The following is a 546,994-nucleotide window of genomic DNA, read 5'->3' as shown; positions in this document are numbered from 1 at the left end:
AATTTTGAGAATTTTTTTTTTAAACAAAAATAAAAAAACAGGTATTGCTCAAAGATGGCATTCTGACTGTATAACCAGAAAGTAAAAAAAAAAAAAAAAGGATTAGCTAGATGATGTTTTTATTTTCAAAATTTAAGATAGAAGGACTGTGTACTGAGAAATTGTAATTTGTATATCTTTTTACTTCCCTCTGAAATGTGATTGTGGCTTTTACAACTTTTAGTATGGACATTAATACTACTACTACTACTACTATTATGAATAATAATAATCATCATCATCACAGATCTGACTAGGAATAATTGATGTACACAGTATTCATATTTTATGATTTTATATCACTTACTTATTTCTTTTAGAAAGAAATAATGCATTTCAATGATAAAATGGAATTTGATGAAATGTTAATAGATTTTATTTTAATCACTCTTTTTCAATTGCTCACTGCTCTTTGGTTAAATATAAACTAAAGTCACTGTCTTGAAACACAGAGCCTGTGAATTCAAATGTCCATACAGTAATCAAAGGTGTCAGCAGACATAAAGGATAGTTTACCATTGAGTCTGACCTGCGATCAGGCACAAGGTTTTTCTACACTGGACTCAGAGTCACTGACCTCGCTGTGTTTGGGGTCGGACCCCTGCCTGGGATTTGACGACAGTCCTGTTTATCCCCTGCTGACTCGGGCTGGTCCTGCTTGTCTCTGAGGTTAGGAAGGTGCTGACCTCAGTGTCCCTTGTTGCCATTTTTGACCCCTCAAACTGACACAGCCATGCTGTCATCACATACCCACCCATTATTGAGGATGTGTTTTCACAATACCATCATGGGAGCAAATACTCTGTTTGCTGGTTTGGTAGTGCATAACTCTTCGTTACCCTGCCCATTATTATTATTATTATTATTATTATTATTATTATTATTATTATTATTATTATTATTATTATTATTATTACAATTGCTGTTTCAATCCCTATATGTCAAAGTGCCCTTGACCAAATTCATACTGGTCCCGATGATGGATGAACTGAGTTCCTTGCACTGCAGCTGCCTCCACTGCTGTATGAATGTGTAGCATGAGAATCACTGGCATCACTTGTTTCTATCAGCACAATTAATCTGTATGAGCAGTTTTCAGATGTCTGTGTCTGTGCAGACAACCATACACTCAACCCAACACTTCATGATGACAGGAAAGCAATGACAGTTGTCAAATAAGGAACAGCCAAGGGATAGCAAACAATTGTTAGATGACTTTGGACTTGAGTGCAACCAGATAACAGTTGATAAGCAGGACAATAAGGTGGACGAGCTGGCACTGATGTGAAGGGCTTGGCTGCCAGCTCACAGCAGCCGTAGAAATCAAGGATGGTACTTTGTATATTATTCATAGATTCAGAAAACAGCAAAATCAGGTTTTCTAAACTCCAAAAAGCAGGTTTTACTTTACATGGCTTGCACACAGTCAAGTGTAGTTTGACTAAATGTCCAGCAGGGAGTGATGGCTGGCTGCATGTTGTCTGAACAGAGGAAGAGAAAATGGAATTATCAGCCATAATGACCACAAACTTTTATAGTTAGACAACAACTATCAAGGTGTCAAGAAAGCTTTTGATGTCAAGTAGTTTCCAAGAGATGTTACTGTACAGACCTACAACAAGCATACGTCCACTCATGAACCTATGAGCCACTTGTTTTTTTTCTGGATTTGCTGTTAAGATCATTTAAGTGTGAACAACAAGACTTCGTGGTTCAGCTTCTTTTGTTTGTCCAAACAGAAACACTTTTGTTTTGTACGTCCAGTGACACACGCGGGATCAGTGTTGACAGAGGTGGTCAAAGTGACAGCTCCGAGGCCTTATTGCGTGAGAGTGAGTCGAGCTGTTCTCAGACTCTGTGTGGTCTGGGTGTGTGGTCTCCAGCTGACGGGCAGGGCAAAGGAGAGAGCCCCGTGTGTGTGTGTGTGTGTGTGTGTGTGTGTGTGTGTGTGTGTGTGTGTGTGTGTGTGTGTGTGTGTGTGTGTGTGTGTGTGTGTGTGTGTGTGTGTGTGTGTGTGTGTGTGTGTGTGTGTGTGTGTGTGTGTGTGTGTGTGTGTGTGGCTCATGTGTTTACTCGTTCCAGAGTCAGGTCCAGGCTCTGTGTAGCCACGGCTTGACTAGAAAGTCGTGCCTTTGGCCACTCAGCAGACCTGGTCTGAAAATATAAACACATGCTGCCACCACTCTGACACGACTCGTCTGAGGATCACTTCTGTCCGTGCGTACTTACAGTAACTAAATGACCTTTAGATAACGCGGCCTACCTGTATATTTTCTGAAACTATAGCTCATATGTTGCCATTATTCCACTGCTTTAATGATAAGACAGGACATTTCATGCACTTTCTTTTTCTCATCTTTATGGATCTTTTTGCAGCCTTTCAGCTATGCTGGCTGGATACAGACAAAATGTATTTTTCCTCCCTGCCATGGGAATCTGAATGATATGATATGTTTGTGGAATATCTGAAAGACAAACCAGACAATGTAGTTTTATCTCACTCATATTTTTTATATTGCATTGCCCTCATAATTGAACAATTCTTTTTGTTTCAATGAGGTTTATTACACATGGTGTTTTTATGACAGAGTGTAATCAATTATCATGTTATATTTGATTGTGTTGTACCTTATGATTTAATATATGCAAAAATGTAATTGAAATAAGCAAAGTTTGCAGAGATACAAACAGATTTTACGTACAGATTAAGTACAAATTCTTCGATCATAGCAGACCTCATACAACCTCTATCACTCTTCCGTACTGAGCACGCGCATGCACACACACACACACACACACACACACACACACACACACACACACACACACACACACACACACACACACACACACACACACACACACACACACACACACACACACTGGGCGACAATCCTACAACTCTACCCTCTTCTCCATCTCCCACAGAGATCTCGGGGGAAGACTCTGTAATGCAGCACTGCTGAGAACGCGCCATGAAAATATAAATACAACCTCGCTGCATTTCAACCATGTAAATAAACAAGGCCACCCAAATTTCCAATTAGAGCCTGTGTTGAAGGCAGGAAATGGGGTAGACAAGAAGAGACCACACCTCCCCTCTCAATTCTCTGCTCCTGAGCGGAGTCCACATCCAGGTCCAGGTCAGAGACATGGGACAGTGGCAGCGAACACAATGTCCACTTATGGCAGTTTTCTACGTTTCTCCTCCAGATCTGCTGCGCTCACTTCCAACTCACATCAGCTTCCACAAACCTCAGATATGGGCATGGAACGAATGCATAGGATTTGATATTTAGACCTATAAAATCACTGTAATCTCTGTAATACCGAAGATTCTGTTTGGCCCTCGTGTCTCGGCCTCTCAAACATTTCAGGTGCTTCATTTTGAGAAGCCAAGCTTCATATCAGCTTGCCTTATCAGGGTTATATGCAAGGTGATTGCTATCAGGCTGAAATGAGGCATTCTCACTGTATTTCTCATCTTCTTGGAACAGCTCGGCACCGTTATTATGCAGCTAAGCCCCGAGACCACCCAGGAGATGCAGTCCAGTTGTGAAAGGCAGGCCGCTGGGACCTTATTTTGATAGGAAATGTCTTTTCTGAGGGAAGATGGTGCTTTGATAGAGCCCCAGGGTTCATTTGATAATGGCTGTGTCTGATATGCACTGCAGGGCTCTCACTAGGCCGGGTTAATATGCCCTCTGGCCACTGCTTTAGCTATGGTCAGTCGGCAAACATCACTGGACCTATTAGTTAACATAAACACAGCTTAGTGTAATTACCCCAGAGAGTCAAAGAACTGCATCATGGAAGTCACTTTCACTCCCAATATGGTTGTAATGGAGAGCACATTTCTTAATAACTGTACTTCAACCGGAAAGTCCAAGCTCATTTAGATAAAGTCCTGCAGAAGGGTGCTGAGTAATTGTTTTTCCTTCACACGCAGAGTAGCTTCACAAAACCAGATATTGTGCCGTACTGAACTGTGCAAGCCTGGCTTTAACAAAGCTTGAGTCAGTCCAACAAGTGCTTCACTCATTACATCTAATATCTAGATTTAAGTGCTTTCTGGGAAGGAACACATTTCAGAATTAATAAGAAGAAATAGCAACAAAGCTGGTGAACGAGCAACATGCAGGCAAGAGCAGAAAGCTTTTTGTTTTTGTGGATGATGTTAATGTTATTATACCACCGTGGAGCATATTTCTAATGTTGTTGTTGCAAGAATGACTGAGTTCAGGATTAACAAGGTAATGCTCATGCTAAAGCTGTGTTTCTAATTCAGCAGTCAGGACAGTTTCTCCGGACGCTAATGCTAAAGCAAACGGTTATGGAGTGAGAATGAGACAGCGGCTTGCCAACTATGTCCAATTAAAACTTAATTTACTGTAACTGCTTTAATTTCATAATAATGATGTGTAGATACATGCTGCTGTCATAATTAGGAGTCTTAGGCGTTACTTAGTAGCGCGTGATTCCCAATGCTACCCAAAACAGTGTCTTCTGAGCAAATCCTCTTCCGTTCATCGTCCATTGTTCTGTGTTTATGTTTGATTGGTCTCTGACTGCAGCGTCTCTTTCCTCACAGGCTCCCAAACAGCCACGCAGGAAACAGACAGTATAAACACAGGGCTCAGCAGATCCTCTCCTGCCTTGACTCGGCGCTGCAGAACCCCAATGTAAACACACTCACAGACACTGGGTAGTCATTTCAAAAACTCCACTAAAACTATGAGCCATCACTCAAAAAGTAATTCGACCAACATCTCGTGAGAGTCACTGATTCATAAAATGTGTAGCGGAGACAAATGTTGTCCCCTATTTTCTACACGGTCAAATAGGATGCAGGACATGGCTTGGACCGATTTCTGCAGAGGTGGTCATACCATTCTTCACTCAAGTGAAAATATTGGTGGAAAAATGCCGAAAGCAGACGTTGTGACTTCAACGTCTTCACGCAATTTAAAAACTCAAATAACCCTCTGAAATGGGGAATACAAATGTGTCTCTTGATTAAGACAATGGATGGGGGTAAGTGTTACGGCTCTTGATCTGATTCGTCCTCTGTTGATTCATCCTGTCACAGTCCATGAGATCGATTCCTCTAACCTTAATAAGGCTGCTTCTAGATATTGTCTGCTTGTGTGGTTGGGATGTTTTAGTGTTGTTACATTTGTCAAGCTTGAAACTCAGAAAAGATCATATATATTATTGTCCCATCCTCCATCAGACTGACCCACACAGTGCTGATGATGTATAATATATGCATTTGCGTTAGTTTCTAATTACTTATTATTTTCAGGAAATAATACTGTGACACAACTACCTTCCAAAAGAGTTTCACGACTTTTCAATAACTTATTATTACAGTATTTCACATTGAGAGAAAATATAGTCACTCCTCCACTTTAATCAATGTTTCCCCACAACTACAGTTTTTTTTATCTTTTCCTTCCATCTAACCAAACGATCTCTGTCTCTTTATAAAAACTGAGACGTACATTTCATCGTGATTTTTAGTCAACACCTTCAAAACCTCACCAACGAGCTGGATGCAGAATATGGGTGGAAAAAAACAACAATTCATTTTTACACACAACAGTTACATTCTCGAAGGTGTAAAAAGGACACAGTGCAAACTTCACACTAATATTGACCTTCCATTAAATGAGACTTAAAGCTTTCTGTCCTGGTTTAACGTTAAGACCTCTGCGAGCCCTCTGGGGAATGTATTTCTAGCAGCAGCTCGGTGGTTTTAACAACCCAGGTTAGAACAACACGCCGCAGACGGGTACAGCAGGGAAACACCCCGGTGCCGGATTAAACAGCGCTGCTGAACATCAGTGGGAACAACATCACGGTGTATTTAGGCAGAAAATATTCATTTGCTGTGTGATAATAAAGATTAGCGATTAGTGGTCGGTCAATAGAAAATGAATGGAGCTCTTGTCTGCTGGGCTGAGATTGTAATGTTGCTTCATCCAATCTTGTCTGAGTTGTGACTGAGTCTCAGTGCGACTACATGCAGCAAGATGTCCAGACAAGGCCCCTCAAAGATGGCATTTATTAAAACATACAGTGTTCTTGTGAGAGAAGACTACACTTGGGTTCATCTCCGAATGCTTTCAGTATAAAATATGATACTCAGTATTAAAAGAAAAAAAGAATCCCTCGATACAGAAAACAGTTTGCACTTTCTTTTTCTGGCCTTTATGAGTAATCTTCATAATTTGATAACTCCTATGAAATATAAACAGGAATCAGAGTTAAACCTGTAAAACGTCTTTTGAAGTTCAAATCAGCTCAAACTATTTTTATAATTGGAAAATTTGTAGATAATTGTACCTTTTTAAGGCAACTAAACACAAAATATGCATGGTGTATGTGTATGTAATTTGAGCTTTGACTGTGTGTTCAATGGAGATGTTTTCAAATTGTTCCTGCATGATTTCAAACATACCACATAAAATTTCTAAAATTATAAAAAAAAAAATTTATAAAAGAGAATTAAAATTCAGGATGTGGTGCAGGATTGGGACATTCCCAGATGAATAGATATTGTTTCGCCATGTTCCTGAACAGGATGCACTTCCAATTAAACATTCTACTTCTTTATCTTTGTTGAGTCCTTGAAATTCTATGTTTCCTTTCTCTACCGGCTCTAATGGAAGGAGTGGTTGATTGTTGTAGGACTCATATTCACTAGATATAGAGATATAGAGACTGTATGTTTATTGTCCGACAGCAGGTATATTGTTGTTTTCAAAGTAGGCCTTTACTCAATGAATGATTACTATTAGAAAACCTAAAAGGCCTCATATCCAAACTGCTTTTAATTGTAAATATTGCTTTTAATCGATTCACAGAAGATCAAACAATTAAAACACAACAGTGAAGCCAGGCTGGTGACCCTATTGGAAGCATCAGTCTTTCTGTGAGAGTGAATCTGTGCAAGCAGGCATATTCAAGGCTGCATGATCCCTGTGCCATCAGAGGTCTGGTGGAACTCAGTGGTAGACGGGGCTTCAGAGTTTCAGATCTTTCAGCAGATTTACCAAATGGAGCACAAAGTTGAGTCATTTAGCAGAAAAGCCACCACGTCTGAGTCTGGTTTCTTCTCCGGGAGATTTTCCCCTGTACTGCCGCCGATGCTCGTGTGGGATTGTTGGGTTTCTCTCTGTAAAAGTGCCACGAGGTGGCTGTGTTTGGTGTTATATAAATAAAACTGAGTTGAACTGAGTTTATTGTATTTTTAAATGCAAAAAAAAAAAATCATTGAGAAGGTATGGGCCTCAAATGGAGGATGAGTTTTCAGACATTTGACTGTATTTTGCATAAATAATGTGCCAATTTAACTTTTGTTTATTAAATTTTAAACTTTGTTTTTTAATATGCTTAAAAAAAAAAAGACTTATGTTCTTGCAGCTTTTTGCTCCGGAACAAAGAGAACACTTGGAGTCGTTATTTTACTGGTCACACCAATGAAAAAATCTAATTGAGCTATATGTGACTCTACTAAAGTGAAATAAGTGTGACACCTATAGTTTAGAGCAGTTGTGTCAAACATATGGCCTGTGGGTTGTAACTGGCCGGCCAGATTCTCTAATTTGGCCTGCAGGGTGACCTTGCAAAGAATAAATTCCAAATCCAATTTTTATTTTATTTCATCAATATGAATAACGGTTGTTCCTAATTCCTTCATTGAGAATGACACATTTTCATAACAACACTGAGAGCCAAGACGAGACGTGAGTGATGCATCAGCGTTGGAATCAAAGATCACATCTCTCGTTAGATTTGTCATATGAAGCACAAAGACAAGTCAATTTATTTTTATTTCTGGATGCAACAATGACGAAATAGGAGATGCAAATGGGTTTTAATATTTCACTAGATTTTTCACATAGGCACATCAGTAAAAACACTTGAAATTGCACTTATTTTCCTTCATTTCCTTCAACATGTTCAGATTTTGTGTAATGATGTTGAATTAAATGTAGAGACTCTCATGACACTTAAAATAAAGTCAAACCTTTGGGAAATGTCGTTATTTCTTAGTTATCCTACCATGATTTTACTAAAGACCAAATTGAGCCGTATATAGTCCCACAATATTTTTTAAAGTTTGACACCTACAGGTTGGAGAGAAATCACTAACTTCTATCTGCCCCAAATACACACGCTGCCCTTCCCTTTGTGCCCAGCAGAGGGCATGTTTTTAACACTCTTGTGTGAACGTCGTTACATGACATTTTACACGTGTGTCTTCATCAATACTTTAATGAAAAGAGGTTATGATTTCCTCTGTGATGTGCTAAACTGATATTAAGAGAATTGCATGAATATTGACACTGCACAGGTGGAAGAAGTGGATAGTTTGAACATCTATATGGAGCAGAAAGTGAGAGTAGATTCCCAATAGATGCTCACGAAAAGCCAAATTGTGGGAAGTTTCTTCTTATATAAACATAAAAGAGAAAGAGCAGATGAACGTTGGGTAGCGCTGCCATTGTAAGTGTCTTTTCAGCCTGGACACAGAATCAGACCTTTGATCCTCCCAAGAGTTGCCAGCCTGCTTCTCTGTGGCACAAACAAAGCTTATCGGCTCCTGACTGCACTCCTTCCTTTACCACTTAACACTCGGACGAGCTCTGAAATGGTTTTCCTATCTTTCCCACAGAGCTGTCTAATATCTTCCTCACTGTCTTTTATTTAAATGTTTACTGGGAACGGATTTCACAAAGAGATGTTCAGGTTCCATCATTAATATGAGCATCCTGACCACATCTGACCAATAAATTGCATCACACAACTTACGTCTGCCTCAGCTACACAGAAACAATGAGTTGTTTTGTGTTTTAGAATATGAGATGGAGTGTAGATTGTACAAATGTTTGTTAAACTGTTTGAACATTTAAAAACAAATGCTGGATTTATGTTTAAGATTAGCATAATTCTACCAATACTGTTGATTAGAATAAGTATTTTAAAAAAAGGTTGTGAAGATTGCATATGGGCTCTGTCAGATTTATGAATATCTGCAGTTTCACAGACGTACAAACGTAATAAATCAGGGTGTGTGTGCATGTGTGTGTTTGAGAGAGAGAGCGAGAAAGAGAGAGATTGACAACTGTTAATCTCATCCCATCGTACTGTGTGTTATGTCATATTTCAAATCATATCCATTTCTTTTATATTAAAACATTTTAAATGAGATTCTGTTTGTTCGATGTATGATGAATTACAAATGTAACGAACCGCAGCACAAAAACTTGTACAGAGAAGCTTTTAAAGTTCAATCATATTGTCTCAAAGTATTTTGCTGATGTAATTGTTGTCAGAAATACATTATTTCAGTTATCTTATGGATGTCAAGAGTGGAGGCAGAGATCTATGAAAATGCACTAAGAGGTTATTGATTAAACTGCTTTGTAAAGCTAATAAACAACAAATGTTTATATGTAAGCGGCTCACAGATAAAACCCCATAAAATTTTGTGCAAACAGCATTTTAAATCCAAGAAAATACAATTTAAATCTATGCCGAGTCATTGCCTGATCATCTCTGTCTTCAACATAATATAAAGGCCATATGATGGACATGAAAACACTAACTTTGCATGAAAAAAAGTCATATTGTTTATCAAGAAAACCTATTACCTGGAGCTGGAACAATTCAGATTAAACATGTCTAATTTATAAACAATCCTCTTACGGTCTCTGTAAAGCACACCTTTGAAGGTCCACCCAGCTAAGTTTTTGTCAGTTAAGTAACAGCACTTGGATATTTGTCTCCCTTTTATATTAAAATGACTGTTTTTAGGTGCAGTTTATAATCTACTCCTTGCTGTTTTGTTTCTCCTTTCATTTTACCGCTTGCGTTTTCAAGCCGGCTTATGAAAACAAGCAATACAATACTCGACATAATGACTGCATGCCGCGTAATAGCCGTTCATTATGCGAGTCCTGACTCCACGTGAGGACATGTGGGTGTTAGCTTTGGGTTTGACCAGGTAGCGCGCCATTAATCATCCCAACAAATGCAGGGTTGGTCACTAATGCATCAGTGTTTTGACATTTTTATTGTCGCAGACATTCACAGCACGCCGAGAAGACAATGCAACAAGAACATTGCGTCTAGATTATGGCTTTATGAGTTTGTTTTCCTGCGATGCGTTATTTACAAAATGAATCTGAAAGCACAAACAAGCAGGTAAGTGAGGTTAAAACCCAAATTTCTGCTCTCAGATTGACTGACACACATGCATGATTTTGGGCATAACGTGTTGTCATTTGTCCAAGTGGCGAATTCTTCCTCTGTGAGTGAAGCTCCAACTCTAGAGGGCTTTGTAGTAAGAGGTGGAGCCCGCCGCTGTGCCTCTATAGCGTGACTGAGCAGAACACAGCTGTCAAGAGGTGTGGAAAGGCCTCTCTGCTGCTCTCAGCTGCAAAAACAGTTAACAAGAAGCTGCTCACGCTGCCGCCCACCCCCGTGACACCCTCACAGCAACCACAGACGCAGGAGAGAACTGTTCCTGTATCATATATACACATATTCATATATATGTATCCACTATTACCGATGAAAAAAAGTGAAGCTTGAATGAGTCTATCGCTCATCCAAAGCTTTTTTCAAGAGCTGGCTGTTCTGAGAAACTGTTCTGGCATTGTTTATCTCCAAACACTTCCACAGTAGCTAATGTAATACAACATTTAGCATCATAAAACTAGTGGTTTATTACTCCAGCTTACCTAAGCAAGGGTCAAACATTGTGATTATTACAAGAACACAGGTTCATTATATAAGATTGTTTGTGATACTTAGATGGAAAGTCATACGTACTGTATGTACTTGAAAGTAATAAACAACTACACACTTCTTGAGTTCGGCAAAAAAGAAAAATACAAGATAGAAGATCAATGTATTTTAACTGACGTCTTTGCGTAAATAAAAGGAAAAAGGCATCTCTTCTGAAATATACTCCAGGACTAAAGTAAAAAGTGAGAAATTAATGTTTAACTTAATTGATATAAGATCAGTCTGTACTAATAAAATGAGGGGTCATATGTTCATACATGTGCGCACACACGATAACTATTGTTATTGTCACACTCTGTCAGCACAGATACAGCAGCTTAATCATTAGCAAAGGCACTTCATCATCATTATTCAACTTGCATGACAGTTTTGAGTCAGAAACAACATTATTTTTTAAAATTAAAAAAACCCCAGACGTCGGATTTTTATCCATCAAACAAAGTCTTTGCATTGAACTCATTTCATTACTCTTAGTTTTGTCAACTTTTGCACACTCAGTAGAAGCTCTGATTCCATCTCTCAATGCTCATCTGTAGCGTTTTAAAGAAATAATGAGCCATTTCTATTATTGTTGTGAAACATTGAGATATTTGTCTCGCAAATGCAAGATACGAGCCATCAAATAACGAAGTCTCAGTGGTAAAACAGATAACCTAAAAGATCTACTGAAGCACAGAGTCAAAGTACAAATACTGGTAGTTTAGGCTTTCGTAAACAAGGTCACCGCTGGTGTTTCTGGCATGCAACGCTTTACGTAAGAGTCCAATTCGGATGTGTCACTTGTTAGATTTCCGTCATGGCGTCAGTAAAAGGAAGGTTGATTGTTTTACCACCATGGTATCAAAAAGTGCAACGACTCCTCATTTACTTGATAGTGACAAATGAAAGATTAACTAAGGCGCTGGCCCATTCATCAAGTGATTTGAACTGATAAACTAGGTTTCAAAGTGTGAGAACAGGAAAAAGAAGAGAGCAGCATGGTTTGGTGGTTATTAGCTCGCTCGCCTCCCGTTCAGTTTTGAATTCATGCCTTTCTGTGTTGAATTTGCAAGTTTCCCCTTTGCCTTTGTTTGTTTTTATGGGTACTATGGCTTCCTCCCACAATCCCAGGACTTGTTAGGTTAATGGGTGAGTCTAATTCCCCCCTAGTTTCAAGTGTGTGCATGTGTGGTTGTGTCTCTCTGTTTCAGTCCGGGAAAACCTGTCCAGTTTATATTGGGCCTTTTTTTTCCCTAAACGTTCTCCTCAAAAAAGTCCTTCTGTTGGAGACAGAACTGTAAGATTGTTTTTGAGTTCAGGATGAGAAATGTGTCACCGTTTACAGGAAGAGAAAAGAAAAATATCAAAATATTGATATAGTTCATGCTATTTCGAGCAGTTAAAGTTAAAGTCTACTTCAGAGAAACTTCCTCTAACAATGATTTTTTTTTAACTTGAGCTCAACTTCAGCTAACGTGTCACATCAGCACTACAGTATAACAGCCACGTGCACATTCATTTGGCATCTCAAATGGGTGAAATAAAGCACCACAAGACTTACAGAGTCAAGTCCAAAGTAAATATTAAACTACTTTTAGAATAACTTGTTGTCACATGCCAGGCATGGGTGTGTTTTTTTTTCTTTCTTCTTCTTCTTCTTTCTCTCTTGCTCTCTCTTGCCAGGTTTGGGTGTGTGCTCATGGTTGATCGCTGTCCGGTCCACCTGTGGGGGTCTAAAACACAATCAGGATTGGATACAAGCAGACTGGAGCCAAGCAGCTTTGGCTTGCTGGTTAAAAATAGAAGGTTGGGTGGGGGAGGTGGGGGTTAGGTAAATTTGCTGTCCTCTTTACATTTTGCACCACGTACATTGTTTCATGTTAAAAACACTACTTTATTGGTTGGTGCCCTATTTTCAGACAGCTGATTAAGTTCTTTAAAAGTGCCAGTCAGATAAAGCAATTCACAGTGCTTCACAAGATCATACACAGAACCAGTGCTGATCTGGACCAGGTGGGAACATTCCTGTATCAGAAAAGTTAGGTATGCAAAAGCTCGGGCGGAGCCAGACGCAGGTTTGTTTATGTCCTTAATCCTACATCGCGTGCCAGACAGCAGTCACCCATGTCAACACCAATCCCACAGCATAGAACTCCCTTCCATTCAGACATTAGTCATTACTGTTTACAATCGGCACAGTTTGTGTCATGACTTTGTGTCTTACTCATCAGTTAGCTTATTAAGTAAGCTTTAAAATCCCCTGAAGAATAACACCCAGGAATCTTAGGACTGTTTGTATAACTGTGCCTCGCTGACTCTCATCTTATTCTTTAGATTTTGGGCCTCGCCCCAACTGACAGCTCGACTTCAAGCAATGTTGCTTTTGTTGTGGAGGTACTCCCCTGTCACAACTGGTTCCAAGTCGGGTTTAACCTTCCAGCCTCTCATGCAAATCTCAAGTAGGAGAATTCATTCCCAAACAAGAGACATTATTAGACAATTTCACTTTCCACAGTTTGTACATAAAGATAGTAACCATGGTACAAATATAGCCTTGCATGCTCCGAGGGTGTGTTTCAATACGCTCACCTTTTGCCAAAGTCATAATGAGAAGGTAACTCGGAGCCTTTTTAGTCGAGCAGTGGTTGCTTGGCAGCATGTTTTTAACTGTTTAAAAACAGTGATAAAATGTCATTCAGCGCTCCTGCAGAGTGGTGATTAAAGTTTCCAAAGAGGCGTTATTACATAGACACTGATGCTGTACAATTACGTGCATCATATTTGTGGAGCGAAGGAAAAAACAACCTGCTGTATGATGTGAATGTGTTGCGTACTATTTCATGTTGAAGCATCCTCTTGAGCTACTGAGATGCTCCTTTTCAGTTCATAGTGCTAAGAGTTAACCCTTTATTTACATTTCCTTATATTTCTTTAAAGCTAATGATAGAACGTTTCCTTCTATTCACACTTAGAAAATTGAGCCTCATCTTGATAAAAGTGCCGCTTGTGTGAGAATTACGCGAAAATGTTATAAACCTTGATATTTATTGATTTGACACGCTGATAGATACATTTCTGTCAAAACTCTGAGAAAAATCATTTATTGGACTGCCAAACATCTCTAGTTGATAACTTTCATGGTATTTTTTCAGTTGTACCAATTGTGATGTAATAGTATATAAAATTAATCATTTAGTTCACCACATTTATGAATGTTACTGAAAAATATATGACTTGTTTATGAAAGTCATATTTAGAGACTTTTAACATTTGTTTATTGACATTTTTTGCAAATGCCTGCTCAAATTGTTTGGCAGTAGTATTGTATTTGATGTGGCAATGGGATTTTTCTTTCACTTTAAAGAGAAATACAGTTAATAATAGAGTTTGTCGGGACAATCACACACTAAAAATGTAAATATGTAGTGATTTCAGTGAGTGTGACTCTTCATACCGTTTATTTTTTGTTTGTTTGTTTTATTTGGATAGTATTGTTAGTATACTAAGTCACAAAACAGTCATACAAGTTTTTTGATAGGGCCCCAAATCAATCAAATGTATTATTTCGGGCATTAAAATTGTGCACCAGATTATTACAATTATTTAATTTGTATAGTTTTTATAGGTTGTTAACATTTTACTAATGATCATACGGTAATAAATCAATCAGATCACTGACAAAAGGGAATATCTCCAAAATATCAGTAAAAACTTCACATTTATACTAACTCATTAAGTAAAACTTGTAGACTTTGAGAAAAAAAAAGTATTTTCTTGCATTTCTTCTTGATCAGCACAGAGATGAATTCAAAGCTATCTTATGCTAATTGTTTTCAGTGAAATAAACCTTTCCAGATTTTAAGTAGCTTTCTTTACGTACAGTGATTTACCAAAAAGTAAAGACGCCATGAGTAGCAACTCACAGGCTTAACTTGTCAGTCAATGTCCTTTCTGGGTGTTGATTGATTGATCTCTTGAGGTGAAGGTGAATACATATACATTTACATTTCCATTTCCAGAGCTGTCCCTCTCAATGAGGGAGTTAAGCAGCTGCTCTCGGCCCCGCAACCGCCAGGAGGCCCCCAGATGGAGGCTTGGTGAATTCATAGGGTGGCTTGTGTGTGTGCAGACAAAAAAAAAAAAAAAAAGTATTTGGTTCTGCCTTCTGTGATCAAATGAACTCCTTGGTTTTCAACTTCAGTGTCTGCCATTTGAGTTCACCTCTCCCAAGCTAAATGTGACAGAATGGACCCACCACCAGAACACAGAAGAAAAGCCCTAAAGTCGCCAGGTGAAGACGATCACACAGTCAGGAACAGGTGAAAGACATCAGGGCAGGGAGCAGCAATCAGACACGAGGAGGAGAAGCCAGGGAGCCTGAAATGAGAGACAGACTTTGTTTCAAATTATTGTTGAGAAAAAAAAAGAAGATCCTAGTTTAATCTTTCCTTGCATTTCTTTGTCTTTCGTTAGTTACTTTTTGACCATTTATATATTATTTAACACCTTTGATTCAGAGCTATCTTTTGATAAAGCAGAGTTAATGGCACTTAATGCATTTTAACAGTGAGCAGGACTCAGACAAAAAAACAACCCAAAAACTAAATGTAAATGGAAAGTCAGTAAGTGGCATCTATGGATGATCAGAGGTAAAAAGAAATAGAAATTTATATGTGACATTTATAAATGCATAGACTGTCCGATTTAGTGCACCTTTAATCTCCTTGATCATTCTGCTCGGAGCCCCAGGATGCAAAGGGACGGCTCTGATTTACAGCTCTTACATAAAAATATAATTACACATGCACACATTTGAGCTCATATACACAAAACAACACGTGTGATTCACCTCAGGTGCGTACACATCATGTCTGGCACACGTTGAAACATTGACAATCATGTGCCCATGGCATGTGCACATGTTGGGTTTGGTGTTATTAGAGATGAACTTGTACATGACCGTTTTTATTAATTTGACTACATTAAACAGGGGAAAAAGACCCAATTGTAAATAAACTTAAATCATCGATTGAAAAATTGTGTCGTCTTGCCACTTTTTACGCATCTACTTAAAATCGGTCTTTAAAATGATTTCTCTTTCGTTTGATCAAGTATGAAATGTGTGGCTGCAACAAGCTGAAAAGCCTCACCTTAGTTTATTATGTGCTAAAGGATCAGATGTGTTATTATAAATACTTTTAAAGGATGCTGTCACTACTTTGCAATGTGTAAATTACATAGTAATAATTAAAGTGCCACAATAGAGTCAACAATGTCCTGATGGACTGCTCTTGTTCTTCCAATTCTTTGGCATCATACATTCGAAAACAACACCCTTCGCTATAATAGCTAAATGAGTTACTTACGATGGGAAGACAGCAACAAAAAGGTTTTTCTAAAGGTGACCTTATGTGTCATGGTGAGTCACCGTGTGTTTATAGTATTTGAATGGACATCACCACCTCCTACACCCAGGGAGTGCTCACTGGTTTTCCCACTGTAATCATCCAGTCACATGCACATTGAATTCAGCCACATGCAAAGTGTATTTTATAGTCTTCTGACAAAATGGGTAAGAAATGAACAACCATACCTTACACATACACGTGATGCCGTTTGAATCAACTCTTGGACTTGAGCCTTGAGGCTTTTTTTTTTTTGCCCTCCCTATAACTTCAGTTGAGGCAGTTTACATCTGTGCAGTGAGGAATTTCAGCTATTCCCAGTCTTGCTTTCTGGCTCTTTTGTAACTTGATAGACTGTGTCAATTGTTCAAGTGTTTCAGAGATCAACATTTTTGTAGTGCAGGACAGTTTATCCCCTTTATTTCTTGTCCAAATAAAAACCCTTTGTGCATTACTGTGTGCAGCTTTTTGTAAACAGATCAAACCAATGTAAAGGATCAGTTGATTGTAAAAAAAAGAATTAAATACTAAGAGGTGTGTCCAGCCTCCGAAGCAGACAAAATGTTAGTCTCCTGCGTCTCTTTCCCTTATTACAATGGTATTGTGCTGTGACCCTTTCCACAACTATTTTTGTGCCCTACTACCTCACTGTTTGTTGTTTTGTTGGTAGTGGCTGTTTGATGCTGAATGAGGATCCGATTACAAAGCCTTTGTTTTGATCTCTGTTCACAACACGACTGGTTGAGAATGACAAGAGGTCAGAGGACGGGAAATGCTTTCATCGTGCCTGAGTCTTTTACTCTGGCGCTGCATTGTGTTTATGGGCTTCACACTCTCAAATGGAGAGTTCCCATAAATCACAATGATGCAGCAAGCAATGCATTACTTTTAAAGGGATCTTTGTTTGCTGATTACATGTGCACTGATGGGGGAGTATGTGGCTAATTTAGTTCACATAAATAATGAGGAATTCGAAGCTTTGGAGATTTTACGGAATTTTCTGGTGAGCTGTAACCAATCCCAGTTGACTATGTGCACAGGCAGGTGCATCCTAAAAAAAACTATAGGCAATTTATAGTCACTAATTGACCTTCAATGCATTTTTTTGGACGGTCGGAGAAAACCCAGTTACTCAGCAAACAGAAGGGCCCCTAAGCCTATACTTGAATCGGGTCTTTTCCCACTGTGAGACAAGAGCATTAACCACTACACTACTTCACTGCACATACAAATGAGTAAATGTCCAATTCTAGTTTAACTGGAAAACAATTTGGGACCAAAACAGGGATAGTTTAAATTAGTAGCACTTGGCCTCTGATCATAGAAGTATTTTGAATGCAATGTGATATAAACCAACTTGAACACAACCTTCTTGTGCCTTTAAGAGCCAGTTGTACCAACACCCCAATGCATTTCAGTTGTGAAAGTGAAAAACAATTCATGCATCTGAACTGAATAAAAGTATAATTATCAACTGTCAGAGCCCAGCTGAGGCACCCTCAGAGGACAAGTAGTTATCTTAAAGGGGTCATATTGTGCAAAACTCACTGTATAATGATTTTCCAATAGTAATATGCGTCCCCATATCTGGGAATGACGCCCCGGAAGTGGAGACAAGTCTTTAATTTCTCTCCCTGGCTTGTTTAAATTTTTAAAATGTGTGTCCTTCAACCAGCCAAACAGAAATAAAAAACTATATAGTTTCATCGGGGGTTTAGCCAATCCTAATCAAGGTAGGCCCTCCCTTTGACCCTCCCGCAATTAGACAGCTCTGCTCTGGCACATGGCACCACGAGAGGAAGTACTTCCTCCTCTTCCCTAGATGGGCATGTGTGGGCGGAGCCAGTCCAGCTCACACAGACACAGCAGATTCTGAATGCAGCTCCTATGATCCAATATTGAAATGGAGGAAAATCAAGGAAAAGCTGGATTTGAATACAACATTTTTGGACCGACAAGACCCATGTGAAATTGTTGAAAAGCTGTATAATAAGACCCCTTTAAAATATTAATTAAGTTATCTAATGCATGTTTAGTAACTCATATTTTTGTCAACACAATGTTGAAGTAGAAAACTGTAATTAACAGCATTATTTCTTACCGAGAAGAGTAGAATGTAGTACATTTTAGAAAAAGGCCACTGCCACTTTAAGACAGAAGAGCCCAGTGATGCCCTGCTGCAGGCTGAAGAAACAAGCCGGCCTGTGCAAAACCTGGGATTTTTGTTACTAATCAGGTTTGTGTATCTTGTGGTTCGGTTCGAGGGTGAATCACATGAAACGTCAATGAAGAGATTATTTAAAGATGTAAAATGTGTAAATAATTACAGATTGGAATCATTTGCAGATGCAGGTATAGATTCGGCTGCAGGTGTTCAGTGAACAAGAGAAAGAACCTTTTGTCAAAACACTTACAGATGGAAATCTGAGCGCGGGCATTAGCTACCAGTCGAGAATGGCACTGTGCACTCCTAACACTAAAACTTTCTGCAACATCATAGTGTGTCACTAACCACACCTCATTTTAACACCAACACACCCACAGGTGCACAGGTGAACGCAAGTTTATTTGCAGTTTAGACTGGGTGTATTCAGGGTCAACTGCCCTGCCTGAAACTGGCAAACCAAAACTGCACGTTCTTCTTCTTTCTTTCTTTCTTTCTTTCTTTCTTTCTTTCTTTCTTTCTTTTCTGTCTGGATTTACCTTTTCAGTCACGCCACAGTCTGGGTCAAAGGTAAGCAGCAGTCTGCAGACCCCCAAACAGACAGATGGGTCTTCACTGAGACGGAAATAGAAATTTCAATTCACCTAAACTCTCCTTTGACCTCTCCATAACCCACCTTCCCTCTTTGGACCAGACAAATACTGGGTGTAACAAAGAAAACATCCTTTCATCTGTTGTTCCACTACCAGTTTCCCGACAAAGGTGTTACCCAGTCACTGGTGGAGCGCTTCAGAACTCAAGGTTCCCTGTTTAGCAGTGACTGCTGGTGAGTCATCACAACGGACTGTGATTTATGCTGAAGATTACATGCTGACAATAAGTTTGGTTAACAAAAGGTTCGCCTAACACTCGCCTTTCTCTACTTTAAATAGCACGAGTCTTTGTGTGTCTCCCAAATCACCTTTGAGTGCATGGACACAGACACGTTTTTCATTTTACTTAAAAAAGTAGGTGGTACTACCAAACTAGTAAAATACAGTTTTATTTAGAAGAATACTAAATTCCCCTCGTTGGAACCCAGCATGCGCTATTCCACTCCCTTACCATAGACGGTGCTGTGGAGGGGATTGGCGGTACTGTAGCTACCCCGTGGGATAGCCATAGGAACCCCATGATTTAAAAAAAGTGGTTTCTTATCATATAAAATCCTAAATTGTTTTCATGCTAATTAAGATACACACTTATAAAAACATCTAACTTTACTAAAAATCAATGTAGTCTGATACAGCCAGTGGGTGCACCGCACGCATTAACCTTTGACCTTACCTCTTGCTGTTTGTTTAAGTGACTGTGTAACTTTCTTTTTGCTCCTAAAAAGACAGGAACACAAAGTCTTGCAGATTGTGTAGCACAATAACATTTTATAACGCAGAGCTTTTTCTGTATGTGCGCAACTTTTACAGGCATAGTGTTGCAGTTGAAAATAAACTAGAAATCCCTAAATTCCAGAGTACATTCACTGTAAAGAGGAGCTACCCCATTGCACCAGCAAAAATTTTTTATCTCTGATGCCTCCACTGTCTCTTATTTCCCCCTAATTCATTTAACTTCAGTTGATATACCGCAAAAGAAATGATCCAAACCACATAATAAAGTGATGTAGATTTATATTAAGTAATGTTGAATTGAAATGATCTTGTAACCCCACCTCAGACTGAAACTGGCTGCTTTAGAAGGATTCATTAAACTTAAACTAAATTAATTAGCTTTTACAAATGTGGCATGTGTGCAGCACATTTCTTCACAGATGCAAGCTTACAGAAGAGAGGAAACAATGAGGTCACACTTAACGTTTAGAAGTTGGGGGGGGGGGGGGGGGTGTTACAGATTTTTGAGAGAGAGAAAGGGGAGAAGTCGGAGAAGTGAGAGTTTCCGTCAGAATATTCACTGATCCATTACGTCGTTCACCGGCTAATAAAAACAGCTGTCACTTTTGTTACTCGGTGGAAGAAGCTTCCCACACCTTCTTCACTGCCGCGATGACCTTTTAACAAGCCACAGGTGACTGTCAGGCGGTGGATGTCATTGTAGGTGCCTTTTAAAAAATGTCACCGTTCCAGATGCCTCCCATCATTTCTAAGCCTGGATTTGTCTAATAGCATCTGACAGACTGAAGTCACATCAGTTAAACATATTTCAGATTTTTTTGAATCCAGCCTTTCCCCACAAAATGAAGGTCATTTTCAGTAAATAATGAAAAACAGAACAGTTAGTAGATGCTGGTTCTTTCATTGAAAAAAAAACTCTACTTTGTGACAACGACTACTCAAATGAAAATGAGGATAAATCTGCAAAAGGAGTGTTTTTATCACAGAGAAATATTTCCTCCAGAGGAGTGGACTTTTTCTCTTATGAGGGAAGTCTTGGTGTGTGGTATGTCTACAATGAGGGGAATGTAAACTGCACTGAAATGTGATCCTCGCTCGCTTGTACTTTTCCCAGGTTTGGAGATCAGAGAGATTATTGCCACACACACAGTGTTTAAAGCCATCACGTAAAAAGCGAGTTTTGCCAAACTCATGGCTGCTAATTAATTTCTCCCTCCGTTACACCTAAGGCCATAGCAACGACTTGTGTGTGTTTTTTTTCCCCTTGTTTTGATTGTTTGTTTTCAGGTTGTTTTTTTTGTTTTTTTTTCTTCCTTGGACCGAAAGATTGACTTAACTTGAGCCATCAGGCTTTCAAGAATCTCCCAAGGACAAACTTACACAATCAGCTAAAGTCTGCCGAGGTGCGTGACAGACTCGGGTCCACCCCTTTTCATGAATCATTCCTCATCTAAGTGATCAGCACCATCAGATAAAGCCACTTAAATCAGTTGTCTATATAAACATTATTGATAATGACGGCTGAATATGAGTTGCTGAAAAAGCTGGTCTGTGCATGATTCATGTGGGCAAGGCTCAAATCAAAGACACAAAGATCTCAGTTGCACCCAGGACAGGATCTTGTGAGGTGAAATAATATTAGTAGAAGGAGTAATGCCACCTTGTGAGAGTTTATCTGGTTTGGGTAGATTTGGGCCATCAGGATGATCATTTTTCCGCTTTCCATGTTGGAATAAATTATGGAATTTTAACTGTAACGCCATTAACTTATTATAATATTCTTAAAAGTGCTGTTCAAGCATATTTGAGAGATCTTATAGTTAATTGTTGAAACCTAAACACACAGCAAGCCCCTTTAGGTTAGATATCATGGGGAATTAGACCAAAATTATTCATACATTGCATCCACTGTGAAAACTCATGGATATATTTACTTTATTTTTTAAACGAAGACGTTCAGCCTCTATAAGGGTCATAAAAACCAACAACAGAGAAAAGTCATATGCGTTCACATACTAGATTTACTGCAGTGGAGCAGATGATGATGTAGCTTCCAGCCAACACTGTCCGAGGTGTGCAGGTGTGGCATTAATGTGGCTTTCAGTAAAGTGTTTGTGATGTTCACAAAGAGACATGCAGGATGATTCTCTAGCTTCCTTTTGCTTACACACAAAAACAGAACCATCCGATTGTATTGTCCTCTAACTAAAGATCCCATTGTTTATTGGAGGAAATGCAAAGCTCACTTTATTGCTTTTTTATACGATAAGCAATCGTCCATGAGTCATAAAGTAATCTGAAGTCAGTCTAGATTGCCCCAGTCAATGTCTTAACAGCATGATGACCGGAAGATTGCAAAATGCTCAAAACTGTAAACAAGTTGACTTTATAATGGCACAATACTGGTTTATAACACATACAACACCCACACCTTATCTTGTTTTATATACACTGGTAAGAACTATAGTAGCCTTTGTTATACTGTCTAAAGTTGTTCTCAGATATCAAGATAAATCTGAATGACCATGAGGTAATGATGCCACTGTATATTTATTTTAGATATAGGTCAGTGTCAATGATATCATAAATCAATATGTTCATGTAATTCCATGACTTTTGGGAGCATTGTGGTAGTATTTATTACTACTATGACACTGCAGAGTAAGGGGAAGTTGAGTGGGCTCATCATTTGCCACGGGATAATTTGAAGCTTTTACTGTCGTCGCTGTCTTGTAGCTGTTGTCTATTGACTGGAGGACAAGTGCCTCTTTTAGCAGAGTTAACCAGGCCTTCAACAGAACATGGAATGTTCTCCACTGTAAAGAACATTGAGGTCAACCTGTATCTTAAATACCACGATAACCCTGAATAAAAACTTTATAAGAACTGTCTGTTGCTGTTCGCAGTTTATTTCTGCTGTTTTGTTGTTTTCCTCCTTCCTGAACTTTCAAGAAGGGCCAACATCCAGAGGAAAGAGCATCTTCTTATTTGGTAACTTCAGTGAATATTTTCCCAGTCACTAGTTGGTTTGAGTTTTCAGTAACTTGTAAAATAAATTCCCTTCTCCACTTGTAACTGTAATCGAGTTCACATTTCCCATAATTTGCACAACACTGAGTCTACGATGCTGCAGAGTCGGGCTGAAGCAGCTCTGCGGTGGGGCCGAGGAGACGGAGATGTGTGGACTGCGTCCGAGATGTTAAATCTTGTAAGGATGGCAGGTAGGAGCAGGCTAATTCACCTTGGAGATAGTCTGTGTATCCAAACTGTCATAAAAGATCCATTACTGCTGTCAGCGTGTGCGCAATAACACTCCTGGAGACAGTGCGAAGAGCCTGTGCACATACTGAGAGCCGTGCGCGTCCACACACATGCAGTTATATACACACACGCACTCATCAAAAGTGTTGTAAACATTCTCCTATTCACAGACGAGTAAACTCACAGCAGGACTGAAGCATTGCGCCGAACTCAGGTCCAGTTGAGAGAGCAGACCCAGAGCCGTTTTGGAAGCGTGTTGCTTGGAAATAAATATCATTAAACTTCGCTGTCAGTTCATATTTGGCTCTGCAGATCATGCTGCCGTCCAAAGAACTTGGCCGTCCTCCATGCAAGTGCTGGTCTTTCTTTCTTCTCTCCTAAATGCAGACACACACACACACACACACACACACACACACACACACACACACACACACACACACACACACACACACACACACACACACACACACACACACACACACATTTGCAATCTAACATGCTCCAACCACCACTCACAAAGAAACAGACCCAAGCAAATCCACACACATCCATGGCACTCTTAGACCACCTGGGAGATCTGTTTATGGAACCTGGCAGAGACCGCACCAGAACCAGATGTCACTTTTATTTCACTTTATCCACAAAAGTTACAAATAGACTCTTCATTTACATTTGAAAAATAGTTTTGTCATCAAGGGATACAGAGCTATGCTGTGATCACAGACGAGGATTTGCTGTTGTAAACAAGCGCGCACACACACACACACACACACACACACACACACACACACACACACACACACACACACACACACACACACACACACACACACACACACACACACACACACACACACACACACACACACACACACACACACACACACACACACACACAAACACACTCACACACACACACACACACACACATACACACACACACACACACACACACTAGAACGTGATCATCGGTTTCTGGCTTGAGGCAGGATAGTGAATAATTTTATTATCTACTTTTCTGTGTTGTTTCATAAAGACGGGGCAATTAAACTATTTAAGACAACCATGGTAGCAAGAGTAACAAATATTTAATATAGCAACCAAGCACTAAAAATAAACACAGAGATAAAGATTTTCAAACCCCTGACTACATATTCTCTTAAATCTTCTTGACAGGATAGCATTTGCCCTCCGATTGACTCCAATGTGAGTAGGCGTAAATAAGGTGTGTGCTGGTAGGCTTGTGTTGGTTTCGTGCAAAGCCAACATTTTACAGGCACTCACCTAAAGGGAGTTCCTCCTCCCATTTGCACGCAGGGCCCTTTGTTCTTTTTTTTTCTTTCCCTCCTGTCATCTTTTCTCTCACTTGAACATAACCCAAACAGGTCCTGTAGACGTAGTAACTGTGATATTATCAAAGCATACTTCATTGGACGGGGATCCCAACACAGATCTTTCCATTTTTTTTTTTTTTTTTCTTTCCGTTGTTTCCTGCCTGCACAAATGAGACTTAGAAGCCTGAAGGCAGCCAAAACAAGTTGAGCATATTTGAGGCAGGCTAAGTCCTGCTGACAGCTTTTAAATACTTTTTTTTTTTAATAACAGGTGGCTCTAAATAGATGTTTCATTTGGTTAATACACGCAACATTGTTTTGTGTACATTTACATATGGCAACAGTGGACGTCAACGAGTTCAGTCAAACTGTTCAGTAATGTGAATTTCAAGCATAAAAATCAACCTTGAGTGTCCTTGCAGGCTCGAGATGATGTGGCACTGGGTTAGCTGTCAGTTTGTAAACTTCAAAATACACAGATTTCAAATGCAGAAAGATCTAAATGCCGATAGTATCGTGACTCTCATCAAGATCCCACATAGAGCAGACTTGACTGATTTTCACGGGGCAGCAGACCATGGCCTCACGCAACCGCTGTCCTTAGAGATAAAGCGTGTAGATTTCTGGTCAGTCAACATACTGCAATACTTGTTTGTCACCGGGAAAATGTATCACACACTTATGTTTAAAAAAACATTACTGTCATCACTTACATCCAGGTGCACCACATTTGAAAATGATGAATAAATAAATAAATAAATAGGTTTGAAGTTTATTACACTCTATCTGCTTATTTCTTTTTCTCTCTCAACAATTCTCACATACTTGCCGTGGAAAAGAAACATATAGAATCTCAAAACATGAGAATATTTCACAAAATCTGATTTTTCCTGTTTATTTTGTTTAACTGAAGGCCAACGTTAAGTTAAATATGCTTGAAACTTTTAGATTGTTCATTATGATTGTAAAAAAAGCAAATAACTTTTTAATAATCTGAAAACCAGTAATTATTCACAATTATGACTTATTAAGTGTGTGTGTGTGTGTGTGTGTGTGTGTGTGTGTGTGTGTGTGTGTGTGTGTGTGTGTGTGGGGTGTTACTTAAGTAAATTGTGTATTAATTTTAATCGTCTCCCTTAATCTTAATAATTAGTCTTGATAATGAAAAGTTAGCTGTACAGATGTCATGACGCATTAACAGGGCAGTCTGTGGCTCAGTGTGATTAATGATCCTCTTCAGGTTCAGCTGAGCTCTCGTCACGTCAGTTGGAGGAAGATGCTCTATCGTCTGGATGTTAGTCCTTCTTAACAGAAACATACATGTGCACATAAGAAGCAAGATGAACGACCAACAAGGAGACAGCAACAGAGGGGAACCTAATTTTTTTATTTCAGGGGGCTAAAGCTAATCAGGGGTACCAAGCTATTGCTAAAGTTGACTTGTGAGCATGATAGCGAGAGACAGCAGCTTTGCAACCGTCTACTGACACGTGTCATAACAGTCATGAGTTACCAGTGGAACTACAGCGAAAAGTGGTGGTGTTTTTATTTCCATCACTGCCTCTTGAAATCACAGAAAGTACAATTGAAGTGTGTGTGTGTGTGTGTGTGTGTGTGTGTGTGTGTGTGTGTGTGTGTGTGTGTGTGTGTGTGTGTGTGTGTGTGTGTGTGTGTGTGTGTGTGTGTGTGTGTGTGTGTGTTGGTTGTGCTTTCGCTCCTGCTTCTGGGAGGATTTATTTTCAGGACAACTTCAGATTAAAAAAATAAAAAAATAAAAATATGTGTCATTTGCAAGAAATCCTTGCGAAATAACTGTAATTTGTGATGGAAATGTGGCCACACATTGCAAAACTGTTTAAACTAATCCAGGACAGGTTATGTATAATAATGAGGTCCCAGAATAAAGAAATAAAACTCTGCGGATACTTTTGTTTAGTTTGGTTTAATCATTATAAGGAATGTCATAACGTTTACATGTCTGTTTTACATTTGTTTCGCCGGGGTAGCTGGGGTGTCAGTTTGAATAGAACCTGCTTTGTTTAAAGTCAGCATGATTATAGAAGGAAATAAAGGCAAATCGTTTAGCTGTTTGAGGTCGGTTCAGCGTCGTGCTTGCCCTGCCTACCTGCCCTGCGCTGCAGCATTAACTTCTAACAGGAACGAGCAAACAAGGAAGCATAAACAACCCTAATAACACAAGGAACAAACTAATAGCCTGTAAAAGGAATTAGTTTTAAGTCCTGTAAACACATGTCATTTTTTGATGTCTCATTTCATCTTGTTCTACAACTCAGCTCGGTTACTTTAATTTTTGGATTTAATTTATGCTTCTAGCAGATTGGCTTTGGTCACTGTCGCTGCAGATGGCTTCTAAACCTTTGTTTTTCATGTGATTGAATGTGACAAAATTTACTAGTTGCTGTGGCAACATAAGTACATGCACACGAAGAAAATGAGAGAACATGCCTGTGCTTGTTTATGACTGAATTGTTTCTATTTTGGAAGCGCTGTGATGTGAAGCTTCGGGCACTAACACTGGCTGCAGGAAAATAAAACTCAAGATTGTTGGTCACAGACTACGAATATCTAAGTGGTAACTAAAGAACTGATAAGGTATTATATTTAGCGATCATTTTAAGGTCAAAGGGCTTCAGTGGAAGTGAAGCTGAGTTCTGTTTTGAGTTCCAAACTGAAATGAAATATCCTTGGATTTTTATGACATGAAGGTTGAATAAATGCCTTTAATTTGCAGTTGTTAAATAAAGGTTTCTGCAAGGACAAAGATTATTCCTTTACATGTGATCATATCATCCCTTATGATACATATTCCCCCGTCCTGTTGTAATATGTCCTTTAAGGAATGATTATTTCAATGGAAATACATGTTAAATATCACTGATACATAGACTATGTCTTCATTTTTGTCTTGCTTTTGTTACTATTATGACTATTAATATAATCCTTAATATAATCCTCTTTTATCTCCTTTTTTTTCAGCTCTGAAAATGATTCTGTCCTAAAATATAACATGCAGACACAGTCAGAGACACGAACGATATGAGTTAATTTTTTTCCACTTGCTCATATTTTCGCATGAAAACTATTTTTGATAGATGGATGGATGGATGGATGGATGGATGGATGGTGTAGCGTTACAATATGTCCATTCATTAATTTTTGTATCTGTCAATGTTTAACTTGGCCTAGTATTTCATACACACTAGCAGTCATGTACCTATGCATTCAATTGTTATATAAATAACCAAATACTTCTTTTTCTAGAATATACGGAAAGTCGAACACCTCAGAAATGAAATCAAGAGAACCATGTATATTTAAAGCTCATCCTTTCACATCTTTCACATGTATTAGCTCCTAAAATCACTTCATCCGTCGGTGCTGACCTACATGAAGGAACTGTAAAACTCTGCATATCTGTCAGGATTAAACTGACATGTGGTCATATTTCACATATTTCTTTTGAGATTTCTCTTCAGGACACTTTGTATAAACTGTCAGATCAGTGGGGATGATAAATGTTTGACAGCTGACAAATGTAGGACACTTTTCTTTAAGAGAATGCTGAAGAACCTAAAACTTGTTTGCTGTAAAATATTTTTCAAACCATCCACCGACTTTGGCATTGCACAAACTGCATCATAAAGTGTTTGTTTCTCGACTGTTTGCACAGGTGAATATTTCTGTCTCTTGTATGAGCAACCAGCACATGGGAGTTTTAAAAAAAAAGTGGTGTAAATTATGGGAGAAAAACATTCGTTTTATGTAACTCAGATGTCTGCGGCCAGGCTGAAGTGTTTACCTTGAATCTCTCTTCCTCCCACGGTGTGATGATGTTTTGAAGCCCTGCTGCTTGTCAGCAACAGCTTATGAGGCTCTCTCCTTTGACATGCCAGATCTCGAAACAGACCTCACTACCAGGAACCCCTGGGAGAATAAATAGAGACAAGATTGACCCCTTCGCTTACCGTCATCACTCACTCTGTTATGACTTTACACCACAATTTAGTGTGGAAATTGTTTCCCCATTCGCAAAGCTAAATGACATCCCTATCTCGGCCCACGCTCGCTGCAGCGTCCTCAGAGTTTGACTCAGAATTTCCCTCTGGTATTTTCTAAACAAGAAGTTAAGAGGTTTACTCATAGAGAAGGCTACACATTTCTGCTTTTATACCGCGTATCCTCACTTAATATCCACAAATCTGTGTTTCGGCATGCATGGAGTACTCGTTCACGAATATGCAGTCTAGATCAGAATCTGTCACAAACCCTATTTCTGAGGTTGTTACTTCATCCTGCATGTGACCCAGCATGGCCTTATACTGGAGATGATGGGTTCAAGATGTTGGTTCAAGTCGAGGCCGAGCCTTTCTGTGCGGAGTTTGCATGTTCTCCATGGGCTCGCTTTTTGGAACAGTTCTCTGCTGCTGACTTGATCATCCTCAGTTCGGCTTCAGCTTGGAGGATATGAGCCCATTACACTGCTACTAAAAAGCTCTGTCAACAGTTTTTATATGTCAGACTGTTGACTGTGTGCTATAAATATGTAAAGGAACAATTTTGTTCGTTGTTATTTGTATTACGCTGAAACATGAGGTCATCCAAATGAAAAAATAACAAGTTGGCACAACGTTACTTAAAATGGTTAGTATATCAAACTGATAACGACTTGGTTTAACTTACTTTTTTTTTACATTCGTCATATGGCAAACTACAAAATGTATGTTATTCCAACAAAAAACAATCAGACAGCAAATCTGTATGGAAATATGTTCAAACTTACGATTTTGAGTTAAGATTCAAACATCCTGTGCAGTAAGTTGCTGTTTTTTTCAATGTTTTAATTTTTACAGTGTAGTATATTTGATCCACAGTTGACGTTAATGGTGACCGAGCAAGAGTGAGTGTGAGTTGTGTTTAGTGAAGAATCAACTAAAGTAATGGCTCCCGTGTTTATCCTACCGACCCTTACTGAAAAGCTCGGCTTCTGCCTCAGAACAGAATAAAAAAATACTAAAACAATGTTGAAAAAGAGAGGGAAATTTAATATTGGAGAACGAGGAGACACTGAAATAACGAAAAAGGACATGGGTACATTGAAGCAAAACAAGAAAACACTTCATTATTTTCCATATATCCAGAATCACACCAATGATAATGGCTGATCATCTCAGCAGTAGAATACACCCATTTAATTATTTCTGATCCTCGCTATAGTGCAGGAGGATTCGCAGCTATAGTTTTATTTCCTTCTCGACTTGTAGACAGCTTCTGTCGTGTGTTTTTACTTTATAGTAATGCTTCTTCATCATATCTGCGCCTCGTGTTTGTCTGGCAGCTCATTATCATCACTTCTTAAGTCTCAAGACCAAAATAGAAACTTCCCAAACCAGCAACAGGTCGGCGCCCGCTTTCAAAAATTCTTTTGTGGTTGATTTTTCTGTTGAGAGTCACGAAAGAACCTAATTGTTGTTTACTATAATATTCAAAGTTGGTTAAAAATCAAATAATAAAAATCACAATAGTACAAGAAAGAAACCAGTGGCTAAACTTGCTAAAGGTTACACAAATGAGGACTTCCATACTTAAGAGACAGGATGTATGCGTTTAGAGGGTGGGGCGAGATATACATGAAGAAACATGCGGAGCTGAATGTACACAAAGAAACCATCTCTATAAGCTGTGCGATGATGACTAAGAACACGCACATGTTTGTGCAAACCCATAATGCTTTAGTTAAATACTAAGACATTGGCAGTGTGCTTTGAAAACATAGCTGTCAAAATACTATAATTAGTGACTGACGAAATATGTTGAGGTGGAACGTATTGTACAATGATTATAAACACATAGTTTCCATAAATAGTGTAAAGGAATGCCTAGAATCAACATGCAATTCTCGGTGTATTTTGAGCAAGTGAGTACTGCAACTGTGTGAGGCTTCCCAGATCTTCGCTCCTCTCAGGAGTTCAATTATCTGCAAAACATCTCCAATAATCTGAAGCTTTGCACGCAAAGCTTTTTGTTTGTATAGACAGACAGACACGAAACCTTCAGTGGGAGTTATGCAAACTCAAGCTTTGTCAATCTGACATCTCTGCAGGGTTATTTTTAGAGGTCTTGTGGAATTTGCTTCAACGGTTTACATTACTGAAATACTCCGAGAAGTTTAAATATTTTCTTCTATTCCACAAAATGCATCATCATTTGTCCTAAATGTGTTCAAACGGCAAAAAAAAAAAAAAAGATGATTGATCGTAGTTGCACAGATATGACTGAGCTCCATGATAAACTGGCTGTTTAAATGTTGACTCACACTGAAAGATTAAAAATGTCGCTAATAAGAAGTTAGAATTCCCCAGATTATGTATTATCTGAGCACGCCTTCCTTAAAGATCTCAGAAAGTTTCATTATGGGGCCAAAAAAAAAGAATCTGTTTTTGTGATATAGTTGAATGCTTGTTGCTTTTAAAAATGTCAATCAAGTTTTATGGGGTTTTCTCTCAACATTGTTCTTGCCATTTATTAATGTTTTAGATGTTATTTGTAAGCTGAGCTGGTTTAAGGAAACTGCAATCTGGGTTAGAGTATCAATGTCACATTATTTCTCGTCAGTCAGTTCACACTCATGCACTAACTCACACTCGTTCAGTTATTGACGTTTGCCCACATTGGCTCAGCTTCCACGCGTCTTCCATAACATTTTAGACATAGAAAGTCAGACAATCACACTGCCGCTGGTGCAACTTCGATTGAACAGTTGACCATAAATGCATGTTTTTAGGCTGTCGCAGTACCTGGAGTGAACACGCAAACTCCACACTGAAGGGCTGATAAACAGATTCGAAGCAGGAAGGTTCTCATTGTGGAGCTGGAGCACGGACCACTGAGCATTGTGGCCTTTGGCACATCTAGTTTAGTTTTATTATGGAAAATGTCTAACAAACCTGGTTGATCGATAACATGCTGCGTGTACACACACACACACACACACACACACACACACACACACACACACACACCCTCTTTCCAATAAAAAGTTAAAATATCTAAACTTTTGTCAGAATATTATTTAGTTTCAACTCTTACTTTTGGCTTGTTTCTATTAATTAACTACAGTTTGGTGCCGCTGAGTTGATGACGAAGTATAGTGAAGTGAAACATCTCCAAACCTGGATCACTGACAGTCTTCACAAACACAGTCACTAAATATTATTTTTCACTCATTTTTTGTTTGCGTTACAATGATGATAACAATGCCGCCATTCAATAGCAAACATGTGTAATTAGTTATCATCAACATTGAACATATTCACTTGAACGAGATCTGAGATATTGTCAGATGTGTCAAAAATGTCATATATGAGCTCAGTTTCCTTTATTGCATATCATTCATATTATATTCAATCTAGGTTAGCAGACCGCTGGAGGTGATCCCAGCTGACCAGCTAATATAGAGGATACATCCTGACCATGTCAACAGATTCATTCACTGGATCACTCACACAAACTTATATTAATGATAGAAAATGTAAGAAAAACTTCACACACATCTCTGACTTTCATCTCTATGATCCACTCTGATTTCAGAATACAAGACCGGCTCTTCAAATGATTGTTGGCATGACCAGAATGAGACTCATTTCCATAAACTTCAGCACAGCTGTTGGTCTCAACAATTCCTCCGCCTGTTTTAAAGCCACTGCTTTGTTCTTTACACCTGCAATCAACTCAGGATATTTATATTCCTTCATACTCCAACAAATGACTGGAAAATCATTTTTCTTCACAAACAGTCAGACAGAAGGAACTTATTGGAACACATGGTGTTGTGACTGTGTTTCTTTCATTTCTGTTCCAGGCTGAGAAGGACTGATTGACTTGAGCACAAAGCTTACATGAAAACTGTGGAATAAACTGACTGTGAGCGAGAGCAGAGCTCCATTGTGTTGTGGGCTTTATACACTGAACTGTAAATGAGTTCTCACGCAGCTGTGTGTGCACACTTGGTGCTCATGAAGCCAGGGGCATGGTTTATTATTTCAAAATGTGTATGGGACTTTTGAATTCTTAAGAACTGAAGCCAATGCCAGTGTGTCTGAGCTGTATTGACAGCCTTCATAGAGTTAGTCACAGAAAGCCGGGCGCTTCACGGAGCTCCTTATTCCAACATGTCGACCGGTGACACTTCAAGGATGGCATGAGAACTTGAGTGGTGGCATAGTGCACCAAAACCATCCAGCTCATATCTGAAAGTTACTATTAATGTGACAAGAAATAAGGTTTTCTGTATCGGGGCTTCTCTTTGGAATTATTATTTTTCCATTATTCTGCCTCCCAACTTTCCTCCTGCTGTGGAGGCTTTCTTTTATTTAAATAGCTCTCAGGTATGTGTGCTTTGAATGTGGAGCTGATAAAAACCAAAAAGATATTATCTGATCTGCCGTCAGATGGAAGGGACCACATTATTGTACTATAATGTGCTCATAAATATTGTACAGTGATCTGGTGAGGCTGACGCGGAGAGACCAGCTGCACAGGATGCTAAAAGAGTCAATAAGTCAGTGTGAGAAGTGAAATGGAATTGATCAGATGAAACTGCTAAGAAATAAAATGTCCTAGTAATATATTCAACATAAGCAACGTACATTCAATATATTTTCCTCAGTGTTTTGTAATGAAGATTGATAGCCTGCTCGATTGCAGTTAGTGGTGTAGAAGAAGTAGATTTACTTTAATAGATATTGATAGTAAAGGCCAAAAAAAGAAACTCTAGAGTTACTTTAAATTTTTTCTTTCAATACTCAGACACACAGACACTTGTGATACAGTCTGAAATGAATGCCGTCAGACATCTGTCCTGTTGTTGTCAGTAGGTCTTAGATTAGGATCATTGAGATGCTCCTCCAGTCCTTCGCCATTAAAAACAGTAGTTTGGTGCGACAGTTACAACAGCTTCAGCTATCGTTAAAGCGAACAGGCGACACAGTGAAGGGACAAAGAGACAACAGCTCTGCTGGCCACCGACCAATTTCATAAACGTCAAAGGTAATGAGTAAGCAGCTGGCTTAAACTTCGGTCATTAGAGCTGCTTTATAGATTTCATTATAGTAATCAGATCCTGCCCAATATTTTCAAAAGGACAGACATTAGAGTACTTTATGACGCCTCATTCCTCACCCTGCCCATATCTCAAGCAGTACACCTGCTTGAGATATGTTGCACCAGAAAATGAAAACCACTTTCTAAAAATGCTTATTTCAAGTCACAAACTCTCACACATATATAGACGGATAAATAAATCCTCTTGAGGGGTGGAATAATGAAAATACTATTCAGAAACTCCTTAGCTTAAAGCCACTCCTTCAGTCTTTTATGCTTTATTTTGACTGTGGATGATGCAACTCGAAGCTCTGTTACAGAGCATATAAGCTGTTATTACACAGGTCACAATGTACACGAGAACTCACACAGATGCAGAGTGGCCTCGCAAGCAGGTACATGCAGTGAACTGAATGAATACGTGGTATTTGAGCTCTTGTCATTGTGTGGTTAGCTTAGAGGAATCCATCCTTGACATGCCACCATTCAAAACAGTGACTTCACCAAAGATTCTGTGTCACACTCAGCACAAACAGATTATTATCTGAAAATCAAAACATTCACACCTCGCACAAACATGTGTAACCTACACGCAGAACACTTTGAAAACTCCAGTCCGTACAAACAGAAGTTGAACCACTTGGCGCTTTGGCACAGAGGCATGAGAGGGATGTCAGCCTTGCTTTCCAGGTGGTTCAGTGGGAGATTATTTTTTACATTTAACTGTTGAGTGACACTGATGCCGCGCAACCAGAAGCTGGGTTTGTCTACAGGGGGTAAGACTGCTGATTAAAGGTCATTGAGTTCAACAAAACCTCCAAAGGAACCATGAAAAGGGATGGGAGGGGATCCATTCACAAGGTGGGGCAATTAAAAATAAAACACTGTCATTAGCAATTAGAAGGCATTACAGAGAGTTCCGACTTGATCTGGACTGATCATCTGATGGGCTTGTTGTCATAGCTGTACTACTGTTTCCTTGGAATCACATCACAAGAGGCCATCGACTGAGATCTGTCAAAACCTCAGGGCAGTTCATTCAGGAGGAAAATAAACCACAATGAGTGATTTGTAAGACGAATGCGCATTATTGGGACAAAGAAAAACTGACATTCACACCTGAGCACAGAGCTTTAAAAGATCCAGGCACTAGTAAAAATGTAAACATCTCTAAACACAAAGAATGTAAATAAGCATTTCTTATTTATTTTGAGGATAATTGGGCTGTTAGAAAACTTTATACAGAAAAGGACGGTTTGAGATTACAGTGGTTCCTCAAATTGGCATGCAACTCCGTACCTGCTGGAACCGCACCTTAAAATACAAAGGAGTCCTACGCCCCCTGGTTGTCTCAGGTGAAACAGTTAAGGTGTACCATAGATCACATTTCACAGGTGAGACGGACAAAGCCGCTCTATTGTTTATCTTGGAGAACCTATATATAACTACTTCTAAAAAATAAAAAATAAAATAAAAAATGACATATTCACGATTGCAGCTTTATGGTTGTAATTGTGTTATATAGACCGACGTGCGAGAGATGATAAAGATGTTTTGAATGCTCCACATCTTTGGAAAGCTCCGCCTTCTTGGGTTGGTGCTGAGGTGAACAGGCTATAAAGTGCAGCTCACTCAGGCTAAAGGTGAGACGGGCTTCAGTGCTCTGGCAGGTATGATCGAAAGGACACACATCTTTGAATACAGATCAAGGCACCTTGCGTCTTGACGCACACAGAGCTCCGGACTTTTACGCACACAGTGTTTGGGACTGTTCACGATTCGACACAGCATCACTTGAAGCATGAAGCTGGAGGTGTTGTGTGGGAGCCACTATGACACCACGAAGCACTTGGAGGTGCCCAGTGATGCAGAGCGGAACGCGCGGTCTCCTCTCTGCGCCGAGGAGGAGCTGGGCTCAGATGGGGACTGTGTGGCGCACAGCCCTTCACCTGTTACTCTGTGCGGAAGCAGCAAGTCCAAGCCCTACACACGGAGACCGAAGCCCCCGTTTTCATACATTGCTCTCATCGCGATGGCCATCCGGGACTCCCCCTCTGGGCGACTGACACTGGCCGAAATAAACGACTATCTGATGAAGAAGTTCCCTTTCTTCAGAGGCAGCTACACCGGCTGGAGGAACTCCGTGCGACACAATTTGTCTCTAAATGACTGCTTTCTCAAAGTGCTGCGGGACCCTTCAAGACCGTGGGGAAAGGACAATTACTGGATGCTCAATCCTCACAGCGAGTACACATTTGCGGATGGGGTCTTCAGGCGGAGAAGAAAGCGCATTAACAAAAGGTTCGGCAAGGAGGGGGGGATGTCTGAGGGCGCGGAGGAGCCACAGAGGCTCCACCAGCCTGCCCCGACCACCAACACTGACTCCTGCCCCAAGTTTACCAGCTCGTTTGCTATTGAAAGCATCCTCAGCAAGCCGTTCAAGAGACACTCAGACAGAGAAGCGTTCCCCCCCGTCCCCGCCTTCACCTGGACGCGCCACAGTGCACTGATGATGAATCATTCAAACACACCTGCCTCATTTCCATACGTTAAGGCGCCCTACCACGTGGACGTGTCCGCGGCGCACATGCCAACTGCGTATGGGAGTCGGCTGCATTCACATTACCACTTATAAAACCAGACTGTTTTTATTGAGTGTTGAAAAGTTCCATTTTGAGCACTGACGGGATTTACAGAACAGACACCAAAAGACAGAAATCTTTAACTTTTTATGATTGGGACTGAAATGGATGCGGCATTATAGTGGTGACATGGTGTTTTCACGTTATTTTTGTAAACTTTTAAGTTGTTTCTTTTTGAATATGTTATTTAATTTTCAGCTATGTGTTACTGAAAAGACTATTCACTCCATTTGTTCAAATCCAAAGTGTTAAAATGTGCACTTTGTTTTTGTGGACCCTTTCTTTTAAACCTTTTTGCTCTTTGCAATAAAAAAAATTGAATTAACTCATGTCTGTGCGTTTTCCGTTGTTGCACTCGAATTACAGAGCAGTCACGACGGCTGTGAAGCCAAATAAAGACTGACACCTGTTTGAAAACATGAACACCTGTTAAGTGCCAGTGTGGTTATTTGCGTTTGGGCGTGTGTGTGCGTGACTCCACCTTGCAGAAACCTTTTGGAAGCGCTGCCAGGGATTGGTTGCCAGTGCATGAAGAGCCTCCTTCACAGGTTTGGGGGAGAAAAAAACCAAAAGAAAACAATCAAAGCCTTCCACCAGGACATGTGTAGGCCCGTATTGTACAGAATTGACAAAATAATTGGATAATAATGATATTTAGAATTCAAATTAATCATACGTTTTAGCTTCTTAATCTGCTGTATCATTTATGTTACCAAAATAAACTGACATAATATATTGACTTTCCAGTGTTCGTGAAGCTGCTGCAGGATGGAGGCGTTCAGTATTTATATTTTCTGTCTGACCCCAGTAGTTGTTGCTTCAGACAGTACACATGCGCAGGAAAAGTTGACACAAATAGTGCATCCTGGACAAACTGGGAAGAAATGTCTTCTATGCAAGCCCATTCTTCTGAGTGTAGAAAGTCAATTTCCTTTGAAGCAGCTGTGCATCCTGAACGCAGCAGGGTGATAAGTTTGATTCTGGTGATATTGACTGTAAACTTTCTTTTAACTTTGCTCGGGAGTTGTTTCACGTCAACTTGTACCTTGAAATAAAATCTTTTGCATCATTATTATAATTAATATTCTTGGTTTGAGGACTTTTGCTAGATTTTGAAATAAATGCATCGCTCCAGAGATGTAATCCAGGCTCCGAGGGGTAAACTGACACTGGCCGCGCTGTGTGTGGTATGTTGGCACGCTCTGATGGAAAAAGCATGCTTCCTCTCATGTCAGAGCCCCAGCAGATCCCAAACAAATCAGGACTTCAGAAGTCCGCCTGTACAACTTTACGACCCAGAGCGACTGACAGGTAACGTCATTGTTTGCACTGCGCGTGAGGTCAAAGTGGACAAGTCGTTCAAAACTGCCCCCCCCCCCCCCCCCCCCCCCCCCCCGTTTTATTTGTCGTCGTTTGTCCGCTGGGTATGTCCCAGCGAATGCATGTCACTCAAATGTGGACTGAGGTGTTTTGGAGAGTGAGTCGTGGGAGGAGATTTGTCTTATTCCACCGCGCCGCGTCCGGCTTCTAGTCTGGACCCTGGCCAGATGGGGAGGGAGTAGCCCTGTTCCTGGTGATTTCTTGGAGGGATCTTGGGGGAGAGAGGGGCAGAGAGAGATTTAACAACTGATAGGTGGTCGAGTTGTGTTTGGCGGTGGATATGCGCAGGCACAGTTGCGGGGCATTATTTCCCCTCTCTTGTGGGAGAATTGCCAGCGATGGACAGAGAGAGGAAGGAGGAACAGCGGCTGGTGTTTCTTGATTTTCACGGTAACGACCTTACACAGTGTCGCAGAGGGACAATCGGCTTGAAATATTTCATCGGCGGACCTTTCACAGCTCTCCGCGTGCGCACTTGTTCCGCAGATCTAACAGTGAATGAAGATAAAAAAGGGGCACAGCCATGACAACTGAAATTTCCCAGCAGCATTTGGACGCTTCAAATCCAATGAGCTCCAGTCCAGCTGCTCCAAGTGCATCTCTGAGCGCGCAGCCGGTGATGGAGAGCGCGCAGCAACCAACTAAAGGGAAACGGGGGAACTCCGGCTTGAGGCGCCCTGAAAAGCCCCCCTACTCATACATTGCACTGATCGTCATGGCAATACAAAGCTCTCCGACCAAAAGGCTTACTCTGAGCGAAATCTATCAATTCCTGCAGTCGAGATTCCCTTTCTTCAGGGGCTCATACCAAGGATGGAAGAATTCAGTCAGACACAATCTGTCTCTGAACGAGTGTTTTATTAAACTGCCCAAAGGTCTTGGCAGACCGGGGAAGGGGCACTACTGGACCATCGACCCGGGCAGTGAGTTCATGTTCGAGGAGGGCTCGTTCCGTCGCAGGCCTCGGGGGTTCCGTCGGAAATGCCAGGCCCTGAAACCAATGTACAGGATGATGAATGGCATTGGCTTCGGTGCGCCAATGCTGCCGCAGAACTTTGATTTCCAGTCGTCCTCGGGCTCATTAGCATGTCACAACGGCTACAACTTAGATCTAATGGGCAACACGGTTCCGGGTGGGTTTGAAGGACTCGCCGGAGGACACCACGTCCCACACATGTCGTCAAACTCCGGCTCACCCTACATGGCTCCGTGTCAGGTGGCCTCTAACGCAGACTATTGTGCGGACAGCCGCAGCAGCCCCCTGCAGTCCTCCGCGGCGATGGTAGGTGCTCTGGACTGTCAGTCTCCTTATGCAAATGCGGCCTCTCACTGGAGTGCACCTGGGGTATCTTCCTACATCAAGCAGCAGTCTCTGGCATCGAGCAGCCCGAACTCCCCCGCTGTGCACACGGGGATGCCCTCTTACTCTCTGGATCAGGGATATCTGCACCACAATGCACGAGATTCGTCGGACATTTCAGGTACAGTTTGCCCAAACGTATCACAGAATATAAATTGTGTGATGACAATTGATTAGGTTTAGGCTCTGGATGACCTCATCAGACAAAGAGGCCATCGCTCCTTTGTCATGCAATTGTGTACAACGTTGTAAACCATCAAACAAACAAACAAATAAATCAATAAATCAATACATAAGCATAAATAGGCCAAAAAATTAAATGCTAGTATAGGTTGAGTACAGTCTGAACGGATTGTTTATTCACATATCGCATCTAATCTTCCTGACAACGCAAACAGAAGACACAAAAAATAGCATTAAACAAGTAAAATGTTTTCACTTTTTTTCATCTTGTATTGTAAAAATGTTTGCATGTAACATGCAAATATTTTTTGTGTGCCTCAGAACACAATATCTTCGATTTAAATTCCATACACTATGGCTTAGTCGCCAAAAATATGTCTGAGAGGCCTCTGTGCCAAAGACAGAACAGGAAAAAGTGCGCAATACCCAATCAGAATGACACAACAGCTCATGAAAATGCAAGGGTAAATAAGGAAAATGTTCATAAACAAACTATCATGGCCAATTGTTTTTGTTAATTCAATTCAAATTATTTAAGGTTTTTCAAGATAATTACACTTCATTGTTTTACAGTGAGTATTGATATATTCTTACTTGTCGTTTGAATTTATTTAAAGATTTCCCCTCTGATACAAAACATAGTTATTGATCTTTTTTAAAGAAGCTGAAATACATAACGGAATTGCCGCAACAATATAGAATTCAATACCCCAAAGGCTGCTTTATTTGACCTTATTTACTCATTTTATAAACCTTGATAGTGAAAGTTACACCCGTTTTTCATCTATCACATATAAAATGCACTGTTTTGTCACACAAGTTGTTTTTTCATAAATCTATCTTATTAAAGATTATTTCATAAATGTTATTTATTACAATATAAATATTATAATTTAACAGTTACCAATTTAACTGTGATGATCCGTCAACATAGCTGCATCTTTCCCAACATTTGTAATGCGTGAACGGTTGCTCATCTAATACGATTTTAACTATAAATAAATACAAATTTAATATACTGATAAATGGCAAATAATTTCATAAAGCATATTAGAATGCAGCATCACGTTTTTCCAAGTATAAACAACATGGTTTGTGTTAACGTTTTCACTAAAAATGCAGCTCCAGCTTGGCTGTGATGACCTGACCTCTTGTGTCCTGTTTGTTGACAGTGGGATTGTCTCGATATTCCGGCCATTCAGCTCCTGTGTGCGACAGAAAGGAGTTCGTTTTAAACCTGAACGGAATCTCTTCTCTCCACCCGGGCAGCGGAGGATCTTACTATCACCAACTTCATCACCATCACCAAAGTGTCTATCAGGACGTAAAGCCATGCGTAATGTGACCAGAAGTTTAAAAAAAAAATGAAAAAAAAAAAAAACACCAGCGAAAACATATCTACCAGCATCTGGGTGGAGATATTCTGCGAAACTCTTTTTTTCAGTAAAGAAAATCGTTTCTTTGAACTTTCACTTTCATAAGAAAAAAAAAAAAAAAAAACACTTTTGTGGAACTTTACGTGCCTGACTCACATGGATAAACAATAACTACGTTTTATTGAAAGAAATGTCCCAAACAAAGTATATTCATGCACTTTGTTTTGTTTTTATTAAAACTGTGTTCGATAGTGTAACAAATGTTCAACATTAAAGATTCATTTCGATCAGACCACTTGGAGGTGTTTGCCAAATGAATGTTTCTTTATAGGCTGAGTAATTTCCCCAAAAAGCAGTGGTCGTCTTACTTTATTTCTTTTTGACTTTATTGTATTTTTTTCTGCATCTTCTTTCACAATTATATTCACAAAGTGACGAATTTGAATGACGATTCAAATTTAAACAAAGGATTTCCTGAAATGTCTTGCTGATGCTGCAAAAATAAAGTTAGGTTTGAATTGTCAATTTGTTCATTAATCCTAATTTAAAAACACAGACACAGCACATTTCATCATGAACATTTACAACGATAAACTTCAGGACTTTATATTTTATCTTCACTTGATGTTGTTATCAATCTTTTCTTTAGGAGCCAGCAAAGTTTACGTGTTTTGGATTTCAAATATAAGCAAAATTGTTATGCATTTTGTTTCAATTACTACTGTCATTTAAAAAAAAATCTTGAAATAAGTAATTTTTTTGTTTCTGAGAATCATTTAAAGTTGGGTTTGACAGTTTTCATTCTTAAAAAATTGCCTGAGGAGTTTCAATTGTAGCTTTTTTTTAAATTACATTTTTTTTTAAGATGATTGTTGTTATTATTGTTGTTATTGCGTAAAAAAACTCGAAAGCACGTTCAGACGTGGACTTACACTTTATTGGACTAAGAAGCGTTTATTCGTGCTGGTTTGAGTCGCACTGCCATCTAGTGGCGACTGAGAGACCAAGCTCGCAAAACCAATTAATTCTGTGCGACCTCAGTTTGTCGAGCTTTAAATATGATGCGAAACAAATATGGAAAAGCTGCTAATCTAAATGAAACATTTTCTATCTACTGTTTGGAATTCAATAACAGGTACAACATTTGTGAGAATCGTACTAGTGATATGGGATCCTAATTAGACTACAACCAGTGTTGGAAGTATCAGATACATGTTTAATAGACTTTGACCTTATAAATTCTACATGTTTTGCACATTTTGAAAATTTTTGTTGAACTCTAGGATTTCACCCTGATCATGCATTTTGTTTTCATTTAACTATATAAAGTCACTTGTGCAGTTCGGGGTCGACGGTAACTTGAGCCGACCCCCTCTTATATTGAACAAAGGCATGTGACACTGGATCAATCACAGAGCCGTCAGTTCATTTATGGTGTGGGAGGGAACGGAAGCCCACAAGGGGAATGTGCAAACTCTGTAGGGACAGACTGGCTGGACTCAAACTGAGGACATCGCCTGCTTAGAGGCTACAGTGCAAACCACTACACCGCACTCAGAAAATATCAACGTTTCCTGTACTATTAATGGTTTCTGGTCAAAATATTGAATAAAATTGATAATGAGGAATTAGATAATGATAGAGACTATTTTATTATTTTCAGATACCATATCTTTATTGATTTCATGACTGATAAACTAGAATTCTAAAGGTGAAAGTAAACACAAGTATTTATAGTTTAGTTGCAATAAATATAGATGGAAGTTTCACCATTTGAATTAAATTACAAGGAAAGTGAACATCACAGGTCTCCAGGAGTGACTCTGTCGGGTTCTTGTCTAGTCGGATGTTTTGAGGTTTCTCCTTGCTGAAAACACAAACACACACATGATTGCTAAGGGAGGTTTTTAATTAGTTTTTTGGGGGTGCTTGGTGAAGATATAATGCTTAGATTCAGGTGTGTTGAAGCAGGACCAGGAACGTCCCTCTAATCTTCATCAGAAGTCTTCAGAATAATTTCACCAATCAATAATGAAAGGGATAATTGTTTCATTGAGGAGCCCTTCATACGTGTAATATAGTTTGTGTTGTGAAAAAAGGTTCTTTGAGTTTTTAACTTCATACAACTTGAAGCGTCCTTCAGACAAACAGTAGTTAACGTGAGTCGTTCCATTCATTTACGCTGAATATTAGACATAAAGTCTTGATTTCATACTTTATATTTAGTCTGATTTATATGTGACATTCGATCATTATTGTATATTTGCTTAGAAAATTGTGCATCACTCAAAACTTTCAAATGAAACATGACATGTTTAGAAGCACATCAATAGTCCAGACTGCTCCTGAATGTCATCCCTCTGAGATTCTTACTGTATATCAATGAAAACAGATAGAAATTAGGGACTAATCAAGTCGCAATACAGAACTAACTTTAGAGGTCCATAATTAGCAACAAACCCCTATTTAATTTATTGTAGTTGAATTTCAGGACTTTAAAGTTTAACCAAGTCATGTGATTCAGGGTTTTACTGGAATGAATCAGTAATTTGGTGTCTTTCAAGTTTTCTCCCAAATAACAGATTAACTTCTGAAAGGATTTTTGGATTAGACAGTCTTACAATCCTCCAACTACACAACTTGTTTTTCTCTCTCTATTTTTTTCTAATAAAACTTCATGTCACATATTAACGTTGATTAATTATTGTCACTTCAAATTGTAAACCACTTTGAATCAAAGTTCTTCCTCTTGTAACTGTCATTTCCAATCTCACTAATTGGGTTAGCAACTGCTGTTTGGAACACCATATCAGTTTGTTGTTTTTGTTTTTTCACATGACTTTAAATTAAATCAAATCAGTACGTCAAACCTGCAACCTACTGATCATCAGTGTTATACGTTGCAATTATTACATAATTTCTCCAAAATGTGTTTTAACTACAAAGCCTGGCGGTTTTCAGACAAGTGTTATACTTTATTTATTCTGTATTAATCAGTCCTTAATATCAATCATTCTAACCCATTTTGTGTACGCAAAATAACATGTGTGTACATGTGTGGTGTCTGGTGTGCGTAAAGTGAGATTTGTGTCTCCCTACATGACCTGTGAAAGTCTCTGTCCTCACCATCACCTCATGACCTGTCATTCACACCTTTTTACTGCTGTGTTAACAAACTGGTAAAAAGGAAACGCTCCGTATTGTGGGGTGGATGGATCCATGCAAGGAGACAATGAACATGCACAATGAGGCTGTTGCCTTTGGTGTTCGGTGGTTTCTTCAGCCACGTCTTTTGTTGTGAATTTGTATATCCAGAGCTTCATAACAGTGGGCCCGAGTGACCATAACAGTATTTCTCGGTGATTCAAACAGACAACACCCAATATCACCATGACCTGTGAAACTAATGATGCATGCATTTTTCAGAATTGGATGAAATGGGGGTCGGGGGAGCCACGTGTGGCATCATCAGGTTTCCCTGTATGGCCTATGGGAACTGGATAGTACCTAAAGGAGCCTGGGAGTCCAGCCAGAGAGCAAAACAATTAAAGGGGTCATATTATTTAAAATAGTTTTCTAACAGCAATATGCTCCATAGCTCCCAGATATGGAAAAAAAAGCCTGTCATCTCTCTTACTCCCTTATTCCAGTTTTCAGTTGACTTGTGCTCCAACAAGTGAATCAGAAATAGACCCTGCGCTATGTCACAGAGGGCATTGACCAATCACACTCACAGTAGGCTCTCCCTTTCACCCTCCCACCAGTAGATAAGCTCTGCTGGGCAAAACACTGCAATTGCTTTATTGTTTGCCGTATCAACGAACTTGATTTCCCCCTTTGTCTAAGCCTCTGAAGACCCATTAGATCGATTTCATTGTTGATGGAAATTTACAAAACAAAACTTCCCAAAGGTTTGCATGTGTGCAACATAGGCTTATAGAAAACAGGCTTCGCTAAAAAACTGGATGAAACATGGATCTGTGCTAACTACAAATGTCGGAGCTGTAAATAATTAGATTTTGCTTTACTGTGCAGGTCTACTTAGCATGCTAGCCTGTTAGCATTAGCACTGCAGCTAATGTAGCTCAATGGCTGTTGCTCAGTTTGTGTCCTTGGATAATATGCAAGAGAAATAAATATCAGGAGACATTCGACATAAGATATGTGATGTGCTGCTTTAAAAAAAAAAAAAAGGCTGTCATTTATATGCAGAGCAAGAGAATGAATGAATTCAATATAATATGAAAAACTGAAACAGTGACCCTTACAATTACATAAAGAACTTACCGCTAACTGTAACAAGGCATACAACCTAACTAAGAAACATATTCAGACACACAATATTTTTTCACTACTAATTCTAAAATGTCCTGCTGCAGCCGCAGAGTCTGAACTTCATCAGGAGCCTCTCTTTCTGAGTCAGATTCTGGTTCAAACTGGTATTTCGTTTCCCTCCCAGGATGGGTGTGGTTGTGGCCCTGGACTGACAGACAGCATATTCTCAATAGAACTGATAGGATCCATTATTCAAATGGGTGAAAATCAAAGAAATGCTGTATTTGGGGCAATAAACTCTGAATACAACGTTTTTGTAGCTAAGAGACCTGTGTGAAATTGTTAAATAAAAATTGTATAATGTGGCCCTTTGAATAAAAATAACATGCAGTCAGATAGTCTCTATTAGGCTGAGCATGTGGCAAAACCCATTTGTACCAAAGAACGGAGTGAGAGGCACCCGAGCTGAAGATGAACATGGAGACATTTACAGATCCTTACAAACACGAACAAATCTCAGTAAGAACACACCAAATGCATTACACAAATTGCATTAATCACAAAAATATATTCACAGTCATACATAAATACAGATATGTTTACACACGTATCTAACACACACTTACATATAATATTAATTTGCACTCAAAAGCAGGTGCAAGTTATTTTGATATTATAAATGCACCCAATAGTACTCGTGCGCTATTCCCCCACTTGGTGTCTTGTATCCGCTCCGTCACTCTGCAGTACTGCAAATATCCCCAAGGTGGCAGCAGCCTTTAATAAATGCCCCATATCAATTTAATCCGCTCAAGGCTCTCGAAGTTCTCTAACGGGACAAGTTAATAAATCTCATCCTTTATAATAATAATTATCTTAAATAAAAAAATCACATGCGTGACATATGGAAAATTCCGGGTAACAAAATATGAGACATATTATATATGGCATATTTCTTGGTCCCGGATAAACAAACCCAATTATCGGAGGCTCTCAATTGAAAATAATGTCTTCTGCGTAGTTTAAATAGTGGACATTGCCTCTGGAGGTTAATGAGAGTTACAGTACAGCATAAGATGAAGATGCTGAATTTACCGGGACATGTGCGTATGAGGATAATGTTTTCTGCAGACGCATTGTGGACGGTATCCTCTCTGAACACTAGAGGGCGTCAAACGCGTAATTATGTGTGTCTGGCGAGAAGATTCTTTGCTCCTCTTTCCTCCTTCCTTTCTTTATGTGTCAGCGGTGTCGGCTTGTTTATATTTCTATCACTTAATCTGTTTTCTGGTGTTGTAATTTGGCAAAATAGGAAAGACTAAGTAAAATATTATTAACTTGTACCTTTGACAAGGATAAAATATTTATACACATTTATATGGTGATTTTGGCCTTTACTTGTAGAGAAACTACAGCAGTGGTGCCAAAACAAACAATATCTAAAATGTGCGTTGAATCAAATAAGAATAAATGTCAAATGGGCGGTCGCTTCATTTTTATTTTTTCATATTAAAGCTTTAATCCTTACATTTTTTCCCCCTGGGGTGGGTGGGGGTTAACAGCAACGATAAATTATACGCTATTTCTTTTTCTTTTTTTTTAATGTAATTTGTTGTCATGTTTAAATCGTGTTTTTCAGTGCCTTTCAGCCCTGGATATCTTAAATAATAGAGGGTTAAGGAGGACTGGGTGGGCAGGCCGTGGTATTAAGTAAAAGGCCCGTCGTGAATTGTGTAAATAGCCCAGGGCGATGGAAAAAGTTCATGCCCGGGTCCATGTAAGGAGAAACCGGCGGAGCACCAGGCCACTGCACGGACATTTAATTAAGACGACCTGCGGAGGATTACAGCGATATTGGGACTGTAACTTTGCCTCACAATGATCATTAACAATTTCATGCACAGTCGCCCCTGACAGCAGGGCAATATAGGGGCCTTCAGGGTCGGATTATTCAACTTTTTTTCTGTCTTTGGACAGCGGAGTTTTGTACTGATTCACTCTCCAGGCCTCCGCCTGAGCCTATTCCAAACGATTCCAGAAAGAAATGTACATTTTCAAACACCAAGATGCAACAATAAACAAAAACATATCTGTAAATAATCAGCCAAGTTAAGTATGTTGACTAACCCAGATTTGTTTGTTTATGCAGTTACTAGGACAATAAATTATGAGGGGAAAAAAAGGCCTCAAGCGTCACATTCAGACATTTTGATGAGAAAACACACATGTGAGGTGTCGTCGTCGTCCCATTTGGTTTCCTGCCTTTAGATGCGTTTTCTTGAATAAACTCTCACACCTCTGATGCTTCTCGGGCCCTGAAGTGTCTTTAATACCCGGTTGTAATGAGATCGCACCTCACCACCCACTGCCAAGCTACACGCACTTTGATCTCACACTCATCTGCTGCTCCAAAGGGGAAAAAAACAAACAAAAAACGCTTTAAAATGCGTTAACCTGTGGTTAAACTTCGCCATTTGGTTTACGACGTTTGAAACGCGATTCAACTAGATAACTTACTGTAAGGGGCGCTTGCCAATGCAAATATACAAAAACCAGTCAATAATTGCGTTAATGTGTGTTTTCTTTGATAAGATATAATAATTTCTCAAATGTATATATATATATATATATATATATATATATATATATATATATATATATATATATATATATATATATATATATATATATATATATATATTATCAGAGCTTTAAAGACGAATAGTTAACATGTGTTTTTTTTTTCTTTTTCTGAAGACAGTTGAATGTCTGCAGAAGAATGTGATTAAGAAAGTGGATTATGCATTTTATAGTTTGATTGTGTACTTGTGAGTTACTCTGGCACGTCTGGAGTCTTGGCTGAAGTGGGCTGGGAGTTACCAACACCTCCTCTAAGGTTTTTATTTTTTTATTTTTATGAAAAGCCCTGAGTGTGGCCAGCAGCTTTCTGCTCTCGCTGCACGGGGCTGACTTCCCATTGGACGACTCCTGCACTTTTCTGGGCGGCGCTTCCCCGGCAGCAAAAAAGGAGGAAAGAATTTAACTGCGCAAAAAGTCCTGTGTGCTGACGGATGTCCAAAGTTCAGAACTTTTTCAATGTGCGTTTCGAGTGGACACAAGGATGGGGACAGCTTGAACGCAGCAGTCTGCGCCGTGAATCAGAGTTTTTCTCTCTTTTTGCTTTTGAGAAGCTGAGATTTGAGCAGACAGGAGGGAGAAGTTTGAGTTTCCCCCCATTTTGGAGCTTTATTTTTTTTTTAACGGGATCACAGCAAAAAAAAAAACCCAAAAAAAACCCCCAACCATGCAGGCTCGCTACTCCGTCTCCAGTCCCAACTCTCTGGGTGTCGTGCCGTACATCAGCAGCGACCCGAGCTACTACCGGGCCGCAGCCGGTGGGGGATACACGGGAATGGCAGCACCAATGAACATGTACTCTCATGCGGCTCACGACCAGTATCCTGCCAGCATGGCCCGTGCGTATGGACCGTACACCCCCCAGCCGCAGCCCAAGGATATGGTCAAACCCCCCTATAGTTACATCGCGCTCATCACTATGGCTATCCAAAACTCGCCTGACAAGAAGGTGACCCTGAACGGGATTTACCAGTTCATAATGGAAAGGTTTCCATTTTACCGAGACAACAAGCAGGGCTGGCAGAACAGCATCAGGCACAATCTCTCGCTGAATGAGTGTTTTGTCAAGGTGCCCCGCGATGATAAAAAGCCCGGTAAAGGCAGCTACTGGACCTTGGACCCGGACTCTTACAACATGTTTGAAAACGGGAGCTTCCTGAGAAGGAGGCGACGGTTCAAGAAGAAGGACGCGCTGAAGGAGAAAGAAGAGCGGCTGCAGAAGGAGCCGCCGCCGAGGCAGCAGGGCCGGGAGCAGGAGCAGCCGGTGCAGGGCTCCCAGCCCGTCCGGGTCCAGGATATTAAGACTGAGAACGGGGCCGTCACACCACCGCAGGCCGACTCACCCTCCCTGAGCACCGTCCCTAAGATCGAGAGCCCGGACAGCAGCAGCATGTCCAGCGGGAGCCCCCACAGCATCCCCTCCAGCAGGTCCATTGGCATGGACAGCTCCGAGCACCACCAGCACCACAGCCAGGCCTCGACGCAGGGCTTCAGCGTGGACAACATCATGACCTCCCTCCGGGGGTCTCCACAAGGGGCCACAGAGCTCTCCTCCAGCCTCACCGCCTCCACCAGGACAGGTATAACACCGTCTTTGTCCTTAAACTATTCCCCGAGTCAGACGTCTGTCTATAGTTCCCCGTGTAACCAAAACTCCATCTCCACTACCTCCAATGCGACCTACCATTGTAACATGCAAGCCATGAGCCTTTACGCTGGGGACAGATCCAGCCACTTGGCACCGAGCACCACGGTGGACGAAACATTGCCAGATTACTCAGTCACAACCACCTCATCCTCCCTGGGCCACGGTAATCTAAACTCTGGGCAGGAGGGCCACCATCCTCACCAAGGGAGGCTCACCTCATGGTACCTCAACCAGGCCGGAGACCTGGGCCACCTGGGCGCAGCCTACCCGGCGCAGCAGCAGAACTTCCACTCAGTCAGAGAGATGTTTGAGTCCCAAAGAATTGGCTTGAATAACTCGCCGGTGAATGGGAATAACAGCTGTCAGATGTCATTCCCACCGAGCCAATCCATCTATCGCACTTCGGGAGCTTTCGTATATGACTGCAGCAAGTTCTGACCCAAAAACCCCCAAACCAGGCTCAGTGCTTTCCTCTCGGTGTTTGAACTCTCTCTCCCAGTAAAATCCAGCGGTTTTTACTCTTCTCAGCTGCCCTCAGCACATGGACAAATATGTGACAGACAACTATAAGAGAAAAGACTTGATCATGGTTTTTTCTAAAGAACAGTGTTACTGCAAATAACACGTAAGTCTCTCTTTGCTTTTGTGGCTTTATGTGATATGTTAAATATATGTCACTTTTCATGGACATGTAAAATGCATAGTAATTTATTTCTAAACTGTAGCCAGATATTATGGACCAAACACCAAAAAAAAAAAAAAGTGTTTCTAAATTGAATTGCCTTAATTGTCCAAAATATTTTTTTTTGTTCCATTATAAAAGTAAGGAAAAGGAACGTGTATATCTCCGTATACTATTTCAAAGATTTTTCATTTGTTGAAAAGTATTCTGAAGGATTTGTTTGTTTGTTTAATAAATTGTCATTTTATGTGAGTTAAAGTTACGCCTCGTTTCTTACAAACTTGTATTCAGCTTAGTTGTATGTTACTCTACAGTCTGGTCCATGTTAGATTGGTTTGAAAGGCTCGTTATAAAATGTGATCCTGCCTCTATATTTCAAACTTTATCAATCATGTGAGTTGATAAAAATAATTTTAAGAAAAATGACATTTTACTGTAGTTTTCTGCACATATTTAGATGTTAGTGACACTTGAAATAGTATTACTGTTAAGAGAATACATATCTCTGGAAATATTTTAAATTTATTTATATTTTAAAAATGAGTCAAAAATGCAAATTGTGCATTTTATTTCACTTAAGCTCTAGGTGTCATATAAAAGGTGATTTTAGCATCCTATCAGGTGCGTTCAGGCTCCAGATCAGATGGTTAGAAATCACGCTGACCCTGTGGGACAGAGCTGGGAAACACGCCTGCACTCAGCACTACTTTGTTTTGGACTGCGTTGTGTGTTTACTGGCGCATACCGGCGCTTACTTAATATCATACCGCACATGCCAAAGATAGTCTCGTTGTCACTTCAGTTTTGATGTTTGAATTCTCACCAGTCTGGCGTGACGCCGGCTTCAATGGGGACAAAGATGACCGTCACGTTTTAATAAGTGCAACTCAGCCCTGTTTTTGAAAGCTTTGTAGCACGAAGAGGAACATTTGGAATTCAATTAAAGCTCTATTATTATATTTTGCTCCCCCCCCCCCAGAGAACACCATTGAAACAATTTCCCCCTGTATGTTGGCCAAATTAATCCTTTAAAGACAAATCTGTAAATATGTCATTATTGATGTTTTTTTCTCTATCTGTCTCAAATGTTTTTTGTCAGGGCTGTCAAGGCAAAACTGTTTTGTGAGCCTATATATATTTCATTAAATTTAATTAGTCTTGTTCCCCATATAGAGCTTAATTATTTATAACGTGTGGACACATTTTAAGAAATGTATATTGATTAGTGCATAATTGATTTAAAATAGGCTGTTATTTTTTCTGAAATATACCCGCATGCGTAAAAGTGTGTATCGACAGTGTGATTAATAATACTGCTACTTATATAATAATAATAATAATAATAATAATAATAATAATAATAATAATAATAATAATAATAATAATAATAATAATGTGCGCATACACGGCCACACGCACAGCAAACACTCGCATATTTAGACACGTCAAATTGTGTTATCATACAGACATATAGATCTATATTGATTTTAAAAAGTGAGGTGATGACAAAATTTTATAATAATAATAATAATAATAATAATAATAATAATAATAATAATAATAATAATAATACACACATCAAAAAAAATTTATTTTTTTATTCCAGAATGTTATATCTGCTCTTTTTCACATCAAAACATTTTTTTCTTGTGTTTGGAAGGACTTGTAGGCATTTTTTTTTCTTTCCACAAAGGGATTCTTCTCAAAACGAAACCAAGCTGCCACCGTTTCCCACACACACTCACTCAAGATGAAATAGTCTGTCATATTGCAACATGATAAAACACCTTACTTTTTTTAAATTAAAAAAAACCCAAAAACCAACTAACTCCTATCGTCAGCTTCAGACCTTTAAATCAACAGACACAGCGACACTTTGCGTTTTACTTTGCAAAACCTTTAACCATGCTTCTCATTTTCAAAGCAGAAGAAGAACGCGTATGAACTGTTGGTATAAAATCTTGCTTGTGTGCGTCTTTTGCCTCTCCGACTGCGCCACCATCAGACTCTTAAAAGTCATTAGATACTCGCCCATGTGTAGGCCTAATAAACAAACGTCGTGTTAGCCCAAAGATTGATGGCGCTTTCTCAGAGTGGACCAGGTCAGGAAGGAATAAAATTCAATCAGAGAGCTGGAATCGTTTTTCATGAGACGGAAAAAGGCTGAGAGGGAGACGGGGGTCAATGAGGAGGATGTCGGCCGCCAAGAGCACCATCAACAATATAACAGGACATAGCACAATCACAAAGAAAGAGAGGGGCACGATGAGAGCGCAACTTTACGAGTTTGGTGTGAGACGGATGAACAAAATGTCTCTGAAACAACCCACACGTGCAGAAATAAAAGGGAGTCGAGCTTATACTGTAATTACCAAAAGAAAAACTCAATGGTTTCCTAAATGTGAGTCCCTGATCTGTTCAGATTATTCCCATAAAGCAATAAATTTAATTTCAAATTAATTTCCCCTTTCGGTGAAGAAATAGACGATGTCTGGGTCTTTTTCTTTTTTGTTTGTTTGTTGTTTGGTTATTTATTTATTTTTTTCTTAGCTTGCAGCTATATCCTTATCCACAGTGGAGATGGTAGTTATTTCTCACAACAAAACTCTAATCAGATGCTGCTCAGGGTAAGAACTCATTAAACGGGGGCACTCGTATTTGGTTTTCAGGGCTCCTTAAAACACACACGCAGGCATTTGGGGAGCAGAGTTTGAGAGCTGTGCGCACTGCGCAGGCTTCACTCTGCTTCTTCCTGAAACGTTCCGCTACATTCCTGAAAACGCACAACTTCCCTCACTGCTTTGGGTCAAATAGCAAAGACAAAAAGCCCCTCTGTTGGCCCTTTTTTCTTTAATATTCAACCAATCAGAACTGCGTCTTTGATTAGAATTAGCTACAGCACGAATATGTGTTTTAAATCCGTTTAATTTGTATTGTTTGTAACAGACTGAATGCAGTTTTATAGAGAAGCATTTTTTTTTTGTCTGAGTTCGTTATTATGGCAACATAAAAATCAAAACCATATATATTTGTCATTTTGTGTTCAAAGTATGACTTTTTTTTTTTTTTTTTTTTTTACTTCTCACGCGTGAAAGCCCGGAGAATGAGTGACAGATCTGTGCGCCTTGAGGTCAGGTCAAAGTTCAGGAAATGCAAGTCAAACAAATAAACAAGTGATATTCAAATTAATTTACAATAAAAGCAAAGGGTATACCATTACATTTCCCCATTATTCTCAGAAAGTACAATGTGGAGTGATTTAAAGCACGACCACGAAGTCGATGATGACCAATGTGTACCATCTGATAATTATCTCTGGTTATGACTCGTGTGCATCAAGTCAGTGGCAAAACCTTAATGTTACCGGCTGTCTTGATGGTTAGAGTTTCATAGGTGTGTTGAAATCATTTGTTTACATTTTAGTAATTTGAAAAAAACAAACGCGGAAAAAAAACACATTTTATCCAATATTTATCTAACGTCTAATGTTTTTTACTGGACAATATTTCTAGTCTTATAGGTCGATGAGTCTGCAACCTACAAATGTTAAATTAGTAGATGGATCGATGGGTAATGTACTGAACCTGGACATTGGTTGTCTTCTAAAAAAAATGCAGCGCAATCTGTAACAAGTTTCGTGCGTAATCTCGGGTTGTGTTGATGCGTAATCGCTCGACCCGCTGTTTGCCTTCTAGGTTTAAAGGCGGTGCTTACAAACAGTAAATGCACTAAAAGATCGCAGGGCCCCTGCAGACTGCGTGCACCTGTATGAGTGACCGCAGCTCAGTGAGGAAAACGCTGTGTTTCGGCTCTCAGTTGCTCCAAACGCCATCTGCTCCTAATTAGGAGCGAGTAGACGCGAGTTGCTCTGTGGCCAAAAGAGTGAAAGGTTGGAGGTCCAACACTTGTCTCTCTGAAGGGATAAAAAAAAAAAAAAAAAAAAACGGCCGCAAGCAGCTCTTCATCCTGCGTGTCTCATTTGTAAAAAGACGAATGGGGAAATAAGAAAATTAAAAAAACAAACCTGATTTAATTCATTTTGTCAAAACAGGCAGAGCAACGTGATGTAAATACTATTCTGGATTAAACTAGGAGCTCGAAAAACTGCTGCATCCTTACATGAAAAAAAAAATGAGAAGAAATGAACTGACGAAGACCTCCAAACCGCTGGGATGGGGGGATAATGGGGTACTGTGGATTCAGACTGAAGGGGAAACGGCCGACCTGTGAGTAACCCGACAGCCTTGGCGAGATACCTCAGAAAGGAACAGACCTGCCTTCAACTTTACACAAAAACCTGCTTTTCTGCAGCACGGGCCTGCGGTTTCTAATTATAGTACATTTTGCACAGGGAGTACTTGAATGTCCCAATTATGCGCCATGACATACAGTAATTTATTGTCACGCGTAGGTTGATTTTATGAATATATTTTTGATGGTCTGAGACCCCACGACGCTTTTCTTTTTTTAATCCGAGTGGCTGGAATTATTGCATTTATTCGTGATTTTAAGTTATACCATTATTTATACATTAATGCTTTTTTGGTCATATATTACACTTGAACGTTAGAATAAATACACCTATAACAGGCATGCGGGAATATTTGTTTTGCATTAACGCATTAAAAAAAAAAACTTGCTGCATCCCCCAGTAACCTGATTTTACATGTTGACTTGGATATGAAAAATGAAATGTGGAAAACCCTGATGAAATCATGCAACATGTAAATGTGCAAACAGCAATCAAAGCAGATCTGAAATCAGCCTTTTCTGCCAGGGCCGAGTCTCTGATAGCAGGCAGCGAAGTGAATAAACTTGAACTCTGTAATGTGTGTCACGAGATGTGAAAGAGAGCCACTTCAAAGCCGTCCAGCTTCTGCTATATGAGCCACAGTAGCAGTTGTCTGTGTCTTTCGCGGGTCTCATCTCATTTATGGAGCAGGGCGGCCACTGGGCTATGAAAACATCAACAGCAGACGTTAAACTTCAGTGGAGGCAAAACCCAAACCTGCCTAATCTCAATAAGAATAGAATAGAATAGAATAGAATAGAATAGAATAGAATAGAATAGAAAAATCTTGTCAGAGACAATGGAAATCATTAGCAGCTGGCAGAGTAAAATGAGCAGAAATGAGAACATAAGGGATTTGGAAGTTATTGAAAGTCAAGTACTCTGTGAAGCTTGCGTGTGTGTGGAGGAGGGTGTCTACTTGGTTTTTAAACACTGTAAAATAAAAACTGCAGTACATCTGGTATAAAACAACAATAATGCATGTTTTTAATTGACAGATGACAACTATAAAGTCAGCTCAAACAGGCGAAGTTTAATATTTTGTCCTTTTATTTAATGGGGAAAACACAACTTTCAAAATCATGTACAAGGCTCAAGCAAATCCACAGGTACTAAAGAAAACATAAACAAATTCTAAACAACCAATGGTTATGGGGTGTGGCAGTTTATATCTATCTATCTATCTATCTATCTATCTATCTATCTATCTATCTATCTATCTATCTATCTATCTATCTATCTATCTATCTATCTATCTATCTATCTATCTATCTATCTATCTATCTATCTATCTATCTATCTATCTATCTATCTATCTATCTATCTATCTATCTATCTATCTATCTATCTATCTATCTATCTATCTATCTATCTATCTGGAGAGACATATAAACCTTTGATAAGTAATTAAAAAAAAAGTCTCAGTGCAACAACATCTATGATGTCATCTTTTCCAGCCAAACTCGTTGCTCATAGGTGCAGTTAAAATGGTTTACTAAATAGTTTTTTTAAGTTCTGAAATTGTTGTTTATTTATTTATTGCTTCTTAAGTGTAGGTGGGTGACAGCGCAGACAGTGACCTCCCTCCACCCAGAAGAGCAGCAGTGTCACAGAACAAGAGAGACAGGCAGTGATGAATGGGGCTTCTGAGTAAATGCTGGCTTGGCTTATAATAGAAAAAAAAAAAAAGTAGCTTCACACAGGATGTGGATCACTGAGGAAACCAAACTTGAAATTGAATTTTAATAGGGGAGATGGTGGTGTGTTTGTGTGTGTGAGGAGGAGGCAAAGTCTCCAAAGATTCCACGGCCAATTAATTCTACTCTGAGCTTGTTTAATATACTTTTCTATGCTGTATTGACATCTTATGAAGTCATGTGTTCATTGCAGTTGTTTTGCATTATGTAACCTCCATAACGGTGTCTTACATTCCTCAGGTGGTTCATTTTGCATTGCAGATACACCTCCGTCAAAAAGAAAGACGTTTAAACAGCAGCTCTGTGCTCGATGTAGGACAGTGAGATTATGATAATCTAATTTTCTGTTACTGATTTATTAAAAACAAACACATCTGTGAATCCAGCCTGATATGAAAATATCTGATAACACATTAGTTCTGTCAATTATATGTGGATCATGATTATAAAGGGCTGACAATTCGGAGCTACTGTGGCTAATCAGCATGTCGGCAATAACACACACAATTCAGCAATATGCCACGTCATGCATTCCTCCTCTTTTTTGTCACACTTTTCTGCTGATATTCTGAAGCGCGTGTTGATGATTGTGGTTTTACTGAGTTGATACAATGTCGACATGCAAATAATTCTTATTCTTGTGATGATACTTGTTAACATCTTGGCCCTGATCAGCTGTTGGTGCAGTTCTTTGCGGGCCAATAACAGCATTGGTCACAGTTGCTTGTAACAATGTGTGCATGTGTGAAAAAGAAAAAGATAAGTCTGAGGTCGAGCTTTGTGTGAAACCGATGCACCCTGCTCCCTGTTTCGTCAATCTAAATTGCAGGAAGCAGAAACTTAAATGAAAAATAACCTAATAAATTCACACATGCATGCGTAACGTGCTGCGATAGAGATGCAGAAAGAGGGTGTGAGGTGAAACATGGGTAAGGAAAAACAATCTGGTTACTGGAATAACACTGACCTGAACCTCAACTGTACATTTCACAGTTTACGAGGACTTACGAGTTGTATAAAGCCGAACTGTGAAGACGAAACAACATAGAATTACAACATAGATCCAATGGGTAGCATTAATCTCAAGTAAATTTTTCTAATCACCTCTGCCAGGCAGAATTTAAAGTACCATAGAACACACTGATTAACTCCATTAAACATTCTATTTATTCTAAATCTCTGTACCTTTATATGCAAACCAGTGAAGAGTGGGCCATGGCTCTGCATTCACAATAACTCTCAAACATCAGCTTTCAGAGCTTGTGTCAATGGACCAACTGACCTTTGACCTCTTCGAGAGAAACCCCTTCCTTCTCAAGGTCTTTTTCAGCCGTCTATTGTTTACTCTCCAGCCAGTTAATTCATTTTCTTGAAGTCTGCTTTCAGACTGGACTGCCCTCAGAAACAAAACTCAAAGAAATCAACCATAGAACTGAGAACATGAAGGATAAGAGTCTAGAAAGCATGAAAAGGGAGGAGAGAGCAGTATGTTTGAATATTTTATCACTGAACATTAGGACCTAATCGTGTCTCTTATATAAACACTAGAAAATGTGTTACTAATTACAGCAACTCTTTAAATGGCAACAATTGAACTATTTGCATATTTCCATTTTTATGTCTTTGGTTTTTCAGTTCAAGAAACACGTTTTATATAAATGGTTTTTTAAACAGTTGAAACTGATGGTGTATGAATTTGATCCATTTTATGTTAAAAGCACCAAGTAGGATGGAAATGCTTTCCCAGATAACAAACCACATTATACATTTTTTAAGTAAAGCAATTTTAGGATTCTACAAATCCTAAGAAGCAAAACAACAGTTACCATCGATGACCACTTTCCCAATAATGGGTTAGTGTTTTTGTGCTATTACAGTTTTCTTTTAACATCTCATCCCCACTTTTTAATGTTGACTCTGGAGTCCTGCAGCAAATCGCACTAAATGAGCAAACTTTAAACACATTTTATTGATGAGTTCTTTAACTATCGGTGGTTCTGCTGAAAGGTCTGAGGTGTGCAGGTGTGAGGTCTTGTCTGTGCGGCGAGACGCTGCCAGATGGTGTTTGTGTGTGATGGCGAGCAGCAGCGATACAGCGGTGGTTCTTTTCACAGATCAGCACTCATATCTCTGTTCCATCTCCAGGCTCTCCGCTCATATAAACATCCCCAGTGCATGGGCCTCTGATGTTTCTGCCTTTGTGTTTACAGTGCGAAGTCAGGCAAATACATGAACTTTAAGACAAAGAGAACAAGGATGAACAATGGACTGAGTGGGTAAAGGCTTGGATTACTTAAGAAACATAATACTATTGTGCTTATGCCGTAATCCTTTTTTTTTTTTTTCTTCTTCTTCTTTAAAGTGTAATTACTACAACTGGGCAAAGTTGAAAAACAGTTTGCATTCACAATTAGTTTCTTTACATCTACTCTGTCATTATTTAACTTAACTGACCACACACAAGCGTGGGAATTTTCTCTCCAGGTCTCCCCGCTATCTCACCAGGTAGTCATTTTTGCTTAAATTCCTGGCTTTCTAATGTTTTTCCAATGAGAACACATCATTGTTAATGACTTCTAGGATCAACAGGTAATAAAAAGCAAGCAAAAGTTGAAATATTAAGTCGGTCTTCATTTATAGTCTGTATCTGTCATAACTGTTATACTTGTGATTTTGCTCTAAAACCATCTTGCTTGGACCATTTCTAATAAATCTATTTCTATTCATTTGTGTTTGGAAAAAGACATTTATTTTCATCATGATTTTAAGTTAAAAATGTTTTTAAAAATTTACCCTAATAATTTTCCTGCTACCGTGAGGAGGAGAAGCCCTCTGATGCCCTTCCAGGCCCTCCTTACAAAAATTACAATGGGTTTAAATGATTCTTTCTTCAAATTATATAATGAAATAAAATGACATTTTACTTGGAGTTAGTCTCTGAGGAGACTGTCAAAGGCTCCCCGCTGGAACTAAAGGAGAGCGTTAAAAAGAAGGAGTTGTTAACTGGCCCGAAGAATGTCTGTTACAACCACATTAAATAAATAAATAAATAAATAAATAAATAAATAAATAAATAAATAAATAAATAAATAAATAAATAAATAAATAGAAATTTAAAAATTTAAAAATTTAAAAATTTAAAAATTTAAAAATTTAAAAATTTAAAAATTTAAAAATTTAAAAAATTTAAAAATAAAGAAATAAAAACATTTTTTTTTTAGAATAAATAAATCATCTTTGAATGCCAGCCTGAGCCCCCATCACAGATATATGGCATTGAGATTTTAATCAAAACAGTTAGGGTTAGGGTAATATTCCTCTGTTGTCTCTCTCATCTCGCGTCTTGTCAGACCTTCATTTGCTCACTGCTCTTATCGGTCTCACATCATATTCCACAAGTGGTAGGAAACATGTTGAATGACACTGATTCAGCAAAAAGAAAGGGAGTTGACCCAGAAAAAGAAATAAAGAAGGAGTTACGTCTCAGTGCTCAGGGCCTGTAGCAGCCAAAATGAAGAGTTCGGTAAATGTTGAAAGAAATACCACAGCATGCACACACGTTTTCACTCACAATCTTGCCTGAAAGTGAAATTGTCTTTGCAGTGGAGTAAATGAGATGTAGCATTCACTTTTGAAAACAGAGTTTTTTTCTGAAAATAATCAGAGTAAAACATAATCGTGCACATTCCCAATCAGACTCCAAACCCCCATGCAATGCCATGACTCCAACATCAAAGTGTATTCAAAGCAATTGTCTCCCCCCCTGCTCCTTTTTAACTGCCTGTTTTTCAACTGGAGAAAGGATAAAAATCCCCTGCACATCAAAGAGAGAGACAGAGAAAGTAATTTAGCCTTATCTTAATTGAGCTGCAATTTTAATAATGATCTTACACATTGGGACCGAGGAGGAGAGAAGGAGCTGCAGGCTGCAGGACGAGAGGCCGGCTTCCCTTTGCTCCACTGCTCTACTTGGGTTGTATAATTTCAGTTCCAGACATGTCATTGGCCAGTGATTTATGATGACCTAATGTTTTGTTTACTTCATGCTCATAACAGGCGGGTGGATTGCATGGAGCATGCCGTACGCGGAGACATGAAAGCTCCGGGGCTGCTCGCAGAGCTGCAGTCTCCGGCAGTTCACAGAAATAAACAGCTCTGTACTTCAGCCACCTGGCACATCACCGCCTTCAAGTTGGGGGTTCAGAGCTTCTGGCCACTGCGAAGTTTACAAAAGTCCCGGGCTTGTGCGTTTCATTGGCTGTCGTGAGGCAGCCATCAGTCTGCGATGTGGAGGGTGCACACTTGATTTAACCCCTGGAAAAACACATTGACCCCTCTGCTCATGCACGTTCTCAATAATGGACTCAAGTGTGCCATATGAGAGGGCAAACATATGGGCTTTGACAACTGCTTGACAGTAAGGTCAAGAGTCCAGTAAGTCAGTCCACTTTAAGATGTCGTGGATTCCGCTTCTGTTGATGGTTTTCTGGTATTTAGCAAAGCAATTGAAAGGGATCCAAACAGTCTGGAAAAGCATGGGGAAGAGCTGTCACAGCAAAGAAAGGCAGACACAATAGAAGTCTTGTGCATGAGTGATTCGAGTGATATGATAATGTGTGTGTCACTGCAAACTTCATATGTTTGAGCCTTCTGTTTCCTCAACAAGCCACAGGCCTCCTCCTGCATATTTGATCTGGAAATCATGAAAGAGTATATTTCTCCCCAATGAAGAAAAATAAATATTTGCAGGACGCATGATGCAAATCTGTACACTGGCGGTCCAGAGAAAGTGGTGCCTTGTTACCATCTGCTGTGGAACTATGGAAAGTCCCTTTCTGTCCTGGGGGGGGGGGGGGGGGGGGGGTCATGTTTTCTTACAGTTTTGTCAAAGATGATAATTCACTATTCCTGGAAACAAATACCAAATATGTGATGACATTGAAATAATATACACACAGTTTAAGAAATTAGTCCAATGCAGGAGGCGGATGCCTTTTCTTTCTTTTTTTATTATTTGAGGAATGAATATAAATGTAAGATTTTAAATCGAAAGCATCAAGCACAAGAGGAATAATGTTTTCCTAAAACAGTTTGAGAACCTCAGCTCCAAGACATTAAGACGTCACCTCAAGCCAAGCGACACCAAATCATTGTAAACCTCAGCTGTTTAATTTCATGTTCCTGTCGTTAATAATGCCGCATAAAGACCGTGCCCACAACCCGCAGTGATGGAGATGTCACTTGTGTAAATATTTTCTCCTTCCCTGTCTGGCCATTCAAAATCCAATTTGAAAATCCCATCAGATAGGAATTTCCTCCTTCTGCACCAGCAACCAGAGCAGGCGACTGCTACATTCTTATCTTATCAGCAGCAACAATCTTGCATCTCATCGTGCCCAAACAGGGAGAGACGGAATAGTAAAGAAAGTGGTGTTTTTGCTGCAAAAGCTTTGCAGCAATTATTACCCCTAATGAAACTGATATGGAGCTTACTCGGTCATCGACACAGACTGAGTATTGACTTTCTGTTAAGCAAAGGAAGGTAAAGGAAATCAAAAATCTTTCTCGCTCTTAATACTTCCCAGGCTTCCCCCCTTCTGTTTTTTTTTTTCCTCCCTCTTGGCACAGTGACATGCATGATAAGGCCAGCGAAGAAACTGTGAGCCGTGTCTGGGTCTGAACAGGAAGCGCAGGCGAATCAGTGGTGTTGTCCATCAACGGCGGCTCTGCTGCTGCCGTCAGAGCCGAGAACAATGGCCACAGACTCCCCCCTGGCATCAGGAAAACTTAGTCAGCCTACAATCTTGCTCACACTGACAGAGGAGATAATGTTGAGGGGAAAATGAGGGAAATAATCCAAAAATTACATTTACTCGCATGCACGGTGACACGTCAGAGCTTGGAAGCATTTAAGAGGTTAAAAATGGGTTGAAAAGGTCAAACTGTGATAGGCTGTTTCCATGCGTGATGTTGTTCTCCTAAAAGTCCTTGGAAAAACACAGTATTGTCACACAATGTATATTTAAGGAAATAATGGCATTCAAAATATTATTACCATAAGAACCAAAAGCAAAAAAACATGTGCATTTCTAAAGCTATAAAACTATATGGATCAAGTCTCCTGCAGCTTTTCCAGTGACCACCTTCATTGGACCCCCCTCCACCCCTCAAAATTGTTCCCGAGAAATCTTTGTGTTTATTTTTTCCATGAACAATGAGTAGAATTGTTGCCCTTGGCTATAGGAATCACAATAGACATATTTCCCACATTCTGAGCCTGAAGTTAGCAGATTGTGCACATTTTCAAGGTGGTCGGACTGAAATAATGCAGAAATCTCCATTCTCAGTACTTCATGTGACTGTCTTCTACAAGGCATCCGTGAAATGTGCACGTTCCCGCCGTGGCTTTCTTTACGCAGCAGGAAACCTAACCCCAATTACCCAAATGCAAAGTAAAGGCTAGATATACTATGAAAACAAATAAAGCGCAGAGACTTGTTAATGTAATGCCATGGCATACTTTATTGCGGTGGAAGCATTTATTACTGCCAACATAAATACATTCCACTCTCACGTCGCACACACTGGGGGGGATAAAATACAATCAATAATACAGTAACTTCTCTAAATAATGTCCTCCGGAGCAGCTGTAATGATGACAGATCCAATTGCTTCTGTACAGAAGACCTCTTAAAAAGCTGGGATCATGGGGGTTAGCAAGACTGACAGCAAGACTTTTAAAAAATTTTTTATAATGATGGAAAGTATGGAGCTACAAAGTTAATACTACCACACTAAGACCCACACATGCATGAGCCATCTGTCCCGGACAGGACGCAGTGAGTGCATCCTTCACCTCACACTTACTGGAGGGGAAGCCGGTCCTTGAGGCTGCTGTATGACATCAGCCCAGCAAAAGTGACACCGTTTATCACTGACCACCGAGCATGGAGACATTCATAACATCCTGACAGGAAGATCTTGTGGAAAATAATCACTTGGGCTTTGATAACAACTTGGCTCCCTTGTTTGGTCACTAACTTGGAGCGCGTCCTGTCCTCTGGTGAGCTTATCCCTCACTTTGATACGTGTATTTAATATTTGATCATTTTTATCTATCGATGAAATATGTTGATTAGGACAAAAGAAATAGGTGCTTGATTTGTTTGGGATTGGACTTTATGTAAATTATAATTTTTCTCCTGACTTTTCATCTGCGCTGTCTACAATTTACACTCCGATAGGTGTCTCATTACGTCTTTTAACTTCAACAGATAACAAGTAAATACAAGGCAAAACAACACAGGTGCCAAGTCATTACATCTTCATGGACGTCCCATTTAGTTCTCCACATAATTAGCAGATATTTTGCACAACTATATTCAAAACTCTGTGAAATACAGGTTTGTTATTGTTATTATGTTCCAACAAGTTGCTGTGACAGGAGCAGTTATGGATATCGGCGGTGCAAAAGTAGAAAACTTTAGGAGTGATGAAATTAAATCCATAATGGTTGGAAGCCAAGACTCATGGTTTTTATTGAAAAAAATAGAAGATCTTTAATCAATTAAATGATACTGTTTCAGTTTACTATGAATAAAGTCAAGCCAGGTGAGTGTGTATTATTTTGTGGTTTAGTTATTGACCTAAAATACAAGTTGAGTTGTTGTCAGTGACATTGCTAGTGGTTAAGTTAGAGTAACAATAGTGACACACAATAGTTTTATTATTTGTGTGTGTGCATATCTTTCTAAAAAAGAAAAGAACTAAAATAGGGAATGGGTAAGTTAAAGAGTTGAATCTATACTTTATATTTTAATAAAATCTGTGATTCTACTTATGTAAAGAATGTGATTACTTCTGCTACTTCTTAATGATTTCTACATGCAGTCTTGAGTGGAGGTGGTGTCGGTGTGATGTATTGTGTCGAAAGCGTACAAAGCAAGAAGAGGAGATGAGAAAAATCTTTCCAGAGCGCTCTCACTGGGGTCCAGAGGTTAGTCGGCCCTTTCCCGTTGCAGCACAGTGCACCGCCTTGAGCAGCTCTTTGTAAAAAGACCTGCTCTCACTTTTCGGTCTCTCTTTTTGTTCTAAGGTGAGAGCGGAGCTTTTGTCATGTGTCAGAAGAGCATGGATAGCAGCCAAGCCTGTCCGTGGGTCTTCCTATTTTGACACCCTAAAGCACCTGCCCTCACTGAAGCATGGCAGGGAGCGTCGCAGGGAGAACAATGGAGAAAGGGCCTCTTTCCAGCCACTCCTCTCCGGCTGATCCAGCGCTGACTGCCTGTCACTCAAAATGCATTAGAGGTCAGTGCAGCTCAGTCCCCTGTAGCTCGGAGAGGACACGTCCTGATGGACCCTGCCTGCCAGTTCTACACTCACTTTTTCCTCTCCACCATCTCTTCTCTTACCATCGAAGGTCATAATAGGGGGATATCCCTAAAGGAAATGCCTGAGTGCAGAAGGAGGTGCCTGTGCTTTGTAACCCCCCCACCCCCACCCCCACCCCCACCCCCACCACCACCACCACCACTACTTTTAGCATAGTCTTGGGTGTTATTGCACTTATGTAATGCAGTGCTGATAACAGGATGTCAGATGAATATCACATCTCCCCTTAACAAGTATGTCAATTATTACTAATACTTTACCATTACTTAAATGCTTTTGTAGACAAATAGGTAAAAAATATCAGATTATGTGAAAATGAGATTGTGAATACCACATTATGAAGAAGGAGTGACCGCAACTACTTCTGATAGGAACAAGTTAGTGACTGGTTACCTTTAAGTAATCAATAACTTAGTCAGAGTATTTCAGTTTAAGTGTCATTACATTTGTCATAGGTTGAAGAGCTGCAGAGATGCTGTCTCTCTGTCCAGCTCGCACACCGTTAACATCATCAAGAACTGTTTGCTGTAGGAAGAATGCCTCATCAATCTTCTTTAAACTACATTTTATTTTCTGTTAATGTTGCTGCTTACTTATGAATTAGACCCAGTTCTATCCAAACTTGAAAATATAAAAATTTTAGAGCATCTTCTTCCCTCCAACTAACTTCTTTTTAACTCAATAAGTGAATCTTTCATCAGACTCCACGTAGCGCTAACAGCTCAGCTAATCTGTCACATATATGTACACATTCATGAAGTGGGACACAATTAAAGTAGCACTATAGTGATTTCACCAAGTAACTGGTGACATTTTATTTGGTGTAACCAATAGAATAATTCACACCTTTATTCTTACTTTTTATTAAATGGGTCTACTCATATATAGCTGGAGTTTTCTTTTCATGATATTGAATAAAAAAAACAACGGTTAAACTTGTTTTGATGGACCATATTTTCCATCTTACATTCTTGTGCAATCCTCTTCCACTGTTCCTTTGAACTCCAATAAAACCGTAAGATGAGTGCAACAAATCAAATAACCAAAATGAAGGTGTTGAAAGGATACGGTTCAATACCTCTACCGCGGCAATAGAGTTATTGTACAACTACAAAAGTGGTTCAACGGGAATCTAGATTTAAAACTTCTTAAATGTCACTGGGTTGTTGTTTTTTCTGGCCGGGGGCACTTGGCAGACAGATAACTATCTTTAGAGAGAGAGTACATATGAGAGAAACAAGCCTGAGATCTACAGTTTTATAGGATCACACTTGAACAAAAGTAGATATGAAAGGTGTCCTCATGAGGCTTGTTTGTTCCGAATCTGTTTTCCTAACACAGGTGCCGCCACATGGGTGTGTCCCGGCTCAAACAGAAAACCTACGCTGCAACTCAGACGGTAACTCACAATATGATGCATTAGTGATGATGGCCTAATTCGTGGTGGGGAATGACAGGTGGCAATAACCCCTAGCTGAAGCAATAATTAGTAGTCAAAGAACTTGTTTATTACTGTCCAAAGATGAAGATTTATGGACGGCCGTTGGACTGTCTTTACTTTTAATCAAACTGCCTATTAAGAAAAAATTCTAAATGAAAAAGAACAGCATGAAATAACCCTGAATATTAACCCTTTATAGGGCACGCATCAAATCGTTTGCCAAAGAACAAACCTCTGATGTTGAATGACATTTCAAGATTGTTTTTGCTTGTTTCTTTTCTTTTATAACATATTGGAGTCAGTATAAATAGACACATATTACACATACATAAAAAAAACCTGTTGGGAAAGTAGCCAACTACACTTTGAGCATGATATCTAAGGCATTCTGTAAAACGTTTTACAATCTTCTCAGAACATCGTACACATTTATGAGTACTGCTCCTAACTACTCTTACTGAGGCTTTGTGTTTACAATTAAAATTGGATATATTGCCATTGTCATAGTTGTATGTACAAAGTGCATATGATTGTGTCGTAATTGAACACTTATACCCTTATATCTCATTTTAAAACACCAATCTAACCCTATTCAATGATTTGTAGAAAGAAATCTTCTCAAATTAATTTTCACAATTTCCATAAATTCGACACAGGAAACATCTATGTTAACATTTATTATAACTACTAAATCATGTATTATCTCGCTATCATTAAATTACTATTATTGAAAATGTGACAAAATGCGGAAGGTGCTAAGGATAGTAATTTGCTCAACAAAGGGTTAAATGTTGCCAAACCTATCTAAATGAGCTGCACATGTTCTTTAAGGTCAGGTGGCTCTAAATCACTTATTGCAATGTAAATAGGTGGTTTCCTTAACTCAGTTACCTGGAGCAGTCTCACTGATGCATTGGACCACACTGAAGAGAGCAACAACAGGACGCACTGTGCACACATAGGCGGAGACTTGCACACGAATGAGCATGCACACTCAGGCACAAGTGTGTTCAGCCATATCAGCCGTGGCATTCCAACCCCTAGCTCGGGTGCAAGAAATGATTTAGGTGTCTTCCTCTTGATAAATGCATACCTTCACCAAAAATGAGGGGGTTCCGGGGAGGAAATATAAGGCACCTGAAGCAGCGAAACTGAGAAGACAGGGCGTTGTGGCAGTACTTCATACAGCACCTCGTTCTTCTCTGGTGTTGCGAAGACAGATAAATCTCTTTTTTTATGGCAATTCCATCATCATGCGCTGGAGATAGAGCACCCGCTGCCATGCTGATGACGACTCGCCCCTATCAGTGCACCGTGCAGGCCCCATGTATATAGGGAGTAATTGTATGACTGCCTGCCCTTCTTATCCATCAAGAACAGATACGAAAGGCTTTTATTTTGATCACCTTTTTGGCTTAAACGGTGCGTTACCCTGTGGGCTCATGATGACACATGTGAGACACACTTAACATATATGTGAGATTGCCTGAAATTCAACTACAAAAGGCCAACTGCAAACTTAAATAACTGGAGACATGCAAACATAAAGACATGAAGGACTCCGGGGGAAATATAGGGATTTTCTTACTTAATATGCCCTCCTATACTCAAGCTATAAGTTGGAGGAAGATGTCATAAATGTCCTGGTCATCTCTGGGTTCACAAATCCTATAAGAAGTGGAACAAATGACTAAACCCAGCAGCAAGCTGTTTCTATTTGTTTAACAGCAGAGATGCATCAATATCAGGAAAGTGAGGAATGGGAAGGAAAAAGTAACTCCTCCAATGATCTAGTAATAGCTCCAGGCAAGCTTCACCACGAGGGCTGTCCATCATCGAGCTACAGTTCGTGCCTCTGGGCTGATGGTGAACGTGCAGACAATGTCAGCCAGTTTACCTGCCGCTTTGACAGCTTTACTAGGACCGTTTGCTTGATTCATAATAAAGAGAAGAAAGAAAAGTCATTTAAAGTAGAACAAATTTCAATCGTGAGGGTTTCAAAACAAAGCGGCTGTTGTCATAGTAATATATACTTTATTATAAAATTGAAAAGTAGACAATGTTGTTGTCTCTGTTTTGTTTTTTTCCTCAATAAAGACCTACTGAATAAGGAAAAGACTGTCGAGACTTTAAAGTCAAAGGAGCAGTGTTTTTCTGAAACTCTTCAGAAGAGTCGTAAAGCATGTGAACGGAGGAGATGATAGCAGGTCGCCTGCCTCGTCCATGGCAGCTGTCAACCTTGGCTCGTGGTTCCCTTCTTTGGGTCAGAGGTCATCCAGCTGTGCCCCCCCCCCCCCCCCCCCACCCCACCCCCCACCCCCCATCACCAAACCCACCCCCCCGATTCTCTCCCTCTTTCCCCCTCGAAGCAGCAGATGTGGTCGGACCACCGTGGCGAGGGCCTGACCACATCTGGCTCTGATTACGGCCAGACAATCCAGCTTTATCAGCTCCATCCACTCCGCTGAGCTCTGCTACGCTCCTTCTCCCAGAGGTGATGTGTGTGACACATTCTCAACTCACCAATGCCTCTTTTACTGGGTGATTTATATGGATTTAAATCTGCATTATGTGCTCCTAAAGATTATTTTTTTTCTTTTCGGTGTCATTTAAATTTCATCCACACTCGTAATATGTGACTTTCAAAAAGAAAGATTTGACATGAATGCACACTAACTCCACATTTATTAATGTGTTCATACAGTGCACACTTGACTCAACTTTGAGTTCGACTTTCCTGTTAAGGGAAAGAGATAAATCCCTGCTTGTCAAACAAAACTGATGAGTAATGACTTAATGATATACTACTGTCTCAGAGGGCCACGGCTGAAACTCCATCATTTAATCACCATTAATTTGTATGTGTATTTGCCTGTACTTGAACGTGTTTGCCCAATCAATAAATCAGAGTGCAGTGAGATTGTAATGACCGACACATTGTTCTGCTCATTATGGGCACATGAAGTACATGCTTCATCCTGATGACCAGCCTTATGATTTAAGTTAGAAATATGTCACACTTGCTGAAAGAAATCCCAACATCCACAAACAGGAGAGTTTGAGAAAGGATTGTGTTGCATACAGGGATCACTGCCTGGAGTTTATTTTCCCAGGGTGCCTTTCCCATTATCTCCACCCACTTTGCCAATGAAATCCCCGCAGCCCCTCAGTTCCCATGGTTACATTGGGAAATCGCAAATCACTTCAAACAAACAGTTGACAGATGAGATGGATCTCCACAAATAGGATAATATGAACCTGAAATTGGGTCTTTCAGTGAAACATTCATGAATACTAAATGATTTGGAAGAGCTTAGTCCACCGTGAGAGCAACGAAAGTCACCTTATTGACCGTGAATACTTTGTTAATATTTGTTACTGAAAAAAAGAAGAGGTTCACTCTACTTTACTCCCATCATTTGAACATAATGAGTCAATGTCAGTTCTCTGAATGTGAATGTGAGTGTGTGTCGTTGTCTGTCTCTGTTTGCTCTGAAATGGACAGACTCCCTGTCCAGGATGAAACCTGGAGCTCCAGCACTCTGCTCAGTCGATGGATATAGAAGTTGGATGGATGGATGCATCCTATCCTATCATCAAGGCTGTTTTCAATTTAAAGAAGCCCTGTTTCCAAGTGACAGCTGTCAACTGTGAATTTGAATCTTTGGTTGTTTGTTTACACAACAATGTTGACGTGAATTTCTGAAAATGGCACGATTTGAATAAAGCCTTTCACTGTGCAACGTTTTCAAAACTCCCCCATCTCGGCCTCTGTGTAGACAGGGGCAAACTGTGGCGTACTGGCACATGTGCAATCAGTTGTTGGTATTGAAAGTGTACATTTACAAAGCACACCTAATAACATTTAGAACGTTATCATCTCCTTAAATGTTTACATAACTCTGATCTCTGCACACATGCACGTGTGCTTGTATTAACAACCACTAGCTGGTGGCCTGGCATGGAAACTACTGAACATTGGCATGTGTAACTCCTCAGAAACAAAAAAGGAAAAAAAAAACGATACCTTTTCCATCAGATCATTCTCATGGAATCAGCACCTTAGTGGCAACAAAGTGGGAAGCAGCTGACACTGTCGCCACACTGTGAGAAGGCCTTAGTCTGAAGTTTTTCTCCTTGTGCGAACAGTTTTTTTTTCTTTCTGTGTACTCCAGCTTCCTCACACGATCCAAAGTACATACTTAAATAAGTGTTGTCTCTAAATTGCCCACAGGTGTGAATATGTGCGTGTGGATGTCTGCTTCTATGTGTTGGCCCCTTGTTGGGTGTGCCCTGCCTTTAACCCTTACCCAGGAGGAGAGGTCCCAAGATGGCTAAAGCCGGGATAGAAGACGGATGAATGCACGATTTGTATATTGGTGGGTCGTGTCACATTACAAAAAAGGAGCTGGGTACAAATCCGGGTTGGGACATTTTTGTGTGGGGTTTGCATTTGAGGGCTTTTGTCTTCCCAAAATCCAAAGACGTGGTTCACAGCCTTCAGATCCAGTTATCACCAGCTAATATAACCTGCCTCACGTAGTAAATAAAAAAGATAGAACGGCCGGATGGATTAAAGAGGCTTAGAAACATACAAATGTATATATGAGAAATAAAAACAGAAAAAGGTGTCCTAACTTAAGCAGAGACTGTGAAGAATACATAATCAACCAGCAGCAGCACTTTACTCTTTCAATATTGTATTGAAGATTAATGTTGTAAGTATTAGCTTCAGGAGAAGAAGACATGTCTAACAAGAGGCTCATCCCAGAGTTTATATCAGAGCCTTCAAGTTTTACTCGACCAAAAAAGTTGAACATATATTTTTACCAAATGAATATGACTGTTGAGTCCAGAACAGCAAACATCTCAACTCTTATGAAGAACACAAACTATCTCCATTAATGTCCTCTTCAAAGTCAATTTTATACTGTGACGACATTTCAGCACGTTTTATTGACATTTGAGTTGAAATAGTACTGAAACTTTCCCTTTCATACACAAGTATATGTCTGTAGGGTTTTATACACTACAATGTCATACTTATTGAGTAAACAATGTGGCTTCTCACTAACATTTGATGCACTGTCACATTGCATTGCTCCGTTGCATGCCACAGCTCGTGTTGTCTGCTGTTCTCATCACATCAAGCCAACAGGAGAAGCTGTCGCTGTGGTTGTCACAAACCCTTCTGAGCTCTCCTATCCTTCCAGCCATCATCACCCACTTTAACCCCACTCAACCCTTAACAGCAGCCCGGACCTGGGCCACGTTCAGCGAGCTTCCACATGTCAGGGGTCCCTATGCAGTCCACTCTCAGGGACACAGGCATGTACACTAAAGCTGTCACCGCCTTCCCCTTGGTGCCAGTACTGGAGGTTATCTTCCACACAGAAGTCCCGGCTGGGCCTGTGGAATGACTTTTATTTCCTCTGTCTTAAAGTCAAGTCGTGAAACGCACAAAAGAGCTGGTGCACAATCCCATATTGTGACACAAAAATATTTATTGATTTACTCCGGAAGCCAAGAGATTGCCTGCAGCGTGGCAGCAGGGCTTGCCGAAACCAGTCCAAGCTACCGACGGGACGCCGGGCTTATGGATCCTATCAGCAATAGGAGGAAAAGGCTGAGGTTTGTTTTGGTCTTGAACTGTGAATGCAAACAAACACGACGGCAATTAGAGAAGTTCACTTGCAAGTGACGTCCCACTGATGGTGAAAACTGGAAATCAATGTGGAGGATGCTTCAGCTGTTTATCACTGGAAGGTATTAATCACTCAAATGTTTTTTTTGTTGTTTTTTTAATGTGGTGAGTTAACTTTGATTTAACGTAACCTACTGATATAAGGTGGATGTATAAAAACCAGCATTAGCTTTTAGTAATGACAACAGGATAAAAATGTAATTAATAAGGCCATTTAAAAGAAAAAGATGGTAATGGTAATTTTAAACTTAAGTTCAATTCTAGATCAAATAAATTACATTGTTCATAACAAAGTAAATGTTGCTATAAGTTCCCACATTTAGTTTTTATTCTATGACAAAAAAACTTGGATCCAGTTATTTCTTCCTAATATGACCCCAATGCATGTTTGACCTAATCAATACAGTCATAAGCAAATAAGAGGGAATTTTCCTCAAGAAAATATTTGGATATAACTTAAAATACAATATAACCAGCAGCTGTTTAATTTGGCTTATAATTCTGATAAAGAGGGGTATTTAGAGGAATATAGACATATTAAAACATGTATTTTGATATATTTTGGTCTTGCTGGGGATAATCAACTAATTTCTAATAGAATAATAATATATAATAATATCAATATTGAAAAACAAAGACAGGAGCTAGGCTCAAGCCAAAAATTACACAAATGTTTTGAGCTTCCATTTCTTTATAATATTGTAGTATTTATTGAGGTATACACTGCTAGTATAAATTATTATGTTTTAGCAAAAACTTTTCTCTTCCAAACAATTCAGTTATTTGGTAATCCAATGCTAAACTAACTGAGTGTGGCATGAATTAAATTCGCATTTTTAACTAAGACAATTCCTCATAAATTAGATATGGAAGTGAGAAACATGCTCACTCACTTCAGGCTCAAATACTGGAAATAAAACTCCATTTCTGAAAGAATTATTTAAACATTGATTCTTTTGAAGTTAAAAAAAAATCATTCATATCAGACCTGCTGACAACTGGCAGAGGGAGTTGGCAACTTTTTAGGTGTCATCTAAAGTCACCCAGTTGGTTAAAACACCAACATGTGTGAGAGTGTTTTCTTTTGGGGGAGGAGTGAAGGTCTCGGGGACTGCAGGGAGCTAATTAGATGCTATTCTCTAACTCAGGGCCAAATGGAGCAATTATCTGGCCGAGTGAGTAGATAATTCCCTCTCATTCATCTCCCACTGTCAGGCTCCTACTAACCTGGATCGAGGATTGGATGCTGAGGCCTGTCGACACCCAAGTTTCTTTTTTTTCTCCCGCATCCCTCCCCTGGATCCATGCATTGTGGATCACCCAGCTGATAATTCCTCCCATGGTTGTCACATACCACCGCCAACTCCCCCAACAGGATTTATGACTATAACGTCTTAGATTCAGCTAATGGGTGTGTTGGACAGTGGTGGGAGAGCCGATTCAAAGAGATGATTAATGGCAATGAGCTGCAACATAAGGACATGCTGATTGAATTCAAATTAAATGTGAGGTTGGCAAATGGATACAAGAGAATAAAAGAAAACACAGGCCTCACTTCAGTACATGTTGAGTGTGGTGACTTAAAACCGCTGGTACATTTGTTGTCTTTCAATTCTGTTTTGTTTTTGGGAGCACGTCGAATGACACTTTCTGCAAAGGGAGAGTCGAAGAACTCCGACTAACATCTGATATTTCTCTGCACATCCAAGGTTAGCAAGAAAGTTCACGCTGTTGACAGAGGCTGCTATTTATTTCAATGAGTATTTCACTTACGACCAATACAAAGAAGGTGTCCTTTCAACAGGTTTTCCAGTGCTGAATAGAAGTGTTGAGAAAACAGGGTTAAAAGACGTCACTCATGCAGAACAAAGTATGTGAGTCACAGGCAACATGTGAGAGTTATCCATGTGGGCCTTAAAACCTAAAAAAAAAAAAAATAAAATGAAGGGTCAGTGGTGAAATCAGCTTGCAACTTAACGGTGAACACTTAATTCTTCTATCTGTCATGACTGTCCAAGCTAATTGTTTCAAGTGGTGCAACTGCAACGTCAATGTCAATGTATGGACATTGAGGATGTCAAATGTTGCTAACAAGGAAAATGAAGATCTTTAAAACCTCAGACAGAGTGTCAAGTTTTGGGGAAAAAAATCCGTTTGGCAGGAGTCGAGGCTGGTACACAAACTGGGACACATTCTGATAAACGTGGCTCCTCAGTCAGACTCTGTGGACAGAGCAAGACTCACTCAAGTCACTAAAACTCAAAAGTGCAAAGTGGTTAAATGTGTGCAAACATGCATTTAAAAACACTTTGATGTGGACTTCTGAGCACAGCCAGAGACATACAACTAGTAAAGAGTTGACTGTTTGCTTTTGCATTAGCATCGTACAAAGCTGTTACTCCTGCTCTGATACTATTTTACTAAACTCCTTTTCACTGGACGCTCATTAATGCTGCGGTCGCAACTTTTTTGTTTCTGAGTTCATCTGGTGTGTCCCTGCGGCACTATGCTATTGCAGCTTTATGCACATTATTAAAAGGGGCCTGATTGAAGGAAACATTTTAAAGTGAGTTTTTTTGAGGTTACTTTCAGACTTTGGCCACATTTGATATCTGAGCAACACAAGACATCTTTTTGTTTGGATTATCCAAACACATCTGCAAAAGCAGGACAAGCCGGGGTCAAGCCTTGGTGTCTCCACTGGAATCAAATTATTAGAAGTCATGTCTCTTGCCTGCGCCACCTGAGAGGGGTCACTGAGGAGGAGGAGGAGAAGGAGATGGAGGAGGAGGGAGATTTAGGAATGTCTGGTACTGGTCTCGGCGCCACTAATGAAATATTCAATCACTGGAGAAGGAGAGAACTCAGAAGACAGCACCGGGCCTCCCCTGTCCTCCCACCTCCAGAAATACATGCCCCGTCACACCTCAGTAATCTGCACTCTCAGATCCGTTGCATGAGCGAACTTCTCACTTCACTTCTCACTCTTGTCTGTGTGACAGAGCTGCTTTTGAAAGCCTGGGCTCCTCTGTCCCCTTCGACAGTTTTCCCTCTCACTTCCTCTCCTTCCCTTGCAGCTGAGGTAAGCAGACAGGGTGAGAGGAAAGGGGCGGAGGCATCCACATGACCTTGGAATTAGTAGAACTCCTGGGACACGGCTTGCTGGGTGGGACTGCATTGGCAGCTGCTGGATTTTTCCCTCCCGGGTGTACAAGATTAATGCATGCACTGGGGGTTTTGGGGTTCTGAGGCAGTGGGGGGGCTTGGAAGCAGTTTGAGGAACAGGTTTGCACTCACTTGGGACATTCTGCAATAGGACAAGAGCTTGCATGCTCTGCAAGTCGAGTGAAAAAGCATCATGAGATAAACACTGATGCAACTTTGGCTGTTTGTATTGCTCGGACTTGTTTCTATGCCAGCAGTGGATAGTCGGTGCATTTCAGGCTGCCTGACCCTCACACCGCAAAGGTCTGGCAAACTGGAGGGCTACCTGGGGTCTTTGGAGCTCTTCCTGTCAGGCCACACACACACACACACACACACACACACACACACACACACACACACACACACACACACACACACACACACACACACACACACACACACACACACACACACACACACACACACACACACACACACACACACACACACACACACTAACACAGGAGACAGAGGCTTCCTTCTTCCTCCTTTTATGTGTCTTTTTTCATTGAAGTTGCACACTGCTCGCTCTCCAGCTGCAGAACGAACCATCAAGAGGTCTAAACATGTTGCATGTTTTATTCAACCACCCATCAACTGTACACTGTAAACTATATTAGACGTGAAACGCCTAAAAAAAAAGTTTACGTTCCACAACTACTACGATTTAGTACTCTGCCTGCCTCCTCATAAAGACAAATGAATTACTTCTTTGAACAACCCATGATAACGAACTACATCTTTATAAAACATTTTATGTTGTCATTTAGTATTGAGTTGAACAATTTCAAATGTGTTGTTGATATCAGAATAAAACATCAATGCTCTCTCAGCTAGTCAGACTAATCAACAAAACAAATTATGCTGTTAAACAAGTGCGCTCATTTTACTCAATCTTTGTATGGATTGTTGTGGTGGGAAGAGCCTCGCATGCTGCCATTGGGCTGGAAGCAGTGTCGTCTCTGGACGGAGTCAGCTGTCAATCACAAAGTGGACAACTCTATCATGCAAGGGCATTTTTGAATTCCTCCCACGATCACAGACAGTGCTCATTTCCAAGATATTAGACATCTTGCTTTTTCCATTTTTTTCATTTAGCACAAACTCTTGAAATGTCAAACATCATTGTCATCTTTATTTACAAAAGTTGTACAGTCTGATGGATAATCTTTTTGTTTCATGTTATAGTAGTTGCCCATCCTACTATCACCAGATCACTCCCAAGAAAGGCAGATCTCCTGTCAGATCTCCATTTTACTGAAATAATACAGTGAAACCAAAGACAGGTGGACACTAATTCCACAAATTTGACCTTCCAAATGGAAGCAACAGGCAGATTCTGAAGATATGTTTTAAAAGTGTCTTGTTATGTTCAATTTAACATGCAAATAAAATGTTGACAAATTCTGACCAAGAAAAAGCCTCTTTGCCCCCATATGATCCCTGGTGCCCCCCAATAGCGAGCAAAGACCCCAAGTTTGTAGCCACTGCAATGAAGAACGGCCAACCGTGTGATGTGCAATGGTGCAAGCCTCTGAGGTAATCCAAAAGACACCATTTTGATTGAGTACAGTTTTTATATTAGTTCTGTGATTGATTGTCAACACTCCTTTTGAGTTCATATTTGTTCAAAGACGAGGAACAGCTGACTCAATTTGGCTTTGACTGCTCAATAAAAATATGTTTGACAGAAACACCTACCGAGACGTCGGAATGTGTTGTGTTACCCGATGCCTTCAGTAACAAATCTACTGTGGCCATTTTCCCAGAGCTCAGCACCCCAGGAGGTTCAGCAGCAGCACTTTCAATGGAGCTTCCAGACCTCAGCTGCTCCAGCAATCAGTGTGTGTGTGTGTGTGTGTGTGTGTGTGTGTGTGTGTGTGTGTGTGTGTGTGTGTGTGTGTGTGTGTGTGTGTGTTTGTGTGTGTGTGTTGTTGCCGAGCACACACGTGTGTTTGTTTGTGCACTGTACATTTGCGTAGCTGTGTGAACGTGTTGCAGCGCGATGCATTTATCATACTCCGGTGACATAAATCGACTGGCCTCGGGTTCTCGGTGTCACCAGCGCAGACAAATAAATACTGAAAATAAGGGTGCGGACTGACTGACACGTCCTCCGATGTTTGACTTCTGTGTGTGTACGCGGGCCACATAAATCTATTTATCCAACCCTATTTTGATTAGGTGAACAAATGTAGGAAGATGAATGCTAAAATGGCCGGGTCCCTTGCGTAGGGTGTATATTTGTCCTGGCACAGCAAAGTGCTTTATAACACTAATTCTGAGGAGTTTTCATATATAAACAGTATCAGAGATTATGTGAAAACATTTTGGGATTATGTAAAGGAGCAATTAGTCAGTTGGCTGAGCGGCATGCATGGACAGTTAACACTGGCTGTGCTCAACAAACCATTTCATATGGTATTAATCGAGATATTTTATTTAAATGTATCTTTTCTCACAACTGTGTTTGTCTATCTTTCTGACAGGTGTTGAAATAAGAAAGCTACTACACACAGTGATGGAGTTAGCAGCAGTCTCCTGTGCGATTCCCTCTTTCTCTGCCTTTATCTGGATTCCCACTGACCATGTGACGTAGTGTGGAATCAAGGCATTAATCAAGACTTAGGCCCTGGCCTGTTACGGCCTCTCATGTTGGGAGTGCCTACAAAGGTGCCCGAGCAGACCAAATCCTGGCTTCATTTCTCCATATGAACTCATTTCCTTGCGCTGGTTCTCGAGTTCGTAGTAATGTAACCTGAGGAGAGCATAGACTGAGGGCCTCCAGGGGATGAAAGCATCCAAAAGCCTGAGAATTAACCCCTCGGGTCAACTGCATTATCCACCTCTATTTATAGTTAAACTTTAATTTTTACCGGGTGAAAAAAGGCAAAAAAACAGGATTACTGGGGTCACAGCAAGAGATTTGCAGTTAATTAAATCAATCGTAGAGACTGACTGAAATCTGTGGCTTTTTCTCATTCAATGTGCTGTCCACTCAGTGACATCTTAATTAAATTACAAAGAGATATTACCAACAAGTGTTGTAAAAGTGCTCAATATGCTTGTATTTTGTAATCATAGACCTGTTAAACCAAGACCATGAACAAAGGGTGTAGATCACAATAACTGTTCTCTGTTTGATTATAGTAAAACAAGCACTTAAAACATAGTGCTCTTATGCAACTGTGCTTTTATTTTTTTTAATTTGTTGTGTATTAAATGCATTCACCTTACAGTTTTCCACCACGTTGGAGTCCTTTGTGTTGTGAATAGGTGATTCTCTAAGTAAACCCTTCAATAAAGCCACAAATACAACAAGAAATTAATAATAGGTTGTCAATAGTATGGAAATCTCAACGATGGTGGTTTGTTACAGATTAGCACTTGACAGCACAAGCTATAAACAGCCCCAGTGGAAGAATTTAACTGAAATATCTGTTCGTCAGATCAGGAAGTATAAACACATCCTAAAATATTCGTTTTGAAAAATGGTTCATCTCAATCTTTTTGAACTCCCACTCAGCTCCCATTGGGAGGAAGTACAGCAGCCTGTTCTATATATACAAAAACTCTAAGAAAAGGCTGAGTTACCAGGATAGTAGTGACTGTGCATTTAAGGGTGTGTGTAAATAGATGGAAAGACATTCACTTTAGCAGCACTTAGAAATGCGTATTTTAAAATCTGTGAGAAAAAAACCCCACAGCGTTGTGAAATCAAACAGCCTTGCATCAAGCTGTCTCGGGAAAAAACTCACCAAATCTGAATGTGAACGATTTGTATCATTTTATCATGCTTGAATCTGCACATATGCATAAAAAGAAGAAACAAATAAAGGGGGTGGGGGGGGGGGGGTTCTAATAGAGATCACAGTGACCTCAACACGTGGTAGAATGGTGGCATCGTATACTGTTGTGTGAAAGGCATGGCATGGTGTAGTTTTGTGTATTTTTAACCTAAACTGTTACAATGGATTACCAAGTAGTGCACTTTTTTTACACGATGACTTAATCAAAGGTCATAGCAGGAAAAACATGGCTGTAACTTACGCCACACCCAGTGTGGATAATTTACTGGACAACTTGGCCCAGTTTACACGACAACGAATGCGAGTGTATCCGCAAAACTTTATTCACCTTTGGGGGTGCGCATTTACACGGCACCAGTGTGCGGATGCACTGTATCCGCAAAGTTTTTAATCCGGCTCACAAGGTGACAGATTCTTTCACCGCCGCTTATTCTTCCTGCAGAGACTGCCGGAGGCCATGGAGCCTGTTTCTGCACATGCGCAGCTCTCCCCCTCCCTCCTGCTCATCCAGTTGTAAACAAACATGGCGGCCTCCTAGTGGTATGTCTCGTGGTCCGTATTCTAGTTTTATCGTCCATATAAGTAGTTTAATAGTTGAGACTCACCCCTGATAGCATCCAATGCGTCATCAGTCCATACGGATGACGGGTACTCTCCATTTTCTTCACGTTTATAGTGTCTTGTTCTCTGCACACACATCTGTGTAGTTTCATTACAAAATCAAGCAACAGCGCCCTCCTGTGGCCCGGCCTACCAACTACATCGTTGTCTCTGTGTCCGCTGCTGCAGTGTAAACACACTCCTCTTTTATTAACGGATTAGGTGTTGTCACGTGAAATGTTGTTGAGTAAACGGGCCGAAGCCGACTCTTTTCTTTGTGTAGTTTGCATGTTTTCTTCAGATACTTCTTCCTGCAATCCAAAGCACGCTTACCTGAGTAATTTCAACTTCTCTCTTCGCTCCTTTTTGCACAATATTCTTTGCCCAATGCCCACTGAGATCTCCTCCATCTATCACAGCTTGCCTTTGGATGAAGCAGATACAAGATGAATTCATGTTTTTTAGTTGAACCACTTGTTATTTTGTGGCTGAAATTGACTTTGAGAATTTAGCAATTCAGAGCACATAACATTTTTCAATGCATTAAAAGAAAAACCTAAAATGTTTCAATAATATAATATAATATAATGACTAATACACTATTAACTGTTTTCTAATGTAAAAAACAATATGAAGTGAAAACAAATCACTCGTTGGAATCAAACAGATGAGTAGAAGTAGTGTGATTTAGGCTCCACAAGGGTTGAGAAGTTTAATGTTTGAAGAAAATGGTAATTGGAGAAAGAAGAAATACTCTAGGAGATGCTTCACTGTGCAATGAAATCGTTTAATCAGAAGGTATTTAGTCAAGAAATATATTAAAAATGCAAGTAAGTTACATACATACAAATGCCTTTGCCATTGATTTTGGTTCTTGATTAAATAATATGAGCAAGAATGTCTGAAAGAGACCATGTTTAAACCACTTTGAACCTGGAGCATCAACATCTACAAGATATTACTAATAACAAAAATAAATATGATAAATACACATGATTAACACAAGATTCTCCAGGCTCCTGTTTGGCTATTTTATGAGAAGGTTGTACTATATCCCCATTTCATTTAGCTCGTTTAGTTTCACCCGTTGACGCCTTAAATGACAAGATTGATGGTAACCTGTGTGAGCATCATAATGACCCAGTGGTAATTGTTCCAGCAGGATGGCTCTCTCTCTCTCCTACTTGCCTCACTTATACCCCGCCCTTGTCTTTAAGTGCAGCTCACAGCTGCCCCCCACAGTAACGCAACCCCCTGGTCACAGCACAAAGGGAGCCTCTGTGAGGTGTTCACCTACCCCCACCTTCACTCCCACCCCGGCCAGGCCCTCTCTCCCTCAGTGTGGCTGATGTGCTCCATTTGCTGGATGATGGACTGAGCGGGACAAGGCAAAAGTTCACACACCTTTCCTGTTCACATGGCAGGAGGGTGGGGGTGGAGGTGTGGGGGTGTGGGGTGGAGGTTCTTGACCCTGCTGAGCCTGTTCCCATGTGCCACTGCTGGCCCCTTCTCCTTGCACTACAATTTGTCCCCTCATTTAAGGCCAGCCACGCCTCTGTTGTCCTAATGCCATAACTGCTCTCGAATGTGCGAGAGCTGCCATTTCCTTGCCAGGGACGGAGAGAGGAGGGGGCGGCAAGCTGCATGAACACATAATGAACATAATATGTAATGTACCATTTCTGCTTGGACAAAAATAGCGTTTCTTTTCATTTCATAAATGTACCACAGTATCCTGTTTGAATCTGTGGACAGCAGTTTGCAAGCGTTACAGTTTTCAGGACTAATTTTGTCCAACAGCATCAACAGAGAAATGTGTGTTTTTACTTCAAATCAGTATGTACTCAGCATGTCTGGGTAAAGAAGCTGCAGCAAGCAAAACAAATGGCAGAGCCACCATGCTTCCTCTTTTCCCACAATTCAGCTGTCTTGGTGCAAATAATCTGCCAGTGACTGAGCACAATCCCCCCCCCCCCCCCCCCCCCCCCCCCCCCCCCCCCCATCGCCACTAACACACAAGACACCCACCCTCTGACCCCCACACACGAGCACCAGCCTCGCTCACCCCCCCTTGTGAACACACTCCACTTCAGCCCAGAGGAATTCATTTTCTAATTTTCCCTGACTGAGAAAACAATACACACGCCTTAACAATGTTGACATCTCTAATGCTTTAAAACGCGGTAGTAATGGAGCTTTGATTGGTAGTAAGTGGAGACATGCACATTACAAGCACATAGGGAGCTCCTTCACTGTAGTGCAATCTCTTTGACCCCCAGAAAACAAAAGAAAAGCAATCAGCTCACAAACTTAAATGATTTTAACCCCTCCCCAGCAGCAGTGGACAATTCATTATGAAAAGATTTTGGTTCAAAACTGAAGATTGTGATGATTATCTGTAAAGCTACTATATTATAATGTTTTTCTCTTTCAAGGTAAATTTCTTGGTGCTTGAAAGCAACAAATAAAAATGTGTAAAGGTTGGAAAGGTTCCTCGATTTCACCACCCTGTGAATTCTCTGTGTGGTTATTCACTAACCATGGGGTAACTTTATATGTGAGTTATTTCCACAACAAAATGAGTCAGAGTGATAAACTGGACAAAGGACAGCTGCTTGAATATCAGGATGGATATGAAGCAAGCAAGCCATGAGCTCATGGTTATATCAGATGAGATGGGAATGAAAAATGCTTCATAGTTGAGTTAATTGATGCATCAAGGTGAAATAACCAGAGGAGTGGACAAACCATGACAACTTGTTGATATGCAGCATAATATTGTGTATTAAATAATTTTCTCACATTGAGCTGGCTCTTTAAACTGTAATTCTTAAAATGTCTGTGTTGGTCATCTAACTGTGTTAATATGCTACATTTTCTTGCCATGGTCATTTTGATCATCCTCAAATAACCTCAGGGTTATTTGTGACTCTTTTACTTTGTAATCCATAAATCATTCACAGTTTGTTTCCTGCTCATGGCTCTACCGCAGAAAGAGAGCGCAAGCATAGAAAAACCAAAGTTATGAGAGCAGATCGCAACTAATTAGTGCAGCAGGAAGTCATTTTAATCGGATTCAACTGTTTGAAAATGTGAACTTTGATTTATTGCTATTTATTTATTGATTATATTACCAAAAAGGCTGTTTACATTTTGTAATGACTATCCAAATACATATGATGGGGTTAATCATGATCTAAATTTAAACATGAATCCTGAATATCTTCTTTAACATTTATTTGAACTGCAGTGTGTTTTGAAGAGCTACAGATGGCTCCCATGCCACAAAATAATCAACAATGCACAACACAAGTTATAGTTAATAAACAAATGATCTTCCAGAAAGATGTAAAGCGAGTCCAAAAACATCAAAATGACAACGCTCCTTTGCTTTGGGTTTTCACTATGCTTTGGTTCCATGTGAGAAACTTTCTATGAGGAGCCTGACAGCACTCATTAACCAGTTTGTCTCCCATGAACACCTCTCTTGGTTATAAAGGCTAATTGTTAGCCAAGTTAATGGCTGCAGTGACTTTGCTTCCTCAGTCAGCTGATTTATGACGGCCCAGATTTCTGCTGCAACTTCACACCAGTGCACCTGTCACACTACGCATAATAAAGGAGCTGTGCTTTAAGACTTTATAGACCAGTCCATGCAATACATAAATTCAACGGTTAAGCAAATCGGTCTTTAAATTTAGCTGTCCAACTGGGCACAAATACGTTTGATATTACTTTGTTGTTGATACGAGGAAATTCAAGGTGATAATATGCTTTAAAAGAGAAAAAAGAGCTATGTGAAGACCACTACTAGTCATATTAGTTGTAAATAACTCAGGCTAAATGCTCAGGTAGTCCAAGTACAGCATCACATTCTGTGTCCCAAATCCTGAAAGGGGTCGTTCTGAGTGAATCTGGTCTTGTATGTCACTTATTTTGTTGTTGTTTTGGCAACAGCTCGATGCTTGTAAGCAAAGTTCTGCTTCAAAGTCCATCTCACAGCAGAGTTGTTATGAATAAATGACACTAAACTGTTAAATATTTGCTCATGAACCAGAAAACAAGATATTGAGACAAATATGGAACCCTGATTACATTATTGTAACTGAGTACTGGTAAGTATTAATCAGTTGTGTGAGCTGAAGATGCTAAATTGTTAAGAATGTCTGTGACCACACCCACAACAACCCGAAGCAACAACAACATAAACACAACAAGTCATCAGAACAATGTATGAAACATAAAAAACTAAAATAATAAGGCCGGCAAAATTAAAACCTCTTCCCAAATGAGTCTTTTGTACCGTTGGGGCCCTTTTTGTGATCAGTGTTTGTGCAAAGTGTTCGTTGGATCCTACCACATGGTCCGTGAGGTGGGAGGATTTAAGACACTTGCACGCTTTCCCTACCAATGGTTCGATCAGGCTCGCCACCAAGTTCACACTGGGAATCACTGGATCTGAAACCTTGCAAGAGCTCATCAGGAAGTGATCCAATTCCTAGAGAGGCGTGGCTTCAGTCCTCATTGATTGGTTCATCATCCAAAAGGGAGCATTACAAAAAAATAAATAAACCCTACCTACAGATAGGCCAGACTAGATCCAATTGGTACATCATAATCACATAATGTATAATTAAATCATGTTCAGTTTATAATCTTTCTGAATTAATACCAATCAATAACACTGTTCTGCATCAATCAGTTCAAATCCATGTTCAAAAGGTTTTTATTGTACAGCATAAAATGCATGCATACAGCATGTTCAAGTACTCAGAGTCAGTAGTTATAATAAGTATCATAAAGTGCTCAATTTATCAGAGCTACATCATAAATTAACAGAAAAATCTTTTTTTCCAAACATAAAATAAATAAATCACCTTAAAAAATATCTTAAATAATAGAAAAGTTGCATTAAATGCAATAGACACAAGTAATTAAGAGGTTTCAAGGCTCAGCTTGCCTTATCATCTACCTCTGCACCGGTAACAGTGAAAGAATGCACTAAGTATTGCACCTTAAGAAAAAGTCTAAATCACACTTTAAGTGCGTTTTAATCTAAATACATTCAAGATTACAGGCTTTACTGTGCAGTGGCGGACCTGGTTGGCTTTCTGCCCTGGGTGAATCTAGAAAGTGAACGACCATGAAACAAGATGTAGGCGCAGAGCGAGGAGCTGCTTTAACCACACAGATACGAGACTGGTAACCATCTTCATCAACTCTTGGCAAGAAAGCAATGCAATTCCCAGAATTCAAAAACAAGATATTTGAGGTGTCGAGCAAACATTAAGTTTAGATAACATGTTTGGGGAAAAAAAGTCAAATGCTGTGCAGTAATTTTAATTTATTTGCATGGACATGTCACAGACCTCTCTCTTGCCTTGTGAAATGAAACTTCTGTGTGCCCCCGCACCCCCAGAAGAGATGACATCCCTCTCATATTCTCGATTCCCTGACCTCATCATGTCCCCGGCCATTTATGTGTTACTATAAAATCATCTGTTTCTGGCAAACCAGCCGTTGAGTGAGTTATGCCTGGCTCAGCAGTCGGGAGGCGGCGGGGAAGGTTGTCCAGTCCAGGAGACAGGCAATTCTAGTTCAGCGGCCCACATACACACACAAAAACGGCCCCTTCAATCATTCCCATGGTTCTTATTCTGGGCAGCAAGAGTGGTGTCTACAGTTTCCCAGGCCCCTCCTAAAAAATGACACATTCTCAGACCAGATGCTTCAGACAGCCCGTACAGAGCTGTGATTATTAGCAGGGCCCTCTTTTTTTGTCAGAGAGAGGGGCAACCTATTTATATCCACCGACGAAAGTTTGAATGTCCTTCCACCCACAAGCGTGGCCAGATATTGGAGGCTTTCAGCCCAGACAAGGGGTGTCTGGAAGGCATGCCTCTTATTCAGAGCTGCATGACAGCACCGTGCCATTACTGGCAATGCTACATTTACTTTCTGTCACTGCACATACCCTGAAGTTGATTGCAGAAAAAAAGGGGGCGGGGGGGTGATCGACGAGTGATAGAGAATATCGTAAGTTTGGTCTGGAGTTGGGTTTTTTTTTGGTTTTTTTGAGGACACCTTGTTGTTCCTTTGTTGGCTGGCAGTGATTGCCAGTGGCATTCCAAGAAGCTGTATTTCCCATACATTCCGACATGTTTGGAGGGGGTTCTGCTGTGGGGGCTGTCAAGAGTGAGATGCAGATGACAAGCTGGGATTGAGAGCAGAATGAGGGCAGTCAAAGCTCCACTGTATGAGATCTGATGAGGAGAGACAAACTCTTACAGACGGGGGAAAATAAAGTCTGCTGCACCGAACGGACAGGGATCATTGTTTTTAATCCTCGCTGACTCTAGATTGGGAAATGACTGGGAAACCAAAACAATGTTTTCTGGTGTGTGTGTGTGTGTGTGTGTGTGTGTGTGTGTGTGTGTGTGTGTGTGTGTGTGTGTCGTGTTGCGCTGAATAACAAATGGTGCTGCACACATTTTAATTGAGAAAACATTTACCGTAACATCTGCGCTCTGCCGGAGTATTTCTCATGTGGTGACAGTAATCAAACCCCATTAGAAGGTGAAGTTTAAGTTTCTTGGTGTGCTTTCTGTACGGTAGGGGGAGTGGTGGGGATTTACTGGAGAGGTCAGACAAAGTGCAATTGCAGTGCATCAATTGATTCGTTGTCAGACCTCAGCATGCGTCGTTTCTTGAGGCGCTGGCTGCAGTACAAGGAATACACAGTTCATACAACGTCTCCAGCTTACATTCATACTAAGTAGTTCATTTAGACATACTAGAAATGGTGCACAATTCTAGTTGGAAATAAGCTGAAACAAAAGGGAAGGTGGACACTGTGTGACCGTGTACTGGGTTTTGTATCAAACACAACATTTCAATTATTATTGTTGTGTTCAAAACAATATTGGTTGATGATGCAAAGTTAAAAGTTTAGTTCAAGTGGCCAAACGACAACAACAAAAGAGTGTTTCGTCACGACGGGGTCTGAATAGTGCAACCACTCAGGATGAAAGTAAAAGAATTTGAACTTTTAATTATGAAAGGTACTAACATTTTCAGACATTTCTGTTCTTACGGACCAAAGCTGAAGTCAGTAGTGGATGGTGGTGAACATGAGGCACTCGAGTAGCATTCAAAACGGACATGATTCGTTAGTGGAAGTTACAGAATGAGGTCAAAAGTATTTCTGAAGATGTATGTGAAATCTATTGTCTGTGTTGTGTCACTGCACCAACAAATATAAGCCAGACCGGAAACACAAAAAATAAATATAATGACCTTAATATAACATTTTAATGTGACTGTCGAAGAGGTCATATTATACAAAATTCACTTTCTAATGGTTTTCTAAGAGTAATATGCGTCTCCATACCTGGAATGACGCATCAGGAGTGAAGAAAGTCTGTCATATCTCTCCCTGGCAGGTTTACATTTTTAAAAAGTGTGTGCTTCAACAAGTGAATCAGAATTCAAACTCTATATAGCGTCATCGGGGGTTTAGCCAATCCCAATCAAGGTAGGCCGTCCCTTTTACCCTCCTAGAATTAGGCAGCTCTGCTCTGGCACATGGCACCACAATAGGAAGTACTTCCTCCTCTTCCCTAGATGGGCATTAGTGGGCGGAGCCAGTCCAGCTCACATCGACACAGCAGATTCTGAATGCAGCTCCGATGATCCAATATTCAAATGGAGGAAAATCCAGGAAAAGCTGGATTTGAGGCAATGAACTTTGAATACAAAGTTTTTGGACCAATGAGACCATGTGAAAGTGTTGAAAAGCTGGATAATATGACCCCTTTAAGTAACATGAAAGAACCTTACACATTTCCTGCTATTCCAGACTGTATCTTCATGGTGGTCAGAATATGTATTTTTGATCATTTTCCCACACTGGTGTTTTTACTATTTAAATTAAAACTTAGAAAGATGTATTGAGGCTTAATGTAAGATGAAAATGTAATCTGATAAAAGCATGTCATCTGTGTACGTACTCCTCTGCACCCAAGTTCTTTTAAGATGAACTGACATCGAATGGGAAGGTTATATGTGTAAAATATTTCTCTGAAAAGATAATATAGATGTCTGAGGAGGAGAGGTGGCAGTCAGCTTGTTATCAATGCTCAGCTCCCAAAGGCCAGCATCTTTGTTATGGGGGTGCACTGACTTCCATAACATGAGTTGCTTGCACATCTGTACAGTCTTTTCTGTGCAAAAGTGACGACAGTTTAGAAAAATTCAAACTACAAAATGGTCCAACAGAGGAAAGGGAAGAAAAACCTTTAAGATTGAGGGGATCAGCAATGTACAGGGTGAACATAAAAATATATAGAGACATCTTGTGAGTATTTATTAGATAATGCTGGACAGGAAAGAGACTGTGGCCGAGTTTCTACTCCTGATCACCCACTAGAAGCTCTGCACGCCCAAGGGAGCGTAGTGGGAAACAACAGGTACCATCCGAGTGCCAAAAACCAGAACCCAGGAGGACACAACACAACCTGCAGTTTATCGGTTGACCTGAGTCTGGTGGGGCAGGGTAAGTGTTTACACAACACACACTGAACACACACTTTGTGCTAAATGAGACACAGACGCAACACACACCAACACGAAACAACTCTGTGACCAATACCTACTTTTGTCTCAATTCCTAAATTGTCCATGTTCTTGTTCATCAAAATGATGCACAGCCACAACAGCACGAATCCAAAGAAAAGAAAAACTACAGGAATGTTGACTTGTTTATGTCCTATTTCAAACGGAGATCGTCTTCAGTTCCCAAACACTTCCAGTGTTCAGCCCTGTGGAGAACAGGCCTCTGATACAACCACATTCAAATTCAAGGTAGGAATGTTCCTATCAAACACAGTAAACGTTTTTCAAAGTCCACATCAGATATATTGCCTTCATACTATTCTCAGTTACCCAAGCGCTTTTCAGCGAACACCACTCCATTCCCAGACAGTTTCTACTGTGTGAACATCTAAAAATAAGGTAACAAATAATGTCATTATCAGCATCCTGGACTCATGGTCATTGATCAAAATCTCAACCCACAGCCCTGCTGCCAAGTGCTTCAGCTGTAAGCTCTATATCGTATTGGAAAAAATACAGGTACCGATTATGCAAATTGTTCTTTGCATGTGTATGTAAGCGATAAAGTTGACATGCTACGCCAGTGTAACAAAGGCTCTCTGCCAAATGACAAGGAAGAATTCCTGCAGCTCCTCAGACTCCTGCAGGCGCCAGCTACCCCTGCTCTGGAAATGACTTGTCCAAGGGGAGGAGAGGAGAGGAGCGAAAGACTATTTTAGGAGTTTGCTCAGAAATATTTCATAAATAATGACAGGAATGAGTGTACATAGGTCAGTGTAAGTTTATGACTCACTAACAATGCCTGAGGTTGTTGAAGATGTGGGAAATGAATGTGATGCGTACAGAAGTGTGTGCCTCTGTCTGCATGTGCATTACTGTCAGGAGAGTAAATGGAAAGAACATGCAAAAAGTCTCTCATTCTTCTTCTCTCTTAGGCTCGCTCTGTCTCCTCCTTCAATCAGTCTTTCCCTCATCTCTCCATCTCTCTAGGGGAGGAAGGTCTCAGAGTTTCTCAGGAATGTTGACTTCTCTGTGCCTCGGTCCCTTGGGGGACGTTGGTAGGGGTCCTGACCCTTCTCCTCCTGTATCCCTGGAGCCTATCAGCTAACTAAGTTAGCATGAGATAACTCTCTCCTCCTGGCCCCTCATATTGAAGCCTCCTACCCTTCCCTCCCCTTTTCTGTTTCCTTCACCCTGGGCTAATATGAGGCAGGAGCTTCATTCAAAGAAGGAGAACATCCATCACACCACAGTCTAATCTTGGCCTTTGGCTAAATTTGTCTTTCAACCCCTGTCACTCTCAGTCTGTGTCCGGACACAGATCTTTTTTCTTGATCTGTTTCTGGGTAACCGTGCCACCCAGTTCTTGTATACCACTACAACTGCAAAGTTCCTCTCTCGTGTATCAAAACAAACCTTTTCAAGTTTTTTTCAAACAGCTTCATAAAGACATGAAGTATAAATACATTGTCATCGGATTTAATAATAATAATAATAATAATAATAATAATAATAATAATAATAATAATAATAATAATAATAATAATAATAATAATAATAATAATGGGTTTTATATAGCACTTTTTTCTAGGAGACTCGAAGCGCTTTACATTGCATTATTCAGTCACTCCATACTCGATTAAGTTTCCCTCCTCAGAATTAACAAAATGTTTCATTTTAACTCTCATTTTAGAGCAGGAGTGATGGAATTGTTACTGATTTCTTTTCTTTTTAAAAGATTTTTTAAAAGATTATTTTTAAAAGATGCTGCATGAGGGTTTTTTGTAACTTTTGTCATCATTTATTTGTTTGTCTTTGCACAGAAACAAAATACAACGTTTAGAGTAGTCTGAAAATTTGTAATCAAAGGTTTATTATCCATTTTCTTTACTGGTCCAGCCCACATGAGTTCAAATTGAGATGTGCCACCCACTACTAAAGAGATTTTGAACAGTTCTGTTTTATTGGCATTGTCCATTTTTTGACAGAATATTACCAAGAATAGACACAATTTAAAGAAAGATGGTGTTGGTTTTCTTCAATCATCAGTGCATTTTATGACCGGCTCAAAAGATGTAACCACATACAGCTAACAGGATGACGACTGAATAACAGAGGGAACTCTTCTGTTGAAAGGGATTTCAGCAAACAAGGAGAAGTCGTAGCAACGTGGCTGGAGGTGAACATTACACTGACGACAGAGTAGATTCAGAACAGCAGTACAATCCCCACCGAAGTAGACTTCACATATTGTGAAAATTTTTTGTTTGAGCAGTCTTCAACGCATATTACATGATCACTCATATTCATTCATTGACTCACACATTCACGCGAACACTGTACAGTGTACTCAACAGGTACAGGCACACGACTGGGATTAACTTAGGGTTTCGTGTCTTGTTCGGAGTCATGTGACTTAGACATATAGACAAGACAAGATGAGCGGATCCAATTGCCAACTAGTACCGGAAGGCAAAATACACTCCTGACTGAAACACGGCCAAACCAACCATCGACAACATTACTTAAGTAGAAAATAAGGATGCAAAGACACATGTTTGAAAGGAAACTCCTTCTGATATTGTAAGTACAATCCATAGCGTATAGTTTCCACTTAAAGAAGTCCAATTGGGTAACAAATGTGTGTGACCTACAAAACAACTGTTATAGTTTATGTGACCACTCTTTTCAACAAATATATCTGTGTCACACTTGTTTTACTGTCATGAAAATCCCTCAATATTCATGCTTGATTAACTGTTATTTACAAGGCACATCCAAATATCTTTGTTTTGTTTTGTTTTATGTCTTTATGGATCAGATAAATTTTTGTAATAATCTGTTTTTCAGTCAGTTGCCAATAGGATGGAAGAGACATTGTTTCACCGCAATTGTTGGAATTGGAGACAAAAAATGATTGTGGGACACACTGATTTTCATATATAACTGTCCACTCCTTTTTTTCTCTCTTTAGCCTAAATTTGTATTTAATGTGTGAGGTTAAGTTTAATAGGAAAACATGACTTAAGGCGTTTTAAGCTACAAAAATACTTTAGTCCTAAACACAACAGTTTTTTTTATTTGTTTGGTGGGGACTCATAAGTACAAACTTATAACCCGGATACACCTTTCCATGTTTTATTATCAAGCCTGGTATAAATCACCAGAAAAACAAATTAATTAAGGACATTAATTCTTAAAGATGATGATAATTTTGTTAGTTTTGCAATTCAAATGAACTAACTAAAAGTAGTTTTCACCTTCAAATCAGAAACCTGAAATAGAAACGTCGCCCTGGACTCCAAAGCTGATTGAGTGACCCACGATGTGACCTTTCCATGTCATGCAGACAGTATTTATCAGGACCATGTTGAAGATGATTGCGATCTGCCTCCTTGTTTGTTGTGTATTTTCTCAAGCCTTACTTATTTCCCTGTAAGGTCAGTAACCCTGCAGTTTTCTCCCACACACTGGTTACAATTGCCTGCCTCCAACACTGGTCCACCTCTTGTTCTCCTCACCCCTCCGCATTGCCCGGGGTGCTGCTTGAACTTAGGGACACGCTCCATCCTCCGTCCCTCAGTGGGAGAACTTGGAACCAGGAGGAAATGGTTTTTTTTTTTCTCCTTTATTTCCCAAGGTTGGGACGAGCAAAGCTAAGGGGGGGGGGGGGGGGGGGGGGGGGGGGGGGGGGGGGACATGAGGATTGGCTTATAAGAGGAAACATGGAGATTACATGGGCTGAGACAGAAATGGGTGAACGCTGTTTAAAATGTGTCACTGCAGATGAGATGTTAAGGAATGTGTTAGTTCCATGACGACTCCTTTATAGATTAAGAGTTAGTCGATTAGAAGGTCAAAGTTGCAATGTGTGGACTTCAAATTAAAAGGGACATTTATAAACTTTTAACCTAAAGTCTGGATCCAGTTAGACGTTATTTTGTGCCAGTTTTTTTTTTTTTTCTGTCTGTGCGCCCTTGTTGTGCAATGCTAAAAATGAAGCCGCAAAAATACTGGCTATTATTTTTTATTTATGATTTCCATTCTGGAACTGAAAAACAAAAGGAAGTGGACAAGTCCACCTTGTCTAAAATGAACCGCACATTGCCCCCCCCCCCCCATCCCACCCCCCCCCCTCACTTGAGCCATTTATTGCTCGTCTCTTAAATGAACTAGCTGCCTGCAGACGGATATTACTCATAACTCCAGTCACTGCCAAGTCCTGGTCTGAGGGCCATTAAGGTGTTTAAAGTCAGCCATTCATATTTGTGCTGGATCGCCTTTCTCTATTTTGAATATTCCCCTGAAATGTTTAATGAAATATAGCCACAGTGATTTTCTGAGAGTGCAGTGCATCATGCCTTACCATCCTGCATTACCAGGCATCATTCGACACCTTACATATTATGCAGTCAAATTACACCTTTGCATTTTCCTGCTGGTACAGCCTGCCATATTTTACATTTGTACAAGTCGAACTAAAAATTTATGCGAGGTGGAACTGCAGCCAACCTGCAGCTTGAAATCCAAGCAGTTTTGCCATTCACTAACAATTCTGAAGGGCTGATACTTTTCTTTGCTTTTAGTCTTCGGTTTCAGCCTGTTAATGGGCAATCCTAAAAGAACCAATGGAACCAGTAATTGTTTTGGTCGCCTTAGTTATATTGGAAATGTGGGAAACAATAACTAAACTGTTCAGAGAGAAAAAAAAAAAGGAAAACTAATAACTGTACAAGCAAACCCTGTATGAACCTCTTGCTAAAGCTGAAGTTGAAAGTTTTAAGGTTCTAGTGTTTCGTCTTTCCATTGTTCAAATTCAGCTGTAACGTACAAACAATCTTAAAAAGTTGCACTATTGCAAAAATGCAACTTTTAAAAATAGAAAATGCACTTATTTATCCTGATGTTTAATCAGGATAGCATTTTGTATTGTTTGCGTTATGACTTCATGACTTGTTTTTTTCCGATGGTTTTGTGTAGAATCTTTAAAGCACTTTTACCCTCTCTAACCTCCATAAAAGCTGTTATTTGAGAAAAGTTTAATTAAAAAACTCAAAGCATTTATTTTATTTTTTTTATAAATTTGAACTGCTTTTTGAAATACATGCCTGCATCCAACAACACAGGAAAATAGATTAAAATCTGAATTGCATGCAACATGAGAACAGGCGGCTGCACGTTTTCACTCTGATTATATAACCAGGTGACTTCACTCAACCTTTTCTCCTTTCTGACCAAACGCATGCTAATCAGTGACATCAGCTGGTGTCAGTGATGAGTGGAACAAGAGGACACGTCACAGCATATTTTGCTGAACAGGCTTCACAGTATGAAGGCAATTCGGCTCTCAAAAACAGATAAACGTGCTTATGATTATTTGTTTTTCTGTACACACATATTTTAAACTAGTTTTGGCTGCTTAGAGTCTCAAGCTTGTGTGCAAAAAAGGAGTTGAGTAAAACTGTCTTTTCCGTGTACTTGAGCAGAAAGGCCCCATGGGTGTACTTTGCTCTAAAGAGTGAGGGGGAGTCATCCACACGGCTTGAGTTACACTAGACCCCTGTGACCTTAGAGTCACAGGGCTAAATGCAAAAGTGACAATGTGGATAATTGCTTGCTAAAGGTAATGGACTGCTGATGGAGATCAATGACTTTTCCAAAACAAAAAAAAAAAAAGTGTCGCAAACTAGTACTGCGACGGGTTTAAGGCTAAAGTGTCCAGAAGCACTGAACAATAGGCAGCCTGGGTGACTCTGTCTGCCCCAAATGTGCAGAGAGACAGCTTTCTAAACACAAGTGTCAATCACAGCACACACTTTCACGCTTGAGAGCTCGCAAACAGAAACAGGAATGTATACACATTCACAAATAGTACATACAGCTGGAACATGCAAGAACAATGCTGTGATCAATGAAAATGTTTCACTGAATAAGTTTTGATGTGTGTAAGAACAGCCGTTGGATAAAGATTAAACAACCATCTTTGTAAGTGTAATGGAGACTTTATTCACTGACACACAACCCCACAAGTGAGCATTGGAGTAAACACTGGAAACTATATGCATGGAAAAAAGCATAGCTAAAACTTTTTCGTCGTTGCTTTAGTTCCTTTCTTCACATTACACCAGCTTGTGCTTTGGGGATCACAGGTAAATTGTCCTTTAGTTATGTGTTGGGGATGCAAGTGGTGCATAAAACCTTTGTCCGCCTCATTTTCTAGCAAAGAGAACTTGAGACACCAGGTAGTTTTCCCACTTCAGTCCAAAGAATTCCTCCCTTTTGCACCCCTTTCAGTTATGCCTGCTCCTCCGAAACCCACAAGTCTTTTATTATCTCACACAAAGATGAGAAACAGGGCTGCTTTGCAGACATGACAGCTTTAATGCAGAGTTATAATGTAAAAGTCCAAAATCTTTGCTTCATTTTGTAAATCTTCCCTCCGTGTTCATGAACCTGTAGAACCCACCATCCACTCCTTGTCGGAGGCCAAACACTTTCACTAGCAATTTTGCTGCTTAGTTCCTTCGAGCACGTTCCTTCTGCATGTGAATGTGTGAAAATAAATACTTTCATGTAAATGTTGCGTATTAGTTATCAAAGCTGCAGATGTCTGTAACCAAATCTCTCAGCACAGCAAAATGAACTCCATAAACTAAATACTGTGTGTTAAAACCCCAAAAGCTCTATTAATCGCTCGCTCGCTCTCTTTTTTTTTTTTATATGAACCAAACAGCTCACGCATCTCTTACTTGGACTTAAATATTAGAAAGCCAAAGTCGTAAAAATGAAAGCAGTCGGCTGTTACTCAGATCCACTTTAGAAAGTTATTTGATAGATTTTTTATTTATTTATTTATCTCCAGTATTTGAACTAATACTAGAAGTTACACACAAAAAACTCTCTTACCTGGTGCAATGGAGCACTACATGCAGTGTAAGGAGCCACACTGAGCAGTAGGCTTATTTGTGCTTATCTGAGCTTCCATTGGTGGGAGGATGCTATAATCTTGTGTTCAGGATTGTATAAAGGCCACGTCTGAGGTACTGGGTCACATTTCTTTCATGTTTTCTTTAGTCTGTTCATCTTCTAGTACAATTAACTGCTCAATCCAGATTTATTTTGTAACTTGTAGCAGACCATTTCGAATGAATTTGTCCTTGATTGCTGATTCAGGACACGCTTACACGTACCCGGGTTTTTTACAAAAATTGATATTCCCCCCTCTATGTTGAAAGAAAAATATCTTTACTGACCTGGACCTGCATATACACCTGATTCAGCGCTATTATGAGCATGCCAAACCTGCAGAGGGCAGTGTAATGAGAAGCATGAAGCCATGATAGCCAATCAGAATCCGAGAAAAGAAAACATGTGAGGTCTAGAATTGTGAGGTAAATACCCGCCTACCCTCCTTTAGATGTAATCGGAGACATGGAGTTTATCCAGATCTCCACTGTGGCCCTTTTCAGGAGTCATTGTTTGTGGTGACTCGTAGCTGCGTTTATGTGTAAATGCACGGCCCAAACGTAGAGAAATATCTGTTTTTTCTAATACCTGGGTTCATGGAAACGTGGTCTCAGATTATTCAAACTATATAAGCAGCAGTCATGCTTGAATTTAAAGGGAAACGTATTATTGAAGGTGCAGCCAGAAAGAATGAAGCAGCAAAACAAGCAGCATGTAAAACTATGTTTTGAATTTACATCACAGCAGGGATCTTTTTTTCTTTTTTAATGTAATTCTTTTGCATAAAAACATGTTTTGCATAAAGAAAATGCCAAAAGTTTTGTTTTTGATTCACATATTTCGAAGAAAAAAAGAGGGGATTTTTCCATCTCTAGATTCCCACTTGTGTTTTTGTGCTTGCACACTGTGTTAATATTTTACTATCGACCAAAGTGCACCCTAGTTTAATTCAATAAATTTCATCTGTTGATGATGGATCTGAAAGAAGCCACAGTTGAGGAAAACTGATTTAGAGGATCCACACTCAGTCACTCCCAGGTTTTGGCTTTAATTACTAACCCAGGTTTAGTCTGTGAGGCACAAAATGTTCTTACATAGTTGTTGTGGTTCTCTTGAGGAAACCTCTGCTGCTCAAAACAAATCATAAGAAGGAAGCAGAGCTCCAACGTTCTTCATTTCCTCAGATATGGAAAAAACAAAACAAAAAACAAAACAAAAAACCCCCGCAAACAATAACACAGTAATGTAAATAATGGGATCCTCTTTTCCTTTTTGTTGACTTTCGACTAATAACAACTACACTATATTGTGAAACCTGAGAGCTATTAGAGCACTGGTAATGATTTTCACTGAGGAGCACAAACAGAAAACCTTTCGAGTTTATTCAGCGCAAAACTCTTCTTCCTGTATTTGTGTGGCTCAGGTCACCTGCAACAACATTTTTCTAGGCTTTTCATTTAGGTGATCAGCAGAGCCATAACAGATTGAATAGATGGAGGATGGATAGCTGTATTAGGTCAAGAAGTTCCACTTAGTGTTACGACCCGCATTCAATAGTTTACGTACAGGTGTAGTTTGGATATCTTCGAATTAGACCTGTGACAAAAACACTTTTTTATCAGCTCTCTGGCATATTTCTTATAAACCACACTCAACTTCTTCCATCTTTCTTTAGTACAGCTTTATCCGACTTCGAGTCATGGGGTGCTGGAGTTGATCGCAGCTGGATAGGTCAACTGTCCACCACAGGACGGACACAGAGAGAAGTGACAACCAGACATACTTATCTTCTTGTAACTTAGTCAGCAATTTGCCTCAAATGTGTGTTTTGGGACTGCGGAAGAGAACCAGAATACCTGGAGAAAACACAGGGTGACCATGCAAATGTATGTGTCCCGTCACACGTTTTACCTGACATAGGTTCTACCAGGCCAGCCACATCGTTGGGTCATGCCAAAATATACCATATGCCAAAGTAAAGCAACAGCCCTTATACATCCTCATCACAGAGAAAAAAAACAATGGATAACCAGCTTTAAACAAAGCGTGTAACACAGGAATAGAGCTTGATTAAGGCTGATGTATGACAGGAAAAGGTACAGTGGCAGGCAGAGGCAGACTTTAACCTGGGTGGGATACTGCTGATGGGGTTTAAGTGAGGGAGGCAGAGCAGTGAAGCCACGGTGATGTTTAAGAGCTTTGATGTAAACAAGATGAATATCGTGCATGTTTACACTTAAATTTGGTGCCCAATTGTGAGACGATTGGTTTACAAATTGAAAAATGAATGTCAGGTGCAGGGTCTGGATATAATACTCACCTCCCTTTGTGGAAACAGCACACTCAGATGGTTACAGTATATATATACAGAGGGAGAGATGCCCGGAGGCACAGAAACATCACATCCCATTCAACAAACCTCATCTTTTTCTAAGACTGAGCGGTCCCTCCAACACCCATAGTTGCCGCGTTGCATGACTGCTTTTTTATTCTTCACCAGCCAAATGTGTCTTCCTAAACTCTCTGTCAAAGTATTTTAGTCACTATTTCTTTTTTTAAGAAGAGCATTTATCGAGCTTTTCCCCAGAGGGGAGAGGAGAATGGCTCTCGAGTTGCACTGCTAAGACCCTCTATCTTGGGAGAATAAGAACATCTTGTTTTCATTATTGGTGGGTCGGGGGTGGGGGGGCAGAGGAAGAGTGGAGGTAGCGGCCTAATGTGTGTGTGTTTTATCTGATTCTGTGTACATGCTTGTGTGTGTGTGTGTGTGTGTGTGTGTGTGTGTGTGTGTGTGTGTGTGTGGGTGTGAGTGTGTGTGCGTGTGCGTCTGTGTGTGTGCATTAAACATGCAGTACACAACTGTGCACAGAAGTGCTCCCATCAGTCCTGTGAAGCGATGGTTCCTCCTCAGTGAGGACTGATGACCAAGAGCTGATGACATCCAGATGACAAACATCACCCCTCAAACACGGCTATCTGTCGCCAAGAAGCTGCGGTTTTGCAGACGAAATTACTCGGTATCCTATTTTGCGTCTGTGACAGCTTTATGTCGAAAAAATTTACCGAACAGCATTTTGCACAAAAGCTGTGGTATTGTGGGCAACAAGTCTGATTTGCCTCTGAAATGCCACAGACGTGGGGACATGATGCCGATTTAAATGATCTGCTGTGAGTTATGATCTACAGACAAATCTGTCATTTGGAGTTTGTGTCAGCAGGCCTGCCGTGTGCACCCACCCGTGCACATTCACACTCAAACATGGCTTTCAAGCAACACAAATGTTTTTGAATTGTGTACATTTTTCTATGTCTGTACACTGATCTTTCACTATTCACAGATTTCACCTTAAATTTATGTCTCGTTTCGAGAACCACCATGGTTGAGAGCTTGATATTATTTGAGGTCATGTACAGCTTCTTAAATGGGACGAGCCTCAGATGCAGTTTATTCAGGGTGTGATGTGCTAGAATGATGGAGAGACGTCCATCGTCACTTTGTCTGAGGTATCATCCTTTCTGCTAAAGTATTTTTTACCACAGGACACGATGTAATAAATATTTACATCACAGCCATTAAGGATACTTTACCATTGTTAATGCATAATGAAAGAGAGTGGATAGAATAGTCTACAGGGATTTTTACTTTGCTCAAAGTATATATAGTACATAAAACATTTACATTGCATTCAAATCATCTATCCAATGCCCCCAGCCCCCACCTTCCACTACGTAAAAACTGCCTGATCCTTCAATGTTGGCTCTAACTATCCCCGTGAAGCAGAATTCACCAAGCGTTGGATTGTTTACACACTAATGTGAAACGTGAGCAGGCTTCAGACTGTTGTGTTGTTGCAAAAGTAATACCATGATTGGAAACAAGTATGTTTCTCCATGTGTTTCTATTTTGTTGCAGACGGACTGGCACATAACTGTTGTTTTTTTGGTTGGTTTTTTTTGTATACCGCACAAGCAAAACAAATTTCATGTATAGGCACTCACACAAATACAATGTGCAGATTTGTATCATGCTTCTGAAACAGGTAGCGGGACACACACACAGAGGGTATGTACAGCCCATTGGGCTAGACCAGTAAAATGACAGTATATAGTTTGAAAAATATTGATGATTCCAAATTTTCCTCCACATTTTAAGATCACAAAGATACCTTGCACCTTCAGAAAAGTAACTCTTCACTACAAAACCTTTGATAAACAACCTGAATTTTTGAAGGAAGTGCAAATCCAGATTAAGCTTGTTGCTTCCTTGGCTGCTTAGTTTTCTGCAGCCTGCCGAGTCATGCTTTCAGTATGATTCTCATACCATTCTGCTGGCAATAAAGTACATAGCGAGCTCATTTTTCAGATCTGGGTTATAATGTTACAACATTTTCTCCATAATAGTGCAACCTTGTGAACAGTATCAAAGTAACGATTATTTTTGTACTTTCACAGGATGCAATGCGGTCACTCGGGCCTGACTGAATCCTATGGCGTGCTAGTTCTGGCCTGCGGGCAGCATATGTGACACTCCTGGTTTAGTGCGATCTAAAGATTGTTTAAAATGACGAGCAAAATGAAAAATGAATACCACATGTCTACTTAGCGGAAATTGCATTATCAGCACATAGTCAAGTGTTTACGTGATCTCCAGCGTGATAAAAATATAAATTTGTGTGTTTTCTGTGTAATGCTGGTAAAAAGAAGCAAATCATTGTATAAGAGGGGATACATTCTCTCTACTCTTGTGAAAAAAAAAATCCTGAATACCAGCAATCGTTTCCAAAAACATGAGCAACTAAGAAAGTGTAGAGTCGGTTATGAAAACTGGAATTGTTTTTCAGAATATGTTTGTGTTGTTTACAGGCAACTTTGAGCATTGTGCAAGTTATAAAAAACGTCATGCCCATTACTAGAGGGTCACATTTTGATCAAGCACTTCTACCACAAGTATATTTGACAATTATAGCTATTATTCGCAATAAAAGGATCTGATTTAATATTGTAATGACTTTAGACTTTAGACTTATATTACTTTAGACTAAATATACTAATAATTATTTACTTCGAATGTCATTAAAAAGACATTTGAAAACCTGTGATCATGATATAGACTTGCAAGCTGAAAAAAAGGGGATTACCCGTGTTCATTTAAAGACAGATCATTTACTGTCTGTCTCCTGACTTTTTAACACACTTCCAGTCAGTAACTATATATTTCCTCATTTAAGTGTGGAAAGCATTTAGTAAAGCGTCAAGCCAGTTCTTAAATGGTCGATCCTACTATGACACTGTGCGAATGTGCAAACACAGGAAAAACAATCACATCCTTACCTGAGGCACCCTGCAGTGACCAACAACAGGGAAGATAACAGTGTTTCCTCTTCTCCCTGAGGGCTTGGCTTTATCACATCAGATGTGTTTATAAATGTCGCTATCTGTTCATACAGCAGGAGATGAGACACAAAACCCTGCGGTTTTCCTGAAAATGTTTATTCTCCGTCCTTATCACACATGGTTTATCCCTTGTCATCAGTATTATCATAGTACTGACCAGAGTGAGCGTATGTCTGGCACTGTGTGTCTCTTTAATACATGAGATAAATGTAAAACTGTGAATATACAACAACAAAAAAAAGATCTTGTGATGAAGCAAAAAATGCTTCATATCCAGCTAAAAGTGATCTCTCACTCACTTCTGTCAGTGTCTGAGTAGTGTTAACAATATTTACACCCGTGACGTAAATCATTTGTGCTGAACTTATTTGCACTCTCTTTGTATGTGGATTTGGCTGATGCAAACTGACTTCTGTAGATAATATAATTTTAGAATGTTTTGTTCCAATATTCTATAAAAAAAACGGAACAAAAAACAAAACTATATAACAGGAAGTATATGCATATATTCTTTAGTATTAAGCTTCCATAGCACGGACATTTCACATGTCTATATAAACAAACTGGTCCTCTATCTGTTCCTTCTATTTTGCTGTTGTAATGAGCCGATTTTTCAAATTGGGATGATCCATCCATCCATCCATCCATCCATCCATCCATCCATCCATCCATCCATCCATCCATCCATCCATCCATCCAACCAAACTGCTGCATTAAGGCCCTTTAATAAAATGAAGCAGCCAAAACATTAACGCTGACACTATCAGCAAGTTTTCATTGGTGCACACGCGAACTCCAAAGCGATGACGGATGATTTAAGAGCTGACATGTACAGCAGTTTCTGAAAGGCAGCACGTCTGGTGTCTTCATCCTCTGGAAGCTCTTTGAACACAGCGGCCAACACGTGTAGTGGAAGTGTCGGAAACAGGTGCTTTGTGGCTCAGGCAGCTCTCCCTGTTTGATATCCTTTATAAGAAACAGACGGTAAGTACCGGGCGTGTCCATAAACACAGCCAGTCTGCAGAGACCTCGACATGTCAGTTCACTCCAAGCTATTAGCTGATGAAGGATAGCATATTTCAATAAACCAGAAAAAAAAAAGAGTCTTAAGATTTAACTCTAGAATTAAAAGATCAATTCTATGCAATGCAATGAATACAATACAGATAAAAGCAGTTCATTGCACAATGTCATTTCTTGCAGAAGTTTCATTATTAGCCAGTGGAGCACTTTTTAATTCCAAACAATCATATGAATGTATTAAAATGCACCATTTGTTAAATCCAATTGGGTACCACTACGGCCCACAGGGAAGCTTCATTAAAGGACCCAGTTACTCTGACTCTCTGGATGCCACGTCGCAACACAAAATGTCGCAGTCTTATTCGGTAAAGGTAACATGGAGAAAAATGTAGTGCCATACTGAAGTGAAAACATTTGAGAGAAATGTAAGGAAGCATTTATGATTCGACACAGATGTAGATTTTCTGAAGCCAAGTGAGGCTCTGCTGTTGGCTGAAAGTGTGTCCTACAGTGAGTGTAGCTCTTTGTTTACACGAGACAATTAAAGTATGGTGAATATTAGCAAAAAAATAAGCAAATTTTCTAGTTATCTGAGGCCCCGATTACATGACAACGTTTCACATGACAACACCTAATCTATTAAAAAAAAAGGAGTGTGTTTACACTGCAGCAGCAGACACAGTGACAGCGTTGTAGTTAGTATGCCGGGCCACGGGAGGGCACTGCTGCTTGATTTTGTAATGAAACTACACAGACATGTGCACAGAACAATACACTATAAAATTGAAGAAAATGGCAAGAACCCGACATCTGCATGGACTGATGACGCATCGGATGCTATCAGGGGTGAGTCTCAACTATTAAACTACTGATCTGGATGATAAAACTAGAATATGGACCGCGGGACGTACCACTACCTGGCCGCCATGTGTTTTTACAACTGAATGAGCAGGAGGGAGGGGGAGAGATGCACATGTGCAGTAACAGGCTCTGTAGCCTCCATCAGTCTCTGCAGGAGGAAATAGCAGCCGTGAAAGAATCTTTCCACCTTGTGAGCCGGATTAAAAACTTTGCGGATACAGTGCATCCGCAAACTGGTGTCGTGTAAACGGACCCCCCAAAAGTGAAGAAAGTTTTGCGGCTACACACGTATTTGTTGTCGTGTAAACGGTTCCTGAGAAGTACTTGAACAAAATTTTACAGTTTTGCTGTACATTTGTTCAAATATTTGGATTAAACATAAATGTATTGGTCATCATGGTTTCAAAACTTTTCTATTGTTTTCTCTTTTATCACACTTATAATGTATTTAACAGATTGAATATATGTTTGCTATAGAGGTTTGTTTAAGGTGCAAATTTTTCTGGACTTAATACCATTTTAATTGGTCACTAATTAAAACTTTTGAAAAATATTTACATTTTGTTACTTTTCACAATCTCAATTAAAAGAAATGAGACGTATTTTACTAATTGTCTGTTTTTAATAATTTTTTTTTTTCCATTTCAATTCTCATTGTGCCACATTATAATGTGTTATCTTCCCAAAAAAAGACCTTAAAAATTACATTTGAGATATATTGGAAGTGTGTGTCTAAAAAAGGGACAGGCGGGTTATTCGTGTACAATGCATTTGAACAATTCTTATCGAATTGTTTGTGTTTTAATGTTAAAACCATTGAAACTACAACAGTGTCAGTTTTATCACGAGTTACATTTTCAAAATCCTACACAAGCAGCACTTATCTCACTCGTCTAATCACAAGCTATGTGACTGTCACTGATTTATCAGAATTACTTGAGAAGAAATGGCAAGAAAGGTGGAAGTTATCACATGTTTTCACTCGCTTGATATGTGGTTAATAACGCATTCGCTCACCTGGCGCAATTGTGGCAAAAGCAAACACGCTTTTGTAATTTTACCCAACACTGTCATTATTTCATTCAAATTGAGCTGCACTGATGATGTGCAGTATAATCTGTCTGGCTGACAGTAATGTTACACAATCCTCTGCACACGTGAATGTTTAAACTGAGTGTTAAGCAACATAATTCAAAACACATCCTAAACGCTCTCATCTGTTCGCGGCACAGATCTCCTGTCAGACGACTCCTCTTCCACAGACATCAAGGCTGAACGTGTCACTGCCTCAGCTCCCGCGGGAGAAGCGGGAGGCCAGAACTACTGACATGTGGTACCTCCACCCAAATGATGCTGGCACAATAAAAATAAATGGCTCCTGATGATGTGTTAATCCGCTCTGACAAAGCGGTTTGCCTCTGAATTAAGATGTCATTTTTTATCACCAAAGTGACACCTGTTTAAAATAGGAGGCCTGGAATGACTTATGGGCCTGTTATTTTTGCCCGTGAGCAGTAAAAGTGAGGGAAGCTGGGCTGATGTGTGTGGCCTGGTCTTTTACTATCATAATGGCTCAGTTAAAAATGACCTCACAACAGAGTGCTGCATACGTTCATATAGAAATTAATCACTTTGAACAGGTTGTGTTTAATATCTACAGATACCTCAGTCCTCAGAGTTTCCAGACACCGTCTTCTGTTATAATGAAGGATCACATTAATTCCTCCTCAGATTGCATTTACCACGCTTCATTCATCAGCACTGGGCTCGATTGTCTCTAACAGGAATCAGAGGTGAGAATCGAACAGTCTCAAGTTATAGGAGCCCGGAAGTTGTGATTTTCTGAAGGAGATTCTGTACTTTTAACTATTCCCAAGTTATTCTAAAACATCGATAAACATTGAAAAATATCAGTTTGGTTTGTTCAGCGGTGGCCTGGAGGTTAGGAAAGCTAGATTGTGATCAGAAGGTCCCTGGTTTGATTCCCACTTTCAGTAGGTCCCCACTGTGGGTCCTTGAGCAAGATGCTTAACCCTCAACTGTTTTAAATGGAGGCAAGAAGCGCATCCGGCTTAAACTGTATGTCAAATCAAAAACATATACAGGAAATCACACAAAGAAGAAGTACTTGATTCCACATACATTCGTAGAAAGTAGCGAAATAGCTTTAACATTTATTAATGACAAAAAGTAACTTTTGATATGGGAAAGTAAGTATTCCTTGATAAATTCTACATTATTAATGTAAACATAGCTGTATTGTTGTATTGTTCTGAACCATCAGGAAAACGTCAGTCATTGACTCATTAAGTTTGACCTGCTATTTGTATGTAATAGCATGACACAACTTTAAAGAAACAATAAAATTAACACTCTACTGAATTACAGAGTGATGCTCCAGCAGCAAAACAGCTACTACCAACATGCAGACAGGTCTTATGAAGTTACCATTTATTTAAGGCTGCTAGTGCATAACAGGCTCTGTAGTTTTTATTTCTTGTCTTTCACGGAACTGTCAGGAATGAGTTCAGGATTAATGACGTGCCTCATCTGCAGCAAACAGGAGTTTGGTGAGATAGTGACAGAAAACAGCTTTATTAAATGTTAGTCATGGAAGAAGATCTCATGTTTTCTATTACTGTCATTGTCCCGTCCCACGATTAAGATTGATTAAAACTTAAATGTCCTATAGCGATCCTTTTGTGCATGGCCTTTGTATACTCAAAAAGACCCAAAGTTTAGAGTGACAACGCATAGCCCAATATAGACTGTGTGTACTTTTGATGTCCTCAACAACAGTGCAGTAGTGATGATCGAGCTTGCAGCCCTGCACATATGCGCTTTGCCACCAGTGTCTCTGAACGATCAGCTTCCTGTGTAGATGAATACTTTGGCTCTGCTGCTGTCAGACTAAACTGCGGGGATTTGGAGCATGCAGTCCAGATGTGAGCCAAAGGTGTCCGCCCTCTCGGGCTAATCAGATTGATTAGGGGCAGTAATCTGGCGGGCTGGCACTGGACCCTGCACTTCATGAGGCTGAACAGCGAGAACTCACAAGATGGCTGGATGTTACATAGTCCAGATCAGCTCAGGCCGGCCTGCTGCCTCGGTGCTCTGACATGAGAACCGTGAGGTAGAGTGGGCCTGCGATGATGGTATTGTGAGTCTGTTTTGAATCAAAACCGCAGTCTCAGAAAGACCCAGTCACATCGGGTATTCTCAGACCAGTCTGAAGCATATTTTTATTCATTTTCTTTTTTTAAATGTAATATTGTGCCTTTTCAACTTGACTTCCTTCCATCGGATGAACCTACCCAAAATCTTCAAATCAAAGCGGTCAGCATATAAGAGCCAAGCCGAGCCGAGCTCAAAAACAGACGCAGCAACAGGAGGTCTTATTCAGCTCCGGCATGAATTTCACAGTTTGAATCCAACCCATTGAAATGATTTGAGAGGGATGTGGGAACCGAGATACTGGTGCTGACAAGCTCGCCCAATGATCAGAAAAGGAAATGCTGCTCTCAATGACCTCACTGTTACCCTAACCAGCACCACATAAGTCTCCTCTTTCTGATACCGGTCTGGGTCTGAAACATCCAATTCAGTCCCATCCCAGGAACTAGCCTTCCTCTCATTTCCTGTCTGCGCAACAGCCGTCTCCTGTTTAAATTATGCCCCAGTGCCTCCCCAGCTCCCTCGCACATAGCTGCGCTCTTTCTCTCTCTCTCTCTCCCTCTTTTGCTCTCCGCTGCTCTCTCCATCACTGCTGGCTCCAGCTGCCTCTCAAGCCATGTTTTTATAGAAAGATCATAATAGGCTAACTGGCGATGGCGATGCCCTGCAAGCTGAAGCAAACAAATGGTAACATTTATATTATTTTGGGGGATTCAAAATCAGCACGTCTTGCAATTGTGCTGATTCATGAGCTGCAAATGAAATAAAATAAATGCTTTATATCATTACAGTGAATATTGGTGCAGTGGATTACTTATTACTTGTCTGAATATACAATACATTACTCATATTTGGATTCTTTTATAGCTGCCAGCGTGTGAGTCAATACAATACAAATCTGTCTTTGTTCTTTGCAGATTTTTGAAGCTGGTAAAGCTAAAGTGTGGCTAAAGTGAAATTAGCTCATGGGACAAAGTAACAGCACTGGTTGGTCCAGAAAAAAGTAGGTTTCAAATTACAGAACAATTCAAACAAATTACTTCACTTCTAGACTGTATCTGCTGAATTTTATCTGCTTTTAGTACAGGCCCTGATTACCCAAGAATTATTGAAATGGTTTAATTTTCATGTTTTCATGTCAGAAAAGTTGCAGATAGCAACATTTTCATAATGATTGCCATTCACAGAGGAATGCAGTAAAGATTGAAAACTCTGTAGTTTGCGTGCCGGCCCACAAGTTGTTGGTCTGTTTTCCTGTAATGCTCACAGAGTACATGAATACTTTCAAGCACCCTCGTCATGTAGGCTCATTGAGTGTCGGGCATATATAAGAAAAGGATCTGCTGATGCTTATGATCCAGAAACACTTTGGAATCAGATATTGTGGATTATGTTCATCATGTGTAAACGCATTTCAGGAAAGAAGAATTGAGAAGGAGAAAGAACACTGAGAAGAAAAACTATCCTAGGACAGTTTTTTAAGGCCATTGTAGAGTAAATGAACAGCTTAAACACAATAAACATTTACTGCTTTTATTTGAAAACTCCTAGTATATTATGACATGGAAGAACCTGAGAGAGCTTTCTTGTTTTACTGCATAGGTCTGAATTCAGGCTAGAGCCTTTCTGATTTAATAATTTTTTTTTTTGTAGAGTTGATTCCTTTTGCCTGTTCTCAATGTAAGCCCATGGGGTTGTTCACCTTTGACAGTAATTCTAGGAATACATAAAGACATAAAGTAGGAGAGTCAAACTTAGAAGTTTGTCCCTGGCTGCTGCAAGGTGCAGCAATGTGTTTGGTGTTTGTGTTTCATTAACAAAAGAGAAAACATTTGTGCTCAATAAAACTCAGTTTCATTCTTTACTTAAGATTTTTTATTCCGAAGTCTCATAAATATAACTTCTCCAATAATGTTTTGCATACTTTCAAATTTTAAGCTTCGGTAGAAGCCCTATTTTATTGGGTTTGTCCTTAACTTATTCATCGAGGCCCAAAAGTGCACTTGTCCTTGTAACACAATCATCTGCTTTAATGCAGTTGTAGTCTCGGGGTAATTCACACACTTGTAGCCTGTCTGCCTGACCTTGTCCAGCTGCCCACGCCATAGGCTTCATCATAGAGTGTCATTAATGAAAGCTTTTTGTGCAGCCATTGTCATCATCTTTCAGTGGACAGGCCCTCAGCAGGAGCAGCACCACATCAACAAGGAGAACCAGATGAAAAATAATCAACAACATGGCAATAAAAAGGCCAATTTTGGAAAGTGTGAAGAGACAGTGGTGAAAACCCAGTGCACTCGTGACTTCCACGTTTCAAACCACGAGGTCTCTGAGCACAGATGTTATCACACACCCTGTACCCGGCACCCTGTATGAGATGGACATTGTTATTTTAACGAGGCATGATGTGGCTTTTAATGAAAGTACGTGAGTTCCTTAAGTCCAGACTGTGTGGCTAATTCCCTGTACAGCAGTTAAAAGAGAATTTATTGTACTCGTTTACATTTCAGTGCATGTTTCGGTGAAATCAGGGAGAACCAGAGGTCGATTTTCCTCCTCTCGGAGTATACATAAATGTGGGGGAAAACGCAGCCGGTATTTTACATCTCCCTCATTGCTGAGATTGCTCTCAGTAGACACCGAGGGGAGGGTGTACTGCATCGCCGCTTTCCTCTACACCTCTGCAATAATCCCACTCACATATGAAACAAATTCTACTGCATAATCATTTAAGATTTAATACCACAATACGTTTTCTCTGAGCTGTCTGAAATTACAATAATCTGCAGAACAAATGCTGTAAACTTTATGTCTGGAAGCCAAGATATTTTGTATAACAAGCATATTCAGCGTGGATTTATGTGTGCGTATGTGTGTATTCATGCCAACAGAGATAGCTGCGCACTGTCCCAACATGGGTGGACGTGGACTTTTCGATGGATAATGATTATGTGTGGGATTACATTGGAGTCAGTCTCCAGAGAAACACTACATTACTCCAGCAACAGATAGGCAATTTTCCCAGCACAGAGTTTGTCAGAGACCCACCCTTGGTCCCGTTGGCTGAACCACCCACTGACTGTGACACACACACACACACACACACACACACACACACACACACACACACACACACACACACACACACACACACTGAAGCCTCTTCGATGGAGGCCTGCGGTAATAGTTCAAACTTTATATTCCAGAAATTGTGTAACATGATGTCAGCAAATTGCAAACAGCTTGCTCCTGTTTATAAACCCAGTGAGTATGTGTCATTGTATATTAGCACTGAAATATTTAATGCACTCCGGAGAATTGATAATACAAAGTGTGAGAAACAGTGCATCAATTTCAATCCAGTTTCAAAGCAACGGTCAAATATTACACAATTATATTTATCCAATATCTTATGTGTGTGTATTCCTGAACGGTTGTCGAAGCATAAATACATAGACATGTCATGTGAGCAGAGCTTATAATGACACTCTACCTCCCACACCTTGAGAAACGCTTGTATAAACATAGTGCTTATGTTGGATTTTGGTTTAATCAACTGTGTTTGTGTTTTGTTCAAGATCTTTATTTTGCAGGCAATAATTGTAAGTCACTGTAATGTCCTCGAAAGTGATTGGCACAGGACCGCGTGTAATCCACCCACTCCTACTGAATAATTCAGCATTCACTTAGTTAAAATACTCAGGTAAAATAGCTCCTAACGTGATTCTTTTATCCCCAAAAAAAGTCCCTTGTACAGACCGATGAGATCAACTAAAAAACAAGAAATGCACTCTGCACTGTGTTTTTATTCAACTTTTAGTGAATGAAACAGTTCTAATCACAAGTTTTGAACTGTTTTAAGTCTCCTTGTTGCAACATGACAGGTGGAAAAACATGCATTGAAAACCGTGAGAGCAATCTAACTGCAAAAGCTCCTTCATGCAGAGAACAGGAAGCACATGGAAGTCTGAAGTGAGCAGCTACTTGCGTATTCTGAGGGGATATCAGTTGTTAACGCCACACAGTTAAATTTAACTATTTTGTATAGCAGGAAATGCACCTTTATAGAAATGTGGGGGGAAAAAAAATTGTTTTTTTTTTTTTTATTATCTCTGTGTGGAAAATAGCATGAACATCTCAGCAGCATGATGGGGAGCGGTCGCACCCTGAAGCAGAAAAAGATTGTTTGTTCTTTTAGTCTTTTTGAGGAAGTACTGAATAACAAGCCGGGGAAAGAAAACATTGTAATATATGAGTACCTACTGAATTTAATAAACTTAGAGGGTTAATCTAAATTTGTGCAAGTCACCCATAATTCAAAATATTTGCCCATGACCGTAACCTTTTTATGATTGCATTGACTCAATTTATTTCATTTTAATTCAATGGCTATTCATATCTGGTCATGTGACGGCCGCGTGATGGTTGTACTGAGGAAGTCCCTGAGGGCCAATGGAATGACGAGTCTATAGGCACAAAGCTTTATTTATTTTCTGTGGTGAATTGATTTTTTCTTAAATGATCTAGGAGTTTTTGTTATGACATCAGCAGTACCAAGATGCGAATATCAGTATTAACTGACAGGATGAATGTTACTGAAGCCATACAAGGTTTTGATCCCTTCAAGCTCATGTATCAAAGTCCTTTGTCTGGTTCACTAATCATTCATCCCGACTGTTCCTGGGGCTGCTGTGGCTCGAATTGACATGTCTCCATGTATCAATGTGTCCTCGTGAAACACATGTGCTGCAGCCATCTCCGTTGTTATGTGTGAATTTAACTCACAATGTCCCAACTGTTTTCAGGCTTCAAAAGGGTTAAATGCTTTTACTATATATATATAGAGTCAGTGTTCACTATCTTTTGTTCAAAAGTAAATTTTTATTACATAATATTTTGAAATGTCCATTATTACTTATTTCTAGAACATATTTATATTGATTTAGATTCTGTACTCCAAAACAGAAAGACATGGTAATAAATGAAAGCTCGCAACATGAACACATTCTATTATCACAACTGAAATTACCCTGGGTATGATATTCTATGGTCGGATGACAGTCAGATGGGATTCGCTGTATCTATTGTTGTCTCTCCAAATAGGTGGAGAATCCAATTACCAAACCCAAATGTGTCATTATAGCGTTGTTCAGCAGCATGCAGTGTACAAAGGCTCACACTGTAGCAGGGCGGATCTTCTTACCGCAGAGAGCAGGCAGCCTGACATGGTGGCCAATAAAATCAAAAGTACAACAACCCCTATTGAGTTTCACGGTCACTTTTGACATCAATCACTGATGTTCAGGGTCAACAGTGCGATTTTATCCACGGGACTCCTCTGATCACTCCCTCATACTACTGAGCCTAGCAGGCCTCTACATCAATTCTTCACTGGGAGGGTACTTACTGGACATGGGGTTGTTATTGCCAGGGGGAAAAAAAGCAGTAATACCGCCGGAGGTCTCTTTAACAGTGTTCTCCAGTCTATGTGGAGCAAAAGGACAAAACCTGCTCGTGGGCTTTTTTTTTTTTTTTTTTTTTTTTGAGAGAGGAGAAAGAGAAAATTGTGTTGATTTTGGAGTCTCCTTTGTTTCTCCTCATCACAGGAGTGAAGGGTCCAGTGATTTTTATAGGCCATACGGCTGACATTTTGATTTGGACAGTGTGCATTTAACTTTGATGTCAACCCCTGCAATTTTTTCCCCCTTGCAAAAAAAAAAAGCTTTAACACGTCAGGGAGGTATGTGCAATATTTGCTATATTTCCCACATTTACTTCGCTCTTTGTCCTGAGAGAGCACTTTAATGTGGGAGATTAGGATGGAAATGATCAATCACCAAAGCTCCTAAATCCACCAATTCACTATTCAAACATGAAAGACGCATGTCATACTGTGTTCACACCCCATCTTCTCTTGATCTTTCAGTTATGTGGTCCATGACCAACCTTTTAAGACAAATCAAAGTTACAGTATTTTGACTGCCTTTAAGCTTTGTAGTCAAATCCAACTAAGCACACGTGAACATTCCCATGGTGAATCTTAGGGTGCAGGAATTAAAAGATATGCAAGAGGCATGAATTCTGCTTGTGGAAGTATGAATTCCAAGAAAATGTCTGTTGTATCTTGTATATTATCATAAAACGGGCTATACTCACTCATTTCAATGTGAAATTAATTCCGATTTAACATGTCATGCTCTGGTGCCAGAATTCTGAAGCCAGATTGTGCCATGTGTTTTTGTTTTTCTGTTCTTGCACATGTGAAAGACCATTTGGAAGCAATTTTTCTTTGTTAATATGAGAATTATTTTAATTGTGGTAATTATAGGTTAAACTGTTCGACCACTCGCAAGGTGCTCAGCAGTTTTTGACAACACGGAAACTTCTTTCAGTCTAGTTCAGTTTTTTCCCCCAAAACAGAAGTGACACATTTAAAAACGTCAGATTGTACCCATTTTTAACGCTTTGCGGTGTGTAGTCCCATTAATAGCAACAGAGACAGTCACTCATTTCATTTGAACTTTTATTTCTCCCCAATGGCCATTTAACGTTAACATAGGATTTTGCCTAGAATTTGTGACACTGCAGAATTCAGCAGAATGCAACAACAACATAACATTTCAGTTTGTTGTAACTGCATTCAGTTTAAGATGTATATGAAGTCACATTTCACAAAAAAAAAACCTGAATGTGACTTCCTGAAGTCAAGAGGAGCTGAGGTTGTTCATTGAGATTGGCTTTAATATGTGGAAAAAGTGCAAACACCTCACTAGAATAGGTCAAGGTCATCAAAAAGAGCCTGCACATCATGACATGAAACAAACATCCATTTTCCTTTTTGGCACAAGCACCCACAGTTATGACAAATATTTCCTCACATACAGAAAACATGTCATTTGCCTTTAGTTGTTTTTCTCATGAATTTTATTCAGGAGAATATAAGACTATATCATCCTAATACCTTTAAGCATTGTGGGACTTTAATATGGTTCTAATGATACATTTGAATTTTGCATTAGTAAGGATAATGCAAGAATTTTGAGCGGCCATATCGTTATTTCAGCAAGCACAACCATTCATGAAGTTAAAAAAAAAGCAACAACCCAAAATTATTTTTCCATTCTGTTTTTGGCTTCTGTTGTGGAGGAATTGTTTTAGTTTCTTTCTAACAAATCAGCATGACGAGCAGCCAGAAAGTAAGGAGAAGATCTCGGGGATTTCGGCTGTTTGCTGACAAACCTCTTTGTGGTTTCCTTTTTCTGTGACCCCTAAATCACAACAGAGATCTATACAAGTCCAGCTAAAAGTCTGATGAAATGCAACTGTGCACAGAGCTATAGCGTCTTCGCAAACTGGACTTAAAAACTTAGCATATAGTTAAAAAGGTACTTATGAGAAAAAGCTAGCCTGGCAAGAAAAGTGTGACAATAAATGTTTTTGCTTTGGAAAAGTCTTGTTTTCTGTTTGTCCTCACTACCAGAAAACTGGAGGAGGCAAATTCCTTATCTCCTTGAAATGGCCCAGGAGACTCATAAAGCTCTTTAAAAGAAGGATTTTCAAGTGAATAGTTTGCGTAAACTGTAAGGGTTTCTTTTTTCTTTTTTTTTTTGTGAGAAATTGAAAGTAGTAATTGTCCACATTCCAACAGTTTCGATACATAAACTATGGGACCGTCAGCCGTGAACAATCCAGCTGCTAGCAATTTGTGTAGCAGATAATAATCAGGCTACATGCAAAGCAGCGTTCCTCTGTCAGGCATTAAGCCTGTGGCCCATGCTGTAAGACATTTAAAGGAATGGTTGGTTTAGTTTAAATAACCTTGGACAAGAGGGAAAAACTAGACCTCCTCCGGCCACATTAACAATCTCACTCCAAGAGGAATCAAGATCATTTATCAAGATGAGCTAAAGTGTTGATACACTCGTACTGTAGTCCACACAACGAACACATGTGGCACTTCGGCAAGCTCTCATGTCACATTCTGCTTCCATAGCACCGGCCAGAAGTGAACATTAATCAAAGATTCAACTTTTAGGCCTCTTTCATGGGCTTTTTACTGAGTGGCTTGAGCGTAAACTCCAATTTAAACATATCAGTGTAGAGACTCACTCAAGAGTCGGAGGTGTTCGAAGGCAGCAGCCGACCTGTCACCGGGAGAAAACTGGAGTGTAAACAGAATAATAACCCAAACGCATCTAATGACAAGTTCTCCAAAGGAGCTATGGCAAAAATCCCAATGTCTTCACCACATGCAGACACCAGCAACAACTGCAGCGTCTTCCTCGGTGATTTATGTGCCCACTCGCAGTCTCTCAGGGTCCTCCTCAGCACATGGTCACCTCATGAACAGCTGGCTGAGATATTTGACTGGCTGTCAGGATGAACCCGTGCGCTGTATTGTATGTCCTTTCATTGGCGCTCTATTCTTGCATGAATGATCTGGTTTCGTTTGAGTCAGATGACTCTTTATAGCTGGGTTTCCAAGACATGATAGCATTGGTCAAGATACATGCCACAAATCATCCTAGAATATTGATGATAAACTGATAAACTGACTACATGGAGGTTAATGTAGAAAAAAAAAAAGCGATATGTATAGGGTTGATTATTTAATGTATTTTTTTTTTTTTTCTCAAATCACAAATCAAATGTGACAGAGTAACTTCACTCATAAATTGGCCTACATAAAATTTTAGTGATCTCCATCATTTATCTCGTCCTCGTAAATTGACGAGCGGCTGTCAAGTGGCCGTCAGCTGATACAGAGGAAGGTGTATCAGGTCAACGCATAGCTGCTACTGATCTGCATATTTCCCTACAGTCCACTGCTGCATGGACAGGTGCTGCATCAGTCAGAGAGATTAGGTGATCACTGTCCTCAGATTCCTCCCGGCTTGGAATGTCCCACATGCAGAGGGAGGACTCCTGAGGGGAGGTTAAGGTAAGGTGGGACGCTGGATGGGGGAAGGAGCGACAGTCGTTTAACAATGGCTGCTTTTCATGTCTCTCATTGTGTGAGTAGTTTGAAATTATGACTCAATTAGTCATGGAAAGTATCAATAGGAGTTAGGGGTGTTGTAATTACAGTACATTACAGGGAAATCACACAGGTTCGTGTTCGTATTTAATGATCTCAGGATCTATTTTTGAGGGTGTCTACAAGTATATTACTCACAAGGCTGCAGGAAAATTGATCTATTTGGATTTTATTGTTGTATAGCTTTACAAATAGTATGTTTTGTGTGTAATACCAGAGCACATTTTTATCATTTATTCAAAATTATATTTTTTCATCAACAATATATGCTTTTATACTTGTGGTAGCAAGGCTAAATTGCACTATACTTTAACAATTTCTAGTTTTTCTGAACAAATCTGAAGTTAAGCTAATATCGCCACTCCCCCAACAGATCAGATGCTCTGATGTTTGTCCAATTTATTGTACCAAGTAATACCAAAGTGATGTGGCTGAAGCCTCACCGACTGTTGAACCAACATGCATTAGTTCTATCTGACTATAGGAGCATCCTCCGGGATAAGGAATTATTTCTAACTCATATTTCAAACATAAATCACAATATGCTATGTAAAAATGTACAACTTATGGTGTTGTGCTGTGTTTCTGCCTTATGTAATCAAAATGATGATGTACTTATTCTAGATGATCATTCATAATCAATTCAAAATCATAAACCATTATTGAAAGTCCAAGTGTGTTCCAAAAGTGGTCAACTTGACCATGACAAATTCTTTGCAATTTAACATTTCGTATTAGAAATCGTTGAGCACAAGACAAATAATGTTTTCCTCAAACTTTGAGAACTGCTGGTCTAAAACATCAACACCTCACCTCAAGCCAAGAGTCACCAAATCATTGTAGACCTTAGCTTTCATGTTCCTGTTGCTATTAATACTTTACAAAGACCGAGCCAACAGCATTTACTACTGTGACTGAGTTCCCCAATCATATGACTGGGTTTGGAAAAATAGTAGAAATAAACAATTGTTGGGCTGGATTATGATTATGTTTGAAAGAAAATAATTAATGTAAGAAAATGCTTATGGGTACATATAAACACACTCTATCTTGCAAACCAATGAAACTAAATTATATTTATCAGAAATTTAATCTGGAGACATACTTTGACAAAAAAAACCTATTTTCATTCTTTTTTATTTTTACTTGCTATGCTTATATTTCCACTTCAACCAGACTAAAGAAAACTTTGTGCAAATAAAGACATTTGTAAATGAAGGCATATTATGTAGCAGCGATGACTGATTGCTGATGATTAGTGATCCCCCTCCCCCCTCCACCCAGGTCTGGCTGTCAGCGGGGCTGAAGACGGAGACCGTGATGATACAGTGAGAGTACTGAAGGGTTATGTGTATATGAGGTTGTAGGCCGAGTAAATGGGAGGTCACACATGCTTTGTGTTCCCCAGGGAGCCGTGCGGGACGAGACAAGAGTGGTGCCTGCGTTTGAGGTGCAGCTCCTGGGCGCCATACAGATGAGCTCATGAAACGCTATGCTGTCCGCCCAGCCGGGGGTGGGGCGTGGAGGGTGAGAGGAGAGGGCACCCTCGCCATCAATCACCCAGGGTGGAGCTGGGATCCACTGTTGCCGGATGAGTCCACCAGGCAGGAGGAACATGGGGCCAAGGCCACATTAAAGGCATTGAGTGTCACCCCTCAGCATGAGAGGGCGGGGAGGGAGTCAAAGAAGAGAGGCTGAGGGGATAACAACCAGGAGGTGTGGTGCCACGTAACTGGAGAGGTATAGCTGAGCGTGGAGACAAAGTGAGGAGCCCAGACTGGGAGCAGGGGAGGGACACATCTGAGGGCGAGCGGCCCGTGAAACTTGAAGACAGCCAACGATGGGAAGAGACAGACATTGTCAGAACTCAAAGCTCAGTCCGTGAACTCATCACCTTTGGTCACATGTTGCGTTGCTCGGAGAGGAATGTTTTCTATCCTTCCAGTGTGTCCATGCACGCTCAAAGCCAGGAGCCAGTCAGAAGCAATTTGAGGGCCTCATCGTGCCTCTTCTGGGCAACAGTGCGATCCACCCTTACGTGTTGGCAGCAGTTACAGCCTGTGGGTGAAAGGGTCTGCCGGCACACAGCGTCACGCTCTGGGTATCTGGTGTTGACAGACAGGCAGCAGATACACCAGGTACAAGTCGAGGTCCGTCAAGAGGCAGCTCTGCAAATTCATTCGAAAAGGCGATCACTCATATTACTGAGCCGGACTATTCCCTATAGCAGCACTCTCTAAAACTAGCTGCAGCAAAAAGACATTTAAAAAAAGTGACTTTTTAAGATTTAAATTGTGAAGTAATGAAGACAAACTTGGATGATTGTGCCACGCCGTAGAATTTAAAATTCCAATAAAAGAGTAGGAATTACTCTGATTTATTTATCTGCTTTAAATGTAGTATTTCCAATCTACATAGAACAAATAAACCACACTACATTATAAGCCCCTTATCTGAAACATCCCATGAGCATCTAAGAGAGAACTGGACAATATTGTAAATACATTTAAAAAAAATGTCTATTTCACCTTCACGTGGGGTTTGTTTTCTGACGATTGGGACATCCGTCTTTACAGTCAAATAGAATCAATAAAAAACAAATCCATATTTCTCAGTATGACCATGTCTATCATAGTATAAAGGCTCAAATACTAGTACACTTTTATTCGAAAACAAGTAAAAAAGAAATCCTCTTACAATTCCATGTCCGAACACAGATCGTAGGATAACCATTGCACGCTTTTTAAAGCTCCCACCTGTGATGCATCAATCTGTAACAAACTCCCAGACTAGTATGTTACATTTCTAATAAGCGTCACCAAACTGGGAGGGAGGAGGAGGGGGTAAGTGAAAAGAATGGCTACTGTATGGGCTTGTAATAGGAGCCAGCTGTGGATGGCCATGTGGGGCAGGAGCATAGCACAGATTTGCACCAAGAAGAAACTGGCTGGCACCTCATAAATCCAGCTTGTTGGGTATGGTTGATTTCCCAGGCAGGCGTGCAACAACAATATTGTTTTTTAATTGGTGAGAGAGAGAGGATCAAAAGATTTCTCTCTGTGTTGGAGTTATCCATAAACCTCACACTGTACGCCTCGCTCCAACGTTTTTGCATTTAATTCTAAATGAGAAATCACATTTTCTATAATTCAAAAATACCCGTGAACCACAAATATGACACCAGGACTATGAAAATGTAAAATGTGTGCACTTGATGTTTTATTGCAATAAGTTGCTTCAGGAAGCAGCAGGTCACAGTGACAACCCTATAATAATTCTGGAAAATAAGGTGGCATTTCACACTGCTAAACCTGCTCCGAAACGTATCCGAGTGTGTGTGTGTGTGTGTGTGTGTGTGTGTGTGTGTGTGTGTGTGTGTGTGTGTGTGTGTGTGTGTTCTGCTGAAATAATTATAGTAGAAGGCGTCTGAAATAAGGCATGCGGGAAGGACCACATTTTGTTCTTGTCTCTCAGCGCCACTGGCAAACATGTGAAAGTGTGTGTAGGTATCAAAAAGAGAAGTAAAAAAGAAACATTCCTGTCGGAGCAATCACTGCGCGCACTACATCATGTTTATTAAGAGTACTAAATCAGAGGCTGTGCCACGGAGGGGAGCTGCAATACTCCTGAGGTGCCTCCGAAATGACTGCGCCTGGGCGAGGACACAGTGCACATTTTATTGTATTTGAAATTTTTAGTTTTTTTGTTTTTTCAGAATTAGTGTGTGGAGATTCATCAGACATTGAGAAAAAGGAAAAAGGTTTAAAAAAAAACAACAACATCTCTGCTATTGTTTCTTTCCTACGTTTGTAGGTAATTGAAGATAGTGGCGAAGAAAAGGCACACAAGCCTTCACATTACTGCACATCCTTGAAACCCTCGCTGAGCTCTCACCCAGAAGCACACAGCTCCGGGGCCCCCTGCTGTCTGCATGGGCCTCAGGCTGGATCCAGGACTCGGTCAAATTCGGACTGTATGAAATTCACACACTTGCCCGTCCAGCTCCATGTCTTCTTTATTCCTCCAACTTCATCAGCCTCTGTTTGTAGTTACTACTCTGAGCACTCTCCAGCAGGTAAAAGTGCTGAGTTGCTTTTCCAAAACAAAATCCACTAGTGTCAGTGATTAGAAACATAGTGGCATGGCGTACGTCCACCTTGTTGTCTAGAGATTTTATAATGGTTTTCACCCCAACTTGAAGATTTTCTCTATGGTTTTGGGGGTATTTATGATTGTTCATAACCAAATCTTATTGTTATTTAGAAACATGTAATAAGCACGCCAGATGTGCTTTTAATAGATTATGTTCCTTTTTATCCATTTGGAGGTGTGAGAAGAATTAACATTGGACTTTACTTTAATGGAATAATGAAGCATCTTAAATGATTGATGTCCAGAAACATTAGACATATAACAATGTATCATCTGCATAGAAACATACAAACTCCAAATACAGATAACTACAGAAACACAAAGGGTTTAAGTTAGTGTTTGTATTGTGTTTTCTTTCTTTCTCTTATAATATTGGATCTGCACCCGTTGTGTTCCCTCTGGACAGTGAAATTACATAAGAGGACCACTTTGCATTTGAGGTTTGGTGATTCATTTGGTTGAATTGTTTTTGAATGGCTATAATACTGCCTAATGTCTCAAAGGATTATTTGAATCAGCAAAATGTGCTGACAGATTGCTAAGTTATACGTCGAGAAATCACACTAACATATGATGAATTGCACAAAAATGGATGTTTGTATTCAAATTCTATTGAGTTCATACACGCTATCAATATTACAGTGACTAGCCAAATCGCAAAGTTGTATGTACAACTCAAAGTTGTGTAGAATCAATGTGCAATGGAGACAAGCTGATATGGTCACACATAAACATGTTCACAGTTTATTTTCAAGTAGCGGTTGAATGGGAGTGTGAAAGGTACGAGGGAGGCCAGAGCTTGTAAGGCCTGGAGGCCGAGGGATGCTTTGCTCACCCGGGCAAAGGTTCATTCCGATCATCTGGGCCAATCTGTTCCAGACGTGGTAAATGACACATTATTGGATCCAGACCTGACAAGGGCTTTGTGTATATTACATTACCAGACACCAGGCTCACTTAAGCTTCATTACCTACATCCCTCCTCCCCACCAAGAAAGAGAAAAAGGAGAGTGAAAGGGGAAGTTAAAGGGCAACTTAGATCTTACCCCAAGCCATGCACAGAGGGTGATTTTTTTTTCTTCTCCAGGTCAAGCTGGTACTCGGGCAGTTAGCTCTCCATCACACAGCTCCCTTTCTCTTTGGGTTTTCCTCGTATTCATGCTTGCTGCACTGTGAACCCGTTAAATATAACAACACAAGAGTCCACCCTGGAACACCCAAGATGATCCTGCCCGCAGGGATTTTTGGGGAGATATTAGAAACACACCAACGGAGGTGGCCCCACCCTCTTCTCTTCCCGCACTCCTGGAACTGACGGCGTTGGCTGATTTGAGGAGTGCAAACTTGCGTGGATCTTGGAGATGTTTTCAGTAGGATTTGCAGGTGACTGAGTAAGTGCATTTCCCGTCGTTGGCTGCTACAGGAATTTGCTCCCTTTAATGAGACACATTTATGACTATTTGGCAGACAAAACCACTTGCAGCTGCCCTCGAATCAAAGTATGACTCTCTAAACCGAATTAAAGCCCACAAGACTGCGAAGCTGCTGCGCACTCAGAATAACATCTTAACTATAGCATGGTATAGTGGGAGGCTTCCTGTGGCTTGGATGCCAAAGAGGGGGACATGTGCCATAAGCAAATGGTGGATTTGACTAAACCTTCTCGTATTTGGATGTACACGAACACCCATACCACAAATTTCTGGCTGGGACCACTTGCTCAAGTTTCCATTCGGTGCTGCTTAAACTACAGACAGGTGTGTGTCTGCAGATGTGTGTGTGTGTGTGTGTGTGTGTGTGTGTGTGTGTGTGCGTGCGTGCGTGCGTGCGTGCGTGCGTGCGTGCGTGCGTGCGTGCGTGCGTGTGTGTGTGTGTGTCTCTCTCTAAGTGCTTGAATATGACACTTCTCAGGTATACATTCCACAGTGCAGTCCGCAGGCACGGATTCATTATTTGACATGTGGGCATCAGGCTACAATCTAAACATGCAATTCCAGACACAGGCAATTTGTAATAAAATGATTTTGTGGCGAAAGGTCACCGCCTTGGCCTTGGTACGCCTGCCATTGTCAAATAGATTACCCATGATGATTTACAACCGAGAGCGTAGCTCAGTGCAACACATGGACAACCACACCCCGCTGCTCTCCACCCTTCACAGATCGTAATCGCATCACCATTGGGTCTATTTTCCAAATAGCAGGAATTTTAAATCACCAATCACCCTCCACGGTTTCTCTACTGCATCACCTGCTGGAGTACAAGGACAAGGGCTGAAATGTGCACTCTAGGGTCAGTTAAGATATATGTGCCACAAGTATTACTGTTACAGTAAGAGGCCCACAGCTGTAGCTTCCTCGGTAGCCGGAGAGAGAGAGAGAGGTCGAGAAACCACATTATGTATGGTTTGCCATATGTAACATAAAATAATAACAGCTGCACCATATAGGATGATGGTTCTATTATTATTTTTTTTTGTGTGCTCATGTCGCTGTGGTTCACTCAAGGTATAACCGAGTGTGTAAAACGGATTGTGAGAATAAAAGATTTGAATAATTAATTACATGTTGGAATTTGTTGTCAACAGGACATACGTATAATTGAGTCATATACTTCAGCATGGGTTGCCTTTCAGCATGTAAAAAAAAAATGTTTGGAGTACTTTTATCGACACCGAGTTTGTCATTCGTCACTTTGGGCATGCTATCCCATTTTTCTGTTTTACTCCTCCTCTCATTCATCGCTCTGCTTTTGTGTTTGTTTAAATTCTTGTTCATTACAACCAACTGGCTGCAGGGGTCACGTTGATGCCACGAAGTGGGGATACATGATGGTAAGTTTGCATATTTTTGAACATTACTGAAGAAAGAAATTTGGCAAATGACATTTTTTTCTTAAAATGCCTAGAACTATGCCATTGTTTTGTATCATTGAATAGATGAATAGATTTATAAGCACATACTTGTGTGTTAAAAAAACAAAAACATTTATTAAGTATAAGTGTCATAATGTCAAGGTTGCATTTAAGTCCAAATTCATAAAGGAGGAGAGCTTCATTTATTATGAATTGTCTTATAATGTGATGGCAGATTAACCTTACAAGTCTGCTACTCTGCCCTTCACACGTCTGGGTGTGTGTGTGTGTGTGTGTGTGTGTGTGTGAGAGAGAGAGAGAGAGAGAGAGAGAGAGAGAGAGAGAGAGAGAGAGAGAGAGAGAGAGGTTAGATGGTCATGGAAGGCAGCCCGAGCTGCACTGTTCCAGCTCATTAGCTGTGATTAATCGGCATGTGAGCTTTCCCATGGTCCCCTTCGCCTGCTGGAGACAGAGCTCACCTTGGAGGGCACGGGGAGTCGCGGCTGCCTCACTGTTAACACTCAAACGCATGGACCAACGACTCTTACACGTTTTACCTTTCTCGTGCCTGGACATTTTTGTATATGCATCCTTTAGTTTATCAGATTTACAAATGTATACATTTTTTACAAGACAAATAAAACCACTTTAGCCTTTCATCAAGGTGTCTATTTATTTTCATACATTTTTTAAATCTATTTAACTGTCTATATAGATTGCTCGAAAGTCATATATTGGCATTATGTGTCGGCGTATGTGAATGTTACATTTCTGTTGTTACGTTGTTTATATCAACCTAATTTTCCCATCATTTTCATTCCTCGATTTAAAAAATATTCTAATCTTTTTTTTTTTTTTACTTTTTTGTCTTATTTATTAGCTTTTCTTCCTTAAAATACTTCTATTTTCAGAAGGTTATATCGTATCCAATCTGACCTTATCTTATCCTATCTTTTCTTATAAGGATTTTGTTTTGTTTTTTTAACCATCAATAAGACATTTAGGTGGAAATTATAAAAGAAGCCAGCATGAATTAAAATACAAAATGACTTACCACCATTTTATGTGCATTTTATTTTTGATGACCTTTTGTATTTTCATTATTATATGTGGCCCATGCAAAGCATAAATCTTACAAAACATATTCTTTTTAAATAATTAGTTTTATTATGGCAAAGGTTTCTATCTTTTATATATCTATGTCTCTATATTTTGCAACATAGCGCCGTCATTTCTCATTTTCAGATCTTAAAAGTTGTATCACAGAAGACTTGGAAATACCCTACCTGAGGAATTTAGTTTCTAAATATTGTTCGTCATGTAATAATCCCCGAACATGAACATGAAACCAAAGAAAGAAGGTTTTCACACAAATATACATCGATGTAGGTCTCCTCAATTAAGACATAATAAATTCTGCAAAGCCTTTGTTTTTTCCACTTATTGAGGAGCTATGCTTCCTAATCCAGTGATACAAGAACCATCTGTGTAAATGAATGCCCACAATTGATGAAACCTCTGAATCTGCAGTGAGCAGACAGAGATGAACTGGCACTGACTGCTCAAGAATGAATGAAAAAAAAAAAGAATGAAAGAAAGAAAGAAAAAAAACACACACAGGGTCTCTGACATCATATTTCTGCCATTTTATATTTTTCCCCCAAACAAATACTTTACTTCTGATGGGGGTTCGCCGCCCACTCATGCTAAATAATTTTCCCTCATGTTTGACTCTAAATAAGAAGCTCTCACATTAACTGTCTCACGCAGAGAAAACGATTTGACTTAATGATATTTTACGAGACGAAACAAGTGTTTTCTTTATTTCATGAATTTTCAACGGTTTAACAAATACCCGAATTACCTTCAGAGGTGGCTATATCATGTGAGCATCAGAGAAAACTATATCACAGGTCAGCAGCAGCAATCATTTACATATGAACTTTTGACCCGCACAGAATCAGGATCTGCAATTAAACTAAGAGCTGCTACCGACCACACATGCCCAGAACGAGCACACGCTGAACCTTGTTTCACTTTTTGTTTAAATCCGCTGTTCCAAGATAATTCAGACACAAATATGCTTAAAGCTGCCGAGGTTTCTTAATTTCCTGTGCGGGCCACACACCACCACCACACAGATCTCCTGGATACAGAATCCACTGTGAAACTAAGAGGCCGAATCCACTGTCATTATTTTCACTGTAAAAATAGATTTCTGCAAGGGGCTTTGTCTCCCACTTATGAAAAGTTAACAAAATAATTAACGGATTAACTTAATACTTGCCCCTCTGTGCCCGGCAGTTTTCTTATGAATAGTTTGTTCTTTCATTCCTTGAGCATGAGAAGCTGAAGTCACATTTTTTACACAGACAAATAAAGCATATGTGGTGTTAAATAATGTAGAAAAACATGAACGTCAGGATTCAAGCGATCTTTTCTTCTGCGTTTGTTCTCAAGTGTTTTTATCCCCCTAATTGTTCCATCAGCAGTCAACAGCACTAATGCCGCTTGATATTCATTTCATTCTCCTTTTTGGATTTGATCCAATTAGATAGCAGTCAATCAGCAGCAGCAGCACCCCCCCCCCCCCCCCCCCCCCCACACACACACACACAATAAATGTAAAGCGCGTGCTGAGAAGAGAAAAGCAGAGAAGCAGGAAAGAAGCCAAAAAACCAGCAAGTAAACGGAGGCCACCTGATCCACACCAGCAGAGTCGCAGCCGGCCAAACAGAGCACTCATTGTCTGTGGCAGACACCACTAAGCTCTGCTCTTTGTCGCCCCCACCCACCTCCACACACACTGTCCTCCGCCTCAGCTCGCTGCAAGGAAGAAATATTTAGCTCAAAATATAGTCGTTTGAGGTGAAACATATCTTTTTGACAGATTTGCTTCCTGGATATTGACTAAAGTTCAGATTTTCACCTTTATGAAACTACACTTCAAGCTTCACACACTTGAAGCACGTGAGAGGAAGTGTTACTGCTTATGCCATCCCCATCATTTTTCTTAATCAAGTCATCATCATCATCTGTTGTTTGTTTACTTACTACTTTATGTCTAGATTATATTGCATTGCTTGAAATGTCTCGCAAACACAAAACTACATTTTTGTTGGTGTTCTGCGAGTTAGGAATCACTGTTGTAGATCTTTTCTTTGAGCTGGAAAAAAAAATAAATCTTGCCTCAAAGTGAAATTAAAAATGAAGTTCACAACAATGACAAATACAGATATTTGCGTTATTTGTGTTATATTTGTAATCGTAGCGCTAAAGCAGAGTGAAAATAAAATATAGAAATATACAGCAGATGCTTGAAAGTGAACTCCTATACAGCAAATAATGACAGCATGACAAGGTAAAACACACACACACACACACACACACACACACACACACACACACACACACACACACACACACACACACACACACACACACACACACACACACACACACACACACACACACACACACACCAGTCGGCGGCAGCAGAAACTGCTGAATAATTCAGACGTGGAAATGTATGATTGATGTGGGACGAATCATTTCCACACCTTTAAAAGGTTCCTTTTAGGCTCAGCCCTGAACAGGCCAAGTGGTCTCTGCAGTTCAAAGCCTGGCGTGGATCTGGCCTTCCTCGCTGGGCTGTTTGGGACAAGAGCGTCTTTATTTTGTGACCGGGGACGGGGGGGAGGGGGGGGGGGGGGGGGGGGGTTGAAGCACCAGCGGCGGTGGCTGGGATTCCACACCTGTGTTTGCTCCTTACCCAATAATCAAGGGCTGCTCGCTATTTCGAGCCGAGAGTACAAAGTGCCTCACTCATGAGGAACTCGGGGTGAAGAATCTTGGCTCCCAGTTTGATGTGGGTGGAAAACCTGGAGGCCGGCGGATTAGCCCGGCAGGGGGCTCATATGCTGAAGAACACATGAGGGCCAATGACAAGAAGATCTGGAAACTAAAGATTACTGTATGTGCAACCCAAAACATGAATTGTATTGACTGTGAATAAATCGTATTAACAAATATTCAACGTTTCTTATTTTATTATTGTTTGGAAACAAGGGTGTTAAATTCCTCATCATTGTTGCAATATTTGTTGGAAAAAAAAAAGATAATCAAAATTGTTCTTGTTTCTTTTTTTTGGAGGGGGTGAGAGGGGTTACATCAATAAAAAATAGAAAATACAAAAAATATAAATTTGTATCATTTTATAAATCTTAAAGCATAAAGCATTACTGAATCAAATAATAAAATTGCATTCATAACTTTAAAAAAAATAGTGTTCAATTGGAAAACAATTTAATATTCTGCAAGTTAGTGTGAGAACTGTCTTTGCATAAATATTCATATTCAAAATAAGCAAAGTACCCTATAGATTGAAACTCAATAATTTGTATAGTCTTTATGGGGCAAGTAATCACATTTGTTGACATCCACATGCCTTCCAGTTCTTTACAAACCACCAATAGTAAATTAGAGGACCATGGGGCTAAAACCGCAGATAGGTGCTACACAAGTATTTGCAAAAATGATGACAACACATCACAATGGCAGATGGAAATGTTTAACATTAAAACAGTTTTAAACTAAGCAAAAAAACTAACAAAACAACAACAAAATTTACTGCTATGCATTAATTAGGAAAATAAACTGTCCAGTCAGTTAGGAAACTTACTAGGAAAGATGTGTTCTCTGTGATTTTGCAGGATTTTGGACACATATGCGTAAGGGTGTTCAAACAACAGTGCTAAGATGCTTTTAGGCCTGCACACATAGAGCATTAATCCTAATCAAACAATGTTTTAATCCACAGCTGATCCCCTCAAAGTCATTAATTCATTTCCATGTTTATTAAATGATGCCGCCATTCAGTTTGGACGCTCGATTATGACGTGTGGCTGTGAGTGGCATTTTGTTTTTGTTTTTAAAGTTAACATGTGAAATCTGTACACAAGGACGAATGCCAGAAGAGAAAGGCTGAACGAGTGGTAAAATATATATTTAAAAAGTACAAATGCCAAGATATATTTCTGTTTGAGTGTTTGTGAAATTGTATAGTTAATTATTTAAAAGTGTATGAAAATGTAAACTACTTTTCACTTCCAAGCTAAGCTAAAGCTAAATAAAAACACTTGCTGCAATAATACACCTAAAATGATGCATAAGGTTATATAACCGTATGGATCTCCAGTAGCTTCACTGACCCGTTGGTGACAAACTCCAAAACATTTATTTTTGTTTGTGGTTTTATGATTTTTGCAACTCCTGCAAACATGACTTGGGATTTCTTCCCTCGTTTCCAAGCAATAAATGGATTTTAAAAAGTTAGAATAAAAAGCATAATAGAGGTAAATTGTACATTTTTGGCACTGAGCTGTTTTGTATCTCCAACGTGGTCTCTACAGCCCTGACGAACTGAAGCAAAAAGTGTAGCAGTATAAGGAAAAACTGTTCCTTTTCATCAACAAAACAAACCTACTTCTCCCAGCAAGTGCTCTAGCAGGGCAATAAATGAGATTAATGTCCACAGACAATTCATAGACAGGCTTTAGATGCTGAGTAACTATAGACAGACAAAATGGAAATGAGCGAAAAGAAGAGCGGGAGCGAGCCAACGCGCTGTTACTGAGCAAAGTCAGTTTAGTGCAGGGTCAGTCCAAGTGCAAGGAGAACTCCAAGTCAAAACAAACACTCACTTTGGCTTCTGATGGGACAGAGCGCTCACTTTTTCCCACAATCCTCCAGAACAGCCTAATTCATAGTCACACAGACTAGGTGGTCACGAAACTCATCACATCAAAATGTTCCAGATGTAATTATTTTTCACGAAAATGCTCCCTTTCCCTGCCATATAGGCAATGTGTGTTATATATATTGTCCCTGAAATGACGATGATGGATTTCAGGGGTTTCATGTCGTGTTTCGTGACAGCCCCCACGCTGCCAGTTCACTCTCATATTAATAGTGAGGGTTGAAAATGTCAAAACACTCTTCAGTTATCAAGGCAAATTTCAATTGGTTAACTCTTTAAAAAAATTAAAAAAAAAAGAGTGAGAGAGAGAGAGTGCAGTTACCTACCAAGCTGGCTGGGTAATTTATTGACAAGAGACAGGAATTTTGACAAATCATTCAGCTCAGCAAGCTGAGGCTGTGGCAAAGGTCAGCAATTAGACTGCTATGTAAAGAAGGTCCACTCCTCTGCATGGACCGTGGTGGATTTATGTGCACTCTCCAGCTAGTGGGCAGGTTCAAAGCCCTGCGTAGGGGAGCTGTAGGTTGACACATGGGAAATTTTCAACAAATATGGTGGAACACACACATTTTGCAGTAAATCTGACGGGAGAAGAGTGGTCGTTGGGGGAAAGGAGGTGGTCAGTGAGGGGAGTGAGGCGGAGTGTTGAGGGAAGGCATAGCTAAATAATCAACCTGAGATGGGGGTCAACTCTTCTCAAGTCATCTGTGGTATTAAAGGGCCAGGGGTGGAGAAAAAAAACAGAAAGGACAACAGTGTATTTTACAAGCTGATTGCAGAATAAATTTGTAAATAGCTTCAAAGCTGCTTTTTTCTAAAAACTCCACTGCGGCTTGCACATGTTAGATTTTGACTTTCACTCAACCAAGCCTGAGCCTTCTGTCAATATTTAGCTTTCTTTTAATGGGGTGATTTTATGCTACTGTCTGACCACGATGGCCAATGAGTAGCTGCTGACTCAGTGTCGTACTGAGTGTACCTGGGAATAGTTCTGGGTAAACCATTACTGTCTGGGAGTTCATAAAGTATCATGTGATACAGATTCAAGACTTTGTTATGTTAGATTTGAAGGGAGAGAGAGAAAGAGAGAGAGAGAGAGAAGGGGGGGGGGGGGTCAATTATATGAATTAATTATTTTCAGGAGAATTTGCCGGGTTAAACCTCAGGAGACAGAATACACAGGAATCAGACTGGGAGCCTATAAAAGGTTTAAGTGAACGTTATTACATTATTCATTCAAGAACAGACAATGTCACACTCTTAACGGCAGAATTGTTTCGAGAAAGATCCACGTGCTTCCCGGCATTTCAGACATTGAAGGTTACAAAAGTGGCACAGAGGTTACAAAGGTGGTGACAAGGGTCGTTCCTTTTTTTTCTTTCTTCGACACAGGTCGTTCCTGATGACAAGATCTCCATTATAATTTATGTCAATTATTTCATTTTCTCCAAAATGGGATAGATTTCTCGATTAAGTGACAGTTTAACTGCCATCCGGTGCTGTTATTCCACAATATGATACAAGTGATTTGGCTCCGTGCTAAAAATAAAAAAAATAAAAATAGAAACTTACCCTGAATAAATATGCTGCAAAAAATGCATCGCTTTTTGCAAATAGGCACTTTATAGATTTCTTTTGGTTCGTGTGATCAGAAAGGGTGACTCTATGTTTAACGTTCAATGCAGTGAGTTAGTTAATTTTATTACTGCACAAAATAAACACAATATATAAAATTGACCTATTTACAGAGTTGCACATTCAACGTGGAGAGCCATCAAGCACTTTGGCTGGAACTGATATTTTTGATTTGAAGAACCAACTATTTGTAAATAGATAAAAATAAAACTCACTGATATCACTTACTCAGGGATATCCAACTTTGACAAATTCATCATGTATCATTCACTGGAAATCGACACACATCACATATTTTCATTTGACAACAGAAATAAAACACCTCGTGTTTTATAATGTGACAGAATTCAATGGTTTAAAAAACAGAAATGTCAGTGGAGCTCGATCACTTTTGTCATTAACACTTATATTAATAATAATAATAAAAAAAAGAATGTAGAGGACTGACCTAATTTGTAGTTGATGTGAATTTGTACATTACTTTCATGACCTATTAAACTACTTGTACTCTTGTGACCGGTCGTAAAAAGTCCCAATATTTCTGAGCATTATTAATGTGCAGCTTGATATCAAAATATAATTACTTCCAATACCACGTATTTTGATTGATTTTTAATTTGAATTGCTGATATTTACATTGTAATTAAAATAATTTTTAAAGAAGGGTGTGTTTCTTTGATCAAAGTTGAAAGTTGTTACAGTATTTTGGTCCTATTATCTGGTATGACTGCTTTGTCTTCCATGTGTCATTAATAACGCTAATCCAGTTGTATGAAAGTTCCACACCTGCTCCTATGGTCATGCCAGAGGCTGAGATGTGTTCAGATGAAGGCTGACCACTCACACAGTCCTATGTGGAGCCCAGATATAAAAACAAATTGTGCTTTCAACTGCTATAATTTGGAACAAAGAAATTCTTTATATTCTTCTTGCTTGTACCACATAATCCCAGATTTAACCCCCAGATGTTTGTTGTAATTTGTTTTCTGTTGTCATTGGTGATACGAGCTTCAGTTTGACTTGGTATCAGATTGGAGAGGAGATCAGTGTTATTGAACATCACTACTCAGCATCCTGGTGCGGTCACAGTCAATTACACTCAGCTAACAGGCAGCTTTCATCGGCCTGCGATACAGGGTTTGGAGGTATTTTCGGCAAAGAAAGACCTTTGCAAAATTGAAAACTTAAAATTGTGAAGCTTGCTTTCTATTTCAGCTATAGGTTTAATGACTCATCATATTGTAGACTGAAGATTTATTAGTTATGAACAGCGTTTGTTAACATGTAAGAACCAACAAAGTCTCTTCTTGTCAAATTGACACATGAAACTCATCAGAATGATATTTGGTACTCTATTAAAAAAAACAACGATGTTAACATCGCACAATAATCCTGTCATTTGTGTAACATGTGTTTCAGCTGACAAAAAGTAATCTGGTAGAGCCCAACTTTATTTAACGACTCGCATTACAATTCGGTGAAAAATATCTCTGAGACACTTTAAATTTAATGGATACTCGCAAAGTTAAAAGTAGCAGCGTTCACCAAAATGGTGCAAAAGGGAAACAGAAGTGCAACCTGTTGAACCCCTCAAAGCAGCATGTTTAGACACTAAGCTGTTATTTTGAACTGTTAAACCACTTAATGTATTTACATGATTGAACTGACAGTGTTTGATTTACAGTTGATGAAAAAGGGCTTCTGGTTGCGGAATCTGTGAAAAGCAAACATCTGCTTTCATCTTGGTCTCAGCAGGGAGCACCTTATGCTGGGAACAGAAGGTCCGGGGTAACAGGGAGTTGTGTGCCAGGCAAATTAAAAAGCCCCAGGAGGTCCACCTGTGATACTGAGCTATTTATAAGCTTTATTTGATATGGATGCTGATTGTAATATCAGGTGGTCAAACTGAATATGACTATCAGGAGTGCATCTGTGATGCTCATCACCACTAAAAGGTCAATGCTGCAGAGTTTTGGTGGTGAATGCTGAGGGAGCGTGATGCTGTAACGTGTGCAGTGGGATTAACGTGTTGGTAACACAGAGGGCAATTGGGGAACTAATAAACAAATACTGAAGTTTTATAGACACATTCGGGGTGCTGGAGAGCTGGAAGCCTGTTCTACTCACTGATAAGCTGTTATCTTCACATTTACTATTTCACTAAACTCCTGTTCAACTGCAGGCACCGCATCTGATCAATCCTGAACAAAGTCAGTCCACATGACGCAAGCGGTGTCAGGTTTGTTTTGCTGTTACTTCAGCATAATTTAGCACAATACTGACGGTTTCACTGATTTCACAGAACAACATCATTGCACATTACAAGCGTATCTGAAACAGACGGACTTACCTTTAATAGTGGTAACAGGTCTGTATTCAACTACCCATATTCTGCAACTTGCACAGCAGTGTGAATCAACAGTGTAAACATGCCTTGTTTGGAGTGTGAATCAACAGTGTAAACATGCCTTGTTTTTTATATATTTTCGGGAAATAAATGAGCTGGCACATACTGTAAATTCTTGGGGTACACAGATAATCTAATTTCAGACCAGATGGCATCCAGATGATTTGGAAATCATAGTTCGTGGGAACTTTAATGTAAAAAAGATGTATATCTTGGGAAATCTAATCAGTGACTTAAATTCTTTTTTAAATTTTTTTTTATTAAAAACGTGGACTCAGTCACACACAAATCACGGCCTGGTCACTGCTACAATCCATGACTTCAGAGTGAAGTCACATGAGTTTGACGCCGTCCGTTATCCCCCTGCAGGACATATGTTAAGGAGTCATAGCTGTGGGACACACACGTCTTTTCAGTCCGCGTAGGAATCATAAGAGTCGACGTCAGACATCATTTAGTTGTCAGGGGTGGAAACAAAATAGATGAGAAATGAAGTGCTGAGACCGGCCTGACTCCGCGGATGATTGCCATCCAAATAGCTGGGGCCAAAATTGGGCATTTTACACCCTGGCAGCTGTCCAAAACACGATTTGTCCCAGTTTAGAAGACGACATGGCTTGACTGGCAATGCTACGTGAAATACCAATTTCCTGGAAATTCATATTCCACTTCGTATAGAATCCTGAGAAGAAAAATGCTGCATGTATCAGAAAATTACATCAGATCAGCCGTGGTTAATCATACTCATATGACACTGGATTTCTGGAGTATTTGTTATTCTTCATTATTTGTATAATGTATAATCTGCATACAATTTAAGTGCAACTTTCTTCTCTTTGGTGTTTTATTTAACTTAATTTCGTCTCAGATTCTGTTTTATGCACTGTTGAATGTTTCCACTGCACATGACCGTGTTAGCAGAAGCATCTTTCTCCATTTATCCCTAATTCTGTTGTTTTTGTTGTGAATAGTTTCACAAAGAGCGTTAATAGCGCAGAGCGAGGCGAATTCTTTTGATCTTTAATGTTGCGAATAAATGTGGATGCCATGTCGCAACATTAGCATGGGACATGTTGATAGTGTAAATGTTGCATTAACATTCCCAAAAGTTTCTCAAACTGCCAAAGAGACAGACGTAAATGTGATAGGGACAAAAGGTTTCGTTGCAAACGTGCTTTTGGGCAAGTTATCCGCAATATTGTGATGCATCTCGTGTGTAAAGTTCCTCAAATCCAAGTTTCCAGAAAACAGATGGTTAGTTTAGCAACCAGACCAAAGAAAAAAAGAAAGTAATACAATACAATAATACTTATTTTTAGGTTTTTAGGTACAGCTTACTTTGATTGAGCAATTTCACTATGCGTCCTTGAAGTCCCGTAACATAACAATTTAACTATTGGCAAATTCCCTAATGTAGTCCAGTTTTAGTGTGATTTAACTATCTGTACACTCCCAGGACCACAGGCATTTCATTTGCTACTGTAAAGTATACTGTATGTGGCCATTACCTCAGTTATTTAGTTAGTTTAGGAGTTTAGTCCAGAGGTGCACCTCAGCAGCATCTGCCGGAGTCTGTCGGGCTTAAGACTCTGAGCGCGGATCGCTTATAATGGAATCCAATCCCTGTAGATGTCTGTTTGAGTGGACTGGAACTAATCGATGAGCAGAGAGTATCTGTGAAAGAGATGTTCAGAGGAGCAGATCTGACTGCGATGGAGCCAGAAGGGCTACCGTCTGATGCCCGAGTTCTGGCATTACAGCGCGGCATTACCGCATGACACGCCAGTCAAGCTGGCTTTGATGCAAAATATGGTGGGATGTGAAATAATGAAGCTGGCACTTTTTTTTGCTGTTGTCCCGACCACTAATTTGGTCATCTCTGTTGAATTACGGAGCTCTCATCTCTTCCCCGCATCTTTAATCCTCCGTCCATGTCCTTCTGCTTTTCGCTCTCTTGCATATTTTATATCAGTTTCTGTGTTAAGTCCTTCCCCTCTGAACTCAATCCCCAGTCTGGCCCTCTGCTTGAGCCCCTCAGCTGCTGGTCTGCTCTCACACTAACCCCCTTGTTTATATCGGGGACGCAATTAAGTCGAAGCCAAGTAGAGGAGTCCCAGGGAGAGAGGCAAGAGTGCAAGCTTGTGAGTCAAATTTCAGCTTCTACAATCGTTCACTCCTCCCCTTCCCTTTTTCTCTCCTTTTCTATTCTCCTCAATCTCTCTTGCTCTTTTGCTCAGGCTTAAAACATGTAAAGAAATTCCTTCTTATTCATTCATCCGTCCATCTTTTACACAGCTTTATCAAACTGGGGCCCGTGGGGTACTGGAGATAATCCCAGCTAATATAGTGTCAAGGCAGATTACACTTTGGACAGATCACCAGTCCGTCATAGGGTCAGAAAAGATAGAGATACACACAATTTTGAGCATTTAAAAGTCAAAAATTAAGATGTCTGTCCACAGTGGTGGTGGGAAAAAACCAAACAATGTACCTTGACAGGGAGAATATGCAATTTCAAGACAGAAGCGCCCAATCTCAATTCCAACTCACAATGTTCATGTTAGGAGTCAACCCTCCATCCCACCACACCACAATGCAGCCCTCCTTTTGTTCATATTAAAAAAAACACAAATAATTGTTTTGCTGATATCCAACAAAGCCTGGACTTGTTAGATTTATGTTGTGTAGCTAAAAATGGTTCACTGGGAGAGAACTATGTGACTTGAGATAGCCCGATATGCAGCTGAATATGGCTAAAGCAAGACATTACCTCATCTCTGTGTGATGTCATTTGAAAAGCGCAAGATTTAAGCAGGCAGAGTCACCATTTTGCAACTTCATTTTAGGCACTTTTCTTGTTTGTATTTAACTACAACCTACACTGTATAATATTACAATTTCTTTTCGTTTTTCTTTTTTTCCTCCTTTCTTTTTTTTTTTTTTTTTGTGAAGGAACTGGTTTGACTGCTGAGTTCACATTCTCCACATGTGTGGTCCATCGGCCCAGGGGACCTATCCCAGAATCCCAGACACACGTGTGCAGGCAGAAGCAGTAGTGCAATGCAGAGTAGATAAACAGTGCTTTTTGCTGGCCACTGGGCACACTCCACATTTAAACAATGCCAGGTTAACTACTTTGCCGGAGTATATAGCAAACACAAAAACAAGCAACTCAGGAACATAATTTCTCGGGGGGAAAAGAGTGTTTTATCCCCTCCGCCCTGCCTGTACGTCAGGATGTCTTCATGCTTGAGTCATATAATGGAATAATGGAAATTGCGGTATGGATAGGTGCTTGTTTGGGAATTAAAATTGGTTTTGAAACATCATCCCTTCATGGTTGAATTTAGTGTCAAGCACCCTGATTGCCCTACTTGAACATTCCTGCGCAGCAGTGCAAGTGTGCCTCACTTTCACGGGGGAGATGCAGAGGAAACCCCAGGGATGTGTGCAGTGTTGACGGACAGGGGGATAAACAGAGGGATTGTCCCTGACCTCCCCACACCAGTCTGGAGGAAGACGAATAGCCCCCCAATGGGCCCTGAGCAGATAAAATACACCCTACCGTCTTCAACACCAGGTGTGACAGCCATCAGGGGTGGCCTATCAGCAGGAGGTACAGAGAAGGGGAGGTAAGGGTGAGGGGGCACATTAGGAACATATCAGCAATTACTCTCTGGGTTTATTTTTCTTCCTGCTTTAACGCCTGGATACCAAGTTACATTCATCCTGGGTGTTGATTGTATCTTAACGTCTAAGTGAGAACACTTTGCTGAGTCATTTGTCGATTCCCTGATAAAGCGCCTTAATGTTGTCTTATAGCGACAATTTAAAGGACCTGTAGTTTGTTTACTTGCCAGAGTTACGTTTTTCTTCACTAAATTCAGTGGCCTTCAGGTTTTTAGTGCTTATCTGGGAAGTTTAGCTCCATCTTTGCCGTTAGTGTACCCAGAGCTGCAAATCAACCTCTTTATGTAATGGAATTCACAGGGTCGAGGACATGTTTACCTCTTTTTCCAGGCCCATTAGGCACCAAGCGGCTATATCATATCTGACACAAGAAAATGGCCTCAATCTGTTTAAGCCATGATCTCTGACTGCATGGGCCCCACATCTTCAGGCTGGCCTCTGTAAGCAGAGATATGAAGAGGGATGATAGCCATTTATATGTCCTGAACTTTAGACTATAAATGTGTTATGGGTGCAGACATCCCACAGCCGAGACAAATAAATCGAATCTACTTTTGTTTGAGACGTGGAGCAGGACACAGCTTTTGCAGGCATTCATGTGACCCACCCAGCCACCCAGAAATACAACAACAAAAAAATCCCTAAGAACATCAGCAGACATGAAATTTTAGTCATCGTAATGACATGATTTTTTTTTTTCTCATGAAATACCATATGCTAATTCAGTCTAAATAGTCTTTTGTGCATTGTAAAGTGTCAAACTGATCTGCAAAAATAAAAGAAAGAGGCTGTGTGCAAGAAGAGCTCGTGTGAAAAAGGGAAGCCCAGACCTCTAATTTCCTGTGTGAGCATTTGCCGTAGAACGGGAAGGCCAGACCGCTCTGCGGCTATCAGGAATCAGCCCGGCAGTCCCCCGAGCCACCCCTGCCCTCACGATACCCTCTCCCACCCTCCCCCTCCTTTCCTCTCAGCGCGGGCCCGAGGGCCACTGCGGGTTAACCTTGCTCAGCCGTGACCAGAAAACAGAGTGATATCTTACTCATCTAATCCCCCTCTCAGTCATCATGCAATAAAGTATGCCTTGCAACCCTTGACCTCACAAGCCAGAACGGCCAACCCTGTGGCAGCGTCAGCCCGTCCGCCCCCGCCAGGGGACTTATAAAGAAGGGTGGAGATGTCAGATTGGGTGAAAACCACAATTACACAGATTCAGATGCATTGTCATTGCCAAGGTAGAATAACTTTAAATAGTGTGTATAATATAATAATTAAAAGATTTCCATTTCATATTTTTTGCACTTTTTCAGCTCAGTGTTTTTATGTTCAATCCTTAAAAAAGTTTTTTGTATAAAAAATAAAATGCTGAACTCTGCTTTTTAGGTAATTTTATCTTTTGAAAATCAACCCTGTATGCTTACAATTTAGTTGAGATGATTCGACGAGGAAGCAGCGCATTTTGCTTAATTGAAGTGCTTCTAAAGTGCTCCAGCTACAGGTCACCGACTGAAAACAAAATGCCTCTTCTTCTTATTAAATGTTCTATTAACTCTTGAGGACAGAGATATGTTATCCTATAATCTCCTCCAGTGGGTTTTTTACAGTCTACATTGTCTGTCCATAGAAATGCTTCGGACAGATGCATTCTCAAATGCAGGAAAACACACTGCGAATCCATCTGCTGTTGTCCCTCCCCCATCCCCGCCTCTACTTAGAGAGGGACCCGCTGACAGCGAGGACATGATGAGTGCAATATCATGATTACAAGAAAGACTCTGACACATGTGGAGACCTCTGTTGCCCTGTGTCACTGCATGTGCAGCTGGCAGTGTGCTCTGGCCAACGCATGCAACCTCCCTTTGGTTCGCATATGTGAGCACATGTTGATATACAATGCATGCATATGCATGCGTGTGTGTGTGTGTGTGTGTGTGTGTGTGTGTGTGTGTGTGTGTGTGTGTGTGTGTGTGTGTGTGTGTGTGTGTGTGTGTGTGTGTGTGTGTGTGTGTGTGTGTGTGTGTGTGTGTGTGTGTGTGTGTGTGTGTGTGTGTGTGCAGAGAGAGCGAGAGAGAGCGCGAGAGAGAGAGCAATGCTTCTCTAAAGGGTTCAGGGCTCCCTAGCTCCAGCACATCTGGGCTTTATATCAGGCCTTTAATTAATCCTGAGTGAAGGCCAGGCAGTGACAGGCTGACTGGGCAGGCTCCAGTCCAGGACAGGACCTGATTTATTACAACTGAGCTCCAACCAGCATTGATTTATTTCAGACTGAGGAAAGGGGAGAGTTGAGGGGGGGTGTTTAAGGGGTTTTAGGGGGGGTAGACGTAGAAACAGCAGTTGGGCCGACAGTAAAGAGACGAAAAGTTTGAGTGTGATTGAGATAAGTTTGTCATAGACTGACGGGTCAGGGCCGTGAACACGGAGGCTGGTGGCTTTGTGATGTTTTAGAGGCAGACTTCGAATATCACAAGAGATTTAAAAAATTTTTTTGCTGTCGGTCAGCAGTCGAACACCCAGAGGAGAGAGGGTGGAGGGTGGGGACGGTGGGTGGGGGGTGGGGGTGGGGGTGATGAATGTGATGTGAGGAAGAGGGAGAGATTATGAAAGTTGAAAACGTCTCTCCATCAGGTGGGTTATGTTCCCTCCCAGGCATGTCCTGTCAGTCACACTGACTCCTCTCGCCTTATCTCTCCACATAAGGAGCCTGTAAATCCTTGTCTGCTCATTTGACTTAATCATGACAGTCATCTGAACTCAGTGACACACAAGAACACCCCCCCGCCCCCCCGCACACACACACACACACACACACACACACACACACACACACACACCTACACTCATCCCCTCTTACTTGCTTCCTCCAGGCCCTTTTCTCTGGACAGCAGCAGTATATGTAAAGAGGATGTCCTCTTTATTATCTGACACATCCATCAACGGACCACGAACGTTGTGGAATTTGATAGCTTTGTGCTTTTGTTTGTGTGAGTAAGGTCATATAAATACCTGAGTGTGGCTGCTTGTATTGTCGGCATGTAGGAGTATAGTTTGTTTAGATAGGAACTTCCTGATGGCCGACTTTCACACCATCAGGGAGTTTAACAGCGATTTTACTCACAAAGTATCCAAAGAAATTCATCACATATTCTGTCTTCATTTTATACACATATTTGATTTTTTGGCTTTTTTGATTGTTGACTTGCAAAACAAATCAGTGAGTTGTGAAATTTCATTCAACATTTTTCATATTATCAACCCACTTTGGAAATGTATCAAACAGCTTCAGCCAAGAATGTACTACAGGTGGCCATTACAAACAAAACAAACCAAAAATAATCCTGCAAAGCCTCCCATTTTGAAACATCTCGCTTTTAATAATTTATGTCCTCACTGTCATTCGTGCATTTTTGGCTGCCATCTGTGACAGGCCCGACTGCAGCAGTCCACTGTGATTAATGGGCCTTTTTAGCACTATCGTCTAGACGTCATTACCCAAAAATACCTTTGGGGAACAAGGACACATCACTGTTGTTAGAGGACTGCCACCCCCACCCGGCCCCCTCGCTTAGTTCATTTAATTTTTCTTTTTCAAAACATAACTAAATCTGTGGATATTCAAACTGTCCACAGTGCACAACTGTTGTTTGCATGTCTGATTTTTCACTTTACCTTGAAAACTTTTTTTCAGGTATGTTAGGTGGAATTTAATTTACTTGATTCAGCTTCACATAGCCCACTAATTTTGAAAAAAGTACAGTTTCATTGGAATTAAGAATGGAGATTGATCTGTTTCTCAAGCCAAATAGAGATTACGTGTGGCATCACAGCAGGGATTTTGTTAATTATTCAGAATATAATTATATTATCAATCCACAAGATGTTGTTTTCTGATATCAGTTCACCAAAGGTACAAAAACATACTACTGTCATGATATCAGTGACAAAGTTACAATTATTAAAGTGTCAGTGAGCTTGTTTTTTTCAGTTGAAGAGCTTTCCTGTACACTGAGACCACCACCTCAACACTATGCTTATCAAGTTGTCTCCCGTGAAGAGCAGCTTTGTTACTATTACATTGAGCTCCTGTTTACTAGGAAGAGCAATATATTGTTCATACTTGGAAACTCAGTCAATTGTGACTCCAACATAAAAGATAACGATGTTAGTAGTGTTAACATTAGCCTGTATACTGTACATATACAAGGGCAGAGAGGCAATAGCCGCTTATGGAGCATTTTCTTTATACCTCTTGATGTAACTTCAGATCAGTTCAATTAACCTAGTGCACACAGTGTCACATCAACACTACAATGATACAGTTCCACCCATGGTTAAGACCTTAAAGGCTCAACTAAGGGAGACAAAGTTGAAAGTAGCATGACTACCTTTCATGGAAACAACAAAACTGTAGTTACTTGTTATATAGCAGGGTAAAAGACTAAGATGGATCTCCAAATTATATCCACGTCCTACCCGGACCAGTTCCTATAACAGTTGTACAATAAAGTAGATTATACTGGATGAGGAGGCAATTCAATTCACAGCGAAAAGAAAAATGTACAACCCAGTGGCCACAACATGAACTGCTGCATTATAAATATGCTCATATAGCTGGCAGGGATCATGTTGTCCCGAATCTTCCCGCCAGCACTTCACGGTCGCCAGAGGGGAAACCGAGCAACAGGGTTTAAGCTCTTGCCAAGACCGGAATGAGCATGGGCTGTTAGTGAGGTCGAGACTGGGGCGTTTGAGTACCGCAGACTCATATCTCCCTCCCTATCCACTTCTCTCACATGGGCCAGAGACGGCCACTTTCACTGCACCCATGGGGAATGGGGAATTCAGCCTGCCACCCCCAAAGAACATATTTTTAAGCAAGACCTCTTTTCATAGTCATATAATCACTAATATTGCAAGGAATGTGCTTGTTATAAATAGAAAATGCTAAAAAAAAAAAAAAAAAAAATGGGAGCGAGTGTCTTATTTGTCAAGCTTCATCTTGTGCTCAGATTTTCATGTTTACATTGTGGTGAGTCGTGACATTAAAGACAGTGAATGCAGGCGGCGAACTAAGACTTAAGAGATCCTTAGGGGGAATTATAAGGATTCATTTTAAAGACGCCCAATAAAATGTATCTTGACACCTTAGCTGCGTTGGAGCAAATATTGTGAGACCGCTTGCACTTACAAACCCATATTCATTAGTCCATTAATCATTAAACTGACTCTTTTTTTTTTTTTTTTTAACCCAAACAGTGACAGTCCAATCATCGCTTAATAATTGTAACTGAGCCCTGCAGGCCTGGATTTAACTGCATCTTAAAGCTCTCATACTTGAAACTTCTCCATTGTATGAATAGTTTGTGTTGTGGTTTCTATTTTATTACCAAAACATATACCAGCAAAAACATTCAAAGGGATTACAAAATGTGTTTAATTTAGAATTGTTCAGTTTCTCAAAACATTTCCATGAAATTGCACAGAGACTGTCTGATTTTAGCAACCTGAGCTACATTCACTGAAAAGACCTCTGGTTAGAGTTCAAATGAATGCAGGATTAGAGTTAAATGCTTTTCTTGAGTATTTCTTGTGACTTTTTTCAAATTATTATTTCTTTCTTTATTTTACCCCCCTAACGACACATGAACAACTTTTAAAGGCACAATGACTCAAACCACACGAAGACAAATATTATCAGCATCAGCAACATATTTTGTCCAGGTGGTGACTGTGTTGATGATCAGTAGACACATGAGGTTGACTTGACGTGCATTTTTAAATCTTCTTTATTCTGAAAAGATGAAAAATAAAACGAGGAATGATTTCGTGTTGTCTCTGTTGGGTTAAATGTATTTAAAGCTGTTATTATTCATACCATGTACACTTCTCAATGTTCATCTACAGAAGAACAATATTAATATATTCAGGAATAAACATATTAGCTTTACAATGCATGAAGTATTTTAATCAGTCAACATGTATTTTTTTTATCCTGCAAAGAACATAAATCCTGTTTATTAATTTAAAATTATTTATTTTTGAAGGGAAATTTTTCACAAACCTAATGAATACACTGATTTGAGCTTTTATGAAAGAATACTGGGTTACACTTTTCTTTATATAATTTCAAATTGAAGAAATTATTGCGCAAAATCATTATATTCAAATGATGGACAAGATAATTCTCCTATTTGGCAAAACACAAACAGCTTGAATGTAAAACTTTGACTTTTGAGAAACTTGCTCATCAAGACGTTGTTCCATTCTGTTTGCTATAAGGAAATGAAATCACACAGAGCAGAATTTCTGGTTCGGACCTCCACAGTAGACCAAGTTTTTCATTTGGTCCCCTTGAGAAAATTAATTGCCCACCCTTGGGGTACAGGAAGAAGCCTGATGGCTTAAGGAAGGGGAGGAAAAAAAAAAAGTTTGCATCCTTTGTGAAAACCTTCAGCTCCCTTTTGGTTGGTTTGATTTGAGCCAAAAAGAACCAAAACAAATAGGTTCCGTTTTTTTATGGCAGTGTCTATGTACACACAATTCCGCGTAATAAGAAAAGCATGCATTATGTAAGACGTGACCTGGTGGGCTCAGTGATTTAGCATTAGTAGAATCTCATCGAGCCAAATCATCTACAGTCCTCTCAACAATACCGCCCCTCCCATCAAAATACTTATAATTACACCACAGTTGTAATTAGCACGCTCGCTGTGTCTGGAGATCGTTTGGTAACAGGCGAGCACAAATACTTGGTCTGCTCCCTTCAATATTAACAAGATCATATTTCTGTTTAGGTCATTTTTTTCATGCTTGAGAAATTGTGTAAATCACATTTAAAAAAGTATATACACCTCATTATACCACTGAAAGTCTAATCCAGCAAAGTGCACTGGAGAATATTCAGGCCTCATTTGTGGTGTAAACATGTTTCTCCTGATCCAGATTAACTCCGCGGATCAGATTACTTTTTTTTACCCCCCCCCCCCCCCTTTACGTCCCTCAGCAGGGCAGTTTGGAAAAACCTACCCCGCCATCCCACAGCAACTAGTGGCCCGACAATATTTTCTCTTAATTAGATGTGTTTTAAGTCATTACAATCTATCTCATTCTGCGCTCATGTTACAGCAGTTAAGCATTTTCTTGTGTGTGTTACAGTGAAGAGCGTTTGGCCCTTGCGCCCGACGTCAAGTGAAGCCCAAGGCCACAAGCAGCGAGACCTGTCCATCAGTGGCAATTATTAGGAGAGACCACCGGTGAACCAGGGCCATTTGGCGGGCCTAATAACAGCGTGAATGGGAGAGCTGAGGGACAGGAAGTGCAGCCAGACAGGCCGGTGCTGAGAAAAGCACTTTTCAGCGAGGGAGGCCTCTTTGGAAAAAAACAATGACAAGGCCTATTTCAGCCCAAAACACTGCCGTGGCTTACTTCCAGATGACAACAGATCACTCGATAGTTAAGCTCAAGAAGTAAAATAATGATGGAAAAGGTGAAAGAAGTGGTCGCCCTGTTAAAGCAGGAGCCTTATTTTACAAAAATGAACAGTAGTGAGACGAGTGGCGTGCACCAGCGTCTGCAGGATCTTATCTGTCCCCCACTTCTGTAATCCAGGCGCTCAGCTGGAACCAAAGCTGGTCTGACAGTCAAGATTTGGGACCCCACGTGTTTAACTGCCCATCAACATGGGAGGCTTTCACTTTACAGCCCCGGGTTTATTGCACGACAGCTTAATCGTGGCTCGGATTTCACGCTGCAATCTTTTTTTTTTTTTCCGTAACTGTTCTGTTTCTCTCCTGTCCTGGTTGGAGTGTAAAAGGGCAGAAAGGACATCCTGCAGAAACTTTCCACTTAATCACAGTTACTTTATCCCTGTTTAAAAAGTACTGGAGATTTTATTAGTTGAAAAGTAAATGAAAAGTAACGAGTTACCAAGGAGGGTACCTCTTGTGTTATTCAATCGTCTCCATCAACAGGGACTGTTTTAGTAACGTGCACATAACTTTGTTATTGTAGTGTTGCTCTGATGTAGTAGATGTCATGTGGCTGATTTACCCTTTCGGTATAGCTAAAGCTGCATTTAAGGCTTTATATTCATGTCAGTGTTACTTACAGTGGCACGTCTCGTGTTTCTGTGAGGAGGCCTGAGTTAGTTTAGCATTGATGTGGCTCTCCTTCTGTAAGTTTAATCGAATAGTAAGCAAACGGCTTCGGCTCATGTTAAAGCATCAGTAGCTCTGCTGCTCTCGAATTGGTTTAACTTCTAATAAATGTAGGGAGTAACAACAAGTAAAAACTTATTCATTTTCTGAGTCCTGTTTCTGCCATAATTATTAGCATTACAGCCTGTCACTTTGTTCTGATCCCAAAACAAAGAACCAATATTAAAGACAAATGAAACTAATGACTGGCTTTCTTTTAATGACAAAATATGTTTAAATAATTTTAGTGTTTATTAAACATGTAACAAATTATGAAGAAAAAAATTATTAAATATACATTTCTATTCATGAGTTTCAGTTTGTATCATATTTTCTACATTGGACTTTAGAGCAAATTTTTGCTTTTTATCTTGTTAAATTCCTCTCTGATTTCCCCTAAACCATTTTTGGACATCCAGTAAAAACGCCATACAGATCTGTGTTTGAAATTCACTTATCACAGTCCAGTGTCTTATTATCTTTGCGTTGTCATGGCTCCTGATCACAGTTTCTAACGTTGTTCAGACTTTGGACTTGCTGGAAAGTTTAATTTCGTAGATACAAGTTTTTCAAAAAACCAAAACAAACATCACAGTAAGGAAATATATCTAATGTGTTCCACTCAGCATTATAGGGTTAATATTCTGATCCACCAAATGAATCCACTCTGAGTCAACGTACCCTTTGGGGGTACATTTTCTCGGGGTGATGTTTAAACAATGGGCAGGGACAAACTCCAGGAAAAAGTCATTCTTGTGTTCAGAAATATAGGAAAAGACGAATATTGCACCTTGCACAAAATCACATATCACCAAGCTATACAGATCTTATATTTTTAGCCTCTTCCAGTCTATAAATATTCCCACTCTGCGGGATAACTTAACAGTGTATTTCCTGTGATATGTCTTAGAAAAACCCACTGAAAGCCAGCAAAGTCATTAGTTGCTCTGACATCAGACTTGTGTGAGGCCTGGAATAACTCCTTATCTGGTTAAATGGACCAATGACCAAGACAGATTTACGTTTCGGCATAAAAGCAGCCCTGAAAGAGGAGACATTACACCAGTGCTTTTCACTTTGAGCACTGTAATTGCACAGAAGGGAACGCGTAGCAAAATGATACCCTTCAATACTGAAGTAGTCACAGTTTAGGAATTCCCAAGCTGTCATTTCAAACAAAGGTGCTTTTACGTCTGTTACGGCAACACAGTGTGCATTTATTGGTTGTAAATATTAAATACGAGAGTGGAATTTCTATTTGAGAAGATAGAGTACAGAACTATAAAGTCTGCATTGTGAATAATAAAAATGTTTTCGTTTTTTTATCCTCGGTCACTAAGAGACTGTTCTGGTTTGAAGGTATTGCCTCAAACTGTTTGTTTTATCTGGGGAACTTGTTGGACTCATGTCAAGTCTGCTATGAGAGACTGAGGAAAGATGAAATGAAATGATGCTTGGCCAGACGAAAATCCAAATCCGCAGCCATAACGCTGACCGCTACGAGCATCCACCATAAAAACAGACACCGTTTTTTTATTTCCCATGAAACCTTTCGAGACAGAGACGCTAAAACTAACAAAAACACACAGGGACTTTTCCCGGGATTTTCAGCTGATGTATTTGCATAAACTATAGAGCTACAGTACAGTCGTTTAACATTTGGAGTAACTTGAGTTGTTACTGAGAGCGGGCAGGTGCTGTATCTCATGCTGCAGGGCTGTAATCTCTGAGCCATCTGAGCCAATAGGAGATGGCCTCATACTGTCGACCGCGGCTTCTTGACCTCCTCATCTCTCATGACATGGTTGCAAAACATTCCCAGTCTACTTTCAAAAGTTGCTAATGTTCCTCAATAGAGTAACAGGAGAATGATCCTGTTGTTGTTTCAAATACAATCCCATTAAAATACCCAAAATGCGCAGTGTGTTAGTCAAACTGTGATTTCACCAGCTTTACCGTTACACAAGACCCTGTCGGCTTCACTTAAATGTGAATTTATGAAAAATGAGTTGAACAAAAACACAGCCGAACCTGGATAAAGAAATCTGTCAGCCAATTAGAAGCTTTTTTTTTTTTTTTTTTTAAGAAAGCTTTACAAACCTTTAGCTACTACTGCTGAGAAAACTCATGTTTATGGATGTGTCAGTGCAACAAAACAAAAAAAAACTGAACTTTTATTTCAAATATGTATTCTGGATGATTAATAGGTGATTAACTTTGTGCTGGCTTGGTTTGAATGTAGTAATGACTCTATTAATAGAAATTGAGTATCTGAAGGTGTGAATTAAGTTTAAGCCATGACAGATTATTGAATACCGATGATCGATGCGCGCAGGTTTTGGACATCAGCTTGCAAAATAAATCCACAAATCTCACAACATGTTGGCTCAAATAGCAAATTAGTACATCTCCAATACTAAAACTGCACTTACGTTTGATATGTTGTTGAATTAGTTCAGTTCGCCTGCCTTGCCGCCACCTTCAACTCTTGAAATCTTTCTTTTCTTTCATTTCTGACTTATTGCTTGACTTGAGTTCTGTTGTTCTTTGAAAGTGTAAGGGGAAATGGTCTACAAGTGTCTTTTATTAAGTGAGTTTTAGAACTTTTCAGTTTTTCACATTCAGATTTCACGTGACTTGTAGAAAATAACTCAGGAATGGCGATGAATTATGACCACAATGACACACTTCAAAAGGCAGGAAAATACACCAAACCATTCTGTGGAGAAATATAACATCTATGTAAATTTCAAAACTACATAAAATAAGATATATATATAGATAAATATATAATTTTTAAGTAACAATGTGATACTTGAGGTAGCTCGACTCTGGCACACTTCCACTGACTCGCGTTCAGGAAAATGAACCAAACCATTGTGGAGCTGGTGAGAGAATGCAACGAAAATGTTTTTCTCCCGTTTTTATTAATAAATATTTTTCAATTCATATTGTTGCATTTAGAAATTCTCTGCAGTTTCCGTGAAGGGGGTGGGGGGTGTTCTTGCGCCCTCCTGTTCCCATGCAATTTCCGCGTCTGTTTGGAAGTACGGTTTTGCACATAAATGATGAAGTATTCAATAAAGTTCTAATAACAATGAACACAATAAGCCTCCCAGATGTGACAACTTCATCGCCTGCCACACACCGTGACGTAAACCCTCTGTTTATCTCTGCGTTTTTTTGGTTTCCTGTGCGGCATTACTATCTGGAACAAAAGTGGGTGTTTTTTGGCTCCGCTGAATTCTGGGAATTTTTGAGTTGTTGTCCGAGGGTCTCAGCAGTTCTGAACTCCCTCTTGGCAGAACTTCATAAGAGGACTCATGCGGCTCAAATATTTCGGCTTCAAATGATCTAGAAAAACACATTCCCACTGGGTGGGTTAAAAGTGGGCGTGCATAGTGTGTGCACTTGTAAAGGATGGGGTTGTGTGTGTGTGTGTGTGTGTGTGTGAGTGTGTTTATGAGCTGTTCAGAGTAAGACTTTATTTGTCCATAACTTGTGACTGCTGTGACTCAGAGAGCTGCAGATCCTGCCAACCTCAGACACTCTCCCAAAAACATTTATCTCTTGTGCTGTTAATTATTTTCATGATTGTGTGAACTCGAACAAGCTCTCCTGCTCGTTGCAGAATGTGAAAATATTTCTGGAGGAATTAAATCACAGACAAAGAGATTAAAAAGTCATCACGGCGGCACATTAAACTATTCGTGAGAGAAAGTCCAGAAGCCTCGTCGAGAAAAGTTAAAGCCTCACGTTTGTAAGTTCCACAAGCCCCGTCCGGCCACGCAATGCATACACAACACATTGTAAGGTGAGTATCAGCGTTTGGGCTCGTGGCCAAAGAAAATGCGATGGAATTTAAGTTTATCAACGGAAAATGGAGAAAGTTACACAAATGGCTTTGTGAGGCATTTGTTGGGCAGTCACTGAATCATTGGTTATATTGCAGCAGGTCTGTAAGACCACCCTGGTTTTCAAGCCCCTAAAGCCTACCCACAGGCCAGAAAACAACCAACCGCTCAATTGCTGAACTCGCCTATTATTTACACGAATAGAAAAACATTTACAGAATCAATATCCATAGTAGCATGACTGAGACGGAGCAGTCAGATCTGCGTGTTTGAGCGACTGTGGATGACAACAGATCTACAGATATTACAATTTTTCTAACTGTATTTTTCTGAAAAGACAATACAAATGTATTCGCAGAATAAATGCACAATATAATTTAAAGAAATAATAGTCTCAATGGCATCGTTCTGATAATTTAGATTAATTTGCCAGAAAAAAACGTTTTAAATATTTACATTTTGATATTTGGATGATTTGATTGATATTGAAAAATGCACTCAAAAATGTATCATATTACCCATCTGGTGTAAAAATGACCATCATGAAAAGATCACCATTAGAGTGTGTTCATGCGTAATCCCATTAATAAGTCTCAGAATATAAATTTCAGTTGTATTTGCTCATCAGCTCATCATGGGGAATGAAAAATGTACATACAAATCCCACATTGTCGGTTTCTGGTTGAATTGTTGCGTGTATGTAACATTATTCATGCCCAGACAAGAGAGAAGATTCTTTTTTATATTGTTCTGATTTGTTTGCAGTGTGTCAAAACCATGACACAATAACATCTGTTGCATTGCACGTGCACCATCATAATATTTCCCCCTTGTGTGTTCATGCACTCTATGAACACTTGAGCCTGCAAATGCACAAGTTGTGGTGTTCGGATACATACCAAGCTGTATATATATATATGAGCCCTGGTTGGAAAAAAGACTAAGTGTTGTGGTTTGGGATAATGCAAGGCAGTGGAAAGATAATACAGTTTGTTTATTTTCCGAACGCCACGAAACTTTTGCTTTAATTTCCACTTTAGTTTGTTGCGTATAATCCTCGCAGGACACCATCACAACAAAATAACCAAAAAGTAAAGGTATGAGCAAATCTCCCTTTGCGGTAATTCTTTACAAACACCAACCCGAACAATAAAGGAGCCGAAAACTTTGTTTTCATCCAGTCCAGTACAAGTTTATTTCTGTTTTCAAACATAAGTCCAGTGAATCTCATAAGTCATGTTTAGCTTCCTTTGTTGCAAATGGCTAATGGTAAGATAGTAGGACTTGTGTGGCGCTCTTTAAAGGATTTTTGCATATATGGTACAAATTAATTAGAAAGATGTTGATTTCGATTTCAAACTCAAACATGGACAAAATGAATATACAATCAGATAAAGTATTTCAGTGAGTGCCCCATGAAGTTGTCAAGAAAGCTGAACCTTAACATCCGTGAATCCCCAGTTGATTGCCATATTTGCCACCAGTGTTTCAGTGGTCTTCGACATAAATCATCAAACCTCTCACTCTCTAGTCGCATGAGGTGCTAATTTGTTTGGTTTATAGGGCTCAGTTGGCGACCATAAGAATGATTAGAGAGACCAACCTTCACTTTGTCATATTTCACTGTATCTCCTATACAGACACAATGTAAAAATACACTTAATAATAATTTATTTCGACAACCTGTTGCTGGAATAAAGATTCCTGTGACAGGAGCTGAGAGAGAGAGAGAGAGAGAGAGAGAGAGAGATGTCTCTCCCTCATGCTTAATGTCTCGAGCTGTGATTGAAGGTGCCAGCCTTGACCGCCTCCCGTGGGTAAAACTGGTAAACAGGCCCCGTGTGAAAACTGAGAAGGTGAAGTAATTTCCTACTCATGTGGGCTATGAAGTCGAGTAACCGTGTGGCACCGTACCACTCCACCCCAGCCCACCCCCCAGCATTTCTGGAGACAATGATGTCATAGCTGTTACCTCAACCGGGCTGTAGGATAAGTGCAATAAAGTACCGGTGAGGCCACAGGCAGGTGACACTTAGCATCAGCAGTGGCCCCAGCTGGGCTGTAATAATATCCTGACTTTTCATAAATACTTTCCCTTCAGACTTGTACTTCTCAGACTGAGACAATTATGTGCTTAAAGGTGAAGTTGCCCTGTTCTCGTGCGGTCACACACACGCTCTCAGTCAGTGCTAATTGAAGCTCGTAATAAATGTTACGGCACGTATAAGGAGCGAATTAAGAGTTCCCGGACTGTTGTAAATGAATTGGAAATTCTTATGAAACTTCACTAATTTCTCATCTCACTAAAACAAATAGCTTTACGAGACTTTTAGTGTGGTGGCAGTTTAAAGACATATCATCACTGACCTGGGGGGATGCAGTTGCCTTGGTATTGAATGTAAAACTCCAGCCTAACCTCAGGCAAGCCAGACAAAATGTGGAGTAATGCGAGTTTAAGTTGATCTGATGGCAGTCTGATGCTTGTATAACTGGTGAACCACTATGTTCTAGTAATTCTAGTCACCACCAGCATACTAGGTTATAGTTCGAGGTTAGATTAGGGTTTAAAATGTTATATTAAAACAAGTCAAAGTAGTTTACCTTTTTCAGCCAACAACTTTTACCTTGGATGATAAATGTGTTGCTGCTCTGATACGTCTGCCTTCCCAGTATTAAGTTTTCTGCTTTTATCAAGTTTCTTAATGGTGGATTCTCTCTCCGATGTCTTATCCAATAGGAGTGATTTCTCTGAGGTTGCATGCGTAATTACCTTATGACAGTAAAGTTTGATGAGACAGAGAAACTATAAATGGTAAATGGTCAGTCTACCAAAGCTGACCAGCCAATTTCTGGGTTCCGATATGCCATGTATAGATTTTCTGTGCAATAGCAATTATTATAAATACTCTAATGTTATTATTACTATATTGTTTCCATGTTTAATGGCTTCAGTAATTGCAGTGTTTTCATAAAAAAAGACAAAAAATATATATTTTTTAAATAGAAATGAAGGCCAAATCTGTGAAGCCCAAGTTTTGGCACGAGTGTATATGTACGTGTATCAGTAATACTGGAGTTGCATTACTTCATTTCTGAATAGCGAGGTTTGAAATGGTGTCCTGGCCGTGCATGCACAGGCGTGACTCTGCTCATAATCCCACACTGAGTTGAGTTATCAGGCTGAGCCGATCCGGGCTGGTCTGCTATTGCCATTATTTACAATGGCTCCACTCTGCTTGAAGGGTGCAAAGTGCTTCTAATAAACGGTTTAGGGTTTCCTCATCTACCCGCCGCTTGCCAGCCGCTTTACAAAAGAATATCAGACTACTGACAGTAAACGACGTGAGCCGGGCTGAGCTGAGCTCTCCGAGGTGAAAACTGTATGGCGCAGTGGAGGTGGTGCTTTATGAAGCGGATGCACGTGAGTGGAGAAGGACGCAGCCGGGCAGACTGACATGGAGTATAACTAACAGGCAAGCTGCAGCATCCATGTGTGAAACTGGAGAAGTTTTCGGCCCTGTTGAAAGAGCTCTTGTGTGGAGGCGAGCCAGACGATAATATTTCACAGGTAAAGAGATGTTCACTTCATGATAACACCCTCGAGCAGAGAGGATGAGGACGGGATGAGTGAGAGGTCCCAGGCCCTGGATGGACCCCCCCCACACACACACACACTCCCCCACTCAGGGCTGAGGGGAGATACTGCAGGAGCAGGGAGTCTGTTATTCTCACGGCTGAACGGGTCATCAGCAGATTCTTATCATGCCGACAAACCCAATCTCATCTTTTGATTTGAACTTTGACGCATCCAGAAATTCCTTTAGATACTTAAACTGTGACCAGTAATGTCACCCCAGATCAGATTTAGGCAGCGGAGTATGATCTGCCTGAAGAGTGGAAACTATATCCTCCCAGGGCTCCGCACTGCACTGTAGTCCGATACGTCTCGTATTTCTGTCAGTTTCTGGTGCATTTAGCCAACAAAGAATATGAAATCTAAGCATCTCCTTTGTTTTACCTCAACGAAATCAGTTGGCCTTGGACTTTTATCATTATGTGGCAGAACAGTTTTCTCCATGAAAATGCTGTGAATGCTGACTTTATTCTTTAAACTTCATCAATCATATTGCCTTCACACATACTCAAAGACAAACTTTATGAAGTAGCATGCTTGTTTTGAAAGAGTTTTGCTTCCATATCTTGGTGAATACAAACCTTACGTTTGATTTAAAAAAAGATGATGAGTTTACAGTGAAAGCCAAGAATGATTTACTTAAGCTTAGCTTAGCCTAACTTAGCTCAGCTTAGCTTAGCTTAGCCTAGCGTAACTTAGCTTAGTTTAGCTTAGCTTAGCTTTGCTTATTAGCAAAGTGAAAACTGGGAAAAAAAATTACACAACCAACAAACAATATCTTGTAGTTAAAATGGGATTAATATGCCGATGCATATACATTGTTTTTACGAGCAATTTACAATTTACTTTTTAGTATTTTTGTGTTTGTTAGAGTATACTTGTCATCTAATGAGAGAAAGGAATCTAAACTGGATGTTTCCAGATGTTACACACTACTTCTGTATAACGATAAAGTGGTTTCACATTGACTTATCCTCTGAATGCCTCAAAAGACTGTTAAATTGTGTAACTATATTAACCTTTATTTATAAAGGCAGTTCTATTGAGACACCCAGTCTCATTTGCAATAGAGACCTGTCTTGGAGTAGGGACAACATTTAGTTAGAACCATGCCTATCTACAGTACAATGTTGTTTTACATCTTTGTTCCACCTACTATAAATGTAATGTGCCATCATATTCCAAGCACACTTAGTGACTCTGAACAAGACTATAAAATATAGGAAACTGTTTCTTAACACTGATAATTTTGTACAGTGTATAATCTTAATAACGCTTATTCTCCTCATAATGTCATAGTTGTATAGTTTTATTTATTGTAAATGCGTGTGAAGTGGTGAATCAGTGCTGCCCAAAACAGAGGGATGATGATATCTGGGAGATCTGGAGAGAGGTAAACTGTGAGGAGGAGGTTTTAAATGACTGAGAAGTCCTGGGTGACCTCCCCGCTTCCCTCGGAGAAACAGAGAGGGACAGGTCAGCCAATCTGGCTTGGAATTAATCAGCCTCATGTCACCGGTCAGTGAACTGCTGGTTATTGGCTGAAACTGCCGGGAGAAGTAATGAGACAACGGACAGAGGGAGGCAGGGCAGAGCTCATTACACTCAAAACTCAATGAGTGTGCATAGAAAAATAAGTATGAGAGTATCATGTAGACTAAACGTTTAGGAAACGAGTGTGAAGCATAAAATAAACTGTGATGATACTTTACAAGTGAGTACGGCAGAAATATGCTCTCATTAGAGGAGCTTCATGGATGCATGTGTATTTTATCAGCGTTATATCAGTTTATGTCTTTCCTCATGTTGACAATAGTGTCCATCATATCTTCTTGGAAGATGAGGCCAGGTTTAGGCTGAGGTCAAGGTCACGGTAAGGATTAGTGTGAGCCAAGTGGAGGGTTTGGTTGAGTTACAAGTAAGTCTACAGAAAATAAATGGATCTAACAGTAATATTCTCTCTCAGGTGTAAATATACAGAGTGCTTGTGTATGTGTGAATGTGCTATACGATTTATTACCATTTCATGTCTGACCTCGATGATCTGGGAGTTACTCAACCAGTTAGGAATTGTTCATGTAGTGTACCAAAATAAAGCAAAACATAATGCATTAACAACGGTATCATTCCACCTAACTCTGTAAGGACAACGTTTTGGTTTTCTGGTTCCACATAGAATAGAAATGCATAAATAAATCTACACGATTTAAAGTAACATAGCCAACAATAGTGTAGAACTAACAAGGGAACATATCATTTTTGTTGTCGTTGTAGTTTAGTGGCATTCACAGCTTCATTGTGGCACTTTGTGTTGGTAGATTAAAAAGAGAGTTGTAAAGACTTTTTTGTGGTCAATCAATAATTAGCATTAGAATAAGTTGTACACGATCAAATTACTGATACTGAACATGCAATATTGCCTAATTACGATTGTGTGACTCTTTCCGGGTTTAAGCATATATAACTATTTGTCTAATACATATTTACAGAAAATGCTGCAAGCAAATAAATATCATTGCACAAATTTGAATGATTTAAATTTTTTTTATCATTTACCAGTCAGACCCTTTTTAAATATGACACTGATCAACATAGAGGGAGCCATGAAATATCTGCCCCTTATGTTGTGTACCCGGCTCTTTTGTCATCTTTTTTATGCAGTTCATGTCTCCGTCTTGCTCCCCTCTGTCCTTGGAGGAATGTGTAGATATGACTGATAACAGAGGAGGTGAGTTGAGCAAGCAGAGGAGGGAGAGCTTAAACTGCTCCTTGTAATAAGCAGAGCCGTAAAACAGTGTCAGAAAAATGTTGCCTCCTCGTTCTTCTCCTCTCCCCTCCCTTTTTGTTCTTTATGGGTCTGTAACCGCATTTGTTACTCGTTTGATGGGCTGGGGGAGCCGTCCGGGCCCTGGAGTACAAGATATTATTCTTCGCTCGCCCCCTCGTCCCTCAGCCCTCCCAAAATAACAGCCTCCAGCCTACTGTTTAAAGTCTCTCACTGGAGGCAGCGAGGGGGAGGAGAGCAGGAGGAGTGAGAGGAGGAGAGGAGCAGCGAGAGGCTGAAAGATGTCTCCATAGCTCTCCTCTGAGGAGATCAAAGTGGAGAGTTCCTTCAACCCTGTGGCACCATAATGGTTTGGTGGAGTCAGTGAGAGCCCTCGCTGCTTCAAGATGTTGTAACATGGATGATTAGTGACAGTGTAATACTTTGAACACTCGCGTACAAAGGGAGAACCCAGCTGAGCGAAAGGCTTTAAACTTTTTCTTGGGGCTGGGGTGGCGGTGGGGGTTGGGGGTTGGAGCAGGAGAAAAATATGGGGGTTCCTTGGCCACCGGAGAGCATTAAGCACTAAGATGTAAAAAGATATCACGTTCATTTTCCCCCCTTTTTATACGCGTCACGGGAATAAAAGACAACAAATAGAGTGTGGGAGGCGGCGTGCATGCCTGTCATACTTTCCCTTATTAGAAAAAGGAATTGTGGGACATGTTTTTCAATGTTTCCCTGACACATTTGGACAGGAAGGACTTAGATTACATGTAAAGTAGATTTTTTTTTAAAATGGATATTTCATAATCTATCAAGAATTTTTCTTCTTAGTAAACATTTTATTCGGCTTCTATTATACAGGAGTCACCGCCGCAAAATCAATGTATCCTTGGTTAGTTTTTACACAGGATGCCCTTCCTGCCACAGCCGGGAATCAAACCCAGGTTCAACACTCAGCGTCAAGACCAGAATCAACACCACGGGGCTCAATAATTATCCTCAATAATACATACGAATCACAAAACTCATCGATGTATTGATGACTAGTAAGAGACGTTTCAAAATAACTTCATTCATTTGTAAAAGACAGCTTATTAATGTTTATTCATGTTCAGTTGTTTATTGTGCATATTAAAGTGTGTCCGCTTGGATGCATGTAATATTCAATACACATTGAAATGTCAGAAAGAAAGGTGGTTCAAAATTTGAATTAATTAAAAAAAATAATAATTACATGATAAGAATACTTGTTACAATAACATTATCATGTTATCTGCCTAATAGCGTATTATCTATAGTGAAACCAACCACAAAGATGTAAATCATTGAGATTAAAAGCAGCTTTGCTGCAGTAGCATAAGACCAATACTGGCTCAGTTCAGCCATGTGTCGGCTCAGCTGGTGCCTGTCCGGACTCTGTACAGTCTTGTTCATATCTCTAAATTCTCAGGTTGTGACCAAGAGAAAATACTAGATTAATCACTCACTGTGACACACAAAGCAAAAACAGCACAAGTTGCTTCATCAAATCCCTAAAACAACTGTGCATATTAAATATATTCTTTCTCTCCGACTTTTAACTACTGTTTGATTATAATTCAACACTTGTCTTGAAGAAAACTGTTTTATTTTAGTTTGAAAATTCTCATTCTGAATTATTTAAAGGCAGTGTTGCTTCATTTTCTTTCATCTGGCAGTAATTGTTTCCGTTTAATTTTTAGCTCTTTACTCATACTTTTTCACTTTGCTACTTAAAAATTCATAAGGGGATTGTAGTACTCTGAGAGAGTTAATAGGAACCAAAGCAAAAAAGCTGGATCTGTTTTTCCCACAGTCCTGAAGTTATTCCTGTAGCGGTGAAAGCGGTGAACATGATTATTCTGGACAGAAAGTTGGAAGAGGTCACGTCATGATTTTTGAGACTCGTCCACCTCGCTTCGAATCTTCACCAAACTCACTACATTTGGTGATGAGTACTTGTAAGCATGTACTTATTGTAGTCACTCCAGACTGGATGACAATACTGTAAAAACAAAATATCTTGGTCATGATGAATTCACAGATATGGTCATTTACTTTTACCGCATGAAAAGCTATTGTATCTTTAAACTAGGATTATTTATATATTCTCACTGCTTTTCAGTTATTATTAAGAAGTATTTGGTAGTAGAAATCACAAAAGCAATACAATGCAGTGCACTGAAGTAGAAGCAATAAATTACAAATACTCAGCATTTTAGAAGCTATAATTCAAAAAATTTGTGTCATCAAACTTACAGTTTAGCACAATTTACAACATGTGATCTACTCTGCTACTTTCAATATCATATATTACTATTGAGTATGGCCACGGTTTACATTAATAGTACTTGAACATTTTGTTCTGGACTTTTGTAGCCTGTTAATTTTATATTTTGCCGTTGAAAAAGAGGGTGATTTTTATCTACCATGTTAGTCTGGGAAATGTCCTATAGATGTTTTAATGTGTCTGATGAATTGAATGTTTATTGAAAATACTATCAAATGCACTAAAGTATGCAATACTTGAAGAGTACAAGTAATTTTAATCACAGTCCTCTTACATATTATTGAGAATGTAAGCATTGTAGGAGTAGTTCTAAGCACTCCCTCCACATTTAATTATAACAATACATGAAAAAAAAATGCCGTGATGGATCTCATGCAAACAGCTTCACAGCCTTTATATTCCTGTAGTGAAAAAAAAGAGAAGAAAAAGAAAACATGCCCAGTGTGTCTGCGTCGCAGACTGATACGGTCACTGCAAGGCTTAAGATACAGGCAATGTAATCCACTTATCTTAAGTGGGCTTTGGCTGCCTCACCTGCTCAGCTTTTAAGAAGAACAGGAAAAGAGGGAGGGGAAGGAAACGTTCACCTGGCCCCAGGCAGCCATGACAGGATGAACCACTGCACTCTGCTCCACAGCACATGAAGGGCGCTCAGATCTATTATCGCCAGTGGGATCACTTCACAGGTGGAGGCGTTCTGGTGGTCGCTCTATGGTTTTGCTACGTACAGAGCCGGATGTTGTGACATTGTGTTTTGCATGACGCGCAGTTGTAACGTGCGATGCCTTGTATGTTTGGATGTCTGTGTGCACGTGTGTGTGTGTGTGTGTGTGTGTGTGTGTGTGTGTGTGTGTGTGTGTGTGTGTGTGTGTGTGTGTGTGTGTGTGTGTGTGTGTGTGTGTGTGTGTGTGTGTGTGTGTGTGTGTGTGTGTGTGTGTGTAAACCATTTTCACCCATTCAAGTCTTTTTTCCCCCCCCCCCGCCTTTTGGAGCTTCTGACACATTTTATTTAGTCTTAAAATATTGTAAATAGTCCACAAAAAAATAAACAGGTTTATAAAAAGACAAAAAAAATGAGCCTTTAATGGCTGAGAATAGACTTGTCTCTTTCCGTGTCTCTTTCATGTTCGAGGAAGTGCAAAACAATCATATTGTTACATTGTTACATTTCCTCTTCTCGCTGTGAAAGCCTCACATTGATCTTTATGAGGTCATAGACAGTCTTTTCAGCTCCCTGTGGATTCTGTTAACACCACATTCATAAATAAGCACAGTTTGGGTTATATGTGCCTTTTTTTTATTTATTAATGTTGATTGGGGTGAGAATACATAAGCAATACAACTTATAACAATAAAAGAAATACAGATTGTGTTATAACTACTGGATAAATGCCTCAAATGTATTAATTTTAAACAATTGTAATATTCAGTCCATACAGCACGTGTTAGGATGTGAGGACGTTTCGTCAGTCTAAGCTGAATTTGAATTAGTTGCATTAAGAAAAGTGAGTAAAAAAAGTTTACAAATTTAACAAATTTGAATAAACTTCGCTTGCCATTAAAAGATACTCATGATTAGATATTTAAGATCAGTTATCTAGAAAATGACAGAATTTAATGTGCCCCCTTGACAAATCTCTTCTTTATTTCCTTTTTGTCTTGATAGCCCACACAAGGGATGTTTCACTTTCTTTCTGCTCTTCTAAAACGATCCTTTCAACTTCACGATTTCCCACCCGAGGGGGAATTTTGTTTCATTGTGATGACAGTGGAGGTTACTGCAACAGCATTACATCACATTTCAATCGATCAATCACTTTTGACATATTAAAAGTTAGCACAAAGGGCTTAGCAGGTCACAAACAAAGGGTCCATTCAGTCGACCTTTCTCTCTCCACCCTAGAGTGTCGACAAAAAAGTATTTCTATTGTGATTGCTTGTTGTTTTGGACTTTTTTTATTTTTTTTCTTATGTCGCATTCTGCCTCTCATAACAACACATCTGGATTCCAACACGAAAATCAGCCACCTATTGATCCCAAAATAAAACTTCAATATTTAAATTTTTTGCACTCTATTTATCCTCTTATAGTTTGACAGAGTTACTACCTCTGTCACCTCCCGTAACGAGCCTGCTGTTGATTAGTGGAGCAATTACTGTGGAACAAGATGTCTGCCACTGGTACAAAGCAGTCGGCTCATAATGCTGCCCGCTGTCATTTTTCATGTCACCAAATTAGGAAAGCCCTGAATTTATTTAGCCTCGTGGTTTTGGAAAAGTTTCCTTTGAAACAAAACAAGCTTAAAGTTGGCTGAAAAGCACAGACTGTTTTGGCTTTATTCACAACACCGTGTAACCGTTAGTTAGGGAGAGATGACAGATGTTATTTGAACTGTCAGGAAACATATTAGCTTTCAGTGTTTGAAGAAAAGACCAATGGCATCCAGTTCCTGGAGTGGATGGACTCATCCAACAATGTACTGCAGCCACTCCATCGGGTGACTTAAGACACACATGAGAAACTAAAGAGAACCTGTTTTCTTTTTTTATTGTCTTGTAAAATTCACTGGCCTTTAAATGGCTGCACTGCTGGACTGTGTAATAACATCTCTGGAAACTGGAGGGAGGGAGAGAGAGCGAGAGAGAGGCAGAGAGAGAGAGAGAGAGAGAGAGCGAGAGAGATACAATTCATTGGAGATGTCACAATGTTGAGTCATGTACTTAAACTTGGCAGCGATAGGTGAGCGATCTGCCGGGGATCAGATCGAGGAGAAAAATCCCACACTATCTCTTAACAGTCACTGGCTCGCTCTCGCTGTCGGGATCAATCATCCAGAGGGAGAAAAACAGCATTCTTGTACTGCAGCTGGGATTAATGAACTGACATACTCTGTTAGAGACACCTGCGACCGGCAGCCACAGATAATGGCACAAGAAAAATACTGGAGGTTAAATAGTCTGCAATTCCCATCAGCACAATTACCAATTGACTTTATTGTCTTCAGCACGTAATATGTCATATAGATACTGAAGACATGGAGGAGATTCCCCTCTGGTCTGGTTTGTTTCTGAATACTGTGAAAAGTCCTTTTTGTAATTGTCTTTGCGGTCCCTTAATATTGACCGAGGTGTCTTCGAACGATTGCCTTCTCCCTCCTCCCCCTCCTCCTCTGTTGCAGGACCCAGCTGTTGGCCCATTTGGAGGTAATCAGGTACAGGCCAGAAGGCACACATCCTCTCCTTGATTAACACTTCTCAAATTCTAACACAGCTCGCCACTCCGACCTTTCTGAATATTCATCCGCGGGTTTGCCACTGAGCGATGAATAGCCTTGTTGTTGACGTGGAATCGGCCCCGTCTGTGAAATAACTACCTTCGAAGAGAAAGTCTCTGTTACAAGTGATGGGTTTCCATGCCATATTTGTTGATTTTACCAAGCCAAAAAAGAAAAGTGCTCTCCTTTTTTGTAATCAGCTGAGTATCTGAAAGATTCCTGGCTTTGGGTTTTTCTACCTGAAGCGAAGTCTGGGCCGTTCATACGGTTCATTACCAGGGTTGTCGGACTCAGCCAAGGCAAGGCACGACGCACAGATTAATCCTTGTGTGCCTGTTACAGGACATTTAATGTCGACTTTTTTTTTTTTTTTGTCTGCCCAGAAATGTTTGAAGGGAGAAGGGGGGGAAAAAGTCACTGGAAAAGAACATTGTCTAATTAAGTTTTCCACCTCTGATCTTAGAGTAAATGAGGCAGAATCGACAATGTTTCATTCTGAAAATTAGGAGCCAAACTCAAAGGTGCCCTGTGGTCATTTTGACCGCCAGTGATGCTCTGTGGGCAGATGTTTGAAGAGGTTCAGTTTTTCCCTCCTTACATTTTCTGCTTTTCCACGGAATATTTGACTGCAAGGTAACTCACACACAAGACACATGTCAGCGATGTCCAACTGTTCCTCCGTCTTCCATACTTGTTTTATCTGATTTAAGGTCATCTGAGCTGGAGCCTATCAAAGATAACATTGGACTAAGGTCTGGGCACAAGCTGAGCCAGTCACCAGTCCATCGCTGAACCAACACAGCGAGCCAGATACCCTCACATCCATCTATAGGGGGAAATTAGGGTCCACAATTCACCTGAACTAACAGGCATGTGATTCAATTGTGAGAGAAAGATGCCAACTTGAGCACAGCCATGCATGAATAGAGGAAACATATAAATTCCACCCAGGAAGGTCTTGGCGTGGGTCTTCTTGTTTTGGAACAAGGCTGTGCTACACTTTACCGAAAGCAGCATTTCATAAAAAAAAATAAAATAAATCTAACCAGAAGACAATTAAATTTAAAAGTGACTAAAATCATTTGGATGATTACAAATAGTAGAAAATAAACAAACTCCTTCTGTATCAATCAGTGGAGCAGTAAGCTGACACCCCCACAGTGTAAAAAAATAAAACAAAACTCAAACAAGTGCAGCAAATCCTCCACACACAGCAATCTCTTTCTTTATTACTTTTTCTGCCCTGTAGTAGGAGGAGCAATTTCCCCAGAGCTAATAATTATGTGGGAAGAAACTACAAACACAACAGTCACTCACTTTACTCCATAATCCAACCAGGACACTTTGTTTCTGGGTGTATGTTTATCTGCTGGTAAGAATACAGCCAGTTTGTTAGTCATAGGATGTTTTTAGATTTTGATGTCGTACTGTATGTCGGTGACAGCTCGTCTTACCCACCTACTGTAAATTCTACATCACTTAATCTAGCTCAGCGTCGCAGGGCACTGGAGCCAATTCCAGTCATCAAGGATCATCAATTCACAAGAATGATTTTGAATTGTGGGAGGAAATCAGACTACCTGGAGGAAAACACACACACACACACACACACACACACACACACACACACACACACACAGAACTACAACGCACAGTCACACAAGCAATCATTTACCACAAGTGCTTCTTTGTTATTATGAGAAAACAAATGGAAAATAAATTGTGATTACAGACTAAACCGATCTGAAGCAATAGGGTTTATTCTCATTGGCCCACTATTTAATTACATATTACTGGCTTCTTGACACAAGAAACACTCGAGAATTGTTTGAGTCCAAATAAATCACTTATTTAGTGTTCCTTAATGAATGCATGGTTGTTTTATTTCCTTGTTTGCATCCTACCGTAGGCGTTGTGTTTAGATAATCAAAGACGGCGGGAGTTATTTCCCTCCTCAGCTCAGGCTGTGAAGTTTACAACCTTTCCATCCTCCTTTTATTTATCAGTTATGTTCTTTGGATACATTGAACCGGCCTGACTGCATTTCCCTCCGGTGACATGCTTCTTTTCTTTCATTCCCAAACATGCTCTTTTGTGGCACGGCACCCTGCTGTCAAACCTACTTAGAAGTCTCTTTGAAGCTGTCCGCTTCTTTCTTTGCTTTATTAACCCTGGATCAAGGGGTGGTGACATTTTTAACTTCATAGTGGTCTCACAAACACACGACGCTACCGGCTACATTTTCGTCATGGATGACAACCGGCAGAACGCAAACAATGAATACCTTTCCTTCCTATTGTAAATGCTTGTTCTGCCACTGCAGCTCTCCATCATGTGACAGTCCAACTTGAAAGAGAAACGAATAGCCATTTCTGAAATCCTATCAGCAGTGTTCGATTACAGGGGGATTGTTAGGGCAAGGTTCTATTTCTGGTTTGGCATGGCATGAAAAGGAAGTGACCTAAATTCATCCGAGACTGATTGGCAGATGCATCTGTTTCGATGCCGTTAATCCCAAACAGAGAGCGAGTGAGAGATTGACCACTGTATATATAGTGTCGGGCAAGTTACTGAAAATTAGGACTTGCTCAGAATTATTAGATACTCATTCAAAAGGCAGTGAAAAATATCACCAGTCACTTACAGGAGCGTTATTGTTGTGGTGGTGCGATCACTGATCTACTTAATAAATTCAGCTAAAGTGACAGTAAAGGGTAGATGATGTATAATCCCTAATAATGGCACAGCTTAAAATGGATTTGCTGGATGAGCTAACAACAAATAATTACAACATATTCAAGTCAGCTTCACGGGTTATTTTTTTTAATGGACCTTTTGTTTTACTGTAAAAATGTATTGATGTCTAGATGTAGAAATATGTTTGGATCAGTTTATAGAGTGAGAGAAACAGATATAAGAAGGACTTTTGAAGATCTTCTAGAGATAATTCTGTGTGTTTCCTCGAGGGACGGCATGGCCTTTCCCGTGACAGACATGCAGTTTCACATACAGGCACGTGGTGAAGGTTGGTTGTTTGCTTCTGAAGTGTGAGCACCTGGCACAAATGAGCTCCCGTGAGAAGATTTGCAAACCCCTCATCTTAAACTTCTAATCGAGCCCAAACTCCACCTCTCTCACCTCCTTCACTAATTCTGACCTACTAAATCTCCATGCGATTGCCCGTGCATGCGAACTCCAGCAGCCTGACAAAATGTCCAGTGTAAAAGTGACAAACTGAGTGTGCAAGATGAGCTCTGCCATTATTTGTCTAATGGGGTGGAAGATTAACTCTGCCAATATCTTGCAAAGCTGCTTAAGTTTCCTCTTCCTCCTCATCGTATTTGTCTTCAACATTCTTGCCCAAGCCCGGGATTATAAAGAAAATCAACATCGTTTTCCAGCAGTTGGCGGAGGGGGAAGAGATCTAGTTCCACTACATTTACTTTACATTTAAAATTCTCATCATGCATTAACACCACTGCAAACCGTGTTAACTGATCATTATCTGGTTAGAGAAGTCAAGGAGTCGTCATCTGGGAGTAAGTGATTATGTGATTTAGTACTGAAGGCAACGACAGGGACTATCTTTAAAAATACGTATTTTAAAACAACAAGGACTCAAAGGAGTTTAATGTGACTGGACTTAGCAGTCTGAGTGGTGACTTTTATTCGTTTTCTTTTCAGCTCTTCCAAACTTGCCCCGGGAGGGATGAATACATGTAATTAGAAATGAATCGAAAACAAGAAGTTTTTCTTTGTGTGAAGTGAGCTACAGAGAGGCAGAGGACAAGAGGAGAGGCAGATTTTTTTTACACTTTCTGCACAATTTCCTCCCTATTTCCTCCCTGAAGACCCTCGTCTGCAGAATGTGCAGAGTATGCTTTCCATGGACGGGCTACAAAACCTGCCAGAACGAAAAAAAAAAAAAAAAAGGAGAGAGAGGGCAAGAGAGTGAACACTCCTCCTCCATCTTGCACTGCAATAGAGGAAGATGGAGTTATTATCCAGAAAACCTCACCGCGTTGTGTTTTTTTTTTTTTTTTTTTTTTCACGTTTTACTCCTGGACTTCCCGGAACACTGTGCTGCTATTATAACCAGAATACTTGGACCGCACACCGGTTACCCACTCCGACGTTGTGAGAGAAGGAAAAAAAAAAAAAAAAAAAAAGCTCCTCACTGCAAAGTGCATTGGCCCTTTATTTCTGTCCTGGCTCACGCCTAATTGGTGTTCATGTGAGACAGCCAATGGCGAACTGGGCCTGTGGTTCAACTGTGGGTAGGAATATTAGAGCAGTCGGATAAAGTTCCCAGACTGCCGCCCTCCCCTCTCTCAGCCTGCTCAAACATATGTCTTGGTCTCAGTTAATGACAGTGACAAGGCTGTTATTAGCTCACACACTGCAAACATATCTGTGCAGATTTGATTTGACTCGAGGATTGAACTTCTGATGCACCCTGAGGTGCCATCTCTGATTTCCTCGCCACCATTTGTCCCCGCAGATCAGGCTTTGTATGATTTGCTTTTAAAGCAGCTTTATCAACAGCAGAATCAAATAAATGTATTTTGAAAAGTAAAGCAGAGCTGCCAACTCTCAAGCAAGTCATGCCGTTCACATCAGATTTCAAGCACTTTGTCTCACCCTAGTTATGGCCGATGTCGAACTTCCTCTTGAAATTCACATTAAAGGATTTATTGGTTGAAGGCATCCATGAGCAACTATCAGGGCATTACAAGAGGAAGACAAATGGTGAGGCTCCTACAAACAGTCATACATGTAACCTATTGCTTATTGTATCATTCTATTGTTTCCATATAAATATTTATTACGTTGGCCAACAAATCAGGATGATGGGTGGGTGTTTTTTTTAGCCTAGAAATGTACTTTTGAAATTACTTTTGGATTATTGCAGAAAATAATTACCGTTTGTGGTGTATGTTTTGTAGTGGAAATTATTAGTCACACTTCAATATTTGAAATGTAGTCCATTTTCAATGTAAATGCAATTTTCAAACAAAAAAGCCAATAGGTCAAACAATAATATAATGTTTATTCATTTATTGTTTGATTCATAATATGTACATGCCACCTTCAAATACATCTATATCAATAATATTATAATTTGTGTGTGAATTATATTGTTCTTAATGGTAAATATTTGTATGGCTATATGTGCATAAGTGAAAATGTAAATGTTATGTGAGTATATGTAAGTTGAAGAGGCTTTGCCTATTCTTGTTTTTAATTAATGCGGCCAAAATAACACACCAAAAAATACCTATGTATCATGAGCGTACAAGGTAATAAAATAAAGTTCAGATTTCTGTGCTCCCCGTCAAGTTTTTCATTTATGATGATTGGAAGGAGTCCAACCAAATCACATTACAAACTTTGGAATCAACAATTAATCCATGCTCCATTTGGAGGAGATGTGAATGCCAGGTATCAAAAAGAGAAAATAATCCAACAGAAATAGATCCACTGGTCCAATGAATGTAGGATGATGACCCAACTTTTATACCTCTGTCATCTCATCAGCCCACTTGTTTACAGCAACCTTTTAAAATATGCAAGAACTTAAATTACTGTACCCCACAGTTATTCAATTGCATATCATGTATGTAAATATTTTGTACACTGCTTTATTCAATTCAGGGCTGGATCTGATCCAGGCGGATTCTGGGTGACGGCAGTGTTGTACAGACAAATCCCTGCTTTTGCACATGTGGGCAATGAAGGGCAAGCACTTAAATTGACTGTTTTTGGATGATGCAAACTCCAAACAGAGAAAGGTTCCCAAATGGACTGAAACTGGGGATGTTCAGTCTATATTCTTGGTGATTTCAAGGAAGTTGACATGGTTGACACGGTGGTGCAGTGGTTCGTATTGAGCCTGTCTTGAACACAGATCAAAACAAAACTTTACTATAAATGGTGAAATAACATCTCTGTTCCACATCTAACAGCCGTGCGGCTCTCTCAGTGAGAGATCATCCATTTTTGTCATTTTGGAGGAACCAGACGAGTAAACATCAACAAACCTTCCCACGAACAAGGACACGTGTACGTTTGAAATAAATGATTGCATTTTGAGATCTTTATCTTTAAAGCCACGGTCATAAACAACTGTCAATGCTTCAGCCTCATAATGTGACTCCTGCACGCACAGGTGCTGCCAACGACCTCAGTTACAGGCCATTTGTCAGCAAATCAAAGCTCAAGATCCGAGAGCCACGTGAAGCACCTTCTGTACACCGGGAGAACCTGTGAGGCATTGCTTTGTACAATGGGTGTCAGAGCAAAGGAAGCTCAAGTTAAAGAAGGAAGGATGCCCTCTTAAAATCCAGGAAACAAGACTCCAGGATGCCAACTGTTCATCACCAAGCTCGACTCACTCTGCCGTCTCTGTTTGACCTCTGAGAAGGAACAACACACCTAATTTCAGAAGAGACAACAGCGTTTCGCGTGTGCTTTAATATCCCGAGCTTCAGGTCGTGACACGCGTTATTTCTTAGTAACACATTCATTTCTTCGGCAACCTGACATAACCTCTGTTTACCTCCCCCACTGCCATGAGTCTGTCAACAAGAGATAACTTTATATGCTCCTAAAACACACTTCATTGGAAACTGCAAGAGTGGGAGGATGGAGGAGCAAGGCCAAGGGCTGGGAAAAGGGAGAGGAAGGAAAGGGGAGATGGGGAGATAGGCAGAGTCATTAAGATAGCTCTGCGTGTCAATGTAATTCATCAAGCATGATAAGGCCGTGGCCCTCTGCCAAAGACCAAGGTGTGGCACTTTCCCTCACCAATCATTGTCATTGTAGCATCCCTCACCGCCGGTTTGTTGTTCTTTCTCCTGCTATTAACACCCATGCTGCTGAAATGGAAATGAGAAGGAACAGCAGGCAGATCAGGGTCATTCACAGACGGATGTTATGTGGATGTGAAATTCATTAGTGAACTTAGAACCGAGAATTTATAATAGTTGCTGATTAATATTTTTTCTCTTGCCTATCATTCTAATTTGTCTTTCTTTTTTTCTTTAGCCATTTATTGATTTTATTCACTCCTCAGTGTGAACATGCCCAGTCCAAATCTGGGCTTCAGGACTTTACTGTGTCGAGTTTTTATGTTTTTTCTGTCCGTGCATGAGTTTTCTGCAAGTTCTCCACAAACAAACAAACAAACAAACAAACAAACATAAAACTGAGTTAAAGAAGTTTATTAGATTGATCATCAGGTAAAATTATGTGTATATAGGTTTGTGAAACGTCTGAACAGCTTTCAAATAGTTTCGTTTAATGCGATGTCTGATGGGGATTTATTTTTTTTGTTATTGTTGTTTATTGGATCTGCTCTGTCATTAGTATTATCACATTTGAAATCAGGTTCAAGTTGAAATTATAGCAACACCCAGTTTTTGATACGAAAAGTGTTGATATTCGTGAAAATAAAATGCGGTTTTGATATTGTGCCAATTACTTGAACTTGATTATTATTATACTGTAGATGTGTAATAATGATGTCAGTGCGATGCCTTATCGTTTTACTCCTCCCATTTCACAGCTTATGTGAGGAATGAACTGTGCCTCCACATGTCAACTCTCCATGCATGACTGGGATTTATGGAAATTAATCTTGCCTCATTCACTTCCCCCAAAGCTAATTTCTTTGTTGCACAATCATTTAAGTGCACGCACGGACACACACTTGGTTGAGCAGTGTGCAGCAATATTTTTCCTTCTGTATATGAAGCATTTTATAGTCCCTGACCTCAGCGTTCTATCTTGACAACCCTGAAACAAGAATAAATCACGTTCAGCCCGAAATGTGACAAATCAATATTCCGAAAAAAAAATGTCTTGATCCATCATTGTTGTTTCTACTTGGACAGACCCAGCTTGTGCAGCAGGCTCTCAAGGAGGCCAGAATATGAGTAAAACAAGGACACACACACACACACACACACACACACACACACATACACACACGCACGCGCACACACACACACACACACACACACACACACACACACACACACACACACACACACACACACACACACACACACACACACACACACACACACACACACATGCACGCACACACAGAGTCTTGACAGCAAGCATATAAAAGAATGTCGCTTAAAAAGAACAGAGAGCTGGATGTGTTTTCCCTCTTTAAATTACCCAGAAAATGATGTGCATCAGCATGAGTTCTGTCTCTGCAGGCGATGATGGATGGGCTCCTGATTAAGCGGCTGTATCCAAACTCCAATTTGTCAATTTCACTCAGTAGCTCACCACAGCTGATTAGACCCCCGTACGATTTTTTTTTTCTTCATTTCATTTATCCGTTTCCCTTCATTCGCTTTCACCAGCTCCCTCCACCTTCACCCCGTCCAGCACCGCAGCAGTAAAGGTGCACTGCTCTCCCTTTCCACAGTGGCCACAGCTCACAACAAGCCCCGTACAGTGAAAAGCAGCACAAATGTCCATTCATACATTCAATCACTGAACACCATCAAAGAGGGTTTCAGTTTCCATTGGCAGTGGGGCGAACACACCCAGACTTGTTCTGCAATGAAAAGTTGCCTGTGAGCAGAAGTCAATGTGCTAAATGTGTGTTTCAATGTGTTCAAGGCGCCATTCTCTCTGAAGGGCTTGTTTTTTAATTTATTTTTTTTAAATCAACCGACAGTAGGAACGTTAATATTTTCAACACCTTCTTGATAAAGTTTGAACAATATTCCATTATTTGTGGCACATTGATGAAAGAGGGCATTATGCCGACCTCCAGGACGGTGCTGAGGAGAGAAGAGGAGAGGAAAGGGAGGGCAGCAGAGGATCCCAGAAGTAAAGTGGAAGAGAAAGCGAAGGCCTCCTGAGGCATTTAAGAGGTGTGAAGAGCTGTTCAGGTCCCTCTGTTCAGCATCTGTCCCCGGAGCAATAAGAGAAGCTGTGTGAGGACCAGTTGCACAAAGGATGTCCTGTGTTTTCACACACACACACACACACACACACACACACACACACACACACACACACACACACACACACACACACACACACACACACACACACACACACACACACACACACACACACACACGCACACGCACACACGCGCGCACACACACACACACACACACACACACACACACACACACACACACACACTGAACCAAAGACTGAAACACAAAACCGCTGAAGCTTTTCTCTTTGTCAGCAGGCACATGCTCCTGAGCCCCAGCTTACAAATATTTGTTTGCTGACAGCCTGCTGGTTTTCTGAGCTGCGGCACAGAGGAGTGAGGAGCTTTAACCCACATCTTGTTCCCTCAGGCTGATAAAGTGCTCTGATAAGCTGTGAGGTGCTGGTGAAAAGTGGCTGGCCCTCAGCCCCCAGGGTTATACAATATAAAAGACTGGCTTGTCTGGACCAAAGCAGAACAGAGGAGATGATGAGGCCGGGGGGGGGGGGGGGGGGGGGGGGGGGGGGGAGAAAGAAAAGTGGAGTGCTGAAAAACAGAAAAGAAGAAAGAAAGGTAGATTCATGATGAAGTCGTCTGCGTGAAACTGGTGGTGTGTGTGTGTGTGTGTGTGTGTGTGTGTGTGTGTGTGTGTGTGTGTGTGTGTGTGCGTGCACGAGCTTACCTTCACCACCAGCTGTGCGCAGTGGGGGGAGTGTAAAAATGAGGGAGCCCTGCCATGTGTTTATGTTGACTAATGAGCTAATTACCCAGCCCCTAATCTACCTCAACTTGTGTCATTTCACAGGAATGCTGCAGCAGTCAAACGCTTGCAGATTATGGGTCATTTCCTGACAGTTAAAGGCAAACTACTACAGCAGCGACTCCTCCACACGGCGGGCATTAAACTACAAGTGCCGCAGCCTCTCCATTTGCCTCTGTATGAATCGATTGTCCCATCATGTGACTGATGTGATCAGATTTAACTTTTAGAAAGTCTGGAGTGTTTTTGCCAGGACGATTTGGCTCTTGATGATGTGTTTAGTTAGTTAAACTTAAGCAATTTGTGAGTGCAAGTTGTTGTTTGTTTTTAACTAATACAGACATATGAAATTGTACAAACTTGTTCCCCCAACATTGTGGCATAAAAACATCTACTAACACCAAGTATTGAACCCTTATGTTGTACAATAAAAGCAGGTGCAATAGAGGATTTTACTACATATATTAAGAAGATATTATTGTTTAACTGAAAAAGAAAAAGAAACAAACCGTTATTAAAATTAGATGTCAGCATGACATTATAAAACAAAATACATTGTTTTAAAACGTGAAACAGAGTAAAATATCGTTAAAAAAAGTCAACTACAAGTACTTCAAGTTAGGGTTTATCAACAGGAAATTTGATATGTGTGAGTATGAAGTACTGCAAATGTTTGGATTCAGCAAAAAAGTCCAAATTCTATACAAATTTAGAAATAGCTGATAAATGGATCAGGTGAGTGGTGACTAATCTGCTCAGCACTACATGGCTCAAAGTCTTGCCTGCTGTCATCCCAGAAATATTCGGAATAAAACATAACTGGAATAGCTGCCTCGACGTACCAGAACTGTCGGCAGTAAAGCAAGTCTGCATTATGAATGCCCTCAGAGTGCACATTTCTCAACCCAGACAATTGAGATGAAAGCAAAAGATTTGAGGAAAAACAGGCAAAAGTTGAAAGTACTTTCGAAGATGAAGTCAATCTAATTCCTCTGTCAGTCAGCATGGGAGGTCTCCACCTCCCCTTCCACCCACGGTGAAAGGTGTGAGCTTGGATTTAGTGAACTCTCCCCTGCTCCCCTCCCCTTGTTCATCATCCTCCTCCCCTGGGGTGTACGCTGGCTGCTCCGCTCCCCCTCAACACGCTCCAATCAATCACTCCTAAGATTTCACTTTAATAGGTGGTCCTCTTCCTCCTTCCACGTACCCTTATGGGGAAACAAATTGGCCACCAGGAACAAGGCAGCAAAGGGGTATAAAAGAAGGGCCGGCTATTGTTTAAAGGGTTTGAACTTTGTACAATAGATATAATCTGTAGACATGTTTCACATTATCCTGTTATCACTGCTGGAATCATTTTTCTTTTAAATTGTATTGATGTGTTGTATTTGAGGTGTAATATGTCTGTTTTTTAATTTTTTATTGTATTTTTTCCACGCACCGTCTTATGCTGTTTGTGGCATAAATTTCTATCTTCACATAACTGGGAGTGACTTATTGTTAAAGGCTCAACGACACGAAGAGTTCAATCTAAAGAATACATCAAATTAAGGGAATGAGAATGAATGTTATATAATCACAACAAAAATAATGCTCTTTTACAGTGAGGGGATTCTTACTCTTACAGAAACAGCTGTCGATTTCTGATTTTATTTTAATTTATTCTTTTCATATTTCATCGTTTTGTCTTAATAGGAGAAAACAACGTTGTTAACTTTTCTAAACAGTCAAAAAACTGCACATTGTTGTTAGCTATTGATAAAGAGCATACAAAACATATTACTTTTATTATTAACTCAAAATACTTGCATGCAAAAGTTTCAGGAATGAAATGCCACTTAAAGTCAACATTTGTCTTTAATACTTTCTACTTTAATACTGAAATACCAGAAGTGGCAAAAGTTCTCGCATCCTTTTCTTAAGTAGGGGCACAGATATTTTTTTTTACAAAAACTCAGTAAATGTACATAAAACTTTATCTTCTTCTTCAAGAATTAAAAGTAATTTTGGGACATGACACCTTTAATTGAGGCTTCTTGAACTTTATTTGGAGGTGATACTGACGAGTCACATGCACATACCTGCGCACACACACATTAGAACTTATACTGATATGATCCAGCAGATATCAATTCTTTTTTAAGAAAGTCAATTTTTTTTTTTGCACAGAAACAGGAAATCTTGCAACTGTTAAAAATGTAAGGCGATCACTCCTAAATTCTCCAAAATCCATTAGATTCTGTTAGTAGTTATAGTATAGATAACTATCATCATGAGCTTCTGCGATTGTTTCGCTTTAAGTCCAAATTGCCGTTATATAATTGAAAACAACAATGAATGAGCCAGGTGAAGGATGGAAAGAGGAGAAAATAGTTTACGGAAGTTTGTATTTACATGTTCAAAAAAGTTCAGAAAAAGATGACTTCCCAAGAAAAAGAATCAACAATAATTACCAATGCGTGCTTGCCCCCTCTTTTAGAGGCTAAATAAACTTTAATGTGAAGTCCATCCATTTGGTTTAATAATCTGAAATAGCAGTCAGAAGTAACTTCTTTAATTGTCATATATCCCTGAGGTAGACCTGCTCCATTATAATGTGGCTCTGCGATAGAAAGGGTTCATGTCACTTTTTTCCATATTTTAGTGAAACTTCCCAATGTCGCACAGAGATCTTCACGACAATCTTTTGTTCTTGTTTTTCAGTGTTTTGTCGCTCCAGAAGTCTGAACGGCGGCACGCTGGATGAACTCGGAGCTGTGCGGGAGCCCCTCCATTCAAACAGTAGGCCGGTCGGTTGATATTTAAATGGCCTCTGTTTGTTTTCCTTCACGTCCCGTGTGTGCATGTGAGCCCAGTATAAAGGACCACGTCCTTTTGAAGGGGATAGCACCAGGAAAGTGAGGTGGGGAGCGTGGAGGGGGGAGAGGGGGGCTTTGCTTTGGTGTTTTATATATCAGCGGAATGACTTCCCTCAAATAAAGACGTGTTCCATTCTGCCGGTCGGTCTGGAACAAGCTGCTGGTTTCCTGTCCTGAAAACTCTCAGTATGTTGGAACAATGCTTCAGGCCGGAATGGAGGCGATGTCACGTCTTGAAGAGCCGGTGTGGAGCGTTTGTTTGACCGCAGGCTCAGGCTGAATCGTATGTTTACAGTATTTGTGACATTTGAATGAACCGACACAATTGTACCATTTGAATTAATACAAATGCTAAAACAATAGCTCGGAGCTTTTGAACTGTCATCTGGAGCAGAAGACAAAGATGAAAGTGTTTCCTGCCGGGCTAAAAAAAAAAAAGAAAAGAAAGAAAGAAAAAAGCCTGAAATAGTAGCACCAGAATCCATCTGATGATAAGGATCAAGATTTCTGCCAATTAATGAATCCCTGATTAATTAATCTTTGTCAAAACATTTGCATTTCTTCCAACAGCCGCGTCCACGCCGCGGACAAAGGCTTCTCTTTGCTGCTGTCTGTCAGGAGCATGCCATGCAGAGTTTCTCACTCGCGCAGCCCCCTCATCAAATTACAGCCCTGCTCCCTCCTGTCATGTTGGCAAACAAAGGTCTTAAAGCGCACTCCCAGTGTAATTGCCTCTAATCTTGGACATAATGTGGTCTTTCATGTCAGCCGCTCGGAGAGAAAAGGGAGCTGTTGTTCTCTCTGCCTTTTTTTTTTCTTTCCCCCCTCCTCACTTTCTCTTTGGAAGAGCTCAACGCCTGTTCTGCTCTTCTGCTTTGTTGGAGACTGTTTAATGTACATGTTTGTGAAACAAACAACATTTCTCTGGACAAATAGCTGATGTACTGTCAATTCAAATGAACATGAATTTAGAGTAAAAAAAAAAAAAAGAAAAAGAAAAACACAGTGAAATGTTGGTGAGCTCCTCCACCTTTGGCCTGAATTCTCTCCGTGGTGAACATCAGGCAGTCTACAGCTGGAAGTGTTTCTGCGGTTTGGACCAGGTGTCTCCTCACGCTGCCCAGGACAAGGCCTCAGCGGGGCCTGAGACTGGAGGCACTGAGCAGAGCTGGCTGCCCCTCCGCGATCTAGAATGTCCTGCAGACCCACCTGACTGGTGGTCAGCCGTAATTGATACAACACGATAGCAGCGCTGGAGGGGAAAAAGAGAAAATGAAGCTGTGTGTGAGCATGTGGGGAAGAGATGGGGAAACAGGCATAAAAAAATAATAATTTTTTTTTTTTTTTGAGAGAAGAGGGACGAGAAAGGAGAGCAGGAATGGTGGAAATGTTGGACTAATTCTTTGACTGAAGAGGCCTGATGGTTGAAAATATGAAACACAGACTTAAATATGGTTTCCAGGGGTTTTTGGCAAAGCAAAGATGAACATATCAAATAAAAAACACAGTATCTGATGTCTATGCGGGGCTCTGTGGAGAGCGAGCGGGGTAAGAGGAGCTGCACTGTTTCTAAAAACCATTCAGCTGGGCTTTTTTAAGGGACCCAGCTGTGCGCCCTGGAGGTCTGGAGCTCTCGCTGGGGCAGAATGAGCACAGTGAGGCCAGGCTGCAGCTTCAGAGCCTGGTTAGCCATGACCTGATGTTCCAGGAGCCTCAGTGAATTGATGGGCCCCAGGAGAGTCGTCACAAGGGCCAACGAACAATCACCCATTCATCCCTGCAGCCACAGCAAGAGGGCAAAACACTCTGCAGGCCCACAAATCTTACAAAAAGGCTTTTAAAATACAATCTGGTAATATATGACTTTTGTTATATTTAAAGTTTTGTTTTTCCTTACATAATATTTTATTGAAAATATTCAAGTATTTTGCCCGTGCCAGGCTTACCGGGTGTTTTTCCAACAAACTAACCAAACTGTGACTCTCAATTGTGAAATTATAGAAACACCAGATAAGTTTATACTATGCCATGAATAAGGATAGTATATTTTTGGATTATGTGGCTGGACTGGCTTCACGCATCATCTGCCAGGATCTACACAGCGCTGTTACATAAGACAGCTGAGCCAGTCCAGACATCTCGACGGGTCCTCGTGTGGACAAAATGGGTGCGTTCAGTCGTGTCCCCCTCGCCCGAAACCCATCCACCGTGACTTCACCAGCCAACTTTTCAGTCACCTCGTTTTTGAAAGTCTCTCTTGAAGATGAAGAGGGGGCCCAGAGGTCAGCGACGCATCAGTTACATTTTTTTCTGTGACTTATACCAGCCAGTTATTTATAGAGCAAGAACAAATATACAATGGAAGGAGAGTAGTGGTCTGGGTGGGAGGAAGGTTAAGCCCGGGAACATCTGTCCTTTCAAAGACATCTCCTCCTCGGTATGCTCAGAATCCACTCCAGGGGTGTCGGCGCTTCACTGGTAGTCAGAGAGCTGGCACGCCAGTCAAAACATGGCTGAGGAGAGGGGAGGTGAAGGGGGGGGAGGGGACGGGGGGGTGAAGAATCTCATCCAAGCACAATCTTTCATATCACCTTGTGCATTACGTGTTCCCCGTGTCTCTAGATAGTGTTAGTGTGGTGTAATTGTACAGGCTCAATCACGAAAACAAGACTCTGGAAAGTGTTTACCCAGTGAGGGTGGTGATACGTTATCCTGAAACAATGATCTGCAGGTTTTAGGAAAATCTATGATTAATGACTTTCGGTCTAAGTAAGATCAACTGGCTAGAATTGATTTTTCCACTTTTCCTTTTAACTCAGAAAATAATTTCTATAGAAACAAGCAACTAATCCTGCTCTGAATCCTTCAAGCAGTAAGCGTTTTCCCACCTATCCCCTCCCTCATTGACGCCACTGTGGGTCACTGAGCGTGACCCTCAGACCCCCACATGCCCTGCTTCTTCGGGATGAGTTGAATTCAGGAGACAAACGTCACCGTATGAGTGTTTCTACATGATGAAGGAATGTCTTTCTTTCTATATCATGTTTGTGGAATACACAAACGTTCAATGTATTGTAGGATTTCTCTGATATGTAACTCAGCTTATCTTTGTATTGTTTCTAATTCAGGTGTGTGCGTTCATGTCTGAGTGTGTGTGTGTGTAACACAGTCTCTGTTTAGTCTGTCTGTACGTCAGAGATGCTTCATTACACACTTGTAAATTCAGCGAGCCCAGACACTCTCAGCCCGACCTTTCACTCTCCGTTTCTCTAACTCTTTTTGACACGCGTGGAAACAAACACACAAATTTATGCACAAGCACATCATGGCAGAACCATGTCAACGCCTCTGTTTACCTCATATTTTCCACTGAAAACATGACTTTTTTGGGGGTTTTTTCTACAGGAAAATGCTTCCACAACAGTTTTACTGAGGTGATTTCTATCTCAACACATCAATGTTACAGGTAAAGACAGAAAACAAAATTCTACTCTTTTTCTCGTAACTTAATTCAGCTGTATTATATTTATAGTTATCAAAATAGTCACCAACACTCATCACTGCAGGTGATCTAATGTGTAAAATGTTTTTCTATTGCCATTTCATTTTGCATTGAGAATGTAAATAAGCAAACTCAAAGCAAAACTGCTGAAAAGAATTAATTCAATGACGAACCTTTTTTTTATTCTCCTTCCAGTGGCCCTGTCATGTTTTACTTTCTCAGCCATGCATTGTAGAACAAGTAAGGAAACTTTGAGGATGAACTGCAAACCAAATAAACCCGCTGAAAGCAGCAGCATCACTTGAACTGGCTGAGAAATGTAACATTTCTGAAGCGGTGACTTACGTTCAACGTCTCCCGCTGTGCGTTATTGACTGTTCCATTATAGCACAGGCATTTCTTTTTGAAGTTGTTTTCCATGAAGGCATAGGCTGATACAATATAATTTCAAAGTAAACAGTGCATTGCTTTTATATATTAAATCCTACTCTTGGATGAACTTAACACTAAAAATGTATTACAGGATTTTGAAAAAAATATGATATGAATTGTTTGTACTTTTGTGAAAATGTTTTTGAAGTGACGTTCAAACTTTTAAACTGAAAAATAGGCAGATTTGCTTTTTTTTTTTTCATAAGAAATCCAAATTGACGCATCGTGTTATTAAGCAAACAGTTCAAGCTCATATGGGGGAACGTCTATAAATAGACTCATCCAAAAAATAAATGATGGTGCTGGTAAATCTAATTAATTAATTTTGATGAGATAAACTATTCCAGCATATTGTGTTTTGCTATTATAACTATTTGTTGCGTGACAATAAAATTTATTCACTGTTTATTGTGGAATTAATTTGCATGCAAATAGCTCATACCTCGATATAGTCTCAGATAAATGTGAGGTGACGTTACACTAAAGGAATTCTTTTGTTTGTATTTCGGCCACGCTGAAGGATGATGACCAATCTAAGGTGAGATGATTTTCATTTTTATCCTCCAGAGAAACAAAATCCATGCCCTCAAAATGTGTAGTCGAGATGTTGAGGAAGCATTTGTGGTGAAAGTAAAAAATCAATTATCTAAACTAAATGTGAGCCCACATACATTAATTAGTGAAACAGTTCAAAAAGTCATTGAATTAGTTTTTTTTTTTTTTTAATGAAAAATATATAATTGATAGAGACCCTAAGATAAATCACATTCCAATAAAATACAGACAAAGGTTAATTCCAAATGTATTGCATGGATCATCAAAATTCCATTTTTATTCTATATATTTTATCAAATTAATGGCCTAAACCATCACATCATTTGCATTTATGCTTTTTACACTGTAGAATTTTGACTAAAATAAACTTTGGTTTTTGGCATTTTCTCCTCAACTGTGTCACATGCTTAAAACTCAGGGAACAATAGAAGTTAAAGAAGCCTAATTGTCTTCACACACAGATAGTGACAGAATATATGATGCGTCATGAAAAGAGAAAGGTTAAACAGAGTTGTCAAATGCCTGCACAGGAAAGGAATACCCCTATAATTACATTTTAAGAGCGGAGGAAGCTGCAGGCCTGAACCCCGTCATTTAGCCGGCAGTGAATAAACAGCAGCCCCATCACAGGCAGATATGCCCTCACACAGTCACACTGTAAATAATGACTTTCATGGTTATGAGCACAGAAATCCCAGGTCACCGTCAGGGTACCCGAAGAGCAGTCATGCTTTTGAAAGCTGATCTATCAAATATGGGTTAATTATTAAGGGACCAGGAATGTAGCATTTTGTGTCTCACCAATCTGTTTAAAAAAAAAAAAAAGTCTCAAAATGTGATCTGATCAATAAAAGATTCCATTTTTTTTTTTTAATATGGGGAAAGCTGAGAAGCAGCATGTTGTTACTTGTTAAGCAGCATAACACAACACAGAATGTGTCGACTATAAATGATGGCAGAAGCTTTCGTATATGTGCTGCATCTGATGTGACCTTTGAGTAATAATGCATTGTTGCAGAGGGGAAACAGTGGTATTAATTGGAGAGAGTAATGTTCTGTTCACAGGGAGGCACGCAGGATTTCCATTGAACTGAAACGTGATAGCCAACACATGTTGGGGAATTGCTATTCTTCATCTGCCCGCTCTCCCCACGCTTTGATGCAGCTCCAAAAAGGTCGTTATAATAAAACTCTAAGATCATATGGAAATATGCACCATCCAGGCATTACACTGCTTCAATGACAATTACTGTGAGTAATTTTAGGATCAAAAGGAAGAACATTTATTCCACAATTAAATGACAGGGCCACACTGTGAGTCCTCAATATCAGCTATTCCTTTGCTGTGTTATTTGTTCTAACCATTATCTGCCATGACTCTGCGGTTCAATTTTGAGATAAGTGGTTTTGCTGGATAAATATAAAACTGGTAATGTATTTTTTTTCTTTTTCTTTTTCCGAGTGCTCTGAATATGAATTTTCCGCTCAAAAGAAACTGATATTGTAGCCTTCTCATGAGCCTTGTACCTCTCAATTTGTAGGTTAGTGGTTTTGGCTGAACTTTTTAACCTTAAGGTCAACATAGTTTCAGAGGGTGTTGTGGAGACATGCCTTATACACAGTCAAGCATTAAAACATCATATCCGTGCTTTAAAAGACCTGTTCGACATTAATGATTATCTTGAATTAAAATTGGAAATCATCAAAACTAGTAATCACAATATTTTAAGTTAAGAGCTAAATATTAATTCTCAACTCATTTAAACATATAAGACCCTCTCACACAGCTTTGAGTCACTTAATATCATAATGAGCATCGAGTTATCTCATCAAAATGATAATATTTGAACATTATGATCCATTATTTTCAATGTAGCTGTTTAATTGTCACTGAATGAATCAATTTTGCATCAGTAAAAACTGGTGATTAAAACATTTTTCTGAACAAATATAAAAGCAGTTCCATGACCTTTGTGCGACTAAATATGTGCGCTAAGGCTGAACTCTATAACTTCAAAATCAAGATGGTTTCAAGCTGGTATATGAAGAAACTCAATACGACATAACATTTTTATTAATTGATTGGAAATTAGATTTGTGAAAATATTAGTGAATAAATTATGGCCGGACACAACAATAGTATTAAACAAATCTTTTTTTTTCTTTTTTTTATTGGATTTTCCACTTTAAACAGATACTCTAGCCCTCTTTTGAGGTTTGTGCATTTCTACTGAACTTTATAACCATAAATTCCAGTTGTTATTATGACACAATAAAATATTGAAAAAAATCATACTGCTTTTATAAACATTTGTCTAAAACTAATGATATTTTATTTTGTATTTGAATGATTTAACCTCCCAATATTCATATCTAACATTGTTTCACAACAGTATCATATAAAAAAAACTATTTGACATGAGGCCAGTTTTTTCATTGAAATGATAATATTTAAAGTCACGACCTCAAGCAAATGCTTTTATGTTCTGCCTTATGAATTATTGTTTTGTCTACAAAGGTGCCACTGAACAAGGCCTCCGCAAGCGTCAGCGGGAGTGAAAAGAAACCACCTTGGATGTCTCCGAATCCCACACCTAATGGCTTCGCCCATGCAACACACCAAATATTTAGGGTAATTGCTGGTTACAGTGCTATCACTATCACTACACACTGTCAATCTCCGCCCTGGAGCTAATTAAAAAAGACTGTGGTGTTTTATTTGTTTGCATACACTCTGAGGCCAGAGTTGGAGCAGTAAGACGTGGGGGCACGACATGCACGCCGTGCCTCCTTAAATCACTCCCCTGAGGCAAAATGCTGACACCACACCTACAACCCAAAACTCTTCCAGGGTCCCCACTGAAAACCAGGGCAAAGCCACACAGAAAGACAGAATCGTGGTGGAAATGATTTACAGGCACTTTATTAAACAAGTCAGCTTACAAAAGAAAATCCTTATTGTCTTTTTGCTTCAATTTAGCTTTTTTTTTTTAATTATTATTTTTTTTTGTACTATCAACCAGTTTCATGCTTGGGTTACCTGAGACCCCCTTCCTCCATAACGCCCCCATGCAAATCAAAACCATCTAATTACTTACTGGATTGTTCGAGCCCTGCATCCACAAGCAGGCTGTGTCCCCATCCTTCACTCCTTGTCTCTATGTGTCACTGCTGCTGTCGTTCAGTGCTTGTCTACCTTCTGAAAAGCCCTGAGAAAGTGACACTAAGATGGTGCTGGCATGGAATAAAAGACACACATTTTAATTGTGTTGCAATGGACCCTGGGGCATTGGCTGCAGCAGCCTCATGGCTCTCTGCTGCCACCTGTCTGTTACTGGTGAATTAACAGACAGAGCTCAGGAGACGGGGCAGAAAGTGCTGAGTAATACAAACAGATGATGACTTTTAAGTTTAACTCAAAATATGCTTAAAAAGGAAACGTACTGAGTTAGAAAATTTCACAGGTGTTTGATAAAACTGCTTCATCTAATTGTTCCTTAAATTAAAAGTAAAGAATGCTTTACTTGAATGGTTAAATGTTTAACAACATAATCATCTTGGAAAATATCAGCCCGAAAATCAGAGCGTTGAGTGACTAAAGGTTCTTGAAATAAATAATTTGATTACCTCTCTGGAGTTCAGCAGTATAAATGTTCTCATTCCTGATCAAATCACTGTAAACGAGTGTTTGCAGAGTGAACTGCTGCGTTGCATGATTGGATAGCCCGACAGGAAGCCATTGAAACTCCAACGTAAATAGTAATCAGGTCATGAATAAACCAATCAGCTGCATTGTTTCAAAATGTGCACAAATCAATTAGCAAATGGATTTTCTTTCAGAAGTGCAGACCATAATCAAAGCATCTCAGGAAACAGGTTACGGCCAATCTACAGTTTGTTTCTTTGTAACTGAGGAGCTTGTGGCTGTTTGCAGTCGACCTCCAAAACTTTCGTTGACTTTAAATGTGTTTACATTGCAGTGATTGGGATCATTTGATCACTCATAAATCTCTCCTGCTCAATAAGAACTTCCATTAGGTACCCTCAGTGTTTGCGGGCTCCTCCTGCGGAGCTGGGTCTGATCGGACATTTGATGCCTTGGCACTGCCCCTCTATGTGTGGTGTGCAGATTACAATCAATAGCTGATTGTCTCCTGTTCATTACCACTGTTTAGATTTAAAACACTGCTCACTTTCCTCACTGCCTTTCCACACGGGCTTTTGAAGGCCGGCTGCTGGCCTCGTGAGGACTCCCTTCCAACCCACACAGCTGCTTTCCAGGCTACAAGCAGAGCTCCATCACCTGCATCCAGCAGCAAACCACAAACAGATTGCGGCGTTCCCCCCGAAGGGGGATTTTCAGCAGTCGGGTCATCGTCGGCACGGAAGACGAAGGGGCGAATGAATTCGGCAGAACTCCACTGCCCATCAACATAGGGCAGCCGGCACAACTGTAAACAGTTGTGCCAGTGAGGACTGACACAGTAGTAGCTAAGAATGCTTGTCTGAGCATGTGACAACATTTCCCAGACCGCTAAACAGTGAAAAGAGGCCAACGAGGCAACATGTTGCATTGATTTAGTCATTTGACAAATAGCTTTGGAATGAATATCCTCGTCCAGTCATTTGTAAGCAGTTACCATATAAGTAGTGGATAAAAGGAAACGCAGTATCTTATTTTAAGAACAGGAAATGAGACAATGACAGCAGACAAACGTATCACATGTTGAGACGCTTGCGGTGATTGTGGTGACAAAGGCTGTGTGGATGGTGATTTTATTGTCTCCCAGTGCTTGTTGTGGCGGTGTCATTCCCAACATTTCTCTGGCATGTGGTGGACTGCAGCAGTTCATACTCGTGTTTACGTGACAGAATGGAGGCCGCTCCGACACCACCCAGTGCTTTCTCACGGACATCGATAATTCTTTACACAAAGTCAACTGCAATATATCTAAATAGATATCTGTTGACGACAAAAGATCTGGACACTCGTAGCTTTATATATGTGACAACTGTGCAAGTTTGTTCAGTTTCCCATGAGACTTTAAAGTAATACGCCTCTTTAACTTTAACTTTAACACTAACACGCTAGTAATATTATGAAGTTACTATTAAGCCAGTGAGCTTCATATTTGTGGCCCTCAGCATCAGCAGAAGCGGCTGTCATAGTTTCAATTTCAAAATGAACAAAATGGAGGGATAGACAGGCGATGGCTGACAGTGTGGTATGGGACAGTGTAGGATGTTACACACTTAATTTTTTGACTGAAACTAATTAGAAGTTCATAGATCATTACAAACATGAACGTTAGAAAACATCAACTGATAGAGACATTTGTGTAGATTTGGTAAGTCGATGCAGAGCTGTTGTTCTCTCGGTGTCTCTGTGGCAGTGGCACTCTGTGGTTTATACCGAACTCCTGATTACTTCTGATGAGCCATGGTGAATCTCAACTACAGGCTCGGTTATTGGGAAGGTAAAATCAATTGATTTCAGTTTCCTCTTACTTTTTAGAAGCTTTTTATAAGATCTCAGAATATGGACAAGAGCATGGCAAGTGATGAATATAAACATTTGTTGGACATGTTACTAAGAGTTTTGAGGGTTTGTTAATTTTGTCGCTTGGAAAAACACTGTTGCAAAGTTGCTGTCTCTTATGGTTGCTTTAGGGTTATTCTCAACAGTTACTATTTCATTGTACTCCTGTTTACCCTTGGAATAGTGCTTCATTAATCCTGAACTCACAATGCCAATGATTGTAACATGAAAGATGTTCAACTGGTGATATCCACATTAGCCTCCGTCCACAGTACCTGCGCTGCATTAGCAATCTGAATAAATATTGTGTTTCCGTTCTAAGAGCTGTCTACATGTTGGTGGTTTATTTTCACTGTTTGATGCCGCTTCTTTATGTTGGCATATGTTCACAATGTGCTATCATTCAGATAATAGAGCATTTCCCTCCGGTGTTACGAGACTGACCCACACGTGCTAACAGCTCAGCTCATGTGTCACAGTTGCATTGATGGGACGTTTTACACTAAGTTATCACCCTCAGTGAAAGAAGAAGAGCAAAGTAAATCCAGCACAAGAGAATAAGCGGCAGAGAAACGTCTTGTGTGAAACATTGCTTTACTTTCACGTTAGTTAAAACAAAGCTAATCTTTTAATAGTTAAATAACTTGCCAATTGTGTCAAATATGATGGGGCAGTTGCCTGAGTAAACACCCCATATTTTCCTTTCGAATCTGTCAATTAGACAGAATTTCGTGTTACACCTCCCACACCTGCCCCAGAGTATGTGTGAACACACACTTTAATTAGCCACGTTCTGCTGCGTTCGGTGTCCAGGCAGTCTGCCCCAAACAGCCACGACGGCTTGCAGAGTTTGCCCTGTCAAAACAGAGTGATTGCCCTCCATTTGATTTTCCTAAACCCTGCAAACTCCGATGTGGAACTTCTGTCAGCGAGAGCGGCACAGTTGAGAAAACAGGATTACTTGCCATGGCAACACCTGTAAGCAGCACGTGCAAGCAGGAGAGGAAAATGATCCTGGTTAACTGCTGCAGATAATGACGCTGCTATATTTACATTTGTCTTTGGCAAGGGGACACCTCAGTCTTCCTTCCATCAAGTAGCTGTTCTTATGTTCCAGCGTGATTGGATGGTGTGACTCTTAAGTCTGTGTTAGAGTGAAGTGTTGGTTCAAAAAAGCAGCGGGGTCAGTGTGTGGCAAGTGTTTGTAATTACTTCAGCTTCACACAAAAACTCTTGGAAGTGAAAACCACAGCAAGTGTTACATTAAGACCTGATGATTATTCATTTTGGAAACTGTAATAATTGACAATAATATAACACATTTGGAGCAGGATTTTTCAGCCTCAGCCTACAATTAATATTTAGTGCGTTGAAACGTGCAGGGGAAAGTTGAGTGACATCTGCTTTATTTTTTTGGGATGTTGCACCGACATTTTCCTGGGTAAGTGTGTGTAGTTGTAAATAAAGACCAAACCGATCACTGAGGGAGAGTGTAACATGCAGGAAAGGTCTGCTGTTGGATTTCCTCACAGCCTAAAGAAAACAACAATATTTTGAACATAAATTATGAAGTGTGTCTGTGACTGAAGGAGGAAATTGTGGGTGCTTGTAGAGGACCACACACCACATCCAGCTCACTCATCAGCATCATCTCATAGCACCACATCGTATCAAGGACTAAAATTAGAATTGCAGTTAAAATGTGGATGTCAGTGAGTCGCAACTGGGGTGTAGTGGTCAGCACTCACTCTTCACAGTGGAATTGTCCCTGGTTTGAGCTTGGGGGTTATCTGGGTGAATTTTCTCCAGGTTATCCTGTATTTGAGGCTAATTGGTGCCTTGAAATTGCCCCTAGATGTGAGGGTGTGTGGTTGTCCGTCTCTGTGTTCAGCCTGTGATGGACTGGCGAACGATCCAGTGTGTATCCTGCCCTCACCCAGCTGTGATTGCTTCCATTGCCTCGCGACCCTGCGTAGGATTGAGTGGTATAGAACATAGATGGATGGATAACACTGTTGTTTGTCTTTTGTTTTGTTCTATATATGTTCCAAATAAATACATAAATTAATACATTTATGAATTTTTCAACATGAATAAATGAAAATTCAATAGACATTTCAATTACAAATGTGTAAAGTCAAGAGTAAAGTCTAAATAGAATCTTTTAAAAACAAAGTATAAACAAGTAAAATTAATCTTCACAAAAAAATGTATTTAAAAAAAAAGTTGGAATGAAAAAGTCATATTTTCTACTTAATTCTCAAGATGGTATGTCAGCTTTAACATGTTTTTCTTAATGACAGATCAACATTCTTCAACATTACCCCACAATATTTATACAATAATTAAATGTCTTGATGAACCTTGGATACACAGTTGGTGTTCTATATAAGAACTGAAACAGTTGAAGTATTTTTTTTTTCCAGGTTACTTGGTTTCCTGGAAAATTACTGAAGCAGGTTTCAAAGCATGTGTCTTTGAAGGATGATCCTGATTTATCTATCTTTCAAAGTCTGGCTTACTGATAAAGCTTGTATTCACCCTCGCACTACGTGGGTCAAACTCAGGTGGAGCTTCTGTTTGACGCCACAGGGCCACGATCCCTACTCAAAGGGCCTCTTTTTTAATAACTCTGTGACCCAAAGGCCCCAGACAGTCCGCCCGACTGTGAACTGGACCACTGTGCTTTTATGGACACTTTTCCGGTTTATCACCGTACGCATTGTGCCAAAAAGATGGCGAGAATCAAACGAGACGGAGAGTCTGAGGTGAGAAAGGGCAAAGAGATGTAAAAACAAAGAGAGTGAACAAGAGATAAGGTGTCAGACGAAGAGATAGTGAGAGCAACAGAGTGAAAAACGTGTTATCGCCGGGCCGGTTCATCTCACACTCGGGTCAGAGGGGTGTGAGACGCGAGCTGGCAGAGCCGAGCGCAGGGGCTGGTTGGAATATGTGTGGGGCCATAGGAAGTGCTGTGTGGAGAAGATAACAGTGTGTGAATGAGCATGTGTGTGTGTGATGGAGACGAGAGGCGACGATGGAGGTCGGGGGTGGGCAGAAAGAGTAACAGTGTCCTCAGCCCTGCCCCGCTTTCCTCTATTCACTACCCGCATCCTGTCTGTGTGCTGCTGCTTAATGGCTTTTAATGAGCCACCGGTGAATCCTGCTCCTTCCTGCCTTCACACAACGTGCCAGGGGAGAGCAAGTGAAAGGAAGAGAGAGAGAATGAGTGGACACATCCACATCACAGACTCCAGGGGTGGTCACTTGTTCTCCTTTTGAGGTTTGCGAGGAAATACAGGCATCCATTAAGATACCCGGGTGACTGGGAATGATAAGGTCATGATGAAAGAGTCCAAAACAATGAACTGGTGACACACCGTGGGCCTGATCGACTAAAGGTTTAGACATATTTAAATGGGTGCAAACGTGATTTTGCGTGCACACAAGTGTGGGAGCTGATCTACTAATGTGCTGAGGATCTGACAGAAATAATACACTATTGGTTATGATTGTAACCAATGGATGGAGCAAGAGCTTTTCCTTTGATTCCCCACAACTCTTATCTGCAACCTTTATGATTGAATATTTTCTCTGTTCTACCCCGTCCTGCTTAGGCTCTGCAATCTGTTCTTGTGCTGCTTCTTTTCCCTAATGCTCTCACTTTGTCACAGTAATCTCATATATTGCATTTGTCCTTTATTTGCCATATTCAGATTTATTTATTGCACTCCTCCTATATGTTTGATCATTCCTCCACCCACACCAAACAATTGCATTTAAAAGCTTACTGAAAATGACAGAGGATTTTAGTAAACTAGTTATAATATATTAGGTTGAACTATATTGATCCCCTTATTGATTTCCTAATGATATTCCATTCACAAAAATGGGACACTTGTTCACATATACGGCTGACTTCAATTTAATCAATTCAGCTTTGAGATACAGCAAAAATGAAAAATTAAACTCAGAAATGGCTATCTGTATTGTATCAGTTACCTCAATATTTGACATTGAGGCATTCAAACCAAGAATGAGAGTGATAAGTTTGATGTTAGAGACCTTGAACACAGCAAGCAGATCAGTTGTGAATCTTCTCTGTGTCATGAGTGGGCTGACCAGAGACAAACTAACACAATGATTCAAAAATACTCTGACCATATCAAAAGGTTGCATTAACCGGGTTTAAACTGTTCTAATTCAACATGGGAATGTTTATTGAGCAGCTACTTTTTACAGTGGTAATTAGCACATTAGACTTGGAAAGCTTTTACCTCAGATGCCCTTACTGCTGCAACTGAGATTTGAACTTGGGTCCACTACACTCGAGACTTAACCCAAGGCACCACCAGGCTGCTTGTATTTTGTTGCTGTTTAAAAGCTGTTGTTTAATAGTATTTTATAATTGTTATTAAAAAATAAATAGAAATAATAATAATAAAAAAGTATATATATATATATATATATATATATATATATATATATATATATATATATATATATATATATATATATATATATATATGTATATAAGAATTTTTTTTTTTTCTTAAAAATTCTTTTCTTTAAAATTAAGGCTTTGACAATAAGATCTCAGCAATAATTTTACATAAATTTTAATGACATTTTAAATCGTTTCTCGGAAAAGTTCTTTGTGTAGCTATCGGATACTGTTTCATCATAAGATAAGACAGAGGATAAGATCAATTAATTTTAGAAACACCAATGTAAATATATCGATCCTTCAATGGAGAAATGTCCCTAGACTCTGATTGGATGCTGTATGGATCACGTGACTTGTGCAGAAACAGCCCAGGCTGCACGTGTGACAATTAATGGACTAATCATCATCGCAATGCACTTTTTAATTACGTCTCAGAAAGAATGCTTTTTTTTTCACCAATTGAATTCTAATCCTGTTTGGAAGAATTTAACTGCTGAAAGGAGCCGGCATAATATCAATGAAAAGGTAAGATGTCATTCCTTTTTTATATGTTATATAGTAAGTGGTTTGGTACAAGGGATTTAAAACACATGAATTAGATTTTATTCTCATCAGTCAACAAGAAGAGGTTCATTATTTTCTCCTCTTTGGTATTGTGCTTTCCCTTATCTGAACTCAGACAGAACTTCCTTAATAGGATCTTCAATTTGGTATAATTTGATACTAATGAAGTTGAATTGTATTTTCCTTACTCTAGTATTAGAGAACGGCATATTACTGTTTATCAACGAAACCCACCAGCACCATTGTGGCTGGCAGGATTTCATAGCGCTGACTTGTGTGTCTGGTGGTTGTGATAGATGACAGGTGAGAGAGTCTCTCTGATCCCTCTGACACTCTGTAATCGAGTTAAGAATGGTGGATTAGAGGCTCCTTTTGAAAGAGGCTGAGGTCAGCTCTCGATTCTGCCTGACACATAGCTCCAGAGAGTAAGAAAAGGCCTGATATTAATTGCAGGAATGTGTGTGCATGGGTAGAGGGCGAGGCAGAGGAAAGAAGCACAGGGTTCTAGTTCATGTAGAGGAGATGTGAGTGAGGGTGCTCTGAGGTCAGAGTCCTTTGACCTCCTTAGTTCCTCCCCTTACTGGAAGTGGAGTCATGGATTGCAGTATCATGGTTCTGATCCTGAGGAGAGCATGTTTACATGCAAAAAAAAAAAGCAGGTCATTTCTTTTATCCCTGTATACTTAAATACCACATGACACCTGAGCACCAATTTAGGACGTATTATTCCACATTTATCTTTCAAAATGTGGCAGTGTTACTTGAATATTAATATATATATAATAAATGCCAACATGATACTGGATATTTTGCTTCTTGGGGGCCACAACTTTAAAACCAGTACAGGAAATTAAGTACAATTCCAGCATTATGTCCTTTTAACAATGTTTCTTGGCTCAAAAAAGCAAAACACAAAACAAACTAAACAAAACAAACAAAACTTGTCCATTGCTGCAGCAGTGCACATCTTTACAAATTCACCCTCAAAGTATGATTTTAGTCCATATGAAAACTAGATTTCACTACTGCCCCACCGATATAAGGCTTGGTTCTTAGTGTTATCTTATGCAATTGACTTGTACTGAAAACCTTGCAATATTCAGTAAATGTAATATCACAATTGTATTTAACAGTAAAAATGCAGTCAATCTCTGTCATTTAGATTTCTCTGAGACCGGCCCCCAACAGATATTCTTAATGCCACTGCTCACTAAGAATAGAAACCTGTAACTATGGTTACATGACAGTTGACTGCAGTGTTGAGAGCTGTATATTCATCTTTACTGAGGTAAAACTTCATCTCATGATACACATCAAACACTGTGTATCATCTCATGATACACAGTGTTTGATGTTGAGAGATAAGTGCAGGCTCAAGTAGTGGCTTTAGTCTGGACCCCCTCTGTGCTGGAAAGCCATCAGTGTGCACCAGTTTTCACCGACAGGCCACCTCAGGACACTCATCTTGTATTTCTGCGTCCGTTCTCTTGTGTCTTTGTGTTTAGTTTCTTTTCCAGTGACCTCCCGACAAATACAACTATGTACAGCTTTCTCCAAGTATTTATCATTAAAGTCCACAATAAAGTCCACTATTACTGTTGACAGGCCATCATTATAGTATGACCACAGTGAAAGTCAGCCTCATATATCAAACACCAGTACTTGTTGGCATGAGCTACACTCCCAGCAATTAATGTGTGGTGTGCATCTTTCGTCACAGTGAAAAGCAAACATTTGTTTTAAAATGACCCTGCTTGGTAAACTGCAGGAAGTTTTGTCCTTGAGACCCTGACACACACTATACACAGGTTTTTTTTGTTAAATGGTCAAATCGTTAAAGGAAATTGTTTACGTAGCACCTTTTTTACCACTTCTGTAGTCTCAACACAGTTTACATGATCTGTTCCTTTTACCTATTCACACTCTGTCTGTGAACGCTGCCGTACAAGGTGTTCACACACTGTTAATCAAGTCACGGTTCAGTGTCTTGCCCAGGGACAATTTAACACAGGCAGAATGAGATGGGGGTATCGTACCACGAGCTTTTATTTGTGTCTGTTTATTGTGTATTTATCTGAATCTCATGAACAGATATAAAGAAGCCAAAGTCATGTTAAATAAACCCATACATGCTCCTCAATAGAAATATGCGAGGGCAACATGAATAGAAAATCCTTCTTGATATCCTTTTCAATACAACTGGATTAATAATGTATAAAAAAAAATGAAAAATGTATAATAATAAAAGTTATAATTCTGGTGGGATTAAAAAAATATCATGGTGAAACATAGTGGAGTGTACAAGAAATTCATTATATTATGTGTGCTTTGCACTTTGCATTAAGGAAAGGCTTAATAGCACACGGTTGTGGCCAGTCATTTGTTATTGTTTTTCACTCTGGTTATGGAAAAGTTTTGCCCTAATTCCATCCATCACATCACATTGTGTGGTCGAAAACTGTAGAGACGTATACAGCTCAAACCTGGCGAAGCCACATGGGCCAACCTCCACCCACTTGATAATCACAGCTACAGGAATATCAACAACGCCCAACAAATGGAAATGTTTTGCACTGCAGTCGACCGCCGCTACGGGGAAAACACTCGTGTCACATGAGCAGAAAATACACAACACGCTGTCTGACACACTGAAATCCGGCTGCCGCTTGAAGGATTTTAAACCACATTTGTGGAATAGTGGGGGCATTTTTTTATAAAAAAAATTTCATTCTTTAGGAAAATCATTTTCTCTGGGAAGAACTTGAAAACAAATAACGTTGGCTGGCCAAGGCAGCGCTGTAGTGCTGACAGCAGCCAACAGATGGTGGTTAGCTTAGCATTCGTCATAATAGTCATGATGGTGATGATGATGACAATAATAGCTCCAGCAGCAGACGGCAGTTCCAGGTGGGGATGCACGATGAAGGATGTGTGTGTGTGTGTGTGTGTGTGTGTGTGTGTGTGTGTGTGTGTGTGTGTGTGTGTGTGTGTGTGTGTGTGTGTGTGTGTGTGTGTGTGTGTGCGCGCGTGGTGTCTTGGCAATTCTCAGAGGAAGGGTCCCGGTCATCGGACATCCCTGCTGTAGGGCCTACTCCCTGCAGCCAGACCCCCTAATCAGAGGGAACAAAGGGGGGAGGGTGTGTAGCAGCTCCAAAATAGCACGAGGAATGGGAGGATGCAGAGAATCTGATGCAATAGTTCATAGTACAAATTTCAGTTGGAGAGAAGATTAAGCTAATGTGTTTTACGTAAAAGCCTTATGAAGAGGCCGGGAATGGATAAAAGAAAATGACAAATATATCAAAGAGCTGCTTGTCTTGTGTTAATTCTGCATTTCATTATGTCAGTCTGATGCATAATTGTGTGTATATGATTACATATACTACATAGCCACATATGTCAATATTGTGTTGTTTTTTTATCATCAAATATTTTTTAAAGCAAAATGGAAGAGACAAAAAACAAGAAAGACAATCCACTAGACTATAACCTGATTAAGACAATACATATATAGGGTGTTTATCACAATTGTCACAAAGTGCTCTAAATACCCATTTAAGACCGAATGCAGAAGAGCAATTTACATAAATAAAATACAAAAGCACCCCCCAAAAAAAGTTTTAATTTAACCAATTTAAATAAGTTCAGTTCAGAAATGAACTGTGAGCTCAGTTTGAACTGGAGCTTGTTGCGCTTGTTGAATGTGTCTCAGAGTGCAACACATTTATCACTTTATGTTGGATAAATGTGCATAACCCTCAGCACTACGAACACGAATGTTTGAAAACTTCCTTCACACATGTTAGTTCTACACTTTTAGATCCTGCGAGCGAACAGGCTGCATGACACACTAGCTCTGGTGGTTGCCTCACCTCCTTGACCCTGTGATTTCCCTGGTGGACTTCAGTCCTTACACGCCACACAAGATGGGAAATGAGTGTGCAGACATGGTTTCTGGCGAGACCTACATGTGCAGTCCTCACACAGAGCCATTGTGGTATCTTATAGTATTATTGTCCTCCTCCAGATTCAGTGCACGCAGGTGCAGCGTTTCTTACCTCAAAGTGTTTCCAGATACGTGCAGGATTACGTGTAATTTACTCTGAGTCGCCATCTTTGTCTCCTGTGACACTTTGTCATGATAAGTCCCTGTCCATATGGAGAAAGGCCCATCAAAAGCAGGAGATGATAAAGTGGACAATAAGCGGGGGCCACCAGGTCCCCCTCCTCCGGGGGCCACAGATTAGGCCTTCTGCACTTCCTTTGGAAAACAGGCACCGGACCCAGAGGAAGCTCCTGTCAGCTGTGCTCCCTCACCTCCATGGCCTCTCTCTCTCTCTCTCTCTCTCTCTCTCTCTCTCTCTCTCTCTCTCTCTCTCTCTCTCAAAATCCCTACTCCCTTGCTCCACTACTGTCTCTCTCTCTCTCCCCCTCTCTAGTGCTCTTTTATTCTTTCTGTCTCACAGATGAAACGCAGGCCTCTCTGTACATAACTTGCCACTGTTTTCGACCCGGATACCACAGGTTGAGCCTCATCAAGCTACTGCAACATGTCACGCTTTTTTTTTTTTTTTTTTTGTAACATACTGACACGTGAAGCACACACTGGATTTAAATTTCATTGTCACTGCTTATCTGATTCTCTTTTTTTGCCTCGAAATCAAGATGCGTTTAGTGGTTAGTGGCCTGGGCTGCACAATATATCGCAAATTTATTTTTATCTCAACATCAACATATTGTCATTATAATTTCATGAGGATGGAATTGACTTGGAGGTATCAAATGCATATGAACCTGTCAAACTGGGAGCTTCCCACTGTACATGACGGAGATTTTATAGAGGTCCAAGAGGTGTTCTCTGAAGTCATTCAACATGGCAGCTGTTTAGGTGGAATTTAAGAAATATATTTCATCTATGCACAAAAAAGTTCTTTCATCTTATTTTTGTTTATATGCATAGGTGTAGCAACCGGGGGGGACGGGGGGGGGGGGTCCCTCTAATATTGGAGACTTGCCCATTTGTCCCCCCCAATAATCATACCGCGGAGGAGAAAAATATTTAATTTAGACATTTTTAGCTTGTGTTCTTTTATATTGACGGTGCAGCACAGCGTCCTGTCAGTGCCCTGTGAGTGAACTTATAAAAGGTCACCAAAAAGTTACAAAATTTAGTTGCTTGCTCAGAGTTCTAACTTATTGAACTTTATTGACGCCTCACAAGACAAGAAGTCAATATGTGAGCAGTTTGTGGCTGCAAATGACAGGAGGAAAAAACATTGAGTCTCCTTGACTCAGGCCAGAGTTTTTTAACCTTTTGTGTGTCGGTTCATGTTCGACACTGAAGAAATCCTCTGACATGCAGATTATTGAATGCAGGGATGTAAAGTGCAGGAGCACACTGAGTGTCAGTGAGGCACTGAGCTTGTCTATTTGATGTGAGAGGTATCACTTTTATTTATTTTTTTGATGGCCAGACATTTGTATGGAACCAAGTTATTGGAAAAGAGCAAATCTTGTTTATTATTAGACTTTATTTTCAAATTTGCTGTTTTGCGTTTCAAACTGAGTAGGTCTATTTTACTATCCATTGAAAAAGTATAATTATACAATATTAAAAATTATACAAAAAATGTTGCACTTTAATCATCTGATATTCAAAAGTGAATAATTTTTGTCACACTTGTTTTTTTCATGTAAGAAAGTTGCTATTGTAAGAACCAGTTCAATTGCCATACGACATAAGTAAATGCATTTTTTACCACAATCAAATGGAGTTTGACCAATATAAACATATTAAAACGCGCCTGTGTGTGCTACTAAATTTGTGTTTGTGCTACTGAAATATTTAGCTTACTTGTACAGTCCTGTGATCACAGAATCATTGCATAAATGTTAATTTTGCTTCCTGTATTGAGAGTTAGAGTATCAGAATGATCTGTCCATTCGTCTCCTATAGGGCTATCAAATAGAGGTAGACACGCACTTAATTATCAAAACATTCAGGCAATTTTATATCCCAAAATAACAATTTTCACACACTTTGTGCCAGAAACAAACGAAAAAAGAAAACCACAAGGAGAGGATGCAAAGTTTAGAATCAAACTAGCATCATCCCGCTCTCCTGTGACAATGCTAAACACCAATATTTCTCATGATATCAATAGAAGTGATTGGACCATATCTAAGTTTGTGCAGTGTACAGGTTAACACGAGGAGTGATGATTAGTGTTCATTATTAACTTCCACATGATTGACTTGTATTATTGTTCAAATATGAGTTGAAATGTATTAATCAAACAATTGTATGAAATATTACAGTGTATTCCCAGCATCAGGGATGTAAACCCCAAATACTGCCTGTTTGATTCCTAATTCTGGGGTTTGCATAAAACTTGAAACACTATCGTCACACCTTATTTTTGTCATGCCACCACATTTATGAAAACAGCTCACACAGACATGTTGCTCAATTTTCTTAATACAAAAACGACATCAAATGCAGGCAAGTTAAAAACAAAATATTGAAATGATTTCAAAATACAAAACATTTGGATGACATCTTTTCTTTGTATAGCATAAACAATTAACTATAAAAGTGGATTTTTGGATGGGATTTAAAATAAGTGGTATTCAGCAAATCTAATCACCTGTGGCCGGTTGTTCTAGAACTGAAGATCCGTGGTGGGAAAAGTACTGTCGCCTTCAGTTCTCAATCTTGACTTGGTAACAATAATGAAGCTTTATCCTGAGGATCTGAGGCTGTGCACAGGACAGGATTATGTGATGGCGTTTATTAAAACCAGTAAGAATCAGAGCTGCTGCTTTTTGGTTGGCGGTGAGAGAAAGAACCTCACTCATGAACACCTTTTCCCTGCGGTTGTGTCTAAATCCTGTATGGCCTCAGACAATGCCAAAGAAATCCTACTTAAGTTGCAGGCCGTGATGATTGACATGTTTAGTGTCACATGTGTGGTTATTATTCCATCCAGAGGTTGCATTCTGGGCTTGGTAGACATGACATGCATCAGAAGACTGTAGTACTGTAGATTGTATTTCCAGTAGAACCGCCACAGGCAATTTGGATCTCCGGCTGGCCAAGTGGTCCGCTTGGTGTGGTCGCACATGGAAAGCCTAAAGTAGGTAACTCTGTCAGGCTTCCCTGCAGACCCAGTGGCCAGTGAAGGCTGGCACACAGTGCCCTCTTCACCGCAAACACTGCAACAGGTAATGTTTTCCCAAAGTCTTGCCAGGATTTTAAGAATTTCCATGCATCTGGGGGGGAAAGACCCTGGCCTGACTCCTGAAATACAAGCGGCCTTTTCAGCCGAGACCGGCACTAATGCAGTCTGCCGTTACAGACGGCGAGCAGACTAAAGCTCTCCTGTCCTGGAACCAAAGAGGTGAGAGGATTAGGGCTTGCCATAACATTAAACGACACTGAACCTTGTTTGATTCAATAAAGCGTGGTAAAAAGCAGGCACAGACGACTCTGACCTAAACCTGCTATCTTGACCCCACCGTGTGATGTGTACTTGTGGTGATGTGTGAGGGCTTCTGTGTGTGTCTGTGTTCGCTGTGACGGCGAGAACTCTGACTGTTAGCCACATCAACAACAAGCTGAGGAGACGGATTTGATCTCGAGGCAAATTTCATCATGTTTTCCCCTGACAAATTTTGACAAATGTACAGGAAAAGCCCATCATTCGTAATCAACATGCACCTTTGAAGAGATTAAAGGTGAGACGTCGGTTCTTTCAGAGGAGCAATTACTTAATGTCTGAATGCTGAACAGTAATGAGGATTTTCCACAAGGTAATTGTCTGAACTGTTTTCAGAATATTGTCAACCATGTAAATGCAATCCCTACCTTATGACTTTAAAAAATCAGCTAAGTTCCAACGTACAGACTGACAATGGCTCAGCTCCTGACTGAGATGTGTACTGCTATCATTCATTTCTATTTCATATGAGCCAAAAGCCAGACTTCAGGCTCAGCCAGACACCGATAGACCTCAGTCCTCCAGAGACCGGCTCAGTGATTTGACAGGGTCTGGGACTCAATCTGGTCAGGCCGAAGTGGAGCGAGTCGCAGAGGAACGACATGTGATAAATGGGTCTTATCTGGAGGTTGTGGCGTTGGGAAGCCGACTCTGTTTCCCTCCGATTACATTAGCAGGCAGGAAAATGGGATGTGGGGGGAATGGCTGGAATTCCATAGAAAGGGGGGCAGGCACTCATTTTCACTTGTTTGCTGATTGATAAAGCGACCAGGAGGAGGCATATCGACGGACTGCTTTACACTCTCTGCGTATATGAGATCTGATTTCAGGTTTTCCCTACTGTGAAGTCTAGATTATAATAGTCGGTACACTTTGACTATCTTTTAATTTTTACAGCATCTTAGCCTTTCACCTGAGTTTGCCCACCTTGTCACACCTTAAAACAAGTGTCACTTGGTAACTCTGCAGATAAGAGTCAAAGTTATTAGTTAATACATATAATAACCTTTTCCCCCGCCAAGCATAGGACCATCTTGGATATACCTACATGTGGCATGGGAGAAAACCGTCCATTTTTCCTGAATTTGTGGTTGTAATGGAAGTATGCGTTGTATAGAAAGGAAAATCCTGTGCTTTCTAAGTACTTCATTGGCAGACATAATGGGTTTTTCACCAATATCACGGTGCCACGATATGTGTTGCTATCTCCTGACCTTAGTCCCTGGAATAACAGCCTGTTTACAGCCCGTATCCTGGTGCCTGCTTGCATCCACATTGGGTGATTCATGACGCGAGACACCTGTGCCACTTGACTGCACTTGACCGGATTGTTTCCTCGTCAAGACCTTTATGGGGTCGCTCAGCTTCACTGGGTGGTGCATCAGTGGCAAATGTCTTCCAGAATATGGCAGATTTATAAGTCCTGTTCATTTCAAGGTTTTGCGAAGAATTGTTTCAATTGTCTTGGAACAAAGCTAGGTCATTACTTTTTGTTCTATAAACTTAGAAAAAATAATAACAATTCACACTATCGCCTTAGAGCTAGAAAGTTGCAGATTTGATGGCTGACTGTGTTTGTATGTGTAAAGTTTCCTTGTTGTCTCTGTGTGCATGGGTTAAACTTCCATCTACAATCTATTGACACATGTATCAGTGTTTTTGGTGATCACAGGTCAACAATACCTGTTGGCGAGTGTGTGGTTGTCTTTCCTTTAGCCCTGTGATAGACCAGTGACTCGTCCTGGACGTACCATTTGTTGGCTGGAATTGACTTGTGTCCCTTGCTGCTTCATGTGTTTATAGAAAATTATGGATGGATCATACTTCAAGTTGCAGCTGCCATTTCTCTTACAGCTTAAAATCAAAACACAGTGTCCTTTTCATTTTCAAAGGGTTTTGGTATTTCTCAAAATGTATTAAGCAGATTCTTTGTTCACATTGGTGTAAATTGGTTTGTCGATCAAAGCCTGCTTTGTGCCTGGAGGGTTTAGGATCTTGGGGGGCTGATCAGGTGAGGTATCAACACATGTATGAGTAATTTAGAGTCACAGGAGGAACATGCAAACTCCACACAGAAAGGCCTCCAAGCCCAACCCAGACTGGAAACACTAACATCTAGCTATGAAGCAAAAATGAAAACCTCTACGCCGCTGTGTGGCCATGAGAATACACAGAGATTCATTGTAGATTCTTGTTATTATCATTTTTGATCTTGTGTCTGATTGCTACTTCTGAACTACTTGTGGTAAAGGGCAAGCCTGAAAGAAAAACACAAGCACACTGAATTTGGAAGATCTGATATGTCAGAAAAGAAATACTAATGTAACTCTATGATTCAAACAGTGAGCACTGTCGGGCTTGGCCACAGCACTTCGGAATTATTGTATTAGGATGAAACATATCGTATTTAGAGTTTGATTACTCTGTGGATGGTCTGAGCTGCCGTATGTGAAGGACTGTCTCCCACAATTAGGAAGTTGCATCTAAGTTCTCAAGCCTTCTGACATTGTCGTTTTTATGTATGTGTCATTGTGTTTTGCGTATTTCTGCTTGTGCTGTTGGTGTGTGCTCCACTTCACTCTCCTGATTTAATCCAGATGCGATTAGCCATCTTGCTGCAAAGTAGTAGTTATAACTGACCAGCAGTACAAGGCTTGTGGTCGGGATTTAGCTTGGAAAAAGTCAGAATTTAGGGAGGGAGGTGAATGTTTTTATTGGGCACACTACTTGTTTCATGAGAAGGAGGAATATCAGTTTCCAGATTTTGCACAGATAGAAAACAGAGAGATACGCTCTCGTTTGAAATTGAGGGAGACTGAGTAAAAGGAAAAACAATTGTATTTAGGAGTAGGCTGCAGTCCAGACAAACATGGCGTGGCCCTTCCTTACTGACATCCTGAGGAGGAAGCAGAGCAGCTCCGGCCCCTCTGCTGCAATACCTCAGAGACGAGCTCCTCAAGCGGGTCATCCAAATAAGCCAGGATCAACGCCTATTAACACTTTCCCTTCCGCCTTTCCACTCTTGACTCTCACTCTTACTAACTTTTTGATAGAATTGTGGTACTAAGGTCAGCCTGTTATTGCCAGTCTGACTTGAGCTCTTTGGATGTGTTGCTGCCATGTCCTCCCACGATTGTCACTTGTCGTCCATCTGAAACTCTTTTTCACCAAAGCCCAGCAATTCCCTTCCCTTCCACTCTCCACGTCAGTTATTTTCCACACCTGTGTGTCACGGCTCTGAATGTAAATCATATACCAAATACGCACAGATATCCGCCAGGCATGCAAGAGAGCGCGCAGAGGGAGAATGTTGAGCCTGAGCTCCATAAATCACCATTCAGACAATCAAGCTAATTGCTGCTCAAATTGTTTCTAACGAAGCTCTAATTGACTGAGGTGACTGGTGCATTTAAGCAGTGCAGTAAGCTGAGCTGTGCGTGTGTGTGTGTGTGTGTGTGTGTGTGTGTGTGTGTGTGTGTGTGTGTGTGTGTGTGTGTGTGTGTGTGTGTGTGTGTGTGTGTGTGTGTGTGTGGACCAGGCCTGCTGGCACCAGGCGCTCAGTGGTAAACGGCCCAGTTTAGCATTACAGCGGTGACTCCCTGCGGGCCTTTCTTCCACCGTAGCAGCAACCTGAGGAATTGCAGGCACTCGAGGAAAAAAAAAAAGGCTGGAAAATAAAGAGTGAGACGAGAAGAGATCCAGGCCGTGCCACTGAAATATGTCAGAGTAAAGGGTTGTCGATGCATTTTCAGCGCATTTCAGGCAAAAAAAACAAAAAAAACAAAAAAAAACCTGATGTTTCAGCACAATGTATTCCGTAAATGTTTTTAATCACATATCTCATGTTTTGCACAAGGTGTGGCCGTCAAAAACAGCCGCAAAAAACAATAACAAACACAATTTTTTTTTCAACACTGCACTGTTATTCTGGCTCTATTTTTTTTCTCACATCTATTCGTTCTCTATCAGGGTTATCTGCCCTCTCCATGCATGTTCAGCACAGCAGGGGTCCCCGGGAGAACAAACCCACACCGGAGGCTAAGAGGCAGTCCCACAATCCTCCCTCTCCCTCCTCCTCCTCCTCCTCCTCCTCCTGCTCCTGTCCACCTCCCCCTGTCCCCACCGAGTCCCTGCCTATATGCCTCGTCAGGCTGCCTTATGGTGCGGCTGCTGATAAGAGCGGAGGCCCCTGTGGTGGCCTGCGCTTGGTGCCAGCACTTCCCTCTCATACAAAGTCAGTCTTGCTGTGTCACAGATGGTATAGGTGATCAAAAGCAGCCGCCTTGCTCACAAAAAAAAGAATAAAAACTTTGAGACAATGGGGCTCACTAACACAGGGCTATGAACTCGTGTGGTCCACTTCCCCTCACGGCGAGGTCGGATTTTGTTTTTTTTCAATCGCTATTGAATCAAGTCCGGTAGTCACATGGATTTTCTTCTTAAATCAGTTTAAAGTCATATTTCATAGAAGGCAGTTGAGTGAAATTACAAAACAATTAATAATTTTTTTTTGTCAAAGCACATCATTTCCTTCCCATGCAGTGCTCCGACTGGTGCCACCACTGTCCCATTCTGCTGGAGAGTTCTTCCATTTTCTTTCCTTCCACTTTTATACATGCTTGTTCATGCTTGTGTTGGAATGTTTCGATGAGGCGACTAAATCAGATTTACATTAAATTTGAAACGACCACTAAGCGCCGTACACTAGAGTTACAGACAGACCCGCTCTCGTTTAACGTCATCTTTTGGTTTCAGGAAGGCGTTCAGTTAGCGAGAACATGCAAACGCTACACAAGCATAGAGTCACAATGACGATCTTGCTCTGAGGCGAAAGTGCTCACCACTGCAACGGTTGCTGTTACTTTTTTTTATCTAAACTTAAACACATAGATCTTCACCTTGATTCAACCCAATCAAATGTTATCATGTTAAATACCAGTTCAAATTGGTAAATGTCCTTGATGATTTATCTACTGAGAAGTTGAGTAGTCCTTCAGGATTATGTGCAAGGTGAGTACTAGAGCAGACATATTTAATTATATTTTCCATAGATATTCCCAAATTATTACATATTCACATTATTATAACGAAAAGATTATAATTAGATTTAATCTTGCTAAGGCCATTTGAGCTGAGAGGTTGAAGCTTATTGCCACAGACCGACAACTAGTGAGGAGGCTTCACATCCTCCAAATGCTCCGACAGATACGTGTTTATGTACAACCCTTCACTCACTCACTCACGCAATAATTCACTCAAGAGTGCATCTGTTATGAAAGAGAAGTGTGTGTGTGTGTGTGTGTGTGTGTGTGTGTGTGTGTGTGTGTGTGTGTGTGTGTGTGTGTGTGTGTGTGTGTGTGTGTGTGTGTGTGTGTGTGTGTGTGTGTGTGTGTGTGTGTGTGTGTGTGTGTGTGTGTGTGTGCGCGCGCTGTCTGGCACAGAGCATAGTCCCTGTTACTATTTGTCTGGACACATATAACAAGGCTCATCAATCTTCTTCAGGGACTGTTGGCCGTCTGGATTAAAAACACCTGGACCTCGCCAGGCTTGCTCATGGGGTGGAAACATGCTCCAGTCCTGTCAGTACAGCAGAGTGGTCAGTCTAACACAACCTCACACAGATAGATGATGGAGACCCAGGCTGGGTGCGGAACCTGGCTGGTGACGAGGTGCTCTGGGATCCGTCTGAAACACTATCCCTTCTTTCAGTGCACCAGTGAAAAGACCAAAAAATGAAAATAAGAGAAAGACTAAGAGAGCAAAGCGTTTGAGACTCTTCATTGAATCCCATCATACATTTGCTGGAAAACCTCATCAGGGAAGCAAGAGCGGCCGTCAAACCTTGTGCTTGTTGATGATAAGCTGGTGATTCATAATGCACCTCCAACTGGCTGCATATTAAGGCAAAACATTCAAAAGTCCCAGCAGCGCGGAGGATATTGGCTTCTTGTGGCGTGTTTGCCTTCCTTAGCTGTTCTTGGCTCCCACAAAGATGAAGTCAACCTCTGAAACAAGAAAGGTGAGACTCGAAGTGGACTTAAAAGTGTGCCCATGTTGAAAGGTTGGCATAATCTGCAGGAGGAAGGAAGAACAGTCGACCTGAGGGTGTTTTTCATAAACACATTCCTGCACAAAGCTGAACTCTGTGCAGATAATAAATTTGTTAAAGGAGACATTTGAAGCTGCACTTGAAAAATGATAGGCAGTGTGCGTGTGCGTGTGTGTGCATGTTCCTGAGAGGTGATTTGACCCCGGTCAAGTCACTTGACTTCTCGGCACTTCTGCCTCCCCCCCCCAGCTGTATCAACACACGGCGACTTCTACCCGCTCAGGCAGGGCAGTGGGCCGGCGACGTGTCAGGAGCCTGGCTTCAGCCCATCATACGTAGACTGACTGGGTGTTTGTGTGAGTTTAGGTGGAGGGGATAGAGGGTGGCTGCACCCTTCACCACAGCTCCACTCTGCGGAATTCAAATTATTCCTCTCCACCCTCACCTCCCCCACTGGCAACCCTGTCCTGAGTAAACAAGCCGCCGGGGTCAGGGGCAAAGCAATCAGCACCACTAGGTAGCCCTTAATGGATTGCTGTGTTTGCTGACAGGTGGTTTAGTGGTGCTTCAGGTTTGATATGGAATCAGTGCGAGAAATTCTTTATAAGACATCCTGTCTGCTGTATAATTGTTTAACGCAGGCACAATAGGTTGTTGTTGCACTGTCCTCCACCACCACCTTCCATGTTCTTTACATGAATCAAATGGTTGATTTCCAATGTCTTGAAATAAAACTTTTAAACATTTGAATATTAACACTAAATTAAGCGGCTTGTAAAAAGTAGGAGCACAATGTGGTGATACCACACATGTGGTTCAACAAAGTTTTTATTGTTAATGATGACTAGTCTGCTCATCTTCTCTTTATTTTATATTTTATGGGGCTTCACTGTAATAACTTGTGAGGCAAAACGTAAATCCTACATTTGCTATATGTGGAACAGAATACTGGAACAAATAATATGTTGATCCTGAACTTTATAAAAAAAAACTTTAGTTAGTGGTCGTCTTTACTCCTTTGCAACAGAGAAGCTTCTATATTTTAGATTGAATAAACATTAAGCCGAATGGTCTCTATGTAATAGATAGAATATTATTTTCAATTCTCAAACACAATTGCAGGACAAATTCACATCAGTAAAGTCACATCCTCAACAGATAAGTTGATAACACAGGATAAGACCAAGAGAAAAGGTCAGTTCATCTTAAGCGTGTCCATTAATCCTCGGGAAGACGCCGCTCTTTGTTCTCGGTTGTTATTCCGATGGGTACAAACGTCGGGTGGAGCAGTAAGAGTGATGGAAGGACAGTCGCTCTGTATATTCCATGTGCTTATTAATCATCTGTGTTTTGTTGAACAACTAACGGGCAAGTTTCATAACCAACGTACACATCTATAGGTCAAGGTGGAGAGCAATGCCTTCTGCTGCATTTTTAGTGCTCAAACAGGAGTGCAAATCGACTTCCTGTTTATAATTGGGTTTTAAAAACTGTTGTAGGAAAATAAACTTTTTAATGGACAAAAGTTTGACACATTAAAATCTTTCTAAGCAACATAACTTTTCCTGATAAACAGAAATGACATTTTTTAAGCCTGCGTGGAATCTTCAAAATGGAACCATTGATTGGCGTCTGATTTAGAAAAACAAATTAATAGTTGACGTATTTTACGAGAAGTGAAACACTGAATTGGTACAAACTCATTCTAAACCCTTTATGATCTATGTTATAAAAAGCCTTCAGAGTAGCACTTCAGGCAGTGCTGCTACTATTTTCTGTGACACGTTAGTGAATAATTACAATGATGAAACGAGTATGTTATTGTTCGACATAGAAACAGCAATGGAGCTGCTGCTTTTCTGTCGTACTCTGACTGTTCGCATTACTTGTTGCTCTTATCTCCAGTGACTAATATTTCTGATGGTATTCTCTAAACAAATGTTTACTGGAGCCGGAGCGCCTCATTAATCCTGAACCAACTCTGTCTTCATGACAGCATCCTGGAAGTTGTCCCACTGCACTCAATGTAACATGAGCATCAGCCTGTATCCACCGTCGTATTGATGCACCAGCACATGTTTTAACTGACTAATGTTCTCTGCCGCTTCATAGTATATCTAAGATTCTTCTTTTTCACAAGTGTGTATCCTGTAAGAAGTGATGACAGTCTGTAATTTGATAGACCGACAGCCATATAATATATCTGAACATATGATTAAAACAGGAATTGATTGAGGGATATTAGTTTAAGTAAGGTAAACGTTAATTCCCAAAGTATTCCTGACAGTACATTTAATGTAATTTGTCTTTATACATTTAACTCCTCTATTCACTTAGAGCTTCAGACGTCAGGAGAGGCTTTTTCAACTTCAGGACATGGGGAAGTGGGGGGGTTTACCTCATTTTATTGGTAGAAAACAAGACACAAATTACACATCCTCCTATTTACCACCTGAAGACGTGTTAGTTCGTAGTATCCTTTATATCGTTCTTACCTCCGGACTCACAGTGGAAAGTAGCCGGAAGAGGATGTGGATATGGGTGGAGGGAAGGGTTGAGAGAGGTGCTTTCTGTAAAGAGGCAGCATTTGTCCAGAGGTATAATATGAAAGTCAGAAATAGAACTACGGTTTATTCCGATTTCAAGGTAACTGTAAAGAATAATCAATGCATACACCTTGTACGTCTCTGACAAGGTGTTAAACCCACAATAAGTAAGGCAAGAAAGAATTAGAGCAATAGTTCAATGTCGCTGCCATAATATGTCAATGTAAATTAACTCATGTGACTTGAAAATGTTTTGGCTTCTTTTCCATCATTATTGCAGTTGTACGGATGACTTAGAATAATAGGACATAGCGTCCATTTTTAAAGGTGACGCCACAAGGAGATTTGCTTTCTATATAAACAGCTCTGCTTAAGCCACTGTTAAAGACATCCAAGTTCATTTCCTGTCCACGGGGTGCCTTTTTGAGTGGATGTAAAGATGCTGGGTGCCCTCTTCAGTGACATTAAATGAAAAAAATAAAATCCCTGCTCCCTTCCTAATCCTTTCTGAATATCTCTAATATCATTACTGCGGTAAATTCATCTTGGGGGAGGAAGACTGAATGGGCCTCTTTGTTTTATTATTATTATTTCTGGCACGCTGAACCACACACACACACATGTTTGGGGAGTGCTGACCGACGGTCTATACCCAGATGGCAATGGTGCTACAACTTATTGTACAACAAACACATCTTTCAGGCTTTGCAGCCCGCGCCGGCCTCTCTATGGGCTGGGACAAGGGCCAAACAATGCAGCACCTCTCACCGCCTAACCTCACTGCTTCGTCCGAACAGGAGCATCCCAATCCCAGGGCTGATTTACTGTCTGAGGGATGCTGTGGGCTTCCTGCTCCAGAGTACACAGAAGCCACAGCAGGATGCAGCATGTAGACAAATATCTTGGTGCTCGGAGGTGCAAACTGTGAAGAAAATGGAACGTTCAGACATTCACTTGCTTATCTAATATTGTGTCCTTTCCACTCGATGACTAATGACTATTTGGAGTTGAGAGTGTTGGGGCCTTGAATGCTTGTGTGTGTGGTTCTGTACTGGCTGTGTTCTGACAGCTGGCAGAAGGGGGGAAAAAAAATAACTGGGCAGAAAGAAGGCTGCTCTACACAGAAAAAGCAGTCAATAACAGGAACTCAATCAAACTGCCCTGGTTTCCGGTAAGCTATGTACTCTGGACAGCCTGGTCTGACAGACGCTGGCCTGCTGAAATACTGCTGGCAGCAGGTCAGCCCCCCCACCACAGCACGGAGCACTCTCAAATGGCTTCGTTATGCCACACTCATTTGTACCTCATCTGAGTGTGGTTTTCGTCTTTGATACAGCAAGGTAAAAAGAGAGAGAGAAAAAAGGTACCTACTGCAGCGGTTTGCCAAAGTAAGTACAACACCCAGTCCTCAAGTCAGGTTCAGCCTGAGGTGTCCAGTGTTTGAAACAGGAACGAAGAAAGATTTAAAAGAAAAAAAATAATAAACCATTTGGGATATTGTTGGCCAAAATGTTCAATTTATTTCTTTTAAATTGTTCATCTTTGGTCTGCATCTATTATTCGTCCCTACTGTTCATAAAGTTGAATGACATAATACCTCCCCAATGGTGAAGCCATAATTTGAATAATTTGGAATAAATTGATCCTGTCAATTCCAGCCTGTAAGATGGTAAAACTGGTCTCATCCAACCGAACACATCAGTGATGCTTCAAAATGTTTTTAAGTAAAGTGGTGATTTATTTGATCTATTTTGTTTGGTTCATTAAAAATAATCAAAGTGATGTTTGACTCATAGGTGCAGTGAGTCAAGTTCAATTCAATTATATGTTATTTACATCGCGCCGAAAACAAGACGGAGACCTCTTGGCACTTTTACAGAGAAAAAAACAAACCGTTCCTTTTGGACGAATTAAGAATTTGGTCAGACACTTTGCAACACACAGTGAAGCAATGAGACTGTCTGACTCTAACAAGTGGAGAAGCAGCTTACCACCCTCTCCCGCTTTAGTGTTATTTTTGATGCTGCCGATCGAGAACAATACGGACGCTTTAAACAGAGGACTCTTCTGAGTCAATGCAAACTGGATGCTTCAGACGAAGTATAAAGTGGATACGACAGACCAAGGACAGACTGGACACTACAGACTGGAAACTGAACTGATATTGACTACCGAAGTTGTAGCTCTCAGAAATGGTAGGAATGACAACTTGTACACTGATTAATCCATCTAACAACCAACCAATCAACCGATCCAACCTGTCCAGTCATGCTAACTTTATATATGAAGCTCCTTCTTATCTCATCAGTACAACTCACATTGATTTACACGTTCACCGCCTTTATGATATGTCCGGCATTATGTGTAAGTAGTATGCGACTTAATAGGAATAATAAGAATATTCCTTTATTATCTACAGGAGCATAACAATCTGGAACTCTTGTCAGTATTATGATTGTTTATGTGATTTTGCTCCAGCACAGTAATGTTTGTGGGAATTTTCCACACTATGATGAACTCTTGCGTTTTACTTCTTACTTGTGTGTGTTATTGCTGTAAATCTCACAGTAAAATGTTGGTTTCTGTGGGTTTTAGTCCAACAGGACAGTGATGTATACTGTAAATATAAAGCACTGTAAATTAGTGTACGTTCTATAAGATGAATAAGTTAATATAACGTAAAAAAAAAAAATATATATATATATATATATCTCATGGGTTTATTACAAAACACAATACAATATGCCGCAAAACTGAATAAGGAACCAAATAAAGATGCAGTTCAGAATATCATAGGTGAAAAAAGATGTGCTGTGATGTGAAATGCAAACGGATTGAAACATCTGCATCTTTGTACTGAAAATTCAAATCAGAGTGGAGGTGAGAAAAGGGCCTGGGCTGGACGAAGCGGTACATGTGGCACCGCACTGTCACAGCCAGTAAACCTCCAGAGTGACGAGCAGCATCGGCTTTCCACGCTTGGATTCCACAGCTCCTGTCATCACCTCCACCTTGTTTAGTCTAAGTGTCACTGTCTATCAGCTCACCGTTACATGGAAATATTCACATTTTGTCCCTGCAGACCAGGGAGGAGACGGTGCTGTGAAACTCCGACCCAGAAGTGAGAGAAACAGGAGCAGTGTTTATGATACATTTAATGTATTAGAGAGAATGTCTTCGAATGTTGGTTTTATTTTTACATTTGTAGATCTTCATTAATGCTTTGATATTGATAATCCAATCTAAAGGTTTCATTGCACTGAGGTACAGTGAAAATAATAGAATTTTGGGTAGGACTTTCCCCCAGTAGACTTTAGTAGCCGTTACTCAAAAAAAGTATCTATGCGTATTTATATATCCAAATAACAATATTATTAAGCTCCTCTAAAGTTTCCCATGTCTGCCCAACTCAAACCAGTCACATATGTATATGTAATCTAACTTGCCTTTCACATTTGAGTTAGTTCGTTAGTTAAAACCTTTGGAGCACATTGTTTTCTTGAGTAACGTTGTATTTAGCTCAACAAAATGCGATTTGCAATGTGAATGTCACACACACACACACACACACACACACACACACACACACACACACACACACACACACACACACACACACACACACACACACACACACACACACACACACACACACAAGGCTGCCATGCAAGGCGCTCAAGCCAAGGCAGCAGTTTGGGTTCAGTGTCTTGCTCAAGGATACTTGGTATATTTTCAGGGGGAGATTGGGGATCGAACCTACAACTCTGTGATTTCGAACCAAATAAGACTGAGCCAGTCGTCTAAACAAAGTTTTTGGTGGTTTTAGTTGTGATGAGCGCTGATGACAGAGGATGTTTGAGCCACGAAATCCAAATTTGTAGGAGATTCGATCGATGAATCAGTAAAACTCTAGGTTTTAATTCCACTGATTTCTATTTCTTTACTTTTTTTTGATACAATTATTGAGCATTGTGCTGCTTGCTGGTGAGTGAGCTCCTTCAGGGACTGCATTAGACAACCTTTTCACTTCTTTAGGTCAGAGGGAATGCAACCATTTGGCTACTTGCAAACTCTCATGGGTGTGTGTGTCCTTTCAGTTGTTGAGGGATTTTGCATTTGATGGCACGTAATAAATTCAGATTAACAGGTGTTCGTTTTCGCAGCTGTTTCAACCAGCTGTTCCAGTTGTGGCTGCGCTCCCACACCATTTGCAATCCACTGCAGCCCCACTTGGCAAATAAGACTCAGACATTTTTATTAGTCCTTCGATTGCTGTCTTTAAGTCCTGGAGTAATATTTATCACTGCTGTTAAAGTCAGTCCCACTGTCACATGTGTCGTTGGATAAGATGTCATGGGGGATACAAGAAATGTTCTTTTGTCTGTGTTAGTAATTGCCCATTTGAGCTCAACATCAAGGATAGTTATCAAATAAATGCTGCAAAGTATGTTTACAACAATAAATGTGAGTGTAAAAGGTGTTTGTTTTACTAACTAGGTGTTGTTGCACTATGTTTCAAGCCTCCCCCTGTTGATATTGGCTGTATAGGCTTCTTGAAGCATTTCGGTATTTATTTGTTTGGATTTATCCAGGTTGAGAATAAATTATGAATTGTTAGATTTGCAGCCTGAACACTTTTCACATCATGATGTAGTAAAAGTACCACGGACAAATACAGTATTTTGAGATTACATTGCGAGTTGCCTTGAAGACTTCGGGGAGTTTTTATGCTGGAATTTCTTCCTACTGCAACGGGGATTGAAGTCAACGCTCAAGTAAAAGTGCAAAAAAAATTTTTTTTAAAGAAAACACTGAAAACTATTAACAATACGAACTGATAAGCCAGTGCATAGGAAAAAAATGTAATTTAACCCAGAATATTGAGAATATAAAATCATATAAATAATTTTGAAGCAAAAATAAAAAAAGACTTCAAATTAAGGAAAATACAATACAATAATGTGGGAATAAAAGTGAGTATATTGTAGTAAGGCATTCCATGTTCCAGGAAAAAAAATTTTTTTTAACAAAATATATGCTATGTACTGTAATATTATTACTACTATATATTTTATTGTTGCTTTTGCTGGTGCGGCGAATGATGTGAAAACACTGTGTATAAGAAGCTCAGCATTTCAATGTTAAATTAAACCTTTCAAATACACCGTCAACAAGCACCAACCAGTCACTCCAAACCTTTTTCCTTTGGAAAAGGATTTGCTGCTTTCTAAGCGGCTTGCTAAATTCAACCTGATGTGAGATGTATGAATGAAACACTCGCCCACATACAAAAGCGGGACGGCAAAGGACAGTTTCCCAGGTCTGCGTTAGTTTCTAAGAAGTCTCTCACTGTTGTCTGATTGGACATGTACAAATCTAAGCCTCAGACACCACCTGTGGTCTCTGGTGTAAACCCCAACTTAGTTTTGGAACCAGAGTTAAAAATTACTGCTATAAAGTATATATTTATAGCAAAATGTTTTGAAAAGCCTCTTTTTTTAAATGACCATAAAACATGATCTTGTGATACACAATGTCACCGAGTTAGTATAAAATACTTGAAATATCAGTATGTGTGGTAGATTTTGTTAGTGGAGTTCTGTTAGATTTCTCTCTGAATCTGAGCTTTTTTTCAATCCATTTATATAAACTAGAATTGAGTGATATAGAGTTTAAAAGATTTAGATGGGAGAAAAAATCCTTTTTATCATAAAGCATGTAGTTTAACATTTTGTAATAGTGTCGAACATTTTCCATATTTTAAAGCAAGAAAAACATACTGAAACAAAGATGCTTATTTGGGGGGAATTTCTTTCTATTTTTTTAATTGACTAAAACCAATTGGCATGCTCATTCTTGCCTTATAAAAGCAAATAATCTGCTGGTTTTTTCTTTTTAAGCTGACAGTTTGCCAAAGTTGCCAGCTCTGGAGCTGCCGGGCTGAGCTTTAGGTGGCCCAACAGCTGCCCGGAACGGTGTGTTTAGAGTGTCAAGCTTCATGATGACACCTGAAGGATGAGCAACAGCTCCTCACCTCCCTGTTATCAGGCTCTCAGTGTTTAATGTCACCACCTCCTCATGACACGTCGTGTAGGCGCCACCCTCTGGCAGAAAACTTCATCTACGCCGAGCAACAAGTTCACGTCGCCAAATATTCTCCTGACTCCCGCTTAGTGAAAGACACATAATCAGTGCCAGATCACAGAAGATTTGGGATGCAACTACCCAACGCCGTCACTCCAAGATAAACACATCGGGACCACCACCTTCTTTTAGTACACTTTCTCACACTCTCTCCTGCCCCACCATGTTTAGAGCCACGGCTTCAGACTAATTGAATAAGCAGCGACCCTGCGGACCGCCTCTCTTAGGGATTAGGATATGATCTCAAAAGAGCCAATCTCCAGCCATTTCATGCTCTGCACTCCAGCACACGAAAGGCCGACGTGGAGGCCACACACACACCCACACACACACACACACACACACACACACACACACACACACACACACACACACACACACACACACACACACACACACACACACACACACACGAGAAAAGTAATTCATGCGTTCTCAAATCAAGCATGCTTTAAATTCTGCTCTTTCTCTTATGAAACACAGCTGTTTTACTTCTTCTTTCTTTTTCTTTTTTTTTTTGGTTCCCTCCCTTGCCTCCCAAAGTGGTGTAGACTATTAATTATTAAAAACTGCTTTGGCGTGTAAGGCACCTAAATATAAAATGTTAATAATATTAATTAGGGTTTTTAAAGATTTCAAAGCTTGCAAACTTTCCACTTTTTCCCCTAAAGTTTTTAACTATTGGCTGACTGCCAGTGCTGTGTTTTATTAAATGAATTGTCCGAATCTTGTCTGGAATGATGCTTGCTTCCTTTACTTTAGCTTTTTGTGTACTATTTCCCTTTTTAAAAGGAATCCTGGCAACATAACAAAGGCCTTCCTCCATGCCAGATTTTCTGTTTTCCACAGAACCAAAGAAATGCAACAGGAGGAAACTGTGCTGAGTGACTACAGGGGAGACTATGGACTGTTGTAATACCTCTGACATTTCTGTCAATATCTCAGGCTCCTTTAAAGCTGTGTGTGTGTGTGTGTGTGTGTGTGTGTGTGTGTGTGTGTGTGTGTGTGTGTGTGTGTGTGTGTGTGTGTGTGTGTGTGTGTGTGTGTGTGTGTGTGTGTGTGTGTGTGTGTGTGCGCTCACTCACTAATCCTAACCCAGATGCATTTGTGCAACTAACGAATATCACAAATCAAGTATAGTTGAAAAATATAAATTTCTTCTTTTATAATGAGAGGATTCCCTCTAAAACTGCCTGTGTCGTCACAGAAGTTACTATTTGACATGTGAATTCTGATTTGTTTTTGTTTTTTGTTTGTTTATTGGAGTGACTGGTAGTGTTGAGACTAAACCTGGCCTCCTAATAAAGTTGGTTTTAATACAAAGGACTCCGTTACTCCAGGACTCTGTTACGTCAGTGCCAGTTGGGGCTGCACAATACATCACTATTGTTACACATTTTGCAAGAGTCTAAACTGGGAAAAGTGAGTTGCTGTATAAACGCCTTCGTAAATATGAACGGAGAAAATTCGATTTGAAACGGATATAATTTGAATAAATTGACAGCCTTTATTACTCAATTTCTATGTGATCAGAAGCACAAAACTCAAGGGAAACAACAAGACAAAACAGCAAAGTCGACAAAATGCTGGCGTAAACTCGGGAAAAGGGTCACTGATTCCTAGAAGGATAAATCTCAAAAGCACAAAGGCATAAACATTGTCTTATTATAATATATATAATTTAATTACCCCTGTGGACAGTGACAGTGGCTCTTGTTTCCAATAATTCTCTCTTGCGGTTTTATTTTTGTGTTTTCAACCTGCCTCCTTTGGCTCCTCAGTTCTTTTCTCTTTTTTTTTTCAAATATGAAACTCATAAGCATCCACATCACCTTAAGCACCATTTCTTCGAGCTCCAAGGTTCAGAGGAAGCAGGTCTAACAGTCCGGGTTTTATTACATGCCTCCGCAATCCGGGAAAGGGGAAGCACATGTCCGAAATGAAATACGATCGAATTTAGGTTATCTGTGGATATTTTTGCCCCATTTTAACCTCTCACATAAAATGAATCATACAAAAGTCTGTCCTAATTCAGTGCGCGTTATGTGGATCGTCTTCTTTTGGTGCAGTAGTTTATGTCTGCCTTTTCTTTTTCCAGCTGCCTATTAGGATTGTGGCTTCCCCTGCGGCGGCGTGTTTTCTCCCCCCTGGCAGAAAGCGAAGCATGCCATTAGTTCACCAGACCTGCCATTGCTGTCAAAATGTGAGTGGGGAGTAGATCTATTAGATACCTATATTTCCTGGTAGGACAGTCTCCATCTCTGCCTTCCCCTTTGGCGCATTAAACAGAAAGACAAAACCCAGATGACCGGTTCTGAATCTATGAAAACACGGCCTAAGTACACTGCTTTGGATGTGGATTCTTAAAGAAAATAATGAAAAAGCCACCGGTGGAAAAAAGAAATGGCTTCTTAAAGGACAGTTGTATTGACGAGACACAGTCTGCTGTCACAGTCGGATTCAGCGCTGCTTTATTTTCTTTTTGTTCGTCTTTTTCTGATTATCTGATTTGTGTCACACCTTTTCCGCCGTGAGCGTTTTTACACATTCTCTTTTTTTTTTATTCTTTTTTTTTTTCTTTTAGACTAACTAAGCCATTTTTCTACGATGGAGCCCCAGTTGCAAATCCTCTGTGCCCCTTTCACCTCATCTATCTTTTTCATGAGGGTCAAAGACAGTTGGAAGCCATCTAGGCTATTTAATACGGGGTTTCAACCCTGCAATGAAGTCAGTCTGATTCTTTAAGTAGCAGAGAGAGAACGGCGCAAGAAAGATTTGTAATAAAAGCCAGCCCAGGTAAATCACTTTTCAACCTGTCGTCACCCACAACGGTAATATTATTGGAAACAGGCCGTGTGTATAACATGTGGATATTGGCTGCTCATTTCACGGTCCCTTAAGACCTGGGCTCTGGTGAATTCCACACTTCTTTGTAAATTATCTTCAAACCTCATTCCAGTGGACACTTTAATGTCTTTTTTTTTGTTTGTTTGTTTTTTTCAATGCAACTTCCAGGAAGTTTTCAAATCTTTATGCACAAAAATAATTGCACATTCTGCAAAAATTCACATTTGCAAATAAATTAACAAATTTTTACATATAGTAATTATGCAAATATCAAAATATCATGAAAAGAATTTGGAGAGGGAACCAGGCATTGCAATTTGCAAGTTCATTTTTACAGTCATAAGTGTTCAGAATTCTATCAAAATGTATTTTTAAAAAAAGGAAATATGGGAATTATTCAGTGTAGCTGCTCTCATCAGAGAGCAGCTTCAGTTTTAATTAACACACCATTTGTGAGTTATTTTGGGTTAATGTAAGACAAAAGCTGAACAGTTCCTGATACAGCCTCTGTGGAATATTTATGTTAAATGGTGACTTATTTACACAGACTACAGATACATGAAGATTGCATTGAAACTGCAGGCTCTTATTATTTGATCTCTAAAGTGACAAGATTTTGTAATTTCATTAAAATTCCATAAAAGAAGTGAAATGTGAGTTTAAAAAGAGGAGCAACCAAAGTTCACATTAACAAGTTTCTTAAATTCCTTGAGCTTGTACAGCAGTGTTTCAATTTGACTGTCACATACTGTGAATGTCACCGGTAATGATGTAAACATTTAATGACATGACGTCAAATTTAAAGACGAAATGTGGCAAATAAATTGTTGAAAAAAAGAAAACTCAAAAGATTTCTCTGTAGAATCAATAAGTGCTGCGCTGTTGAATTAAAACAAGCCTAAGGTTGTTTTCTGTCAAATGGAAATTTAATTAATTTAACAGGCTTCCAGTGGGAAAGTTTGTGCTCTTGGGATCATTAATTCGTCGGTTATTTAACGACCCCCGCCCCCCTCTGTCTGGCCGAAGCTTTATCCCCCTGAGCGCGGGTGTCAGAGCGGTCCACTGTTTGTGTGAGCTCTGAATCTGCAGGCTTTAGCGGGCTTTCCTCCTCCCCGGGCAGGCCGAAGACGCTGCTGACTCCACATTCTCATCCCTCGATCCCTTTTCCTGCGTCCCTCCATCCCCCGGTGTCCTGTTTACTCTCTGCAGCCTGCGGCCGTGCCACCTCAGAGACTCTCCAGACCACCAAGGTCCTGGCGGCCGCCTCGGATTGGTCGGCGGCGGCCCTCGCCATGGGAACAACCGAGAGGTGCTGCACTGGGTGGGGGAGTGGCGCGGACAGTGGCTTAGCGGTGGGGATTTTTTATGTTGTGGACCAGGCTGGAGGGTGAAAGATATGTTTAAATGTGGCCAGTCCTTGACATGCAAAATATAGAGATACGCTGTCGCAGTATGTGGCCAGGTGACCTCTGACAGCGCTGCATAGATTTTGGGGATTATTTAAAGCTTCACAGGAGTCGATGACAATTTCACATTTCGCAGTGATGCGACCAAGAAGAAGATGCTGCACTTTCCAGTGGCAGGCTTTGAACAGGGGCGACTTCTTCTCACAGATTCTACAGTTACATTTTTCCTCGGCACCGGTTGGCAGGAGGCTTTCATACCATCCTTCTTAAATTTCCTCTATTGCCATGAAAGTAATGAGAGATGTTATTTTTGACACTCAGAGAGAGCGGGAGGGAGCTCAAGTTGGTCTGGGTGAAGTCCCGGGACTCTTTCCAGAGCCTCGGGCTCCATCTGCTGGCCGAGGCCAACACCTTTGACTTCTCCCTGTCAGCAGCAATGTGGTGTGTTTGCACAGAAATGCAGCCTACCACGAAAGCAACCACAGAGAGCTCCATCATGACATTTATTTTTGCATGGGTGGTCCCCTTTACATTGTTGAACTCAGTGACAGCGAGCGCTCAGAAATCTGCAAAGGAAAGCTCGAGTCCAATTTTGGGCAGTGAAACGAGTTGCGCTTGGGTCAGTCTGTCAGCGACCCATTAAAGCAAACAGCACCGGTCCAAACAGTGCACACGGCTATTGAAGGTTTGCTTAACTGCTCACTGGCAGGAATTTGTATTCTCTGCAAGAAGGCGGCCATTGTGGAATGAAGAGGGAAGAAAGGGGGTGTTGGTATCTGCTTGGGGTTGTGCAACTTGATTACAGTTTCTAGTTACTCCACGAAAATACAAAGGAAAGTAATTCTTGTATTATTTTGTTAGACTAGTACTAACCCTGCACAGGGCACATTGAAATGCATGGTGACACTGAAGATTATTCATTGGCTTAGTTTGCTCTTGTGGGGTTTTTTTGTTGTTTTTTTTGTCCATTTTCAACTAAAAACAATTATATGGCATTCATAATCCTGAAAGCTGTTGTGTGTGTACACACACACACACACACACACTATAATGTGTTTTTGTACAATATATGCGTTACCATTAATAAGGATACTGGAAACATTAGGTATCTTTCTGCAACCTTATGTGGGAATTAGATCCCAATAATCCAATATGGTCACATTTTTATTTTTTTTATAATTAAAAGATTTACTCACACACTTGTTAATTTGGTAATTTTGAAGCGATGGAGAGAAATGTGGAAGTTTCCCAAAATAAATGATTGGAAAATGGGAAGTTTTAGTAAAGTACACTGTACAACACCACAATAACATTGTAGTGTTGTCGTAACACGCCAGCTGAGCTGTCAGCAGTGTGTTGGTCAGTCCAACCATTGGTTTGCTCACTAAATCCAGCGGAAGTTGCATCAGTTAGAAGAAGATGCTCTATAGTCTCAACGTTAGCAGCTATCGAAAGAATAAAATGAAGCTGACACAAAACAGCTCAGATCAGCTGCCTACGGCAGACAGCCGCAAACAGCCCTTTCATTTTTAGAACGGCTCTTACATCACAGGTACTGAGTATAGACCAATGCTGATGTTACTAACAGTGAGATATTTTTAATGTGGAGGAGAAATGAGTCAAGTCTTCTTCCTGCAGTAAACAGGAGTTTAGTGAAATAGCAACAGGAATTTTGTGAACTATAGCAAATGCAAAGAGACTTAAGCAATTGTGACTGCCTTACTAATTTCATTAAAGTCACTGGTGCGCGACTGTAATGGATTACATTGTAATACAATCTTCCTAACATTGAATGGCAAACAGTGGTCGGTGTGAAGAGTGACTGCCGGGAAGGAAAATGGAATAAAAAAGAGATGGATATAAAGTGTGTGTGTGTGTGTGTGTGTGTGTGTGTGTGTGTGTGTGTGTGCGTGCGTGCGTGCGTGCGTGCGTGCTCAACGTGAAACCGCTCTACGTGAATTTTCTGCTGAGTTTTTGGAAAGTGGGTTCCCATACCGAGGCAATCAGTGTTTTCCCCACACTGGTGTGTGCTGATGTGTGCAGCTGATCTGCAGGTTCTGATGGGCGCTCGCCTTCAGACTGAATGTAGGGGGTCTGCTGAGGCAGCACAGTGAGGAAATGTGCCAGGGTTAGAAAAGTCGGTGACTAAGCAATGTCCAAAAACAACAAAGAAAACACTTATGGTTGTGGCTTAAAGTGAGCACGAGCACTTAATATTTTCCTGCATAAGGGCTTGTTTCAATGGAATAACTTTTATACATAGCAGACAGAAGTAACAATAAAGTCCTGCGTGATTACAAATAAAATACAAACATGTTTTCTTTACCCTAAACTAACAAAGGAAAGTTGAAGGAAATAATCAGATAAAAGACTAAATTGTGCTTCTTACTGCGATCGTTATTTATTTTGATAAAGACCATAGTTTTTGGTTCCTTTGCTTAAGTGAAGCATCTACTCCTCCCAATAAGTGCACATGATGGATTTATTTACCTTTATAAAGAAGAAAGAATGTGGGAAAACTGAGCTCAAATAATATGTTTTTAAACACTTTAGTCTTTGCATACTTTGTTGTAGAAAACACAGTATTCAACACATAGTACTCAATCTATAGGCAATCTCTAACGGGACTAAAGCACAATATAAGCCTTTTTTTTTTTTTTTACTAAAAATCATGAATTATTTGTAATTTAAAGCAGGTTCACACCACTTTGCAGGTGTAACTGTAAAGTGTTGCATAGGAACGTCCTTCAATAACACGTTATGGTTGGAATATTCAATGGAAACTCATCACGCAGGCACTATATAAGGGGTTTAAAGGAAAACCTGTACCATTCTGAAGTGTCAATGCACGTTGGCAGTTTTTAAATAAAACACTTACAGAAACTGGCTGTTGCAACACACAAATGTGTCACTTCTACTTGGTTTAATGTCATATTAAGTTCAGGAGGTCCAGCTTGAATTGAATTCTCTTTTGAATTTTGACTTCACAGCAGTGTATGTATATGTTTGTAAGACTGTATTCCTGAAAAAGCAATTCTCTCCCTTGTCCAAAACTCGTAGTTTGTTGTTGCTCTGCGAAGCTATAAAACAAAGATACGACTTTGTGTCTCCACAACAGAAGAAATCCCACAACACACACACACGCACACAAAAAAACTTCCAAAAAACCCCTTTTCCCATCTGAAAGAATACCAAATATTGCTTTCAAGTCTCCACAAGAACTCACCCAAACTGAAACAGAACCTGGAACTCTGAGAAGGGGAAAAGGAGGATCTGTGGGCCCAAAGTGTTTGTGTAGGGTCTTCAAGAGTTTGACAGCCACAGGATATGTGTGGGCCATTGTTAATCACCTCATTGGTAACAGCTTCCTCCTCTCCCACCAGCTTCCATGCCCACACACACGCACACACATTTACATACGGCGCATAAATCCATCAAGTGCAATTTTCCCTAAAAAATGGTCAACACTCGTAAATACATATTTTAAACGCACGTGGTGTTATTTATTTATCTTTCTTGCTTATTTTGAAATGTTGCTCTTGTATTTCCTGCAAATGTATCCCATTATGTTTATTTTGGTTTGTTGATTTTGATTCAAAGTAATCAAAAAAATAAATAAATTAAAAGTTTTAAAGTTAATCCGATGATTCAAATTTTATGTCACATAGTACAACTGTAATACAATTATAAGTACATGTATAATTAAACAAGTATGTGTTTGTTGCATCTGGGCTTAGGTGTTATAGAATTACATTCAGATTTACATACATTATTTATTATGTCTTCCAACAAGCTTGTAAATCTAAATATTTAGGAGCAATGAAGACATTTGGATTGATCTCAGTTTTCAAACTATTATGAGAATAAAGTTAGAATTTTCCTCAACATACAATAGATCATTCATCATTTTTTTATTTTTTGGGGGGTAAATTATTGGCATTACCAGTGAATACAGAATGGTTAAAAGTTATTATTAGTGTCGATAGTGTCAAAAGCATCTACCTGTAAGTTTCCCCCTAAGCTGCAATAAATCCCCTGCCGCTACCAGTAAAAGCATGAACATCATCCAAAACGCCCGGGAATAGAAACAGACACAGTAAATCTTTTTTGCTTGCGCTGCCTGCCACACAACACATAAAATGTCTCCCTCAAAATGGGCTCTTTGTGTGGTCAAGTGAATATGGCCCCGAAGAATGAACCGCAGCGCTGTGACTCTTTTCCTGTTTCCCCTGTCTAAAAGCAGCCTGGCCCGAAATGAAGGCAGGCCCCAAAGATGCCAAACCGAGAACAAACCGGCGAGGAATTTGTAGCTTAGGTCAGGTATCAGTGAGCCCCCAACACTGACCAACGCCGTGTGATCAACACCCGGATGGATGTCATCCTTGAGAATAAAGTCGGCGTCGCTGCACACCGATATAAATGAAGGTTATGTGGCCGCTGTGGTTTTAGAACGCTCCTCAAAATATGTGGCGTTGCAAACGTTCCGCCCCGCAGCGCTTAATGTTGCAACAAGATACAAACTAGAGTCGAAGCCCATTAAACCATTACATCTTTTGCTTCACCTCAGTCTGACCCTTGTCTCTCAATTTCAGGATTGTGTCATCCGTCTAATCCCCCTATCCTGTCTCGAGCTCCATCGTGGGAAACATTTCACACTACAATAGCAGCAGCCACACGGGTTGCCATTTGAGTGCCTTGTGCTGTGTTTTTGTTGGCCTTAGTGGCTGTTTTTGGGAGTCAGACAGAGAGCAGGCTAAGGGTCCTTCCCCTCAGCTCCGTCCCTGCTGTAGGGAACGGTCCTCGGCTCATCGATCAATGTGCACGCAGAGGGATGACAAACTCCGTGGGTGGGATACAAGAGTTGAGACGTGCATAATATGGATATGTAAGAAGTATGCTCCGAGGAAGCATCCTGTGCATTTTTGTGAGGCCACGAGTGCGAGTCTGTGGGATTAGATAAAGGGGATCCAATAAAACATGACAGAGTGCGTTGCGGGCAGAATGAGTGGATGTTTGCAGGGGTAAAGGGTCAAGAAGGAGTTCATTTGTCTGGCTGGGAAGGTCTAAAGTGATAAAGCATGCACACAAGCTTGCGTTAAGACACCAAACTCAGAGACGGGGAACATGCTCCTTGGCCGTGTTTGAACAAGACGCTTGGCCCCATTTAGTTTCGTCGGCAAAGTCCCCTCAGCGAGAGCCAGAGCATAAAAGGCCGAGGCACGTACACACAGAGAGGCCTGATGGATTGTGCCTCTTTCGGCCACAGAGGCCTCTCAGCAGGGCTGGCAGGAGGAACAGAGACCCCGTGCAGGCTGAGGGGTGAGCCAGAGGGATGAGTAAATACAAATCTGATGGAAAGGGCCCCGGTGTGGGACTGACTGACCAGCAGTAGGGCCCAGCCTGGAGATTATACGGAGCCAGGCTGATGACCCGGCAGCGGGGAACCTCCAAGATCATTAAAGGCTTTCGGCGTGGCCATTTGATCAGAGTTGAAACCACCAACCGAAAACATTGGACGCAGCAAGCCGCTGTGTTTCCCCCTTAACTGGAAATCAATCTGCGTGTGGGTGGGAGCTATTTTCATTTCAAGTCATGTTCTGTTACTGAAAGATGGTTTTCACAATTAAAGTGTGCAGCACTTGTCTCGCACAAGTCATAATTCCTGAATTATTACTGCTATTACGACCCAAGTTTCTGAAATATGAATGAAATGCGGAATGAAAATATAAAAGGGGATGGAATAAAATTTGCAGATCTAATAATTCCATATTTTTTTATGTTGAGACTGCAGCTCTCTAAAATGCTCCTTTTATGACCAACCTTGATACTGACATTTGGCCAAACTCAAATTGGTCATCGAAGAAATGTTTTAAACATCTCATATGTTGTATTTGTTTGACTGTGAATCAAACATTGTTATCATTTTATATGTTATGCCAAGAATTTTAAAGTTGGACTCGTGACATATTGGCATTAACTATTTAAATGACCATTTATCATTACGTGAGTGGACACACTTTGGCTTGCTTATTTTACTAACAATGCACCCACCTCCTTGTGGATCATGTGTTTTCATCTTAATTCTTTTCTTGCTTTCTCGGAATTCAAGGATTTTTAGTCGCCATCGTTTTGTTTGCTCCGGTCAGCTGCTAACTGTCAGTCACTGTAGCAGCAGGGTCTGCGGTAAAAGACCGGTATCAATTCTCACTGTATGGCGTGCATGATTAACAAGCATGATATCTGGGGACATGTGGGATTCTTTGTAGCACGTATAATTTGCACATTTGTCATATAAATGTGGCTGCTCACACACCATGAGGGCCTTAACACAGCATGTGTTCTGCTCATACAAAGGGTCAGACTTGATCCCTTGTATCTTCACAGTTGTAAACCTCCATACGTTCTATTTTTCACCACAAAACCTGGGTTCTCTATACAAAGAAGCCTTTTTTTCTGATCCTATCCTCACAGCTCAATCTATATTTGCATCACAGATGAACAGTCTCCTTCTAGTGACCAGCATCTGTTCGCACAATGCAGATAGAAAAGGACTTGATGATTCAAAAAATGCTGTGTACAATATTTCTAACTATGCACCGTACTTTGTGAACAGATCAACTGTTAAAATACCAAATGTTGACTTCAAAGTAAACGCAACTTGCTTTGGATGATCGGAACTATTGATTGCGTTCTGAAATAAAATGGCTTTTTCTATGATATCCGCTGAGATTTGGCATGCATTCACCTATTGACACACGTTGCAGGTGCAGAGCCAAGATAGATAATAAAAATGTTCCTTTTCTGCAATTGTTTGGGATGATCGTGTCAATAGTTTTGTAAAACTGAGTTTCAGTACCACTTGCTATGGTTCTGATATGAATAAAATTCCCAGCCTCTGTCATGACATAATATCAGCACTGGCAGTAAATGGAAGAATGTAGAGGTTTGCACTTTATTAGGTTTAAGGGAGCTGCGAATGCTGGTGATAATTCTTTTGTTTGTTTGCAAAGCATTCCTTTTGTTATCATCGCATCAATATTGATTATGGCCTAATATCAAGGTAGAAAAACAGTGAAATTAGAGATTTAAATGACAATAGTGACATTTGTACAAGGTAAAGTCAAGATGTGAGAACAGGAAATCACCAAATGCGACAAACTTATACTAATTTGGACCTATAAATTCAATTTATAATTTTTTTTTTCTTTTTCTTTTTAATGATCCTTGTTTTAATAAATAGCATTCAGTTGAGACTTCAGTGATACTCAGGTGTGAGGACTTCTGGTGGGGTGGGGGTGGGGGGCTGTGAGGGAATAATTGGACATTGCGTTCTTATTGGTGGCAGACCCCGGCATGTTTAAAAAGCAGATCACTCACCCAGCATGTTCCCACCACTGGACGTGACGACACGTGTACTGCTATTAACTGAACATAAATGTGGTCTGTCCCCCACCACCTCCTTCACAAATCAGAACCACCTGCCGCAAGGCTCGGCCCTGAGAACTGCTCCTCTTTCTTCTCCAGACCTCCTTTGAGAGAGAGAAGGAGAGAGTCAGAGAGAGCGAGATAGAGAGAGAGAGGGAGCACCGCTTGTTTGGACAAACGTCAGGGCCAGCTCCAGGGGCTCTTACATGAAACGAGGAGTATGGGGGGGATTACCCTTCACATAGCCTCCTTCTACCCCAAGCCTTGTCCCCTCCCTTTCAGAGCAGGGCCCAATATTTTTTAATTACTTACAGGAAACTCCTGTTACAAAGGACACTTTCTTAGTTGTGGGGTCACCTTCTTCTTTTTTTCCCCCTTCACTGTCCCTTCTTACCGACTGTGTGGGTGGTAGGTGTATCGGCTGACAGGCGGGGGGGGGGGGGGGGGGGGGGGTCATACCACCAAGAGATCAGGACCAATCCCGACTTCTTTTTCCCCCCAAACCAAGATGGTAGAAAGTCTCTGGATGCAATCTTACTGACACTGAAAACTATTATCATCACCCTACAGCAGCAGAACAAAACAACCTCAGCTATGACTTCTGTTTTACTTTCCCGGCCTTGTATATATACTGTATTATAATACTTGTCAATATTAATAATGCAGCAGGACAAAGAGTAAGATATTTCAATAAGCTTTTTCCACTCTCAGCGTCTTTGCTCCGGTGGACTCTAACTGACAGGAACTCATGCACTATTTGTTATCTTTAGGTCCAATAAGTCCATCTGGTTTTGGTTTGGCTTCTCAGGATCGCCCCTGGAGATGTGGATGGAGGGGACTAAGGAGTGAGGCGAGGGGTGAGGTGGTGGTGGTGGTGGTGGTGGTGGTGGTCGAAAGGCATTTTTTTCTCTGCTTAAATTGAATTTCTCACCATTCCAACTCAGGCCTTGGACCAAGGATAGAGCAAGCACTTGCATTTTTAGCTTCCAACCCTCAGGGTCCCAAATAGCTATGCTAAAGGAATAAGAATGAAAGGGGAGGAAAATGCCGGGACCAAATCAGAATCACCTGTTGTGCCAAGCAGCTCGCATGTTCGAAGTAATGGCTATTAACGAACTCCGATTCTCTTGGCCTGTGTTCGAAATAGAGGAATGTATGAACTCTCCCTGAACCGATCCTGACAAGAAACCACTTTCTATCTGTTGAAATGATGTGTGAAAATAAACAAACACTAGACTAAACAAAGCTGTCAGTCCTCAGTAGGGTATCGGAGTGGAAAGTATTTGACATTCATGTTTTGAGTGCTATTTTTGAAATGTAAAATTGTGTTGTCTTTTTTTTTATTATTTTCTTTGTATATTACTGCAGAAGAAGACTTTTTTTTTTTTTTTTTTAAAGAACAACTTAAGATAAGATATCCTTTATTTATCTCACATGTGGAGAAATTTGCAGTGGTACAACAGACATGATAGTAAAAATGAAAAGAAACACACATAGCAGAAACTAAAAAAACTGATAAAAATGCAATATAATAAAATAGAAATAGATAAATATTAAATATTATGCACACGGAGCATATGTGTGGACATGTAAAGAATATGGGGGTGGATGTATTGCACATAATAAATACGTTTTTATAAATTATTATTGTTATTGCACCACTTATTGTACAGTTGGAGTGGAGTGATATTGTCCGGTTGTGGCGTGTCAGTGGTCTAGTGGGAGCAGGCTTGGTTGAAGAGTCTGACTGCAGCAGGGAGGAAGGACCGGCGGTATCTCTCCTTCAGACACCGCGGGTGGAGAAGCCTGTCGCTGAAGGAGCTGCCCAGTGATGTGACGGTACCATGTCGGGGGTGGGAGACGGTCTCCATCAGGGATGAAAGCTTCTTCAACATCCTCCTGTCTCCCACCACCTCCACACGATCCAGGGGGCAGCCCAGGACAGAGCTGGCCTTCCTGTTGATTCACATATGGTTCATGTTGATGGTTATTCACAAAGTAGCATAAAAGAAAATAATGTATTTCTTTTGATACCGTGAAATACTGTTTGTTCGGGTGTCGTCATCACAGATTCTATAAGGCACAATGTGTCATATTTTTTAATAATCTGTGGGAGAACATGTGCTGAAACTTCCAAGCGAAACAGTTATAATAAGTCACCGATAAGTTATAATAAGTCACTATCTAGTCTGACATTAGCACCACAACAAACATGGCAGGGACACGTAAACCTTATAGCTGAAGCTCTTTGCACCTACTAACTCACAGCAGAGGCAAGGAAACCGGGGAGACAAAGGTAGACCTCAAGCTGGGCGGACCCCCGGTGAAAGCTGACGTTGGTCCATATCAGTGACGATGTGATGACTCCCCACTTCACTTGGAAACAGTCTACAACAAAAAGTATTATGGTGATCCAGAATACTTGTTGTGAAGTGGTGAGCAGGAGTTTTTTTTTTTCCAGAGGCGGCATTCATCAACGACATGACTTGAGACACAACAACACCCTGGGAGTGTCTCTAATGCTGCTGGGAAACAACTTGAATCGGCACCAGAGCAGTGATATCAAGCAATGCCTCTGGTTAGCGGCACATTGCAGATTGAAAGAACAAACTCCCACCAAGAAGCACTGGTTCCACTATTTTATTTATTTATTTATTTATTTTTCCCCAGGGTTCTATTTATTAGTTTTTTTAATGAAAATGACATGATCTCTGCTCTACAGAGCATTGGAGCTTTACTCCTGGACCACACCTCCTCTGCAGTTCACCTATTGAACACAAGATGGCCATCAGGAGAGTGCAAGGGTAGTGCAAGTAACTTGTAACCAGTGTTGCCACAGTTCCATTGAAAAAAAGTAATCTTATTACTGATTACTAGTTAGTCCTTTAAAAAGTAACTTAATTACTTTACCGATTGCTTGTTTTTAAAAGTAACTATGTTTTTTACAAGTAACTTTTTAGTTACTTTCAGCAGCTGCCGACAACACGCCCCCCTGAGCTCAATATAAAAACCAAAAACTCGGAGCTGATCACTGCCTGACCTCCTGCTGAAACATATTTAACCTTTGACCTACATTCTTTGTTGTATTTATATCTGACTCAATGGTTTTATTATCAGATTTTTACTATTACTGGTATTTATGTACCCGGAGATGTAGTTGTAGTCTATTGTTGCACTATTTATCTATTTCTTTATTTGCACTACCTGCTCTATGCGGCCAGGATCCTATAGTATTTCGTCCGTTTCTTGTTATTGTTTCTTCTCCTTACGCGGCTTTGAGCACAAATTTGACCCACTAAACACGCTCAAACACTCAACAAATTTGCCAAGCTCATCAAGACTTTACGATGGAAAAAGTAACCCCCAGAATGCCTAGTGTCTCATTGAGACCTACAAATCACCATCATACCCTGGACCTAAATCCAACAGGAAGTCCGCAATTTGCCTTTTAAAATAAGATTTGCAAACACTATCTCCTCTGAGGGTGAATATCGTATCGGCTTCAAAACACCATTAAATGACAGAGGTGGTGGCTTCTATGCCACGAGCTATATTAGAGTTTAGTTGGCTTTCAAAATAAAAGCCCCCCCAATTTTTCAAAAAAAAAGTCATTTTTGAGCTTTGAAGTTGGCAAAGATGCTTTGCCAGGAACCTTTTCAACGAGAATTCAACTATTTTTAAACTGCCACCAAACTTTTTACACCAGAATTCAACCATTTTTGAACTGCCACTTCAAAATTTGTGTTTTAACGGGAGAAGTGAGTATATTGATTGTTTTTTTGCTAAAGTGGAATAATGAAAACTACCACACCGCCATATGTTACAGTATAATGGTTGAGTATTTTATCCATAAAATACTCAAGCAAAATGTTTCCATGTTTTCATTTTCACATTGTTTTATGCCAATGAGGTGTGTCATTTTATGTAATGACACACCTCATTTGCTAAAGAGCAAAACATATGTTGATTTTGACCTAATGGTTGAGATATTTTAGTTTTAATTGGTTCTAATGTCGTACATACAATATGATGAAGCCAAAATGTTTTTGTACTGTTTCCTTTTCTGAGCTTATACTAACGTCAAGTTGCCTTTTGGGACAATACATGCATAGATTTGTACATTTCATACTTGCCTGTAGAGAGGACTTTATTACAACCTCATATAAAATCAACAATAATGATAATAATATTAAAACAAACAGAACTCTAGTATTGGAATAGTATCAGTATCAGCAGATATCCAAATTCAGGTTTTGGGATTGGATCGGAAGTGAAAAATGCAGATTGGTGCATCCATAAGTCTAGGCAGAATCTAGACCAGTATTATTAATGTTCTGATACTTCAAGCTTCAACATTTACAACATTTTCTCTGACCGTTCTCGGCATTGTCCTGAGCTTTTCTACTTCTTTTTTCATTTTCTTCCACATTGGTCCTCCATCCTCTGCCTTTTTCCTCCTGGCTTCTCCTCCATTGCTGTTCTCTCTATCTGACCACACCTCTTTGGACTCCTTGTTTCTGCTTAATCCTGCATTTTGGTCTTGTTTATTTGTTTGTGTGCTTGCTTGCCTACATCTCGGTGCCCCATTTTCAGTTATTTCTGTGTTGTTTGTTTTAATGGCTGCATCCTCATTATCCTCACAATTTCTTCCCTCAAATTGTAGGAGCAGCTGAGCATGAGTCCGATTCAAGAGCTGAAGAAGCTGGAGGGGCCTCAGGGGCCGGCGGGGCCTCAGCCGCTAGAAGAGCCGAAGCCCAGCCAGAGGAGCCGGTGAGGACGGAGACCTCAAAAGCAGGAGCAGCCTCACAAACCTGAGGGGTCTCAGCAGCTGGAGGACTCTCAGCAGCCGGAGAAATGTCAGGAGCCGGAGGAGATGGAGGTGCCTAAGCAGCCGGAGATCGTGGTGGGCCATCAGCAGCTGGAAGAGCTGAAGCCCAACCGGAAGGAAAGGAGAAGACAGAGGTTTCAGCAGCTGAAAGAGCCTCAGCAGCTCAAGGAGTCTCAGGTGTTGGAGGAGGCTCAGAAACCTGAGGAGCATCAAGAGCTGCAGAAGCCTCAGCAGCTGGACAACTCTCAGAAGCCGGAGAGGACGGAGGTGCCTAAGCAGCTGGAGGCCGTGGTGGACCATCAGCAGCTGGAGGAGCCGAAGCCCAACCGGAAGGAAAGGAGAAGACAGAGGTTTCAGCAGCTGAAAGAGCCTCAGCAGCTCAAGGAGCCGAAGCCCAACCGGAAGGAAAGGAGAAGACAGAGGTTTCAGCAGCTGAAAGAGCCTCAGCAGCTCAAGGAGTCTCAGGTGTTGGAGGAGGCTCAGAAACCTGAGGAGCATCAAGAGCTGCAGAAGCCTCAGCAGCTGGACAACTCTCAGAAGCCGGAGAGGACGGAGGTGCCAAAGCAGCTGGAGGTCGTTGTGGACCATCAACAGCTCGAGGAGCCGAAGCCCAACCGGAAGGAGAGGAGAAGACAGGGGTTTCAGCAGCTGAAAGAGCCTCAGCAGCTCAAGGAGTTTCAGGTGTTGGAGGAGGCTCAGAAACCTGAGGGGCATCAGGGGTTGGAGGAGCCTGAGAAGCTAGAGGTGTCTCAGCTGCTGGAGGAGGCCCAGATGCCAGAGCTGACGGAGGAGCCTCAGCAGCCGGAGATCCTGGTGGACCATCAGCAGTTTGAGGAGCCGAAGCCCAGCCAGGGGAGATGGAGAAGACAGAGGTTTCAGTGCCTGGAAGAGCCTCAGCAGCTTGAGAAGTCTCAGGAGTTGGAGGAAGCTCAGAGACCTGAGGAGTATCAGGAGCTGGAGGAGCCGAAGCCCAGCCGGGGTACACGGAGAAGACAAAACCAGGTGCTGAAGCTCTTCCAGTGGCTGCAGGAGTCTCAGAAGCCTGGGGAGACGGGGGAGACGGAGGAGATGGAGAAGCTTGAGGTCCTGGTGGAGAATGAGCTGGTTGAGGAGCCAAAGCCCAGCCGGAGAGGCCGGAGAAGACAGAAGAGTAGGAAGAATCCCAGCTGCCTGAGTAGCTGGGATTGCTGGGAGTGATCTCCAATAACATCAGACAGGTGAAGCCCACAGTCGAAATCCTCTTTAAGATTTATTATCCAGAATGACATCGGCACAACCAAAGTGTCTCGGGAAGCCTGCATACAGACAGACTTCCTAGCTAGAAATACTTGGTAGTAACTGTAACAAAACATATGACCAAACTAAGTCACATACTCAGACACACAATAGTTGAATCTGGAGAGACTTTTAGGCCCAAATTCAGGACCGAAGCTGGATTTGGGGAAAGACACTTTGAATACCTGCAATGTTTTTGGACCTCTGTCCCCCTGTGTGAAATTGTTGAAGAGCTGTTCAATATTTGACATTTAAAAAGTCAATTTCTCACTGTGTGGTTGTGTGTTCCAGGCACCTTCTCAGACCTTGGAGTGCGGAGAGAGCAGAGCTGCAGGGAGAGTCTCAGAAGATCCAGCTGCGCCCGCCGGGGCCCACATAACAGAGAAATGGTTGCAGGAGATGGGCCAAAGCAGGGCTCGAAGTCCAGAGAGGTCCCTTTTGGTTTAACCCATGATATCCCCCCCCCCCCCAAAAAACAAAATAAAAAACAAAAATAGAATTACATTACTACTTGTGGTCATTAAAAATGTCTTCTGTGGCACCTGGACTAGTTGGAGTGTGTGTTAGGGACCGAGCACGAAAGGGTTATGAAATGATAATTTCATCAAAATATTTGCCCGAAAACTGTGGATTCAAAGGAGTTGTTTCCAACATATTTCAATAAAACCCATCCTCTCCCCCACTGTGATGACATCACTAACTACAGGTGCGTTCATCAGTGTTGCATCATAGACCTTATTCATGATGACGTAGCGGAATCCCGCCGCGGTGCATTGTGGTATATATACCCTGTGGTATATGTCGCCGCCATCTTGCTAGTCACTAAACAAATCCGCGATCTGGTACAGTCCTTGCTTTTATCAGTTTCCTGAGAAATGCCTGTTAATTGTTGTGTACCACACTATTTTACAAACTCAAAGGATTATTTGTTTTATTCGTTTCCAAAAAACGATCCTAAAGTCTGGAGGAAGTTAGTGTGTAATGCCCACTTGGGCTCAGCTCCTCGAGTATGCTCGCTGCACTTTCTCAACAGAAGGAGGACCTATTACAACAACGTCCCTGGAATATTCCCCGTGGTCAAAAGAGTGGAAAGTAGTTGTGGACCAGTATAATGACAGTGTGAAACAGTGGTTTGACAGTAGTTGTGGTCCAGTCTGTTAATGTTCAACATTCTAAATATTTACAGATATTTTTAAGCATGTTATGCACAGTGTTTACAATATAGACAAAAAAATAAATAAAAATGTTTTCATGTTTGCTCAAATCAAGTATCTAACATCTCATAATTTATATTAAGTTCTGTTGCCAAATCGCTCGGCCTGAAGAGCTCGTAAGATCCACCTGTGATGGAAATCAAGACATTTCTGTAGTACTTCACTCCAAAACTCTTCATCAAAGGTAAGAGTATTCCAGCAGACTGGACTTGATTCATTAGTGAATATTACCAGTGCAGCCTTTCTACGACCAGATACAGCCATCTCCATTTGCACCTGATAATATTAATGAGAGGTCTTCACACAAAACCCACCCTCCTCACTTTCTCTGAAAGGAAAATCTGATTTACTCTTTTTACTGAGCACAGCTTGCATGGGTGACAAGTTTCGGCTTGCTGACAGACATTTGATCTCGACCACCACCTGCTCCGAACCTAGAGTACCGACACGATCAGGGGAAGCTGCTATTTGTCCATGTTCTTTGCTTACAAATAAGCGGCATTTCCTTAGGTTGCATTCAAGTCCACTGTTGTTTACCTGCTTCAGAAGGATGTCACAAGCAGTGTCCTCAAAATCTATTCCATACTGGATATGTACAGACGTGGCTCTGGCACCTGGTTTTGGGGGTCGTCCAACATTCAGGACCTTCTTGCCGAGTCGCTCCGGGTTTCCCTTTCCAGTGCAGTCCTTAACTATAGACTCAGTGATCCGCCCCTTCTGTGGACGCCACCATTCCAGGTTGGAGGTCTGTCCAACCGTCATTTGCTCGATCCGGTCGGCATGGTCGGGAACCTGAAACAAAAATCCAACAGACGATATGTTACATGCACCAATCCATTATTTTTACAAGCAAAAACTTTAAAATCGAGTTCAAAACTAATCAACATAATGCACGAAGCAAAGAGTAACTTATTACCAGGGAATATCCAGAGAATGTTCTTTGAAACAGTAAGTGGTTATTATTTTAGAGGAAAACTAAATTACAAGATACATGAGGTGCACACTATGAAAGGTTTGTGTCAATATCTGTGAAGTAAAGCTGTGGAATAAGACAAATTTCAAATCTAATTCCGTTTAAAATAAAAAGACAAAAATGACTTATTCTTGAGAGGCACAATAGTTTGTTTGTAGGAGTAAATAACTTTTGTAGTTCTTTCTACTCCTTTTAGTGAATACAAATGTAGACTTAGTGGATTGTGTCTTTTGTATTTGTTTTAATAATATGAATGTTTCTTCTTCCCTTTATTGTGTTCAGAATAAACATTCATATCATATCAGGGAACCGACATGCAGCTCATTCATGATGATTTGCTCCGGTGTAAGATCTGGTGTTTGTCCTCTTCTTCAGATTCCTCTAGAATGTGGTGGAAGCACATCTTGTGGGACACACCAGCCAAGCCTGCTCGACGACGGTCCACGCCGACAACCACCACCTTCGACACGGGCTCATCCTCCTCATAGCTGTCAACTGGTTTACTCGTCGCCTTCTGTCCAAAGACGTGTTTGGTTACATCTCGCTCTCCTATGTAGAACAATAAAACATGAAAACATTTAAATTCATGATGGTTATTTTGGGAAAATCAGATAATCTTTGTGTTACGACCCGGCTCTGCTAAGAGAAGGATGTAGGTGTAGGAAGTAACAATAACCAGGGGAGTTTGGGTGAAATGAGGGTTTCATCGGTAGTTCTCAGATTTACAATTGTCACGTTTCGCAGTTGTATACTGCTGGGTTTGTTTGTGTGTGTGTGTGTGTGTGTGTGTGTGTGTGTGTGTGTGTGTGTGTGTGTGTGTGTGTGTGTGTGTGTGTGTGTGTGTGTGTGTGTGTGTGTGTGTGTGTGTGTGTGCGTAGGTGGAGCGGACGGAGGTGGATGCTCACCTGAAACCGATGAGTGAGGCCAGTATTTAGGAACCGAGTTTCCAGGCTCTCATTGCCAGATCGTCACGTTTACCCCCGCGGTACTTTGACTCGGCCCCTCGAGCCTTTTTGAATGACCATTTGTTTTTCGTGTGCTACGGTACTTGGAGTTATCTGTTTGTCTACTCTCCTGTGCAGTCCCGGTGTGCTCCGCTCTGTCCTGCTTGGGAGATCGCTGCCCGGTGACGTCAACCTCCGCGCGCCATATCCTCCCACGGTAATCTCTTGTCCCAACACCAGACATTCCTCCGGGAGATTGGGACAACGTTGAATGAACTGACCGCCAAGATGTCACTCCTCACCAGCCGCCGGTCAGCAACATCCCGGTGACGCGGCTGCGGCTCCTCCTCCCAGGACAATACCGCCGACCGCCACCAGGGAGCCGCATATGCCCACCCCGGAATGTTATTCTGGGGAACTGGGAGGTTTTGGCCGTTTCCTCCTTCAGTGTGAACTGGTGTTCAAGCAGCAGCCAACCACTTACTCCACTAATGACTCTCGGGTTGCGTATGTAATTGGATTAATGTCTGGTAAAGCGACCAAATGGGTGACTGCATTGTGGGAACGGGGATCACCCATATGTAGATCATGCACTCGGTTGATTGAGGAGATGAGACAGGTCTTCGATCATCCTCTCCAGGGCAAGGAGGCAGCTCGACGTCTGATGTCTCTCACCCAGCAATCGCGGTCGGTTGCTGAATATGCTGTCGATTTTCGGATCTACGCAGCGGAGAGCAGCTGGAATGATCTATCGCTCCAAGGAGTGTTCCTACAGGGGCTTTCCGACGAGGTCCACGATGAAGTGGCAGCCCGGGACGACACGACCAATTTGGAGGAGCTCATCTCCTTGGCGGTTCGGATAGATAATCGACTCCCGTACCGTCGCAAGAACCAGAGGAGCCGTCAGCTCCCTCATCGCCCTGGAACCATTATGGCCACCCCTGGTAACTCCATTCTCTCCCATCCAGCTCTTCCGGCTCCGGAGGGTCCCGGGGAACCCATGCAGCTCGGGAGAACACAGTGGCCCTGGGTTACCAACCCCCCCCTGTTCCCCACCCAGGAGGAGGACGTTGCCGTGCCCTCAGTGCAAGCCCATCTTAGACGCTGCCGGCGGGTTTGGAGGGAGGCTAGGGCCGCCTTGGTACGATCATCGGCTCGCAACAAGAGACTGGCTGACCGTCGGAGGTCTCCCGCCCCCTCATATTGCCCCGGACAGAAGGTATGGCTCTCCTCCCGTGACCTCCCACTCCAGGTGGAGTCTCGTAAGCTGGCGCTTCGATTCATCTGGCCTTTCGAGATCGAGGAAATCATCAACCCGGCGGTGGTGAAGCTAAAATTGCCAGCATCCTTAAAGATCCATTCTTCGTTCCATGTCTCTCTGGTGAAACCGGTTCAATCTAGCCCTCCCGTTAGAGAGATCACCTAAATAAACTTTTTTTTCTAAAAACTTAACTTCCTCGTCCCGTCGGCGCCTGAATCCTCCACACACCTTACATGACAACAATGATCAAACACAACCCCAGACACAATAATAACAAAAGAGGGCGGAGCAGAGCCAAGCTGCAGTCATTTTCCAATCGGAGTGCTCCACATCAGCACAGAAGGAAGAGGAAGCCGGTGAGGATACCGCCTGTCAATCATTGTTCTTCATGCTTGCCGGCACTTTGGCCCATATGTGACAAAATCCATCTGCGTTGTAGGACGTCACCTCCTGGATGTGGCCAGATCCATAAAGGTTGTAGCCTTTGCTGAGCGGCTTCTCAAGTTGCTCCCAGACGATACTGGAGAAATGAGTACACATAGTACATTGTGGACAGGATGTCATGCCTTCGTAGGGCTGAAATAGCCGCACGCACGCACGCATGCACGCACGCATGCACGCACTTAACCTGTCTGAATGTTAAAAACGGAACCGTGGAAATAATGGCAGATCTCTCCATAAGTCCATCTTGCAGAGATTATCCCATGAAGGGTCTTGAGGGGTTGGAGCTGATCCCAGCTGTATATAGGGAAATTTAGAATACATTTTAGGGCGTGTTCATCACACCATTTATAGTTACCATAATCTAGATTGGATTCAGTAGTAGTATGTACATGCTTATCACCAATTATCAATATTGATTTATCACTGAGTAGTAGCCCAGAGCTTCATCCATTGTTGTCTTTACTGTTCCTCCTGCTATTATTCCTCTCTGTGACTCAATGCACCAACTTGTGGTGAACACGTGTATTGCAGGACTAAACTTTCAAGTTGGATAACTTTCTGATTTTGAGATACAACGGTTAAATATTGTCTCTCTGATTTGCATTCAGTAGAAATGTCACATATTGTGACTTTTTAAAGAAAAATCTAACATTTTATAGTTGGACAGTTAAATGCAGAAGCAAAGTTCACAATTAAAGCTGAAAAAAGTTAGGATTAGGGTTAGGCTATACTGAATAATGGTTTCCTGTCCGTCCCCTTTAATTTTCAGATACAATAAACTACGTAAGTTGTGAGTCTGTTTTTATTTAGCAAAGTAAACTATCATTGTTTTAAACCATGCATGGATCTCTTAAATAACAGAATATTTTCAACAATATAAAATTACTACAGCACATATTCTGTTAAGATATAAAATAATATACCAGGTATTCTACACCGGAAGTTCCATGCTTCATCATAGAAAACGTCATGTGTAGCTCATCCATCATTGCCACTTTTCAGGAAAAAGCTATAGAAATCGAAACTGTGAATTATTTTCTCAACACGTACAATTTCACAGGCATAAATGTCTCAAACTACTAGATGTAAAAGTGGTCACCCATGGCTTCCAATGCTTTTTCGTGGAATAGTTTAGTTTTCTGGTATTCCTGCACAAATTAAATGCCTGTTTTCCATGGTACTCCCCCATAAAGTGTACACTTATCCCTGACTAACCCTGTGGGTTGTGTGAAATAAGACCTTGCTGCCCTCAAAAGCATAGGGCAGGCTTGGAGTTAAAGTTGTGGAAATGTACTTTGCACTTCCTCGCAACCACGCAACAGCAGCGTCTCCACCGGCTCTCTTTCTTTTTTCTCTGGTTGCCTTTTGTCCTCTGTAAAAAAAATTTAAAAAAAATAAAAATCCTGATACTCCAGTTGATCCAAGTCAAAACCCCAACGTCATCATGATCATTATCACCATCATCATCATCATTGTCCCACACACACTGTTTGTTTTCTCAGGTGATTGTATTCCACACAGATGCTTTTTATTAAGCTCCTGGAAGGAAATCTACAACCATACTGAGCTCTGAGTTTGTGTTTGAAGTTTCAATACATCAAGTTGAAATATTTTTTTTTTAAATCCCTCTGATGGTAATAAATTGCTCTACATGTACTTATCACAACAATGTAATGTAATATAAATTACCCCAAAAATAAAAACATGGTCAAATTGCTGTGAAAATATAATAAAGCTGAAATGAATGAGATCAAATGTACATTAAAATGTGAGAAGAAGAAAGAAAATAATAACAATATGACAAGAATGAAGTCTATTTTTTTGAAAAGAAAGTTTCAAAATAGTTGGATTTTTTATATACATTTTGTCAAAATGTACATTTTATTCTCTTAATGCTATTTAAGTTGTATTGTATTTGTCTTTTTTTTTAACATATTGAATTTATTCTCAATTTGTGTATTTTCTTTCTTGATTTTTGTACTTTTTTCAATCAATTGTCCCAATGAATGAATGAAACTAAATAAAACAAACTAATTAAAAAAGGATATATATCAATTTAAAACATGAAATGAACAAATAACAAATGAAACTAAGTGAATAATGAAACAAACACATACATCTGAATAAATCAATTGTTGAAATTAGGCAAATGGACCATTTAATGATGTATATAAACTAAATAAATTCAATTTATGTATAAATGTGTAATGACTATTATAGCGAAATGACAAGAATAAATTAAAATCCTTGAAAATGAAGATAAAGTTGAAAGTGTTTTCAGAACCGATATATGATGAATATTGTAATTTAAGTCATTTTGTATTGGTGGTATTTACTTTTTCTATTTCATTTATTCTCAATTTCTTGTTGCTCTTAAAATGGGTAAAATAAAGTTGTGCTCTTTATCCCCATAAAGTGGCCCTAACAACTAAATATATAGCTAATGTAATACATACATGAAACTTGGCAAGTAAATAAAGAAATATTGAAAACTGAGTGATTAAATACATAAATCTCAATCAAATAAACAGGTAATTAAATTAATATGAACAAAAATAAACATCAACATTTTTTTTGTTTTACTTCACAATGTGAGTTTAATGGGTGTGTGCACACTTCACAAATACATGCTGAATTTGTTAACACTCAGTGAAGATCTTTTCTCTTACTGGCACTCAGTGTTTCAACAATCAACATACGATTTGTCTATTACAACTACAGTAATTTAGCTCCGACAACATTTTAACAGCTAAGGTAACGTCAGTGAGCCTTCACAGAAGGCATTAACAAAGAAAAAGCATCTACAGTGCCATGATTATGCGACCAGAGTCGCAATAAAGTGTTTTGAGCATACAGTACAGTTTAAAAAAATGTTTAAAAAAAAAAATGTAATTGCTGAGTGTGTGAGTGAACGCAACAAATAAAGACATGCAACAAAGATTTAAAATAAGGTGATAAGACATAAACTGTGTTGCTGACGTGAGTTCCTTTAAAACTTATTGATGAAGGAAATGTGAAGAGATCCAACTTTATAAGCCTCTGTGTTTTGTTTTAATATTCTTTGTTAAAGAAATAACATTATAAAGTGCACATATATACGACAACTGTTGACTCGAACCGTACAAAGACCGTCCTGTCCATACGCACAGTGTGTATCCCCTTCGAAAAGCTAAAGTTCAACTGGTATCTATTTACAAGCCAAAAATCTAATTATTTATAGCCCGGGGGGGTGGGGGTGAAGACAGCCACATTTACATGACGCTAATCCTGCAGAAGATTTCATACAAACAGCAGTTGAGGTATGTTTCTACAAAGATAAAGCCTTCATCTATCAGCAGACAGAGTGTGTGGTCAGGGAAACACGAGGGTGAGTCGAGGCGAATGAAAGGGTAAATTGTGCTCGTTGAACCGTGAAAAGTGCCACACACTTCATCTCCAGTTTGTGATGGTACGTGTCTACTCAAGTGGCTTTAGCACCGTTTCGAAAACGCCGAGATGGAAACGTAAGAAAAACAGTCCAGTAAAACGCCACCACAAAACTACAAACTCAACAGCTGTGTGAACATTTTTTCCTTTTTTTTGCGCAGTAATACCTGAACATTACTAACACCGCAATCACTGCAGGGCAACGTAAAACGCTAAGATGCTCCTACTATCTGACTTGTCTTTCCAGAATATATTGCAGATTGAGACTATTAACAAGTCAATGTCATTGATTGAGGCCATTCACATTAACACAACACAGTGGATCACATGTTGGAGGGGACGGGGGCGACGGAGTTTCAGTCCATATTCCAGGTGGGTTCAGGTGGTGTACATGGATAGAAGAGTTGGTCCAAATGGCCACAGATGGAGGCGTCATGTCAGTGAGGGAGTCTGAAAAGAGACATGGCGGTCACTCAATATCTGCAACAAAAAAGGTCTCTTTGCACAATTTTGGAAGTATGGCTCCCCCTTCTGGATAACTTCAGTAAGATAACCTTTATCTCTTAACAGAAGTGTAACAGCATTTACTTCTATAAAAACATTTGTCCTGTTATTCAGAATTTAATAAACAATCGTTGTGATAGCTTTGAACAAAGGTTTCTCATTATCTTGAGATCATTAAGGTATTCATTGTTATACAAGTCTATAATTGTCACAGAATCGATAAAACCTTTTTATTGTATTTTTATCATTAAATACAAACAAGAAAAACAACCTGGACCCACCTCAACAATCAGTTGAGGGCACACACGATGATCGCCGTGATCTGCACATAGTTTTCTGTAAAATAAGCAAAATGAAGTGTTTTTTTAAAAAACTAGCTTTTTTTTTTACATACATAGAATGTATTTTCCATTTTGGTTTGACCACATGATTAAAGCATTTCTACAACATTAAAAACACCCAGAAATAGAATTAGAACACAGTGAATGAAATCTGAATATTAATTTGAAATGATATTTGTCTCATTACTTTTTGGGAATTATTTTGTGAAATTATTTTGTGAAATTAGGATTTAATAACTCTGTGAGACCTGTCATGGCTTCCTTGACGCTCATACCTTTGTATAAAGACGGTGATGAAGGACTGAATCTGACAGCCAGGGATGATTTAAAGCTTCACAGGCCCCCATTCTCCAACTGATGGCAAACACAACAACAAAAAAACTTTCGTTTTACAAAGTACTGTGGTGACTGTTTTAAATCGCTGTAGTGGTTTTAAAATTTACATTTTCCGTAATTATTTTTTTTTAAATGATGCCGAAAAAGATGAAATAAATTCTGTGTCCTGCTCAGCAAGATAGCAATTTATTTCTAAGTTAAAAATACTGTTGCTATCAGCAGTGTTGTAACTATAACCTGTAACACATTAGTGTTATAGTACTTTTACTTTTGTAGTGTGCCAGAAACTAATTACTGTCATCTATTATTAGTAATATTATTAATATTAGTAGTAGTAGTAGTAGTAGTAGTCGTTGTAGTAGTAGAAGTGAGTTTTCAGTGAGTTTTTAAAAGGAGTCAAAGCAGCTCGCTTGCAGCTCGTAATATTTTTCTTCTAGATTCGCATGTTAGGACTCATCTTGAGGGTCAAATTAAAGACAGGATAGGAATACCTTCTGTTCACAAGAAGAAGTCTGGAGATGAAGTCTTTGGCTTCTTCAGATGTTTCTAAAAACTCCTGCTCCTCGAAGTTCCACTGACAGGCCAAGATGTTGTTCAGGGTCTCGTTGTCATCGTCTCCAAGGAAGGGACAGAGGCCACTCAGACTAACGGGACAATCAGAGTGTTATTGACATTACAATGTGTGTGTGTGTGTGTGTGTGTGTGTGTGTGTGTGTGTGTGTGTGTGTGTGTGTGTGTGTGTGTGTGTGTGTGTGTGTGTGTGTGTGTGTGTGTGTGTGTTACTTACAGCATGTAGGTGATCACACCGAGGCTCCACATGTCCGTGTTGAACGACACAAAGTCATAGTTGATGACTTCCGGGGCGAGAAACTCCGGCGTACCAAAGTTCACCTTGAGTTTCTCTCTGGGTTTGTACCTAAGTGGGATAATCATTTGAATTCATGCGGGCCATTGTTTAAAGAGCTATCAAAACTGTCTCAAAAACGGAAAGGAATATCCCCACTTACATCCTGGCCAGACCAAAGTCGATGATCTTGACTTTATTCGTGACTCTGCTCACACACAAAATGTTTTCTGGCTGCAATTTATCAACGACAAACCGAGACCGTTTAAGATTATACCAAAGCAAATTCAGCAGAATGAATCATCAAGTTGAATGAATTCTGTTTTGAATTTTAGGAAGCGTGCGCGTGTTCACCGAACTTTTCAAGCGTTTTACCTTCAGGTCGAGATGGAGGACGGACATTTTGTGCATGTGCTGCAGGCCCTCGCAGATCTGCCTGATGAACACCACAGCGTCCAGCTCCATCAGAGTGTGGTTTTCATCAATAATCCTGTCAAACAGCTCCCCTCCACCAACGCTGGCGACAGAGAAAATCCACACAAAAGAATGACGCATGTGTTCATTCAAAATGTAATCATTTTGAATCTGAAGCATCAATTTAGTTTCCCATAATGAGATAATTTAAGGAAAACGATTAATACATTGTCATATCAATATTTAGAAAAGCTCTAGTCCCACAGGTGTAAATAGAAAACATCGCTACACAGAGATTAAAAAGGTACAAAAGAGGGATCATACTATTCAAGTACAAGGATGATGTCATTCCTTGACTCATAAGCTGCATAGAGCTGGATCAGGTTGGCATGGTCCAGATTATTCATGACCTGGATCTCATTCTTCACCACCTCCTACCAGAAACAACAGGCGCAGACAAACGCAAAAGTAGACCAACACACGCAAAGGCAAGGACACACAAATATAGATGACAAAGACAGACAGACACCATGAGAAGTGTAAGCTGTTCTCTGCTGGGAGAGACAATGCGTCTTAAATTCGAGGTCAAATACTTCTCACCGAGGTGAGAAGTATTTCCTCTGCTTCTGTTTCCTATGTGGCCTTTTAGTGTACTAGACTATGTGCAACTGGGCCCCATGTCTTTTTATAACTTGTGGCACTGCACCCCCTCTCAGAATAGGACTAATTTGTCGTAAGGCACGGTGTCATGTTCGGCGTCGTACCTTCTCTTTCTGACCGCGAGACTTGATGACTTTTGCCGCCAAAGTCAGTCCCGAGGAGTTCTCCACGCACTTGTGAACCTGGCCGAAACGACCCCTGAAGAAATGGAGAAACGGACAGGAATCTCTGTACGAGAATGTCTGTGACGGAACGGGAACAGATGCCAACTCGGGAACCAGTCGTGAAATAAGACAGCGAGAGCGTCGCATGTTTTCCCATGACAAATCAAAAACCGATCTCCCATCAAATGGGAATGTTTCTGAAGAGTGTTGTGCCTAATCTGTTATTTCATTAAATCTGAGCCGGGCTGTGTCTGCTCTTTGAAGACTCGGATTAACACTTAGTGATTAGCTACCAGCTGGCACCCTGGATACAGTTTCACATACCAGTCAGCTCCAAAGTAAAAATAACTCCCGTGACTCTGAAGTTATGAACCATCGGGGAAGAAAAAAGAAAAAAGAGTGAGAGCGAGGAGGTGGTGGGATAGTGCTTATGCAATTAGGATTTTTTTTTTTTTTCCGGCAAAGCAAGAGCGTCCTTCTCGCACTCTTTGATCAATATACGTCTTAATTTGTTGTGTGTTTGGTGGAGATTTGAGGAGATTTGAGGAGATCTGAGGAGGCACTCACCCTCCCAGGACCTCCTGCCAGTTGATGGTGTAGAAGTTCCTGATCTGACTGGGCTTGGCCGACACGATGCGGTGATTGAAAGGGGCTGCCGGAGGACCCGCGGTGTCTGTAGTTAGGAAGGGGCGACGAGAAAAGAAAAAGGTATAATCTGGATTAATAAGTTAACGGGGAACGTGAGAACGCAGAAGCCTCCCCGATAATCAGCCACAGAGAAGTTATTGGAGCGGTACACGGCTGCCATGATCAAATTAGCACGTCGTGTACGAACGCGCCGTTCTGAACCTCAGATGGCCGAACAGAGGTGGAGGAGCAAGTTCTTCTTTTGATTAAACCTCAATTTACTTATTTATTCATGAAAGAATACATTTAAATGTACACACGTATATACAGTGTGTGCATTAGGGTTACTCTGATACAATTTAAAGTAACACACTAACAAATATTTACTAATGCAAAACCTTGTAAAGCAGTTCCAATTACCAATATGTAAATATATATAAATATAGTTGCTGTTGTGTCTCATATCTGGTTTTTTTTTATTATTTTTTGTAAATTGCTACAATTCCACTAAACTCCTGTTTACACCTCATTTATCCTGACATCACCAGGCCAAATATCTGACTGTAATCTACTTGAACATCCACCGTCTCTGTAGAGTCTTAGAGATTAAGAGAAGTCTACCAATATAAGAGCGCACTATATGTTGATAGTTTTTCTCTGCCGTGTTGCTGCTTCTTATTTAATGAATCTGTCTCTTTCGGGAAGTGCTATCATCCATTATACGGATCACAATATCCTCCTCCCGCCAACTGATGTACCTTCAGCTGAACCCGTCGAGTAAATCAGACATCAAACTGAGCAACACAATAATAAAACAACTTCCATCAACAGTGTGCGTAAATGATTTGATTTGTTGTTATTATACAGACTTTGAATTCCGGATATAGTATATGACATGAAGAATCTAAAAAGTAGGACTGCACAAGATCAGGTGAACAATGTTGCAATGTATTGCGATGAGGATATGATTTGCAATAAATATGAACACTGAAGTATATTTTCTTAATGTCTTTGTGCTTTGAGATTTGTTCTTGCAATGCAGAGGATGAAAGCAAAACTAAAACAGTGCCTCATCAGTCTTTTGCGATATAAATTTCCCACATGTTGATACGGTGACAACTATCATTTTGCAATATATTATGCGGAAAATATGTGGCTTGCTATTTGACCCATAACTTCTCAGCCGATGTTACTTTATCCATGTCTTTAAAAGTGAAACTTTTAGTCAGTCTGGTAGAATAAAACATCTTGTTCCATGTCATTTTCAAAGTCATCTGAAGTTAACATTAGGTAAATGTAACGAATCTCATCATGAGAAATGATTATGGTAAAGTACCTAACTAAAAATATAACAGGTGTGAAGGTAGCAGGCTGTATATAACTCTCCATTCAAACCATTTCTTTCAATGTGAAAACCTGGAACTCGACGTAGCCAAATGGAATTCATTTCCGTAAATTCCCATAAGCAGTTAAACTTTGAAGTCGTTAACGTTTGTAGTTTGGTTTTGAACCAGAAATGACAGGTTTTCTGTGTGACGATTGAGCTTCGAGTTGATTTAGTGAGTTTCACTCCCAAAAACAGTTCTTTTCATTTTAGATTAATATTTACTTTTCATTCACGGTTTTCTATCTATTCTACTGGTGAAGTAGTTTCAATCACAAAATATAAGGTTAATATTTCCCCTGGTAAATTGCCCTCAAAGCGCAAAACATTTTATCCTCTTGTATCTCGTTACTTTCCAAAATACTCTAACTCCAATATAAAAGTTGTGTCTGGTGTCTAATTCTATGTAACTGTCCATTACTATTGTTTCCATTGGTAAAAAAGAAAGATAAAGTTTTTCAAATGTTGATGAAGAGAATATTCAGAAGTGGTGACTCACCAATGTAGTACCGCTCAGCATCGTCGTCTTCCTCCTTCTCTGCATCCTTTCCTGCACTCTTGTCCTTCCTCTCCTCGCCAACCCTTTGTTTAAGGTTCAACTTAAATTCTACTCCGTCGGCTCTGAAGACAGCCCAACCCTCAGACTCAAGCTTCTCTTCATCATCCTCGTTGTCTTGTCGCTTCTCCTCCTCTTCCTCTTCCTCCTCCTGCTCTTCTTCTTTCTCTTTCTCCTCCACCTTCACCACCAGGCTGTTTGTGTGATCCTCCACCACAAAGTGTTCCTCCGTCACAAAGGATTTGATATTTTTGCTGGTGGCCTCCGGTATGTGGTTCTTTTCAGCTTTCGGAGATGAAGCGGCATCTTTGGTTATTTCAGACCTGCAAACAATTAATGATTAAAGTATTAAGCCATAACGCCGCTCTTATTCCTCAGTCAGTTTGATGCAAACATTAGATAATGATATTAATGATATTCCAACTAAAAATAAAGCCTTAAAATAAATATAAATGTCAGCGACCTCAGCTGGAGGCAGTCTAGTTTGAGCACAAGTCATTTAAGTTATTTACCACGTTGAACTCACTCTTATAAAACATCTGATTTACAATAGATTTTCTGTTATTCTGAGTCGAGGCCTGGCATATTTATTTAGCAAATCATCCTTATTTCACATGACAAAGTGCATCTGCAACCCTACAAGTGAATGGATTAATACAGCTCCACATAAATGTGATAGAAGTTAGATATTTCTTCAATCTCACACTGTCACATCTTTTCTATTAAGTTAAGGTGAGATGAGTTAAGGTTATTTCTTGAAATGCTTTTCAAGAAATTATCATAATAATGATTAAGTAGAGGTTATAACTTATTTTGAAGGACGTTTTTGAGAACTGAATGTGACTAGAACATATAAAATAAGCTATAGTGATCTACAACAATAAAACAATATAACACATAGAAGGATCTTTTCACAGAAAGTCTCTAAAATCCTTTTAATGGCCACAGATCCTGATTAACCACAATATCTTCTGATGTGAAATCCTTCAGGAAGTCTGACGTCAGCCTAAATTTGCTATATTTATCTTGAGACTGTAACTGCTGTGTGTTTTGCACCTGTATGTTTGGTCCACAGTGATTTGGAACAAAAGACTATTATTGTTTGTTTGTTTGTTTTTTACATCTGAAGTAATGAATTCTAATGTTTGAATATTACGTCATCATAACAAATTGAAACCACTCAGGGTTCACCTCTCGTGATTTTTACGCTTAAACTACCTTGGAGGGGCTTTTTTCTTTTCAGGAAGCTCCGGGACTTTTTCTTCAGCAGCAGCAGGTGAAGTTTTCACTTCCTGTTTTGGACATCCTTCCTGTTTTTCCTCCTGGACTTTGAGCTTTTCTTCATCTTTCTGATTCACTTCATCCTTGGATTCCGTCTCCGGAGCTACTGCCTTTTTCTCCTCCACCTTTTCTCCAACGGCCTCTTCCACCACCTCTTCCTCCTCTTCCTCCTCCTCCTCCTCCTCCTCCTCCTCCTCCTCCTCTTCATCCTCCACCTCCTCTTCCTCCTCCTCACTAATCACCTCAGCCTCCTTGTGTTTCTGGGTTGCGGCCACTCGGGAATCTTTGTCCACCAGATTGGAAGTGGAGGCATCAGGCTGCTGATCTTTTGGGGACACGCCGGCCTCCAGATCTAAATGACTGGGGCTGAGCTGGTGACCTGATTTCTCGGCGTTCTCCCTGTTAAGTTTCTGCACCTCTTCAAGAAGCAGAGCCTGCTTCTTCAAAGGAATATTATCTGACGGAAAATCCCGAAACAATTCAAGTTAGTGTCACAAAACACCTTAAACACTCATTGCACCTCTTCCAGGAATGTCGAAGACGCATAAACACCGAGTGTGTTTCTGTGAAACGTTATAACACGAGACTGGCAGATATTTCACACTAACCTTCTGAACTTGGTTTCTGTGTCAAACTATAAATGCCAGCAGGCTACGGATACATGTAAGGCTATATCGTTCCCATACAGTGAGACGTTCCTCATATAGAGGACACGTTAGTGTGTTTACAATTGCTGCGGCAGTGTCTCTGATTTTTTTTACACTTCCAATAAGACATGGGTGTTGGTAGAGGTGACAAAAAGTTGATCTCAGCACCTGATGTATCTGGAGGCTTCATCTTCTTTTGAGCTTTCTGAACTTTGGGGCTCAAAGAAGGCTTATCTGTCCCATCTTTGCCTTTGTGGTCTTTTAACTGCAAGATACAACATTAAAATTAGTAAAAGCAAAAAGTCAAACCTGGAACATCTGTTAATGTCTAATAAGCCTAAATAAATCCTGTTTACTTCCTGTAAAATACACAATTTAGCTGACAAAAGACTAAAATATCATGAAGTGTTGTTTTTTTTATTTCTTAAATACTTTGTCTTTATGATATTAGCAGATAAAAAACTGAAATTAGAGCAAATAAAGATCCCAAACAAGGCACAAACATGAAGCCATGAATGCAAAAGCTCATTTATGATATCAATCAAATCAATGATTTCACATTTCCTGTTGAAATAAAGACTACAAGCATAATAAACCTACGAAGTATCCACATTTGCGAGAGGCCAGGAAATGCTTTGGTCCACGGAGCTTTATCTTGTGAGAAGGCTGCGGAGTACCGGACTCACATGCAGGACTTATCTCTTGTTTCCCTTTACTGGTTTTATTAGAGGTAGTTTTCTATTAAAAAAAAACAGACAAAAGACAAGATGATGATGCTTAGTAGGGTTATATGAACACAGAGGGAATAACAAACAAAGTATATTTGGATAATAAACGCAAATGAACCGGAACAAACCAAAAAGACGATGGGAGATGATGGAAGTTAGACTCACATCTGATGCACAAATATAAATACAATGAAATGACAGTGACACTTTTAATATGGCACATTTTGAGTCACAAATGAAACACAGATTAGAAAGTTGTTAAATAACAATTTGATCGATTGAAAAACGAGCAATGGAAAGAACAAAGCACAAGCGCCCCCTCCTTCTCCTTTCATCGTACAAATTAGCACATTTATTGCGTCGCTCCGTGCACAGACTGGCTTGTATAAAAGCATGCCTTTGAAATTTTTTATTTTTTTTGTTGTTGACTGATGGATGGATGGCAGCAGGGTGGTGAATTTATAGCTTATCACTTGTCCCACTCAGTGGTGGAATGCAACGCTGACCCCGAGCGGAAAATATTACAAGCGACTGCAGGCTGTCGTTCAAATTTCTCAGCTAAGGAAACGCACTAAACACTCTCTGTTCAGACAGGCCTGGAAAAAGAAAAAAAAAAACCTCCCCTGAACCTCTGCTGTCTCACATTTGTTTTTCTGATCGCTGTCGTGAGGTAAACAGCAAGAGGGATATTTCAAGTGCAGTGACAGCAGCAAAGCCGGACCGTTCTGAATGGAAACATGGGGGAGTGCGTGTATAGAGGGCACCGGCAGCAGTAGTTACTTGTAAAGTATCTCACACTTCTGGAGGTGAAGGAAGATGGAGCTACCATCTGACGAGCGCTGTGACGACAACGGAAATTCCCTGAAACGTGAGTCACACTGGAGCCATCAGACTGTCCATCAATCATCAGGGGGATACTGTGGCAATTAAACTGTGATACAAAACTTTCACTGGAATCAAATCAATAAGTTGTATCTTAACTTATAAACTAAATGTGCCATTCTACACTGCGTAGTGTTACGCAAGTATTTTTTTCCAAGTATGTGATAGCGCTCTCGGATGACATCACAATCACCGCCCATAGGTCACGCAAGAGCAGCGATACAACCTCTGCAGCTATGCAAGTGATAGGAGTGTGGAGATATGTGGAAGTGCAAATGATTCCTCCGGGGCCAAGCGGCAGAAAGTGACCTTTCAGTGGAGTCGAGCGATCACAGATGGGAAAAAAAAGAAAAAAAAGTTCAGGTTTGGATTGATTTGGAGGCAACTTAGTATGACAGGAAGTTCTTATCGGTCTGAACAGATACCGTGCATACAGGTACGACTACTATGTTCAGTCAGAGCAATCAAAAACTAAAACACCTGTGCACCCAAAGTTGTAGATGCATTGGTATTTCTTGCATTGACTATAGTGTAGTATTGAGTTATATACTGTTTTTGTACTTTAGTTTCTGTTAGTAATATGTCGCTGAATGTTCGATAATTGTAATGATTACATGAGGTGTAAAAATCCTCCTTTCCGTCACCAAATTGCAGTGACTTGGCATCAATGTTCGGAGATAAGGAAAGATTTAAATATTGGGACGCTAACTTGACATTCAAGATCATACTGCTACTTTATAATCCTCCCTTGTCAAGAGAAAATTGAAACTGACCGTATTCAAATGTGTTTTCATCCAGTTTATATTGTCATTAGCAACATTGAAATGCATTTTGATTATTACAATGTCATCAGTTTGTTTGATTGGATTCACACTTAACAGTACAACTACATTATATATGACATATATATGATATGTTTGAGCTAATAGATAGATATTGTAGCTCATCTGAACCATCAGTCAATAATAGATAGTTGAATGCAAATACATTGTCTTTCTTGCTTCACAGTAAGACAAATTCACTACCTGCTGCTTTTTTTTTCTTTTTTTTTTGTGGCTCTTTATGATTAATAATTTGAAGCTCAGCACATTGAAATGGTCCACATGACTGCTGACAGTTTATTTCTTTATGCTCTGATTGTGCCGGGCATTTACGATCTGATTTAAATTATCATTATTATTTCTAACAATAATTCTTGAATTGACCACACATTTTGATAAGCACCCATGCTGACTTTTATAGATTTATGAACGTGTAAAAGTATTTCTGGAATATCTGTGTGCAGTGTTAAATACAGACATTTTCCAGAAGCCTTAAATCAAAGATAATATGACAGCCCTAAACCCCCCCAAAAAACTTTTATGAAGAGCTATTTTGCACTGTGTGTTGTTTGCAAAAGAATCACATGGCCCAGACTTCAGACAATACCTATTTTACAACTGTAGGAAACTATAAATGAAACACGCTGTGCCCCAGCTGGCACATAACTGACCTGGACTCAAGTTAAGACGAGACCGTGCTTGCATTACAGATCCACAGAAATGTGACTTTCTCAGAGTAACAGACAGCAGATAAGAAAAGGGTGAGAAAGACTAACTCGTCATAACCTGTTGACACCGGATTCCTGGTAAGCAGAAGGGGTTAAGCCCTTTGGGATCATAAACACTAATGCCCCAGGCCAAAAACAGCTTTTCTAAAGCAGGCCACTTTCAACCAGGCATTTTGACTTCTGGCCTCCGCCGTGGCCCCGCAGGGGGTCCTGCAGTGAGTCTCATGCTGAAGACGCCATAGAGTACTCGTCACAGGTGTAAATCCAAAAGCTATGAGTTTAAAAAGGGACTTCATAAAGCAGCATGTGGTATATTTATTGACCACAAGCTTACCTGATTTATTATTTTTTTTGAACAATGTGTTGTTATCATTACTACAATTCTGTCAATCATCAGCTGGCAGGTTTTTACACGTGACGGCCCGAACCCGACTTAATAACCGGCTCCATCTAGGGAATTCAACACGCAAGCCAAGAAACATTCATACGCTTGCTGGAAAGTGGTCAGCTCTGCTGCTACGATCATTTTCACATGTTCTGCCAACATCAACAAGATCCCACTGACTGAAATCTCAGAAATCAAGGTCAGCAAAGTTACCCAGACAATATCAGGACTTGTTCATAGTGATGGATGGGTTGTGATGGCTGGCATGTTTTAAGAGCTGAACTGGCAAGCGAACACGCCACAAAACCATACCAATAATAAAAAAGGGATTTATTATATTTCTGGAAGAGTTTATGCCAAAACATACGATAGTGCGGGTCTACATTGACTGTGCAGGAGGCATATGGCCTGTCTCACCTTGTCGAGCTTCTTGGTTATAGCATCTGAGGATGATTTCCTCTTAATAGCTTGCTTTCCTTTGTGGTCTTTGAGTTTGGAGCCCTTCCGAGCCACCTGGCCTTTGAACATCAGCTCCACAACCCTGGAAGTCTTCACCGTCTTCCCAATGAAGCTGATCACCTGCTGCATGCTGAGGACCAGCTTTTCCATCCCTTCCAACTTCTGAGCCTGCTGCTCGGACCGCTGGTTCACCGCCGACATGATGGTGCTCATCTCCCGGCAAATCTCCCTCACCTCTCGCCCCATTACCTGGGTGTGGTTCATCATCCTGGGCGGGAAATGGATCTCCTCCTTATCCACCTTCAAATTCTCCATATCCTTTTCAATGTCGTCGATGTCGTGAGACATCCCGTCCAGTCGGTTGAGGACCTTCTCTTGGATATTGATGAGTTTGTCCATCTTGCTGCTCAGCGACTCGATGCGGTTTTGCATGAGGTCCAAGCCGACAATGTTCCCATCTCCCGCTGTGTTTATTACCAAGGCACTCATGGCTTCGGAGAAGTCACGTTAAGACACCAACTTCAAACAGCAACAGGACCAATAATGTCCTTGACTCTGACAAAAAGGCTTTCTCAAAAATCTTAGCCAGCTCTACAGAACAAAAACAAACTGTGCCAAAAAAATTAAGAGATATGAAAAGTATTTATATATTCTTGTCACTTGAAAAAAATTATTTACTGACTCTAGACTCAAAAGTTTCTAAAGCTGTTAAAGTTAAAGTTGTGTTTCAGTCAGGCTTGATTCCTGGTGCCTGCTCCTCTGTCCTAGAAGTGGTATTAAGAATGGAGTGGGCCGCTGTCCCTAAATGTAAAGGGACAGCCTACGTCAGCAGGGGTCAAGTGTTTTTGGGTGGGGGCTTGGCAGTGCTCGAGCGACGAGACATTTGAGAGCCCTCAAGTGTAAAGCCCAGCACAGTCACTCTCCCGGTGGGTGTCAATACGGTCACTGTTTGAGTTTCTCTCCCCCGAGAAGTGAAACATGATGCTCAACGATTTATATCAGTTTTTTAATAGTTTAAATAAAAATGGCATTAACCGTAACCGCGTAACGGGACAAGGAGAAGTGCATTTTAAAATGAACAGAATAGGTTTCTAAAGAGGAAAATTGTAGGTTTGTTTATGGCACTTTGACATGATCGCCACACAAATGTTCCCAGTTAAGAAAGTTCAAATCTTCATGCCATTGAAAAGTCTGAAGGACGCTGCGGCTTCAGTTATTTGGCACCGACGCATTTGTCTGTGTACTATCATGAATGAAAACCATGTTGCAATGCAAATCCACTCATCTCTTGAGTGCCTGTAATTTCCACTCAGTGTCGGGAGGGGGAAACGTGAAGAAGCCAGTGGGCCCTGGCTAAAACAACCTACAGTAAGACGTTCGGGCCTCCTGAAAGAGGAGACGAGTGGCAGGTGATTTATACGACGCCTGCTCCCTGACCAAAACATCCACCAATAACGTCCCAAAAGAGAGTAAGGGATCAAATTTGAACTGAGCTCTTGTAATTTGACCGTAATTAACATTCCCTGCAAATAAGAATAAATGTGATTCATTCCCAAAATGTATTTGTGTTCAGGGGAACCAACAAGCCTATAATTAACTGGAGTTGCAGTTGCCTGATCAAACTTCCTCCTGAGACATTCACAAGCCTTGCTAACTTATTTTGCTCCCCTGAATTCAGAGATGATAGCGATGAGGAAGGGTCTGGTTAGGCTGGGGCCACGATGACTGCACAGACGGCAAAATGAGTCACGATGACCCCAGACAAACTCGCTTCTCGCCAAGCAACTCAAGCCAAAGCCCGAGCTCATGAGTGCAGGACACCAAGATGGGATGTGAATTGGGCAATGTGGTAATAGGAGTCGAGTAGGGGTAAGGTGAGGCCAGGGAAGGGAAGGGAAGGACGTTACCTGTTAGATTATGTTTCATGACAAGTCAACACACTAACGTTGCATATCACTCGAACCTCATGAGACAAGAGCTGGGCTACGTTGTGCAAAGCCTTCAGAAATCCCCCCCTGCACTGGCGGGACGGGCACGTTGACCCACCGAACTCCCCTTTATTTTTATTCTCCTCTTGGTTAAGTAACTCTGACGGGGCAGAAACAGATGGGGGGAGAAAAAACCAACCATCAATCACTCGGGGGAGAGGCTCACACCTGTCTTTGGATGCCAACAGATGACAGACAACGTAGGTCATTCGCAGCATGTCGTGTCAATTTGAGGGGCACGTACAGTCAGACTCCAGAACGCAGCGCCGGGCCTGGGACAGGCAGGAGTTTTCCACACAGGCTGCGAGAAGAATTCCAACCCGCTGCTTTGCATTTAGTGTAAAACTGTCGGTGGACGGTAAATGTGAGCATGCAGGATGGCTCCGTCAAGTTATCCTTTTCATTGCTTACAGGAAGGAGGGGTACTCCGGGGTTATTAAACACTGCGGGGGGGATTTAAACAGACCTCTGAGCTCGTAGGCTTATTACATAAAACAAATATCAAATTTATATCACTTACACTTTACAGTGAAATGAAAGCCAAAGAAAGTAACGGCATCATGATCGCTGCTTCTAAGTCCTCTGTCACCCTCTCTGCCAAAAGCAAATATGTGCACACACACACATAATGTGGCACCGGACAAATCGCAGCCCGCTCCTTCGGTGCACGGATAAATGTTGTTAAGTTAATGTGACAGCAGAATGATTAGGATGTCTGGAGCCATTGTCAACTACATTAAATACTCAGGAGTCGATATGGAAGATAAATGCTTTTGCGTTTGTTGATGTGTGTGTGTGTGTGTGTGTGTGTGTGTGTGTGTGTGTGTGTGTGTGTGTGTGTGTGTGTGTGTGTGTGTGTGTGTGTGTGTGTGTGTGTGTGTGTGTGTGTGTGTGTGTGTGTGTCCTGGGTGACCTTGTTGTTTGAATTAGAGTGGAAGAAATGTAAAGGTAAAGTGATATACAACTGGGGATAGTCTCTTTAAATAGTGAAGCCACACACTTTTAAGGTCACTGTGTTTCCTTCACAGCGACAAAATCTATAAAAACAGCGTTGAAAATATAAGGACCTAAACAGTATAAATGTTTCTCTATTTAATGTGGAAAGAAACCTTAAGGTTTCCAAGGATAGATTATTCATATTGTGTGACAAGCAGCAAAAAGCTGAAGATAACAAGCTGTTAAACATGAATGATAAACGCTACAAATCTGGCAGAGGAGATCATCTGGAAACAGAAAATAATATAGGACATTTGCAAATTTAGAAAAATGAATATATCAATAATCATGCAGGTATTTGCACATTTATTTTCTTCCGAATTCACTGATAAATTACTGCATCTTGTTCATAAAGTAAGTCATAAAAAGTTGAGTGTTTGCACAAAAGACCTAATATTGCTAAGGTTTATCTATGTAGCATATAACAAAACATTTGTTATTGTTTACACAAATATAAATACGAACTATATATATTAATTAGAAAAATGTATGTACGTGCATTTTAATAAATCCATGCATCATATTTTTCACCATGTGATTTTTGTCGGGTTTGTTTGTCTGCATCTAAAATTGTTTTGGAAGTCCTGCAATATATAAATGAATTCACCTTTACTGGCGACAAGTCTGATGTCGTAGAGTCACATAATGCTGTACAATAATCGAATAAACAGCAGAAAAGACAAATCACACTAAAATGAATATCAGTGATGAATAGTTTTGTGCTGTGTTTGTTTGTTTTTGGTTTTTTTTCTGTACAGCAACTAATTCTCTGTATTTAATGGAACAAAATATGTCTGAGAAGCTGTGCTTTTGTTGTGAAAAGTTAAGTAAAAATATCGTGGGGAAAAAAATGAATATCAGTGGATGGAATAGAATTAAAAATTGTTAATCCGGGAGAAAGCTGAGACTCAATAGCAAAGAGGGAGAATGTATGTAAAGTGTGTCGTGTTTATTACACGATGGCCAATCATTGCTTAAAAACACATTTAGTGTGATTAATTAATTGCACTAAATGCACAATAGATGGGGGTTTGTTAGTACGAGGACTCATGAGAGCAGAATGCTGACACACCTCTGACAAACCCCTTTCTTTTTCTCGGCATGTTCAGGCCGTCGGTGTTTGAGAAGGAGTGAGATGTTGGCCGCGGTGACCTCCGCGACCTTCTGCATTAGGCTATCTGCTTGGCACGGGGACAAGGTGAACGGTTAAAAAGGGAGCGTGACCTCCCTCCCGGAGAACACAATGTCCTGGGGAGCACGGTTCATGTGTGTGCTGTGGCCACTGTCCAGTCACCTCTCCCGTCTCCACTCACACCTCGCCCCGCCTGCCAGAGCCGGCTGTACTTTTTCTCGGAAACTTGTGGGCTTAAATGTGTGTGTGTGTGTGTGTGTGTGTGTGTGTGTGTGTGTGTGTGTGTGTGTGTGTGTGTGTGTGTGTGTGTGTGTGTGTGTGTGTGTGTGTGTGTGTGTGTGTGTGTGTGTGTGTGTGTGTGTGTGTGTGTGTGTGGCAACCATGAAACCCGAGTCCTTGTGCTAATGTCTGAGAAGTCTCCTCTGTTCTCCCCCCCCCCCCCCCCACCCCGTCTTCTCAGATGTTCTCCTGGCGTGTAAAAAACGTTCGGCAGCAGCACCTTGGCAAACTTACTTTTGTTTACGTAATGTTATGAAACCACATCAGGCCCTGTTTTGCTGATTCAGTACGCTGCCGCTCATGCAGTGAACACGTGCACATACAAACAGAAATGTGGACATTCTGCTTATGCTCCACGCTGCGGTACTGAAGAATGCACATTTGTACACGTTTCTTTCAAAATTTGTCCTAAAAGTGAATTTTGATGTCAATCTTTGTCAATCAGTCTCTTTTTTTTAATGGAATACCTCTAAACATGTAACTTTCTTTTAAAAGGTCTGAGTAAATCTTTAATAATCGATGGCTAAATTCTTATTTCAACCAGTAGGTGGCACCCTGCATTTATTAAAGCGTGAATGAAGCGCAGTTCGAATTAATGGAGTAAAGAAATAGTCTAAATATGTAAATTTTTTCTTGAAGGTTCTGAGGCATAAGGCATTCACTTAAGGGGAAATGGAAAACTACTGGGTTTTATTTTCCAAATTAATCAGGCAAATTTTCAAATGATTGAGAAAAAAATACCGTAATGTCTTTATTTGAAAAGAAAATCCTGAAATAATTTAAGACACTTCCTGAATGAGCTCAGTTGAATCAACCCTGAAAACCCACATTTTACACTTCTTTTTTTTTTCATTTTATGTCTCAATGATTCATTTTATTTTCCTTCTTTTGTCTTACATTTCATTTTTTGTCTCTTTTGCTTAGTTCAATGTTTTTGGACAGCGTTTCATGCCTTTACGAGACACTTTGAGTTGCCTTTTGAGAATTGTGTTAAAAAATAAACCTTACATTCAAAATGTCTAAGAAAATATACCACAATTTTCATCATTAATTCACACACTACTGAATTTTACGGAAAGACCAGATTTTTTTATTTTTTACCCTTTAGGTCAACGGTTAAATTGGATTTAAGTCTTGTGGAATATTTGTTTTTATTGATAAACACCTTTGAATACCTCAAAAGAAAACATCACTGTGTTGAATTTTTATTTGTCAGTTTTGTTAGATTAACATAAAAGGTTGGTGTCCAGATAAGTTGAAACTACTTAACCCTTATCCATGATGTATTTTAATTATTTAGGACATAGCTCAGTTTTTTGGGGAAATTGCTGACTTAACTTCATCAATAAAACTGAACAAGTTATTCTTATTTGAGTGTACACGTAAGCTGTTACACGTACATATATTTTGAGTTTTTGCAGTGCATCATGACATCACATTTTGGGTTTTTTTTATTTTGTTTTGTTTGTCTGAAAATATGCTCCAATGCAGGGGTGTCAATGCAAACGGCCATGAACCAAAACTACCCCTCCAGGTGGTCGTATCTGGTCCAGCCGATGACACTGACAGGAAAGTCTACTGCTAAAAACATTTACTTATTACTTAAGTGTTACTTAAACTGAACAGTTGAGCTAAATGTCATGCTGAAAGCAAACCAAACTACACCTGCATCAAAATCACAGCATGACAGGTGGCAAAAAGCTGAACGGTGCAGAAATCATGGAGGCTTGTAAACAACAGACTTTTGCCCATGTTAGTCTGAAGGAAAATCTATGGACGTTGATCATTGGTTTTGCAAAACGTACATCCAATGTGAACATTTTCAGAATGTACTCGTACATCTTACGAGAACAAAAGGGGGAAACCTAATTACTTTACAGATTTGGCTCAATTGGGCTCACACAGGGCCGCTCCAAAGCCTAATTCAAAGACTCGCCATCCAGTATTGTTGAGGATGAATGATCCTAACTGAACTACAGTAACATTTCACTCGATTGCAGTCCGTCTGAGAAAGAGATTTCCAAATGCTCTATTATTATCGGCATTGAAATCTAAGATGTGCTTTACGTTGAGGGCACAGTATTGAAGGTAGTGACAGAATGCAAAGAAAGCTTAGTCACATACGTGTGGCTCTTACAGTGTAAATGTCAGTGTGGATCTACCAAGTGCCAAAAGAGGACTGGAAACAAGAGAGGGTGAGGTGGCTCCGGCTTGTCTCTGGGGTATCACAGCAATCAAGATAACTGCACAATCTCTATGTTTATGAGCAGTGTTGTTTACATGGCTGGGTATATACGGTTCTCACTGACAGGCAGAACAAATGACACAACCAACTGAGAAAAAAATGTAAACGGGCAAATAGTCGATGAGCTTTAAAAAGGTAATAGTACCTATAATACATGTAGTAAAAGCTTTTCCAGCACTGATCCGTGCACGTGAAGAGGCGCTAGATGGCAGTAAAATATCTGTTACGTCACTCAAAAGGTGCCTATTGTGCCTCCCAGGTCCTGCCACTAGGAGGCACTGTGTGCCTTTTCATAAGAGTGTAAACTCAGCTCTCTAATAAACACCCCCGACCCCTCATCTAACATTTTCTTCCTGCCTGCTCCTACCAATGTCCATTTCCTCACACATGCATCGTAACGACCGAGCTCACATTTCATTCAGACACAAGGAATCACATTACTGCTGAAAGGATAATCCACCATATGTTGAGTTAACTAATCGAATTAAATGTGACATTTAGAATGAGGATAATATAATAAGTGTGAATGCAAATCCAAGTACTTAATTGCACAAAGGATTGCTTCATCTGCAAACTGCATGTCAGTGCTTGTGGGGTTGGTGACTGTCTTTGTACAGAATCTCATTCATAAATATTCCTACATGCATTGATGTTTGCTGATGACTGACGCCAAGTGAGGAGTAATAAATGACTTAAATGTTTTCTATTGCATGGACTGCTTCCAGCACATATGTGGCAGTTGGTGTATAAATGAATTCCAGAGCATTGAAGTAGTGTACTTCAAAACAAAAAGCTATTATGATCAAGTTAATAGGTAGATGTTATAAGAAACATCTTGGAAAGATGAGTCTATTAATTATTTTAACTTTTGTTTGTATTCCAGTTCTAGATTGCACATTAAATCAAAAGTTTCACTGCTCTGTCATAACGTGGAGTCCTCTTAGTGAGATTTAGGTTTTTATGGAAGTTACAGTGATCAAGTTGATCACTTCTGACTTAATAATTGTATTTTAGCCTAATTGACATGGGACTGGAGACAATGAAAAGACATTAGTATGTTACTGTCCCTGTTAGTTTGACTGTTATGGAGAATAAAACGTCTGCAAGATAAACGTCATGGAATTTAAACCCTTTTATATATATATATATAACTATCAATGTATATGAGGTATCTTTGTGTTTTCTGTATAACAAAGCATCCTTTTTGGTTCTTAAGAAAGAATAATAACTTCTTTTTTTTCAATTTCAAACAATTAGATATAATAGAAATGCAGCCTTTTCTGATTCTTATTGTAACTTTGAAAGATAGTAACTCAAAATATTGTGAGCAAAATTTAAATTTGAATGAACTTTTCAAATATATTCGAGGTTTGAGTTTTAGATGCACAACATTCAAACAAAGGTGGAATGTAGAATACACCTTGGTCACAACAAAATATACATATATATATAGCCTATATACAGTATGTATATGAATACACCAATTTGATTTATAATAATAATAATAATAAAGTATTGTGATTAATCTCCAGCAAGAAACCATAAAAACTGTCGTGTGAATGCAGTCAAACTTATCAGCAGCATAAACCCATGTGGGCACAATTTCTCTGTAAATGATGAGTTGGAGAAAATGATATTCGCGATGAAAGACTCAGAGCAGGATGAGGGAAAGATGTTGGACCTGTAATGAACCACAGCGTGGCAAAGCATCCTGCAGGCTTCTGACTTATGTCAGCCTCTTACTGAAGACATGCCATTCACCCAAAGGTTTTTTTTTATTATTATTATAAAACTGACGCGAAATGATTGCAAGAAAATGTGTTTTTTAATTGAGAAAAAGAGAGCAACTCTTATCCTCGGGTGATTCTATTATAATAAAGTCGCACACCTTGTGCTCTGTATTAAGATGTGCATCAGGAAAACTATCCAGACTTTGAATGGATTGGAAATGAAATGGCAACGGCGCATAAGAGTATTTGGATATATCTCAGTAATGGCAAGAGGACGAACATGAAGTTTGAAAAACAACTGTTAGTTGAAATAATTTTCTATTTAACAACTCAAAAGTGCCGTTAGCTGTCTTGCAGCTGGTTCTTGAACATCGTCCAACATTGTGTGACAGCATCGCGTCTACCTGAAAGGCCGCCGCTCTTTGTCTCCTCCCGTAGCAGAGTAAATCACGCAGCCTGTGCCAGAGGTAGGACACAACCACACACATGTTGTTGACCAGCCAGATGTCCCGCACTGCCACAAAGTTCTCCAGGGCTCTCACTTTACTCCTCATCCTCTCCCCGCAGCCTCTCTTCGCCTATCTTCACCCACACAAAGGAGCCTCCCCGGAGCTTAGGGTTTTTCAAGTGGAGCAGATGACAGTTCCTCCTCGGGAGCAAGAGCCGCCCAAAGATTAATGCTTAAACTATCCTCCTGTTGGCATCTGTTAATTCAGTCCACCTCCCTACTCCAATCAACGCTCGCAGCCAGAGGACGGGCAGCGTGTCCGCATGACAAAAGAGTGACAGGTGCCAGCAGAGGCCGCCTGGAGGGGGGGGCGGGGGTCTCTGCTGCCTCTCCATCCCGGTGTGGAACGAAGCCTTTCACTTCACGTACCATGTCCCTCATTTACAGAAAAACCACTTGAATCGTGGCCAGAAAGCTGGAACTGAACCTTCAAGCACGGCGCCGGCTGTCAAAACCGAGAAAAATGTCACAGGGGCTCTGATCTTCCTGTCAACACACAGACACTTGGATGTCGTGTAAATAAATAGCCTGTGCTATTGGATTACTGCTGCAAATGTCATAGATGCTGTCACGTGGGGGGGCAGCAATCTCAACCAAGGCTTCTTTCTTTTTTTTTTTCTTTTTTTTACTTTAGTTCTTTGCACATTTCCCAACATATAGTCTGACCACGGCATGTACGAAAAAGTGCAACAGGAACTGTAAGGAATTCCGAATTTGCTGGAATATTTTGCTTCGTGCCAAACGATCTTTTCGTGTAGAAATCACATTTATTCACCTTGGAAATGGTGCCACATTTGTAAGAGCATGCATTTAGGGGATGGGCAGTAGAGCTGAGCATGCGGAATATAATTTCCAGATCCTATCTACTGATACCAAACATTCAGTCAGGTTTCTGTTTGTTGGACCGAGTGACCTAAGAGACATGAAGAAACACCTACGAATTGTGAAACGGCCTCAACCGCCTGGCACTTCTGCCGGAAAGCAAACTTCTCACAGAGATTCTGCCAGCAGCCGACATGTGGCACAGACAGTCGGTCCGGGCTGATCCTGAAAGCGTTCGATTGGCTTGAGTTCAGGATTGCTCGCGGGTCAGCGACACATCAAACCCTCCTCTGTGAGGCGAGCCTTAATGATGTCAAGTACAGAGGTCAGCCAGCGCGGGGCCAATCAGACACCTGACTGTCACTCAACAGAAAAGGGATATACTGTTTGACATTATTGATGTGGCAAATAACAAAACCAGCACACACTCTCTTGCACCGCTCATCCCGCAAATGCACGTTCCTTATAGCTGAGAATCTTTTGTTTCAAAAATAACTTTCCTTAGTTTTTTGGGGGGGATTGATTCAGATTTGAGTTTGTGTTGCATCAAAAATAAATATGGCGGTGTATTATTTTTTGAGTAAAACACGCTTTAAAAAGTGTCTTCATAGCTGATTAAGAGGCCATTTTTGTTTCTCTGGCGTTTTCTCCTTTATACAGGAGTTCAGTTTGATCATTTGGTACCAATTTACAGTGTTACAGGAGAATCTAGATGAGGTTGTTTCTTCCTTTGGGCTTTGCTGTACTCTACAATTCAAGCTGCTAATTCTCAATGTTCTCATATTGCAGTGCAGCCGGGCCTCTCCTGGAAGTTGTTCCAAGCAGCTTCCAAACATGTAATAATATTGAACACATTTTTGGAATTGAAATGCGATGGTGAGACTGCGTCGTGTGTTCAAAATGTCGGCGAATCACATCAAGAAACCCTTCCCAGACAAATGTAAAGTCACATTTGGAGGAATTATGCTTCACAGCTTAAATAAATCTACTCACTACCTGCAAGGGGAGAAAAGGTATTTCATTACTCACAGTGTCTCAGTTTGCTTTTCGGGACTCTACTTAGATTCCTAGAGGGAAATATGATTAATTGAATCTCGCCCTACTTGTTTTGCACTATTTCTGGCACTTCTCAGTTACCACATATTTTGGCAACTGGTTTAGCTAATTGATGTGTCCAACGGTGTCAGTTACACTTAACTTGTCCGGTGCAATGAAATCCTGCCATAGTTCAGCATTCTCCAGTCAAGAGATAACATAATTCACATCAATTCAAATAAGTTAAATGAATAAATGTAATATTTGAGGGGGTTTGTTGTACGAGTTCCAGGGTATGATGGAGTAAATGTCTGTTTTTTTTATTTAAGCGAGCCGTGACCTTTGCCACTCCCCAGTGGCGCTATCGATGTTGAAAAATCAGATTAACAACAATTTAGTTGATAGGGTGCATGGATACCTCCATTTCAAACTTCAATTCCCAGAAGCAGCGCATGGTTTTCACCTTCTCCGAGTAGGGGAGGAAAGCCAGCTTGGTCAAGTTTTGGCTTTTGGAAAATGGGACTGACTTGAGCTTGGCCATCCTCGCAGATGGGGAACACTTGGCTGCCAGCCGCTCTACTTTATGAGCTTTCTTTTCCTCTTGAGGGTCTGACTGGCTCGGAGATGTGTTTCCCTTGGCTGGGTTTGTTATCTTAACACAGGAGAAGAAGCCGGGAGACACATGGGAAGGCAACAGTTAAATAAAAGTCTGAAGTCACATTCAAAACCATTACAGGATTTCGTTTTATGTCGGTGACGTGTCTTTGTTTTCGTTTGCTTTAAATAGTAAATTACTTACAGTATCGTGTTATTGTGTAACTGTATCTTTGCCCTGTGAAAGCCTGAAGATATTCAGCTACAGCCACGTTAAATCTACGGCAGGTGCTCCGACCAAAAACGGCTCGGTGGATCTTCAGAGCCCCCGGACACTTGCCCAGTCCCCGGGGTGATAATCCACCCCTCACAACTGTATGAATCAATAAATCACTTTCATTGTTATTTTATTGTTCAGATAATTTGATACATATTTAGGGATGGGGTTTCTTTTGTCTTTTAATTCCTCATTTAAATAAACCAAAAATCGTTTTATAAACATTGTGACCCAGAAGTCATGTGACCTGAAGTGTGGAGTTCTTACTGCAGCGCTTAGATGAGATATATCTGTTTTCATCCTTAAATAGAATTCGTGGTTTTATTATGTGGTATGGATTTGGTGAAAAGAAAAAAAATTATAACGTATTCCCGCACAGGCGAAGTGACTTAGAATTGTTGTTTGTAAATATACAGTAAAGTTTTAAAGCAAGGCTATGATTGTTATATCATATAAGAAGAATTGTAACAACTGTACAGCAAATATGCAAAAATATAGTGCAACAATTAGGGATTTTTGTATTTGTAATCTCAATTCATCCCTCGTGGAGAGATTCTTTCTTCACATTTAACCCAGCAGCTCCCAGTGCCCGGAGACCTGCTGGGGGTCAAGGGTCACCTGTTTGCTTTGGGCTTTAAATGTATGGACATTTCATCCCTCTCTTGTTTTAATCATGTAGTGATTGTTTGTTTGTTTCTCCTACTCTGACAGCAGGATGAAAGTGCACTGCAGGAGGAGCCATGTTGTCATTATGAGCACTGTGAACTAAGTTTCTGATTATGTGGACATAGCATTTAGCAGGGGTAGAAATTATCCATCCATCCATCTTCTATAGTGCTTCATCCAATCCACACACCCTGGACAGATTGTGAGTCCATCACAGGGCAAACACAGAGAGACAGACAACCACACACACTCACATACAACTGATTTCAAATACAATGTATGCAGCCTGTAAAAAGAAAGTGGAGTACCTGGAGACTTGCAAGCTCCACACAAACAGCTCCCCTAACCCACTCAAAAGTGGGTTTTCTCTCTGTGGGGCGACAGCGCAAGATTAGACGCTCAATATACTTGAAAACCCCAATTAGAGAATGACAGGTCTTATTTAAGCCTTCAATTTATCACAGTCTGCACAGTGGTGTGGTGGTTAGAAAAGGAGATTAGAATGGGATTCTAGTCCATAAAGCCTCTCTGTGTGGAACTTACATGTTCTCCCTGCTGTGCTCTGATTACCTTCAACAGTCCAGAAACATGTCTTCAAGGTTGATTTGTGATTCTAAAGTGCCCATAAAGTGTGAATGTATTCTGTGACAATGCTCTCTCTTAATTTGCCTGTGAAGTTGATGCAGACTGTACTCCTGTCCAGTAGGTGGCGCGCTCCACAGTGGGAGTGTGCGCTAAAACAAGACCAGCACGACGAAGAGGCGTGCGGAAGTTTTGATCACGTGATCAAAAATTGACTGGGAATCCAACATGGCGGAGACCGACTCGGTGAAGTGTCCAGTCTGTATGAAGGACTTTACTAATGTCACGATTAACGGACACCTGGACGCGTGTTTGCTCGCGCACGTCACCGAGGAGAGCGGACCTCCCGTGAAGAAGCCGCGTGTCGATGGGGAAACTTCAGTCCTCAACTCGAGCAGTAACAAACCTGCAGCCACTTCCTCCTCCTCCTCCTCCTCCTCCACGATGTTTTCTCTGTTTCAAAACAAGGAGAAAGTTTCAAACCAGAGGGAACTATTTCCTACTGAACTGATGAGTCCAAGGGGAGTGAAACGTGGACTTATTGAGGCTGAATCAGGAGGAGGAGGAGGAGGAGGAAGACCTGCACCTGCTCCTGACGCACACGCGGAAGAAGTGAAATCTGGTCCATCACTGCGGGTTTTGCTCACATCCAACAAACCCCTGGCGGAGGCCCTGAGGCCCACCTCGCTGGAGGAATACTTTGGCCAGAGTCAAGTTATCGGACAGCAAACGCTCCTCAGGTCGCTTCTGGACTCTCAGGAAATCCCGTCTGTGATCCTGTGGGGCCCACCGGGCTGTGGGAAGGTGTGTTGGCAGCACGAGACAGCAGGGCTTCCCTCCTCCTGGACTGTCCCATGTAGTTTATACTCCAGGGTGGTCAAACTGCATATCCCAGGTCTGTCCCTGCTTCAGCACACCTCAAATCTAATGATGAGGGACCCCATGAGCCCCGTGTAGACCTAAAACATGCAGAATTATCCCCTCCAGAAATACAGTTTGACACCCGGGATTATTTATTTCAGAGCACAGTTTAATCACCAAGTGTTTAGTCTTACATTTTTATCCCTCCACCTTTTTTTTTTCCTGGTCAGTTTTAGACCATTGTTGCTTCAAGGGGCCACAGTCAGTCCCAGTTTATCTTGAGAAGGCTGGACTGGTATATTAGTGCCATAATAACCTTTAAATTTCAACTGTAAAGTTATTCTTTGTCGTGATGCAGAGTATACATGATGGACATGTTGATATTTTCCAAAGACCAAACAATTACAATGAGAAATTCCTACAATCTCAACAATTTCAATGATACTTCTTTGTGCAAAATGCAGTGAGAGATCCCCAAAACACCTCCTGTTTGGATTAACTCATCCTGCCAACATGAGAGTGGACCCTCGCCCTGATATGTCCAAACATTACAGTGAAGGGGAATGCTGACAAACAATCTTACCAATCATTCAAATTAAAGTTACTGTTATCAGACAAGTATATATTATTGTTTCCCTGTAAGTTAAAACGTATTATGCAATAGCTTTATAATCAGCCCGCACATGCTGCCATTCAAAATCTTCATGTTTGGAGTTGCCTCAAAGAATAATATTTCCTTTTATGTCCTTTTTGAAAGCTGTAGTCTGGAAACATAGCGACCGAAATCCACATTCACTCAATAGATGCTCAATACCACCGATAGTCATCCTTTACATAGCCTCTATAGCCGATGATGATCCATAACCACACAGCAACCGTGCCACTTGAAAGCCTGGTGTAGACTGTAGAAACTAATAATAATACCAGTCTTCAGTAAAGGTGACTTGACTCAAATTAAAAGAAACAATATTAGTACAGTGCATTGTGGAGGCAGTGATTGAAGTTGTGGATGTGCAGTTCCTCTACCATTAAACAGAGTTTTGCAGCATTCTGCTCACTTAGGAAATCACTTGTATACTATGATATGATAATTCAATATATATTTCAATTAAGAGCCTATGTCAGAAGACTTTATTTGACCTTGACATCCGGGGCCGTTTGAGTTGGTGCTCATGAATGCTCCCCTTGTCTGAGAGTGAATAAAGCACGTTAATGACTTGTCAGGTGCATCAAACTCTTTGAGTTTGGCAACAGCTTGCCATTCTTAGACTTTGTCAACACGCTTCACTGATGCCTCGCCTCTTTAACTCCACCTGTCGTTTGTCTTACAGCCCTGAGCTTTCTCCGCCGGAGGGTTATTTTTGGAGTTACTCTATTTAGAAGCATCTCAAAGACGATACATCACGATGTGTCTGTGTGGTGAACATGTTCTGATTGCCTTTGTTCTTTTTGGGGTTTTTTTGTCTCTCAGACCACTCTCGCCCACATAATTGCCAACGGCAGTAAAAAAAAGGGAACGGCCCGGTTTGTCAGCCTGTCGGCCACCAGCGCTTCAACCAATGACGTCCGAGAGATCATCAAGCAGGCGCGCAATGAGCTGCGACTGTGCAAGAGGAAGACCATCCTGTTCATCGATGAAATTCATCGCTTCAACAAACTACAACAGGTGAAGCATCAAGAAAAAACAAAAACAAACTGGTGTGATTCAGTTGAAGTTTGCAGGGCCTGGAACCGGTCAGGGTACGGAGCGAGGCGGCCTGTCCTAACCATGAGTCATCAAGTGTGTTTACTGCTCAAGCTTCTTTAGCAAAGGCTTGTTTGGAGTGACAAATCCCACAAACCTTCAAATTCACTCAAGGACTCCTGGTGTTCTTCAGTGTCTGTACATTTATTTAGTGATAATGCCTCAAAGTAGAAGATCATTTATAATGTGATGTTTTAATGTCCATAAGATGAGGCACAAGCAAAGCTGCACATGCATTTCTATTGGATGCAGAGTTATTGGCCTTTAGTGCAGCATGAGTCATCAGATATTATAAACATTGAGGCACAGTCGCCTTGGTTAAAGAACCACAATCATACAAATTGTTCTATCCAGTTCATATCTTATTTAGTGCGACATATAATCATATTATTAATCCTGTCTCAAACAAACTATTGATACTATGACATTGATATTCTGCTTTGAATTTCATTTGTTTTGGACAGCAGAAAGCTTTTATTATTTTGTAACTGTGATAGTTTGACATTATAGACGATAAAATAAACATCCATGCAAAGACTTATGCATGCTTATTTAAAAGTCCTTGTCCAATCATTTTCCCCCCATAGAAGTCTAGCATCAGACAGAAACACAAACCAGTCAGGATTACATCATATTTTTAAGACCAAATTAAATAAATTCTGAGGAACTTTACATATGATCTCTTTGTGGCATCACAACCGACAAGTCTTCAATAAATGAATGAAACGTTATGAAAGAATTAAAATAAGCACTCACCTTTTATATTAACTGACTTTGGAGATGCTCGGTCTTTTCATGTCTCCTGCTTGAGAGTTTTCTTGGGCCCGTTTCCACCCTGTGTGTGTGTGTGTGTGTCCGTGTCGTCCTGTAGGACACCTTCCTGCCACATGTGGAGTGCGGCACGGTGACTCTGATCGGCGCGACCACTGAGAATCCGTCCTTCCAGGTTAATGCGGCCCTGCTGAGCCGGTGCAAAGTGCTGGTTCTGGAGAAGCTGTCGGTGGAGGCGATGGGCTCGATCCTGAACAGGGCCGTGGCCGCGCTGGGGATCACAGTCCTGGGACGAGATCCAGCAAGTACCAAAGATGAAAACCAAACAGATGGACACCAGTGAGTGCTCCCTTGTGGTCCACGTTTGCAGCGTCACAACTCAAAATCCGTGGGAGGCTGTTCCTTTCTTCTGTTCCTGGCTTAGTGGGTTCAGCTAGATAATATTCTGGGAGGAGGGTGCTGGTCTTTGCTGGAGCCACAGCAATCCTTGCAGCTCTGATCTGGTCTGATATGTTGACAGAAGAGGTTTCACATGTGAGTCGTAGACAGCTGTTGACTGCTGGCAGTAGGCAGTGTGTGATCTACGGGGACGGTCCTGTCAGCGGTGGGAAGAACTGAAATAAGGACCTTAGGAACTTATAGTAAAATCAACAGAGTTGACCAAACAATTTCAGGCTCAAACCATTCAGAAATGTAACGGGTTTAGAAAATCTGATATTAATAGGAGAATGACTAATAATACTTGACTTTGAATTTGAAAATTTGAAATTTTGTCTGCATTTGGTATGATTCGAGTTTTATTAAGGTGATTTGTTTGTTTCATAGTACAGGTTATTTCTTATTTTTTGACAGTACTGTCCTATGGTTGTACTGTGAAGGACAGAATTTTCTAAATTGTACGATAAAATTTGATTAACTTTGTATATGATTTTAAAAAAAGTATTTTTGACCTAATTTTTCTCATGAATCACAATAAAACATAAAAAAAATAAAAATTAATCTTAACCAACCCCAACGTTTTATAATTTACATGACTTAAGTTAACCTTCAAATTTTTGCATTTTAAAGTGTTAATTGTTTTTATTTTGTTTCTCATATTAATGTAAAAAAAAAAAAGGTTCTTTTTTATTAAATGGCTTAATGATCAAATTGGTTAATTATGTATTTTTTATGCTATTCCACTTATGTGCTTTAAAAAAAATCCCTTTACTGTAATTCTAGCAGAAAACATTACTATCGTACCACTAATTGTTTTAGTTTTTTTTTCGTTTTTATTTACTCAAACTAGCAAAATGAGAAGAAATAATTGTGCTTCATAGACGTAACTTTGATCAATGTGTTGACACGGTTTTTCTGATTGCATTTTAGGTCAGAGATCCACATGGAACAAAAAGCCCTGGACACCATAGCTTACCTTTGTGACGGTGACGCCAGAGTGGGACTCAATAGTCTCCAGCTGGCTGTTCAGGCTCGCGTGAACTCCGCCCAATCAAACTGTACCGCACAACAAGGAGTTCTGGTGACCGAGGAGCACGTCAAAGAAGGTCTGCAGAGGTCTCACATCCTCTACGACAAAGCTGGTAAGAGCAGCTGGAGCATTCGCAGTTTTATTATTTCATCCAGTAAAGTTCCATCCTGTGAAGTTTAATTGCATTTCAGGGAAAAGGTTCGTCTTTGTTGCGTGTTACAAGTTCAGTGGAAAAAACAACAACTTTTAAACATGCAGGTCGTTTTACTTCACTACTGATACAGAGGAAAACGCTCCCCCACCCATGTTCACAGCTGCCCAGGTGTGTGGAGAGCAGAGGAGGCTCTCTGGAACTAATCAAGTCAAATGAAACTTTATTTATACAGCACTTATCATACAAGATTGTAGCACAAAGTGCTTCTTATACTATAAAAATTTAAATAAAAACACACACATGCACGCGACCACACGCAGGCTCTGTCGAACAAACCGCGACCTGAAGCGATGAAAGACTCCTGGCCGCCCGCCCTGCCGTCGTATGATGACCAACATGGAGCGACTGGCGCTACGCCATCTGAGACCACAGGTCCCTCAGTTTTGGACATCTCCGGCACCTTTAACGCCCTCGAGCCCCCCCGCCCCTCGGACACAGACGAACAGAGAAGGGTGGACACACACCTGGTGGCGTGGATAACGGACTTCCCGACGGGCAGACCTCAGTATGTTCGACTGGGGCCCTGCAGGTCTGACAGCGTGGTCTGCGGCACGGGAGCAACACTGCGGACTGTGGGAGATATACTCGTTTTGTGTCTGAACACTTCGGGGCTGAGTAGTTCAGAACTTGAATATGTCTCTGCACAACAGTAGTTTTTTACTGTGTGATTTATATTGTAATGGTGATCATTGTTTCTTTATAGGATTTTCATGTCCGAATGATGGGACCCAACAAAAGATTTTTTACCTACCTCCAGAACTATCAGTACTCTCAGTGTTTATTAATGATTGGAGCTGTTAAAATCAGAATGACTGTAGTTTCATCCATTGCGATTATCTGTGCCCGTTGCAGAGTATCTGGGGGTTAAACTCGCCGTCATAAGGCTTATCAGTCCTCCACGCTGCCCTGTTACACAACACTCAGCTGTCTCAGGAGGGTGATGGAACGCTCAGCCTGACGAACGACCTCAGTGGAGGCGGCGCCAGTTTGGTCTGAGCAGTCTTAGGTTTTGTGGCGCAGCGTGTCCTTCGTTTGGGATAAAGTCCTGGGGAATGTGCTCCGTGGAAGCCGCCTCCTTGTTTATTTGTCATGTGAATTAAAGTGTGTGTGTGTGCTGCTCGCAGGTGAAGAGCACTACAACTGCATCTCAGCGTTGCATAAGTCTATGAGAGGCTCCCATGAGAACGCCGCCCTCTACTGGCTGGGCCGCATGCTGGAGGGCGGCGAGGATCCGCTCTACGTGGCTCGCAGACTGGTCCGTTTTGCGAGTGAGGATGTGGGTAGGTGATGTGCTCTGTGACTTTATCTTAATTTTTGATTGTCCACCAGTTTTTAAAAGGATACAGCATTCGGCACAATACTGGCTGTTTGACCTTTTAGTTGTCGTAAAATTTAATTAAACCTGTTAAATTAACGGCCCCTTCAGCATTTAAACATTTTCATGTTCCACCTTGCAGCAGCCAGCAATGTATTAATGTATTAACTGTCAGTAGTTTGTGATTTCTGGCATTTTTAATGTAATAAAGCCAATCGCAAAATAACTTGCCAATAATGTACTTAAATAGTTATATATTTTTTACCACCATGATTGAGAGAGTGCAGCATGAATGATTATGATTATTATCTCATCCAATATACCAATTAATGAAAACCCTAAAATCTTATATTTCCCCAAAATGCTGCCCTGTTTATGCATGATTACATTATTGGCTACAGTTATTACATTTTGAAAGGATTTATTTTTAATTGCTACTCCTTCATGCACACCGTCTCAGATCGTGCTGTGGAAGTTACTAAAATTCTCTTTTTGTTTCCAGCAATGACACAGATTTTTTGCTAATTCACCGAACTCAGGGGTCTGCAACCCTGCGACTCTGGAAGCTGCTCCACTCCCTTTCTTTAGCGGTTCATTTTAGCTTTTAAACAAAAATCCCATTTTAATCCATCCAGTCATTTATGGTGACCCCTGGCCTCTTTGGTTATGAAACCCTTTTCTTTCATTATCCATCACGTAGAATTTTTCTGAGCTTTTGCTGAACTTTTTTTTTGAAATGTGCCTCTTTCACCAACATTTAAATGAGTTCAACTTGATCCTAACCTTTGTGGATAGACGGCATTAAGAACGCTTTGTCTTTAAATGTTTTGCTCGTCTCAGGTATGGCGGATCCGTCAGCACTGCCTCAGGCTGTGTCTGCCTTCCAGTCCTGCCACTTCATTGGGATGCCTGAATGTGAGGTGGGATCTTCTGAACAGTCGCCGAATGTTCTCAGTCTCTAAATTCCCGTTTCGAGTCGGCCTTCATGTCATTCTTTTATTTCCTGTCTGTTTGTTTTTTCCCCCCTGCTGCTCTTCAGGTGATCTTGGCTCAGTGCGTGATCTATCTGGCCCGAGCGCCAAAGTCTGTGGAGGTGTACAGGGCCTACGCCAACGTGAAGGCCTGCTTAAGAAGCCACAAAGGCCCCCTGCCGCCCGTCCCCTTGCACCTCCGCAACGCCCCCACCAAGCTGATGAAGCAGCTGGGCTACGCGAAAGGCTACAAGTACAACCCGGCCTTCAGCGAACCCGTTGAGCAGGAGTACTTACCTGAGGAGCTGCGAGAAATCAACTTCTTCACCTGGATGCCCTCAAACCAGTGACTGTGTTTGACTTTTTAAATCAAAGCTGCTTATGACAAATCTGAAGTCTAATCGAATTTTGAGATAATAGCTTGAATGCATCTGTTAATCTCTTTGCACTTGAAAGGTTGTGTTTCTGCTTCTTTTTTTTTCATGTTGAAAATAATTTTTTTCCTCTTGGAAAAGTTTCCTATAACTTTCAAACCCATTCAAATATAAATGAATCACAAATGTCCAAAAATGTTTAAAAAAAAAAAAAAAAAGAAAAAAACTCAATCTTTTCAGTTATATCTTTATGTCCATGTAATTTTTTTTAAGACATCGTTAATCCATTAAAATGTGTTTTCTTCTTTTGTTGCACACTAAATATTTGTTATCACTTGTATATGTGTAAATGAAATGCAACACGAATATAGTCTGGAAAGGTCATCGGCACAGTTTATTGTTCATTCGCCGCTTCAATTTTGGGCCATCGTCTGCAAGAAGACATCACGGGACTGAGGTTTGTATATTTCAGGAAATACCTTTTCACATTTCTCTCCGTGAAGTGATTTGGTTTGGGATTCTCACCTCGCTGATCCAGGGGAGGAAAGACGCCACCCGGGTGAACATGGTGGGCTTCTGAGGGGTGTTGCATCCACGTCCGTCCACAAAACTCGTCACGCCTTCAACGTACCATCTGCCGTCTCTGCCCCTGCAGTTCAGAGGACCTCCAGAGTCGCCCTGAAGATGAGAGCAGGTAGAGACGACATGACTGACCGATACAAAATCAAGCTGAACCGTCTCGTTTTTGATGGATCATTACATAATAGATCTTTACATCAAAGTGGGAAAAAAAGAAAATTGCCAAACACCCAGGAAAGCTGAGATATAAAGCAAATAAAATCAGGAAGTTTGGTGCATATTTGAAGTCAACCGCTAGATGGCCACAGAAAGCTCAATGGATCGCATGTCCAGCAAACCTGTGACCGCCTGTGTCGTTTAACAAGGAGAGTTTAGAGCAAAATGAGAAAACACACCGACTTTTAAAGGTGTGAAATGATGTATGATGCTTTATGGGTTAAGGTTACTTTAATCTGTCTTTACACTGGCTTGTTTTTGACAATAAAAGAAGGAAAAGTGTTTACATCAATAGCCCAAGTGGAAATAATGTATATTAATTTTCATTAATAATGTTTTTTTTTATCATTATAGGATTACTATGAATAGTAATTGAACATGTTCTGATCCAAGGCATATTTGGAGGTAATGACTGTGTACTCTTTAAGGATATTGCAGCACAGATCTGCCTGGATGATTATAAGTTATGAGTGGACTAACCTCTAGGTCCTTTTTTATATATAAATAAAATAGATATCTACTTTCAAGAACAATAATATTGGTTGTGAATTGTTTCTTGCCAATATTAAAGAAGCATTATCAGATTTTTGTAACTATCTTGTGCAAAAAACAGTATTTTCAGTTTTGTATGGTATAAGGCTGAAAGCCAATGTGTACAATAAATGAGTGTGTGTGGGTGTCATGTAAAAATGAGTATGATACCATCTTCTTACAGTTAGAAAGGGAAATGAAAGGAAATTCAAAATAATAAGTACCCAGTGTTGACTCCTGAGGCGCACCTTTCTGTTCAACTAATTATATTTAAGCTGCTAGTACGGCTGCAATTAACATATTTTATCTTAATATTTCAGTCAGACGGGAGTCATGTTTGTTTAACTGATACCATGGGGTAGAAATATGTGACACCAGCCAACATCATAAACGGTTCTGCAACCTAAGTGACTCATTAGTTGCCCGACATAACAAATCCATATTGAAGTTCATGATCAAGACTTTTGATAATTGATTTGATCAATTTGTTGTTGCACCTAACTGACCAGGTAAGTGGGCAAGAAGAAGTTATAAGATAGATGAACTGTACAATGGGTCGAGAGGTTAAAAAGCCTATTTAGACTCAATTGAAACTGTATTTCATTATGCAAAAAAACTCATTTTGGCTTAAGCTCCCTGCTTGTTTCTTACGTGGCACGCTGACTTGCTGTCTCCTCCTGCACAGACCATTGTTGTCTTTGCTGAACTCCCCCACCAGTCACTCTGACTGCAGACGCTGTGACCCACGACAGGAAGCAGGGCCTGCTGCAGTGTGGAGGCCCGCGGGCCGCCGGCTGAAGAGGTACAACAATGCACTATTTGTAATTGCAGCTTGGAATTTCAAATCTGCAGCATCTCCACATGAACTGAGCGTTCGCAGCAGGTCTTACAGGAGAGTCGACCCCAGCCTGTGACATAACAGGGCTGATTGTGCGTGAGAGCAGCACCGTGCTCTGGCAGACAGGCCGGCTGCACCTTATCGTTGACGACGGCACTCCTCTCCAGTTTGAGCAGGGCGATATCATTCCTGCACAAACAAATGAAACCGTCACTGTACATGCATGAACTCTCTGAGCAGAGACTCTCACGATCAATAAGTTATTTCAGCCTAAATTAATTTGCGAGAGATAAGAGTTTGGACTCATGTTTGAGTCTTCTTCAGTATGACACCTGACAAAGTGACACTTTTACACTGTTTCAGTGACTCAAAAAATATATTTCCAGGTGTCCAAACTTGGCCGACTTCCTACTTTTGTCGGAATTAAGCAACTGATAGATCCAGCAAACCTCAATTACCCAACCATGAAAATAGAAGATTAAAGTTTAAACTAATGTTCTTTTTCTTTGTCACGGCAACATTTTTACAAAACATGTACTTGAAACTACAACAGCTTCCCTTTACTGCTGTACAGTAGCACTTAATGACACTTTGATATCGCAGCGAGCCAAGTACATACCCACAGGACACGCAGTTGTCGTTCCATTTGGGATGAATGAGCATTTTTTCCACCATGACGGACTGTTCAGGTCCCTCTTCCTTGTTCATGTCATGCTCAGCCAGAACAACCCTGTAGGTATGGAATCTACATTTTGGGGGGTAAATGTCCAGTATTAAGGACATTGCTGTCAGCAATGAGTTAGGAACTGTTGCAGTAATGCAGGACAAAATGATCACAGGCATAAAACTATGTAGTTACAGATATTGCCTCCTCATTCATCTCTTTGTACATCAAACGTATTGCGGAGCTTCTGTTTCTGTCCTCTGAACTGACTGACCGATGGATTTCCTCTGAAGAGAAGCTCTTTTATTACTAGAAATTCCTTGTTACTGGAGGAGGAACGCCTCAACTGAGCTGAATTTGCCTCAACTGATCGATAGACGCCCCTATTAGTAATTATTAGTAATATTAGCTTGTAGTAGCAAGCATCAATGTAAGAAAACTTGGGCTCCTGCATAGGGAGAACATGCAAACTCCACACAGAATGGCCCCCAAATCCAACTGAAACTCCAACCAGACACCGATTGACTGAGGCAGCAGTGCTAAAGACTACAACAATGTGTGTTTTACTATATTAATTCAGCTATTTCCATATCATTAAGACATCCTTATTGAAAGATATAAAGTGTAAGCCAAAACGAGTTCCGTTTTTATCTATTCATTTCTTTTAAACCAGCTGCTTACATTTGTTGAGATAAAAACACAAAAGAAACTTTTCCTCACGTGATGCAGTGTGCAGCAGTCAGCACCCAGTTGGGAGCAATGAGTGTTCCTCCACAGGTGGGGAAGAAAGACTCCAAAGACACCTAAGTGTTGAGGATCAACACGTATATTATCAGCAGGACAAACAACTTGTTCATCCTGCTCTGCTTTTGGTACAAAGGTGTTATTCTTGGTCAAATGGGGCAACTCAACCCATCATATCAACACTCATCTATATCTCAATTATTTTAATATGCATGTAAATTACAAGTAACCATATTAGAAGCCTGTGTGACCAGATATTTTAATAGTATTAAGAGTTCTCATCAAGAAATATATTTTTTTTTTATGTGCCAGAGAAGTGTTTGCTGTGACTCACCTGCCATGGCCAGCTGTAGGGTCGAGCTTCTTGCCCGTTCACCACCCGGCTGGTGTCAGGCTGGTAAGTGGGCACACCACACCCAGACACTTCAACACAGTGAGAAATTACCCCAAGTAAGAATTTAGTGCAAGGTAGTGCTCTACGTATCGACCCCCCCCCCCCCCCCCCCCCCCCCAAATCGAGGATTATCAGCTTGCTTGTGATTGGGCTTTATGGAGTGTCGATCATCGTCATTAAAAAAAAAAGAGTTTGATGGACACTTACCTGTTGTGACAGCCAGCAGGAGGACGAGCGCCAGCTCCATCTCTGCTTCATGCAAGGCGAGTGACTTGTCAAGCACTGCTATTTATAGATATTGGTCAGACGAGACCAGACACTGCCTGGGAGTTTTCACACTTTTACCAGATGGAGAGACCACAGTGCACAAACAAAGCCATCTGATAACGACTGGACTGTAAGCCGTATACATTAGGAGCAAACTGAAGTGTCACAGTAATCAATGGTAATATACATTTTATCTTAATACATGTATGTTTATCCACAGTTAAGATATTTCTGGAAAGGCTGATTTAGCAGGTTCATCTGAACCACACATCCAAAAACACAAATAACACAGGAGTAATTACTGTGTTATTGTTGCGAGATTAATCTTCCGCCTTTCATATCATTTTGCCCAGTTGAAGAGCCGATCCCATCAGGGCGGAGGCAGGGCACGCCCCCTCTTAAGCACCAGTCCCTCACAGAGCAAATACAAGACAGGACCAGGCAAATTTATTTATAGAGCGCTATTCAGACACAAAGCAAATCAAGACAGACGACAACAGAGACTCGCACCTAATTCAGAGTAGCCAGTTCATTTCACACCTGTGTTTTTGAACTGTGGGAGAGAATTATAGGATCACGTGATAGCCCATCCACAGAGAGGACACGCAAACGATTACATTTTGTCGATATACTCATAAAGTCTTTCTTTCTTTCAAGTGTCAAACTTTCCAAAGAAATTACTTTTGTAATAATTATCATGTTAGTAAAACAGAAAACTGAAACCTGAAATTGTTAAGTCCTGCTTTGTACCTTTTATGATTGGTTCTTTTCATATATATCTATATCTATAGATATATATGTATGTCAATACTTGTAATTTTCTCATTACTCTTGTTATTATAGTGGCTCTTTATTTAAATTAAAAAAAATTTATCATAGGATCTAATAATAATGTTACGTTATTACACTATTTTTTCTTTTCTTTTTTCCTTATCCTGGTTGGTATTGTGCAGAAATTATTGTTATTACTGGTAATAATACATGCATACATGCATATATGCATACATGCATTAGTAAGACGTTTACAGACAAACAGCACCACCTAGTGGACAGAATGAAAACCACGTTTTTCGTTCATATTCAACAATTGTAAACTAATTTGCTCATTCAGAAAAGACGGCCTTGTAAAAGGTGCAAAATTTAAGAAACGTATTAATTCAAGAAAAATACACAAAATAGTATATATCATGCTTTAAAATGTAGTATTTTAGTGTATCTGAGAACCAAAGTATTGCTCAATATGCAGACTACATGTGTAAATTAAAACAATTTGAGTAACGCTATTTAACTGGGAGACAACAGTATGTGAAGATGGGGGAATTTACATCAAGCTATTTGGACATTGGTTGTGGGGTCCCACAGGGATCTGTCTTAGGCCCAAAGTTGTTCAATTTATACATTAATGACATTTTTAATGTGTCAAAATTATTAAAATTAGTTATTTTCGCAGACGACACAAACATTTTCTATTCTAATGACAATTATAGTAATTTAGTAACTAATCTAAACTGTGAACTAAGGAAATTAAAAACATGGATGGACATTAACAAATTGTCCCTCAACTTAAACAAAACAAAAGTAATGTTGTTCGGTAATTATAATGGAAAACCAGACCCAGTAATTCTAGACGGTGTAGTTTTAGATACAGTATCAGAAATTAAATTCTTAGGAGTCACCATTGACAGTAAATTAAGCTGGAAACCACACATAAGTCACATACAAGGTAAAGTCTCCAAAAGCATCTCAATCATTAATAAAGCCAAGTTTTTCTTAAATTACAATGCATTATTTCTATTATATGGTTCCTTAGTTTTGCCATATCTAAATTATTGTGTAGAAGTTTGGGGCAATAACTAAAAAAGTTCATTACACCCCCTTGTTATACTCCAAAAGCGGGCTGTAAGAATTATACACAAAGTAGGATATTGTGATCACACTAATATATTATTTTTGCAGTCTAAAATGTTAAAATTGCATGATTTAGTTGAATTCTCTACTGCCCAAATTCTGTTTAAAGCTAACAAAAATGTGCTACCTGCAAGAATACAAATGCTTTTTGCACGCACAGAAGGGGGATATAACCTGAGGGGGTGTGATAACTTTAAGGTTCAAGCAGTGTCTTCCACTAGGAAAAGTATGTGTGTGTCTGTATGTGGAGTTAAACTCTGGAACAAATTGGGAGTAGAGCACAAACAATGTCCAAATATTCATCAGTTCAAATCAAGATATAAAAAAATGGTATGGTCAAAATACCAGAAGGAGGAAATGGGTACTTGATTACTAATGGGTGTTACAAAGTGATGTATACTTTAATGGTCAGATCTAGCTAATGATGGAGTCTATTGTTGTTGTTACTATTATACTATTGCAGTTGTTATTATTGTTATTATTGTTATTGGTATCATTATTATTATCATTTTGGTTGTTATTATTGTAAGAGGATATAACATGTAATTCAGTTGACAAGAAATAACTAAGTGATTATATTGTATTAGTAATATCTTACATTATATAATAGACTATATGTCTTGGCTGTTTTTGTTGTTGTTTTATTTTTCTGTTTTATTTTAACAGTGTTATTGTAGCAGCCACATTATCATTATTATTTAAGTTTATGAACAGGGGTGGGAGTTAATAAGCTTGTCTTCTTCCCACTCCTTTTCGAGCTAGAGTGTTGATTATTATTTTTTCTTTTATTGTATTTTTTTCTGGCTTTTATGCCTGTGTTGTGTGTTGTGTAGCTCGAAATAAATTTGGAAATGAAATGAAAATGAACGCCCAAGCCAAATACTATAACTAGAATATAATCTAGTCTATGTATTTTTGCTATGTATGGATTTTAAACTAGCTTTTTGTTGTTTAACTTTCTTTTTGAAACACTTAAATGCAAAAATGGAGTGGATAGAAGTAAGACTTTCATAAATCTGCCTCCTTCCAGCGTTTTTTTTTCTAAGATTAATTTACATGTTTAACAGGTTGTTATTGTTGTTTTGTGTGCCAACAATGCCATATAATTTACTTCCACTGTTATTAAAAATAAATTGGTAGCCAATCCATTCTTTTCACTGACAAAACAAACTAAATGAGATGAGTACTGAGAATATCCTCTTTGCCCATACTTGACTCACTGAGGACACCCGTAGAGATTATAACATTAACAAAACAGTCTGTCTGTCTGTCTTTCATTGCTCATCATCTTCAGATCAGATAAACAACTGAGTCAGCCCGCACGCCTCAAGACAAGCACATAATGAGGCGGCTTTTCTTCTTCTCAGAGTGCAAACGCCACGGGCCATCTGTTGTCAGACGATGCCGTCCAGATTAACATGTCTCCAGGAGAATGAGACATGAAGAAATTAATAACAAGTGTCAATTTCTCACATTGGAGACGGGAGCCCTCTTTCAGCAGATGGCGGAGTATTAAAGTGTTGACTCAGCTCAGAAGATCAGCTGAGTGGGATCTGCTTTCATACAGATCAACTATTCAAGCCCTGGAGATAATCCAAACCAACTCGATTAGTAATGAGATCCTGTTCAATCCAGGAAAGGTCAGAGCACACATCGATTAAAATCCCATTCAGACAATTAAAAGACAAGATGCAGTTCATCATTTTAAATGCTATCAAATGTGCGCATATATTGATGAGATGCATTGATTATTGGAACGAGAAAGAGGCTCCTGTTAATCCGTTCAAGGAGATAATGAGGGATCCATAACATTTTTAACAATTATTTATTATTCACTTCAGAGGATCACCTGTTTAAAACACTTTTTATTTCATCAACCGGTTGCTGTGGCAAGATTATTCTACAAACACAAGCAATATAGCAGGTAAACAACTCAAATTGCATTGAGGTGTGGCTCTCACTCTTCAGCTTTAAGTGACAATCCTGCATTTCATCCTTCCGTACACTCAAAAACACATTAATATGCACCATGATACTTAGTGTGATCTTATTATTTGATTCAAGAAAAATAAATTTTTCCCACCCTTGTTATGAATCGATACTCGAAGTTGACTCAGTGATGTGTTATAATTGTAGTAAACTTTTAATGTAAAGTATAAACAACCGTACAGAAAATCCAAATGCAACTACAAAACAATAACTATCATTTCAATGAATGTATTCAAATGAACAACATAATATGAAGCGAAGCTTTAAACATTTCTTCAGCTTTAAACGGCACACCTCTCCCTGTGGAGCATCCCTCCAGGCAGCCTCTTGGAGATTACCATCACATGTAACGAAGTGAAGTAGTATTCTGTGCAAAGTACTGCTCAAATATAATCTGTTCATAAAAATGAACTGGAAAAATAATGGGAGCACAGTTTTACCTGCTGGTATTTCAAAGGGCCCATTACTCCGGCTGCTGCCTCTCTTTAACCTGCCCGACTGTCAGCGTCACCGTCAGCAGCATCCAAAGCCGTTGTCTCCCGTCAAGAGCAGCTCTGCTCCTGCTGCAAGTTCCACAAATTCATTTCTGGAGGAGCAGCAACTTATCAATCCCGAAAATAACTTGGCTCCCTTGACAGTACCAAATATGTCTCGGCTTAGTCTTCATGAATAGGTTTATCAAAAGCAGCATTGACAGCTAAATTATAGAGCATCTTCCTCCCACTCCAAGGTAACTCCAGATGATCTTCATGGTCATTAGACTGACCCGCACAGTACTGACTCCCCGGCTAATGTGTCACAGCACTAGAATGATACTGCTCGGTGCTTGTTATTCAGATATCCTCGACTGGAACTGGGTATATTTTATTTGCAGTGATTAATGAGTGAGGAGCATTCAGTCGATGTACCACAAGAAAAAAAAAAAGCTGGACTTTCCCCTCGGGGACTGAAGAACAACATTGATCAAATCAAAGCATGTTGGTTGATGAGGAGAAAGCTGCTGCCAGTCTCAGGACAGGGCCTGACTGATCACGCTTGATGATCGAATTAGAGGGATTTCTGCCCCCAGACTCATAAATATAAACTACCTCAGGCCGAACATAGAAGTCTCTCGCCTAATTAAAGATGGCTGCAAATCAACCACCAATCAGAACTGCGCCATGGGGAGAAACCAGTGTCATTAGTGCACCGAGGAAATCTGGGGTGAAAATCAAAGGGCAGGAAAATATTTTGGCTGTCCATTAGTCAGGCTCATTTACACACACACACACACACACACACACACACACACACACACACACACACACACACACACACACACACACACACACACACACACACACACACACACACACACACACACAAGTTTGGCTTCTTTAAAGTGATAAAAAAAAATTTAAATGGAGTGGACACATCCAGCAGTTAAAGTCCCACAGGGGGGTCCGGTACAGACGGCGCTCCATCAGTATGGTGATGATGATGATGATGATGAGCCATCGTCACATGTTTAGGAACGGTTGGTGTATTTTCACTAAACACTACAAAACCTGCATGAAATGGGTAAAATGATTTGTGATGTATTTATTATGAGCTGAAGCCTTTTGCTTTTCTTTTTTTATTATCTAAAACTTCATAGACCTAAAAAGTGGATAAAATAAGTAAAAATATTATGATAATGTTTGAAACATATTTTTAGATGCTACCAGAAAATAAGTTTAAATGAATAAATGAAACATTTGATGCTTTACTGCTTTGTAATTCAGAACAAGTTTGGTAATGGTGAAAGTTATTGAATAAAACTAGAAGGTGGATTCAAACGAGGTATAAGATTTATTGCCAAAACACATTACTGCAACAGAGAAATAATCTACCAAACATAAAGGAGGTATAGATTAATTCAATTTAGTCCTATATTATTTTCTCATAATAGATCATTTATTCTGGAAACTGTTTTTCTGGAATAGTTGTTTTCATATTTGTATACATTTTTGTTCATCTTAAATTTGAACATATCTCATGACAGCTTTTGCAATAGGACAATATGTCTTTTTTGTGATTACTAAAATTCATTTCACTTGTGGGGATTGTCAGTTAGTATGAGCATGGCCACTACTTTGAAAGATTGTTGTGTCACTAATTAAGAAGCAAAACAGATCAGGCATGAAAACACGAACCCAAACAGTTTGCCTCTGACTGCATGATCAAGCTGGACTCTAACCTCTGCTGATACAGATTCATTTTAATCAAGTCACATTATTTAGGAAGCTTACTGCAGGGTTTATAACAAGTTAAGAATCTAGTATGTGTTACAAGCCCACTGTGAACCTTGAAGCGTTCAAGTCCGATGACACAGAATTGTTATTTTACAGCTTTTATTTAAAAGGAACAGAACCTTTTAGCTTTAAGACCCAATGAGATTCAGCAATGCATTTTCATTTCTTGAGTGAGCCATATGGTCAATTCTGCTGTACATACAAGATACACAGTTCAACTTTTGTCTCGCTTGCCGAAAATAAAAAATTGAGAATATAGAAAAAAAAATTCACCCAGGAGAGAAATAAAAATAAGATAATAGAGAATATCGGCAAAAAAAGAGTGCAACAAGATTAAAGAAAACATGCAATTGTGCAATAGACCTCTGAAAATGTGCAATATGCAATACAGTGTAGCATCAGAATGAGCTGTAATTGTCACTAATAGTTCATATTCCTCATCTGTATCAAAATATCATCACAGAAATATTAGTGGTGTATTTTCATATCAAAACCGTTACCTGAGTCCTTTAAAATGAATAATAGCAATACTACTTTAAAATGAAAACAAAGGAAAACGAGGCTTTAACATTGCACATTTACATTGAAGCTGCCTAACTGACACAAACCTCCTGACATCGGTGCAGGTTGAACAAACTTATTAAGGTAAGTTTGGAATAAAAACATGAAAAGGCTGTTTAAAAAAAACACATCTGCTTGAATATGTTTGAGGCAGCAAAGTTACTTTTTAAAGGGATCTTCTGAGCTGTGCTCTTAACTCTCAAACAGTTTGATTGTTCTTGTGTCATGAGCCTTTAAAGATAGTCACAAATCGCTCCATTGTGGCTGAGATCAGTAGATTGGAGTTCAGCAGGACTGCTCTCAGACTCGGTGCTTCGAGGAACACATGACGGAAGAGTGGAGCCACCACTGGCCCCTGCTGGTCCGAGCAGGAACTGCAATAGTGAGGATGCTTTTTAAAAAAAAATAAAAAATACAGTATGTGCCAAAACAGAATCATGTGTAACCTTATTCAACACTGCAGAGACGTGAAGTTTCTTTTTATATGAGACTTGACACGGGACATCCTTTTTGTCATTATGACTTTAAAAGAATGACGGTCTCACCAGAGGAAAACATCCACTGCTTTCTTCTCCTCCGTATCACACAACGAAATGCCGTCACCTCTGGAGCACACATGTTCCTGTACACACGAACCAGTAAAAGAGAAAAACGCTTCAACATGTGTTCCCTCAGTATGTGTGAGCTTTCATCAACACACAGCATGTTGGGATGTGCCTGCAGATGTGTGACAAAGCAGCTCAGAGGAGGGGAACCTGAAGCCTGAGCAGATGTTCACAAGTTTCATTGTTTATATTAAAGATTCTCTTTGAAAACTGATTCAAAATGTCGCATCCTTTGGCCAACATTGTCAGTTTTACAGGTAAATGAATAAGACACAGCGATCCATAAAACTTACTTTTTAATTTACATGTTTGTTTCTTTTTTAAATTGACTTTGATACTTTTTAGGTAAACCTGTGAAACGTAGATTCATGTTTGTAGTATGACTCTACATCTAAATAAACTTTATGATTGTTGTTGGTGCTAATGTTTTAGTTAGGTATGAGCTTGTGGCCTACACTCAAACAACAATGCCACATATTTGTCTTTTTGTTGGTAACTAACTGGGGGGGGGGGGGGGGGGTAAAACAAAAATACACATATATACTAATATTTATTTGCTTGTTGAAGCAGGTGCACATAGGCACACATCAGTAACTAATCAAGCTTTTGTTCATATCCTCAAAATGAATACGTTGCATTGAACTAACCCAGAAAACCCTGTTAAAATTTCATTCCTTGTCTTCGAGACTAAATTATTTCCTGTCATCATTGCAGCGATAACAGCCCCCCCTCTCAACAGCCCACACAAACTATTTTGTGTCGTATTTTGAAGGTATGACCTCAGAAAGTTCCCCCAGATTAACAGAAATGCCACAAACTGCCTCCAGTCTCTGCGACGCTTACTTTGACTCAATAATCGGTGCTTACTTGAGGGGCCGCATGCAGTTTCTCTCTGACGGCGGCTTACACTGAGCTGAAGTCTTGTGATGATGTGCAGGTAGTTGTTGATGCTGTTCTCCAGCACTCTGCTGCAGCGATCCTTCACCGTCTCATCTAAGAGTTATGGATGCCGCAATAAGTCCCCTGGCCCGCCAGTATCACACACACAGACTCAAAGAAAAGCTTTAACCACTCAAGAGTTAACGCCACACTGTGGTAGAGGATAGCTCCAGATATTTGTTGACATCCAATTTTATTTGTGTTTTTTCCCCGGGATGCAATGTGCTGCTTGGTGCAGGGCGTGTGAACTGGTGTGAAAAGGGTTGCCGAGCTGTTATGTGGAGTCTGCAGGTGAGGAGACAGGCGGCGTGATGGGTCACTACAGATACAACAAGAAGACTGGAGGGTGAGAAACAGCCTCCCCAGGAAGGGCTTGAGAGATACAAAGAAATGATGGGACTGAGGTGATCGTATCCTCACCAGTGCTTTGTCCATCGGTGTCATACAGAGGAGCAGGAGGCCTGAATGAATCCAGGAACAGACACACACACACACACACTGAAGCAAAACCTCGTAACAAATCCATTAAAATGCAAGTTAAACTGTTCAGACTCGGTACTCGCTGCTTAAAGCCATGCCCTGCCAGGCCGCGCCCGATGAATCCACATTTGTTTCATTAAGAAGTGTGCCAGGTGGAAAATGCCCCGAGTGAACTGTGGCATCTCATGAAAAAAAAGGAAAAAAAAGGAGCTTGTTTTCTCACCACTTGATTTCCCACCTTCTCATTCAGTTGTGGGAAGTGTGAGTGTTATCGAGCCGGAGAGCAGGATGCACTCCATCGTTTCTCTGCTCCGCCGCATCACAAAATGTGGTGGCCTGAATATAGCTCTTCATTGATATAACCGGGACTATTTTGCCTTTCACTCGGTCTGAGTTAAGAACTGATTGCTGACTGAAAGGTTAATGATTTATTGTCGTGAAAATAAGTAATTGACACGAGTATCCTCAAACCTGGTCATCTTTACCGGAGGATGTTCACTTTTCTGCGAGGTTTGGGTTCATCAATATATTAAGAGGCAACTCCATGCTGCAACATGTGGGTGTGTGCAAACAGTGTGGGTGTGTCACTCACAATAACTTCTCAGTCTGACTGAATGCCTTGCTGTTTCTTAGTGTATCTTAGTGTATATCCACAGTGAATCCAGGCATTTAAGGTATTTATTTTCATGTAACGTATCTTTACTTTCATAATGGATGGATGCACTTTATGTGACTTTCTCTGAAGACTGTGATTCCCAAATTATTTTTTAAATATTTCCTAAAAATAAACCGTGGGTGTCAAAAATCTCTGAAAAACCTGTTGAACAAGAAGAGAAAGGCATTCAGAATAACCTTATGGAGCTAAATCTGCTTAAAAGGGAAATTAAGAATGAAATTTTATAAAGGGCATAATTGAATTACAAAAACAAGCGAGAAGGAGACCTTGACACCAACAGATCAGACTCTGTCTGGAATAGTTTAAAATATATCATTAGTTCAGATATCAACAGTAACAGTAGGGTGGTTCTTGCTGATTTTAACTTTATATAGTTTGTAACTTTTTACATTCATGGTTATGCAGCAACATTAAAATTGCAATTACAATTTATCTGCGTTGCAATCAGTCAAGTTCTAAAAACAAATGTGTCTTTAATGGAAGTAAATAACAGTTAAAAATGAAAATGAATATAAATGATGATCATTACAAATGGCATCCCCCCTGACCCACAGTTGGGGTTTTGTTTCTTAATATTAAGATTTATTTTAGTAAATAATCGCACATAATTTTCAATTTCAGCCTGATTTGTTGAAAATGACAACAGGCTGTGAAAAAGAGCATGTTTGCTCAATGTTTACATTTCATTTATTTAATCACGTGAAGCAGCAGCATAATTGAAGAATTCTGACTTCAGGTGAACTAAATTAACAACTGTTAATTTTTCCCGTAGAATAAATCAGTTTTATTCTCATCAAGGCAGAAAAGCGTCCGAACGAACCAGTGCGCCTCCTTGTATGCAGCAGGAGTCCTCGGCGACGTTCTTTTGCTCCGTGGATCCACTGTGGACGTTGCGGGCAGGACAAGGTGACATCACCGCCAACGTGTTTACCGACCCGCGGATTGTTTAATGGCCTTTACTCGCTGTATACATCAGCCGGAGGGAACAGCGAACAAAACTGTCTTCACCCGGATACGCGCGATCATCGGCCGGGTTGTAATGCCTGAGGGTCGCAGCTGGAGGACGCGGTGACTCGCCAATTCAATTTACCGTCGGGGGTGTTTAAGGAGGTGTAATAGCTGTCAAAAGACGCGGATAAGAGAAAACACTGGCAATGCACCATCCATCCTTATTTCTACACACACACACACACACGTGCGGAGCTCCGGCAGCCTCTGGGCAGTGATTGAGCCTCTGTCCTCTGTTCTTTTGCCCACAGGCGCATTTTGTTTGCAGTGATTGAGACGCATGACGCCTAAAATTATCCCTCAAAGTATTTGCTGCGTGCGTTGTCACATACACGCGTTTGGAAAGGTGCCGAAGAGAGGAGGCATGGATACTTGACACGTGTGCTTTTTTTGCCCCCCTCCTCTCCCAAGTATCCAAGCCCCCCACCCCCCCGTCTCTGCAGACAATCTGGTTAATTAAGACGAATGCGCGCCGCAGCTCCGCGGATAATGTCAGGAGCGCCTGTATTTTTGCACGCGGGGAGAAAACTGCGGGCCCCGAGCACTGCCGGTATACCCGCATTGCATCACGGACACGACACCCGGTACCCCGCTGTCTCCCTCCCACCTCAACAAGCGCCAATGAGGAGACTGGAGCATCCTATCCTCGAGTTTCCTTGAGTCACACTCTCATGCAGCCGCTCTCCGTGAACCGCCGGCTGTTGTCGCTCCGGGTCTCCAACGCGCGCCGCCGTGCGCTGCCGTGGAGGCGCAAAGCCGGTTAATTACGCGCCGCGTTGACAACTTTGGCGCAGCTCTGTATGGATTGCGCATCAGCAACAGGCCAATCTCTCGGATCCGAGATTTCCCTCCGGTGGAGTGAAGTGTGATTCCCGAGAGCCATCTGCTGCCAGATCGCATTATCGATTAAGTGCAGCGCAGCAACCTGTAGCTGTGCGCCCCCTTTTATTTCAGTCATCATTCCACCGAGGCGCAATGGAAGGACACAGCTGACGGTTTTGATTCCGGAGCCCGAGGAGGAGAAAAGAAAAAAGAGGAGGACAGCAGCTCCAGAGGAAACCGTGAGTATGCTTCGTCCTGACAGGATGTTTTTTCTTCTATCTCCTCTCTGTATCCCTGAGCTACCAAACGCGTGGATCTCAAAGTTTGTCCATTCCTGGCTCAAGGGCAAATGGTAATTGAAGGACTAATTGATGTCTGATGTATTTCCTGCTTTACTATTTTTGTTTTGTGCCTATTTCTCCACGTTGTATGCATTTTCTGCGAGCCTGTTTCCTCCAGGAATGACCCACAATTGAGGAACTTGCAGCACAAAACAGAAAGAGACACAGGTGGTTGTACATACTTAATGTGCCATAGGTCCTCTTGGTGTTGTGGTGGAGCTACAGCAATGTGTGTGAGTTAAAACATACCCCGGAGCACGTTATATCTCACATGTCGTGTCATTGTTGGGGCAATAAAACCAAACCAGAGCTCATGTTTAGAAGGATCACAAAGGGGGAACTTCATTCATGCAAAGTTCAACAACTTCACAAATTATTAATATAAAATTCTATAGTTTCTTTAAATGATACGTGGGGGCATTTGGAAGGGTGTTTTCAAAAACCACCCCCACCCCCCTGTAGTTCCCACCCATGGTCCCTATGGAGGGGTTTATTCATTCTTTATTACATTAGGGTCCATGTTTAAACAGCAGGCATTGTTTACAATAAAGTTTGATCATCACTAAACTCAATCAAGCTTTTTGCTTTATTCTAATGATGATGAAAAATTCCTTGTGGGTTTTCTTTCTTTTTCATTGTGAGGGCAGCGAAAACCCCATTCTTGTCCCTGTCACTTGCTTTGTTTTTTGTCTTGGTCAAACACTGTCCTCTCAATGCAGGTGACATTGTTGGAAAATCCTGTGAAGATGTGGGTCATTGTGTTGGAGCTCGGGGCTGCAGAGCACCTAGTTCCTCTATTGGGGCTACCAGCACCCCCGATGAAATGAGGCACCCTTCCTAAAGAGAATTATGACACAAGTTGTGAGTCCCATGGTGCAATAAGAAGTGGAAGGCTTTAATAATTAAGTTTATGAATGAAAGTTAATGGTGTTTTGTTATTATTATTTGTGAGATGGCTCTGTGTCCTCTGAGGTCCTGCTTCTTCATCACGCCTGCGGAACAACACTTTGATCTTGTGGCTTTGCCATTGGCCAATCAGCTGCACTCTTAAACAGGCCCTTTTTTCTTTTCTTTTTTTTATCTGTCAGCCAGTCAGAGGTCTTCAGTCCCAGAGGAATTCAGTCTTTTCACCTGTGAAGGATCAGAGAGTTTGACTCATTATTATTCAAATGCATTCAGTTGACTTGTTTTAATGTTATGCCATCGATTTGTATTGCAGGTGAGTTGCTGTTGTGGTGGTCCAGGTTCATAGCAATGCAAGGAATAATTAGGCTTTTTTCCTAAATTCCCTTTCCAAGCTCAATGCATTTTTGGCAAATGTGAAAGAGGCTTTGGCTCCTAACGAAGGAGCAATGAACGCTTGGAACAGTGGTTATCTTTCAGGTGTGAGGCCTACTTGGCGCCACATCATTCAGTGCAACAGATTTCACTGCCAGTATGTCACGCCTCTGAAAAGCCTTCAGTTAAAGATGCAATCTCACAGCGTCATAATACAAGTGTAGACTCAGAATAGGGAACTGATCCGGCTTTGTACTTTACATGTTTGAGCTTTTATCGCTGAGTGCAACCTCTCCTGAGAAGTATACAAACACATACATCTGTTTGTGCGATGAGCACGTTACTGCAAGATGCTAATGCAGCGCAACTGTGGTTCTCTGTAATGATATGTGTAAATGTGCGGCGCAGATGTCGGTGTTGCTTTACCAAAGCAAGGTTCACGGTTCAAACCCAATGACTGATGACAATATGGAGTTTGCACGTTCTCCGTGCAATTTTCTCCGACGTCATCCAGCTTCTTCCCAATAATCCACAGCGTCTTTGGGTGTTTCTTAGCTCCGTCCAGGGTGCACCCTGCCACTGGCTCAGTGTTATCTCTGACAGGCTCAGTCCCTCGTACCCGTGAGTTGAATGAAGCAGGTATCGGAATGATGGATGAATGAGGCGTTGGATGAATTATGACCAAATCCGTGTAGTGTTTTATGAGTGAGTACAAGAATAAAATTAAAAGAAAAACAGTATAAAGGGGCTCAGCAAGGGTTGGACAATCAGCTTAAGCATTGAGACTGACAGCCGTACATCACTCATACCAGATATGACCACTGCCGTTACCTTTCTATAAAAAGATAACAGTGCAGGAAAAATAGAGGCCATGATAGACTTGACAAGAGAAGAACGCATGAGCATATAAAATTAGAGTGACTCACATTTTAATAGTTTTTCACTTGTATGTCAGTGACTTCAGTTTTGTGGAACGTTGTGATTGGAGTCCGGCAAAATTAAAAAGTCTTTTGGATTCCTAAACTCTACTGCGATGTTGCTGTGATAACACAGTTAAATTCCAAGGGAGAACAGAGCTTCTGAGAGGCAGCAGATCAAGAAGGACAAGCAGATTCTAACAACATGAAAAATCTATAATTTGGATACTTAATCTATAAAAGTGTAGTTCTCTTTTTGTAAAGCCAAAAACTTTTAGGATTAATGTATTATTTTAAACAAACGTGTGAAACATCTGAAGATCAGCATGAAATGTGACGTTGAAGTTTGACGAAACATTTCATTTGTCTTTAGGTAAAAACAGTGTGATCAGCTTAATAAAGGTGTTAATGTTTCAGCTTTATATGCAAACACTCTCCTGTGTGTGAAGTTTGTGCTATCATGTGTGAATGCAGATGATGATTCTGAATACAACACACTCCTCTGCCTCTCTTATAGGATATGAATGAGCCATTTTAAACCCAATCTGTCCAGGTTTTACTTCACTTTCAAACAAAACAATATATCTTGTGCATGTTGAATATTTCTATTACTATCCTATTTACGTCCTTGTTAAGCTGTCGGACAATACTGATGCAGTTTTCATCAGAAAAAAAAAAAAGACAGAGAAAACCGAATCTGAAAAACTAAAAATATGGAGTATTTTCTTTATTGTTGTAATAAGCCGTCATCCAGTAATCACTTCTAGTTTCCCCTCCAGGCCCTGACTGTGCATCGCCTTCGTGCTTCAAAGAATCGGGGAGTTGCTGTCATTCCGCCTTAGATTGCATCAACGTGAGAATGTTTAAAATTTTAAAGGGACATTCGACTGGTTTCGCATGCGAAGCGCAGTTCAATGGTGCCGCAGACTGCCGCACAGCCGCTCTAAACAGTTAGAGGCTTTTCTGTGACTCCCAGAAGAGCTTTGTCTGAGGACATAACTGAGATGATGCCATTAGGGCATTGAGGCTTAGATTTTTTTTTTATTATTATTTTTTTTTCCACTAACTGGCTGCGTCACACACTGAGGCTGTGGAGGGTCCTTCAGAGGACGGAGAGCCTGAGTAAGTTCTCTACTCAGAAAATCAGTGTGACGCAAACATGCATCAAGTTTGTCTGGATTCCTTTGATTATATGAATTCTAGTGACATAATGAACTAAAGAACGGATCAGGAAAAAGGAAGGCTGCCAAGTTGCAAAAACATCAATGTCACGAAGAATTTACTCACTGTCTAAGTAAGAAGTGTATCTATATTAATGGTACAAAATGAGTCTGTGAGGATTACAACTGTGTGAATACATGCATCATTGCCCCATGTTGGAAAAAGTGATACACATGATAAATGGATGTGCAGTTTGTGAGCACCTGCTACCATCTTGTAATAATAGTGACCAGTACGAACTAGATAGGAAACTCCAGCAGCTTTCAACTTCAAAAACAGGTGTAGGGCTCCAGATTCAGCCAGTCGTCTTTCATCGTCTCGACATGGTTCAAACCACCGTTCTGCGACAGCTCGTCAAACAATTACATGCAAGAATCTTTTTGAAGTTCAGATTCCTTTTTGCATTCATTTATAGTATTCTACTCTTTTCAGTCAAGAACTATTTCTTTCAGAACTGATGGAATCCTCCTGGATGAAAGATGAAACTCTGACCCCTCACCCTGACCTAATTGGCCTTTTTTCAAATGTTCCTTTCGGATGCTGTTTGGGTTATAATTCTCTTCCGGTGCTATACAAATGATAGACTTATTGGTAAAAGCTTCTAATAGGCTTATGCAGAAGGATACTTTGTGATATGGCGTCAGTTTTCAAGCCGATTTGACCGTTTCCATTGGCATTTAGCGGTATATTCAAATCAGATCGTAGCAATACAACAACTTGTGTCTGTCATCTGATTTAAAAGTTGGCAACATTGCTGCTTTTAATAAACAAATATTTATCCGGTATTTCAACTCAAAATGAGTTGCAGGTGCTTTGGAAATGATTGAACTGGAGTTAATCCCAGCTAAGGGCCGGATGCACCCTGGACAGTTCACCAGTACGTCACAGGTACAAACACAGAGAGACAGACAGACTCACACTCCTGCTTCTATCGGCAATTTATAACCTCACATGCATGTTTTTGGACTGTGGGAAGAAACCGGAGGAAAAGCCGCACACACACACGGAGAACGTGGAAACTCCACACAGGCCGGCGTTTGAAGACCAAACCTTATCGATGTAAGGCGAGAACGCAAACCACTATTTATGTAGTTTTGCTAAACGTACAATCATGATGTTTCATGACTACAATTTAGAATTTTGCTGTTGTAGCAGTTTTAACCTTTTTTGGTGCCTATTTTAACTGATTCAACGAGTTTGGTTCTTTTAGCAATTTAGACATTTTGTTCTAGTCACTTAGCCATTTTGGCCATCTTAACCATTTGACCTGTTTTTACACCATTCTTGACCATTTCAAAGATTTTGCCAACATTTTTTTTTTCTTTAGCTCCAAACCTCCTTCCAATTTTGTTTTTCTGGTTTTTAGCAGTTTGTAAGCATTTTAGCCGGTAGAGCCTTTTTAAAAAAATAAACCAGGTGTGGAAATAGAATTGAAGAAAAAGAGAGAGAGATGTGGCTCTAGAGATGCAGGTTGCAATAGACGCTGAGTCCATACATTCTCCCTACTGAAACGCCCATGAGGTCTGGCCCACACCATGGGAGCCATGACCTCTTCAAAACACACAGGTCTACTATTATTACATTTGAGCCATGGGGGAAAGGGTGGAGATCCTTAAAAACACTGAAGAAAAGTATCAATGGCAATGAAATTATGTAATGCAGTGAAGAACAGGCACAGATTTAGACTCCTGGTTGTTTCTCCGGGTCTTTTAAAAGGAGGATTCGGAAGTCTGAAGTCTGACTGCTGTTAATTACCCTGCATCAGTCTTGATCTCTGTTCATCATGTGTTACTTACACCTGCGCGCGCTCACACGAGAGGAGAGGAGACCAAAAACAGAAAAAGGGAAAAAAAAAAAAAAAAAAAAAAAAAAAACGAAGCCCACGTAGATCCTTGTCCAGCTCGGAGGCAGAGCAGCACAGTGGACGTGGAGGAGGGAGGCGGTGTTTCACTGTTGAAACCGCAGCAGACTCTGCCCGGCGCGCGCGCGCACGCACACACATACACACGCGCGCGCGCATCCGCACGCACGCACCGTAGCACCGGCTCTTTGCATCACGCAGCAGGGCTCATGTCAGAAAACCTGTTACACCGCGCACATGTGACGGCGGGCGCCTCGTCCTCCACCGCACATTAAAACCAATTCACGCCCCGGAGAGCCTCTGGGTTTTTTTTTGTTGTTTTTTTTAATTGTTTTGGGTTTTTTTCTGGGGTAGGGGGACGTTTTTAATGAGGATATTGCGGCGATGGCGAAGGACAAGACCGAAAACCGGACGCTTCAGTACCAGCAAACTTTGGTGAGTGTCGGATGAGGTCATAGACGAGGCTTTGAGTCATGCGTTGGGTGTGCGCGGCTGCATGGACGCTGGTGTGACTGGAGGATGGAGGTGCAGCTGCTGCCTGCTCAGCTGTGTCCTGCCACAGGATGTGGGGAGAAACTGCGAAGCTCTTGAGTCAAATAATCCCGTACAAATTCGAAAAGGACACCCTATTTGTAATTAAAGTGTTTATGTTTCGTGTGCTTGCGTGCGTGCGTGTGTGTAGGTGTGTGTGTTCTCTCCCTGCTCCCCCATTCATTCACCTTGATCCACAGGTGTTGCATCACTCTCAGCCCCATCCTGCACCCACCCACATAATTAATTCTTATCAATTCAGATTTCACCAAACCATGTCAGATTAATTTGTTCAGCCCAAGAAACTCGTGTATAGCTATCTCTGATCACTTTATGTATGGTTTAATGGCTCATTATTAAGATGTTAATAACCTTGAAGTATAGATTAGAGCTCGGCAATGCTTTGCTGAGCTCTAATATATTTAGCTCACGCCCTGTGTCTCCCTTATCTCCTTTATTTCTCCTGCAGATCTCCTCATTTAACCCTCTGTCATCTATCCCTCAACCCTTCCTGTTTGCCGGAGTGGCTCCTTCTACTTATGAACTAAAAGTGAAGTGTTTCTGAATATTAATTGCCTCCTGCACCAGTTTTCCCTTTCCCCTGTCAATGCTGGACTGACTGATACCCCGGAGCACCTCACATAGGGATATCCACATTCAGATAAAGGGACCGAGGCGAGCCTGTGGATTAAAGTGTCCTTTTACACCAGTCTGTATGTTTCTGTAGAAATCGTTCAGCTCCTTCTTTTCTCCAGTTCTTTGTGCGTGCATTTGCAAAGGTGCAGGTTATCTGTTGGTCAGCCTGTCCTCGGTTGGCTGTGCCGGACTCGAGCGACACAGAGGTGTTCGTTCTCCCTTCTCCCTGGCTTGTGCCGGTGTTAAGATCGATGCTGTGCTGTGTGTCTCAATGTGGAGATCAATAGTAATGTAAAATGGCAGAATTGGAACGTGCTGTCTTGCTCCCACCCTCTGCTCCGACCGCAGCCTTCAGATCAATGGCTTTGTCCCTCAAATGGACAAGTGTTTGTTTCTGCACATACATGCAAAGGCGTGTCTTGAACTATGCTTACAAAGTTGCAGCATTATTCACCTAAGCTGAAATGGCACGTGTGCTTTTTTTTTTAATCTTGCAAAACTGAATGATGTTTAAAGATAGATAGGAACCAAAACCATCCACGGAGTTTCTCACAGGTGTAGCTGCAGCCTAAAATTGGATTGTAAATATTGACAAAGCGATCCTTTGTGTTCTATTGTTTGCCCTCAGCAAAAATTCAGAGGATTTTCAGCCTTGCGTTTGCTCGGATTTTGGAAGCAGAGAGACACTAGTGCCGTGGCAGGACTGAGCAGATGACACGCAGCAGATAGAGAACTAGATCGCTCTGATAACTTCTCCACAAGGAAGAAGAACACAAATGTCATCTCTTCCTTTTCAGCTATTGTACTCAGAAATGCCAATTCCCTCCAGTCTATATACATTTGTGGCAGTAATCTTTTAATAGAGTTAGGAGCTGATAGACCGCAGTGTTCACAAAGACAATGGGACAAAAATAAACCTTTCATTCAGAGCTCCAATTGGTGCTTGGATTTTCCAGTCATTGCTGTGACAGTCCACTAAGATAAAATGTGGCAGGTAACACAAGCGTATCACACGGAGGCTGCTAATGATTTGCAAATGCCCATGTTAAGGCCACTTTGCTTATTAGAGCCACCCTGAAGAAAACAATATTCCGATATGTAAATGATACCCAATCACATATTGTGCGCTGATGCTGCACCAATTGCATTTCCTGGAAATTGCTTGGAAAGCATTTTACGATGCCTGCTAACTTTGCGGGGCTCGTTATCTGAGGAGCAGAAACAGAAAAGAAAAAAAACTAAAAAAACAGGTTATTTATATCCACAGCAATATTCAAGAGCAGTGTGGATGAACACGGGGGTCTTTATTTTATTTAGCAGCCGTTGTTTTTTGTGCGAGGTTGCAGTCGAGCTCCATAAACAGTGACTGACAGCCGGAAGGCAACCAGTGTTTTGGTGGCCAGGTCGACGGGCTCGTACCACTGTCAGGGAGCAGTGCATGCTGGGACAGCAGGTAGTGGCTGGCTGCCTCCCCGCTGTCTTGTGGGACGCAGGAATGGAGCAAGTAAACTGGAGGAGAGGAACGACGGAGTGAAAAGAAAAGAGACAGACGGCGTTGTTCCATCTGAAGCCTTTTCAAAAGCCTTTTATTAGCGGTGTAGGAGGTCTGAATGTGTCATAGGGTTCGCGTGTGTGCATGTGTTTTTCTCTTTACAGAAGCGTGGGTAAGTTAAGTCCTGTGTGCACGGTTAGTTTGTGAGTAAACGTGTGTGTGTGTGTGTGCGTGGGAGGCCGTGCGCTGCGCCCACGCATATGTAACTTTCCTGCGCACATGCACACTTACGAGTGCGTGGTTAGAGCCCTGTCGGAGCAGATGTTAGCGACAGCATGTCCGTGTCCCTGCAGCAGCAGGTGGCCTTCGGATTTCTCTGCATCGACGATCAAAGTCATGATCCACCTGAGAAAGGAAAGGGGAAAAAAATGAAAAATAATCCACCCCTCAACCCCACCCTGAACCGCCCACCCCTCCACCACTGGGCACTGCAGCAGGGAAGAAAATGGGAGAAAAAATAAAAACACACACCACTGTACTTACAGTACAAATGCTGCTTGCCTTTCCCGTGTGCGTATTTGTTTCTGAATGACGTGCCGCATCAGCAGTAGAGACACTCACCTCTTCCCATTCTTCTTTTTTATCCCACCTCTTTCATTACTTCCGTGGTTGATAAATGATTTAAAATCTCACTACTGCAACACTTTATGTAAAATCCTCACAGTGGTGCAGAACAGGAGACTCGTCCTTGTTTTACTCAGTTAGGGAACAACTATTGGCAGCCGGTTCACATAATTGTACTGATTATGGACATTTCATCAAACACACTGAAACAAATCAGTACAAATCTCAGTGTGTGTGTTTGTGTGTTGGTGTATGTGTATGTTATCTGGGATAAATACCCGTGCAAATACAAACCTCACATGGCACTGATTTGGCTGCAGCGTAATATAATGGATGCCATTGTGTGGGGGAACACAAAAAACTGATTTTATTCGATTTTCAGATGTTCATTTTTGTCTGAAATCAGTGTTCTTCATGTGTGAAGCTTGTTGTACTGACTTGTTTTTCTGTATGTTCCTATTACAATAATTTAATCGCATCAGGTTTGTGTTTTCCTCTTTTTCCTTCACTTAAATTTAGATTTTGATCATAGTTACTCATTGCTTCTTCAAGTAGTGATGGGAGTTAACAACTAGATCATAGCATCTTCCTACAACTTACTGACGTTAACTATTACATTAAACTAAGCCAAGTTGTGCCAGTAGTTCAATAACACTGCAAACATGCGGCTATGTGGAATTCATATTCTATTCTATTGTATTCTATTGTATTCTACTATCTTATCAAGGTAAGATGAACCTATTTTAGTGTTGCTAAGCCCACACATCACAGATGCTATGGATAGAGGCTGTCACTGTTGTTACCTCCATATTCCACGTTGCTGTTATAAGAACCGAGTTGGCTCAGCCTTATTAAAGTGCTCTCATGGCAGTGAACAGGAGTTTAGTGAAAGTGTAACTGTCATGGTAATGTTCAGCTCAGTGAGCTTCACAACTGTCCTCACACACAACAAGATAATGAGACATGCACATAAACTCCAGTGTTTGAAACAGCGTTTTTGAAAGTAACGACTGAAAGTAAAGGCCTTCAGTAATGTTTCACATTATAATATGTGATGTTTGACACTAGTAATGGCACACATTATGTGGTGGGCTCTGAGTAGTTTTAAAATGTTTATGAGGCAGTCAGAACTGTAAATTACTGCTTTGTCATTCAGTGAATCAGCAGAAAGCACTAATAGCTAACGCACAGTGAAGAATTTTCTTTTGTTCTTATGTTTCTGGGATTTAAAAAAAAAAAATAAAGACAAGAAAAACCTGAATTTTATCCCTGCGTCAGCAAATTTCACTCAGTGGACTCATTCGTTTTCGACCTTGTAGTTGCCGTCAATGTGAACTACACTGCAGCATAATTACTTAGTCGCCAACTTGGAATGCAGTCATCCCACATTATGATGTCTTTTCTAATTGTAGAAAACAGTCTGGTGCTATCAGGAACAAAAGGATGTGGCTCTCACATTATTACTTACGTCACTACAGACAGAAGGGCAGTGAACGAAAACAAGAATTAAACCCATCACTGTCTTCCTTTTCTCCTTTCCCTCTTTTGTTCTGTTTGTTTAAAGTACGATGGACCAGTGGGTAAATATGGACATGCTGCTTGCAGTTTACTTCCATTGCTGTAAAGGATTTGAGGCTTTTCAGATGAACCGTTGTTACTGTACTGCTCCATTTGGTGCGACGACAATTAGAAGTGTGCTTGTGCTTTGTGAAAAGAGCTCAAACATCTGAAAAAGATCCAGATACTGTACACATTTACAGTATGTCCGGGTATTTTTAGCTCCCCCTCTCTATTCTTATTGGACGCTCGTGCACACACACACACGCGTCGTGTATTCAGGGGGGTCCAGTTGCTCATAGTCAGCATTCTGTCCGTTCTCCCACACAGAAGCTGGCATGATTCCATCTCAGCTCCTGTCACTTGCAAGTAGTGCTGTTACCTGCGCACCACTGAACGGGCCACTGCAGCGGCTGCAGCCACCAGAGAAAGAATCCGTCTAATTTCATTAGACCCTAAGAATAGACTCATTTCACCGTGTGCGCAAACCAAAGAGTCTCATTTTAAAATCCCATAAATGTCATTAAGCATGCACTAATAGTTGCACACTTTGGTGACTCTGTCGAGAAAATGAGGGAAATTAATAATGTGCGATCAGAAACTAATGGCGGTCCAAACGATGCTCCAAACAGCGGGGGGGGGGGGTGCAAGAATAAACATTAGCAAATACTGCGGGGGGAAAAAATGATCCAGTTAGTGTAAAAAATGATGTGCAGAGCAAAGGATTTCCCTGGTGTCCAACAGAAGTTAGAGAGACAACACAAACGTTACACGTCTCATTACTACTGACACCTCCGAGCTTTAATAATGCATGAGCACGTGAGTCGAATTTTAATGCTCTGGGTTAGACGCAAAGTACAGTATGTACGGTTTAGTGATTTATTCTAATCTGATGCTTCATTTTCAATTACACGTCAGTATGTTTGAAATGTGAGTAAGTCGGACGACGTTATGGACGAGTGTTTTATGCGCCTGCTGCACGGACCTCAGCAGCCGGCTTGACATTTGTTAGATGTCATTCTTCTGCACTCTTTTCTCACATTTCCACTCTATCTACTGCAACTATCTATTAACCCAGCAAGTCCCGGTGCAACGGTGACACCTTACGTCTTGACAGCGTGAACGTTTTTTCTTTAATAACCCTCTGCCAATGAAATGTGTCATTATCTACAGAGATACACGGTAAAATAGGTGGAATTATGTCAAATGCAGCTCTGAAAGGAGAAGCGCATAAAGTTGGCACATAATCGTTAGAGGATACAAGCAATTGAAATTTCAGGTCTTAATGGATTAAAGGAAAAATAACAGTACTTGTTATCAACAAAGCAAATATTTTTAAATACAGACCCAGCAGTAAGTCATTCCTCGTTAGCCGGCAAATGTCAGGAAACTGTAAAAATATAAGGCACAACTTGTTTTTTTTTTTTATCCAATTTAGACAACAAAAACTGTTCCTCAGAGTTAAATCTCTACCTGGGTTCATCCCCGTTGAATACGTTAAAACGAGTTAGTGCATTAAAGGCTCAGCAGCAGGTTGTGATTCTATCGCAGTTATTGTCAGTTCAATGTCAGAGTGTCCTTAAGCAACATGCTGCTGATCTCAGCCATCCCTGTGGGAACAGGCTGTGGAGAAATGAAATGCAGAGAGGAGTAAAAATGAGGCACAAAGAAATAGAGGGTAAGGTGAAACACTCGAATTTGATCAACTCCAGAAAAGCTGAAAATCACCCCGCTGGTAGTTTTGTTCATTGAGGTGTGTTCTGATTGATGACAACCAGCAGTGATACAAAAACATCCAACAGTTTTCTGATAAAAGTTGGAATTTATTCACCGTTGTATCTTTTACAGAAGCCAGACAGGAAATAAAGTGAAGCAGCAATAATAGCATATCTGGTTTAACAAGCAAAAGAACGCTGAATGGATGAGATATTAAACTCTGGTTAAAAAGTCAAGTATGAATTGAAAGAAACCACATGGTTTGTTTTTTTAAATGAACAATACTGAGAAATATTTTTCTTTCAATACTTAGAATATCTCTTCTTTTTTTTTAGTCGACTTGTAGCTTGGAAATGCTCGTCTTTGTTCATCCTTATTTTGCAATAAATTGTGTGTTGAATTGTTCAAATGTGACGACTTCCTTACTTACTTTGCCCTGGAACAAGTTTTTCATGTCCACAGTGAAGCTCCAGCAAACACCCGATGTTTCAAACTCTTTAAAATCTGTAGACGGTCTGGTATGATTGTATTATTTTATTGAAGGTTTTTAAAAGTGGTTGTTTGTATCTAAACCGTTAGCTGGCAGCCAGTAAAATATTTCTAATTTGAGAATCTCAACATTGTTCTGTCGGGATGTTGCAGCATCGACCTTTTGCCTTGTTTGTGATTTGTTTGTGTCACCACCGTGGGTCCCTGGGCAAGACCCTTGACCCCCACCACCTCCCCGGTGCGCCATAATGTTGCTGCACCTCCACATCCTAGAAATTGGACGGGTCAAAAAAAATGAATTTTCCCAAGGCAGTTAATAAAGTTTGATTCGTTTAGTTTATATATTTAAGAGCATCTCTAAATTGGCGGAAATTCTCAATGAATCCTTCAACAAGCTTTGACAGTCCTGTTGTCTCATTCTTGACACTGCATGGTTGTCTCCTGCAAAAGTGTCTCTTTAGAGGTAATAAAACAGGAAAAAGCTGAAAGTGACAAAGTGCATACGTTAATGGCCATATTAGTGTGTGTTACTTCTCTCCATGTGATCATCTGCCTTTAAATCTGCTTTGTGCTGAAATGGTCCATTTTAATAGGATGTCAATTCAGATCTGTAATCACTGCTTTTAGACTTAAAACTGGATGCAAATGGAACATTTTGCTCATTTTAAAGCTGTTGCAAACATTTTATTTGTAGATGAGTGTCATGATGTACGCAAAGCAACCAGCTTCCTCCCTCCGGTCCTTCTTCTGACAAGATGCCACTCTCTCTGCTTGACACTTCCGTCTCCCTGACATCCCCCCCCCTCCATCACTCCGCTCACCCGCCATCCTTTGTGTTGCTTTCCACTAAGACTTGTTACGGTGTGTTTTCGCTCAGTCTGTCTGGGCTTTTCGCGCACACACACAACAAGTCTGCATTGAGGTTCTTGGTTGGTTTTTTTTATATGTTTATTCTGCGGCATGTGTAAAAGATAGAGCTCTGGCTGACTCATAGGTAATTCTTCTAAAAGCAGCTTCCACACCACCTATATTAATGCAAATGCAGACAAGTGGGATGAGTCAAATTTGTCACTCCCTCCTCTAATTCAATTTTCGGTCCCATCCCTTGAGGCCAGTGGGTTCAGATTAGCTCGAGTGCTTCAGTCCTCCCGTTATATCCCCGATCTCATCAATACACACTCAGCACGCGCTTAAGTAATCACGCTGCCAAAACACAATGGAGGACTTTAAGGGTCTAAAGCATTCATCATTCCCCCTGCAGTGATGGTTCCTGTCACTTTAAAGCACTGCAAGGAAGACGAGATTAAAATCATCTTATGAATATGTATTTATTTCAAAATAAAAATGCAGCACAAATGAAAGTTTGTCAGTTTCAAATATTTGTCCTTGCAGTCTCCTCACAGTGAATAAATTATCCTGAAAGGGATTTGCTGAATATTAGGGAACTTTTGAGTTCATCTGTTGTGCTAGGCTCGCACATGGTCTGATTTAGAAAGGTGGCAGAGCGAGTGATGTAGCACTGGGGGGTGGGGGTGGGGGGTCTTACACTGTTGAAAGTTGGTGGACATGTGGTGATTGAACTGTGCTAAAAAGTCAGTGGGCGATCCTGTACTGTAGGTGGTCCTGCTGAGGGAATGTGAGTAGTAGTAATATAACGAGTAGGACAGATAAGAATGATGAATCAGTCTCTGGGAAGTACATAAACAATCAACTTGTTGCTCTCCAGCAAACTGTGATGACACAACGCACAAAAAACTGAATATTTGGTGAAGTTCGTGGTGTTAAATTCACTATGATTAATATTTTTTCACCCCTCCTAATAAGCCTTTTCATGATTCCCAATAGAGTGAGTTAAAAGATTATTGTCGAGATTGACTGTGTTGTTCAGAGATGTGTTTCTAATAGAGTGGGCTGAAGATTTTACAAACACCTCTCAGTTTTTCACTATTTGTAAGGTGGACTGTGATGTCTCTAATAGTTCCTAATAATCAGCTTTGTGTTTGTTTTAGGTGCACCAATTAATAGGAAATCTTGCTTTCATGTTTTTGCATGTGCTTTAACATCAGGAACGACTTCTTACGGTTTGCAGTAGAGATGAGATTGACAGTGTTCTTAATATTCTGTCCCCGTCGTGCTATATTCCACCGTTTTACAACAATGTGGTGACTGGTGACAGGACGTAGCATACCGCTCATAAACATAACTCTTAGATTAGTTTATGATGTTGAGACTTTTCAGGAACTGGAACTTTTTTCCTGTGCTGAAAGATTAAAACCCATTTATTTTTACTTTTCAGCTCAAGTATTGAGACTATCTTGGTCCCATTTCTTTCTGATGGCATGGAATAATAGTATTGAAATTGATTAGTGTTCCCACATCATTCAGCTTATTGCATATTTTCTAATACACTTGGCCATCAAATCAGATAGACCTTTCGTTCTTTTTAATCATGTTGCAATAAAATGGACTTGTTCCCTTTTTTTTCTTTTTTTTATGATTTTTTTATCATTAGTGAACACAGAAATAATACAATCATTCTGTTGTGATTTTTTTTTTTAGCAGTATTGACTGAAACTAAAATAAAACATTTTTAAAAACTGACCAACAAAACAACACTCCACCCCACTCCCTTACATATATAATACATACATACATTCAGTAAGGTTTGAATCGTTAGCCCAGGGATCAACAGGATCCTCGTCACAGGGATCAACAGGGGATGGGGTATGGATCAAGGAGAGGGGGCTGGGGTCAGGAGAAGCCAAGGTATGAGAAAGGCCAGAGGATGAGACCAGTGTACTGGACAGATGGACGCTGTACAAGGGTGGCGCATAGGGGCAGAGAAAGAGCAGAGAGGGAAAGAGGGAAGTTTGACTAGAAGAAAAGGAGTTAATGCTAAAGCTAATCAGACATTATTAGTTGTAGATAATGAGGTTTAAGGTGTGAAGTTTAACAATAATTATGTTTTAACTGGTTCAATGTGTGATCTTTGTCTTGCTGTGAAATAAAGATTGATATTATGACACACACACACACACACACACACACACACACACAGAATCAGTTACACAGAAATCAACAGTTTGTTGTACAATCTCCACAGCTGCAGGTAGCACACAAATAGTCACGAGCACAAACATGCACATACGACACACACATACAGGAGTGGAAAATGACAAGTTTTACGGTTGAGTGTATGTTGAAATAACAGGAACAAGGCGTAGAAGCAGGAACAAAAAAGGGAAACCAGGCGCAGCTAGAAAAGTACCGAAGATGGCCTCGGACAAGTTTGAAGATGGCGGACAAAGAGGAAGTTCTGACATTTGTGACAATTGTGTTTATCCTGTCTACTGAACCACAGTGGGGGCTGGGTCACCTTACCCTTGAGACGGAGGGCTGGAGACCCAGTGTAAGTCAGGTTAATTCGGATATTGACAATTTTGGTGCCCGAACAGGGACCTGGATTAGTAAATCAGGTCCGAGACAACGAGCCCTGGAGAGTTGACCCACCCTCAACGGTGAGAGAGGACGCTTACCTCCTGCACCTCGAGGGCGAAGTGACCCACTTAGAGAAGCCAGTCACCAACGTGGGATTGGTGTGACCCGGCGAAACGTCCCGGGTCACCTCCGAGGGATCCGATCCCCAGAAGCAGCGTCTCAGTGGGCTTACCACCCACTGAGTGAGGAGCAGAGTGACCAGAAAAGGAACTGGGGTTGCTGAGTGAGCAAGTCAGTCTAGTGAAAAGACTGCAAAACACAGGACTTGTTAGTCAGTCTGGAGAAAGACTGCAAACAGGTTTCAGTGAAACAGTCCACAGAGGAGGACTGTAGACACAGTGGTTTTGGAGAGAACTGAGTGAAGAACCCCGGACAGGGAGGGTGTGCGCTGGACACGGCCCTGGGAGGCCGACATTACTGCAGCCAAGCAGCCGAGCAAAGGTTTGTATTCATCCCTGTTCAATGCGCAGTGAGAGGATTGGAAAAACAGACTCAACTTAACAAGGATCAAGTGAAGACAATTAAGAGTCATTGTCGCTCTTGCCCTCCAAATGGAAATGACAACTATGAAAGCAGAAGGAGAGGTTGAAGTGGGCTCAGATGGCAGAAGAGGAACGTGCCCCTACTGTTATTATCCCCCAAGTTGCTGCAGAGTCGAGAGAGCTCTCCTGCGAGTAATCAGTCAGTGGTACATGTCCCCTATGCCCTCGTCCTCTGGGGCGACGGGGTGGGCAAAATGAACGAAGCAGTATGGCACTATGTGAGCGATCACAGTGTAATTGACTCACAGCAACTCAAAATCGAAATGGAACAAGAAGTGAATAAACATGGTGCACTACTGTGGGATGAGAGAGAAAGATGGCCGATCTGTGGTTGTGGTAAGGAGTCCCACTACAGTCAGTACAAAGGATTCATTCAAAAAAAATGTGGCAGTATTTGATCCAGATGATGGAAAACTGGCCGAGTGTTTGGCCAGCCATCATTGTGAGTCACTCTCGCAAATACAACCCAGTGGTACAAACATTAGCCACACTCATGGGAGTGTGGAGAGTGCTGGTGCAGGAGGAAGGCACCATAGCAGCATGGCAGTATGCAGACCACCAAACTCTGATACTTGGGCTGAAGCACGAGGCTGAATGCTTGCTCCGGAGAAATACAGGAAAATTGTCAACCTCCGAATTAACCTGACTTACATCAGGTCTCCAGCCCTCCGTCTCAAAGGGTAAGGTGACCAGGCCCCCGCTGTGTTTCAGTAGACAGGAGAAACACAACGAACTGTTTGGGCTGGGTGGCGATGGAGCTTCGCTCCGACTCATCCTTCAGTCGACATTGCCAGTTCAGCGCAGCAGCCTAAGGCCAAAGCTGTATAACGGTGACCACCTCTGTTAACGACCGCGCCCCTCTTTGTTGACGTGCACTTGGTTCTGTCGGAGTTGGGTTTTAGGGTCCAGGCGTAGGACACGAGGGCATTGTTTAAAAACTTGTAGCAACTAAGCTGAAATAACCCGTAAAAGACTTGATATGATGTGTCAGTATCACTGAATAGCACACTTAATCATTCATATTTAAAATCAGGGTGAAAAACGGGAATGTCCACAAATAGATAAGGTATATTCAAATAAGACAAATCAATAATACAGCTTAAAAATCGTAAGGCCAAATGCTGAGAATCAGCAACCAGAGGAGGGGTAGAAGCGTTGTTCAGGTACTTAGGCCTACCCAATAGCGGGACCCCGGCCGAGGTCCGGACTGTCTCAAGCTGAGGAGTTCAGTGTATTGAGGGTTGGTTGTTAATCCTATAAAGAAGGTTCACTGTCTAGATTCCGCCGGGTTGATGATGCAAACTTCTTGCTCGGATCTTCTATTTTAAGTAAATTTAAACAGTCAGAAAAAAACTTCAGTTCTACTCTAAACTGAGACTACTATCTGAGTAGCTAAGTTGGGCAAAATGAGAACCTCCTGGGCAAAAACTATTTGCAGTTACTTTTTATACCTTACTGATCTGATACATATTCATACTTGACCCCCTTCAATTGGTTCCTTTATATCTGCAGTGTCGGCCTCTTACAATCATTGGTACAGTCATTTAATGCATTCATCACATCATTATTCATAGATTCTTAAAACAACATCATTGATTCATTTTCGCTGCAGTAAATGTCAGAACTTCGTCTTTGTCCGCCATCTTCAAACTTGTCGGAGGCCATCTTTGGTACTTTTCCAGCTGCGCCTGGTTTTTCTTTTTGGTTTCTCCTTCTATGCCTTGTTCCTGTTATTTTAACATACACTCAACCGTAAAACTTGTTTGTGTAATTTTCCATTCCTGTACGTGTGTGTCGTATGTGCATGTTCGTGCTCGTGACTATTTGTGTGCTACCTGCAGCTGTGGAGATTGTACAAGAAACTGTTGATTTCTGTGTGTGTGTGTGTGTGTGTGTGTGTGTGTGTGTGTGTGTGTGTGTGTGTGTGTGTGTGTGTGTGTGTGTGTGTGTGTGTGTGTGTGTGTGTGTGTGTGTGTGTGTGTGTGTGTGTGTCATAATATCATTCTTTATTTCACAGCAAGACAAATATCACACCTTAAACCTCATAATCTACAACCAATAATGTCTGATTAGCTTTAGCATTAACTCCTTTTCTTCTAGTCAAACTTCTCTCTTTCCCTCTCTGCTCTTTCTCTGCCCCTATGCTCCACCCTTGTACTGCATCCATCTGTCCAGTACACTGGTCTCACCCTCTGGCCTTTCTCTTACCTTGGCTTCTCCTGTTCCCAGCTCCCTCTCCATACCCCATCCCCTGTTGATCCCTGTGACGAGGATCCTGCTGATCCCTGTAACAAGGATCCTGTTGATCCCTGTTGATCCCCGTAATGAGGATCCTGTTGAACCCTGTGACGAGGATCCTGTTGATCCTTGTTGATCCCTGTGACGGGGATCCCGTTGATCCCCGTTGATCAACGTAATGAGGATCCTGTTGATCCCTGTGACGAGGATCCTGTTGATCCTTGTTGATCCCTGTGACGGGGATCCTGTTGATCCCTGTGACGAGGATCCTGTTGATCTCTTGGCTGACGATTCAAACCTTACTGACAATACAGACAGACAGACCAACAATGTAGTAGAGTGTTTTTTTTCTGCTTGTATTTTGCTTTCTAATAGAAGAATAAAAAACCTTTCATCAATATCAAGGTGAACTGTGTTGCATCAATAGATCCTCCTTATACAACCCCCCCGACCCCCCGACCCCCAACGTCATTTGTTTTGAATTTGATGGACAAAATATTCTAAAGCCCTTCAACATAATGCAGTCCAACTGAAAGATCAACCTTATGGTAATCTTTTTTTTCTCTCGTGAGGCGTCATACTGTATGTAGAACAGCTAACTGGAAGAGAATGGTTGTTTTATATCCAATCCACTGAATGCACCATTTCTGACAATTTAAGGTATTTCATGAAGTTGATGCAATAATGCAGTAACTCCTGTAATGTCATTCAACTGCACTAGACGGCTCTAAATAAGGAATATATTTTTAAAAAACCGTAGGAACAGTGCTTTTGTCTAAATTTTTGTTCTCATATTGTCACTTGAGGCCACAACAGGCAGTTGTACTCACCCCAAAACTCAAAGCTCTGACAGATACATTCAGCGACAAGCTGGTGAACACAATGCAGCCTTCAGCAGCCAAAAAAACAACAACAAACACAGGCTGGAGCAAAAACTATTACACCTCAAGCAAATCACACAATGGATCCACCATGAGAAACACTGCTCATACAAAGGGGACGTTATCAAACAGGTGACATACAAAGTTAAAACACGCTCTATCTATCTATCTATCTATCTATCTATCTATCTATCTATCTATCTATGTGTGGGTCAGTCTGATGACTGATTAGGGTCAGCTGAAGTTAATGGCTGGTTGATGATTGATAATCTGTGTGTTTGCTCATTTTAAAAGAAAAATACTTAAATAATTCAAAGATGGAGCAGCAATGAAACAACTGAGATAATCTCCTGAAATAGAACACACAGACAAGAGCAGACAGCTCTTATGAAGCTGTGTGATTGTTCATTTAATGCGGCTGAAGCATCACAGCCACTGTCAATGCAGGATCATATTATTGTTCCCGACAGTGAGACAATATTCCTGCTGCTGTCAGGAGGACTGAGTTCATTCAGAAATGATGCGCAGACAGTTTCAAGTGGTAAAATTAACTGATCAGCCAATGCCAACGTGCAGCTCAAAACAAAAATAATATCTAACGAGTCTCCGGACACATTAAGAACAGTCTTAGTATTTTCCTAACAGTCATCAATCAATAGTATTTAACTGCCACACGTTGAGACTTCTCAGTAACCTGCTACTTTCTAAAGTGTTTTCCACAACACTGCCTGGAGCTGCAAAGCCTGTCTGAAACTGTCTCAGACTGCTTCTCCGTAACTGTTTATTTATATCGACGACGTCCAAAAAAGATTGGCCGCTCTTTCATTGTAAGCCACGCTGCATACTCAATCCTCAATTCTGATTCAAATCAAAGTGATTTTTTTCAGGGTTTTTTTTACATCAATGTACTTTTGTTCCGATGAGGAGTTGAACTGGGTTGGAGTTGTACGGTGACGGAGGTTAAACCCACTGATGTAGATACAGGAGTTGGTCATGTGGGAAGAGAACTGGTTACAGATAACAGCTCATTTAACCCACAGGATCCCACCTGTTGCTCTCCCAGGGGGCCGTGCTCCAGATGGCCGGTGATTGCTTTCACAGAAGCCAGGGCAAAAAAAAAAAAAAAACACCAACAGGCCCCGTTTATAGTCCTGGTGGGAGTACGTCTGATACTGGTGGCGTGTTTGTGTTGGGAAAGTAGAAATTTCTCTGAATACATTTTCATCTCCCAGAATAACATGTCTGACACATTTCCCGATGTAGCTGTCGAGATATATTGGTAATTCTATATCTGAAAATTATGCTTTTTCTCTGTTTCTGCAACACCTCCTTTTTCCTTGCATTTGCTCCTTAAATTACAGGTCTTAATCGAGTTGTTCGGTACATGTATGAGCAAATACTTCATTCCTGTGGTGACTTACCAGTGCAGAACTCCTGCCACTGATAACTGAGAGCGTCTTTGTCAGCTTGGCGATGATTCACAATGTGCTTCCTTTATTATAAAATCTTCCTGAAGGGCAGAAATTATTGGCTGATTCAACAGGTGGAAATACTGCAGCTGTGCAAAATGTTCCAAAATTTAAAAAAATATATATATATATTATGTAATTTATTGCATTTTTAGCCTCCCTGCTGATTGATGGATTGCTTTGCTATCAGTCCTTTCAAGGTTTGTTTGTCTTTATGTCATGAAGCCACCTCATGTTGGAATGCTTCGTTCTATCAACAGTTCTTCATATTATCCACACCAATGAACAGATCGTCAACTTTTAAGCTCTCATGAAAAACCAGACATTGTTTAGACTAATTTTAAAACAAAAAGCATGTACATTTATTTCAATGGAGAGTCTAAATCGAATCTGTTTTGAAGCCCATACTTAGCATTAACGGATTTAAACACTGCTCGAATCCTCCAATTGAATGCAGAGAGCTGGGTTTAATATTGTCATGGCCAAAAATGCAAATTCTTTTTATTTTCACAGACACTTTGTCTTTTCTTTGGTGGCATTATTGCCACTATGAGGTGTGTGGAAATCAATGCGTACAAGCAATCCTGCCACAAAAATGTTGAGTATTCTCTCCATCAGGTTGGTTCATCAAAGATAAAACAACTAGAATGTAAACACTCTGTCTTCAGAAACTAAAATGTTTTCCAAAATATTACAAAAATCTAATTTTAAGCTTCATTGTCAGTTTGCCCTTCAGCTCTGTATTTTGGACTCGAGTTTTCTTCTTAATACAAAATGTGCACACTTTCTATATATTTAGTGCCTTAAGACTAAAGCGTAATTAATTATAAAACTGTTCTTCTCACTTGAATGGTGTTCACACAAATCCTGAAGATGGCATATATGCAAATCATTGGTTCATGTTCATTCATTTAGTTAAATGCACCTGCAAAATATTTTTCCTCCTCTGCCTCAAACTTTTCAACACCTTCATTTTCCAAAAAATGGGTTCCTGCCAAACCTCTGTTTGTCAGAAACAATCAATCAGAATTAAGTATAGAATTATCTAATTATGTTTTTCAGAGGACGCACGATGTTGATTTTACAACATTACTGCAGCTTGTAACTGTAGTTTTTGGTTTGTGGATACATATGTATGTTGTTTTTTACAAGTCTCGCCAAGCCAATCAATTCATTTCCAATGTGAATAATTCTATGTTATGATTGATATTGTGGTCAGAATAAAGGAAAAGGAAAGCAAAACACAAACAGAATGGCAGAAAGACTGGAAAATAGCTAAAAATGTTTTAAAATATGTACCACTCTAAATTGTAGATATATAAATGCGATAGAATCCAAAGAAAAACTGATAACTGGACGACCAGAGATCTCCAGCCCAAACTAAAACAACAAATTAAAATATGAAAAACCACAGCAACCTAGGCATCTGAGGAGGGGAGACCAATGTCTAGGAGAGGGGAGACAAAAACATAGAAATGTTAATCAGCAGAACAAACAAAGAAGCTTGCCCACAACGGTGTGTAGCAGAAGGCGGAAGAGAGTCTCCGCCCTGCTCATCTGCCTTTTATCACCTGCTCCTACCTGAGAGCTGATCTCACTCAGGTGTGCAGCCGGCAGAGGGAGGAGGGAGAGAAACTGAGCCACACGTAACAATATATCACCATGCGAATATCATACATTTTATTTGAAGATAATTTGTTTTTCCCCTTTCATGACGAGAGTGGAGGATCAACAACCCCCCTCAGGGTTACACACACCCCCCTGCAGTAAAGCATTGCAGTGCCCACACAGCTCTTTACATGTATCTATACTGTAGCTACTCACTTATGCACACAACGCAGCTGTTCCAATTAAATGCTTCTACTCATGTAAACAGCAAACATCAGAGTCCACGTGACTGCAGCGTTTGATCAAATTATCATGCATGTTTCAAAAAGGGCTAGTTTCACTCAAACACTGGGTTTTTTTTCCCCCACAAGTCATTTTGCTTCAGTCTTTTCTCATGTTTGGCATGCCGAGCACATGCACGCCGTTTGTTCAGCGTCCACCAGTTAAATTGACAGCATCCTCAACCAGTGGCAGAACCTGTTTACATTTTCACTCCACTGATATGTTTATGTACATCCACACAGCAGCTGCTGTTAGTGCCTGTCATCTTGCGCCGACCGGTTGAGTCCTGGGAGAATTTCGCCACGTGGCTCATAGATGGGACGTTTGCTGCTGTCTGAAGATGATGCATAGCTGCGTCTTGCTTTAATGCTTCCCAGCAGGTTGAGGTTAAAGTGGAGAGAGATGAGCATCTCTGACAGCACGGCCCTCTCTCTTTTCTCGTCAGTCACACTGAACCTATGCGGCTGCTCGGCTCTCCCGCTGCACCTCCTGCTCATGCGAGCAGAAAGAGCGAGTCTGGTGGAGTCGTGATGCCCATCTCAATGAGAGGGGGTGGAGGAGTTGGAGTGGGACAGAAAAAAAAAAAAAAAAGGGGGGGGTTGTGCACAGAGCAGTGGAGGAGAGATGCAAGTTATAGCATACATAGAAAATCTAGAGGGACCGTTATCAAAAAATAAAGAGTGAGATGGGGAGAGCAGGAAGGAGACGGGCTGCGAGTCTGGAGGAGTCGTGATGCTCATCTTAATGTGGCTCGGGCCCGCTGGAGAGACGCAAGGGTTTGGAGGGAGGAAATAATTTTTGAATCATGCCTATGCCAGGCCAGTTGTACTGGGAAACTGTTGCTGCTCCAGCATAACATACCTACAAATGAGCCCGATATCAGACATGCCTGCTCTTCACTGATACAATTCCTTTGAATCTCAAGAACTACATCCTAAAATGTCAGTTTGTCTTTAATGAGGCTCAGTTTTAACCCTCAGGAGGCTGAGCATTCTTATGCACTCTTTGTATGGCATTGCCAAAACTGTATACAGCATTTTAATATGGGTTTAATGTTGAGTTATTCAAATACAAGCCTCCTCAACTCCTGCCGATAATCCCAAGTATAGCCAAATTCTCTCCATTTGACAGCTTTCACAAGTTTCTGCGCATCACTTAAAGGGCCAGTTTAAAGAAAGTCTGCTGGGATTTTAAACAGACTAATAGTTTAGAATACACAAAATGTTCACCCCCATGTCTGTATTCCTTAAATACAGGCTCAGAATGGAGACAAGATGCAGGTTCAGTTTGCATAACAAACCTTTGACATTGCATGAGAGTGAGTTTTCTCTAGTGAGAGGACAGCATGTGCATGCATTGTACAGATTTATTCTAAATGTCCCAGCTCAATTGTGCATCAGTGACCAGGAACTAGACAGATGTGGTTTTGGTTAAGAGATTTCAGGGAGGACATGCACATTCCCACAGACTGTCAAAGTACCTAGTTGTAATGCAACCTTGTGATTTCTCAGCACAATCCAGGCAGAAGGAATCAAATTACTGGCTCAACAAGAGTCACCTTCAAACAGCATGAGCTTTAGCAAGCTTTTTATTAAAACAAAGTGATGGCCAGACATGGAGCACGTCATCTCGCCACTTTGGTGTTTGGAGCAGGCGTGTCCAGTTCGTCAGTCAGGATCACTTCGCCGCTAGAGACCAGAGCGTGCTGGCTGGAAGAATCAGTCTTCACTGTAGCAGCTCTCCCTGGGAGGAGGAAAGATGCCATTAGTAAAAGTCATTGAAGGCACAAATCTTTCAGTGGCCAGGTTAGTTACCTTTAACAGAAACCCTACCGTCAATTGAATAACCACACAAATGTCAGATATTTAGTGTAAACACTCACGTTGTCTGAAACATTGTTGCTCACAAGAGTTGGTGTTGCTTGGGTAGCACAGAGCTGTATTACAGTGGATAAACACCTGGAGGAGAAAAAAATATATATAAAGTCAGTTCAGTTTCTCTCCCCCCCAACAACAGTTGTGTATAAATGCTGTTGTACCGTGTCCTTCCGAGGTGTAAATGAGTCCTTGTCCACAAAGGTAAACATCTTCATGATGAAACGTTTGTGATGTTTGGGGAACTGAAGCCCAGAGGAGCCATCCAAATATAGCAAAGTAGTCAGGTATCTGTCATCATGGTAGGGACACCTGTTGCAAAGACACACTTGGCACAAAGCCCAAAAGAAACTGAAGCGTGCAGTTATTCAGTTTATTTCACATACCCATCAACCAGAAGGTCCCACTGTGGCAGGCTGTCAGGATCCGGAGCAGAAGTGGCCCAGCAGTGCTCCAGGTTCAGAACGAGGTTTGGGTCAGACCTCTCCAGGAGACGGACCTCCACATAGACCGGCTCCCTCAGGACTTTAGTGAGCGGGTAGTCCGACGGCATGTAGAAGGAGGCGAACGCTACCTCTTCTGCAATGAGAGCGGTTCAGTCACGGTTGGGTATCGACTTTCTCCAAGGCGTTTGTGGTACCCACCCTCCACACAGCCTTTCAGGCGACACTGTCCACTGCCCAGGCGGAGCTCCACTCTGAGCGGTCCTGCAGCAGCAACCGGCAGCGGGGGAGGGACGTCATTCACCTGCATGACAAGAGCCTCCACAGCTGTGCCCGAGTACCTACACTGAAACAATAACCTGCAGACAAAGCCAAAGACTTAAGACGTCCATCCCATTAGTCACTACATGTGAAGGTTTGGATTTTTGCATTGAACTCACACCACCCGTTTTAAAGCTCCTGTAGAAGTATTAAGACCAGTTTGTTGCATGTTTTGCCAGCAGCAGATCAGTGAATTGCAGAATACATTTTGCTTCAAGCAACACATCAGAGACAAGAAGTGGGCCTCGAGTGCAGGTCAAGCGTTTGGGTGTCACTTGACGTGGGAATTCTGTGCTCGAGTACAGAAGAGCCCAGTGGGTCAGATAAAGTGAATTTACATGAACTCACTCAAAATGGCTATCCCTGGTAATGGATCCTCTTGGTCCAATACCCACTTCATAAGACGACGACATGTGGTTTTCATACACCACATAACCAGCTTCCTCTTCCTCCTGCAGAAAATCAGGATTGAGGTTTAACCATTGCAGTTTTGAAGCAATTGTTTTCAGGTCAAGCAACATTTTCTAAAAATACTGTACACTTTGAATGGCCAAGAAAAATAGGCTAAAAAAAGACTTTTCCTATAAATGTGAATAGTCTAGAATATAAGTCATTCACAAACAAAAAGAGCCAAGTACCATAATTATATTCCTCTTGTAAGTCCAAACAAACTCTAATTCAGTATTTTCACAACTTTTCTGAAAGTCAGTGAGCTGCTATATTTAAGTTCCACTTTAACATCTATATTAGTTTGCACTTTACACAGCTCAAATAAGCAGCTCTCTTCACAACCTGGAAAACAGGAGTTTGTGCTGAAAAGTGCATCATGTTGTGGGGATGTTGAACTTTGATCATGGATAAAATCCAAGTATTCTTTTAAACACCACCTACCTTAAGCATAGTGCCACATGCAGTCACAGGGAACTGAAAGATGACGAATTCAGAGTTGGCATCGGCCGGAGAGCAAAAATCATCAGTCGTCTCCAGCAGGCTGATGGAATTCACATCAATGGGTGGGAGAGTGGTTTCCCGAGCCACAACCACCACAAACTGGCCATCTCTGGTACACTGCACAGTCACTGCACGAAGAAGAAAGATTACTCCCGTTCACACCGTGGGAAGTTCTCCGTCCTTGAAACGCGAGGAGCACACGTACCTGCTTTTCCATAGTAGCACTGTCGCCCATCAAAGCAGCAGTTTATGTCTTCACACGACTCGGCCGCCAGATCTGCACTCCCGCAGCGGATCTTCTCACCCTCCTTCACCTGACATTTATCGAAAGGAGCCGCAGGTGGAGGAAGATTCGAGAGTTGCTGAGGCCACTGAAAAGGAGGCTGGTGTGGCAGAGGGTGAGGCATGTGATGCTGGGCGGCAGCGGCGCCAACCAAAACAGCAACTGCCACAACACCAAACAGACACTTGAGGAGCTCCATTATGGTGTTAGTAACTACACATGGGCCCGAGCTACAACAATAGCCCTCCCTGCGTTGAGGCTGTTTTTATACGTGATTGATTGTGAGCGGTTTGCTGTGAGCTCCGCCTCTCATTGTTAGGAGTCAATTGTGTGACAGCCCCGCAGAGCTAATCAGCTGGGAGCTGACAGGTGGAGCTTATTGTCTGCTCATCTGTCTGAAAAGAAGTCATTACTCGACTGTTGAGTCAAGCTGAGTGGATTTTTTTTTCTTCTTCTTCTTCCTAAAATAAACTCAAGACAGGCAGCAGCATTATGTAGCAGGAAGTGAATTTTCCCACACCTGGCTGTGTTTACTCTGAGTTTAAACATCAATCATTCACTCAAGTTTAATGTACCAGTCATTTTATGTAATACCTTGATTTAAGTGTGAATTCTGTTGTGTCACTCTGACGTTTTATTTTTCTCTTCTAATAATAAATTGGTTTTATATAGCGCTTTTCTGGACACCCAAAAACGCTTTACATTACATTATTCATTCACTCCGTACTCGATAGTAGTAAACTACTACGTATGCAGCCAAAGCTGCCCTGGGGCAGACTGACAGAAGCGAGGCTGCCAAACTGCGCCATCGGCCCCTCTGACCACCACCAACCACTCACTCTCGCACTGCATACACACAGGCAGTTTGGGGGTTCAGTGTCTTGCCCAAGGATACTTGGGCATGTATACACATGATGGCAATCAAACCTGCAACCTTCTGATTGGGAGATGACCGCTCTACCAAACCGAGCCTTCTGTCTCTCTTTATGCTCTAATAACACACTTTTTCTTTTTTTTCTTTTTTGATCTATAGATGTATGGGCGGTACACCCAGGAGCTGGGGGTGTACGCCAAGGAGGAGGCGGCGCGCCTTCGGGATGCAGGGGTACGGGACGGTGGTGGACTGCGGAGGACCACCAGTGTTCGTAGTCGTGCCAGTGACCTTCTGGAATATGAGAAAGACCCCTGTGCAAAGTGCCAGTGTAAGTAGTCGTCTATCGTATGCACTGGCTTCTTCTCTGTAATTTCTACTCGTCTGAGCAGTTATTTCTACTGATGTCAAAAGGATTTGCATGATTGTGACTCTCGACTCTGAGAGTTTGCAGCCCTCCTTTACTTCGATTCCTATTCTTATTCATTTGATATGATTCATAATCAAATCCACCTGCTGACTTGAGGAGAAGCAACGATACTTGGATCGGTGACAAGGACACCCTTCGCTCTCCCCTTTTAGCCGCTCTGAGAGGCAACGATTCAGTCAGTTAGTGGCCGCGGTGCTCCAGTGAACTTCCTGCCTTGAAGTGATGAATTTGAAAAGTACAGATTTCACTTGGAGATTTCACTTGGATTTTCACTTGGTCTCCAACTACGAGGTCTGGAGTATGCATAGTTGTACAGTATGGTAACCCCACAAACAACCTGTTAATTTGTCTGCAGGAACACCACTAAAAATATCTCACTTTTTCCCCTGCAACTTCTAGACCCTGACCAAGCGTTTCAATTTTGAGTTGTTGGGGATTTTTCTTTTTTAATCCACAGCTTTACCTTTGAGAAGAATGAAAACCCCCTGTGCCAGAGGTTGCCCTCCAAGTGTGGAGGCAGCACAGTGCGCAAACACGTCTTCAAGGTCAGACCAAAGTGGTGTTAAAACAAAAGTGCATCCGGTGTGAGTGTCTGCGCGAGGAGCCCCGAGGCAGCCCACTTACATCAGATTGCAGCGCTCCAATAAGCATGAAAGTTGTGTGAAAACACTGACTTCTTAAAGTACAGCAGAGCGGCTACTTGACACAAGGGACCTGGAGAGGATGTGAACACGATTAAATGTGACTGATCTGAGCAATGACCTCCAGCCAACCAGGGCCGTCTCAATGTCAGACAAAGACAGCTCCCTCTACCGGCTGCCGGAAGCCAATACTGTGTTTCTTTGTGTGCATACAGCTTGTGTGTACGTGGACATGTTTGCTTTTGTACGTGTATTTTCGTGTGTGTGTGTGTGTGTGTGTGTGTGTGTGTGTGTGTGTGTGTGTGTGTGTGTGTGTGTGTGTGTGTGTGTGTGTGTGCAGAACTCTGATCTTAGCTGTCAGATTATTTTACGTCTAGTCTTCCCAGATGACTGCGGATAAGGGAGTGGCACCAGAGGAGCTCCACTTCAGACTGATGTACTCGACAATAACGGAGTGACAAGATAGCATGTGTGTGTGTGTGCGTGTGCGTGTGTGTGTGTGTGTGTGTGTGTGTTCGTGTTCTCAACGACCAGGATGTTGTTTTTGGATAGACACGGTGCATTTGTCATTTTTCAAAGCTGTCAGCGGCCTAAATGAAATCCTCTTCACCTGCATCATATCGATTTGACGGATAAATCCCAGAGATGGATATCATACCGCTTGATTGAATAAAATCCAAGTTAACTGGCTGCTGGGTGACAAAATATGTTGATATGTGAGTTAGTGAGTGGTTTGGAGTCAATGATTTTATTGCTTTATCATCTTGTGCCAAGAGTTAATAATCTGGTAAATGCCTGGGGGGAAAAAAAGAAAAAAGATTCCTTATAGAGGCTTTCTTCTTGGCTGTGTGTTTCAGTGTTGGCTGCAAAAAAACAGAGTAGAATCTGCTTTTACTATCTTTTCATTTAAAGTTTAAGTTGCAGTTGGAAGGTGAGTTTTAGCTGTCGGTGAAATTGATTTCAGTCGCGCGGCTTATGCAGCAGACCACATTGTGCAGCTGTTTGGTAAATCCTGGTGAGAAATAATGAATCGAATATCAATCGGAGTACATTATGTATGCGGTACCAGCAGAGTGGTGGGCTCTAGACATGAGGGGAACAAGCTTGTAACCACACGTTTTCTGGTTCAAATCCCTCTGCGGACGGGTCACTGCTGTGTTAGCATGCTGCTCATGATGCACTCTGCAAAGTCACTCACACATTCAGTATCACTGCTGTGCTTTTTAGATATTTTATCACTTTGTTTCAGTGAACAAAGATCAATGCAGAAGGTATAATTATTACAAATATGCATAAGTACTTAATAATCTCAAAGGTGCTCAAACGACTGAAGTTTGACTTCTTTTTACAAAAAAACACTTAGAAATGTGATGTTACAAACTGCTTTCTGTTAAGGAATATGTTTATACTTTGCAGAACTGAAGTTAACCATATGACTTTTTCTCTACAGCAGTCCCAGTTTATCATGTAGTTCCTTAAGAAAATGAATCGCCTACGACTGTTTTGAAATTAGTGTCAAAAGATCTCCCTGTATTGTGCATTACCAGCAAAGTCAAACTCAAACTCTGGTGTTTAACTTGCAGCATTTTAGGACGTCAGCAGTTTCAACACATCCGCCGCACACATAGACATTACTCGCAACACCAAGCTGGAAATCCTTGTGGGTAAATGTTTAGAGGGGACTGCTGAGGGTGTTGCTTTTACATGTGTGTACACAAGTGAGCCTGTGTGGCTGCTTTCCAGGATCTGTTTCTGCCTCTTTGCCCTTGTGACTAGTGATCTGATTAAAGTGCAATAGATCACACCATAGGTGAAAGCTACACTATATCAGTCCGGGCCGGCTCGCTGGCTGTAATGGAAGCCATTTAAAACAATCACTCTCAGATCAGCAGCCAGCCAGAGTGATGATTTGTGTGCTCACTGTCTGCCGTGTGTGCTCGTAGATCAGGAGGTGTTTGTATTTTTAGACTCATCTGTTGAGAGACTCTCGGGCTGGCCAGGCACAGCCGTTGTCTTAGGTAATGCAAACAGAGAGAGAGAGAGAGAGAGAGATAGAGAGAGAGAGCCTTCAGATTTTTAGTGGGAGTGGGAGTTTTAGTGTTTTCCTCTCCTGCATCTGTGTGGGAACGTCATCTCTGTGGGTGATGGACTGTGAGTGAGTGCTTCAGTTCAGATCAGTAGCTGGAGCTTTTGAAAAAGGCAGCCTACACATGCAGCTAAAGGCTCTGTTAGCGGTCATGATGGAGAGCTAAAAACACAAACTGCCTCACAGTGTTTATTTTGACTCATGGAAATTTTATAGCATGATGTTACTCAGATCTCCGCGTACAGTACTGGCTATTCCGAGCTTGAGCCACGGTGTGTTATATCACTGATTATGTTTGCAGCAACTTCAGAGGATGTACTTATTATCAGTGTAAGATCTGTTTTGTTTTAACGCAATATTCCTGATTAAAGCTCAGTGGTGTCAGGTAATGCAATGGAGGACCAGCAGAGGTGGTGGGGGGAGGAAAAAAAAAAAAAAGCCCGGGTGTGATTTCATTACTCGGTCAGGAGAAGACATCTGTGAACGCCACTGAGCCTGCGGATGCGAGAACGAGCCAAGATGCACGTGCTAGTATGTGGCTTTGCAGGTGTCAGACGGTGTGTGTGTGTGTGTGTGTGTGTGTGTGTGTGTGTGTGTGTGTGTGTGTGTGTGTGTGTGTGTGTGTGTGTGTGTGTGTGTGTGTGTGTGTGTGTGTGTGTGTGTGTGTGTGTGTGTGTGTGTGTGTGTGTGTGGGTGTGTGGGTGTGTGTGTGTTTGTGTGTGTGTGTGCGCTAAACAAATAAACACAGAAGATGTGGGAATTTCCCCAGCTTCTCCCCATGCAGGAGGATCCACTGGTGTGTGAAGGCTAAATGAAACATTGAGAACCAACATGGTAGCCTACTATTCTCTTTGAGATCGGTCTTTAAATATTTCTCTGAGACGTGTCCAGATTTTTCTTTTGTCTTAAACGGTTGTGCACCCATGTGTGCACGCATGTGCGTCTCTGTTGGCAACTTGCTGTGCAGCAGGTGGCCTGACAGTTATGCCTTGTTTTCAGTTTTTTTTTTTTTTTTATTTCTACAGGAGATGAACAATCTCATTGTGACCGATCGCCTGCACCAGAAACACTGCAGCAGTGATACGGCACAATAAAGCAGCAGGCAAATCGAACAAGGAACGTTTTATGTACTCGTGGTACAACATAATATTGTAAAAAAAAAAAAATTGTGAAACCGTAAAAAATCTTTTCTTTCTGCATTTTGAGGACATGAGTCGTCAATCCATCAAAGTTTTTTAGTTCAATTTAAAGTGTTTTTCCAAAATAGATGAAATAAAACATATTCCGAGAAAAGCCACGTGAGCACAGGGAGAACGTGCAAATTAAACAAAGATATGCTCCCAAACATGGATTCACACCTGGGAGGTTCTGGCCGTGAGGCGCGAATGCTAACTGCTACACGACTCTGCGGCCTGACATAACATTGAATTTTAAACAAATACCAAATGAAAGAAAATAGAAATTGTTAGGAGGAAGAAGAGAATGTAGCCAAAGAAATACAACAACCTGCTGACTGTGTGCGCATCGGACTTGAAATGAAAGTGTTTTTGTTTTTGGGTGATTTGATCTATCAACACCACACGTCTAATAGCTTTTTTCCTAACACACTTAATGTTTTACAAGCAGGACAAAACCTGAGGTATCTGGACTGTCGTGATCTCAGAAAGTATGGATCTGGCAAATGTGTCAGTAGCACATTTTGAGCGTCTCTGGAGACGCTCACGTCGACGAATGCTCTGGATACTGGAGTGAATTCCAGGCTTTGGCAGCGTCCGCAGACGAGGAAAGAAACGAGTCCAGCGATGCTTCTTTTAGCTGACCCAGCTCAGAGTTATAGATTGTAATGTAATGGCAGAATTTATAACCGTGGCCTAGCTTTGTTTTGTCTCTGCATTTCAAGTGGATTGAGATAAAGTGATGCCCCCCCGCCCACATCGCATTCACCACACACTAACCTCCTTTAGCTCATTCCTGCTCTCGTGCCTGGAAAATGTATGATATCTCTGTCAGCTCTGCTCATCGAGGTTTTCATTACATGTTTTTCTTTTCAGACCAGATACTGGGAGTACATGTTTTTGTTTTTTTTCCCCTCCAATTTATTTGTTCTTGAACCTAATCCAAGGATTTGTGTCCAGCCGTGACACTGATAGAGGAATCTTAACATTCTGTCACGTTAAAAGAGTGTGCTGAATTTATTTATTTGCTTTCAAAAGATTTTAAAAATCAAATACATTAAACAGCTTGTTGGAGCTTCCACGTATTGAAAACATCCAAATCAAAAGTAACACATTACTTTTTACTCAAACTAATTATCAGTACAAGGAAGTCTCTCAGTTCATGGCTTTATTGTTTGTTCGGGATTATCGAGAAGTTCCATTAAACAACAGTACAGTGAAATAGTGACCTTAAGGTAACAGTCTATTGCTGCAAAAGTAGAGTACGCAAGACATGCCACTTTTTGACCCCCCCCCCCCCCCCCCAAAAAAAAATGTACTGGGCTCACAACTTGTATTATACATTAAACATGACGAGATAACTGGCAGTCAGACTAGAAACAGTGAGATGAGCAACGGCAGGACAGGATGCCTTTTCCAAGCATCGTTATTTAATTTTGTGAGGAGAAGTCATGAAGAACCGAATTCAAACTGAATTTATTATAAGTGCAAAGGCGGCAAATTAACATTGTGGAAAAAAGACTTGATTCCAAAACCAGTAGTGTAACAGTTCTCATAAATGTTATTGAACAATTTCAGTGCTTCTCGCCGAAGAATAGTCATCGATTTTATTACCGGTGAATCCAAACGTGCATCGGCAATATGATGTTTTTGTTTGTTTAAAAACGTTAGGAAGTGTGACTGTTAGAGGAATCTTGTTTTGTCTCATAAAGAATCATGTGTAATTTTGCAGTCTGTGTTCAAGGATGACCTGTGTCGGCACTGCTGGAACCTCCGTGCTGCTTTTGGTGTCCTTCAATGCAGACTCAAAACAATTCAGCCGTTAAGAAGGCCTTGTCTTACTTCAGAGTTAGACAAACTCCTGGACAATCATGCAAAGGTTGTACTGGGACGTTGCCTCTTCTTGCAAGAATAATGTAATAGAATTGCCTTAAACTGAGTGTGATTCCTGTGAATTCTGTCTCCCTGGGTTTTTTTTTTTTTTTTACTAGGAAATTCTCCTGGCAGTGACATTACTACTTGGACCAAGCATGTCAAAGAGCAGAGACGGGGGCTCGTTCTCCCACAATCTAACACGATTCTCTGCTTATTCATTTTCTTTATCTATTTTATGTCAATGCAAATGCTTGTGTGTGAATTGTGCTCTACATATAATCTTATTTCACTCTTCTTTGGAGATGTTATCCAACTCATTCCCACTTGAAATGCTCGTTTATCGTAAGCCACTCTGCCTCTTTGAGCCACAGGTATCTCTGCAGCCACTTTACACCTCGGAGACGACTTACTTTCAGATGATTTCAACTCTTCCTCCTCCTCTTTCTGCCCCGTTTGCCCCCAGCATGTGCGTCTCGCTGCCAGAAGTTCCTGATCTCGCGGGTGGGGGAGGACTGGATCTTCCTGATTCTGCTGGGGCTGCTCATGGCGCTGGTCAGCTGGGTCATGGACTACGCCATCGCCTACTGCCAAGAAGGTAGAAAAGAGACGGAGAGCAGGCAGAAAGACCGCTTTTTATGCTGGCTCTAAGACCGCATTAAGCATTAATCCCTGAGAAGTCGAGCTCCATAATTAACTGCTTAGAGGGATTTCCAGACCATATGAAGTAGAATAATTGTAAAACATTCATGTGAAATGACTGGCGGACTGCAGCTGTGTTACATTGATGGCGAACAGAAGCTAAATAGGTTTGGTTAATATTTAAGACGTTAATAAATAGGTTTGTAATGCATCAAGCCCCATTCTAACAGTTCATTCAATATACTTCCTGAGGGGTAGAAATCTGCTAGTAAAGGTGTTTTATAGCATTAAAAAATAACGTTTGGAGTGATTACAACTCAGAACAGTACATCGGCATTACATTTACCTTTCCCATAATTACATTAAACATGTATATATTTTCCATATATGACCATTTATACTTCTAAAGGACAAATGCCCATATATAGACATAGGGAAATCCAACTGCCACTCTTGGGAATGGAAGGTAATCAGCCCCCCAATCTGAAGGAATATTATATGCATCCATGAATAATATAGTTGTGTACAACAAACTCTACTTTGTTTAGAGTTTCTGCAGATGTGTGAGGCTAAAATGTGTGTTTTTGTTTAAGGTGTTTTTCTCAGATGTTGCAGAAACTATTCACCTTCCATATCAGGCAGGAGGGGTTTTGATTAGAATATACATAAAGCCATCTAAGACTAAAAACACATGAGTTCTATAATGTCATGTTCTATTCTAGACTGTTTGGTTCTATTCTCTTCCTGCTCTCAATGTTTCTGTTCGATTGATGTTTTAGGTTTATGTTTCCTTGTGTAAGTAATGATGGGAACGTCACTCAGTTGCTTATTTTCAATGCTTTCAGCGATAAAAACACAGTCGCATACAAACAAACCAAATTTGACCAAATAGCATAAACACACAAAAGCAAATGTGTGTGTGTCCCGCATGTGTTGTCTGGGTTATATTGACACTGTAATGAGGAACCTCTGGAGGCCCAAGGGGACTCAGAGGAACCAGAGGTGACGCAAGATAAATAGAAAAAGGGATGGAAACACGTTTTTTTTTTTTGTTTTGTTTTGCATTTTTCTATTAAATTACAAGCTCATTTATTTCTCCGGGCCCATAAAAAGCGCTCAAATAAAACAACCTCTGAGGGAAAAATTACTTTTTAGATTGAACTGCCGAAGGTTGCAGATGCCTGCTCAGTGAGTCAGGAGGCAAAAAGGCAGCAGAAAGTGGGCTTCTTAACTTTAATGAAACGCTGCTCTGCATTTCATTTCCGTAAACCTCTGGCTTCTAAGGCAAGTTTTTATATATATATTCTTTCCAAGCATCAACACATTTACACCAAAAAGAAAATAAATAATTTTCCCATGCGTGAAAATGCCTGGTTTATTGTGGGCAAGAAGCAGAAATGCTCAAAAATTAATTTGTGGCTAGCTTAGGTAAGTTTGAAGTATTTATTTCTACAGATCAAAGTAACCTCTCTTTCCTTTTTAGATTTCCCAGCGATAGAGGTAAACGATAAATGGCATAGAGGCCAACAAACTTATAAAACTGGAGAAAAATGCAGGCAGTAATTCTAGAATCTGGGAAAAGTGTAAAAAAAAATGGGGGGGGGGGGGGGGGGGGTACGAGGAATATCAACAGATAGAAGTAAAAGTAAATGGGGGAATTGGTTGCTGAGTGTTTAGCTTTCTCCTGAATAGTACTGAGATTAAGTTACTTGTGTGTGTGTGTGTGTGTATGTGCAGCACAGAAGTGGATGCATGGCGGACTGGACAGTAACATGCTTCTGCAGTACATTGCCTGGGTCACCTATCCTGTAGTGCTCATCACGTTCTCGGCAGGATTCACTCAGATCCTGGCCCCTCAGGCTGTGGGTAAGATACACACACGTAATTCATACACAAACGTATGCATACGTCTCACTAATCCATCGGCATATCGCTGTGTTTGAGTATTGTAATTGGCTCTGCGGTGGATCATAAGGTCCTCCAAGGACATGTGCTGTGTGTCTCTCAGTGGTCACATCTGCAGGAAACCCATGAAACACACCTGTAATGAGATGTGCATAGAGAAAACTATGTGAATATCAATTGGATATTCCACTCCTCAATTATTCTCCTCATCCCTTTCTCTGTAATTGCTTTCTTTCAACTCTCCTCCTCCCCACACTCCGTCATCCTTTGTTTTGTTTTTTTTCCTCAGGCTCAGGTATACCCGAGATGAAGACAATACTCAGAGGAGTGGTCTTAAAGGAATATCTGACTTTTAAGACCTTTGTGGCGAAGGTCATTGGTCTGACCTGCGCTCTTGGCAGCGGGATGCCCCTGGGAAAGGAGGTAGAGTGTGGTTTCTTTTTGTCTCCTTCATCTCTTCCTCTCACAGTGCCCCCCCCCCCTCTGGCTTTACAGATGACAAATGACAGATTGCTTGACAGTTCTTGAAGTTTCCTGTCTGGGGGATTTATTAACTTGGCTTCTTCTCGACTCATTAAAGTCAGAGCTGTGAGGATAAATTTGTGATTTACCACTAACAGCAGTTACTCGGGACTAATTAAGTGGTCTGGATGTGAATCAGGGCAGGGTTTAATTGCTTTAAGACTTTTTTTTTTTGCCCCTAAACTTACAGGCTCCCCTCAGTGTTTAAATGGACTTTAAGTTGCTTCCTGTTGACTGACATTTCTCTCCTTCCTCGTCTTCCAGGGACCCTTCGTGCATGTTGCCAGCCTGTGTGCCGCCCTCCTGAGCAAATTCATGGCAGCTCTATTCGGCGGCATTTACATGGTGAGAATGGTAAACATATTGCAAACTGGAGATGCAGATGTCCCGACAGCCTGCAGCACAAAAACCTTCCCCTTACTTCTCTGAGCAGAAACGTCACCGTTATCCCTCCATCTGTGTGTGGCAACAAAAAAAGAGACACTTTCTCAAACTGAGATGGAGAGGTAGTAGTTTAATCATGTATGTGTTGCTTTTAAAGCAAAACTCGGCTGCTGGTGGCACATTTAAAATGTTGCATCTCAATTGGGTTGGACATGAAGGAAAAAAGGGAGTTTACCATTGGTGGATTATGCTTCTTGACAATAAGTCTCTAGAAAATTCAAAAGCTCGTTAATTCCCCTTAAAAATAGTGCCCCGTGCACATTTGTGGGATGAGCAGCCCAGCAGAGTAAGTGGATTCTGCCTATTGAAAATGAAGCCAAAACTTCTCTGCCAGTGACAAACAGCTGTAAACCAAACCGGGAGCCAGTCTGTTGTTGCAGTCACCAGATCGTTCACACATGTCTGAGGCTCCCATTTGTTAAGTGAGGAAATTGAAAAACGGCCAATATGTCTTGTTTCTATAGATTTCCAACGGGAATCAAGAGGAGATTAATGTATTTATTATTAGCAGAGAGCACTTGTGATTTTGAAAAAAGAAATTTGCTTATGGGCCAATATGGCATGTCGACCAATAGAGCAGCTAAATATCTTTAATGAAGGAGTCGAATGTGTCATGTTGACATTTATAAAGCAACACGCCTTGAAATTAGCTGGGAAAGTTCATTTTTTCTAATTAGCTGTTTTCCCCACTGTTATAATGAGGTTTGTGTCAGAGTTCTGCTCAAAAGAGGCATTTTATTCTCCAACAAAAGGTTTTTTGAAAGTCTGAATAATGACAAGAAACAATTTGACTGATGTACCAGGGTTGAAGCCTACATTTCTATGTGTGTGGCCTTAAATTACACAATAAATAGTAAACAAATAGCCTTCGAAAAAGACAGCAGATCCCCTTTCTTATCTCTGAATCCAAATGCGAGCACATGCGAACACAAGGGCTTTCAAATCAAAAGCGAATGGGTAGTTTTCCCCCAAGTCTGCTCTTGATTCATAAAATTCTGCTATGGTTTTATTTAACATGTGCAAATCAAACTTTCACCACCTCAGAGCAGACGCAGCCCCAAACCCCTCGTGGTGTCGACCAAACACACTCACAGTCACACCTCGGGGCAAGTTTAGACTCTCCAATTAACCTCATGTGTCTGGACTGTGGGAGGAAATCAGAGTAACTGGAGGGGAACAACACACACGCACAGGGAGCACATGCAGACCCCAAACAGAAAGCTGCTGTCCGGGGATCTGAACCGGGGGTTTTCTCACTGTGAGGTGAGAGCCCGAACCGCTACAACACAGTGATTCTTGTCAATTCATTAATATTTACAGGAAATACAGAGGAATTAAATCGCATTACTCATCAGACCCTTGGTGCTAAAATAATCATCAATAGCAGTAATCCTAATGAGATTAGTGATGCACTAATAAAATATACAGGTATATATTCTCTAAAAATACAAAAACAATCGTAATGAGGCCTGTTCATGTACTAAACGTGGCATGAAAGAAGTGCTGGATTCCCAACATCTGTTACTGCCTTCAACCAACTCTCTCATAAAACTGCATTTTTTTTTTTTTTAAATATAGGAGAAACAAAAACATTAAATTGTTTCTTTTACCATGAGTAAAACATCTCTGCAAGAACTCAAACACTGTAAAAGTGTAAAAATCCCACATTTAAAAAAATAAATAAATAAAGGTGAGCAAAACGCTGCTCCCATGAGTCATAACTGCAGCGTCTTCCTGGTTAAGATCAAACCTGCAGAGAGCAACTTCAGTTCAAACGGCGGTCGCTCTGGGCAGCGTCCACGTGAGTGCAAACCAGCCACACCTGAGAGAGCTGGTCCGTCTCTGTGAAACCGCTCCGTCTGCACGTTGAAGAGCAACTCGCTGCCAACTGGAACCAGTTCAGTTTATGGAAGTACAAGTAGACGGAGGAGGCAGATGGCAGGGACACTGTGCTGACCTTAAAGTCTTAAAATACATGCCTGGAATTTTCCTGAGTGTACATAAAACTCCTGTATTTACTGCTGAGAGTGAAACAAGAGAATACGGAGTGTTGATTACCTCATTTAACTCCTCTAGGACATGAGGCAACAATTGCAAGTATTTTTCGTTGTTTTTTCAGATTTGGGTGCTTCTTCTTTTAGAAGTCACTTCTGGCACTTTTCCACTTTGGACAAAACAACTTGCCCATTTCTCAGACTTGCAGGGTAAAATAGTATATTTTTTAAAACATTTTATTTCACCTTTATTTGACCTGGGAGTCAGCCATCTTCTATAACGTTAGTATGCGCCCTCTTTATGTGATTTAATAAATAAATGTGATAGATTAACATCGATACAAGCGTCACATTAAAGAGCAGTGTAATAAAACACGGTAGCGATAAGCACATGAAGTCCACACACCATTAGCTGATAGTTAATGTGGTGTCTGTTCTGCTATCACAGCAGACAGTCATTTTATTTTTATTTTTTTATAGTTTTATTTTTCTGACGTCTCCCGATGAATCCGTTTATTCTTCTTCAGGAAATCTCTTAAGCTCGTCTAGATTCAATGGTCTTCTGGCATCGGTTTTCTTGAGTTTGTAATTATGCTGAAGTCGATCAATAACTATAAAACAACACGCTGCTGTTTCTCCAAACGTAAGCAACATCTCACTGAAGGAACGTCTCCAGGCTGGCGTTGGGATATTTTAGTCTTTAAGGAAACTCTTTTGCAGAAATTTTAATCTTGAAATATTTCAACTTTTACTGTTGGCAGGATCTCAAAGCCTTTCTGAAGTCTCGTAATACTGCATGTAAATTACAAAAGCAACCCTCAGTTCTGACTTAATTTTTCCAGCTTTGAACATTCATATCTTTGCAAAACCGTGATCTGCCGTGGCTCAATATGAAAAATGATAGAATAGAATAAAAAGTCTTTATTAAATTCCAGAGGGAAATTCTTTCAAAACTCTAATAATAGCGACCCTGGTTCCTCCATCCACCTTCTGCACCGCTGGAGCCAATCCCAGCTGCCTCTGGCCGAAGGCACTGAACCTGGTCATTTTTTTAAAAAACCTTATGAAATAACTGTTTTTGTGTGCAGATACAATTCATGTCTTTCAAGGAATACTAGTAGATTGAGAAATGCTATGTGAAAAAAATATATATAAGTAATTAAAGCGCACTCATCCGTGCCATCTTGTTTATGTCGCCATTAATTGTGAAGGGGCTAAAAATAGCTCCTGCACAGACGGATATTGACGAGTTCTTTGACGTTTCTTTGACTTTTCTGCCATTTCCCAGGACAGACTCTCACCTCCACTCATGTGAGACCTCGCTCCACCCCCCCCCCCCCCCCACACCCCCCCCCCCCCCCCCCACACCCCCCCCCCCCACACCCCCACCCCGAGCTTCTCTCTATTTCTGCACTGGATGCTGTGCTGTTGCTTCTCCACCAGTGAGGAGGAAGATAGACCGCAGTGCTGTGGAGGAAGTAACACGTGTTAGAGAAAGACTCAAATAGTCCCGGGGTCATCTGCGTGGCAACGAAGCATAATCAGTCTGGGAAAATGTTAATTCAGTCCGCTGTGGACACAAGACTCTGTTTGCAGATGCTGGTCCGCTGCTTGTGTGATGTGGTTCTGGATGTTTTCCAGGAGGAGGATGAAAAGAGAAAAAGGTAACCTCCACACTCACACATATTTCTGTCTTCTTTTTTCTTTTCTTTTTCTTTTTACTGCTAAAGGAAGAACCCTTTGAGGGAAACAAGGTATGAAGTCGGACAGCTTTCTTTATTTCAAATCCCATCAACATTAATAATCCATGCTGTCCATTTCAGAGGCTGGAGATAGATTGATGTCTTTCCATTTGTCTGCGCTGTGTTTGAACCAGTTCAGTGGACCGTCGCAGCGAGGCATCGATCTGTTGTCCCCCTTTTTGCTTCAACACAAACAACTCATTCCATAATCCCAACGCTCAATCTTGGGGGGGTTTTTCCCCCCATTTTGGCCTCCCATGCACCTTTGCTCAGATGTGTAATCTCATCCAACCCTGGGACAGATGCGGTGGTTTCACAGTCAAACTGCTGCATCTGTAAAGCGGCCGCGACTTTCATGACGGATGCGTTTCTTTTTGTTGCGTCTTTGTGGCATTGCATGTACTCCTCCTGCGTGCGTGTGTGTGTGTGTGTGTGCGTGTGTGTGTGTGCGTGCGTGCGTGCGTGCGTGTGCGTGCGTGCGCCTGTGTGTGTGTGCGCGCACCCCTGCTTTGTGTGTTTTCGTACGTGTGTGTGTACATACGTGACTCCTGTCAAACAGAACGAGCTGAGGAACACGGAGATGCTGTCGGCCGCCTGCGCCGTGGGTGTTGGCTGCTGCTTTGCTGCCCCTATCGGAGGTAAGAGAGCGCGGCCGCGGCCGCCGGTTGAACTGGATCTAATTATTAAAGATTTTTACGGAAGTAATTAGATGAGCAGGATATTTACCCCCACTAGCAGCAGGGGACGCCAGCCTCGGTCAGTATTTCTGTCTGACTCTCTGGTTTGAGAAAGCACACAAATTTTCACTCTCTGAAACAGCCTGACAATCAGGTTGGAATACCAGTTTTTTCGGGGGGGGGGGGGTTATGCGTCACCACTTAGGAGCAACTTAAGATTTGAATTGAGTGCTGACACAATTTGAATTAATAAACCAGTGAGGTTATTCATTTAATGGATTTGTATCCAAATCTTTACACTCTTTATTGTTTCACTGCTGATATATACCAGATATAATTTCTTTAGAGTTTAGAGCGGTGTTTGTGACTGGAAGGTGAGGGTTTGAATCCCACTTAGGGATGTGTCAGAAAATAGCATCCAGTGTGGGGGAAGTGATCTGCTATCAGGATCTGGTGTGGCAATCATGGAAGGGAGCAAGACCATCATCAAAATTAATCAAATGCCTTAAAGAGTAACTAGTACTTTCACTTGAGCACAATTTAAGCAAGGTTAATGTAGCTGTACTTGAGCCGTACAGACTTTGTCCTTCCACCTCTGTCTAAAATGTTTAGGGGAAATTAATGTGGCTTGACTTTACAGGGCTTAATGGAGATTAAGGAACAAATTAAGAGAACGCGATGTTTAACGTCGACGATCTAGTGCTCATGAAGCAAGCGCTTCTTCTCTGCAAGGGTTAATGAAAACGACAACAGCAGGAATTCAAATGGTTGAAAAAAAAGTTCTCTGTAAGAATTCAAAGGTTAAATGCGACTGTTCGCCAACCTTAAGGGGCTCAAAGCACCGTTGTGTTCATTTTTCCCAGCTGATATTTGTGGAAACTGGATGATAAATCCCAACTCATTTTGACTGTCTGGCCTGTCCTCCAGGTCAAAAAGTACCTTTTGTCCACTTACAGATTCGTTCCAGAGCATGGAGGAGACGCTCATTTAGTGATGAGTCATGTTTGGTCTGCTGATCTGCCTTCGACTCGCTCACTTATAGAACTCAAACATTCCTATATCCCCTATCTGAGGAATTCAAGGACTTCTCGTACTTCATTTTAATGCTTTTATTGGGTCAGATTTCCCTCTTGCCTAAGATTTTAATAGATTTACATTTCATTTTCCTTTATCTTAATTGATATTCTATCGGTTCCTTCTGGTGTATTTTATTGGCCTGCGGTGTGTGAAACACTGTAAATTACCAGTGTGATGGAGATTCCCCTCTTTTTCAAAGCTTTCAGTCGAAAAACACCGTCCTTATCGGCCTTTTTCATCATGTAACCATGAAAACAATCAGAACCAGAAAATGAGCGAGAGACGGGACCTCAAGACAGAAATTTTTCTAAACGACTTTTCTGGTGTGCAACGTTTGAAGAAAAAAGCTTGCGGCGACACGACACGAGGCGGGAGGAGTGCCTCTCTGGAATATGATTGACATTTTGTCGCATTGGTTTAGAGCAACTGAACTAAGTCACGCTGACATACGTCCAGTATGAACCGCACGATGGCTGTACAGCCACAACATGATCCATATTTGTGTTTTGGGGATGTTGCTCGCAGTGGCGTGTTTTCTGTAAAAAAGGATGAGTTAGTGCAAAGTTAATGAACTTTCCTGCAGTGCGCAGGAGCTCAGTGGAGACCACAGGTTTGAGAGAAGGACAGCAGCTTTACAGCCTCCCAACTGGCTTCACGCCCCGAGAGTAGCTAAACTTTTCCAAAAAGAAATGACAAATATTTAACATTATTTATGTTGCACCTTTAGAAACCAGCGTTCACAAAGTACTCGGTTAGGACACCCGGGGAAATTAGCTGAATAATGTTCTTCCATATATTGTATAAATTATATATAACCACATTATTAGTTTTAACAAAATATATGCATTTTTTTTTATATCTTTTCAACAGCTAGTCTAAATATAATAGTGCCAAGATGTTTAGATGAATCTATTCTTGATTGCAAGCTAAAAAAATAGTATTTATTGAGAAGGGGTTGGATTTGATAAGTTATGTTTCTTCCCACTCCTTTTCAGACATGCAACCAGATTTTATTGTTCTGCTGTTGTTTATTCACTGTTTGTTTGACAAGTTATCTTTTGGTTGATTGGTGCGAAATGATTATTTGATTTTGTTCATGTTTGAAATTTAAAAAATAAATTAAATAAAGATGTTATGTTTCAAGGAAATATCCTTTCGTGATTCAAACAAAAAGCCTAATTATGCTTCTCCAAGCAATCAAAATGCAACTGAACAAAAACTACCAAAATAAATCACACAAACATTAGTAGATTTTATAATAGGAAATGTAATTAAGTAAAATAATGTTGAAATAGCAAACATAACAGTAGATAACCATTATTCTTATAATTAGATTGGACTAAAATGAAACATTAATTATATTACAGTTGCTTCTAATTAAACAAATTGTGCTTTTTATTGTGATTGTGCAAGAGACGTTTAATCGCTGCTGATATTTTCAGACAACAGCAGTGGGTTACTTCACTGTGTGTGTACAAACAAGCCATTAATAACAAAAACTGCATGAATATTTCAGTTTGGTTCTACATGAAAAGGAAATGTATGAATTGCCGTCCATTCATCACAAGAGTGGAATATTACTGTAATGTGTACAAATCCGCAGTGTGACAGATTATATAAATTGTATTCAGAAAAAAAGAATTCTAGTGTTCAGCAGTAGTAATTTTGTCATTCGCGGTGGACACACAAAACAAATGATTGAATGGATAAAATCACAGTGAAATAACCAATAAGTGAGAATAACTGTTGTGCAAAAGCTTCGTTCTCATTCAAAGGTGTATATTTGTACTGAATATCGGCGTGGCTTTGACTTCGTTTGTCATAGTTGCGTTAATATTTAGGACAGCACGACAACCTCGTGTGTGATCCTGAGTGAATAAAACGATGACAGCATTCAAACTCGGGTCTTTAAAAAGGTGTTTTAAAGGGGTCATATTATCCAGCCTTTCAGCTCTTTCACATGGGTCTCATTGGTCCAAACGTTTTATTTTCAAAGTTTATTCGCCCAAATTCAGCTTTTCTTCGATTATCATCCATTTGAATATTGGATCACAGGAGCTGCATTAAGAATCTGCTGTGTCTGTGTGAGCTGGACTGGCTCCACCCACTCATGCCCCTCTAGGGAAGAGGAGGAAGTGCTTCCTCTCGTGGTGCCATGTGCCAGAGCAGAGCTGCTTAATTGTGGGAGGGTCAAAGGGAGGGCCTACCTTGATTGGGACTGGCTAAACCCCCGATGACGCTATATAGGGGTTGATTTCTGATTGGCTCTTTGGAGCAACACACTTTTTAAAAATTTAAACAAGCCAGGGAGAGAGAGGACAGACTTTGTTCACTTCTGGGGCGTCATTCCAGGTATGGGGACATATATTACTCTTAGAAAACCATGAGAAAGTGACTTTTGCATAATATGACCCCTTTAATTCTGATATCCAAACCTCAAACTTTTATTAAATGCATATGTTTTTAATCATTTTAGTGGTAAATCAAGACATTTCAGTGATTAATTCACAGTGAAAATACAGTTTCAGTGCATTTCAGGTTGTATTTCATTGCATTGTGATTGGAAAGCAGTGCTTTGGAATGTTTTTGACATGCAGGAATGTTTTACTGTATCTGTGTGTGTTTGTGGTCTTCAGGGGTGCTGTTCAGTATCGAGGTCACTTCAACGTTTTTCGCGGTAAGAAACTACTGGAGGGGCTTCTTCGCTGCCACCTTCAGTGCCTTCATCTTCAGAGTGCTGGCAGTGTGGAACCAGGAGGAAGGTAATGAGCCTGATAAAAAGTCTTTATTTATTTCCAGATCTGTTTGTGCATCGGTGCTTTTGTGACTATATATCCCATGGTCAGTTTGTTTTGTTATTTTCTTTTATAGCAGAGGGGTGTCAAACTCATTTTACTTCAAGGATGGAATAGTGAACGATCACACCCGTTATAAACAACCAGAAGTTTCTTTCTCAGAACAATGGACTTGGTCATCTGTCTTTGAAGAGGTTTCATCCCTTTATGCTGCGTCCAATACAATTAACTGAGTCCTATTTACCCCACTGAAATGCTTCAAGAGGCCTGAACTAATGAGAACATAACCAGGCTGAAAAAAAGACTGATAAGACATATCAATCATGATATTTTATAACCATGTTCATATAGATGGTTGGATTTCAAAGGAGAAATAGTCATTGATTCTTATTATTTCTTTAAAGAAGCATTTTACTTATTGCAAGTTTTACCTAATTTTCTTTTTTTTTACATCTGGATAAGTCCTATTTATTTCTTTGTTAGAATATTTAAGAACATACATTTTGGATTTAATGATTCTATTCATAATTTAATCTGTTTTACATATTTCATGGCTTATTGAAAATTACAATTTAGAAAATAAACCTGCTACTGTAATAGTTTCTTGTATTTCTACCTGTTCTCTATTAGATGTTGGATATTTCTTTCCATTAGATATGTTATGTAATACTTCAGGTTTGGAGCGGTCCGGTGGTCAAACTGAGTTAGTTGCTTAAACAATGAAACACTAAGCAGAGTTCAAAGGTTAAAAAAGGTAAATACAATGCAAAGGCTTTAAGTGTTTCATTAAGTTTACTCAGTTAGCAGTGAACTATGGTTCATCGTGTTAATAGCTGATGCATAACATTTATAATTGCATACCTGGTCTGGTTTAGTGTGTTTTTAATTGTCTATTAATGGATGATTATGTCCCCCGAAACGTATTCTGCTCAGGTCTCCAACATGTCCAGGGCCAGCTCAGACTAGTGCAATTTGTTGTACAAAAGCAAATGTCTCATGTCAATATTTAATGTGCAATAAAATGAAAATGTCTCCAAATATTTGAAGGTATTCACAAGCGATATCTTGAAAAAGGTTCGAGACGTCTCTTTCCCCTTTGATTTCCGCCTTTGGTGTAATATGTTTGTTAATCTCACTGAAAGGGCGTCACAGCAAACCAAACATTACCAGCAGTTACTTTTATTTAAAAAACACACTGGGGCGGATTTCACCCGCATGACATATATTTGACGCCGCTGATGTAGAGTGATAGTCGTCTTGGTGTTAGAGGCCCATGTAGTTATGCAAAGAAATCCTCTCATAAACTATTTTATTTTATTTTTTATTAATTAACTTCAGGCGTTGGACATTACAAACATGTGTACAATCACATACGTAGCTATATTTGTATATTACATATACACACACATACATACATATATTTCGATATATAAACTCATTGACTTATTAGAAATATAAATATATAAAGATATAAATATAGAAGCTATGTAAATAGATACTCTATGTTTGAGTGTACACACACACAGTTATAAACATGCATACATTCATCCTATATCTAGTTAAATGCCTGAAAATGGGTGGAAGAAGTAAAACTTTACCCATTCTCCAATATTCAATAGTGACATAGAATTAAGCAAATATACAAGGTAGAAAGTGCAGTTAATATGGAGTGAATACTACAAATACAAACCTAAAGTCCAGCATGTACAATACTTTTACTGAACAGAGCCTATAAACAATTCTGATTTGTTTCAAACTGCTTTAAGTCGTGCAACAATACAAAGAACAAGGGCTGGTTTACATTCCTATAATGATTTCAAAAGGGTTAAAGAGTACAGCTTTAATTCTATAAAGTATGTATTTGTACTTCCTTTCACCTCTAGAATTAGTTATAGTTAGTATTTCTTATTAAATTTGAGCTACAAACCTTTAAAATGATGTTGTTTACCATCACTGTACTAATGGGCCTTATAGTTAAGTAGTAAAAGCACAATGTCATGATTACATATTAAGTTACATATTTTTTTGCATATTGAATGTAAAGACCGGTTATTATTACCATTTCAGCTTCATTCTTGGCATTTCGCTTTGTTCTTGTGAAGCAAACTGAAATGCAATAGACGCTCTCCTTTTGATTTTCCTTTCCTGAAATGACCCTAACCAGCAGTGTTATGTTCAATATGTTCTGCAGAAATGAATCCATCCATACTTTACGTCCAATTATTACTGTTTCACAGACCCTTTTATCCAAAGAGACGAATACCCGATACAAGCAATATCTCTTTTTAGATATCTTAACAATGACGTTCCCGTGCGAACGTTTAGATTGTGTTTGCTGCCGTGGCTTACTTATTAGAATCCTCTTCTCCTCAGAAACCATCACTGCTCTCTTTAAGACCCGTTTCCGCCTGGACTTCCCGTTTGACCTTCAGGAGCTGCCGGCGTTTGCCGTCCTCGGGTGAGTGTGCCTCTCTGTACCGACGCCGCATTAAAAGGGAGCCCTGATCCCACAGCACTTCAGCGCCTGAGTTGCTGAGATGTGAGCTCTTTATTCAGCTCCTCTCTGAGGTCTCCTCCCAGACACTTTCGCATTCCTACCGGGAGCCCGGAGCTCGATTTGCATTTGCCGAAGTGGCCATGAAATTAACTTCTTACCCTGCTGATTACAAGCAGGGGCTGCATCCACCGCGGCACGTGCCAGATTTGATCTGTTTGATGCCAAAAATGTTTGAACGGAGAGAAACAATACGATGACACGGGTTGGATTGCCATCAAAGAGATTTTTCAAAAGTGACTGACTTAACCAGCCAAAGCAACACGGGGGAAAAAAAAGAAAGAAAACACTTAAAAACCTGCCACTGTATTTCTGTGTTGGCAAATGTTTTTTTCCGGGGCTGCTGGTTTTGTTTTGGCCCGGGATGGTTTTCTGTTTCACCCTCAACAGAACAAACAGACCTTGGCTGTGTTTGTTTGTAGGATTGCCTGCGGGTTTGGCGGCGCTCTGTTTGTCTACCTGAACCGGCTGATTGTGGAGTGCATGAGGAAGCAGAAGACTATTAACAAGTACCTGCTGAGGAAGTGAGTATCTGATCTCAGTCTCGGCATAGTTGTTATTTGTTGTCATTCACGGTGCTTTTTAAAAAAAAATAAAAAATAAAATAAAATGTTGACCCTAAAAACAGTTTTCAGAAATGCTCTTTACTTTGCTTCATTGCTTGTATTTCAGTAATAAAATAGTATTGCTACTGCTACAGGATGAATCAAATTGAATCAAACTTTGTTTATAGAGCACTTTTCATACAAAAGGTTGTGGCACAAAGTGCTTCACATAACTATAAAAATAAAAATAAACACGCACAGACATACGCATGCACACGACCACACACACACACACACACACAGCCTTCTTTACAAGTTACTAGAGGGAAAGCGGTGTAGTGGAGTACAGTACAGTTTGCCTGTGTGTAGTACTTCTCTGGGTACTCAGACAGTCTAAAAACACATTCATTGTGCGAATGCAAGCGTATCCATTACCGTCTGTCCCTGTATACGGCCAGTCCAACTTTGACTTTGATAAACCAGTAAAGAAGAAAATCACTTTCTCATCTGTGTAATGATGAAGAAGAAAAAAAAACAGGTAACCAGCTTGCGAAACATTTAATTTCATGTTGCCTGAGCCAAACGGAAAACAAAGGACAGCAAATGCTGTGAAACAAAATCCAGTCACACAAAAAAAAAAAAAAACTCACATTATTGTCCCACCACAACATTTCATTTTTTTACATGTTGATTTTCTTGCAAATGAGCCAAGCATATGGTTGTTTGTATACTTTTATGATCTCCAGCTCTTGCTTTCCTACTGCATTTGTTCATTTGTAATTTAAGCTGAACAAGCATCCTTTATAAAAAGTGATGCATTACATAGGACTGGATTCCTTTAAGTCCTTCTTTACTTCACAGCGCTCCATGTCTTAGAATTTATCCTGTATTTCACTCTCAGTAATATAACTTTAAATCTGACATACAGTATGTGCCCAAAATAAATCAACATAACATGTACAAGATGCTCATTAGTTTAGTACAGGCTACTGAAAACCAGCTGAAAGGGCACTAAACACAGGAATGGAGCAGCATCGCCGCCACATTTCACCACCTTTTTGCTCGAGAAATCGGAAAACATTGTGTACATCTTCTCTCTTAGCAGACCGTAGACTTCTTTGCCAGTTAAGCGTTAACAAGGAGAAAGACGAGCTCAGGTCGCTCGGATAATTAGAGAAATGAAACACAAGCGGCAGGTTAATTCTTTAATTAGTACCTATAGCCCTGGATTGTTGCACAAAACATGACAGTGAATGTAAATGTAATCGCAGTAACCACTTGACTTCACCCCGAGTTCTGGTCTGTGAACGTGGCTCAGGTGGCTGAGCAGGTTGTTCTTACATCACGGGGTCAACAGGTCAGCCTCTGCTGCTGCATGTATAAGTGTCCTTGGGCAAAACGCTGGACCTCATTTTGCTCCCGATAGCTGGAAACCTCCGTGCATGGCCGCTTTGTCACTGTTGGTGTGCTAATGGATGAATGAGATTGAAACTGTGAAGTGCATTCAGCACACTCGGAGGTGAAAACGCACCGTATAAGTGCTGTGCATTCAGTCGACAGTCCATAGTTTAAGTATAAATCTCCTCCTTTAACTGTGGATAAAGCCACTCTGTGAATCTAGATGAGCTCCAATGACCAACCTCCAGCTAATGAGCCTCTAGAGCCGTTTAAAATAGAGTTTTGTACTGTTTTAGTTTTGTTTGTTTTTTTGCTCTGTGCTAAAATAAAAATGCAGTTCTGGTAAATTATGGCGAAAGCCCTTGTGTAAAATTGGGTCACTTTCACACACAGATCACATGAAGCTATTCATAGACTGCCCGTGCACACTTGAGGGAAAGTATGCACATACAGTATGACAAGCACACCCATTAATGACCCCACAGTCCGTCTCTTCCTGTCAGACGCCTGGTGTATCCGGCCCTCGTCACCCTGCTGGTCTCCACGCTCACGTTCCCACCGGGCCTCGGGCAGTTCATGGCTGGACAGGTGAGAAAATACTTTCACACTCCGGTGACAATATGAAAGCAGGACGTGATTGTTGTGAGACGATTGATGGTTATTTTATATGAAGAGGGGGCTGGTGTCAGGTCGTGGGTCATCCTTGATCGCACGAGCAGTCAAGTGGAGATAGCTTATTAAAATTAAAATTAAATAAAGTCCTAGTGATTTTAATAGTCTTATTTAATACAGCGTATAGGCTTTTCTGTTTATGAATAGCGTTGCGACAGCAAAGTGTAACATTGCGTTTTTTGGGGTAAAATAATTCCAAGCAGCAGGCCTGAGGCTCCTGTTCATGGAGGAGGAGAAAAAAGTTCTGCTGTGTTGTGCATTGTGCTGTACTGCCAAAGGAAAACTTTAATAAGTGACAGAACAAAGTGAAATGTAGTTTGAGCTGTTTTCAGGCAGAGATGCAGAGCAAACATTTTTTTATGTGCGCGCTCGTGTTTCGGGTGAAGCCGTCACTGCATATTCATCCCACATAACAATCCATATAGTTTCATTTTGAGCAAATACCCAAAACAATAATAAATAAATAAATAAATAACGCAGCCTGATAGTTGGTTGAAGGAATTTGTTTTCCAGTGGATCATCCCTAATTCTCAGACAGTGATACAGAAAACAAAAATCTTGCTGCAAGACAGAAAAATAGTGCCTGCAGTGTCAGCTTCGCAAAAGTTGCACTTGTTTGGAGAAAGTGTCTGCAGTGAGTTGATGTTGTATTGAAAGATTAATGGCTCCAGGGATCTCGCTGTCAGCCCGATGGTCCGCCACTCTGATGCGCGCTGAAATATTATCCACTATTTCTGATGGAGAGCTTTAAAAAAAACAACTTTCTATTTACGGTATCCACAGCATGTAACTATTTTAGTGGAGTCATTATTCCATTATTGGGGCAGTCTGACTGTTTCTCTTATTCTGTTTGTCTGAATTTAGTTCTACTCCATAAATTTCTAAAAAAAAAAAAAGAAAAGGGAAATGCGATTCATGACCTAATGACAATAAAATGGTAACTGAAAAGCTGAGATAAACTGCAAACTGCCTTTTATTTTGGAGCTCCAGTGTGCAATACAAATGCAGATGACTGGCAATGCCTTACTATTCAGGGAACCTTGGTATTGTGGACAATGCTAATATTACACGCTTAAGAGGACACTGTAAAAAATAAGAACTTCCTTCAAATCCAGTAATCTGGAGTTAAAAATAATGAGCGTCATAAGAATACTTCTGGCTAAAGGCTCATTTATGTTCAATGCTGAATGCGATACAGATAAGAAAGAAGCTTTGTGCTCATTACGTCCACATTACTGTCTCCTGGAAGTTTACAGGTAACCGTGGGGGGGGGGGGGGGGGTGCTGAGTTGCCACATAGGACATTTGATCCGTTCTCGTAATAATAGTTTTCCAATAATGTAATAAATTGATTGAAGTAGCATTAAAAAAAAATTCTAATCTAATAATGGATAAATGTGGCTGCATTTCTTGGATTTGAATACCTTTGTTGCAGGGTTTGCTTTTCTAAAACCGGTCTGGTGAAGGGGATCGCCGTCACATTGATTTATTGAGGAAGCATTCTGTGCAACACTCTGGTGTAAAAAATATATATATATTTGACTATTTTATCATAGTTTTGGCTTTATTACATTCAGAATGGCATAAAGTATTATGTTACTGGCCGTTTTTATGTTTATTGATTGTTGCATACAGTCGGCTCGGCGTACTGCAATAGTCCATCTGTTTTCATCTACAACAAAATTAATGTCCGACAAGCGTACGGAAACTTTAATAACTGAGCCACTAAATTCAATTTAGTACTTAGCTCCTTCACCGCGTGTTATTTACTGCATTGCTTTGAGCATCACAATGCTATAAGAATGTGTCAGTCCTTATATTTCCCAAAGTGTCTTACATGACTGAAAACTGCAAGTCTTATTTTTTTATCCTAACGACGTTCGTGTTCCTCAAAATCAGTTTAGTTCCCCCTCCTGTTCCAAGAGAAACTGTGATGTAGCCGTCTGGTCCATTTCTAATGTACTTGGATTGTTAGACAGACTCTCTCCAGGTTCTGTTGGAAGAGAGGACACAATGATGAGTGTTACGCGACACCTTTATGGGCTGAACTCTGCCTGAGCAGAGCTGCAGCTTGCTGCGTTTGGCTGTGACTTGCTGGATGCGGTTGCTGGCTCCTCGGATTTTCTGCGTTTGTGATTGAATTTGCGGCGCGTGGGACCGTGCGCCAGTCGACTTGTGCTGAAACGCGTCGCGCCCCGGAGGAGTTGACTCTGCCGTGCTTCTATCCGACATGATCGATGCATCACCGGCGCCGTCCGGCTGTACCCGTGGCTCCCCTGCAGTTTTCAGCTGTCGCCAAAACCGCTGCATGTCGTCGGTGTTACACCCACCCGTCATTAAACTCATGAATCACGGCAGTCAGAGCAAAGCGGCATCTTTTGCCACAATCACAGTTACAGTGTGTTTCAATCAGCCTCCGCAGCAGTCGGTTAAATAGTTGAATTATCTCCTCATCCATCGAGCCGCAGTGATTCCTGCTGAGCAGCCACAATCCGAGGCTGGAGCTCGGCTAGTGGCAGCACGCTGCATAATATATGAAGTCATAAAACAACTACCTGCTTTCTATTCTGTTCTTATTTATAGTGGGAATGTGGTGCAAAGAATGAATCCATGCCTATAAGATACGAGGCGGCTTCTCTTACTCTCCTCTCTCCTGTATCCTATTTTCTCTCTCCAATCACCTCCATGTCCTTCTTCACTCCATCCATGAACTTCCTCTCTCCTCCTCTTTTCCCCACATCACTCCTAATTACATCATCAAACCGACTCATTTCTCACACTTTCCCTCAAAACTGTCCCTCTAATGCTCTTCCATTAGAATCTCTCCCAGTTATAACTATAGTGCTGCTGCCAAGGCAGCGCTGCATAAATACTATAGATAAAGACGAAATCAACTCAATGAAAACATCAAATTAATATCAAACTACCGACACGTGTTTGAATTTTGATTTGGGGGAGAGAGAGAGAGAGAGAAAAAAAATAAAAGCCGGTCAGCTTGTTCGTTCCCCCGTCGACGTGCAGGCCGGATTCTGTGTTGAGCAGCTGCACCGTTTGTTCTTTTCGCTTCAGCACATTCGATTTAAAATAAATGAATCAATACCACATTCCAGTGCCAAGTCTCAGGATTAATTTGAGTAGGTTTACATCAATATGACAAATAACTGTGGGAGAAACGTCTCTGTCAACACCAAGCTTACAAAATGCCAAATACTTTGTTTGGAAATGTTTGATGATTTAGGCTTCCGCCACAGCTTTTGTCCCGACTTTGTGAAACCATCAGAGTTTTTAATAAACGAGCCATTGAAGTTATTCGGAGTCCGTAATGGACGCCGATTCACGTCCACGTGACGTTCTCTTGTGTTTGACCTGCCAGCTGACGCAGCACGAATCCCTGGTGGCGCTTTTCGACAACCGCACGTGGTGGCGCCAGGGCGTGGCGGAGGAGTTCGACTACATCAGCCACCACCACGCCTGGAAACACCCCCAGGTCAACGTCTTCATCACACTCATCCTCTTCATCATCATGAAGGTGAGTCCTGGACACAAGGTGTACAATTCCAAGTGTGGACATAAATCCTGTCGCCCAAGATTTTAATTTGGATAAATCTGTTAGAAAATCTGGATGATTGGAGAGTTTTTGTCTGTTAACTAACTCGAGGAACACAGATTAAAGAAATATGAGGGGTTTTTTGCCCTCCTCTGTGCACGGCTCTCACTGCACTCTCTGTGGATTTGCTCTTTTCCAGTGTTATCCCTCTCATCATGTAATCCCGCAGTGGTTCTGTGGAGCTTGTTTATGTGAGGATTTTTCTATCTGCCGGAGGGCACCTTGCTGCTCTTGTCGCTCCGGTTGTGTCTTTGGCGATTGAATCTTGGATTGATCAGACGCCTCCCTGATGTTATTGTGCAATGCATCTTAATCTAAATATGCACAATTGACTGTCCAGACAAATTGGGAAATATGGGGACTTTTTAAAAACCGCTTCTCCAATCCCGTGTCTTCTCCGTTTCAGTTCTGGATGTCGGCTGTGGCCACAACCATGCCCGTGCCATGCGGGGCGTTCATGCCTGTTTTTCTTATTGGTGAGTGAAATCAGCAGGGTTTGTTTTTTCTACTTACTTATGCAGCGGCAGTGAACTCTTAAAAAAGCTTGTGTGTGTGTGTGTGTGTGTGTGTGTGTGTGTGTGTGTGTGTGTGTGTGTGTGTGTGTGTGTGTGTGTGTGTGTGTGTGTGTGTGTGTGTGTGTGTGTGTGTGTGTGTGTGTGTGCGTGTGCGTGTGCGTGTGCGTGTGTGATTGACAGGTGCAGCATTCGGCAGACTTGTCGGGGAGGTCATGGCGACCATGTTTCCTGATGGCATACACGCTGATGGCACTGTCTATCCCATAGTTCCTGGGGGTTATGCTGTCGTTGGTGAGTTTTCTCAAATCAGAAAGACGTGTTTGGCTTGGAATGAGCAATTGAATTAATACAATGTTTTGATCTTTTGAGAACAAGCAGAATATTAATAATAGGAATGAAGTCAGGTGGAAATGCTCATGTTGAGCAACTTTGAGAATTTACAGTCAGGGTGTTAGGCTTTTATTCGTTCATTCACTTTGAGCTGAAAAGGTGGGAAATGAGTCATATTTTCAGGGTTTCTTTGTAAATCTGCACCAGAAATCCAGAAATGTGCCTCTTTTGTCCCAATTTTCAAAGGAAAAAACGTCAAGGCAGCGAAAGTATCCCACTAAGATATTCCAATATAAGCTACTGTATCATTAAGATGAGGGTTTGCTCTGGAAATGGGTCTTTAAAAAATGGGTTTGTCTACTTTTCTGGGTCTTATTTCAACTCTGTTATACTGAACTACAGGTGCTCAGACGTTTATTGTTAAAAGCTTTTAAAATGTACAAGATATTATGAGACACTTGCAACTGGAAAATAATATTTATATTACATGGGAAATTGGACATTTTTAATTTGATTTGGCAGCCTTTCATAGAACTCTTATTAGTACAACAAATGTACAACTACTGAGAATTAAAAAAAAAGATTTAAATACTGTGAATGATAGCCTTTGTTTTATGTTTTTTGTTGTTATTTATTAATTTTCTACCTATAATATTAATCAGATTTTCATTTAAAATGTCATCTTTATTGAAAAATGTTAATAAAAAGATTCATGCGGGGGAAAAAAGGTTTTAAATCGCTGCATCTCAAGCGCTTTGGATGCTTCAAATGTCAAAAGTCTTCCTCGTTAGATCAGCTAAATGTGTTTTTGAAGTTTTATGAGAATGAGAAATGAAAATATGTTATTACTTTTCATATGTGGACTGAAAGCAAAATAACAATAGAAACCCCAAAAAATTAAAACCTAGTGAAAAACACATATGTAACAGAGCGTAAACCGAAGAAAGATTTTACCTGATTGGTGCTCATTTAAAAGCTGTATGGTTAAAATGGCTGCAGCTGTAACGTCGGGGCCATGTGTTTCTCTTTGTAGCTGTTTATAGAAAGCGGCTGATGAGAATCGATTCCTTCTAAGTTGAACTTTATATTTCGAACCACAACAAAATAGAAAATCGTTCAATGCAAAATTGGCGCGGTCATGACTCACTGGAACGACAAATGTTCCGAATGAGAACAAACATCCTGCACATGCTGTGCGTTCACGATTAGCCATGCTGCAGAAAACAGTTTTCTGATGAATGACACAGAATCTTCCTTTACAGTTGCTGCTGTATGTCGATTGCTTTGAAGAGATTCGTTTAGAAACACAGATTTTCTTTTCTGTTTTTTTGTTTTTTTTAACCAGGTGCTGCAGCGCTGTCTGGAGCAGTCACCCACACTGTATCCACAGCGGTCATCGTGTTCGAGCTGACCGGTCAGATCTCCCACATCTTGCCTGTGATGATCGCGGTGATTCTGGCCAACGCCGTGGCCCAGGCGCTGCAGCCGTCGCTCTACGACTCTATTATTCGCATCAAGAAGCTTCCTTATCTGCCTGAGCTCGGGATGGGACATCACGAGTGAGACGTTGATTCTGTTTTCTTCTTTTTGTTTTGTTTTTCATCTTTGACCCATCTCATGTCCCTCTCCCTGCTCAGTCTTTCACCTCAGTCTTTCACTCCATGTTTCAGGAAGTATAATTTCCGAGTGGAGGACATCATGGTCAGGGACGTGCGCTTCATCACTCTGACCTCTTCCTACCGGGAGTTGCAGGAGATGCTGCTGACGGGGCAGCTCCGGACACTGGCCCTGGTTGAATCAAGAGGTAAGGGTGGACGACCCGTTTATGTATGAAAAGCTTTAAATGAAACTTTAGGTTAAGCATTTTAAATTGATGAGCAACAACCAAGGACTTACACACTAAACCGAGGAGCGTTCGTGATCAGATGGATGCCCAGGTTTATGACCAAAGTCTTCCAATTAAGTGAATCAATCCCATGATGCTTTGCACTGTCATGTGTGAGGGGTGAGTGAGCAGCAGCTTGAGCCCACATCCCGCTTTTAACACAAGCTTCTTGTGTTTCTATAGAAATTGCAGCACCAGAGAGACATTCTCCTTGTTCAGAGTCTGATCAGGAAAAGAAAAGTTCATTTTTCACTGGATGTGTCAGCATTCCTCTCTCTCTTTCTTGGAGCAGTCACTTTGCCACTGCCAGTTTTTGCACTGTGCGCAAATTGTCACATAGTGGATTACATAGCAGATGTGCCTCCACACCTGGGACGCAATCCCAACGTGCCGTTTGCATGAACTCCCGGATCAGAAATAGGCTTACACCGCCTCTAAACGGATTGTAATTTCAGTGTTTACATGACTGAATAATCTGATTACTAAAAGCTATTGATAGTCACTCTGTACTTTTTCTGTTTAATAAGAAATCAAAATGAATGGAAAATGCAGCATGTGAAATATAAACTTCTTTCCATCGTTTTGAATGTTTATTCCATGCTGAAATTGAGCTTTAATAACAGAAGTGTGATTATTCTTTTAAAAATGAGTCAAAGTACTGAAAGGGCCAGACTCCTACCACACCAGACAGGAGATGGGAGACGATATTAATGATGCGCGACCATTACAAGGACATCCCCTGGACTGGAGACAATAAAACGCCACCTTGAAATTGAATTTGTAATTAAAGGACAAGATGTCACAGATTAGCAAAGAGTCCAAAACTGGCCGTCGGTTTATTGGATGTTGGCACGTTATCTCGGCCGGTCGCCAGACATTTGATTGTGCACAGATTCACGTGCCCTTGAGGAAAACCTGGACAGTCAATCAATCAGTTGACTCGTTGTGAAGGAGGATTGTCCCTTTAGGTCAGAAAATAAACGTACACTGCCCCGACTGTCATCGATCTACATTTTCACCCTGCATCTAAATTTTGAACTGGATCACATGCTGGTTGTCATTGTTACTGCATTTTTATTTATTTATTTTGTCGTTTGGAACATTCATTATTGATTCAGCGATTAAGCTTTTGGATGTCCAGAATGTAAATATTTTTTTTGTATTGTTTATCTACTGGAGCATACCTTTAAAATCATTTATTTCTTTTTTTTTTTTTAATGCACCTGGCCAAATGTGGCCCCAATCCAGACACCTTGCAAAATAATATGGAATTATTAAAACAGGTTAAGAGAGCAGGAAAGTCCTTTTAACCAGTTCAATTCAACTTTATTTCTATAGCGGAAAATACAACTCAAAGCGCGTTTACAGAGAAAATAACCCAACATTTAAACCTCATTTTATGATAAAACATTTTGTGGTATGAGAAATTCAATTTTCATGAAACTTGTAGACATCATTTTGAAATGTCCTTGTAGTAGAACTACTCACTCACAATTTGACCCCCAGTCGGCAAAGATAAGGTTTTTGCGGACCTCATAATAATCAAGTTGGCTAAACACTGCAACACGACAGTCTAATATTTAGATTTCACAGATCCAATGTGGTTTGATGAGAAGATATCGAACTTCAGCTCATATGGAGGATGATATTTTCAGTTACGCAGCTTTCACCAAGTTAACTTGGTAAATAATCAAGCCTATAAAATTATTGAAACAAACTGAACCAGAATTCTTCAAAAGCGATAACTGAACTATGCAATACTGAGGAATTTAATGTCCAAAAACATTACAGTGACATCAAATGCTCATTGACACAACCTCTCTCACTAACGTACAGAAGTAGGAGCTATGAAAATACAAGCTCAGTGCTGTTCAGCAGCTCTGCTCCAGATTCTAAAATGGGTCTTACTTAGTTTTCTTTGACATCTGGCGATCAAATTTTGACTACCGTAATTTCCAGACTATAAGCCGCTACTTTTTTTACAGGCTTTGAACGCTGCGGCTTATAAAATGACCTGTGACTGTGTATTTCTCTCGCTCTCTCTCTCTCTACGGGTTTCTCTACAGCAGGCGGAATATGCGCAAGCACACACACACGCACACACAAACACACACAAACACACACTGCGCTGTGTGCTGGAATTTCCAGCACTATGAAAGACAGATTTGCAGGAATTGATGAAAATGTGAGCAATCCCTGTGTTCCCGCATTTACAACATGGACACCTGCGGCTTATAGTCAAGTGCGGCCTTTATATGTACTCTTTTTTTTTTTCTTTTTTTTTTTTTAATTTTGTGGGTGCAGCCTATTAGACTTTGGACTTTAGACATTAGACTCAGCTTTATTTATCCCTTGGGATGACTCCGTTGGGGAAATTTAAGTTCCAGCAGCTTAATAAAAGAGGAGCAGCACACAGAGGACAACAAAGATAAGTTACAGAAAAGGTACAAAAGGTACAAAGTATAATATAAACTCTTAACTAACCTTAACTTAACTAAATATAGAAGTGGCAAAAAGAATAAGACTCCTAGCAAAATATAGTACAAAAATAATATAAACTCTTAAGTAACTCCTAAATCCAGGTGCGCTCTCTTGTCCAGAAAATACGGTAATTCAAAGCCTCTGTGATCTTGGAACCGCTTAACTAATAGGTCTCTGACTTTCCGTTACTAACCACGGCTTTAGATGCAGGTTTAAAACTTTAAATCTGTCATATCCTAAAACTTCAAAAAGATACAAGCATATATATTAAGAATATGAAGCAAATCCCCAAATTTTCAATTGGTTAAAAATGTAACCAACTTGCACAAGTTCTGCATCTTTCATTGGTTTTGCTCCTCTTGATTCAGACTCCATGATCCTGCTGGGCTCCATCGAGCGCCTGCAGCTCCAGTCTCTGCTCTCCCTCCAGCTGGGCCGCCAGCGGAGGCTCGAGTACCTCCGTCAGCTGGCCCAGGACAACGGCACCAACGATCACCCCCCCAGCCTGACCACGGACAGCACCCCAAGCTCACCCTGTGCCCACGCCCAATTCAACGCCTCGACCAACACAAGCGCTCGCCAAGGGGTTCGCTTCCTGGTGAGCACGCAACAGGTGTGAGGCGTCCGGGGGCGCCAGGGATGGGCCGGGGAAACGTCTGACTTGGGTTGGGGTTATAGCAGTAGGATGAAAGTGGATCAGGCACAGCATGTGTGAAGCATGTAGTAGTAGGTAAGGGCACAGATGGAGATTTTGGACTGCTCTTTTTGGTAAGTGTTTGAAACCTGTATAAAATTCACTTTTTTTTTTTGTACTTTCCCCATTAACACGTGTTTTCTGTGTTTCTGTTGTCTGTGCCCTCACCTGTGCTGTCCCGTTTGTTTATGTGCATGTGCTCGTATTTGTCTTCTCTCTCTCTCTCTTTGTGCATCTGCATGTGCTTGTGTCTGGCTTTCTCTGTTAATATCTTTTCCATGTAGATCTCCACAGAGGAGTCTTCCTCCTTCAGCCCGGTGGCTTCCAATGTTCAACTTCCTCTGAAGTCCGCCTTGAAAACAGTTTCTGCCATCAGTGACACAGAAACACCAAATAGTATGTATTTTACTCCACTACAAGCACACGAAGACCGACACCCAGGTTACACATTGTGTTAAAATGCTTTTTATGCGACTGGATTGCAAATCAGACAGTGTTGCAAGTGTTTATGCAGACGGGACATGATCATCGTGAACATTAATTTGTTTGCTCCGTCCACTTTCAAGTGTGATCAGGGACACGTTGAAACAGGATCAAACACAAGTGTCAGTGCAAATACATTTCCAGTCCATCAGTAGACGCCTCTTTTCAAATGTATGGGTCAATGCCAGCTTGTGTCCATGGATCAAATGAGCTGCGGGCTTATAATCTCACAAAGGTTGGGGCAGTGTGCTGCAAAGAGAAGCCAAGTGCAAATCCATGTTATACCAGGTGGTAAAAGTAAGTCATTTTACCGTTCCTTAAAGGTTTAGTTCGTTTTGAAAATTGACGGCTGGAAAAAAAATCAAAAACATCAGAAAGTTTGAGAAGAAGGTGCTACTAAAAGTAAATGTTAAAGAGCATTTCGCAACCATTTCTACAAATGAACTACTGAAATATTCCTGGTTTAGAATGGTGAATATTTTAGTCTGTCAGAAGTAAAGCAAAGCAGAGGTTCACCAATCTGAGGAAAAGAGCATTTTACTAGAATTGCAAGCAAATATAAAAGATTTCAAACACCCTGCAAACATGATCCTGATGTCCTGTACACCAAAATGAAGTCGCCTTTAGCTTTCAATCAGTTAGGAATGTGTAATAAAATGGGTCTCAACCACCCTTGGTACTAAAAATGTTGGGATGATCTCTAAAAAGAAAATCACAAAGACTTTATATATCCTATCATCTATCATACATAATATCATTGAATCATTTCCAAGACCCAATTTTCACCTATAAAAGTCTCCATCGTGGAGAACTAATTCTCCACTGAATCTGAATGAATTCATTGCTGGTTTCATCCCCGTGTTTCTTTAAGTGATGTGTTTAGAGACGGGATAACACCGACTGTAGTGATGCATTTAGGATGAAGGAAAATAAACAGGGTGCCTGAATATTTGCTCTTGTTGTGGCTTAAGTCTGAAAAACCACAAAATAAACGATCATATCTGATCCCAATTGTGATGTTGACACCGGAGAGACAAGGCTTAATCCTGTTGGTAAACGTAACGACGTTAAAATCAGATCTGCGCAAGAGACTCATTTTAATGATAATAAAAGGGTTAAATAAGGGTTAAATGGGTGGGATCCTACAAACACATTGATTTGATAAGGTCAGGATTCAACACCAGATTTATTAAAAAGAAAACCTCTTTTTCTTCCCCCCTCCCCGAGGTTCTCAGACCCTCTCCTGTGCTGACCAAGACCAAGAGCTGCTAGAGGTGAGCCTGAAAAAATAAAAAAAACCCTGAAACATTGGATTTAATGTGAGTGTGCTGCGGAGTGTGACGTGTGCCGTATGGGAGGGTGTGTGTGCTCGCTCTGAGTCCACGCATACACCGTCCACCTCGTCGTCCTCCTGCCGCTGACAGGCCGGATTCAGCCACAGGCAGCAGCAGGGCTTTCCTGTGTGATCTCATGCTGTGGTCTTCGCTTTTTTATTTTTTCTCCTCTTGAAACTTGTGTGAGTCATTGCACCCTCACCGCGCCGCACATCCACTGCCAGTCAAACGTGTTTGAACATCCTACATTTTAGCGTTTCTTTCTGTTACGTTTGAAGCGGCGATGGTGTTCAGTCGACTGCGGGAAAATGTTTTTGGGCAGCCAGACATTGATCAAACCCACAAAACTGAGAACATGGATAAATGTGGCAGGAAAGCCTTTTTACTGCAATGTATGATGCGGGGAATGTATTTTTATTGTGTGAACACAAGCTGTTCTTCTATAGCTTCCCAGCTTGTTTTCACCCTCTTCTATCTTCAAGTTAACCTTATTTCTTCAGCACGTTTACTGTAAACAAACAGCCGTAAACAAGTTCTTCTTGAGTTTAAAAGCAAGCGACTAAAACTAAACTACAGGCTACACCAGAGGAAATTAATTAGGCTTTTTGCTCTCTGGATCGTAACTCCAACAGCGTATGTCCAGAGTTATTAAGATCCTTTAAAATGAGTTAATGATATTTAAAAATTTAAACATTTTGCGTCAATGTGAAGCTCAGTCGTTTCAAAGTGTGTGTATATATAGAAGTATTTTCTTGGTGGTGACTGTTTCTCTAAACCAACTTTTCATATACACACGTTAAAAAAAAAATGTAATGACTTATTGAGCTTGATTTTATACAATTAATCAAGTGCCTGCATATTGTAAACTCTGCACTCTGGGTTGTGTTCTCTAAAATCAGCAGCATCTCAAAGGATTTTCCTTAAATCAAAGTGTGTGAAGTGCATTAGTGTTACATGTACATGAGTGCATCACTAATATTGACCCTGCATCAGATCTAGTCACACACATTGTACCATTAAACTGAGGAGCTTGTTTGCTTCCTGGTTAATTTATGTGAAACAGGACTTTTTCAGCCTCATACCTTTTTTTTTTTCTTTTTTTTTTTTAATGCAAAGCCTTCATGTCCTAAAACGTAAAGAAGAACCAAGCTTAAACCTGCATGGAATATGAAGCTAATCCAGAATTGTCAGAGGAGGAAAGTTCTGCTAATCTGACTTCTGCTAATCTTCTGTGATTGTTGCTTCTTTCCACAGCAAATACTTGCTGGGGGGGGGGGAGGTAGAACTGATGAGATTATCACTGGATCTGTTGCAACCTTTTAATGTTATTAGCTACGGCTGCATTTCAGAGGTTAAAAGCTTTCAGAAGTGTGATGTTCAGTAAGGTTTTCACTGCACTATTTCAGCCCTGGTCATGTAGCAGCTGGTATTTCAGTGAAGAACAGGAACTGATTCAAAATGATATCATGGATTCTTAGAATTAAAGTTGCTTAAGAGACCAGCAATGGTGCGATATGCCGACGACGATCCTAACAAGAATGCTGAAGTATAAGATGTTCAAGTCCTTCTTTTTCTGGCAGTGCATCTCCTTCCATCGAGTGTTGTATGAACACTTGTACAGATTCTGTGCCCTCACCTTCATCCGTGGTGTAGTAATTATACCCTTTCAGCAACATTGTGTTCACACTGCAAAGACTTCTCCCAGCAGAAGTCAGACCGGGATCCAATGTTGCGCCATGCCGAGGGGGCTCAGAACTGTCCACTTTCACTGATGCTGATGTTAATGTTGTGCTGTGTTGATGCCTTCTCTCCCCGGTCGGAAGAGCTCGGCTGGGCCGGCTCCTCCTGAAAAGAGAAAGCCCAAGCCCAAACGAGTGAGGATCTCCATGGCGGTAAGATTGTCTGCCGCCTAGAGACTGTTGCCTAGTAACCGTTGCCTTGCGACACACACGTAGTGAGTGCTGGACCAAAATATTTGTGGTACACACATCGAGGCGTCAGAGTAGCTTTGCGGAGAGAGCGAGATGAAGTGTGTGTGTGTGTGTGTGTGCGTGTGTTGGTGTGTGTGTGAGGTGGGCAGGTTTAACGTCACTGTCAACTGTTTGTCAACTCGACTCTAAACTGTTGCTGAAGCTCGTACCTGTTACTGTCTTATTTTCCTGTGTGTTTACTCCGTGGTTTGTACCATGTTCTGGGTTGCTGATGAATAAAGAAACATTTGCTTTGTATCTGAATGTCTACACTGATCAGCCATAACATTATGACCGCTTTGGGCTGCAGGTGGGCTTCGTGTCCTAAATGTTGATGTGTAAGAAGCAGAAAAGTGGAGAACCGTGAGGATTTCAGTTTGTTTGATCGAGTCCTCTGTATACAGTGGTCAGTATCTATCAAAAGTGGTCCAAGGAAGAGCTATGAAGGCCATGGCCCACTGAAGCATGTGGAGAACGAAGGGTGGTACATGCGGTCCTGTCCAACAAACAAGATTTTAACAGAACCATTGGTTCTGTTAAAAAGAGGTCAGGATACACAGTTTGTTGGAATATGGGGCTGCAGTGTCAGGGGCTCAATCAGGGGCTCCATGCTGACCACCATCCACCACTGAAAGATCCGACTATGGTTTTGTGCAGCAGTGAAACAGATGTCCCCGCCTGATGAAGCCTATTTAAAGCCCAAGGATGGACCAAAACATTTGGGCTTTACTTTGATTTTGTCACCTCCTGAAGTATTGTTGCACAAGTGAACAACAAGTTTGAGGTGTGAACTTGACCTCCAAATTCCCCAGATCTCAGTCCAGTCGAGCGTTTGTAGGATATGCTGGACTAACGAGGCCAAGAGTTAAACAATCTGCTGAACATCGTGGTGTCAAACAACACGGGACACCTTCAGATGTCCAATGGAGTCCATGTCTCGAAGGGTCATAGCTGGTTTGTCACCTAAACGCTGGACCACGACCATGTTAGGCTGGTGGTCCTACATTTATACCTGTCCGCAGAGGTCATGAAGCTTTATATTTCATTTGTTTGGTGGAAGTTGGGGGGAGGTTCACGTTCATTCCACCAAGTACCCTCACACCAGATTGGCTCTCTGTATACAACATACAATCTGATGTGGTGGTTTGGTGCTCAAGTCCTACCTTGTGAGTTAATCAGACTAACAATTTTTCTTTTTTTTTTCTTTTCAGGACTCATCTGAAGTAGAAGATTGCATGACCCCTTCAGATGTAAGACCTGCACTAAGCGTATGTAAACCAAATGAGTGTCGACACTCAGATTTGGTTACTTCTGACTGCCATGCAATTTATTGATTTATTTATTTTTCTCCCGCTACAGATAGCAGAGTGGGAGGAGCAGCAGCTCGACGAGCCGGTGGAGTTCAAGAACTGCAAGATTGACCCCGCCCCCTTCCAGCTGGTGGAGCAAACGTCCCTGCATAAGGTACAACACAGACAAAACGCGATGGGCGCACTCCGCGACCAGGCTCAAAGAGAGAAAGGAAGCCCCATTGTAGAGATAAGGCACCTGTTCAGAGTAATGTCTGTGAAAAGGAGGACCAGCATCCGTCTGAGTGTCAGCAGAGTGGATAATACTGAACAAGCAGTACATTCAGAGCAGCAACACTTTTCCCCTCCATGAGAATTGCTTGACGTGAGGATCTCCGGAAATAGCCGCGAGAAATGTCCTTCGAAGAGACGCCGTAACCCCCCGTACTTTTTTAGGACTATTTAAACTTTGTGCTGTATTTATTTTTACCTACGTAGTTTATTCAGAATTTCTAGTTCGATTTTAAAAAAATAATAATTTTTTCTAGTTTTGAAAGATGCGACCATTCCTTTTAACGGTAATCCTCCAATTACCGGTTCCTATTTTGAAATGAGCAACATCGTCACTGGAGCTTCGCTGAGTTTGTTAGTTTTGTCTTGTGAGAAACATTTTGAAAGCCGCCGTCTCTCCTCACTCTGCTCATTCAGCTCAACGTCAGCTTCAGCATTATCTGAAGCGGTTTTTGCTTTGAAATGAATCCGAGACTAAGTCAGTCTGATTGTAACATGAAAAAAGATGTACCACTATACGTCAAGCACCATTGACATGCACCCACAGGAGCCCTGATGTATTAGTATTTTGTTGGCCTGCGTTTATAATCACTGTCGGCATGTCATGAGATCAGAACTTGGTTATTCTTTCAGAATGGCGAACATCCAAATTTAGAATCAACTTACGACTGTACCTGCGGCTGAACTTAATGAGTGAACTAGTGCCACGGCAACAGTAATACAGCTATCTGAACAATAATCAGACAGCCGCAAATGGCGACGAAAAAAGTTACGCAAGAGTTAAATTCCCAATGAACTAATTCCCTTTTATTTGCAGCAACTATTTCCCCATAAAAATTAGCTGATGATTTTCAATTTGTTGGTCGTAACAGAATCACAAAAGTCAGATCGCTGTTTATTCAGCATTTTCCAGCATTCCTTGCTTGTGTGAATTTTCAAAAAAGATATGGATTTTTAAATAAATGGACATATTTGCATCCTGGTTATATTTACACTGTAAACATTGTCCCAAACTCTCAGGACATTTTGCCACACAGATGGTGTTTTCTAATTATCTGTGCACGTCACAAAGGTTATGAAAGGCAACAAGCTGTGAGGTGATGATCTGAATTAGTGACTCCCGACACAGTGACCATCTCCCAAGTCACAGAGTGGATGCAGTCTCCCTCCACCGTTTGGGGTTTACATAACCCAGATCCTGAATGCAAATCAAACCCCCTCTGAGTTTGTATTCAGGCCATGACCGACCTCTCATCCTCCTCTTCCTCCTCCTCTTCTTCCTCAGACTCACACTATCTTCTCCCTGCTGGGCCTGGATCACGCCTATGTGACCAGCATGGGACGGCTGGTTGGAGTGGTCTCTCTCAAAGAGGTGTGTGTGTGTGTGTGTGTGTGTGTGTGTGTGTGTGTGTGTGTGTGTGTGTGTGTGTGTGTGTGTGTGTGTGTGTGTGTGTGTGTGTGTGTGTGTGTGTGTGTGTGTGTGTGTGTGTGTGTGTGTGTGTGTGTGTGTTAGTCTTTGAATTGTTAAAGCCTGAAAAAAAAGTGATGTTTTATGTATGTGCTCATTAATCCCCACCTTCTCTGTCTCTTTTTTCCTTTCTAACTCTCCTGGGATTTGATTCCTGCCTCTTTCTGGCCGTCCCTAAAGCTGCGTAAGGCCATCGAGGGCTCAGTGACAGTGACGGGAGTGAAAGTGCGCCCTCCACTGGCCAGTTTCCGAGACAGTGGGAACAGCACAAGCGTTTCTGAGGTAACAGAACTACACAAGCTGTGTATCCGCCACAGGGGGCTGTCTTTACCGCGGGAACCAAACCCTCCGGATGTGAAGGACCAGCCAGATCTCCAGTACAAAGAGATCCCCGTCACCTTCTCAGACCAAACCAGTTTGGTGTCGGAGGCCGGCTCCGGCGAGGTGGCCAATCAGTCGTCGGACCTGGTTCTGCAGGAGAGCCCCTCGTTCACAGAGGACCCAACAGACTTCACTTTTGACTGCAGCCCCTCCCACACTGAGGAGTCGGAGCTTGCCTGCGACTTTGACCCCCCCACACAGTCCCCCGAGCCGGACGAAATGGAGCAGGGGCAGGGGAGTCCGTCTCTCAACAAGGACCAGTCAGAACCTGAGGGCGAGGGTGGGCCCGCTCACACCAAGGATCCATCAGACTGATCCGATCCACGCTGTCACCTCATGAATGTTGACATTTCTTACATATGTAGAGGTCAGACTCACCTCCAACTCCAGCCTAGATACACGTGTTTCTACCGTTGTTGTGGTGTGTGTGTGTGTGTGTGTGTGTGTGTGTGTGTGTGTGTGTGTGTGTGTGTGTGTGGGTGTGTGTGTGTGTGTGTGTGTGTGTGTGTGTGTGTGTGTGTGTGTGTGTGTGTGTGTGTGTGTGTGTGTGTGTGTGTGTGTGTGTGTGTGTGTGTGTGTGTGTGTGTACATGAATGTTAAAAGGATCAAGCTGGTTTTATTTTATGGTCAACACATCTGTCTAAAAGATCCAATTCAACTCTTTCCTGACTGTCCTGTTTGTGGCTTTATGGGTCCAACTGAGGACAGAAATCTTTACACGTCCAAAATCCAAATACAGAAATCTTTTTATTTTCTTATTTTATTTTTTATTTAAGACTGAAGAAGTAAAAAAAAGTGTAATTGAAAAGGAAAGGCTGCCGCAGCTTCTCCTTCTTGCCTGAGGCAGGAGGTTGCATCAGCCACTACAGATGTAACCTCAGACTTCAAGACTCAATTGCTATTTGCCTTATTTTTGATAGTATTTACAGCATTACAGCCTTCAATGTCCTTATTAAATGAAGCTGTATTATCAAATATTGCCTTGCCTTGGGGTAACTGGATCCACACAAGGCCACAACATTTAATAACCTAGAAGGCTTCACTGATGGAGCCCCAGAATATAAAACATGCCCTTAAAAAAAAAAAAAAAAGGCAGAATGTCCTTCCTCGCTATTATTACTGTGGCGCATTGTGTAGGTAATGTCACCCTGTTGCAGTGCCGGTGCTGAGCGTCCTTAAGAGTGAGTATCTTTGATGGAGTGTGATCGTTCATTCCTCACTTTGGAAACAAAATTCTCACCATATGTTTAATTTAGAAGCAGTTTTGGGGGTTTTGATCATATCACATGATGCTCGTCAAGCAGATGGGGTCTGCTCAGTCGTCACCGCAGGAGGTTTTTGTTAATCTCTTCATTATATGAAGCACGTTTGAACCCATACTGGCTGCAAATTTGAATAGAGATTGTAGTTCCCCTGTAGAAAAATGACTTCAAACTTTCACTTTCATGACAGCTAAGCAAATTAAGAGTTTAGAGTCATAAAAAGGGTGAGAACAGATGCTCAATAGACATTTGGGTGGGATTTTCGGGGTCATTATGGCGGTATTAAAAACAAAGAGCCAAGTAATTTCCTCAAACAGCTGGCCACTGTTGTTTTTTTAATCTTTCTCAAACAAGACCCTGTTTGTTTGAGTCTTTTCAGCTGTGGATTGATTCGTTTTCTTACTCTAGTGAGTATTTACAGGACAAATATTACCAATACCCAGCGTGAAAAGAGGGACTCCTAAAGCAGCCCATTTTTAGCAAAAAAGCAAAAAGTGAAGAATTTGTTGTAAACTTTTTATAGCTGCAGGTTTTGCGAGATGATCGATAGCAGCCCTCATTTAAAGTAAATTACTATACCCACTCATTAAGTCTTCACTTTAGATAAGCGATTCATGGTTAATAATGCAGCTTTTTGAGTGGTTTATTCCAATACACTTTTTTTGGGGGGCCCATTTTATTTATTTTTTATCCTAAGATTTAAAGAAGTTAACGTTTAGCTAGAGAAAAGGCATATTATAAAGAGAAATCTCAGTTATATAAGAACAGGTGCAATGGTTGCATGCTGTATATAAATACTAGTATATGATGACTGCCTATAAATCCCAACAAAAATCTTTTTTGTGTGTGAGTGAAAAACATCAAGGGGCCTTAAGTTGATGCCTGAGATTAGATAGTGAGTTGCGACAGCCTTTTATTAACTTCACTTAAAACAATCGCATTGAGGAGTAGAATGTAATTACAGAGGGGAAAAACTCGGTGTATCAAAATGAATTTCTTCACAAATACTTTATAGTGGGAGTTGTTGTGATCCCTGCAGTACTCCAAACTCAGAACCTCAAGTACAGGCTTTGGCCGAGACAACAGGTAATGTTTTTGCAAAGTTGCGTTGACAATAAGAACATGCAGAACAGCACCAGCTTCATCCTTTATGTACATCTGCATGTGTTTGCTTGTGTGCAAGAGAGACCTTCCCTCCCACACTCGGAACATTGTTCAACCACTTCAATTATTTTGACTATACATACCAAATCAGCGTCCCACAACACCAAATAAAAAAAAAACATTACCAGGACACATCATGAGGCACACGGTGGGAATGGAAAAAGAGGAGCAAATAATAAAGATAGCACAGACGATTTGTTCAAATGAGCACATGATGGTATACACTCTAAAAACTACCTATAGTAATCGCTACCACTGGACCAATATATCAGCAGGCCAGAATAAATGGCTTATTATTCTAAGATGTCATGGTGTTGGTTTATGCGTTGGCTGATATGCAATAAATCTCCGTCAGTGCAGTAAAGGGTGAGGTTTAGAGCACTTTGCTGTCCCTCGTGTCGCAGCGTTTCATGACTTCACTCTTCAACTTCAGCACTCGTGCCGCACACACCAAACCCTCTGCGAGCTGGGATCTATTCACACAATATAACAAAGGCAGCTTCCAAAGGTCCGCCAGGCTTAGTACAGGGCTCTAAATACCAGAGAAGCACATTGTAATTACCATGAATATAATTTACTGCACATGTAGCCTCGTTGGCTTTGCAGGGGCTGATTCAATAAGGGCAATGTAGACTCGGCGACGGCGTCGTCATTTGAAACTGCCTCCACATCCTCTGCTTTTGTCAATGTTGCAGTGTTAATGTGTTTCTAGCATGATGGGGGGGGGGGGGGGGGGGGGGGGTAAAAAAAACAAACATTATTTTGGGCTCCCAGTTACAGAACGATTCAGGTGTTATGCCAAGTTTTGCATGACTGATGGAAAGTTTTCAGGAAATAGTCCCAAAGTCACAAACCGTAATGTACGTATAAAGCCAGCAGACACATCGAAGCAAGCACAGGTCTGGTCTCCTAAATGGTAAATGGGCGGTGTTCATGTAGTTTATTTCACAGTTTCCGCACTTGAACGCGCTTTAGACTGCTCGTCACATTCATCCATTCGCATTCACACTCCCGTCTTGAGACATTTACAGGAATGTTCAATGAATTTGCACAATATTTTTGGAAGTGAAAGAGTCTGATGGTTGTTGTGGATTTTACTCGCCTCCGTTTAGTTTACATGAAAACATTCAGCCAGCAGCTTCTGCATTTTCAGTACAAACTGTTATTGGACCCACAGTCGAGAATCGTCTATCGTCTCTTATAAGCGTTATGTGACTTTTGTCCGGTATTCTTGTATCCTTTGCATCACAAGCTCCAAAAAGGAATTATTTTATCAGCTGAATGTCTTGAGCAATTTGCGAATACATTTTAATCCACAGTCTGAAGTTATAGGACATGTAAAGTACCAACTCAATGTGATTCCAAGTAAATCTGTGGCTAATTTCCATAATTCAAATGAATGCATCAATTTCTTTTGAGTCAAAGTTAAAACAAAAAACTTTATGAGAGATTTTATAAAGGAGGTAGAATATTTTCTAGATACTTACATATACATATTTAGTTTTTCAATTCAACATGTTATATTACATTATTAGATTATTGATAATTTGATTATCTTGTACTACTAAACAATGCAAATTTCCAGTTTTTCCTCTTCCCAGAAACTGTCAAAAGTTTATCATTCTGTTATTGTTGGTTTTTTTTGGAAGGTTTACAAACATTGCAAAGCTTATCTGCTCACCCGTTACACAATTTGTGTATTTCTCTCTGTATTTTTCTGTCTCCATCTAGTCACAAAGTTGTCACAGTCAAGTGCTATAAGAGGCTTTACTCTCTCACTCTATTACTCCCGAGTTGAGTTTTCAAGATTACCTTTTATTGTCATTTCACAGCGCACACAAGATGCGAACAGAACAAATTCACCCACAAATATTGAAATGAAAGAAATGAGACAAAGAGAGCTGTTAATAGCCGCTGCTGCTGGAAGTAAATGGATCTTCAGCAGCATGTTGGCTGCAGTGTGAATCCATCTGTAGGGATTTGCTGGTCGTTAGCTCTTGCAAACAGGATGAAACCAGCAGGAATGAAGCACCCTTCAGTGTGATGGTGGGAGAAAATGAGCTGCGACAGCCACAGATTTACACTTTTTTTTGGGGGGGGGGGGATTTACATTAATAAAAGCACCTTCACAGTTTTTACCAGAGTGAAATCTCGCCGGGCAACAATAAAGCAGGTCGATGTTAGAACAGCAGATTCCCTTCATTGTTTATGAACTAATGGCCCCAACCATCGGCGTGTGTGTCTGTGTTGGGAACAGAACATTAATGTGAATAAATATTTACAGAATACAGTTACAGATATACATGTAATACCAAATGAAGTAATAATCTCCCCTTGGTATGGTCCGAACCGGGTAGTTGATGGCTGTTGTCTTCCATGTGAGGTACTGCCATGGCCAAACGTTTTGATGACGACACAAAACATTGATTTCCACTAAGTGCTGCTTCCGTGTTTTTATATATTATTGTGAAAAACAATATTTGAGTCATTCTCAGAACGTTTGCTCAGGTGGTACGTTCATGTATTATGTACCACCAAACAAAACCATTATTAGGACGCTTTACGCGCTTTACGTGCGTGCATAATACTCTCCATCACCCTCAGACCATCCTCCAGTGAAATTTGACTTTTTAATAATTCAGTTGTTTTTATTAGTTTGCATTTGATTCTCTCCAGCTCTGACATGCTTGCTTACTTTCTCGTTTCGCAAACTCACCTGATTTCACTTGGCTTCACTTGCCCTGTGAGTGACATATTGGGACTTTACAGACTGTGATGCTTTTAGGTTTTTAATGGGGTTTTTTTGCGACATGAGGCCCCGACACTGCGTGTTCTGTGAGTGTTGAGGTTGGTGGTGCCCCGGATTTTACTGCTTAATTCAACCAAGAGTGCAACATGAATGAAATATAGTCTAATGAACTCACACTGTCTTAAATATTTGTGTAATACCATTTTATTCTTGTACTCGCAAAATGAGGGGAGGGCTTTGGGATTAACACAGCAGGGGATGAAGAGTTTTGCTACTCCAAATAACTGCATCTCCTCCCTTTCTTTCTTTTTTTTTATTTTTTTTTTTCAAGTCAGTCCAGACACTTTGGAATTAAATTCTGCTACAAACATTATATTGTGGTCCGTTTTAGTTTTTCCATTGTAATTTCATACATCATTATTAGGTTTCCTACTGCACACTTTGGAAAGTGATCCAGTTCTTAGTACTCACACAGGACTTGGCATAACACGGCTGTGGTACAGAGCACACACACACACACACACACAAAAGCAAATACACTGTACTGGATGCAGCCTGTAGACATTTACACCGTGATATGTTATCTTTATGACAAGAGTACATTTAACCGACCTCTCATGCAAACTGTTGAGAAATGTAACTACTATATGAAGCCCCGTGATCCCCACAAGTCCAAAATCACTTTGTAGAGCAAAGTACACATGTGTGACTCCTTGTTACAACCTTCAAATGGATGCAAGTACTTTCGCTTCATGCGCCAGTTTGAGCCATATGTCAATCTTATGTGATGTCACTGCAGCACACCAGCCCTTTCTTTTGTTTGTCTTTACGTCCATGTAAACACATATTGCAACAATTTCTTGACATCCTGCCTTTTTGTTTGCATAGAGAATGTGAAGTAGTGCTTGCCATATAAGATATAAGGAGTTAAACGTAGAGAGTGTATTAAGCTCATTTGCAGCGTATCTAGTTAAGCAATAAGTCTGTAGTATCTCCCTTTATATGGCACTGGCCTGTATATGCTTTGTACATATGAAAATATATGGATGAGAGTTGCGTACATGCTATACTGTACATAGGAGAATTATGCATTTGAGATCAACAGCCATTGTTATTTTTCAGAGGACATAAAATTGTTTTTGTACATGAGTGAATGATTAAATTTAAAGAGAGAGATTTAAAGGATAGGCGATGGTTGTGTTTCTTTCTTGTGTCATTTTGGTGGCGGGGGGGGGGGGGGGGTGACCTCATGTACATCATATGGGACATTAAATAATTCACACAACAATTAAGAAAGTTAGTTTGTTGCTGTAGTTTATTCGACAATGTCACCTTTATCTCTTGGCTCCCTCTCAGAAATGGGAAATTGTGCTTTTTGTTAGTTTATCAATGAATATGTGTCTTTGTTTGTGGGCAGAACAAAAAAAAACAACAACCAACAACTGGTAATGTTCTTTCAAAAAATCCATATTTATATATGCAAGACATTGATACTTTCAATATCAAACATAGCCCAACCCACATGACACAGCCTGACCCAGAAAATAAACAGAGACACTACAAAATATCCATAGAAAAACCAATAGCAATAGCAACACATGACTCGTCACAGAAAATGTACAAAACTCAGTTTGAACAACAGCTTTACAATCTGGTGGAGCGCTCCAACATAGATACCGTTTACAGCAGCGCAAAACAGTGGAGTGAGATCGGAGTGTGAAAGGCCTGAAGGATGAGAGACAGAAGGCAGCAGGTGTGGGGGGGGGGGGGGGGGGGGGGGGGGGGGGTTACAGCATGTGGAGAATAGATGATGTCCATATCCTGAATCAACACAGACCCGAAGAGACATAAAGATGGACGACACATCACATCAAATACTCCTTCTCCTCCTCCTTCTCCTTCTTCTCCTCTACGTCATCCCTCTCCTCCTCTTCGTCGAACGACGCCACGCCGGAGGACGCCCGGTCGGAGAAGAAGCTCCTCGAGCTGCAGTGCCAAACACGGACCTCGTGGAACACGCTGCCTTCTTCCTCCTCGTCCTCCTCATCCTCCTCCCCGGGGGACTCGGAGTGGGAGGTGGAGTAGCAGGAGTCAAACCTGCTGCTCCTGCACCGGGGCCTCCACTCAGGCTTATTCTGTATGCAGACGTCACTGCCCTGCAATGGAGCCAACTCCTCCTCAAGGCCATCCAGCCTCTCCTCCTCCTCCTCCTCTTCCTCCAGGAATGGACTCATGCAGTCGCTGGGTAAAGTAGGTGAGTTGGTCTGGGATGAATGGGAGTCATTGAGACTTGGCGGCCCCCCACAGAGCAGACTGCTGCTGCTGGAGCCCATCGGACTGAAGCCAGGCGCCACCTCACCACCATCCACCTCAGGCTGGAGTGGCGCTCCGGTGGCGAGATTGCACATGGCGGCGTCTGAGGGAGGAGCAAAGAATCAGAACACCTGGAGACGGACGGACGATGGGAAGGATGAGGCGATCCGTCAGTGACGATGCATGAACGGTGATGAATGTGAGATGAAATGAACAGACGGGTGGCAATGTGGGATACCTGAGCTCTGGCTGGACAAGGTGTGAGTCTGTCTGTTGACGTGGGAGTCTTCATCGTTGAAGTCCTCCTCTTCATCGTCGTCGATAGACGCCCAGGCCCGCAGCTTGGCCTCAGCGATGGCAAACTGCTCAGCCACTCCTGTAGCAGGAGCACAAGTCCTGGAATTTACCAAACCCGCTTCCTTTTGATTCTTTGAAATGAAGCGATGGCTGCACTATGTTTTTACTCCAATTCATATCTTGTGCATTTTTACTTTACTTTCATGGTGTTTTATGAAACATTACCACACATGTGACTGGTTGGAGACGCATTAAGATCCTGTTTCTGGATTTCTCCCGAGTTTTGTTTCATATATTGTACATAAACAATCTACATTTGTTTGCTAAGAATCTTTACTTTTACTACAATTAGCCTCTTCCCCTCTCCCTTAATGTTTTTTGCCTTTTTTCCAGATTTCTACTGCAAATAAGAATCTGTTCTTAAAACTTACCGGGTAAATAAAGGTTAAATACTTAAGTAGATAGATATAGATGCATATTCATGTCACAGCCACACAGAAAAAAAAAAGAGGCATTCCAAACATTTTAAGGCTCATTGTGGGAGAATTGGTGGCATCTAGTGGCCAGGTTGCAGAAAGTATCAAGCAGATTTACTGCTCTTCCTCACAGCTCCTTCCGAAGCTGAGAACCTTCAGTGGCCATGAAAGTCACAAAAACAAAAACACTGAAGGTTTGTGCCTTTGTCTGCTATTGGGGAACATCCCTATGCAACATAACGACATTTTCAGAGGACAATGGATTCATTAATGTAACTGACTTTATGCTAAAGGAAATATTTTGTCATAATAATTCAAATTTCTTCTTATAAATAGTAAATGTGATATGAAGGGCTTTGTTTAACGGTAGTAAAACAATGGTTTTTCAGGTTCACAGTGATAATATGATGATACTCGCTGATCCGGACTCAGCAATAGGAAAAATATTGTCCCTATGACATCCAACTGATTTGTGAATGAAGCAGAACTGCGACCCTGGATTAACCACATTAATCAAGCTCAAGCGCTTTTAAAAAAATATCGGCCAACACAATATAAACGAAATGGGGAAAAAAGGTCAAAAGCAAAATAGATTTACAAAATATCAACTTGAATTGATTTTGATTGATTGAGTCATGTCTACATTTTATTTTTGCAACAAATTACAAAATATAATCTATTCATTTAGTCAATCTCATTTTGAGCAGTTTCTGTGAAATCATAATTATGGACTTTATATTCAGTTTCTGCCGATCAATTCACCTGATGTTCGGACAGCCGACCTTCAAGGTGCACAAAACCAACAAATCAGCCATCAGAGTGACAATATTTTTTTTTGGACCGCTGAATCGACAAAACACTTGCTTCTCTGGCGAGGGTCAGCTCGTCGAAGGAGTGAAGGTTGAGACTTTCTATGATGTACAGTGACTGTGGAGCCCACTTTCCTCCCTCTCGTTCTCTCCCTCTTGATCAAACTACAGCGATGACACTGGCGCCAGCGAGGATGAGTCACAGCTGAACAACGGGAGCTGCTGTACCATTGGTGGGCAGTGGAGTGTTTTGGGAGAGTGTCTAATAGGCCACCATCTGCTGCCAAGACAGGCCGCCACCCAAGAGACAGCGAGGTGGGCGGAGCCAAGCGCTGACATACAGGGGTTTGAGGGGATTAGGTGCAATGACAGAAGGTGGGAATCAGCCAGGAGTTGATGCTGGAGTTAAATCGAATCAACTAAGAGGATGCACATGACCGCACAAAAACCGACCAGCGTCAGCTAGTTACACGGCACGTGTACATTAGTGGTAGGATTTAAAAACTCAATAAATGAATAACGCAAAGAAGCCAACAGACGTGAATACCTGCGGCAAACCGAGCCTCCTTCTCCCCTTCAGTCAGATGGCAGTAGGAGCTGAACTGGGATTGGGCGGCCGGTGAAGGAGCTGCAGGTTTGGGCCATCCTTTCCACTCTATCAGGTGGGCGACCCGGCCCTGAGCCAGCGAGGTGGGCTTCGTCACATGGTCCCTCACCGCCTGAGATAAACCTGGAAACAGAGAGGTCGACATCCATGCTCAACATGAAAAGTCCCAACTTTTTTGTTTTTTGTTTTAAAACCTGGACTTAACCACAAATAAAGAACCGATTCTCACCATTCAAGGAGGACCGTGCGAGCGCAGCAAACTCATGGATACCGACACTTTTCCGTGAGTCTGCTGGAGATTTTCCTGACTTTGGAATCATTTCACTCTCCTCAAACTTCACCTGCAAGACAGAGTTTTGCTTGAATGAGACACAATTATTATTAATTTTATTTTTTTTAATAAAGTCAAAAGTTTGGTAATTTCACATAAGTGGACCATTAAACATTTCATCATCTCTCAAACAGCATCAAACAACTGACGTGATATTATCAAACAATTTCCATATAAAGTGGCATTTCCTCTCATATTCTAAATAGATTTAAACATTTGATTGCACATGTATACCCATTGTGTATCTATGTGTTATTTACGTTTCAGAGAATATATGCTGTTTAATGGTGCATGCATCTCTCTTTTCATTCTCCATACTGATATTATAATACTCAGTGGGGTTACTGGGGCAAGAGTCAATCCCAGCTGCCGTTGACCTATAGGCGGTTTACAAGTGCTTGATGCTGCAAATACATCCAACATAGCAATAATCATTCCCTCGAGGTTTAAATGTTGTTTCATCAGACTACATCCCGTAAGAAATGTGTGTCTTTTTCGTTACTGAATGAGCAATCCCAACAGCGATCAAACACACATGTGAATCCAAGGACATAGAATATGGAAAAAAAATCCCAGTTTACACGCGAGTAAAACAGGAGAATAAACCTTTTACCTACCTCCTCCTCCTCCTCCTCCTTCTCCTCTATTGCCCTCTCCCTTCGTTCTCTACTCCTCAGCTTCATTGTGGACACGCAGCGATGGAATCACGTCGCGGCAAACCAACACAACTAAACATCACAGCTTGGCTCTGTGGTTTTAAACCACCGGACAGACAAGCAGACAGCTATGCCCTAAATTTACTGCACAGATGCTAAAGCCAACATAAGCCGGAGAAACGGGTTAGAATGGTCGGGGGATGGAGGGAGGAGAGGCGAGGCGAAGGCCGACAGTCTCCAATGCGACCAGGCCAAACATATGGCATGTGACCAACTCGAGTAAGCAGCTCCAGCCAGAGCTGCACACGACAAAGCCGGCGATTAAAAGTGATAGCGCTACCTAGCTTCACTCCAATACAAACACACATGGCCGAATATGAGCGGGTCTGATTGGGGCCAGCGAAAACTGACTGAGGCTGGAAAACAAAAGCACAATGAGGGGTGGGGGGGGTCCTTAGTTTTGGTGACTTTTAACAAGCAAGGTGACATGTTGCCTGGATCACACATGTGCGCACGTGCATGACTTGACAGCTCTTCCTAAGCAGATTGGCTCCCAAAGCAGCTAAGGGGGGGGGGGGGGGGGGGGGTGGGGGGGAGAAAGAGGCCCCTGACAGCAGTTATAGGATTACGCTGAAGTCAAACATGACAGTAAATGTGTGTCAAAGGCAAACAGGCAGGTGGGAACTCTGGGAGGAAGCGATATGAAGGTGCGAGCAGCTCCTTCCAGCCCAGGTGACATTCAGCGCTCCTCAAAGGAGAGCTGCAGCCGTGAATCCGGCCCGGGGAGACATCACTCATGCTGAACGCTGATAAACACCACACATGTTGAGCGTGTGGAGCCCTGAACGTCTCCCTCCTGAGAGCCAGGCGCTCCATGGACGGCTCGCCTCTTTAATCGACACAATGAGCAGCGCTTAATGGAAATCAGCTTTGGCTTTAACCTAAATATCAACTGAAGCCACGGCGAGAAAGGTGGATTATACTGGGTCATCCGCAAATTAGCGATATTTGGACTGTATTACAGTGATTCGCTCCTCTCATCTTTCCAGTTCTCCTCGTCTAGATGTGAAGCCGCATTGCCCTTGTTGTTCTCGACCCTGCTCTTTGCTCAATACACTCTCCTCTAATCCCACCCGGTGATGCAGATGTTCTCCGACTGCGGCTGTGCTGCAGGCTACTTCTTTTAAAAAAAAAAGACTTTTTATTCTTACTTATGTTAGCTGATGTTTGAATGTTGGGAAATCCTCTCTATCCTTTATTTAATTGGGAAATTGACTTTACCTATAAAGTCTGCTCGATCGGTCTTGTCGGGCTCTGCACAATCAGTCACATTTATTCATTCATCGTTGGAAGAAACCTTGGGTTCACTATTTTACCAAGAGATACATAGTTGGGGAATCGCACCAACAACCTTTTGTTTGGATGACAACCCGCTCGTCCAACTGACCCACAGTCCCCTCAAATGTCTTTGCAATGAGTGGATTCTGGTGCATTCCTGATCCTAAGGTGCATGAGGATCATTTTGCCCTTTTCTGATTCTCTGGCCCATTAAATGTCATGACTGCGTTTGAGTTGTAACAAAGGTGGAAAATTATTCTAACATCTCTTTGTCACACACTATGACCAGAAATAACGTAATCTCATCGCAGGTAGAGATTCCGTTTTGGGGTCACAAACACTATTTCGTCGTCTGCATCATGTCCAATCAAACCTGCTTTTTCATGCGCTCCCATCATGCACTCTATCAACCTAACAGCCTGTTTTGTTTCTGGCTCTGCTTCCAGCTGACCGTCTATGTTACTGAGAGGTGGATGTGATATTTATATGTCACAGATCTTATTTCCCTCCTCTCGTCTCTGTACCTTCCTGCAGGATCTCCGACTGCAACTGGAACTTTGTGATTGCTGCTTCCTGTTTATTGCTCTCTGTCTCTGCCCTATCATTCTCTTTTACTATCCTCTCACCCCAACCAGTAGAGCCGACAACCCAGTGCTAATATTTGGTTTCCACGCCTCATAGAAGATGTAGAGTAACACAAGTGTATTGTCCTGTTATTGACTGTTCATGGAGCTCCTAGATTTAATCCCCGTGGAACAATCCCATCCTCCAGGTCAGGAACAACTACGATCATATCCCTGTCGTTTATCTGATCATGTGATTAATATAACATTTTAACAGGTGATCAACATCTCAATTCAATTCAACTTTATTTATTTAGTGCCGAATACAATAATCAACAATATGAGGGTTTTCTGTGTTGTATCCCATGCTACCACCATAACCCTATATCATTATAACTATTTTGATTTATATTGATGTATTTATTTGAAGATTATTTAATTTCGTTAAGTGTTTGATTAATTGTTTGTTGTTAATTTTGATCAACTGTTTTACATCGATTTGTCGTTTGACTATTTCATCTTGTATATTTTTTCGATTTCTTTTAAACTCCTATATGTCTTCTCAAATTTTTTTCCAATTTCATTGATTGATTGATTGATTGATCAAAGCTATGATTAATAAATGACCAGTTAATTAACTCTCATCCATTTCCCATCCGACACTGCTCTGACCTCCACACATTCAAATCACTCTTAAATCTCACCTGTTCAAAATCTTTTTTTATGCCCAACTGCTTTACGTTTTCATACCTGCTTTTTATTCAATCTGTTTGTTTCTGTTTTTATCTTCTGACTTGCAAAGTGTCTTTGAGTGTCCTGAAAAGCATTATACAAAATATAAACATTATTATTATTATAATATATATATTAATTTTTTTATTTTTAAATTTTTTTATTGATCAGATCATTCTCAAACTGGTATGTTACTATTCAACAAGTTCACTTGCTCAAAATCTTGAAATGGAAGAATAAACAGTACAGTCACATGAAGAGTACTCTTTCCTAAAAAGGTCAGGCAAGGAAGGAGGTTGCATAACAACATTTGAACCCCAAATCAATTGCATTAAATGTTGTGAAACTAAATTAATATTTTTATGTGAAAATCATCAAATGCATCGTTTTGATTTCACGAGCTGAATATACGGCCACTCACTTTGCTCCTGATGTTCAGCTACGAGCTCCAATCCTCATCATCCAGTAATAACAATCCATTACAATTTGGCCTTCTGGTGGAAAGGATGAGATTTTTGTGGCCCTGGTGGAAATCAGGAGGTATAAGGGCGTCTGTTCATTGCCCACACAAATAAATGCCATATGAAATTATAGAATACCCTGTAATAATATATTGGATTGTTCCAGTCAGAGAGGAGCAGCCTCATATGTCCCTCCTGGTATTTCAGCCTGACATGTGGCAAAACACCTCTGATTAGGACTCATCTTGATAAACAATTGCAACCATGTTGCTTCAGGTTCTTTTTCCATGACGCGTTTGGATAATTCTGTATACTCCCTGCAGAGAGGTGTGTAAAACAGAGAGAGTGGGGGGAGAGAGAGAGCGACTTCTTGATATAAACATACACAGGAATAAAGCCCTGCAGCTGTGAGGATGTCTCCCCTGACACCACTGGAGACGCTGATTGTGACTTTACAGGACCAACAAGTGGGATCGAGTGAAGCCAGTGTGCCTGCAGCCAAACCTGAATGGAGTGAGCTGCAGTGCTGACATGTGTGTGTGTGTGTGTGTGTGTGTGTGTGTGTGTGTGTGTGTGTGTGTGTGTGTGTGTGTGTGTGTGTGTGTGTGTGTGTGTGTGTGTGTGTGTGTGTGTGTGTGTGTGTGTGTGTTCTCTGGAAATGGTGCATTCAAGCACCAGAGAGGAGACACGCTGAAGAACACGTCGCCCCGCCATTGATGAGAACAAGATACACATATGCAAGGCTGCATTTGTTGGGGGGGGGGGGGGGGGGGGGGGGTCTGAACATACTGGTCTGAAGTGTCCATCTGCATACCAATCGCTCCATACCTGCATCGCGTAAACACCGCGGAGATACGATGCCCCCCACCACCACCCCCACCCCTACCCCCCCTCTCCACGCACGGCCCCTCCGTGAGATGCCGATTCTTCCCATCTCTCCCTCGGTGCCTTACCTGGACGTCGGACCGCGGCGGCTCATGATGTTAATGCCCTTAATTGTCTCCAATCCGATCAACAGATGACGGTGCGCGGTGCGTCCTCGCGCTGGCAGCCTCTGCAGTGGAGCATCAACGCCGCGCTGACGGCGCAAACATCTCCCCAACTCCAGACTCAGCTACATCACATCCCCGCCACAGAACCCCGCACCATTTGTTGCTCGCTATGTGGGTTACATAGGCTGTCCAAATGTCTCCCGATGGCGAGCGTCATCAACGGAAGGCGGTGTCATCTCATCCATCCGCCCCCACCTCCTCCTCCGCCTCCTCCTCCTCCTCCCACCTGCAGCCAAGAAGACATCGCTTTAGTCCTTCAGAGCGCAGTTTTCCTCTTTTTGAATAATTGATTGTTTCATATTTCATGCCATAGTCTTCAGTGCGCACGCATGCTGCAGGATGGAGGGATGAATGTGGAGAAACGATACTGAATCAAAAACAATAACAATAATACTGTAAGATGCACCAATATCAGAAACGTATTCATGTCAAAATGATCTCATTGGTTCAGTTTTTGGGGCCATGGCGTAGCCAGCGTTTTGTTGTATTATTTACTTATTTAAATCCAAAACACGAATACACATACATGCATCCACCCATTTACTTTCTCTATGTTTATTCCTAAATGTTACAGTGAAAAAACACACACCTATAACCTTCATTTATGCCCATATAAACCACATTATACAGCCTTACTGTGAGTTTAGAGTAACATATTTTATGTATCCATTGTCTTACTCACTAAATAATATATTTTATTCGTCTAGTTTCTATTTCACCAAAGTCTAATATTTGTTTTGAATACTTCTTTAAGGTTTTTGCCTCACTTCCATATTTCCTTATTTTAGTTATTCTTATTGATGGTTTTCTTTTTAAAACCTATTTTAATTTCTTCTATTAATTGTGTAGTGTACCTTTTCATTATTTTCCTCCTTTCTTTATTTGCATCCTGTTTCTTTGTCTTCATTGTTTTTGTCATTATGAAATGAACTATGAATCACGAAATACTTTATACAAAAGGCAATCATTTTTACATGGAGTGGCATGGAGTAATTGATAATGCAGCTGCACCTATTTTTATTTTTTTTTGCTGATTTATCATTATGATTACTTCAAAATTTCTTTAATCATCCCCGAGGAGATAGAAAATGGAATATTCTTGAAGAAATAATGTAAAACAGAAATCAACCATAAGTAGTTAAGGTAAAGTCCAGTGATAAAACCTAAATGTTAATAATAGAGTCAAAGCACAATTTTAAGTGTGCAATTGCAGATTTCCCTGATAAGAAAATGACATTGAACATCATCAAACTGGGAATCTCCCACTTCATTATTCCCAATGAATAAATCAGCACTGAACCTTTTTAAATCATTTGTATGAGGCAGGTTCCACTATGATTCTTCAGCTCGTGTGAATCCTGGCGTTCCACAAGGTTCTGTGTTCAGATCCCTATTTTTTTATATGAGGAATAAAAGAGCACTGTATTAACTCCAAGTGTTATGCAGACGATGCACAAATCTCTTCATATTTGATACCAGATGATAAGTAGCTTGTCCGGACATTGGCCTGTTGTCTTTTCAAGATACCAAGTTATCAAAAACAAATGTTTCAGGTGGGTCACTTAAAGCTTCTCACTAGCGCCTGTCGACGTGATCTTTGAAAGACTTCAGTCAAAATGTACAATTTTTGTTAGATTAAACTCACTAATGCTGCATGTTTAACAAAGAGTTTCACTCTTAAATGTTTGCTCTTATTCATCCACCTACTTCAGGTGAAAACGCTTCATAGTTGAGGAGTCACGCTCGTTCCCAAGGGGAACAGGAAAGGGGGGCTTGTCAGAGCCTGATATGTATCAACGACCCAAAATGTAACAAGAACCCGACTTGTTATAAAATATAATGTAATATAACCCAAAATGTAGGAACTGGTTCATTATGTAACAAAAGCGTTGAGCCCACAATTTAATTTAAAAACAATTTTGAAAAAAAAACAACAGATGTATTAACTGGTCTATAATGTCACAAGACCCTTAGGTGAAAACTTAAAAACTTATTACATTACGAGGAAGGCAAAACATATTTCCCCTAATATTGTAATAATCTTGTATAAGATAAAGTGAGTCAATGATTTATAGTTTGGACTTAAACTGCTTAAATTTGAATAACACTGAAAGAAAGACTTCTCAAAGTTTAGACTACTTGTTTATACGTACAGCTATATAGTTTAAGGTATTTATGTATGATTGCTGTTGCCAAAGTCATTTCTAGTCTCCTGTTCTCTAAAATCTGGAATCTACTTCTCCAATCACCAGTACAAAATAATGTATATTAAAAATAGTGTGATCACATCTAAATTGTTACATTATTGACCAGGTATTACATTTTGGGGTGTTGTTACATTAGATTTAACAACTCGAGTCATTAAATTTTGGGCTCCAACATTTCTATTCGTCTATGGCAGACCAAATGAGGCATATGTCACTATTTCACGATGGGGAAAAAAAAAAAAAAAAAGTCAGTATTTTTCAGATGTAGCTTAAACATACGAGATGAGATCTAGAAAAAAAACCATTTTGGGTTTGTTGCAAAAACCAATGCAAGTATAGAAGTGTATATACACTGACTAACACCCACCTCATACGAGCCGTCACTGGAAGTCAGTATAGCCCAACAGTTAAAGGCAAACGACGTCACCACCTGGTCTACATGGTTAGTAATAAAGAAAGTTAAAACACAAATGTATGAAACACAATTCAGACAACTCTGCCAGCAACTTAATAACTCCTTTATTTGCAATGTTCCATTATCTCATGTTCCAGTTTCCGATGCAAAAGAAGCAATAATTTCTTAAATAAAGAAAGCGAAAAAAAATATTTACAAAATTCCAATAAAACTAATAATCAATGGATTATCTAAAGCACCTCTCTGCATCCGGACAACTGTGGTTTCTGCTGGAAAAGGAAACACTGCAATTACATCAGCAATTTATCGTTTCTGAAAAATAAAACAAAAAAAATGTTTTTTTTTTAATTATATATTTACAGAACGCTCCTGAAATGAGTTTCCACTTTAAGTAGAAAAGGCTTTCAGATGATGTCTGTTTTTTTTTTTCGTTTTTTCTGTTACTGTATATATATATTTCATCAAGTCAAATTTTCGGTAGATTTCAAGTTTCATCTGTGATTGGGTCATGTAAGCGTCCTCTGCAACAGCTCAGGTTTTGAGTACAGGAGAGGTAAAAGATGAGGAGTCAGTGTGGTTCACTACTGGGGATGGGAGAGGATGGCTTGGAGGAAGCATTAAGACCATCCCCTAGTAGTCAAGGTCAAAGGTCAACACAAGTCCTGTTGTTTCCGTCCTCTGCCAGTTCAAAATAGGAAACGGGAAGAGAAAATAGACCTTTGCTTTTTAAAAACTCCACCCATCAAATTAAGATTAGTTAATGTGCATATCTTTTTTTTTTTCCTTTTTTCTTCTCTACGAACATTTTATCCACGGTATCATTAATAGAAACACACTTCAGTCATGCTGCACACTCCAGTAAAGGACAAAGACAGAGGCGCGTCGGGTGCCGAGCACGCGTTATGGCGTGACGATGCCCAGATATCGGGAAGCCCACCACATCACACACCCTCCTGTTTTCCTCTCACAGATCACATGGGATGTTTTAGGCATTAGAATTGTCTGAACGACGAAGAAAAGCAGCCCGTTGGTTTGGATTACTGTGACAATTAGTTCTGTAGTGATGTGGGATACTTGACACCTTGTTAACAAGCAATCCTGCGGAATCAGTTTTCAAGTTTATTTCAAGAAGACAATTGCTGTGACAAGCAGGTGGGTCAAAATGGAGGCAAACGAGGGAGGGGAGGAGAGAAATGATTGTTTTTTTTTTTGAGTCCATCCCTCAAAAGAAAAAAAAAGAAAAAAGAAAAAAGAAAAAAAATGAATAAAGATTTATCCTCATTGAGGATTGATTTGAGTCTGCCTGTCTGGCAACAATGTCCATGACTTTATCCGGCGGCCTGCTGAACCCCGCCGCCTTGACAAAGGGGGCCAGGGGAGGCAGCGCCGTTACAGTTCGGTTTGTTTTTTTTTTTAGTCCTTGTCAGACTCCTCCTCGGGCTCGCGGAGCCAGCTGAAGAAGGCGGTGACTGACTTCAAGGCCACACCTTTGCCTGTCTGCTCTGCAGTGTCTTTGCTGGTCTCCCACTTGTAGAAGGCCTCCTCTTTAATGACGTCTTCGTCGTACAGGGCGTCAAAGAACATCCGCAGCAAGTCTGCAGGGAGAGAAAGTAGGGGTGAGAAATACGGAGGGAAAAGGTTTTCTTCTCAAGTATTAGCTGCTCACTCACTTGCAGGCTGCTCCATGTGCACCATGAGAGCCTGGAGAGCGTAGAGAGCCTGCAGCTCCTTCTGCTCGTCACTCAGGTATTTCTGCAGCAGGCTCGCCCTCTTCTTGATCTGGTCAGCATCCGCCTTGTAGGGGTTGGTACCTGGAACAAACAACAACCACAAACTCAACACTCTGTGTTTGCATTTTGTATAACAGGGTGACGGAGGAATCAGCTACGGCGGGAAACTAAGAGGCTGTACTCGTCACACTTACAAATGATGGCTGACTGGCACACCGATGTCATCAGTGCTCGAACGTACTGGTTGGAAGCAGTCTCCTCCTCGTCCAAGTTAGCCTTTAAAAACAAAACAAAAGAGGTTTGCCAACAGGTAACCCAATCAAAGATGTTTTAACGCTCACTTAAAAAAGCAAGTCTTCAGGCACATCAGCGGTGCCGCCGCCACTCACCTCCACCCAGTCTATGATGCACTCATTGTTGGCCTTGTCCTGCAGGAGTCTGTCCAGCTCTTTGCTGAGCTCCTCTGCACTCAGGACCGGCTTCTTGACCTCATCCTTCGACATGTTCTCTTCTCCCGTCGTGAACTCTACGCTCTGAAATATACAAAGAAATGTTTTCTTGTCAATGTCCAATAACAGTTTCAAGCCAAAACACCATTTTCTATTTGACATGGTTTAGACTTGGGGGGGTCTTTCTTGATGTTCTTTGGTCGTTATTAAATATCCTAAACTATTCACCATAATTTCCAAAAGACAGATGCATTCATGGACATCAATTCTGGACTGACATGTGACGAACATCTAAATATGTTAAAACTTAATTTGGGAGTTTCTAGTACCTTTGGCAGGGGTCGCTCGATGCACCGAATGAAACCACACACACGATTTGCAATGTTCAAATTCCACAAACCTGCAGGTTTGGACTTACATGGTCAGTGACAAACTTGTTTACGTCTTCATCCTTGGGCAAGAAATCGTTCCAACTCAGTCCAGCGTCCATCCACAAAGCGCTGACCTTTTTAGGGGTCTGATGAGAGGGGAAAATAGCCCATTGAGTGAATGTAGCACTCGAGTGTAATCAAGTGGCCGATTCAGAGCGCACACAGCTTCTGAGATGCATTTACATACCATTCCTTTGCAGAGCAGCTTGAGGATCTGAACCAGCAGCACGCCGGCCTTCTCTAGAGGCACAAGAGGCTTTGAGATCTCCCTGAAAACACAATTGCACTTGATGAAGTTTACTACCTCACAATTGATTTGATGTTTTGAGGACTTCAAGTTTCACATCATTTCCTGAAGAAAAATGTCCAATTCTTTCAGATACTGGAATAGAATAAATACTAACTCAAAGGTTTTGTTACATTGGATCACTGTGCGTTCAGAAATCCTTAACGCTGAAGGAGAATGAGAAGCGAGGGCCAGCGGATTGTGGTCAAAAATGTCGAGTTGTCAATCTGGAATCCAGAGGTTTTTAGCAGAGACTCGTCAATTTTGCTGATGTCCCTCTCACCTGAAGAGCGGTCCCATAGGGATGCCTCCCTCATGGAGTACAGGCGTGATAAGTTCCGCCAGGTAGAGCCAGATGTGAGGTATATCTATGGCCATGTCCTCTGCTACCTCCAGGATCTCAAATAGCCTGAAACAGCATAAACACAGACCTCTCAATCTTATTTCATCGAAAGACTTTGAGATCAAGTCAGCTGTAAGAAGATGCTGGAGATAGTGCCATATAGCCTTGTTTCATGCTCACCCTTTGTAGTACTGCTGTGTTGGCAACATCTCTGCCTTTACAAGTTGGTGCAGCAGCTGGCCCATGCGCTCCCGAGCGATGGTGCTGCGTTCAAGTGTCGACTCCATGCCAGTTCTCACAAACACATAGAGCAGTGAGGCACTATTGAGTTCTGCCACACACTGCAACGCCTCCTGCAGAATGAGATCAACAGTGTGTCAAAATGTGAAAACATGCTGACTGGAAGACAAAACACCGGCATTCCTTGACGCATGGAACCACGAGAATGACAGGAAGTGACATGGTTTTGGAATTCGTCAAGAGGAACTGGAACATGCCGTGATGTCTGCTGATGGATGCGTACAACATCGACCGTCTCCGTACCTTCAAGTCATTGATGTGGAGGTATTCTTCAATGATGGCATTGGACTTCTTCTCCACCTCCTCTTCAGTTAGGGAAGGTTTAGGGAGAGACGGGGGAGGAGTGGGTGCGCTCTCACGCTTGACTGGAGAAAAAGAGTAAAAAGACACCATAAAGCTGATTCTTTTCACTTGGTGAATTATTACATTAAAAAGATTGACAATTCTGTAACAACTACTGCTTTGTGGAATTTACTCTTGCTTCTTGGGGGTTTTGTACCTGGGACATCCTTGCTTGTAAGCCTGTCCCGACTTCCTCCGTCTTTACTTCCTCTGTCTTTGCTGCCGCGATCCCGACTGCCTCTGTCCCTGCTGCCTCTGTCCCTGCTGCCTCTGTCCCGACTGTCTGTCATGCTGGCGACCCGGCGCACAGGTTCATTTGAGGCCCGACTGTCACCCCCTCTCCCGCCACGCTCCTGTGACTCCCTGCTGAAGCTGCGCTTCGTGATTTGGCCGCCTTCGCGTCCCTCGCTGCGGTCGAATCTGTCGAACCGATCCCTGTCACGATCAGCCCTGTCTCTGTCGCCACGTTCACGACTGGAACTTGATCTATTGAATCGAAGTGAGATGACAGTTTAAAAAAAAATAAATGCAATTCATTACCATTAATTAATGTACAATAAAACTGGTTCCTCTTTCAACCAACAGGAGAAAAGCACAGTGAAGCAAGATGATTTCAAGTTATAGTGAGGATGTTCGGCCCTTGTAATTACCTTTGAGGAACTCTGCGATCAGAGTCTGATGACGACAGCAAGGAACCGGACTGCTGCAGGGCTGAGAAGCGGTTCAAAGTACTGGTAGCTGGACGCCCGGAGTCTAAACAAAAAACATACAATCAAATCAAACTTCTGAGACAAAATCAAAGTAAGCCAGACTGATTGGTTTTACATTGACAGAAAGGTTTTACCCTGCTCGCCACTCGCTGGTTTAGCTCCACTTCCTCCACTACTGCCTTTCCCCCAGCTGCCCCACATGCCTTTGCCTCCAGGAGCCAACAGCTGATTGTTGAAGTCCATTGCACCGGGCTACAGCAACACAAATTACAAGTCTTAAGTTCAACACATCAGTGTGCTATTAAACGTCACAAGTATATATTCAAGCTTTTAAGACAGTTTTATATGCAGAATAATAAAAAGGAAAAAAGTCAAAAAGTAAAACAAAGTAAAAGTTGAACCACTATATGACGGCACTAATGAGCTTTGAAGACCTTAGAAAAGTTGGGAACTTACCTTTGTGATTTTGCTCAGGCGGGTGGTATCAATGGGTCTATTCTTTGAGATGGGCACCGTGTTCCACCCTTCATCCTGAGGCTGGCTAATGCGTCCGCCTCCTGGGGTGTGGGAGCCCCGGCCTCCCATCCCCCCTCCCATCCTGCCTCCTCCCCCCCCACTCTCCTTCTTTGAGAGGAGCTGCTGCTGAACTTTGATCTGCTCCCGGTGCTCCTCCAGCTCCGCTTCTTTGTGGATCTGGTCAATAGTTTTTGGACCCTGGTCTCCTCTACGAGGTACCCAGTTATTCTGTGGATTGGAGAAGCAACGTCATCAAAATGTACCAACCAGTAAACTTGCACTTACAAACTGAATGAGTTTGAATCTCTTTACTGCCCTATACTCCTGCCGAATTTATGGGGTCACAACAAAGACGTCTTTTTTTTATTTTTTGACTCAAACAACAAATGTCCTTGTAGTGAGAAAATAATATGTTCAATCAATATTTTAATCAACCATCTGAACTAAAAAGGGGTTTGCTCCAACTTTTTGGTGATCAAAATAAACGCTTGATTTGAAAAGCTGCTGCTGCCGTAATATTTACCCTTCTGAGGTCCAAGACATCCTGCAGCATAAAGCGAATTCTGGATGAGGTCTTTCTTTCTTTGATGATTTTGTCCATCTGGGCGAAATACTGGTCCATGCGAGGCTGTTGTAGAATGGAAAGAATGGCCTTTATGAGTTATGGAAATAAAACCGAAAGGTTATACATACATACACAAATATATATCTTATATAAAACTTCTCCTCAGTTCCTCAATCCCATCACTAATCATCAGTGGCCCAGACACGTGGCACAAAATAAAAGTCATCACTGGAGACGTATTAGATGCTGACATGTTTGTTCTTCATGACGTTACCTTGGCCTTCTCAAAGTCCAGATCTTTGCCGATAGTGGAGAGTAGTCTGCAGAGACACTCCAGAGACTCTTCATCATGGTTCTTCAGTAGTTTCACTACGCAGTCATGCATGATGGCTTCAGTCAGCATCTTGAGCTTGAAAAGCTCGCCAATGAACTTGATATTGCCCAATGATCGGCGACGAGCCTGGTCTTTGGCCTCTTCCAGCTCAACCCTCAGTCGCTCCCGCTCCTCGCCCTGGTGGCAGATACAAGTACATCTTTGTGATTAGCGTCCGAAGTGAAACGATCACTTGAGCCACAAATCAGAATCACTCTTTCATACAGAAGTTTCGTACCTCTTTGGCAGCCTCCATCTCCTTCTGCTTTTTCTCAAAGATCTCGTCGTCATCCTGGTCCTTCTCAAATTCCTTCTGGCAGCGGTTGAGTAACAACTTGCGGAAGTTCACATGCACCCCTGGCTTGTCGGGGGTGGGGACTTTCAACTAGAGGAAAACAATGTATCCATTAAGCAGCATTCACACCAAACAAAACATTGACAGAAAAGAAAATTAAATATCCATTAGGAATTTTGAGATTCAAGTGAGCTCCTTCAGATGCTCAATTCCATCACGAGCATGCAGTGGCCCAGACACGTGGCACTAAACAGAAGTCAAGCAAACAAAAGAGGACTTCACGTCCACTTGACTCACCCCTGAAAGGCAGCGGCACATGTTGGCGTAGGCCACAGAGAAGTTGGGCTCCGAGATGGCTTTCTCAAAGATGAGGTCGATGGCTCCCTTTAGCCTCTCCTCGGTGTCTATCTTCAAATCGGTCACCTGTTTCATCAGCTCCTGAAACTTTTGTGGGGTCAGTTTGTTGAGGATGCTGCGAAGTCGCTTGAACAGCTCCTGCGTCTTTCCGTTTTCTGAGGTGTCTTCTTCGGTTTCCTCTGGGGCGCGGGTCCGGGTGACCTTCTTTGCAGACGGCTTCCAGGCCTTCTCAGCCTTGTTGAGTTGCACGTCTTCAGCGATGGGCATGGTGATTTTCCGGGGCTCTTTCCGCTGGCCTTGCTGAGAGCGACGTGGACCAGGAGGCTACAGAGACAGAATTGCATTGATTTAGTGAAAAGTCACATCGAACCTGATGATGAGCGTGAGATTTGGGTAACATTAGTGAACCTACTCAAAAATCTATAAAACAAGACAAACCCCTCACTACTAAATAATCAATCCTAGCTGTGGATTTTATGCAAGTCAACTAATCTTTGCCACAAATCAGCCAAGTGTCTAGAAAAGCAGAAAAACACTTACTGGGCCTCGAGGTCCTCCCACTGTTCTGGTCCCAAGGTTTCCCAAATACGAGGGAGTGAAATCAGGACCAGTGTTCATCAGTCGAGCTGGGTCAACCGGCCTCAGCGGAGTCTTGTTTACCTGAGATTAAAAAAAGAGAAATTGTGTGAGTTCTCCTCTTATAATCAGTGCGTTATATTTAACTGCTAGTTACGGAAATTGGGTCAATTCGTAGATATATGTAGCTCTTTGTTGCTGAAGGTCACCTACCTTGTCCAGGACGACGTCGCTGATGATTGGCAGGCCCTCGGGTTTGTGCATACTGGCGCTGCTGAACTGGAATCCAAGGAGGAACTCCCGGTCGTACCTCTTTTTGTCTTCTGGGTTTATCGGTTTCCATTGTTCTGATCAATGTAAGGGGGGAAACAGGTGTGAATGCAGAAGGTCAAACTAACTTTTTATCTTCTTGTGTGCCACAACACAAAATATCTACAGGTGTACTTTAAACTTGTGTAACTCTTTAGTTGTTGAATGTCATAACTCACCTGGTTTGTACTGGTATTTCTTTTCATTTGGCTCTGGCGAGGCTTTGGACCCGTCAGGCTCTGAGTTCTGCTTGTCTTCTTTTTCTTCCCAGGTCTCGTCTGGCACTTCAGCAGGAGGCTCGGCTGGAGCCGGAGGGTTGGCCTGAGTGGACGAGGGTTCAGACGCAGGTTTGGCATCCTGCTCCTGTAAACATGGAAAGGAGGAAAAGTATTTACAAAAGTGGCTCTGAAACCCTGTGTATACTTTTAGACAGATTATCTGAGCTGATACACACCTCAGTGAAGGCATCCAGGAGGTCTCCAATGGCCTCCTTCTTGTTGAATTCTTTCATGTTCTTCTTCTTCTTTGGCACAGACGTAGCAGCTTAAAGAGGGGAAAAAAATATGTTTATTACACTTGACACAAGGATGCTATGGTGTACTACCAAAGTAACAAATACAAGTTAAAATCGTACCTTGCATAGTAGATTCCTCTGGGCGGCAAACAGAGGCAGGAGCTTCTTCACTTTTTTTCTTCAACTCCAATTCTTCCTCTTTCTTCGGCTCCACAACCTCCTCAACCTCCTCCACCACCTCCTCCACCTCCTCCACCTCAGCTGGTGTTTCCGGTTTAGCCACCGGTGTGATTTCCTGAGATTGAGACGCATCGGGTTTGTCGTGGGGTGTAGTGTCTGTAAATGCCAAATCCTCAGACAGGTCTTCTGACTCCTGAGGAAGGCCGTTGGACAGAAGTGGCTCTGCTTTTTCGACTGGTACAGGTTCAGGCTCGGGGGCAGAACTCAGGTCAGTGTTCGGCATCTGTGGAGCAACAGGTTCTTGAAGGGAGGGAGGCGGCTGGGCGACTTCAGCTGCTGTGTTTGTTGCCATTTCTTCTTTTTCCACGTTAACAGGGATAACTGTTGCTGTGGCATCAGCAGATACCTCCAACTCTAGACTGGCCACTGGCTCTTCTATCTCCAATTTCTCCACCTCTTTTATTTCTGTTTCCTCTTTCTCTGGTACCTTCTCAGCAGGAGCTGGACTCGCCTCTGGTTCCTCCACTTTCAGAGGAGCCTCTTGCTCTGCTGACGGTCCAACAGGAGCATCCACAGTGTCACAAACGCTAGTGCTGACTTCACTCAATGCCTCTGGAGGAGGAGTAGTGGTGGTAGGGGCTGCTGTTGCAGGGAGGACTGGAGCCTGCTGCTCCTTTATCAATGGCGGTTCCACTTCAAAAGCGACCGTAGACTCTACAGATTGTGAAACGAGCTCAGTAGGCAGAGCTATTTGACAGTCTGTTTCCTGCTTGGCCTCCACAACTGGCTGCTCGTTTACAGTAGCAGGTGGTGGTGGTGGTGGTGGTGTCTCAGCACTAGTAGGAGGCTCTGTGTTTTCATCTGGACAGAATGAAACAAGCAATAATTACACTTTGAGAAAAGTTGGAATATGCAATCTGCGTTGTCTAAAGAACCAAGTCTGAAAACTGTCCTCACCTCTTATTGTCACTGCAGTGACAGGTCCCAAAACTTCACCGTTAATCTGTGGAGGACTTAAATCTGAAGAAGCCTGCAAAAGAAAACAAGTGTTAAAATCTTACCAAAACAAAAAAGTGTGGAAGACTATTCCATCATAAAATATACACACATATGAATTAGAACAAAATTTGATTGGCTCACGCTAAAGTTGATTCTATTCTTAAGTTTAGACTGCGCCACAAACAGAAAACTTTTCTTAGTCCATTATTACCCAAGCAGTGACTTACAAGTTAAGACAAACTAAGCACTATGCTCAGAACATCTGCACTTCTGAGTGTCCGTGTTTGCTTGCTTTGGCTTCACTTTATTTGTTCTGAAAAAACTGACAAAGGCCGTGCTGATTATAAGATGTTAACGCAAAGACGTAAAAACACACAATCACCTCTGTGAAAAACAAACAGGTTGGGGACTGGTGGGTAAAGAATTCTAAAGGAGTGCTTTGTTTTCCCTAACAATGTGTGCTTTGTTCATATAGACTGACTCAAACGCTCAAATGTCTGCTTAAAAAAAAAAAAAATTAAATACAAGAAATTAACAGCAGGGACATAAAGATCTATTGCTGTTTTAGGCAGGCTGACATTTAGTCGAGTCAAAACACAAGTCAGACAACCCTACTAACATACGTTTCAATAAAGCTTTCCATCTTCCACACAAACACTTAATGTCTGCCACTCATGGCACCAACGACAAATTTAATTTCTACAATACACAAACTACACCATTGTTCTTCAGTACTTAAACCAAAATCAGTCATGACAAGCTCCGGATGATCTTACCTGTGGTGGAGTTGGGGTTGTGGTGGACCTTCCACCAGACATTATCTCCTCTGTGATGTCACGGCCACCCTGGTTGGGATCTCGTATTCTTATCTAGCAGAAACAACACCGATGTGTTTATTTTCAACAACACCTGCAACCCACATTAATATTACAAACTGTATGAACCTATCGTGTCACTGCTGACCCACAGCTGCCACCAAACATGACAAATGGTATTGTTATTTTCACGTAAAAGGGAAAGTTCCACATTCAACAGACAGCACACTTTCTCTCCATTCTTTTTCTTTTTTTGGCCTCAGACAAGAGGTGCACGGTTCTTTTGTTGGGATACATTACCGGTTTGCGTTCCCTCTTTGGTGGGCCTTGTGACTGTGCCGGTGGTGGCTGGGGAGGCGGAGCTTGTTGCTGCTGTTGGGCGGGGTTTATCAGGACCGGTGTGGGCTGAACAGATGGGGTGTACTGTGGCTGAGCTGGATAGTATGCTGCAAAGTGAGAACGAAACAACAAAATACATCATAAAGTGAAAACAAACACACAGAAATAAAGCCCATTCAAGATTTCCATGTTGCGATCATTCAGTTGAGTGACTTTTTCTTGGGGAAAAAAATAGAATAAAATAACGGTTGGAGGGAATGCTTTCCCAAATAGGTCTGTTAAAATAAAAAGGAGAAGCATCTTGGATTGTACCTGAAAGTTCATGAGATGTTTATGCATTAAAATGTTTCAGCCGTTCATTTGAGTCAAGTCTTCATTTGGAAAAAAACTGAAAATGACTTTCTCACATTTGTCTAAAACATGAGCGCTGCACTGGACGCTTGCTTTGCCTTATATGGAGTGTTTTTTAATAGACAGCTCATTCTACACTCCGTGCTGAACTGTCATTCATTTATATTAAAAACCACCAGTCACTGTAAGGTTCATCCACTGGGCAACAGACAAGTTTAAGGAAGGTTAGATCATGACTGAGTAATATAATGGATCATTAATTTACAAAGACCTGTGATTTCTCTCTAAAATATATTAAAATACTTGTCATAGGCTTGTAGATTTTAAATTTTGCACTATAAACATAATCTCTCTTTAGTATATTTGTTTTCTTTTTGTAAAGGTTACTCTCACATTGACTTGCTTACTTCAGTCTATATGTTTATAATCTTACCTTTATGTTAATGTCAGACTTTAAATCCAACTCTAAAGAAACTTTGATTCCTTAAATTTTTTGGGAATATCATGCATTATCAATTTGAAAAAAAAGAAAAAAACTTTGGATGCAGGACTCTTTTAGCAGAGTGAATATAGTCTGATGTATCAATACTGTTCTGGCACTACATTTAAAAGTATACTGTACACATGCAGTAATAGAAGTAATAGTGTCAATATAAAAAAGTACAGCTAGATTTAGATGTTTGACCCGAGACAGTGCAGCTGAAACAACAGACAGGGAAGGCTGCGGACAGCCTGTCAGGAGCTTTATCTTGCATAATGGGACCTGCCCACTGTGGATTCTCTGCAAGTCACAGACTGCAGGTGTGTTACAGAAAAAAGGGGGGAAGAAGGACATTTATGGACACGGTTAGAGACGGGAAGTGCCACGGAAATTTCTGCCACTGAAGCCTGCCGACAACCACACAAGCTCTCTCTCACACACACAAACACTACTCACCGGGGTAGCGCTGGGAGGTGAGAGGAGCACCGTGGAGAGAGAGACGGCCGTTCTCTCGCCCGCCCCCTCTCCCCCCACCACCCCGCCTCTCCCTCGCAGCAAGAGAGGGCTCTGAACCAACGCAGCAAAGGAGAGGAAGGGAGTGAGGGACGGGAGAGGGAGGAAAGAAGGAGAGAGGGCAGGAAGAGACAGATGCAGAATGAGTTAATGAGAGGATCCAGAGGAAGCAGGGTGTTAAGAAGGTCCCATGAAATGAGAGACGCCCTTACTGTACTCTTATCTCGTGTTCCGGGCTGCGTTCTTATTTTCGAGGCCAATTATTAAATCTTTTCATTTACATAACTTCATAGAGAGATTTGGTTTTGTTCAGTGAACCGTTTAACTATGTATAAAAGCCGATGAGGGCAATTTGAATTGAACTCACCCAATCCTCCGCAGTAAGTTTCTCTACTCTAAATGGGCATTTGCAGCAGTAACACGAGACAAAAAAATTGTTTGGGTAGAATTATGTCCTGGAAATAAAAATAAATGGAGTGCGTTTGTCTTGCACTCTGGTCTCCACTATTTTTTGCTAATTATTATCCAAAACGAGGCTCCTTAGAGCAGTAAATTCAACCCAACCCTTTCTTCTGTATGCGCACAGACATTGAAGAAGAAATGATGGTCCCAAAGGCATTTCATGGAACCTGTAACGCAGTGTCAGGCGAGACTGCAGATAGAAAGAACATAAGCCAAAGAAGAACCCAGCCAGACCCCATGCAACTGGCAGATCACCACACGCAGCCGTTTGGACCAAAAGAAGCATTCCACACAGCAACCAGCCAAGCAAAACCAGGACACACACACACATACCAAAAGACCAAATATGTCAACATTTAAATGTAAATTGAATTCTGGTGATAAAGATTTCACCAACCAAAATATGTGGTTGTGCTTGGCCATTGCTGCAAGTACTAGTCTAAGAAAAAAAAAAAAAAAACCCTTACCATAACCGGGATATTCTGCAGGGCTAGTTCCTGGGTAGAATCCTGCAGAACCGCTTGTCACAGGATACTGCTGGGTAGGAGGCATGTAAGGGGCCCGGTACTGCAGAAACATGACAAGCAGTTCACTTGAGAGAGCGTCAGAGAACTCTATGCCATGGGGACATAATCAAGTGTTTGAAGGAGTTAATATTTCACTGTCAGTCAATTTGTTATAAACTATATTTCTTGTTTTTTCAATAGCAAATAACTACTCTATCAGGTCTTTATTAAACCATCAGAAAGAAAAAGCAATACAAAGTTTCAGATTAAATACATTCAGAACAAAATTGCACTGCAGACACAAACCCACAATAGCCTGAGGCAATATCACAAGCTGGCACAGGAGACACTTCTTTTAGATGCAGAATCAGTCAACTCTGTGTAGGATGAGTCATTCAACATTTTACATTCAGGCAAAATGAGGGAATTCGATGCGAAAAACACTACAGACTGAACAAGAAATCACTAACCACCACCATACAAAAGACATAAAACACTGGGTAAATGTAATTTTATGATTTGAGCCTAAACTGTTTCGAAAATTGCCTCAAATACAAATGACTAAAAACAACCCATAATGCAACTCAACAAGCTGAATGTGTTCAAGTGAACAATATCAATGCCGTCACAAGTAGGGCTGAACGATTTTGGAAAATAATCTAATTGCGATTTTTTTCCTCAATAATGCGATTGCGATTTAATATGCGATTATTTTTTCAAGGCTCTCTTCTCATGCATTTTTCAACAAACAAGCAACAAATCAATCTGTATTATAATAAACTATCAAATTTATTATACATAAATTGTTCTTTCTTATAGCCCAGGCTAATGTTAACATAAAGTCAAATGAAGCATGTGTTAATATGAAAGACAGTTTATTTCTCTTCTACTTCAATTACAGTTGTAAACTTACTAAATACTGTGACTTGCAGTCGTGTAAGCGTTCACCACAACAAGCCAACCGCTTGTCCATTGTGCTGATCAAAGCCGTAAACCCAGGCTTGGTCACTATACTAATGCAGGGCTTGACATTAAGGATCAAACAATTTTTGTTCCATTTGGACAATGTGGGGGTCTACGTGACATCATCATCTCATAATTAACTAGTTCTATCTTTAAAATCTCAGAATCACTTTATTAATTCCTGGGGAAATTATTTAGCAACGCAGCACAAACAGCAGTGTTTCCAGCTCGAACAACACAAATAATTGGGACTATTTTCAGGGAGTTTTGCGCGGAGTAGGACGCAGCTTCACAGCGGAGGAGTGAGCTGATCATTGTTTTGATGCCGCGGTCAGCGCCGTTGTCCTTGGCGAGCTGGAGTTTTAAAATGGTGACGTCTGTTGACAAAGCGACCGCCTCGCTGTACAACTGCTTTGCAAACATCCACCTTTCCGAATTGCTTTGTGGTGTTTTGAGCATAAAATCCATCCAAACAGCAACATACTGTCACGAAAAGTTGGATAGCACAGTGCTACTTCCCTAGCCTGCTCACTGGCTGCAAACTGTGGAATAGATTTCCTGACTCATTACCCCACGTATCATTGAGACCCGCCTCCTTTCAAATCCAGTCCAGTTTGCAGCCAGCAAGCAGAGCAGCAGCAGGGAAACACTTGTGGAGTCATTTCAGCAACAGTAAAGCAGACGAGGCTTCATGGATCAGAAATCTCTGCAGGCTGGATTGGAAATTTCCGACCCGTGAATTACGTTGATATCGGAACCCGATACCGGATCGGATTGGCTCCATCCCTAAAAACCACTGGCCCGTTTGGGCAAGGTGGGCAGATGCTTCACTTGCCCGAGTAAAGCTTTTCCCAGCCCCGGACGGTCGGACAGTCCTTAATGTCGAGCCCATTAAATGGGTATCATATCTTTCGCCATGAACTCCGAGAGTTATTTCCACCTGCCGTTTCGAATTATGTTCATAAAGAGTAATACTGCTGCTCTGCACCAATCACTCACGACGTAGATGTGGGCACATGACACGCGCAGGACACGCAAGTCGTCATGTGACCAGAACACGTGAGCAGTCAAATCGCAGCCCTTGCGATTAGAAAATCCTGTTTTATCATTATGCGATATTATCGCAAAGGCAATTAATCGTTCAGCCCTAGTCACAAGTGTCATGGCCCATAATCAATTCCCCTCTTGCACAGGTCTTTGCGGTGCTATGATAAGCCTGCACATGCGTTGCGGGGATCCGGACCGACCTGCCCAGGTGGGATGAAGTAGCCCTGAGGAGAGCCAGCGAAAGGCAGCTGCTGCTGGGAAATCATCATCATCTGCGAGCTGGTCGGGTAGACGTGTGTGGGTCCAACAGGGCGAGGGCCGCTGCTTGTCTGTACTCTTGGAGCACTGGCGGCCATGGTGGGTCTGTTCTGGTAGTAATTCTGCCAGAGAGATGAAGATGGGAGGAACAGAGAAATTTAGAGTGTATTGTAACAGGAGCAAACTTGTTGCTTTGTTTCTGTACTTAGTGTCTCACTATAATAGTTCTAACCCTGGTCTGAAATGTTGCAGCACTTTTACTTGTACGAGCGTGTCCTCTCGTGCACACGCCCCTAAACTCAATCGAAATATTGCATTCGTAGTACGAGTGTAAAACAAGTTTAAGTTTGAGCTAAAGAGAGAGCCATCCCTGCCTGCGACACTTAGGTTAGTGTAAGTTAAGGTTGTTCGGGGGGGGGGGGGGGGGGGGGGGGGGGGGGGGCAAGAGAAAAGCCGTTACCTGTAGCGCTCTGTATCCACCCTTCAGCCGCGCAACACATGAGCAGAGAGCAAGAGAAGGAGTGAGATTAGGGTGAGAATGAAGACACGAGACAATGAGGAAGGCTGAGATTGTCAAAGAGTAAGAAGGAAGAGTATGAGAGAACAGAGTGTCAAGCAGCCACACAACAGAAAGCGCAAACAGCCATTGAGGCACATGCAACCCGGTACAAGATTCCCAGTTCTGGAGGCCTCGCTTCTGAGCCAGAGAATCATTTTGAAGACTGCGTGCAGACACCGATATTAAAATACTCCTTTTATCTTTAACAAATATGTATATCATCGAAAACCACAGTGGCTGATTAGTTTGAGCCAGGGTCATCCACTTGGGGTTTTAATTAGCATGTAAGAAAATGCTTGAAATGATAGAAAAGTCCTTTCTGGTGTACGCAAATGTTTGCTCATGGCAATACGCCAACTTTTTTTTTTTTTGGCCTTGATCATTAACGTTGGAATGTGGCTATATTAGTTTTACTACCAAAAGGGGAACAATTTTGTCATAAATTAGGAAGCTACTGTTTGAACTGCACTTGACTTTGTAGCTCTGTGATCGAGCATGCATATCCAGCTTAACGTCACATATTTCATACTGTTATTAAACAGCCTTTAGAGATTTTATCAGACCCATGCTGCACTGTGCAATAAAACCACATAGTCAGCGCAGTAATTATAAACCAAGAATTTTTTTGTTTTAATCAAAAGGAATATTTGTTCACATAAGGCCACTTAAATCAACTTTTTTAAGCACAGAGATTGTCTGGAAAGTGAAAAAACACTGGAGTAAGGTCAGGATGTACAATTAATTGAAAATAAGGTTAATCCTGCTGGTAAAAACAGTGACTGAAAGGTCAATACATAGAAAGATGCATTTCCAAAGTGAGTGAATTCAATTCTGGAGACATAAAAAAATTTAAAACAACAACTGAGGTTTATCAGCAGAATGCTTAACCTGTGAAACCTGGAAGCATGCATTACAATAAAGAGAGACAGGGAGAGGGGGTTTAGAGAAAGTAAGGGGTGTTAGTACCTGTTGGTGTAAAGTACGGGGCCCTGCAGCAAACTGGGAGGACAGCAGAAGAGAGGGAAGAAATCAAGGTTGAAAGTGAAGGAGAGAGATAGCACATAGCCAAAAGCACACACGTTTCGCCAAAGCATTACAGCAGAAGAAGCCAAATCGGAGAGCAGGAATGGCCGAGTTCCCCAACAATAGCACACGTCGAAGAAAATTAAAGCTACACTAAAGAAAAAAATAAAGATACCTGTCTTGGCTGTTGTGCAGAGTTCATTTGTGGTGGTTGTGGGGTGGCAAAAACAAGAGAGGGAGGCTGCCCTGGACCGTAAGCGGCCTTGAAGAGAAGAATTGGTTACTCAATGTGAATCTCACCAGACTGAATTCAAGTATACCTGACCAGCAGGTCTTACCTGAGTCAATCCCGGGGAAGGGGCGGGGTTTGGGACAGAAGCTGGTCCCGTTATAGGCTGTGGTGGTTTGTTCATTTCACGTTCTTTTATGGTGCTGCATCAGGGTGGCGGTGTGTTGCCAGCCTTTCTGTAGAAGAAGAGAGCAACATTTCTTTTTTTTTGATATTTAGTTTTCAAATCAAGCATTGATCAATATGTGTAAATACATAAAGCATGATTCTCCAGTAGAAATGGCACAGGATATTAAAAACAAGATAATCACACACCTATCAGTTAGATACCCAACACTATACACTAAGACAAAAAATCTTGTATGACAACATCTAACCAAGCACCAAGGGTGTGGTTTGTGGTTTCGCCTATGATAACACCACCACCTCCCAAAACCCTTGTTCACTTTCGAATTGCCTTGCTTATGAATGAGGTCTCATGTGCAATTAGAGCAGTTACCACTACCCTCCTCAACTCTTTATGGAAATTTGTTGAGCTACTTTGGTTTTGAGAAGCTTCAGGGGAATTTACCAACTGGACACAAATGTTTTCAATAGATTAACAGTTTCAGTGTGTACATGTTTAATTTTTAAGAATTATTGATAAATGTAGAAAAAGTCTATTCCATTTTAAACAGTTTTCTGGCACATCTAAGTTTTAGATGCTATTTTATCTTCATCGTGTTTATCGGCTCTAAACAAATGGTAGTCATCCTGGATGCAAAACCGACATAATTTGCATGCTGCAGATTCACGATTCAATCGACACAGATCTAAATTATTCTCAGCTATTCAATCATCCCCACATGTCATATCTCGCGTCAATCCAAGTTTGATTGATCAATGGCCCCGCGTTGTTTCACCACATGAACCCACCACCTCAAATACTTCAGTTTACGCAAAGACAAACTAATCTGCACAATCTGGAGTGAATATTCGCAGTGAGAGCTAAGCGACTGAACGATACTTCCACTGGCAGACGTGTCACGCACCATTCACCTGGTTCGGTGGCACAGGAACCTCTCGTGAGCCGCTGAGCGCCATGCTGCCTTCAAACAGCCCAGCAATGCTGCTGCCATATGGCCGAGCAAGGAGTGGTGTCTGACAAAGTCATTCGCCACGATCGCACACTGCGATGGCTACGGGAACAGACCGGCATTATAAATTGGTCGAAATATAGTTAACAGTTCAAGTGGCCGACTCGCGTGGCTCCACTCCCAGTCCGGCTGCCGGCTAATGTTACGTGTCCCACTAACAGACATTTTACTCAGCTACGCTACGTGGCCGGCTCAACGTTTAACCTTACTGCGATTGAGGCTTTCGCTGCAAATTTCACCGCGGTTTTTTTCCCCTTTTTCCCCCCAAAACAAAACACAGGACACGGAGGGACTAAAATGAACCTGATGTTAGCGTTATAGAGCTCGATGCCGGTTTAGTTTCAGTTAAGCTATTGTTGGTAAGCTAGCGGTTTAGCCCAGCCCTGTCCTCCCGGACGGGCTGGAATTACAGGCCGACCGAGCTACAGGCTCAAATATAACCATTAATCTAACCAATATGTCTAAACATAACACGATGCTCTCAATACAAATTACCTTGGACTTGGATTGAACGCTTGGCAACAAGGCGTTGCTTAAAAAGTGCAGTGAAAGTGGCCTAAAGGCTGTGAAACGGTTAGCCTGGCGGCTAACGCTGCCCGAGCCTGTGATAACGGGTGGCCGGAGGAAGATTAACCGCCGGAGCGACTAATCAGATTTATCGACTTCCCATCATAATAACAGCTGAAAACAACGTACAAAGTTTAAATAAGTTATCGTAGCAACGTGGAACCAAGAGATTAGACGGGCTTCTCCATATTTCTGTATCGCTGAGTAGTCAACCGAGCGCCTGGGCCTGCTCATCCAGCGACCATTAGCCGAGTTAGCCTGAGTGCCTTTGACAAAATGATGCCCCGCTCGGCGAGCAGCGTTCGGCGGCGTCCGGTGGCTTCAACTCACCGGGAATCAGCAGTGTTCGTGGCGGGGCAGGTCGGGGACTCGGGTGGACAGCTCCTCGAGTTGTAAGTAGTGTCGTTCTAGTTTCTTCGTCCTCTGCTGAAGCAGGAAAAAGTGATGCCCTTCTTGGCTGTTGACTTAGCGGAGCTCGTATGCTAACCGGCGCTCCAACTGTCACTCCCGGTTTAAATCCCCGAAAGTGTCAGCGCTCGAAATCTAATAATATAGCACTGCGAGACTACTGCTGACTACTCCGATGGCCCCGATGTAAGCCTCTGGACCGGAGGTCCATGATCAAGGCGTCGATGGTGACGGATTGCCGGTTGTAGATGTACCGTGTATCGCGTTAGCGGCTCACAGGGAGGCCATAGTGCGATGTTGCTGCTGTGTGGAGCCGGTGAGCCTCCGAGAAGCATGGGCGACTTCCGGGGAAATTAAAACATGATGCTGCTTCCTGGGTCACGTGACGCTGGAGCGTCTCTGTCTTCTGATTCAATCAGCTCTAATCTACAGACAGTGCTGGGTCAGGAGAAACTCACTTTTGAGACTTTGTGATCGATGGTGCTTGCAAGTCTATAGTGGAAAGAAAACAAGATAAACCATGAGACCAAAAAAAAAAAAAAAGTCCCCCCACATTACCATGTGACTTTGTTGCATGATAATTACTTAAACAACATCGGTCTATTATGGCAAAAATGAGAATAGAATAGAATTTTTTTTTTCTGTAGCCAAAATGACAATCCCAATAGAGTAGAATTGTCCCGAAAAGGTGTGCAATTAATGGACCACTGAAATTTCATATTCAGATTTAAAACGTAGACTTTATTATGATCTGAAACAGAGTGTAAAACAAAGAGTTCACAGCACCCCTCACACTCATGGTGTTACATGGTTATAACAGAAACTGCACCAAGCAGGGTAAAAACAATAGGTGATCAAACAATAACAGAAACACAAAAACAGCAGGTTTGATTTTGATGAATTTAGAAAAAAAAACGTCCCGAGATATGGCATTCCATAATCACTGTGATCCATTTGTGATCAAAACAACCAGTGTTTACAAAAAATAAGAGTGTGGCGCCTTTCAGTAATCCTTCATACTCTTTAGTGGTCAGAAAAGCCAAAACTGATGAGACAACAGATTCAATCAAATCACAAAGTCTTTCTTGATCTTCTTTGTAGCTCAGTGTGTTGGATCTTTCTGTGATCAATCTTGCTTTGTGAAGGCTTATTGTCTTTCCGTGCTTCATCTGAATTTGTGTGTAAAACAAATGGAATGAAATGTGTCCGGTAAGCCCATGTACTGTAGTGTATTTTTCTTCATCATAATAGTTCGAATCTTAATCTAACCCACTATCAAATGATAGAAACTCAGTATTTCTTTGTGGTTATCGTGTGTGGTGTGGGATTTGTTATTGCTGTTGTCACTTTAAAGTTGGGTGGTTTGCTTCATCCAGGATTTTATTGTGTCATGTCAGTTGAAACAGACTGGAAATACTAATTTGATGAAAGTCAAAAACTTCGTCTGAAGTCCTATGTAGTATTATAAAATCTGTGTTCGTCAGAAAAAGAGGTTAAATGGTGAAACAACAGCCCCCCATTTTCCTAAAGACGTGAAGTTTCACTATAGGTCATTACTTTGTGTGTCACTGGCTCATTAAGCATTTCTTTGCTATCAATATCATTATTTTTCTCTAACTTTTCCTTGATCAAAAGGGCTTGAATTCTTGATCCACTCAGATCTCTAAACCATGAAGAAACACATACGTCTCGTAGCCTTGTTGAGACATAATATTGATAATAATGTTTACATTTTCCATCTATATTTGAGTGTTCTGTGAATCAATGAAAGTCAAATGAGGGGCCTTAAAGGGGGCCTCCTCGATCGTGTCAATCAGCAGCTTGAAAGGTTTGATGCACTCAGGCCTCACTTCATCATTGATTTCACAAAGCAAAGTCTACACTGATCACAAGGATGGATGACAATATCGTTTTGTATGAACTTTGCATTTGTTTTGCTATTTGCACTTTTCTCTTGTGCCCTAAAACCGTCAACCCCGCTAGCCTGCCCGATTGGCCTTTTCACTAACTTTTTTTTCTGAGATATTTAATGAGCTCAGACATAATGTTAGCATCCATGTCAGCAATAACGCTATCATTTCTTTTGCAATCGGTGCAAAGTCTATAGCTTGTGTGAAAGTTCCATAAGCACAAATCAAATTATACCTTTTTTTGTTGTGAAGTTCAATGTCGAAGACGTATTTAATTTGCAGCAGTGTTATTAAACTACTCAAAACGGCCACGTTGCATCTTCAGGTATGAGGTTCAGAATGTAGAGCAGATTTTGGGTTGATTTGGATTTTTGCAAATGGTTTCAAGGCTGTCCAGTAAGCATATTATAGACATTATATTTATGTCTTTTGTCTGAACAGATTCCATCAAAAGACAAGGTCATTGATAACTTGATTTATTTGTTTTTTTTGTAGTTTTGGGGGAAAGCATCAGCATTTTGAAACAGAAGAGAGCTGCTAAATGTTTCTATATGCATTCAAATTGATTGAAAAAAAAAACTTACATCTAAAGGTACTGTCAGGAGAATTTCCTCGTGAAAACCTCAGGGAGACAATTTCCCTCACAGGTACATTGTGAAATATGTTTTGATCTAATCTCATGAGGGCTGTTTTTAAATTTTTTACTTTGGATTTACATCCTTATTTACAGAAGTAATGTATTATTGAGCCTTTTGTAACAGTAATTCAGTAACTACAATACCACTTCCATAACATAAAAATGCTAAACTTACATTGGTCTGCCGCATAAAATGAAATAAAAAATAGTCAGTCAAAGCTCATGGGTATTATAACAACCTTATAGTTATATAGTGAAATTTGCAGCGAGTGATCCAAACCGTTTCGGCACATCGAGCTCAGATTGTGGTTTTATCTACTCTTTTGAAGAAAGAGTCATACCAAAATATCACTTAAAAGGGTTTATTAGAGAAAAGTCAAGCATATGTCAACAAAACATAGTGGACTCAATAACAAAAGCAGTCTGACATGAAAAATAAAATGCATGTGAACACGATCGTCCATGTCCTTATTGATTCTTAGGTTGGTGGTATTTCTCTGCTGATTGCACCTCTAAAAACAGGTCTACAATAGGATCAGTAATAAAAAACACAATGCGATGTTTGGGTCGAGTGCAGAAAGTGTGTGTGGGGAGGATGAATCAGTGAGAGCTGAGTGAGACTGTGTCTGGTCCACGTCTCCATTACACCGTCTGACAAGAATGAAACGTGCAAGATTTCTCCAGATCTGTTGGGTAGAAGGAAACAAAGTGCATAAACATAATAAAGAACGAACACAGAAGTTTTTCACAGCAAGATATTTTTGAGTACAAACCTGGAGTATTGTCACTGCAGTGTCTGAGTGAGGACATGGCCGTCATATAGTCTTGTCCCAAAAAGCGCTTATAATCACTCCCCTCTGGAACCTCCAAGAGACACTTGGTGGAGTCCTTGAAGAGGAGGTTCTTCCCATTTTCTGACTGGAACAGTTTGAATGTTGCATCACCGGCGCTTGTTCCATATTTGGTCTATAAAGCAAATATAACAAACATTCAGATTAAAATAGAGACACTCAATTGGCTAGGACTGTTTATGATCCATCATAAGAATCAGCGTTTACTGTGCCAATAATAAACCATTTGTTCATAAATAAGAGTTTTCGCATCTGAATCTGTACATGATTCCTTATAGTGAAACAATCTCCGTTGATGTTCTATCATGAGTTAACTTCAAGACAAAGTACCACAACTTAACAGACTTGGCCCTGTAATAAACGACACACAGCAGCACTGATTGATTTAAGTAGATCAATTATTAAACAGTCAAAACATAAAGGCTGGCTTTGCAGATAATCCCTCTTGTTGCATTTTCAAGAAGAACGTCGGCCATTTACTCAGTTTGGGGATAATTCCCTTCAAATTAAAACTACATTTTAGATTGATGCATGAAACAACAGCAATTAAAAATATCATGTTTAATCAGTTGCAAAGTAAACGTCACAAATTAGATGATTAGAAATTTAAAAAGAAAAATACTTCATTGGCATTTTATACAAAGGAGATATCCGTGCCTCTCTGCAGGGTGAATTCTGGCTTAATAAGGAGGATGCAGAAGAAAAATGTACAGGATATAATAAATATTTCCATCTGTAAATGGAAAGGTCAAAAGTGCAGGTACATAGGTGTTTATATATGACTAAATAAAGGTAAAATAGGTGATGGTTTAAATGAGTAAAGCATGTGGTAACAGGGTTTATTATACTGCTATACCGATTGGTGTGTGTCCATGGACGTATGTGTGTGAACAAATTAGCAAATAATTGAATTGGATGGATGGATGGATGGATGGATGGATGGATGGATGGATGATTTATGTTGTTTAATAGAGTCGTGAAAGTTCTTGTTGATTACTGTAAATGAAGATTTCTTATGGCACAGAGGAAAAAGTGTTTGCGGTACAGGAGGCGCGTTCAACTCCCAAACAATAGAAACGGGTAGATTTCCGGTCTATTTCATCTGCGAGTGACTGAAACGTTGATCACTGACCTGCTGGTCCTGGAGGACGCGGATCACCTCGTCACGAGTCTCGGGACGAGTCACCACGGCGTGGGCGGGCACCACAGCCAAGTGGCAGGAGGCAAAATCAGAGATGGGCATCGGACTCTTATTGGGACAGATCAGCTGATAGTCGTCAGCCTTGACGTCGCGGGCCCAGGCTGGCCCGTTTCCTGTGGGGAGGACAGGTGGTACAGAGCTCAGAGAAGCTCTCCTCTCACAGCTCATCTGCAAGCAGGTCCGGGTTCAACACACTCACCGTCACTGTTTTCCGAAACAATTGTGTGTTTAATGAAGGCAACATCACCAGAATCTTCAACCAGACACCTGTAATTAAATGTCAAACATAGAATTACACAAAATGTAACTCAAGTTTGAGCTTCTTTTTTTCTTTTATTTAAATTTAATTGTGGGGAAATTCCCTTTCCAATTGTAATCAGACATTTCAGAATGAGCGTGAACTTTTGGCCACTGATCTCAGTTACTTGTTGTGACCTGTTTCCGTGTGACTGTAATGTAATCAAAACACAAACACTGAATACTCATACGCGAGACTTTACCTGAAGGCTCCAGCGTAACCGTAGTACTGCTCATCGGCGCTGGCTTTGCACTTAGCCTCGTCTCCCACAGCTTTGCCGCTGCCTTTGCACTGTGAGCACAACGGAGAGCTGGGGTCGGCTCCCGGGGCGCAGCCGCTGCTGAAGAACCTGGCTGGGGAGAGAAAAGGCAAAGTCACAGAAGGACAGAGACAGCAGCTCTGCAACTCTACAACCATTTTCACTTATTACCAAAAATACTTAACTCTATAACTACAACTCTTGTACTCATTCAATTTTTAATTTTGAGTTAGCAATGCATCGTTGCCAATCCAAGCGGCATTACAACAGCATGTTATGTGATAACACTACACTTATAACACTGCTTATGTAAGGCATTCTTCTTTTGTCAGTGGCAAATATAAATATATCATCCATTTAAAAAAAGCAGGCTGCAAATTAAATTACAGGAATGTTGTAGGGAGTAAAAAGTACATGAATTTATATATATAAAAAAGTTAAAGTAAGTAAAGAGTTATTATAATAATAGGTAAATGGGTTTAGTACAACGGAGCCTTAGAAAAGCATCATCAAATGTTTGTACATTGTTACATCCCACCCCAATTATGGCTCATTTAAAACAAAAAAAAAAGGTTATATGTTTGGATAATGCAGTACATAAACCAGAGTGGGTGAACTGGAGCATGTGGTTTGATCGGTTCACAGTGTTTTCTTTTCATATTTACCAAAGTCACAGCTTTGGGTCCTCTGGAAAATGTGGCCCATGGGGATGTTCCAGCCAGCCGTTCGACCCATGCCAGTGTGGCAAGACCTCTTGCCCTGCAGGTTATCCCACGTCACCCCAGAGTTCTTCTTCACCACAGCAACAGCATAGTACGACGAAGCGCTGGCTGAAAGAGGAACGAGTTTAGATTTTAATTCACGGTGAAACCACACATTTTGAACTAAAAGAATAAGACTCACATAAATAGGACTGTCTTAAATCTTCACCCCATTTGATCATGTAGTAATTTTAAGGTTGAAATTAAAACATTTTGGAATCAATTTGAAGACATTTAAAGCTTCATCAGTTCATTTAGAATCAATTAACAGCAAAGAAAGCTTATTTATGGATTATGGATCCAGAAAAGTCTGAATAAAGGTCAACAAAGCTGCAATAATGTGATTTCTAGAAAACACTGGCATAATTACCTTGTGAGGAGCCACAGAGCTCTATGGGGGGAAAAAATGAATATTAAATGAACATTGATTTGCACATAAAGCTCATGAATATGTACAGTTTCTATGGTCTCAAAGCATCATACCACTCTGATACTGCTCCACCATTGCAGGAACCAGACCGCATTTTCCAGCTGTGTACACCTGTCCTCCGTCCACCGCCATGGCGTCAGCCTCTTTACGCTGCACATGAGGTCAAACAGACGATAATCAGACACAAACGCCACTCCCCACTCCACCCCCCCCCCCCCCCCCCCCACCCCCACCCCCAAAAAAAGACAAAAAGACAAAGTGTCATGTTAGTCCCAGATTTCCATAGATGCCTCATGTTATTACCATGATCTTCTTCAGGCACTCATCAACTGTGGCCCCACTCTGACACTCGACGGAGGAGGCGTCATTGACCACACTGTTAATGCTCCACTCGTCGCACTTGGCGGTCTCTGCGTGACCCACGGCGCACCATTTAATGGCGGGAGATGCAGCGCCTGGCGTTGGCTCTAGGGAGACATAAAAACATGAAAACAACAATTATTTTGACTATAATGGTGTGTGGTGGTCACATCCTGTGAATCGTCAAGAAGATCCGTTGTAATTTATGGTCTTATACCCATTTTGTTGTGAGGTTTGATATTAATTCTTCTTGGTATTAGTGAGTCCTCTTAAAGTCCTATAAAAGCTCATGTTATAACAAGTTTGTTACCAGTAAGTTTGCGTATGAGCTTTGTGTTCTTTTTGAAAATGTACGGCGGCCGCTGGTCTACTTTCACACTGGTCATTGTTTCATAAAAAAGGGAATAAAACTTAATTCTGACAGTAACTTGAAATGGAAGTGACACTATACTTGTCATACTAATGATTTCTTTCATACCAAAACCTGCACACCTGAGAGTCATAACAGAGACTGTTGCTTATTTAGGATACATATGAATCTGTTTTTACTAATTATCTTTGCATCGTCTCAACTGTCTCGATATGGAAAATACTGAACCCTTCGTCAGGAAAGTGACCTTATATGGTGACAAACTTTCTTTTATTGTAGTTTCTTTAAAAACAAACTGTAGTAAGTTAATGAGAATGGCGGGTTATATTTTAGTGAAAAGAACACTGTTTTAGCAGCAAATGCATCGTTTTAGTACTCTCTGAGAGACGTTTTTGAAGATATCTAGTGAGAATCTCATCTATTCATATCTTTTTTTTTTTTTTTTAAGTAATGAAATACAACGCCATTTTAGCCAGTTTTGCACTTTAGAAATGATTGTACTACATCTAAATGGGATGTATTGGTGTTTAAAAATGTTTCAAACCTAAAAAAAATAAAAGTCATGAATTGGCGTTTTACAACGCTCCATTGAAATATTTCAACAAGTGCCTAAGAAAAGTGAAATGCACTCCTGGTCTTTACATATCTATGTTCATGTTGATTATCACTCATGAGTAATTCCCTTCATTTTTTCTTTTTTTTTTTTATATTGTGAGTCCATCTGCATGTTTCTTTTACCCAGGCCTACTTCACCTTTTACGAGGGAGCGGACCACGCTCATGTATTCTGCACCCAGGTACAGGAAGGAGTCTGTGTGCGGCGGAAGCTGCACCAGCTTCTGCGTTGAGTCTTTGAACATCAGATTCTTGGCAGGTGCGTACGCGTCCGAGGAGAAAAGGTTAATCCCCTGAAAAGAAGTCAAGAAACAGACACCTGTTATTAGGAAAGCACAGTGTGAGATTCATGTTTGGAATTCTTTTTATTTCTTTTCTTTTCAACCCTGCGTTTTACCCGCACTGTTGTGAGGTTCCCCCAGATCGTGGCGGCAAGCTCAGGATCCTTGCGGGAGACAACGGCATGAGCCGGCACGCGGGCCAGGTGGCAGCTTTTGTAGCTGTCGACAGGCGCTCGGGTGTTGTCTTTGCACAGCAGCTCGTATTTGGACTTCTCTGAGTCTGAAAACATGACGTCAGTTTTCTTTGAATTCTCACATAAACAATTTTTAAAAAATTTTAGTTTTAGTTTTACATCCATCTTCAAACGTATACACCAACAAAGGACCCCCCCCCCAAACAAACCCCGTTATTTATTTATTTATTTATTTATATATATATATATATATATATATATATATATATATAAAAATGTTATTTATTTATTTATTTATTTATTTATTTATTTATTTATATATATATAAAAATGTTATTTATTTATTTATTTATTTATTTATTTATTTATTTATTTATTTATATATAAATAAATAAATATTACTTTACTGAAATATGTGTTACGTTTCATATTAGACCTGGATGGGTGGATGTTTTTTTTTTGTTTTTTTTTTAATGAAATCAGGTTTCATTGCACCTCAGAATCAATAGGATGTGATACTGACCAGGTACAGTGAGGTGTTTCACAAATGCCACATCGCCAGCACCTTCAGCCAGACATCTGACGGGAGGAAAACATTGGAGGAAAACATTGAAGGAAAACAAAATCCATAAAAATGACAAAGCGAGCAGTCACGTGAGCAGAAGTCATTGGAGGTGGTACACAGTGTGACTGACTGAAAGGCTCCAGCGTAGTCGTAGTAAGGCTCCCTGTGGGACCTGGAGCAGTCTCCTTTGCACGCTGCGCACAGCTTGCTGCCCACTGCTGCTCCTGGGGCGCAGCTCGCCTGGAAAAAGTTGGCCACCGCTGCAGAAACAAGGAGAAAGTTCACAATATTTCACTTTTTTTTTTTTAAACCCTTCAGAAGACTTATTTTCTGACGTTTTTTGCATGTGAGTATAGTTTATTCTTCGCAACGTGAAACCAGACAAATTTAAATATTATCAATAAGCATCTGAAGATAATGAGGCAGATTGTTTCTTTCCAGGGTGTTAATATATATTTAAATACTGAATACCTGTAAGTCAGGAATACAAAGTGACTAAAGTAGAACTATTGATCCACACTTTTTTTCTCTCTCGTTAAACAAGAGAACAAATCAGGCTTAAAGATTTCCTAGTAGATTCTCTCCAATAGAGAATGTGACAGATAGAAATCCAGTACTTTATTGATCCTGACAGAAGCTCAAAAAGAGCTCATTTCTGCAGATGAAAGTTTTTTTGTCTCACTTCGAGCCTCGTGGCAACAAAGTCACCGTGCGCATGTGGGGATCACTTGTTCTCTGTGTAACTCAAACGCCCATTCTCGTGTTTATCAGCCAGTTTTTCGGGAGGCACTTGGCGAGGAGGTACCGGACACTGAAGTACTTGCACTTTTGTTACCTCCCACATTAAACCCCCCCAAGCATAACAACACTGTTAAATTTGATTTACTCACCCTCCTCCACTGGTTTGTCTTCGATGCCAGACCACTCAATCACGTTCATCGCCACCAGAGTTCCAATGGGGATGTTCCAGCCTGCAGATTTGCCCAAACCAGTGTGGCACGATTTCTTCCCCAGGAGATCTCTGATGTTAAACGCAGTGCCCTTCTTCACCACGGCCACGGCGTAGTAGCAGGTGTCGGAGGCTGAGCAAGGAGAACAAGTCCAGCCAAGTGAGCGCAGTGTCACGGACGTCTGATCGTTTCGCTCGTCGTGAAAAAGAGCTGGCAAACCTACTGGAGCCGTAGTCCTCGGCAATGATGGGCTGCAGGTCGTAGTTATTCAGTCCAGCGATGTATATGTCCCCTCCGTCCAGAGTGATGGCATCAGCCTCACCGGCCTGTCAGAAAACACACGTCGTCAGCAAAAGGCCCGTTAATCCAACCGTCGTCTCAAGGTCGCACCAGGACGTGGAGCCAAGTCAACTTTAGCTTTACACCATATTAAATGTGTCTGGAGACAAAACTATACCTCACATTACTTACATGCATAACTTACACTATAGGTTTCATCATTTCAAATTAGAACAATACAGATATATATATATATATATGTTGTTTTTTTCTAGCCTCTTATGGTCATTTTAAATGTTTTGCCCTTTTAACTATTTAATCCATTTTCACTCAGTTACCATTTTGAGAGCTAAAAAAAATGATTTCTAATGGGTCTAACCATTTAAGGAACAGGAGTTCCATTTGAACATTTCTAGCAATTACAACAGTTTACCTGTTAAAACAGCTTTTAAGCTATTTTAGGTGTTCTATAGTGGTTTTGAACGATTTGAGCTCTGTTTTTTAGCCATTTTGGAAAGTTTTAGCTGTTTCTCCTACTTTACGTTTCTCCAGTAGTTTTAGCTGTTATAAATCTTTCAAGATGACTTTTTTGATGTTTCTCTCCACATATCAAACATACAGGTAGTGCCAGATAAAACAAATCGAACAAAACGAACCTCAACATTTCTCAGCTGCAGTGAAGTTTGATGCGACACAGATTGTACTGGACAAACATTTGATTTAAATGTCACAATTTTTAAGATGAGCTGCTGAGAGACCGTCCTTCTGACAGATACTCTGCTGTGCAAATAAAAGAAGAATAGTCTGTCTAGTCTGTCCACAGACTGAAGCTCTTTGACCAAATTGCCAAAATTCAGAAGTTCTGAGGTTCACTACAATCATTCACAACTCACTACTGCCACCTATCGGATAAAAGTGACATTACTTATATTTCACTTCACTGTAATTCCAACAGTTTATTTTCCTGCTAATGATAATGCAATTAAATCAGTAAAAACGAAAACTAATACTTTAAGTAGAAGTTTAAAAACAGTAACTTTACTTTGCATTAATTCTGAATACTTTATTAGAAGATTTGGGTGGTGCTGAATATTGCAATTATGCGTAGAAGAGAATTATGAAATTGGACAACGCCTCTACTTCACACCTTACATGAGCACGGGCGTGTTTTTCCCCATATGTGATGATATGGCAAATGTACACAAAACTAATATAAGTTACAGGATGTCATTTCTCAAACATTTGCCCAAATGCATCCAATAAGCCATATTCAAACTACATAAACATATTCGGTGCTTTTTTTGTGCAAAAAGCAAATTATATTGTTGCACATCAGTACTGCAGTACTGCATTGTGGTTAAAAAAAAATAAAAAATAATAATAATAATAATAAGGGAAATTTGTTTAGTTGGAAGATTTTTTGAGATGTAAGGCAAGAAGTGTGATTTGTTCATCTTTTTTTTTTTTTTTTTATCAAATACACATGACATGATTATGTTTATTTTCTGAAGTCACTAAAGTAGAAACAGTAATATTGTACAAGGATGTGTGTGTGTTTTTTTTAATCAAATCCCCTTTGAGGAGTTAAGTGCCAAAATAGCGTTTTACATATCTGAAGCGCTCTTTACACCTTTAAACTACATTTAATAAAATAAATAAATAAAAATAAATAAATAATAATAATATTAATAATAATGAAACATATGTGTGTATTCTAACTGTCTTGTGAGGCACGTTTGATTTTCCATCACTTTTTTGTTTGTTTGCAACTTATAATTTCATTTTAAGATTTTGCAAGAGTTTGCATCTTGCGTTACACTCCCACACTTGCTCCGCTGTCGCACGGCTCACCTTGATGGCAGCGATGCAGTCCTTGCTGTTGTCTCGCTTCACGCAGGTGAACACAGGAGCTGCGATTGAAAGATCTGCGCATTTCTGAAGCTCCGCGTCCGACGTGACGCACCATTTCAGCGTGTGGTCGCCGGGGGCCGCGAAGACGGCGGCTGCGAATAACAGAAGGACATCAGATTGAAATAATGCATTGCCAGTGATTTGACCCGTAGCTATTTATTTATTTTATTCTAAGTCTTTACCGATGCATCCGAGCAGTGCCAGAGGGAGAAGAGACTTCATGGTGGATGGAGAGGTTCTGCAGACCAGCAGGGCAGAGGGTCTGAGGCGGCAGCTCGGACTTTTATAGGGAACCTGACCGAAAAAAAGAAAAAAGAAAAGAGGAGAAAAAAAAAGAAAAGAAAAGGATCAAATGCGACAGTTTGCTCAGGTTTCCTAATGTGTGCGTAGAGGTTGCGTGTGTACTTTGGTGTGCAGCTACACACACACACACGGAGAGATTACCTATTCCCAAATTTCCACATCGCGGAGATTCACACACACACACACACACACACACACACACACACACACACACACACACACACACACACACACACACACACACACACACACACACACACACACACACACACACACACACACACACACACACACACACACACACACTCATCTGACACCATTATTTTACTCGGTTGACCCTGGATCTTCCAGAGATGCACGGCGGCTCCACGCACTTCAACACACCTGCAATATTTATAGAGATTTTATTTGATTCTCTGCACATAACTTAGTATCTACTTAGTGAGTTGATGCAATTTGAGTCTGTTGCTTTCTGCTTGATAATCTTTGGACTTTTGGGGAGGAAATGAGTGAGTTGATTGATTCATGACCACATCAGGCCTGATGTTTGACCCCTGAGAGCAACACAATCTGCAGATAGTTAAAGTAAAGGCCAGCAGTCTGGTGATTACAGCATAGAGTAATTGATCAGAGCAAAGTTACATGACCCACAGAGGTATTACCTGCACAAAAGGCTGAAATGTTACATGCTATGTGATTATTGTCCTTTTTTTTTTTTTTTAAATCTCTGATATTGTATACACATTTGATTGTAAAGTAAATTGTTGCAGTGGGTTAGTAGTTGTAATTGTAGTAAATACATCAATTCTTCTTTATTACAAGTGTTTATTCATCATCCAGTCACTTCATGTAGAAACTTGAAAAGTGTTACTATTAAGCTCAAACGGGAACATTTTGTTGAAAAATACATCTACTTTTTTTTTTTTAACAGAAAAAGCTGCTCATTGTGAGACTGTGTGACCCACATGTTTGCAGAGTCAATAATATTACACAACACAAGATCTAAGGTTCATGCTGGTTTGCTAACTGATCCAATAATGTCTTTGTTCTCCTCTGCCAAATACTGAGATTGCGCTCTCTTTATACCTTTTACAAGACATGTGGAGTTGGAGCCATCTGTGTTGCTGCATGCGGAGATCCAAGTTGTTTTTTTTAATTTTTTATTTTAACTTGATTTTATTCCCAGTTGAAAAATACTGTGGCATATCAGGAATCAAATACACTATTTTAGGATTTATGAGGCAAAAGTGGCAAAGGCAAACACAGACGCCCTCCTTGTTGTGCAATGGAGTGCCCGTACAGGCCGTGCATGCACAGGGAGAACATGCAGAGTCCACACAGACTTCCAAGCCTGGATTCAAACCAGGGACAACCGCACAGTGCCAAGCACTACACCACTTTGGCCCACTCACATGTTTTTCTGTGTCAGTGTGATTTTGCAAAAGGAAATGGTTAAATTAAAACGATTACATCAAAACAATCTGCCCTCTGTATCGCACTTAAATTGCACAAACATATATTTTTTTAAATTACAAGCTTTTAAATGTTGATTTTTCCTATTTTTGTCTTTATATTTTTAACAAAAAGTTGTTTTGAAATGGGTAGAAAACATCGATTTATTTCCCCTGATGTTGAAGTTTTTTTGTAGGTTTTATTTGTAAATATTGCTTTGGCGAAAACTCACTTGAACTTAAATTATTCTGAATCACTTAATCAGGGTTTAATTCAATTTGATACCAATCCAGTGAGAGTGACAGAGAAAATGTGATTTCCTGACTCAGTAGATATCCAAAAAACACGCAAATGAAATCAATAATACCAAATGTCATAGACATGAACCACACATGTGAAAAGATGTTAACAAAATAAAAGTGGCTCTCAACTTTTTTTTTCTACCTTGCAGATGCCCCGGTGTCCCTACACAACGCAGAGAGGGGAAGAAAACATGAAAACAAGAATCAAAATAGTCCTTTGTGCATGGGCAAAATCCTGATGAGTGATAAAGGGAAATATGTCGATTTTGCAATACTTTATTTGCGGACCTGAACGTTGATAAGTAGACGTTCCACCCCCTCTGTTTTCCTTGTGCTCAATTCCAGTAAACTCAGTAACCTTGATATCCTCCTGGTATGGTTTTGGGTGTTTTGTCCTTTTTGTTGTCATTCCACCCATGTCCTCCCTGCTGTCCCTCCTACAGCATCACCTCACACGACCTCCTTCTTCTTCTCCTCGCTCACCTGTCACTACAGAGCCAGTCAACCCTGGCTCCCACCCCCGGCTCAACGTGCTTCACTCGCACGCTTATTGTGTCATTGTTAGTGCTGCTGTCTTTTTTTCTTCTTCTCACTAGTTATTTGTTATTTAAACCACTTGTTGCCTTGATCTCTGAATCTTCCTGCTGCTCCAGTTCAGCTTGCAGGTCTGTTTTTCTTCTTGTTGTTGTTGTACAGATTACATGAAGAGTTTGAAGAGTTTGGCAATGGTGACAGTAGTTGGATTTGTTTTTCCCCTGTTGGTGGGTTTAGTTTGTTTTTACTTCAGGTGCCTCCAAGAATCAAAAGTCAAGTCAAGACCTTTATTTATCACGAGCATAATTATACACGGTATAACATGCGGTGAAATAAATACCTATACACAAAGCGAATGCAGACAGTCTATTGTTCTGTGTTCAGCAGGACGACAACCTGAGGAAGGAAGCGCCTTCTCACTCTCTCTGTGTTCATTTCCACCCTGAACCTCAGCAGAGAGAGCAGTCTGCGGCTGGGCTCATTCACAAACTTCCTGTAAATGCCCCCCCCCCCCATGAGGACCAAGAAGTCCTGCTGGGTGCTGCTGCCCATTCAGGTGATGATATGCCGTCGAGCTTCTTCACCAGGGTGTTGATGTGGCAGGACCACGTCAGGTCCTGTGTGATGTCGACACCCAGGTACTAGAAGCTCTCCGCTCTCTCCACTCCTGTCCTGCTGATCCTGAGTGGGAATACAGCAGAGGGCTCAGCACGCAGCCCTGGGGGGGGGGGGCTCCGGAAGGCTGTGGACCCACCTGCACAGGGAGGTGGTGAGTCTGATGTCCTGCAGCTTAGCGGCCAGTCTGGAGGGGATTAAGGTGTTGGAACGCTGAGCTGACGTCCACCAACAGCATCCGCACATAATTCCCCTTCCTAGTGTCCAGGTGGGCCAGGGCGGTGTGGAGCAGGTGGTTGATGGCGTCATGTGTTTCTGTTTAGCTGGTAAGTTTTTTGACTAGTTGCTCTAAACATTTGATGACCACTGGAGTACGGGCAATGGGCCGGTAGTCATCAAGACAGCTGGGCGTGCATGATGGGTTACCTTTACTGTAGAGATCAAACCTGTTCTTCATTACTGTCCTCACTGTGGTCCTCCAACGGCAGTTAACAGGCCGAACTACTGTTCCACCAGCCATGGTTGTGGTTGGGAGCAACTTGTGCGAAACACAAAATATGATTCAAATGTCAGTTATTTATTGGCTCCAGCCAAGATTTCCTTTAGTTACACTCTGGTTTGACATGTGCTATAAACTCGATGCAGAATTTCACCTGAATTTTCACTCACCTGCACCGGAGCCTGAACACATTCCAGCTGAGTCTTAATGTGACCTCTTACCTTTTAAAAAAAACAGCTTGTTTAACCCAGACCTGCACATTGTGTGGACAGAAAGCTTTTATTTTAAACGTTGATGCTTGTACGGACACCTTAGCCCTGGTCTTTGTTTTATTATACTGATATCAAATTCAACTGACTTATACTAATGTCCCATATTTTTATGAAAACTCTTTAAAAGTTTGTTCCCCAGTTCTGAATGTGTGATTCTTGTGACTGGCTACAAGTCGGACTGTGGTGACCGTCGAGTAAATCACCCTGACTTTGCTCTTAGAATAAGGTAAGTGGGCGACAAAAGGGCAGCGCTGCTCAGACACACTCATCGATCTCGTCTTAAATCTGCTTAGAAGGACTGAATTGAACAACTAAAATTCTATATCGTTTGAATTAGAACTCCTATATATTCAGCTCAGGGCCAGAGGAAGTTGGAGGCAGGCCCACCTGGGGGAAAAGGCTGTCAGTCAATAACAAACAAACAAACAAACAAACAAACAAACAAACCTCATACCAAGCAAAGGGTTATTTGTCTCTAAACGAAAAATTAACAGTAGCCAGCCCCGCTTTCTGGACTTCCACTCCAGACACTTATATACATAACTTTTAATGAATATACTGCAAAAAAAAAAAAAAAAAAGAGGGAATATTCCGTCAGATCAGACGCCTGAGAGAAAAGTGAAATTAACTGTCGCATAATTCCTCAGTTGTTGTGATTCATCTTCTTACTCACAGACGACGACAGTACAACATCATGCAGAATGAGGAAGTGTAAGATGAAACTCATACGTCTCTGGGTTTCTGATTAGGGTTTATAAACACCGCTGATCCAAGTAGTTGATGATGTTAAATGCAGGAATCTAAATACTGAAGTGAACTAATGAGCCCTCTCACTCTGATCAGTCGGGACTGTATCTCAGGATCAGATTCTCCCCTTCGGGGTTATTTGAAAACCTTCAACAAAATGTGCCAACCTTTTATTGATTACATCCACTCACTCAGCACTGACATACAATCTGACAACTAATTGAGCTGCCAATGACGACTATGAACAGCCCCTTAACCCCCTCCCTCGTATGAATGAGTGTGTGTGTGATGTTTGTCTTAGGGAGAGAGATGGATCGGATGTTGTTTGTTTTTTTCCTTTTACTTACTTATTTACTCTTCAATCTTTTCCCTTCTTTTTGTTACTAATATTGTCAGGTTATGCTTTGTTTTCTTTTCATTTGTTTGTTGTTTTTCTTCTCTTATCTTGAAAAAAAAAGAAAAAAAAAGAAAAAAAAAGAAATGACCATCGACCATCACAACTGACCAATAAAATTGCACAATTTCACCTGTGACGTTTCAATAAATAAAATATTTTGGGGAAAAAAGGGAATTTTCATGTCAAAAGTGACCTTCTCCTTTGATTTTGTGTAAACTCTGTGTTCAGATGCTTGAATAACACCACACATCTTTTGCAGGCTGTCAAAGACTCACTACTTTAAAACCTCCGCCTTCTTCCCTTTCTTCTCCGCTGATGAAATAGGAAGTCAGGAGCATGGGTGGTGGCGGGGGCAGGGGTGGGGGCATGAAGCTTGCTTAGCAAATTGACAAGTCCCCAGTCCATCACAGTGCAAACACAGACACTCATGAAAGTACACGCTCCCACATGCAGCCAACAGTGTCACCGGTGATCAAACAACATGTTGTGACCCGTTTCAAAAGAGCGGGCAAAATAAATAAATAAATAAATAAATAAATAAATGAAAAACAGGTTAAGGTCAAGTAAAGTCCGGAGTTCAGTTTAACAAAAGATTTCATTTGGGGAAAAAAAAATCAAACAAGGCTATAAATATAACTTGGTAGGGGGAATAAAATCTATAACGTATCCATTCATGTTCTGTATGAAGTTCAACAATTGAGGACTGGGAGGGAGTTTTTAGTTATTTGTCTCTACAATGAAAATAGGTGAGAAACATGGTTCAGTTTTAATCCATCAAATATCTCGATTTGCCACAACCAACCAAAGGAAAGTCCATCTATGCTTACTGAGAACTAAAGCAATCAGAAAATCCATCATGAAGTCTGCAGACTGCCTAATTGAGGAGTTGCAAATCTTTAGTAATCATTAAGTGATTTAAAAAAAAATGCAGCAGCCCTTCATTAATTGTGAGACCGCTACTTAGTGAAAAGCCCAAACTGCAAAAGAAAAACAAATCAGGTTCACTTTCTCTTTTGCTTCTTCAGATAATATCACAAACATCCGCAAAAAGCCACAAATTAAATTATTGAGCCGTTTCAGCAGATGTTCTTTAACTTCATGTGTAAAACTGGTGAACTGGTCCTACAAACTGTTTGGGAGAACAAAAGTGCATCGATCACTCATTAACTCATTATTGATCCGTTCTGAGAAAGGACGGAGTGGTCCTCGGTGTGTTTGGGGTGAACAGCCTTTTTTTATGCAACAGTTTAGTCCTTAAAACAAACCTGGATTCGGGGCTGCTGACAGCGTTACCTCATCACATTTTCAACCCTGAAGAATAAAATTCAGCTTTCAAATTTGCACTGGAACTCTCGATTTACATTTTAGGAGTTGAGCGGAAAAAAAACCGTACGTTTGGGTTTTAACTGATTTGACAGTAGTCGTTTCTCTCTGAAGACATAAGTTCTGCTGAAATGCTCCAGTTGCTCGGGACTCCACGCCGATTTAGGGAAAATGGGTTGAGCTGTCCTCTCACTGCACCCACCTTTTGTTCTTTTACACTAAAAGCAGGAGGTGAAGGCCTGCACGTCTCGAGCGACGCCAGTGTCCTCATCTGTTTGTACAGCTGTCAACTCTGACCGTTGGCGCCCAACACATGCTGTTGCTGTTACGCTCTCGCAAAAATCAGACTTTTCGCCCCAAATAATATTTTTCTGTCCGGTTAGATGTGAATTTAAGCTTGAAGTTTTTGGAAAAATGACCAGTCGTGACAGTCCCACTTTCCAGTGGGCAGTGCTCACATGACACGAGGGCAGACCAACAGAAATCTGCAGGCAATCACAGTTACCGACACACATGGAAACAACCGACATAAAATCATCTTATATCAGTATTGACAAGAGATTTCCACTCATACTCCCGACACATTGAAATGCTAAGAGCGTTTTGTAAAGAAACTGCACAAGAGACGGATGAAGTCAGGCCATTTTAACTTCCACTGCAGTGATTTGAGGTCGTTATTAAGTGGTGTCACTTAAAGTACTTATTTATTGTGTAGCTCTGCAAAAATAAGAGTTTCCCCCCCCACTCAGAAGTCAGAACTTTCCCCACTTACTCATCAATGCACAATTATGTAATATTCCAGTTTCATTTTCAAAAGGACAAATATGTCATATCTTCAGTTAAAAACATTCTAAAATAACACGGACTGTCAAAAATAATAAAAGTGATCTCCCAAAATGTTAAAGGTCTGAGGTTCAGAAGCTAACCGGCCATCATTGGTCTTTACACGGCTGTTGCATTTCCACTTTGCACCACCAGGTGGTGCAGTGAGTCACACAAGAGGCAGCAGGTGTTACTAGTGAAAGTAGTGATTCATGCTACATTGCACAACTAGAAAACTGGGCAGATGGTGGACTGGATGGTGCAGTAACACAAATCTGTCATTAAATGCACAAAACTGGCTTTACTTCTATTTTTTTGAATTATTTTATCAATTTTCAGCTGACGGTCCATTCCATACAGGGAGACTAAGTCTCTTGGATCCAAACATACTTAAATCTTAATATAATGTATCCAAAATATGTAGTTATCACTGTGATGTAGGCGACTATGTGGAGCTCTGCAAATGTGCCCTCAGTTATTTAAATAGAAGACACACAGCATTAGAATGGATCGAACATGCTGGCATAAAAGTGTCTGCAGATGGAAAATGCTCATTTAAAATGTCAGAATTCTACCGACAATTGACGTGAGGATAAAATGTCTTTGGCTTCTGGCGTTTGTGCCGTGACTCCCTTTTCCCAAGCTTTATCATATCTATAGGAGTCCAATTAAAAAAAAAAAAAGTCAATTATGGAGGATCAAGCAATTCTAAGAAAAATTAATTAAGAAAAAAACTGCATGCAAACATAAGCATGAAACCTAAATATTTTTGCATTAAATAAAACCCATTGTCAACAGTTGGTAGTGATTTTGGTCCTTCATTCAACCTTAATATCAACGTCTTAACAACTCGTTCTATTTCATTCTCATCACTGTAGAATAGAAACCTTATTATTGTTAGAAAATGTTTTTTCAGCCCCTGAAATGAGAAATGTATTCAACTTATAATTTAAACTGATATTTTACCACACAGGCCATCTGGATTTAGTCAATACACAAACCCTCTGTTCTTACAGATGCGTATGGGTGAGTGATTATTGTATTTCTTAAGTAGAACGACAAAAAAAACCACCTGAAAAATAAAAAGCAGTAACTTCAATGTTCACAGTGAAGATTAATATCAGATGAAAGTATGTTGTGAATTTGTAGAGTATATAAAAAAAATGGACCAGCCTGACAAAAGACAAATTTCAAAATCCTAAACCTTATGGCTTCTTCACATGTATGAAAGGCACGCTATCGCCACCATCTGTCCACACAGAGAAATGTCACTGAATGTAGGGGGGGGGGGGGATTAAAAATAAAAAAATCTGTGCAGGCTGCCATTCGTTTACGACCACACATTCAAACACTCACATATATGGACAGTTGAGTCTGCCTTTGGATTGGAAACATGTGGAACCTCTACACACACACGGAAAGAACATGCAAACCCAACACAGAAAGCCTGGGAGGGGACAGTGTTTGCCCGCCGCACTGCAACTTGTGTTAAGACAACTCAACATGGCCTGGCCAAACTGTTGCTTTTGCAGACATTTTAAATGTTTATGGAGCTCAGCTCATCCAACCTGGAAGAAAGTTTCATTTAAACAACTATTGCTTTCATGACAATAGAAACTGTAGGTTGTTGTGCTGGTTCCAGTTAAAGTTTGTATTTTTTTTTTTTTTGTTGTTGTCACAACTAAGAATGACGTTTGTGTGATATGGGGTTTGCTTGGTGGGTTTCCCTCACAACAAAGTTAAACATATAAATGTAGTCAGTTTCACTTCTCATGATTTCCTAAGTTTCAGTGCTTCAGGCAGTTGATGGGGAAACAGATTCCACATTTCCAAGCCTGTGTCGTACATATCTAATTTGTGAATTGCTGCAGTTTGAATTGGACTTTTTTTTTTTTCCTCTCTCTCTATGTTTTTCTTGCAGTTTCTTGGATGTAAACGTTTCAAATGGCACAAAACAGTTCACAGAAATAGAAAATAACAAAAGACCAAGCAGAAGATCCCCTGGTTTTTGGTGGTTATATTTCAACATCAGCATCATTTCTTGGCAGCATATAAAAAGAAAGGAAACAATGACTACAGCTAAATATCAGTCTCTCTAAGCCATCTCTGTACAGTGTAGGTCCGACTGATGAGATGTACCACCTTCCACTCATTCCCTTCTGTGACTTGTGATTTTTAGACCTTCTTTTGAGTGCGCGTTCCTTCCCAATAATTACAAACTGTTAAAACAATGACTGAGACCAAATTTGGGTCAAAAGAAAACAAGGACGAGTCTCCCTTTACCCACCCCGGGTAAATGAAAATAATAAGACCTAGAAAATAAACTTTGACATTTGATGTCCTGCACGGGGAGGTGTAAGTCTTTTGTACAAGTCCCTGGTTGCCCATCATCAATTGGTGATCCGCTGAGTTTTATGTTTCTTTTCAAAAAGCTTTGTGGAATATATTTTGTCCTGATGTGCCTCAAAACCAGAAGAAACCCACATCAGGGCAGAATATAGAAAAAGAAATCTATGAAAGAATGCTGGCGTCTGAAACAGCTTACTGGCCAATTGTCGATCACTGTACTACAAAGAAACGAGGCTGTCAGCAGAGCATCAGTCAGTATTCAGACTAGTGGCGTGGCGCTGCTGAGAGAAGTCCATCCACTATCAGCTGTCAGGGCAAAAACAGAAAGAGGGGCTAACTTCCAGAACAGAAGGTTATGGGACCAAGGCCAGTAACATCGTCCCAGATCATTGGTGAGAGGGTGAGGTCTACCAGAGATACAGACAAGCAAAAAAGTGAACGTGTCTGGGAAGACTAGTTCCTCTCCTGCACAAATACAGTCTCCTGTGGACAAAGCCCCGCCTCCTGCAGCGTGATGTCATAGTCCAAGTGGGCCAGCTTCCTTCTGGGGAAGTTGGTGACGAGTTCGAAGCGTTCGTTGGGGTATCCCTTGGACTGGACGTGTCTCACCAGGGCCTTGAAGAGAGGGGGTGCAAATACCAAAGACTGATATGTTAGCAATAAAAAAAAAGAAGCTGCATTTCATTATTAGATTTCAACTCAATAATATCGGAGTCCGTGTTTGTGCCTTTTCACAAATGCAACACCGTTTCAGTTTCTTTCCTCTGGATTATTTCTGCAGATCTCCGAACAATTCATGATTCACAAGCAATGTTGTGATGATCCTCCAAAGTAAATCAATACTGTTACGCCACCACTTTGATCACTGTACAATCAGTGATCACTATGAAGACATTCACCATAGGTACAGTCACTAAGGTTTTCAGTTGGCTTGGTAACTGTTACTTAAAAAACCTGTCTCTTGAGGGACACGTCTCCAGTGAAAATCTGCTCTATTCACTAAACTCGCCTGTTTCCTACATAAAGCGCTAACATCCAGAATATAGAGCATCTTCCTCCAACTAACTGAGGTTACCTTCTGCTGAATTGAACTTGTGAATCAATCATTAAACGGACTCACACACTGCTGAGCGCTCAGCTAATGAGTGACAGCAACATGACAATGTAACTACATGTAATCTCAGAGCGCTGGCCTACTTTAGTAAGTAAGTCACTCATTACTTTCCATTCGCAGTAACTAATGACCAACAACTACTGTTTTTTTTAAGAACTTGCACACATTTTCACAGCATTATACAAACCCTTTAATGTCTGGCTCCTCCATGTTGCTCTAACTGTTAATGATTTAAAATGATAGTGAAAAAAAATAGTGTTGAGTTACCAGAAGTTTTGCTTTCGAAGACAAAGAAATTTGCTCTCTTTGTCCATCTGGGTAGCGGAGCATCAGCCTGGCTTTAGGACCTGTGACAAAAAAAGAAAAGAAAAAAAAAATAAGTGGAAACAAAGCATTTAAAATATTTTTGGGAAGATACAGCTGTTTTCACAATTTCTTTAATTGGTATTAATTGCAAAAGTAGAAATTCAATAAAGTCCCCCCCCCCCCCCCCAAAAAAAATAAAATAATCTAATTTGGTTATTAACCTGGAAAACAACTCAAAATACACTCCAAATGCCATAAACTGATTATCATTGTTAATACAGAAAGAAAACACTCTCTTTAGTTACCTTGGTTTAGTTACTGTATCATTGCGAGTCGAAATCAGTGATTATTGCTGCACCAGGAAGTGACAGAGCGTCTAAATACTTTCTGAATGCACTGTGCGTGGTGCGGGTTTTCAAATAAGATCCCACTCATATTTTTAGAAGGTGATAAAGTACGACACAGCATGCAGTTTCACTCCGGCAACGAGCAAGTAGCAGTGAAAAGCTCAGCGCGACAGTGCAGACTCCCGACACAGCCTCACTCGGCCGTGCAGTCGGAGCATGTTATAGCCTGCAGACAAGTCTGAGGTACGAATGAAATCATAGCCTCCATGGGTAAAACAAGAAAGACCGTCATTCATTTGTTGAGGAGTAAAGCAGAGATGCCATCACTCACTGCTCTTATGAAAAAAAATGAAGAAGAAAAAAAAAAAGAAACTTAATTTTGCTAAAAATCCATTGTGTTTCACTTTCTGTCCCAATGCCATCCTGCAGTACCTGATCGCAGCCGTGGCAGAATACTTCACGACATGATCGCTTTTTACTTCACAAAGGTGGCATTTATTTTTCAATCATCTGAACTGCCAGACTACGTTATCTTCAAGCCCTGGCTCCAGCTGCTCCCTTCAAACTTCTTATCTTTTTATTGCAGCTTTGTGTGCATCATTACTCCATGACGGAAAAGTGACACATAGTGGAAAACTAAAATACTTTATCATTTAACTTGGTTGCCACCAATCATTGGCCCTTTTAACAAACAGTTTTTCTGAATACATTCTAAATATGTTAAACCCACAGGTAATCAAGGCGATCAACCATCACTTCGTCTTGACAACTGGAATATTAGTCCTGCTGCAGTGAGGCTGCTTCAAACTAAACATTTATCTCCTTTCCGCCCTTTGAAATACTCCCAGTATTTAGATACACAGAGTTCTTATCAGTCCCTTAAGTGTCCTCGAAGTGAGCCCAATTCTTCTGTTAAATATGCAGCTGAGCTGCGAACCGGTTCCTCGCAAGTTGCAATCAAAAGTGAAAACAAAGGAGTCTGACTTGTAAACTTTGCTTTCTAGTAAAACGACCTGGATAAACTATCTAGATTCATTTCTGACACACACACACACACACACACACACACACACACACACACACACACACACACACACACACACACACACACACACACACACACACACACACACACACACACACACACACACACACACACACACACACACACACACACACACACACACACACACACACACACACACACACACACACACACACACACACACACACACACACACACACACACACACACGTCTGAGAGGCCAAACAGGATGTTATGAAGTCATACCGTTGTCATCAGGACAGTCGACGTCGCAGGTCGTCGAGGTGCTGATCTTCGAGCTTCCAGCACTTTCTGCTCTCTGAGCGCAGTGATTCCCTCCAGAGTTTCCATCAGGATGGGAGTGGCGGGGAATTGCAGCCGAAGGCTCCAGGTGGTTCTTTTTGCTTTCCTCTTTCTTGTGACTGTGGTTGTTTTCTTTGTACGGGGATTTTCTGTGGGAAGAAGTGGAACTATCGGGGTGGAGACGCTGCTGGGCTGCAGAGGTTGCCGACGCCGAGGAGGTTGAAGAGGCTGGGGTGTGCTTGCTGGCAGAACTTTTCTCTTCGCGAGGCGCCGGCGTTTCACTGTCTGAGCCGTCAACCGAGATGGGACCCTCACTGTCGGAAAAAGGCTCCGCGTCCGATTCGTCGTCTGATCGCGGTGAGTCGGGGGGTTCAGGGGCATTTGAGGACTCGTAGTGGGTTTCCTGTAGGGAGGCTCGGATCGCTGCCTCCAGCTGACTGTCTTCACTGGCGTCAATCAGACTTTCCTAGAATAGAGAAAAAAAATAAAGGGAAGATATTACCACTATGGGAAAAGAGTGCCAACCACTACATTAATATGTGGACATTTCAAATAGATCAAACTAAAAGCTAAAAACCACGAGGGACAGGCTTTAAGCTGTCACTGACATTTTTATGCATATTTTTAAAATCACTGGGTTACAGACGATGCTCCCCAAACTAATCCCCCTCAAGAGTCACAGAGAGAGAGAGAGAGAGAGAGAGAGAGAGAGAGAGAGAGAGAGAGAGAGAGAGAGAGAGAGAGAGAGAGAGAGAGAGAGAGAGAGAGAGAGAGAGAGAGATGAATAGTCTACGAGAAACCCACTGATCGAGCTCGTTTTGCAGGGGGTGCGTGGCAGGATGGTCCGTCCAGCTGCCCGTGCTCTGCCAGGAAGCCAGTCACCTGCTCCAGGAACGAAGCCACGTCCAGCTGGTTCCACTCGACCATTTTTTGACCTGAATGGAGAACAATCAAAACCAAGCAGGTCAATAATAATCCATGTGTGAAACAATGCAAAAAAGCACTTCTTGGCATCATTAACGTTCCATAGGAACTCACCTGTTCGTGGATCGAGGATGGAAATGTAAGGAAACTTGTTGAGCTTATAGAATTGGATGTATCTTTGTCCCTCTTCGCTGTCATGATATACCTATAAAGGAGAAAACACACATCAGAAGATGTGAATGAAGCAGAGAACATCATCATCATCATCATCATCATCATCATCATCATCATCATCATCATCATCATCATCATCATCTATAAATAAAGGATGTCTGACAAAAATTTTTAGGAAAGGTTAAAATATGACACGTTTTACTGTCCAAGGAAAGTAATAGGTTATATTTAGGGCCTTGTTTTTGAAAATAACACAATATATTGTAAGACATTTGAACTCAGTAGTGTACAGGATGAATCCAAACTATTGTAGATGACATTTAGAAAAACCTTTCAGGCAATAAATTGTGAAATCTGAAATTTCCATCAGTTTCACACTCATTATATATTATATATTATAGTATTACACATTGTTTATTCCTTAAATTCTTAATTATTGTGTTAATGAAGTGTTTATGTGGGTTTGGCTAAAGTTCTCAATTTTACAACACAAGCAACATCAATAATTGTTCAAAAATAAGTCCATATTAATTATCCCGATCCTTTCTTCAAAGAGGTCTTCGCACCATCTGACAGACTGGCTGTTTGAAACAACTAGAACCATAACCGTCCCCTGACACAGCATTTCTGTTTAAAGTAGCCTCGCACTACTTTCTCCACATCCAATTTTGAATGACCAAAAATATGAACAAGAAAGTTAAATATGACTCCTTCCTCGAGTTAAAGCAGCTGAATCACTGAAAGACGAAGCGTGCAGGAGCGTGAAAAGGTGGACTTCCTGGAGTTGAGCTCTGAAACTGCATACCTGCCAGAAAATGAAGTGCTCTCTGATGATGGTCTTCACTGCGTCGTTACTCCACACGTCCCTGTTCAAGCACTGGCAGGCAAAGTCCTGAACATTCTGAATGTTGATCATTAGCCACTTGTTCTCCAGCTGCCCGCAGTCTTTAGCCTTTAAGCATAAGAAACCGGAACGTATAGTCAGTGTCGACCGGCATCAGTTCATTCACCGTAACAAGAAACAATTAGCTTGAATCACCTGGACTTCAGAGCCAAAATACACAAGCAGCGTCAAATTTAGTGAAAAAAGAAAAAGAAAAAATTGAATAAGGTGAAACCTATTGGGAACTATCTGCAGTGTATTTCAGGCCCAGCAGCCAAAGCATCAAGCCTCTCGTCCTGCTTTTTATAGATTAGATTTACAGGGAGTTCATCCTAGCCCCACCGTCACCACTAAACTAACAGGTATGTCTTTGGACTGATGAAATACTGAGAATGCTAACTACTACACCACTATGCAGTCCTTACACTTAGTAGTTCGTTTTGGTTTTAAATTGTGTCCTTGAAATATGAATCTTAAAGTCACTGCATGGACAACGCCCCATTTTAACAGAAACTACCCCTCGATAATCATTCATTATTTCAAGTCAATCTGTCTGAGTTTAGTCGGAACACAATCCTCTGACGCGTCTCAACAGTGTTCTGGTACATATAACGATATGCGAGCGCTGTGTTTTGTTAAGAAGCGAGTGCTCCACTCGTGAGTCTTACGATGGACTAATCAAGGCGCAAAGGTCAGCCATGTTTTGTATATTCTGTGAGCCACGTGCACAAAATATATCCAACCGAGGAATTCAGCACTAACGACCACATTTAAAAGACGGTGCCAAAGCTCAGACACAGAACAGAAACTATTCTGGAGTTTCTTTTTTATAGGTATTCTTGAAATGTGGAAAAGTTTTTTTTTTGCTAAGGTGCTGAAACTTTATCACTCTTCCATGGGATCAGACTTTCTTTGTGCTGACAAAATGTAACTAAAACTAAAACATTTAAAGACCTGAGATAAAAAATTTTTTTTTAAAAAAGACAGCTAATCAAAAGGTATGTATGAGATGTAGAGTTTTTTGGTCCAGAGTCGCATGTTCTCCCTTTGCATGCTCTGAACGTCCTCCAGGGACAAAAGCTTGTTAGGTTAATTGGTGACTTTACGTTGCCACGAGATGGAGATCTTTGTGGAGGAGTGTGTAAATCAATGTGTTTTCTCTGTGACGAAGTGTCCAAAATGTGAACTGGCTTTGATCCAGAGTCAGCTGGGTGAAGGCTCAGCTCCCTGCAACTCTACGTTGGACAAAGTAAGTATAAAAGATACCGTAGATAAAGAAAACTGAATATGAGGAAAAAAGATCATCCTTTCCAGAGCTTTAAAAAGCTATCAGCTCTATTAGAAATGTAAGAAAAAGGAACAAAAGCCTGTCTTCTCTTGGGAGAGTGAGGGTACAGGTTTTTTTTATTTTTTTGGGTTTCCCACCTGTGAAGTAAAGAGCCATCTGAGATTTCACCGAGACTTCAAACAAAAGTGAATAAAGGTGCAGGGGAAAGCATCCCCGGAGCGACTCCTCACCGTCTCAAAGCTGCCTTTGTGCATGAGCTCAATGGGTGGACGAAAAAGGTCGGCCAGGGTGCTCAGTTTCTTATCCACTGTTCCACCGTTCCGCAGCTCCTGTTCTTGACGGACTGGGAAAATCAAAACATGGAACAGAGCTTCGTGTTAGCAGTAAATGAAACTCTAGCTCCATTGCAACCACTATGTATAATTTTTCTAAAGAGGGGAAGCTTAATTTCACTCACTTGTTTCTGTTTGGAAGTCTCGGAAACCATCGAATATGGACCGAGCAGGTCTTCTTCGCTTTGGCACTAAATATATATAACGGACATTAAAAATTCACACGCACCAGCTATTTTAAACAGGAACAACTATGTGTTTGGATTCAACTGACTGATACCTCCAAATAGTGGTTCTGGCTCCACCAGTATGTCCTGCTTCTGGGGAATTGGTGCTCGTACTTCACTAAAACATCAGACAAAACAAACAGAATTGTTGTAAAAAGTATATCAACTTATTCATTCTACAAACATACTGATATTTATAACCTATGCCATCACCTAAAATGCATTTTTTCTAGTCTTGTTTTAATGTAGTGTTTCTTAATATGTCAATTTAGAGAATGTTTATCGTTCCTTCTTTAAACTTTAACTGAAGATTTTTAATCTATGTATATCATATTTACATTGATTTTTACAAAAAAATCGTTTCAATTGTATATGTCATTTACTAATTCTATTATTAAAGCCCTACAGGCTCATGTTATGTATGCATCGATGTCTACAGTCTACACAGAGGTACATAGTGTATAATCATATAGCTTTATGTGTGTTTTTGTGAGTGTAGAAATATACTTGCACACTTACAAGCATTTAAAAATATGTTAGGTATGCCTGTATGCATGCATGCCTGTGTGTATGCATCCCCCCCACCTCATTTTGTAGGAAGGAAAATGAAGAAGGATAATTAGTGACATTTAAGGTCTGTTTTTCTTTTGCCTGAAAGTAGCTTGTGTTGAAGTGACTATGGTCTCACTCTGTCGGGGGGGCTCTGCTGCTTGATGCTGCTGAACTGGAGCTGGTGCTGGGCTCCTCAGCGATCCCGCCTCCATCCAGAAACATGGTCACTGCCATCTCCAGGTTGTTGTTGCATGCTTCCAGCATATGTTTTCCGACGCTCTCTGTGGCCCCTGCACAAGTGAATCAATTGATTTATAGATATATACAATTGCGAAGCCACTGAAATTGTTAGCTGATAAGCTGAATATCTTTCAGAAACCTGACAATGACCAGATTTTAAGATAAAATAAACAACACAGCAGATGTACATCTTCACCTGTAGAACTTGGATAATGGGGATAAAACCAGATGATATTTTGACGAAAATAAATTTAACAGTTTCAACAGTCTTCAAGTTTTTTTTTTCTTCTCTTGAACTTGAACAATGCCATTTTTTTGGGGACAAAAATACTGATAATATAAATGTTGTGGTTACAGGAATCAAGACCAGGATATTGGCAGAACAACTGGCATTTTCAAAAACTGACATTTAGTGGCTCTAAATTCTTTTTAAATACGGTTCTGTTCTATATAAACAAAAATTTCATTTGTTCACGTTCCTTTTTAAAGAACTCTGTCATAAGTTTGTACAACATAAATATGCATGTTTTATTAAACAATATTTTCTGTCATTCCATAACTGACCTTAACTGCAGAACCATTCAAATGAGTTGAAGCCAAAGAGTTCAGGATTCAGAGAACTTTACAAAACAGAGTCATCCGTTTCACATAGTAATGCCTGTCTGAGTATTTCAGATACAAGTTAATTGTAAAGCGTACCTCAATACTTGTTATATATAAAGCTATATGCATGAAAAATAAAACTTTTGGTATTATCATATTACTATGATCGTGCTTTAATAAAGAGAAATGTCATGTGCCAATTAAAACTCACTTTGCAGGAGTGAAAACTATTTTGTGAAGCATTTGGTCTTTTGTGAAGCTCAGAATTTATTTTTATCAATCTGCTGGGAGGACTTCTGAATGTTGCAGTGACATAATGGAATACAGTGCACACTGTTGATGTGATGGCACATCGGCAGATGCAGATATAAAAGGTATTGCTATTCAAATTGAACACTTAATTTCTACATCAATTCAGAAAACTCATACATGTTGCTATGCACACACCAAATACACCCCGGTGCAAAATCCATTTACATCACTATTTACTTTGTATCTGCTTACACAGATTGTCATTGCCACAGTTATATAACTGCTATTCCCCCGAGTACAGTATTTGATTATTTACCCTTTACTTTCATTGGAAACTCGGGTACTGAAATCAGTTCCTGTAAAGTAAATAAAAGTTGTTGATGTGGTTATAATATATATATATAATCTCATACTATATACAGCTAAAATGATCCATTCACACCGCTGCTGTCATAAAGGGTTTTGGAGATTTTACTATTTGTAAACCATAATTGGTAGATATTATTTTGACCTATATAAGCACACAACAACGTGAGGCATAAATGGGCGCTAATAAACGTTATTTTGCTCTAAGATACAGTTCAATCAATCTAAAGGTGGCTCGTTGTCGTCCCGAACAAACACGATGAAAAACAACAAAAAACTCTTAAAAAGTCTACAGATCACAACCCGCCACGAAATACAATCGCATTTCAATCCCATGCATGTTTAAAAAAAAACACAACACACTTATTAATTTGTATTTTCCGGCGTGTATGGCACCGAGTGGCTGCAGAGGTCTGTGGTGTGTTCTGCGCATGTCTGTTTCACTTTCCAAGTCTGGCAGCAGCCCCTGAACTGGCTACCTCGTCTTTTACGATAAATAACTTTAAATATAAACATTGTCCATCCCGCCAAAGGCCACATGAGCTACATAGGACCCCCGTGCCCACAGCCCGAGACAGAAAGTGGACTCTTTCGGGAGTGTTAAGCGACACTGTCCCGGCGAACATGACAGAAAGAGACCGCGAAGGCTGACTGGTGATGAAGAAGGGAAATGTTGTACAGCCGACGTCCATTCCACATTATCACACAGCAAGCGGTGCAAAAAGAGCAGCAAAGCCACCTCAGGCAGGCAAAGTAGTCCATAGTACCGGCACCACTAAGAAAATAACACGTTTCCAACTTCCCGTGAGATATACTATGCATAGCTGGAGGCCGCACGAAGCATTTTCGGAGCATTTTTCGAGAGTTTAGCATAAAACTGCCAGAGCTTTCCCCCTCTGCCCAGCATTGGCAGCGCCAGACACACAGCAGCAGCAAACAGCCGTTTTCTGTTCCCCGCGCGCGTTCTGTGGAGTTTAGAGGCGACAGGGGCCCTCTCGTGTGACCACACACACCGACCCGACGGACAAAACGCGGAATAAAATGTTATTTTTACCTGTTATTGCTGTGAATTGTTGTATTAACCCGTTCACCCCCGGAGCCGAGGTGTCTCTGAACGCCGCCATCTTACCGCCACAAACAACAACATAGATGTGGCGCATGCGCGGCGAGTCTGGCGCGGCGCGAGCCCCAACGTCACGACAGGCCACCGCTGCATTGTGGGAATGTAGTTCATATGAAGTTCATTCGTTTCTTCAAGAATGTGTTCAGCCCTTAAAATAACGTTTTATTTGGTATACTTGTTTGGCCATTAACACATTTTTAATTACTGTAAAATTCTATATACACAAAAAATTGATATAGAAAACAAAGACAATTTTTCAGGCTTTTCATATGGGACCACGTCACTGTTTTTCATCTGTTATGGAGGAAAAAGAATGTTGTTAAACCTGTAGTTGAGGATTTTAACCTTACTGAGAAATCCGAGCCCCTTTCCCCTATATATTTGTTTATTCCACTTTCTTCTTTTTATTTTACTTCTTCTATATTTTTATTATCTTGCATTTTGTGACGCTTGCCTATTGCCTGACAGAAAACGTAAAACAATGTTACTGTGCCATATATATTTTGTAAATTGCAATTTGCTAAATTAAGAAAAATATTCAAGAATGCTCTTTTTTGGTTTAATTTCGGCAGATTACGATATTTTTGATATGGCAGAGCAATACAATGACCCTTACATGATTGACTAATCACAAAACAGTTACTCAAAAACACTCTTTCAATAATAATAACTATGGTAGTAATAGTCTGTCTACATGCTTTCAATGGATAAACTGAAATCAACAAAGTCAACATTAACGTTCCAAAGTTTCTCTGAACTATCTTTTATTTTTTTGGGGGTGGATAAAATGAATAGATTGATTAGTTTGTTCCTACTTTAGATATATTTGAATTTATTACGTAAGTTGTTATTAGTCTGGTTTATAGCCTGTTATATTAACAATGTTTTAACTAACAAAAGCTGCTTTTAAATCCAATAATCCATATACTTCTATCCATTCTTTTGTTTGCTCCTTGAAAAATATATTATTAGGTAGTATCTGAAAAAGGACTGTAAATTATTCCCCAATAATAACTAAAAATGGCCCAGAAATTAATTCAAAATATTTAGTAAATAATAATGAATCCTTGTCACACTGGTTGGTACATCAAGTGTCAAAAAGGAATTTACAACTTAGACATTAAAAATACTTGTTTCTTTAAGTCGTGTAATTTTATTGTTATTTGCATAATACATTCAGTTTGAAATCTTCATCAACCACGTCAAAAACCTGAAGAATCAGTTCCAACAACAAGGAGCTCATTTGTTTTCGAGTAATTGCTCCCTTGCTGACCGATTGAGGTCTTATTCTCTTAATCACTGTATCTCACAAGAATCTGTTGTGCTGCCCGGCATAAACAAAAGAAGAGAAGTGCGTCACTTTACAAAGGGATGGGGAACATGGCACTGAACTTTCTACATCATGAGGTGTACAACCAATATTTACAAATACACAAAGGGGACATTTACAATCCCGCTGGCCAATTGTACAGTCACTGTAGTTAATCTGAGCGTATAGTAATGTTACATTCACATCAGTGGAGCAACATTTCATTGCTGATAGTCTGATATGGGATCATAAATGTGCTACGGTTATGAGTAAGATGTAACTTAAAGTGGTTGTGATAATATTTCTCTCCATACGTTTGAAAAAGAAACAACAAATCAAACCAGTATTCTTAGTGTTATTCTCCTGCCTGCAATTAGAGACTTAATTTTATTCAACAGGATAGATTACGATTTAAAGGCCCGATTTAAAAAAACAAAAACAAACTTACTGATGTGCATCTTGTATTACACCATGGATTAGCTGAACACTCATCTAATCCAGCTAAAACGCATTGAAATGTGACGCTTATATACTTTATTCACGTTAGCTTTTTATTTGATCCAAAGAAAATGAACTGCTTTATTCATATAAAACGGAGTAACTCAACTGCAGAGAATTACGCAGAGATAAGTCATCTTTCTAATTTGAGATAGTCCTCGTAAGGTTACTTTGAAGGACACCTGTATAGGAGGTAGGATAATTAACCCCCTAATTTCTAAGGCAGTGGTCTCCAACCCTGGACCCGCATATTTTAGCTCTCTTCCTACTTCATCACACCTAAATCTCCAATCATCACCAAGCCCCAGGAAAGAGAAGCTCTCCGGGACCAGAGACCCCTGTCCTAAACTAATCTTAAAGGCCCAGAACTGTTGTGTCTGTTTATATGTGGACTCCAAAGATCTGAATGTGTCCTAAAAACGTCTGAAGCAGATTATATAATATATTTTAACACTTTCAGGAGATCATTCCACAAAGCAAATTTAATTGAAAAACATTTAAATGTTATGAGCTTAATAACCCTTAAGAAGTTGATGAAAGTTGAAAAAGGTTAAGCGAGGCCGTAATCAGTGACAGTGTCAACATAAGGTTTAAAACACAGCAGTACCACTAATTACAGATGGGCAGATATAACAGAGTATTAGGGCTATTTTTATTTAAGACAGATTGTTTTCTATATTTTAAATCTATGTTTCCATACAAAAAAAAACGTTAGTCTTTATTCTTGATAATTTAATTTTTTTTTATGTTTAATCCCTAATCCTGACAAAATGACTTTCAAATCTGAAAAATCCATTTGTCCTGAAGTAGCCCTAATACACCGCCACACAAAACAATCTTTATTAACTCTAACTCTGATTTTACATTCCCACAAGTTGTCTTTTACTTGCAGAGGTCACACTTGTTAATCAGCAAATGGATTTTTGAGCTCAAACAAAGAGGTTGAGATAAAGAATAAACAAGGCGGCTAAAATCAAAACTTGTCAGGATGCCAGTTTACTGAAACGACTCCATGAGGATATGTCCTCAGACAGCATATTTGTTAGTGCCACTTTAATGAATTGCTGTTGACGAGGCCGCGTTTCAGATGTTTAATACTGCTAAAGCCGAGCAGAAAGTTCAGTATCGTTCTGGAGAGTCAAATTGTTAATCGTCTGGATTCTCCCTTTATTGTTCCTTTGCCCCGAGTGTCACGTTTTTGAGGACAGCATCGTTCTGCAGTGTCGGCGTAAACTCACCCTTTCCTCTAGAACCACGGTACAACTTCAATAATGTAACAAATGAGACTTTAGCTCTTATTTTGCTGATGTGCACTGCACGGTCAATCACGCCCCAAAGAGAAGAAGAAAAAAAAGAGCAGAAGAAAAATGAGGAAATGAATGATGAGTGTAGGGCAGAGTCTCCTTTTTCACAGTACCACCGTAATAAATTAGAAAGCTTCCACACAATAGCGTCGATCAAACTTTAAATGAGTGCATACATGTATGTTGAGTGAGCCGTGGGGGAGTTAGGTGTTGGCGTGTGATTCAGTGAGGCCGTGTGTGATTTGCTTCTGGTTGGCGGGGGCAGGCAGGCAGGCTGTTCGGGAAGGGGGGGGGTGTACACCGGGAGGTCGGCGGGTGAATCGCACGCAGCGAGGTCTAGAAGCGAATAAAGGTAGCGTCGATCTGGCGGACAGTGGGCAACGCCAGCATGATCTTCCGCCGGTACTGTGGATCCTTCTGTAGCGGGTTTCTCTCGAGGTAAACCGTCTCCAGGGACTTGGCGTTCTTCAGCTCATCGAGATCTGACCAGTTGTCTATCTGGTTATCGTTCATCTGAGGAAAGAGGAAGCCAATGGGAACACAACGTGAATACCGTCACGTAAATACAGCTCCTCTGGTAGTCATAGAACAGACTCAACCATTGAGCTTTACACCTTCACTCTTAAGCTACACCTTTCTGCAACTCCGCTTCTGTTTCTGCAGTTTTGCCGGCACCGATTCTTAATGTTCTTTTTGAATTCATTCCTGCCGGGAGCGCTTTCATTCCTTTTTATAGCCTCACCATCCTTTGTAACAATCATTTAGCTTGATTTTTAGATTCCGGTGAGGAGAAGAGCCAAGAAGAGCCTTGATGTGTGCGCTACCACAGAATCAGAGAACTTATCACCTCATGAGCAGATAAAGTAAAATGGTGCCTTTTTGTCTGTCACAACTGGTACTTCAATACACAAGAATCCATCTATCTTCTATATCAGCTTTAGATAAGCAACCATTGTTCAAAAAGTTGATATAGTATATCCAGTATATAGAGGAGAGGCCACCAGTCCATCACAGGGTCTTTAATGGTCTTAAAGTGTCTTTAAATTGAGGGAGAAACTCCAGGTACCCTAAGAAATCCCTCAATACCACTCTGGTTTAACTGCAAACTACTCGTACCCAGAATTCCTCCAGATCTGTCAGATGGCTGATGTTTTCGATTTTCTTTACTCGATTGGCCGCGATGTCCAGGGTAGTAAGTTTTTTCTAAGGAGAGAAAACAAACATTTCCATTATCGGGAACACAATCAAAGTGAGACATTCCACGTACTCCATGGTAAAAACACTACAAAAAAACAGTTTTGAAAACTTCAATGAAAAATGTTTAGATTTTTTTTACTCATCTGCCTTAATTCCCTTAAGATTTTACAAGTGATCAGACAATAAGGAATAAGTGAAGTTTGGAACTGGATTTAACTTCAAATTCTATGTAACCAAGACGTTAGAGGACAGTTGCGGGTCTCTCAACAGACTTGCAAATTAAAGCCTCTCAGAAGAGTTTTTGTTGCTTATCCAAACAGCAGTTAGCAGAAAGGTCTTTTAAAGTGAAATTCCTTCGGTCCAACATCATGAAACAAAGTACGTGCTGGGAGTAATCTTCAGACATAATAGTGTGACTTTCACTCAGAATATGTGAGAACTGGGCTGCTTCATTTGGATTTTAAAACGCCCATTCTGTCTTGTCGAGTCTGTAATAAAGATGCGTCGTTCAAAGAAGAGTTGGCACCGGGACATCGCACATCGGACCTGCCAGGCTGAGTGACGGCAGCGTTAGGATGAGCTACAGATATACACTCCAGCCGAGGTTCGGCAAGACGGAATTCATTTCTGGAGCGAATTCCTTTCAATCATAGTTTTCTGGTGCAGTACAAAAACATTACAGCCCAACTGTTTTCATATGATCGTAGAACTACAGTTTGAGATCCGATCCCTAATCAATATGTCGTTACATTTCTTTAACTCACATTATTTTCCAAGCCCTCGATGACTTCAATGCCGTTGTGGCTCAGGTAGAGCTCCCGCAGACTGACAAGGTTCTGTAACCCATCAATCTTCGTGATGCGATTACTCTGCAAATAAAAATACAGCAAACTTATTAACAACGGCACGGATGTGCAGAACGTAGTCGCCAAATTTTGCCTTTGTAAAAGTTCCGTGAGTGACAGGTTTGAGCGAGGATACCTGGATGCTTAAAACTGTCAAGTTGTGTAAACCATCCAAGTTCTGAAGCTTTGTTATTTTATTCGTGCCAAGGAACAAACTTTGCAAAGACGTGAGTGAATCGAGGTTCTCGATGACCTGCAAACACAACAAAAAGAAGGAAAACTGTGAATTAAAAGTTCGTCATCAAAGGCTTCTCAGTCCTCCATCCAGATTCTAAAAGGCTTCAATTAAGTGATGTCACAGAGAGCTGGAGCTCAGGACAGTTTTCACCTTTTCTAAAAATTTATTTTGTATTAATTTTCTCACCCTGATGCGATTGGAGCCCAGCTCGAGCATCTCCAGAATTGAGAAGTGATCCAGGTTGCAAATGCCGCTGATTTTGTTATGGAGCAGAAAAAGTTTCTTGAGCTGAGTGAGCTGGTCCAAACCCTCCACCTTTCTCAAAATGTTGAAGGAGACATCGAGCTGTCTGTGGGAAGGTAAAACAAAGAACGTCTCGTCAGGCTTGCGTGCCTCGTTTGCTCGGCCACGTGGGCTGCAGAAACTATACAAGGAAGTCAATTCCATCGCCGATGGGTCCACAGTTTTTGAGACTTACTCCAACTCTGTGAGGTTGTGCAGGTTCTCCAGTTTTCGGATCTGATTGTCATAGAGGTCTAGTTCTCGCAGTGAGGTCAAACTGTCGAGGTTTTCTATTTTCTTGATGAGGTTCTGTCGTAAGGAGAGTGTCTGTGTGCCAGGACACAACAACAAGAAAGTCATGAAGTGAAAACAGACATTTACCATCGTATACAAATAATAGTAATACTTACTTTGGCCTTCTGTAGCACTTCTAGTCCTTCAATTTTTCCAATACGACAATGAACGAGATCAACATCCTGGAACACACCACACAACATTTAAGATGGCATGCAGTCCCGAGTTCATCCACACCCAAGGTCAAAATCTGTGCATGAAACATTTCTTATTTTTAACATTTGAAAAAAACAAAACACCTCATCTCATTAATTCCAATAGCGCTAATTTTCAAATTATTGTGCAAAAAATATTTTGTCTAATTCACTTTAACCTATAGTCAGTTGTGAGTCCCACTCAAACATTGTGATTTTGACGGTCCCCGACAAAAGACGCACAATTGTGGTGATATCTATAATCACGGCTTACAATCTGTGGCCTTATGTCATACACTGAGCAGGGTTTGTGGGTGGCCGTTGTCTCAGCAGTGCACTCACACACATCCTAAGTTTATTTTCTGCCCGTGTCAGAAACTTTACAACTGCCGCCTCACTACAACAAAGCCACTCCTGCTAGGAGTTACGGCCACTAACCGCCAATAACAAGAAAACGACGTCACGTTAAAAGCAGCATCAGTGCTACGCCATACTCACCTGCACAGGAAGGCCATGGCAACAAAAGACGATGTACAACATAACATGGTTACTTTTGCTTATTAAAGTATGTAAATGAATGAGTAAATGTGGCTAAATATGGAAAAGCACGATGAAAAATGCTGTACAGCGAGGTCCATTTAGGAAACGGAAGTTTAAAAAAGAAAAAAGAAAGATGAGATTTATGAAACACGTCACCTCTTCCTCTGGGTCCAAGGTTATCGTGTCCATGTCAACTGGAGACTCTTCTTTACCTATAGGAGAATTAAAAAAACAACCCAACGACACATCACATGAGGATTAACGGTTCAGAAATTCAATATTGTCATAAAGTAGAATGAGCATTTGTGGAATATTCATGTTAAGTCGCTTTGACAGCCTTAAAAAAATGTTCAGTGGCTGTTAAATGCTTCAATTTCTATGCGAGTATATTGAGAATAATGAGGATGTTACTCGAAGCAGTAGGCTGATTGGGGTCCACATCCCCGTTGATACTCTTCCTCCTCGTCTCATCATCACCTGACTCCTCAGATTCACCCCTTCGGTCCACTGCAACAAGAAAAAAAACAAGAAAAAAAAAACAAAACGAATGAGTCTTTCTATACATGTATCACGTTCACGTCACGCATTCAGATGATGCGCTTCTCATATGATGCAGACACCAGACCCAGTGCTCAAGCTCCTGAGGAATCATTGAGCCTCTTTGTGCATTGTAACAGTTCTGCCGTCAGCAAACTGTGTGTAATCCATGAGCACAATCAACCTGTATTACACCTACCATAGACATAAAATATATAATCAATGCCAGTGATGCGGTCTTGGCATCGCTTTCTGCTTCATCAGTGGGGTCACAGTCAACTGCTGATTCACAAAAAAGTTTGTCTACTGTGCAAGGACATTTTAAACATCTAAATGTTGTCAGATGCTTTTTTTAAATCAAAATCCTAACACTATAATAAAAAATAACTTTAGTATTTCTTGTGAGTTCTGTTTTTGAAAATGCATAAATGGGACCTGTTACTGTTAGAGTTAAAAAAAACAAAAAAAAAAACATTTAAAAACACTGCACTAATGGCTGTCAGATCTAAACTGAGTTGGCAACAGAAGCATTGAATAAAGCTTTATTTTAGTAAAGATAAAGGAGACTGCTTTATGATTGTTTCAGTGGGCTCCAGGTGGGCTTCAGTGGGCTCTACAAAACAAGTGATTGAAGTAATCTGTTCAAATTTGAGGTCCAAATTAAGCCGTTTTTTATTTGTTGTTCTACCCCCCGTAGAACAACAAATAAAAATCGGCTTAATTTTGACCTCAATAGATTAAAAAAACAAAACACAATGTTTCACAAATCTCAAAGTGAGTTTCAGAAACTTCGATTAAAATGTTGACACTTTCCTTAGAGGATCAGTACATTCATAAACAAATATTTTACCCCCCTGTTACTCTAACTACCCCCCCCCCCCCCCCCCCCCCCCCCAAGCAGCACCCCGGGCTGTGAGAAGCATCCAGGTGGGTGTTCCTGGTTCTCCGCCTCACCGTGATGATGCAGATTTCCGCGCTTTAAAACGCGTTAAAAAACCGTGAATTTAAGGAAAGAATCGAGATCATATCTGGGCCAGACATCAATCTGTCAGCGTTAATCACTGCGGATGGGAACACAGATGGTTATCCATCCTCCACAGCGGCTTTCCAGAAGAAGGTTGACATGAAACACAGGCTACACACTGCTAACCACGTTAGCTACCACTTTACATGTTTACGACCGAAAATAGAGACATTTTAAACGGACAAACAAGCAGCGGCGCAGAAAAATAGCTGTTGGACTAATAAGATGTACAATAAATGAACAAATGTGGAATAAATATCGATCGTCGTTATTATGAGCGTTGATGATAAATGAACAACGACGGGCTAACGTCTTGTTGTTAGCCTCCGAGCCAGCACAAGGAGGACGATGGTCTGACTGGAGACACGAAAAACGAGTCGTCCCGAAGCCTCGTGATAAAAGAAAAAACTCAGAAAGATGTGCTGCAGTGTTACCACACTAATGCACCCACGCTCCGGCCGCAGTCATTTCTATTTAGCCACTAACCTTCCATTTCTTGATGCTCTCCAGCAGACAGAGACGCCATGTTTCCTGTAAACAGTAACACTCCCGAGTCCCGACAACCGCTCAGCCAATCAGAGGTGAGCACGTTACAGCCAGCGGACAGCAGGGGGCGCGGCTGGGCGCTCGCACAGCTGGAAGCAAGTATCACTGTACTGCAAATCACAATCAATACAAAACACGGCAGTGGGAGAAAGAAATGAGCATTGCTGGTTCAATTTCACTTGTATTCCTTTTTACAACTTCACCCCCAAAAAGGGAAAGGCTAAAAGTCAGAGATCATCTTGACTCAATATCAATATCATATAGAATAGAATAGAATAGAATAGAATTTTATTGTCATTGTCACCATTACAACAAGATAAAAAAGTGACAAGCCATCAGTGCATCAAAAAAATCAATAAAAGTACAAATAAAACCGGTTAAATTATAAAAATAGAGGGATAAAACAAACAGACACTCCTCACTCAAACAAATACTCATCACTCATACACACATAAGAGTACATTACATTGCACTGGTCCCTTGTACATTATATTGCTCAATTGTCATGTTTTGTTTTGTTCAATAAAGTCACTGCAGTGGGGTAAAAACTGTGTTTTAATGACCCTGTATCATTTGTCTGATGGCAGCAGTTCAAACGGAGTGTCCAGGTTGTGAGTTGTCCCTGATAATATTGTGGGCTTTTTTTGCAGTACTGGGAACTGTGCAGTTCTTCTAGTGTTTGGAGAGGGCAGCCAATGATCTTCTGTGCCATTCTGATGACCCTCTGGAGCGCTTTCCTCTGGGCAGCTGTACAGCTGCTGTAACACACTTTAATATAGTACGTCAGGATGCTCTGTATGGTACATTGATAGAAGGACACCAGCAGTCTCTGTGTTAGAAATCTAAGTGTAATTATATACTCAGGCCTTAAATTCGACAAGCACATTAAGACAATAAAAAAATGGGCTTACTAGCACATGAAAAATATTGCTAAATTTAAAGGATTTCTGACCAAACAAGACTCAGAAAATCTTTTTTCAAATCAAAAACTGTCGAAATACACTGTCAAATTAAACTGTCACACTGAAACGAAACATTTTCAATCAGTCCAAAGCAATGTTTTCTGTCTATCTTCTCAGGATATCACATCTTTTTCCGTTTCATTTCCCCAGCTGCACTGGACTGACCGTGTGTTTTATGATGGGAAAATCTATTTGACACTTGACCACAGTGATGCGGGGACACACAGTGACATAGTTTAGTTTGACACTGAGAACTTTATGACGCACATCTAGAAATCTTTGAATAATCTCAAAGATTCAAGCACAAGAAGCCTTAATTTAATACAAGATAAAAAGCGTGTGTATGTTGACTTTGGTCATTCTTTCATATATATCACTGTGAGACAAACCATAAAAGTTGCCTACCTCTATGAGGTCCCCGGCACTCACAGCAGACTGTTTATACAGTGGCTTCCCATCTTGGCTGCATACCTTCCATTTTAAGAAAATGCCTGCATAGAGCCAAGACCCAAATAAATACGCTTTGTACCCATTTTATAACGTAACATAACATTGACTGTCAAAGACATGGATATCAACAGATGCCATGAGAATATCTAATCTCCGTGTCATTTGTTTTTGACAAAGTTTCTTGATGATAAACTAGTCTTGATTAAAACAATTGAGATAGAAGGAATATATATGACAAATTGACACACTGGGAGTCAGAGATGAACAAGATATCCTTTTTTTATCAACCTGGTATAACAGAGGACTGTGTGTATTCAAGACAACAGATACCATTTTACAACAGTGGATTTAGAACAGTAGAACAGTAAAACAGTAGAACAGTAGAACAGCTGCTTAATGTGAAACTTGGTAAACATCTTAACCCTGGCAATATGTCACAGGATCATTAACAGCAGCAACTTGCACTTGAATATACTTATTAACTCCCTCTAAAGAAATTCCAACCCAGTTTAGTTTGGATCTTGCAAAGACATAAGAACATTATATTCTTAATGTATAGCGTCAGTGTCTGCATGTGGTTAAGTTCAGCTTCCATCCAGATTGCATGATCTAATTGGATGTGACGTTGTTTCAAGAAAATGTCTCTCCAGAAAAAGAAAGAAAAGATGTGAAGCTTTAAGTTTAATGCAAAGACCATCAAAATGTCTGTAAGCAGAGGCTCTGATCACAACAATGTGTTATTGTTTTTTATAAGAAAGAAAGAAACACACAGGCAGGTCATCATGAGACGCATGTCTGCAAACAGAAGGCAAGCCACCCAATATACAACAAAGTTTAATCAGTTGTTTTGCTATCTCTACGAGGAATGAGGAGAGACTAACAATAGCAACACATGGAAAAGTTCACATAAGCATCAAAAATGGCGATGGCATGGAATTTATTTTTTAGACAATCAAAACTCATGCAAACGTAATATATAATTCTGTTATAGCGTGTGTCTTACAAAACGTATTATATTCCAGTCATTTGCAGACATTTGCATACATTTTTTTGCATGCCAGTTTGTGTAAATGTTGCATGTGTCTATCATTTACATTTAACTCTTGGTCACATTTGGATAGATTTGTGCCTCTTTGTAGTCTGTTTGCAGCTCTTTGTAGCTGCTTTCTGGTCTAGATTTATTTCTCTATTCTTTTTACCGACTTTTATTTAAAAATCTCATCCTGTGAGCAATTCTATTTAATAAAGTTTATTTCGGGGTCAAGTTTCGGTGATATGTTTGAGCTTTTGCAGCAATGTCAAATTGTGCTTTGTTATATCAAGGGGTGTTTTTTTATATACATATTTTGGGCAGAGAATTATAAATAACTCAATATAATGCAATCCAACTCAACACAATAGCAAACACTAGATTCTAAAAGTGTTCCCAAAAAATCCATATCCATCCATCCATTTTCTCCTGCTTGTGGGGGTGGCAGTCTGAGCACCGTCACCCAGATCACATTGCACCCATTAACAACCTTTCCTGCGGGTGGTGAGCCCACGGGGAAAGAATCCTTATACAGTATTTAAATAATTGAGAGAAAAGACCACTTTAAAGGAAAATTGTAAACAGATATACAAGAAATTTCTCTTCTCAATCAGATATAGTTTTACTTTGTGAGTAAATTATGACAATTAAAGCCAGTTTGCATGGACTAAAATTCAGTTAGCAAAAAAAACCCAAAAGGAGAGAGAACATTCAAAAGCCTGAACACCCAATATAATATTATTTATACATCACATTCAAATGGGAAAAGAAAAATCCCCAAACAATAAAAGAAAAGCACAAATAACATCCACGAAAGCCAAATTAGTTACACAGATTTCAATTTGTCAGTTCAGTTCAGACAACCTTTTTTATCCCACAAGTGGGAATTCATTTGTATCTTCCCAGTGTACATTTAATTTCATGCATGCATTCAGTCAATAAAATAATAGTCCATTATTGAATCCTAAATCTGTCAAGGAAACAATTAAGCATGGAACATAGGGAGATTTCAGAGCAGCAAGCTCAAACCAGATGAGCTAAAATATAAAGACAAAGCACATCAGGCAGTTACAAAAGCAAAGCTACAAATTGTATTGAAAAGATTTAAGACTATAAACGACAAATCCTTATGGAACATTTTGTACGATCTTAAACGAAACGTAAAATATGTGTTTGGCTATTTGTATGAGTTCACGTTGTTTTGTTTTTTCACTTTTGATTGTAAGACCATAAACGATGATTTGTTCTTCTGTAAAAAAAAAAAAAAAAGTTTGCACGACTTTGCTGCTCAAATGAATACGTAAATGAAATGAATGAACTGATTCTCAAAACCTTTAAAAGATAAAAGGAAAAAAATTGAAAAGGGGAGGGATAGGGATTGTGTGTGAAAATTGCAAATGAATTAACTGGATGAACAAATAATCTCAGTGTGAATCCGAATAAGTCGAACACATCACCTGAATGCAGTAACGATGTCTGAAACAGAAACCGTAAATACAGGATCTGTGCAGTGAATTTCTCCTTCACAGCTGAACCGCAGCAGCCAATCAGCTGCGCTCCGGACGCACTTTCAAAGATAAGTTAAAGGGCATGCAGCCAGCAGTGCGCACACGCAGAAAGAGAGATACGCACAAGCAGCCGGGCTGAGCCGAGTACAAGTGATCGTTAAAGGGGCTTGGCTGGTGTCTTTTGTTCCTGCTCTGGCGGCATCTTAAATGGCTTAAAACAATCCCGGTTATTTCTAACTGTGAACGTTGTCGCGCATCCTTGAAGACTTTTGCTGCGTTTGAAGCGGAAGTTGAGCGGCGTGTGAGATGCGTCTTCTTGGGTTTCTCGTGTTTGCCTTATGCCTGCAACTGTCAGTGGGTGTTCCTGCTCCAGTAGGTGAGACAATCGTCTTTCTTGTTATTGCATTGCTTTTGTCCGAGGAAACGAGTAGATTGCACCATGAGAAAAGTTTTGCATCGAAATCTGCAAAACGAGCCGATAACCATTGTCGAAAGTGATTTATTGGCAATAAAGTTGCAGCTATGAGTTGGAGACTAATGTTTGTGCACATCAAGATGATTTATATTTGATATGCGGACTTTTTCCCCCTCTTAAATCGCTCACGTTGTCAGAGTTTACATTAGAACTTGCCGACAAAAACAACGTGATATTTCCTCTGTATTGTTGCTCGGTATGTCTTTAAACTTCATCATTCATTATATAGACACCATATATCAGCACGACTTCAAGTGATACTGAAGCGAAACTATCAACACAGACAATCCCATTGCTTTATCCCATTTAGAGGTTGAAAGTTCAAATATCAAATACACTTTTATGGTTAAAGCCTTTGGGCCATTTAAAGAACCGCACATCATTGCGAACTTGACTTCCGGTTAGGTAAGTCTGAACTTTTAAAGGAGTAATTAAGCAATATTGTTTATTATTGTAAGTGTGATCTTTTATCTGTCACATCATGTAAAATAATCCTCGGAAGCTCATGCTCTGTTTTGATGTCTGCAGTATTATTTTTGTGCTGTCTCCTGTTAGACACGGTCATAGTTCAGATCCAGAGGTGGGGCGTGGTGGGAGCCCCTCGGGCCGTGGATCAGGTTCTTCTCAATGGAGTCTCCCTCACTGGCACAAGTCCGGAATTCGATGGCATCATAAAATCCATCTCAGCTGATGCACTCCCAGGGACTCTTATCAGCATCAACCACACTTCCCCGCTGAGTACGACAATGAAAACTGTCAAGCTGAAACCGAAACAATTTCAATCAGCCCAAAGCAATGTTTGTCGTCTACCTTCACAGGAAACCACACCCTCCTCCGCTCTCGAGAGTGCATACTGGAGGGCTCTGAGCTGCACTGGACCGACCGTGTGTTTTATGATGGGAAAGTCTATCTGACACTGGACCACAGTGATGTGTGGACAGCTCACGTACCACAGGCACTGCCCCTCAAAGAGGTGTGGGACCAGGAGGTGCAGAGCGCGGCGTCCGGGAGGGAAGACCTGCGGGAGGTTTGCTTCAAGCTGATGAAAGAGTTGACGCTTTCTGAGGCACAGTCGGCTTCAGGTATATGATTTTCCAGGCTTGTGAGAGAAGGCTTTGTTACTGTCCTGCATGTGTCTCCTATTAAGTGCTGGTCGTGGGGATGTTACCCTTCAGCTGGAAAAACATTCACACCCAGAAACACTGAAATGCATTAATGGGTTAAAGGGTATTTATGGTGAATATAGTAATTAAGGAATGCTTTATTTGGTTTCTTTTTTTTGGTCTTGTGCTCTTATCTGTTACTGTGTTATATTGTGATACTTGTGAACATGTTTTGTTGGTTTACTTGAGCTTGTGATTTTTGTATTTGCCACTACTTCAGCCAGCCAAATCCCTCTTGATGTCTGTGGGACATTCAGGGAAAATACAAATTTAAAAAAGGACTAATAACTGTGATATAGTCCCATTTGTACTCGCATGCTTACTGACGTTAGTCTGAGATCATTATTTTAACTCGTAGGTAACACTGCTTCTATCAGCTTATAATTGCTCCATATTTGAACTCTAGTTTTTCAATGATTATATCTGTATCTTTACGATGAGCATTGCAGATGGACTTGGATATATTAAAACAAATGGTAAAAGTAATAAATGGTCATTCTCCCACCAATAGTACCTGTCTGTAAGGTTTGTGATGTCTTGCTGCTGAATGTGGTTGTGCATTATACAGACAGCTGGTTGTATTAGACCGTGTGCTTGCTCTATGAAACATTTGTCTCCACCTGCATGTAATATATATATTTTTTATGTTGTTGACATTCAATCTGATTATAAAATGTTTTCTCAGTTGCGGTGGCAGGAATTCCTTGGCCCCAGATTCTGATCCCAGTCATGACTCTTCTTATTTTCGCTGGACTAATAATTATAAGCATTCTCGTCGCTAAAAATCAAGGTGAGTGAATTAACTTATTTCCTCTGTCTCTTTTGGGTATTCTTGAACAGACAGTCAATCATGTGTGGCAATATCCACAGCAGAAGTTATCTCTATAAATAATTCACCTTTACATTTGTGGGAAGAAAGTAGAATAAACAGAAATTTAAGTCCAGTCACATGATTTGGGTGTGGGCTCTCTACTCATGAGGGAAATATAAAGCATGGTCATGTGTTTTGTCTTTCTTCCACTCTCTGTCTAGGCTTGGGGCACCCTGGAGGTAAGGAAACAACAACCCCTCTGTTTTCACTCTTGTCAGTACACTTATTACCCAGCAGTGTTAAGAGAAAAGTAATATAAAGTTAAATATTAAATTAAGTCCAAAACCGTGTCTCCTACAGATGGGCACAGACTTGCGTATCATTCATGTTGGTTTTTTCCCCACATTGATTCACCCAGTGTTACTGTATGTACAGTTAAAACTATTTTCTATGATGAGCTTCAGTCAACTGCAGTTGCCAGGGCAACAGGTCAACTCTACAAAACAGTGCAGTTACAGTGTAAAATATTCTGTATTTATATATATATATATATATATATATATAAACAGCACATGTGTATATACAGTGCATTAGGAGATGCATCGGTCTCTACTGAAAGTGACTCCGCTTTTTTTCTTTTTAACTTGCTTGATGATTGATATGCAGTTGTTCTTTTATGCTGTTGTGCTTGTTTACAGTGAGATCCTCTTGATTGTCTTGCAGGTGTGACTGGCTCGATTATACATTACCCCAAAGACATGACCCAAAGTGAGCCAGAGAAAAAAGGCTACAGTTACCAGACATTATGAGTCAAAGGCTCATATTTGAGTTTTATACTGTTTATATTCTGCATGGCTTGGCTTGCATTATGAATGGAACCACCCGTTAGCAGCACATTGCAAAAAACCAGCTAAAATGATTGGTCTGTATATTATGCACTTTACCATGCAAAAGTCGCCCCTCACAATGGTGCTCGAATTGCATTGAGTTTTTACAAATGATATGTCGGACACAAGCTTTGTCTTTCATGCGTTATTTTGAATGGCAGTAACAGTAGATGTCTGTGACTTCTGAATGTGCTTGCAAAAGTAATAAAAAATACAATAAAAATAGTAATGAAAAGGTTTCAAGCAATGCACAATGCTGCCTTCATACTTTGTAGCTCAATTCTTTCTGGAATATTTGTTTTGTTACGCTACTGTTATTACAACCACGGTAAAAACACAGAGGACATTTCCCTGGTTGTATTGTTTCATTTGCCTTGCTCATAGTGAAATAAAACATTGTACTGTATAGTACTTTCTTTGGACTGTGTTAAGAATTTCTGAAAATGCTTCATTCTTTTTAAATTTCTGTTTGTTGTTTTTTGTTGTTTTTGTAATTTAGTTTCAGGGTACATGATAACTTCTTGTTCTGTATACATGAGGAGACTCTTCATTTGATTTATTTTTTCAAGTGCAAAGTAGTTGTTTCTTCCTTATCTATGACAAACCAAAGAATGAATTCCAATTGACCCTGCTGCATGTAGATTGCCTGAGAATGAATCAAATGTTTTATATTCCGAATCAGCTGTTGTATTTATGTATCCATTTTAGTCACAGATGGACTGCATCCTTTGAGCTGCTGTGCAGGCTTGTTCTGATTTTCCACCAAATGATGGCTCCACAAAAATGACCATAGATCACATTACCAACGTCCCAGATTACATTACACCAAGGCTGGAGTAAGCGATGATGTTTTCCCCTTATTGATGAGTCACACAAATTCCTTTTATTCCCCAAATGAAATTTTTAATGAGTGAAAGTAACTGGTCATTCTCCCACCAATGGTACCTGTCTGTAAGGTTTTTGATGTCTTGCTGCAAAATGTGGTTGTGCATTATACAGACAGCTGGTTGTATTAGACAGTGTGCTTGCTCTATGAAACATTTGTCTCCACCTGCATGTAATATCTATTTTTTTATGTTGTTGACATTCAATCTGATTGTATCTCATATGCCCAAACAGTGTGCCGAGGCTTCCACTTTTAAAATCTTACAATCTTTTAGTTCCTGCGCTCCTCAGCTGTAGAAGAAACTTTCTGAATAGCTGAGGACTTAATAAAGCTTTGACTTTGTTTTTCCTTTTAATGCCTTTCTTAATGGTTTTGTTTTAATGAATGTCATAATCTGAACAATTTAAGATTTAGAGTCTGTTGAAGCATTGAATTCATGTGTCTGAATGGTGTATAGAAATATTTTTGCTTTACCTTGTAATGAGTTCTGTGGAAAATGCAAATAAAGTCGAAATACACATCTAATCAGTCCTTTCTTTTGTTCTCTGCAGATTAAGCTTTAATTATTGTGCATTTATTTGGCTAATTTACCACAATTCTGAATCGTTCTAGTGAGACGAGATGTTGTAGAAAATGAAAGTTTATTATCTATCGATCTATCTATCTATCGATCGATCTCACCTCACAGCACTAATAATATCCACCCAGTAGGGGGCAGTAGAGGAATTTATGCCTGAACAGCTCCTCCCTCGTGAAGCGTATCTGGCCAATCACAATGGCGCATTTGTAAACATCGCTGTGGCAACACGCAGCGCCAGCCGTGGCGCCTTGAATTGACCAATCACAGGCAGCGCTTTTCGGCATTTAAAACGTGTGTCGTCATCGCCGCAAATTTCAAAAAATCTCCTCAAGACTCAGCTGCTGCTGCACGCGCTTTGATGCCGAAACGAGCTCGCCGTGTTTGTGTTCGAGCTGCTCAGAACCGCGATCAAGTGCTGCCCACCGGGGATTCCTTCAGGCTTTCGACGCTCTGCGGTAAGTGAGCGACTCGATGTTGTTGATTAAAAACGCGCTTGTTTGCTGCAAGTTTGTATTTCAGCCCAAATCACGTTGGCGTGCACTTCTATTCGGTAGGTGGTCAAGATGGCGCAGTTTGGCTTTGAGAACGACATCCACAGCATCCTGAAGCTGGACATGCCCATCACCAACGCTCCCATGGCGAGGTGGCAGAGGAAGGCCAGCTCGTCGGGCACGTCCGCGCTCAGCCGCCTGTCGCCCGGGAAATCCACCAATGTGTCCCAGAACTCGTCGAAGACCCCGAGCAAAACGCCAGGTGATCGTAGTTCACACATGGCCTCCTGAAAGTGACACTGCACAACAGGTTCTCACTTCATGTTTCTACTGCAGCTCGACAATGAGCAACCAGAGCAAGCTGTTCTATAGTTAAGTCCTCCAACTTGTGAGCTTTAGGTTTTGTGGAGAGCAAATATTCAATGACTCGTGTTCAGTTGGAGTCTCAATATAATGGTTCAACTCGAGATCTGATTCAGATTGAAGAATGTAATCTCCTTCTGCCTTTAGCCATTGTTGACTTCTGTATTTCAAACATGGCTGATTAGTAAATTCTCAGCTAATTCTAAGTTTCTGAGAGAAATCTGAATGTGCTTACTGTTCTACCATTTTTATCTTTTGGATATTTGTGTACTTGCTCCCTTCTGAGGTAATGGCTTAGATTTATCTGAAATGCTTAGCTTTACACTGGTTTGCATCTAATACATTGATCTTGCAATCCTACCAATGTAAGGACATACCACTGAACTGTTAAAGAGCCCCAAGTATTATATTTGGTTGGAAAACTCACTTAAGTGGTTTAGTCTAAACTTCACAAATGTGACTTGAACAGTGGCAGCTGCATGGTTTGATAAATCTTTAGCTGGGCGAAGGTAAACTTAAGAAATCTGTGCTGATATAGACTCTTTTGTGTTCCAGGCAAGAACAAAAAGCAGACTCCCTCAAAGATGGGGGGTGACCGCTTCATTCCGATAAGAAACGGCAAACAAATGGATGTTGCAAGTTTCCTGCTCAGCAAGGAGAACGAGCCAGCGGACGCGAGCGCCTCGGCCGCAACATCAGTAAGTCACTTGGTACATTTTGATGTGACATTTTCGACGGGTTGACTGATTACCGCTGCCTGTCTGGTCGCAGGAAAACCAAAAGGCGTGGTCTGTGTCACTCAATGGATACAACATTGAGGAGGCCAAGATTCTCCACCTCGGAGGGAAGCCACTGAACGTACCCGAAGGTAAGCCTTTGTTCGTAGTCATGACACATGGGGGGAGGAGGGGGTCATGTCAATGTCTTTAAATGCATTGTCTTCTTTTTTCAGGGTATCAAAACAACCTGAAAGTCCTTTATAGTCAGGTTGCAACTCCTACCTCTTTGAAAAAGACGAGATACATCTCTTCAACACCGGACAGGATCTTGGATGCTCCTGATCTTAGAAACGATTTCTGTAAGTTCCGATTTGAATCTGATTTAAAAAAAAAAATCTCTATATATATATATATATATATATATATATATATATATATATAGAATAACGCTTCAAATAACCATTGATTTTCCTTAAATCTCGACGGTGTGACAGGAAAGCGTGTATTTTTTTTTTCTCCGCAGATTTGAATCTTCTGGACTGGAGCAGTCAAAATCTCCTGGCCGTGGCCCTTCATAATAGCGTTTACCTGTGGGATGCCACTCAGGGAGACATCATCCTTCTCATGAAGATGGAGCGTGACGAGGACTACATTTGCTCGCTGTCCTGGACAAAAGAGGGAAGCTATCTGGCTATTGGCACCAGTGACTGCAAAGTTCAGGTCGGTGCCGCAAATGGTGCGAAACCTTCTCTCATAAAGACACGAGTTGCTTAAAAATGAGGTTTGTTTGTTTCCTCAGTTGTGGGATGTTCAAAATCAGAAGCGTCTGCGGAGCATGGAGAGCCACACGGCGAGAGTTGGCAGTCTGAGCTGGAATGATCACGTACTTTCCAGGTACAACATAACCCCGTTTGTTTGTTTGTTTTTTTCCCCAAATTGACGCGAAAAAGCTTCTCGTGACTCGGCACGGTACTCAAAGTCAAAAATCTCCTCTGCAGTGGCTCCCGATCGGGACACATCCATCACCACGATGTGAGGGTGGCAGAGCACCACATCGCCACGCTCGGCACTCACTCGCAGGAGGTGTGCGGCCTGAAGTGGTCCCCTGACGGGCGCTACCTGGCGAGTGGCGGCAACGACAACATGCTGTGCGTGTGGCCCCGCCCGCAGGAGGGCAGCAGCGGCAATGAATCCCAGCCGGTCCAGTGCTGGAGCGAGCATCAGGGAGCCGTCAAGGTGGGTCGGCTCAGCCGCGGAGCGTCGCATGCTCTTGGGTACCAACGAATCACTTTACATTAAATTAACATGCATCTCAATAACAGTGATGCCGACTTGAATACTCAAAAGCAGAGGATACATTGATGTTGGTAGCTCAGATTTAAAAAGGCTTTTTAAGAGTAGAAAATGGGGGGAAAATGGAAATTATTTAGTTCTCCACATTTGTCCCATCCTAGAGATCGTTGAGTGTCGCCGGCGGATAAAAATAGGTTGTGCTCATGTCTGATCTTGTCTCTTTTATAAATTAATACTTTCCAGGCCTTCAGCTGCCTGGAATCATCTGCAGATCTGATTTACCAAAACATTAAAATGAAGCCAAATGCCGGACACTCTGGGTGTTTTTTTTCATTAACAAAAATAGAAGTGTGCAATTTCTGAAGTTTACTCTTGATTCTGACATCGAAGCAACCAAAACAGCCCCACCACAGACCCACTATCGTAAAGAATTCACTTTTATTCAACTGAAGAGTTTTATTCCAAGTTTGCTTCGCATTCTGTTTGACTAGGCTTTGGCCTGGTGCCCATGGCAGCCGAGCATCCTCGCCTCAGGCGGTGGCACCAGCGACCGCCACATCCGCATCTGGAACGTAAACAGCGGCTCCTGCATCAGTTCACTGGACACGCAGTCCCAGGTAACGGCACAGTTCTGGAGCCAGTTCTAAGTGCTGGACTGAAGAAATAATGAATCGTTCTTCATGAAATGTTCTCCTTGGCTTTATTGCCTCACATTCCACACCCTCTTCTTAGATCTCGTCGCTGGCCTTTGCACCAAACTACAAGGAGCTGGTCTCTGCTCATGGATACGCCCACAACAACGTAGTCATCTGGAAGTACCCGTCGCTCACCCGAGTAGCAGAACTCAGTGGTAAGAAATCCTCCTGTCCATGTCTCTCTTCCTGAATGAGCAATTCATTTTAATAGCAGACATTAGTTGTCTCGGTGTCTCCTTTTTGGCTTTTTTCCCCCAATTTCTTTTACTTCTACCGTTCCAATAAAATGGAATTTACCTCACGTGCACAATTCTGTATTTTAGGCCATGAGGACCGAGTTCTCTCTCTCACCATGAGCCCAGATTGCTCCACCGTTGCAACGGTTGCTGGGGACGAGACGATCCGCCTGTGGAAAAGCTTTGAAGTGGATCCTCTTAAGAAGAAGGCGAAGGAGAGGATGGTCAAAGCCACAAGTGGGATTCACCAGTCCATCAGATAATTTTAGCTTTGTGTTTTTGGTTAATATTTTTTTTAAAGCGGGTGACAAATGAGGAACATTTGTTCCAAACTTCACTACTTGGTTGATGCCTTGCAATGTTTTAAATGATGGGATGATTGGCTGACTGCAACTGTGTGTGTGTGTGTGTGTGTGTGTATATGTATACATGCACACCGGCCCGGCTTTTATTTTTATTTTTCAAGTGTAATTTTTATTTTTATTTTTTAAATGTATTTATTGCAGACGGCTTGAACTTTGTGACCAGAATGCATCGTATACCTTGTGAGTGAGTTATTAATAAATGGATGATCCTAGACTCGGATTGTATGTGTTATGGCTGGAGTTTTTCACAGTAAATGAGAAGCTTAGCCAGTTAAGTTCATGCATACTTTGTGATTGTGGGAGGTGAAAGGCCTCAAACTAGATGGGACACAGAAATGCATTTTACTGTTGTGTTCTACATTATAATAAACCACATGTCTGTGGCATTGGTGTTTCCTGTAACTAACCACGAGGTTCCACAACTGGTTTTGGCCATCTTACCCTTTTACATAAGCTTGAAAAACAATGTAGGTGTTTCTGGCTTGGAATAATCAAAAAAGCAAAATTAACATTAAAGATGAGTGTGGGAAAAGTGACATGTTCTGGTAAAAATTAAAAAATTTTAATCTGGTAAGTGTGAAGAGCTTTCATCTGACTAACCTGAAAATGGATTTTGTACATTTTAATTATGTAGTGAAATAATGACACTGCTGGTTCATGATTTGCTGGTTCATGATTTGCTGCCACCAGATGACTCAGTTCTGTTAAGTTTAATGCTACATTAGAAATCATGAAATGTATTATGAGGTTCAGTGCAAGTTTCCATTCCAATTCCACAAGGCTGGTTTGTTTCTCATTTGCAGCTATTTTTTGCTCTTTTTTGAAAACAAACGTCAGTAAAAACAGATGAAGTCTAAATACTCTACTTGCTGATACTGATGAATAATGTCTTGGTTGGTCTTGAATGTCTTTCTCTATGTTCTCCCTGTTGGTGTTTCTTCATAGTGCTTAATTATTTGGGATTTGCCCCACAACCTGGAGAGAGTGGTATAGAAGATGGAATGAAATCTGTCAACTGCATATAATGTGTAGATGGTATAAGTGACAACAAAAAGCACACGGTGATAGGATTTTATAAGTTTCAGAAATTCATACAAGTTTTTTTAATAAGTAAAATGTAAATTCCTTAACCTCATGCAGAGTGCTGAAGTAATAAACCAGTGCTGCAAAACTGGGTTAATATGGATGAACATGTATAGCACTGATTGTCACTAAAAATAGCAAAATGCATCAATACTGTAATATACAGTATAACATTTCTTTTTCACAATTCCTAAAATTGAAAATGTGAGGTGTGGCATCTTTCTCTCACAGTGTAACATCATTACGGCTTTCCAAACCACACAGGATATCTAAATTTAGTTTTATTTCAAAAGATAAATAAAAAAAGTTAAACTAAATATGCAACATTTACATTAAAGATCTCAATGGCGCAAAAACTCTGAAGCAGTTATTTACATGTCTTTAGTAGAAAAGGCAACACTCCCAAGCGAAAGGAAAAAAAAAACAAAATAAACAGGCCGTGCTAGACAAACAGCAACGTAGGTCAAGCCTGAGTTGAGAAATACTTCCAGTGACAAAATGAGCACCAATTTTCATACAGGGTTCATCACAGTTCATGTTTTTTGTTTGCAACAACTTACATATACAATGTGACGAGCTGAGATCACTGGCAAAAACACGATATGACATTCATATCCCAAGAGGTGCAGATACAGTTTCACCAAAGATGAGACTTCTGTAGTTTAGAAGGAGCACTTTTGAAACCTGTGCCACTTCAATACACTACTGAATGAGGAATGACATGTTCAAGGTGGTAATATCAAACTATAGTCTATGCCTTGTTTCTCATTTCCAGAGTCCCCGCTTCAAATTTCCTTCACTTTGCCAAAGATGATCTTGCCGTTGGTGTGGTGGTGAGTGTTCGCGTTCCCGTTCTCCAGGTGTTTGCCGTTGGCCACCACGGGGATGGATTCACTGGTCGATCCGTTCTGTGTGGGCTTGTCGTCCTTGGAAGGGAGTCGCTTGCCCTTTATGTAGGCCTGCACCCAAAAGTTGGAGAAGAGGAGGAAGAAGAAGACGCCGTAGATCCAGATCAAGTGGATCCACAAGGGGAGCTGATAGTTACAGTCCTCCATGAAGTAGTACTGACTGATGTGGATGGAGACTATAACAAACTGTGTCTGCGAGACAAGAAGCAAAGCAAAGGCGATCATTTATCATTCGGCAAACACCCGTGACCACATCTCAACCTGTCATACACTGAAAAAAACTGTAAAGCTGAGTCTTCACTAATGGCACAATACTTTTCATTTCTGGTGCATGACAGTTGTTTTGGCTACAAATGCCAATTGCTAAATAAAATACAAACAGACATATGAATGAATGAATACCATCACATTCAAGTATCATGGCAGCAAATGGAATAATTTCTTTCAGAAAGCAAGTGTAGGTAGTAAATCTCGCTGTCATCTTTTAAGTTAAATGAAGAAAAAAAAAAAGTCTATTTGTAGGATATACATAAATTAGATGGTATTGGTTGCGTTTCTGAGCACAAATATAAAATAAGGCTACGTAGACACAGTTAATGTCTTGTTATAGGTAAGGGATGTGTCTTCTCTACTGGTGTTACAGTATGATCTTTAATAAGAATATTATCCAAGCTGCTTTAAGCAATTATTTTGGTGGCATTTACAAAACCAATGTGGATAAATCCATTGTATATCCTTTGATAGATCAGTGGAGTAGTATTTCAGACTTAAAATATCCTACACTTTCCCATTCTACCAAATTCCTATTGAAATGTATTCAAATACAAATACAGTGACACTCTGACCATCTTTTATTTATGGGATATTTTTTAGCAGACTTGCCAATAACTGCCAATTGGGTGGGAAAAAAAGTTTATGTTCTAGTATTTGAATTATTTGACCACTTTCTTTTCTAAAAGGTTCTCCTCTGCTTACATTATCTTACGCGTCAGAGATATGCATGAAATTCATATTGTTTTAGTAAGGTTTTCATAGGACTAACATTTAAACAAAGCAATCACTGTGACAGTATTTATAAAAAAAACTGTTTGGATAAAGCAGATAGTGGATTGACGGGTGCAAATCGTTTCTAATATTTACTAACATACATTTCCCAGTCCCAGTGGTTAAAAGTAGAAAACTGTTTTTACTTCAAATAATTACAAACATACCAGCTGGATGGCCGTCATGTACTTCTTCCACCACAGGTATTTCTGAAAGCGAGGCCCTGCAGCAGAGAGTCCGTAGTAGAAGTACATGATCACATGGACCGCCGAGTTCACCATGGCATGAAACGAGCCCATACCTCCAGCTTCAGTGTGAAAAGACAACAGGAACAAGGGATTTGATTAGAATGTGCGAATTTTCATTGCACATGAATTATTGTTGTAACACTAAAACAATATAGTGAAATAGAAAGACACAAACTAATGTCTTTAAACTGTCTACAGTTTCAGTGCTTAACTTCTCTTTACTTCATTAACTTTCTACTCTTTTCTCTATTTCTGTACCTTTATTTTTTTGGTATATGGCCTACTCCTTTGTCTCTTCAGTATCCCCTAAACCTGAGGTGACAATCTCATTTTAGCTCAGGGGCCACATACAGTCCCGTTTGATCTCAATTGGGCTGAACCAGTAAAATGATGGCATAAAGTCCAATAGAAAGCTACAACTACACATTTTTCCCACTCATTCATTTCAGTGCAGTGAAGCAAGTATTAATGCAATCTGAAATTGTCACTTCTAAAACGGCTGTACTTCCTGAGGAAATTTGGCATGTCTCCAAAAATCTTCAGCAACTTCTACAGCTGTATTGTTGAGCCCATCCTGACCAGCTGCATCACTGTGTGGTACGGCAGCACCGCTGTCATGGAACGCAAACGCCTGTGGTGAAGACCGCTGCAAAGATCACCAGGACTCCCCTGCCCTCTCTGCAGAGCATCTACAAGCGCAGAGTCCACAGGAGAGCTGCTGCCATCATCAAGGACCCCACTCACCCCCGACACAGACTGTTCACACTTCTACCCCCAGGCCGGAGGTACAGAAGTGTGACATGCAAGACCACCAGACTCAAGAACTCTCTCTTTCTCTCTGCTATCAAGACTGCTAAACAGCTGACAGGAGTCCATTGGACTACTCATGCCCCCCCCATACTTCTCGTTTACACGAAATTTGCACAACCATCTATAACGTACATGCACTTTAGATGCGCACGTGTACAGTTCACATCTCATCTATCTACTGCCGACTACCTCGCACAATTATGTACAGAGTGTAGCATTTTTATTTCCAACTTAAATTGTATATATCACTTGTATTTTTTACATAGTTTAATGTATAGGTTCATATTTCCATTGCTCAGTGTTTGCATGCCACTGTTAAATTATTATAGTTTTTTAAATTTGTGTGGCGTTCAGTGTGGGCAGCAAGGTAAGAATTTCATTGTACAGGCAAACATGTTTCTTTACTGTGCGTATGACAATAAACTCTCCTTCTCACTTCAGATTTGATGCTAATGTTATTTTGCTCGCGATAAGGTAACCAAGCTTTCACAGCAGACCGTTTCTGTAATCGTCTCGTTCAGTTCTCGAGCAGTATTGTGACTCGTCCGTTAATGTCAGTGAAACTGTGATTGTGAACTCATCCTTTGAGCCTGATGGGACCCTATGGTGGGCTGGTTCTGGCCCACAGGCCTTACGATTGACATCCCTGTGGTGGCTTTGTGTATTTACACAAGGAAGGTTAAACGTTTCACAAATCTGTTGGACTTGTAGGCTAATCTAAGCCACAATAGTTGTCAATAGTTGGCTGGGATTGACTTTAGCACCCTGTGAAGTGAAAGTGTGACGATAAAGTGATATAGACGATGGATCTATGCATGTGTATTTGCTGACGAAAGCTCACCAGGTGTCAATGCGACTCCCCACCACCACGTCCAGGGCATGAAAGAGTGATGGAAGACGTGGAGAAATGTAATCTGCGTCCGTTTCTTCCTCAGCACAAAGAATACCTGCAGATGAGGAGACCAAGATAGCATTAACTATCATAGCTCAGGATAATACGACAGGAGAAAAGTGATTTTTTTTGAAGAATCGTCCTTACCGTGTCAAGGAGCTCGATGAATTTTGAAATATAAAACAACCACCCAGTTCGAACCATCTGTGGGAGAGAAAAATAGCAGCCATGTTAAATATTTAGATTTTAATCAGATAGCACGAACGCTGCTGCAACACTTCGCTGGCTCACCCTGAGAGTCTCTGGTTTTTTGGAGGTGTCGATGAGGTCACATCTCCACGTGAAGGTGGTTGCCCATCCAGACATCATGAACTGGAAGGAAACAAAGGCGCCGTCAGCTGCTGTCTACTGAGAGACTTCCCAGGTTTATGAGTGATTTGAGACCACAGGAGGCTCACTGTTCTCACCTCATACACTATGATGGCATTCAGTAAAACCATGCAGAAGTTGTAGACTATCATGGCCGTGTTCAGGCGGAGAGGTTTACGGTTTGCCATCAGGCGAGGTCCGAGGAATACTGCGAACAGGACGTATGCCAACAGGATGCTGGTCATTGGCACAGGGCCCTCCATCAGAGGATAGTCTCTGAGTCTGACATCTAGAACACACACACACATACATTTGGAATCATCTCAGCATGCCAGCTATGATCACACTCACTGATTTCTGAGTAGGTCAGCTCAACAACACCCCCTATAATAATCATCTTAATTATTTCCTTCTCGTTTAGTTCAGTGAGTATTGCACAGCATTTCTTTTTCTCGAACCTACAACATTACTGTGTCTATATATATATATATATATATATATATATGCACACACCCTTTTAGAACGAGTCAAATGTGTGTTATATTGAAATTGGCTTTTTAAATTTATTTTTATGTTATTTATTTTTTCCCATTTGTTTCATCTAATTTTATACATTCCTTTGTTCAAAATAAAAAAATAAGACATTAAATACACAACCATCAAACATACACATCACAATAACACACAATAATAAGACAAAGCAACCTGACAACGCAACATATACTATCAAAAACCTTAAGTTGCCTTATTGTGCTTTTATTCTTCTTGTATGGACACAGATTTGATCAAATATTTCAAGGTTTGCAAACAAACAGTTTCAGCTTTTCTTTCTATTGCTTTAAAATGAGCTCATTTTAGATAGGAAAGGAAAACAATCTGCTATTCCAAAGGATGTCTGAAAAAATATACTCTTGATAGATTTACATGGACATACTGTCCATAGCATATACATGTAGTCACATATAAACCTGAGCAGACTTCACAAAAATTGTGTTTTCTATGATCCTTTCTAAGGTTGTTGTGTTTTTCCCCCACTTAAAGAGATTCTTTTAATAATGGACAGCTGTTGTTTAGATGTTGGAGTGGATCATCAGAGTGAGACGTGACTGTTAGGATGTGTTAACGCCTTGTGTGACAGCCACTGGTGTGCAAGTTTGAATGAATGAAAGCATGAATGAATGTGTGACTGATCACGTAAAGTGCATTGATAATGCTGAAGCAAGAAGAATGTGAAGTCTATTCATCATTACAAGAATCACTGTGCCTATAAAAGAGATATTTTCAACTAATCATTGTGGCGTTTTCAAAATAAGAGCTGTATGTCTGCATCAAACAACAATTTTAAGACTCAAATCATTTGAAATACATTATTCCACTGGAAGTAGTTGAGATATCAAACAACAGGTGTTTCCTTTTTTCAGGGCTGGTCACACAAAGATCAACACTGCAGTGTTGTGGTCATGACCGTTGTCAGAGAATGAATGTTCTTTGTTAAAAAACTTTCTGGAGTCTCTCTGTGGAGCTCTCATGATTTGCAAATAACTGGTATGAAAAATGGATGATTGCTCCATGAATTTTAACCCAACACTGGTTTGTCTAATGTGCAAAAGGAGTCTCTCAACACCTCAAATCATATCCGAGGTAGCAGTTATAGTGGTTGGGTTGAAGTCCATGTGTCCATAACCACAGAGAGAGGCCATGAATTTGACTCGCACGGTGGTTATGCAAAGAAAAATAAATCTTTGCCGTCTGTCATCAAGCTTAGGTAATGTTTGTCTATTGCACTCAATGTAATCTCTGATTTCAATAATTCATTTGAAGGCTAGATAACCGTGTCTGCGTGCTTTCGTTTGACTTAACCATGCTTCTATATATCCATTAAAAGAATTGCCCATTCTACATTTTTAAATATCCACTGCATCAAACAAAAACAATTTTTGTTTTCTCTTAAACTGAAAATGTTTACGAAAGAGAAAACTTACCTATCCTTGATTTGAAGTCATCGTGGAACTTCAAAATGTTTGACGCAGCCTCTTGCAGCATGGTGACTGCTTGCTTTGTGCTCTAATGAACCCTTGTGAAAACACAAGAAAGCAAAGAGTCAAAAAGCAGAGCCGGAACTGGAGCCGAGTGGGCAGGTGAGCAACAAAGTGACTTGTCCACCAGCTTCCCTTCTGACTGAACAAACAGGAGGCAGCTGGACAGGCTCATCAAACACCCCTACCCACGGCCTTTCAAACAAATACACAAGGTCAACATTTACTGGGTACTCCTGATATAGCCCAGGTAATGCTTCATCACCGGGATCAGAGAGCAGTGGATGTTCGATGAAGGATTGAGAGCCATGTGAATCCTGAAGTCGGCGTAAAAACAATGAAATAATCACTGACTAACAGAGCAAGTCAAACAGGTGAGGCAAAGGACTCGGCCTATTTTACCGGCGTTACCAACTGAGTCACAGAGAGCTCATTGATTCCCAGGAGGTTCAAACTACAGAAAAAGCAGGGAATTTGTACTTTTCTAACTCAACTCAAGTTGATTGAAGAACTGAACTGAGGAGGTATCAAGCACAGTACACCAGTCTGACCACATGGCACTGAAGGGACACAACCTCACACTAACAATGCACTTTTTACTCCTTTATTTTAAAGCTCAGCACAAACAGAGATAATACACAGAAATCACTCACCCACTGAGCACAACTCCTCAGCAACTCCTGTCAGTGAAGAAAGCTGCTGCACGGCCAGAGCAGGCAGCACGCCGTTCAAAAGATCCAGCTGAATCAGCAACACCCGAGAGAATGATCAGGTGAAAAACCAGATTCATGTAAAGCTCCTGTGTGGGTGGAAGCCTCCAGCAGTCTTCAAATGTGTTCAACAGATTGACTAAAGATCCACGTCTGACTCAAAGTGTTGGGAGGTAAGGCTCCAGCAATAGAGAGAGAGGAGAAAATGTTGACAGCTTAGCTTTGATAACTATGGAACTGGGCTCATTCAACTCAATTTAAACTCTGGGACACTACTACAGACCTTTCTAGTTTCTGAACCACACCCTGTTTCACTGCTAAGCTCCACCTTTCTGTCCTCACTCAGCCTGTTTGTGATTGGGCAGTAAAAAGGGATGAGGTCATGGAGCCACAGGTTCAGGTTTAAGAAACCCAGATCCATCGATGAATAGGCATATTCATTCAGTTTGTAGGCAAAAAAAACAAAAAAATAAGGGGGGGTGGGGTGGGGTGGGGGTGGGGGGGCTGTGAATGATCTGTGACCTGAAGAAAATTAATGGTGTTCCTCACATATGATTAGGGTCAAAGATAAAACCTGATACCATGCACTCAGTGTCACATTTGGCACGGCCCATCCCTTCCTCTGCTGCACGTCTGTGGCCGGCCAGTCCAACCCTCGCAGCTATGTGACGAACCCTCCTGCCCCTCTGGTTTTACCTGTTCCCCGGTGACGCCGATGGGCGTGAGGCCTGGATTGAGCCTGAAATTCCCAGTGCGACACACAATGTTGAGTGTAAGAGTTACACTGGAATGAAAGGCATCTGTGCACGAGAGAAGGAGGGAGCGAGGGAGGACACACCACCGACTGTTAACATCACGGGTTGTCCAACCCTGGTCCTCGAGGGCCCCATGTCCTGCATGTTTTAGCTCTCTCCCAGTTGCAACACACCTGATTGCAATGAGGGGCTTGGTATTGGTGTTTTTCACAACCTTGGTGATGACATCATCATTTGATTCAGGTATGTTGGAGCAGGGAGAGAGCTAAACCCTGCAGGACAGGGGCCCTCGAGGACCAAGGTTGGACACCCCTGGTTTACACATTGTTTGACAGTTTAGCACACGGAGCCTTCCTCACTAACTCCAGACATAAAGGCTTTACATTTAAGACTAGTGTGCAAGATAGAAAGACATAGTACATTTTCAATTTGAAAGTTTATTTCCGACAACAGTTTTCTTATAAATGCATCCGACTCCCCCCCCCCCGGACAGCTCATTCTAGTGACTTTTCCAGAGTGACACTTTAAATTCTTGGTCGTTTATCTTAAAGAAAATTCTTTCAGTCAACACAAATAACATACTTCTATGTACAAACTACCTAAAGGTGCCACTTTTATTCTAAATCACCCTAGGGAGAAGAAAATAAAAAACAGTACATGAACTTGTTTAACTCATCTCCAAAGACAGTCAATAAGGGGAAGAAGTGCAGGTTTCTGCAAAAACTATGCAGTGAATGAAAGCAGAGACTTTTATGAGTATATATAGTTCCAGACGGAATCCAAAAAATGAAGCTGCGGTTAAAAGGATTAACTGGTAAAAATAAACTGTTATTGCTTTATGTTTTAATGTGTGTGGCAGTCCAATCACTTGTTTTGATTTGTGATGGTCGGAGTGACAAAACAACAAGTATTGTTTATTAAATATTTTTGTAGGATAAAAATAAATCACACAACTCTTCATGCCAGGTTTCATTCCAACATGTATAAACCCTCCTATTTTGGTCAGCGTGAAGTAAAAATCATGCGGAAAACCTTGATTCAGAATATAAGGCTAATTGTGTGTATTGGGTGTGCACCAAAATTATCTTTTGTTCCAATGATTATATCCTTTTATAATTACATTTCTCCCTGTGTGTCAGTATCTTGCTTAGTTTTGTTGAAAATATTAAGACGAAAACTTTAACTTTACATTTCTAAGTGCTTTTATTATTTCAATGATGAGCTCAAAAAAAATTATTGCAAAAAATATGTGAAAAAAGCCGCATGAAAACAATACTTTAGTGTGCATTGACATGTTTTCGATGTAGATAGATGGTTTGGGACAAGTCGAGTATGACTGTGAGGGTGAATGTCTTTGTCGCTGAGCACACGGTCAGCTGTTTTTCAGAGCTGCAGAATTACATGACAACACTCTCCCTATTCTTCTCGGTCTTGTGACGCTTCACCATCAGCAGATTTCTACCAAATAGCAAAACCCATTAGATAGAGACTAACAAACAATAAAACAACAAGACATTCAGGCCCAACAGTGGAGCACAGAGGATATACACCATCCTTGGGACAGGGAGATTGCCATTAATTAGCCTATTGTGAAATGGTTTGAGAGGACGAGTGCCTCGCCTGGAAAACACATGAATGATGGAATTTACTAGACATGCATTTTTTATTTTTTTTGCAAGAGCTTTGTGAAACAGCACTCAAGCTTGCTTAACATGAGTCACACATTCACCAGACCTCATGAATTCATTTTTCAGTGACACTTTTGGAATCTGACTCTCAATCATGCCATTTGTAATTGTACAGACCTCGGGTTCCTGTGTGGTAGCTGTGGTGTCTAAAGGGTGAGAAGGACTGAGTTGTATTGACATCTTTTGAGTTGAATAAAAGCAAAACAACATTGCAACATGGCTGAATACAAATATGCAAACATAACATTTATGGGCACAACGGAGTTCAAATATTTTGTGAAAAGGGTCACAATTATAAACAAAAGTTCCTGTTTCTCATTTGAGAAAGTTGATATCAATACTGACTATTGAGGGTCAGAAGGGGGTAGTTTCCCTCCTTATCTATGTTTTCCTTTAATCAGTTGAAACCAGATAACTCATTTGCTCAGGTGAAACTCTCTTACCACCCCCCCCCCCCCCCCAAAAAAAAAAACAGTAATGAAAGTACTACAAATCACTTAACATGTTTCGACTCCAAAACATCCAAGTGTTTTTACAGACTTTTATATATATTTTTTTGCAGGAAGATGAGTGAATTGACAATCACAGTATTGAATAGTGGGTGGATTTATAAGATGTATACACAATATTTAACATAAAAGTGGGTGGCTGGAATAGATTATATTAAATGTAAGTACCCGAAGAAACACACACAGACACAGAAAGAATAAATAACCTGTTTGTGGAGGTTCTAATATACTCCAATCCAGATGGCAGAAGTGATGTCCAAAAGTAATCCAATATAAAATAATAGTTACGTTTCTGTTTCTACTTATTAGTATAATTAATCTATAGTTTTTCTGAGGAATAACTGTAGTTTCTACAACAACAGAACAGCAGGAGCACCTCCAGAAATGGACTCACGTGTACAACAAAGCGCAGCTCCTTCCTTCCTGAGGCCATCACTGGTATGTTTCAAGGATTCAAGGATTTTTATTGTCACACCATTACACATTTTTACATGTCCTGGTACAGAATTCTGCTCCTGAGACCTGGTCGACGCCTAAAACGTATAAGTCTTCCCTGTAAATAGTGTTATGTTGTGTTATTGCTGTCAATCTATTTCCATGCATATATTAGTCACCATTAAGTATTGAACATATTAATATTTCATATTTACTTGTCAAAAGTTATTATGACTCATTTGATAGTTTTAACATTCTATTCTATTCTATTCTATTCTATTCTATTCTATTCTATTGTATTTCCCTCAACAAGGACAAGTCAAGTCGAGAGACCGTGTTCTTTTTTTTATTTTCAAACAGCGACGTTTAGTGGCCATATTGGAAACTGCAAGACCGTGTGGCTTTAATGACAGTAACGAAGTTATTAATAAACACAGTTAAGCCAATCAGCATGGCCATCAGTCTAAGGCTGCTTATTGCGTCAGGAAAAACGCACAGATGGATTGAAACGTTTCAAAATGTTCCTGTGATGAAAGTATGACGGTAATAGAGATCAATTTATCAATTTATATACTGTGTGCTCTAGTTCACTAAATAATATCCCACATCCACACAGAACAAGGCCTTCAGAAGATTATGTCAAAGTTGTTTTTCAAAGCGTAGTTAACAATGACACATTTTCTGCAGAAATCAAATTGAACAGCTTTATCTTATTGCATATAACTTTTCAACAAAGATATATACGGCTATGAATAAAGTTATTGTAGGCTCTGCAGCACAAAAATGGGCTTTGTTCAAGTTCTGTGCATTCGAAGTAGGACATCTCTATTTATGTCTGGTCTTCTTCGGTGGATTAAAAGTACAGAAGTGGCCTCAAGTGGGAACACTTACATACACTTTGTCAAAAGATCATCTCCCCGGTTCCACCTGGGCTCAAATCGCACTTTAACCACTCAGATATGTCGCTTGTATCTGTGCGTTTGAAAACTGTCAGTGTCTGAAGGATTAACGCGACAAAAGAGGGAATAAATAGCTCCATTGACGAGCGTCGCAGGTTAATCCGCACAGATTTGTGAATGAAAGCAAGACACGGTTGGTTTGTCTCCCTCTGTCCGCCGCGGTGAGGCGGTGCTCGCCGGTGAGGCTGGAGGCGGGTGCGGCACCGCCCCTTCCTCCGGACTCTTCCTGTGAGCGAAACCAACACACCCGCGGATCTCCAATGAGGAGGCGGAACAACAGGTGGGCGTCCTCGGACCAGCGGCTCTCGGTGAGTTTAGTTCAGGGAAACAAGCGGGGCGAGGTGACCATGCTCCGTTTAGGCTGAGGACGTTATCATTCTAGAAACCTTTCACGTTTCGCGTTGGTTTTTTGTTTTCCTTTGGAAATCCCTCTTTTTATGAGGTCCGGAGACACTCCCAAGAGCCGCTTTCATAAGGTGTATTATTTATAAATCGGAGGAGATCCTTTATCGGACACTAATTGTGATATCATGGGAGGAGACAAATCCCTGTGGCGATAATGTTTCAGGTAAGCGTGTTTTCCCCCCATACAAATTATTTATTTGACATGTTATTGAGGTTTGAACTTTATGAAAACGATTTAACGGATTGCACACTTTTTTTTTTTTAAATGTCAAATGTGGATAGAGCCATTATTACTGCCCTGCCAGTATAAATATTCCTCATGTCATCTTGTGCTATCAGATCTTGTTGCATAATCCAAGAAGTGTAGCAATATCTTGACTATCCCACCATGTGACTCACAACAATAACGCCTCCATCATATTCTTATGTAAGTTTCTGGTCTTGTTTTAGACCCTGGACGTCTTTGACACCCACTTTTCTTGTACAATTATTTTGTTGCTGTCATTCGCTTCTTATTGAATTGAACTGAATGCTTTTATTGGCACTGTATGTTCCCATATGAACATTGTGACGTTAAAACAAACAAGCAAACTCACTAAACAATAAATTCCGACCTACAATGTACTAGTATTACTGTCCTTTACCAAAGAGGAATTTAGAAGTCATGATTGGTAATCTGGGAAGAGATCACCATTTCAGATAAAATGTTCATTCATTTCTCAGTAAACCTTGGTTAATTATCTTCGCAGCTTCCACATTTTGAACCTTGAACTCTGTTCCTCGGCGGATAAAGAGAGGACACGAGGAGACGGCAGTGATTCAGAGAGGTCAGCAGCCCTCTGACCCCGTTCCTCCCTGCAGGAGTGACATGGAAGTTCTGCGCAAGTCTTCTGTGTTTGCTGCAGAGGTGCTGGATGTGTTCGACCGCTCGCTGAGCGACAAAGAGCTGGTGTCCCAGTCCAAGGCGCTGTGTAGAGACTTCATCCTGTCCAGGCTCAACCAGAACGGGCTGGGATGGTCCAAAAGTGAGATCAACTTTTCTCCGACCAACGCGGCACTCGCTGACGCGTCTATGGTGCTTTTGTGTCTTGGTAAGAAGACAAGCCCTTGAATACTAACCATGGCATGGAGGTTTCAATAATTATAAATAGCATTTCCGACTGTACATAAAGCCTCACACATTCACTAAAACAATGTTTATGAAGTCGTCGATCTTCACACGAGTTCACAGCCGAACTTTGTAAACTTTAGTTTAGCTCGCCACAATATTCAAATGTTTCTTCTCATTGTGAAGTCAAACCAACCTGACATGTTTTCTCCATAGTACTGGTCTGGTTGCAGTGTTTATATTTGAGATGTGTGACGAATTGGTTTGGTCCATTTAGAGGATCTCATGTGACAACAATTGTGGGTTTTATTAATGTAAAACTCCATATTATAGCCAACATTTTACTCATGCCTTTCGCCTACCGTTAGCAGAGATTGGCTCAAGTTATACATGCAAACTAAATTTGGATAAAGCGAGTATAGAAGACAGATAGATGGAGCTGATGGAGATCAGCACCTGATTGTACAATGACATCGCAGAGCGGCCTGGATGAGGCTGATGAGAAATTTTAAATCGGATAGAAATGATTGTGCATGACGCATGAACTTCATTTTTCACAAACTGTGTTCAGTCAGTGCTTGAAGGAGTACGTTCACCTGGCGGTACTATTGTTACACTAAAATATATTTGTTCGATAGGACACATGCCTCAGACAGAGCTGTGGATGTGACTCCCATACACAGCCCCATCTGTACTGAACGCTCTGCGCTATTATAAGCTCGGTCCAGATGATGAGGTAAACATTATGTCTGAGAACAGCCTGAACCCACCGCAGCTGAATCATACAGCCTGCCTTCTGTATTGGGTACATGTGATTTTAAAAGATGAATATGGGATGACATTTATTAGTTTGTGTTCATCAAAATGCAGTGAAGAAACTTAACTAGTTACAACCCCCCTCCCCCAATTACTACTAATTGGAAAAGTAACTGTTACTATTAATAGTCTCTAAAATTAGGATTCCCCGTTGTTGTATTTTATTGTCTTTGTAACACAAAATGTGAAATTGGCTGTTAATCTATCTATTCTGGCTAATACTGATTTGGAGCTGCTGATGCTTGACAGGCGCACTGTTGCTGTAAGAAGGAGGGATTCAGGATTAGTGAGGCAATACTTCTCCAGTAAATGGGAGTTCCGTGATGTGATATGGCCACAATAGCTTCGGCCGGTGGTGAACCTAACTGTCAGGACAGCCATACAGCGGTTTTTAAACACAACCAAAGTAACGAACTCACAGAAACGTCGGTAATCTTAACAGAATCGGTCATTTTATGACGGCGATCAGTTATTGGCTATTCCCGCACCACTGCTCGCATGTGTCAGTACAGTTTGATTTTCTAACCGATTCATCTGATTTAATCCTGACCAGCAGAAAAGGTTGGATTCAACTGCCCGCATCTGCTTTAGACCGCAACACCTCTATCTTTGTCGTTTCATTCAGTCGCCCAGTTGCCTGCTTCCTCACAGACTTTTCTCCTTTTTTGTCTCTCCTCTTCCTCTGTTGCGTAGGCGACGAGCTGGAGTGTATACAGCCCAGTTTGTACAGGAACGTGGCGCGGCAGCTCAACATTTCTGTTTCCATGGAGAACATGGTGTCCGATGCCTTCATCGGCGTGGCAACGGAAATTTTCTCGACAGGTACAGAAACCCCAAGGTGTTGATTAAAAAATGATCCGGGTGTGATTTGTGAAGACACCTGAGCGTCATGATGTTACCGATGCCTTTTCCAGCAGGAATTCTTTCTTGTGACGAGACGTCGTGTTCAAACACACAATTTCTGCACAGGGTTAAATCTGTGCGAGACAAATAGAAATTGTCAACTACGCCAATCAGCTTTGTCAGCATTATGATCGCTGGGAGGGGAAGTGAAAATACATTCTATCTCTATCATTTCTCCTATTAGTGGGTGGAATAACCTATTCAGGCAACAAGGGAACATTTTGTCCTCACAGTTGACGTGTTGGAAACATGACAACGGAGAAAAGTGTAAGAGTTTGACGGGGTGGAGTGTTCATGGTCTGCAGGGGTCAATGTCTATCAAATGAAGAAGCGAGGAAGTCGAGTTAAGTTATGGGCGGCTAAGGCTCCTTGATGCACACTGGGAGTGAAGGCTGTCCTGTGCAGTCGAGCGACTGAAGCTCAAACCGCTGCAGATGTTAATGCTGGTTTCTATAGGAACGTGTCCAAATACAGTGTGTTGCATCTGGGGAGCAGACACTCTTTCAGCCCCCCCCCCCCCCCCCCCAACCACTGACTAATACTGTACAAAACCATAAGTAGAACTGGTGCCTGTCAGAAAATACAGACTAATTATCACACATCAAATACTTTCATTGTTTCTTTATGTATGTAAACTTCTTAGGATGACCAGCATTCAAATCTAGATCATTACTTGGAGACAAAATATGTATGACCTCTACTTGTGACCACTGATGGATGGTTCAGTCGTTCTCTCCAGGTCCATCTGGCTGAGAGGAGCTTTCAGTGCCAGTGAGTGGAAGTGAATCAGGCGTAGGAGTGAGACTTCATCTAAAACACATAATTAGCCCTACATCTAGGTTTCTATGTTTGGACCTGTTGTTTACTAAACTGAGCGCTTTTTTTATTCATTTAATAAAACCAAAAAAAACCCCAGTTTTGAGGTTACAGTAGAAGCACAACAATCCATAAAAAGATGGTTGCTTAATCAATGATCTTCTCTTCAGGCTGTGGTTCGGGTGGGGGGAGAGTTGCAAAACAATTGACCAGATTACGGAATAAAAGATAAGAGCATTTAAATAAAGACAGTCTATAAATATGTAAGTAAAGCCGTACAAAATTGTTGTGATCAAGTTATTCATGAATATTATTAAAACCAAAAGTAATCCGAACAGATGAGTTTGCATGTTCACTCGTACCCTCGCGTAGGTTTTCATAAGGTACTTAATATCACAATCCAAATACATGCATGTTGGTTTAATTGGTCGCTTAGTTTAAATTGTAAGTGTTGGATTAGCAACCAAAACAGGGATTAGTCCTTTCTTCCAGTATCAGCTGGATTTGACCGGATCCCCCTCAACCAAATATAAATATACCAAAAATTTTAATATTTACCTGGAAATGTGTAAAAACTGAATGAATACTATGATTAAAACTGACAGAGAGAGCTTATTTAGAGAAGGACTATATAAATTATATAGAATGAATAATATTTGTTTTGCTTGCTTTATGAGCGCAAAGGTCAAGAGGTCGGGGGCAGATGTCATTTGACTGTAAAGTGCAGGAAACCGCCCAGACAGGTTGCCACTGCATCGCAGGACTTGCACAGATGGAAACCTACTCACACTTCCAGACCATTTAGTCATTGATTAACCTTAATATTCTGTCTTTTGACTGAGAGAGAGAAGCTGGAGTACCCAGCAAAAAAACAAGACCCCATCCATTCACGTGGAAACTATGTAAACTTCACGCAGAATCAACCTGGGGTATTTCAACAGTGCAAACCACTTCAGCACTGAGCTGCGTTCGACGCATTTGCAAACATGTGCTTGCAAAAATTCAATTCTTGGGTTATTTTGGTGCGTATTTAGATCCCGAAGGAAAAGAGAGAGTGAGCAAGAGAGAGGTAGGACAAGACAAAAATGTCTCTAATTCGATTTGGAGGTTGGTTGTCTAACTCTCGATTTGTGGTTAGATCACAAGGGTGTCTCACTTATATTCTATCATATAAACAACTTGCGTGGTTGTCCCTAAATGTTGGGTATTGTCATGTGTGCATTTAGAAACGGCAGCATATCAGGATAAACAGTTTCTTGACAGTTACATTATTGTTTCAGTTTGTTTCATCAGCCTGGTCCTCCTCTTGTACTGGTTTGTGCTCGTCTTAAACTTGCACTGATCCTTTACATAAGTTGCCTTGACAACTCGCTTCATGCGCTATTCAAAGCAGCAGTGACATTTTGTAGCAGTCGACTGGAAAGCGTGACTTGATCTTCTCTCCGAAGGCCTTTGGGGACAGATTAAACGGTCCGGCCGCACGATCAATTCAAATTTGACAAGATGCCAGGAGAAGATCAAAACCAGACTCGCCCATTATAATGTTCATGCTCGCTGTCTGGCTGAAAATGCGCTTTTGACATCACGTAAGGGAAGTTTCTGGAAACAGCGTGGGATTCCTCCTGAAGGATAACAAACCAGTGAACCCAGGCTGCTCCAACCTTCAGGGTTGAAACCTGGATATAAATAGAAGAAGAGTCATGCAAGTTTGTTTTCCTGCTTTTTTTAGTTTTTTTTTTAAACAAAAAAGAAACAGCATTTTCCTTGCATTCTAGTCACATATACCCATCAATCGTAACAGTATGAGAACTAACAAACAAGTGTAAAAATCTCCCATAATCTGTTATTGGGTAGGAGTCCTTCAGCATCAAATGAATGTGTTTGGAGCAAAAAAATAAATGGTTGATAGTTTGACGAATGCCAATCTAATCCGTGTCCAAAGAAGGAAAAAAACTGCAAACCAGCAACCGAGTCATGAGCTGCCAAAGGCTCACTGATTCATGATGGGAGGGAAAGCTGAACCGTGAGATCCAGTCCAACAAACAAGCTTCTGCACCCCAGATCGCTGCAGAAGTTAATGCTGGTTCTGGTATCAGAATCACAGGGAAACGGGCGAGCAGGTCCAAGCAGTGTGACACCTTGTGCAATGTTATGCCGGGAAGGCTTCGATCCTGTCGTCTCTTCTGATGTTATTTTGATACATATCGGCTAACTAAGCGTGGCTGCAAACCGTGGACAGACGAGAAAGGGTCCTGACTGAAAGCAGTGCCGGATAATCTACCTCCCAAAAGTAAAATGATTCCGTAATTATTTGAGGAGCACAACAATAAGTGTGAGGTGTTGTGAGTCCATCCGTGTGACTTGCTGAACATATATTTTTGATCCATTGTGACACTACCTCACAACTTAACTTAACTTAGAGGATTGTTTGCGATGATCTTGGTGCCAGATATCACGGCACCCCTTCAGAGTCCTAGTGGAGCCCTGGCTGGGCAGGGCTGTTGGAGCTACACAATATTAGGCAGGTGGTCTCCGTGTTATTTTTCTTCTGAAATGGTCCAGTTGCCATCTGTGCCGTGCTGTAATTCAGTAAAATGCAGATTAATCGTCTCCTGCCTCCCACTTCTGTTCCTTCTTATTCCGCCCTCCTCTCCTCCAGCTTTAGCCCGGACAATCTGGCCTCTATTCTTGGCTGGCTTCTCAATGGGGAGCGATACATGACGTGCTCTGACAGTTTCCTTGGACGCTTATCTTGTTTAAGCTTGCCCAGAGCCGTATCCTCTTATAGCCACTGTCAGACACTGGAGGTCAGCTCCGAGGAAGAGGCCAACGCTATTAGATTCTGCGCGGCATCACTCACGGTCATTGTAACAGTTCCAACTTCTCTGGAAGCCATACTTTCTGGATATCCTCGAGAGCCATTTGGCTCCTATTGAAGTAAAAGAAGTTGGGAACCCCCCCCCCCAAAACAAACACTTGTCCTTCTTTCAGTTTTACTGCCTCCAAGTTTTAAATTCATAACCGTGTTCAGACGTCGATAGTGTCATTGCTGAATTTACATCTTGCACAGTCCTATAAAACACCTTATCAGCCACATTAACACAAACGCACAAAGTTTGTTGACTTAAACCAGGTATTGGCTTTATTTCAGTACAAGGTTCACCAGCTGCCCCACATTCTTTAAGTCAGGTTAGAGAATATGTAACAGACTCAAAGGAAGGAGAAGCCTCACAGTGCGTGGGCTCCATCGAAAGCAGCAGAAGACCATTAATAGCGCGGAATTATTTATCAATTCTGGTCCGGAAAGTTGTTTTTCTCTTATCAAGGAAACATTCAGTGAGTCTCACCATAGTCAAGTTTGAAAATGTACATGTACATGACCTTTTTTTACTTGCTTGTACACGCGTGCTTTAAACTCGGATGAAAGGTGAAGTAGGAACGTTTGAATGAGAAACAAGAATACAGCCACTTCTCCCAAATTCATCGAGATATTTCTCTCACAACGTCATAGAATTACCGCAAACATTTCTAGATGAATTTCTGAATTATTTACAATTTACCCTCTTAAATCTAATGGAAGTTCAAATATAGGTCCACATTTGAGTAATATTTTGGATTTATTTTATTTATTTTTTGCATCTTTCAATACCAAAACTTGCAGAAAATGTATGTCGACACATTTTTTCAACTTGTACATGTGATATAGAAGCTCAGTATCTTTAACCCTTATTAAACTATTAAAAGTATGAAAGGTACTTCCACCATGTCTACCTATAGCATTGTCACCAGTGCATACTGAGTTCTTTGAACATAAAATCAACAAGTGATTGAGTGTAACTGATTGATGTCGTCTTTTTGGCTGTAGGCATAACATGGGGTAAAGTGGTGTCCATGTATGCCGTAGCTGGAGCCCTGGCAGTGGACTGCGTCAGACACGGCCATCCGACCACAGTGCACATCATAGTGGACAGTCTGGGACAGTTTGTCCGCAAGTTCCTGGTTCAGTGGCTGAAGAGACGTGGAGGATGGGTAAGTGTCCACTGACGCTTGTTAATCGTGGATGATCACTGAGATTGTGCTGCTGTGGAGGCCGCAACGGCGAAACATCTTGGAATCTGTCTCCTCGAAGAACCCAGATTTCTCATAATAGCACAAATGGCATTGTGTTTTCCGCCATTGCTTCAGAAACTCCAATTTCAGTCCAGCAGTGAGCCAGACTCGTGCATTAAACTATCAAATAAATGAATTTACTCATGAGGAACCGCATTCCTGGGGCAGAAGGGTTTGTTCCTACTTTCATTAGGTCCTTGATGTGTTAATCCCTTCCCTTGTCCAACACAGGATTATAAATAAGAGGTTGTTATCAGTTGCTCTGCAGAGCTACATGATAAGACGTTCATTAATCTGAACGCTGGATGACTCTGGCCCTCCATGACCAGAATACCTTTTATGCAACGTTTCTGCCTTCTTTACCCTCAAGACAATCCAAATATAATGATGCAGGGAGGACATTTAAATTTTTTTTATTAAAAATGTTAAACCACATTTTTATTTCATAATTGCAATTATTCCCTAGATATTGTAAATCTATGTGCATTTTAAGGTCAACATTATCAAAATGCTACATGGCTCCTCACATTACTTCTTCCAAATGTCATTTATTTTAAAATAACACAATGCAATCTGTACAATTCATCCCTCTGGTAGACCTAATAGACATTTTGCGGCCTTTGCCTTCATTAAAGTTTCTCCTCTATCATCCAAGCCTATTCTACCCACTGTAGTCTGTGCAATCCTCTGGGTTAAACTTAATTTTTTCATAGAAGAAGGTTTGGAGACAATCTAAACACTGTTAAGATAGAAGGAAGGGAAAAGCACCACATCTTGTTTCTCAGTCGGACTAAATACAGTGGCCATAGAAAGTATGTGAAACCTGTGGAATATCCTTGTTTTCTGTATTAGAAATGAAGCAAAACAGTTGTAATATTTCACCGTGAGTCGTTTTCAAAGGTTTCATCTTTACTAACGCAAACTATGCTTTGAGTTGGCCGACCGATTATATTTAAAAAAAAAAAAAAAAAAAAAGTGTTTTTATGCAGTGATTACTGCAGGAACTTTGTGTGTGGAGTTTTTTCATTCTCCCGCACTCCAAGGACATTATTGTTTCAGACCTTAGTAAGAATCAAGTCGGTGTAGAAGATTTTATCGAAGCAATAACCACTCTGGAAACTTATTCTGGTGTCCTGTTGTTCAGCACCCACAATTTTCACTCTGCGCATTTCTTTATGATGCAGAAATATGAATATCTCCTGAATCTTGGCTCACGGGGCAGGTTCTTCAAGTGGAGAGGACACATTAGTATCATTTAAGTAATCTGCCGGTGCTCTGCTTTCTCTCCATAATGTACGAAACGCATGTTCTGCTCTTTTCTTTTTAATGGAAACAGACTTTCTTTTTGCCCAAAGATGGCAAAATGCATAAATGTGGAGCTTTGCAGTTTGAATGGGAATAGCTGGAGTTTGTTCACAGCCAAGACTGCTTGGATCCTGTCTCATAAAGGGTCAGGGTTTTATCACCAGGGATGGTTTGTGTGGGCTGCACAGAGGTGATATTTTTATTTCATTGCTCTCCGCTGTTTGGGATTTCCATCCCACTGCTGCAGACACTGTTATAGATTGTTCTGTTATGTATTGTGTACACTATTTACCAGTTCAGTTGCAGACAGAAAACCACATAATAGCAGGTTTGGGTCAATTCATCCATGAGTATTTTTCTGTTTTTCCCCCAGGCGGAGATCACAAAATGTGTAGTGAAGAGAGATCTGACGCCCGAACAACACTGGCTGTCCTCCGCCGTTGAGTCCCTGAAGTACTTCCTCACCACGATGTACGTCTACATCATGAAAGAGCCGTGAGCTTCGGCCTCGAACTCTGACTTGTCCGTGGGGGGAAAAAAAAGCAGGAGAGGAGACGTGTCACCGTTATTGGTGAGGATTGAACCTGCTGTGAAGAATGCCCATCGACTAATGTTTCATCAGCAGCGTGTTTCTGTTGTATCCCCCACTGTCGGATGAGTCTGTGAATCGCTTTCATTCCAAGGGTGACATTCAAGAGCATTAAATAGCAGTGTTTGCATCAATCTTGTACGCATTTCCTCACTGCTTTACACTCGGCGCAGTAAACCAGGCTTCTCCAGCTTTAATTGTCACGTGAGGTGATGTTTTTTGGATGTGAGAAGCGTGTAACGCCGCCTAGATTACGAGTCCGGCCGTTTAATAATGAGGGTGATTGATGCGCTGGTAATGAAGCTTATGCAATGGTAGCCTAAGATTTTTTCAGTCTGAAATGGGGCTAAGAATCAGAAGTAAAGGATCGTCCGAGGGGCACTATCAGGTGGTGGTAACTGTTTAACCTTCATCAGGTGAATCTTTTGTTCTTTACCAAAGCACAAGCAAGCATTTCTCTTACCAAATATGATCAAAACATGACCTGTTAAGCATACTGGTGTAATTTGAAACTGAAACAAAGGGTCTCATCGGGCCCACCTTTGGCCAAAGAACTGAAAGACAGAGGAATGGAACATATTGAATGTCCATATATATATATATATATATAGATCGTGATTTATTTTTATTTTTTAAATCTGTAAATACTTTATTTATAATTTCATTTTCTTCTACTTTTGATTACAACTCGGACCATTGCAGTATACAATACGTTGCTACATCGGCTCTCCCGGATGACTGTACGCGATTGGTGTCACTTTTAGTGTTCCTTTGTAAATGTGTGTGTGAATGTTTTTTTTTTTTTCTTTAAACCCACAATAAAGTTGAAATCATCACTGACTGGTTTCATTGTGATACTTTATCTCGCTGTTCTGACACGTTTGCAGCTACATATCAATTGTTATCATGGAAACTCTTTGTGGAGCCACTCGTCTTTCACTTTCTATTCTCTCTGGCTCGCCTACATTCACCAACTCAGAAAACCTGATAAAGAGTTGGCGTGTGTGTTGTACTTTACAAAACTTGAGGAAGAACCTTCTAATTTTGTCAGTAAATGTAATTTAATTGTGCTCATGGGTAAGATTTGTCATTTGTATTTCCTTTCTTCCACTGTGGTCGTGTCGATGGGATGGTCAAAATGTCAGCCCAGTTAAATATATTGATGTAACCTATATTTAACCAGTTAAGACTCCAATGCAAGCTATAGAAATGTACTGACTTAATTTTGTTTTACCTAAACTCATCACAGCTGCAAGGATATTTAGATGAATGTAAATATATAGAACATTTTCTTTTTCTTAATTTACTTTCAAACAGTGTCTTGAATGATGATAAATTCCTGAGCTGAAGATATAAAGAAAAGAAAAAAAAACCTTTAAGCTACTGGTGGTTTAAAAATTCACATTTTAATCCAGGAGCATTTTTTTTCTGACATGACAGTTTCATCATTTCAACAAAGACTAGGAGTGAACAAAAAGCACATGGCGTGTCGCTCCGTTCCACGCAGAGAAGTTATGTAAGCCAAGCAAACAGTTTCTTTTAATAAATCCATTATACACATACAAGCACACACACCCTTTACCGTCTCTCCTCGAAGACAGGAACCAAACTTGGACATCTTCGAGCACGCAAGGGGAACAGCGACCTTAAATGGTCATATTTTCTACCCTGAAAATAACCTTATACTAATAACAGCATCACATAACTAACCTCTGTGAACCCCACACTCAAAAGTACAGTGCATTGAGTCTGGGACAAGCAGCTGTGTTAGTTCACAATCCTAAAATAGTGCAAAATAAGAATAGATGACATGTTTTCCATTATTTCTGTGTAAATGGGTTGTATAGTTTAGATTATCGGGACGTAAAAAGCAACAATTAAGTTGTTTTTTTTAAATGAATTCCTTGATTACATGTCTGGCCATTGCTCTATTATTGCTCCTTGAGGTTATGTAATGCAAGATTTACCGAATGTTTAGCAAGTATGCAACACCATAACTCATTTCCCTCTCCCAGCGACAAGCGCACGCTCCGGCAGAGCCGCACAGCTGCTCACGATCAGTGATTTTTCGGAGAGTTTCAGACTCGCTGCTTGTGGGGTCAGGATGACCGATGATAGGTGATGTGCAAGTGCTGCATCAGCGGCTGGTCGCCTGTTGCCATGGAAACTGTCTGCTCCAGCTTCCCGTCCGGTCGGAGCTGAAACACTCGACGAATCTGAGGGACAGGAAAGAGCAGGCGAGGTCACCAGACCGGCAGGAGTTATTTTCTGAAAAAAAAAAGCTTCAGAGGGGAGTTCTGGTGCCTGTTTGTTTTTTTTCTTGTGTTGACAGTGACTCACACGTGGAACTGTTTTAAATCTAAAGATGGTCTCAACAGGGCTGTACCTGCTGCACATGAGGCTCCTTCGCGAAAGAGACTCGAGCGATAGCGTGGGTCTGCAGGTTGAGCTGCTGCCCTGTCAACTCCCCCTCCTCAATCTCCACCAGACCTGCACAGACAGAAACAGAATCGCACATAAAGCTGCATTTATTTCATACCTGTTCCATAACGTTTATTATCATTTGATTTAGAAAAAAGCTTTTTTTTGAACATAAACTAGAAAATTTGGACCTGCCATATATTCCAAATGATTATTGGATCACATCATTTATTTCCTTCAGGTAGCATACATATACGACGTACAGGAGAAAATCTTTCAGTTTGTAGGAGCCTTTAAGCTCGTTTAAATATTTACGCCTGTCTTTTTCAGATGTGAGACGAGAGTAACAAGAAACAAGAGTCTGAACACGTAAAGTAGCAAAATACGGATGAAGTTAATCAAAAATGTAGATTTTTGTCCTGCAAAAGACATTCACGTCTGTTTATTTACAGTAAAACACGAAGTACATCTCAGTTTGAAGAAACTGAGGACAACTAATCAAAATTAAACCAAATAAAACAAACTTCAACATCATTCAAAGTCACTCTAATAATCAATAAGAATGTACTGGAACTAATGTATGAGTTCATGAGAGGTGACTTGTTCCATTGTGGTTAAGTGAAGCGGTCAGAATGAAACATATAGGCATGAATTCTATCATTTTAGCGTACCTGAGTTCTGTGCAATGATGAATGCCACTCTGTTGGTGCCCGGCTGCATCCGGATGAAGCCGCTCTCTCTGTGCAGAGGCTTTCTGGAGTCCGCATGGAACGCATTGAACCTGTCAAACACAACGTCGACACGGGTGAAGAATCAGCTGTGGATGCATGAGCTCTGCTGGTTTTCTTCTGGATCACAGTCAAAAGCAGGCCTCGTAGTTTTTTGCACAGTTTGAGGAAACTCCAATGGAGACGAATAGTAATGAGAAGCGCTTATAAAAAAAAAAAAAATAAAAAAAATAAAAGATTACTAAAAGTGCAGGGAAACTTCTGTGATTTATTTTGGTTCTTTCTGGAATAAAGTAAAATACTTGCACGTGATAATTTAGTTTGAACTCATGTTTGACAGCGATATCAGTCAGTGTCCTCTAAAGTCCAGAGTAAATAAAAAGTTACCATCAGACGTCTGCACGGTCTGATGACAGCTAAACTCTGCACTGTTAGGAAACGTCATGGTGGAAGATTATTTCTTTGTTGTAATGATTATCCCTGGCAATACATTTGACCCTGATGGAAAACTTGATTATTTGACCTCTCCCTGTGAAAATTCCTCTAGTATTTTGATGATCTCTCCATAATTAAGGTGAACTTTTACATGAAGTTGATGACCGGTTGTCCAACGTGGCTGAAGTTCAGTGTCTCAGTGTAGTGGAAAGGTTTAATGGTGGGAAAGCAGCCCTCTCCAGGTTCATCGCTCTCCCAGGTACCCAGGAGCCAATCCAGGGCGAGGACAGCCGGGTTCAGTTCCACTGGTAAAACACAAAGTCAAAAGCTGCAGCATCACTAAAACAAAGACAAGTGGTTAAAGACAAACCCATCTTAAATCATGCCAAAGTCTCTGTGACATGCAACGCATCGATTCATAAACAGGAAATGAAAACTAGAAACATTATAAAAGTATTGTCAAAGTCTTAGTGTCAATAAAAGCAATATGCGTAAACAAACTGCAGTTAATTCTAAAGATATGATTGAATTCAAACAGTTTCAGTGACATATTTCACCTCCATGTTTGTATATCTTTTCTGGATGGACCCCTCAGTATATAAATGTTTGGATACCACTTTCGTTTGCAAACGATTCCAAAGAGCTCACAAAAGAACGGAAATATCAGGTTTCTGCAGAACCTAAAGACAAATGATCCAATGCAATCATGTGTATCACAGCAAATGAGACAGTGGTGGAGTACAGAGTGATTTGTCTGGGTTGGAACCAGCACAACTGAAATAAAACAAATGCTATTAAAGTCTCTAGTGTGTATGTTATTAGTCTAGAAATAACTGACAATACAAATCACTTTCCAATGATGTTCAGATTTTCTTAGATGCACACGCATGCATGTGCACGCACGCACACACACAACAAATAAGCTTTATTTTTTTAACTATGATATATCAAGAAGTCTTTACTGATTATATATCAGTACTCCTATATATGTTTTTTATTCAGGTTAGGGTCTCTTAGAGGGGGATCTCTGTTCTCTGATCTCAGTTGACATTGGGTGAGAGGCAGGTGTGGGTGTGAGGGCGAGTACATCACACACGTCTATCTACAAATGTGGGCCAGCTAAGTTAGAGCAGTTTAGCGACAAAGTGAGAGAAATCATGTTGAGATGATTTGGCCGTGTGCTCAGGAGAGATATATTAAGGAATGCATATACAGTATTGGACATAGGATGATGCAGATGGAGTTGCCAGTCACGGGTAGAAGAGGAAGACCTTGCAGAAGACGAATGGATGTAGAGGAGGAGGACAGGAAGATGGTTGGTGTAGCAGTAAATAAGGCAGAGAATGTAATGAGATGAAAGGAACAGATGACAGAGAAAGAACAGGAGTCACCTCTAATGCACCTAACAAGCAGGGTTTTTGAATAGTGGGGGAGGCTGAAGGTCCAGGGACCATGTAGAACCACTCAGAAAGGTCCCAAACACAGAATCCAAACTTGGATCCACTTGCAAGTGCACACTTTCAGGATGCATCGATTTTGACTATTATTTGCACCATTTAGTTTTTTTATTTTAAATATCCTGAAATGCATATTGACGTTTCCCCAAATCCTGCAGATCCCTGCATGTATTGTCGTGGCCTTGCTTCACAACACCTAATGCAAACTGATGAATCACCATCCAGCTCTGCAGAAACCTGACAACAGCTCAATATTTTAGATCAGGTGCGTCTCAGCAGACCGAAACAGAAACTATGCAGGGCAGCAGGAACAGGACTGTTGAAGGGAGTCCATTAACTCCAGAAGATGGCACTGAGGCAACACTGAAGACCTCAGCTGACCTCAAACCTGCAATCCTGAATGTGAATAGCAGAGGGTGGTTTGTACAGTTATGGGGAGGAAAACACTGGAGAGTAAATGTGTTGACTGTGCAGAAATGCACAGAAATCAAAGATGAAATACTCTTCGTCCTTTGATAAAAGAAGCAACACAGAAGGTTCAGCTCGCCACTTGGCTTAACAAACACCCGCACACACGTTTTATCTAGTTTTACGGTAATTAAATAAATAAATAAAAAAGCTTTCAATTCTTCTCAGTGCTGCTGTCGTAAATCAACACCTCTCGCGACATTCACTGCTGACCGTTGGTCTGTTTACGTCAATATCACAGTATTTAGTGTCAGACTCAAAATAAACATTTGACCTACCCGTGTGACTGACAGGACACGCCATCAATGAAGCAAACTGCACCTAGGAAGACTGCGAAAACGTCAAACTGCTCCGAAGTGCAGGAATAAAATCACTAAACGCGAAACGTCTTCATGCGGCGTGACGTATTGGCACGTATCGCAAGGACTCATGGGAAATGTAGTTGATTGTAATGAGGAAACGAGAGGCATGTACAGACACATCTACCTTCATAGATATAGCTTTCTTCTTCCTCTCCTTCTTGTTCTTTGTTATGATTTTTAACTAGGGTACTTTAAAGATGCATTTCCTGAAGTGTGAATGCTGGAGTTGAAAAACAGCTAAACTGTAATGCCGACGAAGCTGGAGAAGAAGAAACTGAAGGAAGAAACATTTAAGAAAAAGTTGAAGCACTAGTGGTTTATGAAAAAGTGAAAGTACTGGTAGTTTAAAAAAGTTGAAGGACAGGCGATTTAAAACAAATGTTACAAGACTGTTTAAGAAAAAGCAACAAAAGTGAAAAAAAAAACCGACAGAAAAAAAAAATCACAGATACCATTACCAGAATTAGTCAAGAAGCATATTAATTTAATAATATATACTATAATAATTGAATATAATAATAATAATAACATTGATAGAAATACTTGTGGCCTTTAGCTGAATATGTAACTAAAATGATGGGATTTGGCTGTTTTCCCCTTGAAAGTGATACGTTTTGCTATTACATAGTGAAGTGCTATTCCTTGGGTTGTAGGTATAAATGCAGTTGTATTGCCAAATGTCACATTAGCTTATACCAAATTTTCTAAAGTGACCAGTTGATTAGAGCTCAGATGTATTTTTATTAGTTCCCAGTTCCTCATGAACACACACCATATGAGGTACTGCTTCATGTCTTGCTGATTCTCTTGCGTTTGCTGTTATGTTTGTGTGTGATGTTAAATGGCCATGTGACCTTCTACCTTTAAAAAAAAATAACAATTCTTTATTAATCTCAGAAAGTTTTGGTTCTCTGCATGTACCTCATCCTAGAGACTAAGAGTTGGTTAGCTGACATTAGGGCGCTCAAGCAGCGGATGAGATGAAGGGTGATGCTCTGGGGCCAACATAAGTGACCCCGCCAGCTGTGGGAATCAAACCAGCAAACACTCTCATTGTCATGACTTTTCCAGCTATGTATGATTTCCCCTCTCCAGGCACGATAATTAAGTTTATGTCTTCCCTGGAGTGAAGTCATTTCATAGGTTTAACTCAGAGTGTGAGATGAACTGGTGACCTCTGCAGGGTGTACACTGCCTTTGCCTACAACCAGCTGGGATCTACTCCAGTCACCCACAGCACTTTGGAGGTGGTTCTTGAGAGCAGGAATAAATCAGTCCAACAACTTGGGAGTTTTTCTCATAACCGTCGTATAGCCCAGATTTCATATATAACCAATACATTCTCGTAAACCAGAATTACAACTGAGACAAAGTGACCTCACTCTCTTCTCACCATGAAACCAACAGCAATCTCCAACCATGACCACAGCACTGCCTAGTGGTAAAACCTGCCTGCACGTCAGACCTGCCACCCACGGGAAAGATTCAGAACCAAATGCAGGAGAAAAGACTGCAAATCCTGCTGGAATCCTATGTCCAGCAGAAAATAATCAAACATTTATAAAAACTTCCAAGCTTGGTCTCTGCGGTTCCCACCTCAGTGATGAGCATGCTGCTGTCTCAACTTTACTTCCCCATCTTTCTTTTACTACATGTTTTACAATATGAGTTTACGGTTAGTTTTTGACTCTAAAATTGGCTGTAATAGTGTGTGCATTTGGACGTATTTATCTTTGTGTTAACCCTTTATCAACCAGACTGTCCAGGGTGTACTGTGCCTTTGCCCGTAAGCTGGGAGTGAGATTGATAGAAGATGGATAAATGAAGGAATTCTAGGCTTTCCATTCATATATTTAGTGTTTACAATGCTGGAGTTCTGGACTGCAAAATGAAAATAACATCACATAAAACATAAAGGAGATGAAATACTCAATATGCCTCTTGGCTCTGTGCAGGTTATTTTACATTCTGTGCAATGTCCCAGGCTTTCTGGAGGAGGGGTTGCATTTCATCAAATCAGTCAGTTTCAACAATAATGGAAGCTTTCAGGGTAAGAGGTTCAAATACATTATAACCTGGAAGTAAAAAAAGTACATGTTAAATGAATCAATGTTATTAATTCAGAGATGCAGGAGACATGTTTGATAAAATAAAGCACACTTTAATGAAATCTTCAGTGCACTAATCATTTGCATCTGTTACCTTTTTTTATAGAAGCAAGGCACTTAGTGTATGTGTTCTAAAATCTCTGCAGTCAAGAGGCACAGAAATAGTGTGATCTGAAATGTGTGTATTGTTCCGACTGTCCCGCAGGTGGAGACAATAAATGTTCCTTCTCTTCTTCCCCGATGAGCGAGTCCACCATCAGTGGGTGGGGGGTGAGGGCTCCTAAGCCCGGCTCTTTTTGCAGTTCTTCAGAGCGTCTGCCAGGGCGTGCAGTGCCTTGTCAGCATTAGTCGTCTCACAGTTGTATCCCATCAATCCAATCCTCATCACCTAATTAAGAGAGAGGTGGAAAATAAAGCACAGTGCGTAAGAGCAGTGCCTGCAGTGAGTCAGCAGGATGATTCAGGGAGCCGAACCCCAAACCGATGATTCAGCTCTTATTACAACCAATTTCCCCCGCAAGAGTCATCTCGGGTCATCACACAAATTTAGCACCATAATATTTCTTTGTTGGATTTGTTCTAATTAATATAAATGATGAGCTGGTATTTTCTTTCAAGTGATGATGTAAGATAAATTAAATTCTGTATGGACTGACCAAGCCAATGGAAGGACCCAGTCCCCCGGTCATCTCCATCTGGTGGTGTTTCATCATGTAGGCCAGCAGCTCCTTCCATTCATAACCTTGAGGGATTGCAATGGTGGTGACGGACGGAAGCCTCAAATCCTGAGGGACAAATAGGAAAAGACTGCAGTCAGAACCAACCAACACAAATACCATAATCTGTGCATGTAAAATCTACTTCTGTTGTACGCCTGTCTCACCCTGTCGGGGATGAAGAGCTTGAGGCCCAAGTCTTCCAGTCCTTTGTACAGATATGCTGCCACCTCTTTGTGTTTCTTCCAGGACGCCTCCAGCCCCTAGAGGGAGACAAACATTGACCGAGTTCAGACAGACAGACTCACTGCAAAGTGAAGTGTGGACATCTACTCATACGATTGACTTGAAAGAAATAATTTACTTGACGAATTAATAGATATTTTCAAACTTGATTAAAAAGTTCAATGATATTTAAAGCCAACTATCTTCTCCTCGGCCACTTTCACTGAGTTCTATCTTTTTTTCTTTGCAGCTTCATCAGATTTTGTTTTGATGACTTCCTGACGTCTTTTCTGATCGTGTACACTTAATGGTTTCAAGCTGTAAAGTATCTTTATTTATAATGAAACCATAACTTAATTTTAGAATAAAATAGAATAGAATAGAATAGAAAAAATACCTTATCAATTCCAGAATTTATAAACAGCCAAAACAAAGAAATTCAACCGATAAGAATGTTTTAATAGTTGTAATATATCTTGTTACCTTCTCAGCAACAATTGCCAGACTTTCTCTCAGAGCAAAGAATCCAGACACTGGCCCCGTGTGGTGATATCTAAGAGCACACATCAGTAAAACTTTGTTTTAATGTACATTGCTATTAAATTCTTTTGGATCACTTTTATTTTTTGTGTATAAACACATTTTCAATGCAAAGACAAGACTTTCATTTTAGTCTGATTCCAGCAACAGCCTGAATAAAAACCTGTGTGACAATGAGAAATGTAAACTATACTTCAGTGGACTTACATTCTGGCTGGTTGACCATCACAGCCCCAGTAGTTGGACAGATGTGTCATATCGAAGAGGTAGGATACTGGTTTTGTCTTCCTGTTGAACATCTTTTGGCTGTGTGGGAGAACAAGCGCTTCAGAATGCATATATGGAAACATGCAGTAGTGAACACAGCCCAGAGTCTGTTCTCACCATGCTCTGTCATTAAAAGAGATGGGTGCCGTGCCGGGAGGTGCATTCAGAGCCTTCTGAGAGCCAGTGTACAGGATGTCGATATCTGGGAATACAACAGGAGGCATAATAAATCATTCACAGTCACAATGAGGGGCAAAATGAAGACGTTAATCTTTCATCGTTGCCTCACTTTGTTTGTCCATAAAAATGGGTGCCGCTCCAAGTGAAGCAACTGTGTCAACCAGAAGGAGGCAGTTATGTCTGCAGAGAGAAATGGGAAATAAAGAATTGTTTTGACACATTATAGGCTTTGGGGTCTAATTTGAGACTTGTATATGATAGGGTGCCCACTTTCTGCAGATGTCTCCAATGCCATCGATTGGGTGACAGAGACCGGCAGAGGATTCTCCGTGTGTGAGGAAAAACAGGACAGGCTTGTGTTTTTCCATGGCCTATGGAGGGATGTATGAAGAAGTTAAAATCCCTGCCTGTGTTCTTGGAAATGTTTCACAGTGTTGAATAGAATATTTTAAAACTTGGTGCTCACCTGTTGAATTTCTTTATTGGTGAAATACCCTCCAGGGTTTTTTACCATTCTGTGTACGTTGGCCCCTGTGGACAAAAAAGAAAACAAGAAATTGATATGTTAATACAAGTGCATCTTAAAAATTTACCTTTCCCACATAATAGTGTTAAATTCAAAATGTTAAAATTGCCATGGATTTTAGATTTCTTACAATTAATGGAACAATTTTTGGATCATTCATTATATTTTGGATTATAAATCATACCAATGATCATAAATCATATCAAGTAAGAACTGATACCTTTGCTATTTTTTATTGGAGGCCACAATTATCACAATTTAAAAAAAAAAAAGATCTTTCTTTTAGGTTCCAAATGACTAACAGACAAGTTTTCAATCATGTACCTAAATATATAGTCATAGTTATAATGTTCATACAGCACCTATCATACATACAACAGAGCTTATGGTGTTTCACATTTTGAAAAGGAGAAAAAAAATCAATTGAAATGTAACATCAGTTTGATATTACAAGAGGAAGCTTTAAATGATATGATAATGACATCATCATTATTAGGATCATATTTTGGAACATTTTCTGCCAGGTAGTCTGAAGGACCTGATCCATGAAGTGATTTGTAAACAATTAAAAGACTAAAGTATTCCCTAAAACAGACAGCAATGCGATGCTGCAAATGTGTTTTATGTTCTCTTTATTGCAGATGTAGCCTGTTATTTGGTTTTGAGTAATCCATTAAGTACAGTTATGATAGTTGAGTTAATGTTGAACATAGCTATCATATCTGCACTTACTGGATTGCACTTACTTTTGGTCCGACGTTGTTTATGCGTGATTTGATGATAAAATTGAGTCTAACAGGCATGAATGTTTTTATTTGTATTTTTTGACCTTAGTGCCAGACTTCCTGACTGAATCATAACTTTTTTGCTGTAAGAGACTAAAAACTTATTTGAAAATGAATCAGTGTAGAAGATATGTAATTTTTACACCCCCTGTGCACACTCTGTATCTGAACACTTACCCATTCTCTCTGCAATTTCTGCCACGCGCTCTCCCCAGATGCCGTTGACCGCTATCAGCACGCTCTCTCCGGGCTCCACTGTGTTGAACACCGCGCACTCCATAGCCGCGTGCCCGGAGCCACTCATGACTATGGTCATGTTGTTTTCTGTCTGAAAGATGTACTGGACCCCTTTCTTGATGTCATTCATAATCTAGAAAATAGAATAAAAACGTAAAACATATTTTAACAACAATAAAACGTGTTGGGTGATGTGGAGCTTCTCACGATCCTGTGCGTAATTACGCACAGCTTTTTGTTTGAGTCAATCCCGAAGAAATCTTTATTCAAGATCAAGGTTGGCATTATCATTTTTATATATATAAATAGACACACTTTAAAATTCAATTAAATGAACTCAAAAAGTCGGAGCTTTTAACAAAGCATTTACCTCATACATTTCTGGGTGCAGATGACCAATAATAGGCCTGGCCTGAGCAGCTAAAACACGCGGAGGAACGTTTGAGGGTCCCGGTCCGAACAGGTAACGGAGAGGCGCTTCCAGCGGTCGGAGCATGCACGCCGGAGGAGGGATGGTGACGGAGGACATGGAGCGGTCCAGGCGCTGAAGCATGGGTGCGCTTCTCGCGGCCAGCGGACCGTCGAGAGCCGCCGCTGCCTGCTGAGCGAGCTGCGCGCTCCGGCCGAACAAAGCCCGCTGCATCACGGCTGCTGTGTGTGTGCTGCTCCCGAAAAACCTGCAGGTCACGTCTGACAGACGGAGAGACTAAGCCTCGGTAGGAGTTTGGGTGAAGATTTAAAATAAACAGGTCTTTGACCTGGTGGCCAAGGGGCGGTGTGCGTCACAAGACGTAGGCATTGGTAACGAGGTGTAGAGTACAGTGTCATGTCAAACAGTTATTTCACATAGGAAGTGAGGGCATACTCTTATTAATTTTGTTAATCTCTGGGAGTATTGCTGGGAATAAATAGTCTTTTTGCTGTTTTAAACTTTCATGTGTCATCTGAGGGGTTCTCAAGGCTTGTCGCTTTATTGATAGAGCTATGTGTGGAACACGGGCTTCAATAAAAGAAGGGGTGGAGGGTCTGCACCACCCCCTCTGCAAATAAAATGGCAAATGTCAATAATGTCAAAACCAATATTTGATTTAATGAAACTACTGTCTTGAGTAAAAACTGACAACACATGTGCCAATGATATAAACAAAACAGTGCATGTGTGAAGTTTTAACACTGTAAGAATTAACTTCATTGAATCCCCAAAAATTACCTCTTAAGAAATATTTCTCTTCATTGTGCCTTAAGAAGGATATGTAAATTGTTGTGGAAATCACAGAAGAAAATTGTGTTGTAAAATACTGTTTCAGTGTCATCATGTAAACATAATAAAATTGTAAAATGCTCTTACAAAAGTTGTATTCATACGAGATATCTGTCCTAGAGCGCCCCACAGTCCCCTCACTGTTTGCTTACTTGTTTGTTGTTTATTAAGTGATTTTAGTAATCCATCTCTGGGTTCGGAGCCACAGCACTTGACTGTTGACCCGTGTGGAAAAGCAAGGCCCTGCACTTGGCAGCTCTGAACCGGTTGGGGTTAGTTTGTACGTGGTTTATTGATTTTGTCTGTCCCTTCAGGGACAGCAGCATTCAGCTGGTAAAGAGGAGTCTCCTCTCAGAGAGCCAATCTGCTGGCTCCGTGGATGAAGTGGGGCAGGCAAATATACAACCACACAAACACACACGCATGCATGCACATCCACAATGACACATACACACACACACACACACACATACACACTGTCCCGCTGATATGAATTACCCGTCACACACGTCATTAAACTCAGCAGCAATCATGATCATTTTCTTCTGTTTTTAGGTTCCTTTCTTCTTTTTTTTTTACTTGCTTTAATCTGTGGTGTGAATGTACATATGAGCAGGACTTTAAAAATACACAAAACTGATGGAGCCTCTCAGATGAGATGTGAATCTGTAACCAAATTCAGAAATGGAGATACAATGACCACAAAGACTTACAGTCTCCATAGACATACAGTAGAAGAAATTCACAACCAGTTTCAGTTTTTATGTAACTTTCTCCATAAATCAGCACAAAACGTGACCTTCAACTATTTGGATTATTAAAGCTTGAGACATACTCTCAAGAAAAGTTGGCCAGTTTAGCTGCTCCATTTTCAGGGTACATGTAAGTTTTGAGCTTGTTGTGACCTATTCTGAGCAGGCAGAGCAAAGTTCATTTTAAGTTTTCAGTTTTCTCCATGAAAAACATCAACATCTACTTTCAAGGACAAAACACAACAATACTTTCCTCGTCCAAAAATACTGTTGCAGAATATCTGTGTTCCATGTATGTTAAATTAAATTAAAGGAGTTATTTTACTGGAGATGTTGACAAATCAAACTCAAACCATTCAGGCCAAACATTCACAGTGTATATTTTCAGTATTGCTAAAAGTGAATTATTAAACATGTGTTGTGTTTCATTGCGTAAAACAATTTGAAAATATAAATATGGAATGAAGAAGAATGTTTTTCTTCATTTGGAAAATCTCCTTTAAATTATTGTCAAACATTTCACTGCAGGTCTGTTGTGCGTTTATCTGTTGTGCGGTTATGTCAGAGGATCAGAAGAAAGTGCTCTGTGTGACTGGGTGAATAATTACACCGCTGGTAAATATGTTCACACACACACACACACACACACACACACACACACACACACACACACACACACACACACACACACACACACACACACACACACACACACACACACACACACACACACACACACACACACGTGACCTTTGCCCTGTCCTGTACTCAGGGCTAAAAATCTGCCCAAACAGAGCAAGAGGAGGAGCTGGAGAGAGAGAGAGAGAGAGAGAGAGAGAGAGCGAGAGAGAGTTTTTCCATGGATAATTTTGTTTAATACATCTTTATCCATCATAGCCTTGACATAATTAGAATATTTAAATTATGTTTCTATTCACTAACCATGTGGGCATTAATATCAAAACATTTTAAATCAAATCAGTTAAACTGATTTATTCAACAATGAGGAAAAGGTTTTGGCAAGTTGCCAAAAAAACTCAATTTGCCTGACAAAGTAAATTCAGTTTCAACAACAGATGATTTGATCAAAAAAAAAAGCTGTTTCTAACACCGCTTAAGGAAACTGCAGGTCACTTTTGTGAGCGTAGGAGTCAAAGTTCAAGAGTCTACAATCAGAAAGTGATTAGTTTAGTTTGCAAACCTTTGCTAACAACCAAAGTTCCAAAAACCTTGGGACAGCAAGTAAAATGCAAAATAGGATACAACAAATTGCATGCCACACAACTTTCCCTTCACAGTGCAAAGAGGAATTATCAGAGGTTGACATTTTATCATTTCATTAAGTAAACGAGCCTATTTTGAATTAGATGGCAGTGACATATTTCCCAAAAAAGCAAGGACAGTGATTTAGAAAAGCATTTTGCAACTAATTTAGTTGATTGGCAACAATTCAGGGACATGAGTGGATATAAAGACTGCATGGACAGAGATTTCCAATCGTGTGGAACATTTAGGAAAAGTGTCTCTCAACATCAAATTATAAGGACTAGGAATATCACACCACACCAGCTACCGTCCATTTTATAATCATTTGATTCAAATGAACTGAAGAGCAAAAAGAACAAGACCTCAGGTCAATACTGCACCGCAACAACAGAAATCATGATTACGTTGTGGAAACGACTGGATGGGCTCTGCAACACTTTGTCTGTGAAGACAATACATTTCGCAGCTGAAAAAATACAATTCAACACGATCCTAAAGCACCGCTGTCTCCTCTCGACCAAAGCTCATTCAAAATGGACTCGAAAGGAATAATTAAAAGTGTTCTGTGATCAGCGGAAACAAAATGTCTTTATACTAAACAACAGACTAACCATTTAACCTGTGACGCAACGTTTAAAACTAAAGGGAGTGAATTAGTGTATGAAGAGTGAGGCGCTTACACACCTGAACAGATTGTCAATGTTTAATAAGTGTACGGAGGTTTCAGAACATGTATTCTGTGGGCGTCTCTTTGAAGGAATACTTTAATATTTAATCAATAAAATGCTGAACCACATGGGACTGGTCTCTTCACAGTGTTTCCTGCTCCCTTCTGTCTCACCTCTCATTCTGGGAGTGTCTCCTTCCCAACAGGTGTTGCTGCTCAGCGATATTATACACCTGTACAGAGAAGGAGGGAGTGCAGCTCACTCTCTCCCCTCATTCTGGCAGCAGCAGCACAGATCTTGGTATAGTGATTTTCTATGATCTTGCAGTTTGGGGTTTTCTTCTCCTTTTTGTTTCTGGTCGGTCCAGTTAGATCACGTTTCATGACTTCATGTCCCTTGTTTAGTTTTTAGTTGGTTTATGAAAGGAGCAGTGGACCCTGTTGAGCCGACTCCATATGAGCTGGCCCACCAGTAGTTAACCAGGGAGGGGGTTTAATTTGAGTGGGTTCTTCAGTTTTTGAGTCGATCACATTGTATACCTTTCTCAATAAAAAAAATAAAATAAAACCTTTCGTTTTTGCAACTCTTTGCCTGTCTAATTGTGTTCCGTGTCATTAGCAACGACCGACATTTATTGATTGTTGTTAAAAAAGGAATGATGGTAATGATATTGAAATGCCTTTGCACCATTCTCCACCAAACTCCGCGTGATAAATCTGTTTCCCCTCTATTTATTCTTTTAACCGGCTCAACCCGCAAAACAAATCTTGTTTCTGCAACAGTCCAAAAAAACAAACAAAAAAACCCAGTTTTTCCTTTTTGCATCATTTATACTAAATACACAAAATAATGGTCGTTGCTCCCTCCAAGAGGTCACCACAGTGGATAATCTGCCTCCTCTGCTCCACTGACCTGTGTACTGCAGTTCATCTACTTAAAGCTGCACCTTTAATACTGTCAATCAACTGAAATCTCAGCATCCTCATCCGTGTCGTAATGGTTTTCAGAGACGTGTAAATTGTTTTTCTAAACATCTGCATCACGTTGCATCAACTTTTTGGAATCCGTGTGGTAAATTGTGCATTTTTTGGAATATTTAAAAAAATAAAATTCTCCTATTTCTTTTGGTCCTCAGTGTAAAACTCTTGCCTTATTTGTTTTTGTCCATATTTGTCTCTCTGATGTGTACTGTGCTCCATCCTCTCCTCCCTCTCGTGCTGCATCTCTGCCTCATGGCTGCTGCTGCTACTGAGGATGATGATGAGGGTGATGATGCTGGTGCTGATGTCATCACCGCCTCCCAGCATCCCTGGCACAACTGCGCCGCCATTTTCCCCCTATCCAGGCTGTCTGAGAGAGGGCCTGAAGCATCCCGCACCCATCCGCTTGTTTATCCGCGCGCTCCTCCCTCCCTCCTCCTCCCTCCGTCTCCCACTCGCGTCTCTCTGACGTACCGCTGTGTTTCAGGCTCCCAGCCCACCCAGCGCCGCTCCTGCTGCTGAAGCTGAGGCACACACTCTCTCCCTCTCTTCCCTTTTCCCCATGTATGGATGCGCTCGGGGAAATGATGCTGTAGGTTCACCCGTAAACAAAAAAGAACAGAGGAAAATACGCGCAGCTTGAGGAGACTCAACGAGGACGCACCGGAGGATCGCCGCGCCGCTCTGAATGGGCACGGGGAGTCACGCTCTGCGGCCGTCGAGGTGAGAAATGGCCTCTTAATGCGTGTTTCCTTCACGGCACGGTATCGACGCGGATGGGTGTCACACCTCGGTGACGGCTGGATGTGTGCGTATCGGTGATTTGGAGGCCTTTGTTAAGAGACGCTGCGTCAGGATGTTTGGTGTCTGATTCCGCCGCTGTCAACACTCCTCACATCAGTCACAGCTTCACCCAGGCTTAATTCAGACGCACTCTTAAAATGCAATATACAAATGTGCCATTTTCTAGCTGTTTGAGGTGTGCTGACCTCCTTTCTGACGCATCGTTGGATGAATTTGGTGGCTGTGTTTACGCGGCCTGGCTTTGAGGTGCGGCAGGCAGATCAAGATGGAGGAGGCAATATTTACACGGTTTGTTCGCAGCTTTGATCGCAGACAACCTCTTACGATTTCGACCTTTCCAATAAAGGCGTTGGCTTGGAGCGATTTTGATGGTTTGCAGGTTGTTGTTTTTTTTCTATGCCCTGCTCAGAGTGAGAGGATGGAAATGCGCGTCGTTGTTTTGAAGCTTTCAAAAATGAGTCAAAATGTGTTCAGTACCAACTGAAAAAAAATAAAATAAATGAATAACACCTTTCTGTTTCCCTCAAATTAAATAGTTTTTAGTGAGGGTATTTGTAAAAATAGAGTGAAGACACCAGAAATGACCAAAATTGTGTTGTATCATCTCTGGAAGCAGTGAGGAGATGCTGTTTCACCACAGGGCCTGGTGCCATGGAGGGATGCTGGCCAAAGACTAAGCAGCCATTTTACTGAATAACACGGACGCTGATGGTTTTCCTGCCAAATGATGGCATAGCTATTGAGTTAGCGTGTTGTAGCAGTGCGTGTCTGCCTGAAGAATAACTCACTGACTCAGGATTTGAAAATGAAGGATGTGTCACATTAGTCTCTGTTGTTTGTTGCTAAGCAGGCCGATCCCTCACTATTTGATGGACAATAAGCGTAAACATTCCAGGTGTACTTCATATCTATAGATCTAGAGGTGTGGTAAACATACCTTTCCTCATTAACTTCACCTGTACTTTCATTTATCTATTTGTTTGCATCATCCACCTGTGCAGGTGAGCATCGGTATCTGGACCCAAAGCTCTTCCCGTTCACTCGTTCACCTACCTGCATGATGGCGGGGGCTTCGGTGAAGGTGGCCGTGAGGGTGCGACCCTTCAACTCCAGGGAGATCGGGAAAGACAGCAAGTGCATCATTCAGATGTCGGGAAACACCACGAGTGAGTACGAACTCAGCTGGAAGTGAAATCTGTCTGTGGGAGGTCGATGGGCATATAATGTTGCTTGCAATCTAAACGTCGGATTATGTGCCTGTAATTCAAACGTTCCAGCGTTGATGTAAAAGAAAAGGTACAATCCATATTTTGCACTTCTAATCTAATAGGCTTTTTGTACTTTAGAGTTTTCTTTCTCACAGTACCATTCTAAAAGTCAACACAGTGCTGTGTCACTCAAACCTGAAGCGCACACACTTCAAAAAAGATTATTCAGTGAATTATTCAGAAAGAAGTCATCATAAGTCTGAAGATAATTTAACTTTTTTTGCAGTAAAAATCATATCAGACAATTATTGCTCCAAGAACGTCTTCTTAAGTTTGAAAATGCTTCAGTTGGCAAATTAGACATCATCTTATTCATTGCATTTATGCATTTATTGCGCTCATTGAATTTAGAGCGATGCATAACCACTGAATATAACATTAAATTCTTTGAGTTGACTTAAGAAGACTGAAACAAGAAAATGAAAGCAAAACTACATGTTTGTATGAACAAAGCAGGACATAGAATTATGAAGGTAATAAAACTGCTGCTTTATTAAAAAAACAATAACAATCTATAATCCTCCCTTAATGGTTTTGCGCCAAGTAAATGCCAATTAACTGGATGACTACTGTACTGGAAGACATTTTCAGCGAAGCACTGACTGCCACATGCAGACTTATGATCACATTCAGGTCCTATCAACTATTAATTGTGAATTTTGGATAATGTTACATCTCTTCCTGTGTATACATGAATAATTACTTTGATTTCTTTGCCGATAGCCTTAAAAAACTCATAAAACACACTCAGCCAGGTGATTTTTCCAGCCTGCTCACTTCAACCCCACCACATTCTTTGAATGAATATTAGATAGGAGATATGTATTTTTGTCACATCGGATCAAAGTTAACTCAGGTGATGTCTAAATGTTTCAAATCTGATTTATGATCCCCTCTTACGTTGCTGTCCTGCTGTTTTGATCATCTGTCCGTGACCTACATGGAGCTAAGTTTAGCATTTCACCTCACCCATTTGTCTTGTGGGCAGCTTTTGCCCCGCAGCAGCACAACAGTGGGTAGAGAGGCATCCTGGCAGATCGAGAAAGAAACAAAAGCTCCAGTCAGGCCTGCGTAGGATGTCGCCACGACCGCAAGCTCTCGTCTGTAATCATACGAGCTGCGCGTCCCCATAAAGGCCTCGTTGTTTTGGTCGAGCCCAGACCGAAGGTCAGCTGATTGCCCGTGAAGGAGGGAGTGGGTTTGTGTCAGGCCGTTGGGCCTGTCTGTGTTTTTAATGACCTCATTAGAGACAAAATGTGTGGATTTGGTTACTTCAGCTTGTCAGCGCCACCGGTTATGGACGTGAGATTTCACTGTCATCTCAGTGTTTTCATTTCAGGCAGGATGCTCATTTCACGGGAACACTGGAACACTGCCTCTGCTCGTTGCACATTAAGGGTTGAATGGCAGTTGTTAGGTAGGTAGTTCGATCCCCCATCTTGCCCTGTGTATGTCTTGGAGACCAGACCCTCGATTGCTAAAACTAGTGTTTATGGCAGCCGTCTTTATTGGTGTGAGTGTGGGGGGTCATGTGGGGTGTGTGGAGACCACTCAAAGTATAAAATGCACCCTGTAAGCGTTCTGTAAACATTGTGAGGTCCAGAGAGCTGTATCATTATGTTCCGCCAAGTAGCCTTAAACTGGCTAAACCCAGCATTGTCCTATAAAGCTGCTCTTGACTCCTTATCCTGCGTCGCTTTAGTTGCTTTGCCTTTCTGTGTTCATTCAGCCATGATCAAACATGGTAGTTCAGGTGTTGTAAGGGAAAACTCTGGATAGTACATGCTATACAGACTATGATGTGACCCACCTCTACCTGCGCATGCAGACTTGCTCTGGATCTACTTCATCGGTTCATTAGTGGCAGAAGTGGATATTTTAAGGAGGTGCCACCCATGTATGTATGCCAGGTGGTGGCTGGTGTCGTCAGTTGGTGGTGGGTGTGTCTACGGCAGTGCTGCTGTTAAATGCATTCAGCCGTTATTTATTTGAAGTTGGAGCTGGGGGAGTTTGGGAGGGATACTTTCTAAAGAATTAACAAAATACTGCACAAAGATGCTGATTTGAAGGTGTATTTGACAACAAGATTTGAGTTTCTGTGTTCGTTTGGTTTCAATAAATTACAATTAAATTTCAATGTTATTTGGTTGTTTCAACTCATCCACCTGCTCAGCTTGCAGAAGTCTTATTTTGCTATTAATCAGCTGCTATAAGACAATTAAAGTATCTAAAAAATGACAACATTGCCCCAAATAACAATAATAGATCGCTGATATATTTGTCTGACAATTTTATATCATACAGTTATGAATATCCTTGAAATAATAATGCACAAATGTGGATAACAGCCATCACATGCATTACATCTTTAACTTCTGAATATTGTGTCACTGGATTACTGGGTAACGTTTTTTGGTAAAAACCAATATAATTATAAGAAAAATATAAATTGGTGATTAAAGACAATAATACAAAAGGTTTTCATTTGGATTTCTACACACTAATATTAATATGAAACATATAGCAAAACCTGTGAGCTGAATTCAGAACCACCCGTGGATGTTGAAGCACAAAACTGAAATCATTTAAACAAAATCTTTAAACCTGCCTCGTCAGCTTGGATTCTATCTCTAAGTTTAGATTTTTTTTTTTTATTAACATTGACATCTGCTATTTTATTCTTCCAATCAACTAATATTTGATTTATTTTTCTCAAATTAAATTCTTAAAGTTATTTTCAATTCTTCTGATATAGTTAGTTTTCTTGTTTCTACTTGTTTTGCCTTGTGATCACAGTGTTATTTTTTATTTGCGATAACTTGTGTACAAATAACATTTAATTGATTTTCAAAATACGGAGAGTTTGTGGTATATTTGTCTGAATTGTCTCTTTTCTTAAAAGGTTGATAATTGACCCGTGAAGCTTTTTGAGGCCGAGACTGAGGAACTAGTTTTTTTGAAAAACGTATTTCTATGAATGTTAATATCAAGAATAAATTATAATAGAATAGAAACACTTAATAGAGCCTGTCATCATATTGTGCAGATTTTGTGAAACTGATGACCAAAATGAAAAGATGTACACGGCAGAGGGGAGATGCAGCTTTTGATGCATTCGACTGACGCAATTCTGTCTTTTCAGCAATCCTGAATCCCAAACAGCCAAAAGAAAACAAGAGCTTCAACTTTGACTTTTCCTACTGGTCACACACCACGGTGAGTTCCAGTCTCAGGGTGATTAAATAAATGTACTATTAATAGGGTTGCACTGTATAAGTGACTGTTTGATGGCATTTTCTTGCCTCCAGCACCCTGGTTTCTATGTTTTCATGCAACGCACTGACGCTACTTCTCTCTCTTTATTTATATCTCTTTATTTATACTGCGACTGTTTGCAGCCTGAGGACATCAACTATGCGTCCCAGATGCAGGTCTACAAGGACATCGGAGAGGAGATGCTGCTTCATGCCTTTGAAGGCTACAACGTTTGTATATTCGCCTACGGCCAGACGGGAGCAGGCAAAAGCTACACAATGATGGGGAGGCAGGAAAAAGACCAGCAAGGAATCATACCTCTGGTAATACAACCCATTAAAACATAGTTTTCCCTCAATATTCCCCAAAAAGAAACTAAAGTCTTTATGTGCATTTGACTTCTCCTGATTGACTGACATCGTTGGTTGCATTTTTCACACAAAATGACAATATCCTCCTTGTTTTGCAGCTGTGTGAAGACCTTTTCACCAAATTTAATGGCTGCAATAATGACAACAGTATGTCTTACTCTGTGGAGGTGAGCAACATGGATTTTTTTTTTGTATTTTGTGTAGCACTGCATGTTCATATTGACCATTTAATGCCCAGTCTGTGGAAAATACAATGGGAAAATTACTGCTATTTTATTTTTGGCAATGATAACAAATGTGAAACCAACTTACATTTTGTATCCAATGTAGATTTTATGTCTTTAACATGATGAAATGGTTTCATGAAACCATTGACATTTTTAAAGTCAATAATCAATTATTAGGTGACTTTGTATTTATCATGTCACCCTTTCATACATATATTATTATTACCATTATTGTTATTATTATTATTATTTGAATATAAACCAATTATGGTGTAAAGGACAATTTTGCTCTGCCTGTTCTGCCTCATTTCTTTTTCTTTTTTATTTCAGTTTAATCTGAAATGTTTATGTCATTTTTGGATTATCGATGTTAAATTGTAGCTCCTATGTTCTGTTTAAGCTACAAGACCTAAAGTGATACCACTACAGGCTAAAATACTTCCAAAAGAAGAAGCAGGCAGTACATATAATAGTTTGTTTTATGGATGAAATAAATATCCTCTATGGATAGTTGAGCTTTTGTTGCTCCTGCAACAGCTGAGCACGACCTGGACGTAACCTATCAATAAGTGATGAAACAGTTTTTTTGACTTCCTTTTCTCCTCGTCACAGGTGAGCTACATGGAGATCTACTGTGAACGTGTGCGTGATCTGCTTAACCCAAAAAACAAAGGCAACCTGCGTGTCCGAGAGCACCCTCTGATGGGACCGTATGTGGAGGATCTGTCCAAACTGGCCGTCACCTCCTACAATGACATCCAGGACCTGATGGATTCTGGAAACAAGGCCAGGTAACGACCTGAGCAGCTGAGTCTCATGCACAAGCCGTGATTCAATTAACGGATCACATTCATGACGATTTGTGTCCGTTCTCCAGGACTGTGGCTGCCACCAACATGAACGAGACCAGCAGCCGCTCGCACGCTGTCTTCAACATCATCTTCACTCAGAAGAAACACGACATGGGGTCTGACAACACTTCAGAAAAGGTTCGGACTCATCGTTCAGCTGTACAAACCGGATCAATACGATGAGACACCAAAAGGCCGAAAGCATTTTATGACCCGACAGGAAGCCGTCTATTTTCTGATGAACATGCTGTTTTATTGACCGATGACCACACCTATCGGTGTGGCTTCAGATGTGGCTGCGGTGGATGCAGAGGCTTTTCCATTAACGTCAACAAGCTTTTAATATGCAGCATTTTTTGTGATCATCACAGGTCAGCAAGATCAGTCTGGTGGACTTGGCTGGAAGTGAGAGAGCCGACTCAACCGGAGCTAAAGGAACAAGACTGAAGGTGAGATGATTGGTTAGTTTCAGGCGTTTGTACATCCAACTATCCATCCATGCAACCATCTAGCCATGTAAAAGTCTCTGAGGGTCACGCTGTGCTGCCTGAACCAAACCCAGGTCAATTATTTTTGCCTTCCTGGAGTAGTTTGAGCTTGATTTATTGTTGTTGTTGTTGTTGTTGTTGCTGCTGCTGCATATACTATAATACTAACAATGTTCTAATATTTGCAGGAAGGAGCAAACATCAACAAATCTTTGACCACACTGGGAAAAGTCATTTCTGCTCTTGCAGAACAGGTAGGATTCTTACATGTTTTGAAAACGCTGAGTAGACATTCCTGTTTTATGTTTCGCAAATAATATATTTTTTTCTTTTTTCCTTCAGGACTCAGCTCCTAACAAGGTTAGTTTACATTTGCAGCAGCTTTCATTACATATTCCAAGTTTTCCAGGGTTAGAAAAATACAATAAATTGGTATCATTTTGTGTGCAGAACAAGAAAAAGAAGAAGGTGGAGAGTTTCATTCCCTACAGAGATTCAGTCCTGACGTGGCTACTCAGAGAGAACTTGGGTATGCAAACATGAGGGAAAAATACTTTGTTAAATATTAAGATTGTTTTGTTGGTAATTAATTAATACTGTGTATCTTTAGGAGGAAACTCTCGTACAGCGATGGTGGCTGCTCTCAGCCCCGCAGACATCAACTACGACGAAACCCTCAGTACTCTGCGGTGAGGAAAAGATGATCAAATGACATACTTGGAGTTTACAAATGGACTCAACATAAAGCATGAGGGTGACACTAAAGTGCTTTTTTTTTTTTTTTTTTTTTACAAAGAATAATTAAATGAAATTACTTGAATTTGCTTTACTCGTACAAAAAAACAAAACCCAAACAGGTTAAAAATAGAAGATATAATAGATGCGATATAGAATTTAAAGCTTAAAATGATAAGGTGCTTGAATAATAGGCAGCAGCTGACAGAAAAACATCACATTTTATTGTTTAATGGCTTCTTGACTTCATCTTGGTCCCTCTTTCCAGATATGCTGACCGCGCCAAACAGATCCGCTGCAATGCCGTGATCAACGAGGATCCCAACAACCGGCTGGTCCGTGAGCTGAAAGAGGAAGTGGCCCGCCTCAAAGACTTGCTGTACTCTCAGGGCCTGGGAGACATCATAGAGAGTGAGTCCCAGCACACGCTCGCAGGCACATACAGGGTCCCGTGCACAGTTGAACATTTCTGACTTTTCTATTAATAACTCTTATACATTATGGCTGCTATTAGATTACGATGTCATCGCTGTGACGCCAACATAAAATGCATGGTTTAGTCCAAAACATGAAGAGTATAATGATATGGCGATGCCACAGCTGTAATCATTAAAATGAATAGAACATTTGCGAAAATGTACTTTATTTTCTTGAAATTTTTACCCGATTGAGATGCTCTGTCTTTGTGCGCGTGCGTAAACCAGTCATGTCATTTATCAGTCGGTCATAGCATGAATATAACAAAAAAAAGCTGAACAAGATATGCAAATGTGCTCAAGCTTTAATGACTGAATGAACGGGATTAAACCTGAGTGAGTTTGTGCTTAGAAGCCAGAAGCTTTGCTAACTAAAACTAACCCAGACTTCCACGAATCTTTAGCTCATTACTAAGCCAGAAGATACAACTTCAGTGCCAGCAACTCCCTCACAAATATTCATGGGGAGACACAGGAGACACGATTTGCATTCTAAGCGATCACAAAAACATGTAGGCCAATGGAAATCAGCTCAAAGATTGCTGCATCCCGGTAAACCTGAGAGCTTTTGGTGCAGGTTTTTATCTCTCTGTCCGCTGAAGACAGAGGAGTCGGCTCTCACACGCGTTCTCTTCTCTTCCTCTGTCCATCAGCATATCGCTGCACCGGCCCAGTCATCGCTGGTTTGAAATGTGTGTATAACTCTTGCGAGCCTGCGCTTTGCAACTAATAGAAAATCAATCATGCGCCACCCTTTGTTTTCTTCCACCACACCAGAGACCAAACTAACAATCCCACGAGACTCAATGTGAATTCAGACAAACTAATTACGTGAACTTACGTTTCATAATCTTTTTCCCACCCAAAAGATTCAGCAAAATGGCCTCCTTCCCTTTTGTGAGTTTGAATTATCCATGGTGACATGATTAATTGACCTTAAACACTTCAGTTCACCAAAAGCCCCACAGTGATTTTTGCATTTGTTTCGTTGCATAATTTGCTCTTAAAATAAGAACAAAAGAAGGGGATTTATTTGGCGGACGCCATTTTAGATTGCTTTCTTTGCATCCTGGTTCTCTGTGTGTGGCGCTCCTATAATTTGAAGCCGGGTGCTTGGAGGCCTGCCTGCAGACACACAGTGAAGGCCGTGCTTAAGGGTTTCAACACATTACCACGAGCCTGGCAGGAGGAGAAACACACTTGCAGGCTGGATACGATCGATACCCATTCTTGTGACTTGGCTTTTTTTTTTTTTTTTTGTTTCTTCTCTCATAACCGTGCTTTGCTTGTTGGGTGCCTTTGTATGTAGTTAAACATCAGAGTGACCAAAGGCTTTCAGAGGCAGACTGATCCTCAGCTTGTAGGCGATCTAACATTTTATGCTCAGTCAGTTTAAGTTGCTCTTTTTCTCACTTTCTGCGATGGCTTTGGTAAATCAAAGTGTCTCTGCTTCTTTTACACATTGTTTGAGCTTTCTCTTCTTTTGTTTGTACTCCTCCCCGGTGTTCCCCTGTTTCTTTTCCCTTTTTTAATCTGTGCTCCTCCGTGTTTTCTTTCTCAATCCCTGACGTCTCTCCTTAAACATCCTTGCGTCTGCTCCTACCTTCTGTCCTTCCTTCCTTCCTTCCTTCCTCTCTTCTTTCCATCCTCGCTTTCTTCCACGCGACGCCTCTCTCTCTGGCAGACCTGTGCGATTACAAAAACTTTGTGAATAATCGCCAGGCTGTCAATCAAAGGGGTGATCTCTCCGCAGTGACCCATGCCATGACGGGGATGAGTCCTTCCCCGACGCTCTCGACCCTGTCGAGCCGCGCCGCCTCCATCAGCAACCTCCACGACCGCATTTTCAGCCCCGCTAGTGAGGAGGCGATCGAAAGGCTCAAGGTGAGAACGCTCAAGATGTAAAGGTCGACTTTTGTCCAGACATGAAAACTCAAAGCAAGAGCGTCAAACGTATGGCCTGTGTGTCAAACGCTTTCAGAGGATCCATTGTAACCCATGGCGTGACCTCAGAAAAGGGTTTGGATTAGAAAGAAAACATCAACTCTAGTGTTTCAATAAAGATATTTTCTGTATCTTATTTGTTCAGTATGGCTTGCACAGTTTGAGTAAGAGCAGCAGACTCAAAAGTGCACAGCAGTGAAAGATAACTAACTGCTAGTGAAGCAGTTTTAGCATCAAAGTGAGTAAAAGTGAGTTAAAACATCCACATTGAAGGTTGCTTCAAAATGCTTTATTTGCCATCTCTCAATTAAAGCACTTTCAAAATGGCATCAGTCACAAGGACACTTAAGGAATATTTCAAGCAATGATGATAGCATAATATTAAAAGCACCTTTTAAAATGGTGCCACCAAGCACTGTAGCATAGCCCGGATCCCAGCTGACTATGGGCAAAGGCAGGATATATCCTGTACAGGTCACCAGTCCATCACCATAAAGACAAGTATACTCCCATACACTGCGTGGATGGAGGACCAAAACACAGATTCAGCTAAAAACGAAACAAACAAAAAGGCTTTTCACAAAATAACCCCCAAAAAACCATCAGAAGTCCAATTTGATCAAACATCCTGGACATAATGACAATGGAAAGACACTGAGCTGAAGACAGGAGCCATACAGAAAAGAAGGATATCGAAAACATTACGTGACGCAAATATAAAAACAACAAAAAAAATGGCACCATGACAAAAGGAAAACAAACAGAAAGTGCTGTTATCTCTGGTTTTCAGTCTTGTCCTTGGAATCAATGACTATGCAGTCATATATATGAACTATCAATGAACAATTACATTTACAAACAGTTTGGAGGAAAGTATTGTAATGTAAATGTAAATGTATGTAATAAGTTTGGCCCCTTTTAAAATCTTGGTTCTAACTCCATAAACAGGAAACTGAGAAAATCATTGCAGAGCTCAACGAGACATGGGAGGAGAAGCTGCGTCGTACCGAGGCCATCCGCATGGAGAGGTTTGTCCACCGTGGTCATGCTGAGCTCAGGCGTCAGAATTCATCATGCCTCTCTTTAAGCTTCTAAAAATAAATATACCAGATTGGTTCAAACGGCTGCACAATTTAATGGATCTTCACATATTGGTCTTTAGCTTTTTAAATGTTCTATAACACCACGCTGAGGCTGGATAGTCAGTTTCACACCAAGACATCTTTAATGGAATTTGTTTAATACTCTTAAGTCCTGAATGCAATATTTCAGAGCATGCACTCTTTTTTTTTTTTGTTATTTCATCTGTCAGTTATCAAGATTAAATGTATTCATCATACATGACGTCTTTATGTCTATTAATTCACTTTACACAACCTCCACCCTCTCTGCAGTTTGTGTGAACTATAAGGTCTCACTAAACATCTGACAGTACCTCTTTTTCTTTTCTTTCTTGCTGTGTGTGATAATGTGTTATGAATCTCAAACTGTATGACTGCTCCCTGTAGAGAGGCCCTGCTGGCAGAAATGGGCGTGGCTATGAGAGAAGATGGCGGCACCGTGGGTGTCTTCTCCCCCAAAAAGGTAAGGTCCAGTTATCCACCCGAACACTTCACTTAGTTCATTAAGGTTCTTCTTATTGACCGAAGAATCTACAAAAAAAAAAAAATAAATGCTCAAGCAAGCTAAAGCATGTATGATTTCTCTCTCAGACGCCTCATCTGGTGAACCTCAACGAGGACCCGCTGATGTCCGAGTGTCTGCTGTATTACATCAAAGACGGCACCACCAAGTAAGCGTTGGCGCTTTCACGCTCTCACTGTGACACATTGGGGGATTTGCAGGCATTTGAACGTCTCTTGTCTTCTTTCAGGGTCGGTCGAGAAAATGCCAAGACACGTCAAGACATTGTTCTCAGTGGCCACTTTATCAAAGATGAACACTGCACGTTCAGCAGCACCACGGGCCCTCAGGGAGAAGGTGAAGGCTCGCTCACCTTGAAATAAACATCGCCTCAGTTTATCCCCGCTGTTTCCTTGCTTCATCTCAATGTCACTTATTTATATATCTGTTTTTAGCGTCCTGATTAGAGAGCGTCGTCGTCCAGATAACTTAATAATGCAGCTATATGCTTATTATCGAACCACGGGAAACCTTGAAACTAATGCAAGCATCTTTTTTTTTTTTTACCAGGATGCGTTGTCCTTGAACCGTGTGAAGGAGCCGAAACATACGTCAACGGGAAGCGAGTGACCTCTCCCATCGTTCTGCGGTCTGGTGAGTCAAAGTCATCGCGTTAAAAATATTTCTAAAATAAGCTGCTTACTCCTGGATATTTAAATCCATAATGCCTATAAGTATAAGTATACATATACGTGCATGTGTATATAGTTCTTTTTTTCTTGGAAAAATGTCCTTTGGCACATATTCTAAAAAACAAATCGATGGGAAAATGTATTCATCTTGTTGAACCACAGTTACTGGTAAGACTTTAACATTGCGACTGGATTAGATGTATGTATTCATTCCATCACTGGTGCAATCTATAATCTCATTTCTCATACAGGAGCATGTGTTTTCACTTCTCTGCAGGTTCTCTCTGACATCTATTTATTTATTTTTTTTATCTTTTTTTAAGGTAATCGTATCATCATGGGCAAGAGTCACGTTTTCCGCTTCAATGACCCGGAGCAGGCGCGTCTCGAGCGCGAGAGGACGCCGTGCGCCGAGACGCCAGTGGAGCCTGTCGACTGGGCCTTCGCTCAGAGGGAGCTGCTGGAGAAACAAGGCATCGACATGAAGCAGGAGATGGAGCAGAGGTGGGCGTAGTGCCGCGCCGTCTAATAAAATCCTTATTGAAATGGCATAAAAATATAATTCGCTGACTTAAATATTTCAGGCTTCAGGAGCTTGAGGATCAATATCGTAAAGAAAGAGAAGAAGCCAGTAACCTCCTGGAACAGCAGAGGCTGGTGAGTGAAAACTTTATTATTAGAAGATCCAGGTATTGATGTTTCACACAAAGTAACTCTCACCCTGCTAATTTGCTCCTTTTCAGGACTACGAGAGCAAACTGGAGGCTCTTCAGAAACAAGTAGACTCCCGGTATCTCGAGTCACCCGAGGAAGAGGAGGAGCCTGAAGAAGAAGGTGAGACCACTACTTTTAGCTGCTCCCTGCATATACAGCTATCGTCTTTCTCTGTCGGGCTTTTATTTGCTGAAAAACGCATTCACGCCTTCACATTTCTGGACTCCAGTGCCGTGGACGAAGCGCGAGACGGAGCTGGCGCTGTGGGCTTTCAGAAAGTGGCGTTTCTACCAGTTCACGTCCCTCAGAGATCTGCTGTGGGGCAACGCCATCTTCCTCAAAGAGGCCAACGCCATCAGTGTGGAGCTGAAGAAGAAGGTTAGATATTACCGTGAGATACAGAGCAAGGATGCAGCTGTGGTGTCCTTTATTTTGATTCTTTTTTATAATATATGATGTTTGATAGATTACAGATATCATTGGAAGTGATGAATTAGTTTTGTCAGTTATTTTGATGGTGTATTGTAGGACGCTTCTCTACTGCCTTGTAGAACAGGGAACATTACAATGGGGAGTGTTGGAAAGATATTAAAATGCCTACATGTAACATGACTGATTTGCAAGTGCAAAAAGCTATTTCAACCTGGTAAGTTCAAGTTTGAACACAAATGATCAAGACTACAAAGATAAATGTGATCATGATAAAGATCTTTGAGGCTTTTAACATCCAGTTGGTCCCCTTTTCCAACTGGCAGCAAACACAATGCTCTAAAGCTGGATCCATTTTCTTTTATGAGGAGGGGGTAAAAGATATTTATTTAAAGTAAAGACAGACTATTCAGCTGGGGCCAACACAGCAAGCTGTTACAAAATGCACGACTTGATTACTTTTCATGCTAAATTAAGGGAAACACGAAGCAAAATTTTACTGTGGAAAAACCTAATTGTGCTGAATTATTGCTGGTGTTATCATTTATATGATCCTTATATTATTTGTGCACCAGTCAATACGAATTTGAAATCAGAGTGAAAGTTTGGCTTCATTTATAAGTGAGATATGTTTTTTTTTAGTCAGTAAAAAGTATGAATATTAAGTATTTTCCAGCTTTTTCAGTGCAAACATTTCTCCAAGCTATATTTTGCCTTACATTAATAAAGCGTTCAAATATCTATGGTGCTGTATATTGCACTTATGAACTCCCTCTGATGTCTCATGGCTGCAGGTGTTTCTCTCACCTGATTTTAATCTGTGTAACTTGCCGTGACTTCACTTTTGCATGCGAAACGACTCTGCTGCTGTTGGGAGTATTTTAACAACAATTAACGATGCACAGTCATACAGAGCATATAAACGCGCCGTTGTTCCCACAGGTGCAGTTTCAGTTCGTTCTGCTGACGGACACACTGTACTCTCCGCTGCCTCCGGACCTGCTGCCCCCCAGTGTGGCCAAAGAGCGAGAGAGGAGACCTTTCCCTCGGACCATAGTCGCCGTCGAGGTTCAGGATCAAAAGAATGGAGCCACACATTACTGGACTCTGGAGAAACTCAGGTATGAAGCGTGGATGCTTAATGTTTAAGTTCGTTTCACAGTTGAGGTGATATCTGATTGAATTTGATTCCTTATTTCCCGCTATGTTCAGACATATTATAGAATTATTCTTTTCTGATTGTTGCAGGCAGAGGCTGGACTTGATGAGAGAGATGTACGACCGAGCGGCGGAGCTTCCCAGCAGCGCGGTGGAGGACTGTGACCACGCCCTGACCGGAGGCGACCCCTTCTACGACCGCTTCCCCTGGTTCCGCCTCGTCGGCAGGTGAGTTGATGCCGTTGATGAATTGTTTAAGATCCCTACTTATCGGCACGAGAAAAAAAAAGTCAACAACAGCCCACTTCTCTCCGTTTTCTCTGCAGGGCGTTTGTGTACCTCAGTAACCTGCTGTATCCGGTGCCCCTGGTACACCGCGTGGCCATTGTCAGCGAAAAAGGAGAAGTGAAAGGTTTCCTCCGAGTGGCTGTACAGGCCATCTCAGGTATGAACATGCATTTTGTGGAGTTTTTCTGAATCTTTACCTTCAGCTGGAGCTTCATCCCGTCTTCTGCTTCCCTTCTTGTTTAGCTGACGAGGAGGCCCCAGATTACGGCTCTGGTGTGAGGCAGTCCGGCACAGCCAAGATCTCCTTTGAGGACAAGCAGTTTGAAAAGGTACTGATCATTATTCTGCGTTTTCAACTGTCTGAATAAATGCATAGAAAGGCCTACATTTAAACCAACAAACCCAGAGATTAAAAGAAACATCAGTCATTGGTTACGTAACTAGATTTTGAATTTCTGGACTGATGTGCTTTGATAGAAAATCCTCAAGAAATTCAAAGCACTGTGCTCACGCCCTGGTAAAAAATAAAGATCACATAGCAACATGGCTAAGCAATTACAAACAAACTAATAAAAGAACAACAATATAAATGTTCACAGCAAAGTTATTAAAAGAATATAATAAAATTCACAGCTAAATGAAAAACTCCTCGTGAGGCCGTCCAATTTTTCCTAATCTCCTGGGCCATCACCCTGTTAATACATATTCTCACTTCCAACTTAATCCACCCAGTGCTCATGCTGTTCCTCGGTTCTTCTTCAGTTTCAGACCGAGTCGTGTCCTGGTGTTTTGTCGCACTCCAACACGTCCCTGGAGGAGCTGCGGATTGTGGAGGGGGAAGGGCAAAACGCAGAGATTGGAATTTCTGCCGACGAAGTCAACAACAACACCTGTAGCGGTGACTATACAGGTACGCAGAGCCCAATGGCAGCAGAAACTTGACCGCGTTTCACTCTTACTGATTTACAATATTCTCCTTCTCAGACATGTATTTGTTGAAAAGAAATGTCAGTAATGTTTTGTTTTTTGTTTGCCCTATGTAGCCTTGCAGGAGGCTCCTCACAGCCCCGTGAAAAGTTTAGGTCTGGGTTTGGATCTTCCTCTGGATCTGTCTCCTGAAAAAGCTCTGTCCCACCTGAAGATCGGCAGCACGTTCACCTTCAGAGTCACCGTCCTGCAGGCCTCCAGCATCTCGGCAGAGTACGCCGACATCTTCTGCCAGTTCAAGTGAGTACGAGCACAGAAAGCCTGTAAACGATGAAGATGACTGGATGTGATTATTTATTAAATGTATTCTGTTTGTCTCTGTTAGTGTCTTTATCACTATCAAAACATCAATCCAACGGAGTTTGTTATAATGCAACTTCATCGTTAAAACAATGTTTTTCATTGTAAGTAAGCTAAAAAGCTCAATATCTTCGTTGGAAGTCTGTACTTATAGTGTCAATCTATATCCCCAAAATTCATGTGTCTCACATGTATAAAGACATGTTGTTATGGGGTGATTCCTTGGATCAACTGTGTTGATATAATATTCTGGACTTTACAATCCAGCCTGTTTTGATTTTACTGTGATTTTTTTCCAAACATTATTGAAAGTGTGTCTTCTAATTCTTATTGAAGGTTTTGGTTTGACCGACTCTTAGCTGATGATTTGTACTTTATAGAAATATATAATGACAGGCGCCTCAAATGTTCTTTTTAAATACGAAGTATAATAATATTATACTGTATTGTTGCAGTTTAAGGACACATCTTGTGACACTAAGCGACGTTCTAATTTACCAAGATGTGTTTTTTTAAAATGTTCCCTGCTTGTGAATGTTTGTAGTTTGAATGACTGTTGATAAAAAATGACTTTAGAGGACAGAAATGTAGAAAATGCACAGAAAAACCTCGAAATTATGTGATGACTTCTCGATTTCAGCTTCATCCACCGTCATGACGAAGCGTTCTCCACGGAGCCCCTGAAGAACACCGGCAGAGGACCTCCGCTGGGTTTCTATCACGTGCAAAACGTAGGCAACCTAATACTGTTCTCCTGCTCAGTGGTTGTGCTGCTCGTGCTGTTCGCTGATTCTGGCTCCGTCTGGTCCTAAACAGATCACGGTGGAAGTGACCAAATCCTTCACGGAGTACATTAAGACTCAACCCATCGTCTTTGAGGTGTTTGGACACTATCAGAAACAGCCTTTCCCTCCACTCTGCAAAGATTTAATCAGGTTGGGACGGGTATATTTCTCTTGCTTGTTAATATTTATCATTGACTAGTTTTTCTCTGAATGACAGTGTGCTGTTTGGTTTCTTTCAGCCCTCTGAGACCCTCCAGGAGACAATTCCCCCGAGTCATGCCGTTATCCAAACCAGGTTAGATTTGAGGCTGAATGAGTGACAAAGTATATAAAACTGTTTATTTAATTTAAGATATTTGTAGATTTTGCGGGTAAAAGGTTTCCTATTTTCTTTCATGCTCTTAGATCCTGACATGTATCAAATTGATTTATTTCTGTAGTGATATCTATAATTTTGCTGAAATGTTACCAATGATTTTCATTGCTTTGATGCACAATTTTTATTGTATTCATCTTATTTATTTGTGCAGCACTGTCAAAAATTAGATTAAAAAAAAAGTACAAAAGCTATAATAAGACAGTCCAAACAATACAAAACTATGCAAACAAACTAAATTGATAGTGTATATAATGTTATTAAATATTGAAATTCAATATTAAATGTATTGCATTTTTGTAGACAAAATTCAAAACTAAAGGAGTGCATGTCTTTATCATGAAAAAGGCAGTTTGAGCAATTAGAACTGCAGCTTACTCTGTGTAAGTAAAAGAAAAAATTGGAACAAATGCTGTGTAATACTTAATATCACAAAGAACTTTGTTATCAAATGTAATCCAGTTAAAATATTTTGAACCTCGATGATTGAAGCATAGTGTTCCTAATGTCGTTAATCTGCCCCTTCTTCGTCCTCACAGTGCCGGCCACAAAGCTCAGCACCCTGACTCGCACCACCGCTGGACCGTGCCACGCCAAGTACGACCTCATGGTCTTCTTTGAGATCTGTGAGCTGGAGGCCAACGGAGAGTGAGTCCCGTCTGCTTGCCTGGTCACTTGCACGCCATTTAAAAACAAAAAAAAAACACACACATGAAGTTGATCTGAGCGTTGAGATATAATGTGCTGACTGTGTTTCTGTCTCCAGTTACATCCCAGCGGTTGTGGACCACCGAGGCGGGATGCCGTGTCATGGGACATTCCTCTTGCATCAGGTCCGACCACAGTTTAACTTGCCCGCGTGTTTCCATTTTATAACAAAAATAAGAATAAAATTAAAAGCATGGGATATAGATGAATAATAGATACAAACCTTAAAACCTTCAATAAAATAACAATGGATAAGATAATAGTTTATAATAATTTGCATACACATAAATGGTTTTAATGGCCGTTTGGGATCCTGTAAATGAAGCCATCACATTTATAAAGGTTGAACTCAGACTGAAATCTTGTTGTTGGACCTCCCGGTTCTTTGTGACTCACAGGGCATTCAGAGGAGAATCACAGTCACCATTGCTCACGAAACAGGAAGTGACATTGAGTGGAAGGAGGTGAAAGAGTTGGTGATTGGTGAGTCACATCAGTGGGTCAAACTAGTTATTATTTAATGGCACAGGAAAATAAAATTGAAATAGTTGTTTGAATTAGAATCTTGACTCGATTTGACTTTTTTTTTTACCTCAGGTCGTATCCGAAACACTCCTGAAGCAGATGAGACCATCATAGATCCCAACATCCTTTCCCTCAACATCCTGTCTTCTGGGTACTTCTGGCCTAAACATGATGACAAGTAGGAATTTCACAGATTGTTGTTTACATTGTTTTTTATGAGTTTTTTTTCCTCACTGTCTTTATATACTAATTTTGTACACATCCATATTTTTTATATATGTAATACATGTAGCTCACAGGTTGATTCGATGCTTTCTAGTGTTTTCTAACATCGCTTCATCACTTTTGTTGGCTGAGTTAAAACTTTTAACAGCTGCAGTTAAAAGTTTCTAATTCGTGTCTGTTTCTCTTTATTCTTTATTTTTTTTAATGGCAGCGTCTCCTTGGGAGTTGATCATAGGTATAACAAAAATCATTTTCATTTTTATCTCTTCTAAATTATTGTTTCTGATAACAAAGTGCTTGTTCGCTTACAAGTGTTTGATAAGATCACTGGATCGTAGCTCCAAACTGTATAAACCAGTGAGGCGTTTTTATAGATTTCTTTTTTTTTTTTTTAACGCAGGACTTTCTACCGATTCGAGGCGGCGTGGGACAGCTCCATGCACAACTCTCTGCTCCTCAACAGAGTCACTCCCTATGGGGAGAAGATTTACATCACCCTCTCTGCTTACCTGGAGGTAACGGAAAATAACACACCGGCCCAAACATGTATCAGGTGGTACATACTGAATGATCGTACCGCTGTTTAGGACGATCAAACAAAGCGACATCACCACATCACACTTAAGTGACTGCTGCTTCCAGCCCATAAAAAAGAAGCAGGATATAATGCAACGATCATTGTATCTTGACGGCTTTAGTTTTTACATATGATGCTGTTATTCTTACAAATAGACAAATTATGAAGTGGCTGTCACTTCCATTGCAGTGGATTTAAAAAATTTGCGAATATCAGACTGGATGATAATATTGTTGTCGGCTGTTGGGATCCATAGGAAATTTAAAAAAAGAACCTTCCTCGTGCTAGTAAGATGCGTTCAATTTGAAAGATCTTTACAGTTTTCATATTGAGTCTGCATTCTGTCATTTGTTCGCTATAACTCTCACTGAAAATGTTCCATAGTGAAGAAAGATCTGCGTATCATGGCTAATCTGATGAGTTTAACTTTGCCCATTGAGCTTTTAAAATGTATTCAAATGAAGATACCGAAGGGGAAAATCATTCAACATCGGTGGAGACGAGGAGAGCTCAGTCTTCCTTCATTTTCAGTCCCGTAGGAGTAAAATGTCAGCAAAGTTCTGCATGATAACCCGAGGCTGAAGTCACTCCGGTTTCATAAAATACTCCGAATGAGTCACAAGTTTGTCGCAGTCTGTCACAGAGTGAAAACAATGTTGCTCATTTTTAAGCCGTTATTTAACCTTTTAAAGGGCATTGCTTTAAATACAACAACATGTTTATAAGAAAAAAACAACACCATTCATTTAAAACGCCTCTGAAATGTTTCTAAATATGAGGAAATTTATGTGAATATCTGTAAAATGTTGTTTCCAACCTGAAAACTACTGCGTTGTACTGCATCACAATACAGTGTGTTATTCACAAAGACAACATGAATTGTCCCTACTTTTAAATTTTAAAGTAGACATACAGATACTTCTAATAAATGTGTACAGTGTATAGCAACCAATATGTTGATGCTCATATTTGTGTTTTTTAAATGAATCAGGTGCACTCACAACACAAACTGAATCCTACATTTTCATCACTTGTAGTAATTTATCCAAAACCTACAAAAGTAACATGGATCTCAATGTTTAACACAATAATTCTATCATGTTTTCTTTGACTGTCAAGTACTGATCATTGTTAGTTCGGAACAAACAGTCACTAAATAAAGTAATTAATCAGTGCCACAGGCAGTCGTGATATGCAGTCAGCGTATTTATGAAGAAAGAGAGACTTTTGTTTTTCAGACTTTGATGTACAATCAAAGGCTATTGTAGTTTGTTTTTCTGCAGTATTTGTTTTTTTTTTCCTTTTTTAATGTCAGGGATACAAGTGTTTCTCCAAATCTGTCCATTGCAGACTTTGATCAATTGATTTATATACATATTTTTATTTAACTCTGAATTATTCAAATATCGTGTAACTTCTATAAAAGTGGTTATTATTGTTCTGTGTTTTTTGACTAGATGGAGAACTGTACTCAGCCAACAGTCATTACCAAAGATTTCTGCATGGTGTTTTACTCCCGCGATGCGAAGCTGCCGGCTTCACGCTCCATCAGAAACCTCTTCAGCACCGGCTGCCTCCGGCCCTCCGAGAGGTACACCCGTTCCTTCTGAACTGTGCATATTACGTACAGCCTCAATACTTAGATTAATCGTCTTTATGTTGTCTTTCTCAGCAACCGCGTCACAGGAGTCTATGAGATCACCCTCTGCCACGTGGCTGATAACGGAAGTCCAGGTGACGAAGAAGCAGAACATCAATAGCAAAAAGAAAACAACATCATTAAAATAACTTTTCACTTACTTAAAGCTGGATGCTTTGTGTCCTTGTCCTCAGGCATGCAGCGCCGTCGCAGGCGCGTGCTGGACACCTCGGTGGCGTACGTCAGGGGAGAGGAGAACCTGGCCGGTTGGAGGCCTCGCAGTGACAGCCTCATCCTCGACCACCAGTGGGAGCTGGAGAAACTCAGCCTACTGCAGGAGGTGAGCGCACCAGCCTCAAACCAGAGGAGCGCCTGCTCTTCTTGGACTTTGACGTCACCGATGTGAACTGTGCTTTTAAAAGGTGGAGAAGACACGACACTACCTGCTGCTCAGGGAGAAGCTGGAGGCCACCCTGCAGGCAGGACAGGATGCGCTCTACAAGAGCGGTGACATCAGCGACTTTGCAAAGAGTCCTGTCCTCAGCCACAGTCCCAGCAGCAGCCCGGCCCCCGGCAGCCCCAACCAGAGGCAGAGGGAGCTGGCTGCCAAGGTGAGCGCTCCATCACCTCATTTCTGCTCCGTTTTAAAGACAAATTACAAAAAAAATTAAAAATGCAATCAGAGCAATAAACACTTTTTCACTTTGGTCTTTTTAGTGTCTGCGTCTGCTGATGCACACCTTCAACAGGGAGTACAGCCAGGTGAGCAGCAGTGCCAGTGAGAGCAAGGTGAGCCCCTGCCTAGGCCCTGAAACCCGGCCCGTTAATCCTTCTCAACCTAATGTTTACAGTCTTAAAGCCCCGATCCCCTGAACTTTAGTATGCTCATCATGCTTTCATTTGATCAATTAAGATCATTTCTTTCTTTTGCTTCTTTTCTTTCCCCAACCATGTATGCATTCCGTCTTAATAGCCACCCAAGCAGACCTGGGTCGAATATTATAGTTATTATTAGTCAATAAAAACAAAAAAACGTTTCAGTTCATAAGGTAAATCAGAGCGATTTTTCTTTAATGACGGCTTTCCCAATGTTTTTTTACATGAAGATATATTATGGACTGTTGGGATCCATAAATTGATATGTTGGACTTAGAGGGTTTTTTTTTTTTTTACTATGAACTGCATACTGGGTCTTCTTATACCTGCAACTCTCACGCCTTTTACATTTGTGCTATTTTATCATTTTAATGTGTCTTAAATTAGACTTCCAGCTCCAACAAAATGTAGATTCTATTCAAACAAATATTAGGTTGACCCCTTCTTAATTTTCTTTTATCATGATTTTTCTTAGATTTCTTATTTTTGCTAGTACAACTTTACAAAAGACAATTTCGATCCAGGTCTCCTGATTAACTCTGTTTTCCCAAATCCATGAACAACCTGACAAGCTGAACCTTAAAACAGGGTTGTCATGATACCACATAAGTATAAAGTTTAAATTGAACATTTAGAAGAATACTTGTTTGCTTATTAATAAACAACCTAACCTATATTTAATGATGTTAGAAAAAATTCAAAAAAGACAAATAACAGCCACAATTTGTCAACCACGTCCAACAATGGTAGTTTTTGCAGCTAAAAGAATGTTATTGTTTAGAATGTATTAAATGTGGTATCATTAATGCTTGTTTGAATACTTTCGACAGCCCTACTTCATGATAGTTTTGCCTCGATCCTCCCTTGAGCTCATCTCTCACTTTCCCTCGTCTGCAGAGACTGCCAAGCCCCCTGTCCCATACTAACCGTCCTGCATGTCCTCCTTAACGTACTAACCAGCGAGGGGCTCTTAGACATGTTGAGGATTTACATTACAGTGGTGGTTCTGCAATACATTGAAGGAGAAGTTGCCAAAGTTTCTGATGGAGTTGTTTTTGTGAACGCATGTCTGTGTCGTCCCTGCTTAATTGTTCGCTGGTTGTTTTGTCTCGATATGTTCTTGTCCTTTCCGTCCTGTGTGTCCTTGTTGTTCCTGTTTCTGCGTGTGTGCATGTGCGTGTGCGTGTTTTAGCTTTCGGAGATATCTGCATCGCTAATGAGAGACACATCCTCCTCTGGACTGAGCACGCTCACCCCCTCCTCGACCTGCCCCTCACTGGTAGAGGGACATTTTGATATGAGGTGACTGAACTGTTTCTTTTACTCACAGCATTTTGCAGCACTTATCAAATACATATGCATAATGCCAAGGAAGTTCATAATCAAATGATAAAAGAATTGACGTAAAAATTTCAATGTCTGTGTTTATGACTTCATAGGAAATCAGGCATTGTGCATTGTACATTCCTAATTGGATTTTAACCTAATTTAGTGAAATGGTTTTTACTCATTGTACTGTGTACTTTACAAAGAGAACGCCCAGAAACATTTTGTATTAGTTTAAATCAAGTGATGACAGCAATCTATCTTAAATGACTTTTTAAAAGAAATATTTCATCAAAAGGCATTGTTGTTTGTTTTTGAAAATGTAAATTACTTTCAATTTCAATGTTCTTTTTCATGAATAGGGTAGCCAACATATACAATTTTATTTTATTTTATTTTATTTTATTTTATTTGTTAAACTAAATTTGGGATTTTTTTTAAATCTGTTTTTGTTATTGTAATTCTTGTTAAGTGCAGCCTCATCATTTCATGTGTTGTCATGTCGTGCAGACACGCTGATCTGAGTTCTGGAGCATCCACACCAGACCTGGACCCGTACAGCCCTGTGGACAGAAAGAAAGCTCTCAGAGGATGCACCTTTGTTCCAGACATACAGGAAATCCGCGTTAGGTCAGACGATACGCGTCACACTTCATTCTGAGGAAAATGCTGACTTTGTTGTTGTTGTTTTTATGACGTCCCTCCAGAGCTGTTGCAAAATTACCCAGATCATAAATGTCATGTATTATAGATTCCATGTTATTACCTAGTTAGTCAATTGTTGCAATGTATTGATCATTTTCAGTGATGATCTGTCTTTTTCACTGTCCATCTAAACTACGATCTGCTGCAGGATCTTTCACAAATCTCTTTGAACCTCTGTAACATGAGTGTTTGTTCGCTCATTTACAGTCCTATCGTGTCAAAGAAAGGCTACTTGCACTTCCTGGAGCCGCACACCAGCGGCTGGGTGAAGCGTTACGTGGTGGTGCGCCGGCCCTACGTCTACCTGTACCGCAGCGAGAGGGACAGCGTGGAGAGGGCCGTCATCAACCTGTCGTCTGCTAAGGTGGAATACAGCGAGGACAAGCAGACATTACTGCGGGTATGACTTTGCTGAAAATATCCAGAAACGTGACACTGCTGGTCCTGGATGAGCTTCATTAACCTCGGGGGGCTTCCTGTGTTCTTCAGACTCCCAACACCTTCGCTGTGTGCACCGAGCATCGTGGGATCCTGCTGCAGGCCACCAACGACAAAGAGATGCATGACTGGCTGTATGCTTTCAACCCTCTGTTAGCCGGCACCATCAGGTGAGCGGTGGGCAATTTACTAAAATGTCATAATAGATCTATATCATACTACATCTTCTTCCTGAAATTCCTTGAAATTTAGATCCCAGTGAAAGTTTTCTATTTGAGAGAACGTCATATTACATCCAGTTATTGGTGGTCAGTCTTTGGTATTAAAAGAGTTATTTTACAAATCCAACCTGAGATTATAATTTTATGTTTTCTTCCTTTTCACTCACATTATTGAAAATATTTATTATATTAATTCTGTATTTTGTAATTTAAAAAAAAAATGTATTCTGTTTTTTTATATTTATTAAATGACATTGAATAAATAGTCCAAATTATTAAAAAAAAAATGTTTTGTATAATTTAATTAACCATGCTATTTGGTTAAAATATTCAATGTTCACATGAGCAGAGATGTAAAAAAAGTAATAATAGTAATAATTTGAGGAACTGCTACACGTGAGTCGTCACGATATTCAATTAAAGAGAATTCACTTTAACGACATTTTGTACCTGGAATTTGTTACTTGCTGATTCCATGCAGTCAACATCACCAATAACGGATATAGTAAATATCAATAGTTATTATTACTTGCTTCTTGGTTACAGCTTTTCCAAAATTGTTTCATAAGAAATATAATCAATTGCCTGCTTACAATTTGTTAATTAAACATTTTTTGTGAGATGATATAACAAATAACATTAATAACACATCATATGATCATTACCTGATGTCTTTAACTCTGTTTATAATCTTGCAAATGATCCAAAACTCGTTGGTATTAGCATCGCTTGGCTTTTTATAGTAGCACTTTCAATCTTGGGTTGAAATACACCATTTTTCATGATTGTTAAGCATTTAGTTGCATAGCAGTGAAATATTAAACAAAAATTTTCTTCTTTTATTTTGTAAAATGTGAATTAAAAAAGAATTCTCACTCAAGAAAACACAATTAAATAAAACATTGTTTTTATATATTGTGGGTGTGACATTTCAATGTACATATCTGCAGGTGCTTCTCTCCCAAACAAGTTTTTCTTTCTGGAATCAGTATAACATTCCAATTTAAAAAAGAGATTTTACAAACTTAGTAGCATTGAAGTAACGCATGCAACATTCCACTCGGGCTTATAAATATGCTTATTTAAAATGCGATCTCCTCCTGTCAGGTCGAAGCTCTCCAGGAGAAAGTCGATCCAGTCGATGCAGTCGGTCCCATCTGCTCAGAGGATGTGAGACGTGAACCCGCCTGGTGGAGAAACAACAACAACAAAAACAACAACAACAACAACAACACAAATCTAAAAGCTCGGCTTCTGATGAACAAACACCGTATAAGAAACTTATACGTTTAAATACCCCTCTATGTGATGACCAACCCAGTCCCCCCAAAATCACTCCACCACTCATCTTAACAGCCGTCCCTCCTGCTGGTTTTCGCAGTGACCGACCTCAAACCCTGCATGACGCTCTCCCTCCTGACACACTAACCATCCGTAAAGTCAGTTAACTTACCTCTGCTGGGCACTGAGACTTGCTCCCATTAGTTTTCATGTACATGTAGAAAGTTGTCACCCATAAGGCTACCAAGTATCCTGTAAAAAAACATAAAAACAAACAAAAAAAAAAGACCGGAAGTGGCCGGTCCCGACATTTATTATTGCTGACAATAAGTCCCAGCTGTAAACCAGACGTATGTATCACCGACCATTAACAGCATCAAGCTTCTCCACGTAGAGGCGCGTTAAGGGTAGAGGTGGCGCCAGCTCCACATGCATCCGTCGTACGTCCACTGCACATGACCTCAGTTTGGACCGGCTTGGTGCTCTACACAGCATAGAGTATTTGTTTCACCGCGGAGGTTTCACATAGCGAATTGCTGTTGCTCATCATTTTGAAAGTCAAAGTAGCATGAGGAGGAACTTGTTAGGACTGAAGGGTAAGCTGTCGTCGTCGTCGTGTTTGATTCATTTTCTCTGGTGACATGAAAACTGAGTTCATCATTTAGTTTAAGGTAAAAAAAATTTAAAATAAATAATTCCACGATCAGGAGTGAAAACTTAAGCCTCTGCTTTTTTTTTTTTTTTTTAATGTGCTTCTTAGTTTTTTTTTTGTTTTTTTTTACATAATCCTTCATATTTAAGGACATGTTGTTGTTGTTGTACATTTTCTGCACTGACATTTTTTTTTTTTTGTGACAGGACCGTTGACAGTTTTGTTGCATGGCACTTTATTGTCTTTATTGAGTTGATGTTTATTATCATTCACTCACTTGTTTTAACCAAAGCACTGTTTTTTTTTTGTTGTTATTTTGATTGATTCAATCACTGATCACTGTGCAGTTGTGTTGGGATGAGAATGAAAACAGGGATTTCTAACTAGTACTTCAACAGTATGTTAAATTAATTCTAATTAATAGTCTTTTTTGCCGAGGGTTAGTTGAGACGTGACAGAGTGTTTATGAGTGTCTGGCTTCACTGTCATGTTTTGGAAAACCAGAGACCGAATAGGCAGATTTGTAGAGGGTCAAGCGTGATGAAGAACAACACAGTATAATGTGGGAATTTTTAGTCTTTGGAAGTTCTTGTAGTTTGGAGTTCTTTAACATGTGGACATGTGGTACAAGCTTCAATTTTGACTTAAAGGAACTGATGATGTCAATCGACACACTTAATTCACTCTTTATTCGAGGACTTGTGCTGTGAGTTTCTGTAACTTCTCTTCCTACTCTTGGCAAAAAAAAAAAAAAAAAGCTGTAAAAGATCTTCACTCCGAAAGAGAAATCAATTACATCTTAATTGACTTAGAATATTTTGTATGACAAAGCGGGAGGACAACTGTACTGTGTGTGATTGTACTTTTTCTTGGAAAACAAACCAGATGAAATCAGCACTTGTTCTGTCTGTTACGGGCCAGCAGAGTCACTACAGTAAATACGTTTCAAGACTCCTCTTGTAGCTAAATGGAAAGGACAAAGTTGTATTTGACCATGGACCTGAAATCTGTTGAGGGCAGTTGCTTTGAGTGGACAACAGTTTTGTCCACGCACCAGATAGTGCCTCCCTTTCACCCCCCCCCCCCCCCCCCCCCCCCCCCGTTTTCTTCTCCCCCTCCTCTATCGTCGTCTTTCACATTAAACATTCGTCCCAGAATAGGCTTCCATGTGGAGTGATAGAAAAACGCTATGAAACTTTTTCATTAACATTTTATTGATCTATATCAATGTTATGGAGAGTGAATATTATCAGAAACCCTCTGTAGTATGTTGGTATCGCCTGTAGGGATGCGGTGCAGCGTGTATCTCATTCCCGTCGACTGTAAATGTTGCCTTTAAAGGCAATCTCTGTCTTAGCTTTCGTACTGTAGCTGCTCAATATTTGACCACCGGATTCTTGTATCAGTATGATGAGCTTGGTGTTTTTCATATCCAGAGATGGTTTCTAGTAGCTTTGTTTATGTTCTTACCAGGATGGCCCAAAATCTCTCTTTATTATCTATAATACCATTTAAAATGTAAGACTTTAAGTGATCAAGGACTTATTTTGTCACGCAATTATAACAATATTTGGTCAATTTTCCAGAAACAAACTGCACTGATTTGATTTTTAATTGCAAAGTTATGGTCAGCCAGCCAGTATACTTTTGCAGTTTTACATTTGTTTTGTTTTAACAAAAGTTTTAGGACTGTGTGAGCCGCAGGCCAGCCAACCTGTTGAGCGATGCAGCCTAGAGCTGTGAAAACATGTAGAGAATCTGACTTCAAGCGGGAGTATATTACATTTAGTCCGTCACCCTGCTGTCCACAAAGAGCGAGTTGAAGTAATCCTGAATATTTTGGGTCATCTTGGTGGGATCAAGTTTGTTTTGTAAAACTCTCACAGATCCAGATTGTATGTTGTCTGCTGGTACAGAAGACAAATGCAAAGTTATATAAATTATTTATGAAATCTTAAAACATAAAATTATGTTCCTTAAACGTTTTGCACTTGACGCACCAAGCATCTTTATTTATTAAGTTTCTTTTTTATTATTATGGTATTTCTAGAGTATATAGAAAAAGTGGTTCTTTTTTCTTTAATTATTTTAAATCATGTCCTGGAAGGGAAAGACAATTGGAGCCATGTTTTCAACGACCCCCCCCCTCCCCCCCAATAACACCAGAAATGCTTTGACCTATTAGTTTACAACTAGCAGATGATTCGCAATGCTTCCAGCCCTGATAGGTTCAGGGTATCATGTTAATAAAAACACTTTGTGAGACAGTTTTAGTGTGCTGGCCAGTAATTGTTGAAAGACACATGAGTCGATTATTTTAATATTTGGCTGCTTCTTAACTGTCATAGCTCTGGATCGAAGCATGCGGATCCACTTATCTTCTGCTGTCCCCCCTGCCCCATCTCTCCTGCCTTACCGCTTGCTAATGACAACAGCTTTTCCACCCCTGACGTGCTGCTTGTAAAGTATTGTCATTCATGATCCCTGTAATGATTAACTGGAAACCTTCCTCTTGGCTCTGTCTTGTATATAAGTGGAGATTTCTGTGTTGGGTCTCATAACACAGATGATATTAACTCTCTTTTTTTTTCCCTCTGTATACCATGAAGAATAAAAAAAATAACTGGCCTGCTGCTTTGTCAAGTGTCGCCGCAGAGTAAAAAGTGCTGATGAAGGATTGTTGTTTTTTTATTTATTTATTTATTTTTTAATGGCGTTCAGGGTGAGTGATCCCGGGATCTGTTGTTACTTCTGCTCGGAGCTGCTTGACTGAAGCAGAAACAGGCCAAGGCCTGTGATGAAGTCTTAATCTCAGTGCTCACGTTTATCTTTTGAGTGTTTATCTTTGAGAGTTCTTTCTCATGTCTGTGGACACATAACAAAAAGTTGTCGAACAAAAAACAACCCAAAAAAAACAAAGCAAATAAATAAATGAGTGTTGAAACTTATGCAACTCCTGAATGTGATGTTTGATTCATTTCTCCAGATGTTTTTAATCCTTCACGTTTTTTTCGCTGCAGAAATTATGTTTGTGCTCGTTCACTTAAAATAATGTGGGTGGAACTTCCAAAAAAATCAGATCGACGTTTTTCACTACATGTAGTCAGAAATATACGCTTTACTAAGTCTCGTATTACTCCTTTAGTTTCAGCTTTACCCAAACCAACACGCCATTATTATCATCAATACGTAGTCATGATTTTCATTTCAGTTATAACGAGCCAAAACTGAGCAATTCAATCAATAATGAACCGAGAATTTCAAATACCTTCTTCATACTGTATGTGCAACAGACTTGAGTATTCCAACAATAACTTAGTATCTATGTCCAGCTGATATACTTTGTGAATTTTATCTTTTGAGGGACAGAAAACCTGGATGACATTCGTTAGTCAGCTGCTCAATTTGCTTCTGTTAAAATAAAGTGAGTTTATACATAAAGGAACTGTTTCCGAGCAACATACGGCTTCATGCGCTGCAGTAATGTGCTCACCCATCATGGTGTAATGTAATGCAGCGTATGAATCTGTTTTCATCAACGTGTTGAAAAGACAAACAAAAATGAAACATGACTCCAACAGAGGAATTTTGTTTTCGTCGGTGACGGAGGGACTTGACAAATGGATAACAAATCATCATGCCATTCTCATGTCTGCACTGTAACAGCTTGTACTTTTGCTCATGGTGAACACACGGGGCGAGCCTGTGTTTGTGCAGCCTTCCATTATTGATTATGTACTCACCATGTGCTCTGCGGCAGCGGGGACACTCAGTCACACTAATCCCCTACTAACAGAGGCAGGAATACTCAGTTTGACACAAAGGTCATGGACTGAGTGCAGAGCCGCCGCCTCTCATCGGACTCTAAACAACTGGTTTAAATACTGTCAATATCAAGGCATGAAACTTCAACCTAGTCTTATACCTCCACCTCTTATACCTCCACTGGAGGACAACCCCACCCACCTTATAATTTGCACTATAAGTACACGGCCAGAGAAACACAGCGTGCTAATGCAGCTGCTGCTATTTGATATGTGCTGTTAAGAAGGAACACAGTGGCAGACATTAGAAATGGTATCAATAACGCAGCGCACTGCTTGCACATGTACGAGCTGTTCCAATCAGAACAAACACAAAAATCATTGAAAACCTCTCAATCTGTTTGGACCTTTGCATGCTGGACTTATGAAACATATGAGGAATCACCACACGCAGTGCGTTAGTGTAAATCAACATTCTAAATATTTCATAATTATCCCATTAACATGAGCCCATTTTTTTGCTTTCTCCTTATTTAACTTGACTCTTAACTTGACTTTTATGTTAAGTACATAGCAAATATATACTGTATGTTGTAAAAATGAATAAAGTTCTATGTTGGGCAGTATGGTGGAAGAGTGAAAAGGTTAAACTTACTGTGTGGATGTTCTACTAGGGGATGTGTGGGTTTCTCTGTGGTTGCCAGGCATTCCTAACATTTCAAGCCACTGCTGGACCTCATCTTGAATGGATGGAAGAATTATCACCCAGTGGTTCAGTCCAGCTTGATGCATATTTGCATGCCTCACCCTGAAAACAGAAGATCTCATTTTCTGTTCATCAGTTGGGAAGGAACTTTGTATCTGGAGTTTGCATGTTGTCTGGGCACTCCCAGTCGAACTGGTAACTCTAAACTGCTCATGGGTAAATGTGAGCATGTCTGGTTGTTTATCTCTGTTGTAATGAAGTGGTGAACTGTCAACAGTTTAGCCTACTTCCACTCATATAGCTGGGCTTGGCTCCTGGGCCCTGCAACAGTGAATTACATGAAGTGGAATTAAAGGATGGATGGATGAATTTTTCTCCGAAAGGTTCACAGAAGACACATTTTTATATGTATGCAGACATTTTACCTCCCTGCTGTTTGGAGTAAAACTGCACGAAATCACCTTGTGGTGTCAATTAGCAGAAAATTTTTGCAAAACACACCAAACTTAATAGGACATAAATAAGTCGAACTAAAACAAAATCATATTTTACAAAGATGAGGGTCCATCGCACAGTGCCTGTCACCATCCATTGAACTTGTTCCCATAACAATACAAAATACTTGTATCACACCACAAATCTGAAACAGTTTGAAGCAGGAAAGAACATATAAACCAACTGTTATTCTAAATTATAGCCTGTTTTAATAATAGAAAGTTACACTGAACAAATGAACAAAGGCCGCGCAATACTGAATTAATATGAAGCCAATAACTGCTCGCAAAGAGTTTTGGTGTCAATAAAGAGAGAAACAGAAGGAAGTGCAATCTTTTCGTTTTAGATGAACAGCGACTTCCACTGGAGTATCTGCTTCACATCTGCACCTTATGGGATTTCAACATGAAGAAAATACACAAAGTGCACAATCCTTGTTTTAGAATCTTTACTGATCACAAGACACAACAACACACTCATAGATATTACACTCCTACAAAGTTACGTTAGTTTAGTCAAACAACTAAGCCGACAGATAAAATACAGTAAATGAATGTTTAGACAGCACATCATAGTATACATCCACAAATGTCAAGAGTGGAATTCCTGGTTGTCCTTGTGCACTGCCATATTCAGGCCTCATTTACTTGACATTGTAGTGAAAACAACAACTTTCATTGTACTTTCACTGCTTGTATATAAGATTGCGGCTTGCAGAGTCACTGAAAATGGAACTTGTTGAACCACTTTTCTGAGCTCATACAATCCCCGTGGTCAATGCAGTGAGTAGATCGTAGAAATGTGCAAGAAGCTGTGCTTGATTACTTCAGTCCAAGGCGGCTCTTCTGTATCTTGGGGGTCCTGACCCCCAAGATGATTGTGTAAGAAATAAAAATGTACATGAATTTAAATAGGGAGTAATTTTAATTGTTTTCTGTTTCATAATTTAGCCTGATTATCAACTGAGTTTAAATGAGATCAAATGTGTTTGTGTGAGATTCTCTCCGGGCAAATACAACAGGGGACAATAAAAAAAAAAGAAAAAATACAAGTTATGAAACTGGCATTTTGAGGCCACTGTAGCAGGTATAGCAGGATGAAAACTGCAGCGATAGCTTCAAATAAACACACACACACACACACACACACACACACACACACACACACACACACAGAGCCTACATTATGGTGCATCCTACATACATTGACGGTGTGATCGGTCTATACTTCCATGTCCTGGTCATCCTATCCCCCCGCTTTAATTATGCACACTAAGAAGGACCCCCAAGGTCTGAGTCTGGCAAGTGATGCAGCTCCTTGGTCTTACTGTTTATCGGCTGCTACCAGGTGAAGACACAGACATCAGCTTGTGGAGATATTCTGTTTTATTATTGAACCTTTTTGATCACTTGCCCTTTTTTTTTTCACCCACTCGACCTTCTGTGTCACATTACTGGTCATTCGTCACTTTCAGGAATACATGTGTAAGTACAGTATGCATGTGGGTTTGATAGTGACGGGTCGGCTAAGCTCTAATGTTGATGGATTAAGACAAACATTAGATGTCAATGCCAAAGCATGCTTTGGAGGAAATTAATATAATAACATATGACAAAAGATTATTTCAGAGCGAAATTCAGTGTATACGTAATATAAAATACCTTCAAATGTTGCAATTGCTTCCTACACATGTTAGTTTTGAAATCGTTTTTTCTTATTTAAAAAAACTAAAACTTTTGTTTTCTGTCATTGTGTAAATACATCAATGGATTACAAAAGGCAACAAGAATATTGCAAACTAACGTCAGTGTAAAATGCTTTGTTTGGGTTTGTTTGGGGGAAAAGCTGGATTTAAAACCACAGCAGAAGGTTGAATGTATCTATTATATGACAGACGCAGTCATGATTTTGAATGTTTTTGGAACACAGTGACGCACTGTGCCAGAAACTTGTACAAGAGCATCAGATTCTCCGTCTGAGGGCACTTTCAATAGCGAGAAACAGTGTTATTATCCGTGTAGTACTGAGGGTGTTGAAAAGTGTGGCGCGTTTGAAAAAGCCCTGTGAATTGGAAAGGTTACCTGAGGCAGCGTATCATGTCTCGTCAAATTGTAACGCGCTTTCTCCTGCTCTCCGTGTGGCCTACGCTACATTCACACAGCAGGGTCCCCTTTCACCACTCCTTGTTTTAGGTCCAAGTACTACGGGAAGCACAGTCTCTGTGCGTGAACTTGGTGTGTGTGTGTGTGTGTGTGTGTCATTAGGGGGTCTTTAAGTAGATTGCTTCTGAGCTATTCACTGCTGTGTGGTCTTATGCGTTTTGTTCATGTTCATTTTCAGAAAGACGAGCTTTGGCGGTTTTGCAACACCTGAGCTTGAAGGAGCAGCTTCATAATGGAGAACAGCAAGGTGACCACTCGTCAGTATACAGGGACTCAGATAAAGGTTTTACTTCAGAGTGGAAATGGCGAACATTACAGATCAATATGTATCTTTTGAAAGTTTCAAATGCATTGTTTTGTGTACACACATTTGAGGTAGTTTCCCTTCCCTCTTGTTTGTTTGTATTTTTGAATGTTTTCACTGTGGGACAAACATCATAAACAAATAGCTGCCTGATAATCAAACATAGAAAATGATTTGAAAAATTTACAAACTTACTAAAAAGCCCATGATGATGAATTTATCGTTAAAATAATTAATTTCCCAGCTTGACTCTACATTTTTAAGCGGCAGGGTTAGGGTTAGGGTTAACCAGTGAAAACCAGTGAAAGAAAAACCAACCACCAAGCCATGCCACCTTGATAAGACACAATAGATTGGCCAACACATGTATCCAGTGATTGATTTCACCTTGTCTTGTAAAATCTGCAGAAAAGGATTCGAGAGCAATATGTTTTATGGGGCGCTGGAGCCGATCCCAGCGGACTCTGGGTGACCTGTCTATCACAGGGCCAACTCAGAGAGACAGACAATCACACACACTCACATTAACCAACGGGCCAATTTAGAGACAACAATTAGTCTAAAATCCATGTTTTTGAAAACCAGAGTAATCAAAAAAATTAAAAATAAATTAAAAAAACACGCCTGCACAGCAATAACAATCAGTTTGCACAGAAAGGAAAGGCCCGCAAGCCTGACTCAAACTGGGAATGTTGATTGTGTGAGTAATAAGAGAAGTAATCGCTGCACCACCATGCAACTCATTTTTAACCAACACTTTAGATCTAAAATGTCAAAGTTTTGAAAGTTTAACAACAAGAAGAGGGAGGAAGAATAGTCTGACGCTATTCAAACACTTTTTAGCTGTTCAAACTGAATTGGATATTGTGTAAAATCACAAATAAATCCTTTAACTTTTGACTTATTCTGTATCTTAAGTTGTTCCATCATTCATAAACTAATTTTTATCTTGTGAAATATCTTGTGGAATGAGTTTAAATACATTTAGAAACCCCCCCCCGAAAAAACATATTCAGAAATATTTCATCCTGTTACACTTGGTATTATAATTACACACAGCTTAATATTTCAACGACAGGAGAAAAATGAGCTGAAGTGGGGGAAACCCATTCTTGATTTTGTTGAACGGTCTCTAAAGTCTTTGTACATCCCGGCTGATCCTGTGTGTCCCCAGCAGCCAGTGAAGGAGGTGCTCCCCTTGCCTCGCCTCCCGGCCCCTTCTGCTGCGCCCTCCTCTCTGACCCCCGCTGCTGCTTCAAGGAAGCCCACCACAGGCTCAATCCAGAATGTGCAGGTTGCCTCCTCAGGTGATCCACAAAGAAATACCACATATATGTGCACACAGTCAATCTTTGTATTATATTCTATTGTTTTTAATTCATCTGCCTTCATGAAAATAAACTGTAGTATTTCGGAGTTAACCGTTTGACCTTTCACCTTTGGCTGTGCTTGTTTACAGTGGTGACATCGTTCACTCATCTGAGGCCTCCAGAGAGGGACCTCTCACTGATGTCTCACATGAAGTCTATCAAGTCTCTGAGGCACGCCGGTTTCACAGCCGTGTTCACTGGACAAACGGTGAGCAGGCTGCTTCAGCACAAACCAAAACCCAGTTTAAATGTAACTGCCTTTACCTGTGGGAATGAAGAAGGTGGTAAATAAGCACACAGTCTTCATTAAACTACTAGTACAGTCACTAACGTGAATTAAAGACACACACAAAATATTCAGCTGGTGATACAGTAATACAGTAATAACCTATTACAGTGTGCTAATGAAATCTGAAAACATGTAATATAAAATAAATGTTTGGCAATATTTTGAAAATCTATTCCTGTTTAATGTTTCTAGTAACTTCTATTAAAGGAGTGTAGTTACTTTAATAGTTACAGATTATTTCTATTTAGTTATAAAAGAAACTGCCATTAATTGGAACTGACAACATGCATACAGCTGCCTTACTTTCGTGTTTGTCTGACACATGAGCTGAGATGTCAACCTCCTGTGGGGAAATCTGAGTTACAGGTTCATTTTGGCAGAAGATACTGATTAACAACAATAATAACAAGAGGTGACAAGCCCGCTGATAGTGAACTGCAATACTGATTTATAACAGTGATCAGTAACATACGCATCACTACACGAGTGGCGGTGTCACAGTAACTCGTTCATTTAATAACATGTTATCCTCAACATTGGTTTATTCATACTTCAATCATGTATTATTTCCGCCTGATTCAACATTGTTTCCCTGTTCACATGATCATCCCAGAGAGCTCTGCTAGTGCACTGTAGCTCAGATAGTTATCTTACACAAGCAGGTGTGTTTGTTGACTCTAACCTCAGACTTTAGCATGTTTAAGCTTTAGTGACGTGAAGGAAGAGAGGCTTGAATACATGACAATGATGGTTTAATGTCCTCAGGTCACAAAGAGTTGACGAAAAACCAGATCTTATTGCAATGATTCTGATCTCTGTAACACGAAACACCTACAGAAACTGGACAGTGAGGAGGAGCAGGAGGAGGTGCCGATCGTCGACGTGATCCTGGCCGACATTGACTCGCTGGTGCCCACCCATGATGAAAGCGGCCGCCCGATAGCAGAGTGGAAACGACAGGTGATGGTGCGGCAGCTGCAGGTCAGGCTGCAGGATGAGGAGGAACAGAGGAGACAGGTACAGAGGTAGTGGTGGATGTTTCTCCAGGCAATATGTGACGAAATGGGCCCTGGGGTCACTTAAGCAATTCTCAATGAGACTTTTGTCTTCAAGCTTCAACAACTGGCGAAATTTAAATAAGCATGTTAGTTTATGTGTTTGTGTACTGGTTTATCTCAATGACTCAATGAACTAATAATAGAAATATGTGGCATAATTCCAATGAACATCATTTAATATGCTTATTATCTCTAAATCACTGCTATTGCCTTCAACCAGCTCACCTGGAACAGTTTCCATATTTCAGACTTGTTAGTAAAATCTGGCTTCCATCTTTTTGTCAAATGTGTTTGTTGATCCCATTGTTTTTACTACACAGAAATCAATGCTATTATAATACTGAGTGAATTAAAAAAAATTTTTTTGTGATATTCTTTTTTTTCTTTGAAAACTCAAAGTTGTTTTTTTTCCCCAGGATGTTATTTTATCACGAGATTATTTCCAGTCATATTGCGCATGTTCAGAATAATCCAGGGGAACTTTCAGATTGAAGATATTGGAAGTGTTAGGGCTGAAAGAACGCAAATAAATGGATTTCCCTTCTTTGGCACTCACCTGGTTCTTTTTCTGCTGAAACCTCTCCAACAGGACATTGTTAACGGCTACACACCGGTGGACAGCTGGAAGTACTCCCAAGCACACAATGCAGTCTTGGGACCCTTTGGTGAGCTCCTAACAGAAGAGGACCTGCTGTACCTGCAGCAGCAGATTGAGTCGGTTTCCCTGCAGAAACGCTGCCAGGCCTACGAGCTGGAGCTGACCCGGCTGACCGAGGAGCTGAGAGCTATTTTACCCGATCCTATTGTGAACATTTCCCTCAACAAAGAGGTCCTGCAACAGATGGACTCTGAGGGGAAAATGCACCTGGCTCTGCCAGTGTGGTGCAGTCGTGTCTCAGAGATCATTAGAAGTATGTCTTTATTGGTGGCTAATCTGCCCCAAACCGTCACATTGGATGGTGAAAGAGGGATGGTGGAGGGGGTTATAGCGGGAACGCAGGAGATGAACCAAGGTTCAGGGGTTGATTTAGGAGACAGATTGGCACCGGACGATCACGCAAGTGTGGAAACCTTGAGTGCATGTAGGATACCGCACATAGGGATGGCGTCTGCTTTCAGTCATCGTTTGGAGAGCAACAGCTACAGCAGGGCACAGAGGGAGCGGGTGGAGCGGGAGATCCAGCAGTCTGGAGTGTCAGTAAGAACTCTCAGGACCAACTTTGAGGGTCAGATTGGTTGCATCTATCCCTTTGCTGGGGTTGCAAAAGGAGGACAAGGTCTGACGAGCCAAGCGACGCCGACAGCGACGCCAGTCGGAAACAACACCAACAAAGGTCTCGGCTGTGAGGTCGGCCACTGTGAGGTCCCCAAAAAACTTGTGCCTGTAATGGAGACTACCAGCTTAAGAAAAGAGCGAATAGTGGTGCTTTTCCTCAGCCACTGGAAGAAGTCTGCGTATGCCATTTCAGTGAGGGCAGCGAGACAGAGACAGGGACAGGGACAGGCTGCAGCATCGGGGAGGACGACAGCAGCACAGCCCCAGCAGAAAGTCACCTCCATGTTTCACTTCTGCAAGCAGCGAAGTGCTGTGGACAAAATGCTAAACTCCTGGAAACACAAAATGGAATTCAAAGACGCTTGTTTGTCCTCTTCGAATGTCTCACAAAGTCCCAGTCCTCGAGCGATCTACTCTCCGGAGCAATTCCTGCCAGATGTGGACGGTGTTGCCATGAGCCACGACAGCTTGACGCTTGATCTCTTCATGCTGGGTTACTTTCACATCTTGGAGCAGGAGCTGTTGCCCGAGGAGAGGAAGATGAGGCACCTCCTCTGCTTCGAAGTCTTTGACCATGTCGGCAGTTTCCCATGGGAAAAGGTGCGGGACTTCCACAGGGCCGTCCTCCAAGAGATCCAGGCCGGGAGGCGACAGTGGAGCGAAGGCTTCGAGGACATTAAAGCTCGCTTCTTCAATGAATCTAAGTCATGTTGCTGTCCATCGTCATCCCAGCTGCTGCCAGATACCAGATTAGTCCCCAAGGTGATAGTTGAAAATGCAACTCCAGAGGAGAGTGGCAATGACACGGACATCTCCTGTTTCAACAATGAAGATATCTGTAAATATATCGACCGCAGTTTTGCTTTCTGGAAAGAAAAGGAGGCTGAACTGTTTGACTTTGAACATTAGATGTTTTTGATTATCTGTAACATTTTTGCACAAATTGATGCTGAAGTGCTTATTTTGGTGAACTAATGGCAGCTCAATAAAATTATTTCAAGAATAGCTCAATGGTGTGTTGTTATTGTGAACTTAAACGATAAACACAGTTTGAAAAAGCCTCCTCGATTTCATTTTTGGAGACTTTGCACACAAGCAATAATGTACAAAAGTTTGTTATGAAAGAAGAGAATTTTCCACAGTGGTTTCTTACGATTTCAACAATTTGTCAATTATCTACTGATTCTTATAAGAGAAATCCTTATATTTCAGAGATGTCAAGCATGCAGTCCAGGTACATACATACACAAGTAAAAAAAAAATACAAAGAAATTGACCAGAATCTTTTCATTAAGAAAATGGAGACTTATCTGATTTATCGAGTGCAGAAGTTTCGGTCAGAGAAGCAGACATACAACACTGGAACCTGAGCTGACAAATCAGTGATGCGGGCTTAAAAGACGCCTCATTAAAAAAGCAGCATTAACATCAAAACCAAAGTGCGAGGGTGAATTTGTGAAAACATGCTGGAGATCTTGGTGACCTTCATTTTAGCACATTTCACTAAGACAATGTTAAAACTGAATAGATGGTCTTCTTCCTACCCCACTTCAGACGTGATGAATCAGATATGTATTATATGTTTGTATATACATGGTATACTTAATATATATTTTTATTTTGTGTATATGTATTTTCATAAAGTATTTATTTATTTATTTATTTATTTATTTATTTATTTATTTATTTATTTATTTATTTATTTATTTATTTATCTATCTATTTATATAGGTTATTTACAAGGGGTTTATATATATGTTGAAGTTGGAAGCTATCTTAAATTGCGATGTTTTTCCACTAAAAATGTACAACTGATATATATACTAAAAAAGAGAAAAAAATTATTAAATTGAGTTTGATATATATATTTTTTCTTTTCATAATGTATGTATCCTTATTTTGTATATCTCTTGACGTGTCTGTAAACAATTGATAATAAAAAAGAATGATTGAAATGTAATTTCTTTTTAACTTTGTTATGGTTATGTTCAGGATACTGCCATGCCTCTATGTGCTAAAAAAAAATCCCAAATATATTTGGATGTCTGTTTGAAAATGTTTTTTTCAAAAGCTTATAACTTTTATGGAAATTGGGATGTATTCTTTCCCCTGAATTAAAATTGGTATTTCTTTGGTAGATTTTCACAAATATGTGAAGATGGAAAATATAGAGTTTCAGGCCCAATAGGAAGGTGAGGGAATGAAATAGGTGAGGTCGCGCATGCGCAGACGCTCCTTGAAGTGACAGGAGGGCACTAAGCTGCATTCCCATCATTCTGTGAGGAGAGGAGGATCCCCTGCGCAGCCGCCACGGAGGAGACGCCGAGCAAGAAGAACACATAGAATAACCCAAAGTTGAGCTCTTTTTCTGCCACCATGTCCGCTGGAGGAGATTTGGGGAACCCCCTGAGGAAATTTAAGCTCGTATTTCTGGGAGAGCAGAGCGGTGAGTCAATGCTCGGGGGAGCGTTTTTTTTTTTTTTTTTTTTGTAGTGGGGGGGTCCGCCTTATCAAACATGCGTATATGTTGAAGGCCATGTATGTAATCTGTGCTGATCTGAAAAGTTTAGAGTCGTCAAGCTGGTTGAGATTTATTTATATTCGTGACGCCCATCTTTTTTCCTGCCTCAATCTGTGGCAGAGGAAAATTTGATTAGGCGAGGAGGGGAGGAAAAAGAAAAGAGGAAAAAAAAAAATCCGCATGCAATCTAAGCCTTTTCAATCCATCATAAGAATTATGTTTGTTTGGATATAGAAGCTAATTATAATGTCGGAGGGCTGCAAATGGTCACAATTCGCATCATGGCAAATGGTTTGGGATGTTTTCATGTGCTGCAGTGACCGACAAACATCGCTCAGTCCTTCTCAATCTAACGCCTTTATTTCACCTTTATCGCACATTGTGATGATTCATCTCAGCCTGATTGTTCCAGCGAGTATTTCCCTCACTTCTCGTGTTTTCGGGGGAGATAATAAACAGTCCCCCATGTGTCAGTTCGGGACACACCCTAGGCTGGCGATGTCTGTGGCATCTCTAAAAACCTCGCAGTCTCCCGGTTCCGTCCCCATAAATAATCCAAACGGGCCCGACAGAGTCACAATATTATGCTATTTATTCAATAATCCACCAGTTCAGGGTGGGAACGGCTGTGTGTGTGTGTGTGTGTGTGTGTGTGTGTGTGCTTTGATGTGACTGCACAAATTCAGGAGGAGTTGATCGATAATGGTTTAGTAAAGCTGCCTAAATGCGTGTTGAGACATCAGACATCCTGACTGGCAGCGGAAGAGATCTCATGAAAAAAAAAAACACATATGGAGATGTGCCTCACTGGTGTTTGTGATGGTCCAGTGTGTGTGTGTGTGTGTGTGTGTGTGTAGGTGTGTGTGTGTGTGTGTGTGTGCTGATTGTCTATGTGAGGGGCTGCATGTTGTGTGTTTGTGTGGCCCGCACTGCAATGTTGCTGTCCATGGTGCTGAAGCTGAGGCCTGGAGTGGCCACTGCCCATCGCTGCTGGCCTCAAAACTACTGCTGTCTGCACCGAGCAGGGCCCCGTCCTGTCCTCCTCTTCTACATCTGATGTAAGATGGTGCTGAAGACGTAGCTGGGACGGATGTAAATAAAAATGGAGATCACAGCCTCACCTTGATGCTCTGGAGAAAGTCTCCATTGTGCCGCTTAACACCGTCATGTGTTTTGCATCCTGTCATGTAATAAGGCCCTGTCCTTATAGGGAGGTTTTTTGATTTTTTTTTTCTTTAGCACATCAAAATACCATTTATTGTTGAGAATGTTTGCAGATTCATAAAAATACCTTTACCTTCCCCATACTTCTTTCTACAGTGACAGTAATGACGTGGACCAGTACCACATATCAGCAACATAAGTGTTGCTCAAGAAACCTTATCTGATGATGAGGTGCTCATAGATTTGACAAAAACTGCAAGGAGAGGACAGGACATGAAGGATCATTCAATAATATCACTGATGAATGACATTCGATTACTTATTTGAATAATTAAAGAAGGCTGAATCTTTAAATGTCACGTGTCATGTTTCTCATGCTCTCTCCCATCGTTCTGGGTTATTGATGGTTCAGTGATGATTTGCCGCCCTTGAAGAGTCTAAATTAAACATTCAGAATCTTTCAGTCGCATATTTTGTGATGTATCTCTTATACATTGTTTTGATGTTGATGTTCATTCACCATCTGTTCTCATCGATCACCATGAGGTTGATTTGCAGCCTTCTGAAGGAAATTCAATTCTCAAAAGGCTCTTTCCCAGTTTAATCAAATCATTTTCTTTGTCTTTACCCATTCGTATGTGTCCTATAATAATGATTACACTGATGGTAGCTCAGTCATTTTCCTGACATTGGTAGAGGCTTTTTTTTGGGAGAGTCATGATGAACTGGTGTAACACTCCACTAAAAACCAACATCTGTGTGCTTCGTTTCAGTGGGAAAAACATCTCTCATCACTAGATTCATGTATGACAGCTTCGACAACACATATCAGGTGAGAGAGAGTAAAGATGATGGACTTCATGCACAAGCTCTATTTCCACTTTTCCATTATATTTATCAATATGAATTCATTCAATGAGCATGTAATGTGGATCAATAGGACAGATGAGTTAAATATCATTTAGAATGATTCACAACTGAGTTTCAACAAGTGCTGAACATGACTTTAAATGTTTTCGAAATGAAGTATATATATCTATATGTGCATTTATTTTTTCAGATTATTATCCCAAACTAGCCTCGTAGCATTTCTTGAAAAGGACGAAACAGTTAATTCTTTACTTTGCCTGTCTCAGGAGTTGGGTACATAATAAGTCTGAATGATTGAGCCCTGAGGGCAGTGCAAATGAAATTACTGTTTCAGGCTGATTCAATTTCTGCGCCGATTGGCTCCTTATATTTGCTAACAGCTTTTTGTATTTTGCTTTTATTTAACCACAGTACAACAACAGATGCTGCAAAGAGACATTTCAATTTTCATGTCCGAGCTTCACTGATGCTTTTTTTTTTTTTTTTTTTTATTTCTTTCCCTCCACTCTTTTGTTCTCTCCTCACCACAGGCGACCATTGGAATTGACTTCCTATCAAAGACAATGTACCTGGAAGACCGAACAGTAGGAAACATTTAAATTTCACATGCCAAAACACATGTCCACACGAATCCATGTGTTTGCACTGGCGGGGTTTGAGTCAGTCAACGGCTTAAGTGAGAAACGCCCCGATTCCCACTTAGTTTTGACTAATCCTTGATTTGATTTGCTTAATTACTGCTCTCTTCACACACTAACGCGATTATCCTAAGGTTATTTCAAGTAGTAATAGCTTTTCCTGCATTGACTTTTCTGGCCCCAATAAGTTAAAGCCCTACCCGTGGATGATCTACTTTAGCTAGTATTAATACTTTTTCTTTGTCAGGATATTACGCTCTGCCAGCCTGCGCATGAGCTGATACTGGCTTATCCCCTTGGAAGGGTACTTACAGGGTCTTTGCATCTGTTAAGTCTGTGTGTGGAGTGACAGTAAATGTTGTAGCAGAAAGCTGAAGGTAAGTGTGTACGTGTGTGTGTGTGTGTTTTTTCTCCCCCCTGTGTGCATGCAGGTGAGGCTGCAGCTGTGGGACACGGCTGGACAGGAGCGCTTCAGGAGCCTCATCCCGAGCTACATACGAGACTCTACGGTGGCCGTGGTCGTCTACGACATCACAAGTGAGCAACGTGGCGAGATCAAACGAGAAAAGACGGTTCAACACACGGGATCTGAATGGATTTTTAACGAGCGTCTGCTCTCCACAGATGTGAATTCATTCCAGCAGACCTGCAAATGGATTGACGATGTCAGGACAGAGCGAGGAAGTGATGTCATCATCATGCTTGTAGGGAACAAAACAGACCTGGAGGAGAAGAGGTAAATATCTGATTAGATGCTGTGAAGACAATGGGAAACAATTCTGGAGCGATACTTCACGTCTGGATTTTGAAGTAATTTTGGCTTGAGAGAAATTGAAAGTAGAGGGGGCGTGTTCCAGAGCAGATTGACGTTGTCAGGAGTCAGCGTGTATCACTGCTGCCGGAGCCAATATCTAAAGCTGGAGTCACCGGTGGTGCAGAGGAGGAGATATGGGTGAAGCGCCATATGCATTTTCATATGAAAAAGGCAGTTTTCAGGAGTTGATTGAAGACTTCCCTCATAGAGACAAGAAAGAAAAAAAGTTGTGTAAATGTTTTTATTTACTTTAACATAATCATCAAGTTGAGCTGTTTAGATAAAATGGACAACAACATGCTGCTGTACTGGAAACAGCAGAGTTGCTGAGTCTGCCCTGGTTTTTCTGCAGGCAAATCACGATTGAGGAAGGAGAGCAGAGAGCCAAAGAGCTGAACGTCATGTTCATCGAGACCAGTGCCAAGACGGGCTGCAATGTCAAACAGGTGATCCCTGCAGTTTCACCATATTTCACTGCTTTTTTGGGGGGAATCAATAGATCTCAATCTGGCCCTTTTATGAGTCCCTACAAGGTGATTGAGTCACCGGCGTAGACAAATACAATGCTTTTAAGTGAATATGTGCCAGGGAATTACATGAGTGGTCAGCTATAGGTGCATACAAAGTAAAAGAAAAGGTCATTTACACTTAAATACTGCAACATCCTGAAAGGAGGAGCGACTGATTTGAAGTGAAAATCTAAAGTACGTTACATTAATTTAAAGTACTTTCATGTTATCGTCTCTCATCATGACGATTTTAGTCCTGTAAAGTTCAGAATGGACAAATTCCCTATGTCTTTCCCACTCACTTTAAAAAAAAAAGAAAATCTAGGTACTTTTCATGTGTATATCATACATACATTTACTTAAGTAGTATCGCAAAATAGTTCAGATTTGGAGGTTTTGCTTGTGTCTTCCTGCCTCTTCAACGTGTAACGAAGGAAACACTTAATTGTGACATAGTTACAGAATTAATAAAACATATTCTTAAATAATATCATTTCTCTTGTTTTTCAAATAACTTGGCGAAGATAAATCTTATGGAAGACATGTAATAGGCATGGTTGCATCTTTCGCCCCTCCTGCTTCTGCTGAGTCGATGCCTTGCTCTTTATTCCTTCCCACATTTACTTTTGCTTCTATTGAATCGTTCCTTTCCCCCCTCTTTTTCTCGGTCCTTGTCCTCCTCTTCTCCTCCTCCGTCAGCTGTTTCGTCGAGTTGCAGCAGCCCTACCTGGAATGGAAAGCTTGGACGATGCAAATCCTGAAGGCAGTATCCTTTCGAGCTGCTGTGACTCACTGCGCCAGGAGCCAAACAGCCGAGGAACGGGCAGCTTATTTTTAATCTCTTAGTGGTTGCTGGCACAAGTACAAACAGACAGGCCAGCCTACAGTCTACCGAGGCATCGGCCATTAAACCTTTTATGCCTAATAGACAAGAGATGCACACAGCCAGCCATGAAAATGGTGTGGATGCTCAGGTATTGCACCACTTAGTGGTCATTGGGAAAAACACAGCATGAGACGACATGAAGGAGAGCATCCAAAAACAGGAACTAATAACCAGCACTGATAAATGTTAGCAAGTTATAACATTTATTTAACAAAAAAACTCTTACACTTACAAATACAGGAAACCTTTTATTTTTTTTGTATTTGATATTGTAGGCCTAGTACTGCGTCAAAAACAAATATAACATCAGGGAACACAGGATATGTGTGACTACTAGGAAGGAAAACAGGTTTGTAGATAAGGGTGGTGTGTAGCTGTTAATATGAATTAAGGATGTCCAGTATTTATCTTACCTGTAAGGTACTACAAAATATCACTGCAGCATAATGACTTCTTGAAACAACCAGAATTAGTTGAAAAAAATTATTACTGTTACTGATGTGTCAACCAACATGAAAAACGGTATTTCTTAACATTAGTTGACTTGTTTCTTTTATTACAGTAAATTGTCAATCAACCTTTTCAACATACAGCAGCAGAAACTACACATTTATCTATGTGTATCGTTTTTCGGTGTAATCTGGACATTTTTAATATTTACAGGGGCCATAATAATAATTTAGACAAACAAAAAGAAAAGAAAATGAAAAGCATTAGGTTAGCCGGTCTTTTTCAGTATCACATTGTGATAACACTGAAACTAAGGTTTTTATTGGTAGTATTACTAAAGAATATGCGATGGAGGTAATGTCACACTATCTGTCATTGCATGGACTGTGTCCCTATTTAAAAAAAAAAAAAGATTTCGTCTATCTTTGTTGCAGCCTTTTATTTAGCATCCATAACTAAACCTGTCTTGAACTGATCTAAATACAACATGTGCCAAATAGACATGAAGAGGACCTTAAATTATTAACTTACTCTCTCATTCATTTATCACACCATAAATAAAACACACACGAAAAAAGCCTCCATGCGAAATGGGTTTTTTATTTTGAAATTGGTCAAATTGCTTTGAGCTTATTGTGTGTGTGAAAATGCTGAAAGGCTCAAAGAAAAGCTAAAATGTGTATTTTGAGTGATGTAAGCCACAAGTTTTAAAACCTTTGTAAAGACAATGTCAGACTAATGGATGCTATGAATTCATGAATTACAAAGAGGACGAGCTCGATATTTAATTTGAGATGCATTTTTCTGTGGTTACTGGTGCTGAATGGGCGTCACATACACCCGCCAGTGGCCAAAAGCCAAGACTGCCGTTGCTTCAGTAGGGACATTTCGTTTTGATGTAGACAGAAATTCAAGAAAATACTTCCAGTGAATACAAATCCAGCGAGTGTAAGATTTCAGGAATTTCTCAATTTGTGATTTGGCATAGTGAAAAGATAGAAGTGTGATTCATAAATTTTACATTACACACCATACATCCTTCCTAAAATAGGCACTCCCACTTGAAAAGTAAAACTCACCCCACAAGTGGGTTTTTCAATGTAAAGCTGCAGTTTTTCTTTTATCTCATTCATGAACTTTTCTGCTTCTCGCCTAAAGATGATGACTATTACCGTCAACCCCAAAGCAACATAGCACTTAAAAGAAATATTTGTCAGCTTTTAAATGCATGCTAATCCTGTATTAACGCTTTATAATAATCACACTTGTGGTTTCTGTCCTTGTTAAATTTTTTTATTATTACAACATTCAGTTTTGCGGGAGCAGGTTTCATGAAAGACAGATGTTAATTTTACTCTATTTGAAAAAAAAATGAAGGCATGCAGTCTGTTTCTACGTCTAATCAACTCTCTTTATGTTGTAACTCATATTTCCAAATCTATGTGTCCTTTGTATGTGCATCAGAAGTAGGCAACCTTTGTTAAAACTAGCAGTTTCTATGAAAACCTCCTATTATCAAGTAGAAGTGGAATTACAGTCCTTGAAAAGGAAAAAACTAAAGAAAATACACGTTAGATAGTTATACGATTGATCTTTTCTTATTGTTTTCATTCATGTCAAATTCCTGATGTTTGAATTCGGTGCGTTGTGAGTGGTGAGTCTCTCCTTGACTGGACAACCTGCAGTGATCGACATCAAGCTGGACAAACCGGCGGAGCCGACTGTCCCCGAGGGCGGGTGCTCATGTTAATGCAGAGCTGCGGATGGACAGCTCCCTTCACACCATAGGCTTGTTGTGTTGCTTTACTACTGGCTAGCTTCCAGTTGACTTCTCTAATTGGATATAGGATCTGGGCCTTGTATCTGATTGGACAAATCAAATGTTATCTTTCAGTCTTGTTCAGTTGTAAAATATTGTATACTTTGTCAATATGAAAGGGACTGGAGGTGAAAAGGGAAGAACAAAAAAAAGAAAAGAAAAAAAAAAGAAAAAAATATCACAAACGTCGCAAAGAAAAATGAACAAAAAACTGTTTGGGAAATATGAAAAAGGGAGCAAACTGGGACAACCAACAAAGTTCTTTTCGCTGTTATGTTTTGTATTTTTTATATATAAAAAGGGAAAGCACCAAAAATGATGCCTAAACACAGAAGGAGAAGCAGTGGGGGGGGAAGGGGTCGGCCATTTTCCTCGATGGCTGAACATGTCTGAATGTCTGCAGCACGCATGCACGCTGATCTGATCTTTGACCTTTGACCTGCCCTCCAGGGTCTCCACGCTCTGGACGGAGGTCGACTATCTTAGAATGTTTTATAGCATCTCTCTCTCTCTCTCTCTCTATAGCATCTCATGACACGACGTATCTCATTTGATATTCCCACAAGAGTCGACTTCCAGTAGGATCACCTAACAGTAGCTGTGAAAATGTGGCACTCTATCTCTCTATGGGTTTAACTTTTATAGAACAAACTGTACCGTGGTTTAAAGAAAAAAAAAAAGAAGTAATAAAAAAGACAACTTACGATCACCACTCCCCATCCCTCCCTTCCAAAAATCCTCTCCTTTTCCTTCTCCTCCTCTATCCCTCGCTCCTTCCGGTCTCCCCATCCCTCCATCCCGGTAATACACATATAATGACCCACTGTAATGCACTGCACTGTATATAATAATGTAATATGTATGTTGTGAACGTCCCTCTGTAGAAGTGGTCCTTGTTCACGAGTATGAATAATGTAATAATGTTTAATGATTAATAAATTACAGATTAAAGGGCTTCACTCTCTGAACCATCAACACCGACCTGATAGCAAAATGGTCACTCTACTTGACTTCACCTGGGGTTTTAGTTCAGTTCTGACTGAATGTCAATATAGAAATACCTATATCTATGCTTTGATGCCGTGGTGATACTAGATAGTCATTTGTTATTATATTGGAAAGGTCAGTCATTAATATATATGAGATTAACAGATGATGAATAGACCATAGGAGACAACAGAAAATCAACATAGTTTCTATTTCTTTGTTTTGTTTAAATGGATTTTACACAGAAGTATGCCACGTCACTCTTTTTTTTTGGGAGACGGAAGTAGCAGTAACAATGTTGAGATAATTGTTAGATGTATTGTAGAAAAAATTCATATTTTCAAAATCAATAAGAAATATTTGCAAATCTACATCTGACACAAACACATCAGTATTGTACAAATTACTACAATAACTTGAAGACCTATTTCATTTCTATCGTTTTACCCGAGACTGTAAATAAAAACAACAACTAGTTCCTTAGAAAAGTAATTCCAGGGTTAGTTTTTCATGTGTGGATCAGTCTAATGACTGAAGGTTTGTTATTTAGGGCTCCTTATGCATTAAAGGAACAAGAAGCAAAGCCCATGTTAATTTTACTTACAGTTGCTGTCAGTAGTAAATTCTGGATTAATAAGTCACTTCTCCAACAATAAACCCAAGTTTAGTGAAATTATAACAGCTTTGAATAACAATTATACAAAATCAAATGGTCTAGTCGGAGATTAAGAAACGATTAAGAAACTGAAACTGCAATAATTGTAACAGCCTTACTACTTTTATAATAAAACTGCTAACTAATGTTTATTTGGTGCAGCGAAAGTCGGTATTTTAAGTACAGTTACATTTTTAGCTAAGCAGATAAAGGGGAAATGTATTCAGTTAACCATTTCCAAAAAATGTACAAGTATCACTAAAGAGGAGCGCCATGATTTAAATGTATGAAGGAAATGAAATACTTTTACAGATTTCATTGACGAGGAAACTAATTAGAAAAAAAAAAAAGAAGGTGTGTAACAGTGGCTGAATCACGCAGTCAGACTGTCAATCAACATTTGCTTGTGCTGATTTGTCGTAGTGACTCAGTGTCTGAGAACCAGAAAGGTGAGGGGAAGTTGACGTGGAAAGAACCTTTTAGTGATAAAACTGTCAGTGTGACACATGACGAGTCCTCGCGGTGTGAGAGGGCAGGTAATCCCCTGGATGGAGGCAGCTGCTGCTGTGAGCCAACAAATGAACTCCACGGACAGAGATAGTTGAGAGAGACAACCTGCAGTTTCATTCAATCACACTCCAGGATCCGCTGATATGTACAGTATCAACGCAGCACTCAAACTTTAAATATATCATACATGGATAAATGAATATTTTGTCTTTCCAAAGACACTTTGGTTTGAAAATCGTATCATTGCACTCAAATTTTCAAGGCGGACTCCTTCAGAAGCTGAAGTACATACAGCTCATACAGTGTAATCATGTCGAACAAATGTTCACGTCCAAGACCATGAATCACTTTAGATGACACTAGAATAAAAAACAGAATTTAGAAGAAAAAAAAAGCACTGGATCATAACAGTTCACTTTTAAAATGCACCTCGCCGTCCGCCTGGATGACGTTTCCCTCTCGGTGAAGGACACACCTCTCGCATCAAAACACACTTGGACTGTGATCTCAGACCCTTTTCGCTCACTTTATGTCGCACGCACACACCAAGCGGATCATGTCCAGGGTGGAGGCGCTCAAGGAATCGAACCCTCGCTCTGTGCTGAGGGAGCTGAGGACGGACATTGCGATGGCTGTGGTGGACGCTTTCCCTCTCGTCTATGGTTTAGCAGACAAAAACATCATCACGGAGCAACAACTGAAGGTAACAATTAACACACATTATCTAATCATACCTCCGACTTCTATTGGCCCTTTATCAGGCAGGTCACCATGTTTGATTACCTCCATGTTTCTTTCTACTTCATTTACATTTTTGATTGTAATTCAGTGAAAATCACAATTGCACACTCATACATTGAGATGTGTGCTGCTTGTGTGAGATTTCTTGAATTTGTCAAATTAACTTGTCACGATGACATAAACACATTTCTTTGGTCTGTCTGCTAGGTTTTAGTAACCCTGTGTAGAAACTGTCCGTTCAAATATGCATTATTGATAGAGATACTGTGTGTTTGATTGTTGTTGTTTTTTTCAGATCACTCTGGAGATGGAGGGTAGAGCGGGCATCCACAAGGCCATGTACTCCCTCCTGACCTGGGTTTTGGAGCAGAGCAGCTCCACCATCCGGGCTTTCTGGAGCTACTTGTCCAAAGACTACAACTTGGATAGTTATCCCAAGTTAAACACGGTGCTTGCCAACCTGCACACCAGTATGTGAGAAAAGTGCACTAACTTTTTCAGTATGGATGAAGTTCAGGCACCAAACTGTTGCTTTTAAGGGCATTTCTTGACTTCTTTAAATATTTACCTAACACCAATAAGGCCATAGTTTGCAGATTGTATTGAATCTAAGTCTCCACAAACACAAAAGATTCTCTTTTCTGTTCTGTTGATTGAAGAAAAAAAAAAATGAATATTGTGTGTTTCAAGGAATCATCTTTACTATGTGTTTTCGTCAGACACATTAAGGCCTTGATGCTGCAAAGGAATGTCATCAAAACTTACAGTAAAGTTATTTTAAAAAGATGTGGATATTTAAAAAGGAACATTTGATTCAATAATTGTAATTATATTGTTTTTAAAAGATGTGAAAGACAAATGTATTAAAATTCAGCATTCATATGATGTCATATGGTCATATGACTTATAGATATAACAGACAAAATATTATAAGGAAATAAATATTGCAATAAATATAAATATAGAACAATAAATCAATAATGAATAGAGAATAGAGGGTTATTCCATTTTGCACTGGCACAAGATCTTGAATTTCTGTGCATTCTTATTAGCGTGAGAGTTGTGTAAGTATAAAGAAAGTGTCTCAATATTGAAAAGTATATATAAAAGTACATTAAATGTACACTAAACAATATGTGGCCAAAAGTATAAAGATATCAATGGACAAATATACAAAACATATGAGGTTAGAACAGAGAGTGTACATGAAATGCACTGTTACACCTGTTATTGTACGAAGGATGTATTATCATATAAATTTTTGCAGGGTCATCCTCAGCCTGAGTGCTCACCCAAGGGGGGAATCAGAGTCCACAGGCCAGCTCATTGCAGGACTAACATGTATCCAGACAAGCCTGCATATACACTAATAGCCATGCTCAATTTAAAGAAATCAATAAACAACACAGGGCTGCATGGTGGTGTTGTGGTCAGCACTCTTGCCTGGGCAGGGCCACTCTGTGGATCAAGCAGCATCATGGATGTCCAGCTTGTCCAGCAGGTTAAACCCAAACAGTTTTGTTAATTCAAGGCAAACGACTTTATGGCTGTGCCACAAAAATGTATACCCAATGATGCTTAAATCTTACTTATTCTACATTTTGTACCTAAAAGGTGCCTTTCTGAACAGTCTGAATAATGTTTTTAAAGTGCTTTGATCTATAACAGGAAATTGTGCTGAAGGCCGACCACTGGGAAGTCACAAAACCTCACACAGCAGGAAGAGGAGCAGCAGCAGCAAGGACAGTGGATCATCAAACTCACAGTATTCACAGTACCAGGCTGCAAGATGTGATGGAAAAGGTCATTGTTCACATTACTTTGTGCACTGCTAAAAAAAAAATATATATATATATATATATATATATAAAAATAAAGCGTTTGCATTCATTCTTGCAGATATCAGTGCAAATGCATCCACTAACACAAAACACTTGCTTTTTTTTTGCCACAGGAGGTAAAATGAAGCTCTACAGAGTAAAGTCTGAAGCTTCTGTCCAGCGGGATAGAAAAGGTAACTACAATTTATTGCAACTAATATAAAAACATGTGGAGGTTTTCATAAAACACAAGCAAAACCAACCAAAATTCTTCTTAATGTGTGCAAGCGGTGTCACCATCCATCCAGAGAGGAGTACCTCTGTCCGTCTCCTCTCTGGCTTCCTCGGTGGATCTGTCGGTCAGCCATGAAGCCAGAGAAAAGATTTACATCAAACAACTCTGCAGCTCCGATGGTGAGCCAACATCTTCATCTTTTATTCCTTTTAAATTTTAACTCCTGTAAATTATTATGATGTTTTTTTTAATTTGTTTCATTTCACAGGATCCACTAGTAACTCAATGAAAGCTGCTGAAGATTTTTACTCCTGTGATCTAACAGAGGAGGCAAATGAAGACAAGTTGCAGCACCAGGGGGAGACAGACACAAGCACGGTAACAGCCTAAACAGCCTCAGTCACCTGTCTTGTGCTGGATATCTGTGCAGGTACTTGCTTTTAAATACTCGTGTGTGTGTGTGTGTGTGTGTGTGTGTGTGTGTGTGTGTGTGTAGATTCACTTTAATGAGGATGAGTGTGCGGTGTGTAAGGATGGAGGCGAGCTGATCTGCTGTGACGGCTGTCCCCGGGCCTTCCACTTGACCTGCCTGGACCCTCCTATCATGTCCATACCAAGGTGATGAACAATACAAGGTTGTAATCAGTATTTATCTTTTCATCACGTGTAAGTTGAAGGTTTTCTCCAAACTTTCTCCAACCCTCTGCAGAGGCTCCTGGCAGTGTGAGTGGTGCTGTGGACACAGAGTCAGAAACAAGGAGACGCAGCTCCCTTTACAAGTGAGATCCCTGAAGTAAAATAATACTTTCCTCAGACAAGAAGATTTAAAATATCTGCTAAATTGAAATATATAGTCTTATTTGATCGTTTTAATTTGTCTCCATTAGCTTTTTTTTTTATATAATAATGGATGGATGGATGGATGGATGGATGGATGGACTAACTAAAATGTTTCACAGAAACGAGAAACTGCTATTTCTGCTGTCATAATTACAAATGTCACATGGACAAATTCAACACTCCTGTGTTGTTAAAGAATATTTGGGCCTTTGCTTTTTTTATGTTTGTGACAATTGACGAACAAAAAAAACTAAACAAGATGTTATGAACATGGAGTGGAAATCTGCTGGAAAGCATCAAAAAGACCAAAAATTAAAGGAAAGATTTCTCTGTTTAGGCAAAGGTTTTCACCGGATATCTTCTAAAAGCTTTCTCGAAGTGCCCTGTACAGAACGTGTTTTCACCCAAAAAGAGATATATTCTGTAACTGTTATGACCTATGAACTTATAAAAAAAAACTTATAGTTTTATAGTATTTGAGTACTTGACCCATAAAGTGTTACTGCCATATGTTTATAAATCTAGTAAAAACAGACCATTTTACTAAATCTTATGCCTTATGTCAGATTTAAGAATATTTTCGCACCGCGTATATGTATTTACCCTGAGACTCCATTGTTTACAGTCTGAATACTTTGTCTTCAGCCTCAGGGAACGAGCTGCCGTACCTCCATCACAGAGGTCTCGTTCTACACCTCACTGTCGTCCTCGCTCACAAATGTCACCACATCAGTGAACGTGCCTGGTGATAAACACCAGGTGAAAACGACTGCACATCCTCCCACTTTAAATGTCTTATTTCTGTGTTTCTATGTCGAGCTAAGTTGCGTCATTGTTTTTTTTATGTTTTACACAACGGCTAAAATGAAAAACTAGTTTGTGTTTGATTATGTAAACAGGCAGTCGGAGAGCCGCTGGGTGTGAGGGAGGTGTGTGGTGTTTGTCACCTCGGAGGAGGAGACCTGACTCACTGCCTTCAGTGTCTGGAGCCGTTCCACGTACACTGCCACTTCTCCAAGTGAGACAAACACTCATTTCCTCTTCCGATTCACAGACATTTCTTTTGTATTCACAAACTGTTCATCACCCACAGCCTCCCACAGTCCTAATCTAAGCGTCATCGCTTATAAAGCACATACAGTCTTTTCTGGGAACTTGAAGTACGCTGCTGTCTATGTTAGTATTGATCACCAGTGTGCATTAAGGGTGTGTGCTTACAGTGATCATTATCCAGCTACTGGTGTCTAATGGATTGTAAATGGACCCTATACATCTGGGGATAAGTCATGATGTATACTGTAAGTGATGATTTCACAAATGGAGGCATGTCAAATATAAGCTGAAGCCATGTGAAGAGCTGGAGTAGCGCTCTTTGTCTCTTCATCCACCCAAAAATGAAGAAAAGTGAGGTTTGTTACTTTTGTCATGTGAGAACAATGGCTGTTTTTAGCTTAACTGATAGCTGAAGAGGTTATTCTATTCTTACTATTTCACAAAATTTCCTGGACGAGGAGCACCTTATTCAACCTGAATTAACTCGGTCATCCTAACAGTGAGAGGGGAGAACTTTCAGTAAATGATAACGAGCCTGTTAGTAGATGTGACGCATCCACAACCCTAAATAAACATGAACTGTTGTCACTGATCCAAAAATTTACTTCTGACAAGAACCACAGACACTCCTTACTATCGAGCATCTTCCTTCAAATAACTGCACGCCATTAAGTCAAGACTCCTAACTGAAGTTTTTCTTTCCTCACAACTATTTTCAAATGTGTGTTTTTATACCTTCTTATTGTGTGCATATATACTTTCACGGTTCCCGTTTTTTTAGACACTTCTTTTAAAAAACCTAGTTTTTGAGCCTAGTGCAAAAACATTTTGTTCTTGTATGCGCCTACAGGCGTGTGTATTGAATGACAATAAAGCATTATCTATCTATCTGCATCAAAAGTAATTAGAACAATAATAACCAATGACTCGTCGGGGGCTTAAGATTTAAAAATGTGTTTGTTCCAAGAATACATTAAGTTAGCATAGAAATCACATATAAAGAGTGGAGTTTGGCAATAGAAAGCAAATCTTTTCTTCTATAATTCTCCCCAGTGTTGGAAATAGTTGTTGATTGCCATGGGCATTGTGCGGCACAGAGAGGAGAATGACTCACTCAGTGTTTTGTGCTCCTCAGAGGGAGATCTGTCTGCCTGTCCTGCTGCAGGCCCTGGGGCAGCTCCGCAGACAAAGAGGATGAATCCAAAAGCCTACAGGTGTGTCTCCAACACAAATATAATGACCTTGAATGTTCTGAGTAATGCAAAACCTTCTTCTTCTTTTTTCCCCCAACATGTGTAATCGACATATTCCCACCTCCTGTATGTCTTCAGGTCAAAAACACACCCAGTCACAGTCAGATTGCCTCCATCACTGAGCCCGTCCTCCACAAAGACGAACTGGACTCCATCCTGGCAGACGTGAGTGGGGCTCAGTTACATGTCAATACCAAAGATGTGGATGTGATACGGGTATAACCGACACAACATGGCTGTAGGGAATGAGATGTCAACAAGCAGCCTCGAGGACAAAACACTACGTGATGAGACTCGATGAGTCACAGTCCTTTGCTGGGTTTTTTTCCGCCTGTCATATTTTAAATGGTTTATCCCTCAAATTAAAAAGTCTCCTGCTTTCACTTTGGATTCAATAATGTGTGTTTATGTAACTTTGTTGTTATTGATTACTTAACAACATAACACACATACAGTTAAGTTTGGGTTAACGTCGGAAGGCATGGCTCGGTTGGTAGAGCAGTCGTCTCCCAAACTAGAGGTTGCAGGTTTGATTCCCATATCTGCCTGTCTACATGCCAAAGTGTCCTTGGGCCAAACACTGAACCCCAAACTGCTCCCATTGGAGTGACAGTGCCATGGGGCTATATAAGTGAAGTCCATTTAATGAGCCTGGAAAAGAAAGTTTCTAAAACTGTTTTACATGTGATGATACCAATATTGGCAATGACGCATCATAAAGTACCACATTACTATAAAAATATTACATTTGGCAGGGATGTACTTGTAACTTACTGATATACTTATAGACAGATTGAGAAGTATGAATATATCAACTCTGTTTTTCATTGTTTTGTTATATTTATATTATGTTTTTCAAAAATGTGCTAAAAAGATGTAACTAGTTCTAGCTTGTGCAAAACTGGACGTTATCTCAGACAATTAATCCTGCTCCATTCATTCTGCTCTTTGTATTGCAACAGAACTCCATCGATGGCATCCTGCAGTGGGCTTTCACCAACATTTCCTGGCCCCTTGCTGACTCTCGGGGATGCTACGAGTGACCAATGTGTAAATCACTATCATTGGTGAAATTATAACGTAGTGAATCAAAACAAATCTACAGATCCAACTGTATTATTTTAGATTTGGTCTTAATGTAGTTGATGAATATGGAATCACTTGAATATAGTATTGTGTGAAAAAACCAGACAACCAAACAACAGTTCTGTGAACCCAGTGCTGTCCAGTTGTGGGTGGCTTGATCGTGTGGTAGCACTCGGCGAGAATACTGAGGTTACAATCTCTTTCTTTGATCTGGACCAAGAAGGTTATGTCCTCGATTTTATTTATAGTACTAGTAACAAGGCAGTGATTCAGTGTTGTGACACTTTGCATTAAAGGTTTGAACTAGATTTGAGACTGCTGCAAGTCCAGCTTATATTGAAGTATTTATTTCAACCACTTGCAGGTGTAATTAGTTTAATAAACACTGTTCCGGCTTCTATGTTTGTGAAGCTTTTACTTATCTGTCCTATCTTTTCATGCTTCATCCCGCTGCAAAAGACTTCCAGGTTTTCTTCAAGACGTCACAAGATTTCTAAACAAGCTTGTGGAAGATACGACTTTGGGTCAAGAACACTTCTGCATAAACCACACAAGGATGAACAAACATAATTTCCTTTAACAGCGGTCCGAAAACCCCAGAAAGGCTTCAATTAGTTGCATTTGCTGCAAAGCCAAAACAACCATGACAGAAAGGTACCTCATAGCAGCAAATAAGTGCATGCATACACACAGTATATGTGCAGTGGTTCAGAAACAAGAGGCGATGCAAACTTCCAAGTGTGCACAAAAGTTATTTTCTCCCCATGTTTGGATCTGGAGAAGAATTCATATTCACACGGTACGCCAGATGGTTTCAATACAGTGAGGTATGCACGCTGAGAAATGCCTCTGTTTAACAGGAATTCCTCAAGGACTATATCACTTAGATGAGGAATGTTGTTTTTGTCATGCGATTCATGAGTTTTAGCATGATTGCCAGTAGGATGGAGCTCGGCCAGGCAGCGCACAGATTTTTCTCCCCTTGGTATTCGGTAGCCATGGCACCCAGCTCCTACAGGCCCACAACAGAGGACGGGAAACATGCTCACTCCAGTGTGTGTGTGTGTGTGTGTGTGTGTGTGTGTGTGTGTGTGTGTGTGTGTGTGTGAGAGTGTGTGTGTGTGTGTGTAATGGTCCACACACATATTAGACAGAAACAAAATACTATTTTATGCCATAAGAATCGTAAATATTAGATTGGTTGTCAGTTACGATGTAAATTGCAATTGTTTGGTGCTACAGTAGATTTATTGTCTCACTATTGTCCCATTTTCCAATACAGTGAATCTGAGAAGACGGTTTTGCAAGTAAAATCTTCATCTGGTGTGTGGTAATGTTTTCACTCCCGCCAAGCCTGCACAGTTTTACTATTACACAGCCCCCCTGTAAATTCTTATTGAATACCACATGATGGGACCACATGGAAAAACTGACAGAAAATCCCAAGAACTGTTTAAAAAAAAAGAAAAAAGAAATAAAATGAACTATCTCACCGCTAGGTGGCTCCCTTCAGAAACAAATACAGTTTAAAACTGTGTTCAAGAGTTAACTGAAGCATGGCTGTCAAGTAACCACTGCAATATGATAAGACAAAGAATGTCCTCCTGCTAAACATTGCCACATTGTTTGTGAGAAAATTGCCACGATTTTATCAGAATAAAATGCCACATTTAACCCTCAGAATCGGAAAAAAAACGGAAAAACAACCTTCCATATAGTTTGATTTTACAGTTATATTAAGATCTGAAGGCACTTGTGCCACAGTATGAACAAAATGATCCATTTGTGAAGCTTAAAAAACTGTATCAAGATTTAGACTTCAGCGCCGTCTATTTGTTCGTTCATAGACAACCCCGGTATGTTTACTTGTAATGGAGTATATATAAATTAAACTGATGGTGCATATACTACCTTATCTTTAAATATCACTGTGTAGTAGGCCTGATTCAGGCTCATCACCTCTCTTCGATCGTAAATCCTCCTCCAAGCTTGCAGATCTTATTTCCCTCCACTGCATTCCTATACGATGTCTGATGAGTCGCAAAGGCCACGAAGGTTATCAGGAGTATTTACTGTGAGGCGTTTGAGGCTTGAGTCACAGCTTTATTTTCACTCAATGCTGCTTTAAAGCAGAAACTCTGGATGTGTGGGAGGAGAAGAGCAACTGCTCAACATACTGACCTGTACATTCGCCACCGCCTCATCTGACAGCGTCGTAAATGTTTATTCAGCGATTGTCCCTCAAATTACAGTTTCATGATTGGGAGGCGAGTTGGAAACAGTAAAACAAACTAACAACAGTGGGATGTAAAAGTACTTCCACTTTTCTGTGAAAGTCAGAGTAAAAATCACAAAGCTGAATTCCTGAAAGCACACACATCCTGTTGGGTCACAGGCCCGGAATCCTTTGGACAAATATGATAGGTGAAATTCCCACGCTTCGGGCATCCTCTGGGATGGTTTTACTTTGGGCAGCTCTCCAGTGCGTGTTCCTGCCGGGCAAACACTGGTCTGGTCTTAAAGAGGTTGACGTCGGCATGATTTCCAGTCAGGACTCGTTACTCTTTCTTCAAACTATTGTTGGAGGCAGGAAATTGCAAGGCGCCCATTGGCAAAAATAAAACAAAGACCCACATTGAAAAGAAGAAAAAAAAAAAAGTTACTAAAGAATGAGGACAAATATGTGATTTTTGCGATTTTATGATATTGAAAGAAACATTTTATAAATAGTATTTTCCAAGTTTTTGTGAATAACATCTTTATGAGCTGAATTGTGTGATACAGTTTGTCTTTTGATACATGCTGATCTCACTTGTTGACAATTACAAGAGCTCACTGACCTTAATTTGTATGGATTGTTGGAACTGCTGCTGCAGCCTTTGATTAGTTTCCTGTTCATTTCCTGCATGTGTCCTCACTATGATGAGTGGCGAGGACTAAAATCAGCCTCTCTTTCTTCATCATACTGAAATGATTTACTACTTTGTCGTCTCTGGTTCCCTCGGGGGTCAAAAGATTGACCCTTGACTGTTACGCAAAACATCTCCGTGTCCTCCTACACCACAAATGTTCTTCTCCATTTCCAACAGCCTTTGTCCAATATAGCCGCTACATGTCGCAGCACATGTACAAACCATCTCAACCCGTCATTTTCTAGCTTTTATCTCTAACTGCTCTTCAACCTGAGCCGCCCCTCTTTGCCACTGCACTTGGCAAACTGAACGAGCATGTTCCTCTCATATAATTTCTAATTATTACTGCACTTACAACTGAAGGGGGCATTGAGTGAAGTAAGAAATAGATATTTAAATAATAGCTGGTATGTTTTTGCAAAAGAACACATCTCCACCTACATCTTCTAATGGAAACAGGTAAAAATGTATTCGCTTGTAAGGGCATGTAACTATAAACAGCAAGAAGTAAGATTCATGTTGTGAAGACAGTATTGACAGTTTCGTGGAATAGTCTTGAAAAATAGTTCCCAATTCTAGTCAGTTGTTTATTAGGCAGAGTTATACGTCATGTTTTTAACACGGTTATATTCTTTTTGCGTACACCACCGAGACTAGAATTTAAATATAAAATAAGCCGTAAGACTACCTTATTTATCCGCCATACTTCACTAACAAGTTATGATTCAAAAATATAAAGGAAAACTTGATTGTTCATGTTAACTTTAGATCTGTCATTTTAATTTAAAACACAATTATCGGACCAAAGGTTTACCAAGATAAACTGACTCCAATGAGTAAAGTTGGTGAACTTTCATAAGCCTGCACACAATCAACACATAGAATTATTTAGTATTGACAAAATCCCGTGACTGAACCACAAAATGAATGAAATCTGATGACACAAATAACAGCAGAATAACAGAAATTAGGAGGAAATTCCAAAATAGTTGCTAAATCTTAAAGGTAAGTAAAAGAAAAAAAAAGAAATTACTGAAACCATTTGTGTTGAAGGGTAGATAGACTTTATTTATGTTGCCCTCTTTTTAGTGATCAGGAGGCTCAATGAGACGTACCTGATCAGTCATATTCACCTATTAGTGAATGCAATCATTCACACACCAACAGTGACCCCTATCATGCAAGGTGCTCACATTAAAGCCCTCAAGCAAAAACCTGTTTCTCATACCTCCAAGAGTCATTTTCTTTGTACTGAATACAACAGTTTAAACAAAACAACACGCAGCCTCATGAGATTAATGTTTTTGTTGGATGGGACATTATAGGGACATCCTGAACTTCGGAGTTATGTACTGACTGTCTGTTTGATGAGGACAAATATTCAGGTTTTTCTCTAACCTCTGTTTGAGTTGGTGAGATGGTCCAGTTCCAACATTCCAGACTTACATAAGAGCGGTTTGCAGTCACTAAGGTCCGAGACCTTATTTATGTTTCTGATGTCAGTGAAGGAGATCAGAACATTCTATTAATGGGGAGTGAGGGGGTGGGGGGAAGGGGGGGGGGGGGGGTATGAGGTGATACACACACACACACACACACACACACACACACACACACACACACACACACACACACACACACACACACCCTAGTTTAACCCAAAAAGGAATCCCACAATGTTGTCAAAGAGTTAATGATTTATGTTCATATAATATGAATGTGGGAACAGATTCAGTCCCCCACAACTGTCCATGAAACCATTTCCATAAACACATACCAGCACTACCACCAACACAGCTGTGTCACGTGCTCTCCCCTTTCTGCCAAGATACATTTGCTCTCTTGACATGAAGTTTCCGCTTTTAGCAAAATGCCAAGGTCACTATTACTCCCTGGTTTGGGTGGTTCTCGAGTTGCAACTCAACAGTTTGTCTTAAAAGTCAAAAAACAAGGATCGCCCTGCTCATTTCACTTCAGTGAATCGGTGCCTGTTCTTTTGCATCATGCAGCCAAGAGCCAACATGCTGAGTAACAGCAGCACGGCGGGATTAAACTGACAAGACGCAGCCACTCAACAGTCGGCTATTTGTCTAGACGTCTCGCTAATTTGCAGCGGTTTACTGCAATTTATTAAAGCTCGTGAAGTCACTGTCTGTGGTCGCATCTTGTCTCAGCTTTTCTTGTTCTGTTTAGAGTAGCATGGCCAGCTCTGCAAACATCTAAACCTCTGGTAAGGAGGAAGAAAAGAAAAACCTCCTGGAACTGTCCCCTTTCCCCTGTGTGTGTCCCCTCTGGAGGCCAGATAATGATATGCTGGCGGGGCAGATTGCAGGGTTGCCATCGGTCTGGAACTGTAAACATAGCGGAGAAGGCTTGTTAGGACATTCCAGAAAAGTCCTCAACTGGGGATTCTTGGAAGAGCTTCTGGGCTGTTTGCATTCTTGCTTTGGGAAGGCAGCGCCAACAGAGTCTCCTGTGATCACTGCCCTTTCCCGAGTGAGAATTATACGAGGGGAAATGAGGGCTCGCCGATGCTCAGCATTCCTCTGCTCGCTGTGAACCGGACACTTGTGACAAAGCAACGTATAATTTCAGCAGAGTTTTGTGTGTTTTATTCAAACTGAAAATAAAGTTGCTTGTACATCCACGCAGTTTATATCACGCAGAGACAGCAAAGCGTCTTTAGAGGACGCATAACGGATTTTTAATGGTCGTCTGGTAGAGGTAGAAACAAGCTGCAAACAAAAATAACAAAACCAGATCAACAGTTGCGAGGCAACATATGGATATTTGGGTCTACCTGATGAGTGTTAAGTCCAACACAGACTGAGCTGCTGATGAGAAAATATTGTATTATATTACAGTATATATATCTGGATTTAAAGCTGCAACTTTCCTCCTGCAACCAATTTTAATATTTCAGAAATAGATGAGAACCAGAATCAGAAACCGCCAGGTACACAAAATCACAGCGTAAGTGTGGTACAGTTTAACACATATTTAAAGTAAAGTGCTACTATTGCACACCGACTTTTGGCATTATTTGTTGTTCACTTGACTAAGGTTTCATTGGGTTCATTACCTTTGTCTGTATGGAAACAGCTAAACATTAACAACAGGGTTATCCACAGATACAGCCCCCTGCTGCTATTTCAATAAACTATTATTTACTGGAGAGGCAGTGCCACATTAATCCTGAACCAACTTAATCCTCTTGACAGCAACAGGAAAGATGTCTGACAGTAAGTGACATTGCACACTACCTCCCCTAAATAAATGTCAGCTGGTCTTTAAGAAGGCTGTCTGCATGTTGGTAGTTTGTCTCAGCTTGTTTTGTTGCTCTTTCATCTTGTCAATAATCTTTTAACCAGCTTCTTTCTAGAACAGCTTACATCTGAGAGAATTAGCAGCCTCACATCAACATGGCATAATTTGTATGCAAAACCAATAAAAGTGTGTCATTTCTTCACTCAAAACTGCAGAAAATGTGAATATTATACTCAGTGAAAAGATAGTGAACTTTGAACTTGTGTGTGAAGCCTCATCGCAAGGAAGCCTCTGGCTCAAATACAAGTTTTGACCTTTTCATGGGTAGTTTGCATGTTCTTACTGAGCGTGTGCAGGTTTTAACCGGTTGCCTCCCATGCATTTGAGGATAATTGATGATTCTAAAGTATAAGATAGGTCTGTTTGTATCGCTGTGATGAACTGGGGCCTTGTCCCTGAGTTGGATACTCCAGTGAAGGAGTTGAATTGATGTTTGCTCATATGATAATTTTATGTTTGCATCTATCTTTGCTTCAATTACTTGGACAAAAACAAACCATGTTTAGAAGAAACATTTATGCCTTTAATTTGAGTGAAATAACATATCCTTGATCTATACATGATCAGAATAGACACAGGGCTTATGTTTTCTTCTGTTACTCAGCCGGGCCTGTGAAAACACCCCGGGCTATATGTTGAAATAATGTCATCTCATTCACAAAGATGACCTCAGTGTCACATGGTGCATTTAGGTAATGTAGGGATAATTTAAAAGATTTGTTCCAGATGAATTCCAGCATGTGGAACAAATAAGCATGTCGCTATGTGCGATATGTGAAGCACTCAGAGAAGCTGGTGAGAGAACTCTGAAGTCGATTCTCAAGTGTCATCCACAATTAGAGATAAGCAGTTGTTAAAGTCATTTTGACATCACCACAACTAGATCTGGTGATGAGACCGTATCGGTATTCTGAAGTGCAACTGAAGGGACTGTCAAAACGTTTTGTCGATCAGTGAAGTTAATATGTACTGCATGTTTTCTGGTGAAGTGATCAAGCAGCATCCAAGTAGATCATGCTATAAGTATGCAGATATGGACACTTGTGAAATAACGTTCCTTCAGCATCGCATATTTCAATGATCCTGTTCATTTCTGAGAACTGAAACCACTAAAGGCTCCCATATCAGCTGATGGCTTCATCTATCTGGGTCAGTGCACAATGTGACTTTTCATTACAGTCAATTCTTTTTTTTTTTTTTTTTTTTGTCCCCATTTGCTTCTAATAGCCATTTAAATTAAACACAGAATGGATATTTTTTTCCTCGGGATTCTCCCCACAGCCTTAAAAATAGACCGTCTCTGTAAAGTAAAACAATGACCTTCTTTTACTGAGCACAAAACCAGCTTTGTGTATCAACAGACGCATCCAGGCTTTGAGTTGCAACTATTAACATATCTCGCTGCTGAATCACCATCACTTACTGTTACTAACAGCAAAGCTAAACAATAATTCGTTTTTTCAGTTGGCTCTTGTGAGAATTGTTTCATTTGCACAATAGGCTTACAGCAAACTATGCAGCCCTCCAGTTTAACCGTACCAGAAAATCCTCAGGGTGTAACCATTCAAAGTGTCATCTGAGGACTTTCGCTTCTGTTGGCTTTCGAAGAGGCGGTGGTAACAGATTTTGAAAGCATTGCCCCAACTTGACGTATTCTCAAAATCTGATTATTTAACAAAATCATGAACTATATTTTCTGCCAGTGGATTGAAGCCAAAACACAGATTTTAATTTTAATCTGGTGAATACAGTTTCTGGGTAGCTCTTTCAACTGTAAATGTTTGTTTCATTCTGAAGTTACTAAAATGTATTTTCAGAGCATAGACATATTTAAAATTTGTTTAAAAGTGTGAATTGAAAAATAAATATCCCACTCATTTCAGAAAGTATTGCTAAAAACTGTTTGAAATGCTTCACAAAGGGAGACCTTTGGGAGACCTCCTGTATGTATTATAGTAAGAAAATGACACTATAAAAATCATCTTCTGTTAGTTTATCCAGCTCAGGGTCACTAGAGACACATGTTTTTGGACTGTGGAATTAAAGCTTGAAGAACCTGAAGAAACATTCAAACTGTAGGATTTTGTCCCAGTGAGCCAGGAGCACTAAGCCTCCAGCCAGTGTGCAGCACGTACAAACAAAAAGCCACAAGTTTAATCATTTTTGACATTCAATTTTTGTTACTGGTCGCCAGGGAGTGTACAGTTGATGGTGGGTTTGAATGAAAAGCTTTATATTAACCAATTATCATGTGCTGTTGCACAATGGTGCAGAGTAATTCCTGTGTTATTGCACAATATAATTATACTATTTGTAGAAAGAGAACATGGGAGAAGACATTTTAAAAGCCACATTATTATAGATCACAGCGAGCCTGCAGATTGAACAGAGACCAACTTCTGACATGTCGAACATGAAGATATATCAAACTGCTTTTGCCATTTTCTGTGTTTCAGTGGGTTCGTCGAGTTACTTTGGTAATTTGGGCTGTTTCTGTTTCGATCGTCTGTTTTAGTGAAATGAATGCGACTTGATTTGAGCCAACCACGCTCAGGGTCACCACGTCCATCATCTACCTGCTCACCCCTCACTAAATACTCCTCCCCCTCCCTTCTCTCTCTCGCCCATACCCAGCCCACATTCCCATCATTGCTTATGGACCATGGAAAGCCCCTGGTACATTTTCAGAGCTGCTGAGCTAGTACACAGACACAGAGCCTTCTCTCTCTCTCTCTCGCCTTCTTTCCATGGTGCCACTGGCCAAAGCCAGCCATCAGATCACATGCTATGTGCAGCCTCAGCAGTAGAGGAGCACAGCTATTTGCTGGGGGCACACATGCTGAAGCCTGAATGAATGATTGGCATTCTGGTGACCTCCCAGGATGGCACCGGCCCGCTGGAGTGGAGGACTGTTTTAGGACCGAGTGTCGTGGCTTGTTGCTGCGTCATTCGTCTGTAGTAGGCATGTTGTCTCCGGGGCAGAAGCCTGCAAAATGTCTCCACACCTGGAAAGTGCAGCTCAAATCGATATTTATAGAGGACCTCGGAGCTATTCTGATCAGCTCAGCTTTGACTCTGAAGACGGTGATGGATGACACTTCAGATTTTGCTATTCAGGAACAGTACAGTACTTTTTTATTTTTTACTGATGATTGAAAAATTAACAAAAGTATGTCATTTTAATGCTTAAAAATCATACAACTTTCAGCATTCAGAGGCATTTTTTTTAGTCGCGTCAAATGAAAATATGACAGAACTCAAAAGGTACAAATAAACAAATGGGGCTTAAAATGGAAAAGAAAACTTAAGAGTAGTGATAGTTTCCTTCAGATCTGTTTGAATAATGCGCCTGAGATCTGATATATAATATTTAGAGTCACGAGACAAACAGAAATAGTGAAGTTTTTGTGGTACTTATAAAATACATGTGAACCCTGAGAGCTAAACTCAAAACTTCTAACTGTTTACAGTTGATTTTTTAAAATTATTAAATAGATAGAAAATATAGTTAAAGAAGTTCTCAAATAAAAAACAATTAAAGGAAAATATTTATGAAGAGTTTTTTTTTAAGTAAAGGATTGAAACAGGAGATTCACAATAATTGTGATATACGATGGCACATAGGGCTACTATATTGTCTTTAAACAAATTTATGTTTTTTAATATGACGTATAACATCAGGATCATTAAAAGTCATTGGGAAGTAAAACTAGATGCAGACCCCTAACACTGTTTGATTAACCCTTTGAGTGTCAAAAGTTTTAGTTTAACTCCAGGACACTACTACTATTAAAGCTTTGCCTCCAAAACTTCCCTATTTGATAAAGTTTATGGTTCAGGCTGGATTAGAACTGATTTCTTACTTGTGCTGCTATATGTTTCTACTGACTCTCCATATGTAATCAATGTGTTTTAATAACTATATGTCTTGTTCATTAAGTCTGTGTTCTCTCCTCAGCGCGTTCTGCTTTTACCGTATATCTTATTTGACTGTTATGTGCTGTGAGATGCCCTTGTTGTTAATGGTGTTTCAACAATAAAATTGTATTTGATTTTCTTCTTTTAAATCAGTCTAACAGAGAAAATTCCCCCTAAAACAAGGGCTGTTGTTTAATACCTCTATATTTTTTGGAACCTGTGTAATAATCTTTGTTATTTGTCTTATTGTATGGCCAAAATATCAAACTGAGAAGAAGGCAAACAAAAATGAAAGGAGAATTGCCATTAATCCACGGTGCAGTATCAGACATCTTTGATGGCCATTTATGCCTGTGATTTGTTTTTTTTATGTTGTGACTTTTAAAGTATTTCACGTATCAGTGAACTTCCTAAATTGTTCCTCAAATACTTTGGTCATGTGGCTCTTCTTTTTTTTTTTTTACCCTCTCCAGTTTCAGATCTCCTTTTACTTTTGAGTGCCTCTGAGGCTTTATTACAGCAAAACACAATACACAAGCAGACTTCTCGGATATCACGTCTGAGGACAAAAATGTGGATTTTCCAGTTCTGCCTTTGAGAGTCAATCGCATGTGGTCCCTTTTCAAAACACACCTGAACATCCCAGCTGAGATCAATGGCATTAAATTAAAAAAAAAAACACTTAGAGGAATTAGAAGAAATTAAGTAGTTGAACACTTTGTTAAATGTAGTCGTTGGTCCTTCTGGGAAATAAATCTGAAGCTGCAGCTGACTGAAAACATGATGGAACAGGAAGTCGAGGTAAAGATAAATTGGCTTACTATGACTTAAAGCCCACTATAAAAATAAAAAAAAAGATTGATCTCATTTGATTTAAACTTACAAAAAACATAAAACAACATTTTCAGCCCACAAAGAGAGTTACAGATTCCCAGAGTACACCTGGGATGTCCTGCCATTGTTAATGTGTTGCTGGATTTACTCTCACATGAGTTCTAATCCTCGGTGTCAGACATCAGTCAACAGTCACATTAT

General features: G+C 40.7%; 23 protein-coding genes across 29 annotated transcripts; 12 read left to right on the top strand and 11 right to left on the bottom strand.

The window, feature by feature from the left end:
• Nucleotides 1-35,150: 35,150 nt before the first annotated feature.
• Nucleotides 35,151-36,580, top strand: foxq1a (forkhead box Q1a). The gene has a single exon (XM_080480210.1). It carries the CDS (start codon nucleotides 35,316-35,318, stop codon nucleotides 36,147-36,149), a length of 834 nt encoding a protein of 277 aa, XP_080336336.1. The 5' UTR covers nucleotides 35,151-35,315; the 3' UTR covers nucleotides 36,150-36,580.
• A 1,125-nt stretch (nucleotides 36,581-37,705) lies between these two features.
• On the top strand, nucleotides 37,706-40,978 carry foxf2a (forkhead box F2a). Its single transcript, XM_080459763.1, has 2 exons — nucleotides 37,706-39,017; nucleotides 40,252-40,978. The coding sequence occupies exons 1-2, from the start codon at nucleotides 38,060-38,062 to the stop codon at nucleotides 40,422-40,424; spliced, it is 1,131 nt and encodes a 376-aa protein (XP_080315889.1). The 5' UTR covers nucleotides 37,706-38,059; the 3' UTR covers nucleotides 40,425-40,978.
• Nucleotides 40,979-47,802: 6,824 nt separating this feature from the next.
• Nucleotides 47,803-49,946, top strand: foxc1a (forkhead box C1a). The gene has a single exon (XM_080488423.1). It carries the CDS (start codon nucleotides 48,035-48,037, stop codon nucleotides 49,451-49,453), a length of 1,419 nt encoding a protein of 472 aa, XP_080344549.1. The 5' UTR covers nucleotides 47,803-48,034; the 3' UTR covers nucleotides 49,454-49,946.
• A 183,552-nt stretch (nucleotides 49,947-233,498) lies between these two features.
• On the bottom strand, nucleotides 233,499-246,882 carry mylk4a (myosin light chain kinase family, member 4a). The gene is made up of 14 exons (XM_080473291.1): nucleotides 246,063-246,882; nucleotides 242,270-242,366; nucleotides 241,392-241,911; nucleotides 240,117-240,496; nucleotides 238,174-238,279; nucleotides 237,547-237,640; nucleotides 237,107-237,216; nucleotides 236,744-236,885; nucleotides 236,532-236,602; nucleotides 236,312-236,440; nucleotides 236,016-236,168; nucleotides 235,464-235,542; nucleotides 235,129-235,183; nucleotides 233,499-234,793 (listed from the first exon to the last, which is right to left on the bottom strand). Exons 1-13 carry the CDS (start codon nucleotides 246,591-246,593, stop codon nucleotides 235,130-235,132), a joined length of 2,466 nt encoding a protein of 821 aa, XP_080329417.1. The 5' UTR covers nucleotides 246,594-246,882; the 3' UTR covers nucleotides 233,499-234,793; nucleotide 235,129.
• Nucleotides 246,883-259,146: 12,264 nt separating this feature from the next.
• wrnip1 (WRN helicase interacting protein 1) lies at nucleotides 259,147-267,059 on the top strand. The gene is made up of 7 exons (XM_080473246.1): nucleotides 259,147-259,762; nucleotides 261,291-261,485; nucleotides 262,435-262,673; nucleotides 263,703-263,914; nucleotides 265,141-265,296; nucleotides 266,172-266,251; nucleotides 266,371-267,059. The coding sequence occupies exons 1-7, from the start codon at nucleotides 259,187-259,189 to the stop codon at nucleotides 266,650-266,652; spliced, it is 1,740 nt and encodes a 579-aa protein (XP_080329372.1). The 5' UTR covers nucleotides 259,147-259,186; the 3' UTR covers nucleotides 266,653-267,059.
• Nucleotides 267,047-270,889, bottom strand: LOC308110422 (chymotrypsin-like elastase family member 3B; the record flags this gene model as incomplete). The annotated part of the gene is made up of 8 exons (XM_080464686.1): nucleotides 267,047-267,107; nucleotides 267,202-267,354; nucleotides 268,654-268,796; nucleotides 268,893-269,029; nucleotides 269,460-269,585; nucleotides 270,225-270,307; nucleotides 270,583-270,671; nucleotides 270,850-270,889. The coding sequence occupies 8 exons, from the start codon at nucleotides 270,887-270,889 to the stop codon at nucleotides 267,090-267,092; spliced, it is 789 nt and encodes a 262-aa protein (XP_080320812.1). The 3' UTR covers nucleotides 267,047-267,089.
• A 17,283-nt stretch (nucleotides 270,890-288,172) lies between these two features.
• Nucleotides 288,173-350,307, top strand: clcn2a (chloride channel, voltage-sensitive 2a; the record flags this gene model as incomplete). Its single annotated transcript, XM_080464570.1, has 25 exons — nucleotides 288,173-288,223; nucleotides 310,257-310,425; nucleotides 316,765-316,896; nucleotides 318,678-318,806; nucleotides 319,135-319,268; nucleotides 319,632-319,712; nucleotides 323,536-323,559; nucleotides 324,107-324,185; nucleotides 327,938-328,063; nucleotides 330,470-330,554; nucleotides 331,073-331,174; nucleotides 333,079-333,181; nucleotides 336,638-336,793; nucleotides 337,278-337,347; nucleotides 337,567-337,677; nucleotides 339,062-339,275; nucleotides 339,387-339,520; nucleotides 342,451-342,695; nucleotides 343,061-343,172; nucleotides 344,487-344,533; nucleotides 346,417-346,485; nucleotides 347,775-347,813; nucleotides 347,923-348,027; nucleotides 349,429-349,515; nucleotides 349,792-350,307. 25 exons carry the CDS (start codon nucleotides 288,173-288,175, stop codon nucleotides 350,305-350,307), a joined length of 3,120 nt encoding a protein of 1,039 aa, XP_080320696.1.
• LOC308118244 (zona pellucida sperm-binding protein 4-like) lies at nucleotides 306,976-309,473 on the bottom strand (the record flags this gene model as incomplete). Its single annotated transcript, XM_080477581.1, has 8 exons — nucleotides 309,146-309,473; nucleotides 308,881-309,068; nucleotides 308,338-308,441; nucleotides 307,870-308,027; nucleotides 307,612-307,804; nucleotides 307,390-307,537; nucleotides 307,234-307,309; nucleotides 306,976-307,094 (listed from the first exon to the last, which is right to left on the bottom strand). The coding sequence occupies exons 1-8, from the start codon at nucleotides 309,420-309,422 to the stop codon at nucleotides 306,976-306,978; spliced, it is 1,263 nt and encodes a 420-aa protein (XP_080333707.1). The 5' UTR covers nucleotides 309,423-309,473.
• A 6,159-nt stretch (nucleotides 350,308-356,466) lies between the features above and the next one.
• On the bottom strand, nucleotides 356,467-364,960 carry fam131aa (family with sequence similarity 131 member Aa). Its single transcript, XM_080473278.1, has 5 exons — nucleotides 364,704-364,960; nucleotides 359,899-360,010; nucleotides 359,610-359,792; nucleotides 357,719-357,856; nucleotides 356,467-357,583 (listed from the first exon to the last, which is right to left on the bottom strand). Exons 2-5 carry the CDS (start codon nucleotides 359,987-359,989, stop codon nucleotides 357,033-357,035), a joined length of 963 nt encoding a protein of 320 aa, XP_080329404.1. The 5' UTR covers nucleotides 359,990-360,010; nucleotides 364,704-364,960; the 3' UTR covers nucleotides 356,467-357,032.
• Nucleotides 364,961-368,170: 3,210 nt separating this feature from the next.
• eif4g1a (eukaryotic translation initiation factor 4 gamma, 1a) lies at nucleotides 368,171-386,751 on the bottom strand. Of its 2 annotated transcripts, XM_080473203.1 has the most exons (32): nucleotides 386,339-386,751; nucleotides 384,355-384,481; nucleotides 384,192-384,278; nucleotides 383,960-383,992; nucleotides 382,895-382,915; nucleotides 382,377-382,556; nucleotides 380,128-380,227; nucleotides 377,815-377,960; nucleotides 377,476-377,568; nucleotides 376,658-376,730; nucleotides 375,641-376,561; nucleotides 375,461-375,549; nucleotides 375,186-375,369; nucleotides 374,911-375,044; nucleotides 374,662-374,781; nucleotides 374,062-374,445; nucleotides 373,708-373,854; nucleotides 373,371-373,607; nucleotides 373,055-373,159; nucleotides 372,472-372,759; nucleotides 372,150-372,267; nucleotides 371,956-372,058; nucleotides 371,463-371,791; nucleotides 371,207-371,328; nucleotides 370,844-371,016; nucleotides 370,604-370,729; nucleotides 370,222-370,303; nucleotides 370,022-370,120; nucleotides 369,544-369,687; nucleotides 369,349-369,430; nucleotides 369,095-369,235; nucleotides 368,171-369,019 (listed from the first exon to the last, which is right to left on the bottom strand). In XM_080473203.1, exons 2-32 carry the CDS (start codon nucleotides 384,427-384,429, stop codon nucleotides 368,838-368,840), a joined length of 5,118 nt encoding a protein of 1,705 aa, XP_080329329.1. In that variant the 5' UTR covers nucleotides 384,430-384,481; nucleotides 386,339-386,751; the 3' UTR covers nucleotides 368,171-368,837. The 2 variants fall into 2 exon arrangements, with proteins under 2 accessions (XP_080329329.1, XP_080329330.1); XM_080473204.1 differs by lacking the exons at nucleotides 382,895-382,915; nucleotides 383,960-383,992.
• A 2,560-nt stretch (nucleotides 386,752-389,311) lies between these two features.
• Nucleotides 389,312-400,617, bottom strand: tfa (transferrin-a). Of its 2 annotated transcripts, XM_080473224.1 has the most exons (18): nucleotides 400,487-400,617; nucleotides 398,470-398,581; nucleotides 398,228-398,379; nucleotides 396,321-396,423; nucleotides 396,038-396,229; nucleotides 395,278-395,407; nucleotides 395,106-395,161; nucleotides 394,505-394,668; nucleotides 394,247-394,400; nucleotides 393,067-393,230; nucleotides 392,817-392,913; nucleotides 392,704-392,724; nucleotides 392,238-392,402; nucleotides 391,516-391,666; nucleotides 391,215-391,282; nucleotides 390,947-391,128; nucleotides 389,737-389,929; nucleotides 389,312-389,649 (listed from the first exon to the last, which is right to left on the bottom strand). In XM_080473224.1, exons 2-18 carry the CDS (start codon nucleotides 398,507-398,509, stop codon nucleotides 389,606-389,608), a joined length of 2,076 nt encoding a protein of 691 aa, XP_080329350.1. In that variant the 5' UTR covers nucleotides 398,510-398,581; nucleotides 400,487-400,617; the 3' UTR covers nucleotides 389,312-389,605. The 2 variants fall into 2 exon arrangements, with proteins under 2 accessions (XP_080329350.1, XP_080329351.1); XM_080473225.1 differs by lacking the exon at nucleotides 400,487-400,617 and having other exon boundaries at nucleotides 398,470-398,702.
• Nucleotides 400,618-405,404: 4,787 nt separating this feature from the next.
• Nucleotides 405,405-418,018, bottom strand: ubxn7 (UBX domain protein 7; the record flags this gene model as incomplete). 2 transcript variants are annotated; one of them, XM_080473258.1, is made up of 11 exons in its annotated part: nucleotides 405,405-408,517; nucleotides 409,284-409,363; nucleotides 410,961-411,483; nucleotides 411,822-411,952; nucleotides 412,056-412,146; nucleotides 412,921-413,067; nucleotides 414,517-414,629; nucleotides 414,744-414,809; nucleotides 414,899-414,963; nucleotides 415,534-415,687; nucleotides 417,913-418,018. In XM_080473258.1, the coding sequence occupies 11 exons, from the start codon at nucleotides 418,016-418,018 to the stop codon at nucleotides 408,356-408,358; spliced, it is 1,638 nt and encodes a 545-aa protein (XP_080329384.1). In that variant the 3' UTR covers nucleotides 405,405-408,355. The 2 variants fall into 2 exon arrangements, with proteins under 2 accessions (XP_080329384.1, XP_080329385.1); XM_080473259.1 differs by having other exon boundaries at nucleotides 414,517-414,656; nucleotides 417,913-418,006.
• A 1,103-nt stretch (nucleotides 418,019-419,121) lies between these two features.
• On the bottom strand, nucleotides 419,122-426,806 carry ppp1r7 (protein phosphatase 1, regulatory (inhibitor) subunit 7). Its single transcript, XM_080484644.1, has 10 exons — nucleotides 426,730-426,806; nucleotides 425,094-425,189; nucleotides 424,839-424,894; nucleotides 424,065-424,130; nucleotides 423,851-423,981; nucleotides 423,559-423,721; nucleotides 423,271-423,387; nucleotides 423,054-423,158; nucleotides 422,209-422,295; nucleotides 419,122-421,605 (listed from the first exon to the last, which is right to left on the bottom strand). Exons 1-10 carry the CDS (start codon nucleotides 426,767-426,769, stop codon nucleotides 421,429-421,431), a joined length of 1,038 nt encoding a protein of 345 aa, XP_080340770.1. The 5' UTR covers nucleotides 426,770-426,806; the 3' UTR covers nucleotides 419,122-421,428.
• A 3,950-nt stretch (nucleotides 426,807-430,756) lies between these two features.
• Nucleotides 430,757-435,484, top strand: LOC308111526 (uncharacterized protein). The gene is made up of 6 exons (XM_080466476.1): nucleotides 430,757-431,115; nucleotides 431,770-431,952; nucleotides 432,033-432,296; nucleotides 433,063-433,167; nucleotides 433,410-433,427; nucleotides 433,912-435,484. The coding sequence occupies exons 1-6, from the start codon at nucleotides 431,046-431,048 to the stop codon at nucleotides 433,995-433,997; spliced, it is 726 nt and encodes a 241-aa protein (XP_080322602.1). The 5' UTR covers nucleotides 430,757-431,045; the 3' UTR covers nucleotides 433,998-435,484.
• Nucleotides 435,485-435,852: 368 nt separating this feature from the next.
• cdc20 (cell division cycle 20 homolog) lies at nucleotides 435,853-440,557 on the top strand. 2 transcript variants are annotated; one of them, XM_080459022.1, is made up of 11 exons: nucleotides 435,853-435,996; nucleotides 436,096-436,294; nucleotides 436,951-437,093; nucleotides 437,167-437,263; nucleotides 437,348-437,473; nucleotides 437,638-437,834; nucleotides 437,914-438,008; nucleotides 438,113-438,350; nucleotides 438,899-439,024; nucleotides 439,140-439,257; nucleotides 439,426-440,557. In XM_080459022.1, exons 2-11 carry the CDS (start codon nucleotides 436,105-436,107, stop codon nucleotides 439,599-439,601), a joined length of 1,506 nt encoding a protein of 501 aa, XP_080315148.1. In that variant the 5' UTR covers nucleotides 435,853-435,996; nucleotides 436,096-436,104; the 3' UTR covers nucleotides 439,602-440,557. The 2 variants fall into 2 exon arrangements, with proteins under 2 accessions (XP_080315148.1, XP_080315149.1); XM_080459023.1 differs by having other exon boundaries at nucleotides 435,871-435,996; nucleotides 437,179-437,263; nucleotides 439,426-440,274.
• Nucleotides 440,558-440,760: 203 nt separating this feature from the next.
• Nucleotides 440,761-448,106, bottom strand: elovl1a (ELOVL fatty acid elongase 1a). Of its 2 annotated transcripts, none has more exons than XM_080486927.1 (8): nucleotides 447,747-448,106; nucleotides 447,040-447,131; nucleotides 445,156-445,346; nucleotides 444,980-445,060; nucleotides 444,836-444,892; nucleotides 444,638-444,743; nucleotides 442,906-443,045; nucleotides 440,761-441,886 (listed from the first exon to the last, which is right to left on the bottom strand). In XM_080486927.1, the coding sequence occupies exons 2-8, from the start codon at nucleotides 447,098-447,100 to the stop codon at nucleotides 441,572-441,574; spliced, it is 951 nt and encodes a 316-aa protein (XP_080343053.1). In that variant the 5' UTR covers nucleotides 447,101-447,131; nucleotides 447,747-448,106; the 3' UTR covers nucleotides 440,761-441,571. The 2 variants fall into 2 exon arrangements, with proteins under 2 accessions (XP_080343053.1, XP_080343054.1); XM_080486928.1 differs by having other exon boundaries at nucleotides 447,040-447,121; nucleotides 447,747-448,069.
• A 4,359-nt stretch (nucleotides 448,107-452,465) lies between these two features.
• On the top strand, nucleotides 452,466-463,039 carry bokb (BCL2 family apoptosis regulator BOK b). The gene is made up of 5 exons (XM_080466382.1): nucleotides 452,466-452,717; nucleotides 453,304-453,645; nucleotides 455,172-455,300; nucleotides 460,063-460,226; nucleotides 461,986-463,039. The coding sequence occupies exons 2-5, from the start codon at nucleotides 453,423-453,425 to the stop codon at nucleotides 462,109-462,111; spliced, it is 642 nt and encodes a 213-aa protein (XP_080322508.1). The 5' UTR covers nucleotides 452,466-452,717; nucleotides 453,304-453,422; the 3' UTR covers nucleotides 462,112-463,039.
• A 546-nt stretch (nucleotides 463,040-463,585) lies between these two features.
• On the bottom strand, nucleotides 463,586-468,137 carry thap4 (THAP domain containing 4). 2 transcript variants are annotated; one of them, XM_080474088.1, is made up of 5 exons: nucleotides 467,989-468,137; nucleotides 465,937-466,090; nucleotides 465,294-465,403; nucleotides 464,588-464,691; nucleotides 463,586-464,469 (listed from the first exon to the last, which is right to left on the bottom strand). In XM_080474088.1, the coding sequence occupies exons 1-5, from the start codon at nucleotides 468,011-468,013 to the stop codon at nucleotides 464,200-464,202; spliced, it is 663 nt and encodes a 220-aa protein (XP_080330214.1). In that variant the 5' UTR covers nucleotides 468,014-468,137; the 3' UTR covers nucleotides 463,586-464,199. The 2 variants fall into 2 exon arrangements, with proteins under 2 accessions (XP_080330214.1, XP_080330215.1); XM_080474089.1 differs by having other exon boundaries at nucleotides 463,586-464,417; nucleotides 467,989-468,133.
• A 1,769-nt stretch (nucleotides 468,138-469,906) lies between these two features.
• On the bottom strand, nucleotides 469,907-474,636 carry agxtb (alanine--glyoxylate and serine--pyruvate aminotransferase b). Its single transcript, XM_080473012.1, has 11 exons — nucleotides 474,027-474,636; nucleotides 473,597-473,789; nucleotides 472,575-472,639; nucleotides 472,379-472,479; nucleotides 472,218-472,288; nucleotides 472,046-472,130; nucleotides 471,869-471,967; nucleotides 471,605-471,674; nucleotides 471,064-471,159; nucleotides 470,837-470,965; nucleotides 469,907-470,568 (listed from the first exon to the last, which is right to left on the bottom strand). Exons 1-11 carry the CDS (start codon nucleotides 474,297-474,299, stop codon nucleotides 470,461-470,463), a joined length of 1,290 nt encoding a protein of 429 aa, XP_080329138.1. The 5' UTR covers nucleotides 474,300-474,636; the 3' UTR covers nucleotides 469,907-470,460.
• A 4,279-nt stretch (nucleotides 474,637-478,915) lies between these two features.
• kif1ab (kinesin family member 1Ab) lies at nucleotides 478,916-506,330 on the top strand. Its single transcript, XM_080477675.1, has 47 exons — nucleotides 478,916-479,306; nucleotides 480,389-480,553; nucleotides 483,798-483,871; nucleotides 484,054-484,233; nucleotides 484,380-484,448; nucleotides 485,121-485,299; nucleotides 485,386-485,497; nucleotides 485,731-485,808; nucleotides 486,036-486,116; nucleotides 486,298-486,376; nucleotides 486,458-486,536; nucleotides 486,851-486,993; nucleotides 488,743-488,942; nucleotides 489,951-490,030; nucleotides 490,511-490,586; nucleotides 490,715-490,794; nucleotides 490,876-490,982; nucleotides 491,196-491,279; nucleotides 491,641-491,821; nucleotides 491,902-491,974; nucleotides 492,061-492,151; nucleotides 492,261-492,409; nucleotides 493,403-493,581; nucleotides 493,709-493,846; nucleotides 493,945-494,063; nucleotides 494,150-494,235; nucleotides 494,669-494,816; nucleotides 494,950-495,133; nucleotides 495,834-495,924; nucleotides 496,010-496,128; nucleotides 496,218-496,273; nucleotides 496,894-497,002; nucleotides 497,121-497,187; nucleotides 497,461-497,545; nucleotides 497,660-497,765; nucleotides 498,024-498,047; nucleotides 498,213-498,327; nucleotides 499,847-499,980; nucleotides 500,062-500,123; nucleotides 500,223-500,368; nucleotides 500,451-500,639; nucleotides 500,746-500,817; nucleotides 502,097-502,206; nucleotides 502,741-502,860; nucleotides 503,143-503,335; nucleotides 503,425-503,543; nucleotides 504,702-506,330. The coding sequence occupies exons 2-47, from the start codon at nucleotides 480,445-480,447 to the stop codon at nucleotides 504,766-504,768; spliced, it is 5,142 nt and encodes a 1,713-aa protein (XP_080333801.1). The 5' UTR covers nucleotides 478,916-479,306; nucleotides 480,389-480,444; the 3' UTR covers nucleotides 504,769-506,330.
• Nucleotides 506,331-512,886: 6,556 nt separating this feature from the next.
• On the top strand, nucleotides 512,887-517,860 carry espnlb (espin like b; the record flags this gene model as incomplete). The annotated part of the gene is made up of 5 exons (XM_080485802.1): nucleotides 512,887-512,901; nucleotides 514,136-514,265; nucleotides 514,418-514,536; nucleotides 515,455-515,634; nucleotides 516,265-517,860. 5 exons carry the CDS (start codon nucleotides 512,887-512,889, stop codon nucleotides 517,858-517,860), a joined length of 2,040 nt encoding a protein of 679 aa, XP_080341928.1.
• A 1,329-nt stretch (nucleotides 517,861-519,189) lies between these two features.
• Nucleotides 519,190-527,601, top strand: rab6bb (RAB6B, member RAS oncogene family b). Its single transcript, XM_080472825.1, has 9 exons — nucleotides 519,190-519,397; nucleotides 521,410-521,468; nucleotides 522,037-522,090; nucleotides 522,576-522,681; nucleotides 522,769-522,880; nucleotides 523,311-523,404; nucleotides 524,167-524,233; nucleotides 526,489-526,591; nucleotides 527,148-527,601. Exons 1-8 carry the CDS (start codon nucleotides 519,328-519,330, stop codon nucleotides 526,551-526,553), a joined length of 627 nt encoding a protein of 208 aa, XP_080328951.1. The 5' UTR covers nucleotides 519,190-519,327; the 3' UTR covers nucleotides 526,554-526,591; nucleotides 527,148-527,601.
• A 1,729-nt stretch (nucleotides 527,602-529,330) lies between these two features.
• Nucleotides 529,331-536,200, top strand: aire (autoimmune regulator; the record flags this gene model as incomplete). The annotated part of the gene is made up of 13 exons (XM_080464445.1): nucleotides 529,331-529,477; nucleotides 529,811-529,985; nucleotides 531,184-531,318; nucleotides 531,470-531,529; nucleotides 531,624-531,749; nucleotides 531,839-531,948; nucleotides 532,067-532,188; nucleotides 532,280-532,349; nucleotides 533,056-533,169; nucleotides 533,310-533,428; nucleotides 534,599-534,677; nucleotides 534,795-534,881; nucleotides 535,679-536,200. 13 exons carry the CDS (start codon nucleotides 529,331-529,333, stop codon nucleotides 535,757-535,759), a joined length of 1,425 nt encoding a protein of 474 aa, XP_080320571.1. The 3' UTR covers nucleotides 535,760-536,200.
• Between the last annotated feature and the right edge of the window lie 10,794 nt (nucleotides 536,201-546,994).

This window comes from Lipophrys pholis, assembly GCF_963383615.2.
Source record: "Lipophrys pholis genome assembly, chromosome: 1".
Lineage (NCBI taxonomy): Eukaryota > Metazoa > Chordata > Actinopteri > Blenniiformes > Blenniidae > Lipophrys > Lipophrys pholis.
This window is presented reverse-complemented; position numbering and strand designations above follow the sequence as displayed.

Excerpts from the sequence above, each read along its gene's own strand:
- foxq1a (XM_080480210.1), top strand. The coding sequence starts at position 35,316 with ATGAAGCTGGAGGTGTTGTGTGGGAGCCACTATGACACCACGAAGCAC.
- foxf2a (XM_080459763.1), top strand. The coding sequence starts at position 38,060 with ATGACAACTGAAATTTCCCAGCAGCATTTGGACGCTTCAAATCCAATG. Across the intron at positions 39,018-40,251 it reads AGATTCGTCGGACATTTCAG|TGGGATTGTCTCGATATTCC; the intron begins GTACAGTTTGCC and ends GTTTGTTGACAG.
- foxc1a (XM_080488423.1), top strand. The coding sequence starts at position 48,035 with ATGCAGGCTCGCTACTCCGTCTCCAGTCCCAACTCTCTGGGTGTCGTG.
- mylk4a (XM_080473291.1), bottom strand. The coding sequence starts at position 246,593 with ATGAGTGCCTTGGTAATAAACACAGCGGGAGATGGGAACATTGTCGGC. Across the intron at positions 237,641-238,173 it reads TGGCAGGAGGTCCTGGGAGG|GGGTCGTTTCGGCCAGGTTC; the intron begins GTGAGTGCCTCC and ends CCATTTCTTCAG. Across the intron at positions 236,603-236,743 it reads TCCTCCATCTCGACCTGAAG|CCAGAAAACATTTTGTGTGT; the intron begins GTAAAACGCTTG and ends GATAAATTGCAG.
- wrnip1 (XM_080473246.1), top strand. The coding sequence starts at position 259,187 with ATGGCGGAGACCGACTCGGTGAAGTGTCCAGTCTGTATGAAGGACTTT. Across the intron at positions 262,674-263,702 it reads AACCAAACAGATGGACACCA|GTCAGAGATCCACATGGAAC; the intron begins GTGAGTGCTCCC and ends ATTGCATTTTAG. Across the intron at positions 266,252-266,370 it reads TTGGGATGCCTGAATGTGAG|GTGATCTTGGCTCAGTGCGT; the intron begins GTGGGATCTTCT and ends GCTGCTCTTCAG.
- fam131aa (XM_080473278.1), bottom strand. The coding sequence starts at position 359,989 with ATGATTCCAAAGTCAGGAAAATCTCCAGCAGACTCACGGAAAAGTGTC. Across the intron at positions 359,793-359,898 it reads CGCACGGTCCTCCTTGAATG|GTTTATCTCAGGCGGTGAGG; the intron begins GTGAGAATCGGT and ends CTCTGTTTCCAG. Across the intron at positions 357,584-357,718 it reads CTTGTCCAGCCAGAGCTCAG|ACGCCGCCATGTGCAATCTC; the intron begins GTATCCCACATT and ends CTCCTCCCTCAG.
- eif4g1a (XM_080473203.1), bottom strand. The coding sequence starts at position 384,429 with ATGAACAAACCACCACAGCCTATAACGGGACCAGCTTCTGTCCCAAAC. Across the intron at positions 374,446-374,661 it reads TGGGAGGACCTCGAGGCCCA|CCTCCTGGTCCACGTCGCTC; the intron begins GTAAGTGTTTTT and ends CTGTCTCTGTAG. Across the intron at positions 369,236-369,348 it reads GTGCCAGTCAGCCATCATTT|GTACCAACCCCTACAAGGCG; the intron begins GTAAGTGTGACG and ends TGTTTGTTCCAG.
- tfa (XM_080473224.1), bottom strand. The coding sequence starts at position 398,509 with ATGAAGTCTCTTCTCCCTCTGGCACTGCTCGGATGCATCG. Across the intron at positions 392,914-393,066 it reads AGTGCCTGAAGAAGATCATG|CGTAAAGAGGCTGACGCCAT; the intron begins GTAATAACATGA and ends CCTCATGTGCAG. Across the intron at positions 391,667-392,237 it reads GACCCAAAGCTGTGACTTTG|CCAGGTTCTTCAGCAGCGGC; the intron begins GTAAATATGAAA and ends TTCTCTCCCCAG.
- ppp1r7 (XM_080484644.1), bottom strand. The coding sequence starts at position 426,769 with ATGGCGTCTCTGTCTGCTGGAGAGCATCAAGAAATGGAAG. Across the intron at positions 423,982-424,064 it reads AAGTGCTACAGAAGGCCAAA|ACACTCTCCTTACGACAGAA; the intron begins GTAAGTATTACT and ends CCTGGCACACAG. Across the intron at positions 423,388-423,558 it reads TGGGCTCCAATCGCATCAGG|GTCATCGAGAACCTCGATTC; the intron begins GTGAGAAAATTA and ends TTGTGTTTGCAG.
- LOC308111526 (XM_080466476.1), top strand. The coding sequence starts at position 431,046 with ATGCGTCTTCTTGGGTTTCTCGTGTTTGCCTTATGCCTGCAACTGTCA. Across the intron at positions 431,116-431,769 it reads GGGTGTTCCTGCTCCAGTAG|ACACGGTCATAGTTCAGATC; the intron begins GTGAGACAATCG and ends GTCTCCTGTTAG. Across the intron at positions 431,953-432,032 it reads CAACCACACTTCCCCGCTGA|GAAACCACACCCTCCTCCGC; the intron begins GTACGACAATGA and ends CTACCTTCACAG.
- cdc20 (XM_080459022.1), top strand. The coding sequence starts at position 436,105 with ATGGCGCAGTTTGGCTTTGAGAACGACATCCACAGCATCCTGAAGCTG. Across the intron at positions 436,295-436,950 it reads GACCCCGAGCAAAACGCCAG|GCAAGAACAAAAAGCAGACT; the intron begins GTGATCGTAGTT and ends TTTGTGTTCCAG. Across the intron at positions 437,474-437,637 it reads TGATCTTAGAAACGATTTCT|ATTTGAATCTTCTGGACTGG; the intron begins GTAAGTTCCGAT and ends TTTTCTCCGCAG.
- elovl1a (XM_080486927.1), bottom strand. The coding sequence starts at position 447,100 with ATGCTGCAAGAGGCTGCGTCAAACATTTTGAAGTTCCACGATGACTTC. Across the intron at positions 445,061-445,155 it reads ATGCCATCATAGTGTATGAG|TTCATGATGTCTGGATGGGC; the intron begins GTGAGAACAGTG and ends GTTTCCTTCCAG. Across the intron at positions 444,893-444,979 it reads AAAAACCAGAGACTCTCAGG|ATGGTTCGAACTGGGTGGTT; the intron begins GTGAGCCAGCGA and ends TCTCTCCCACAG.
- bokb (XM_080466382.1), top strand. The coding sequence starts at position 453,423 with ATGGAAGTTCTGCGCAAGTCTTCTGTGTTTGCTGCAGAGGTGCTGGAT. Across the intron at positions 455,301-460,062 it reads AACGGAAATTTTCTCGACAG|GCATAACATGGGGTAAAGTG; the intron begins GTACAGAAACCC and ends TTTTGGCTGTAG. Across the intron at positions 460,227-461,985 it reads TGAAGAGACGTGGAGGATGG|GCGGAGATCACAAAATGTGT; the intron begins GTAAGTGTCCAC and ends TTTTTCCCCCAG.
- thap4 (XM_080474088.1), bottom strand. The coding sequence starts at position 468,013 with ATGGCGTGTCCTGTCAGTCACACGG. Across the intron at positions 466,091-467,988 it reads GTGTCCTGTCAGTCACACGG|TGGAACTGAACCCGGCTGTC; the intron begins GTAGGTCAAATG and ends GTGTTTTACCAG. Across the intron at positions 465,404-465,936 it reads CAACCGGTCATCAACTTCAT|GTTCAATGCGTTCCATGCGG; the intron begins GTAAAAGTTCAC and ends TGTGTTTGACAG.
- agxtb (XM_080473012.1), bottom strand. The coding sequence starts at position 474,299 with ATGCAGCGGGCTTTGTTCGGCCGGAGCGCGCAGCTCGCTCAGCAGGCA. Across the intron at positions 472,289-472,378 it reads ATTGGAGACATCTGCAGAAA|ACATAACTGCCTCCTTCTGG; the intron begins GTGGGCACCCTA and ends TTCTCTCTGCAG. Across the intron at positions 472,131-472,217 it reads CATTTTTATGGACAAACAAA|ATATCGACATCCTGTACACT; the intron begins GTGAGGCAACGA and ends TTGTATTCCCAG.
- kif1ab (XM_080477675.1), top strand. The coding sequence starts at position 480,445 with ATGATGGCGGGGGCTTCGGTGAAGGTGGCCGTGAGGGTGCGACCCTTC. Across the intron at positions 480,554-483,797 it reads GATGTCGGGAAACACCACGA|CAATCCTGAATCCCAAACAG; the intron begins GTGAGTACGAAC and ends CTGTCTTTTCAG. Across the intron at positions 502,861-503,142 it reads ATACAGGAAATCCGCGTTAG|TCCTATCGTGTCAAAGAAAG; the intron begins GTCAGACGATAC and ends GCTCATTTACAG.
- rab6bb (XM_080472825.1), top strand. The coding sequence starts at position 519,328 with ATGTCCGCTGGAGGAGATTTGGGGAACCCCCTGAGGAAATTTAAGCTC. Across the intron at positions 521,469-522,036 it reads GCTTCGACAACACATATCAG|GCGACCATTGGAATTGACTT; the intron begins GTGAGAGAGAGT and ends TCCTCACCACAG. Across the intron at positions 522,682-522,768 it reads GGTCGTCTACGACATCACAA|ATGTGAATTCATTCCAGCAG; the intron begins GTGAGCAACGTG and ends TGCTCTCCACAG.